This window comes from Xiphophorus couchianus, chromosome 11 (genome assembly GCF_001444195.1).
Source record: "Xiphophorus couchianus chromosome 11, X_couchianus-1.0, whole genome shotgun sequence".
Lineage (NCBI taxonomy): Eukaryota > Metazoa > Chordata > Actinopteri > Cyprinodontiformes > Poeciliidae > Xiphophorus > Xiphophorus couchianus.
The window spans coordinates 29,023,561-29,600,276 of record NC_040238.1 but is presented as its reverse complement, the minus strand read 5'-3'; the positions used below and the strand labels follow the sequence as shown (position 1 = coordinate 29,600,276).

Sequence of the window (576,716 nt, the reverse complement as noted above, 5' to 3'; positions counted from 1 at the left end):
AATGTTGTCATGATGACATGTTAAAGGCAGAGTGTTGGAAAGAGAGGGAGCTTCTTAAAGATACAGATGCCCAATTTACGAAGTGAAATTTATTTTACATCATGTTTGATATACACAGTGTTTTTTTATTAAAACTGAAGGTAACAGAGTTACTTGATTGTGCTTTAAAATTACACTATGTCTCTAGAAAATGCATAATCCCACCCCTTTAACACAAACATGATCTTGACTGCTGTGTTTCTGTTACTGGTCTCCTCAAACTATATCCCAGTTTTCTCCAGCAAAGAGAGAATAGCATCTTTCACATTTGGCACCTACTACAGCTTCATGGACTCAGTAGGAGAGAAGGATGAGAGGAGGAAGGGAAAAGTCTACACAGGACATACAGTCATCACCTGTGAATGAATTAACCTTTCAAAGCTGCTCTCATACTGTTTTGACACGTCAAAGATTTATTTATGGGAGCTTTTTCTTTCATTTAAAACAACCCACACAGTAATGAAACCTTGTTTGTTCCCTGTGTCATTAACTTAGTACATGAGGCATTACATGTTTGCAGAAAAGGCGGACAGGAAGGCAGGCTGAACTGGACACTGTGTTCAACTAGCTCTGCTTGCTGAACTTTGACCTGCTCACTGCTGTCTAACCTGGACACACAACCTTACAACAACACGTTTGATTGATGCAACCATTTGATCTTTTTCTTGTAGCTGAAGAGCTGAATTTACAAAAAAAAAAGACTGATGGAGTCACTTCTCTCTTCCTCAAAAGCCTGCTGCTTATTGTCTTGTAAACTGTTTGGTGATAAAACGGTGTGTTCACATGACAAAGTTCAAACTTCATCATGCCTAATGGAGATTCCAAGAATGTCAGTTCTCAAATAACTATAATGCACGACTGGGAATGTAACTCAAGTGTTGCTTTGAAATTTTGTCAATTCATTCAACATCGTAAAGAAACATAAAGAACAGACATTCTTTTTCTAGCTTTTACAGCGTTACTGCAAGAAAACAGACACTTAGAAATTATTACCAACCCAAGTTTCGGTGTCATATTGTTTGGTTTCAAGAAATTAAAAAAAAAATTTTTTATAGCATTTTTATTTCTCAAAGAAGTTGCAAAATGGGGTTTCGTAGTTACTCTTTCCATATTCTTTCTAGCAGTCAAGCAAACACCAACAATCATTTTTCACTGTAAATATGATTAATTTTAGGAACAAATACTCAGATGTAATATTTTTACATAAACACGCCAATAAAACAGCTAAAGCAAAAACTAAGAATAACTCATTTCCCTTTGAGGGTCTAACTAAAATATTTAAACATCCAGTGGTTGAGCAAACGCATCCTCTCTTGTAAATGCTGATTCTTGCAAGAGTTAATCTAAATTCAGACGATGTCTCTAGGATTGTTTCATTGTCTTATCTACGGCCTTCAATGTTTGAGTAGGTGAACTGTAAAGTCAAGGGCAAAAGTAGCAGCAATTTGATCTTTTAGAATAATTTATTTAGGATTTTGATGTGCCAAGAACTGCAATTTTGCAACAAAAGTTTAAAGTTTCTTCCTTTCACAACCTTGTAACCAAGTTTGATTATTAGACAGAGGCAGTAGAAGGTTTATTTATCTATTTCAGAAAATTCTTTATCCCGTTTCTCATATATCCCAGAACTAGATGATTTCAAAATACATGTTTGTAAAATGTTTATTTGCAAACTTTAGGTTTTTTGGTGAGAACAAAGACAATAATTCCTTACCTCCTCACCAAAATGACTTCTATTCATTATGCAGATGTGCTTTCACAGATGAACAGTGTCCTACCAACTGCAGTCTTTGAAACCCTCCCCTAGGTCTCCTGCATTCATTCATTATTATTTATCTAAATTTATAGCAGTTCTTCAGGTTTTCTTCCTGATTTGCGTCAGACTGACTTCTGCTGCTTATATGTCTTATTTCTCAGATGCACTACAAACTCAGCTATAAGAGCTGAGTTATGGGTTACTACTGTTAGAAGGCCCAGACATGGGAATGATGTTTCATTACAACATTATTAAAATAATGAAATAATGTTTAATTTAGGACACTGATGAAGTATGATTTTTTGCTAGATGTAGGAGATCAATCAATTTAGAACCTGAGCTGCAGAGAGACTTTGATATCTTTGTCAGTAATGTCTGTCATCCAGTTTATCTCAGTTTCCATGGTAACCAGCTGTTCTACAGGACAATGGCAGAAGAAGTTGAAGTCTCCACTTTTTCTAGTGTTACTCATATATCTAGTGTTTTCCTAGTGTTACTATTTCTGGAGACTGTGTTACCTGAGTTTTGGTTTTTGCATCATCATCTAAAGTAGAAGTCCAAATGTAATGTATATAAAAAAGACATTTCCACAGATGTCAGGAATTAAATGCAAAATAAGTAAGAAAAAACATATGGAAAAGGAACAAATGGGTGGATGGATGAGAAATGAAAGAAGGAATAAAGTCAGAAACTACAAATATTGTTTTAGACTATTTTTTTCCCATACTTATCCAGATGTAAAATGTAATTTCAAAAACTTTCATTCTTTTCCAGAATGAGAGGGACACCTGTGTATAACTAAGAGTTAATGGGCTGTGAAGAACGACAGAACAAAGTGCACTTCAATAACCTTTATTTAGTTTACAGATGTATTTTGAAGATTTGGAGGGGTGGGGAGAGAGAGCATTAGTGCTATTTACAACTGGTTTCAAAACATTTTTTCTCTGTACAGATTTGAACCCTGATCAATATAAACAATATTTTTAAGACCTAGTGCTGTTACAAAGCAATTCTTTAAAGCAAAAAAAAAAAAAACACAAAAAATTGGATTACATTAAATTACAAACAAATGAAAAAAGAAAACTGGACAGAAGAAAATAAAATAAAAACCCATCAGTCCATGAACAATTAGGGAGGATTTGCTGCTGTTAAACACAAAGACATTGTCAGTGAGTGACTGTGAACTGGCTAGAAGCTAACCATATACACAATCATCGACTAAACACCAATATAATGGATATCACCAAGATCTAAAATCTCCATGTTCTAGATAAAGATTCATATTAAATATATTCTACATGTGTTAACCTCAGTTTGGAACATTACTTCCATTGGAAACATAAAATAAAACTCATTTCATACATTTGCTTTAATCTGATGAAAGAGCACATGCTTCTGTTGTGCAAAATAGACTCATTAATGCTGAAGGAGAGGTAAGAAGAGAGAATTAAGACAAGGAGGGAGCATTTTCAAACTTACGGTGACGTCTCAGAGATCCTTCACAACACTGATAGCAAAGGGATGAGATTGGGATGTTGCAGGAGAGGGAGAAAAATTCACATAATGCTTTAATAAATCACCAGTTTAGTTGGTCAGTAATACTCATGGACTGCTAGAACTAAATCTCCAAAGACGATGGTCCGCCAACACTGGTTGGTTGTATACTTGTTTCTATTTGGCTAAAAACAGGATTATTTCTGCACAGGTTTGTTATTTCTGTCCTGCGACCTTTAAGGGCACATATAGAGGAGGGCAGTTAAAAAGGACACAGATGTGTTCAGAGGGAGTGAGTGAGTCCTGGTTCGAGTTCTCTGATCAGGCACGTTTTACGCTTCCTGTGCTGCACTGAGGTGCTTTCAGACAAACACATAAGGTTTTACACCCAGCGTCACATTGAGGCTCTGATGAGCTTAGTAGTTAAAACTCTCAGCCGGTCTACATGAGAAAACAAGGCCACACACAAACTTGGCTGCTGTGTTGCAACGAGAAGAAGCCGACTCCGCTGACCAGCTGAAGATGGCGATTAGAGGTGTGACAGTGTATGGCAGAAGGTTTAGGAAAAAAGCAAAGAGAAAGAAAAAACACATGCAAATCCAGTTCCTTTTTCTACTTTTCAGTTAAAAACAACAAATCAAGTATAGCATAGGAATCAACTCTATTATTAATCAACTTCCAGCTCCCCAATTCGGTCTTGGATTAGCCTGAGCCTGCTGACATCCTATTTAGCCTGTAAATGTGTGAATGAAGGGGGTGAGTGGTGATAAGGAGGCATGTGTGCATGTGGGGGTGGGCGTGTGTGGGGGTGTTGGGGTGTGGGGGGTTAGTGGGTGCATCCGGGTGGCAGACAGGCTCCAGGACAGAGGACAAGCTCAACGGGTCCAGGACATTGACGGCGTGAACGGACTAGCAGAACGGAGGGCTGGCAGCGCAGGTGTGTATTTACAGAATGACGCAGCAGTTGCTCTCCCCAGTCTTCTCTCTATTCCTTTGACCTAAACACAAACACACACATAAAGCACCATCACACGGACAAACAATGATTCAGCAAAGTGTCTAAGAAAAGGAATTGAGTTGCAGTTTAACCAACGTATTAGTTAACTTTTCATGGTCTACTCAGGATGGCTTAATTTATCCAGGTAAGAAATGAGGCCAAGTTAAATGTATGTGTTAGCTTTATCTTTGATTAATACACAACAATGTAATTTTGCTTCAAATTAGATTTAAATTATTTTAGAACCTGGCACATTAAAACCTGAGACAACAAACAATCATCTTAAATCAAACCATTAAGTTCTACATTTCCCTACATTTTTTTAAGGAATATTTATAAACAAGAGTGATGTTTTTCTAACAAAAATCTATTTGATTCCAACTAAAACCTGCATTTGAATTGATTGTTTTAAATGAGCTCAGTCCTGAGTTGTTGGAACCAACGTACAATAATCTACAGGAAACCTGCCATCTTATGTGATTTATATCAGATCTATAATCTGCACAATAAGCTGTTGTCTTGGGAGCAAAACCCATAACTGCCAATTATTTGTACTACTGGCTGTTCCTGAAATAGAAACCATGTGTAGAAATAAATAATGACTGAGAGTGGAATATTTAAAAGTTCTTCAGCTTGTGGAAAAGCCCTCTGAATGGAAACAGGGAAGATGGAGAGCTCGTTACCTTGGGAATTTGGCTCAGGCAAAGTCTCTCTGGCAACTAAATGCATCACCGTGGTCCTCCCCAGGGGCAGCTTGAGGGCTGGTGAGAGGAAAGAAGAAGGATGTAAAGGTCATTTTCAGCCAGTGCAATGTCATCCAACATCAGTATCATTTCACTCCTCAATAGCCTGCCAGAGCTGAGAACAAATTAAACGGACTTGAAAGGGTTGTGCTGCATTGTAGAGAAAATTAAGCCGTTTCAGGCAGGCAGGTCTGTGGCTGAATGATAAAGTCTTTCTAACTGAAAGTTACAGAAATGGATGCAATATTATAAAGACATAACTAATAGCGCCACCTATTGACTAATTCAGCTTCTCTTTAGTTCTTTAACTGCTCAGTTTCTTTAAAAAAGATTAACACTATTAATAAAAAAATACATACAGAACATACAGAATTAAAAGTCATATTCAATTAATATGAGCTTTAAAGTAATATTTAAACATTTAGCATTTTTAAAAATTCTTCCCAAACTTAACCAATCATTAGGAAACCACCAAAATGTAAAGAACAAATGTTAGGAAAAATGGAATATATTTATACATTTTCTCATTTAGTTATACAATAGACATTGAATGTCGAATCAGACTGAGACTTATTTCTGGAAAATTTCTCATTTTAAATTATCAAGGATATTTTTTTTTAACAATTTATTGTATTTTAATTGCAACCTGAACACTTTCGACCTTTTTATAACAGACTCACAGATACTTTTAAGAATTAAGCACATCTGGGAATTAGTCTGAAAGATCCATTCACTGCTAAATCCGCAATTCTCGCATTGCATTGCAGCATGAAGCCAAAAGAACAACCAAGTAAAAGTACAAGTTGGGGGATGGACACACAAAAAAATGTCTAAGACAGTGAACCTGAAACTTGGATTTCAGTTAAATCCGTTGTCAAGAAATGTAAGAGACAATCTAAGATGTGTAAATCTGCCAAGAAAGGACAGAGGACACCTCTAAAAGCGTTGTAGGAGTTACAAGCTTTATCAGGGAGAGACTGAACGTACTAAAACCGTTTCCTTAGGTTTTTCCACCAGTCGAAGCTTTTTGGGAGAATGGCAATTAGAAAGCCACTGTTCATTACATTACAGCTCAACTAGAGTTTCATGTGGGAGACTCCATGGTCAAGTGGAAGAAAATTCTTTAGTCTGACGAGACCAAAGTGGAGCTTTTTGGGCATCGCGGAGGACAATTTGTTTCCATCTACTTCAGAGGACATTTATTTTACAGCAAAACAACAAGCCAAAGCATCCAGTCAAAGCTACACAGAAACGGTTTGAAGACTTTATAGTGGTATTTTTATTGGGGTATATGTTCTGGAGTCTGCGTGTTATGATTGCAACCAAAGGTGCATCTAGTAAATACTGACTTAAAGGGGGTGAATATTTATAAAATCACTTGTTTTATGTGTTTAACTGTCATTATTTTGTTCATTAAACATTCTTTTTGTAATTGTTGGGGGCAAAAAAAGACAGATTTTGTGGATGATGATTGATTTGTAAATGCAATAAGAGTAAAAACCTTACCAATAAGGCATTGTATAAATAGACTGGCTTTTTAAATTTTATTTATGCCCAGGAAAAGGCCCATAACCCAGTAAAAAAAGGATGTTGGGCCCAGTATCGAGTCTCTGACTACAACAGTTGATAATGAAAATCTTTTTTTGTTAGACATAAAAAAAAACAACCTTGATTGAAGCCATCCCCTTCAAAAATGCTAACTAAATCTATATTTACATTTTAGAACCCCTAAATGATTTGGCTTAGAAGCAAGAGGATTTCCTCTTAACATCTCACACCAGCAATAAAACCAGTGCGACATGTGGGAAGAGTATGTTAAGGATGCTTTACTGGATTCAATTTTTTAAAACGAACAAAGGATGGTTAAAAATAAGAGGCCTTAAGCTGAAGGGAAGCAAGGTGTGGCTGCTGCAAAAACGAGCATCCTATCTTTCTTTTCTTTTTCTTTTTTTTGCTGGTGGTTTTCATTTTGAAGCCACCGTTCCCTCCTTCCTCCCTGTGTCTTCTTTGTCCTTCCCAAGGTCTCCTCCAATGCCAGTCTACAGTGTTTTTTCTGATTTTTCTTGTTCCCCGAGCTCCACTGCCCCTCCCTCCATCAAAGCAGGCTTGTCCAGAACACTGAGGTACCTCTGTTCTCTGGCTCAGGAAAAAGATGAGAACAGCAAAGAAGTTTCCAGCAGCAAACTGCTGTGATTTCTGCGTGATGTCTGTGAGCGCTCAAGCATTTTCCCTGGGTGGCAGCAGCTCCGGTGTTTTCTCACCTCCTAGTGTTACGTTGCCGTGTAGAAAACGTCCCTGGTAGATCAGCCTCAGGATGTTTGGACTGCTGACTTGCTCCTCTTCCCAGTCTGACAGAAACAGAAGGAAACAGACGGGGGAAAAAAACATTATGGAGACAGATGAAAGGAAATATTAGCCTGTGTGCTATATTTCTTCTCTAAATTCATCAAAACTAAATGGAAAAAGTAAATGAATTTCATATCAACTAAGACGTACAGGTTCAGAAAACAAACCATGCAAAGGAAATCAAACGTAAATGGAAATATGGTTTACAGTCATAAAACTGTCCCAGAAAAATAGAATTTTACACACAAAAGTAAAATATTTGTCTTTGTGAGAGGTGCTGCAGGATTGTAGAAAGAAATCCAGTAAAATAAGAGCCAAAGGTGTGGATTTGAAAAAAAAAACAAAAAACGCAAGAGTGAAAAACAGTGGAGGGAGTTTCACAGAAGCAGAGTCTGGCCACCAGATGTTTGTCTCTCGCTGAGTTGAGAGTGTTGTTGCTAACCGACTAATCTGTTGTCTGGGAGGAACATGGGGCGCTTCCCAAACAGGAGACTCTGGTTGTTGAGGAGAACTCAACATCATCTGGGAAATTTGTGGGATTGTAATTCCTTTTTTTGTATTTTAGCGTTCTACAAAAGCAGGACGCTCCCAGCTCCGTGGGAAAATGCCACATTTGGTTAAGTTCAGGATCAGGAGTATCAAATGCTTCTATCTCTGGAGCAGCAGCAGCATTTAAGAGGGTGGATGTTATTACTGAGATCCCACATTCCTGGGTGCAATGAATAATCAAGGGAAAAGGAGTTCACTTCTGTTACTTAACACCAAAGATCTACATAGATTCTCACTTACCTAGAGAGACGGACGTTTAAAAATAGCTTTTGCTTAGACAACAGTGTGCTAATTGGTAAAAATTACACTGCATTAGCAAGTTGGAGGCTTTATGAAAACATCAGATGCATAAAATCTTCGTTCTACAGTCTTCAAAAATAGATCTGAGTTATAAATGTGAGAACACTTCAATAATTCTTGACCTCTGCCTATTTGCAGAAAATCTCTTATTTGAGGATTTCTTTTGTAGAGCATTATGTAAAATATTCAAAAGACAATGAGGCTTGAAAAGTTGAAATACCCAGGTACAATGCTAATTGTCACGTTATTAGCCAATCCAGGAGATTGGCTGTAATCCCAAGAGCAGAAATGAGGAAAACCTAATATTAGCTTCTGGAATAGCACTAACAGAGTTTCCATGTTTCCTTTAATGTGTATTAACATGTATTTGGTGTTTAAACTGTTAAAATAAGGATAAGAAATACAGTTTTAAAAAGAAAAGACCAGAATATGTGAGGGAAGGTTATGTTTGGGATCAGGTGCCCAGAGACATCCTCCATCCTAAGTACTGTCCTGAATGCTTTTTCATTTTTTTCATCTGCAACACACAAGCTTCAGCTGTTTAAATGATTTCTAACTTCAGCAGAGGAGCTCATGAAGTGTGTTGAACTTTGAAAATATCAAAACACACTAAACTAATGTAACAGTCTTGTCTGAAACTGTGTAAAAGCAGGTGATTTCATCACAGCTAAGCTTGACGCTTCACTTACACTGCAGTTCAGTTTATTTTTTGATATTTTGGTTTGTTTGTTTAATTAAAAACACTTTTTCAGAGCGCATCTTAAATTAAAATAGGAATATTGCAGCTGAGCTTCTAAAAGAAGCTGAACTGAATTGCACCGTTTAAAGGCAGCAATGTCTTATGGCAGTCATCAAGAGCTGGTGACCTACATGTTTTAAATATGGGTTCCTGCTTCAACACACCTGATTTAAATCATGGGTCATTAACAGGCCTTTACAGAACTTGCTGCCATGATTACGAGGTAATTCCCATGTTTAAATCTGGTATGTTGCAGCAGAGAAGCATGCAGGACAAAGACCCCTAGGGACTGGAATTAAACACCTCTCAGTTAAGATTTACTTAAAAGAAATGGGAATTATAGTGGTCTTAAAGTGAGAAAATCAAAGCTGTGAAAAAAAAAAACATTTTCTCTGTCCTCTATTTAACTTTGAGGAGCTGAACTATAATTTACTGTTTATTAAGAGGCTTTACTGTGGTATTTAAAGTAATTTTAAAGTCCAGTTGTAATAACTAACCATTTTTAAATAATTTTATTATGAAATGTATCAGTCAAGCAAAAAGTAACCAAATGAACCAATCCAAAAACCAAATTATGTCCTAGCAACAACAGATATTATGGCAAGAAACCAATTTTACATCAGGTCTTTTGCTAGTTTGTCCCTCACTGCCTGTTATAAAGTTGGTTCTTCTTTCTTTACTTGTTTCCATATGAAGATAAAGGATAACTGAAATTTACAGGCATCAAAAAGCTACTTTTGCATCATTGATGTGATAGCCACATAAGGCTGCTGAAACATTTTTAGAAGAGATCAAACCAAAAGATAATAACAGAAATATCACATCTAAAATAAAAAACAACTAAATGAATAAAATAAAATAAAATCAGTGGTTAATGAATGTAAGTCTTAAAAGCCTGACACAGGAGCAGAGGGATGCATCATTTTGAAGTGGATCACTGGATTTTTGGACAACAGTTCTTTGAGAATCGCCTTGCTGTTGCCAAGAAATGATGTTATTACCATCGGCTTATATACTCTTTGGTAGTTTTAATTGGTTTTAACTAAGAAAAATAAGCACAGTAACAAAACTGTTTATAATGAGGTCAAAGACGCTTTTTTAGGTCTTTGATAAATTGTCTTAATAAATTGTCCAGGTAAAAATTCATAATCAGAATTGAAGCAAGTGAAAAAAGTGTTTGACTGAATATTGACAGGGAGGCCCATTTAAAATATTCTTTTTCTACAACATTTATAGACGGTACAGTGTGCTGCTTCAAATAGACTCTAAAGCCAAACCCAACAATGATAGAGTGAAATATATTATGTGGCACATGTATCAGTACAAAAATGTAATTACAGTAATAAATAAAGGGAAAAGAAGGGGCTACTCACCCATCGGCCAGTTGTCATAAACATGTTTTGCAATGTCTGCAGCCGAGTCGTTAGGAGAGAAGAGGAACTCTTTCGTCTTTCCACTGACCAGAATAAGCCGCAGATTTATCTGTAACACAGAGCAAAAGACACACAATGTTTTAGAAATGAGTTTAGGGTTCAATAATGCAAATGTTAAAAATGAACACCACAGTGGAAAACAGATATCTCATACTTAATGTTGAATCGGCAGGCATACAGGTTCAAGCAAAGTAATTTAATAGGAAACGGGAGGAGGATATGGAAACCCTGTGGAGCATCCTTCCGCTGAATCAACTCCAATCTGTCTCCCAAACTTCCTCCTCCCTACTGTAACTATATATATATATTTTATACTTTCGGTTCCCAGCTTTGTCTCTTACTGGCAGCTCAACAGGTTCCCACGTAAAGCGGGAATAAGAGGGTCTGTAATGACATGTCTGTTAGAAGATGAACATTAAAAAGTGTAGTAGAAGTTTGCATCATCTTGAGGTATTAAAGTTGCATTTATTTTGTCCTTTTAATGATTTTTTATTATTGGCGATACAACTTCAGTGACTCCTATTACATACTTTTAATCAAAAAATTGAATCCACAAAGTGTCAAACTCACATGCAGGCTCAGATATCCAAGTACACAACCTCCTAATCTTTGGTTAAATGTCTTTTAGCAAGTTGTATCAAGGCATGAACTAGCTTCTGATATAATTATGGAAGTATATTCAACCTCATTTCTTGCCATAATTGGAAGAGTTAATTTAAAATGGTTGCTTCCCTGGGAAAGACACAGTTTAAATTGTCAGTATGGGAAAGTCATTCCAGCAGCCTAATGTTAGCTTGCTTTGTCCAATCTTTATTAAGTTTAGATGTGTGTTTGAGATCATTTTCTTGTTGGATCACAATTAAACAGTCTAGCTGCTTATCTGGGTAATCATCCACTTCTTTTTTACACTGGCTTTGTGCAATGCATTTGAGTCAATGGCAGCAAAATGTCCCTCAGTAGGATGCCTCCACCACCGTGCTTAACAGTGGCAAGGTGGAAGCCTGACTTAGACTCCTTAATACATATTTACCAAATATTAAACCTATAAATAAGCTAGTTTAAACAGTTTATTTCTGGTTGTACAATAAATTCATCACTAAGCTTCTGCAACCAGTTTTTTTTTTTACTTTACTGAAAATATATGCATTCTGACATGGAAAAACTTTGTTAAAACAAGTTCTTAAAAGCCTAAATGTAAAAAAAAACTTCAATGCAAACCTTTGCATTGATGTTTTTAATTGTAGCTAGTGTGTGACAGCATAAGCTGCTGATATATGTCAAGGCTATTGCAAATATCTGCTTTAATTTTCAGGGGTACTAATACTGCATTCCTTTTATGAAGAAAGGTCAGAGTTTCAAGTCAAATTTTGAGGAGCATTCATAGTAACCCATTGTACAGTAGTCAATACAATTTAGTTTTCTTAACAGAATTTTCTAATTATTTAGTCTGAGTAACTTCACCATAAATACTGTATGCATAAACCAGTAAATATGCTAAAGTCTCCCTAAATGCCTCATGTTTTCACATTTTTTATTAAAAATGCAGATGTTAACAGGAATTTCTTATATTTTGCATCATTTATGTGCAGCATTGAGGCAGTAAACGGCCGTAACAGGAGTATTATTCACTGCTGTGTGTGCGTGTTTGCCTTTTGCTTATTTCTATATGTGCGTCTAGCCTACGGTGCACACATGGAGAAAGCACGTGTGTCATTGTCGGCAGTGTGTTTCCATGTGCTGCGGCCTGGACGCCACACACCCCCTGCCCGGTTCACGCGCACACACGTGTGCGTGCAGAAATCATATACAACTTCTCCCGCACGGTGATGTAACAGGGCTAACACCAACGGATTGAAACCGAGATCTCTGTAAACACGCTGCCAAATCAGCTTATAAATTGAAGCTCGGACGAGGCAAACAGAGACGTAAACAAACCCACCCACACACAAAACAGATTAAAACACAGCCTCTTACTCTCTATCTACACACTGCAGTGGACAATCAATATATAGAACCGCCACTGATTATCGTTTTTGTCACTATTAAGCATGAGCTTATCTTATAATGAAAATACTTTGAGATAATTGAACAAAGTCTGATTGGCTTATTATGAGGGAAAAGTGGACCTTTTCTGAACAAAAGCACTTCATCATCATTTGAAAAATAGAAATCATGGAGAACTGCTAACTTATCAAGATATTTACATAAACTTAAGCTAATCAGAATAGTAGCCTAGTCAAAGTCCAGACCGGTTACTGCTCCAAGATGCTCTCCATCCAATCTGACTGAGCTCCACAGTTGGCATCTGCAGTTTAAGGTGCTAGAACTAACTAAATCCCCAAAAGCACACTTAAGACAGTGGTGGAGGTGTCAGAAAGTGCTAAAAAGTTGAATGGGTATGAATAACCGGCACTTTGTTTGCCTACTAAGCTGCCAAAAATAGCTATATGAAAAATTAGGCAAGATTAATAAACCCTCCTTTGCTCGCTGCTGTAGTTTGTGAAAAAAAGCTTCAACTACTAAGATGACAAAGTCGTACTTCTAAGTAACAGCTGAATGTCACAGCTGAACTATTGCCCACACTGGCACACAGAACAAAGAAAGTCACTGAAGAAGCCCTTTCACACAAAGACGCGCTCGCTTCTTCCTGACGGAACACCTGGCCGTAACCATGGCATCACCATGGCGACAGTCAGTCGTGGGAGGCTTAACCTGATAACACCTACAAGATAGCTTCGCCAGCCCCCTCCCCAAGCCCAACACCCTTTGCTCACTTTCCTCGTCACATGGTTCTTGCTTCCTCTCCGCGCAGTGATCTTCGCATCCTTTCACTCGCTCCGTCTCCCTGCTTCACTCTGAAACTCACTCTGCCTCACTCCGTCAGGCTCCGAGTCTGCACAGCGTACAGTAGGGCGATGTGCAAGACTAGAATATCAAGAGGCACAGAGCTGGGCTCAGACACTTTACTCTGTCCTCGAAGCAAACTGCACAGCAGAAACATATGTAACTAAGAATATCATCTTTGCTGTTTTGTCTTCCCTTTTAAACAGCCAGTAAAATAAAAACATAAATGTATGTAGACGTTTGAATCATAATTGTGAAGGAGGGCGTGAGGAAGGTTTGGACTTCGGTTGGGTGGAGACATGATGCAAATTGGGAGTCAGTTCTGCTGTTTTTTTCTAGATGTGATTTTTGTTTTCACCAGCTTGTATCTGAAACTGAGAGCTCCTCTCTTCCACAACTATTATTGTATTCTGAACTGAATGTACCGTCCTTTGTAATGCAACATTTCAAATCTTTTACCTTATGACAGGTTACAGGCACAAACTTTATTGTATTTTATTAGGATTTTGTGTTGTAGCCTGACAGAGAATGGCAAGTGCAATTTGTAAGAAAAATATTATATAGCTATAGAATAACAGACATTTGAAAACCATATATTTTGCCACTCTTGAGTCTAAAAATGACAATAACTGCCTATTTTAATACTTAAAACACCAACATATACTTTAATATGCATTATAATGCACACTGGTAGCAACTATCATTGACCTTTTCCTTATCTTGGCTCTTTAGGTTACAGCCAATCAGCATCAAATGAATGGTGCCTCTGGATTGGCTGCTTTGCAAACACCAGTCAGTAGCGTGTTAAGTAGCATTGTGCCTGGATATTTCAGCTTCCCAAGCTGCTTTTTTAAAAATTATTTTATTATTTGCTCTATGAAAGAAAAAGAAAACTTTTGTCAGCAAATAATTTGTAGTCACACTGGAAAATCTCTGCTGTACTTCTATAAAATTTCAATAAACTACAGGTTTTAAGCTGTAACATGACAAAGTGAAGTGATCAGAGTATTAATACCTTTGCCTGGCATTGTGCTTCACTTAAGCTACTCTTCCTTTCCTTCCTTCATCTCTCCCTGAGGGTCACTGCGCCTTCTTCCTGGATTCTCCTCAGTAAAGGGCCGGTAATGAGGTTTCAAAGCAGCCGAAGGAAGGATATTCAATTAGAATCTATTTTCTCCAACAAATACACAAGCTTCGAGTATTGGGTAGGGCATCACTTCATGCTTCAACACATGCATATCTACAGACGAAATGCTAATTGCGCATGAATGTCAGCCATATGTCAAGTGCACGCTCCACTGCTTTGCAGAGTTTGTGGAGGGTTTTAAAGAAGGGGGAACAGAGAGTGCAACTTCTCTGTTGCAATTTGAGGATGTGAAAGTGTCTGCAGCTGTAAACTGTCAGAATGCTAAAACTTTGAGTTGTTCTCCATTCTTAATTCTGAAACCATAAGAGTAAAACAACACATAGTCTGTACCGGGAAAGCTGATGACGCGGCTCCAAGGTCTGCAGACCTCTCACTGCGTAGCATTCAGATACAACGCAATGATGTCTCAGAGCGCCACACCGTGTGAACATGGAAAGCAAGCGAGCCCCTCTTCTGCTAAACACTGTTTGCAAAAAGAGGAGAGCAGGAAATTCAATGCTGCCTGTAATTACTGCAGCCCGACTACAGCTCTCAAATCTTTCTCGAGGCAATAGATTGTGTGCATCTGTGGGCCTCTGTTTACAAGTGCATTAAGGAGTATTGCTGCTCTTTAGACACTCTGCAGCAGTCAACAAATTATAGAGTGGGAAGCCTTCCTGTGGGAATATGTTAGAGCGGCCTAAGCAGTGAGCTTGGATGGCTAACTGTATGAATGAACTTAAGAGCAAAGGAGTTGTTATAAGTGAGCAGCTGGATTCACTTGCACATCAGATTTGGAGACTATTAGGCAGTAAACTTAAATGTAGTATGATGTAGGTAAACCTGTGCATATAATTGGCACATTTTGTTGTCTGGCACTGACGTAAAGCTGTTAGCACTGCTTAATAACAGCAAACAATATTAAGCTGCTTGTGTGACAAAGTGTGAACAAACTGTGTTGAAAGAAAAGAGCATCCAGGTTGGCATTCTGTATACTGTAATAACTCGCCACCATTCACAAATAAATGTGATGAAGGGAGTTCTTTCTTTAATTAAAAACACATTAGAAGGCACATTATTATCTTTAAAGACTTATTGTAAAACCTCAGAATCAGCAGCCTCGCTTCCTCAGAAGTTAAAATTTTAAGCATCCTTAAGGGAAGAAGACTTTTGATTAGTTCTAATTAAATAATAGGTTATTTTTTTGTTTATGTTCTCTTCCTTCTGCACACGTACTTACAGAGGAGTTATGCAACAGCGGCTGAATGATAAAATAGAAGAAACAAAGCTTCAGGCAAGGATTTGTACTCTGAGAGCCTCTCTGGGTAGGAGCGTGTAAGGAATGCGTTGCTCCATCAGTTTTTAAATTAGCTTCACAAGGCTCATCTTTGTTTCTCCATTAAAAGTGATGCCTTTATTTGTTATTTGAGGTCTAAAACATGACTGAGTGCAGCTGAGGACACATACCAAACATTTGTGATCTACAGAGGAGCAAAACCCCCCAAAACATTTGAATGTATTGATTTATAAACTGCAAATTTTACCATAAGAATTCAAACAGTTCCTGTCCTGTTTTTAAGTATTTCTCTACAAGTTGCAACAGCTACAAAGTTGATCTGTCATAATGTTGAGTAAACTCTGAACTGTCAAAGAATTTCACCATTTTCAATTTTACGTACAAAGAATATAACACAAAGACAAAAAAACTATCCAGAAGCAAATTCGATTAGGTATTAGATTGAATCCAATAGAAATTCAAACCATATTTCGTCCTTATCTGAATTTTATTCAATTTTTTAAAAGAACAGCAAAGCATATGCAATGATCTGATATATTTGCACACCATAAATAGTGGCAGTTCCCAAAAAAGCAGAACTTGTACCAAACAAGGGTTTCAAATCAGAGATTGTGATTCACAAACACATAAAGGTTTGAGACCACATTTTTCCTTTCCTTTACATCATTAACTTCTTCAGCTTACATTTTAAGTTTAATATTTGCTGCAACCTGACAAACATTCATTCCTCTATCAACATTCTAGCAAAAAAGGAAAATAAAGTCAGAAATACCAATGCAGCACCAGCAGGTGGCAATAAAGCTGACGTCACTAATATAAAAGTTCAAAGAAGAGTAATCATTAACTTCTTACATTTTGAAGGTTGGTAATGACAGTCACGATAAAGTAGGATAAATGTGGAGAAAAGTGACATGATCATTTCTCGTTTCTTGGTTTTTCTCACCAAAATCTGTTTGCACATAGAGTGCACAATTTCTCTTTTACAAAATATCAGTATTAACGTGGACATCGCTTCTAAAAGCAGTCATTCAATTCATAATTACAGGCATCAGAACTGAAGCTGCAGAATAAATCAAATCACAACCCTCATCCTATTATCAACATGTTTATTGTCACAATCACAAAGGTCTGCTTGGACGCAGTTTTTATAAGGCTATCATATTTTAAGTGCTATGCATTCACAGCTTGATTGCCAATATTATATTTGGCAACTTGAAAGGACACCAACAGCTCTTGATGCCTACAAATGACTCAGATTTTGTTTTTGTTGAGGTGAAAAAATTGTGATAAATAGCATCCTTTCCTTATTGTGTTTTTTTCCCACTGAAGAATGGATAAAATATAAACTAATGTGAATGACAAAATAGAAACATAACGGGAAAAAGTGACTATTTTTAATAAATGTTGAAATGCTTGTTAGAAATGGTGTTACGAAGGCACAAGTGAAGTGAGCAAAGCTGGAAGGATTATTAAAGCTTCTTTTGGTACTGCACCAGCCTCATTGTAGTGTAAGGACAGGTGCATCTGACAGAGTAAGAACCTTGACCTACCTAGTTTGTTTATTTATAACTTCACTGTCTATAAGGTATGCATATGTGATGTACTTTCAGACTTCGTGTTTCAATTATTTTTTTACCAAAGTGTAGAAATTTCAAGAAATTCCTAAATTTTTCCTCCAAATTTAAGCACTTTGAAAACTTCACAAAACACACCAAAACAGATTTTTCCAGCATTTTTGGTACCAAAATGAACCCTCGCCTATGAAATACTGAAATAGAAGTACCTAAAATGTGGCTATAGAAATAACAATAAGTGATTGATCATTTTTACGAACTTAAAAAAATAGGTGCTGGACTTTGAGGAAATAAACTTTATATCTTTGAACAAACTGTAACTTTCAAACGGCACACGGTGAAAAGACGGATCCAGACAAGCAGTCTGATCCAGGCTTTAGTTTTTCTTTTCAATACCGACAGTCATGCTCTGCTGGTTGCCATGCCAACACTTGTGATAGCCATGAAGCTAGTTAGTCATCTGTACCATTTTGTCCTGTTCTGCTCTGTGCTCACTGTGTTTTGTCAGAACTCCTGGAAGCAGGAAAAGTAATTTTACAACAAAAATGTTTTGTAATGTGGCAAATTTGCTGATTCTTCATCATCTGACTGTTGTTTGAGACTCTTGCACAAAATACATCATAGAGAACAAGGGGCAAAAGTTTTAAATGTTTATCATTAGAAATTTGTGATAACAAGTAAACAATTACACGACTTAGGCAAAGTAAGTTATATATGCGAGCTGGGGGAAATAAAATCTAATCTGAGCTCCATTTGTGGATTTGTCACTCCAATATAGTAATGAGATTTCTCTAAAGGTCATGCTGCAGCTGTCATTCAGAGCCACTCAAGCAAAACTTTTGTCCTCATATTTGCAGAAGCATGCTTGACTCCATTTTGATTTTCCTAGAAAAATTCAAACTCATTGAAACCTATGACCAAATCATTTTGAAGAATTTATGTTAAGTGTTTAATAATCCATTTCAGGTTTGATCAATTGAAAGCTCCAGCAGTCACACTGTCATAGTAACTTGTTTTATAAGTTGGTGTGTTGAAAATATGTTACTCATGTCTAAGTATGAGGAAGTGGATTATCAAATAATGTCATGCTAAAACTATTTGTGCTATTGTTGAAATCACCATAGATTGAATGTTTTGTCAGAAGATTGAACAACAAAAAACTAACAAGTGACCTAAAAGTTATTGCATCTGCAACATTTTTATCTTCACCAGAATGATGTGGTGTTGATCTGCATTACTCTATACTTTAATATTTCTTATACGGTCAGTATTTTCCTCAGTGACCATAAAACACCAAACTGCCATCCTGCTAAGCATTCTACAAGAGGTATTAATAATTAAAGAGATAATCTACTTTAAGAGTAATGGAAAGAAACAACACCACAGCGCTTTATCAGATGCTCTTTCTGAAGCTCCCTGATAGTGTCTTGTTGCACAAGTAGCTAATAGCCACACTGCACTTCTAATAGTCTTAAATGATCTTTTCTTATCTTCACAGAGGTTTCAGATATTCTGAGGTATTTTTAATTAAAGTAAAGAGACACTCCTCTAAAAGCTCCTCTGTAAAGACTGAAATTTTGAAAATTATTTTGTAATGCTTCTTTTTCAGATGTGTTTGTGAAGTGCCTGTCTTGCAAAGATCCAGGTTTTCTCCTTTTAAACTTGTGGAAGAAACAACCAGGACTTGTCTCAACTATCAGCCTCATGTCTCATTCTGTTGCACCTCTCATTTCTCCCTCCAGGCCCTTTTCTTTCTACCATCATTCAGATAGACACATCCTTTGATACACCATCCACATCACACCCAGCATCTCTTTCTGTCACAAGCAGCATCGACGGTTTCCTGCACCTCAGCTGCAGCTCTCTCGTCATCCTTCCCCTTCTACCTGTTAACATACCAATAACCCTTTAATCCATCAGCTGCTCCACCTCTCTCCACAGAGGCAAATAGTGATGCCAGTCATCTCTCTCCTTGAGGACTCACACGTCCATACGATGACTAGCACAGACGCCAGGTAGCTGCCTTTGATCAGGCCTTCCACACACTGCTTCCTGCGAGCGATCACAGCTGTCAGAAGGACTAGAGGCAGGTTCCCCTTCACAGCTGCATCTTGCCTCATCCTCAATGCTCAGTTCAGAGCGAGACTTCACACTTTAAAAAAGGCTTTTCAACCCCCACCGGGCCAAATGAATTAACATGCCAAATGGGAGCTGAGCCATAACAAGAAAAGTCCTCCTTAAACCTTCACACTAAAAGGACACAGCACAGAGTGTAGATGCAGAAAGATGAACTGGATCCCCATCTACTGTAAATGTGCGTTATTTACAGATTAAATGATGTGAAGATGATGGTGTTGGACAGCTCCAAACACTAATCTGTTTACAAATGTGGTGAAAAATGATGGCAGCCTGAGAACTACTTCAATTAGAGCAGTTATGTTTTATTTGCTCCATCGGAGTCCATTTTGTTCTCCCTCCATTCACACACACCTCCACACAGACTTTCCCAAGCGGCTAAATCTCTGCTGTTTATTTAATAAGGGGTGGTTTGATAAGATAAGGCTGAACAGAAGAGTGCCACCAAGACAATCTGCTCCCTGAACTGCTGCACATCTCGGTTGCTGGGTCTTTAGAAGCAGACAGAAAATTGTCATTACTCTAAGAATTAAAATTTTATAATTTTTCCCCAAATCTTGACATATTCACTTTCCTGATGCTTGGGATGCTGTTGAACATTAAGGTAACTTTCTGTAATGATGCCTGTCACCACAGATATATGTGAATTCAAAATATTTTAGCATCCCTTGAATTCCTTTTGTTGAAATCCCTTCAAAATTTAATTTTGTACTGCTTTCAACAAGGAGACAATATTTATCCTAGGACAGTTAACTTGCCAGTTGGCTAGTGCTGTCAATTGATTAAAAAATGTATTCATATTAATCACACACTAGCGTTATGATTAATCGTGATTGATCACTAAGCCTAACTTTGTAAGCTTGAAATAGAAGTATGCATACAGTTATAGTTATTGCAGAAACCTTCTTACCTTCACCAATTTTCTTTTTCTGGTAGCAGAAAATAAGTAATGTAGTCTCCCAGTACTCAACACCCTCTAATGATAACTTACTCCACTGCAAATGAAGACAAGTAGTAGTAAACTTGTTCAGAGGACAACAGACAAATAAAATGTATTTTATTTTCTAGTTCTTGGGTGTGCCGCCCTGAGTAACTACAAAAAAACAAAATTTTAAAAAAGAAAATGAGTCTGGTCACTAAAAATGGGTGACATCTGCTACAACGTACCTCACCACCATATGCGTGAATGGCTGAACGACTGAATGTAGTGTGAAGAGCTTTAGGATCCTCCGGACAAAACGAGAGGATTTGGGATGTTACACAGAGAAAATACAACCAAACACAACAACTTTTAGACAGCAAATCCCAAGTCACTAAAAAATGGTAGAAAAAATCAACTGAGAGTGAAAATTATTGATAAAAGAGTGAAAACAAAACTGCAGAGTCCAACAATGACACCAAACTGCTGACACTGTACAACTGCACACTGAAAACATTGTAAAGATGATGAGTTCTGATGTTTTGTAAGGACAGAGGAAACACAGACTACTGGAGGCGAGCAAGAGGGACCAATGTAAAAAAAAAAGAAAAAGCATGAAAGGAAACAGACTCAAAGAAGAACACAGCAAAGGTCAATGAGAGCCAAAAAAGAGGAAGGGTGACGTCAAAACAAGGCATTCAAATTCAGAAAGTCCTCATCTGTTATGTGCTGAGTAGTTGGTGTTTACATTCACACAAAATGAACAAACAATTTTTTTTTGGCCAATGACTGCTGGAGATTGCTGCTGAGGCTCTGTTTTTGAAGCCATGGTGCCAAGACGTGAAATTGCTTTTGTATGCTTCAATCGATTCCTTTCATCCTTTGTCAGCGTCTAGACTGTCCTTCTCTCCCAGCTAGTTTTAAAGCCAGAAATGAGACAAAGCATGAATACCAAGATGCTAATCAGTGGGACAGGGCTGCATCAGTGACCATTAGATGCAGCTAAGAATAAAACAATGGTGGAGAATAAAATAGATACTAAACATTTGCTTTCCCTGCTTCACCATGAAGTCAGAAAGGTGACCTAAGAAAGCACATCTGGATCTGATCAGGATTTCTGCAAAACGTTAAAACTACATGGTCACTTAAACCGACCTCTCATTTATCACTTTTTCTCCAAGAGTTCCTGCTGTGAAAAATGATCTATGGTGGTGATGTTAGCGGATAATGTTGCAACCTGTAGGTTAAGAGAATTTGAATTTTAAGTAATTTTAAAAGGCTATAAAACAAAGTTATAGAATACTAACTAAGGCTAGGGTTACTGATGGACAAAGTCAGCAATTTTGAGTGAAGCACAGAGACTTAAAAGGCTATTTAAAGAGAAACTATCCTCAACAACAAGATGAGAAATGTGTGAAGCATCTAACTAAGATATAACCTTTGGCAGTGTATTATACTTAAATTGCCTTTCACTGCCTTCAATAATCAAACTTGATTGATGTTATTAGTGGCTTTGATGGCAAATCTAATTGGTGGGGACAGTTTAGTAAATATAAAGAAACTAGCCTGACTATTTGGGTTAATCATAGTCAATAATCGGTAATTTTTCAATCGTGTTTTCCTGCTTCCATGCACATGTACGTCATAGCTCTTTTCAGAAGGTATTTCCAAATAAAATTGCATTTTTATTTTTTGCACAAAAATACATTTTTAACATATTGCAGCTCATGCAAATGTTAATTTCAGTCCCTTGTTTTCTTCGTCAAGGTAGGTATAGTTAGTCTGAAGTACAAATTTCAGCTACTGCTGGTCACTTCAGGTGTTATTTAAGGATAGGAGATTGGGAAAAATCACTGAAGAAAATGTCCTTAGCATTATACTGAAGAAACATCATGGCAGTTTCTCATTTACAGGAATAATATAGAGAATGTTGAAACTACTCCTGTGGTTGGCTGTTTGACAGTTTCCAAATTAATGAAACCAGTGTAGTGAACTCTTGTTTTGGTTTTCAAAAGAAAAATAATCAAAAGTTCCACCTGATTGTTTGAGTCTGTTCAGTTAACCATCATAATGACAACCAGCCACCAGCAAAAACACAAACTCAAAGGCCACCATCCCACATAATAGCATGCTGCCAGTGTAAAGGGGCCACACAGAGGGTTGATGATTGCACTAAATAAAAGGCCCTCCTGTCCTTCCTCTCACTCGTCCTACCATTTGCTCCCTCCCTCCCCCATGTTACTCTCCTTCACTTCCATCATTGGGTGTCTCACCAATGTGACTTCCTCCTCTGTGCTTTCCTGCCCCCCTGCTATGTGAAAACCCTGGAGTCATGTAAAGCATCCCCATGCACAGTAACGGGTGACCTCTTCTCTCCCCTCACCGCCCCATCCTTCTTCCCAGCGACGTTTCTAAAAACCCCCACGTGTCCTCTTTCCTAGGTGGTCTCTCCCCAGCAATCTGCAGTCAATTCCCCGCTGTCAGGATTAGCTTGTTTGTAACCTTTTAGGTTGTCCTTTTAAAGCACAAGATCATCTCCTTACCAAAGGTGAACTGTTTTTCTCTCAGGGTTAACATTGCAGCTTATAGTTATTTTTATGGGGAAAGTCTTTTATAAGTAAGCTTGTTTTCAATAGATTTTAAAACTAGAAACTAAAAAGTCCACCTTTAGGTCTTATGTTAACAAAATTTTGCAAAGTAACACGACAGAGGAGACATCTGTGATGAGGACAGGAATGGCTGCAAGACAGCAGTTATATCCACAACACTGCATTTTCCTTTCTCCTTCAGAAAAGAGCACTGCCCTGCAGTCACAACTCACGTGATGAGTGTGTGCAGAAAAGAAAAAATGTGTGTGTGTGTATACATGTGAGAGCATTATTGGATGTCAGAGTGTGTAATACACACACACACACACACACCCACACACAGATAACTGGCAAGCTAAATTGCCCTCAGTGCTGGAATTTACCAGATGGCACTGGACACAAACCAGGACTATTACTCATGAGGTCAGCCATAAGCAGAGGCGGAAAGCCAAACGGCCTACTGCTCTTTCAAGTTCAACCTGATACTTTGCTATGTCTTTCAACATCTTATAACCAGACTGGTAAAAAACAATGAAAGAAATTATAAAACGTGACTGTGTCTGGTTCACCCCGGTCATTAGCTTGTGGCTGGTATCCGCCTGGTCATCTTGACTGTTTCAATGTGCTTCATGTGAGCTGAACATTTCTCTGAACACATGGAAATATTTAACTGCAACATACCTTTGCTCTACTTAGGCACCTGCTGCCCAAAGAGTATTTTTTAGTAATATCATTATCCCTAACATTTACTCTAAGGGGTTTATCAGGCCAGCTAACTTGTTCCTAATGGTGATTAAGCTTAATGTTTAGTGATGTTTTCAAATCAGTAAAAGACAGATTTGAACATGTTAAAAATGAATATGTTAAAAAAATATTTTTTTGACTCTCAGATTTCAAACATTACAGTATTTCAATAATTTGGAAAATCCAAAGGATGATGATGCCACGTGAGAAGAAGAACGTCTGTGAATGCTTCCTGGTGTGACATCATGAAAAAGCTAAGATATCAGTTAGAAAAATTTGAACCTCCACAAGTCCAAATTATCATTGGGTGGGTAAAATTTATCCAAAAGTGCAAGTCAACTAAGAACAGGAGCATTTTAAAAAGTTATTATTCACAGTGAAATTCCTTTAGTGATACAGGCTGAAAGGACTTTAAGAGCAAGAAGAAAAAAACAGATCGTTGTCTGTAAATGCCCACAGGACCAAAGATCTTGCTGGCACTTGCTGTGGTCTGATTAATCTAAAACGAAACTCCTAGGCAAAAATGACCATTGTTACATGGATGCAGGAGGGACTAGTGTACTTCCAATGAATAAAATAGATGGTATCACGAGAAAACATTATGTTGAAATACTGGAGTGAAGTCTGTCATAAGGCAGGAAATTAAATTCAAGGCACATATGAGTCACTAGCAAATTGTCAAATTAGCAAATAAGTGGCTTAAGGACAACAAAGTCAATGTTTGCGAGTGGAAAATCACAAAGCTTTATCTTAGTCCTACGGAAAAGTTGTGTGCAAATTTGTGAACGAGCAAAGTGGCCTATCACCCAAAATTCAACCAAACTATTGTGAGAGGCTTGTGGAAGGATGGTGTTAATGTTTCTCAAAAGTTTGACATTTTAAAAAGGAAATAGCAATGAAATGTATATAAACTTCTTAATCTTGAGACAGTTAACAGGGGAAAAAAAGCAAGAAAATATTTTGCTCAAATCTTTGTTGTAGTGATCCAATTTTTTTTCATTAGAATTAAATAATGTTTGAAAAAAATTAAAGATAAAAGATCAAATTTTTATCTTTATTTATACAGAAAATCTCACTGACACAGGACAATCCCTAAAATCTAAAAGCAGATGATATGTGACACAGAAAACATTAGATGTATTATATGTGAGACAGTGAAAATGTGATAAAGAAATAAAAAACATTGCTGCTACTCCTTAAAAAACACAATTTAGTATTTTATTTGCTGCAGGCCATACTAATTCTTCACAGACATTAGGAGTTTCTTCCCCATTTATGTTTGCATAAAACATGGAAAACAGGAGTGTTTATAGGCTGAGGTTTAGTGTGTCCAGGGTATCTTAACATAAACCTTTAAGAGTTCCCAATTGATTTTGAGTTTCTGGTAATCATGTATTGTACACAACAGGAAAAGGGAAGCTCTGTGTGGTTACAGTAGAGGCTTCTAGATAACGAAGCAACAACAGGAAGAATCAGAGCAGTGATGAAAGGGGGAGCAGAGCAGTCAAGCTCTGTGGTGGTGTTCCATTACAAGGCAGCTAAAAGTATGGAAATATACAGGATGAAATTAGCCTGGAGCTAAATCTGGTACAATGCATGTTCTGTGCATGGACTCTCAAATAAACAAATCCACCAGCCAGGTTGTGTCCAGCATGGGGAGGCTGTCTTTTACTTGGTGATAACTGAGGCATTTAAAAAATATGCAATAATGTTGCACTTAGTACTGTAAAAATTAGAAAATGAATACAAGTTATATGCAGAAATGTCTTTGCAGGTTTGCAGTTGTACCGTGCTCTTTCCATATTAATGATGATTTGAACTGGGCTTTGTAAGTTACTTAAAGCTTGAGATATAGATTTTTTTATCTAACTCTGCTTTAAACTTCTCTGTATCTTTATCTCTGACCTGTCTGCTGTTCTCTAACAAACATCTGAGGCTGTCACAGAACCACTGTATTAATACAGAGATTAAATTATCTCACTATGTGCTAATTAGGTGAATTCTGAAGGCAGCTGGTTGCATATAATCTTATTTGAAAGTACTTTGTGTGGGTTTAACCAATAAACTTGAAATAAAATACATTATAGTTGTAATGGAATAAAAATGTAAATAATTCTGCAATGCACTGTCACCAAGGTTGGGTAAAATGTGCTAATTTTACACACCCACAGCATACATGGCCTAGAGTACCAATTCTAAAACCATGCAAAGCTGTTGTAACTTAATATTAGGCTAAATCAGATCTATCACTTATCTCAGTGGTTTAAGTCTCCAGCCTAAGCTAACATTCTGCTGCTTCCCTTTACAACTGTTCCTCATTACAAGAAAATGAAAAACACGGACAGTTTAAAAGCCCTCAATCATTGTAGTCCAAGGTCCGCTGCTTCATTACAGAAAGCTAGTTCAGATAAGGAGGAACACACACACACGCACGTGCTCCCCCACACGCACACACAGAAAAAAGCCCTGTCGGGATATCTGTCGGGATCATTACAGATATTCATAGTCAAAGTGCTCCATAGCATCCCACATGCAATGACAAATTTGTGCAAGACAGCATGAAGGCCAAATATACCCTCTGTCCATGTACCCTGCTCTTCAACACACACACACACACACACACACAGAGAGAGAGAGAAACTCCCTCTGCTCTAAACTCTCTTCAACTCTTCTGTGACCTCAGCTTCTCTATTCCTACTGTGTTTACCAAGATCTCTGTGTGAATGTCCTAAAATCAAAATGTGTCACACCATGAAGCCAAAATGGAGTAAAAACACTGAAGTTGGATGAAAGCAGGAGAATAAACTGAAATTATCTGATTCAATTTAGTGTAATACCCTCAAACTCATGTAAAAAAAAAATAGTTTCTTCAAGATTAGTGATTTGCGCTACACTGTGCCTGGTGAAATTATTCATATTCCTTGTCATATTTTGTCACAGGACCACAAAGTTTTCTGTGACATACTTAGCATATGTCACAACTAGATTTTATGCAACAGACCAACAAAAAATAGCAGATAAGTAAGGTTTAGTTTTACTTCAGAAATAACAAATCAGAATACATTTGTGAATTTGTATCCAAACCCTTTTTACTCTGACACAACTAAATAAAATCAGATTGCAAACAACACAGAAACAAAAATGACTTTGGATGAATGTTAGTCAATTTAACATTAACATAAGACACCAGCTTAAACAAGCTTTAAGTCTTAAGAAAACAATGTAATTACTACAGAAAATGTTATGCCTTTGGAAAAAATACTTCATACTGACACCATATAGGAAGCTTGATTTTTCATGTGCTGCATTTCAAATCGCTAAACTCCACTGCACATTTACACAATATTCAATTTGGTTTAGATGTACTTGTTTACCAAAACAGCAGTAAAAGTCTATCCAAGTTGTGCTTTACATTGTAGCTTCACTGTTTTTGTTTTCTTGTGCATTAAAAAACAATTTTCATGACTGACAAATGCAGCAGAGTAACAATCAAGGTAAAGACAGGCTATTGGTGACATGTGGTAGGTCAGTTATGCTTGACCATAACTTGAATGTTTTTATAATTTACGTCTGTCCTGTTTCTGAGTCCTTCTACTTGTGTCATTACACAAGTACAGAACGTTCAAATTTCAAGACATATTTTAGGTACCAATTTAGAAGTAGCAACTTGTACCAAAAAACGGTCCGAAAGGGACATTTGATTCATGCTTGCTGGCTGTTCTGACGCAAAACACACACTCACAGCGTGTGCAAGCAGAGAAGAGCTTTAATAAAAATGTCCCCTCAGCTGGAAATTGTTTCCAGTGCAGCTGAAAGGCCCCTTTTATTGAGCTGGTAGCACACCAACCCTTTCCCATCCTCTACTTTTCCTCTACACACACACACACAACTACAGTTCTCTATTCAGTAATCAAAATTGTTAATTTGTGTATTTTTCATAAACATTCAAATGATTACAGCTTTAAAACAACATTTAAAGTTCTACTTCTACTTCTAAAGTAGAACTTTAAATGTAGTTTTAAAGCTGTAATCATTTTAACTCACTTGCATGCAAATAAAAAAAACTAATTGCAATACTGCCCCAATCAACATGCACAGAACATTATTGTATTGTTTTAGTCATGATTATTTTTAAACATGTCACTTTGTGACCTTTTCACAAGTCCAGTTTCGTTTCCCCTTTTTACTTTCAAATCCAAGTATCAATCATCATTTCAAATCATCTCCAAAAACAACTTTCTTGACTAATAAACTTTTTGCCATCGTTTTCCAATGAAACTCCCAGTTTGCTCATTTTATTTTTCCTGTTTATGGACCATAACTAAGACAGTACTTGAGGAGATAAATTACACATGTAATATATTTTTAGGTATTTTCAATTTAACAAGGATCAAATGTTACAGTTACAGGAGCAGAGAAACATATGGTCCCTTACATCAGGGTTCCAAAACAACTGTGAAATTGCAACTGATTTCAAATGTTTTGATTTTTTGTTTTGTTTATGTCAAAATTTTGGACATTTAAGCACAAATGTTTAGTTTAGTTTTCAGGTTTTATTAGCTACATATACTGTATATCCCAAACCATGAAAAAGCAACAATAAAATTGATTTGGCATTGCGAATTAAAAGGTTATTTCACAGCTTATTTGGCATCTGAACTAGTTTAGATCAGTTCCATTTCAAAATCTATGATGCAAGGATATACAGTACAGACCAAAAGTTTAACACACCTTTTAATTCAATGAGTTTCCTTTATTTTCATGACTATTGACATTTGAAGGCATCAAAACTATGACTAACATATGTGGAAATATGCACTAAGCAATAAAGTGTAAAACAACTGAAAATACCTCTTATATTCTAGTTTCTTCAAAGTAGCAACCTTTTGCTGTGATTACTGCTTTGCACACACTCTGCATTTTCTTGATGAGCTTCAAGGGGTAGTCATCTGAAATGGTTTTCACTTCATAGGTGTGCCCTGTCAGGTTAATAAGTGGGATTTCTTGCCTTATACATAGTCATGAAAATAAAGAAAACCCATTGAATTAGAAGGAGTGTCCAAACTTTTGGTCTGTACTGTATGCTGATGCAGAATCTGAGTCATCCAGGACTAGGCAATCATAAGTGCTTAAGTAGAAGGCACCTGGACTTTTTAACCTCAGGAAACAAAAGAAGTTGGCCTTCACACTTAGGATGAAAAAACGTGGAATGGAGTGTCTGGAAATGCATGTATATATTTATTTTTGTTGACCCATACTTATCCAGATCTAGGAAAATGACACTTTTCCAGGCTTGTTCCATCCAAACTCTTGGATGCAGCTCAGCTTGTACAACGACGTGGAGCAACAACGAACCAGTGTGGGTGTTTCCACAGCCGGCGATGCCGACAGCAAACACGTCACGCTCAACAGGAAGGACAGGTTGTGCTTTGGCTGTGTTTTCATGCAAATATGAACATGCATAATTGTGTGGACAAAACACATACACACAGGCAGATCAGAACAGGCTGCAGGCCTAAAGGGTTTAGTAAGCAGGAGTGGGCGTGTTAGAAAACGCCTGTATATTACTCACACCCACTCCCACTCATGTATGTCACGTTCGAACTCTAAAATCTTTGAGATAAAGACTGAACTATGGTCCCACTTTTCTCTCCTCCATTGTTTTTTTAGGGAGGCTACACACGCAAGGCATCGGATCATTTTCAGACAGTGACACATTTTATATCTGTTGCATTTAAAAAGCATTAGTACATACCAGGTAAATAAACTGTCAAAAGGGATCAGGAGAAGACTCTAGAAAAAGTACCAGATGTTTCCTCTTGAAAGCTTTTTCTCCCTAAATTCAACATATTCCTCAACCCTGGCAAAGATATTAAGGCCAATATTTTTGCCTTGGGGTCCTGCAGGCATGACCTGGAGAGTGTCACAGGGAAAAGAAATGCCCAGGTTCCCAACTGGACCTCTGATCACTGCATCACTTAATCGTAAATAACGTGTCTCACCTTCATGCTACAAGTTCAGATCAACTAATTTCATAGATGTGTTCTTCTATTCACGTTAATTAAAATAAATCCTTACTGTTCAACCATGAAGTTGAACTATTGTTTTATCTACTGCCTGTCCCCATCTGTCAGCATTTCAACAACATGTCACAAATTTTCTAACACATTTTTAATGAATATGAATCAGCCCAACTCCTGCCCCTTCAGAGCTGCCAACAAGACTATCCGTGGCTCTGTGAGGTCTACATGTGACAGTGTCAGAGTCGATATATCAGCTGCGCCACCAGGGCAGCATGACGTAATCCTGATGTGTGACTCAGACTGCCAACACATGGCATCAGCAATACAAGCACATCCAAAAACATGCTTCGTCCAACTGGCACTCTCGTGACTCTGTGGATCTCCAACCCCCATCTGTCTTTAAATGTGTCAATCAAAGTCCGGTTAGAAACGCCGTCCCAAGGCTGAAGACCTCTCTCTATCTCTGGCTGCTCTGTGTCGCACATGCTGAGTTAAGCTGAAGTTGCCATTCAGGACACGGAGAGCTGTTTTCAGCAGCAAGGATTCCCCGTCCCATTGTTCTGTCAGCAGAGACCAACACACTGTTCACCTCTGACCCTGACCTCTGGCCTCTTTGTGTGTGTCTGTTTAGCTTGGGGGGGTCAATGTGGGAATAGACTGTGAACCACACACAGAGAACCTTCCAGCCTCACAATGATACTAATCGATAGTTATGTGTTATGAACAATAGATTTAGAGTGCATTAAGCTATTTCCAAGTAAAAGTTTACACTAAGTTTAAAGCTAAAACCACAAAAAATTAACAGAAAATCATGCTGACAAGTGGAAACAGATGTAAGTTATTAAGATTATTTCAGGTCACGTGATTCATTTTACAACGTGAAAAAGTTTACACAATATTCAGAGCCTTATCCAGAAATGTTCAATGTTATCAAGGTTTAATCTTAGTTTTTAGACATCTCAGGAAAATAAAATGATTTCATAGAACCCTGCCAACACCATAACCTTTTCCTGAAGGAAAAGATTAGCTAAGCTAAAATAACGTTAGTGAAAACCTTCTTGTAGCCATCGACCAGTCTCTGATTTCTATCTGAGTACAGTTTGCTCCACTCCTCACTCTCAGCTATGAGATGTTTTAGAGTTTTCTTGTATCTACAGCCCGTTTTAAGTCACTCCAAATAATCTCATTGAGGTCAAAATCTAGTCTTTTACTCAGACCAGGACTTTCCATTTCTAATTTCAAGCCAGTTCTTGGTGGATTTACTGTTATGTTTTGAGTCACTTTCAGGTTGCAGGGTCAAGTTATACTTGTGCTAAATTATTTCTTTAGAGATGACCTCACAATTTCCAAAAGCACTCTCCTTTATATGCCATGGTGGACTCTATGATGATGAACTGCCCTTGTCCTGCTGAAGCAAAAGATCTCAAAACCTTGACACTTCTAGCCCAGTGCTCCATGTGGCTATGAAGTGATGTTCATTGAATGCAGTATTTCTCTTACATGTCCTCTTTTGTGCTGTCCAAATATTTCAATTTCAGACTCGTCAAGAACATTGGTCAAGAAGTTCCATCTTCTCTCGGGCTGATTTTAGTCTAGTCTTTATCTAATTCTTTGAAAGCATAAGTGTTTTTCTCGTGCACATACCATGAAATAGACTGGTGCAGTCTCTTTCTGATTATTCAGGCGTGCACTTTCACATCAGCAGCAGGAGCCTGCTATAGGTCCCATGACGACGTTTGAGTCTTTTTTTTTCAACACTTATTTTAGTGCCATGCGGTCTGCTGGCAGATTGAAGTTGCTTGGATGGTTAGAACTGTGCATGTTGCCAATTTGTTGAATTTCCTCCATAGCCAGATTAATTTCTGGGCAGTGAAAAGGGTGATTTCAACATCTTTGAACCCTTTAATCTTCTTTCTGAAGGAACCAGATAGCTCTTTGCATCTCATGAAGATGTTCACACTTACTTCAGCAGTCAAGAGCACATCAAACTTTTGAAGCAAACCTGCTTCAAAACGCTGAGTAATGACGTTCTCCTCATATGAATGTCACAGAGATTTGATCTCGGTGGGTATTTTTAACCATTTTAAGAAGGAGTAAAAAATAAAGACAAGGGTCTCTTTGCTTATTTATTGTCAGCTTTTTTTTTTACACTACAAAACTCACTTGGCTATACATTACTTAAATTTTCCAATGCTGTTTAAATTGATATTAAACTTCACACCCCCACCATGGACTGTTCTCCCTGCTGCCCTCTGGAAAGAGGTTCCGCAGCATCCGGTGCAGGTCCACCAGGTTCCGAAACAGCTTTTTCCCACTTGCCATCAGACTGCTGAACTCTTAACTGGACTGCACTTAAAATCTGGTCTCCACTTTATACCTTGCACATGTACAGAGCTAAGTAACTTCCTTTTTACTGTCATTCCTGCACTTTATATTTTATATTTATATATATATTCATATTTTATACTGTATTTTATTTTATTCTGGAGTAACCTCACAACATTGGAAGCTCAAAACACTGTCCTGAGCCGTATGCAACAAAATTTTGTTCTGTATACACCCTGTGCATGCAAAATGACAATAAAGTCAGTCTAAGTCTAAGTCTAATATGTTCAAAAATCAGTAAACACGCTGCCTTAGTGTGTCCAAACTTTATCACGACTGCAAAGAATGCAACTCATTGGTCTACAAGAAAAATACCTTTATTTTGTGAGCTTTGTTGGCAGAGTTAAAAAGAACAAACTTAATTTGCCAAGCATTAAAAGAATTAGATTAGAAACAAAAAATTATTAAAAAACAAGTCTGCTGTCAAAATGACAAACCTCTATTGAAGTAGGTTTTCACTGAAGTGACTGAGGCGTGATCAATAAAAGGATGTAAAGTGTTTTGGCTCTCAGTCATTGCAAACTCAGTGGGTAGTAGTCAGACACTGTCATTTGGGCAGTGGTGAGAACATGTTAATTTGTGTTGGTGGTGACACTGACAGCCCTGACTCATTCAGACCAGGAGGTATGACAGAACATTTTAGCCCCTCAAACTCAAGGCAACAGTCTTTCCAATGTCAAACTTCAAATATGTAATAATCGGCAGATTTGGAGTCACAGGTTTTGACATTTGACAACTTTTTTTTTTTTTATTAAAACTTTTATAAAACTGGTTCAGAGAATATTGTGCCAACATCTGTACCCAAGGCTGAAAATAAAGTTCTGGAATGCTGCAACTGCTTGTTGATCTTATGAAAAAAAATTAAATATGTCCACAGGGAGCGCTGCATTAAGAAATAAATATACCTGTCTGCAGAGCTGCTGATGTTGTGTTATTGTGTCAACTTAGCTCTTGTTACTGTGGGCAATATTGGCTTCTCTTTTATTTGATACAGTCCCAAAATAAATATCGTGTTGCTCTTTTACTCTGGTTTTGTGGTTGACAACTTCTTCATCGAATTTAAGATAAACAGAAGCATGTTTTGCAGTAACCCCAACATCCTTCTTATCCTTGACATATTTTTGGTAAAATTAGAATTTTACCTACAAGAACTAATAACTTTTTTAAAGTTGAATCTGACAGAGAGACTGAGCAGGAAATAAAATATTAACGGGATGACAAGGTGGCCTTCCAACTACAAATACTTAGAGGTCACTACGAAAATAATCAAAATACCAATGTAAGCATGCAAGAGGCAGGTCAGCAATTATAAAAACAGATTGATTACAGTTATACCAATAAATACTTTCCTAGTATTTATTGTAAAGGTTATAAATAATTTTCAACATACAATTTTTGAGAAAATATAAACTGAGAAATTGTCTTTTCAAAAATCATACCCTTTTAGCATCGCTTTAGCTGTCATTTGCTGTCAAAATAAACGTTGTAGTACAACAGAAAACAGGAGTACACCTAAATCTGCCAGGGGAAAAAATCATTTGGGTTTAACTGTAAATGTGTTGAATGAGTTTAAGTCAAATTGTGGAAAAGGAATTATCATGTGTGGGCGTTTATGTCTACTGTGGGACATCATGTCTCCTGTTGGTTCATTCATCAGGTTTTATCCAAACCAAAGGTGCTTTATTCCTCTAATGTGTCTGCACTAGCCCTGATCTTTTCTCTCATACTTGCCACATACCTGCAGTGCCTCCTCTACATACTTGCCTTCAGACCTGCGGTCCAGGCAACCCCCTGTTGCCATGGGGAACACTTCGACCTTGTCAGCACTTCTGGGATATGTCTCCCCCCTCCTCTTATTCTTCACAGTTTTTGTATCCTTTCACCCCTCCCTCTTTTCACTCCGTTGGAACCCATCCTCCATTCTTGAGGGAAATGACTGTTCCTTCTTCTTTTCTTTCTCTCAGATTCATTCACCCACAGTGTTTGGCACCAGCAGTCTCCTCTCCTCCTACTCTAACTCCTACTCCATAGAGTCTTTCTAAGAATGTGTATACTACCGGGTTTTTCTACTGACTAAGGGAGCTGGAGGAAATTGAAAGAGAATGTGCATCTGCTGCCGATTTCAGCTGCACAGGATCAGTGAGATTCTGATAGCTGATATTTGCCTAAGTTTCCTTGGGGAACACAAGGAGCTCATTTGATGTATAGACAGAGCTCCACCATGGAGGGAAGTAATTGTTCTGGAGATTAGGAAGCCTTAAATGTCTTACTTATGTGCAGAACTTGACCTTTATGTTTCTGCCTTGGGCTTATTAACAGCACAAACCAGTTACAGGATGGCCTGGGGTGAATAAAACCTATAATAAACAATGTTTGAAACTAGGAAACTAGTGAACTCTGGAATTTACCACCAAGTAAATGAACTTTACTCTGGATGTCAAATTACATAATAATAATGTGATACTTCCGCTTAGAGGAGAAAATCTCAGACTAAAATCCAAGCTAGAGCTGTAAAACCAGCTGGTAAGAGATTTAGAGTGATGTTTAATGACACACTAGAGGCTCAAACTCAAAGCTCCTCTCCTGGTCACCACCTAACTGTTGATGAATAGAAGAATAATACAGCCACCATATGCACATCTTTTAAAATAAGCAGATTTCTTACATCACAAATCTTCACAAATTCAACAGTAATGTTTTCTATGAATGTTAGGCTTTTATTTCTACAGAGGTTGGGAAGGGATTGATGGACGCACGAAACACACACTGCGTCTCTGCCTTATCACACTTGAATCAAATAATAAAGCCACTAGTAGGACTCGGGTAAGTTCAGCTAAATTGCTTGAGACATGAGAAAAGAAATTACCTAATAGGACAGTGGCTCACAGGGACTAGACTTGAAAAATTGATAAAGCAGATATTTCTCCAATCTCAACTGGAAATACTCTGATCAAATCCTATACTTTTCCACAGAGCACAAAACAGAACCTTCTAATAATGTTCTTGTGGAGTCGTTCGGATTAGACCGTCAGTCAGGACGGATCAGAAAATGAAAGATTCAGCTCATAATCTGTGGAAATTCCACATGCGTTGCTATTAGATGCCTTTGCACCGAGTGGACCATGCATACGCCGAGGTCAGCTCTCAGATATGGCGACCAAATGAACCTGCTGTTCAGTGGGAGGTGGTGGGAGGGACGTGGGGGCGGTCAGCTGAGTGTGGACGGGCAACAACACATGCACAGCTGGGATAGCTGATCTTGACATAGGGGCACATTACACAGTTTATCCTTTCTAAACATAGACCTGGCAGTATTCTTAGTGCCAAACGTCTGCTAAGAGCAAAGATGACAGACATGCAACTCCCAGATTGGAATTAGTTTACCTTAATCCAGCTGGATGCATTTTATGACTGTAATCTGGTGCATTTCTTACCCATGTGAGCCTGGCATAAATCTTTATGATGAGAGCTCATAAAACCAACCACTGTTGGAGAGCTGGTGTGACACAAGTTGATATGTCACATGAAGATGGACATTAAGCGTCTGAAGAGTCTTCTTAGGTCAGATGATGATGACCATGGTCTGAAGAGGTCACCATGTAACTCAGCACAACATCACTACATCTAAGTTGTAACATGGCAGCTAAGATTCAATTACCATTCATTCAAAAGTAAGGGGAGAAAAACAGCCTCAAGACATCTGAAGGTTAATCTCTTCTGAGACTAAATGTTACATTTATTTAATAAAAACTAGGCCATGACATGGAAGAGATGTGTGAAAAATAAAAACGAGAAAAAACAAGCTGAACTGAAACCCAGTGCTGCATGCTTTAACACAATGTCAAGGTGAAGAGATGACAGCCATGATTAGAGAAGCAATTGTTTGTCTGTTTGACGGGAGTAAAAAGGTCAATGCTATGTGGACTGGACGTGCATATTTTCTCCATGAATAAACATTAAATCTTGCAATGCTAAGAGAAAAAGTCATAGAAGTTTATTTCAGATTCCACAGATCTCCATTGGCATTTGAAGCTCATGGTAGTACAATTGGGAAAAAACTGAACAGGTATATATCTTTTAATAGTTAGCAGAGAAAAATAATTCTTCCACTAAAACAACCTGACAGCATATTTTATGTCACTGAATTTCAACATATGAGCACTTCTGAACAACAGTTCTTTGGATACTGGAATCTGAAATAAAGGTGACTGAACATGTTTGATGTGACTCACTGAGGAAAACTTCTGAAAGTGTTCATTAAATTTTACTATGCATTCCATTTTGTGATACCAATGCCACAAATAATACTACTTCCTTTGTTTTTAGGGAGTTTGTTATACTTTTATTTAACTTATCTGGTAAACACTACCTTCTTTTTCTGATGTAGCAGAGATGTCACTGTCATAATCCTCAAAGTAATGCTGCCCTTTTCAAAAAGTCACTTATCTATCTTTCTCAATTAATCATTTACCCAATAAAACATAGGAAAATGTCCAAGATAAACCATTACAACATAAGTTAAAAAGCAGCGACTTTAGGAGTCGAACAGTTCATAACTCACAGATCTTGCATAAGTTCATGTTCCTTGAACCTTTCCACAGCATAAACACAAACAACAAGGCATTTTATGCCTTGTTTATGCAATAGATGAACACAATGTTGATCTAGAACTCAACAGATCTGAACTGGAAGGAAAATTATGAAATGTTAAAATTTGAATAGTGTGGCATACATTTGTTTTCAGCCCCTCTGCATCCCTACTAGAACTGTTTTGCACTACAGCTGCAAGTCTCAAGGTACCTCTGTAAATGTTTTGTTCAGAAACCGACAGAAAAGTAAAGATTTTTGCCCATTTTGGCTGCAACATAGCTCAAATTCACTCATATTGTTTAGAGAGCATTTATGAACTTCAATTTTCAAGTATTACCAGATATTCTAAGTTGGACTTTCTCTGGACTTTGAATGGACCACTCAAACTCATGAAAATGGCCAGATTTATACCCAATCAAGTGATCAGAAAAGCATCCCCGCAGCATGACACTACAATCCCCGCTGTATGTAGGGTAATGATCACTGTTAGCTTTCCCTACACAAACAGTCTGTTCCATGGAATCCAAAAAGGTCAGTCTTGTTCTCGTCTGACTGCACCACATTCTTCCACATGTTTGATGGTTCACCTACATTGTGGTAAACTACAAACAGGGCTTATGGGTTTATTTCAACTGTGACTTTTTTCCTGCCAGATTTGTGGCGTCTACAACTGGTAGTACTGTCAACAAATTCTCCCACACAAGCTGTGAACCTCTGCAGCCCCTCCAGAGCGACCATGGGCCTTTTGGCTGTTTATTCTAATTAAAGGTCTAAAACTTCACTCGGTTTTAAACTTTGCCACAACTTCATACTAATGTTCCCTAAAAGTCAGATTGGGCCTACACAAAACAACTATATATACAGGGCAATTAAATTACACACAAAGTGAGCTCTATTGTGACTAAATATATGATCTCTGCAGCAATCAGATGCAATTGACTGTTTTAAATGATATAATAACATAATAATAAAAATTTAAAGGTGGATTTTAATGCTTGTATAATTTTCCTTCAACTTTCCACTATTTTTGCTTTGATCTACCATATAAAATCTAGACAAAATACAGAGAAGTTTGAGGTTTTAATGTCAGGAAATGAGAAAAAATAAAGAAGTATAACTACTTTCAGAAGGCACTGTATATTCTATTTGCAGCTGTTTTAAACACAGAAGTAAAACCCAATAGTTTGAGGAACTGTATATTTTTTTAATATAAACTTGTGCATCCTGTAACCTTTTATGACAGGATAAAGTCCAACCAAAGGTCTATTTCAACATCATAAATAAAAGAACAGGAGACTTGTGGAGTGCCTTACAAGTAGAATCAATGGCTTCTTTAAACTGTACCGGGTAGCTGTTGTTATTAGGAATAGCCACAGTATTCCTTCCCCATTGGTCAAGTTGTAAAAGTTATGTTTCGTTTATAAGGAACTAAGTAAAACATGACTAACTCAAACTTTGAGCCTAACAAGGAAGTGCAGTTGGAAATCACAGTAATAAAACCAGACCCATGAGCTATGCTTCTGTGTTGCGCTTTTAGAGTCAGGAACCCCTGTGGAAATTATTGGCTTTATATGATACAGAACTGATATCCAGTCATTTATCTCACCATGTCCGCTGAGGTGCTGCCCGACATCCTGGAGGTTTTTTCTGGTGCTCACACGTTCATACACCCCGCTCTCACACAGCAAATGTCCCCTCTTTCCTCCTCGGTGTTTGTAGAAGGAAAAGCGTCCTCTGTGGGGTTTATGGCAGGAGACAGACACAATGTATTATTCCTGCTGACTTCTACTGTCTCTCTCTTTCTCCAGTCACAACACTGAGGTAGTCAAGACAGGATATAAAACCTTCTTCCTCAATATGATTGCACAATCATTTCATTAATTAATCCTTCAAGAGGTGTCTATCGAGGAGAAGTTAACGTTAATGGTGTTAGCTGTCGACCCGAGGGCCTCTTTCGACCCTCCAATCATCAACAATATTCCGTTGAAGGATAGGTGTCTACGCCATGCGAAAAAAAACAATACTGCTGGTACATCCGGATCTTTTTTCCTCTCTCTCTCTCTCTTGCTCTCGCTCTCTCTGTCGGCGAAGAAGGAGAATATAAATATCCTGAAGAATGACGGCTGCTGTCCTCCGTTTCACTCTGAAACGTCCAGGTGGAGGCAGAAAAAGAGCGTGAAAGGCTTAAATGTTGTCGGTCCTTGTTTTTAAAGTGCGTGGATAATTGTCGGTGTTGTTACGGACCGCAATGCTGCACCTTTACAACACTCTCAGCTGTCATTCTGCCTTGAACCTAACGTAAAGCTATTTACGTTAGCAGGCATAGTGCTTCCGGTACGGACTTTCAAAATAAGGTTTTTATTTTTCTGAAAAGATTTTGTTTTTCTATGAGCTACTCCATCATATTTTCGTCCGTGTTATTTGACTCAAATAACACGAAATTATGTTAAATTAAACAAAACCAAAAACATAATTTATTTTAGTATTAAATTTTTAAAAAAATTAACTCGTTGAATTTACACACAATTAATATTTTTGGAATTTATTTCTGCTAATTTTGATGATTATAAACCCAAACTTGTTCTAACTGAAAAATTAGAATATTATTTTGACTGAAAACAATTTTCCCATTTGAGGTACAAAATTAGCCTGACTGAGTTCCTTTTGCATGGACTTTTGCTATGAAGGTCATATGAATACATGTAGGTCATATGAATACATTTTATTTATGAATAAGTTAATCTAAATTAATTTCATGTGGCAAGTAATTACATCCTTGCTTATTTCTCCCCCTTTCGTATTTAAAATACGCCTTCACGCTCCACAGCAACCAAGCCCGACATACCAATAAGCTAAGCTGGAAGAAAATAAAACAATTGAGATGACTCTTTAAAGAAAGCACTTAGATAAAAGCTATGGTATTTTGTTTGGTTGTTTTTAAGGTAACTTATAGCTACCACATTTAGATTTCATATAATTGAAATATTTATTTTCACATTTGTAGGGTACGGTATGCAATATTAGGAAAAAGGAGGTTTTAAAAAATGACCTTTTATTCTATTGTTTCTTTGCATTCCAGTGTTATATAATTTTCCAATCCTCTTTTTTATATATATATATATATATATATATATATATCTACGGAATTTGAATGCTATAGTCTCCACAGTTAAGAAGGCATTTTATTTTGAATTCAAGACGCCTCCACATCCTTGCTCGGTATTTCTCTTTGTGCTGCTTTACATAGTCCTGCTCAAAAACATGGCGACAGTCCACCAAAGTGAAGTCTGAACAGAATTGAAGACGGTACTTTTTATTATTACCGAGAAGGGATCAGAGAATAACTTACATGAGAGGAAAGGGGTTTTCTCCGTGTATTATCAAATGTTTACAAGGAAAAGGGTTTTGATTTGGATACAAGATGGATTTTGTTTCTCCAAAAACTCAAGACTAAGGAAGCTTTCTTGGTTTATGTTAAAAGTCTAATTTAATTAACATTTTGTTAAGCTTTTTTTCAGTGACAAAGATTATAAACCTTATTAATGACTAAAGATCAAACTTTTTTCAGTTATTCTCATCCTGGGCGGAAAACAAATGTTGGACTTAATAACTTAATTCTGCTCTGAACTGGAAGTGGTGCTCCATAATATAATAATACGTTTTATACAGCTGAATAAGAGGCAGTCAGACAATGTAAAGATTACCTCTTGTGAATCAAAGAGAAAATCAATAAATGAGCCAGTGCTCATTTGTGAGTGAAGAATTTCTTACAGAAATGAGACACTAAAGGTCTTTGTCAAGCTGTGTGATCAGAGCCCGTTTTTAATCAGTATCTTCCAAAATTCAAATTTATTACAAGTAGTTTCTGAGAAGAGGTGTTATTAAGAAATAATAATCAAGACATTTATGGATTAGATATATCAGGATTTTAATATAATCTTGATAAAGAACTAGTGTTTGTTTATGGCTCTGTGTGTGGTTCTGTGTTTGTTATTGCCAGTGTGTGTATACGGGGTCAGGATGCCTATCAACAGCAGGTCCGTCCTCTCCCCAGTGGACTGATTGAAAGCTATTGTGGCATCAGGAGAGGCTTTTTCTATGAGGTCTACTGGATTAACGACCTAATCTCCACACCATAAAGGGAGAGTGGAAAGGGGGGTAGTGAGTCTGACATACACACACAGGCTCCTGAGCACGCACCCCCCACCCCCCAGCCCCCCACGCACACACACACACACACACACTTAACAGAACGTGCCTGCAAAAACAGGATGAGGTGTGAAAGTGATTTTATTGCTCAGCTCACCAAATTAAGGTCAGTGATGAACAAAGTAGGGCAGTGACTGAGTGTAAGTGTCCATTTTTAAAGACAAATGATGATTTTATTTCTTAAAAGGAGAAAAAACTATTCAGGCAAATCGCCTATTTGTTAAATAATGAATTAACTGTGATGAACCCCATATTTTTAGAAAGATGAGTTAAATTTCATGAACCACACCCAGGTCTGAATACTGCCAGACCGTATAGAGCCAATAAATCCCTTTAAAAGAACCTGTCTGACCACATGAAGTGGTTTATTAGCGTCACATTATATGACTCAATATAAATAGATTCAATAACACAAGAGAAAGACAGGCAGTGACATCAGACACTGAAAAAGGGTACAAAGCCATTTCTTTGTCTTTTGGGTTCTGGAGAACTTGAAACATATTAACAAGTCATTTAAAGTTATTAGCAAATGTGTCTATTTTATTTCAACAATAATAAAACAATGAAGTACGGATTCTCACAGCAGAAGTTTACAAGAAAATTTGTTTTAAAACTCTGTGAATCTCAGTCACTGACATCAAATAAGGCAGAAAGAATCAATTTAAGTCAACATAGATAGAAAGTAAGCATGCAGGCTTCAGGGGACATTTTCTCCAAATTAGATCCCTATTTTGTATACTGGCGTTGACACTTATTAAAACAGCAGATTATGACCTTTGATTGAACTGAAATAATCCCTGAGCCACCTGCAAAGACAGCAAAACAGCAGATATAATGGGTGTTTGGTTGTATTTCACAGAAAAGTCAGGCTAGTAGTAGTTGTTTTAGTAATGATTCAAGTTGCCTTAAATGAGAAATTGTTTAAATTTTCTGCACTACATTTTGAAGTGAAGTTTTAAACTCTATATGTTTGTAATCTTAACTTTGATTATAACTACAACAGAAAACGAATTAAATTGCTTAGCTGAGATGTAAAATGAGATGTTTTGCAATTTCCTGTGACTTGGCTGCATATTACGTGTGAATTTTGTACATTAAACAGGATGAGGTGCAGGTATTCATTTATCATGAGATTTCGTCTGACACCCATTTCATCAAAAATGCATGTGTACAACTCGTTACAGATATTTCTTCTACACTTTCTTGCCATAAATGTATTCAGGTTTCAGCGTTTGCATGTGTTCAGAGTCTGTGTGTCTATGTGGGCAGCCGATGTTTCCCTCCTCAGCACTTGTCTGTTCTTGTTTGACAGTGCTGCTCTGTGTAATATGAACTCCCAGGTCACCTTTACTACAGTTTCCTAGTTCCTCTCAGTAAGGTCTGCTGATCAAATATAAATGTTACATTTAGAGTTGAGACAATATGCCTCTGTGTCCCTCCGAGGCGGCTGACTGTGTTCCTGTTTGGATTTTCGTCGGAGCACCTGCCATCTGCACAGACGTGTTGTTGACATGTAGCACATATGCAGAAGCTGTTGGTTGTTAGCTGCAAAGGTCAAAGGATATGATTAGCGTTGAAGCATTATCCCCTTTCAGAGAAGCACGAATATTGTTGTCAGTGTAACTACAAAACAGTTGCGGCTTTTTGGCTTTGAAGAGGCGGCACAGTCACTGCTCCGCATATAAACACAGGCTCCAAGCACAGCAGCATTTAGAGCCTCCTCCATGTTTTTTTCTTTTTTTCTGCCACCTCCCCACCTTTCCCAGATTTCGACAGCATTCACCGTGTGTCATCAGCTGTTCTTGGATGGGACAGGCAGGCTTAACGATTTGAACTGTGGTTCAGAGGTTTTTGCTGACAGCCACTGGAACGGCAAAACACCCAGCATGACGTTTCATGCTCTTGGTCTGACAGGGCCATCTAGTTTAGCTTTCCCAGAAAAGGCGTGAGCAAATACTTCTACACCAAAACAACACAGAGTGAACTATTGTGATGCTTATTTGCTTGTTTGTTGTAGCCTCCCCTGTTCAGCAATAGACTTTACATGTTTTTTTTTCTTTTGAAAGAGTACATTTCCCCTAGCAAAACCCCAAAACCCAACTAATGAAATAAGATTATAAATCTTAAAAATAAAATGTAAAAATTGCTCAATTTCCTTTTAAAAGAATTCATTCTCAAACATTTTCACGCTTTCTCTTTTTTACAACCACAAACTTTAGTGTTTGATATTCATTCTTTTTAATGTTCGATGACACAAAGTAGTGTATAATTGTGAAGTGGAAGGTAATTGGTACATAGTTTTCTAAATCTGAGCAGATTTTCAAGTCGGATTAGGCACTCCCACAGCCTGATTCTGCCACCACGATCTGTCATGTTTTTTGTTTTTTTTACCAACTGACCAGAAAACCTCCTGAAAGCAGGATTTATCATGTCTTGTGAAGTGGGGGTAAAATGGTGCATAGTTTTCTAAATCCTTTGTAAATACAATCTTAAAATGGTGACAGTTAGCAGCTTTTTATTTTTAGATTTGTATTTGTGAAAGCAATCCAAACGCATGCATCAATTGATTTTAATTTCACAATTATTAAATTCATTGTTTTGATCTGTCACATAAAGCCCAAATCAAATATGATGAAATTTATAGCTTTGATGTGACACACCCCAGAACAGTCTGTGGCGTGTTCAGTCGCCCACATTTCAAATGCTTTCTCAACATATCATAGTCAGAAAGGAGTTGTTATCCAATCTCGCCAAAGAACTGCTTTCATTCACAGGTCCAGATCCTTCTCAAAAGCACAGGTCTAAATATGAGTTAGATTTGGCTCAGACTTACCAAGAGACACTCTAAGCCAGAGCTTATCTCTGGTTAACCATTGTTCTGTAGATCAGGAGGAGGTGGGCACTTCTCTAATCACCTTCCTAACACACTCATTCACAAAGGGATTTGTCTTGAGGTTTCTCTGACATTCCTTCACCTAGAGACTACAATTTCAGGTGCAGGTTTTTTCTGTGGTGTGGAGAGCAGAAACACACACACAGTAAATACTATTCTTAAGCTGAAAAACATTTGTAATCTTCATTCCAAATCAGCATGAGTTGGAATGAAAGTCCTGTTGTTTTACACTGTTTTACTCCCCTTCGATTGTTTTTCAAGTGGAATCTGCTCATCTAATTCAAGCTACCTGTTTGAATGTCTAACTCTATATAATAGCACTAAGATTGGAGCTTTGCTTAGAAGCTGTTGCTTCCAGAAGTTACTGCTGTTAAAGATGGTTAACTATTCACTTTTCAGATTTTTACTAACACGGATCATCTTTTTTTCTGTCTTATATAATTATATGTTACTTTGTTGTACCCTGTCATGGAAATTCCCAATATTTTTTTAAAGTTTGTTGGTGCAGCTTGACAAAATCTGAAAAGGTTTAAGAGGTGGGAATCCTTTTGCACTGTTTAATGTTTTTAATTCTACATTGCTTTTCCTCACTTCAATAGTTACAGCCAAGTAATACACATTACACTACATGTGCAGGCACATACACATTAACAGACTATGTTATGCTTCACAAGGGTGGGGCTGCACAGCAGTGACTTCAGAGCAAATACCAGGCGGTGCAGTATTCCCTGAGTCAGCTTCTACTTCTTCTTGTCTTTCACTCCTTCCTTTTATTCGTCTCTCAGGATTCAGGAGATTTAGAGTAAAGGATTAGGTGTCCTTATCAGCAGTCTCTGAAAGGTGTTACTGCTAGAATGTGGACATGAAGAAATAATCATTGTACATTGGATGAGTCATGATCCTCCATTCACAGCACAAGACAAAAGCAGCTATGAGACAGGATCCTCTCCGGGGGGATACTTTAGTCACATAACAGAAAAGTAGATTATGTCACAAGAATAGAGGATCATCTGCCTCATTCAGTCGTCGTTTAATGAACACATGTAACTTTGCTGAGCAAATAACAGGATTACGGGTTATTTTTGCCCCATTGTTTTCTAGGTGGTGACTGGTTTGTTTGTGGATGAGAGAGGACTGAACGATTCCAAGACTGACTTCCTGATGAAACTCTAACAAGAAAATGTGGGTGGAATGAACAATATCAGCAAAAGTCTTGTTCACATCTTTTTACTAAATGTATTACCGACACTCAAAAATATACATATTTGTTGCAAGTCCACTATAGAAGAGAATTTTGGAGCATATAAGATTTCCATTAAAGCAAACATATTAGTTTGAATGTAAAACATAAGCATTTTGATAATTATTTTTCTGATTCAGTAGACTAATATTCATATTTATCATGCCATTCAGGGGATGATAAGGCAGATAGGCTTGTGTGACTTGGATTATGAATGAATGTAACAACTTCAAGAAGCACTGGCAGTAAAAAGTTTCACTGCTGAAATTAAAATGTAAGTTTTTGTCCAAGTTCATCTAGTTTAGTGGCAGCGCTGAAGCAAAAGTCAAACTTACTAACAAGCTGAGGCTCTTAACTCTAAGCTGTAGTTGTCAGTGAAAGGAGCCACATGCCACCTTGATAAACTAAATAAATAAATAAAAATGATATCATTTTAATAATAATTTGTAATGCTTTAATCACAAACCAGTTATTTTGTTTTGTGGCTTACCATTGGAATATGGTTATAACAATTAAGATGCAGTTTTCTATTGTTTTTTTTCTTCTAAGATGAATAATCTTGATTGGATGAATGAATTAAAAGTATACGTAAGTGAAAGTACAACTGTGAAAATTGCATTGCTTTCATGTTGTAGGTGACACCCAAATATCAGTCAGCTCAGTGTACAGACTGTGATCATGTTGCCTTTTAAAAAATATTCAGTCAAGTTGAAATTTTTCAATCAACTTGATGACTTTAGCTGATAACCAATCCATTAATGAATGTGCGTGCCTGAGTCTGTTATAATCCAATAGATTTATGATGTTGTGACCTGCTGACATACTGGATTATAATAACCTTTCCAAAGAGCAATCTTTGAATTTGTGAAAGCACTCACATCCTTATTTTTCCTCCCAACTGAGCAGGTTGCTTTCCTAAAAACAAGGTACATATAAGTCTTAATATTGTAACATGGTTTCATTAAAGAAATGCAGTCAGGATAACTGATCTATTAATAACCCAATTTCAGCCACGCTTCATTTGTCAGACAGATGTCTGAACATTTGATTCTGGAATGATTTGATTAACAGAGGAGTTTATGTTTGACTCAACATTGACAACATGCACATTTCCTGTTGCTGCAAAACAAAACACTCCTCCACCACTGTACATAAAAGCTGGTAAGTGGTGCAAAACGTGGGTATGCACTATATGTGGCGCATAGGGAGACTGTGCTATAGGACTATATGGGGAACCAGAGTGATGGCTGAACAATTCTTTATTATTTGTTGTTGGCTTTTAACAGTTGTTTGTGCACATGTAAACCTGAGGTGTGTTTCTGGATATTGGAAATTAGATATAAATAATTTCATAACCTGGAATAGACCAGATGCAATTGAAGAAAAATTGAAAGATTATTTCTTTTCCCCCAGCGACATTTTATTGCTTTTATTTTTTAAATGGGTGGGTTGTACTGAAAGAAGCTGAAAGAGGCTCTGGATGAGATAAGTACCTAGCCAATGTCAGATGCAAAATGTCATATTACCTCATCCATGAACAGAGTCTGTAACAGGAGGAGTAACAGCAGCTGAGCTCTGAGTAGAGAGACCTCTGCCGCTCCGGGGAAGGAGTGACGAGTGTCTTTGGTGGGAGCTGAATGTCGCTCTACAGGGAACACCAGACGATGACTCGCAGTGAAGATCACAGTGTGGACAGAGTGGTTGAATGCAAACTCGTCTGGGGCTATGAAGTCAGGAAGAGTCGCTGCAGCCTGAGCTATTCCCAGTCTGACAACGGCTGAGAAAAATCGATGGAAGGCTGTTAGTTTCTCCAGAAAATAACAAAAACAAAATTCTACATGAGGTTTACTTCACTAAACTCCTCAAAGATAAGTCCTTCCTCAAATTGCTCCCAGCAGAATGGAGGATTTGTTGTGATAAACACAACAAATCCAATTGAAACACTAGAAGAAACCTAAAAAGAAGCTGCCACAGGCAAAACTGAAACAAATACATTTACCAAATATTAAATACACAAAGAATACTTAAAACCTGAGGTGGAAGTAGGAAAAAATGAGATGTCATATTTCAAGAAAAGCACCAGACAAAATCAAATAGGATTTACTGTCTCTAATTTCTTCTTTCTATTGTGTAGTGCAGGTCAGGTCACATCGATGGTTCATTGGGCATTTTTATTTGAGTATAGGTTAAAATAAAAGTTAAAGATTTATTCAACTTTATTGCATTTGCCATTTTGAAAATGTTGACATTAACGGTTGCCTTACTGAGTCTAAGACTATTATACTGCGCAGTGGTAATGAATGTTGCGGTCTGGAATACTCTCTTAAACATTTCAAACAGGCTTCCTGCATTTTCATTCATGTGAACATCCCCTGCTGTCTTTTCTAAATGCGATAAGGTACCCATTGCTTCCTCTAATGACTTGTTTATTCAGCCTTTAAATGCAGCAAGCCATAGGGATGGGTCATTTTTCTAATTAAGAATGCATCAAGTGCTTAACTGCAGAAACAGCTCATTTACTCCTCCGAGATGAGAAATTTTTGCATGCGAGCACCATGATTAAAATATGATCAGTATAAATCAATTCTATAGTGTGTTGGTGTTAAGAGGTCTTCTGTCTAAACATGTTCCGCAGAATGAGGCAGAGGGAATGCTACAAGCTTTTACACATCAATGCAGGCAGAGTAAATAGACATATCAGCTCATTTTCTTCTGGTAATGTCGTCTACGGTTACTCTCCAAGAATTAAATCAAGATGCTGCTCGCTCGCTCCTTTGACATTTCAATTTCAAGCTTGATTTGTTTGTCTGAACAAAAATGCCTCTCAATAAAACACAAACTGATGGAGGAGATGAGAATGCAGAAACTCAACCTGAGTTCACATTGTAAGGTTAACAGTACAGTTAAAGACAAATTCTGCTTCTTTCATGTACTTTCCTGATTTCATTTTCTCCATTTATAAACGCTATTGGGTAGAGATCATAATGATCCAACTTGAGCGACAAAAAGACATAAAATATTAGTTAAACAAACTAAACAATAATTTGACACAACAACCAGTGGATAAAAATAAAGAAATAGCTTGACATGCATTAGCTTCTGTTGCATAAGGGGCTTTTAACATCCTTAAATCTGCATGTGAAAGCTTCAGGAAAAGACTCAGACAGGTGCCTCAAGTGCTGCAACCAAAATCAGTTGCAGAGAAAACAGGAAAAAGAAGAGAGAGGAGGCAGACGTGGAAGTGAAGCCAAGGTGTCCTTTCCGTTACATTAACTGATTATTTTGCATGCACTCCTCCAGCGACCTGGAAATCAATCTACAGTTTCCTCAACCAGACCAAGCGGGTTTATGAAAGAGCTGGTAGTGCAAGTAAACTTTGAGCCTTTTTCAAGATGTGAAACATGTATTTTGTGCTTTCGGCCACTAAAAACTTCTGAGAGGCACGGTGAAACAAATGCTTTCTCATTTAACTGGTCTTATCCTTACTGCTAGGAGCAAAGAATCAAAGAAGGGACGTGCATGTGGGAAATAAAGAGAAATGTCAGCATGGACAAAGGTTGAAAAAGCTTTTTCTCATGAAAAACAGTGGTTATAAAACCAGACATCTATTGCTGACAGCTGTCTAAATCAGAGAGAAAGAATATTCAGAGAACATTGGTTATACTGTAGAATATCAGATTATTTATTTGCTTAAATTATAAGTATTAATTTGGTTTAGTTTAGGCTGTCATCTAACAGCTGGACCTAGTTGTCAGAGATGATTATGGGAGGAATTTGAAATGAAAAATATTCCTGATGGAGCAGATTTTTGAGTCTGTGGCTGCATCGCTTAATGTACACAAGGAACCACTTTTCACAGTAATCTAGTTTTACTTTTAGGGAATAAACATAAAAAACAACTGAAGAAATCTGCATAATCCACAACAAATGACTTGTAGTTTGGAAAGCCATTTTTAAAATAATCCTCCACCACCTTAGGGATAACTCAAACCCCTAAACCTGTTACTGCACTCGCCTTGAACTCTGCAGTAAACCTCTGGGCCTTTTTGAGAGGGATGAAAGCTTGCTGTTTGGGTAAAAACTGATGCAGTGTCAATGTTTACTACAGTGATAGTTGCTCATAGTGACAAGCTTGCTTAAAGAGATACACGGGGTTACCTTAATGCAACAGCATGAAATTACATTTCAGAAGTACTTTTATTCCTCTGTGTCAGTATTCCAAATAAATACTGACACAGAACAATATCCACCTGAGTGTTTACTGATAAAGTTCTAAAATAAGTTATCAAGAAATACTTAAATATATTCAAGGAAACACACAGAGGTGACTAATGCAACAGAGCAAGAGGTGGAAGATGACAAATCATTTCACAAGAACTGAACTTTTGTTTCACCACCTACTCAACTGTTAGCAGAATTTAAAAGGAAGAGAAATCAAATTCACTCTACTACTACTACTATAACACACACACACACACACACACACACATAAATACATAGGAAGAACTGTTGCATAAAGCAACGCATGGGGTGTCTGATTTGAATTGTCATGTAGAAACACTAAAATACCTTTTTGATCAAATAAACAATTTTTAAAGCACATAAATCTTTTTTTTTAAAGGTTTTATTGGCTCTAGCGGCCTTTATTTGATAGTTACTTGACAGGAAAGTGGGTAATGAGAGAAGGGGGAAGACATCCAAAGGTCGCCAGGCCGGGAATCGAACCTGCGACAGCCGCAACGAAGACTAAGGCCTCCTTATGTGGGTTGTGCTTAACCCCTGCGCCACCACAGCACATCCCACATCAATCTTAATAATATTAATCTTTCAAGCATTCATTTTTACTATTTGTGCAAAATGTTTGCACAAATAGTAAAAATCTCTGTGAACTTCAAAACACTTAACACTAAACGTCCCATCAGAAGATTGGAATGGGCAACAATGGAAGGATTAAGGTAAAACCATATCAATGTATCAGAATTGTCCATTTAAAGGCCAGAATCCATTCAGTTCAGAATCTAGAGCAAGACTTGGAAATTGTTGTGTATAGATGGTTTCCATCCAATCTGACTGACCTTCAGCTATTTTCAGCTATTTTTCCAAAGATCAAGTTTATTCTTTAATCTCTTATCAGCTTTTCATGTAAATGTTCTGTTTTTAAATAATTAATATATTTCAGATCATATAAACAACTATGCCAGAGTTTTTTTCAATTACTAGAGATGTAGACGACATCCTTACGTTAGTATTTTAAAGAGGTAACCCAAACATCAAACATGCATAATTTCACAGCAAACATTTCACCTTTTGTGGTGTAAAAGGAGGTGAAGCTGAAGAACCTGTGTTCAGCTATTTATGCTGTTTCCAGAATAAATAGTGAAGATACACTATTTATGCATGTGACATGAGTTTTCTTTTGCAACAGCGCCACTCAGTGGAATTGACGCATTTCAACCCCGTTTTAAAGCTGCATTTATAGTAATTTGACCATTAACATTTGTTCATTTTTGATCTGTAAATGTTTGAATCAACATAACCGTGCATTTGGGAATACGCCTCTGTGCAAACACATAAGAATAAATAACATTATTAACATTCAGTTCAACACAGCATTCAGTTGTATTGAAAGTAATGAGCATGTTTACACTGCAAACACAAGTGGCAAGTTAAGTAAAAACTTAACTTGATAAAAGTGAAAATAAAAGCAAATGCTTTTATTTTAAATAAGTTGCAAAAACAAACACCATTTTTGTTTCAGGTTATGAGCAGAAAAGAAAGTTTTGTTCTTAAAATAATAGATTAAAAACAGTTAGGATAAGGTTTATTTTAAGCACATTCACATACAATGCATCTGGAAAGTTTCACGTTTTTCCAATTTTTTATGTTGCAGCCTTATTCCAAATTGCATTAAATTAAACTCTTTCCTCAAAATTCTACCCACGAATACCCCACTATGATAATGTGGGAGCAAGACAGAATGAGTGTTTTGTAAATTTATTAAAAATGAAAATCCCATTTGGGTGAGTATTACAGTCTTTGCCATAAAGCTCAAAATTCAGTTGTTTCCATTGATCATCCTTCAGATGTTTCAACAGCTTGAACTGAGTCCAGTTTGGGTAAATTTAGTTTATTGGACTTAATTCTGAAAAGTACCAAGATGCCTGGAAAATGTTCCACAGTTGATGGTGCAAGTCAAAGGTTAACAACTAAGCATGGAAACAAAGAAATTGTCAGTAGACATTTGAGACAGGATTGCCTTGAGACACAAACCTGGAGAAGGTTTGTTCAGAAAAATTCTGCTGTTTTGAGGTCCTGATAAGCTCAGTGGCCTGCATCATTCATATATGGAAGAGATTTGGCAATCGAGGGAGAAGGGCCTCATCAGTGATGGGACCAAGAGCCCAAAAGTCATTCTTTAGGAGCTCCAGGGTTCCTCTGTCAAGAAAGAAGAAAAATGCAGAAGGGCTTACATAATGAGTCCTGTATGGTAGAGTGGTGAGTTGAGAGCCACTCCTTGTCTGGAGTTTGTCAAAAGGAACCTGAAGGACTTTCATATCCTGAAAAACAAGATTTTCTGCCCGGATGAGGCAAAGATTGAACTGTTTGGTGTGAATGCCAGATGTCATGTTTGGAGGAATCCAGGCAGGGCAATATAGTCCTGATAGTGAAGCATGGTGGTGGCAGCATCATAGTGTGGGGATATTTTACAGCAGAAGAAATTGGCAGACTAGTCAGGATAAAAGGAAAGATGAATGCAGCAATAAACTGAGACATCAGACTTTATGGTCAAAGATCACAGAAGAATTTAATTTCATTTACTTCTTGTATGTTTATATTATTAAATGTAATATTCATTTCACTAATTCTCCTATGACTTCTAAAGAAACTAAAAAGGCTTCTTTAAATTTAGAGAAAATCTTGTGATATCAAACCAGTATTTTCTTTTATTGTTGTTTTTTGCGACCTCCTCCATAAACTGCTGCAATTCCATACCAGAACTGGAAATATTTATATCATCTGCAAATATCAATTTTAAAAAGTTTTTTAAGCAGACTCTTCCATTTTTCTCAGCAAAATAACCTGATGGTTATTGTGCTATTCAGTTGACAAAATGATTGCGCTGTACTGCAGGATATGACCAGTAGGTGTCACCATGAGACCACTTATTGCGCTGAATCGGATTCAGTGGACTCTACTAGCTGAGATTAAGAGGTAGCAGTAGCTAAACCTCAATGGGTTCACAGTTTGCCCGCTTTTCCTCCTGAATAGGTCCGCACAGAAACTGATCAGCAGCTGCATAAAGGCACAAGGCATAATAGTAGTTCCATTTAAACCCGCCTCTCTTCCAGTAATACGTTGTTATCAGTTACTATAATATAGGAAGTGCAATGTGTTGGACTGTTTGGAGTGTAAACAACATCGACTTAATTCAGTCTCTAACTTTAGACACACTGCTAACAAAGAAGGGGGGTTGATAACCACCAGTGACGGTAGCTTGCAGCTGCCAAATGTTTGGAAACTGTGTTTGCCTCAAGTTGGCTTTGAGGAACAATAACAGACACTGTAAAGCCAACAAATCTAATCCACTGGGCAGAAATTAGGGGATTTCTCCATGACTGTGTTTATTGATTAGTTTCTATATTTTAAAAAAAATGAGAGAAGTAATCAGAGCAGGGCAGGAAAAAGAAGCGTCACCTTCAGGGTCACACAAGGCTTTATCAAAGCAGGTCTGAGGTCAGCTGCTGCCATGTGTGTGCTTGTCCCTTTGCCTACTTTGCTATCAAGTCCCTGTTGAAGGGCCAAGGACATCTTAGAGAGAGAGAGCGACAGAAAAAAAAACAGAAGACCATCTTTGTATTTTACAGCAGAGGTAAAACACTTATAAAATGTAGGGATATAAATATTTTCTTTTGTTTATGTGGCTTACAGGGTTTGGTTTGTAGTGGCTTGCACAGACGTGTCATATACTTATGTCACTGGGATTTCAAAGCACGTAATCCTTCTTATATAAATGCCTTTTTTTTTATTTTTTATTTTATCCTGGATGGGACCTGGAGAGCAGATGAGAGATGAAGTGGCTGCAACTAAATAAAACAGCAAGCTGGCGATGCTTCCTGGCATGCAAGTACGCTGCAACTTTCATTACCCTTCAACCAACCACCCAGCATGGCAGGGAAGAGTGGTGAAGCTGCATGTTTGCATACAACCACAGTGAGCTAAAACACAGGATACAGACAGTTGTGGCGATGAGTCATGCTTTATAGGAGCAGTTTATCAAGGCCTAGGTCGTTAGATGCATTTCCAGCTCCCTTTAATCTTCCCCAGGCTTTAGGATGTCAGACCAATTTTTCTTCATTTAGCAGTTCATAGTAAAAGTTGAGATACATAGGGAATAAAAATTCATGAATATTTACAGTGCAGAATAGTCTTATAGCTTCCAAGCCAGGAAAGAATGTTTGGTATCATTTCATTTTTTATAGCACAGACTCAACAAGGTATCAGAAACATTCCCTGGGGATTTTGATTCCATCCATCCATCTATTTTCTGTTCACCCTTTGTCCCTAATGGGGTCGGGAGAGTTGCCGGTGCCTATCTCCAGCTATGTTCCGGGCGAGAGGCGGGGTACACCCTGGACAGGTCGCCAGTCTGTCGCAGGGCAACACAGAGACATACAGGACAAACTACCATGCACACACACACTCACACCTACAGAGAATTTAGAGAATTAACCTAACAGTCATGTTTTTGGACTGTGGGAGGAAGCCGGAGTACCCGGAGAGAACCCACACATGCACAGGGAGAACATGCAAACTCCATGCAGAAAGACCCCGGGCCGAGAATCGAACCCAGAACCTTCATGCTGCAAGGCAACAGTGCTACACTGTGCAGCCCGGATTTTGATTCTTAATAGCATAATTGCATCTGCTGAAAACATGTCAGCAGCACATCCATTGGAGTTCAGTGAGCAAACTCATTGTGATGCGAGCATGGGGTTAGCATGGGTGATAAATGCCTCTACAGAGTTAGTTATGGAGTACATCAGGGCTTGATGCTTAGCCTTTTCTCTGTGTTACACAGAATATGAGATTGTAGACACCCTAAATTTCACTGTATGACATCAGAACTGAAAATAATAGGATGGATACAAATTTTGAGTGTCAGTTAAAATGCATTAAAATTCTGCAATACAAGTTGCCAAGTCGGATGAGGGAAGTTCGGGTGGAGGGTGTCAGTTGCTCCTTTGCCATTCTACACTTTTATATCTTTTGTTGTTTCATACTCAACTTTTTGGGGGTAAATTTTGGTTTCTTACTGATCACATTTCAGTGCAGGATGTTTCATACGTGCTTTTATAGCCAATGATTTAAGGATAAGTTCCACAGCCTACTGAAAGGGAATGTGGCTTAATGACTCATATAAATAACATCTTCAGGCTTGGGGTTGCTTAGGTTGGATTGGGATTCATAATTTTTCAAATATTTCATCAGTTTGTACCACAGGGGAATTTTTCTAATCAGTGAGTTAAAGTAATTGATCTGTATTCTACTCCATGTACAGTTAAGAAACATGTTTATCTGACTATAAAGAAATACCATCTGACAGGAGGTGGTGGTTTAAGGTTAATGTGGCTTGATAAGTCAGCATAATCTGTTCTATTTATGTATGTATATTATATATATATGCATATAAGGGTGAGGGCAAGGGTATATATAAACCCTAACATATAGAGAAGCTCAACAGTACACTTGAATTGAAATATGAGATCTGTGAATTTTAACTGCCATTTATCTCTACAAATCATGAAAATACCTAAAGAAAACAACAGAAATCACTTCTATAGCACATTTAAAAACAAAAGTTGAGCAAAGTGCTTTACATAAACAAAATAAATTAATCAGCAATAAAATAATCCCTAGGAAAACTAAACTTAGGGTCTCATACATTAGTCAAAACTAAAGTGTATTGATGAATATCCAAGAGCTCACAGAATAGACTTCTGAGGTGAAATAATAGTTATGTATCATTTATATATATATATAAAATATTAATGTCATTTTTCAATGCATCATGCCACTCCAAGTTCATTTTAACTTTGTGCTAAAGGTCATACTGGATAAGATTTTTTTCAACACACACCACAAATCGATTTTATTAAAAAAAAGTTTATTGACATCAGAAGCAATTTAAAGTTCAACAATAAACAAGGCTTTTTTTATTATTTTTTTCTTTTTAGGATTACAGTGGTACATAAAGATCAGTAAAACAACTGTGATACGTCAATTTTGATAACATGTTGTTTGAAATAAAAACACACTTAGAGGAAAATAAAATTGAAGGAAACACTCAGATCTAACTCCGACGTTTTTACGTGCTGTGCACTGCTAGCTAAGGGAAATACTGTAAGCCCACCCCTTTAGACTGTACCAGGTAGGATATTGGTCTAGAAAAAACTACCACTGGGAAGAAAATAAGACTGGCAGAAGGATACAGACACCATACTTGTGTAGTGTTAACTATACAAAAAAGGGAAAAAAAACTGTACAGCATAAAAACAACTGATATACACAGCCTTTATGTTGGCATTTTTTTTGTTTGTTTTATTTATTTTGTTGTTTTTTTTACCCCTTTGTTACTATCGTATTTTCTTTTAGCAAGTGAAGTGTGGACAAGGGGGTTAAATGCTTTATAAACAAGAAAATGACCACTATATATTGCCCGCCATTCTAATCATCATCCTCATCATCGTCGTCCTCTTCCTCCTCATCGTCATCCTCATCGTCGTCGTCATCATCCTTCTCGGCCTTGGCGGGGGCCTTTGCCGGTGCGCTGCTGCCCATTTTTCGGTAAGCAGCGATGTCCTGTGAAGGAATAAAATACATCCGGATGATGAAATCAGGCGTGGACTTTAGTTAGAAGAGCACATTGAGACAGGAGACTTTTGTTTATTTACCTTCTTATACTTCTCCTTCAGTTTATCTGCCTTCTTCTCGTAGGGCTGCTTGTCCTCTGAAGCAGTGCTGTTCCACATCTCACCCAGCCTCTTGGCAACATCTCCAATGGAGAGACCTGGGTTCTCGCCTTTCACCTTAGGGCGGAACTCTGAGCAAAAGATGAAGAAAGCAGATCTGCGGAAGACAAAGAAAAAAAACATGAGATTGAGCCTGTTATTTAAACAAAGAATTGCTTAAACAAGGTGGCAGAGTTAAACTTTAACAAGCGGTACATACGGGGGTCTCTTGGGAGCATTGGGGTCCTTGAACTTCTTCTTCTTGCCACCTCTAGCTGGCACGTAGCTCAACATTTCCCTCTCATAGCGAGCCTTGTCTTGCTTCGCCAGGTCTTCAAATTTGCCCTTTTCCTTGGCAGACATCGTCTGAAAGCAGAAAAGTTACTTCATCACTGACCCCACATCTGCAACAAACTAATTTCTTATGTTTTCCTGAAGTTATTTTATTTAAATGCAAACAGAAACACAGGCCATATGAACTTGTACTACCTTCCATCGCTCAGAGCACTTCTTGGAGAACTCCGCAAAGTTCACTGATGCATCAGGGTGTTTCTTCTTATGCTCCTCTCTGCAGGTCTGGACAAAATAGGCATAGGAGGACATCTTCCCCCTCGGTTTAGTTGGATCTTTCCCCATCTTGATGGCAGTATCTAGTAAACAAATGCCTGAGGTTCAAATTACCTGTATATCGTCAAATGCCAAAGATGCACCTGTTTTTTTTTCTCATCAGAAAGCAAAAAATGTTAATCAATGCGTGTATATATGCTATTAAATATTCTTATTTTTGATGCATTAATGGATTAAAGTTAAAAAAATTAAACTATTTGATCTGTCGATCAAAAAAAGGAAAGGCATGCTAGAATGTGCTCCAAATTTGTTTTGAATTTTTAAAAAAAAATATATTATATTAAATCCTTTTAATTAATAAATCGTAATGTGTTTTTGTTTACACTTCCATCAGTCTCTAATACGCCCTACTATAAAAAGAGAGCATCACCGGAAGCCCCCCCACTGCCCCTTCTGCTGTCAAACCGAGTTAGGACCACTTAACGCAGTCCACTAAAATAAACCGCCCAGCAATGACGGAGCTGATGCGATGAAAATGACTTTATTTATTGACGCAATCTGCACGGTGGCCCCAAACATAAAACTCACTGGCCCGCGGTCTTGTTATAGCGACTACAAAGTGCCTTAGAAACGTCAAATCACTCAGAATAACCCGTAAATGTTTTTAAAGAAACTGACCTTCTGGTCACTAAAAAGTTTTCCCAAGTTCAGCTGAGAAGCATTAACCCACTAACTCTATGTTAAATGTAGTGTGAAATAAAAAAAAAGACTAAAAAGAACACCTCCTTGACATGGGTTTATGTTTTTATTTGATAAAATAAGTTCGACATAAAAGTGATATTTTTAAATAAAATGTGTTTATTCAACATATTATTCTAAAAAAAATGCATTGTTATGTGATAAAACACTTATCCTTTAAAAGCCCGAATTTTTCCTAATTCTTTAAATAAGCTTAAAATTCTGTTAAAATTGGTCGTTTTCCGCCCATTAAAAGCTGCTTTAAGTCCCAACTAAGCTGCGTCGAGCAGCGTAGTAATGGCGCATATAAGGTTCTCGTTGAGGAAAAGGAGGTCAACAACGACGGCAATATTTCTTCTTCCATTTTGTGAAAATGCCTTCTTCATGAAAGAAAGTCCCCCTCAAATGTCTCCTCCCGCCTCCCAGTTCGCTTTGCAACGCGACAAACACGTCCAAAAAGCCGGCGATCCTGACAAAATATTTCCCCCGATTGATTCCTATTGCACTAGCCGCCTTGTATAGTAATACATTGGGTCTGTGCTGTGTCTATGAGCGGGCTGTGCTACTGACTGGGTTTCTATGAGCTCCTAATGGCCGCTCGTCTTCATCCACTAACATGGAGAATATGGCTCCTTCTCTTTGTGTCAGCGCACAGCCATTGCACTGCATGCAATAGAGGGCAGAGCGACCGCGGCGACTACTTCGTTTCAAGCCCCGATTTCAACCCTTTGCAAACGTCGGAAAAATACCCCGGTGGCGTCATTCGATTCACGAAAGACTGAACTTTATTTTGCCGCGGTTAAATTTAATAGTTGTCGGTTTATTTCTCGAGAAAAGCCGGCCACAAAAAGTTGAAGCGAACTGCGCCTCTGTCCCTGGCTTCCCATTTGCCTCGCTGCCTTGTTTCCTATGCGAATACAGTCAGCCATTACAGTAAAGCGCAGATCGTGAGGTAATTTTTTCACTATCTTCTCGGGTGAAGTTTTACAAACAAATAATCATCCGAACATATTTTGAGATAGTCTTCATTTTTCTTGTGCTTTTATGATTTTTTATGGCTTTATTTCGGATCTGTACTCTTCTCAGTCTTCACATGACAGGCGTTCAGCTTCGCAATGCACTGCAATGGCTAGCTAACGGTGAGTCTTCTACCATTGTCGCCTATCGTGTTGTCCGCTAGACATTCTTGAATTTTTACACGATAACTACAACTTGTTTTGACTTCATTTCTTTAAAACAGGACGACTGTAATATACAAAATTATTCGCATTTATAAAAACACGCAATTTTCGTCGAATTTAACCAAGGTTAATTTTTATTTCTTCCTTTTTTTAAACAGAGCGTCTGCCCTACACTCTCAAGCAGAGTAATGTGATGTTACCCGATTAAAGCCGGCTATTTTGCTGTTATTTTTAAAGCTTTCTTGCAAAATATATATATTTAAAAAACACAAGATCGTTTCATGTTTGATCAAAGCAAACACATAAGTAAGATGTTTAGGATTGTTATCTCCATCTTCATCATTTGAAACACTTAAAATATTCGTGTGTACAATACTTACCAACTGACTATCGCTGGATCTCAATGCTCTGCAATGGCTGTCTATGAGGGAACACAGGCGATACGCAGTGTCTTCAGTCTTCAGCTCGCTCAACATTACTCTCGACGGCGCTTCTACGCCATTGGCCAGCGCCCTCTTTGCGGCTCCTCGGATTGGTCAGAGGCTTTTCATTGTCCTAATAGAAGACGAGGTCCCATTGGCCCTCTTTTGTGAAACGTCACCGAAGTTTTGCGAGGCGGGTGGATACAAAAACATTAGAGTTCCAAGCATGCTGCTGAAGCTGGTAGTAGTGTAGTGTGTTTGCCATAGTATTGAATTCACTACGTTGAGCACAGTGTACAGTAGGCGAGTTAAATGAATGAGAGAACGCGGAGCGCTTATGGCCGATGAACTGGGCGACTGCTAAATGTTGCGCGGCCGTGTTGGAGGGGTTTTACTCCTCTCAAGCTAACGACTCCACGGTGCATTCCATTCAATGCACCTGAGCTTATTTGCAAATTATGCTATTAAAAATGCGTATAAGGAGCATTGCGGTTTTTAATCTAAAGTTTACCATTAAGTAGTTAGTCTTCCTCTATGTGATAAGCATCCACTAGATAAAAAACAATGAGAGGATTTTTGCTCTAAAATGAAAACTTAATAATCTTTCTGTATATGTGCCTGAATAGCCCAATGTTCCTGATTTATAGACCATCATATAGGGACACTTGGCACAGCCACTGAACTTTACAGCAGTTTCTTGCCCTCTCTCAAGCAAATACAACATATTTTACTATCAGGAGACACATATTTTGCCTTTGGCAATCTTTTACATATAACCATGTATTCAAATTAATTCAAATATATAACGGCACCTATCAAATAGTGATAAATATATTCAGAGGGCAAACATTCTCAAAATTATTTTTTCTCATCGCAAAATCGATTTTGTTTGACATCTTGAGCATGCTTTGAAAAAGTATTCATACCCCTTGAACGTTTTTCACATTTTATCATGTTACAACTACAAACCTCAATACATTTTATGACATAATTTAGTGTATGTGTCAGATTATTAAAATAGGTTGCACGATTTCAGAAGGGGAATAAAAGTATTTTTAAAAATCTGAAAATCTGTGGCATGCATTTGTATTCACCCCCTTTTGCTGCAGTTATAGCTGCAAGACCTTTGGAGTATGGGCACGTTTATGTGCTTTCTAATTCTTTTTAGCAAACTGTAGTCACATTGAGTGGAACAAAGCTGTGAAAATCAGTTTCTAAGTCTTGCCACAGGTTCTTATTTGGGTTTCGATTTGGACTTTGACTGGTCTTTAAAACACATACTTTAATCTAAACTATTCTATTGACTCTGGATGTATATTGTTGTCCTGGTGGAAGGGAAACATTTGGCCATTTGTTTTTTTTACTTCCACGATTGTCTTGTATTTAACTCCATTCATCCTCTTATATTTTGACTCAGGCAACCCCACAGCATGATGCTACACCCACCATGTTTCACTCTGGAGTGTTTTGAGTGCTGTGCAGTGTTAAGTTTCAGCCACATATTGCACTTTGCATGTTGGCTGAAAAGTTCATTTTTGGTCTCATCAGACCAGAATAATTCCATCATAAGTTTTCTGTGTCCACTATTGCTTGATAGCTAAAGGGGCTGAAAAAATGTACATGCCATGCTTTTCAAAGTTTTATTTGAAAAGTATTGAATACCATGTAGCACTTTCTGTTCAGTTATGAACTAATTGAGTTTGGTTTGTCACATATAGATTTAAATAGATACAATGAAGTTTTGATGTAGTGCAACAAAAGGTGCTAAAGTTCAAAACTTTTGCAAGGCACTGTACAGTAGCTAACTGAAAGATAACAGAATACTTATTCCTGATAAAGACATGTCTAGATACTGACGCATCAATAAGAAGTAAATCAGTAAAACTGAATCTGACTAAGTCTCACCTGAAAGGAATCAGTTTTATGCAACAGCATGTTTATTTTGGATGCTGTTGTTTTTGTTTCTGTCATTGCCTAAATAGGTTTTTATTGAAAGTCAAAATTATTCATTCAACTAGCAGATTTAGTTTTACAGTGATATTTTCAGTTTACCAACAACCAGAAGTTGTATTTTTTTTGTTTTTGAATGGATAGTAGAGTACTAATTTCAATTTGATTAAGACTCTGTTGAGGGAGTGAAAAATTAGGTTGGCAGCAACAAGAACTTCCAACCTAAGAGAATTAGGTTAAAATACCAGTGGAAACAGTGAATTTTCAAAGGAGTTTGATTGTTATACAAAGAAAGATTTTTCCACTGAATATTGAATAAGGTGTACAAAACTAATTAGAATGGGGGTTTTTTCTGAATTAATACCATTTTCATTTTGCTGTATTATATTTTGAGAAATGACTGTGTGACTTCGGTTTGTGGAGATTTAGAGAGTACCTTTTCATCCTGAAAAAAAAAGTATTCACTTTGTTGTTATATTTATGTGAAACTGATTGTATTTTCACGCTGCTGAAACTTAGGGAGGGATTACGTTTAAGGATGATGCTCTTTTTTATTTTCAAGGTGTCAGAGGTCTTGTCAACATCCTAGGAGTTACAATGCTGCTGACCTGAGCCAGAAATGTTGAATCCGAGACCCCTTTTGAAAAACCTCAAATATAAGAAGACAGTGACTCTGTCTAGTTACAACAAAATATGAGCATGTATGATATGTCTGCTTGGTGTTCCTATTCTTCCATGAATTGAAGTGCTAATTTAGTGAAAATCGGTGATCTCTGCTTGATAACCAAGACTGACAGTAAATGATTGACAGTCATTTTTCCTTTTTTATATTTTTTCCCATCACTTCCAATCAGAAAGTTTTGTTTTTTTTGCACCATGACTCATGGATGATTAGGAGATTTAACAACTCAGTCAGAGGACACCTCACATATGCTAAACCAGCACATGTGATTACATAAAATCAACTTTAATAAGCTATTAAAATCCAATAAATTAAGGCATGAGCTAGTAAAACAGATTGTAAGTTTAAATGTATTTGAAGATGTCGTGATTCATGTGTAGGAATGATTTAGTAACAATAGAACTCTTGTATGGTTTAATATTTTTGCCTCAATTCTGTAATATATTACGTATAGTTGATAGGGGTTCATGTTTTTATTATTCTAAATGTGACTGTTGCATTTTTTTTATTCAAAACAACTTCAAATCAGAAATTGATATACTGCTGTTACACTTGCTGGATTAATTGCATAATCAAGAGATACTAAAAAGGTCATGATTCTGTATTTCCTGTTGTGATAAGCAGACATCAAAAGCAACATTTTCTAATGCACAAATTATGCAGTTTGAGCTTTGCTTTAAAAAACAACAAAAAACTAACAACTCTTGTCATGTTACAATCAAGATCAACAAAATGTTGCTTTCTTCGGTGTAGCTTTAGCTGGATGCTCCAGACTGTTGTCTTGCTGGAAAATAAATGTTTTCTGAAGCTCTTGCAGTTGAAAACAAATTGTCCTTTGGTGTTTCCCTATATTTCTGCTGAATTCATTTTATCTTCTACCTTAAAAAGCCTTACAGGGCTTTCTGCTGTTGCCACCATGTTTCAGAGTGAGTATGGTGTGTTTGTGGTCATGTGCAATGTTTGGTGACCACCAAACTTAGCGTCTTGTTTGATGCCAAACTCTAGTCGAGCCTTAATATGAGGGTTTTTTTTCAACTGTAGCTTCTTCATTGCCACTCTCCTATAAAGCTTTGACTGGTAAAAACCCAGACAACAACTGCTGTATGCAGTATCTTCCATCTCACCTGATGAGGCTTCTAATTCCTTCAACATAGTCATAGATGTCCTGGTGGCCTTTCTCACTAGTCTCCTTCTTGCATATTCTTTCTGTTTGTGAGGACGGCCTGATCCAGGCAGATTTACAAATGTGCCATATCCCTTAGAATTCCTTGATGATGGATTTAACTGAACTCCCGGGGATGTTCAGAGCCAAAGTGTGTTGATCATGTTTGATTTGTAAAAGCAATAAACGGGTAAAATATCCAAGGGGATGAATTTTTTTTATGGGCACTATGAGTTACCATAATTATGCACATCATACATATTTCAATGTCACCAGCTAACTTTGAACCCAAGTGTTAGGACAAATCAATGCGTAGGTATGACACAGCTTTTTTTTTAGGTTATATAAAAACAAAACTAAAGTAATTAATTTTGGTCTGAAGAAGGAAGGACCAAGACTCAGCAAACAGCTTCAGTTTTCACAGCTAACCTAATGAACAGGTCAAAAACCTGAGCATGAGCAGTTCTGAAATTTCAGACAATTCACATAAGGGCAATTGCAAGGTTGGCCTGCTATCACCTGAAGAATATTTCTAGAATTTAAGGACTAATGTCACAGCAAAATATTGCAAAACTCTTTATTCAAATTGCTGCCATAGTAGACAAAGAATTAAAAGTGATTTTTCAAAATAAAAAATTGGCTTTTTTATTGTTCATTTATAACATAGGTTGGTTCCTGACTCTGAATTAGGTTTAAAGTCCAAAGTTGATCCATTTTTGGATCTAACTCTGCAACAAAGCAAAACATTTGGTGCTGGACGGTACACCAAGTGGCAGGCACCACTGAAGTTTCATTAGCACAAATCTAATATCAGAATTTTCTCTTTAGATCTGAAACCAAATATGGATTTTTTAAAATATGAAAACATTAGTTAAACTTTTCACAAATTAACTAGTAGAGCCCACTGCAATATTTTCTTGTTGCTTAACCTTCTTGGATCATATAATGTAAGAGGTTTCTCTGTTCCTTTAAACAAGGAAGGGAGTTGGTCATGATTTTCTAAATATAGTCTTATGTTATTTTTGTAATTGTTGCTTATCCCTTATATCTTTATGCATTGCAACAAACTAATTCAAATGGATATTATTCTTTCTAATAACATATTTAGAAACAAAGGAAAATGGCTGACAAAGACTTTATTTACATCCTTGAATTAAAAATGAGAAGGATGAACTGATTCCAAATGCCAATCACAACCCAGACTCAGGCCACATGTCTTCCTGCGATGCTGCCTGTCTGTGCCTCACTTTGCATCAGGAGATGCCACGGCAGAAAGCTATAGCCGGCTCATGTTTATGCATTCTAATGAGCACTCCCTGGGAAAAATATGCAAATTCATTTTGTCATCAAGAGGAAAATAGAGGACAGGAGAGCTGCAGATACAGGAGGGGCTGAAGGGAGGAGGGCAAGTGCAAGAGGCGGGATTGGGTTAAGGGAGGTGTTTGTGTGTGACTTTGCACGTCTGTGAATGTGTTGTAAATGTGTGATGGGGGAGTTAAGGCACAATGGAAGTAGACACACAGTGAGCGACATATGTAGACCCCATCCCACCCCCACCTATCCGTTCTTAAGCAGATGACACATGACACACACATTATATATATATATATATATATATATATATATATATATATATATATATATATATAGTCATTTGCAAAGCCAGAAACAGAGTGTGTATGGAGAGATTTTATCTGTTTGTAACAAAGTTGAAGAGCATTTCAGTAGTTTCTTCCATTCAGTCCACTGGTTCTGATCTACGGTAACAAGATCTGATAGTGGAACAAAATCTATTTTGCTTTCAAAGTTAGCAAACATGTAAAAAATTATTACTATTTTGTAAAATAATTTTTTTTGCAGGGGGGGGGGGTAAAATGCTAGTTTATTTTTCTATTTTACATTCAGAAATGTAAACACATATAGCATGCTCTTATAAAACAGGAAGTCAAGTAATCAGTTTACAGTAGCAATGATATGTAGCGTCATTAAACGTGGTGGAGCTTTTTAATTCAGCCAAACCGGTTGGGTCTGGTTTGATATGCTGTGCAGTGTTAAGTTGATATGAACAATAAGTTGAGCTCTTGCAGTTGCACCGATCCACCAGTTGGAGTCCAGCTGACGCCGTCATTCAACGAAGGGGGAAGACAAAGGCGGACGCACAACACCGGCGGCGGGCGGAAGGAGAACGTTTCTGTTGCGAGTTTGTCAGGAGATGCACATGGAGTCTCTGCACCGACGGGCATAAAAAGTTAAACGCTGCGTGGATGGATTTATTTATTAAACATCACCGAATTAAACCCAGTTTAACGCGGGTTCTGGTATGTATTGCTTTGAATAATTGAAGAGAAAAACGTGCATGCGGCTAAGCTAACAAAGCTAGTTGGTTAGCAACGTGCTATCCTTCAAAATTGCATGTTATCCGTTAAACCTGTAGAGTTTAATTAAACTCTACAGCATTAAGAGTCAAAACAAGCTTAAAAAGTCATGTAATTTTGTAGTGTACCAGTCTCGTGTGCTGCTATATAGTTAAAGTCATGAACAGGTGGAAAAGTGTAGTGGCCCTTATTTTCCACTCTGTATCCTACAAACAAGTAACACTTAAGGTAGTAAGGAATTATTAATTCAATAAGTCGTCTTGTTATTATTTCCAGCTGCTGCATTAATTCAAACTGCTTTTCTTGTAGTCTGAACACTGAGTTAAACAAATAGAGTAGTTGTTCCAGGTATAAAGAGGGTTATGTTGATGTGCTCAGACACTAAATGATTCTGAAAATGGAAGCTGCTTAGTTTTTGTCGTATTTATAATTTATAACTTGACGATATTGCCTTTCCTGTAGAATCATGGCATAGGCCGCTTACAGATGCTGTCTGAATTCAGAACAGTTTTATGGTCGCAGAAGATCCTCATGGTTCATTCAGGTGCACTTTGTACACGATCTATTTTAAAATAACCAACACATTACGTCGGTGTGCATGCGATGTTATTTAACACTTTAAAAGTAATATTCAGTACCTTGTCAATTTTAACGTTATTTGACTGTTTGATATGATTTTAATTGATAATAGCAGAAGTTTCTACAACTTTCCTAAATAATAGTGATGCTTTTATATTCTAATTGACACATTATAATACTGTGGCCTCCTAGAATAGTATTTTTTATTATTATTTTTAAACAGACAAATTATGTTAAGCTGACTGTCCAGTACCATGGACAGCAGGAAACTGGATTTGTAGTGTTTTTCATGAACCACCAGTGGACACAAATTGTATGTCCACTCATTTACTCTTAGATTTTTTTTTTTAACCTTTTTACAAACTTTGGAGTCAATATTATGACAGAACTCTATTAGAATAAAATCAGCAGATCAGGTAACATCTTCTCTATAGACTCTGGAGCCTGGTGAGTTACAATTAAGAAGACGTAAAGGTGCAAAAACAAAAAGTAAGACAGGCTTCCCTAAAAATGGAGGGACAATGAGGAAAAGTGTTATTCAATGCAAGAAAGTTGATGTTAAGCCAGCATGAGCATTCTGGTCAGAATTGGCCATTCCAAAAAAACCCAATATAAAACAAATCATTAAAACAACCTGGACATAGACATGTATGTTGTTTATAAAGTGTTAAATAACCTGTATCCTGCCTCAAGCATTAAGGGCTGGAAAAAGAAACCACCACCCTCCTGAACCTCTGCAAGTATTAATCAGGTCTAGAAAATTGAATTATGGATGAATAAATAATACCTGTTATTTGATTGCACTTTATTGTCATTGTACTAAACAAAACTATTAGTGCTACTGTATAAAAGGTGTGTAACAAACTCATTATATGCCCTAAACAATGCACACACTCTCATTAGTAAATGATAGATAACATGCAGCACAATCTCTCTAAAATATTTGTAGCCAAGCCATCTACTAATAATGGCACAATAATTTGAGAATGGATAGAACATTCAAGAACCAAGGTTAGTTAATTATAGAAAAATAGTCTTACCAATTTGGAGTTTTTTCAATGGAGATACTCGTGTACTTGTTAATTTGATTGCACCATGCAGATAACAAATGTGTAGAGCAGAGGTGCCCAAAGTCGGTCCTGGAGGGCCGGCATCCTGCGTGTTTTAGTTCCCTCTGGTTTAACACACCTGTATCAAATGATGGCTCATTAGAAGGTCTAAGAAGAACATTGACATGCTGAAAAGATTATTACCACCAGGAAGAGAACTAAAACATGCAGGATGCTGGCCCTCAAGGACTGACTTTGGGCAGCCCTGGTGTAGAGGTTCAACATTTTTGAAACATGTCTTAGCAAACATCAGCCCAACACCAGTATGAAGGTATATCAAGATTTTTAAATGTTTATAAAACATGCTTTATTTTGTTCTTTTGCTCATACTGTTGCTGAGGTTTAAAACTGTTTCAATCAGATGCCATAGTGATCTGAGTTTTTACTGTGTAGCTAGAGATTAAAGTAATACATGACTGCCCCTTTCTTATCTTTAGGTGCAGTTGGTTATATTAAAGCACCACTTCACAACAAATGTCATCTCTAGTTTTGTTTTACAGAAACAGCCTCGTATTCATTCATTTTATTCAAGGAAAGGCAGCCATCTGCATTAAGTCACACATTTTACAGCAATCACTTTTCCTGAATAAACTTGTGACTAGTTGACTGCATTGTGTTGTTAACTTTGCAGCAATCCCTTTTGCTAAACAAGCAGCTATAGCCCAGACTCAGGCGTTTGGAGGAGACAGATTAGATGCACACACACAAAATGTAGATGCACTGACTCTGGAGTACTAAATGAAAAAGCTAATCAAGTGTAGCTTCTTCAGTGGCTTCATGTAGGAGAGAGATGCATCTAAACACAGACACTATGCTGCAGCTGCAAAAAAATCTGTGCAATAATGGAAAAACAGACCCAGGCGCAGCAATAGCTCCTTCAGTTCCTTTATGTACGAGATGAGGTCAAAAAGACGGGACCAACTATTCAAGAAATAGAAAAAGCTTCTTTTTGCCTTTTATCTTTCTAACCTAACCTCCTTTCCCATGCATTTTCATAACTTTTTAACCTGTGCTCTGTGCTTATTTGTATCCTCCCCCTCAGCTCCTCTGACCATGAGCCAGGCTGCAGTGACATGGTGATATGCTCTGAGCGGCAACGGGCAGCCGTGGAACCAAGGAGCGATAGCTGTTTGCCAATGACTGGCGAAGGCATTGGTTTGGAGGCTTTGGCCTCACCGCAGGCGGGGTATTTGGGAAAAGTCAGTGGAACTCAGTTTCCTCTCATTGTTGTCACTTGCGCAAAGCTGAATTGTATTTGAGAGAGACACTGTGACTGGACAGTACCAATCCAAATTAATTGAAGAAACAATGAATGAAAAATAAAATTAAGCATAACTGGAAATCTGATGGTAAAAGGCGAAAGTATTGTTTGTCTGAAATATGTGGCTAATGTCTCACTTTCTCTTTTCTTTTTTTACTTTTCTGTTCTTACATACATGAACTATTGCTATCTATTCAAACTTTCAAAGTGTAAACCAAAAAATAAAACAATTTCCCACCTTTCAATCTACTTAACCTGACATCTTTGCTTACCTGTGAGATTGTGAATGTTTGATTTTTGTTTTGTAGGTTCAGGAAAGAGCTGCTTCACTGAAGGACTGTCCTTGGTGTAACTCCAAAGGGTTGACCTTTGCCCTACGCTCCTACCGGATCGATCTCCAGGAATCCATAACCCTCTGCACAAACGCACAGGTAAATTTCAGTACTGTTTACACACAAACACATCTACTAAGACATGCATGTTGGCATTCTGGTAAACATGGGTAAGAAGCCTTAAAATGAAAATAATCTGTTACTGCAGTAATGTAACCTGACATTGAAAAATCAAGACTTTTGTAGAAAAAAAAAGAAATGTTAGGAAATAATTTTAACAAAATTATATCTTTAACCAATCCTCTTACATAATATTTTATTTGGTAATTTATTTACTTTATATTGAGAGTTTCTAGGAACTTCCAATTAGTAAAACCTGACTATATTTCCCAGAGGTTCAAATATGTTGTGACACAGAGACCTATTTTATTTTTGCCACCAGTCACAAGACTGGATATTTATCTTGTCACCACGCTCAATGAGCAAGGGTAGTAATTGAGCCAAAAATAACTCCAAAGCTCACTGCTAGAGTTGTGGCGAAGAGTAAAAGAGGGCATGAAAATTGAAAATCAGACCAAGGACAAGTTGATCCTGCATGAAATTCCAAATATGCTGCATCTATTTGGAAAAGTGAGTATTCAGCTATGTTTTAGCTGGTTCTGCCTCAGCAAGTAAACAGAGCAAATTCAGCTCATGCTCCAAAAAATGTAAAGAGAGATTTATTTATTTTTTTCAAACTTTGTATGGACCTACATATGTTTTTGCTAAAGTTGAAGAGCTGTGCTTGGTTTGTAGGGAAAAAAAAGAATGTTTATGAGGAATATAAACATATTTAAATTATTAGATTTAGTTAGAAGACTTTGCTCTTCTATCTGGTTGCTAAGGTATCCCACTTGTGTTGTGTTTTATCTTTTCCATTTAGGAAGCATGACATTGCTAAATATGTGTGCAGATTATAATTTATTTATTGTTTGGCTTGTGGAATTAAACTTTTAATTAGCTGATGAACAGCCGGTGTGAGTCTAAATGCTTTTCATTATTTGCATAATCTGTTGCTCCTGTTTCTTCTTGTTTCATTTTCATTCTCATATTATTACCAGAACAACATATGAATACTTGTCATTTCTTTGCTAGTCTCACAGTTCTGGTCAGGTGTGTATGTTGGGACAAGAGCATCAATATTTCCAAATTAAGATTTCTTTTCTTAGTGTGAAACTATTTTACTGCAATAGCACATTCATTTTTAGATTTTTCTGATCTTTACAATAAATTCCATCCAATCTGTCCATGTTTGTGTAGTACATACAGTATGTTTGTTTTCCTGACTGTAGTTAATAAAGGTGTATATATTCCCATATAGTGTCTTTTCCCACTGGTTACTCGGCCCCTGGAGGATGTTTTGGCTAGCCTGGATCCTGTGGAGCCTTCGGTTGGGAACAAAAGGAAAAACTCCTTGGCTGTGGAAGACGTGATTGAATCTCCGCTCAAATGGCAGCGACTAAGCGAACATGGCGATCGCCGACCACAGAGTGTTTCTTGCGTGCCTGTCAGCTCTCTAGAGAATTGCTCTTTAAACTCTGTGACAAATGGCCACAGTGGAAGCCCAAACACTGGAAGTGAAATGGTGAATGGATACCACAAGGAAAGTCCAGATGTCAAGACAGCGGACTGGGACGATAAAGATGTTCAGGACAGAGATGATCCTGCTCCCCCTGCATGCTCCAGTTCTGTTGGATCGTCTTCAGACGTTTTGTTGGCTAGTAATGAAGCCGAGCCCCCTTCTCTCTCTCCGCACCTTGTCTACCCAGATGCAGCAAAGCAGAACAATGTTCCAGCATCAAACACATGCAGCAGATCCAATTCCAGTCAGGCCATTTATCCAGATAATATCAAAACCCCATCGCCTCTATGCAATGAGCCGACAATGAAGGAATCCCTCGTGGCGGACGTCTTCCCATGTCGAGACGTTAACGGTTTCCGTTCAGAGAGTCGAGATTCGTTGGACAAATTTGTCTCTGTTCCAAAACAGTTTCTGTGGAGAAACAGCAACAACCTCTGCTGGCTGGACTCTCTGCTGGCTGTGTTGGTAAACTGTAAGAGCTTGAGAAAACTTCGACCTGAACATCAGCCTCAGCGCTCGTCTGTGTGGCGGCTGCTGAGAAAACATGAAGGCATCTGTGCTGCAGTCCAGGAACATCAGCAAACTGACAAAGGTAATTTTATTTAATGCATATACAGCATGGAAGTGTGAGAATTACACATAAGTTATGTGGCAGCTGCTGAGAAAACATGAAGGCATCTGTGCTGCAGTCCAGGAACATCAGCAAACTGACGAAGGTAATTTTATTTAATGCATATACAGCATGGAAGTGTGAGAATTACACATAAGTTATGTTTTTAATATGTTTTCGACATAGATGTTAAAACTCTCACCATGTCCTGACAGATATTCTGTGAAAAACTGTCATTTGCCTCTTTGTGGTCCTACTGACATCTGCAGAAAAAACATAGCAGGTTGTTTCTGATTGGCCAGGAACAACCAATCAGAGCCAGAAGGAGGGTCACAGCGCTGTCAGTCACATGCTGCTCACCAGGGTTATAACAGTTGTGTGTTTTTCATTATAGTTAAGTTTTATTTTGTTGTGACTTTCTGTTTGATATACTGTAGTTAGATTTAATTAGTTTTTAGTGTGTTTTCTAGTTTTTATTAGTTAAATATTGTAGTTTAGTTTTTCTTCGTTACGGTAGTTTAACTTTTTTATGCTTCAGTTAATTTTTACGCACAGAATTCACAAAGGTCATAGTATTGTGGTTATGTATGCATCGATTGGGTAATTAATACTCTACAGAAGATACCATTTCAAAAAGTTTATTCAATTATTGTTATACAACTAAATGACTCTGGTGTCACCATTTTGTGGATTAGCATAAGTGCTGCCAGGAGGATTATGGAGTGCCGTAATTTGCCAATACCTGACGTAAACTGCTTGTGTGGGGGGGATTAATAAATAGATTCTTAAATGCAAAAATGAAATATTACATTTATAATTTCACTATGTTTTAGTTTTAAAAACACATGATGTAGTACCAATTAGTCATAGTTTTTCCCTATTAATTATCACTTATTTTTCTCAGTTAACATAAATGTTTTTTCAGTTTCAGTTTTCATTACTTAATTAATTGTAATTAACAATAACCATGGGAACCAGCAAAGGAGCTTGATTCCCCCCGAGATTATCTGTCTCATGTTATACTGTCGGAATATAGTGAAAGTTTTAATAAATGTGTAAAAAATGCATTTGTTACCAACTGTGGCCTTAATAGTATGTCGCTTGTTGCGTAATTTAAGGATTGTTTTTGAAGATTGCTGTTTTTGTTGGACCTTCATTTAAAGAACTGAAACACAAAAGTGACGGTTCATTTTATTGCTTAGATTGCATCTTCCTTCTTTGGGAGATGTTCCAGTTGTTCAGAGTGTGTTATTAAAACCATAATGCAGGACCTGACTGTGTTTGTTTTGACTGATTTTTGTTTCTGGTTAGATGGTGTTCCCCGGGTGCCGAGTCACGTGCTGCAAAACGCCCATGTTGACCTGCAGAATCTCAGAATGTCTGTTTTCAAGCTACTGCAACCCAAACTGCACTGCAAACTGGGTAAGACCATGTTAGATTTCTCCATTGGTATTGTGTTATTGTTTTTCCCTAAGCTTTAATTTTCTGCCTGATGTCTTTAGATGTTGCTTCAGTATTTCCACATAATCTTCTTTCTTCATGAATTTCTGAAGTGCACCAGTTACGCCTACAGCGGAACAGTCCCACAGCATGATGCTGCCATCTATTTGCTTTACAATTGAGATAGTGTTTCCAGACGTACAAGAGGGACGATGGTCATTATGGCCAAACAGTTTGACTTTAGTTTAATCAGATCACAGAGCATGTCTCCAGCATGTCTCCAGAAATGAAGGTCTTGGTCCCTGTGTGCATAAAGGGGGGTTTTTTTCTTGTTGAGTGGCCTTTCAGTCTGTCTGGGGTCGTTCTGGGGTCAATCTGCACATTTCAGACCAAAACTTGTTCATCTCTGGGTAGCAGAACTTGTCTTCTCCCTGAGTGGTATGATTGGAAATCCCCATCATGTCTATACTTGCATATAATAAAACAGATAAACGCTACACATTTAAGAATCTGGAGAATGAACCAGACTTAAACAGCTATTATGATCCACATTTTAAGATGTCGTAACAGCTTAAGCCAGATGTTTTTTTCTACTTCAGTCGAGCTTCTTTGACAGTTAAAACCAGTCATCATAAGTCATTGTATCAATGTAAAAGGCTGAATTTGAGCTTTTAAAGCAGTTATTATGAAACATGACACATCTTGCCCTGTTTGAGGGTGGAAGCATTTTTTTTCTTGAATACTCAAAGTAAAGGAAAAGAAAAACATGCTGATACAGACAGAAGAGGTTCAGGAGAGGCTTTGTATTTGGCTTTAAGATATTGAGGCTGTTGACATTTGTTTGTTTAAACGTATTCAGAAATGGTGTGCAGCTACAGTTTAAATTAGATCTTAGACATGCAATCTTTCTCTGAGCTATGTGTGTGTTTGTGTGTTTCAGGTCAGAGGGAAACTCCTGTTTTTGCCATGCCTCTTCTGCTCAAGTTGGACTCCTGGGTGGAGCGTCTCTTCCAAGCAACTTTTCTCTGGGAGTTTAAGTGCAGTGCATGCAAAGCTATCACGAAAGAAAGGTGGGTGATGGTTTGTTATGTGCAATAAATCAAACAGAAGCCTTAAAGGGAAACATCCTTAAGCTTAAAACTCTTAGATCTAATTCATTTTTTAAAATCTAAAACCATATTAAATTAGAATTTTAATTTATCCTTCTAAAGTATTAATGTTTTGTGTAATTTTGAGAACTTGGAATAATTTCCCTCACAGTTCTCATTGCACGTTATATGTTATAACGAATGTTGGTACTAAGTTGGATTGTGGCTGATAAATATTAGACATTTTTCTGCTTGAAAGTCCTTCAGTTTAACATATTAATTTACTGATTTTTGTTTCAATAAATTAAAGGATTATTCTATTTGTTTTATCTATTTTTGTTTTCCTCTTCAGGGTTGAAAAAGCTCTCCCAACTTTCACAAATATTGTGCCTGATTGGACTCCTCTCAATGCAGCTCATTTAGCTCCTTGTAATGCATGCTGCAAGAAGAACGAGAGGAGGACGATGTTACTGGAGAGGTAAAGCTCCATATTTATCTATACATGCAGGGCCCCCCCCTGCCCTGCATGTTTTAGGTGTTTCTCTTCTGCCAAACGCCTGGATTGGGCTGAAACGATTAATATTATTGAAATAATTGTCAACTAATTTAGTAACTGATTAATTAACCAGAGTATACAATCTCAAACAAATGGCCATATACTAAAAAAACATATTCACAGCAGTACTTAACCCAAAACTGGCTTAAGTATATATATATATAGACAGTTCAAATTCACTAAAGGAATGCTATGTTTTGCATTATTGTAAAATGTTTATCTTCCTTTTAACACAATAAATTGATATGCTTATTTATTTGCATGTTTCTATGTATTTCTAATATGGTACAAGACTGCTTAAGTAGTTAAATGAAAAATGTATAGAATGTGCCAATTTATTTTATCCGATTGTCAGAATAAACAAACTGATTGTTAAAGTCATTGTTAGTTGCAGCCCTGCACTTATCAAACGTGTCTAAGGGTCAGTAGCAGCTGAAGTAAGTTCAACAAAGTGCCTGGCTTGATACAATTCAACATAAAGGTCATAGATAACATCATCACCATCCCCACATCATGATGCTGCCATTATCTGTTTTAACTGTGGTAATGGAGTTTTCAGTGCTGAATACAAATTCATATTTTATAAACATTTCTAAAAAAAAATTAATGGACACCTACCAGGTTTTGTTTTTTAGTAACTTGATTCAGTCTCAGACTTGTTTTTCCTCGTGTCTTTTTGCAGTGTACCTCCAGTGTTTGCACTGCACTTCGTGGAGGGGCTTCCTCACAACAACATCAGGAACTACGCCTTCAGCTTCAAGGGGAAACGCTACTCAGTGACTGCTGTTATCCAGTACAGCCAACAACTGAAGCACTTCATCACCTGGATTTACAATGAAGATGGTAGGTGTTAAGGATTAGTGGTTGTCTAGAAATCTGAAGGTTGCGAGTCAGATTCCAACTCACATTTGTGAATCTTATATTGTCTTTGTATTTCTACATACATCTAGTTGTCCATCTATCAATCAATCTCTCATGTTGTTTATCCATTTACCCTTTAATTCATCCCATCATTCATCTATTTTGTCAGTCATTGATCTATCTCCTGTTGATTCATTCATTCATTACCCCATCTGGCCATTGGTCCTCGTATTCATTGATTTTGTTTTTGTCTTTAAATTCAGTTCTTTTGCGCTCTAGATTTCTGTTGTGGATGTAGGATTTTAAATGCAGCATCTTAAGGGAGGCTGTTCTCGCTGTGCGCTTCCTGTCAGCTGGTTGAAAGAAACCTAAAAATATCCTCCAAATTCAACTGTTTGTAATTACTTGGTGTTGCAAAAAAAAGAAGAAAAAAACCCCCCTGATCGCTCTTATTACACAAACACTATTTTACAGTGAAGGTTGGCGAGCTTCAAGTAGCTGACTGCAGGTCGACTACCCACCCAACTAATTTAAATGCTATTTGTCGGCTTATTATGCTCCCAGATACTCCATAAAGAGCAGAACAAGGAACTGGTATAAAAGTGTGTGCAATAACAAAGGTTTAATTTAATCTTTTGTTCAGTTTTGTGGATCTTTTTTCACACTTTTTGCATAATTCTGTATCAGTTTAATACATTATCAACCACATTTCTTTTGTTATTTTAGTCGTTCTCATTTCTGGTCCCCAGGCCCCTCTGCCCTACATGTTTTAGGTGTTTCTCTTCTACCACACACCTGGATTGAATCTGTAGTTAATTAAGAGCCTTCTGCAGTACTTGATGGCTGCAGAAGAGGTCATGCAACCATTTGGATCAGCTGTTCTGGAATAGAGACACATCTAAAACATGCAGAGCAGGGGGGCCAGAAGGACTGAAATTGAGAAGCACTGCGTTAATTTAACCTGACCCATGTCTAATTGTCATGTTTATTCCTTCAGGATCATGGCTGGAGTATGATGATTTAAAAAATGCTTGTGAGACCCACCAGCACTTGCAGATCCCCACTCAGGAAATCCATGTTGTCTTCTGGGAGGAGGAAGAGGAGACGCAGCCGTCCTTCTGCTCTCTGTCCAAGGTGCTGCTAGAACCTCCTTCAGCTGACATTGAAGCGGTTCCCAGTTTGAAAGACTTGAGCACAGAAGAACTACCAACCCAGACTCCAGATCAGTCTTTTCTTACCTCTCACAACGACACCGATATTGTCTGCGCTCTGTCAGGAGACTGCAGCACCTCAGCTGATGTCAACACATCGATAGGTGACTCCACCCTGCTTGACACCTTTGAGGGCCTTACACATGATGATTTAATCACACTCACCCTGGTGGAGTTTCAGCCTGATTCGGTTCAGTCTGAGATGCGCCCTGTAAAGGAAACCCAACAAGCAGAAGACCCAAGTAGTCCTGTGATTACTGAAAACGTAGTTTCTTCTTTATCCGACAGCTCCGTCCCTGCAGCAGGGGGCAACTTGTGTCACAACACTGATGCTCAGTCTGCTCCCAGCAGCAGCCCATGTGACTCAGAGTTGTCGGACAACTTGGTGAGTGATCCCACGTTTGTGCCCAATGCAAAAAAACGACGAAGTAGAACACCTAACCTTAGGAAAACCGTCCGCAGGCAGAAAGGTAAAAAAGATCCTCCGCCTGAGCCCTCTGAGACACCCAAACCTTTGGTTTGCCCTGCTCAAAGTAACACAGCTGCTGTTACAGAGCAGACATCCACTGTGTCTTCTATTAACAACTCCCCTCCGCTCTTGACTCAGAAAGATCGCTGGTCTTACATACTAAGCAGACACCCTGTTAATCAATCTCATAAAAACATTTCACATCCTCCTCCCACACAAAATGGCGTAATATCTGAAGTGAAGCAATCTCATCCTGTTCACTCCACTCCCAAACCGGTGAAGAAGCCCCCGATTCCTGCGAGAGTCCCCAGACCTCCACTCAGTACAGAAGAACGTACGGGTCTCCCACCAAAAGCTGCAGAGATGTACGGTGGTTTTGGTGCAAAGAATCCCAACCCGGTCATTCCTCTTCCATCCTCGTTACCTCCAGCTATCTCGTCTAACCACCCAGCCCCTGTCACATGGACGCCTAGTACGTCTCCTCGGCTCACTGAAATATCTTCATTTAAAACACCGGGAAGCTCAAAGGTTTCTTCAGGTCTGGGTGACACTGAAACCCTCAGATACAAACTCTTGAAGAAGCTTAAAGCTAAAAAAAAGAAGCTGGCAAAACTGAACCAACTGCTGGGAACTGGAGGAGGGGCCCACCTCAGACCGGACAGCACCGACCTCAACTCTCCAAGCACCGTGAGCTCCAGCACCTACGACGGCTCCGCCTGCTCTGACCTGTTGTCCCCGGCAACGACAGCCAGCAACCTTTCCCCGGACAGCACTGGCTTCCTGGAGATGCTGGTTAGCGGGCAGGACGGGGCGAACCAACTGGACTGTGTGGTTAGCGGTGCCGGAGCTGTGACTCCAACTAACTATCGAACAACTCAGCATGAAGATCACAACTTCCTGGAGGAGTTTGAGTTTTTCTCTGATTTCTTAAGCTGACCGACACAGATCGAGGACGTTGGTGCACTTTAGATTTTTACTTTTCGTTACCCTGAAGGCTACAAGCACAGTTAACTGTAAAATCATATGAAATGACTTTGTAAGCTGCCTCGCCTGTTTCTTCATTTACATAGGAGTCCTTATGTTTGTGTACGACTACAATTTTACAGCAAATAAACTTGATCATGATTTTTTTTTTTACCCTTTTCAAACATTGCACTTTGTTTTTCTTGTGTACTGTATGCAAAAAGATCACACAGAAGCCTGGTTAAAGGTTGAAACATTTTTATAATTTGTTTTTTTTACAAGTGACTTGAAGCTGAGAGGTTTTTAATGTCATTAAAATAATTTAAACTTCTTGTTCATTTGTTAATTATCAACCTTTGGCCAGCTGTTAATGTAATAAAGTATTTATACTGCTTTTGATTTAAGTTGCATTTACTTCATAATTCAGTATACATATAGTGTTCACAAACGAGTTAAACATTCAGAAGTCTTGCTATGTATTGCAAATTTTTTGCTCAGGTCCCTCTTGAAAATGAGATCTAGATCTCAACGGGGTTTACCTGATTAAATAAAGGAATATATATGGTAAGAGTGTCGTGAAGCATTGCCACTTTTGCTTTGGGACTGAGTAAGTCGGTATGAAAGCTGCAGAATAAAGCACACAGCAAAACGTCAAGTTCCCATACCGGGAGTCGAACCCGGGCCGCCTGGGTGAAAACCAGGAATCCTAACCGCTAGACCATATGGGACTCAGTTGAGCACAAGGCATCGTCAAAGGGAAAATATTCATATTATCCGGGTTCCGATTTCATTTTTTTTGACTTCGTGTCCTCAGTGTAGTGCTTTGAATGCGACAGGTCAGTAATAGATCGCAGGTTTTCGCTTTTTAAATTTCATTTCGGTCCGGGCTTCTTTGTCAGTCTTATCCAGACACTTCATGCGGTGGGATTTATAATAGGTATTCATTCAAGAAGAGTTTGCTATTGTGTATAAAACTTAAATTCATGTTGAAAAATGAACATGAACAATTAACATTGCCTTCTGTTAATTATACAGAAGGCAATGTCAAGGCTGTTTTAAAACAGAAAGAACAAAGGAAGCAGTTTTTCCACATGCAGGCGCTGTTTGACTAAAATTAAAGCTAAGTCATCTGACTCACGCAGCTCACTTCCTCATTGCTTTTGTATAAATTACATTTCCATTTGTAGTCAATATAACATTCAGAAATGTAATAGATCCACGATTCAAATTATTCTGGCAACCCACAATAAAAACCACTGCAACCACGCTGCCTTGAAAAGTCAACTAATTCGTTAATGGAATCCACTTTTGATTTAATCTCAGTATGAATCCAGCTATTCTTTTAAAGCCTCACATGGTTGTTGGAGAATATTTGTGAAGAAACTTAATGAAAGTCAAGGAACACACCACACAGGTAAAGTTTTAAAAACATGGTTAGGTTACAAAACAACTTCCTAGTATTTTAACATTTCACAGTGCACTAATCAATCCATCATTTCAGAATAGAAAGAAGAAGAAGTATTCATTTGCATCATTTACTTCTATTTCACAAAATACTTTTGAATTTAATTTGATTTCCAAAATAATGCTCTTTCTGTCTTGGTCTACCAGATGTAGAGGAACTACATTATATGGGAATGAAATAGATGCTTTCCTAAATAAAACCAATGGGCCCAACATGACTCCTGCCAAGTAAATATAATCGCTATTTTCCAGAAATTTCCCCAGAAATTAAAATGATCTGCCATGATGGGAACAAAATTTGCAAAGGATGAATAAACAAGTGTACTGGTGGATGAACTCTATGCAATCTCACACATAAACACACACAGATACACAGACCTCTGTGTTGAGCCAGAGCATCATTTACATAAAGAGGAAGTTAGAATCTTTGTGTGTTTGCTGGGGGTGCAATAGTAGCGTTCATATTGTCAATAAGAGAAGCATACATATGTCTGGATTTAAATAAACGTTCCTGAATGTGAAAGAGCAGCGTTGTCCTCCCCAGCTTCAGAGTCCATCGAGAAACTACGATTTTGTAATGGAGTCCTGCAAAGTGGTGGAAAATATCTACCTGCTGGTCATCGTCACGCTCATCAGTGTTCTTCAGAATGGTGAGATAAAGACAATAGTTTTTAAGGAATTTTAAAAACTGTTTTCTAAACTGTATAACAGTTTTCTGTTTGTGTTTTCAGTGTTTTTTGCTCAAAAGGTTGAGAGGGAATGCAAGAACCGCAACATGAGCACGTCTGCTTTTGAGCGAGTGTCTTGTGCAAAGTGAGTGCCCTTTTCTCAACTCTTAATCTCTCTGTTAACATAAAGTAGCAATTAAACCAGAAATACAATAAGATTACTTTGCGTAATGTCAGGTTTAAATTTTATTTAAATTACTCTAAATATTACCCACCACTGGGAGGCTGTTCCTAGTTTCCTAAACTAAATGATGTAAAAAAAATTGGCTGTAAATAGCTTGTAAATAGCCAGTAATTTACAAGCCACCTTTATTACTTTGCTTTTTATGTAAATATTTTTTGTTTAAAAAGTACCTATGCAATATGTTTAGTTTAAAACTTGTATTGGCTTTGGTTCAAAAAACCTAATTTGCATTCTCACTTGGGTGAAAATATCCAATAAATGATAATAGCTTCAATAAAAAGAAGTTCATAACACTAACAAAACTTGAACTAGATGATAATCCTGTTTAGGGGATGATTTTTTTTAGATTTTCTCTGTTGCTTAGTATTTATATCTACTGTTTGGGAGTGAGTTACAACACAGACTTTTCTCCGGTTACTCCATTAGTCCACAAGCGGCAACACTCTTCCTGTTTTAACAGAAAATGTTCAAATCATATCCTCTCTTTTGTCTGCGTAGCAGATACACTTAGCAAAACCTTAGATACACAAACACAAATAGAACATCAAGCTGTCATTGTTTTTTCTTACTTTGCCACTGCAATGTCATGTTGTTTTGCTTTTTTGTTATTTTTATTTTCCGTCCAATTATGTAAGACACTTTGAATCACTTTGCTGCTAAAAAAAGTGCTATAGGCCTGCATATAAAAGGGCTGTGCCTCACCTTACCTCGCCTGTCTATAGAGGGTTCTGGAATAGTCTCTTCCTGAACACTGTTAAAAATCATTGCAGTTAAAAGCTGAGTTTGTGCTAGGAAAAGAACCAGTTTAAATGTAAAACAGAAATCCTTCCAAGCAGAAGGTCAAATCTTTTGAAATTAATCATATGTATGATCAGTCAAAAGTTCAGAGACAACTTTGCATTGAACTGATTGAGAAGGCGTGTCTAGCTGTTTGATAGGTGGGGCATGTTTTACAAACCTTTGATTCACAGATCAATGTTTTGTTTTATTGCTTTGCTCTCATGATTCATTAAAGTTTAAACTCATGACTCAATCTGAACATAAATATGAAACTACAACCTTTCACTTTAGGATTGACCACATAAAATATTGGAAAAGCAAAATCTAATTTAACTAGCATGCTTTTCTCTGTAGACCAACAGTGTACTTTCAGTTTTTCTTGTGTGCAGCTTTAGACTCTATGACAATTATGTTTCCTAGTTACTACAACTGGGCATTTAAAAAGCTTTACCCCACAGCCATTAACTCATTTTTATTGCTGCAACTTTCTGCAACCCTTTAGCGATTTCTTCAGCCCATCATTGCAAATTATTTCCCCTTAGTTAATTACAGCTGTTGCCAATAATGTGTTCTCTGATGGTTGTAACTTGTCCAATCTTAACATATTTCATTGTTTGTCTTGTCTTGGGCACTGTAGGTAGAGAGATTTTTGTATTTCTATCATTTTGTTTTTCTAACAATTGTATTTCTAATTAACAAATACAATTAACAAATGCAATTTGCTTAATCGTAGCCGGAACTGCATGGACGCCTACCCCACTTTTCTGGCAGTGATGTGGTGTGCAGGAGTTTGTCTCAGTCAAGGTAATGATTAAACTAAGTCAATAGGCTTGCTTTTGTCCTTCATTTTTACAGGCATGGGGGTCTGACTCATTTGAGAGGAGTTCTGTTAACAAGGAATACTTTTTATGTTTACTGGAATCATGTTATTCAACATTTCCAGCTGCAGCAAAACAGAGTGTACCTTTTTTAGTATGTGACACTTACAATTAGCTGTAAAACATGGACTATAGTCAAACATATTATTTGACAATCTTTTTTGGCATAATGAATTAAAAGAAAATCTCAATATCTGATTGCATACTTAATGTATATTGCAGTGTCTACACACAAATTAGCAGATCAAATGATTGGCAATAGTCTCAGTGGCACAAACAATAGCCACTTTTTAAATTAGTTTTTTTAAGCATGATTATAAATGGGGAAAGGACGAGCTTTAAGGGTTCACAACATTTATGTACTGATTCATACAAAGCTTTATGAAATGTTGAACACTACTCAAATTATACTAGAATTTTAATTTCCATTACAGCAGCATGCTGAAATTAAATTTGAGAAATTATGTATGAGGCTTGACGTTTGTAATATTTGTGGCCTCCATCTGTTACGCCATCCAAATCTTTCTGGAAGCACCCCTGCAACTACGGTAATATCTTAATGTTATAATTAAGAGCTTCTAAAATATAGATAAAAAAAAATCAAGTACTTAGTAGATTTACTGGGCTCTCAAATTGTACACTTGTCATTACATTTATGCTATAGTAGGTCATGTAAGTGTAACAAAAAGTTTGTATAAGTTATAAATCCAACTTCTTTGCCCTATCGCTTCCTCAAGCCCCTGCAGCCTTCGCCGGGATCATCTACCTTCTTGTCAGACAGAAGTATTTCATTGGATATCTGGGACAGAGCTCTCAAAGGTAAGCCAGTTTATCCAGTGAGTTATCTATTATGTATAAAGAAATCATTTTTGACTAGTTATTTTATTGCACAGCACTCCTGGATACCTGTTTGGAAAACGCATCATCTCCTTCCTGTCCTTGATGTGCATTGTGGGCGTCTTCAACTACCTGCTGTGGCGCTATTATGGCAGCGACTACAAGGAATACGTAGAAACCATCACAAATGCTGCATCTGCTCTCCTGCTCCTCCCATAGCTCAGCATGTCACATATAGGGAGGAACATAAGTACTGAACATGTCAGTGTTTTTAGCAGTGAATATCTCTTATCGCTAATAATGGGGCTATTGACATGTAACACAGATAATTCACACATATGCATAATACAAAAAATAAGTCTATAATTTCAGCTAGTTGTAATAAAGCTTAATGGCACAGGGAATAGCAATTGAACACAACAAAAATTAGCTTAAAAGAAGGCATAGACAGCTAAGAACGCTGCAGAAATCTGTCAGCACTTAAAAAGCAACACTACTCCCTATCAGCAACAAATAACTGGTTTAATCCCTATTAAAACCCATAAAAGAGATTACTTCCAGCATGCAAGAAGTGGGAATCAAGAATTACAACCTCAATGTTCCAGAACCTACTGAACGAATTAATCACAGATGTGTTTCTAAACTGCTGAATGTTCCAGTAAACATAGATTACCGGAACAACCTTGGGGTGAAAAGAATTTTACCATAAACCAGCCACAACTAAGTACTCGTCACAAGATTTTCAGCAGAATAGTTAAAATAATCTGGAAAGTTGTCCAAGAGTTAACGACCACCAAACACTAGCTGGCACTAGCTGGTCCTGTTGGTCCATGAGAACAGACAGCAATTTGGTGGAGAAATTTTACTCCGCATCACTAAAACAGAACTGTAAGGTTTGATGATGGGAACATATATAAATCAAATTAGGGTGGATTTTAGCTAATGGTCTCAGAAAACAAATGAAACACAGCTAATTGAATGGGCTAAACTAGAATTAAGCTGAACAGGCAGAAATGGAGATCAGGGTTCACAGAAGTAGTTCAAATTCCTCCTAACCAATGTAAGGTACTAGTTTCTATAAAGGGATAAACTGTCAAATAGTATGAGCTCTTGATTTATTTCTCCAAGTAGTTTTAATAATCCCTCCATATTGCTCCACTTTAAATTGTAGACTAAGTTGTCATGTTGATTTCTAAGTAGTACTACTTGGGTTATTACGAACATCTGTGAAGTTCATGTCAATAGCTTCATTACTTAAGTTCAATGCTCTTTTTCATATCCCACATTCAAGCTACAAGTCACAGAATTAAAAGGCATTAATCACATGTGAAAAGTTTTATTTCATGATATAAAAATATTCAACAAATTTAAGAAAAATAAACACAAGTGAAACAAAAACATTCCAAACATGTTCAATCACTGTACAGCACATACAACTGCAGAACCCAGTTGGAGAATGAAATAATTTAAATATATATGTACGTACATGTAAATTTTTTATTATTATTTACATGTATGACTATAATGTCAAAGGCATCCCACATTTTCTTTTCTGGTGCTTTTCCACCCACTGAACAGCAGATGAATTCCAAGCCAGTAGTTCAAATACCAAACTCCTGACAAAACAGCAGAGTTCGACTGATAGGCTTCTCCTTCACTGATGAGAACACTCCTCTTCAGTTTTCTTAAAAATGTGCAGCAACAGATGCTGGGAAACTTAGCAGATACAATCCTTATGGTCTCCCTCATCTGTTTCTCATCAGTCTCAGCTGTAAAAATAAAGCCCAGGGTTAAATAAAAAAACACTTAAATGTAAATTTTATGATTAGGAATGCATAAGAACAGCTGACTTGCCTGAAATGATCTTTTGCTGTGGCCCAACCAGTGAGGGAAGTCAAATAGGGCATCAGAGTAGTACTTAAGGGTGAAGGAGGCATCTTTCCATGTCGGATTATATTTCATCAGGTTCTCAGCAATGAGGCCTTCAGCAGCCAAACTCTGCAAGATTTCACTCAAGTCAATCTGAAATGGAAGAAGAGCCACATTGCGTTATAAAAAATAATTTGCAGCTGCAGTAAATTAAGAATAAACACAGAACAAATAAAAACAGTTGAGTTTACCTCCACCCTGTAGCTCTCTCCCCCCACAGAGGAGATGGTCCAGTCCAGGCCTTTCTCCATCTGCCACTTCATCATCGGATTCCCACCATTGACGGACAACACGTACTCCTGCAGAGCTGCAAACAATGGAAAACATTTTAAATAGGGACAAGTAGGAGTTTGTAGTTAGACACACACACAAAAAAATGTCCAAGTGACCTCAATTCTGTGCTGACTTTATGCCAATTACTCCACCCAGCTGCAAGCTGCCCAACATGAGTCATTTAAACCGGTGCATGCAACCAAATGAAAAACACTGAAACTAGCCCAGCTGCAGGATAAAAGGGAGATTTACCTCTGGGCTTTATGGGCCCCTTCTTGCTGGTTTCTTGCATGCTTTGATCGCAGAGAGAAACCAACACATAGATCCTCTTGGACAGCAGACTTTTCCTCATGCTGGTATACTCCCACAAATTGTGCATTTTAAGTTTCCTATAGGAGAGGGAGGAAAAACAAGATTCAATGAGTCTCATTTGTGCAGATTTATTGAATACTTTATTCTGTGTAATGAGTGTGTCTGTTACTCACCTTCCTAGTGAGTTCTGGAAAACTACATCAAAATCCCCGGAGTGAAACTTATCGATGAAAACCAGGTTCTCTTCTCCACACTGGACCTGGTAAGCCGAGCCCACGGCCTTCACGGTGAAACCCTCCGGTGGGTTTTTCAGAAACTGACCCAGTTCTGTCACAGTGGTCCCGTTGGGTAGTGTGTTTATCGTCATGGTGTCCCGCTGCCTGTCTCTAAGCTTCTCTGTCATGCGCCGTTACAATTGTTTACAGGATAACTGAGTCAGCTGCAGCACGAAGAACTCTTATATAGTTGTTCTCATGAGTGCCGCGACCAAGCATGACGCAACTTCCGGATCCTGCCTACCAAAATAAAGACTCACAGCCTGGATTTAGTCACGGACATAATATAGCACAAAAAAGAGGAAGAAGCATTTAGTCATTAAGAAAAAAAATGGAAATCAAGCTGTTGACTATTTCAATTAAAATGGTCTGAGTGAAAAAAGTAGAAGAAAACGTTGTTGGAAAATAGAACATCAAAAAAAGGTACAGCACTAGAGTATTCAAACTGTTTACCAATGAACGTTTTTGATGAGAGGAATGGTCACTTAACCAGGGTGGCATTAAAAACAGAAAACAGCATTTTAAACTCTCAAATCAGGTGTCATATTTTTACTTTACATTCCAAACCAACACAAAGCAGTGTATAAAGTAGAAGAAAAATCATAGTTTTTAACAAAACAAAAAATTTATTCAGCTGCTTTTACTCTGATATTGAAATTATACAGTGGAAATCAACGTCTTTGGAAATCAACTTATTGATAAAGTAATAGAAATTATACATAATAAATAACTGAAAGGACAGGCAAGAAATCATTAATTAATGAAACAGCTAGGAGCATCATTAAGGAAGAAAAATTAAATAACTTTGGCAACAAAGCTTGCTGTCAAATTTAAATATCACAGTACTTATAGTTTTAGCTTAGAATTTAAGTTATTTAAATTGTAAATGCAAATGTTTTGTTTTCTAAACTGCTGTTCAGGTTGTGATAGTAGACCGGCATTATCTTAAATGTGTTTTATCTTATTATCAAATTCAATGAACCTCAGAATCTTAAGAATTTGGAATTTGTGGCAGGATAAAGCCTTGTATTCTATGAAAATCATAAATCTTGAAACACTTTTAACACAATACGACAACACGAACATTATTTCAAATTATTTCATTACAGTTCTATATCTTCAAAAGTATATTAATCAGAGTGGTTGATTCAGTTAAATGCACAGAACTTCCAATAATTACTTTATTGACATGTGTGATCATACTTTTAATAGGTCTCTCTTTATTTGCACTTCCTTCTTCATTATGCAGTTCCCATAACAAATGAAAATTCTTAAACAAAGATGAACAAGTAGAGTAAACTCTCTCCTGCGCTATTATTGACACTAATATGTCTCTTATCCTTCATGTGAACAATCTGTTCCGTGAAATGTGACTGTGCTGTTGCAATGCTTTGATTCATGATTTGTGTACTCAATTTGAATAGCTTCATGACTTTAGCAATGCTGTCACTATTAAAAAAGAACCCTCCTACAAAGCAAACTAAAGAGCCATCTATTCTTAAGTGGAGAAATCCACTTAAACATAAACTTCAACTCTTGCTTATTTTGTGAAACCTATGGGAAAATTTAAATTGTGTAAAAGTTAATTTCGATTGTATATCAGTTCACATGTGCTTTAGAAATCCAGTAGAAGTATTAGTGCAGCTTTTTTCACTATCGGTGCAGGGTGCGACTTGCAGGAGTAATTGCAATTATTAAGTTGTCCACTCTTCCAACTAAAATCCAGGGTTTTCTTCTTTTTCCCTACAGGTCTGGCAGTAATCTAAATGTTGACTGGTGGTAAATCACAGTTTATTTCTGATTTATCACAGAGATTAATATGTTTTTGCAGACAGCTAGCATGGTTTGGGTAGCTTTTTCCTCTTATTAATAAAATTCTGATCTGGAAAAACTGTTTTGGGTGTTTAATGATCTAAAACATTTAAGTGTAAAAGAAAAGAAATCTGTAAGGATAATTTTTTTTTACAGTATTTTTATAACCATAGATTTTTTGCCATGTGTGGATTAAGTGACAGCTCACCCCTTTATCTTACAGCCTTACCCTTTGCAAACAATCTTGTTTTTTTGCAACCCTTCCACTTCCTGTAAGATCTTTAGTGAAACGTGATTTTGTTATGATCCAGCTACTTTTGTGTATGTATTCAACTATAATGCTGGTAATATTGGAAAACAATACAATTGTTTGACAAACCACCTGTGTGTTTTATAGCCTGTCCTTGTGCACACACTTCAGAATTTTTCATTACTAATTCACATGCATCATTTACACACATAGACCAAATTGTTGGTACCAATCTGTTAACGAGGGATTGGTTTCAGTGATAATGAAACCAATTTCAAAATAACTTGAAACTGACAAAAATAATTATTCTAATTAGCATTATACTTACACTAATTGTAAGCATAATGTTAAACTTATATTCTCTATCATTCCTGAAGCAATCTATGGGACATCTAAACAAATCAATGCTCAACTTGAAATTAAAAATCCTATTCCTTAGCTAAATTGTATTGTTTCACTAATTAAAAAAACAGCATAAGACTTTTAAACAAAGTCGGACAATTGTACAATAAAACTTTTAAGGAATGAGTCACATGAGGACCTTTTTGTGTTACAATATTAGTGATATTTCATGTAAACAATCTGTCCCATGAAACATGATCCAAAGTGAACTGCCACACTGTTGAATCTACCTTACCTGTTAGCTCTGCAGCCCAACTTTGTGTAAACAACCCCGATGATTTATTGCTCTACCACTTCATCTAACACAACAGACTGTTCCCGATATCTACACAAAAGGAAAGGAAAATCTATGTTGGTTTGACCAACACATGTTTAGATCACAGGTTACCCTGAATCAGCAGCAGTCACATCACCCAGACATTTTAGCCTGAAGGAAACAGAAAGAAAATAGACAAACAAACTTGTTATGATTTTGTATTTAAATGTTTTACAGGATGAGGAAAAAATACATGTCTTGGTTGTTTTTTGGAAACAGGACCATGTAGTAGCAACAACCAATTCAATTTAAATCACTTGGTTTATCTAGCATCACACCATGTGTGATCATATTTTTAATAGGTGTCTCTTTTTTGCACTTCCTTCTTCATTATGCAGTTCCCAGAAACAAATGAAAATTCTTAAACAAAGATGAACAAGTAGAGTAAGCGCTCTCCTGCATTAACACTAATATGTCCCTTATCCTTCATGTGAACAATCTGTTCCGTGAAATGTGACTGTGCTGTTGCAATGCTTTGATTCATGATTTGTGTACTCAGTTTGAATAGCTTCATGACTTTAGCCAGGCTGTCACTATTAAAAAAGAACCCTCCTACAAAGCAAATGTCATCTTAAGCCACTTTGTGAGATAAACAGATCCGATTTATATTCAAAAATATATAAACTAATCATCCATCATCTATACTAGCTTGTCCATGCAGAGTACCTGGTGCTTATCATCACTGATCATTGGGTGAATGGTGTGGTACACCCTGCAGTGTGTGTGTGTGTGTGCAGGTTGTCTGTCCTGCACACATGCACCCTATGGGCTCAGCAGACAGAAAGGGACGCCTATCATTCCCTATTAATTTCCCATGAAACATATGCAATGAGGTTAAACCAGACCCTTGTACTACGCTTCATTTCCAGAGGGTTTGGGCTCTGCTACTGAGAAACGATTGCTTCCTGGAGGCTTAGACATTGTTGAAGTTTTAAATTTTAAGCACTCGCTAAGGTATGTCCGTGACGTCTGTAATTTGCCAGTTCAACGCTGTGAAGCTTACCGCAAATTGCCTGCGCTGTAAATAATTCTCCTACACTGAAGCTAGAAGTGCCGATTCAAACGAGGCGTTTGTTAATGTTAATTTATTATTTGGAAGCGTGACCACCATGGACTGAATGGTTTTGTTCACTTCCTTCACTGCCATTGCGAAAGCTACAGAGACACAACAATTCTAAAACAGCGCAGAAAATTGATATCATCAATTACAACTTCTGTCTAATTCTACCCGGGTAATGCGTGTAAATGGGAGAAAGCCCAGGCTGTCTGTGAAGCGAGATTTTAATCTCCCATTCTGTTGCAAGTGAGATTTTAATCTCACTTCACAGTGGAATAGCAGAGGAAGTTAACAGAAAACCTGCTCATTTCCAAAAATAGACCTAGTTCTGTTTATTAATTATCAGGCATTTTGCTCTGAAACTAAACCAGTGAAAGCAAGTGAAGCCTATTCTTTTGCCAGAATTTTTTATTCAGTCACCTTAATTTTTGTATATCTTAATCTTTGTACAGAAATAAATAAATATGTTGAGCTTTTATAAAGAAAATTAGCTCATGTTTGCTGTAAACATCTGTAAATAAAATTTAGTACAGAGTCATCTTAACATAATTGCACAGTTTTGTGTGTTTTATGTTTTAGTGTGAAACCTCGCTAGGTTTTATTTCCAATCTTGTTCTTGACACATTTCTAGCAAAATGATAGGGTTTTATTTTTGAATACCTGTTGGCTTTAAAAGCACTATACTTTTCCAGCCTGATTTTATTGCTTCTTTTATTTATTTGTTACCTCTGCTGCGTGTTACGCCATGCCTTTGTACACACACCTCTCATTTCTTTATAGGATACTTCACCTGATACTTTACCTATGCAAAATATGTACAACTCAAAACAGTGTTTTTCTGTTTGCTCCGCTGGTGAACATTTTGCCAGCTCTTTTGTGTCAAGAATCTTTTGATATAAGGAAATTAAAATGAGTTACATTTTGATCTACGTATGAGTAGACGTTGCAAAGACTAATTGACCTTCATTAGATTTTAATTGACTTGTTTTCCATTATGTTGCATAGATAACCAAAAACTTGCACAGATAGGCTCATGGTATGTGGTTGAATGTGCAAAGAATATAAAAAAATATTAAGAATTATTTTGTTATTGGATGTTTGGGGCTGCAAACCATAAAAAATCTTCTAATTAGATAAATCTATCCTCAGATGAAACACATGCTGCACTGTTATACCATGTTTGGTGATAAAATAAGAATGCAGACACAGTCAGTAAATATAGATACACCCAATCATTAATGATTCACTGGGTTGACCTATCTTTTTCCAGTAATAACTGGAAGCTGACTGTCCTTTCTGTGACCTCATTTGTCTTTTTCATTGCTACTGACCTAACACCATCTTTACATAAAGTTGTATTGGTCCACTAGGTCCCAGGCTTTGGATTAAGCACAACTCTGAGGTCAAGCGCATGTCTCGACTTTGACTGGACCATTGCACCTCCTTCACTTTTAAAAATGTCAGCCATTATCTTGAAGATTGGCGGCTTGATTATGACATAATTGTTCTGTGTTCCTACATGATCAAGGAGCAAGGTCAGATGTTGGACATATGTTTTTACAAATGTTTTTACATTTGTCTCTAGATAATCTAGAGTTTATGTTAGTTTCATTGGCTAATAATAAGCACAGGTCATTTATAATCCATCAATGTGTTTGACACAAATGTTTGTTTTGGTAAGCTGTATTTGCTTTACAGCAAGTTCAATGCTGAATGTTATAGTCAAATATCTCAGCTTTTGTCTCTCTCAGATAAAGAAAATTGCTGCACTAACCATGACATTAAGCATGTTTTTTTTTATGACTGCCTCTGTCAGTGATTTAAGGTAATCATCACCAGTACGTTAGTAATTTTCTTTCCCAACATGTAAGAAGATGTTTGTTTCAAAGTGCATAATTGCAAAACGTCTAAGAGGGGAAAACCAAACCATGTCCAGCTCCTGCTTGATGTCTTTTAAAGTTGAACCTTTATACTTTACTTATTTCAAGTCATCTGTCTCGTATATCCACATATAAGGAAATTGTTCCCAAATCAGGAGTATCTATAATCCTTGAGATGGCAGCAGACTTAAAAGCATGGGAAGTCTTCAAAGGGACAGCTAGTGAAAATACAGGGATGTTATATGAAAACTAAAAGCCTCACTAAAAACAGTATTTCTGGAGTTTTATGCTGTCAAAAGGCTGGGGCTGTTAAAGCAGGTGTGTGATGGTGCATTTAATTCCCAACATACGTTATATTCTAACTGCAGTCGGTCCTGAAAGTTGATTAAATTCTTTTTCAGAGGGGCCAATGCCTTCCAGGAATTTTAGAACGTGTGATGGTAGGTCAGCAGGTTGCAGGTCCTCCAAAGCACAGGAACTTGGTTAGGTCAAAGTTTTATAAGTGCTGCAGAATCCCACATAGCTGGGGAGCACAGTCCTTTATCGCTGCAGTAGAATAATGTAGCCCATTAAATAGAAAAATGTTTTCTCTATGTATTCAAGTCAAAACGCCTGACTTAGAATAGGCTTAATGATTTTCTTTTATAATTATTCTTTTTCACTTTCTGTATATTACGCCTGAATGCAGCTGAAATCAATCACCGTTGGAGTGAAAAACTTCGAGGGGAGTCGGAGGCTTCATTGGCAAGGCATTCAAACTTGAACTATAGTGATTTTCACATATGACAACGTACACTAGAGGCCGCTACAACGTCGCAGTAACTAACCCTCGCTTTACAGGCTAGTGGACCGGCGGCTCCTTACAGCTCAGGAATGATGTAAGCCTGTCCCCGGTCGGTAAAGCAGCAGCCACGGCTATCATGTCTCAGCATAATGTGGTTAATGGCTGTGAACTGGTCGCTGTGTTTTTTCTTTGGCTCGGTAAGTGCAGTAAATGCTGTAATTGCACTCAGTCAGCGTTAGCTAACTCGCTACACCAAGCTGGAAACACTTCGGTAGACTGTCGGCTAACGAGCGGAAGTGGCGTTGATATAAACTTCAAAGTTAAAGTTGCTATTAAAATTTAGTTAAACTACGTCGGTTCTAATTTTAATTAGGACGTCTGAAACATATTTTTGGTCATATTCTTATCAGTTTAATTCATTCAAAAGGTTCACTGTATTGTTGATTGAATTGTAGTTTTTTCTTTAATTTTACTATGTTAAAAGAAAAGGAAATTATTCCTCTGTAGTGGTTGAAAACTTAATGCCAAATTTTTTGCATATTTCTTAATATATATTTGGGTCCCCCCCCCCCCCCTTTAAATCACTATACATATAAAAAAATTATCAATATAAACGTTAAACATTTTAATAGCTGTAGACATTGTTTTTTAAACGCATTGAAAATATTTCCTGTGCTTGCAAGAATTTACTAGATGTTTATTTTAAAACCATGTGGAAGGTTCAAGATTTAATGATTATTGCTGATGGGGTTTTTGCCCATTCGAGGCTTTGAGTGTAGTCAATATGCTGTGCCTGTTACTGAATTTGAATTAACTTTCTTTTTAAAGCATTATTTTAAAACTGATGATGATACAATGTCTCACAAAACCACGAATTCCTGAGTTTTTGCACCTTTTTAAACAAATAAAATGTGAGAAGTGTGGTCAACATGTGTATTAAAGCCCCTGTACTCTGGTACTAGTAAAAAAAAACAAAAAAACATATATATATCTATATATAAATATATAGATATAGATATAGTTCAAAATATTTCCACTGATAATAAGGTTTACTGTTACCTCCCTTATTAGCAGAAGCATGGTTAAAAGCATGGTGCTCTAAAACTACACCTACTATTAAGTACGGCATATAGTACATTGTAAGTTGAAAGTTATTTGAATTGAAATTAAATAGACTACTGTCATTATTAGCTCCCAGTAGTTTTTATTGTAGTTGTTTATTGAAGTGCAGTTATTTGGTGCTAATTGCTTCCTAATACAAGAAACAGAAATATAGTTTTTTCAAGTTTATGATGAAGGTAGTTCATTCTTCTGCCAGATTTTTGAATTATAAAAATGTTTATGATAGAAATTAATCTCCAGACATTAATTTAGTAAAAGTAACTTACCAATGCACATTTTTTTAACACTGTGGTTTGTGTCACACCTAATGTGTTTCCTTGTGCCTCCCTGCAGGCTTCAAATCACGAGGATCAGCCTGCACAGGGCTCTGCTGGTGAGTGTGGTGTTTAGTTCCAAGTGATTTGATGCTTTGTAGAAAACAGTCATTTAGAAAATGAAATCAGTTTCATGGAGAGCATGAACAACATTTTAATTTCCTCCTGAAGTTTTGTTGCTGTAGATTTCTATTTTCCTAGGGTGGCAGAGTTTAAATGAAAATCTCTGTGCCATAAGTTTGAAACTTGGAACTCAAAGACTAGCTTGAGGATTTAAAGAATAGGCTGATAGCTTTTCTTGCTGAAAGTTAGATTGGACTTCATAAAATACTCCTCATATTTTACATTGCATTATATTTTTGAAAAGTAATCTAACTCTGTTGCACATCTCTTGGATCGTCAGTCTGATATTTTTATTTCTAATAACTGCACGGTATTTTTTATGTCATAGCTTGTACTGCATATTATTACTATGCTATTGTTAATCTTGTTTTTATATATTGTTTTAACACTTTAAGAACTTTTTGTGTGAACCTTAATATCTGATTTTGCTGTTATGCCTGAATTTCTTCTTAGTGAGACATTAAAAGCTGTTTCTATTCTATTCTATCCTATTATATGTCTGCATGTTGTATTTAAAGGCCTAAATATGAGTGAGTGTAAACCTGGAATTTAATATTCTTATTTTTTTGTTTTCTGGATTTCACTTTTTCTGGACAGTGCTGGAGGAGTTGGTAATAGTGATTCAGAGTCAGAAGAACTCCTTCCACGCCCAACGTGGTTACCAAAGGAAGGAAAAGATTCTGCAGGATGCAGCTAATCTCGGGGAGGTAATATTCTTTGAGCAATTAAGGACTCAGAGTTTAGAACTTGATGTTTGCTTGAGATGTTTATACATCCCTTCTACAGTTTCAGTAACAAAAACGTTGTGGGTGCTTTGATGTTTATTACAAGATCCAGTGAAAAATGAATTTCCATATGTGTCATGATGGACTAATTGCTGCTGCCTTGGCTGATTCTACTTTGTAAGACATTTTAATTCTGATTTTTGGTCTTCAGGTTTGTGTTGAAACCATTAAAATATTTTCCTTCTGTAGTTGAAGTAAAATATAATTTTGATCAAAACATTCACATTAAAATTACTCCAAGATATAAAATGTTATCTCTTAAAATAACAGGTAAAAAAGTGGACAAAGGCATAAAGAAAAAGTCAGTACATTCTTTTAAACACCATCCAGTAAGGTCTAGTTAATTCTTCTTAATTCAAAATTGCGTCGCTTAAGAATAATTAAGTCGATCGTCTGCGCAATGTTTTTGACACAAGACAGCCGAAAAACATGACACAATTTATGGCTGTAGATTTAATGACTTAAATAAAAAAATTTCGAAATTAGCTTTCACTAGTTTAGGGGATGGAATCTGAAATATTTTTTCACAATTTCTTACAGTTCCTTTGTCATTAGAAAAGTGTATTTTATTGATGGTTCCTATTAAAACAAGGTTTTAAGATGTTGGCTAACAGGTGTGAAGTTAATTTCATTGAGTTAATGGGTAAAACATAACAGAGGTGCATAAGGCATTTGAAAAACCATGGCTCTACTAATTTGAATTAATACATCGCTCACCTGTACTTGTGTATGGGATCCACCTTGTTGCAACATGCTGATCTACAGTATGTTCTCCTTAGTGAAAGACTTTCAAGTTGAATAATCTAATTGAAAAGCACTGAGTCACATGGCATTTCACTTCTGTTAGACATAAACCATTAACTAGTTTATTGGTTAGTTTTTTTTTTGTCATTTGTATAGGTCTGAAAGTTCTAAATCTTACATTTCACTTCTGAAACTTGAACAAACTCTTTTTGTAATCTTGCAACCTCTCGGTGGGGTGGTGTCATCTACAATCACTTCAGCTTGTAAACAATAAATGTGGTTTGCCAGCTGGAAACCTTTCAGCCTCAAGTGGTGTGTTTGTAAGAACATCAAAGAACTGTTACACGGCAGCCTACTGGGAGCAGTGATTGACTTTGACAACCTTGAGATTTTTGTTTTCAAGAACCATATGTTTTTGGTGATTTACACACCAACTTCATCCTGAGACAGAATGTGTGGGTTATGAGAAACAGGACTTGAACTTCAGGGATAGCGAGTACCAAGAATCACTTTGGTGTCAACGCAGCCACTCTTTAAAATATTCTGCAGTTTAAATAAGAAGCTCCATGACACGATGAACTTCCATCATAATAAATTAATTTAAATAAGTAATCATTAGTGAAATGTCAAAACAACAAAAATTATGTCAATATAGAAAGACGTTTCTGTACCACTTTTTCAAACTTTTCCGTTTCAACTTGTTGTGCGTCTCTCTAAAGAAATTTATTTGAGGTTAGTTCAATTTATTTTCCCTTATATCACAATAATTTACAAAAATGCAATATTAAGAAAAATGTTTTGTACAGGCATTCATTATCAATTCAGACCAATCATATAGACAGACTCAAATTCAATTTATCTTTATGCAATATTATGCAAACAAGAAATTCAGCCCAATGCCAATTGTGGTAACTTCTAATTTTGGAAAAAAGAAAACGTGGCACACCATCTGGGGCCAGGTCAGAAATGTATTTCTAAATGTGTAACAGGCATTGTCTCACGCCAGCAGAAGGATGACTCTAAAATCATATCTGCAGGGTGAAAAGATGCAAAATACAGCCTCAATATGACAATACTACCCCCTAGCGGCAGCATTATCGCAAAACACTTAATCCTTTGTGGATAAACATATTAAAGAATGCTCACATGATACCACAGTGTATTTTTAAAACCTAATACTAAAACATTATCCAAGGAAGTCCAGTAATCTCTCATTTGGTGGAAAATAACGATTCCTTTTTAGCAGGAAACCCTGTAACAGAACCTGGCTCAGTAAACTCGGCCATCTGCTGCTCAGTATCAGTGAATTGGGGGTCTGGGAAGGATTAGCAGAAACCCAAAGCAAACAAACACAATAAAAAGGAGCTAAAATTTAAGAAATATGATCTAATTCTCAAAGGAGAATTAGATCTTTGGTGATAAGTTTTTGGAGAAGCTGAAGACGTTTGGCTCACTTGGGCTTCCTGACAATAAAGATTAGCATCACTCAGTTGCAGCACATAGACTGGCAATATTGCACAGATGAAACAAAGATGTCTAAAAAACCTATTTAATATGGTATTTAAAGGAAACATCCTTGTCAAAGATAACGGCAAAGCTTTTTGCAGTAGCACTGGAGGCTGAACTAGAGGCAGCCAGAATCTGACTGACTGAGCAGTTTGCTTTTAAAAAAGCTCAGCATAACAATCAAATGCCTTCCCATGCTGTTTAATAACTTTGCCAGGTGAAAGTGTGTATAAATAAAAAGTGGAAGGTGCTAGAAAAAGTTTTTCTTGCCTGGAGGAATATTTTTTCATGCAGAAAAAGGGGAAACCTTTCATGTTCTCCTACAGAGTTGTTCGCGGCGGTAATGGGTGCTACATCTTCCAGAAGTGCTCAGAGACGTGCTGAGAATCTCACGACCAGCACATCTGATGTGAACATGTTGCCTTGACAGACTGTGTCGCTTTTCCAAGATGTAATACCTGCCTCTGCTTGATGGGCTCTCCATTGTAGAGGAGGTTTTGCGTTGTGTGTTCATTTACTGACAAATTTAACTGGATGTTTGTTTTAATTTTGAAGAGGCATTAAATGTGACAAACACTTTCTCTCTAATATAGTTATATATATTTTTTTCCTTTTAAAGGGCTGTGAAACTACTGGGTTAATGTTGAAACTAAAATATGCACAGCATATCAACTTATCATTTATAAGGAAACAAAGATCTCCTCACTGATTTATAATGAGATTATTCATGCCTTACCAGCTGTAATTAAACGTTTTTGGTCTGCATCTTTTCAGCCGCATCATTTAGTCCTCATGTGTTTGTGCACTCATAAACCAAGTCATGTAAATTAAAAACTATGAACCATTATTCCTTCCGAATGTAAATCTCGTACTTGTCTTACTTGTTCAGTTGGAACATGATAAAATCTTTGCACCGAAGGCCAAGTAAAAAATGTTTTTATTTTATTTTTTTGAAATAAAATGGTCCATCAGGTAACTTGTTTTCACTCAAATCAATGTAAACTTGAAAGCTACAAACAGATGTTTGCTGCTTGTCAAGAGTACGAAGAGGAGGCCGACACCTTGGGTTAGCTTAGCTGCTTAAATGTTGAATTTTTATTCAAAATCCAATGAGTAAAAATATCAAAATGCTTATTTATCATCATGTAGTCTCTTCATTCTCATCCAGTGTGTTAGGTAACCTAATCGGAGGTTGGCTGATTCAAATGCAATGTGTTTATGGAAATATACAGAGCAAAGTAGTGCTCTGTATAATCTGCTATTGGATTCTTCCAGTTTTTAAAGCCACGTAACCAGATGTACTCGCTGGTGTCGTTTTGTTTTGTCTTGTCATATGTCTGTTGGCAATCTCTGGAGCCTGAAAACTTTCATTGTTTTATGCAAATCCAAGTCTTAGAGTGAAGAGTCGTCTGTGACTTAGATTAAGTGATTGATATCAGACGGGAAAGCAATGTTCAGTCATTTATTAGATCCATATTTAGCTGCATATGCATTATTCTGTCAGATTCTGATAAAACATTAGGCCTATAAATGGGTACTGGGAGAAGATTTGTGAGATTTTCCACATTAGTCATTTTATAAGGAAGGTGATCAAATATAGTAGCTTCGGTCCAAATGACAGCATAACTGGCTCAAAGCTCCACATCAGAAGCAGACTATAAAGATGTTCTTAATTAAGAAATTGCTGAGAAAGGATGTTAAGTGCTGTGTGGGTCAATTTAGAAGACAATATCTCAGCTTTGGCTCGGTTCATATGATTTAATCCAACATGTCATTTTTTTTCATTCTTTTTTGGACAGGGAGTTTAGAACACTGGTTTATATTTGAATGGCTCCTCTCTGACTGTTGTAGACTTTAGTTTACTTCTCAGGTGTAATTCACTCAGACTTGACTACAGGCTTCATTGTTAAAGACTGTGGATTAGTTCAAAAGTCTTTTATTCCTTTTAAAGCTGGAAACTAAAAGTGAACCCACAAAGTCTCTGCTTAGTCTATAAACGTTACAAAGATAATCCAAAGATGTAGTGCGAAGGGAAAAATGTTTTTCACAGATGAGTTCAATATTATTCATACCTCTAGTAGACTTAGGTATATATATTTATTAACATCTAACTAGGAAGTTTGTTTTTTAAAGGAAACAAGATGGGTATCTTACAGAGGACAACTGAACAATATAAAATAAGTTTTAATTAAAAAAAATTATCTACATTTAATTTTTTTAAAGGCATGTGAAATATTACTTACCCTTCTCATTATTCAATAGGAAAAAAGGTGACATTAGAGCTACTAAACCCTTTACATACCTGCTGAGTAGCTTGTTTTTATGGTCTTTCCACTGATATTGTGATATTTTGATGATTTATCTTTGGTGATGAGCTCCAACTCTTTAAAGTCTATTAGATTCCTCCTGGGCCTCCTCAGTATGTTAGTATTACTTCTAGCAAACATGTTGCTAAAGTTAGCAAATTAATTTGAACCTAAATTTGCCAGGGGTAGAGGGCTGCATTTATTTCTGTGCTTTTTGTTTATTTTTGTCACATTTTAGCTGCACTCATTTTTCATCTAATTTTGTTGCTTTTGTCTCAGTTTGTCAACTCTACACCTCTTTTTCTGTATATTTGTGATTAATTGCATCACTATTAGGTTATTTCATGCTTGAATTTGTTCATTTTTAACATTTTTCTCTGTGGCCATTTTGCTTCTTTTAAAATTCAGTCTATTTGTGCATGATTTTTCCTTTCTGTGATATATAGTCAGTTGTACAGGAATACATCAGAGGCTCCTATGCGTGCTTTGGACCTCATCTTTTTCAGATTGCTAATCCATATGTATTTTTTTTCCTGGAACATAATGGTAATAGCGTTACTGAAGAAAATATAAATGATAACCTGTTTTTGAAAATATAGATGACCTATTTTGTTGTATAGGACGTCTTTAAATATTAATAAATTAGTTCAAAGGTTAATCTATAATAATTTAGATTCTAAATAATCTAAATTATACAAATTTTAGGGAAAAACAGATTAAAGTTAAATTGAGCTAAATTAAAGTAAATACACATTTTGGATGTTTGCTCATTGAATCATCAGGCCTCTGTAATCATCTACTCTCACACTGAAGCCACTGGTGCACTGCTTTTTAACAATAAGCCTAAAATTTTAAATCTAACTAACCTTTTATTTTTGATATGCTAAATACAGTCTGCGTAAAAATGTTTACAACTTTTGGATAACAGCACCACTCTTTTGCAGAACAGCACCTCCTAGTGGTAAATCGGACATGCATGTCTAAAAATGTCAGGCATTGATTCAAAAGTTGTTGTTTTTTTTATATAGTTTATGCACCACATGTACTTCTTTGTGTTATTTTTATGGTTTAAGGATAAAAAGAGTTGTTTAGGTTGTATATTCAAAAGAAAGTTAATACACTTTATATTCCAAGTACATTCAATTATTTTTAAGAACTACAATCTGTTTATTCTAATCCACTTAGGGGCTTCCAGTGGTTCTTCTCCTCCATGAGTTGTCAGATTATGAAGGAAACTGGAGCATTCTTCCTGTTCTCCCGCTGTGAGTGTTTAGTGCACCAATTGCGATGTTAAACAAGTCATAAAATCGCAAATGTTTTATTGTCCAGACTTTTGTTGTAAATATTCCTGTGTGGGAAATTTAGGGAATAACTTATTAACTTCCTGGACATCTTTCCAGTCTCTCTGCTATTTATGGAGAATCGGCATCCTGGTTTTTGTTCATAGAAGAGGAAACGATGGTTATTTTGCATGTTCTACAAAATGTTCTTAAGAGATATCCGGTTCAAGAGGTGAGACTTTTATTTTATTGTTTATCGACGAAAGACTGGATGTGGATTACAGACAGTATCTTTGAAAACCAACTGAGAAAATCTTTTTCCCATTTTCTTATTTACAGGAATGGTTTTTGGGTCAGCGTCTCCATGACAACAAACCCTCCATTGTTCACCACTACGCCTTTTCTGAAGACCCCACTTCTTTTGGTTACCCTGACCCAGCAGCTGGTTGGGCTTTAAGTGCTGCGCTGCACCAAAGGTGTGTGAGCTAGTCTGTCATGTTTGAAAATGTGTGAAAATTACCTGTTCCAGTCCTTTCCTCCAGGCTTCTTCCGCCACATTAAGCTCTTTATTTTATTTTTCTCTAAAATTAACAACTTTATGAGTATCAATTAGAGTCCCATCTCTAATAAAAAAGTGAGTGCTCATAAATTCTTCACATTACTCTTCAAAACCACTATTAAATTATTGACAGATCACTCACTTACTGGATGCAGTCTCAACCTTCAGATTTGCTGAAAGCTAACCCCCTCCAAAAGCTAATTTCTGTTTAATTAATTCATTTTCTGTGCCTTTCACTGCCTGGTTTCATCATCCTCTAGCAGTAAAGCTTGCATAATCTCTTTTGTGTTTCAGACTGGCTGAGCGGATTCAGTCTGAGAATCTGAAGTCGGATTTTACCATCGACTTGACACACGAGGTACTCGAAGCCACTTCTAGAGGTTTGATGGGGGTTTTGTCAACCTCTATGTTTTCATGGCGCATGTTAAAACTTATCTGCTACAAAATAGCTATGTTTTCATATGTTTTTATGTGTCATCATTGTCAGGCTTTAGTGAGGAGCCTGTATATTCAGAAAATATATTGATTATATTGTAAAAACAAAACAAAACAAAACAAAACAAAAAACAACATATAGGGATGGTTTCCTGTAGTTGCAAAAGTATTTTCACCCCTTAAACTGCAATGCAGGAACTTGTGATATGCAGACACCCTAAGGGAATTTTTACACCTGAGGTGTTTAGTTTTTTTTTAACGTGAACTTAGGTACAGCTTTTGGATTTTAATTTGTATGAAATTTCAAAGACATTTCAAGTAAAAATGAAGAACATTACTTTCTTGATTTCCAGACTAGCTGGAGACATTATTTCTTGCACGTAGCAAACTGTGCTGGAATAATCTAATTGAAATGCAGGCCATCCTTTTTAAAAATGTTCTGCATTTGGAAGTCTTCTCCAATTTGAAAATCTCCAATAACCTAAAAGACGACTCAGAGAAAGTTAATAAGCGTGCATGTGTGAGGTAGAGAACATTTTTCCAACTTTTTTTCTGTAAATTTCAACATTTGCTACCATTAGATGACGTGAAAATCTACTCTCACTGTTTCAACTAATTATCCAAATATCCAGCATTTATCTTTCATTTTGTCACATTTTCTTTTCCCCTTTTTTATAGATTGCTTTGTTTATCTGGGAGGAAGGAAGAGGACCAAAGCTGACCACAGTTCCAGAGTTTTGTACAGAGACAAGAAACAACTGTGCAACCAAATTCACAAACTACCTGCCCAACTGTGTATGTGCAACTCCTGTTTTGATTATAAACAAATATGTTGATATAAGAGAATACAAAAAATAAATAAATAAATTTGATTAAATAGTAGAAATAACTTTAAGGGTTTATTGGGCTAAGCCTCCTGAAAATGAATAATTCAAAATATTCTTGGCAACCAAATTATTGAAACATATTGAAGGTAATCAAACAAACAACATAAATGGCAGTAATACTTGTTTTGAATGGCATGAAGGCCATTGTGTTAAGTTTTATTTATGCAGAATATTTTTTTCCTGCTTCCTCTAATGGAAACACTTTCAGCTCCCCAAGCACACTATGTACTAAGCATTTAGTAAATAACAAAACCTAGTAGGGCTGCAAAGATTAGCTGATTTAGGACAAAGGTAAAAAAACAACAATGTTTATTGGACCAAAAAAATAATGTAGTCTTATGATATGGATATTTGGGGCTTAAAAAGACAACAGACATATTAGGAACTGCTAAACTGTAAACCATGAATGATTTATAAAATCCTCATATACGTGATTTTGTTTGTGATAATACAAACTAAATGTCTGCATAAAGAAGATATGCCAGGATAGGTTTGTTAAGTCATATATACAACAGACATACCCTCTTGGATGTTTTCATATTTTCTCACATTACTATTGCAAACGTCAAAAACTTTAATGATATTTTATGTGTTAGACCAACATCAAATATCTCATAATTGCTTACTGGTATTTTCTGATAAAGCTTTGAGGCTTTCCCTGAACAGCTGCACCATTTTGAAATTAAATTACAGAAAAGGGCAATTAATTTTGTTAAGGGGTGTAGAGATAGTGAAAAAAAAGAGTTTATTTCCAAACTATCTCAATGCTCCTCATTATTTGCTTTCCACTAAACATTTATTTGCTACTTTGTGTCAGTCTGTCACATAAAATCTTAGTAAAATACATTGAGCTTGTAGTTTAATGAGACAAATCTGTAGAAGTTCAAGTGGTATGAATGTGTTTGAAATTATGTTTGGCACTGATTTTTCCAAGATCATTGTGTTTTGATATTTTTTGGTTGTGACTTATTGGTCACAGTGAAAGTATAAGTCCTGCTCACCCTGTTGCCAACGTCATGCCACTTTTTATTTTGTTTTTTAAAATGAAATTATGCTTAATTTTCTCCCGTTTCCTCAGATAACAAATATGTTAAAACTATTTGTATGCAGTGATACAAATTTCTCTCAACAGTTCTTTTCTGTCCAGTTGGAGAACAAAGATAAACTAGAGGCTTTTCAAAAAATCACTGAATGCCTACAGTTTGTAAACATATGTATAATTTTTCAGAATTTTGTTTGTTGCTAAAACACACAGTCTTTCTATGTCTGTTCCAGGGGAATCCTGTATCAAAGAATAATATATTTGTTGCTGTGAAAACTTGTGAAAAGTATCATTCAGTGCGAGGTGAGTATTAAATCTGTGATGGATGTCTTCTGTTGGACAATGTGTCATTGTGTACCTCTAACTACTTCTGTTGTTAAAGCGTCTCAGACACAAAGCCTTTGTATTCCACTAATGCCTGCTGATGCATATTCTACACATACCACATATTATATTGGTACCTGTCTGTCGGCATCTAGTGGTCTGACACCTAACTGGGCTAATTTGTTTACCAAATATCTGCATTTATGTCTGTGGTATGTTTAAACAAGCTCTGCTTAATTTACCATTTAGGGTAAAATACAATTTTTCTAAGTTGAGTTTGCAAAGTTTGATAAATTTAAGCCCTGTGTGATTTTTGGATTTAACAATGGCTCAGTCATTTTTTTTTTCCAAGGCTAGGTTTTCCTTTCACTTGTTGTTGCTAGCCATTTACACACAATCCCGGTAAAATTAATCGAACTTTAAGGTTGAAATGTAGCTAAAGTACAAAACTGATTTTACCTGGCACTGTTTTAAGTTTCACATGCAGTTCTGTTTTCTTTAAAGATGGTTACAGGTGAATAGCTTCCAATGACCTAAATTTGGACTCTTTTCTTTCACTTGTTAATTTAGTACCTGTTGCTAAACGGTTCAGTCAGGTGCAGGCTGCTTATTAAAATTTACATCCTCATCTAAATTTTCTGCTTAAATTTTAGCTGCTTGTGTAATCATCCAAAACACTGGTGTCTTTTTTTTTTTTTTCGGGTTAAAATGAGCCGACAGGCTATTTTACAGCAATTAGCATAATCAGAAGCAAGAGTGGAGAGATTTGCTTTTTTGTGCGTTTTTTTTTTACTCAGCTTATTAGAATTGCATAGCAGAATGTCACAGTGTCCTCTCCACATTTTGATAATACAGAGACGTGTTTAGGAATAAATGAATACAAAATTGGTTGCTCTTGTAATGGATCAAAATTTAGTTTGGTTGATTTAACTCTAATTGAAAGTCATCATCTTGTTGCCTTCATCATGTAGATAATACACTTATCCAGATTAATATGCAGTGCGAGAGCATTATCCTTTCTATCCCTTAACTAAAAGCAGTCTTCTATGAGTCTATGATTTAAGGATGCAAGCCTTTCAATGAGACACTTTGACAAATTTGGTTTTAAAGTGGCAACCATTAATCTGGTTTCAGCCACTAAAGAGCCATTGTTTCTTCCAGCGTATTACAATCCTCGCGGGCCGCCAATCTTTATTGACCCCCCGACGTGGCAAGTGTCGATTGTTTTAAAATAGGGTTTTTAATACATTATTAATATCTCTAAATTCTCCCTAGGTGTGACTGTGTGTGTGCTGTGCATGGTTGTTTGTCCTGTCTGTCTCTGTGTTGCCCTGCGACAGACTGGCGACCTGTCCAGGGTGACCCCACCTCTCGCCTGGAACGTACGCTGGGGATAGGCACCAGCAACCCTCCCGACCCCACTAAGGACAAGGGTGTTAGAAAATGGATGGATGGATGGAATACACTAGTAATAGTGAAAGCAAAGACGGATTAAGCTAGGTTTATAGTTGACGCATTGAACTGGGTTAGAGGGGGGACGCACCAATCGCGCTGTCTTTGTGAACAAAGACTGATGCATTTACACATTGTTGTTCAACATCTGTTCTGGCATGCACTTGGCTCTCTGTCCGCACTTGCAACTTGATAAAGCTTATTCAATTTATTTCAAAAACACTTTGATCCCAGGGGAAAATTAAATGTTGTAACTCATAGTATCCAAGGTTCAAAAGCATACAAGAAATCAAGCTCCTCCGCCTTCTCCCAGTGCTCCCAGGACTAACTGCAGAAAAACACCACTGAGTCAGAAACAACCAATCATGGCTTGTTTCAAAATCCGCTGGCTGATTACTTCATTAATAATACTGAGAGAGGTACAGATACAGTATATATATACAGTATATATACTGTATATATACATATATAAATTTTTTTTGATTGCCTTTTTTGGTGTTGAAGTATTGTCAATAATATCTTCCAATAACATAACTATCTAGTCATGTTTTCAAATTTTCTGTTAACTTTGAACATTTTTGCACACAAACACAGTGGGCTACTGGCTGGCGGCCCCAGTGCCCTTTCCACCACTTAGCAGATTTTCTAGGGGAAACCCTGAAAGAAGTCTGTTTGACTCTGTAGTTCCAAAAGGTTGATGTCTGAGTTTAATGGTGATCTTTTGCTTCTCTTCTCTGCTTCCTCACAGTACCAGTAGTGAAGTCCACCTGGGAAAAACACGCTGTTTATTTAGAGTACTATAGCGATGTCACTGATGCCTCCATACCCACTATCAACCTTGGAGTGCCCAATACTGAGAGAGGTGAACTTATTCACTGCATTTATTGTTTACTGTAAACAAAGATGAACATCAAAGAGTTCTATCATAATTTTTTTACCACTTCCTCTTTTTCAGTTGTGTTTGGGCCTATAACTCTTGCTTACTCATGAGTTACAGGCCCGTACTGAGTTTGAAACAGTACAATTTTCTCTTTTCTGCTGTTTGTCTTACCAGCACTGTTACTCTGATAGCCACAGGCATCAGGCCTCACAATAACAATGTCATCAAAATAACCTTTTTTAAAATATTTAGCCTCGACTTTCAACTTATTAGACTTGCTGACCCTCATCATTAGGACGTTCTGTCCAGAGTTTGGTAGATGTTTACCTGCTGCAGAACACTATAAATGGGTTATTAGCAAGCCTCTGCAGGACTTGATGGCATGCTGAGCAGGTAATGTAATTATTTGTCTGGATCAGGGACACTTTTAAAACATGCTGCCAGTGGGGCCTGAGAATGAATGTTAGGGAGCACTGCATTAGACACTGAATTACAACATTAGCAACTAAATGAAAGTAGCAATAAAAAAAAAACCGAGTCACATAATGAAGTATATATTTGAATGTTGGATTGTTATTTTAGAAAAAAACAGAAATTGCCTGATAAAGTCATTACACAGAGCATACATATAAAAATAAAAGCCAACAGCAAGAACACATATGGAAGAGTTATTTCATGCAAGACAAATTCATCTGCCTTGCTGTCGGAAACAATGAGGTTGACATGGACATTCAAAATACAGAGCTACGAAATGCTTATTCAATGTTGTCTGGCAGAGAAGCCAATGGAAAAACACATGTATGTTTCCAGTAGCTATTGCAAGCAAGGAAAGCAACATAAAAAGGAAAATAGTCGGTTCTGATTGGCTTAAGAGATGGAAAATTGATAATGGGAAGATGTAACTCACTGAAAAATTACTACTGTGTTTTTCAAAACCTGTGGATAGCTCTGTGAGGTGCAAAAGCACAAACCTGCAGGGTCTGGGTACTCTCAAGTGCAAACTGAAGTTCATCATCTGCTTTTCATCCCTTCTTATGTTACTTTTTGTGTCTATTTGGTGTTCAAAGTGTTACATTCAAAAAACTTTTGCCACTGATCACCAGTAGCTCCTTTAACACCAATTGTCACCTTCACATTTTGTAACAACAACCTTTACATTTACGTAATTATTTTGGTTTGGGTATTACCTCTTTAATACAGGAAATGTTTAGTTTTTGTTTTGTTTACAAAGGTGTATCCCATGGAACTCCTCTGGGACCACATCTGTTCACCATTTATATCATTTTTATTGCAGTTTCATTGTACAATTGTAAATTAACTCTTTATGCTGATAATTGAATTCTGTGTTTTTATTTAAACTCGATTCATTCCAAAGTCAGTGATTTACAATCATCACCATTTCTGTATACTTGTGTGTGTATACCTCAGTACCACTGAAAATCAGGATTCTCCCTAAATGAGAATTTCAAGTTTAAACAATAGTCATATTGAATGAATGTAAAGTAAATTAATAATTATGTGCAAAAAGACACACAATGAAGAGGAAATAGTTTATGGAATTTCACTGTAGTATGTACTACATCCAGAAATTATGGATGAAAGGAGCCACACGGAGAAAAATAGAGAAACATTTTTCTCTGAGTTTCTAGTGATTCTAGCACTCTTCCATCAGTGTCCATTCTTCTGAGGATTAGTCCCTTCATACAGAAGGGAAGAGATTAGGTGCTAGGTGCTGTTCACCTCTGTCCTTTTCACTATTCTTCCCATTTTTATACATTTTGTAACCTTGGCCTTTTAATTTTTTCTTTTATTTCCTCACAATCTGTCTTTTACGATCTGTGGCTAAACTAAGCGAACCAGTTTACTCATCCGAGATTTAAATAAATACACAAGACACACTATAAAAGCACTGGAATGTAATTGCTGTCTCCACTTTTGTGATGTCTCAGCCACAGGGTCCTTTTCAGCAGTATGCATGTGTACCAAATTTTAATTTTTAATTGTTTTAAATTTCTTCTCCTGTTTTTAATTTGCACAGACAGAAAGTATCTAATTAGTCACTTGAGACTTATAAAGTGCTAACAACAAACTAAAAAACTGAAGTGAGAGTTACAAGTTTTCACAAAGGATTTCAAACTAACCACAGCACATTTTTACTTCAAGTTGTTCAGATATATACTGTTCAGTTTCACTTAAAGGAAATGGTTAAATATATATTTCTGTTAAACCATAAGGCATTTCTACCTTACAGTGACATGTGAATAATGATGTTTCAGAATTTCCTCTGATACTTTATCATCTGATCTAAACTTTATTCAAGCCAACAGTCATATTTCTGTAAATCCATTCATGTAAAAACTGCACACACCACACATATTGCACATATGAGCGTTTCCGTAAAACTTCTGTAAATATTACTGAGTCTGTAGCTACTCTGCTTAAACATAGATAATATTCAATCACCTCAGCATACCAAATGCTTGTGAGAGCTGAGATAACAAGGGCTCTGACTATATTTCTGATTAATTCAAATAATACATTTTTGGTCACTTTTGGGGGTGTTTTAGAGGTTCAGAATAAGATAACAAGGCAATTATTGACTATAGAAAAAACATATAACAGCAAAATGTTACTTCCCCATCTTCATACTTGGTACAGTAAATTTTACATTCCCTATTTTCAGTAAACATGCAATATAAAATATATATGGAGCTCTGGAAAAAATTAAGAGACAACTTCAAATTATCAGCTTATCTGATTTTACTTTTTATAGGTATATGTTTGAGTAAAATGAAATGCTGACAACAAGTCTATGAAATTCCAAGCAAAAGTTTTGTATTTATTTGCAGAAAATGAGAAGTAACAAAATAACGAAAAAAATGCAGTGCTTTCAGACCTCAAATAATGCAATAATAAAACAAGTTTGTATTCATTTAGAAACAACAATACTAATGTTTTAACTCAGAAATCATTATTTGATGGAATAACCACAAGGTTTTCAACAGGGTTCAGTGCAGAGGACTCTTCATTTATTCCAGAGCTATATGTCATTTATGTATATCATAAACAGTACAGCACACAAATCAGGCAAACATTATGACTAGGGCCAAAAAGCAATGGCTAGACAATTACACACATTTCTGGGTTTTATGGGGTGTTCCCAGTCTGGAGTTGCCAATATTGGATAAAACACAGTCCCAGGATGGATCTGTGTTAAAATGGCAACAGTCAGAACTCATGGATGGTTTGAGGAGCACGGCAGGAGATTTTCCTGGCCTATAAAATTTAGAGGTCTTAATCCATCTGTGAGAAGTTGATGTCAAGCAAAAGGAGGATTTACAGATTATTAGGCAGTGGCCATAATGTTATGCCTGATCAGTTGTAAGATTATAAATGGCGTGACAGCAGCTTCATGGCTGAAACTCATTTAAACTTATTTCTGTGTCGCATAGACCAGTTTTATAATGACTGAACCAAATCATAGAATAGCAGGTGCAGGTGAAAGAGAGAGACTCCATCTAATTTGCATATTCATAGATCTGTTTGGAAACGTTGGTAGAGTCATATTCTAGATCACTGTAGAGGATGGCAGGGATATTCAGATGGAAAATAAAACTCACATTGTTGTTTTAATGGGTGTATCTAGTTTCAGGAGATGGTTGTTAATATGATGAATATATGAGGTGTTTAAATCAGTATCTAATGCTTTGGATTAAATCACAATGTACTGATCTAATTTTAAAATACAGCAGATGCAGTGTGACTAAAAACACCAGACAGTGTAAAATTTGATCTTCATTAGATCATCACATTCCCCTTCTTTTCACTTGTCATCAACTTGAATTCTTGTCATAATCATCTCATGTGACACACTGATGTGTATGCATAATATTGAAATGACAACTTCTGTTCTCAAACTTTCTGTCTGCCTGTTCTTTAAAAGGCCACTGTGGGAAGACGTTTGCCATCATGAGGCGTTTTCTGAGTGAAGCTGTGCCGAAGGTTGATTGGCTTGTCATTGTTGATGATGATACTCTTATCAGGTAACACAGATGAGTTTTTATCATCAGACACCAAGAAGTCAGCCGTATTCCAAAAAATGTCAAATTAATATAACGACTTCTCTGCTAAACATCAACATTTTTAAACATATTTTTTCAATGTTGTCTAGAAGACTAAATATTTTAGCTTTTCAGGGACACATAAAAGAGTTGTGGGAGGAGCTGGACTCAAACTCAGAACCTCTCAATTTGAAATGCAGCATTTCTGTGTGTATACATGTATGCAAAAATGATTTAAGACCATGACTTTTAATGTCTAGCAGTCTTGGTTTTGCTTTTTTTTTTTACTGGATAATTTTTTCTTATCACCAATGCAAATTAAAATTTGCCCATCATCTGTTTTCAAGACATTTTGATTTTGTTGCATTATCTTAATGTTTCAAGCAACTGATCATGATTACTGTTCATGGTTCTTTCTTCTCTTTTGTGACAACAAAATGAAAACTGCTTCTGCTGATAACCAGAAAGCGTCTTATTTCACAAACAATTCAAATGCTTGATGACACTTTTGATTAAAATGGTTATGTTGTCATTTGCTACTATTTTCTTTCTTTTAGTTATAAAATAAATAAAATTGCAGTCTTCCTTCACATTTAGACATTATTATTGCAATATCCCAACTGAAATAAGGAAGAAACTGATTCCTACCGAATCCAGTAAGGAGTTCAATAGGAGTCGGTTTATGATTTGCAACATTTTTGCATGATTTACATAAACTGATATACATACAAAAACACAAAATCTTACCAAGTAATTGTGGGCTAGTTCCCAGTGCAAATATCTTATTACACTTAAAATAAGACAAACTAACTTAAAAGTAACTTTTCAGCAACTAATAGAGGTTTGTTGTAAGTAAATAATTCCTTATATTGATGAAAAAGGTCTTGTTCTGTTGGCAGATTATTTATTATTTCTATGTGTTCTTTTGAATGTTTGCAGAGCATGCGTGAGGTTTATTTTGTTTTCATCAGGGTGCTTGTTATTGTTTATTTTTAGTCTGCCCCGGCTGCGGCGACTGTTGCGATGCTACAACCCAAAGGAAGCAGTGAGCCTGGGAGAAAGATATGGGTATGGCCTGATGCAGAACGGATACAGCTACACAACAGGAGGAGGAGGGTATGTGAAGATGTTATTCTAAGTCATAATGCTACATTAACTTGACCAATACAATCCTCATCTGAAGGGATTGTATCATGCATCTTTGTTAAGTCACTTGTTCAGCTAAGTCATAAACCTGCCCAAGAAAAATCTGTTCTCAGAGATTTTCTGCTGCGGGTGAGTTCATTAACTTTATATGAATAAATTTTTTCTGCCTTGGTAAAAAAATCAACAAAAAAAACGATTACTTACTTGAATCGGGCGGTTTCTTTTATTTAATAGCGGTATCGACTCTCTGGGAAGAACAAAGAGGCAGTGATCAGATGTTTTGCAGAGCTCTATGCTGTCGATACAGATTTCTCATTAAGAACTAATGGGAACTGCAAAATACAGGTGAGAAAGATGAACTGTTTTAACTAAAAGATTTTCTGACTGAAAGTAACATTAAAGTTTTGGACTAACTAAGTCAGTGTCCTGAAAAGGTTATGATGGACAATCTCTGCAGGGAACAAAAAAACAGGTTGATGGCAAATTGCCCTTCCTTCCTCAAAAACCAGGAGCAAAGATGAAATTTCAAAATACTAGTAGAAACATGGGCAATAGCTAAGATGTATTTTATTTTTTTGTAAAATCAGAAACCTCTGTGTTGAATGAAAAATTGTCTTACATCCAACTCTTTCAGGGTTATAAATCAGTTTTGACAATAAATAAAAGTTTAGTTAAAAACAAAACAAAAAAGCAATGATTTCCACTTACTTGCTTTGTAACTTAAAAAATATTTAAATAATACTTTTTCTGTATTATCATCTCAAAGATATCAGCTTGTCTAAATGTTATGGTAAATGGACTGAACTTATATAGCGCTTTTCCAGTCATTTTTGACCACTCAAAGCGCTTTACACTAGAGTCACATTCACCCAGTCGCACTCACAAACACGCACACGTTTATACACCGATACGCAGATCGGTAGGCAATTTGGGGTTAAGTGCCTTGCCCAGAGGCACATCGACATGTGGCAGGAGGAAGCTGGAATCGAACCTACAACCTTCCGATCGCAAGACGACTACTCTACCAAAGAGAACAGTCGCCCCATTAAATAATGGGGCGACTGTTATTTAAGTAGAAGAGAATCTGTGACATGCTGATATGTTAGAATGTTTAAACATGTCTTCCTTTATCGTTATTGGTCTATGTATGCATTATTTTTATTTGGATCAGAGGTGGACTAACACTCTATGTGGGTGAAAGAGGGTAATTGGTGTTTAAAAATAAAAAAGAATTATTACAGAGTTTTGATATACACCACACATAATTCACAGAATTGCTGTGAATTAGAAAGTCTTTAAAACTCTTGTTCTTGCAGGAAACATGGAAAAACCACAACAGTAAAAAATGAATTATGCAGTTTTATATAGTTGAGCTTACCTTATGTTGACATGGCTATATTAAAGCTAACCTGTGTGAAGTGTACATGTTTTCCTTGTGCATGTGTGGGTTTTCCAGTTGTTTGTCTTTTGTACTGGACATGGTCTTCTGCACTGTTCACTGCTTGAAAATGAAGAGCAAATTTCAAGCCAATTTAAGTAAACTTTAAAGATCTGTATCTAAATACTTGAGGGCATTCAGAATTTAGGGTAAAAAATAAGGTTAAAACCCAAGAACTGCAAAGAATTGATTAAAGCAGTGTTGAAAACCCACAGGAAGGACGTGAATTGTACTTATTCAAAATGAAAAATATAGAGTGGTGTGAAAAAAGTGTTTGACCCCTTCCTTATTTTCAAGTGTTTCAGGACATCAAACCAATCTAAATTGGATTTTAAATTAAGGTGTTTAATTATTAACTCCTTTTAATACATAATACAAAATAAGGAAGTGTTTGACCCCTTCCTTATTTTCAAGTGTTTCAGGACATCAAACCAATTTAAATTGGATTTTAAATTAAGGTGTTTATTATTAAGGGGGAACGAATTTTGAATCTAAACAGAGAGGAAAGATTAAAGATAAACAAACCCATCAGACTTTAGGTCTGAATAAATCTTGCGCTTCCTTTCTTTCGGGGGAGTAACCCGTTTTCTTACAGATTGTATGTTCATCTGCAGGATGGTACTTAGTAGGACAGCGGTGTCTATGCTGCTCTCCAGTGGCTGCAGCTGCTACAGTGATGATGCTCCTGATGACATGGTCTTGGGGAGGTGCTTTACTTCCATTGGGGTTCCCATCACACACAGTTCGCTGTTCCACCAGGTACAGACCATGACATGCTGTTTACTTCTTCCCTTATTACCAGCTTATACAACAAAATCAAGATTATAGGGGCATTTAGTTCCCTGCAAGATTCAATAATAGCATAGATCCTCAATGAACAATGAGTATTATTTATGGGGAAAAAAAACCATAAAGTTGTGAAGAGGAATATGTTTAAATGTGAAAGTCCCATCAGCTGATTCTCTGCATGACCCTAATTTCATAACTTCTTCTACTAATAAGTGGTCATTTTCAGGCTTAAACTCAAAACCTTGTGACTTCAAAACAACCACTGCAACAGTATTGTGATGAACTATTTTAATCAAAAATTTACACATTTATTAGTCATGAGAGTCTCCAAACAGGAACCATTTTGCATCCACTGGGAGACTAACAGAGGAAACCACTTTTCTTTTTTTCTTTTTTTTCCCCTCTAGGCCCAACCGGATGACTACTCAGGAACGAGGATTACCCTGCAGCACTCCATCTCCTTCCACAAGCACTGGAGTGTAGATCCTGTTGCCGTCTACACAAACTGGTTGCAGGACTCGCACCCAAAAGATGAACTGTGATAAAAATCTTCACGAGGATATCGGCTGTAAAGCTCTATTGTGTCTGTCAGAACGCTGGAAAGACTTTCTCTTTCAATGTAACAGGAACTTTATTCACACTTTTATTTTAGAAAAACACAGAACGGGAACAGTGGTGAAATAGAAGGAAAATGATTCATTGTTGTCATATTTCTTGTAATAAAAGTGTGATGTGCCTGTTGAATTCACTATCCTTTATTTCAATATTCCTGTCAGGGTTCCTGTATGTTGTCTGGAAAAGTAAGTAATTAGATTTTAGGATTTTCTGGGTTTGGATTAGAAAAATATGAGTTTGGAAAACTTTTGTGAATATTATTAACCTTCATATTTATTTTTTAAGTTTAGTTCCAACAAATTATATATTTAAGTGCGTGATATAAATGTTACTCTTTTGAAAGTTGTTTTTTACTCAGAGATATCTATGTCTTTAATTTTTATGTCCGCCCCCCCACAAGTCTTTATTTCCACGTGTTCTTTTCAGATAATACATTTTGGTCTCATTATGCAAATGAGAAGGAGTGACATCTTAACAGTGTCAACTTCTACCTATTTATTGGCTAGCATGGCTCTGCACAGCTCAAATCTGCATGCTGCCGGCGACAACAGGAAAATGAACCAAAAATGTGGTTAATCACATAAAGCAATTATATTTTATACACATCCAGGTTTCCCCTTTAATTCATGACTTGAAAACTACTTTTTGCATTTACTCAAATAAGCTTTGTCCAATATGAGAATCTGTTTGCTCTGAGACTTAAGTGAAGGCAGAAGAAATCTCGAAAGCAGCATTTTATTTTATACCACAAAGCTGTGTATTTATATGATTTAAAGTCGGCACTGAAAACTTTTGGCTTTCTTGATCAATGCCAGCTTTTGTGAAGCAGATGGGAACATTTTTCAGCCTGAGGGATTGGTTCAAAAAATTTTAATAAAAACAAGACAGTTTATTAAAGTTTGCTTTACAAAACTGCATAATGTTGCAAGAGTATCTGATTGTGAGGCTTAACACACACTGACACATTTGCAGTCTGGTTTCTATGAATCCCTTCCCACCTTTTTTATTTTTTTTTGCTGGCTTGGGGTGAACTGGCTAAAAAAAATAAACTGAAATATGGTTTGAAATGGTCTGAACCAACAAGCTGAGTGTGTGAGAAGGCAGTGTGGATGCCAGACATGCCGTGGGAGAAACCTGCTGTGGGTATTCTAGGCTTTGGGTGGCAGTGATAACATACTGCAGGAATAAATCTACCATATGGCAAATCATACTTCAAAGTTACACCTAAAGTATGTGATCCTACACCAATTTATAACAACTCGCAGCATCTCTGTTAGGTTTTTCAAATTATTATGTTGGCTTAAAAGTGTTATTAATGTGTTCCAGTACTCAGTGATATGCAGAAGAGCTAATTCAATCCTTTAAATCCCTGGACAAATGTCCTATTGCTACCAAAGAATGATTTCAGAAGAATAACCACTAACTTAGATCAGAAGTTTCCAAACTTTCTCTTGTTTCCCACACCAACAAAAATGCTGAGCCCGTCATCTAATTTATGCATGCACAGATGTAGCTGAACAGCATAAAAATTTTGCTAGTTTATCATTTCTATGTTTGTAGAGTGTTCCAAAAATTGTATTTTTCTCTAAAATTACAGCCATTGTGATCTTTCATCCCGTCTGTCCCAGAATCCAATTTAAGGATGTAGCAGGTGTTGTTTGTTATTAGTTGGTTAAACAAAGGAGCTAAATTCTATTGCTTTAATGTATTTAATGAAAAAAATAACCCAAAATTTAGCAGTCTAAGCTCATTGGGTTGTCCTTTCATGGTCATTTTATTCTTCATGCCTCAATAAGTTTTCTCTCTCTCTCTGAATCACGTTGAAAACAGGAATGTTCATTACAGGTGAGTTTGTTTTATGTCCTCAGTTCACTTACTTTGCTCAACAGTAAAAAAAAGACAATCTTTATTAAAAATTGGGGGACTTATGTGTTTTTAGGCACACTGTGCCATTTTATTTGCCATTGTTTCGAGGTGTGGGGAAGAGGTGATCTGTGATGTGGAGCTTTGTGAGAAGAAATGCGTTTAGGCACACCCAAATGGTTACCACGGGAGACACATGCATGAAAGAATCAAAACCAGGTCAAACAAGGTATATGTATTTTTTACGGTTATATTGGCTCTAGTGGCCTTTATTTGACAGGAAAGTGGGTAATGAGAGAAGGAGAAGACATGCGGCAAAGGTCACCAGGCCGGGAATCGAACCTGCGACAGCCACGTCAAGGACTAAGGCCTCCATATGTGGGTTGCACTTAACCCCTGCACCACCACAGCACATCCCCAGGTATGTTTTTCATGAGCGCATAACATTATAACATGATGTGAAGCTTAAATAACTTATTAGGTATAAGGATCACCTTTTAAAGTCATGATGGCACTCTGGGTTGCATAGCAACGTAACTGTTAGCGCTGTTGCCTTGCAGTAAGAATGTTCTCATTGTGCGTTCTCTGGGTGGGTCAAAAGACATTGTCTAGTTGATTTGCTTTTCTAAACTGATGGTTTTCATCTAGACATTAATTCTGTGCAAGGGTGGTTCTTTGTTCTGTTAATTTCTGCATCCTCATGTGATGGACTGTTCACCTGTGCAGGTTGAACTCGCGTCTCGCTCAATAATCTCTGAAGATGGTCAGCAGCGCAGACACATGCCTACTCTGCCAAACCCTCCTTGTCTTTGAAACCCCAACCCTAAACCCTGCTTAAGCATGATGTTTAAATTAAAACAATGCATTTAAAACTTGGTTTCAATATAAACTTTGATTTGTTACAGTGAGGAATGCTGCTTTGATCTCATCTTCTACTTGTTTGACCATTCAAACAGTTTGATGATAGCTCAAAAATGTACTCATCCCTTGGCAAAGTTAAAATGTTTTGGGGTTTTTTCCAGTACTTTCCTTTATCCCTCCCAGCATTGCTCAAGGGTGGGGTGTAAATACCTCAACTAGGACATCTATCATTTTATTTAGCAAACACAATAAGAATGTATAAGCTGAATTTCTTCCTGTATTTTCCTCTATCACGTCATCAAGGGAGTTCGAGCCATACAATAAGTTTCGATATCAGTTTGATTGGCTTTACATAAATCAGCTCTATACGAGATTAAGCAGTACAGAAATAGCTGTTTTACTCTTCCCTGTCCCTGAGTTGGGAAAGTAAATCTTTGGTTTTGAATCAAGATTCAGCTGTAGGCATAGCATTCAACTCCACATCTATCATTAAACTTCCCTTTTATCTTTTCCTGTAGCCTTACAAACCTCATGAAAAGATGGTTCAGTGTGTTCCTGAAACATTATTACGGCAGCAAGGCTTCAAATGCACTTTGGTGCTTTCTGTCATTGTCAGCCTCAGTGATACCTCTGCAGTTTGTCAAGAAAGCAGTTAGGGAGTTAATGCTTGAGCTGTAACTGCTTAGAGCTGCTCCTCCTCCTTTGTGCCCCTTCTTTGTCCAGTTTTGTCAATGGTCTCTAAATAACTGAGTCTGAGTTTTATTTCTGTTTTTATTAACAGTTTAGGAAGAACTGAGAGAGTTTAAAGATTTGCCACACCTAATGTTATAATCGATATTCTCCTTTTTGACTAAACAGACCCAATTTATAATGAAGCTTTAAACTTTGCCCCGATAAACCAATAAAATGCCAAACATTATAATCTGCTTTTTTACTCGAATTAATCATCTATCCAATAAAAAGAGCAAAAAGTTAATAATTGAAAATGTCTTGGTGACAGATTGCTTAAATTACAGAACAGACTATTTATGACAACTATACCACATTCAGTTCAGGTAAAACCCAAATGTGTTTGTGCGCGTGTGTCTGTTTATGGGCAGTTTGTAATGGATCTGTCAGAGAGATCTATACAGGTCAGAGGCAGGAGGGTTCCAGTATTCCACTATTCCACTAGTTTGACTAACCTTAAAAAGAAATCTTCATGCTATATATTATGTGCAGCTATATTTATTGTTGTGTGCAAGCATTAGCTTTGATAAGAGCAAAATAAAATGGAAAACGTCCTCGAAAGCAAAAGAACTCCTTCCCCAAATTAAGACAAACTCCTCTTAATTAATGTTTTTTTTTCTTTAAGTTCATCATGATAAATTAAGGTCAGTTTGGATTATTAAAAAAATCTGGTTTTTAATAAATAATTTTTAAATCATAAGTAAAATGATTATTAGTCAAATTACAGCAAATACTTGAAAGAATAATTCAAAAAGCAGAAATAGAGAATAGATTTCCTAATAAAGCTTAGACTAAAAGCACTTCTAGCAACTGTTGCTTTCTTTTATATGCAACATTATGTTAGGTGATTATATAAACTGTAACTAAATAAAATTAACAGCAATTGAATTTCACTACTGCACCTGTACAAGCAATTTATTTAATTAATTTTCTTTCTTTTCACATTTTTAGAAAACGTCATATGAGCCTAGACAATTTACTTTTCACCTCGTAGTTTCTGTGTCTAAGAAATATTCAAGGTATTTAAAAAAGACATGTTGGTATGTTTGTAATTAATACTATGTATGTCAGAATTAGAATCTATGATAAAATATCTATTTAGTGTTTGCATCACATGTAATCTATTGCTTTTCTTAAATGATTGAACAACTTAAATGACTATTGAATAACATTTTTAAAGCTATTCCAATAGTTTCATTTTAGAAACATGCACTTATTACTTTTACTTACTTGTTCTATTGTTTTTCATTTCTATGATTTACTTCTTTCTGATTTTTATAATTCTTAAACTTCCTCCAGACACAAATGCTGTAAATCATTGTTCTTGCTACAAATGTCATAATACTGAAATTCCTTTTATTGTACTTGTCCTTGGATGAACTAGAAAAAGAAGAAACTATTCAAGTTTGTTCCATTTCATTTCAAGCTGGGGTCAGAGCATTCATGCAACACTCACAAATCAATTTAATTCGTTTTATTCATCTTTTATGTCCTTAACTACTCAAGTAGTGCATCTATTTCTAACATGTTTGCTGTTTATTCCATTTCCCAAAAGAATAGTTAAAAGAAAACTTTATTGCCAGAACATAAATGGTTGAACTGAACATGCCAAATCTGTTGTTTGTCTTCCTGTTGTACTCAAATTCAGTGTCAATTAAGACTTTCACAACTTCCCATGGAAAGACTGACCAGTTCTGGGACTGAAAGTCTGACTTCAATTAGGGTCTGATAATCTCTTGGCTCTTATAGGGGTTCAGTTGCAAAACTGGAAAAACCAAAGATCAATAAAAGAACACCATATCCACAGTGAAATATGGTGGTGGCAGCATCGTGTTCTGGGATTGTGTTTCTTCAGATGCAGCTTGAGACTTTTTCAAGGTGGATGAAATGGAGAAACAATTCTAAATGCATGCCAGTTTTTAGCAAAATTCTTGAAAACAATAAGAGACTTCGTGTTTTAGGTATTTCACTACACCTGGCGGTATTATTTATTGTCCAAATCAAATACTTCTGCATCAAATATACCTCCATATAAGAGACAGAGGAAATACAAAATCCAAAAAGCATTAGTGAGAGGAATGCTCCAGGTCAGAAAAGGGAGGCGGGAGAGGCAGAATAAACCCAAAGTCTTTACCGAAGCTATCAGAATCCTAAGACATAAGTGGGGTTTCAAAGTCAAAGACAGAATCACTCAAGGTACAAGAGGCATGGCCATGGTCCACTGAGAGGCTGAGACAAGAATGAAAACAGATAAACTCACACTGACTAGAGAGCAAGAGATTATATGGGTAGCAGCACAGCTAAGAGCCATCAGCAATCAGGAGGAGCATAGACACACCTGAGAGCAATGAGCCAATCAGCAGGTAAAGGAGGGGCTGCGAGCTGAGGAGCAGCATAAATCATGACAGGTGTTTACTAGAAAGAAAGCTGTAGAGATTTTATTGTCCTGCTTCACAGTGAGTCCGAGCATTCATCCAAACCAGCGAAAGAGCTACCAGCTAAAGGTAATTATTTTTGACTGTCCACTTACTTCCACAACACTTTTAGTTTTATCTAGGCAAGATTTTAATAGATATTTTTTTACTCAGGAACACCTGATGCTTAGGTACAATATTTGAACAAAACTGAAATGGCATTCACCAAGGTACAAGTACACAGAGTACATAATTACAGCCATACATGCAAATAGAGAATACATGTTTATGCAACATGGTGAATATAATCTAATGAGGATTTGTCTTCTTTTGGAAGAAAATGAACCATTTGTGACAAGCCTGTAGATGATCTTGCTTGGCTCAGTTTGAGAGGTTTCTGAGAAGAAAGTTGCATCAAAAATTCATTAAGTGCTGAAACTGCAACAAAGATATTTTAGGAGATACTTTGAACTACATTGAACAATGGGAACATAAATTTAAAAAAAAAAAATCCCAGATCCCTTTATACTGCTGAAGGCTTTGAAGTCTATCAGACGAATAATTCATGGCTCTCGAAGCGTGCACAGATATACTCATATTTTTTGTCAGGCAGATCCCATTGAGCCATTTAATTTTCATCTAAGTTTTATGACTGTGGGGCACAGCTGCTGAATGGATGCTTAGCCTAACCTATTACTTGTTAATAAATGTAACAATGCCTAGGGTGAAAAATAGGGTTAAAGCTGAACAAAGTCAGTTATCCATTTCTAAACTTTTTATTTAAATATAATTCTGTGTGTGTTTGGTTGTCATATTCACAAACAGGCAAACATAACCTTGGTATAAGCCTAAACTGGAACCAGCTACACTTTTAAAAAATTTGTTTTGCTCATATTTAGTTTGCTTTTAGGCAGAGTTTGTCTGCAAGAGACCCTATTGCTTAAAATAAAAACTCCAAACTGCACAACTGTCCTGCAGCATCATCCTGAAAAACCTGACAAATATCTTGAATTTGATCTTCATATCTGTGGTGCTTCTTTTTTTTTTTGGATGTGGTGAGAGTCTAAATTAGAACTGTGACAAATTTGCTTGTACTGATTCTTTTCATTCTTTGCTGCGGGGCGTGTTGCATTCTCTCAGATGGAGTATTTTGCTCAATGACGCTTGAAAAGCACCGTAGACACCCACAACTGAAAGAAGGCTGTAAAAAGGCTTTAAGGAAGAAGGTCAAGAGTTGTTGATGGAAACAGAAAATGGGTAACTTAAGGAAAATGCTAATAATGCAGAGCTCTAACCGTATTAAAAATCGGATGCATCGTTTTAATGACAAAACAGATAACCTGTAAGGAAAAAAGCAATTATAGTTAGTAGTATTCATGGTGTGTTCAGAATTGGTTTTACATGAACCACCTAACTTTTCAGTAATGTGCTGAGGGCGTTTTCTGATGCTTTCTTACAACCACTGATGCAACAAGGAAAAGGGCAAAGAAAACCTTTTGTCTATGTAAACATGCATCAATTAGTGGCATGTTTTAGACCTAGAGTATTTCATCATCTCTTTTCTAGCTCTGCTCCTTGCTGTGGTGCATAAAAATGACAGTCCCATCTGATTTCCAGGGACAATCTGTTGCTTCCTGCCACAAAAAAGAAGCAAACGAGAGATTCTGCTATTTTGGGAAACAAAGCACCTAATGGCGCTTTGTCATATATTTCAGATTTTGGAAACGGATTGATAAATGCAGAAAGCCCTGAACATGGACAGCCTCACATGTAAGCAGTACTAATAAATTGTTTCTCCAACCCGCCGCGTTTGATTACCGGAGGGGCCCCTTTGTGGTTAAACAGCAATGGATCATCTGAATTGCTCTCAGAAGCCTGCTTCTTGGGAATAAATCAAGTTGACTCTTATTAACAGTCAACGGTATTGTCTCCTGTCAAATAAACATTAGCTTATTATTTTTTTTTTCCCATCAGTCTCCTTATTGAAGCCAAACTTGGGGGGGGAACAAGGACAATATTTTTCAATCTTCCCCACAGACGCAGCGTTGCACCAGGGGAAGGACAAAATATAGGTAAATAAATAAAGGGGATAAAAAAATACCACAAATCTAAAATACATAAATCGATCAAATATAAAATAATGCTGCAATTGACTATACCGTCAAAATAATGCTGCTGTCAGCTATTTACAGTTAGAACTTGTGGGGTTAGTTTATTAATGGAAACGCCACAATTGTGAAAAATCAGCAGAACATAGACGGAGATTTACACATATTTGTAATGGAAACACGGCTAATGTTGCAGTAGGAGTTGCCTCATACAATGCAGTGTTTGCATCTGGTATCGGCCTCACTCAAATCCAGATCTTCCTCGAATGATTTAAATGAGTGCAGTGCAAAGAGGACAATTGAAGTGAAGGAATCTGATCAATAAATGAAACCATCAAACCCTTTGGAGTAGGTACAGGCTTCAAAAGGACTTGTTGGATGGCAAAGAAGGAAACTGAAGAACCCCATTTGCAAAAAACTACAGATCTGTAGGTATCTCAAAAGTCAAATGATGCAAAGTTATAAATACCTGAAAGCTAAAGAAACACCTAAACTGATTTCAAATGTTATTGTCATCTTTACAATCCCATATTTTAGTATAATCTTTGAGAGAGGACTTGAGGGGCGAATAAACTAAAAGCAAGAGAGTCTGGCTTACTTGTTCAGGAAGCTTGTTCCATGGTTAACCAGAAGGGTGAGGGAAATTGACAGCCAGTAGGCAAAATGTAATTATTTTAAGATTGGTTGATTGGATAGACCCATAACTCTTATGTTCTTTGGCCACTGCATATTTTTGGAGTCTCAATAATATCCACAATATTATCTAACTTACAGAAAAAGGTTTGTGTCAGGAAACACACTGAAACCGATAAGAGAAATATTCACCTTGATGCAATTAATCTGAGTAGCTGATGTCAAATTAAGAATTGACCAACTGGCGGTGTAATATTTTAATTTAGGAGTGACTTGAATCCTGAGATATTTTAGATCATGATGGACAACCTTAAATGATGGAGTATAAAATAAATATTTGTTTCCTTAGTAAGAGTAAGGAACTCACTTTTGTCTAAATTTAATTTGTAACCAGATATGGATCTAAATGATTGACAAATGGAAAGTGCACCAGGAAATGTTATAGAGAAGTCAATGATAAATAAATGAGATCATCTGCATATAACAATACTTTTTGTTCTTGTGCATAACATGCAATGTCCTTTATTTGCGAATAGCTACAAATTGCAATGAAAAGAGGCTCAATCACTGCAGCAAATAAGAGGGGCTTAGGGGGCAGCCTTGAGGTGTGGAGCAATAAGAAGGAAAATAAGATTATTAGTTGTTCTTACTGAGGCAGAGGGTGATGGGTATAAAAACTTCACTCAAGAAATTAAAATTATCCCAAAAGCCAAATTTCTCCAGAGTATAAAATAACCCAGAGAAGGTGTTCAATGCAGTCGAATGCCTTCTCTGCGTCCGAAGATGTAACTGCTTGAGGTAAAATTATTACTGGGAGATTGAAAATGGTGTTAAAGAATTGTCTTGAATTAAAAAGGCAAATATCTATTTTTAATGAACCCCATTTGGTCAGTAGAAATTCTGCCTAATTATTTCCAGACAAAGGACAAGCATCTTGGTCAAGAGTTTAAAGTTTACATCTATTAGGCTAATGGGACTGTAAGATGAGCAGCTAAGCGGGTCCTTATCTTTTTTAGAATAAGAGAGATCGATGCCTAGTTTAATGATGGTGGCAGTTTACAGACCATAAAGGATTTATTGAACATCTCAATAAGAACTAGGGCGAGTTTGTTTTGAAAGCACCTATAAAACTCTACCGAGAAGCCATCTGGTCCCGGATGTTTGCCAGATTGTATTGCTTTAAGGGCAGTAAAAAAGTTCTGTAGTAGTTATTTGGGTTTCTAATTCTTTGGCTGTATTTTAGTTGACTTGAGGAATTTTCAACCAGGAGTAAAAGCTATCAAAGTTCTCCTTCCCTGAATTCACTTCTGATGAGTATAAGAAGTAATCGTAATTCTTAATTTCCATGTTGATCTTTTCAATGCCACATCTTCGTAGTGCCTGAGGATGTGGCGATTTTTGGATGAGACGGTCTGCCACAGTTGGTGTGCCAACAGTTTACCAGAGTTGCCATTATGTTTGAAGTGTACACTGTTTGTTTTAAGCAGCAGTTCGACCGCCTGATTTCTTTTTATATATATCTCGGAAGTTGGAAAAGTAGATTGTATCCATTTCCCATGAATCTGATACTGAGGTTCTGTTTCGAACACAAACATTCATGAATTTGGTTAGCGCTCACACAAACTCATCTGAAAGCTGGACAGTCTTGGAGGAGAAGCGGTCAAGATTCATATTAAACCAACTATTTAGTTTGGAGAAGGGAGGACATTTTGGAAAAACCCTGTATCAGTGTACGCAGTGTAAATGGGGCATATAATCAGTTGAGTGCCACACAAGTTGCCAATAACTATCATCTGCAACATGTAGGAAACTGAGTCCTTTTCAGGAGCTTCTTAAATCTTTATGCTTCCCCTGACTAGGCCTGTCTCAATAAGCAATAAATCAATTAACTGCATGATAAATTAAAATGAGCTCATTAATTTCCATTTTCATAATTTATCGTTTTTCCCCTTTGTTCTCTCTTTCTACTTTTGTTTGACCAATAGGTCAGACTGAATCTGATCTATTGGTCTCAACTAGGCCTTTTTTGAAGGACAATTTGTTTTCAGAGACTTTGTAATTCATTTTATTTGTTGATTCTATTTACTTATTTTAAATGTTTTCCAGTTCCAGTGTTAAATGTTCCTCAGAATTTAGAGTTTGATATTTGAGAATGCGTTCTTGCATTACTTATATTACGGTACTTGAAAATGGTCTCAAGACAATATCATCATTTATCGCAATGACTTTTGGGACAATTTCTCATCCAGCAAAATTTGTTATCAAAAAAATCTTCAAAGACTTTTTTAAGACTTTGGTGCAAAAGTCTTAAAACTTTGCACCAAAGTCTTTCTGGTGCAAAGTCTTTGCACCAAAAAAGACTTTGGTGCAAAGTCTTAAAAAAGTAACAGCTTCACACCAAAGAGTTGCTGTTATGACTTGGCAACAATTGTTTATGGTGCATTCACTGATCTCTGCTTCCAACAAGTTGTTCTCCAGTCTGTGTCCATTTCAGCCTTGGCCTTGAGATTTTTGGGTGAATGCATGTAAATATTAAAGTCTGAGTGTTCAGTTTGAAAACTTGGGTTCCAATTAAATCACAGGTGTCAAACTCCAGTCCTCAAGGGCCGCTGTCCTGCAGTTTTTAGATGTGCCACAGGTATAAAACACTGGAATGAAATGGCTTAATTACCTCCTCCTTGTGTAGATCAGTTCTCCAGAGTCTTGCTAATGACCTAATTATTCTATTCAGGTGGTGCAGCAAAGGCACATCTAAAAGTTGCAAGACGCCGGCCCTTGAGGACTGGAGTTTGACACCCCTGATAATATACAAAAAAAGCATTTACAAAAAAATCTAAACATTATCTACTTGTAACATCATTTCACACTGGAACAACAATTCAGTTCAAATAAATTTATAAAAGCCCCAAATTAATGTGACATTTATGACATTAATGTCACGATTAATGTGACATTTAGACTAGATTTAAGATCTAGTCTGGGGACTAGATCTTAACTTTTTAACACAATTGTAGTTTTGGTGTCTGCATGCTATAATTTATTTCCTTCTATTTCATCATCTGCCTTCACAAAAAAGGCTGAGGGTGAAAATAAGTGATCCTTGGTAAATTCTTGACCTTGTTATAAACAACAAAGATTCTCCAATTTGAAGAACCTTTTTTAATTAATTGTGGACAAGAATGAAGTTCCTTTCACAAGTTGTTTTTCTGCCAAGGCAAAAGATTTTGCGATTAAACTGTCTGGAGGTTTGCTCAGCTGCTTTCCTTTCACATGTCAGTGCAGAGCTAAACCAGACCCAAATGATGAAACACAAGACTTTGAGACAGGGATAAAGAGAATCAGAGTTTGATTGTTCAGGAACCATTTTGAAGGTTGAAGCTCCAGGTGCTTGATTTGCAGGATGTCCTGCACACAATGGCTACTTTAAGGTCCTGGCTGAGTCACTCGAGTTGACTGGTTATGGATTACCACAATAAATAGGACACTTAGAACTAAACAGGTGTTGCCTTTATGGAGAAAATCTGGTTGCACCTATCTGCAGAGGTTTCTGGCAGTTCTCTGGCAGAGCTGAGTGAACATGAGGAAGAGAGAAGCACAAAAAGACTGAAAGAGAGGATGAACTATGAAAAATCTGACTGCTTCTCTTTCTGCCTAATTTATGAATTCAATTCAATAAACTGATTAACTTGTCTACATTTTTAGGGTAATCACTGCTAATTGATGTTTCAAATAATCTAACTGAACTCGCATTAACCCAAGTAGCAGACACATTTTCCACTATCTCCCCAAAAAGACTCATGGTTAGGACACGGCAACTCTCGAGAGGGAAGAGAAAATGGAAACATCGAGAGTACCTGGGATATTCTTGCATCTAAAGTTTGAACAATGCTTCTACGCTGCCCCAATCTTTGAGTTGAGCTCTCATGATTTTCAGTTGCTGGATGTTGTTGACTAAGTAGGATGTTCTTCTGGGATAGTGGACGAGAGTCTGGGTGCAATCTGCACAGAGGGAAATGCAGGCAACAAAGATCAACATGACGATAAACTAATAAGTTATCATGGATGTAAATTGGAGTCCAAAGCCTCCAAGGTAGGTCAACAAACTACAGTTAGTACTGGCTTGCAGTGAAAAATCAGCTGCAGGTGTGCAGAGCAGCACAGAGGAGGAAGTTGAACCCATGGGCCTGACATGGGGAGTATCTCACCAGATGAGGATGAAACTAAGAAGAAAAACAGCAAGGAGGGAGTCAGGAAGGTTGATAGAAAAAGGAGAACAAAACAAAAAACTAGATGAATCATTCAGACCTCAACACTCAATAGGTATTTATTAATTATCCAATACGTTGGCTTGAAATGCTTGACGGAATACATCAAGTCCATCAAGCTCTCAATCATTCAGTCGTGGAATGTTGGATGAAAACATCTTGTTCTTTAACTCCAGACCTCGATCTCCGGAGAATCGGTGAGGTCAGACCCTGAGATGGTCGGCAATGATGGACTCCAGATCAATCAATTATTGGTCAATCGGGTTTGCACAGAACAAAAACAATTTAAACAGACATAGGCTTGTGCACAAGAGCATTTAGTTTTAAAATTTAAAGATCATGGCAGTTAATTTAGAAACTGTAATGACATAAACATAACAGAATGCCACCTGCTGGTTTATTTATTTCAATTTGTGGTTGTATAAAATCTGAAATGTCTTGTCCTTTTCCTGCTTCTGCAGTAGTAGGTATTGATTTACACAAACTGAATAAATTACTGCTGCAAAGGGCAGATGGTTACGTCTGAATAAAAAACAGAACTTCCAGCTTTCTCCAGCAAAATTTAATTTTCTTCCACTATGTCATGTTTATCCTGGATGATTTATTTAATCTCTTCATGTATTAATGTTTCAGCCCCTCATAAGTCTTTGCCACAGAACATACACTGACATCCTTTTTGAAAAGTGGCATTTTACACACAGCTTATTCTATTTTTCTTTTAAATATCTCGTTGGAATTCCACTACATGGGGAAAAATCGCAAACAAAATTCTAAAACATTTCAGATTTGGAGTTACTGATCTTCATCCTGGTATCTGTACACTCAGCTGCAAAGTGTTTCAGTGAAAACTGAAGTGCACGGTCTGATGAAGCAGATAGCAACGCATCCGCTGCAAAAAAGTTTAACTTCTTCTCACAGCCTGGTTAGCCAGTTTTCTATCCCTGCAACTCAACCCAGGGTTAGAATTGAACTCAACCTTCTCTGCTGACTGAGACAGTGTCTGCTTGCCTGCTGATCAAATTATATACATTAAAATCTAATTCAAGCAACATGTAAATGTAGCTTTTGTAAGTAAATTGATTTGTCTTATTTATATTTATTAATTTTGTCTTAGAAGCACTATTATTTCTTTTAGCTTTATTAATTTAATCTCTTCTTATATCCCACACTTCACATTGACAGTGCTGCACTAAGAAGCTGAGAAGTGACTGTGGTGCAGCTTTACTTATCAGAATTCCTCTCGAACAACACTGTACATCATGCAAAAATGGGAATATGTCACAATATCAAAAATATATGAAAATAATCCAGCAAAAGCAGAAGTAGGTCCTTTTAATGTTGCATATTCTTCTTCTTTGGGAGACGGAGCTTATGAATTTCAAACATGACTCTGGCTCCCTGCAGCAGTTTATGTGATTTTCCGAAAGAGGGGTGAGAAGTGGTTTTGAGAAGTTTAGATTTTGACATGCAGAAAGCTTTCCAGACCTACAGCTCTGAAACCGTTTCAGTACAAAACTCTGTCCTGCCTGCACTGGTTGTTCCATCCAGGAAGATGGTTTTCATTGTCTTTGCACACTTTGTGACTGCAGAGTAGCTTTATTTTATGTGGTGAAAGGTGTTTTTCATTTTGAGTTGATTTCGCTCTTCATGGATCAGGTGATGTGACATTCAGTGGAAACCAGAAGTTTACATACATCGTAGGAAAAGTCAAAACAACATTAAGCCTGGACATTAGGTTGGCTACTATTATCAGAATAATAATATTGTGGAGTATTTGCTACATTCCAGAATATTGAGCAAGATTATTATTTTTTCTCTAAATTAAGAACTTCACATAAATGTCCTTAATATTTGATAGAAATGACATGACGTCATGGCAAGACCTTTCTGCACATGCAGAAGTGTAACTCAGGTAAAGCAAACCTCCAACTTACGCTCACAGTGTTACATGAGACATTTGGTGACGCAGTTTTGTCAACCTTACAGCAAAGAGTATAGGCAACAAAAAAACCTCAAATGACTCTCCTTGGTCTGGGAAACCAAGGAGAAATTGACATTAAAGCCCAAGGGCCCGATCTTAGAAGATTACAAATAAGAAAAAATGAATGCAGATAATACGAGACCTTAAAGGATGTTTGAGGAGGGGGCAGGAAGGGCATTATTTTTATTTGTTTTATCTTCAATATCCCTCTGCCTGTGTAATGGGTTTCTGCTCTTTTATTCTGAGCTGCACTGGTTTGTCCAAGGCTGATATCTTTTGCTTGCACAGTTTGTGGAAGATTCAGTAAACAAAATGATCTGCACCTCGTTTTATGAGTTTCAGAGTCAGAGCAGGGAATCCAGACATAACAGTGTAACTTTGATCACAAACAGGTGTAACTTATATCACATATGTTAGACAGTATATGAGTATTTATACCACATGCCTGAAAAGTTGCTGCTGTAGCCAGTGCACACATGCATTGCTTTGGACCAAACTTTATGCATTAATTTGATTTAACCATGAAGCATACAAAATGACAAGATGACAAAAAATTGTAAATTTACTTGCAATTACCTTCATACAAACGTTTGGTAGTTCTTGTTGATCACTGTTTCATTGAGCTACTTATGAGGTCAACCACAGACATTTATGAATTTTTTTTTTTTTTACACGTTTTCAGTCTTCATTTAGGTTTTATAATAGAATCAGCTTTTCCCACCTTTAAACCCACCTCAAATGTTTTTGCTGTATTCTTCTAGAACCGTCTCACAGTAGTTTGAAGGACTTTTGACCAATTGCACCTGATAGAACTAGTATAACTAAATCAGGTTTATGCATACTCACCTTTTCAGCTCTGCCCACTAATTGTCTTTGGACTTAGGAACCATTTCTCTGCACTAACACACTGTTTTAGTTTCATCAGACAGGACATGTCTCCAAAAAGAAGCTTATTGTCCCTGAGTTCAAACTGCAGTCTGGCTTTTTTATGTTACTTTTGGAGTAATGGTTTTTTCCTCTTTGAGTTCAGATTGGTGCATGACTCTTGTCAGTTACATCCAACTTTCTGACTAAATGACTTGTGCTATTATTCTGGGGTTGAATCAGACACAAGACATTCTTCTGGTGTCTTGAAGTTGTAGTTGTGCGGTATAATTGCTTTGCTCTGATATCTTGTTTGATTTATTGTAATTTTTTTGACAACTAGTGTATCTGAATTAGAAATAAGAAAACATTCTGTTATTTTTCTGGCATTTAATAAATGTACCAAATTTTGATCATCTTTACTGCATGTTTCCTTTTTGCCGTCCTCCTAATTGAAATAAATGGGTCTGTACCAGGTATCTGGTATGTTAAGGAGGTAATGCAGTCATTTGAATTATGTGTGCTGCAGCTGTGACATAATCCAAACCATGAAGGATAGTGGATCCTAAGGAACAAGACAGGACATGTACAGTAAGTCTGTCACTTTTTTCACATTTCCATATGTAAATGCAATTTTCTTTTACAGCTGAAATTATAGAGATAAGCTGTGGCTGGACCCACAGCTCTCTAAGTTTCTAATCAATTCATAGCAAGGATGCACAACTATACTGTAATGTGTTTTTGAGGTAGGAATGAGCATAACTCACTGCAGTAAAATAAAAAAAATCTAGGTAAAATGTCCAAATAATAGCAATTTGCTCAGGAAGGTCAGATGGAATCGTGTCCAGTTATAAAGGATTAACATCAAACATGCAGCAGAAAATCCTTTAAAAGTGATCCAGGCAGTGGAGGAAAGTGGGTGCAAACCCTTACTCAGTTTATCATTAGATTATTTTTAATATAGTCTGAAGACACAAAAGATGATAATTAATCCTTGCTGTCCCAACTATAAGCATCTTGTATGACCCTGAGTTTTACAAATCAGTGGGTTCAGAGAAAACGTATGCTCCCTTTGCCATGAACACTGAAAACTGCAGACTAAATAACTCACTCTAATGAGAAATCCATCCCTGTTAGCAAGACAGATGCCCAGCTGAAGAGGTTTATTAGATAACCTGAGATCATTTTCATAAATGAGAGTTCTCTAACAGATACAAATAAATCAGCTGCTGAACATTTAACATTTTTCTATAAATGGGTCCACCGATCATTATGATTCGGGATCTAAGTGTTGTGCTGCTAACGGGCAGATGGTCTTACTCATATTTATCTTGAGGGAGGCTGTATTCTTAATTTTTCAAAATTAAATATTGAGTTCATTGGCAACAAGACTGCTTTTTCTTTTGTCCTTTGTCAATTTTTAAATTAGTTTGGGTTAAGAGGACCTGTTGAGAATTTAATATCTTGTTTAAGTGTTCTTTTATTACTGTTATTTTCACCGTAGTCCTTTCACTCAGTAAATTGAGAGGTGACTTTTGGAATTACAGCAGTGAGAATGACATATATTTACATGCTCCCATTTAAAGCATCTGCCGTAAGTACTGAAGCTGGGGAAAAGTTTGCATAAATTTGATGATCTACTTTTAAAAGTGAATTAAAAACTTTCACATTACTGTTGCTTTGCTACAGTCAACATTTATTTGTGAAACAATGCTAAAGATAAAGGTGGTCCATAGATAAATACATTTTATTATGTACCAGTAAACAATAAAAATAACATCATTTCAAGATGAACAGCTTCATCAGTTCCTACTTGAGCCTTTTGCACCTCGCTGGTCTGCAGTACCTGTTGTTCCCTGAAATGGTGCAGCCCCATGTGCCACAAAGTTATGTTATTTCTCCCAAAACAGCCTGTCAAACTGGCTTAACAACGGAGCGCAAAGATTCATTATCACAGCATCAAAGCATTATGTCCCACATTCCTTATTTGTGGTTTTCCTTCCAATTGTTCTCTCTGTTTCTCACTGCATCTGCCCTACAGATGAAATACGGAGACATCACAGCCGTGCATCACAGCGAAGCAGGTCTCACATGGCTGCACACTGCAGTCTGAGTCTCTATTGGGCATGAAAACCACGTCTGAGCATCATTTTGATTCATGCAAACATCTTAACTGAAGAATTCAGAGTGTTTTAGACTAAAATGATTAATATTTTATGTTAGGATATTAGCATAAATCTGCATTTTCTGGAGCTACAGCAAATCCAGTAAGTCTTTGTCAGCAATAGGATCAACACAAAATACGACAAGGGATTACTGTGTGTCCCAGAGCTATAAAGACTTTTTATTTAATTTTGTCCAGGAAATCTGAAGCATTTTAGGAGGACATAACTTTTTGCAAGCATCAGTCTCAAATCAGTGCAAGCTGCTCTCACAGGTTTTTGTTTTTAACGTCCACGTTTAGCAGGACGACCATGAGACAAGGTTGATAAATAAATGAGTACTGAGTATATTTCTTTAAATCAAATGTCTCTGTTTTGTCATTTGATCATTTCTGTGCATAAACAACCAACATAACAGCCTAGTATAGCAGGTTTTTGGAATATTTGCAGCTATAAAACAGTCTCAGGGAAGAAATTACACCATCTGTGCAATTAAACAAAATTACCTTCACCTCACTGGTGGCTCCTATAAGGCCTGCAGTGTTCTGTGATGGACAAACCTTTTCAGGGGAACAGAAAGTGAAAGAAATGCATTGGGACACTGGTTGACAGACAGCAGGTGGAATAATTAAAAGCAGAGCTGGACACCCCACACAAACTGAAAAATATTGCTGGCTAAAACTGTACTTGGTTCTGTTAAGTAATTCATTTGATTACATCTCAGCTGAGAGTGCTTTAATACTTGCAAAAAACAGCTGTCATCTCTGACTGAATTAAATAAAAGTAATTCAAAGCTGGTAAATGTTGCCAACATTAAAGCAGTCTCTGACTGTTGATTCCAATAGAGTTTTGTTGATGTACCATCTGTTGTTAGTCATACTTCCTGTTCTACATCGCTTTGCATTCAGATACCCTTTACTTTGATGTTCTTAAATTAAATCTAATGCCACCAAACACCCTCAGCTCACCCTCAATCAGCTAATTAGTCAAACAAACGGTAACATAACAGTATTTCAAAGGATTATTACATATCTATTTATTGACATGTTAAAATCAAATTTAAATTGGAAACACGTTTACTTTTTTGATTGGAACCCACGGAGGATCAGAGGAATATGCATGATGAAGGTAGTCTTTAATGATGAAACTCAAGGACTTTCAAGGACAAAGCAACAGTAGAAACCAGCAGTGAGAAAAAAGAATAAAAGCAGCACGAATACTGCGGAGATGTGATGTGATGGATGCAAACCAGGTCAGCACAGTCAACAGAATCCAAAGCAGCCAAGGGAGCATCTAAGCAGGGAACTCAGGCAAAAGTAATCTGAAAAATTGTGCACATGAGACAGGAAATGAGCTGGAAACATGACAGATGGTTGCATTTGAAATCCGAGGACAACACTGTGAACCCAAATGGAGACAGGACAGTCCCACGGAGTGCTCCCACTCCTCATCACTACATTAGACAGGACACTTCCCAGACCTTGACACATTCAGTAAATGTGGCTCTATGTGATTTGCTATTTTTTTTATTTGTTTTTATTTTTTATTGTGGACCTGTGAGTTCATCAGATCTAGTCTCTTATGATCTGATGCCTAAAAATTGTTCTGAAGCGAGAAACACTAGCTTCGACATTAAAAGAACAATTACGGTGTCAACCTTTCCATAAAACAGCGAGTGAAGTTCTAACTGTGAAGGCATTGATTGTGTTGGAACGGTTCTCTCGCAACAAGAAATCCAAGCCTGCTGGTTGGCTGAGATGTAATGCTGTTCTATTTTCAAAAGATGCTCTGATGTTCGCTGTTCACTCTGAGTCTGTTTGTCTTTATGGTTAGACATGCAATGACTCTGCAACCTGTCAGGATTTGGTTGGATTTTTGCTCCAATGAAAGCAGGGACCATTTCCAACCCTGTGGGTCTTGGAAAATGAAGGAATGGAAATAAAATTTGGAGTGAGTAATTAAAAGGAGCCAAAAAATTTCACAGCATACCCATGAGAGTAAGATGAATAATGATTTTTATATTTTATTTTTTAAATAGATTTAACCTGAATTTAGAAACTCTAAACAAAGACAGATAACAATTGTTTTTTGTTTTCTTTTTTGTCCATCTGAAAAATTATTTACAGGAAAAAATAATTGGTAATGCAAATTGGAAATGCATGTGCATGATTTAGAAAATCCTGCATAAGCAGAAGACTGCAGCCACTTTTAATGCATCCTGCCATCCTGTTTAGCATTTCCAAATGAATTTAAAATCAGGCAAAGATAATTTGAGAAAATACATAATGCTTTCCAAAAGATCTCTTTTGGTTATAAAAGCTACCCAAATCAATGTGACTCATTTCAAAAATATAATTACCTGCCAATCAAATCATGATGGAGTAACTTTAAATTCATTAGTTCCTGCAACACATGAAAATTCAAGACATCGCTTCAATAAAATTGCTTCAATAACATGATAAACAACTAAAAAAACACCTAATGTTCCAGTTCAAAAGCAATTCAGAAACTGACAGTCAATGATATCTTCTGGTCTGGAAGGGTTTACTAAGTCAGTTTCAAACTTGGAGAACTCCAGCGAACCACGGTGAAAATCACTCTTCATAGATGGAGAAAACATGGAGGAAGAAACATGAAGTGAACCTGGATACCAGGATTGACAACTCATGATACCCAGAACATTTGGGAAAATATCCTGTGGACCGATCTGTCGTAAGTGGGCGTTTTAGGAAGAACTTTCACCAATTACATCTGACATAAATCTGATACAGCAGTTTGGAAAAAGAACATCATACTTATTCTCAAACATAATAGTGGCATGATGGTCTTTGGCTTCTTTGTTTCTTCTGGGCATGGAAAACCTGCTGTAAAAGCTGGAATTTCTCTTTGTCAGAAAATTATGAAGGAGGTTGTTTGGAACTCAGTTTCTGATCCTAGGAGAACTTTGGCTTTGTAGCAGTACAAAGATCTTGCTATGTAACCAAAAGGCATAGCAGCAAGCTCACATTGTAATGGGTAAAAAAAATAAGATTTTGGGCCTAGTCAAAGTACCCAGTCAGCTACAGCTGAATTAAAATTCCTCAAATATTTTTTGGTAACTATTTAGATTTGCTTTTTCTAAATTTGCTGACCTGAGACATTTAAAAGTGAGAAGAAAGCAACAATAGAAGAAGTCAAACATGTTTTCACGGTCCACCATTCCTATTGGTTGATTTTAATCTGTATTTTAGATGCAAATCACACTATTGTCAATATTATGTAGAATCTGGAACAAAACTGAGCTCTTTCAACATTTGGTCATTAATAAGTTTCACAAAAAAAATTAAATTAAATTTTAAAAGAAGTGGAAAAAAGTTTATCTTACTACTCTGAACAATTTAGCTCTTGCCATGTGGAAAAGTTCAGGATGCTCTGCTATTTTCAGATAGCAATTCCAGATAGCATTCAGGAAGATTAATAACCATCACCAGGTCTTCAATGTAGGGAATAATAGGAGTTTCATAGTTTAAATTCAAGCTGGGTGGAAAGTCCAATGTTTTTTTTCTGCTAAAGTATTATGCTAATACTATATTAGTGATGGAGGGAATAACTCTTTTTTTTATCAGCTTTTTGCGAAACCTCAGGGCAGATTTATGTCACTGGTTCTTTGGAGCACTCTGTTTATGACATTTTAAACAAAAGCATAAATTAGAGCCCCTTTCGGGCCCGTAAATGATTAGTGATGTGATATGAGCGGAGGAGAACCGGTGTTCCTGATAGAAGGCCAATCCACTGTCCAGATTATGTCTCCCTCTGGTATCTCTGTGCGCTGTCTTAATTCTGTTTTGTCTCACAGCAGCTTTCCAAGTTTGGTGTTCTGAAGCTTCCAGTGGAATGCTAGATGGTGATAATTAACCCCCGCTTACACATATATGGCAATAGCTCTAGGCAGTGTACTTTAAGGGGTATTTTATCATTGCCAGGAGTTCCCCACGTCTTATCAAATCTTATTGAATTATCTGATATCTGAGAGTACTGAACTAAAATGCCTCCCACAGCTCAAATCCTATCTGAGACAGAGGAGCAGCTGTTAGGAAGACCAGCCAAGGAAATGAGAAATCCAATTATAGCATTAGATGTTTTGTTTTTTTCTTGATGTTATTTTTTGATAAAGGACACTGTCTAAACACGGCTGACAAATGTGTCAGCTGTCTTTCACACAGTCGATTTAATGACAGGACAAGAAGATGTCTATACATAGAAAAAACTCACAAAATAAAAAATTTAAGGCAAACCTTTATTGTCAATCAGTGGAAAAATTCAGATGTATGAGCAAAATGAAGGGCAAGTCGAAGATTCACAAAAAATTAGGACATATCAAAAAACACAAGAATAAGTGACTATACATCATAAGAGCAAATATTGTGCAGTATTTTGTAAAAGAAACTTTTTTTAACTTTACATCATGTGTAATGTTCCTCCCTCACCAATATTTCCTAGATTCATTCATGCATATTTGAGGAATCATTTCTTAGAGAGTCAGAAACCCAATTTCGAGACATTTCAACTACAAAGTAAGATTTATTTTAAGTTATGTTTTATATATAAACTGAAGACAACATACTTACTTGATTGTGTTTTAAAATGACAGTATGTAAACGCATAATACTGCAGATTAAAATAAAAGACTGGCAGCCTTCTGGGTATTTCTGGATTTCCTGCAAGCACTTTTTACAAAGTTAGAAGATTAACATTCATACTCTTCATAAGTAATTAAGATGAGTAAGATGCACTCAAGTATTACATTATGGAGAAGGTATGCATCTATTAATATTAACCAATTGACAGAATGCCCCACCAGGATGTATAAAAGAAATTGTAGCACTTATATAAGCATACTTTTAAGTCTCCTCCAGTATAAAGGGAAACACCAACTAGCCATTTTAAAACTTCCACAAATAAATTAGCTCAGCTTTGAAATTGGGGTGGGAGATATTGTCCAACAAAGATGTCATTTTTGACAACTCTGACAGCAAAAATGAAAAAGTGCAAGTATCTCTGAAGGAAAAGTTTGCCTCAATGATTGTCTCAAAATCAAGCATCGTTTGTGTTTTTCAAACACCTACCAGTTAACTTTTTCATTTTAACTATGTTTTGGTTTGGCAAAGAGATTCACCCTTCTTCTATTTCTTTCATAATTTCCCCTGCTGTTGGTTTGTGGATTAAATCAAGAGCAGGGGACGAAAAGCAAGGACATTTGTTTTTGAGGAAAATACATGAAAGCAGTACGAATGCAGGGATGTGCTTTCTTGGAAAGATTTCAAAAGCTGGCACACGTGGATATGAAAAATCATGTTAACCCCCAAATAGCGGTAAGTGCTGAAGGGAGAAAATGTGGTTTCAATCTGTCTTTAAAGTACTAAATGAAAGGGGTTGATCACTTCCCCCAACAGTCTTTAAGGCTTTTAACAAGAGTCATTTTGAGACAGCTGCCAGTGATGCTTAATTTTGTGTCGAATTTCATTGTAATTGACCATTGTAATTTTATTTTTCTCTTCTCCTGCAGGGTAATTTTACCCATGACACCCTTATTCATGCAAGCAATGCCTTTGTCAAACTTTTACTCTATGGAAACAATAGCTAAAATCTTGACAGTGGTTTGGCTATGGATCTTGAGTGAAATAGAAAAGAATCACACCTCTACAAAAAAACAGAAAGTTTGAGAATTGAATATTGCTCTGAATTGAGGAACACTTCTGCTTTAAAGGTAGACTTATTTTGAACCATCATCTTTGTGACCCTGCTGTGATGCAACAATGGCACGAATGAGGGAAAACAAAGCGATCTTCAACATGCACCAAGATGGTTTCACACGCCTGGAAAATTAATGTCTTTTACATTCATAGATAAGCTATTTTGGCAAAACTGTCATTTTTCCAAAAGTACTGAATAAGCCCATCAGTCCCAAAGCAATTATTTTACTCTGCTCTTTCAAAAACAGCTACATGTCAGTAAAACAGGTGTGCAAAACTGCCTGGATGGAAATAAAATTGCAGACGGTCTCCTGCATTATTTATCCCGACTCATCTGTGGAAATTTGTCAACTTTTGCAGTAATGTCAATTATGATTTAAATGTCCTCGGCTCTTTGTTTCCTTCCAAAAAGACAAAGTGAAAAATATGACACCCCTCAAAGTCACCTGTGAGCCAAAGGTTTTATATAAATCATTGCAGCAACAGCTGTGGGAAATAAGAAGCATTCATAAATCTATACTGTAACGCATGGAAAGATATTAAGACTGGGAGTATTTGTATGTTTTCTCTATGGCAACACTAATACCAGGCTCCCAATTTGTAAAAATGCCTAAAGTATTTTAATTCTTCTATTATTCAGGCATTAATAAAATCAATTAAATTGAAATTTCCAAAGTGAAAAGTGATTTTTACTAAATAATAACCTTGAGATCTTGGCTTTAATTTGCTCAGACCAGAACATTCACCTTGTTGTCCTGAAACCCTTGAAATTTTTGTGAAATTTTACTGTCAGGTTGTCATGTTGGAAAAGAAGGCTCCTCCAAAGTCATATTTCTTTGACAAAATGAATGAGATCATTCAATATTTTTTTGCATTCATGCCTTTCAGGGCTTTCTGTTGAGAATAATCCAGAGTTCATTATGTTATTCACAGATTATCTGTTTCGTATTATACCGTTACAACATCTTTAAAGTTTAAACAAATATGCAAAACAATAAAAAAATAAATAAATTTTTTTAAATAAAAGTTACATACCCCAGTTTTAAGTTGAGAAGCGGACTTTGAAGCAATGTGTAAAAGCTCGGTCCTTGTTCTCCGTAATCCAGAAGAAAAGCTTGTGACATTGTCTCTGGCTTAAACTCAGATAATGTGACGGGGTGTGTGCGGGCGTGTTGCTGGCGTGTGCGTGGGTGTGTGTGTGGGTGTGTGTGCAGGCGTGTGTGTGTGTGTGTTTGTGGTTAGTCTTGAAGAACTGAAACAGCTGAATGTTGCTGATTGTTCAAGATTGTTCATTCACAATCTTTCTTAAGGTTAGGATTTCCCCCTTTTGCTTGTGCATATTTTTCAACACTTTTCTTTCCACTCAATGGTCCATTATTATGACTGGATGCAGCACTTCTTTAGCAACGCCCTGTTGTGGTTCATCCTCTTTGTGGAGGATATCAGTGACTATGTGTTGGCCATATTAAGGCCTACAGTTTGTGTAGGTCTTACTATGACATGTTTGTGTATAAAAAAGAAGTGAGAAACTGAATTTTTGGTTTTCCTTAGCTATCATGCTAAACTAAACTAACAACATGCTAAACTAACTAAACACCTGAGATATACTATGTGTGTGTTATGAATCTCTTTGTTGTAAGTGCTCACCTTTTTTGATAGAATTACTCAACTACATTAACTTTTTAACAATATTTCTTTTTATAATACTAGCTAAATTTATGTGGTCAATAAAAGCACAGTACAAAAATTTGGTAGTTCATTTTCATAAGAGATAGAGAAATAGATACTTCCTGCCTTCCATACTTTTAATGTTTTGAGTTTTACAGCTACTTTTTGTACTATTTCACATTAACAACCTGCAAATGGATATCTGCCGAACATGTCTGTCTTCTTTACAGTCTTGGAATTTAATGAATATTTAATCCATTGATTCATTTCTTGTCTGGACAGCTGGCAAGTTACAGTTTGCCCTTTATGCTACGTTCATAGTCTAGTTTCCTCTCTATCAGTGTGCTCATCCTTTGGAAGTTTATCCCCAAGCAATGCAGCCAGATGGTAGGGTGACTTTGATAAGCAAGGCACATCCTTCAAAAAAAAAAAAAAGATACATCCTGGAGCCCTGTCTAACAGGAAGTTTCAATATTGCACAATCACTTAACATAACCAGGAGTGGCATTCGCAGGAGTTTAGTGCACACAGTGAAAAAATGTTGAAAAAAGTCTTAATATCTTGCTGTTTTGCAGTGGAGAAAGTATGAGTCAAATTCATTAAATAAATGTTTAGAAAATTCCCTCCAGCTTTAGAAGTGAGAAATCTCAAATGAATTTCCAAAACTATAACACATTATTGTGCAACTACATACACAAAATGGAGGCAGGTATTTAAAAGTCTGTTTATCCACTGTGATGCCACTTTGTCATGCCTCTAATTACACAAACCAAAACTGATTAACTCATAAGGGGACTGGGTCGTTTTGAATTCCAGTGCAGCTTTGCTTCAATGTGCATGCAACACTCACCACTTATTTCTCTCAGGATCAATCAACTCCAGAAGAAGTGGAAGAAAGAAAAGATGCAGCAGCAGATCTAGCTTGATGTTCAGATATGATATGGGTCAGAGTCTTCTGATGAGCTCCATGCATCTTTGTTTAATTTTGTTTTAGCCATAAAAATAGAAGGATGGAATCTGACTTGTGGCCTAATGTGATTTTTGGTGTAGACATCCATTGTCTGTACTAAAACTACAGTCATATTTTTGAACTGCAGGTTAAAGCTGGAGAGAGAGCCAATATGTGCAGAAAGACTCCAGGTTGGGATTCAAAAACAAGCCATTCTTTTTGCATATTTGCACTAATTGAACCATGTCTTTCTCTTCTGTGAAAACACAGCATGCTTATATTTTCAGAGGTTTTCTTCCCCTTCTTATATATGTATATTTAAAACATCTTCATTGAGAGAAGAGTGGAACCATATTCAAATCCCTGGTTTGTGTGCGCAAACTTTGCAAATGCAGCCAAATCTGAGTCTGATGGTGAAGTCGACGGTGCTGCCAACTTTCCCACCACCAATAAGACAAATTACCATCAAAAACTACCTACAGATATTCAGTTTTCAATGCTTTGCAATCTATTAACTTGTTAAAATGTCTTTCAACCATCCTCTGGAAACACATGGAGCAATGAATCCAAAGGATGTTTCTTTCCCAACTTTTTCCAAAGTTGTTCAAATAAAACTGCTTTCTTTAGCTGAGCTCTTAAGCTACTGGCATGCCTCAAGATGGGGGAAAACATTTGACAGGAAAAAACAAACAAACCTCTAACACCCAGATGGGTGTAGAAATGCATATTTCTGCTTGAACCACTAATAAATCTTGACGTCAGATGAAGGAGATATCGGAATGAGAGTTTTTCAGCAGTTTATAGCCTGCAAGAACAAGTGTAAACATCAATCCGTGAGCTCATTACACTTATTCTGTTTCTGCTTATCTCTGTTCCTTTGACTAAAACATCTTCCTTCAGCTGTTTGGACTGATTTAATAGTCAGTATGAAACAGCGAAGATGTAAGCATTTGCTGCTCTGGACAATGGTCTTATTGATACTTTTGTTTCCTTAATAACAGAGGAAACATCTTGTTGTCATTGTATCACTTTTACACCTTTTGATACAGAATGATAAACACGACTCCTCTAATTATTTTATAAATCATGGATAATAGGAGTCAATAAAGGGAAGGGAGGGAAAAAATGAAACTCTCAGCTGTCAGCAGTCAGAAAGCACTTCTTTAGAGTTCTCTGTGGACCACTTGGAAACACTTTTTATTGGCCATGTGAGTGAAAAAAGCTGGCTGAATTTTACGAGCAAAGTTTTCTGTGGATGTGGACTATGGAATGAATGGACGGCAAGTGTGCGCATCCTTTTTTCATTATTCTGTTTCATTGGTGAAGAGAAGCAAAAGCTCTAATAAAAATACCTTCTTTCAACTGCTTGAAACAACAAAAATAAACCCCTTTTTCTCACAATTTCCATTTGTAGGGATACCTCCAGGAGGAGTAAATTGACAGTGAATGTGTTTCTGTGTGTTTGTGCTTTAGGGTTCGGCCAAGTTTCCCCCATTCCAAAGAACTACGATTGCAAAGGAACGTAATATTCTCAGAATTATTTTTATGCTCTCATCTGCACCCAATCTGGAGAGACAATTTCTACCCTGTGAGATAAGAATGAGGCAGCTTTAACACACAAATCATTTGTAAAATAAACTTAAAAACTCTGATTCTATTTTGTTGCACCAGTACTTTGACTTTATGCTTGTGTATTATTTTCTAGCTGATAACCTGAAAATAGCTAAAAGATTCTGGGACTGATAAAGCAGCAAATACTTTGTGAACATTTTTAACCAGACACTTTTTTATGATTTAACAACCTTTAGAGGCGGACACGTTCCTGGGGTGTTTGGGTTTTGGTTTCTTCTCTGTTTATATTTGGATTGTTTCCTTGCTGTTTGTTTATTTCTGCTTGAGTCTTGACATAATCTATTCATTCACCTATATTGTTCAAAAGATCTTGCCAAATAAGCTCAGTCCTTATTGCATTTTGTTCCTTGTGCATGAACATAATTTTCTCAGATTAGTGTTATCCTTCTCCCCTTGGTTTACAGAGTATTTATGTCCACTTCAGCTTCTCTTATAGGCAACATTCACACAGCAGGTCTTGATGCTAAATTCAAGGTTTTTTTTTTCTGAAATCCGATTTTATTTATTTATTTATTTATTTGTGGGCTGGTTTATACTACTAATAAAACCCAACCAAAATGAGACTTTTGTGTGAACAGTTTACATCAACAAAGTGCAGAAGAAGAACGTTGACATCACACAGCAGTGCACTGTTTACAGGAGTAATAAAGGATGGAGCCGTTTATAGATCTATCTTAAAGTTTATTCAGGAATGGGACAAAGTATTGTCAAAAGATCATAACGAGGAGGGAGCTAATAAAAAAGAAAGCACAACAAATTGTGAAGCATTAACTGCAACTTATGTAGAGAAATCTGGATGCACATCTGTAACAGGGAGAGGTTGAATTGTGATGTGACACACGTCAGTGACACGGACTTCTTTCATAAGTTCATGTAGAGGGGTGAAAAACAAGTTGTTAGTAAACAAAACCAAGAAGCAAGAAAATAGGCACCCCAACATAATTTTCCATTTTGTATCTTTAATTTCTCATCGTAATAAGTTCTGTAGTGTTATTTCAGTTAGTCCGTGCAATTCTACACATGGCCGCTAGGGGCGCTGACGCGTTAGTGACCTAGGAAAGATTGAGCACACCAGAAGAATAAATCTTCCCGTTGAAGGTAAAAGGAGCTCAACGTTTGTGTCTCGTCTTTTCTAAATCGCAGGTCAGTAAAAATGTATTTTGATGCATAAATGTTTTGTCCTTTAAGAGTTAAGAGGTTATAGACTCGAGAGTCAACTGGTGGGTCACTTTGTACAGCTTTAGATGGACGTTGTGTAGAAAACGGGACGTATTTCTGGAGGCTAACTAATGCTAATGCTAGCGAACATTGTACATGTGTTGAGCTGAGAAACAGTTGAAGGACTAGAGATTGAGTTCATTTTGAACTTATTGTATTTTTCACTTTTGAAATGGCAAAAGACATTTTTCTGATGTCTTTTCTTTATGGGTTATTTCAATAACACAGAAACAATGTTGTTGTCAAACTCAATGAGTAAATGGTTGCATGAAGAGACAGTATTAACGGAGCAGTTTGTAGTTTTTTTTGTGTAAGAGATAAAATACTGTAATGTTGTTAAAACAGTGGATACAGTTAAAAGCTACATTGCTTGAATATTAAAGTATATGTTGTGCAAAATAAAAATTGTAAAAGCTGTTAAAAATAGTTAAAAGCAAATTCATATATTTTTATTTTGACAGTTAAAAATACAAAAGGTCTGAGGAAAAGGGACAAGATATTTGAGTAAAAACAAAGCTAATTGGTTTGGATAATTAAAAGCTATCTAAAATATTTTGCCATTCAATAAAATTCATGATGGAGCATGTTAAAATAGTTCTTGTTCAGTTTAAAGGGATATTGCAGTCATTTGTAATGTACTGAATCGAAGGGTTATTTGTGTAAGTTATACAGTGATACCTGAAGTATTTGATATGAAGTATTGTATATGTAGTGTTGTATATGGAGTACGGTCATCACCAGAAGAATAAATCTTCCTGTTGAAGGTAAAAGGAGCTCAAAGTGTGTGTCTCGTCTTTTCTATATCGCAGCATCACACGTTGAGGGAAGATCATCTGCTACATTACCCTCAGCCATCCGAGGTTGCAGGGTAACATTCATAATATTAATTGTCAGCCACTGTCTATATCTGGATTTACCGTATTTGTGTTTTTTAATGGATGCGTGTCTCACATTAATGGCATCAAAGCCAGATAAAAAGTGACAGAACTGTTCAGACTGCAGATGATTTGTAAACAATCGGATAGAATCAGTTCCACACATGGAAGTGATACAGATCTTATTTCATCTTTAGGGCTATACAGACTGCCATAAAAAAGATGGATATAGGTCGCCTATGGACAAAAAAAGTGGAATTGTAAGTGGCACAATCTATACATATCACAAACACATCCCAACAAATACAAAAACATTTTCCAAGCTGATACTCTGAACGCAGAATATAACTGAGACAGTTTTATGGGCCTGTTAGGTTATTGTTTCATTGAAAATGGTCTAAAGTGACCATTTTCTGCTTGACTCCAATCAGGGTCGTAGCTTTTTGTGTGCAACAGGTGAGCTGGGCTTCATTTGTACGGACAGGTTACAAAACCAGGCAGAAATGTTGTACCTGATGATCCTCTCTAATACAGCAGCATCGCCTTCTATTAGCAAGCACCTGGTTGAACTGTGCATCTGCTGAACTCATCATAGGAACTACTTCTTCAAAGGCCGTCAGCCGGTGCAGAAAGAATAGTCGCTGCGGGACCCTGTTGAATTTCATTTTGAAATAAAAAGCAATTCAGATTTGCTGATTATTTTTGCTACATATACATGTCTGTCTATATTGCAGAACTTTTTTTATTTAAACATGGGCAACCTTTTAGACTTAGGTGACACAGTCAAAAGATGTTCACTAGTTTTCACATATGAACTTTATTAACAAGAAAACACCAAGCAAAGAATAATATACACATCACCTTTTCTCGCTTCTAATTTACTACTTGTTCTTCAGAGAGATGTGCTGCATACAGGGCTGTGAAACCACAGTCAGTCTGCTCCAAAGGTTGACGCATGTGCTCCTGGCGCTGATCATGATTACGTTCCTTCACACTGAGCAGCTCTGTGAATGCAGACACCAAGCCCGCCAGTCTGCTGCTATTCAAATGGTGGCTAAGATGCTGTTGTTCAATGAGGTTGCAAGGTCCGGCTTTTAATCATGTGCTTATGTAAATCATGGGTCTGTTAATTAATGCAGTCAATAAAATCGCTTGCACTTAAACTTCCCGACCCAGCTTGTAATATCCATGAGGTGGTTACAAAAAATGGACAGGAACTGCACGGGATCTGTTAATGGAGAAGAATCTGGCTAGGACGGACTGGGACAGAACTGGTTAAAGACAAGCTCCTGGAGAAAACACCCAATGACTGAAAATCTAAGTTTTACTGGATCATCAAAATGTCAGTTAAATTTTCCACTGCTGTGCAGTTGAAGGATGAAGATATGGAGGAAGCAGGAAATTCCTGAGTAGACAAGATCTGCCCAGTGACTACAGACATGAATTTCTGGTTGGCTATTGTTTTGATTTCAAACAAGATGTGTGGTAAAAAAAATATTTTATTAATTGTTGATTATTTATCATATTTATTTTTATTTCTGAGACCCTTTCACTGAAGACTCCAAAGCCCTTACAACTCATCCATCACTCCGTGTTATGGACATGAATATAAAGTTTTTATTTTGATTTCTTAGTGTATAACTTGTTTTTTCATCTCTGTTATTTTTCCATCCAGGGCTATGCCAGGAATCCACGATGCAGAATCTGTGGTGCCCAAATGTCGCACAAGATCAGGCTACCTGGAGCACCAGTGTGGGTATGATGAGGTTGTAGCCTTGGCATGTCTGCCACAGATTTGCATGTCATGGATAAGCTACCACTGGTTTAATCAGGCTTCAACATGCAGCAATCAGGACCCAGATTCACTGCCACCATCTTAATGAGCCACAGCAATCTCACTAGAGGCTGCTGTGCACCTAATGGGGTACCACACCTGGTAAAGTATGTATACATATGCAATGAAGATCTTCCAGGTGTTACCTTTCTTAGAAAAGAGTTGTTAGTTTGCTTCATTTTCTGCATTTTTCAGCAGTGTCAGCTCATTACAGTTCAACCAGGACAGTTTAAAAGAAGCCATGATGCAACCAAGAAGAAACAACCTCTTCCAGTTTTGTCTGATCTAACCATTTTTTCCACAACAGTGTTTTCTCAAGGCTTCCTGGTTAGCTTATGTTTTTAAAGGGGCAGTATCATGTGTTTTCCAGACACATAGTGCCATTTTATACCACAATCAAGTAACTATGTCACCTTCAGTTGTTATAGACTGCTTTATATATCAAATATGACTTTAAAAAATTGCCTTTGCAATTTAAAACCATGAAAGACCTGCTTCTGTCTCTTTAAGTTCTTGCTCTTTATGACATTGCCTTCAGCACATCATTGCAACAGATTTCTCCATCAATCTGTTTCAAACCGTTCTTACAAGTGTTGCACACAGAAGAAGTAGTTCCTATGATGAGTTCAGCAGATGCACAGTTCAACCAGGTGCTTGCTAATTGCTGCTTCTGCTAGTCTGAAGGAGCTGAGTGGAGAGTTGCAGATTTGTTTTGTGAGGTGGAAGTTCTTGGTGAGAGCAAATGTTTGCCACATCGCAAACATGAATGAATCAAACACTTCAGGTAAGTTTTGTTTTTGATACAACAGGGAGTTTTTGGAGACTCAGCATGAAAACAACTTACTAATAATGGGTATAACAGTTGCCTCACGTAATCTAGGGCACAATTGTAAAAATGAACAGGGCATGAAAGTTCGCATAAATATAAAAATATGAAATATGTATGTGAATTTTCCACCCTTTACTGTGACACCACTTAACAAAATCCAGTGCCCTCAACTGCTTGTGAAATTTACCTAATTAGTAAATATAGCTATAAAGGTGATGTATCAAAGAATATAAAATAAAACTATAAATCAAACACTTTCAGGTCATTTTTAATTAGTAGTTTTAATAGCATACCACATTTTTATCTCTCAACATTATTCCTTCACCCTTCCAGTTCCTCCACATTTACATGCAAAATGGAGAGATTTGCTCTTTTTATCTGAAGATGTCATTGAATGACTTTTTTGTCAGCATTTGGATGCTTTACTAAATGAGGTGTTGGCAGCACAGCGGATTTGCTTTTCAAGTCACAGAGAATAGACGCTTTTGTAACCCAGGGTAGAAACTGCCCTTAATCCCGCCTTTGGTGCTCCATTGGTTAGAGTGACAGTCAGTCACACAGTGCATTCAGCCAATCAATGCATCTTGAGTGGTTAATCAGGCCTGCTCCAGTTTTCCCAGTCAGGTGTGAGAGGGAGAGCTGGAGTCAAAAGAGCTACAGGTTTGTTCTTCCAAACAATTAGTTGATCTCTTTGTTTATTATGCACTTTTAAAACTCACAATATAAAAATTATGTAGATCTGAACATCCAGTGAGCTTGGAGCCATGAAGTTGTCATGCACTGAACTATTTATGGAATTGGTGAGTAGTGAACACAAATGTTGTTTGTTTGGTTGGCATATTGGTGGTGGTAGCCAATGCTAATCGATCATCAATTGTAACGTCTTAAATTCAATATGTGTTTAAAATAATGAGATAAATGCTGATATCTTTATTTTGTCTGAAAGATTAGATTGTGGATATAATTGCATTTATTTCTGTATATAATAACTGAAACAAGTCTAGTTACCAGCCTGCTAGTAATTTACTAGCAGGCTGGTAATTTACTGGTCCTGTTTATTTCAATACAGGCCAGGTGATCCCTTTTTAGGGTTAAAGGATGGTGAGCTTCTGACAACTGGCTGGAGCCAGGAGAACCTGAAATTCACTCCATACTGGTCTGGTAGGAGTCTGATGGTCCATAACATTTCCCCTCCATCTCACTACATAGACACACAATCCATTATTCATCCCTTCTCTGGTGGAAACAAATTGCGCTTGGACATTTTCATCTCAAATAACTGGACAATTAAACCATGGACTTTTAAATGTGTGTCAGTCACACATTATGCTGACCAGCTGGGGAAAGTTAGGACTCTTTGTGCACATCTATATAGATGATCTACTGCAGTACTGTGTATATATATATAAATATATATATTGTATTTATTATTTTTGGTTTCCATGTATGTTTGTGTCTTGTGGTGTTCACTTAATTTTTCTTCTTTAAAATACATAATATCGAAAGCAGTTATTCTTTTGTATTGTTTTATTGATTACTGACAGCAGCTCCAGTAGATGAACCTAGTCTTCTGGTGTTATATGCCATCTAGTCCCTTAACTACATTAAGTAGTGCTACACTTTCTGTTGTACTAGAAGCTGAAAGTTATTCTTTGAGAAAAGTAAAGCAAAAACAAAATGTAACCTGTGGCATATTTAAACAGTGATCAAACAGTATCTAGAATCGCAGTGAAGAAAGAGATCAAAATTGTATTTTCTCCCCAAAGTTCACAAAATTTGTTACTTAGAAGGCATCAGCCACCCAGCAGATACCTCCTGGATAAACATTACACTCCGGGGTTTGTTCTTTTCATCTCGTATCAGAGGATTATATACTCTGATTGTCTGAATACAATGAAGTGCTTAACTGTGTGTATTTACGTGTAGATGATATTTTTCCTTTGCAAATGTGATCCATGGCAGATGGTGATGGTAAACCCCTGGTGAAAGTTTATTAGGCATTTCTAGCTCTGTGAGATGGTTCTAAGCGGATAGACAGACTTTTGTCACGCCTCTGGTCTGTCATGGCTCTGAACCATCTGATACTCCGCCATAGCCTGGCGGGGATTAAAATCGAATTTCATCTCTTCATATCCCTTTCCTTTTGCAGGGCGCCACATAATTCACAACTAAATGTCCGCCTTGTGAAATCCTTGGAGGGAAAAGTAGCAACTTCACATAAATCTGGCATTACTAAAGAAAAACTAACAAACAAGAAAGCAAATGAAAACACAGAGAGTTGTTAAATTTTGCAGGCTTAATACACAATTTTAACAATCATAAATTAAGTTAATAAAAGAAAATATTAAAATTGGCTCACCTTGAGCTAATGAATCATGAACGCAGTAATCTACAAACACATCATGATGATGGGTCTCTGATAGTACTACTGGAGCCTTATGAGCCATTCTTATCTAATATAATAGGAGAAGGTTCTGTTCCTGTCAACTTCACTAGAGATTTTTGGCATTAAAGCAAATTTAACCATATTTATTAGTTTTGAAATGCCATGCTTCTAAAAGTACTCATCAGGCAGAGCTTTCATCAGCTTTATATATGTAGTTTATATGTTTTTTGCCGACTTCTGGGGGTTTCCTCTAAAAAACACGAATGTTACGGGAAGAAGACGTCCTAAATACTGTCTGTTCAGTGTAGCCCTGTGACGGACTGGTGAATTGTCAATCCCACCTCTCATGAGCCTGCACAGAATGAAGGAGGTACTGGAAGCTATTGATTGTTCAATGTTCTCTATTTTGTCATGTTTGGATGGAAATATCTGTAATTGAAAAGCAGTTATCTTTCTGCTTGCTAGTTTTTTAAACAGATATTTTTCTTTTTTTACATGTGATGCTGTTACTTGATTATAAAAACATAAATCTTATGCTAAGTTGATGTCATCTGTCCATGGCTTTATTTGAATTTATGGTTTGTATGTTTTCAACCTGATTTTACTGGTCCAAACTAAGTAATTCACAGAACTCTTACTGAAATCATCAGTCAGTCACACATTTTGATTTAAACCTTATTTCTTTTATTTTTACAGAAATCAAAGAGTGTGAAAGATCAGCAGAGTTACAGTGAGACACATTGCACCCAAACTCTATACTATGTCTTTAATAAAAATGCCACTCACCAGGACGTAAGCTGAAAAATTTGTCATACCATAATTTTTTTATTAAACACTAAAATAGGAAGTAGAAACTGCAGCCAAATGGTGTCACAAAGAATGAGTGTACCAAAAATGAGTTGATTAAATTCCTTCCTTAAAACCACTTGGCTGTCGTCCTCCAAACGTTCAGTGAGGACACCTTCATCATCCTGACGGTTAAAGATTAAGTAATTTATTTTCATGGTTTTTATGTTGTAGCCTTGGGGATGCAAATAAAATCGTTTTCCACGTAGGTTGTGGCTATACATACGTAGGTGACCTGCAATGTGAAGACTGACCTTGAATAAATAGCTGCAGTTCAATATTTGTGCAATGATGTTTTTTTATAGTTGTATAAACCCTGGATTAAAAAGTCAGACCATGATGGGTGGATACTTTTTAATCTTTAATGGAAAGCACAATCGTAAACTCATTCCTTGTTGGGGAATGTTTTGATTACTTTTTCTTTCTTCCCTTGCCAATGTCTATTAATGTCAAACAGCATGCCTTGCTAATATTTCTCCAGTTTTGCTTGGAAACTCTCTCCAAAAAATCTGGACGAAGCTTTTTTCTTCTCTGCTGTTTTGGTTATTTCATATAATTTTGACATTTTTTACTGACAATGCAGGATTTCATAGCTGCCACTCAGATGCTTTTGTATCCTGCAATCAATGTTTTAAGTATATTTTTATATTTGTCTGAGATTCTGTGGTTTTATGACTCCAATGCAAAAATCACTACCAGCAGGAGTTAATTTATGGCTATTTTAATTTGGCATTTCAGATATTTTAAAAAACTTATGCCTCAGATCCTCCTGCTCCTCCTCCAGACTAGCGGCAGCAGCAATTAGCAAACTACTAGAGGAACGGGACATCTGCTGAGCTTATACAAACTATTTCTCAGTCAAATTCTATTAAAAATGCTTGTAAACAACATAATGACGTATTACACTGTGAAATAGAAGAAGCTTCTTAAAAACACAGAAGCCCAATTTCAAGGTGTCAAATTAGTCCAGTGAAAAAGTTAGAAGTTTGCAGCTTTAGTCACCAGTTTACTGACTAAAATGTAACTCTTTATCTTTGAACCTGATATGAAAATTACATTGCCCTGCACACCACTTATACATGTGTGTCTAATGATAAAATGTTTCACTGATGTTGATCCAAATTTGGAAAGTTCCTGAAACTGTCCAAACTAAAGGTACTTTTTTTGTACAGATGCTGGAAATAAAATAACTTATTGCTTACAAAACAACACATGTTTGTAACTCCAGGCATCGTGGTAAAACCGAAAAACGAGCCATTTTGTTGAAGCGACTGTTGCTGCATTGTTTTTCCATACAAAAGAACATAATATCTTCTTTGGGCAACAGTTCATCCTCCCAGGCTTCAAAGACAAGAAGATATTATACAAGTATTTTTATTCATTTTTTTTTGTATTTTACTTTTAACCTGCCTTAATTTAATGTAGCTGCAATGGAAAATGTTTTGCACAAAATCCAATTCTTTTGATTAATGGCTTATTCTTGTTTTTAACACCCGCAACGAAGTAAAAAAACTAATCATTTATACAATAAAAAATACATGCCATTATTCACAGTTTAACCTTATAAAATAAAAATTACATTTTCCAAAATTCACACCACGTTAGCCAACAATTCCAACTAGTTTTGTTTTTCTTTCAGGCTGACTGAGAGATGCAGGTATTTCCACTCTGTCCCACCTGTCATGGAAAACTGCCCTCTTGTGCTTCAACTCAACAGCTGTAATTTCACGAAACTAATTAGGAACAAAAATTAATAGCCTGTCACCCTGTGGGTTTGGTGCAGAACGATCTGCTTCCCAAACTGATTAAACTATGTGATGTATTCTGGAAGATTAAAACATCAGTTGATGCTTTTTTGCCTGCCACAGATTTGACATATTTTATTATCCTATATTGTAACAGAAATAGGGAATTTTGTGACATAAAAGCCATTTGAAACATGCATTTTTTCATAAAACCAGATTTTTTTGTTGTTGTTGTGGTAAAGTTTACACAAAGTTTGAATCCAATTACAAAATGCATGATGATCAGTTCTAACTACATTGGAAACCAAAACTTAAACTTACTACACAGTGCCTTGCAATGAAATTCACTTGTAGTTTTGATAAACAACTTGTAGTTGTTTATCATAATGCAACCAAATCTTATTTTGTTTTGTTGAAATTATTTGATATATGACGACAAAGTGCAAAGTTATGAAATGGAAGGAAATTGACATATTCAGCATTTTTTTATTTTATTTTATTTTTTTACAAATAAGTAAAATGGGTGACAAACTTAGTATTTAGGCTTCTAAGTCAACACTTTGTAGAAGGACCTTTGATTAACGTTACAGTATTTTAGTAGTGTTGTTTAATATCTCAAAGCTGAACCTTTTAAGCATTATTCTTTGCTTAATAGCTCAAGCTAAGTTGGACTGGATGGGAATAGAATAGAATTACTTTATTCATCCCAGCAGGGAAATTATTATATAAGAATGCACAAACGTAATTTTTCCATGAAGAAGTTCTACAGGGGCACTCTGTCCGTCCCTCTCTAGTACTGCCCATGACGTGAGGTAATCTCTGCTCGTCTCCACCCTCCAGCTGCTCTGCAAAAACACACCACACACACCAGCAACCCAGAGCCCTTAAAAAGTGCTGTGTGAGATGGCCAATACTCGGGTTATTGATTTATGACCGAACTGTGCTTTAAACTTCTCCACGGTGTTCTCTCTGACATGCTTGATGTGTTCTTTGGTATTTATGATTCTGCATGTTGTTTAATGTTCTCAAAGAAACATCCAGGCTTTCAAAGAACAGATTAAATTACAGAGGTGAACTCTATCCACTAATTGGGTGACTTCTGTAGCAATTAGTTGCACTGGATTATATTTAGGGATATTGGAGTAAAGGGGGATGGACACCTATGCATGCTGCAACTCTCAGATTTTGATTTGTAGAAGGATATTTTAAAGCCTTGTATCATTTTCCTTCCTCTTTAAAATTATAGGGCAATTTTCTGTCAAACAAAACTCAATAAAAAAAACCCATTGAACTTTTGGGCAGTAATGTGACAAAATGCAAACTGATGTAAAAGATCAAGAGGTAAGATGCTTTTGCAAGGCATTAATTATCTGATATAGTTTATCAATTCCAGACCTTGTGGACCACTGGCCTGCATATTTTAATGGGTCTTTGTTCCAGGACACCTGATTCAAATGGTTGCATGATCTCCTCTGCATGTCATAATGCTTCAAAACTCTGTTACCCATTTATTCAGGTAAGGTGTGTGGCAGAACAGAAACCCCTGAAACATGCAGAGCAGTGGTACCTGAGGACTGAAACTGAGAAACACTGACTAATACATAATACTACATAAAGAAGTAAAGGAAAAAGAATTAAGTGCTCCCCAGTTTCACATCAGAGTTATGTTTTTCCAAACCATGAAAAATTATGAGCCTAATTTTAAAAAAGGGGAAAAAAGGATAATCCTTGAACAAAATGTTGTCCTGCTGAGTCTGACCGAATGAGCTTTATGACAGACTTAAACTTTTTGTGAAGTTTTTCCTACTAAAACAGTAAAAAAAAAACCTTTTTTTTTTTTTAAAGTTTATGCTTGCATGTTGCAATTCTTGGTTATGATATCTATGTAGATACTTGTTGATTTTGTTTTGAACGCAATATTTATACTGTCTAAAATACATTATATTATTGATAGGGCTAAATGTATGTAATTTTTTACGCTGGCAAAATTCAACATTTCAGGCACGCACATCGTTAAATGTCTTCCTGAAAGCAAAGAAAAAATCATTACTGTCCATTAAGTCAGTCAGACCTTTTATTAAGATCAAACTTGAAACATGACAATTAGCAGCATTGCAGTTATAGCTGCAAGCCTCTTGGTTTGTGCACCTCTCAGTAATTTTGTTTGTAAACTGGGACTGTTTGTCTTTCCTTGAAGCAGAACAGAGCCAGCTTCTTCCAGCTGAATGGGTTCTGTTAGTATTAAACAAACATGAAAACATCCAGAGATCAGACCACAGGTTCTGAGGTTTAGGGATTTTGATCAAATCCTTACAAGAAATTTTAAACCTTCCTTAGGGTCAATGTCATTGTGAACAGTACATTTTTGTTCAAGACTGCTTATTGTCCTCAGACGGGGACACGGCTTTGTAATGGTTCAGACTCACACTGACTGAAGGGATTAAACTAGATGGTGTTTATATTTTTAATTATGACCTGGATGTTTAATCTTGTTTGTTCTAATTATAAACTCAGTGGTAACAAAATGGCTTACCATCTAGGGCATCGTTCCATCGACGGGTCAGCACGATCATACTTGCATAAATAAAAAATACATAAATTTTATTGTCAGATTCTTAGCCAGTGCTAAATGAAGGGCTATTGTGGGGTTTTATAAAACCAGGGACTCATTTTATGTGATTCATATTTTTAAAATACTTGCAGTTAAAATTTAACTGGATTAATTTTGTACCAAACAGATTCTTTAAACCCCAGCTTGTTTGTACCATGGAAAACCACTCATTTGCATGTTCTGTTCATTACATGCAAATGAGTTTTTCTTTGCTTTATTTTTCGATTTGTTACTCATGGTTTTTCATATGCAGTTCATTCCTTTCAGAAAGATGCCTCATGATGTTGGTTCCATACTTTAGCATTCTGTATGTTTTTCTGTTCCCTTGTGTGTTCTGTTAATCATGATGTCCTAATCTCTAGTATTTAGAGTTTCTGTTTATTCCTGAGTCAGTGTTGTGTTTATGTTTACTAGGTTTTTATCAGGGCTAGTTTTCTGTGTTCCCTGATTTACTCAGTCCTCTCAGCTCCCAGCATCCCCAGGTGTCTCTCGTCTGCTCATTTACTAACTTGTCTTGCGTTCCAGTAAGAAAGCTCCGCAGCATAAACACTTCTTGGTTTTCTCAGTCTTTGTACCTGTTGTTCCCACTCGCTGGATTCCTCATGGTCCCTTTGTGATTTTTGCTTTGGATGGTCCCTGGACAGTTTTTTTATTTTATTTTTATTTTTAATTTTTAATTCACTTGCTTTCCTCCTTCATATTTTTTACGGACCAGTTAAAAGTGACACCCTTGGACCTTGTCATCTAGTTGTGTCTCTTTTTTAGATTCTTAGCATGTGTGTCACACAACAGTTCCATCATGTCCAATACAGTAATAGATATCGATGATCTCTGCATTGAATTCCTCTCTTTTATTGTTTCATGATAAAGGGAGTTTTGAGAAACTGAAACAATATAAAAACCTGAACCAAATTCTTAAAAGCAAAAAAAAACAAAAAAAAAAACACAAATTCCTTGACAAAATATATTCACTACTTGTGTTCTTACATTTTGTAATGACACAACCACATTACAATATATGTAGTTAGGATTGCTGTGCTCTAACCACTGTACACCTGTTACAGGTCTGCAAAATATGTGGCGACACATCCATTTCTAGATGTGTCACCATCATGTCACATCTAGAAATGTAAAATTCCTTTTATCAGAATAGCTGAATCTCTGGCAGCATGGAGAGCATGTGTGAATGAAACATTTTAGTACATGCAGACACTTTGTTCTAAACCTGGGTCTCTGGTAGGGTTGTTGGCCCAGTGGGCCAAAAAGACTAGGACCCCCTGTGGGATATATATAATCTTTCAGATTCGCCTCTAAAGCAAATTTTGAGAGAATGTATCCCTTTATCCATAAAACCATAAAAGTTTGACATTACAAAAATCGCTTTTTTCTTTTTGTTAAAACTGTCAAATTAAAATTTAAATGGTGGTAAAAATATATTCCTGCGAGGTGCGAGCGTCTATTGCAATAACTCTGAAACTAGCACTTAATGAAGTCAGTTTATTTGTCCCCGCAGCTGCCAACTTTATTAAGTCAGGTGTGCCATGGGCAGACAGAGGAGTACGCAGCCGCCGGTCTAAAGCCGTAAATGTCACAACAGGGCGCAATTTTCTTGAACAAGCACGAACTCTGTGTTTAAACGAAATGGATTAAGTCAAACCTGGTGCTTTGTGCAGTGAGACACAGACTGCGTGTGTGGGAGAAAGAGAGAGAGTACGAAAGAACGCGTGTCTGCTCTGAGCTCCGGTTTTTACGGATGACAGGATGTTGCGGTCTTTACGCACAGATTCGCTTTGTCTCTGCTCGGATTCAATTTATTCCCCCAAGTTACTGAGCGCTAAATGTCGGCTTCGTTGAGACGCAGCAGAATATTGTTGTGATTTTTCTTATTGGGACGGAACGGGACTTTCTGATTCGTCCTTTATTGTGGCTGTGTTTTATTTTTTTCTTCTTACGGTGGAGAATATATCCTTTGAATCTGACCTGGGCGTTTCAGAAGAGAAACTTCGGAGGTGCAGGATGGACATACCTGTAGTCTTTTTGCTCATCCACCTGACCCAGACTCAGATTAAAGGTACTTTAAAAGACTATATCTGCATGTCATGTTTTCGTATAACGCTGTTTTTTCTTCACTTTAAGATAGTCTTTAAAAGGCACAACTCTAACTTCCTTTTGTAATTTTTTTTGCCCTGCATTTATGGCAGTTTACAAACAAATCAAGGCAACAATATTATTAATAGGTAACAGTTTAACACTTTCTTTGTAAATGTTTGTCTGAATTTCCAGTAAACTTGTTGTGGACACTGCACACACTACCTTGCGTGATTTCAGTGGGACAGGAATCTTAATTTCGTTAGTGCTTTGTCCTGCTCCTCTGCAGAGACAGCAGGTGAGAAGGTGAAATTGGCTCTCATTGTCCAATCCTTACAAAGAAATAAGACTAGGATGAGGTTAGCTTTGTGTGCAATATTTGCACGCATATGGAAAAAAAAAATTCAATAATGTGAATATGTTATGGACAATTTTTTTTATTTGGCTCTGGACTAGATCAAATGTTCAGAGGCTGTTTCTGGACACACTTCCAGAGCTTGTTGGATGTAAAGTAATTTTATGTAAAACTCGTGCTGTATTCATTCCCATCACCCGTCACCATTCACATTTCCTGCAGTGTCTGACGCTACCTGACTCATTCTTATCCTCAGGAGGAGAAACTGTGTGAAAACTTTTATTTCATGTTGCATATAGGTGACCAGTTCCATTTAAAAACTACGCAAAATCGTGTAATAATATAATAAATGTACCAGCAGCACCCAGTGCTCGATACATTTTCTGTTGTGAAAATGTGGCATTATTGACACCTGAACAACAACCTGGAGTCTCTGGAAGAATATCAACACTAAAATTGTTCCATGTTGTTCTATTGCACTCGTCCTTTTGTCAAGAGTGAAATGGATTGCAATGCAACACAGTTTTCAATAGAGATCACCGCTAACTGCATGTGTTCTCTGTGGTCAAAAAAGCATTATTTAATCACTTTAAGCAAATTACAGGTCTTGCTAATATACTTTGTTTTTTAAATATATATATTTTGAAATTAATCAAAGTGACTGTTCCAACTTCTGCCTAATATTAGACCTACCTGTTGCCTTCCTCTGTCTGTCCTGATTCTTTCTCAGCCTCCCTCTATTCTTTTCTCCATTCTCACAACTGAATTACAAAAATACAGCAGAAAACCACATGTAAAACATAGAATTTTGATTTTAAATATTGTTGAATAACAGTCGCTGACTGGACGCTGCATCTGATCAGACTTATCAGATACACTCAAGTTATCACTATAATTTCTGTTTCACTATTTAGTTAAATATTAAATTATTACTATCTGAATAACAAAAAATAAACAAGCTTCTTTATTTTTTGTGCTATAATCTATTATGAATACAGTACACAGTTCAGATAACAGTGAGCTCTCATTAGTAGTAACTTAAAGTAAACTGAATATTTACAAGCCTCCTCTTCACCCACTTTGAGAAGTTTTTTTTCCCATCCCTACAACATCTTCATCTCTCTCCGTCTTCCGCCTTTCTTTCCTGCCTCTCCATCTTTCTCTCCCTGTCATCAGGTGACAACACAGATTCAAATGAAAAGTTTCGCGCCCCGGCGCGTCCTCGAAGGGGCGCGCACTGTAGCGCCAACGGCTCCCGCGCTCTCAACTCAAACCTCTGAAGGCGCGACTTTAGTGTGTGTGTGTGTGTGTGAGAGAGAGAGAGAGCGACAGCAGGGGAGGAGAAAAAGAGGAGCCTAATCAGTGCTGAGCCTCTTTTATTGATTATGTCATTTACACAGCCAGAGCTGTTAAAATGCTGACTGGAAAGAATTGCTCCGCCATCGCTTTGGCGCCCGTATGCGCTTCATATAGCGCACCCATTTGTGCGTCAGTGACGACATAAGATATAAACAGGCCTGTCACAATAACAAAATTTGCAAGACGATAAATTGTCCCTGTATTTTTTGTGATAGACGTTAATATTGTTGTTTTGAGGCCATTTTTAAGTAATATAATAGAAGTGGCAAGTTTGCTCCCTCAAAGACTAATAAATTTTAATTTTGGACACAATAAGCTGGAAGTGGAAGATATTTTAATATCAACTTAAAACCATAAATGAAATAGAAATTAAGAAAAATGCACACAACTGAAGCCATAGATAAAATGGATCGGGTTTCAGTAAACAAAATTTCCCTTCAAAAAACATTAATCGAATGTAAATTAGGCTCTTTTTAATTTACCATGTAATTAATTAATTAATTGCATATTGAAAAGTTTAAATATGAAATTCAAAAAGTTGATTTTGCATAATACCCTCTCATCTGAAACAAATGCAAATCTGAAAAGTGTGTTGTGCATTTGTATTCACCTCCATCCATCTTCTCATCAACTAACCAGTTTATTTGTCCTTGCTGAAGAAAAGCATATCCACTGCATGATTTGGGTTTTATTTTTTGACTGGTGTAGTGTTGTCTTTTTAAAAAATATATAAAAAATTTATTGTACATTGCAAAATTTTGATTTCGGTTTCAATTGATCAGAACCTCTGTGTAGTTTTCAGCTTGGCCTGTGGGAAACTTTAAACTTTTTTCTTTTAAATGCTTTTTAACAGTGACTTCATTCCCATAAAACCAGATGTGTTGAGTGCACATCTAATAGTGGTCTTGTCAACACACTCTCCAGCTTGACTTGTGGATTTCTGCAGCTCCTTTTTAATGCTTTTTAAAGCATTAAAAACAACCCTGGGCTGTTTTTAATGCTTTCTTTGTCCTGTCTGTCAGTTTAGGTCCAAGTTTTCATAGTTTTGTATTACAGCCATGATTATACATTCTTGGATGACACATACCTGTGAGGTGGTACATAAGATGTTAGTAAAATTAATTGAGGTTTGGAATTGCAATAAGACAAAGTGAAAAGGGTAAACATTTGTGTAAATTTATTTCATATGGCCTTTTTCAGCCTTATTCACACTGCAGAAACACTGAACTGCATGACCCCTTTTTAATCCTTATGTTGTAAACTTCCACATTATTGGCTCAGAAAAATATAAATCGAGTCAGAATCAAAACAAGAAATAAATTTAGACATGATTCACATTTAGCTGAAGCTTCAGATAAGTGGAATCCTTCCCTATAAAAACCGAGAACCCATGAGGCATACATAGGACTCCTCACTTTTGTCCAGTTTTTTTATTATGTGTCAGAGAGAAGAGACAATTGACTTACATTCACACAATTCCAGTTAAGTTGACAGAGGACAGAGGAGAAAGAGTCAGGATCCTACCAGCCATAAAATTTATTGGAGAATATTTTTTTATACTGTTTTTTAACTCAGTGAAAATCTTATTGTTATTGCTATTTTTTTTATTAAAGAATCTTTATTAAAGCATTTATTTAAAACATTCCCAGTAATTTAATGTAGTCTTAAATTTGCATGAATGCTGATTTATTAGCCTGTTTGTTGCCTTCCTGCACAATTCAGCTTGATTCTCATCTCCCTTTAGTGCTCTGCCTGGAGTTTCTCGCATTGAGCTCGATTTCTGTGGCAGAATTTTATCCTGGCTAATGAGTGAACAGAAGGAGAAATTCTGAATGACGTCGAGTTTCTGCACTGTTTTTGAATTGTAAGCTACCTATGGTAGCAACAACGAAGTGAACAAAGACATTCAGTCTGTGTTGGTCACACTTCAAAATATTGAGCAATTAAAATCGAAACAAGAGGAATGTATAAGACATTTAATTGCTGACAAAGATGCTGTTAGGCTCGGCTCTTCTCTCTTCACAGTGAGGGATGGCTGTTTACAGCGCAAGCAATTTCTGCTAAACTTCATCAAACTGGCGCGTTACATACGCACGGCTAAGCGTTAGTGTAAAATCAGATCCAGTCAATAGCCGGGAGTCCAGGCCCTCTTTATGAAGCAAAGCACTTTGAAATGTCTTGCTGCTGAAATGTGCTATACAAATAAAATTTGATTGATTGATTGAAAGTGTAGAGCAGACAGTGTCTTCCATTTATTTGGTTCATCAGTAAGTTACTGACATTGAACATTTTCTAATGTTTGATCTCCAGTCAAAGTTTGGCACCAGACCCCAAAATGCAGTACAGAAAACACCAGAGTGCAGATGCTTCATGTGCTGAAGGTTCTGTCTCAGAGAGGCTCCATGTTAAATTTAATCATGTCTGAACTGCACAAGAAGACTTTCATAATGCCAGTAGACTTAATAATATCTATTATTGTCTTGGTGTAGGTGGAGGCTGTGCCTAGCAGTATCAGTAATTGAAATATTTCCAATGTGCAAGTGAAACAGTTTTATACAGAGAATAATACACAAATGAGAAACAGAACATGACTTTCCTGATAGAGGTGGTCTGTAACTCTGACACAATAATTTGCTCTGGTTTGTCAGCAGCAAGCCAACTGTTGACAGATGTTGAGGAAAAATGATTATATTTAGTGCTTAATACAGTTAATCTTAAAAGGTATATGGAACACTCTTATTTTGAACAGGTTGGTGTTAAGCATTTGAAACTAAACCAGATGGGTAAGCATTCAGAGACACAGGAACCAAATGCAGATCAAGGGAGATCTCTGAATGGGACCTCCCGCTGTGCGGTCAGACCACACGAAGCCATTAAATCCACCTATTAAACCTATTAAATCCACTAAGGCAGAGTGATTTTTGGCCCCCACATCAGGCAAGGTTACGGTAATTAGCGGGCACCTTATCCCACAGAATGTTGCTACATAAATAGATCATTTACTGTATCTTTTTGCTCTGAAAAAATTTGGGAGGGAATCTTTCATCTTCAGATATTTGTACAGTGTCATTAACTTGCATGCAAAAAGATTAAAGTAAAATTTTAAATGATGACAGACGGTCTCTGATAAGACTAAAAGTGAGGAAGAACAAGGGCAGACATGTAACTTCTCAGGAACTTTGAGATGCGTCATCACATCATCATCTGCTTTGACTTTCTGAACTGTCACAAAAATGTGTGGTGTTTTTTCTGGCTTGAGTAAAATCTTTACTTGGAAGATATGGGGAATAGTCAATTCAGAGACTGTTTTACCTTCGGTGCTACTTACATACAATTTGGCGAGAGAAGTTGTTTTATTTTATTTGTTTTGTTTTATGAAAAGTTTTATGAACTCCGTACTATAACTGTTGTGCTTTTTAGGGATTAAATTACGGTAAATTAGCATGATTTAAAACTCAATTTTAGGTCTCAGATTAAATAAAAACTTTTACAAGAAGATGACAAACTTTCCTTTAATTCAGTGCTCATTATTTTTATAAACTGGAGGTAAAAATCAGTTTGGCAGCTAATTGACAAAAAGAAAGACCTAAATAATTAAAAAAGAAGAAGTAGTCTTGTAAAATTCTGTTTTGAAATTCTGGTTAAATATAACGAGAGAGCACTGAAAAATTCCTTAGAAACAGCAGTTTTATTTCTTTCACACTAAAACACACAACTGAGCTCAAAATGAAGAACCGCTGTGGAGAGCCTTGAGATCATCATGTGGCTCCAGAACATTGCAAAGTGACTTTATTTTTTTTTTTACCACAGCCAGAAGGCCAGCTCAGTGCCATGTCATTGCAATATGTTCAGCAAAAACTCCCTCTTTTGTATTTTGAACTTCTGCAGAGGATCACAGTGCAAAGGAATATTTTATATGCACAAATCCTGATTCTTGTCTCAACATCATTGTAAACAAGTCTTTTTAACCATACTCTATTCTCTGAAGGCTTTTTGAAACAGCATGTTTTGTTTGTGAATGCCTCACAATCTGATCTCCTATGCAGCATTGCAAACCATTGTTGGCAGGATTTATTTACACCGACTGGAAATATTTGAAGAATAAATAACATTTCAATGTTGAGTAAGTGACTGTTTATAAATTTACTAGGAAATTGCTGATTTATGCAGGGCATTAAATGACTTGACTCGAGTGTTTACTATTGTGGACAGCTATTTAAAAGTTGTGAGTCTACTTTACCGGACTTTAAATATGTCCTTCCATAAATTGCCAGGTTTTGACTGTGCAATGCAAGTGAAATAAAAAAAAAAATCCACTTGACTGGCAGTCAGCAAGAAATGCAAAGATCTTGTGAATATCTTCTGAGTGCTTTTACAGCAGGGGTTTTGAACTCCCGTCTTTGAGAAGTGGTGTCCTGCAAGTTTTTATTTCAGTCAGACGACTGAAATACCTCCTCAACATGCAGTGAGGTTCTACAGACTCTAGCTAATGGCTTAATAATGTCATGCAGGTGAGATGAAGCAAAAATGAGTTGTCTGTCCACTAAATTGGACATCATCGCAGGACATCTATTTTTGAAAATGTTTATAATTACAGTGAAATGAGAATTTTACAATAGGCAGTGCCTATGAATTTAACTCAGATGACATATCTTTAATAGTCACAAGTATATAAAACGCTTAGAATTGCAAATTATTCCAACAAACAGTTGTGAAAAATGGGTCACTCTGAGGATCTCTTTGCAATTTCACAGCATTCACTAAGTCCAAAAGGGGAATTTCCATACCACTAACATAATAATATCAATAGTGCATTTTATTTGTCAGTGCCTTTCAAAACACCCAAGGACACTTTACAACACTGAAACATTAAACAACATTAAGAAAACATTAAACAATAAAAAATGGCTATAAAATCACAAAGCCACAAAATAGCTAAAAAAATCATAGTGAGGAGGTCAACTTGAACAGATGAATTTTGAGTTGTGCTTCGAAGGTCAGACGTGACATCAATGTTTTTCTGAGTTGAGATATTTCTAATTGGGCCCTTGACTTTAACTTTACCACCAGATGTTGGCAATAACCTTAGCAATCCTCATATAAAAAGAAATGAAAGAATATTACTCCACCGCTGTTACAGGTTAAAACTGGTATAGGTATAGAAGATAATTACATAAATTTAGTAAATACCTTGAGTAAAACCCTTTTTTTGAAACATCTTGAAGATGTGTCTTGTGCAGAAAAACTAGTTATGTGCATTGCTCATTTATTACCCTTTTTATAGATTTTTTTTTTAACTAGTTCACTTTATTGCATAGCAAGTAGACAGGAAACAGAGAGGAGAGATGTGGAGAAGATGAGCAACAAATGGCCTAAAACCGGGAATCGAGCCCAGGACAACCGCATTGAAGTCTGCTACCTCTGCACTTGGTCTGCATGCTCTAGCAATTGAACCACCCATGGCATGGTATTGCAGATGTGATGTGCAAAACCATTTTTCCTCCTAACATGGTGTGTGCAATAACATCCAAACAGTTCAGCTTTGTCCTGACCGAACTAGTTTCTCCCAGTATTTTCCTGACTTGTTCAAGAATTCTCCAGCAAACATTTACAAAGCTCCAACTTGATTTTCCTTCACTAGTTGAGTCCTGTGCATAGATGCTAATGCATTTGAGTGCATTTCTTATTGCTTAAATGTGAGAAACTGTCCCCACTATTTCCATGGCTTCCTGGAGTTCTCTGCTATTGCTCTGGGACAAGACTGAACTTTTATTTACTCTTTTGACTCTTCAGTCAGAAATTGTATGAGTAGATTCTGGAATTGGCTGCTTTATGGTCAAAATATATTCTTTCTGCTTCCAGAGTTAGGCTCCAACAGCACTTGCTGGACTATTCATGAAATTAGAAAGGCAGTTGTTACCATTTTAATTAGTATGTGTTTGTAACACTTGGTAATGAGAAGCATTTTAATAGGCCATCTGTTAATATTAAACCAGCTGATATAGGTTTGTACATGGCAGCAGGGATGCTTTCCCAATGGTTGGCTTCTTGACTTTCTGTCCCTTGATGTGTTTGCTTTTCATGTGCGTCTTTCAGATTTTTTCTGCCTATGACTTCATTTATGGACTAATTTGCTTTGATTTCTTTGTATGTGTGGATTACGTGTTGCCACATCTGGTATGGCTTTTATGCCAATGGCCCCATTAGAAATATTTAAGCTTAGAAAAATGTTGATCTGTTCAAGACTTTGCTATAATAACACTGACAAATGACTTTGGAACAAAGGAAAAGGGTAAGTAATTGGGAACAACTTCTACTCAGGGGAGTCTGAGAAGACAGTTCAACAATTTCAGTCAGACATTTGAGCAGGGACTCATCCAAAACTTGTAGGTCATGGGCCCCTAGGGGCCAGAATACCTTTGAGACTTCAGGTAGTAGTAATTACTCTTTGAGCCCTAGTTCCAATTCAACGAGATTCTACAAACCCAAAGAGAGATGGTGGAAGTAAAATAACCTATAAAAATGAAAAAGGCAGCTAATAATGACAGGGGATTGCTATGCACACAACTAAACATCCCTTCCCTCCACTGCAGCCTGAATGCTGAATGTTGAGTTTGGGCAGAAATCCTTTGTAAGAAGGTCATGTGCTAGGATGATTTTATTTGGACTGGTCAGATATCTAAATATTTTCACCACACTTTTATCAGAAGCTGATCTTGTCTGGTTTTGAATTGAAGGTCTGACATCTAGCCCCATTTAGGTCCAAGAAAGTTTTATTCTTTTATATTGTCAGAGTTACTAGAACTCCTGTTGGCGAATTATTGGACTTTATTTCAACCTGCAATGATTTCAGCAAAAACACTGTTTTACCGTTGAACAGGGGTCGTCAACCTTTACTATCCAAAGATCTATTTTTGCCCTCAATCCACCACCATATGCACGTTTAGAGCCACAAAACAACTTCTGTGTTATTGATAAATTTCTCCTAGAGTTTTTTTTTTTGTAAATTTGAAAAATAAATAAATAATAATCAATTTGTAGGTCTTAAAATTAAACTAAAAACTTTTTGAAAATGAAGAGGCAAATTTTCTTCCATGGGATAATGCTATTTGTGAAAATTAAAGAGCACATTTTCCAAACTGACAACAAAAAATAGATCTCAAACTCATTTCTGGTACATTTTTGTCATTCTGTTGTGGAAATTCAATAAAATGATTCCATGAACTTAAAAAAGGCTGCTAAAACCTGCATTTATAAATATATACTTTTTTAAAAATTAACCGTGAATTCCCAGTATTCGCAATAACAGTCAGCCATGAATCGTTAAAATCTACAGATACTTAAGACACCCTCTAAAAATGCACATTAGTGCCTATTTTAATACTGAAATCACTAATTATACTTTAATATGCTTAGTGGGAACCAGATTGGCGCTACCACACAAGCTAACGTCATTGTTTTTCCTTATGTTTGCTGTTTTCTTAAAGGGATCCACAATTAGTTGTAACAATAGCCTTTATTTGAGAAGATGTAAAGTCAAAACAGTAATAATACTGTAAACAGTTTATTTTTATTTTATTTTTTTCCACCTTATTTATAGACATATACAATCAGCCTCCAAAAAGTACCATAATGCATACATTATGTATTCACAACAGATACAGAAAAACAAACGGGACTAAACAAAAAAACGAGGGAAAACAAAAACAACCCAAGATGAATCTAGACTTTAGCAGGGCAACTTGTCTGTACAACATAAAATGTTTTTTAAATATTTTAATAAAATATTGTCCCACAGACGCACCATGGTTGTTTACGCTGCAATGCATTCTGGGTAAATGCAGTACGCTGGACCCCATTGCGCTAACTCAGTCCAGCCAAAACAGCAATGAGTAACGTCCTTAAGCCTTTTCAATTTGAACTGGAGTGCGTTGATATTGATGTACAGTGAACCCTCGGTATATCGCGGTTCACCTTTCACGATCTCGCTGCTTCACGGATTTGCATCGTGCATTGTGTTCTACATTCTGATTGGCTAAGCAGTCTCTCCGCTTCTTCTCTACCTGTGTGTCAATAACGTTGCGGTTTAATATGTATACGTACGTAAAAAAGCTTGCCAATTTCAAGAATCTTTTTGCCCAGAAGAAAAAAGAGGGACAAGAACTACCGATAACTATCTTCTTCTCTCGAAAAAACGAACTTTAGAAGAAAAGAAAAAAAAACGCTACAGAGCTGAGTCAGGATGCAGCGGCTCAGTCAGAAGAGCAGTGAAATACACGTGAGTCGCCATTTGTCCTACTTTGTATTTTTTTCATAGTCATTTTTCATTTTCTCCCGTTCTAATCAAGTGTCTCAGGTGGGGCGGTGCTGATCTCTGTAATTTGAAGCCTTCAGTTCGTATTGATGATTAAAATTATTATTTTACAGTACAGTAGTTATTTGTAAAAAAAACCCCAAAACCCCCAAAACCGTTTATTCAGTATTTTTATTTGTTAAACAAATGCTTGGGCCTGTAAAAAGGTTTTGTTCTTTGGTTTCAATATATTATGGAGTTTTTTCATTGTATAATAATTGTAAAATATATATATATATATTAAAGGTTACTACTTCACGAATTTCGCCTATCACGGGTTTTTTTTTGGAACGTAACCCCCGCGAAAAACGAGGGTTCACTGTAGTTGTGAAATGGTGCTATATAAATGATGTTCCTAAAATATTTTAAATGAAGGATTCATTCCCTCCTTCTCCACAAACAACTGTACGCAAATGATTTAAAGTGGCTACAGTTAACAGAAGTGAAACCAAGAAGACTGAACGATAATTTTGGAAAATTCAATTAATTTGAAAATAATTAGCACTTTCCTAATATAAGACTTTGTCTAAAAGTTCCCAGTAAATGAGAAGGTGGTTCCTTATTGTTAGTGCCTTGATTTGGTAAACTAATACACTTCTAATTTGTTTACACCCTGGTTTACCTATCAGAAATGGAGGGTTGGGTAATAATGTTGCAGAAATCTGGATTGCTTCCTGAAAAAGTTTCTTGTTTTGGAAATGGTGCCTTAAAATAAGATACCTGCCTTTTACCTGTCTATAAACCTTAAAATTTGTTGCCATGTCTGTTCTTGCTTTTTTACTTTTTATTCTACCCCTCTTGTTAGTATATTAAAATTAGAATAAACAATAGTTTTACCAGGGAGGCAGTAAAAGTGTATTATTGTTGTTATTAGGACTGAAAGTATATTTTTTTATAATCCCTTTCTCTCAATAAAGCGATTTTCTACTCGCTTTATTGTATGTCTTACCAGTGTGTTTCATATGCAATATAGCTTTACTCATTTAATTAGGCGCAGATGTCACATTTTTATACAAATGGTTTTTATAAAAATAAAAACTGTTTGGAAGATTATCATTTAAAGAATCGATGCATATCTTTGATATCTTGGATCATTAAGTTGTAGATTTACTTTCTGCTCAAACATACCCATGAATTGTTGTTCTCACCAGGCTGAAAGAAACTAAAGAAAATCGAGCAGGAGGCGGCTTGTTATTGTAAAAGCATTTCCAAAAATCCAGTATGAATTCCTTACACCGTGCCAGCAGACCCAGACACTTTCATATCACAGTGTTTAACAACTCAGCAAGTCAGACTTTTCCTTTGGGTGCTAGTGAAGGCCAGAATCTGTAGTAATAGATGATTGATGCTCATCTACAAACTCTACCTAAATTTGGCAGGATGGCTGTTTTCTTTGTTCCATCACCACGGTGACAGAACCACTGGATTGGATTTGCTGAAAGCTTAGGTTAGCCCTGCTGTACCCTAAAAAAAGCACAAAGCAGGTTTACGAAATGGATAAATTGGGCAGGGTTATTTATGCCAGTTCAGATATGACAGGATGGCAAAGGCGTTATTTATATTTTTGCCGCCTTTGTTTGTTGTAAATATTAGGATATCTAAGAAGAGCTTTCTAAATGTTTCTTTTATGAAAATTGGAAAATAACATATTGGTAAATAAGTTTGTATGTTTTCATTACATGTGAAAGGCTTGTTTGGTTGGTGTTTGAATCATGGCTTATTTCCTCCAAATTGGCACCAGAAATATGTGCAGAAATATATTTACTAAGTGGATGCATGCAAAGAGATACCACTGTTCACACTTCTGAGATTTTAATACCTCAATTATGCTGTTTACATGAGTTGTGTACCAGGTCCCCCATTCAAATTCTCATTTATACATCTCGTGGTTAAGTTTGATGAATAATTCATCTGCACACTGCATCCATCAACACTAATTACACTCTGTGCAACATCCAAAATATTCATTAAAGCCAAATCCGTCAAACTTGGAGCTAAAATCTGATTCAGATATTTTCATTGACTTATTACTGAGAAAGTAGTGCTCTGGAGCAATATAATCGTCTATTGTTCGGTTCTTTGGATTGAAAACTTGAAGTCACAGTCAAAAAGCTCTGGTTCAGTTTGTGTCAGATGTGTTAATTTAAAGCGCTGTACTGGATAGCAACAATAAAAATCTTCTGTTACATTCATTTTTGTTGTGCCAAATCTAAACACAAATCACTTTGTGGCATTTTTACATATGAGGAATTAAGTCCAATTTAGATCCAGTTATATTAAATTTAATCCAATTGTTATGTTCATAAATCATACTCTCATTAAGCCCACTAATAATAATTCAATTAGATTAAAACACAGTTCAAAGGACACGTTTAAATTGCAGTCTTTTGAAATTCCCTCTCTTCCTGTCTCTCTCAATATTCATTCATCATCATAATATTGAATGTTATTTTAATAAAATAAAGCTTTATTAGTGGTTAGTTAGTAGCACTGCCAAAGTGCATCAGGGGCAGTAATTATTATTATTATTTTTTTGTGGTGAATTATCCTTTTTTTTTCCCAGATGGAATATTAAATACAAGTTACCGCTGAGCAAGGAGAAAGAAGAAGGGAGAAACTACTTTGTCTTATGCAAAACAAACATAAAATGCCAACAGGGGAGCCCAGAAAAGTTCACAGATGAGTTGTCTGGGATATTTCAGCCTCATTAAGAGGAGCCAATGATGCACTAGTGTGCACTACAGAGTTGGAATGGACCAATGCTCAGCTGCTCATCCTGTCTTGACACTAATTTGGACAACACACCTAAATACAAATGCAGACACAAATAAATAAAAAAAGCAACTTAACTAATACAAAGAGCAAACGTGTTTCATTTTGTTTGTTTAGTGTAGCAAAAAGTGGCCTCAACCTAATATCTCTTTATAGCCATGGCCACTGAGGAAGATCTAAAAAAATAACCATAATGGTCTGCTTCTTTAAGCGTGAGGAAAAATACACTGAATAGAAAATGATGCAAGAATGAAAAGAAATGAAAACTTCATTGTTTTAAGCTCATTTATTTGATCCAGGAATATCCCAGGTCACCTACAGTACATATTACAGGTTGCATGGTAAAGGTGTTTTTATACACATTTAAACCCTCATGTCATCAGGTTGTAAAACTAGATGGCAAAAATAGCATAACTTTTCAAATAAAACCTTCATCTTTAATGCCAACTGTGAAACTTTAAGATTACTGATTTTGGTTTTGCTCGTATCACAAAATATCATCCAAACTTTTAGACAGAAGAGAAGTCACCTTAAATAACAAATATAATTTTATTTATTTATTTTCCTTTATTTAACCAGGTAAACCCCGTTGAGATCTAGATCTCATTTTCAAGAGGGACCTGGGCAAAAGAATTTGCAATACATAGCAACCTGGTTACAAGATAAAAACAATTAATACATATGCACAAGTATAAAACAATAAAAACAATTTAGAAACAATGACACTGTTTCATAGAATCTTGTTGCCTATCTTTAAGAACTGCTCGAAATAAGTCCAGTGAAATCATTTCCGACATCTTAAGTTCAGACTGCAACTGATTCCACGCTGTGGGGGCCAACACACTGAATGCCTGCTTCTCTTTTTCAGTTCGAAAGCGTGGGACATGCAGAGGATTAATGTTATTGGAGCGAAGAGAACGAGAACTGACAGTTCTATGTAGGAGAGTGGATAAATATGCTGGGGTTAGACCGAGTAAAGATTTATATATTAGGATCATTAAATGATTGTTTCTCCGTTCACTTAAAGGAGGCCATTGAGCTTTTGCGTACAAATCACAATGATGTGTCAGACGTCTACTACCGGTTATAAATCTTAAAGCCCAATGATACACAGTATTTAATGATTGAAGACATTTGGTCGAAGCATTCATATATAAAACATCTCCATAATTCAAAAGTGGCAGGAATGTCGCTGCTACCAATTTTCTTCTAGCTTTGAGTGTAAAACGAGATCCATTTCGATAATAAAACCCAATTTTCATTTTCAATGTCCGTAGTAGATTTGCTATGTGATTTTTAAAAGAGAGTGCATTATCTAGAATAAAACCAAGATATTTAGAATTACTGACAAACTCGATTTGTGCTCCTACAGCAGTGGTAAGCAATAGGGAGGTTTCTGGTAGAAAAGAATAGAAAGCCACATTTTTGTTTTTTAAATAAGCTTCAGTCAGATTAGTTAGTGTTTGATTTATATAAGATGTAACCAACCTAAAAAGTGAAGCATCTAGTTGATTTTTTTAAAAGGGGGTGCTATGTATTTTTCTGGTACATACTGCCATTTTATATCACACCAAGTAACTATTACAATCACTACCACTAGATACCTTCAGTAGTTATAAAAGGGCTGTGTATCTCAAACAACTTACAATAAATTTGAGTTCACATAATAGCTCCACTGAGCCCTGGAAATTAGACTCTTTAAGAACTGCCTACCCTTTCTGACACTCCCCTTTCAGCACATCATTACAACAATCAATCAAATTTATTTGGAAAGAACATTTCAGCAACAAGGGAGAAAAAAGTGCTTTACATCAAGTTACATACAATCATGTTTTCATGATTTTATGATTTTCATGATTATGTTTACTGATTTTAGTCGTGCATGCATCACAAAATGTCAGTTTTTTAGATCGAAGGCGTCCATTGATGCTATGTACAATTGCTCTTCGGAGCACTGTAGTTCAAATTAAAAGCTCAATAGAAGCACAGTTCCACCAGATACTGATTGCTGCTGGAACTGTGCAGGGGAGGAGTGCTCTGTGGGAGAGATGGAAATTTTGAGCCGACTCTCCTTTCAGAGAGTTGGCTCTTGTGGCTCGGCTCCCAAAAAACCAGTCACACATTTACACGACACCGGTAACCGGAGTCTCTCACACTGGCACTTTTTGAAACCACATCTCCGAATGAAACCTTTCTGTAACATCCCAGTGTTGATTTGAAATACCTGCACAGAATGCACAGTTGCAGGGTTTATTCTACGCATATGAGGGCGGAAGACAACAAATACAATGACTGACAGCGTTGTGATTAGTTGTGCTACTTAATCTGCTTAGTTTACCGCAATCCCTGATGAGGAATATATGTCACATGAGACAGGTTACTGTTTACAAGGCGGAAGCTAAGGCCTAGCATGACAACAACAGCTGACGGGAGGTGTATTGGCGGTGCCGTCTAAATATGGACATTTTCCCCAATTAACATCCGAAAATACCAGCAGTTTCGAGACCGAGGTCTCCTGTAAAGGAAACTCCAAGGAGGAGTTCGTAAGTGTCTAGGCGTCCCAAATGGTTGCCAGATTCAAGGATTCCTCAGACATGCAAGAATGAGTCAAATCAACATTTTGTTTTTGTTGAGGGAATTGCATAACGTGATGTAAAACTTCAAAAATGTTGATTTTGCATAATATCGCCCCTTTATTATTACACACATACTATGCTGTCAAAAGTATTTGGTTGTCCAGTTTCATGTACATGTGAACTTGGGTGACAACCCATTCCAACTAAGTGGAATAGCAAAAACAACTTCAGAGAGTTTTTGAAGTCTTTATTCAAAGTTTGTATTTATGGGACTCATGGACCACATTTCCATGAGTCTAGCCTTCTTGCCTGACTCATAGTCTCTGCTCTATTTTAAGGTTAAATGGGTTGATGTCATGACTCTGTTGGCTAATTAAGATCTTACTCATCATACTTGCTCATCCATGTCACTGCTATTGCTTTGTGTATTGTATTAGAACAGGTTTCCAAATCCCACAGCTATCGACTATTCTTGAGTTCACCTGAAGGCCAAAATAATTTAGACGGTTTGTATCTGTTGACTCTGCAGAAAGGTGGGGACCTCTGCAGACAATGACAGTCAAACTCTGCTCTGTGATTTTTACTTGGCTCAGCACCCAATTAATTCCACTTTCTCCTGGCTATGCACAATGAAATATTTTGTTTTACAGCGGAACGTTTTGCACAGGTGATATACCATTACGGTACAATGGAATTCGCTGAACTCCTGAGAGTTATCTATTTTTCCTCTTGCATGCCTTAGTGCTGGATTATTTAACTCTCTCCATGAAAGTGATTGGAAAACCTGAAATCAATGTTATGGTTGAGCAAATACTTTTAAAAAGGGAGACAAAATTAGCTAGCAAAATGCACACATCACACAAGATGAGGACTATATACTGCAGCTACAGTATTTGCTACCTCATTAGATTTTTGAAGCGCAAAAGAAAATCAATAAAAATAATTAAAGCAAATCTTAAAGTTTGAAAATAGGATGGTTGCCAATGAAAAACAAAATATAGCCTTTGGGAGAGCTTGAGGTGCAATTTTAAGCACAAAGCTATTTATTTACCACATTAATGACAAATTTAAGATCTCAAGAACATTAAAATTTGTCATTTACAGATGTTGTAAATATTTGTGCTTTCAGTGAGAATCCGCAACAACAATAAATACAGGCCTGGGTCAAAATAGTTAAGTTGCTCTTTGACAAATTTTCCTGCTTTTATGTCTTGCAGCCCTGGTGGCAAGCACTTCGGAGAAAGAGGCGAGATGCCCCCTTGGCCAGTTTCCATGTGGCAACATGAGTCAATGCCTCCCTCAAGCTTTGCAGTGTAACGGACACAAAGACTGTCCCAATGGAGCAGATGAATGGCGCTGTGGTAAGTACGATGCTCAGCTACATGGAGGGAGGGGTAGAGGTAGCCAATATTTAAAAAACTAATTAGGAATTTTCTGCAGCTCTGATTTACATTTTTGTGACATAGCTCACTGCCTGACCAGAATCACTGATTCTTAAAAGGTTGTGATCATTTCTATCAGTGGGCACATCTGATTTCCTTGGCTTTTGGAGCCCAGATGCCCTCTGCATATGTATGAACATATTGAATTTATCACTTCTTGAGCGGCTGCTGGCAGGGGGTGTTAACGTAGCAGCAGCCAGCAGAATGTGATTGATTGGTAGGTCTTTCCCCATTGGATGGCATTGATCTTTATAAATACAGGCCTGAGTAAAACTCTCCCTAATAATGAATATATTAATTTATAATACATATTTAATAACACTGTATTTAAAAAAAACTTGACTCAGGAGACTATTTTCATAAAATATATTGTGAAATTCATATATAACTGTGATAGATGATATCACTGCATTAATAGGTTGTATTAATGCAGATTTGTCTCTGTAGCACCTGCAGCTTCTTCCCCTCTGTCAAAATTGAAGCAAAGACACTGAATCAGGGCTTGCATATCTGTCTCTAGGGTTAATAATAAGGTGTTTTTTAAATAAAAACCTAAAAACATAAGGCTGGTTGTGGGGTTACTTTGATGCTAAGGCTAGAGGAAGCCACATATAGAGTATCTGCAACATAATATTCTCAGACGTAATACATTTTATTAATTTCTTTGATACTAGTTGTAAAGCTGGGCGGCACGGTGAAGCAGCTGCTAGCAGTGTTTCCTTACAGCAAGTTGGTCCAGGACATGAATTCCACTCGGTGGGGAAAGGACCTTCTAAATAAAGCTTACATGCTCTCCCTGTGAGTGTGTGGGTTCTCTCTTCGTACTCTAGTTTGCTCCCACTGTTTAAAAAGAAAATAAGAAAAATAATATAGATATATATCTGCATGTCTTGCAAATTGTTTGCCCAATGAGAGTTGATATCTTGCTCAGTTTCTTCTCACTGTTTAGTCTCTGGAAGACTTTCTCCTTTAAAGATTTGCTCACAAACCTTTAAAATATGAACAGTCAAAATGACTTCAGAGTTTGTTTTATTTTGTTCACCATAGCACTATGTTTATGAGGGGCAAAAAAGACGAGGCATAATGATTAACTTGTTTTGCTCTTTTGCAAGTTGGAAAATTATTCAAACTTACCTTCCAGTGAACAAAGAAACCTTCCACAATGTCAATTCACAATGGTAAGGCCAAAACTGAAATGTTGCAGAGATACTCCATACACACTTTCTGCTTCCACAAGATATAAAAAGGCAGTATAATGTTTTTTCCAGACAGTGTGATTTTATAACACAATCAAGTGACTGTTACCTTTAGTTATTATAAAAAAGCTGTATATATCAGCCTTTCTTTTCATGACTGAAAAGAAATTTGACTTTGCAATTTAGTGCCTTGAAATTGGGACTCTGTCTTTTCAAGAAGCTGTACTTTCTGATGCTCCGCCTTCAGCATGTCATCACAACATTCCTCTATTAACTCTGAAATTACATTTTACCAGCGTTTTACTGAGATCTAGCTCATATAATGAGCTCAGCATACGTGCAGTTCCACCAGGTGTTTGCTAATTGCTGCTGCTGTTAGTCTAAAGGAGTGGTGTGCGGGAGTCCCAAGGGACGGGTGCTCTGTGAGGCAGAAGCTCGGCTTGGAAACTGCAACTTACTGGTAGGAGCTTTGTGGAAAAGGAAGCTCCTGGTGCGACCAAGCGTTTCTGCAAACAGAATGGTTGCTATAGGAGACTAAAGTATTTCTCAAACATTCATTAAAGAATCAAAGCAACACTTCAGGTATGTTTTTGATGAGGGATTAACAGTATAACATGATGGAAAGCTTAAAAAAAGTAAATTCTACATAATACTGCCTCTTTAAGGAGAGAAGCAGGCCAGTGCTGCTCATTAAAGATCATCATAAACTGATCACCCTCAACGTGATCGGCTCCGTTAAGAGGAGACAGTTTCAGCAGTGGCCCAGTTAAACTCTGCAGTCTAGACCTCAACCTGAAATGCCGTGGAGTGACTTTAATAGAGCTGTGCAAATGTCAATGAACTGAGCAGTGATCTGAATTGACTCCATAAGCCTGATTTAGTGGGACAGAAAATGTTACTGAGAGTTATTGTTGTGGAAGGTGAATTTATAACAATCTATAAGTGTTGGACAGCATATGATCCATCACTTAATAAACACTTTGTGTTTATTCACACAGTCCTTTTCCATACTGAGTTCATATTTGAGCAATAAATAATAGTGTGGAATCTGTTGTGTGTTTTTGTACATTTAGGGTTAGACTTAGATAAAATTTAAATTGTTTTAAAATGTCCTTCTTCTGAATTAGATTTTGTTTTTTAGCTTTTAAGGTGTAACCTTCCCTTCATTAACTAACAGAATTATAATTAGACTTTTCTTGTTCATAAGGCTGCAGCCAGTGAGTGCAAATATTTAAATGGGCCAAAATTAAATGTGTAACATTTTCATTTTGACTGTAAAATTCCACTTGTTAGATTTCTCAACTTGTAGAGGTCAATAGACCTCATTCATGCAGCTTATTCTTGCATCGCCAGCCTCCATCCTCCAGCTTTTTAACTCCATACAGTCGATGAGTTTCAGTATATGAATGAATGTAAAATTAAGCAATGACCTATTGAGACTATTCCCAATTTAACCTTGTGCCCAGTTGGAAATTGTCCTCCTGCTTTACTACTGTATGCTGCCAAGCTTTCAACAATGACAGGCAGCTGCCACCTTGGTGCCCTGCAGGGGAAATGACCAGAACCTAAACTTCAATCAAATCTAATTTTGTTTTATTTACATAGCCTTCCTGCTCTATGTTAAGTGTAGTCTTCATTAATTGCTAGCATAGCAATGTTATTGCTAGAATTATAGCTGGACTTAGAAACATTTCAAGGAGACTGAAGGCCTTCTAAAATAAACCCAGCAATTTCCGTGGGTAGCCAAACTGAACAATGGTCTTCATTGTCTACATTCCTGGTTCAATCAGGTGTAGTTTCAGGTACTACAATCCCTGTATCTTCTGCTCCTGACTTCTGCCAGATGTCAGTCACAGCAGCGGTTCTGGCTGCAGTAGGTACAGCTACACAGTTCCAAGTTATAGACTTTATTTAGTTTTCTATAAGGAAATACCATTTTGCCTGTGGTTCTCAGATTCAACACAAGGTTTGATCAGGTCCCAACTTCCTATAGAAGAAGAAAAGTAGTTACTAATTCATAAAATATGGTAATTATTTGGTAAGACAGAAAACGTGGTAAACAGAACACATACAAATAATCCGTAAAATTTTATTTTCATTGCACATAGTTTATTTTGACAGTGAAAAATAATGTCGTTTTATTTTCTCCCAGATCTAGTCCCTGGCTGCTAAAATATATTTTTAACCCCAATTCTACTATAAATGGTGGATATTCTCCAGTTAGTGGGTATTTTAGATATAGTGGACTTGACAAGGTGTCCCTTCAATGAGAAGTTGTTCTGAAAATAGCTATAGCTACTCTGGTTGACAAATGCCAGGCACATAGGTATGGTTTCTGCTAGAAGACCCTGTTTCATAACAGCCTTGGCAACAGGCTACAAATAAATTTGTCAAAGCACTGGCCACAAAGTCAAGTTCATTTACCACCCCATTTATGATATTTACTCTCATAACATTATGCCATTAGTGTTCTTTGAGCGGTCCATAAACATAGGAAAAATCTGAGTTTGAGGCGTCAAACCCAGCCAAATTGGCCCCCTCTAGTTACGGATTAAAAGTTTGCTCTTTAGAAAGTTGATAAGCCCGTCACTGACAACATCAAAGCAACCATAGACTCTTAGTGCTAGACCTAGTGCTGTTATTTATAAAGCATGCCACTAGAGTCATTTGGGGCAGAGTATTTTAATGTCTGCAATGACGGCCATTGTTTCACTCTGCAGATCCAATTGTGCTGCTTTGACAGCATTTTTCGTTAATAGTTTATGGTTATTGTGTTAATGCCATTGTAAGTTATTTGTAATCGCAATAGGTGCGAAGGCTTTTATTTTGAAGAATTACTGTGTTGTCTGCCACGGACGTCCTGTTTGGTAATTTCCGGTTTTCTCCGTGAGCTGCAGCAAGCATGGCTGAATGTGTTGTGTCTTCAGCATTTAATCCTGTGCCATCCGCGAGAAATTAAGGCGAAGCAATGCTGTAAGTGTTATTTTCTGATAACATACATGTTGTGTAAGATGTATCAGATATTATTTTACGAAGATGTTAATGTTTAGTTATGGCGGCGGATATTCTTGTTTAACCATTCATAGTGGATTGCATATAATTGGAGAGTTTATGTATGTACTGTAAGTTTCTTCGGACACATAACTAAGTTTGTATTGTTTGTTCTGTTTACAGTTTTCAGCCAGCTTATGATACGTGGAAGTCGACAGTAAATGTTCAATCTTGCTACACGTCTCCCTCTCATCAATTTGCTGTGGTTTACCTTGGTGTTTAGTCGGAGTTGTTACACTTTTGATGAGAACACTACAGTGAAAAAGCAAGATTCAAGGTTTCAAGTGGAAAATGGCATCCAGCAGCAGGTCATCTTTGTCCTCCAGTACGAAGACGTCAAAATCTTCAGCCAGTGTAGCTCGTGCTAGAGCCAAAGCAGAGGCTGCCAAGGTAAGAGCCTCATATGCAAGCCATGAAGCTAAACTCAAGCTGGAGAAGGCTGTCAAAGAGGCAGAAAAAGCTAAAAGAGATGCTCAAAGTCAACTGGAAACTGTACAAATTGACACAAAGCTGGAAATGTTAAAGTTTCAAAAAGAGGCTGCTGCAGCAGCAGCTGAAGCTCAAGTCTTAGAACAGGCTGAGGCAGTTCAGGTTTTGGATGAAACGGGGATGTCTGATTCGGACAAAGTGAAACTTGAACGCACTAGCAAGTATGTTCAGTCTCAAATTGAACTAAAGAATTCAGATCAAGCTTCTCTGCAGCATATTGATTCACATGCTAAGGACTTTCCAAAAGAGACACACAGTACAAAAACAGAGAAATCTGAAAATGTGGAACCTCGTGAACCAGTGTTTTCATCCAAACCTCAAATAAAATCATACAGCGAAAAAGACAGCCAGCCTTTGTATCCTAATTATGTCCCATTGGCTGCCAGGTCTAGAGAACCAGTAAACAGGATAGTGACTTCTGAGCCGTTAGCAGAGTTTTTGGCCAGACGCGACCTTGTCAGTTCAGTTCTTTACCAATTCGATGATAAGCCTGAAAATTATCGAGCATGGTACTCTTCGTTCAACAGTGCTGTTAGTGAGGTTCGACTCACAGCAACTCAGGAATTGGACCTTATGACCAAATGGCTTGGAAAAGAGTCAAGTGAACAGGTTAAGCGGCTACGTTCAGTTCATATTGGAGATCCTCAAGCAGCTTTGAACAAAGCATGGGAGAGACTTCGTGAGTGTTATGCTGCTCCAGAGATCATTGAAAGATCTCTGTTTCAAAGACTGGAAAGCTTCCCTAAAATCTCCGCTAAGGATAACGTCAGGTTACGAGACCTTGGGGATTTACTGATGGAAATCCAAGGAGCCAAAGAGGATGGATATCTCACTGGACTTGCATACCTGGATACTTCACGTGGAATCAGCTCAATTATTCAAAAACTTCCGTTTGCACTACAAGAGAAATGGATCTCTGCGGGTTCGTGGTATAAAGAACAAAACCACGATCGCTTCCCTCCTTTCAGCTATTTTTCTGATTTTGTGTGCTATGAAGCAAAGAAGAGGAACGACCCAAGTTTCATGAGTCAAGGAAACGCAGTCACGTTTGTCAAATCAGAGAGAGGAATGAGTAAGAGTTTTAACTCACACAAACCAGTTTTGGTTTCAAAAACTGATGTCTTAACCAATGATGATCTCAGCAAAACTTGTCCGTTACACAATAAACCACATCCTCTCAGGAAGTGCAGGGTTTTCAGGAATAAATCATTCAGTGACAGAATGGCCTTTCTGAAGGAGAAAGGAATTTGTTTTAAGTGTTGCTCCTCTGTCTCACATTTTGCTCGAGATTGCAAAGCCTTCCTAAAATGTTCTGAGTGCAACAGTGTAAATCATGATACAGTTATGCATCCTGAGCCATCCACCAAGTCAGCCAAAGTTCCTTCATCCCAGCAGGACAATGGCGGGGAGAGTGATGGTCAAGTCAGTGAGGATATCGTTTCGAACAGTTGTACAGAAGTTTGTGGTCCAAGTGCTTTGGGGCGATCATGTTCAAAAATCTGCCTGGCAAAGGTTTATCCCAGTCATTCCAGGCATATGGCAATTAAAACTTATGTCATCTTGGATGACCAGAGTAATCGCTCCTTAGCTAGACCAGAGTTTTTTGAACAATTTAAAGTGGAGAGCAAACCCTTCACATATCACCTTCGAACGTGCTCAGGCATGATTGAAACATCTGGAAAAAGGGCAGAAGGATTTCAGATTGAATCAATGGATGGGAAGGTTCAGATCTCACTCCCGTCACTCATCGAATGTCCAGAGATTCCAAATAACCGATCTGAAATTCCAACACCAAGTGCGGTACAACATCAACCTCATCTCTGTCACATGGCAGATCAAATTCCAGAACTGGATCCAGATGCAGAAATCCTACTTTTGCTTGGAAGGGATGTTTTAAGAGCACACAAGGTCAGGCAGCAGGTTAACGGACCACACAACGCCCCTTTCGCCCAACGTTTGGATTTAGGTTGGGTTGTGATTGGAGAAGTTTGTCTTGGGGATGTACATAAGCCAATGATAAGCACATACAAGACAAATGTGTTGGAAAGACATCGCCATTCAATTTTTCCACCCTGTACAAGCCTCATTCATGTTAAAGAAAGTGATGAAACTCTTAGCAGATTCACCGAGCCAGAAAAGATGCTCGGCAGCCAAGTATTTGTCCAAACAGAGAATGACAACAAGCCTGGTCCATCTCTGGAAGATACAGTGTTCCTACATATAATGGACAAGAACGTTTACAAAGACGAAAGCAACAACTGGGTTGCCCCACTCCCATTCAGGGAACCACGACAACGACTACCTAATAATAAAGAGCAGGCAGTCAAACGGTTTGTATCTCTGCAGCGAACTCTTGAACGGAAACCTGAGATGCAGAACCAGTATGTGACCTTTATGGAGAAAATATTCACCAATGGACATGCAGAGTTAGCTCCACCATTGAAAGAAGGAGAAGAGTGTTGGTACCTTCCCACGTTCGGTGTTTATCATCCACAAAAACCCAACAACATCAGGGTGGTTTTTGACTCCAGTGCCCAGTATTTGGGAATCTCCCTCAATGATGTACTTCTCTCAGGCCCTGATCTTAACAATTCTCTTCTTGGTGTACTGTTACGTTTTAGGAAGGAAAAGATTGCAATAATAACGGACATCCAACAAATGTTTTATTGTTTCCAAGTGCGTGAAGAACACCGCAATTTTCTGCGTTTCTTATGGCACAAAGACAATGACGTCAACAAGGAAGTAGTGGAGTATAGAATGAAGGTCCACGTTTTTGGCAACAAGCCATCTCCTGCTGTGGCTATATACGGGCTTCGGAGAGCCATCAGAGAGGGAGCGCAGAGGTTCGGTGCTGATACCATCAACTTTGTAGAAAGGCATTTTTATGTGGATGACGGTTTAATGTCAGTACCATCTGAGGCTGATGCAATTGACCTCCTGCACCGGACGAAAAACTCACTGGTTGAGTCAAACATCCGTCTACACAAGTTTGTGTCGAACAGTCAGTCAGTCACAGAAGCTTTTCCGCCAGAGGACCGTGCTCCAAGGACCAAGGATCTCGATCTTGAACAAGAAGCTACACCCACTCAGCGCAGCTTGGGTCTTCTTTGGGAGATTACGACTGACATGTTCACTTTCTCAGCATCTACTACAAGCAAGCCGTTCACTCGTCGGGGAGTTCTCTCTACTGTTAACAGTATTTTTGACCCCTTGGGGTTACTAGCCCCTGTCACCATCTATGGAAGGGCTCTTCTGAGGGAACTAGCAACTGAACCGAATGAATGGGATAGCCCACTACCAGAAGAAAAGCGTCTAAAATGGGAATCCTGGAGGGATTCACTTCAAGACCTGAAGCAGCTTCATGTTCCCCGGATGTACACGCAGACCTCACTCAGTACAGCGGTAAATACTGAATTGCATGTGTTCTCAGATGCATCAAATAAGGCCATTGGGGCTGTAGCCTACCTGAGAACAGTTCAAGAAGAAGGACAAACTGAGATGGGTTTTGTTATGGCCAAGGCTAAGCTTGCCCCTCAGTCTGAGCCTACAATCCCCAGGCTAGAACTGTGTGCTGCGGTCTTGGCAGTAGAAATGGCAGATCTCATTCAAGAAGAGTTGGATGTGAAAATAGATGAAGTCAAGTTCTATACTGACAGCAAAGTGGTCCTTGGCTACATATGCAATGAGTCGAGGCGGTTCTATGTCTATGTCCACAATAGAGTGATGCGCATTCACCAATCTTCAAGGCCAACTCAGTGGAACTACGTGTGCACAGACGAGAACCCAGCTGACCATGCCTCACGGTCTGTGCCTCCATCCCAGCTAGCACAGACTTCGTGGTTCACTGGACCCTCTTTTCTCTATCAATCACCTGAAGGCAAACAGTGTACAGGTCAGAGGTTTGAACTGATTGAGCCAGAAAAGGACATTGAAATCAGACCACAAGTTCAGACCTGTTCTACTGTTATAGAAAACGCTACTCTTTCTACAGATCGCTTCAAACGGTTTTCATCTTTTAGCTCCCTGTTGAGAGGAGTTGCATATTTGATCCACATGGTGAAATCCTTCAAGCGTTCCAACCACAAGACTGAGTGTGTAGGTTGGCACAAATGCAACTTACCCCGCTCTGCTGAAGAGACATCTCAAGCTAAAAAAGCCATCCTAAAAGCAGTGCAAACAGCTTTTGCAAAAGAAAGGTCAGCTCTACTGGCTAAGAAAACCGTACCAGGAAATAGCCCTTTGCAGAAGCTAAGACCAATCTTAGAAGATGACCTGATTTGTGTTGGAGGCAGGCTGAAGTTCTCTGATCTGACACCTGCCGAAAAGAATCCCGTAGTCCTACCTAGGGATGATCATGTATCACTCCTTCTAACAAGACATTACCATGAGCAGGTTCAACACCAAGGTCGTCACCTGACTGAAGGAGCCATAAGAGCAGGAGGCTTGTGGATATTAGGAGGCAAGTCTCTGGTAAAATCACTTATCCATAAGTGTATAACTTGTCGTAAACTACGTGGAAAAATGGAAGAACAACAGATGGCAGATTTGCCACTGGAGCGACTTAAAGTATGTCCTCCTTTTACCTATGTGGGCGTGGATGTTTTTGGGCCCTGGTCTGTGACGGCAAGGCGCACTCGAGGAGGGCACTCAGAGTCAAAACGATGGGCAATTCTTTTCAGCTGCATGACATCAAGAGCAGTCCACATTGAACTAATAGAATCTCTGGACACATCTAGCTGCATTAATGCTTTGAGACGGTTTTTTGCATTAAGAGGACCAGCCAAACAGCTCAGATCTGATTGTGGCACAAACTTTATTGGGGCTTGCAAAGAGCTACAGATGGACACAAGAATGCAGAAGTACCTCACCGATCAGGAATGTATCTGGGAATTCAACCCGCCTCATGCCTCTCACATGGGGGGTTCATGGGAGCGGATGATTGGCGTGGCAAGGAGGATTTTGGATGCTATGCTACTCCAGCAAAACATCTCCTTGACTCACGAAGTCCTGTGTACTCTAATGTCGGAAGTTACTGCCATTATCAATGCCCGTCCCTTAATGCCTGTTTCTACAGATCCAGGAAATCCTTTCATCCTGTCACCTGCAATGCTTCTTACTCAAAAGGTTGGAGTCCCACCACCTCCTGGAAATTTTCCTGATAAAGACTTGCTTACAAGGCAGTGGAGGCAAGTACAAGCATTGGCAAATCACCTTTGGACTCGTTGGAGACGAGAGTACCTGCCATCTTTACAACAACGTTCAAAATGGACAGTACCCAAAAGAAACCTAGAAATAGGTGACTTAGTTCTTCTGAAAGACAAGCAGGTTCCTCGCAACTGTTGGCCACTGGCAAGGATCACTGCCACATTCCCAGGACAAGATGGATATGTAAGAAAGGTCGAGGTCACAACAGCAGAGCAAGGCAACCCAAAATCATATGTTAGACCTATCACAGAAGTTGTTTTGCTTCTGCCTAATGAATGACCTATGGACTAATGTTTGATGATCCTACGACACGGTGACCTCACAGAGGTCAGACGGGGAGTGTGCTGCTTTGACAGCATTTTTCGTTAATAGTTTATGGTTATTGTGTTAATGCCATTGTAAGTTATTTGTAATCGCAATAGGTGCGAAGGCTTTTATTTTGAAGAATTACTGTGTTGTCTGCCACGGACGTCCTGTTTGGTAATTTCCGGTTTTCTCCGTGAGCTGCAGCAAGCATGGCTGAATGTGTTGTGTCTTCAGCATTTAATCCTGTGCCATCCGCGAGAAATTAAGGCGAAGCAATGCTGTAAGTGTTATTTTCTGATAACATACATGTTGTGTAAGATGTATCAGATATTATTTTACGAAGATGTTAATGTTTAGTTATGGCGGCGGATATTCTTGTTTAACCATTCATAGTGGATTGCATATAATTGGAGAGTTTATGTATGTACTGTAAGTTTCTTCGGACACATAACTAAGTTTGTATTGTTTGTTCTGTTTACAGTTTTCAGCCAGCTTATGATACGTGGAAGTCGACAGTAAATGTTCAATCTTGCTACACGTCTCCCTCTCATCAATTTGCTGTGGTTTACCTTGGTGTTTAGTCGGAGTTGTTACACTTTTGATGAGAACACTACACCAATTATATCGCAACAGCTCACGGCTCATGCTGTGGTAACTTTATCAACTGTGTAATGATAAAAGTTGGATGATTTTGCTCAAATTTGCTTTCATTTATACTCTTTGATCTGTCAAAATCTTCGTGCTGGGTTTTTACATCTGGTTACATCTGGTTTCATAAAATAAAGTGAGACTCAAGATGATTTAATTTGGCCGTAGTTTGAGTATAATGAAATATAATGAATTTGTAATTGGAGAACAGTACTTTAGAGTGTAACTCCTGATTTAAAACCTTTGAGATTTTATCTTTGAAAGAGGGAGGAAAAACATTCACTTTGTGCACTTATGACTAACTAAGTAACAGAGTTAGAGAAGAGGTGGTTGGTCATTAGGACAGAAGCACAAGTAGTCAAGATTTAAAAAGGATTATAAAAGGAAACACAGTCTGTTCCAAAAACAAACTGTCCTTGCTCATGGCTAGACACAGAAATGTTCCTCTTTGACATTATACTCAAGCCCTGACTCTTTAATCTATTACACAATGAGTCCACAGTCTCTGCTTTTATAGTGTTTACATTTTTAACATGGATTTCATTTTGAACCTGTCAGAGGAGCATTTAAAAGGACAAATATGATATTTAAAGAGGTTATGTTTCTATTTTTGTTTCTAAGCTATTTAACTATTAATTTAAAAATTTGCAACAGTGACACCAAACAAAATGAAAGCTCTATTTGTTTTAAATCGTGTATTACAGGATGTACAGAAAATTAATGGCTTACGATGACATGTGAGATCTCATATTTTTGTTCAGTTAGCTGAGACAAGAAAGGAGTGAATTTAGATTTAAAAAATGAATACATCCAGATTGTTTTAGCAATAGGAAAAGAGATATCTAACTGTCAAAATATAATAAAACAATATCAAGAAACATATTTATATTTACATTTGACAAAAGATTTACACTCATTACACTCAATCAGCAGGCAAGCCTTTCTCATAATTGCTGACCAGCTGTTTGTAGCTAGATCTGTAGTGATATTTATATAATTTATATTTGTTGATCAGACTTTAGAGTCAGACATCATTGTCATCAACTTAATCTTTATCTTCAAAAGATTCAAATTGAGACTCTGACTGGTTCACTCTGAAACAAACAAAAATAGACAACATGAAAATCTCCCAAACAGTAACAAACAAATCCAAAGTTAAGGTCTTTGAGACCCTGTGGCACACTGGTTATGTAAAAACAATATTAATCGGGGGTTTAGACAAAAACTGAATGAAGCAAAAGAGTTCATGAATACAGGAAAGAGTTGTGACTTGAACAAGAGCTAAGTCAGTCTAATGGACTAATGAATCACAGTTGTGAGTTGTTAGAAGACTGGGGCAACCGAGGGGAAACTAACAGAGCCAAATCCATAAATTACAACAAAGAAAGCACAAAAAAACTGATGAATCAATGACTGAGCAAAATAAATATTGTCAACAAACATAGGCAAGGCAAAAATGGACAGCTGTTATCCTGAACGTCAAAATCGTAAAAATCTTCAAACCATAATGGTAACATCCCGCCAAGGTACAGTTCTGGTTGTCACATAAAAGAAAGTCCAGAGGTGATCTGGAAAAAAGGATAAAAAAGAAATAGTCAATGAAGATGACCTGGGGATGTCAAGAAGAGTACAAAAAACATCTATCCACAGAGACTAATATCTGTTCGGACAGTTTCATTTGTCTGTTCATGGATGTCTCCGCCATGTTTATTTCTCTTGCAACTGGCTCTGCTTAACGATGACCAGCGGTGCCCTCCTCTGGATAGCGGGCACACTACATGCACTTTGATAGTTAAGCGAATGGAACTGATTTTAATCTAATCCACAATAGATCGCAAATTGATTTATTGTTTGGATCCTTATTCACAACTCTCAATGGCAGTAAGAATCAGGCGGATGTGTTTCATCCTCAACCTTCGTACCAGAAGCAGGAATTTGAAGCACATTTCTTCTCAGCTTTAGTAACAGAACAGCAACGTGAGATTATAGATCAACCTTGACTCCTTTGGCTAGAACTCAGTGTTCTCATTCTGATGTTATGTGTGAGGGTCATAGGTGAAAATAGGCCAGGTCATATAGCTGCATCAAGCTGTGGTAGGAGTAAAGTCTAAAAATATACAATAATTACATAGTTAATATATCAGTAGGTAAGTCTTAGCTGATTTGGTTTAATTTAGTTATTCCAGATAATAATTTTCTAGAAAAAGAGGTAACATAATTTTTATATTGTAAAAAATCTACCCACATGGTGGTTCTATATGTACGTGGTCATTGCAGTTCTTTGATGTTGCAAATATCACATTGGATAAAAGATGACAAAGAAAGACGTTTTAGGAAAGCTATGAAGTTTAATCTATATGGAAGTTCAGTCTCATTCAGGTAAATAGAATTTAAAAAGTTCAGGGGGCAAAATTGACGTTGTCCATCCATCCATCCATCCATCCATCCATCCATCCATCCATCCATCTTCTTCCGCTTATCCGAGGTCGGGTCGCGGGGGTAGCAGCTTCAGAAGGGAGGCCCAGACTTCCCTCTCCCCAGCCACTTCTTCTAGCTCCTCCGGGGGAATCCCGAGGCGTTCCCAGGCCAGCCGAGAGACATAGTCTCTCCAGCGTGTCCTGGGTCTTCCTCGGGGCCTCCTCCCGGTGGGACGTGCCCGGAACACCTCACCAGGGAGGCGTCCAGGAGGCATCCTGACCAGATGCCCAAGCCACCTCAACTGGCTCCTCTCGATGTGAAGGAGCAGCGGCTCTACTCTGAGTCCCTCCCGGATGACTGAGCTTCTCACCCTATCTCTAAGGGAGAGCCCAGCCACCCTACGGAGAAAACCCATTTCGGCCGCTTGTATCCGCGATCTCGTTCTTTCGGTCATGACCCAAAGCTCATGACCATAGATGAGGGTGGGAACGTAGATCGACCGGTAAATCGAGAGCTTCGCTTTTTGGCTCAGCTCTCTCTTCACCACGACGGACCGGTAAATTGACGTTGTAAAGCTTGTTTAATTGGAGATTCAAAGATTTCTCAAACATGTATGAGACAATCAAAGCAAGACTCAAGGTATAGATTTTACATAATACCCCCATTTAATAAGGGCACCCTAAACGTTTGTGTCTCTTTGTGATTGAACTGCGAACAATATGTGATATGTGTCAAATGACAGATGACACAGTAATGGAGAGCTTAAAATTTTATAACAGTGAGGCTACCAGCCAGAAGAAAGAAATGATGTGTAAGGGAAAACATCAGGGCCTAAATGCTTCCAAACCAAATAGGATTTCAAAAAAGAAGTGAACAATGATTTTCAAACATTGCGTCAGAATCTCAGTCATGTCTAAATCTGGGCTTTAACACGTGAAAACCCTTTGTTCCAAATCCTCTAACAGCATCTCTGGCTGTCTGTGTAGGAACACTTTTCTCAACACTGAATCTCTGTCCTGCGCTCAAGACTTTTACAGCTTGTAACATTTTATTTTTTATCAGGATTGCCCTGGGTTTAGCTCCTTCCTCCCATCAATCCTGACCAGTTCCAGGGCCACAAGCATGATGCTGCGAAGAACATGTTACATCATGGGAATAGCATCTTTAATGCCTTGTGCAGTCTTATGCATATAGGGATTTGGGTGTAACTCAAAAAGTTTTACTTGAATCTCATTTGACCAGCACACTTTTTTTCTACATGTTTCCCTGTATGCCTTGTGGCAGACTACAAATTACTTTCATCTTTACATTGCAATATTCTGTAAAGGCTTAATGCTTTGGATCTCTGCAGCTCCTCCGGAGTTACTAGGGAAATCTTGGATGCTCCTTTGATTAATGGCCAGGTTTTGAAGTTTAGACAGGTTTCCATGTCTTGGGAGATTGGCAGTTATGCCACACTGCTTTCAACTTCAAATGATGGATTGAACAGTGCTCCGTTTGTCTGTCTGTACCAATTTAACCTCACTGGAGAATAGATGCTAACATTTGTCATTAAACTGGACAGGTCACCCATCCATATCTGGGCAGCACATTGACACACAGGACAAACTACAGTGCAAACACATTGTCATAGCTTTGCAATTAAAATAAAGCCAATCTACCCAAGTTAGGGTGACTGAATGCCCTCCGCTCCCCAGACATGTTCACTTTTCATGTTCTGTCTGGGACATCCAGGGAGATTCACTCATTGATGGAAATGTCTGGATTTTCGTAGTTTTTCAGGGGCTTCAGTTCCTAAATTAACTTGTGCAATGCATGGAATACAGCAGCTTTTCTTTTATTTGTGGTTAGATGTTATCCTAGATGAAACAGATAGTGGACTGCCAGCGCTGCAGCTGATGTTTATAAAGCCCAATGACGGTGAAGTGCATGGCATCCCAAATATCTAATAGGACACATGGACACAAAATTATTTAAAAGGCTGTGCAAAGGGAGAGTTCATATGTAAAATTGACCGAGGAAGATGTTTTTTTAAATGTTTTATGAGACTGCTGCTCTTTTGTTTTTAACTGTTACATTTTGGCCAGGTTGATCTAAAAAGTGAGCTACTATTTTCTAATCTACAGAAGACTAATAACAAGGATGTATTTGATTTGAGTCAAAGACTAAAAGAAATAAAGTGTAATGAGGTATTTTCCTTGACTGTGTACAAAGACATATTTTTTTAAATAAAAGTAATTTCTCTGTGTTATGAGATCAGACTGTAACCTTTAGATCAGTGTAAGCCCTACTTACCAATGGATAACAGATATGAGTCAAAGCTTTGTGTGCAAACTAATTCCAGTGCACCACAAACATCTTTCTCCATTAAACCCACTTTAGTTATCAGTCTGGTCCCAACCTTCCCTAACAATTCCTTACTGCTCTGGAAAAATATCAGAAACGTGCATTTCACTTCACAGATGGCACATATTTCTAGTATTTGAATATGGATATTAATATCTGTCACTTTCTCTAATTTACAAATAATTTTTTATTCTTATTAACTAAATGCTACTAAGATACTTAAATCAGCTTTTAAACTACTGTTACTTCAAGCATTTATTGTTGGTTTTCAATTAATTAGTTTTCATCTTTTAGTTCAATAGCATGTGCAATGAAAGAGATTGTTTATTTCACCCGTGGGGTGTTTCTCTTTTCATTTTATCCATAACAAGATGACACTTATTTGTCTGCCTGTGGTTCCATCTAAACAGAGAGCCGTCTTGCGCTGCATTACTTCTCATCAGGTGGCCTGTCCTTCTTTTATACTGGGTCCCACTGCCAAACACATTCAACAATACACTGACATAAGTTTTCAAACCCATCCTGTTCTTTGTTATTTATATGAAAGGTTGAAAAGCCAAACACCATCTTCATCCGGTTTAAATATAATTTTTTTACCACATGTGTGAAAGTCCAACTCTATCCTCCTTGTTCTTTGAGAAATAACACAAAAAAGCTCCCAGTACTTTTGTGAAGTATGATTATTTTAAAATGTCTGGGATTTGGGCAAAAAGCAATTACAGTAGGCTATTATATTTGGAGATGTCTTATATCACACTATGGTGCAGTGGCATGGAGCTATTCATGCAGAGAAAACTTGCTGCTTGGTCCATGTTGCAAAGTAGAATGGGCAAAGATTTCAGTGTCCTTATATGAAGATTAACGAAACACACAATGAATAACTTTCAACTATAATTACAATTGAAGCCAATTCAACAAAGTCTTAACTCGTGGGCTGAACACAAATGCAAACTCGACTGTTCACATTTTTTATGTGCAAAATGGAGATCTGGGTTTATTCTCCATCTGCTTCACATTTATGCTCTAGTCTGTATTGGTCTATGGCATAAATCCCAATAAAATGCATTCAAGCTTGAGGTTGTAAAGAGACAAAACATGAAAAACTTAAAAGGGTATGCAGACTTTTGCAGGATATTTTTAAGTTACGGTGTGTTTTCAATTTAGCTTTTTGTGTCATTGAGCAAATAAAATTGAAAAACCTTACAGGCTTAAAGCCCAAGCTAAATTAAATTTTCCAAGCATGCGCTGTTCTTGGATTTCCTGAAAACATCTTGTGTGCACCGCAGGCTTTCCTTTTTTCTTTAATTTTAGTTTGATAAGAACAGTTTTAAAATCTTTTCCTCAATACTTTCTATATAGTTTTAATAGCTTCAAGGAAGGACTAAAAATATTGTTGCCTGAGATTTACATTTTCAGATCTAGACATTCAGTTAGATAGCAGTGGATTTTTTTTATGTGTAAATAAATACATTTTATTTATATAGCACCTTTCACTGGTCAGAAAATCACAAATGCTTTACAACAAAAACAAACATTAAAAACACAGATGATAAAGCATAAAAGATCTAATAAAAGCTGAATACATATAAGCAATTCTGAATAAATGAGTCTTCAACTTCCTCTTAAAAGAATCAATAAGACTGCACACAGATAGAGGGAAACCATTCCACAACCTGGGGAGGCACTGCTCTGAAAGATTTATCTCCTCTGGTCCTAAAAGTTTTTGAAGAACCAATAAAAGCCTTTGACTGGAATATCTCAGAATACAAGAAGAGCTGTAGGGGTCTGGAAAGTCAGAGATAAAATGAAATTAAAAAATAGGAATTTCAAAATGTACCAGCAGCCAATGTAAAGAGATTAAAATTGGAAAAGTATACGCTTTCTTTTATGCAGCAACATTTTGAGCTGTCTGGAGATAATTGAGATCTTTCTTCTTCAAAATAATAAAGAAGACTGTCGCTCTGGAGTGCAAGTCACATCAAGCGCATCCGTCAAAAAATGAAGAAAAAATACATATAAGTCGCATTTATTTAAAAATGTTAATGTGTTCGCTTGCTTTTCAACAAACTGACAGAAATCCAGGGTGGTAGAAAGACGGATAGCAGTGACACCAAGAAGGCACTTCTGTAAAGACATTTTTATTCATTTTCTTTTCAACTACCAGTGTGACTTGTAGTCCAGAAAATATGGTAGAATAAATGAAAACATGAACAACCATCTCTAATTCTGCTTTTGAGAGCAGCCGTGAAGACATAATGGCTGTAACACAGGATTTCAGATAGAACGGCATAAAAGGTGGGGAAGCACTGTAACCCGAGGTAATGAAAGAAACGTAATCATGAAAAATTTCCTGAACTTTGAATATGGCAAACTAAACTCACTAAACTTGGATCAGAATCTAACTCACACTTTAGTTTAGTGTCCTGCAAAGGCAAGGATGTTCGAAACTCTGCCCAAACAGACACCAGTCACAAATCCAATTGAAACCAGTTTCACAGTACAATAAAAATGGGTTATTCTGGCCAAAATAAAATCTTTGTGTTTAATTTAAAGTTTGGATCCCTCTGTTGTGTCTTGCTGTAACACATCTAATCTATCCTCCTTTCTGAGAAAGCTGATGCACCAAGGTTTTCCATTACACCTGTTTGTCTGATTGAAACAGCACATAAAAAGTACCACAGGATCACAGATTTTTATCGTGTACAATGACAATAACTGCTTACAACACTGCTTAAAAAATGACAACAAAGGAAAGTTACCTTGGCTCTGTCAGTGTGTTGATTAGTTCTAACCTAAGAGGAAGACTGGAAATACCCACACAGAGATGTTTGCTAGACTGCTAAACATTGTAAACAACCAGATATGGAGCATTTACCAATATCAAGGTTTTTAAACCACCAAGGATATCCTGCAGAATTAACATAATATTAATCAGATACAATTCAAGATTTTCTATCCACATCTTCATTAACTCAAAAGATTATAAAACAATGTAAATGTCTTTTCTTTTTAAAAAATAAGCTTCTATCCTTTAGATTTTATTAAGAAATTTGAATGTTATTTATATTCAGTGGAAAATCTTTGTTTTTTCCAGGCACATTTTAGAGCTCAGTCAATCAAAGTAACTGTTACCTTCAGTTGTTATAAAAATGCTGTACATATAAAATATTAATTAAAATAAATTTTACTTCATAGTTAAAAACCTAATTATTGGCCATTTTGTTTCTTTAAAAAGCTCCTGCTCTTTCCGACACTCCACCTTCAGCAAGTCATCATGACATTGCTCCTCTATTAACCCTTTAAGATGATTCTTAGGAGCAGGCAGAAGTTCGGAAGCTTGGAAACTGCAGCTTTGAGGTGGAGTTTTGTCGAGGCGGCACTTGGTTCCACCAGGCATTTTGCACAGCTGAATGGTTGCCATGAGAGATTAAAGGATTTCTCAAACATGCAAGAAAGAATCAAGTCGACACTCTGAGTATGTTTTTGATGAGGGAATAACATCAGAACGTGATGTGAAGCTCAAAAAAGTTGATTCTACATAACTCTACCCATTTCATAATAAGCAGATTAATACAACTTTGTGTCGTGCATTCTCATTTAGTTTTCTCTGTGCTGACCCAATCTTCAACTAAATAATTTTGGCCCACATTTTGGGTGGGACTCGGGTTGAACTTTGGCTATAAATGTAAATTCTATTGGTAAGAGAAATCACTACATCTGTCCTGGTGGTTCTTGTGCTTGAGAAGATGCTTCCCAGTCTCGAATGCAGCCGTCGGTCAGTCAGCTTGTGATTCACTGACAGGTGGAGGCCATCGCTGTGAGCTTTTGATGGAGGATGCCTGGGTTGATGGTGTTGAAGGCAGAGCTGAGGCCCACAAACAGGATCCTGGCTGAGTTGAGGTGGTGGTGCAGGATGAGGTCTAGCCTCATCATTTGCCGACTCGTTTGACCTGTGAGATCCTTCAGATGCTTCAACACCAGTTGACCACAAAAAATCCTTTTCAAAGGATCCTTTGGTTTTTTGGCTGTAGTGGCCTCTGTTTCATAGCTTGACAGGAAACAAGGCTGTGAGAGAGTAGGAAAACATGTGGCAAATGTCAACAGCCAAGGATTCAAACCTGTAATGGCCCTCTTCAAGGATTGAGGTCTCCGTACACGTATTACCTCCTTCACCACTGCCCCAAGAGGTGTTCAACATCTGACTGAAGCTTCTCAGGCATGAGTGGAAGATGGCATGAGGTCATGAAGCTTTCCTGGTGTTCTGACCATGAAAGAGCCTGTTTGCTACTAGTTTCATTTGAATAAAACTTTAAATAACTGTGGTAAGAACTCATAGCTGTTATTGTGTCCACCATTAGGAAAACCACTGAGGATGTGTTTAAGAGGGAATTTTTGTGTATGCCTTCTCTTTGACTTGAATAACAGTTTATTTTATTTTTTTGTTTTTATTCTTTAGTGCTTTAGAAATAAGAATGACTGAAAACGCTAAAAAAGTAACGACTGTTTAATGTCTGAACTGTACCTAGCTGAACAGGGTAAGCTTGTACAGCCGTATTTTATTGCCCATCATAAAAGAGGTACTTTAAAGAGCTTTTTTTGTTTGTTTGTTTGTTTCAGAAGGCGGCACTTCTCATAAAAAAAAGTTTAAAAACCAGTGATTTGGAAGATTGGAGTGCTGCAGGCGATGGATAATGCTGCTGTCAGGACAGAAACGCAAACAGAGTGTTACATCACATGGTACCAAGAATGAATGCAACAACAGGGCATGAACTGGGAAAAAGACACAAATGGGATTATGACAAACATGTTTTTCAGAAAATGCTAATTTCCCTGAAAAACAGGGAACAACAGGGAATGTTAAATCAGTTACAAAAATATTTTGTAGCTGATTTAACATTTTAAGAAGTGTGATTTCCTGGATGTTGGTACAGCACAAGATGTCAGGCTGTTTCTAGCTCTTTCAGTCACTCCAATCTTAACACAGCATGAGGGATGTGCAGTAGAAGACGTGGTTGATGGGCAACAGGATGTGTAACAGCTGCATTACCACCGATTGTAAATCTGGCGCTTATTAAACAGTTACTTATTAGAAAAATCCTACAGGTAGTTTATTTAAGACCTGTATTAAATTTTATTTTATTTTATTGACTCAAAAATGAATAGTTCACTAAAATAAATCATGAATGAAAAGGAGCAGAAAGAAGTATAAACTTATATTGACATATTTCAAATACAGGAGAAATGCACAAAAAACATCAGCTTAATCAATGCTACCTCAATTCATCACCATGATTTTCAAATTTCTTTTAAATGCAGAAAGAAATTTACATAGTTTTATCTCACTGTCAAGATTGTTCTATAAACTTTAACTGAAATCCGTCAATGTCATTCTGAATCTAAATCTTTTTAACATCTCAGTGGATTTTAAATTATATTTGCCTTTCATTAGAAGTCTTATTTGGACACTCTTCTACAGTTTGTAGCAATTTACTCTTCTTTTCATATCAAGAAAATTCTACCAACATGATCAACTACTGCTAAATAAGATGCTTTGAAAGCTGTATGGAAAATTAAGGAGGAAATTCAGATTGATCAGATGAAAGTGTTTATTTTTGTTTCATTACAATAGCTTTTGATTAATCTATGCAAAATTCCCCTTAAAATTGGGCGGCTATAAATCACATGGAAAAACTTTATCTTGAGAAACAAAATACTCAGTTAACGCCTTGTCATAAACATTGACTTCTTTTATTAATTCTCTATAAAACTAAATATAAGACTGCACTATATGCAAGGTGAATTATGATCCATTCAGAAGTAAAAAAAATCTTAAGAAGGCTCCTCAGCGCTTGTAAATTCTCCACCATACACAACATTTATTATTAAAAACTCCTGCAGGGTTCCAGCCTACACACTTAAAAAAATAACCAGATTAGGTGGAGAAAAATGTTTTAATGGATTTAAAAATCTTCTATTTAAAATCAGCAACTTGTCGTTTGATTTGATTTGCAGGTGATAACATTGGTTTGGCAGACTTCATTGGAGAAACCCTTCAGAACCAACCAGCGATTTCTTCTTTTCTCAATGAATGTTGTAAGTAATTCTCATTATGTTTCAGTTTGTGTTTTCTTTGTGCATCAAGTCAAATATTCTTTAGGTGGGAATTATTTCTTAAAGTCTATAGAAATCTGTAGATCCAGGTTCTGCAGTTTTACCATCTGCAATCAAAATGCCCTGGGCAAGCCTTCTGCTAACCTCCAAATCCCAGTACAGTGCAGCTTGTGAAACAATTAAAACCTAAAATTCCTCAAAAATAAAGGTAGCACTGACACTAAATGTCGAGATAAAGTCAAATGGTAACTTTTGCTTCACTGTATTTGGCCTCAGCGTGACTGACAGCAAGCAGATCCTAATCTCCCCATTTAGCAGCAAGCAGAGGGTGCCTACTCAATGCCCAGGGGTAAAAAACTCCTGTTGGCTGCAGACACATAAAACAAACGTTCTGGATCAAATTACTCATAATTTGTTTATGGTGCTTGCCCCTCAAACACATCTAACACATGTTGGCCACTACTCATATGGACTGCATCAAAAACTACTACAAAAAACATTGAGTCGAAAACCGTATTGATCAAATGCAAGACAGTATGAAAATGATCTTGTTCAATTTTAAAAGATTGCCTTTCTTTTAAAAATGTGTACATAGTTTGTCAAAAATGCTTGGAATGATTCAATTTCAGTTTCACTTTATTTTTGTAAGTTATCAACATTACACACAGAAAACAAAATAAAAAAGTACTTTACAAACCCATAATTTAAGAAAAATGGAATAGGCTGAAGCCAAGGCTTATACCCTGTTAATGAAGTTGGCAGCCTACAGTAATAAAGTGTATCTTCTGTCCCTGTGCATGCATACATACGTACACATACACATATTTATATTTAAATATGCATGTCTATACATACATACACATACATCACTTACATGGTTATATGGTGCACATGTGCATATGTACAATTACATAATTGTATAGGCTTTTATTATTTTACAGTTCAAGGCTCTTTTAAAGCTCAGTAAGAAAGGAATTAATTTTAGGTCATCATTCAATTCATTCCACTGTGTTATGCCATTAACAGAAAAACACATCTAAATCTTACCTGATTGTTGTCTTTAATTTGTTCAAATATAGGCAAATCTCTCAAATTACATATATACTCGATGTGCTGCTAGTTTTGCAGGAGTACCCGGAAAGTTGTGACTGCATCCAAACAGACATCAAGTGTGTGGAGGTCAACCTCGAAGATGTTCCCCTGGTTTCACCAAATGTCACATGGCTGTAAGTTCAACACTCTTAATCTGGCTGAAGTTTTTAAATTCTTCACATTCTGAAGAGAATTATATGTTTCAGGAGCTGAATCTTTATGAAAAGTTTCTAGATGCATTGATTTCAAAGAGACACATTTTTGTTTTCTGTTTACAAGTAATCATGATAACTGGTGGCTTTGCTCAAAATGTTGAAACTGACAGAGATTAAGAAATGCAACATTTATAAGGGACTCTTTCCCCCTCACAGAATGTCTCTGTACCCTTTTTTAATTTCATTAAATAAATTTTCTTATCAAAGTAAATTTGAACATTTTCAAATAAATTTGTTTTTATGAATATGAAAAAGTCCTGCTTGGTAACATATAAAAACCCTGTAAACTAAATATATAGTTGTGATATATTTTGTGGGGAAAACCGCCAACAATCTGTTCTTTAAAATAGAGTGTTTACTGCTTTAGAGCTCTAAATATAATTTTGAACAAATATTCTGTTTTGCTCACTGTCTCTGCATTTTCCACCACACTGTAAAACTAGATTCATTTGGTTTCTTAAATTATCCCTTCTTTTCCACCAAGTGGATGCTCAAAAATGAAGGTCATTTTTCTTTGGGACTTTAACGTCTTCTTCATAAGTGTAATTAATTTAAAGATAATTTTAAAAATAAAGATTTACAGGGTAGGCTGGTTTTGTTAGGGCAAGGGAACATGATTATTTGTTTATGTGTTAGTAAATATGATTTGTAGTATAATTCTATTAATCTTCCCAATGACAAACTGGATGCCTTTCTTTTCTCTCAGACATTCACTTCTATGTCTGCCAAGTGCAGTTTGTCCCTCAGACTGTCATTGGCTGAGTCGGTGTCCTGTGAGGTGAATGAACTTTGAACAAATGAGCAGTCATGAGAATGAGTCACATTTTCACCTCAATGTGTACTGAGTGCAGTTATTAGGCAATTTGTTTTTCTTTGAGGATTAATTTTATGACTGAAAACTACAGAGCTCAAAGTCAACACAACATTTTAATAAACCGACTTAATAATGTAAGAAAGTAAGAGTAAGGTTTTGGCTTATCTAGAAGAATATATCATTTAATATTTCCTTTAATGTTGTTGTTATGCAGTGAAGTAATTTCATGCATGCGCTGCATAACAGTCGTGTTTTTTTGTTTCCTCAACCACTCCTTGAGGTCAGTGTTTTCTAAAAACTGGAGGTGGATTTGAGAGTAGGCTTTGAGTCTGCCTTCAGTCTGAAAAGGTTAAACCAGCTCATATTTAATAATAACAGCTCATACCAACTGCACATTTGGTCCATTTGTGGACCCTTTCATCCAGGCTCTCAGCTCATCTGTATTTCGATGCTTTGAAAAATCTGTTCTAAAATATTTCTTGGCTTGGCCTTGACATTTTAACTTATGTGTCTTGTTTTAACTTGTGTCTTGATTGAATTTAAGCCTTCTTCACCCTGTTCATGTCTACGAGCACTCAGGAGTCTTTTTAAAAGATGGTTTTCAACGTTTGACTTTTCAGACTCCGTGAAAGTCATTTAAATTTATTAATATACCACATTTGAATCAACAGTTGTTGTGCAAAGAGCTGCACATTTAAGATGACCAAATTTGACAGAAACAAATGAAAGACAACAAAATTTAAAGGAGCTATATTTAGTATTTTTCATTTCATGGCACAATCAAGTAACTGTTACCTTCAGTTGTCACAAAATGTATCTATATACCAGTGTTGTAGTCAAGACCATTTAACCCAAGACCAAGACAAGACCAAGACCAGAGTGTATTGAGACCAAGTCAAGAACAAGACCAGCGCCCCACACTACATGATACAATAAAATGGGAAATATGATCAAAATTGCTAATCAAATTGATCTGAAAGATTCACATTCCCATAAAAACACCTAGATATTAAATACTTAGAGCTGAAATAAATGTAACCAATATTAAAAGCAGATCAACTCTTTGTTCTGCTTATCTAAAAAGATAATGCTCTGGGCATTTGCCCATATCATTCATGTCAGAAATCACCACTGTCTGCACCATTAAACATAGCAACAGAAGCAATGCCCTGATGGTAAACAACTCTCAACTATGAACACTGACCAAAGAGCAACAAGCAAGAAGTGACCAGGCACAAGGCGCTCACCATGACTGTTCTGACCCTCTCTCCCACTGCATGAAGCCAGGCAATGCCATCATGACAGACATTACAGCGGCCACTTTGAACAAAAACAATCAAAGATCAATGCACATGCTCTGCGTGCTCTTTTGTTCTTGTGTTTTATTTATTTGCTAATTAAATAAATAGCAATGTTTATAATTAAATAAAATAATAGCTACTGCAGTGTACGCAATGCATTACAAGTACAAAGAACGGCTCTCAGTGAGGCTCCAGTCGTATTTTCTTAGTAAAGAGAAGTTCAGAAGACTCGGATCGTTCGTGAATGTCACCTCACTATATTGCAGACTTTTGGACACAGCGTTTTCTCATACATGCAACACGTTAGTCAACAACCTCCGCACAATAATTCAGCATAGTGAGTGACTTTTTTTCATCACAAATGCTAATGTGTCTCCGTGCAGCTAGCTTTGCTAACATTACGACAACGGAGCTAGCCTATCTTTGAGCTTCTTTTCTGAGTGACGAAAAAAGTTAGACGTAGTCCCCACCGTCTGTGAAAGCAAAGCGCTGCTGAATCAGCTGTCGCCAATGGATTTCTTATGATTTATGCAGCACAATTCTATTATTGACGATTAGACAGACATCTTCTGCCTCTCAAAGAAAACCACTGCGCATGTCTTGGAGCGCCGCGTGCGAGTGAAAGTCTGGGAGGAGATGGGGGAGTAACAGAAACACGTAATTGGTAAGTCACTGGAGACCGGTCTCGAGTATTACAACACTGCTACATACCAAACATGACTTAAACGAAATTTGACTTTGCAATTTGATGTCTTAAAATTGGCCTCTGTCGCTTTCAGAAGCTCCTTCCCTTTCCGACAGTCTGCCTTCAGTACATCATCACAACAATACCTTTCCATAATGCCACTTAAAACCATTCTTATGAGTGTTGGACTGAGAAGTAGTTTGTATAATAAGCTCAGCAGATTTCACCAGGTGTTTGCTAATTGCTGCTGCCACTAGTCTAGAGGAGCTGAGTGGGGATTGGGTGAGGGAGGGGTGCTCTGTGAGGGGGAAGTTCCAAAAACAAGCTTTGTGAAAATGGGCGGTGTTTTGTATGAGCAAGCATTTTTAAATTGAAAAGTTTAAGTTGCTTAAACTTGTTGGTTCAATAGCTAACTAATTTAATAACTAGTTAGCTATTAATTAATAATGGCTGCCAAGGCGTGCTGTGATGGCATAGAGGATAGCGCGACCCACGTTTGGAGGCCTTGAGTCCTCTTTTGCTGCATGTCTTCCTCCTTCTCCTTCCCCCTTACAGTACAGCCTACTTTCATATAAGGGACACTAGAGCCCACAAAAAGACCCCGTGGAAGGGAGAAAAAAAATAAATGAATAATAATGGCTGCCAGCGGAGACATAATATATGAAATATGGATGAAAGAATCAAAGCAACACTCCATGCATCATGTGAAGCTCAAAAAAGTCAATTTTACATAACCTCCCGCCGCCCCTCCAGGCTCATACTTTTATCCTATTTTACTTGAGAATGAAATGATACAGTTTCACCAGTAAGAATTTATTCCTATTATCAGTCAAGGAAAAAGTGAGTTTTCAAATAGGTTTTGAAAATGTCCAATGTTGGAGATGACCTGATGTGAAGAGGCAATTTGTTCCACAATTTAGGATCAGTCATAGAGGATTTTAAAATTAATTTCAAATCTGTCTGGCAGCCAGTGTAAGGATGCTGTTATGGGGAATATGTGGTCTTGCTTGCATGTGCCAGTTAGTATCAATGCTGCAGAGTTTTCTGTCTGCTGAATAAAGACTATAGTCACCAAGATGATTTGAAGGGGAGGATAGCTCTCTCAAAGTCTGAAACAAATGAATTTATGTTGGCTGCTTTAGTTGTGCAAGTAACTTCAGATGAAAAAATTAGCTTTGATTAGAGCATGTATGAGTCAAAAATCACTTCAAAGTCCACAGAGTTGTTTTTATACATTTCTAACGGACCAAGATCATAGAGGTTACACGGACCAAACCCAATAATCTTTCAGAGTATTTTTCCTGAGAAACAGAAGTTGTCATAAACACCTTGATATAGATTGTTCCACTTGTGCTACAGCTTCCCTCATTTCACAACTACACATGAGCTGACATAATCAAATCCAATAAGTATTCAAATTTATACAGCTTGAATTTGAATAATATGTAAAAAGAGGATATTGTCAAAATTATTACTTGCTTTTTAGTTGAGCACAGACAATTTTAAGCCCAGCTTGCTGGTATAGTGAACTCCCTAAAAGCGTCTTATTTCTCTCCTTTAGTCTGGGCCACATACTGGACCATCCGTCTTCTACCATGTCCGATTTACCCTCTCTTATCAGTCATGGGACTAACATTTCCAGTCTCATTCATTTGTGTCTTTCTCTTGAGACTGTGCCTCCCAGCTATTTTGTAAAATCCATTATTATTACAAAAGTCCCTCTGCTGTCAGTCTATGTTCCTTATTTTAAGGTGTTTACATTTGAACTTCTTCAAAACTAATCACATCGACGTTGCTAGCAGTGTTGGGCATGTTACTTTAAAATCAAATCAAAGTCAGAAGTTTACATACACTTCCACAGTATTTGGTAGCAGGGGATGGTGTTCCTCTTTTTCCTAAAAATTTTCATTTTTAGGAATGAAACTAGTTCAACTAGTTTCATCAGACCATAAGAAGCTGACCAATTTGTTTTATATTGTTCTATGTCACATATATGCTGTTTTATTTTTATTTCATCTTTTGTGGGGGGGGTTATTTCATGTTGCGTAATGCACTGTATGGTTTCTGGTCTGTAAAATGTGCTTTATAAAGTTTACTTACCACTCTGTCTATTTTTGTTAATAATTGAACAGATGAATATGGCATCTTCCACCATCTGGAAATTGTCCCCAAGGAGGAGCCAGACTTGTGGAGCTCACCGCTTAAAGAGATAATAATCCATCTGTATAAACATGTGATTTGAACAAGAGTAAAAAAAAAAATCTTTGACACATACTTACACTCATTATTTAGGCATCTAGCAAATAGAAATTATTTTGGTAATGACTTAAAACAAGAAACAAGAAGTCTTGTCTGATTTAAATTCAAACAATGAGGAAAAAATATGTTTCCATTATTTCATTTGCATTAACTATATTTGTTAATAGTTTTCACAAAAAAATGAAAATGAATAAAAATGGAGATGCAATATTTTCCCCCCTAACAGATATGATGCATAATATTGTCATTAGCAACTGTAATGAATTGTGGTAGCTTTTACTTTGCAATTACATTAAATAATACTGTTACATTTTACTTGTTACTCCCCAACCCTTATTACAAATTAGCTAAGAATGTTTTACAAATTGTAATTTTTATCTGAAATGCTTGAAAAAGTGATCCAGAAAGAATCTACAAAACATTTAGTGGTAAACGTTTGAAATTTTAGAGAATGTGTGAGGGAAGTACGGTGGCAAAAGTCCTGGTATAGTTGCAAATCACAGCTCATACATGTCTGCTTAGAGTTTGCTTGTTCTCTTTGTGCAGTCACTTTGAATGGCCCTTTGGTGTGTTTCTGTGCAAGGTTGTCTGTTGTGTGATAAACTGGTGACCTCCAGTATTGTTTCCCCAGTGTCTCATCCGTTGGATGCTGGAGATAGCAAAGCCTCGGCATAGAAAATGGATGGATGAGTCTTAGACTGGCCTACTACTTCCCACATCGTGCCAATCACTATTAAAGGGTTGTTATTTCCCATTCAGTGCCCCACTCTCAGTCTGACTCTCCAGGTTACATTTAGAGTAATTTTAAGCACTGAAACTTCTTGCCACTTACTTTTTATTTTTTCACAAGGCCATTAAAAAGCAACAGAGCCAGAGATAGACAAGCGATGAGCTCCAACATGACCCTCTGCAACTGAATTAACATTTTATTCTGTAATGAGATGTAAATATTATTTATTAGATTATTTGACAGATAAAGGGCACATTATTGAATTTTATTGTAAATGTGCCAGAAGGCAACTCTGTAAAAGATCATAATGTAAATAAACAGACCAATTACACAGTAACACTTCTGTGATCAACTTCACAGTTCGTTATTCTGCCAAAAGAATTACCTTAAAACTCTGTATGTAATTAAAGCCACAACAGAGTGCTGAAAACATGATCGCCAGTGTTTTATCCCTAAATTCACAATGAGCACTCTTGAGTCAGTTTCAGAGCATGTTACTAAGTAAACCAGTGAATTTCAGAACAGTACAGTGTGTTATTAAGATGACAGCAGACTGCTGGTAGGAGAGCTGTTTGAATTTAACTCAAAAGTTCATTAAAAACATTGCAATCATGTAAAATAATCCGATAAACTTGTTAATTACTGCATCTCAATATATTTACAACAAAATACTAGCAGCAGGGATAGTATAGAGTAACATAACTGTTCTGCAGGGCTATTTTGACTAATGTATGTGCAGTTTGTCACAATACATTACCATACATTCAAAAATAATCTCATGTGATTGAACATTATTCAGGCGGAAGAGTAATCATCTTGCAACTGGAAAGTTGATGGTTTGATTCCAGCCTTCTCATGTGCCACATGTAGATGTACTGTAGCTCTCGTGAAGAAGTGCACTGAGGATTCAGCACTGCATGACCTCAATCCAGATTTACATACAACTTAAAAAACATTGGAGGAATTTTCAATAAGTAACATTTATGGGAAAAAGAAATCATAGATTTCACCAACTCTAACCCATTTTACATCACAATTTGTGCAAGAATATATGGTATATAGTCTTTTATTATCAAGTCTTTTAAGCCGACGTTTAAAAAGTAAGAAAAATTGATTATAGTTAGAACAGAACACTCTTCCAAAGAGAGAGAATGAATGTTAGGTGGATGTTAGTAACTAAGCCTCTCATTTTTTTCATTTGGTCACCTTAGTTTGTTTCAGTTTGTAACTAATATCCTGTCCTGGACAAAGGCTCTACACGATTTAGTAGCATTTTGTTTCCCAGCAGATAACAATGGGTCATTTTTATTAATTGGAATGGTTTTACTTTTATTTATCCAGGGTAAAAATCTAATTGGAGATTACAAATCTAATTTACGAGGGTGTTCTGGGCTAGACAGTAGCAGAACAAGATAAACAGCAAACAGCATTTACCATATACTGGTAAATGCTGTTGTCTTGGTGAGTACTTGATGTGATTTAATCCTAGATTGTGAAGCTGAATCACCGAATCATGAATGTTTATAGTCTCTTAGCACCAACAAAACACTTAAATGGGTCCTCAACATTAAAATATTCTCTCTGCAGTTTGTGCTTCATTAGTCACCTTCCAAGAAAGTATCTTCCTTTAGTTTTTTTGTTTTATCAGCGTTTAAATTAACTGAGTTTTCTTTTGTCTTGGTTCATCCAAGGCTAGAAAGAATGTCTGTAAGCTTTATCTCTTTTCTTACATTCTCTTTGGCTAAGAGCACAATAAAAATCAATCATGTTTTTGAAATTTTAGAAATTTTATATGATATATTTTAGCTTGACAAGCAAAAAAAAAAGGTGTTTTTGTAAGGAAATACCCTTATTTTCTAGCATTATTTGCGTAATTTGGGATTTTTTAAAAACATTGCAGATTAATTGACCTCAACGAGATAAACTGTTATATTCATTGTACATAACTTAATGTATATTTGCAGGGCTTTTGTTGTTGCTGATGGTGGAAATTTTGATCAAACAAACTTAAAGTCAAATTTGTTTCGATAATCACCCACTTTTCTGATAACTGGAAATGATCGTTTGCTGACATTTAGATTCTTTCAAAAAGTTTGGCCTTAGCCATCCCTCTGTGTTTGAGACTGCAGAAGATTTTGCTCTGAAAGTATAATGCGCCTGTCCTTAAATTATTTAATTTCTCAGACAGTAGACATCTTAAAATTTTTAAGTGCTCTAGAGCTCCAGTTGACGGTTCTTCCCCTTTCATAATCAAAGAAAATGCTTAAAAACCATTCTGAATAAAAACGCAGGGGTTGTTTGTGTGGTTATTCATAGCTCACAATGCTTTAGTCATTTTACCTTTTTTCCAACTCGTTGTACTGTAGGTGTTTCATCATGCCTAATGTGTTTAGTGTTATTCTGACATTATTTGGCTTTTATTACAGGTCACTGAGGAGCAACAAGATCCAAATTCTGCCCGACTTTGTTTTCTCTGAATACTCTGCACTGGAGAGATTGTGAGTAATTTTATGCATGCTGCTTCCGTTCCTTACAAACACGTTCTACTTGTTGGTTTAATGGATCAGTGTTCAAATCTTGGCCTTTTTTTAATGGAAACTTAAATGTAAATGAAGGTACACCATAAAGACGGTAATGGAAAATGTGTCAGGATTAAGTAAAGCTATAATGGTAAAACTATAATGTAAGATGTGACGCAATGAACAAAGATTCATTTGGTCTTAAAAAAAATGGCTTTAGGTTTCAAACTAAAATTAAATCAATCTGTTTTAAAAAATGCACCTCCATGTTACAGCTATATGAGTGCTGCAGTTTCAAAATTCAAATAATTTTAAATGTTTTGTAGGTATTTTTCTGAACAGCTCAAATAAAATTTTAAAGTAGAATTTATTGTATAATAAAGATACTGATTTTTTTGTTGTTGAGCATTTGTGTGTAATTTTATAGACATGTCTTTGCACAACTATATTTGTCTGCAAACTGGCCACACAGATGTTGATGGCTGATTTTAATTACAGCGTTTTATGTGTTAGGCTTAAAAAGTCACATTTCCACATCCTAGCAAAGTTTTCTGAGGCAATTCTTTTCGACTCTGCATTAATACTGAAGGAGCCTGGGCCAAATGAGTTTAGCAGGGAAGAACTGTGACACATAAAAAGCTCTAATACAGAGAGCAGAACATTTCAAATTACTCTGAACATCCATCCATCCATCCATTTTCTGTGCACCCTTGTCCCTAATGGGGTCGGGAGTACTCTGAACATATGGGTGGAATTTTTATGAAGGAGGGTGTTAAGCCTTTCTGATGAGTAGAAAACAAGTCAGTCATTTGTTTCAGTCATTTTACATTGTACATCGGAAATAGATGTTGTTTTTTGTTGTTTTTGTTTACAAAATCACTCATGTAGTATATTACATTGTTTTGTGTTGGTAACATTCTTGTACATCAGTAAAATCACTCCAAACTCAATATTCAGTTGGAATTATAACTGAATCCTGAACTTCTGCTTTTAGTCGCGTGTTTCCAACTTCCATAAATTGTTCCGGACATATTCTGTCTGAATGGATACATTCAGATGGAAATCCAGTTCATACTTTTCATGCCTTACATTACCTATTTCAAAATTAAAATGCAATGTTTTAATAAGAGGTCCCATTTCGAGATACCATTAGATAATCAGAAATATATTCTGCCGCAGACCTTGAAGAAATGGGAACACCTCAAAGAAAGAGAGATTCTCCCACCCACACACACACACACATTGATATAGCATTTCTTTTACCTAATTATTGCAATGAAAATAACTGTAACCATTTGTATTAAACAAAATGCTAAGTCAAAATGACTTATACCAAACATTTGAGAAAAGGTTTTCTATACAAGAACACATGGGGACCTGTCAACTGTTAAATGGAAAATAACAATATTTTTAAAGTAGTTGTGTATGAACTTTTTGGAAGGAATGAATTTGTCAGTCTATGAGATTGTGGTTGTGTTCATATTTTTATTTCAATATTTTATGTTGCGTAACATTTTGACTCGGGTATCCTACCTCTGCATGTCCATTTGAAATGTTCCTCTAGAATACATTGTGCTGCAAGGTAATTTGTGTGTGGCTAGTGGTGATTTTGTTTCCGAAACAAGGCAGTATCTGTCTGTGTTTCTCTGTGTATCTGTTTGGAGAAGGAAGTTCGTTTGTTTCTTTGTGCGGCGGAAGTTCAAATAAGAGTGACCTTCAAGACTCAGCCGGTGAAATTAGTTTGAAACTTATTATAACCTGTGCTTTCCTTGGAGGAAACAAGGCAGTTTTTTTGGAGTACTCAACCAGCTCGCCACCCCAATCTCCCACCAAACAATAGTTTTCTGTTCATGTGCAAATATGCAACGGGAGTCGGTACTTTTGTTTGCAAACACAACATCGAAATCCAGGCACCAAATGAACAGCAGCTGTGTTTTTCAGAGTTTACATAAGTTTATTGGTAGAATAAACCAAACCTGGTGGGAAAACCTCTTTAATGAAAGCACAGATTTCACATTCTCCGCTGTGAAGCGGAAAGAGAGAGAGCAATGCTGAGATGAAAGCCTTTTTTAATTATTTACTAAAATATTTTTCAGTGCTCATGTTCCGAGAAACGGATTAAAATGATTACAACTACACAGGATTGTTGATTGTTCACCTGTTGTAAGTTTGGACGCGCACATGCTGCTGCGTGTGTATAGTGACTACTCCTTTGAGACGCATCCTGCACACTTTAATTATGAGAGATTAGCAGATTTTTAAAAACCTCTTCTGAGTTAAAAACAGGTTCTCAATTTCAGTCTGATTGAAATGCAAGTCCTTTCACTCTTGTAGACTGCTTCACTGTTTTGTTTGCAGTCCAGTCTGTTGTTTATGTGGACCCTGAGCAGAAGTCACCTCCATTATTTTCAGCACATTCAAGATGATTTGATTGTTTCCGCACAAAGCTGACCACCAACTCTCTAAACTCTGCCTTTTGTCTACCTCTGGTTCACCCAACAACTGGAAAGTTGTCTGAGTATTTCTGCAGACTATGATTGAACTGGAAGATTGAGGTGTACAAAATGATAAGGACTGGTAGACATGCTGCTCCCTTTTCACAGGGTAATGACTTAGGGTCACACTGTGGAAACATGCTTGTTGCTACAAGCTATTTTATTAAAAATATATGAAAAAGGAAAAATACAGATCATCTACTTCCCTTATTTACTTTTCAGGTCCAACTGTAATCTATTTATTATTTGAAGTAACTGGTTTTGTATAAAAAAGTGGAAAAAATACCTTGGAGTTCACAAAACTTTAAAGGCAAAAAGGTCTAAAGTCATATTCAATGAATTTGACTATTCTTTAAAAGATTACTAATTTTAGTAACTTAAAACACTAAGTACAACACATTATACAGTTTATTTACACACTGACATTTTTCATCCTTCAATTATGTTAGTTACATTATTACAGCTAATGAAAACCTGACATTTAAGATTAGAATATTACATAGAATAGAATAGTATATAATTACTTTATTCATCCCAGCAGGGAAATTATTTCACAGTTATTACATCAGTCCAATAATAAAACATTTTTAAAACTGAAATGTGGGTTTATTGAAAAGTATGTTTATTACCTGCTTAAATGTTGCTCTTTTCTGAAAATGTTGAACTTTGACAACTTTGTTGAATATTGTAATGTATCATTAATTTTCAAATGTTTGTTTAACTCATGGTACATCAAACAATTGTAAGGTACCTTTTTGCAAAACCTCTTTTGGTCAAACAGCTTTTTCTGTGTAAGTTATTCTTATGTGAAATTCCTTACTTGCAGACTTGAAACTGATTCCAGACAGGTGCATTTTTAGATTAAGACTGAAGGAGTGTCTTAAAGAAGACCAGGTTTGTAGTTCTGGCTAACAGTCACCCCATGATGACTCTTGTTTCATTGTGGTCTGCTTTAAATTTATTTTAGGATTTATGATATGTATGACATTTTGTTTTATGATCTTTTAATTGTTTTATATTGTTAAAGGCCTGTCTGCAGATGTGCATTGCAAATTACCTAAGGCTATAAATGTTATAGTGTTCTGTTTATGTTAATACTTAACACTTGTCCCCATGCTTCAAAATTACTTGAGGATTTGAACGTTAGGAACGTCATAGGATAATGCTTTAAAAACAGAGACTGTGGCCTGATTGGTCCAGAGAAGTCTGGAAGTGCCAAGAATAATAAAAAAGCCAATTTAAAGGCCCATATTCCCAACAAAGAAGAATTTTAGTTCATTGCTCTCTTAAATTTGTATCAACATGTTCAGGGCCTTTGCATTTGTTTCTAATCTGTTACAGAAAAGGAACATTAACATACCCTAAGAGAGTTCAAAACAGTTCAGCAAAATTGAGTTGAAAATTAGGATTTTTAATATCCAAAATGTAGGCATCTGTGAGCCTTTTCTCCTCGCCACTTTTCCAATAAAAGCTATTTAATGCCTGTCATTAAAACCTAATCTAAACAGATGCCATAAACATCTTGAATCTATTTAGACATTCAACTATTACTACAACTAAATCAGTGCTCTGAACATTTGGTGTTTAGCATTTTCAGACAGAATTTTCAAAACGTTTGGAGTTCAACTTGTCCTAACGTCACACAGAAATGTTAACTTGTTGCTGTCCAAATTAACTCCCTTTTACCTTTCTCTACAAAACCAGTAGACATGTCTCTTTTTATGTTTCTGTGAATCTTAAAGGGTCTTCATAAAAAGTGAGGTTTTAAAAATGAAGATAAAATATGTATTTTGTGCTTCAGTCCTCAAACTTTTTTCCTAAAAATACCTCCACAAGTGGACACCTTTATTGTGTGAAATTTGTTTTGATTACAAGAAGAAATAATAGATTGAAAACCAAAGGTTCAATTAGGCAAACCCTTAATAACATGAACCAGGTAATGCAACTTAATTTCTGATGAATTCAACATTACAAAGGCATCATCTACTTCATAATTAAACTTATTGTCCTAGAACGTCCGTTCTTTTCCCCAGGAAATATGGGTTTTTTTTAACTTCACCCAAAAATAAACACCTGCAAACTTGTACCACCATGTAGGTAAACTCCACATTCACATATTTTTTGTCTCTGAGTTTGAGTTGTACATAGGTTATTCCAGCCGAGTGTGGATCAGGGCATTTTTTAGCATAATTAGGAAAATATAACCCTACTTCTTCCAGTTTTCTTGTTTTGTCAATATGCATGTCATATTTGGGGCCAAACTTAAGGGAATTTTGTGGAAGATCAACTCACTGAATGTCTGTCTGTGGGGAATATATGCTGTCTGATTTGTCAAATAAAGTTCCCCAGACAGGTCTTGTCCATATGACTTCATGGACAAGAAGTCATATGGACTTCTTGTCCATGCCTTGTCCATACTTCATATGGACAAGGCCTGTCTGCACTGAGGCTGCCGTGTAACTCTGTGTTCTGAAGTGAAATGCAGTTAAATTGTTTCTTGGAAAGATTTTATTACCATTTCTTTATCTTTCCCGTTGTCATAAATGGATTCAGGAGAACATGTATCTATTTTTAACTACACAGCCTCTGGTGGACTAGATTTCATCACATAACATTCTGCAGCACATAAAAACTCATGATAGGTTGATGCTATTACATCAGTTAGAGTGTGATACTGGGATGCATAATCAATCACTGTTGATCAGGATTTATATACTTTAATAGTTAGTCTACGACAAGTGGATGCAGTAGTCCACCACTATTATTGTTTCTGTACACTTTCTATTCTCTGTATTTTGTAAGATTAATTTGTTTTTTGGTAGGACTGCTGATAGCAGTGATTATATGGATGCAAACATTCTCAGCTGTGAGCAACTTTGTGGCTCTAAAGTAGCCAGACAAAACAAAACACACAAAGTTTCAGTGTATTCTTTTGGTGGACATAAAAACACCCCATACTGGTTATGGTTTGAATTTATAGAAAATGACATGTTTCTAAAGTTTATTGAAGGAGTAGTGTTTCATTTTTTTATGTATCAGATATTTGATGTTTTACGAAATTCGTTTCATACACAGTAAACATTGCTTAACTGTAGTTTCAGAAAATTTATGTTCTCTGTTCTCAGATTTCTACAGAACAACAGCCTCCAGTTCATATCAAAACATGCCTTCAGTGGACTGTACAGTCTTAAAAAGCTGTAAGTATCTTGGTCACTTTATCAAATGCTATTAATCTACCCAGAACAGCTATATGAATCTTTTTACATTATGCTTAATATGCTTATCTTATAATTTCCAAATTAGTGGGACGTCTGTTAAGTAAACCTTTTTCAGTGAAGCAGCAGATAGTTATTTATTGTATGAACAGATACATTTTGGGTCAGGCTCAAGTTATAAATCTAAACTCTAACTGTTTTCACAAGCAGTTGCGAATGAATGGGTCATTTTTAGGAGCTCACTTTCTGCAGAGTCGGTTTCGTGTGGCGTTTTAAATGAGCTCCAGACCAGTGTGTAAAGAGGTTCATGGGACAGGAGAATCATTTAAATTTACGGCTGGTGGTCTCAAAAATACATATTGCAAATGTCTGCGCATGAGGAAATCAAGGGGATTTTATGGAATATCAGGTTTTATTACATCTTAGAAGCATGTGGGTCACTTGTTATGAATAGTCTATGAATGCTGAGATCAGAATTGGGTCAAGCCGTCATATTCACTTTCAGTTTCGTGCACTAATGCCTAATTGAGTGAATCTTAATTATTACTGACAGGGTGTCTTTATTGTGTCGTGTTGTAAGAAATTAAGCAATGTTATTTTCCGGTTATTGCTGCAATATTAATGGAAAAGTTATGAAAATTCTCCATGCTGTTGATCTGCTGAATGTTGTACACTTTCATTGAATCTGTCAATGTGGCTTACTTAATGATCAAATTAATTGAAATACACTTTCAAATGTGGAGGAAGGTGAAACGGGAACATCAATTACCTAAGGCAGTGAATCTTCCACTGCCATTTAACCACAATCCAGATGCACAGACTAATGGAGGTGTTACATTACCAAGTGCAATGCAAAGATTTGGATAAACAGGTGTAAAGGACACTTCCACAAGACCTTTGAGCAGTGGAGACGTTCTCTGGTGTAATGAATCACACTTTTGCCTGTCATTCTGTGGACGGGACTGGGTTGGGTTGTTGGCAGAAGAAATTGACTTGCCTGACTGAACTGTAAGAGTAAAGTTTGGTGGAGGACAGTGTGTGGTGCACAGTTTTTATTTGGGGGTTGTACTTGCCCCTTAGTTCTAGTAAACTACTCCTAATTCTGTGGCGTACAAATTCATTTTGAGTGATTTCCTGGTTTTGATCATGTGAGAATTATTTGGACATAGTCCCTTCCTTTTCAATTATGTGCGCTAAGCAAAGTCCCATAAGGACATCAGCAAGAAAGAATGATGCATAGGAACTTCTTTGGCTTGTACAGAACCTTGAACTTAACCAATATAACACCTTCAAGTGCATCATCAATGCCTGGCCTAAAAATGATCTGGGAAGATAGCCAAATACTCCCATTAACATATTTCTAAATTACTGACTTCTCAGCTGTATTTCAGCTACTGGAGATGAAAATTTGTGGGCCAACTCTTTAATATAACCAAAGTATTCAGAGTATGATGTCATTCAAATTCATGTGAACTTAAATGCAAGCGTCCCAATACTTTTGACTATGTAGTGTAGATATAGAGATAAATATCTTAAGTAAATGTAATGGCAATTTCGTAGGTTTTATTAAGTAGAAACTTGAGCTCTCATGAGGAAGCAAGCACATTTCAACTCTAGTTATTTTACCCAAATAAGGACTGCAAGCCTGTTTGAACTGTGACCCTTTTTCAGAATCATGATTATGGCTACTCTGTAGTAAAACAGGAGAATAGCTAGAGTTCAGATCAACTTAAGCAGGAACATCAGTTCTCATAAACCAAAGACCATCTAGAACACAAAGCCATATTCAACAAGTCATTACACTAATGCTATTTTGAGATTTAGGCTTGCTGACAATTCCTCACAATATTTGATCATTTAATCTTTGTCTGATCTAACCTCTAAGTCTGTGTTTCCTACTCCTCTCAGGTTTCTCAGCAACAACTTAATATCCTCCCTCAGTCCTGGCGTGTTCAAGGATCTGAGTCGGTTAGAATGGCTGTGAGTATCGCATATCTATTTTACATAATAAATACACTCAAGTTTACATCCACTCATTGATATGATTTCATATGAAACATTCTTTTTAAGGGGACAAACTGAAACCACAACAAAAAACAAACAGTCCATTCAGTACATTCATTGAACAGAGATATCAACTTAAAAAATACATACAAACTTGGAAAAACAGTAGGTTTTGTATTTTTGTGAATATGTTTTAATAGGGTTTATGTTGTAGTTGAAAACAAAATGGTGCATGATAGTGATATATAATTTTCACAACTACATTTAGCTCAATTTTCCTTTGAGGTTTGAGAAACTTATGATCATCACAAGCAATGATTAAAAAAATTATATATATATAAAATACAGTATGCCCATCCTCTTGATCATAAATAATCAAACTAAACTGAGGGGTTTGCTAGCATGGAAACTACTTTTTGCACAGGCATTAATGTTAAATAAGACAAGGGTTGAAGCTTTGGAGATTCTGCACCAGAAGGTTAATATTAGAGGATATTTAGACCAAAACATGTTTTAACATGTGCCTTGCATCAGTCTCTTGGGAACATCTATTTGTGTCCAGATTCAACCCCTCTGACCTGAGCTGCTACTCTAAAATGCGAAGATAGTGGCTTTAGTGATTAACAACAACAACCTAGGGATTACCAAGGTTCATCCCTATCATAAATTGAAGGATCCTGGGACGTGCAGCCACTGTACACACTAAAGCAAACATCGGCATGGACTGAAACTGAAAAATAAAAACCTTCTTCAAAAGAATTTATGGTTTCTCTGCAATTTTCTCAGGAAGATTTGAACAAATATCAGCAAGAGTGAAGTTATATATTTACATACTCATTCCACCAGCAGTTCAAATAAATAATTTATGCCCAAAATAAATTACATTCATGCAGATAATGAGCCAATGTAAACCTCTGACTGGAACTGTGTATGCTTGAAAAATAAACTGTATTATGGCATTTGTGGGGGCCCATTTTAGAGTGTAAGTGTTATGTAATGTCAATATTTGTGAATCGTTTTTATGATTTTAAACAATCATTTGCATTTGTGATTTCCTTGTGATTTAAGATGCTCTTAAAACTCTGAGATGTAATATTGCTAACTTGTTTATCTGTAGTTGCACAAGTAGTCTTTTTGATTTCTTGATTTTTTTTTTCTTTTTTCTTTTTTTTTCCCAAGAGAGAGATGTTCCTACAACCTAGATTAAACTGCACTGGTCCCTTGAGAGTAAATGAGGATGATGAAGTACATTGTGTTTTGTTCTAGTGTTCACATGAATGTGTGTGGTATTCCTACATACATTGTACGGCTGCATTGTTCAGTTTGAAACAACTCAATTAGCCGCAGTTGAGTGCTGCTCCAAATCGAAAGGAGAAAAATCGGTTGACTAGCAGAAGTGGACAACTGTCTTTAATTAAAGATTTACAGAGAACCAAACTTTTCTATTGATATGACATATATATCAACGTTTTCAGATTAGCTCCAGAACAATTCATAGACAGCTTTTACTAAAGGCATTATAGTCCATATGTCGTTTTAGATTAAGGCATTATTTTTTTTAATTTGTACAAAGTTAATTATATGTGTTCTTTGCAAAATGTTGAAACACACAAGACCACATTCAAATAACTGGGTACTAATGATGAAATCATTTTTCCTGCCAGGATGTTGGATCATAACCCACTCAGCAGTTTGACGCATGAGACGTTCTTTGGACTTCGTTCGCTCGTTTTTCTGTGAGTCTGTTTTTATTGTTCATCTAACATTGTGATTTGGGTCTGCACTTTCACCAGTTTGATGAAAAATGCATTGCCTATGGCAGTGGTTCCCAAAGATTTTCTGCCCCCCCTATGGATTACAATAAAATCCCCCCAAAAAGAAAATAGAACCAACTGGGCACACACATCATTCAAACAGACATAAACCTATACACATATTTTGTTTTCAAACTCCACTGAAGTTTATTTCACACTTCAGGTTGCAACAAAACACACTACAAACCATCATTGCAGTGAAAAACTTTTGTGTAACTGTTTGTTTTGGGTTTTTTTCATTCATCCATATCGCTTCCCCCCACCCCCCAAGTCCTATGGGATGAACCACTGGCCTATGGGATGTGAACTAGCTAACAGTTTATTTTTCAAGCATACACAGTATGCTTGAAAATGATGCTTTGGGCAATGCTACGCTGGGAAAGTTTAGGTCTTACCATTTATGTAGATGTTGCTTTGTCACACATCATTTACACAAGCATTGGTGGTGACAAAGTCAACTTTTAGGGAAAGAGTTTTTGCTGATAGCAGTAATCTTATAAAAGTATGCCTCTTACTACATAGCAAAACCAAATTCAAAGGAATGGTGTAGCATGGTTACAGGTACATCTTAATAAATTCAAAAATGCATTCCGATGAGATGTGTTTTCCAGATTAAAAGTATATTTTGAAAATAGCTTTTAAGCAAGAATTAAACATACTTTTCCTTAAGTCCCCATTTCTTTTTTATTGAAAACATAACCTTCTAATCTTCTAAGAAATTAAATGTAGTGTTTTCATTAGATATTAGCAGGAAATCATCATAATTAAAATAACGGCTTAAAAACTTTAGCCTGTGTGTAAATCATCAAAATAATATGTTTTACCTGCACATGTAATACAGTTGGCCCTTCTATACCAACAAACCACTGACCCATGAAATTTAAAATCATAGAATGAACAAATGTAACTGTTAGAAAATGATGCAGTATTTGCTCAGCAACAATTGGAAATGGTCTGGTTTAATTCTCTAACACAGGTACCATATTGTAATATCAAAAGCAGCTCAAATTAACTGTTTCAGCCATTCCTGTGAACACTAAAATATCAGTTTCTTCACTTATATCAGTATTTATCAATGTTCATCCTCAGAGACCACAGCCCTGCATGTTTTAGGTGTTTCCCCACAGCTGACCTGAATTAGTGGGTGATTAGCACGCATCTGCAGCCTTTGATGGTTTGCAGAGGAGGTCATGCAATCATTTAAATCAGGTGTTCTGGAACAGAAACGGTCAGGGCAATGGTCCCTGTGGACTGGATTTGAGCAACACTGATTTAGCTATTCTCTTGTCCCTAACAGTTAAAGTCCTTTTTTATTTTTTCTGTGCAGATTCAGATCAGCAGCTATGAGTGTTAAACCCTTCCTCAGTTTCACAGAGCATTCTTGATCCAGTTAGTGGTCCTCCGCACAGCAGCAGAACTTCCTGAGGCGTAGCAAAAGATGTTTTTCAGGCAGCTTACCAAAAAACAGTAGACAGATCCAGGGGGGAAAACTTCTTGCTGCATAGTTGTCTTAAAAAGACCATCAGTGTTGATCAAAATGACATTTCCACCTGCTGTCACATTGGTGTTTGAAGGTATCTGAATGTGGCTATAAGGGGTAACAGATGGTGTTTGAAGGTATCTGAATGTGGCTATGAGGGGTAACAGATGGTGTTTGAAGGTATCTGAATGTGGCTATAAAGGGTAACAGACGGTGGCCGTATATGCTGCACTTTAGAAAATACAACACTTTTGGTGTACTCTCGACTAAGCAACCCACACCAGCAACACTTGATTGCTGACTGATGCTCCGAAGCAAAATGCTCAGTGAAGCTTTTGGACCATATAAAATAATTTCTGCCTCCTAAGGTGGAAACCCAATAATCTGTTCTGTCTTGCTTCATTTCAGCTTGATGACCAAAGTCTATAAAAAGTGCTAATTAACACATGTTAACTGATTATAATCTTGATTTACATTCTTAATTCTTCTACAAGAGCTGCCATCAGGTTAACTGGAATACTCTGTGGCGGTGAAGAAAACTTCCACAGACTACAGTTCAATATATGACCGATTGGAAATTATACATTTATTGAATTTAATGGTCAGATTATTTTTATAACTAAACACTCTCTGGCAAATGATCTGCTTGCAGACGGCATGCCATTTCTCCTTGGCAATATTTTTTCCAACACAAAACTACCCTAGCATGCAGGAGCGTTGGAAAAAAGAATCTATTTTGAATATGTTTTATCCATACTTGTATGTTATTAAGGAAGAATTATTTATTAAAACTTTGAACAAAACGTTTGGCTCGTCTCTTCCTTAACACAGCCGGGTTCTTCTCGGCGAGCAGCGGCCAGCTGTAAAACAAACTAAACAAGGCGTGTTGACGTCACAGATCACAGAGTTTAATTCATACAAAACCACACATGCATCAGTTAACAAAGCTGCAGAGATACAGAGATATGCATTTTATCACAAAATAACAACAGACAAAGACAAACACGAAACACACAGACAGACAAAGGCGCCCACGTGGAGAAAAGATGGAAAAAACTCTCTCTCTTTCTCTTTACACGTCATCTTATACAAAGAGGTGTTTCCGTATTTTAATTTATGCAACGAAGGCGTTCCGTTGTTCAACCAATCAGAGAGCCACCTTGGAAAAACGTAAACCTTCCCCTAAGTTTTAATGACAAAACTCAAGAGTCATTTTAGTTGTTAAAGTTATAAGTTAATTTCACAAAACCTATTTTACTCCTTTGGACTCCGCATCTCCCAAGATTTGAATCTTTGCCTTATCACGAACAATATTTAAAAGGTGTATCCGAAATTAAACATAGATGTTTCCAAAATTCGAAATATGTGATCAACTCCAGATGCAGCTCAGAGCCCCTGGGAAACCCCCCAACCTCCGACCTCTAGGCAGGGGAAGATGTTCTTTATGGCCTGCTAATTTAAAGCCTTTCAAGAGCATAGTATTTTATGGCTGCTCTAAGTTACAGCCTTGCCAGGAGAATGTTTATCTCTGCTTAACATTTGTCCAAATAGGAATGTTTATCTCTTAAACGCACATGTCATGAGATTAGCCATATTAAACACTCAACAATATCCATATTTCCTTAACAATGTCTAGGTCCAATTAAAGTCTTAAGTGAAAGTCTTGAAAGCACTCATTGTTGCCAGTCATCTATTTCAGTAAAACACTTTAGGTGCTGAATCAACCCAAAGTTTACCAAATCTCAAGGTACTCAAAATGTACATTATTTTTTTGAGATTTAGTGGAGTCCCCATCTGAGCTCCTTCCCCACAGCACCTCTCCCACACGCAACATAACAGCAGCAGCAATAAGCTCCTACAAACTGAACAGACTCCTCTGCGATCAGTTGTAAACCGTATCAATGGAGCAGAATTGTTGTGATGATGTACTGAAGTGGAGTGTTGAAGGTTATTAAAGAGACAGAGGCCAATTTCAAGGCATTATGATGCAAAGTCAACATTCTTTTAAGTTGTTTTTGATTTATACAGCCTTTTCATAACACCTCAAGATAACATAGTTACTTTATTGTACTGTAAAATGGTACTATGTGCTTGGAAAATACATAACATCCCTCCTTTAATGATACTTTCATCCCATTAGCCAGAAAAGGCCAACTGACTTATCTCCCACTGGTGTATCACAACAACTTTTTCATGTGCTGGCAGTTTTAAAGAATGAACCATGCAAATTTTCCAATTTTTCCAAATATTTCCAAATACATTTGGAAATATATTTTCATTTATATTTCCAAAATGTATAGAACCATTGTCTAGTAGTGTCTAGACAATGGTAAACATCACAAGATATAACCAAAAAATGAACAAGACATCAGTTTTAAGTACAGAGGGCAGATTTCTGAAGTAAGTGACATCAAACTAGATGCTTAGTGGAGATATGATGTGGATCTGTTAGAGTGGATAAGATTGAAGGACACCAACACTAAGTACTTTGACCTGCTGTGAATGGAAGATAACCAAAACTACACCTCCATGGATACTTGTTGTGTTTGCTAAGCTTTATGAAAGTCATCTGGGAAATTTCTGTTTAAGCTTTCACAAGCAGACAAAAATCCAGCAAGCAAACTGCCAGCATACCTTGATTACTCCAGAGTGTGAAATTTAAAATCAGAAGAGTCTGATAGAGATATTTTAAATCTGAAAGCACTGAACTGATTTACATAATAGGATAATATGTCAGTCTGTTAGCATCTATTTGTCTTTTGACAATATCAATTTATTCTTTACTGATATTTCTTGGATTATTTCCAACTGGTGCACATAATACAATTGTGAGTTTATAGCCACTTTCAAAAGAAGTAAACTCACAGGAGTAACCTGCTCTAGTGACTGAATGAAGTTCTTATTTTGAAGGGATAATAATGTTTTTCCATCTCCTATGGAGATTAGGTTTTTGTGGTTGCTGGCTGAAAAGTCTTTGTAGCCTTTGTACTTTTTATCCAGTCACAAGATTTTATGGATTTTATTGTGATTTTACTTCAATCTGGAGAGACTCAGACAGAGATGAGAAGACAATTAGAAGAGTTTATTGACAAACAGAATTTAAAGTCTTTGGCGCTCGGGCCCCGGCTGGGGATAACGGTTATCGCAGCGTTAGCGATAGGCTTCAGATGAGCATCCCCGATGCTGTTAGGAACGCCATCCCCCGGGGCCCGGCACTGGTGGTGGAGGTTGAAGAAGGGTGCGGGCCTCAGGACCGGGCGAATGGAGGAGAAGGGGTGGTGGTGGGTTGAGCTCGGCTGGAGAGCGAAGGACACCATGGATGAAGGTCCTTATCAGCTGGGACTTGGTCGGTGATTGGACGTGACGTGGTTTGGTCCAGCGTTGATAGGTCGACGATTGTGGGCAGGTCGCTTCAATTAACGGGTCCCGGTGGGGATAAAAGAGTCTTCCAGTTTGAATTTGCGCCTAGGCTTCATTTCAATCTGGAGAGACTCAGACGGAGATGAGAAGACAATTAGAAGAGTTTATTGACAAACAGAATTTAAAGTCTTTGGCGCTCGGGCCCCGGCTGGGGATAACGGTTATCACAGCGTTAGCGATAGGCTTCAGATGAGCATCCCCGATGCTGTTAGGAACGCCATCCCCCAAAAAGAGGCCGAGGCCGGGGCCGAGGCCGTGAATATAAGGCAGAAAGTAAAAGGGGGAAAGAAGTTGCGCTGACTTTGGCTACCGAGTTAATAACGTAAAGGACGTGACATGACAGTTAAAGGAGAGGGAGAGTAGGACGGGAAGTGAAGACCAGCTGGGAATGCTGCAGGGCAAGAGGCGGTAGAATACACAAAACACAGGGCATAGGGACGTGGTGTGAGAGCCGGCTGGGGATACGGCAGGACAAGGGAGGAAGGGATGTTGGGAGGTGACGGCCGGCTGAGGACACAACGGGGCATGGGGTAGCAGAACGCAGGGCATAGGGGTGCTGGAGGATGAGCCGGCTGGAAATGCTGCGGGACTAGTGGGATGGACGTGGGCTGGCGATAGTTGGCAGAGGACACGGCAGGGCATGATGATAGGAAAGCCGGCGGGGAATGCGTGGGGTGAGAATGAAGGGATAGAAGCAGGGCTTAGAAGAGGGGATGCTGGTTTAAAAAACGCCAGCATTAACTAAAGAGGGTTGTAGGATGAGGGGAGCAGGGCATAAGACAGGGGATGCTGGTTGAAAAACGCCAGCATTAACTACAGAGGGGTGTAGGATAGAGGGAGCAGGGCATATGATGGGGGATGCTGGTTAAAAAACGCCAGCATTAACTAAAGCAGGGTATAGGATAGAGGGAGCAGGGCTTAAGATAAAGGGACGCATTGAATAGAGGAGATGGAGCGGGGAAAAGGATACGGGGCAGCTGGCTAGAAAAAGAAGCCAGCTGGTAGCGGCAGGGCTTAGGAGGTAACGAAGACATGGAAGGGACCAGCAGAGGAAGGAACAGGACAAGGGATGAGGGGCAGCTGGTTAGAAAAAGAAGCAAGCTGGAAGCGCAGCGAGGCATTAGAGGAGAGAGGCAGATGGCTGAAGGACAGCTGGGAATGGTTCGAGGCATAGGGAGAAGTGCCGCTGGGAGAAGAGTGATCACTATGGGTGAGCGGGGACACAGCGGGGCAAGAGAAGGTGGAATGCTGATGGGTGAAGGCCAGTAGAGGTGAAATAATGATACTATGGAGTGATATTACTGATAGAGAATGAAATCCCCCCAAAAAGAGCTGAGGCCGGGGCCGAAGCTCAGAATTAGAGGCAGGAGGAGCTAGGCTAACTAGGGGCTTACGGGCTATGTCTCGAGGAGTAATTAGAAGATGATTGCAGAGATAGAGGTAAGAGACGAGAAGATGGTAGATGAAGGTGAACAAAGTTAAAGTGGATGCTATGAAAAGATATGTTAGCTGGTGGAAGGAAGCTAGCTGTGAGATAGCAAAAGAGGATGGGAGAATGAATAGACTAGAGTGAGAAAATAACTGCCTGCTACTGAAGGTGGGATGCTGATGCTAGGATCAGACTCAGAGGGTGACCTTAGAGGAAACGGGCGAAAGACAAGATCATTCTAGAATGAACCTGAAAATAAAAGTGTGAAGGACGATGAGGGGAAGGACATGCATCACGTTTGCTGCATAAGAGTGTGCACTTTTGCCTGAGGTTGACCAACCACCACCAGTGGATCGTGCAGTGCTCGTCTGGCACTGAGGGAAGCTGCGAACACGGAGGAGAGATACTCATTACGTGAAAAGAATGCTGAAGATGAACTGGGGATTTTTATATATATATGCCCATATATAAATTATGTAAAATTTTTTGCACTTATTGGAATAAAGAACAACGACTCGCCAGATCTAGATTATCATCCATGTGTTTATCTTCAGTTACATTGGTTACTGCCACGCGACTTCGCGGGCCTTTCCGACAAATCAATCGAACGCTGCAGCTGATCAGAAATGCTACTGATCGCGTTCTTGCTAAAAACCAGGAAGATGGAGCACGAAACGCCAGTTTTAAGATCCCGACACTGGCTCCCTGTTGCCCAAAGAATTGACTTTGAAATACCGTTGTTAGTTTGCAAATCGCTGAACGACTTGGCACCACGAAACAATGAGGATCTGCCGTAAAGCATCAACCTCCCAGGCTCATGAGGTCTTTCGGTTTGAGCCGCTCTACGACCCCGGGACCAGGCCAGAAAGAGAAGGAGCATTCAGCATCTAAACCCCGCGGATTGGAGCAACTCCCGGGAGACCCTAAAACAGCTGAAACACGACTTTGATTAATCTCGACTAAAACCCGCCTGTTTAGAATGTATTGGAAACATGCTCAATTACAAAGTTAATGATGGAACTTGACTTGATATCATATTTTGTTTGTTGCTTCCCTATGCATGACTTTGGTTCTTGAGCTGTTATGATATAAAAGCACTTGCTTTCATGTGATAACCTACACTAGTAGATAATTGTGAAGTGGAAGAAAAATGCATGTTTTTTTTTCTTACAAATGCAAATATGAAAAAAATATTTTTAAAGGAGCAATTCAGAAATTAATCACAATAAAATCCAGTGCAACCATTTGCCTGTACCTAATTAGTGAATAAACTAAATGGGTGGCTGAGTTTCAGTATAAATGCAGATGATGTGTGAAGGCCTCTGAAGTTCATTAAAGAACAAACTGCATCATGAAATCCAAGACCCACAGCAGACAAGTTTGGTATAAAGCTGGGAAAAAGTTTAAAACAGTGTTTAGTTATATAACATCATCCAAACTTTGATTCTATAATGGAGCTCTGTTCAATCAATTGGAAGATTTGCACAACTGCAAGCCAACTAGGACAACTAAACTGGCTCCCAGGGCAAGGAGACCATTAATCAAAAAACACCCAAGAGGGCTTAAGTACTCTGATAGAGATGCTGGGGATATTCATATCCATGGACTTAGTCATAACAGTCCAGTTTGAAGTTTGCCACAAACCTCAAGGGACATAACAAACATGTAGAACAAGATGCTCTGGTCAGATGACGCCAACATTAAATTATTTTGTCCTTCATGCACAGCACTGTGTCAGAGGTAATGAGAAAATGCCTTAAGATTGGGCAGTCCTGGAAAAAATCTAGAAAATACTTGAGAATGGGAGAGAGGACAACAATCCTTAACACACATTATTAGTATGTTTAGACCAAAGTGTTTTCATGTCTTGGAATTTCTCAGTCATAACCCGGTGAAAAGGAATTTTCTGTCAATAGAGCTGAAATGTGGGTAAATGCAAAGCCATAAAAGTTGATTTGCAAAAGCTGCTTTGCTGTTGACTGAAGGGGACTAAACACAAATACAGGCAACACTTTTCAGGTTTTAATATTTATTAAAAATATGTAGAATTTTCATTTCACTTCACACCTACAATACAGACCAAAAGTTTGGACACACCTTCTAATTCAATGGGTTTTCTTTATTTTCATGACTATTTATAAGGCAAGAAATCCCACTTATTAAACTGACAGGACACACCTATGAAGTGAAAACCATTTCAGGTGACTACCTCTTGAAGCTCATCAAGAAAATGCAGAGTGTGTGCAAAGCAGTAATAACAGCAAAAGGTTGCTACTTTGAAGAAACTAGAATATAAGGGATATTTTCAGTTGTTTTACACTTTTTTGTTTAGTGCATATTTACACATGTGTTATTCATAGTTTTGATGCTTTCAGTGTGAATCTACAATGTCAATAGTCATGAAAACAAAGGAAACTCATTGAATTAAAAGGTGTGTCCAAACTTTTGGTCTGTACTGTATGTGTAAAATTTATGTTATAAATTGACGGTGTTTGTTTTTTATACGTTTTAGATTTAATTGCAACTACTTCAGCTGAATTTAAATGTCTTAACTGGCTACAAAACACTTTTGTCAGCATTAGTTGCCTTTAAATGTGCTATACAAACCAAACTGACTTTGAAACTTTGGAAAATTACTTGAAGCTGTTGTCTACTTCAAACTTGTTCACAGGCTGTCTGGGTGAGACTTGTTTTTGTTTTCTTTCCTCAGGCCTGTTTAGAGCTCAGGCACATCTCAGCATGTCCTTCTAAAACGCCGGCTTGACACTTGACTCCAATAAGTGTTTTCTCTTTCTCTGCCTCTTCAAAGTGGCAGACTAGAAATACGCCTTTACTTGTCAAACCCACAAGTAGTATTCTGAGATGCAATTTAAATAGGATTGAAATTATCACAGTAAAATGCAGAATTCAATGAAGAAATAAACTTCAGCAGTATATGGGCGCTCACTCTACCTCCACACTGCACAGTTCGAAACTGAAACATTTTTACAATAATGAGAGTATCTAGGAACTTTTAAATTGTAATGCAATTTTACAATGTTTTTCTGGTGCATAAATATGTTTTTTGTTTTGTTTTGGGGTTTTTTGGCCAATTATCAAAATAGAAGACAAATAAATACACCATTCTGTGATACCAAATGCTTGTTGAGCTCAGAAAGTTAGAAAATAGCTACTTGTCCAAGCTTGCCATATATACAACAGAGAAAAAAAACCCTCAAAATGTTAAATTAGCTGTGAGAACCAAGGCTGGTGAAGGACCTCATTTTATCCTGCCACCTTGCAGAGTGAAGAGGATGGGAATGATGTAAAATAAATCTTCTGCCTAAGCTAAGATTTGCATTAATGCAGTCGACATTTCTGCATAACAATTGAAAGTATTTTTTTACCAGCATGGCCAATAATTGTGGAGGGCATTTTAGATTTGCTTGAGAAAGAAGAATCATGTAGGGTACCACACACATTTTTCTTTATTTTACACGATATATTGAAAATTACACTATTTTGGCTTGGGTTTCTTCCTTTCCTCCTTAACTTTAATCATATTTTTTCTTGTTAGATTGATTTGTTATAGTTAAGATAAATCAATCTAACAAAGTTTTGAATAACATTGATCAAAACTTTAGCAATTTTAGCCTTCAGCTGAAGGCATGGAAGAAACAAATTCTGAAATACAGTATACAGTACTTATTTTAGGCTTGTAATCAATTAGTTGCAGCACCGTATGCACTACATGCATTTGAAAACAGATAAAATCTCAATCATATTTGAATCCCTCATTTCAAATAAACTCAATTTTATCAGAATCCATCATTTGGTTATACACAATAGATAGATTTGGGAATCAGGATGATTGGATAGCTGTTAGTGGGTGAAAACTTCACTTCTTTTGCTCAACTTCAGGTCAAATACAGTCTTCATAAACACACAAATTTCAGATATACATGTCAAAATACACATGCACATTTCAGAAAATATAAAATCAAGTGACTTTGACAAGCTTTTTAATTTAGATCTAAAGGGAACAACAACTTATATCCCCGGTTTGTAATTTGTGATTTCATGCAGGGCTTAAGGGCAGATTGAAGCAGGAATTAAAAATGAAGATAAGTAATGAACTCTGAAATATCGCTTTAAAGAATCGATATTCTTTAAAGTGATATTCCAAAGTGCTTTGCTTACTCTAGACATCACCTTACTCAATTTAAAATTATTCAGACTTCATTATTCTAAAGCAAAGTTGCACATTTTCCCCAATACATCCCCACTATGTGACTAATGCTATATTCATTCTTACTTTGTACTAAATTCACTCCATTTTGATCTTGCACATTTTAAACGTCATCAGATACCTGCCATTGTACCCACTTTTGATTCTACTGAGTTTCTGATTAGTTTGCTGAGATTAATAAATGCCAATTATAACTGTTATCTTATACTTTTAAGAAAGCTTGTTTTGATATTATAGAAAAAAACTGAAGTTTCATCTTTTAAATTATGTCTGAAGAAAATGGTAAGAGTCTCATCTGGCAAGAAAGAGGTTATCATTAGCAAACAAATTGAAACAATTCAAGAAGACATGGCAATCCCTTTTACAATGTATTGATAATTCAAACTAAAGAAGTCCTATAAGTTCTCAAATTTTTCATTTTTGACACTTTTGTTTTCTATTGTCTTTATTTTTTATGCCTAAATTAGAAAAAAGAAGACAAACTTGTATTCCTGATGCTTTGATTTTTCTGATCAATGAAATTGTTTAAACAGGTAGCCTTGGTAAAATTCTAAACAAACTTCAAATCGAAAAAGTTAGTTAACAAACTCATTCACTGATGCATGCAAAAAAATAAATAAATAATAACAGGTATTAAGCTGTAAGTGTTTGCATCATGCAATGCAAAATTCAAGCTGAAAATCTCATTGTTATTTTATAGAACTGAAGCAAAGGAGTTTTGGGACACCTTTATATATTGAAAGTTGGCATATGATCTTGTAAAAGGGATCATTTGTCCATGAATCAAAAACTTAGACTTTGCCTCATGTCTATTAACAATCAGAGTAAGAGCATTTTTTTTCTGACATAGCCTAGACTACTTCAGCTGGAAATGAAAAGAAATAAACCCACAAGGGCAAAGACTGTGAAGAGAAAGTCATAAAGTTGTTGACTATGAAGAGACATAATCAGAAAATAGTGCCAAACAAAACAGAGACATATTTTTGTAACGTAACTGTGGGCTGTTGTTTTAAAGTTTTTATGAGCGTGCCACATTTGATGAGGCACTTAGAATTCATTGCACAAAGTAGATCAGAAACAACAGCACTGGCACAATAGCTTGAATAAATTCAAACTTGCTGCAGTGTTGCGGATATCGTCAGGCTGGCAACATGAATGCAAAATATAGAAAATATTTAATGCCCCTAGTCAGATCTATTGATCTTATAGAAATTGTTCTCAATCATTCAGCATTTCACTTTCATGTTTCTGCTTTGTTTTGTTGGAGATTTAATAGAAAACACATTCTTAAATGTGTGTCCAACTTGTGCTACTATTTTTCTTTTGCCCTCATTCCTTTATCTGCAAGCTGTAAAAAGAAGGGAACTGATTCCATTAGGCTACTCTGTGACATATAATACCTCATGAAATGCAGATGTTGGGAATTTCTTTACATCTAGCGTGCATGAGCATCCTATACGCTGATACCCCTAAATAAAATCAAATGCAAACAATTACCTTCAGAAATAGCTTAATTAGTAAATGAAATCTAATCCTTTATCATTAAAACTCAGTATAAATCTAACTCTTCTGATGAGGCCTCGGAGAGCTTTTTTTAGTGAAAAAACCGCATCGTGAGCAGAGAGGTCGGGGCTGAGGGTAAGCTTAAAGGGACAAACTTATGTATTTTCCACCCACATAGTGCCAGTTTATAGAATAATCAAGTAATTATTTTACCTTCAGGCATTATAAAAATTCTACTTATATATGTATAGTATATGCTAAGCATAACTTAAAGAAAAAGGAAACTTGACTTTGTAATTTGATGCCTTGAAATTGGGTCTGTCTCCTCTGTTATGTAGTTAACACCTGTTCTCAGGAGCACTGGACTGACAAATAGTTTGTGCTTTATGAGGAAGAAGCTCGGCTTGGGACTACACCTTCAGCGAGGAGCTGTGGATAAATAGACGTTTAGTTATCCCTGGATGGTTTTCACAGGAGATTTAAGGATTCCCCCAAACATGCATGAATGTATCAAAACAGCACTCCAGGTATGTTTGGGATGAGGGAAAAATATTATGACATAATGTAAAACTCAAAATAGTAAATTTTACACACCATTTCCCTTGGATAATAGACCAGGCTAAATGTCCCTTGTCCATTATCCAAAAATAGAATATGCACAATGTGTATTTAAACTGACAGGCTGGGCAAGGAGAGCATTATTCAGAGAAGCAGCTAATAGGTTTATGGTAGCTCAAGAAGAGATGCTGAGATCCAAATATTGCTTTTATATAAAAGTGACAAGAAGAAAAACACAAGAAGTATTTGAATTTTGTCAAGATACAACAAACATGTAGCAGGTGTTCGGATTAGACTAAAATGCAACTTTTTAGAAAAGGCTGTGCTTCACTCTTAAGACACTAAAATATGGCAGTGGAAGCATCATGCAGTGGTGACGCGTTTCCTTAAGCATGGAGAGAGAAGTTGATCAGAGTTAATAGATGGACGGAGCTAAACAAACCTGTAGGAAAATCTACTACAAGCTACAAAAAGCTTCCGATTTGGGCAAAGGTTCACCTTTCACCTAGATAACGCCAATAATTTTTTAACCAATAGAAGGTGCTAAATGTCGATCTTTATAAATGCAAAGACGGTGAAAAGATTCCCCAAATCATTTTGAAAAAAAGGCAAGTTTAAATTTTAGTCCACTAACCAATAATGCTGTAAGAAAAATTATGTTTTGCTATCATTCTTACATAAGTAGTTACCGGTTTGCTCTTCATTTATAGGTTAATTATATGTGTGAGACAGAGCTAACCTTTCTTTAATCCTTAAAACATGTTCTTTGAAGATGGTCTTCTGAGAGTTTCCTTAGTCGTAAACCTGTGTTTGTTTATGATCTGTGCCCCCCTACGTAGAGATTCCTTAGTCGTAAAGCTGCGTTTGTTGTGTGTTACTTCCTGAGTGACTACTGATCTTATCAACACCAGCCCCCTTTTATTTTGTGTTAATGAAAGGCAAGTTTTACTGCAGGGTTTCAGAACACATGGTGAGATGTTCAGAGGAGCAGTCCGCTGTGTCTTTTCCTTTTGCAAAAGCTTGGTTGAAAACTCAAATGTTGTCTGTGGTTCTTTGTATTTTAGGTACACAAAAATACCTATCAAATGCACTTTGTTGAAGTAATAATGAAATCTGGATAAAATACATTGAATTTAGTAGCGCTAAGAGTGTAAATGCATTTTACAAGACCCCATACATCTTTTTTTTGATGAGGGATAACAAAGTTTCAGCTTCTGAAGTAAGATCCCATCATACAGTGTTTGCTTTAGGATATGCATGCTTTACTCAAGTCTGTTTTGGATAGTAGAGTTTGCTTTGCAGCCATCTTGGGGCCACGACATCAGAGCTCAAAGAAAATTAGCTTATTAAGAAGGCTGCCTCTGGACTATTCTGAAAGACCTCAGAGAAGTCCAGAGAGTCATTTATGTTTAGCACAGGTTGCTAAACGTTTTCATAAAGTATTCGCTATAGTTAATTTCAGCGATTAATTTCTTTTGACCAGAATCTGGCTCATCTCACCATCAGCTGTTAGAGGCTGGAGTACAAGCAGTGTAAGACAAGAATCTCATCTAGGTTGAATGTCACGGTGATCAAAGCAGCAGCTCTCACTCTGTAAAGTTTAATCTCTGTGCAGTAAAATGTCCATTGTCTCTCCGTAGATCAATGGTGCACACCTCACTGCAGCAGCTTCCTCATCCCAGCTTCTGTCAACACATGCCTGCCCTGGACTGGCTGTGAGTCTGCTCTGACAGTGTACTTGTGTGCATGCAGGTGTGTAGTGAGAGATTTGATTGATGTTGTTTGTGTGCTAGAAAGGGAGAGTGAATGTGCTTTTTTATTTATTTATTTTTTGCAGCCTGTATTTGAAAATAATATGACAGGAAGCGGGAGAAGACATGCGGCGAAGCTATCAACGACAGGAGTCAAACTCATGACGGCCATGTCGAGAATAATATCCTCTGTGTACAGGCCGCCACACAGCGATGTGAATGTGTGTTTAGTGCATGTGAGTGAACAATAAGGACATATTAAAAAAGCATGCGGAGAGGTTAGAGTGATGCTTCTGACTAACAGGCATCTTCAGGTTATGTCGCTGTGGCCGGCCAGCTTGACCAGCCGCATCATCCGTAAGATGAGACTGAAATTCTCTATGACCTCATGCTTTCTGCAGCTTTTGTGTCTGAATGTCTGGAGCACTCTGCAGTCCTGGACTCAAATTTACTCAGGTTGTTTAAATGTGTTTTTCTTTTTATTTTTGGAAAATACCAGAAAACACCACTGTTTTTATTCTCTTTTGGAATCAAACATTTATAAAGACAAAATCAAAAAATCTAATTATGATCAAATCGAATGGATTACCACGCTTGAACTTGCTTACACCAGCTCAAACAAAATCATTCTGTGTAGTTCTTAATATCTCTCTTTGATGGTCTGGTCATGATAATCTTTTAAGTACGCGCTTGTGATTATCTTGCGGTTGGCTTTGTTTGTTGGTTCTATTTGAGTTGTTCTACTAATAATTTGGTTTGTTTGCACCACAGATTGCAGCTTATGGTGCTCCCACTAAAAAGCTGGACTTTAAGTTACTTGTAATTGATTTTATAGAATACAAATATAGTTGGTGCTGATGGACTGATAGTAATATTCATTTGTAGATCTCACAATCACATGTCTATGTACAAAGCAACAATTTTTCAGGATTAGGGTGAACTACATTACTAAAGCTAGATCAGTTAAAGTTAATATGGCTCCCATACTGCCTCCTTTCTGTCCTTGTCCTGCTTTAGTTTAGTGCTGCTGTCAACATGCCTGAACACAGTATCTTTGTGGAAAGACTTAAATATGTTGTGTTTAGCTTCTCTTGATAAATATTGCTTGAAAATCAGATATATAGTTTATCTATAAACTCTCATGATACACATACATATATTTTTTCAGTTTACTACATTTTAAGTGTTTTAAAACCGATATAGTCAACTAAAGTAGACAACACAATGAAAGTGATTTTCTGTTCGACCAGGAGGAGTGAATGCTGCAAGTCAATGACTCACTGCAATCTACTGGGTTTACTTAGAAACGTTTTAAGCAACTTTGTACAATTATTGTGCTTACTTTACTGTGAGATAACTAGAATCAATTAGAAAGTATGGATGATTGAATTTAAATATTTTTTTGTAAAGTGCCTCAAGACTTGTTGTCAATTTGCACTATATAAATAAAATGAATTGAATGCACTGTAGTTAAATTTGGTGGTCTGAAAGTCAGATATTTACTTTATAATTTATTTCTTACACAGGATGGTATTACTTTGATCACATATTGTGAGAACCCTTGGTGTTATGTTTTATCAGGATCCGTCTCTGAATTCTTAATTATTCCCAAGTACAACATTATTTACTTTATCTATGAAGGGAAGTTTCAAAATAAGAAACTTCCCTTCTTTAACTGAAGTTGAAAAAAAGTTGATCCATTCGTTATGTCCAGGGTGGAATATTGCAAAGGGATTGTATCTAGATGTCCAAATAAATGCCTTAAACCTCTGCAGTAAGTTTAAAACAGAGGTGCAACTGAGATTTTAACAATTTTCAACAAAGGAGCTCCTGTCACATTTTCCCTGCCCTGGAATGAAATGTTTCTCGTCTGCAATGTTAAATTTTCTCTTGGAAATCTTTAATTATTACACTATTGGGAAAACATGTATTTTTACCATATGGCCTATCTGTTGTAGTGGTGATTGTACTTGATTGATATATTTAATATTATTAATTTAACATTTCTGAGTGCTACTTGGGGTCATGTTTTACATATTTGAAAGCTATATTTATATTAATTCCTCTAAGATCTCAGTTTCTTTTGCATGTTTCATGTTCACACCTGAACCCTTGTGGTTACTTTTAAACCCTTTCACCAAAATGTTCATTTTGTTTGCCTTGCTTTTATCTCTTCTCTCAGGGATCTCGAGGGAAACCAGATTCAGACTCTCAACTATTCCATCTTAAAAACATGCAGCAAACTTGAAGTCCTGTGAGTATATGATAGACACATCAAATGATTTATCCAATATGGCTGGTATGTTTTTATTGCATTCATCCAGTGTTTTGAGAACAATCTGGTCACTTGTGCATGCTATTATTAACTTTCCACTGCAGCTGTGTCCTCAGCATGAAGCAGAAGATTAGTTGAAACTTTTGATTGACAACTCGGCTGCAGCGACACCACGAGTTGTGGACTGTTTGTCCTGCATTAATTGAAATATAACATTTTTGGGGGAATAAAGTAAATATTTACCAAACTTAGCCATCTTTTGCTGGCCTGATACCTTTGAATCCTCAATTTTATTCCTAACGTTTAAAATGAAATAATGTCCAAACCCATCTTTGCTAGAGGTACAAAAGTGTTGTAGTGCTCCATATATGGAATCTGTTAAGATCAGACAATTGGGCTTTAACATCAATTTCTCTGTGGTTTCCTGCAAATAACTTCACAGACCTGAAGTTTGATCATTTGAAAAAAATGTTGTTGTTTTTTTTCTTTGCCTTAGTTTTGAATGATAAGACACAAATGCTTCACCAAATGTCTCTGGTAATGCTTTGCACTTCACTAACATCACCTTATAACTGTGTTTTATTGTCGGTGTTTGTTTTTTGTTGGGCTTTTTATTACAGATTCTCTGTCTCATATTATATTGTTACAGCACAGTGACAGTTTTAGCAAATATGTAAAAAACATACTTTTATGAATGTTGACCTCCAAATGTTGAACCCCAATATGTATTTATTTATTATATTGCTCTGATAGTTATAGATGTGTGTGCATGTTTTTCTTGCATTATAAAAACTTCTACCAGGACTATTTGACTATTTCAGACTAGCTGGAGATTTTTTGTGTGTGTTGGAGAGGAAGGAGAAGAAAATAATGCAAAATGTTGTTAGAGCCAAACTTCTTCCCAGATTCACAGTGGGTTAGGTTTCATACAGCCACAGCAGGGATCCACCGTAGCACATTGTCTTACTCTGCATGCTTTTTGACTGCAAATCTGTCTTGTTCAGATTACTGATGGACAACAGAATCACAAGAGTCCCTGAAGACACATTTCAGTCTCTGTGGAAGCTTGGTGAACTGTGAGTATATATTTGTTTCTTTCTTTCTGTGCACATATTTGAACACATCAGCACACACTCACTTTGATTAAAAATGTTTTCAGTCAAGACTGATACTTCTGCTTAATGGGTATTTACATTTGGTTGAAATTTTTGTTTTAGTGGAAGATATTCAGCAGCTTTGGGTCTTTACCAGTGCTGTTTGTCAACAGATAAAGGAATAGATCTTCAATAAGCGGTATTACGTTTCCTGCAAATTAATTTAGCAAAATGTAAGAACTGAATTTGTAATTACCGTATTTAAGTCGACTCAAAAATAAAAACTGTACGGCAAAGTTAAAGACATGCTTTTATTTCTGAGATTTTTGTCTTTGTCTATACTGGCGATATACAATGAGCTTGAAAGGGGGATTAGAGATACAAAGGCACCAAACTAAAAATGACTGAGGGTCACTTACAAAATGCCCCCACCTTAAGAGTGCATGGCAAGACCTAAATAGCAACATAAATATCTATGCAACGTGCTATAACCCAGCATTGGCAGAGGAAATATGCTTCACTCTAAAGTAACATATTATTTCTGGATGTGTCATTAAGGGTTGTGCTATGGAATTACATGACATATTCACTAACATATATATCTAATACAGTGCTCTTTTCTTACTTGTTTAAATACATCTGAAATTGTTGCTTCTGTAGTAGTGATGTTAAAAGCTATAAAAGACTTTACCCTGGCATCGAGGTTCTGCCTCAAGCAGGACAATAACCCTAAGCAAACAGCCAGGGCTCCAATTAAATCATTTAGAACTTGAAAATTAACCATTGCTGACGTTCTCCTTTGAGGAAAGAAATGACAGCTTAAAGACTAGACGAGAAACACCCGAAAGGACTTTTAGAAATTATTCCAGTGAAATACGGTTTTGCAAACCGCTGAGTCAGGTTTCCTGAATACTAAAAGTATAAGTAGCATAGATACCTTTTCAAACTTGAATACTTTCTGCAGGCTATGACTGATAATCCCTTTCATAAATATATAATATGGTCACTTTTCATTTCCTTTCCTTCAATCTTGTTTAGAAATCTTTCTGGTAATAGAATCAATGAGCTGCCAAAGAACACATTCAAGAACCTCTCCAAGTCCCTCCTGAAACTGTGAGTAACAAATTATACCAAGATTCAAACATTGTCTTTGATTTTGTGCACATTGTAACCCTGCCAAACTAAGGTGGAATTTAAAGTATTAGGACTAAAGAAAGTATGAAGATCTCTAGTTTAAAGGTGGGATTCAAAGAGCTTGACCCTGCTGGAGAGAAAAAGGGAGACTTCATTAAAACAGATAAGTTTTCTTCTGTTTTTAGACTTGAAACAATTCTGCTACTGTTGTGTGATAGAAAGTCATGTAACATACAGATGTAATTATTTCAATTCATTTCATGCTTATTTAATCAAGGACAGCACAGTAAACAATGTTACATGACAAAAACAAAGCAACTGTTGTTTTATACGAATGTCATCAACCCACAACATAATTTATAAACCTAATCCTTGATTGGATCTTTTTAAGACAGCAAAATTAGAATTAAAGAGTCCCATCACACACACACACACACAGGCACATGCATATGCTGAATTACTGTAACTATTAAGAAATGCAAAAAATGCACATTTGAGAAAACTAATGCTCCACAATAAAGTAGGTTGGTATATATCAGTGTTAACAGATTTGCTTTTGTTTCTGCCATTTTTTTATGAACATAGAAAAGGGCAATAGAATGGAAGAAACAATTGAGGGAACAATGAAAAACCAGGAGCTTAAGTACTGAGGCAGGGTTTAAATATGAACTAATCAGAAGAAATGTGGAACAGTTGTGGGAGAAGGAAAGCAGGGAAACTGAGGTATGGAGACTAATTAACACTGAGGAAACTGAATTAAGGCTAAAAAAAAAAAAGCATTGAAAAACCATTAGGGAAAGGCCTGGAACTAAAATAAGAGAATAAACCAAAATATGCGGATAAAAGAACATGAAAACAATCAGGAATAAACTAAATACAAAGGAATGAACAAGTATGACAACAGCATTGTAATAATATTGAAAACAGAAAGCTGAATAGGATATGACCCAAAGAACATAAATAAAGCAAGGAAGTAATTAAACTGCAAACAAAAAACACAACCAAACTCAAACTCCTGTGGATTGTGACTAAGCTATGACATGACTATTTAGAGCAATAAAATTATACTCAAAAGTAGGGTCAAAATAAACATGAACAATATAATGAAATAACGAAATACAAAAAAGTGTTTCAAATGTTTTCTTCGAATCTGTATATACTCGTGTAGTGTGATTATTTCTTTAAAACATGCAAAATTATTATTGTTAATGCAAAACAATAGTGGCCATATTTAAAAACTGCGCATTGCACCATCAGGTGCAGCAGTCTACAGGGTAATAAAAAAAGCAAATAAAAAACCACGAGAAAGAAAAGTACATTAGTAAAATAAACCAAACATTTCCAGTCATAAATAAAACATAGAGGTAATAAATTAAAGCAATTCTTCTTGGCAGTGGTTTGGTTGTGGTCTAATTTTAAAGAAACCAATTTGAATTAAGTGGTTTTTCATAACATAAAAGTTTCATAACATGGCTTTTTTTGTACACACTCCCATCCAAACATTAAAGTGTTACCTGCTGGAGTAGAACTAACATTTTTACCCACCCTGAAACACATTGACTTGTGGGAAAAGCACTAGTAGGCATTTTAGATTGCATCTCCTTGGTTGTAGGAGGGAGGGAAAAGGGAGTATCTTCTATTACTGCCACCTACTGGTACATTTGTTCCTTCAAATTGTCCCAGGAGGTTTCACTAGAGTTTGTTCCCCTCAGCTGGCTTTATATAGCTGGTTTGATAAATCCCGTAGTATGTGATCCCTCAGCAGCTGCAGTTAAGTATGTGATCCCGGTCTTTCAATCATGAAACAAAAACGTCTGTTAGTGTGAACTCCAGGCCTTCTCGTAATCTCTATTCTAGTGTATCCCAAGCTTAAACCATCATGCAGAACATTTCACCTTAGATAGTGAAAAACCTGACCAAAGGATCAAAATGAGCACCAGTGGTTTTGTTACTGGAACCCTTCAGTTTGAGGAAAACATTCCTTACACATCTTTAGTATAAACTGCTGACGAAGAAAATTAAAAGAATCAAAACTATCCTGTATTTCTCTATATTTTTAAAATTATTTTTTAGATTGAAACTGAGATGATAAAAGTGTTGTGGAAGTGAATGTTATTTTAAAGTAAATGAAAAGCCAAAAGTCTCCAGACATTGGCTGCAGACAAATGACCTCAGCTACATGTCCTGCATGTATTCTGATTGGCTGAGTCACTGCTTTCCTTTATTCTATATTTAGTCGCATCTGACTTCTGTTTAGAGTTTTCCTACTTTATGAATTCAGAGGTCAAATCAAATAGTCTCTCGATTTATATAGCACTAGACAAAAACAGTTACGTTTGCCCAAACTGCTTCATACAGTTAAAATATTTAATAACATTTATCATTAAATTATTATTTTACAACTTTGGGGCACTCATATTCTGGATAGAGTTTCACATTTTTATTGCTAGGTCTTCAGGAGTTTATTAATATGAAAAGAAAGTGATAAAACTAGACAGTGATGATATATCTAAACCAATAAACCTCGTCCTGAAACATTTGTATACCATAAATGACTTCTTTCTTTCCAACATTCAACCAGGGTGTATTTAAAAGCAACACACATACTTCAAATAGTGAAAGGATTAAAAAATAGCTTTACTCTTCCTGTTTAGAAGCTCCTAAAGTTAATTATTTGAAATGCCACAGCATATGCCAAGATAAGAATAATTGTGACAGCAGCTGAAAGATTAATGAAGTCAGGAATAAAGGCAGGGTTCCCTCATTTAAAAGTTCTGAAACTACCGGTAAAATGTTTTTAATGTGATTCCAACTTCACAGGCAACTATAGTACTACGGTACTATAATGACTAGGTCCAAATAGAAGAAAATTCTGTTATGTTACCTGTTCAGATTTAAGATGTTGGCCACAATTCATTTCTTACTTCAGTTGTGCATGTGGACCGACTTAACCACCAGGATTATCCAGTTTAATAAGAAAAATCAGGAGAAATTCGATGCTCCTGAAATAATAAAGCAAACCCAATCCTATTAAACCTGCCTCTATTACTGGTCTTGTCAACCCCGTTCAAAAATGTCACTGAGGTACAAATTGTCAATTGCCCAACTTCAGCCCCCTCTAGAGCGATTGTCCTGCAACTTTTTTAATGTGTCCCTTTTCCAACACATCTGTATCAAATGAATGCCTTGTTGCCAGGCCTCTGCAGAGCTGGACGACATGCATGATATCAGGTCTCAATGACTGGGCTTGGAAACCCATAGTACAGCTTGTCAGAAATACATCTTTTTTATTTAAAGTTAAACACTGTCATGCTTTTAGTCATGTTTGGGATCATCTACCCAAAAGGTTTATAGGCCAAACATTGTTATGCAGTCTGTTATGTGGTTTTGTGGCTTGTTCTGTCTACAAGGCATAGGATTAATTAAGGACCAGAAGTGTGGTTTCTGTATTGAATCCGATCAGGTGTTAGCAGTTGTGCTGTTGTCTGTTTCCAACCACACTGCAGTGTCAGATGACCAAAATTTTTCTGTTTTATGGGAAACGTTTGTCAGAACACTGACTAACATTAAACCGTGACCAAACATTCACTTTTCCCCAGTTCTATAAAGTGAAATCAAAGAATCCCCGGGGGATTTCTTAGATTTATGAAATTACCCAAGTTTTAATAGTTTTTATACTTAAATAGACTGGCATGATGCAACAAACTTTGTTTTATTTGACGTCCTCCTAGAGCCGCTGCCTAGAGGATGGTTTGCAGCAAACTGCGGTGGAGCAGAGATACACGCATTGCTTCTCTGCTTCACTTAAACAACAATTCCAAGAGGAAATCTTGAAATTTTGGTGCCTGTTAAATATTTTGAGGCAGACATAAACGGAAAAAAAGCTGGAGATTTTCTGTTAGCAAAATATTTACTGATTTTTCAAGACATCCCACACTGAGTTTGTAAGTAATCCTAAAGTATTTCTTTCTGTAGAAATATATCCTACAATCCCCTTCTCCGCATTCATCCAAGTCACTTCAACCACCTGACACAGCTTCAGTCTCTGTAAGTATAAAACACATCTGAGTTTCAACAGTTTCTTTGAAAACAGAATTGCCTACCAACATACTTTCAAAGCTAATATTCTGTTGTTGACTAAATTTAAAACCTTTGTTTTAACCTTCAACCAACTATTTAAAGAATTTAAAAAAATATTATCACATTGCAAAAAAATTCTTTTAATGTGACTTTATTGCTGTGTACACTTGCCCCACACACATGCCTCCTGCTCTCTGACCAGTGGCAATATTTTCTGTTTTTATTCAGGGCTCTGGAAGGTATCGAGATACCAGATATTCAGACTAAAATGTTTCTTCCCATGAAGAACCTTTCACACATGTAAGTAAGATCTTGATGAAATGCCACCACTGAATAAGTAGTACTACATTAAATTTTTTAATGAGCAGTCATTGTCTGTCTCCTTGTTTTCTTTCCGCTGCCATCATTTATATTTGTTTTTGTCCATCTCAGCTACTTTAAGAAATTCCAGTACTGCTCCTATGCTCCTCATGTGAGATCCTGCAAGCCCAACACAGATGGCATCTCTTCATTTGAGGACCTGCTGGCAAACATGGTGCTGCGGGTGTCTGTTTGGGTCATGGCTTTCATTACCTGCTTTGGGAATCTTTTAGTCATCGGTATGAGATCACTGATCCGTGCAGAAAACAATCTACATGCTGCCTGCATCAAAGTCCTCTGCTGTAAGTATCTGCACATCATTAAACTGTTTTTAAGAAGGAAGAGATTTACTGATTTAAATGTATACCAATTTATGCTATAAATTACACCGTTGTGGATTAAGGTTTTGTCATTTTGTTTTTCAGAATGTTTCACATTTCTGTGCTATGCCTGCGAACAATAATTTGAAAAAGGCATGTCGCAAAGCTAAAGGAAAAACACATGAAGTTTCCATTGTGTGTATTTTATGTGTGTCACAGTAGGAAGTGTAGTTGTTTGGTTCTCCACTGCTTGAGCTCATGTCCACTCTTCATATCGATGTATTAATCTGTAAGCATTTGTCAGAGCAACTCTGAATTAGAATCAATTGGAAAGCACTTTGAGTGGTTGGTATGAGCAAAAAGCAATGTAGAAATTCAATTTACTATTTTATTAGGTTTTACAGGAGCATCAAATGTAGACACATATAGATTCATTACACACACAGCAAAATATATCATTTTATCTCTGCTCTTACATAGGCATCAAGTGTAATCTCTTGAATTTTCCATCATCACCATGTACAACATGTAATTTGTGGGGAAATTCAGTGCGTCTTACACATTGTAGCATTAAAATGTTTGGGACTTTAACACTTCACATATTTTTAATCATTCAACATGTGATGCTGAACATGCAGAAAATATGTATATTTTTTGTGTAGAAAGTAAAAAACTATTTTAGATTTGACTTATATGTGATGACTGAATATTTAGTATATTTCTGTTGACTCTGGCTTTCAGATTTCAACCTCTGGATCAAATCCTGATTGATGGCGAACCATTTTTGTTTTATTGTTTGCAATTTGTTTCCATCTTGTTATTCGATTTAAGAATCGATCACTGGTTGTCAACAGGATTGCTATCTTGGGATTTTTGTGGCTGCTGATCCAAGCTTTCATCGCTATGTTCTTTCTCTGGTATTGATTTAACTTTGTAAATAATTTAGCAATGTGCTCAGGTCATTGTCCACTTGAAATCAATGTCATTTCTGACTTAGATTTAACTTCTTAGCTGATGTTTTGAGATAGTGCTTTATTTTTTTTTCACATTTCTTGTCCTTTTGTGAAGTGTACCAGTCCCATCTGCAGCAAAACGCCCACATAACATGATGCTCCAGCCATCTGTGTCCTTAAGCATGCAAGCCTTCCTCATTTTTCTCTGAATATAACAGCGTTCATTGTGTCCAAACACTTTACTTTTTGTTTCATCGGACCACGAGACATGCCACCAAAAATCAAGGTCTTTGTCCCTGAGAGGATGTATTTTATGTTGCTTCACTGGCTTTTCAGACAATTTCACTGTGAATAATGACAAGAATGTTTATTCATATAGCACATTTACAACAACCTTAGCTGGCCAGAGTGTTTCACAATCAAAGCTACATATAGCATATAAAATAAGAAATAAAATCTTTACATAAAACATGATAAAATTGGCAATAAAATAATAATAGGAATAAAAACAATTCATACTTTATTTCATCTTGATTTCAGTTTCTCAAAGACTTGTACCAATTAAATACTATTTGTTTCTTTTCTTAACTGGTGTTGAAAGCCAGAAAAAATAAAACCTCTTTAGCTTTATGCTAGGGTTCATGTGCATGTTTTAGAACCAAAATATTTTCAACTCTTGAACACAGAACCCATCTCCTTCTCATGTCACTTTAACTTGCACATAATTGAGTGAAAGAACACGGATGAACAAAAATTGGAGAGAGGTCAACGATTCTTTCCTTGGCTTCCAATGCCTTGACATCATCAACTGGGATTTTCTAGATTTATTAAAGGTGTAGTAATCATATCATAGTATTATTATAATGTTATCCTGGGTTTTTGCAAATGGAAATAAGCTTTGTAATCCCACCTCACATAAAACATGAAAGTTTACTCTGATTTAATGTTAAATAGAGAGAAAAAAAGAGTTATGCAACTTTTTATAATGTATGTAAATATCTTGTTTCATCTGTTTGTTTGAAGTAATGCAGATTTCCCCTGGCAGGTTGTTACTCTTGACTGCTCTCAAATGGTAGCAATATTAGGTTTCTGAATTTTAATGAGACACTTTTTTTGTTCTGTTGGGAGCAACCAACAGCTGGCAGATAGACATAAACCCACCCTGAGGTGTTTCTATTAAAATATGTGTGTGTCCTATCATCTAGGTGCAGACTGTCTGATGGGGGTGTACTTGTTTTTCGTTGGAGTGTTTGATGTGAAGTTCCGGGGACAGTACAATCGAAACGCCCTGCTGTGGATGGAGAGTGTGGAGTGTCGCACCATTGGCTTTCTAGCCATGCTCTCCTCAGAGGTGGTGCAACAAACTTTAATCAACAACTTATGTGATATATAAAAATGGCTGTTTGAGTTTGAATATTTTGTGGATATTCTCAAATCCAGACACAGTCAGAAATCATATTTAGATGCTCTAAATGTTCCTGGGGAAGTTGCAGGGGAACTACAATATCGACAAGCTTAGGCATTACTCTGTTTGGATACTGGTTTTCTCGGCAAAATTGGTAGATCTCATTTTATTTGCTTCTGTGGAACAAGTTTTCAGTTTCAGCTATTTAACCCAAATTGCCATCATAAGATAAAAAGAAACTTGATCCAATGTTCATGAATAACTTAGGAAACGGGCTCCAGCCAATCATGAAATTGAAAATACTGGAACTACACTGTGATTGTCCACATGGAAACAAGGTTAATGTAATTATAAATTTAGAGAGCAACCGATTAATAATATCACATCCAATTGTTGCTTTTAAAATTCTTGTGTAAGAAGAATGATTAAAATCCAAAAGCAACCAAACATGAGTGTATGTAAAGTAGACGTACATGGACAATCCACTAGTGGTCATAGCAGCTGCACATACAAATATCCATTAAGGTGAGTAATCAACCAGTGTGCAGTGAAAATGAAGATAAGTTTTATATGCTATCAGTTATGGAAAAAATTTAATAAAAATTACCTTGCAATTTTGGAAGCATTTATGCTCTATATGTTCACTTTTACTATTCCTATTTTTTATAGTTATTATTTTCTCCCAGGTATCTGTTCTCCTCCTGACGTACTTGACTTTGGAGAAGTTCCTGGTTATTGTGTTCCCTTTCAGCAATTTGCGCCCAGGAAAACTTCAGACTGGGGTGAGATATCTCATCTCTCTCTGATCCAAATTTGAATGTTTTTGTGTGTTTTTATGCTTATCCAGCACTGATTCTCTGTAATTCAAATTCAGCTGCCTTGTTGTGTAGAATCCAGTGCTGCGCAGTGTAGTGCAGTCACTCATCATTTTGGAAATCCTGCATAAAATAATGTGAGCATGTTTATTATATCAGTAAATCCACACACAGATGAGTTGGTTCACGCAAGCAAAATTTTTTGGCAGCACTGAATGCACAGGCTGCCTGTATCCGAGTCATTTGTAGAGAACATTATAAAAACACAGACAGTGTGAAATCTGCAAACATAAATTACAATAAAACAAGATTTCTCTTTTTCAAATACACAAAACAGAATATTGTTACGTCCTCTTAAGACCGGTTAGGAGAAGGCACATTAACTGAGGTGTGAGCATTGAGAAGAAGAAAAGGACATCTTGTTTGAAAGGCAGATAGTTTCCAGCTGCTTGTCTTTGTTCAGAAAGTAACAAGAGACGCTGATGTCCTGTTAAAAGATATGCAGACTTAATTAGATTTCCAAGCCTACGGCTGTTTTATTGCTGACAGCGAATCCCATCTAAGGTTTTTAACAATCTGTCATCAATCTGTTTACAATTCTGCTCTTATTTTACCCGAGTTAATAGGTGTAAAATACGTTTACAGCTGTATAAAACCCTGAAATACAAACCTGTTCCTCACAAACACCATGAATAGTTTTAATGGGCACTATTATGTGAAATAAACTTTTGTGAGCTTTACATCATTTTATAATGTTGTTCCCTCATCAAAAACATACTTGGGTTGTTGCTTTGATTCATTCTTACATATTTGAGAAATCCTTCAATCTTCAATGGTAACTATTCAGATGTGCTAAACGCCTGATCTCACTGAGCGCCGCCTTTTCCACGCAGCTCCAAACTGAGGTTCCACCTCACAAAGCAGCCCTCATCCATGACTCCTTCATTCAGCTCCTACAGACTAGCAGCAGCAACAATTAACAAACACCAAGTGGAACTGTACATGCTGAGTTTATCATATGAGCTACTTCTCATTACAACACCAGTAAAATTGTTGTAACTGGCTTAATGGAGAAGCATGTGGAAGAGTGTCGGAGACATGATGAGCTTCTTAAAGAGACTGAGTCTAAATTTCAAGGAGTTAAATTGCAAAGTCAATTTACTTTTTAAGTTGTGTTTGATACGGTATGTTTATCACCATTGAGGGCAACAGTTACTTGATTGTGGTATAAAATGGCATTGTATACCTGGAAAACACACAATATTGCCCTATTAAAAATTAGCAGTTGTTGCTTTAGAGCAAAGAAAAACATAAAATCCTTCTATATTTATGTCTCACTGTCAGGGCTCCATGTCTGTGTCACTATTTTTTTAAGTTTCATTTTATTCAGTTGGATATACACTTCCCTGTCCAAAAACTGGTCACATACTCTAATATTGCAAGTCGAATCACTGCCAAAATTTCTCTTTAGCACATCTCAAAGATGTTCAACAGGGTTAAATTCTGGATTTTGTCCTGGCCAATCCATGAATGAAAACAATGCCTCATGCTCCTTGAAGCACTCTTGTACAATTTGACCTAGATGGACATTGGCTTTGTTTTCCTGAAATTACCTGTCATCAGAGAAGAACAAATTCACTGATGGAATAAGTTGCTCACTCCGTGACCTTAAGTAGTCAGATGACTTCATTATTTGAGTACATAATGTTGCTAAGCCTTCACTAGGTGTGACTAATTCATTAGTTCATGTGCCCACTTCTCACTCTGATGCACCTGATCAAAACCTCTTCGTAATCGAGTATTTTTACCTAGATAGCTTTATAATAATAATATATGCATCTATGAAGCGCATGTGATTAATCTAAAAAGCTTAACATGTTAATATTACATAATGCAGATTAATCACATTACCTATTTTGACCTAAAAGCTTCCCTCCCACCTGGGTTACTTAGTTCACAGCAGAGCATTATACCTTCTTGTACTGTAGTCAATGATGCAGTTAGTCACAAACTGTAGTGCTCAGCAGCAAATTTTACCTTAAAAAACACTCTGACGAAAGTTTGTGAATTATCCTCCAACAGAAGCACAACCACTTTATAGTTATCATTTCTAAATTAGCATTTAAATCAAAATAACTTCTTTTAAGCATCCCAGAATATGAAAACCTTGGTGGTAGGCTCAAAAACTGTTTGAGGTGGTATCTTTTTGAGCATGCATTCGCTTAAACCCAGGTTCTGAAACCAAAGGAAAGAACCTTCAGAGATCCAAACCCTGGAGCAACAGAGATTACTACCACTACACTATCTTAAAGTGACCTTCATGCCTGACAGGAGCAGTGCTGTCCTCTTTCTCCAGATAAGTGGAGAAAGAGCTGTCTCTTTTTCTTTTGAAAAAGAGACAGCTTTAAGAGAACTGCAAATCTGCCAGTTCTTAGAGGAATAAAAACCACCCAAATAGACATTCTTTTCTTGTTCTGGATGGATTTTGATGTCAATACTGGCAGATTTACTGCTGGTTCTTAATCTTAGAACTTGTTTTTTTTCCTTCTCTCATTTTCCCATTTTATTCCTCCCACTTAGAATTAAATGGGTCATAAAAGTGTGAATAAGACCATATAATCATACTGAATAACTCTTCTCTTGACGTGAGAGTCAAACAGTTTCTAAACTTTTAGGTGTCACTTTAAATTTAATTAAAAGATCATTCGTCTTTTAAATCTGTCTCAAGAGGAAAAGTCTTGATTAGTAATAAATATTGTTTAACTATGTTTATTCTTTTAATAAATATGAATTCGTGAATAATATGAAATCTCTTTTTAGCCTCTCTTCTAAGTTCATTCAGACTAATTAGATTTTTGTAACCAATAAGACTCAATGACTTATGAACACTAAAGTTTTTTAAAGTAGCCCAAAGTTGCTACAAATGTCTGTCAATAAAATGCTTTTGTATCAGATTTACAAGAACAGTAAGGTAAATAAGTAAATTTTATTTCTATGTAAAAATAGACATATCGATCACAAAGTGCTTCACAAAGACAAAACAACAACCAAAACATTACTCAAAACCCTGTCTGAATGAAAATGTCTTTAGCTGTTTCTCAAGAGTCGATGGAGTCTGTGCAGCGTAGAGACAGTGCGAAGGTTTTCCAAAGTCTAAGACGACAGATTCAAAACTGTATGAGCAGAATGCTGACACTGTGCAAAGCACCAGCGGTCTGTGAAATGAATTCATTACCCTTGCTTTAATTATTTAAAAACAAAGAAAGTACAATTCAATCATTGATTAGCAACAAATGCCTTTCTTTGAGCTGAAATCAAATCCAACTAGTCAGGTCCAAGATCAGTTGAAAACCTCATAGTCTAACGCTGACATCATCAAAAGAACATAAAAACAGCAGGATGTGCAAAGTGGAGTCCCTTATTGGAGTTAAAATCCAAAATATTTTATTTTTTTCAGGTTTGTAGCAGTATTTTTTTTAATGTATCTTTATATTGTAACAATAATGTTTTGGAGTGACCCAGCCAGAGCCCAGCAGAAAATTTGTGGAGCGAGTTAAAGATTAAAGTGATGACGGCACCGGGTTTATCGCTAAGGATAAATTGTTATAATGCAAGTCTAAACATTAAAATATTTGTCAGCAATTATAAGAAGGGTTTGATTTTTCCCTGATTATTCTTTCCTGCTTTTTGACCCATTTTATTTAGGAGTACAGGAGTTAAGGCTCCTGAATACAGCCCATGTTTTTCAGTTTATATGTAATATTATCCCTTCCACTTTACATTTGTGGGTGAATTTTTAGTTTGGTGAAAATATGCCCAGTAAAATCATGTCAGAAATATCCATCCATCCATCCATTTTCTGTTCACCCTTGTCCCTAATGGGGTCGGGAGGGTTGCTGGTGCCCATCTCCAGCTACGTTCCGGGCGAGAGGCGGGGTACACCCTGGACAGGTCGCCAGTCTGTCGCAGGGCAACACAGAGACATACAGGACAAACAACCATGCACACACACACTCACACCTAGGGAGAATTTAGAGAAACCAATTGACCTGACAGTCATGTTTTTGGACTGTGGGAGGAAGCCGGAGTACCCGGAGAGAACCCACGCATGCACAGGGAGAACATGCAAACTCCATGCAGAAAGACCCCGGCCGGGAATCGAACCCAGGACCTTCTTGCTGCAAGGCAACAGTGCTACCAACTGCGCCACTGTGCAGCCCATGTCAGAAATAGTGAGGAATTAATGTAATTGGTTGTACATAGAGTAAATAAAAGCATCTTTAAATCTCTCGCAAGGCAGTGTTCCTTTTGCAGCTGATTCTACGCGTCTCATTTTTGTGTGCAAAATAAACACTCAAAATGTCACACAAGTCAGTGGGGACAGATTCAATTCCGCCAGTAATTCAAAAGCAAATTGCATTGCCTATTTTAGATATGTCAACTGACATATCCAGGTAGTACTTGAAGAAATTGACATTTTTAGGACAAAAGACGATTTTTCTGTTTTGTTTATTTTCCCCCTCTGTAGACAAAAAATGAACCTCAAAATGTCATTCAACAGGTAGAAATGAGTCAGATCTGAAGTTTAGAGTGCTAATTTTATTAAATGTCTGTATGAATGTGAATATGAGGTGAGTCACTAATGTTCAAAGTTACTTTGAACTTTGAATCGCGTTGCGTCTGAAATCTTAACGGCATATTTGTTGTTACCGTGTAAGGTGATCCTGTCATCTATCTGGCTGATGGGCTTCATCATTGCTGCTGTGCCACTTATGAATGAAGACATCTTTGGGAACTACTACGGACGTAACGGAGTCTGCTTTCCTCTACACTCTGACAGGCAAGAGAAACCTACAAGCAAAGGATATTCAACTGGGATATTTCTAGGTAAATTAAAGAAAACATTTAATTTTTCTTTCTATAAATTTAATGATATTTGCTTTCTCCATTTGTGAGAATGTTAATTTGTATTTTATTAATCTGCATTCAATAAAAAATTCTCTCTTTGAGGATTTGTGTGTAATCACAATCCAATAAAAAGATGAATTATTTATCATGGAAAATTTACAAGTAATTTGAGGTGTTGCTCAGATTTACGGAGCTCTGGCAAACTAACAAAACATTTGCCATCAATAAACATAGGATTTATGAACAATAGATTGTCAGCCTGCCAGTTATTACTCAGTGTTCTTTGTGGGCTTCAGTATGAATGTCACAGAATTATTTTTATATCTTGTCGTAAGGTTTGCCAACGTTTCAGTTACTGGGGCTTTGCTTTTAATGATCTAATGTTTTAAGTTTATGTGGTAATGTTTCTTTTTTTTTCCACATTTTACCTTTCAGTTTATATAAAGTACAGATTTCATCAATACCCCTTTTCTTAGATACCTCTAAATAAAATTTGTACCATATTGATCATTAAATCGAGTCTAACTTTGTATAAACACATTTTGAATATAATTTTAGTTGTTTTGTGAAACCCTTAAAGGTTTATTAGAAAAAATATTGATGAAAACCTTAAACAAACTGCTTTATTGCTCATTCAGTTATGGAGAGACCTGGTAGCGAGGTAACATTTGATTCAGTTCTGTTAAGGAAGGGATGCTTCTAAAAGTTGCAGGACTATCAGGTTGCAAAGTTATCTACCCATGTTTGCATGTCTTTGAATGGCCCAATCAAAGTCCTAAATCGAAATGAGAATCTTTGAAAACCATGCATCACCTTCCTTCCTGATTACAATTGCAATATATTTCACATTGTGCTGGTTTATCACTTGAAATCCCAAAGAAACACTTGAAGTTTGTGATATTCAATATGACAAAATATGAATTAGTTCAAAGAGTATGAATGGATCCATTGTGCAAGGCTGCACTGCGACTGAAATATCTCCCTCACACTTGTCACCTGAAACTTTTCTGTTTGGTGTATTTGACATATTTGATTGTATTTCATGGTGGCTTATTTTCAATTTTAAAATTTGATTAAATTAACACAGTAATTCATTACTATGCTTACCCCCCAAAAGAACAATCTTTTACTTGAACTCCTGTCTTATTTAAAAATCTCTATTATTTTTTTTTCTTGTACCCCTCCAGGGGGTCTTTTGTGGGCTCTAGTGTTCCTTATATGACAGTAGACTGACAGGAAACGGGGAAGGAGAGGGGGGAAGACATGCAGCAAATGTCGTCGGGTCCGGGAGTCGAACCCGCGACGGCCGCGTCGAGGACTCAAGGCCTCCAAATACGGGCTGCGCTAACCACTACTCTACCACGGCACGCCCCAAAAAATCTCTATTATTTTTACTGAATTATTTAATAGTTTTTACTATTATTTTTACTATTATTTAATAGTTTCAATATTTGTTAAGCTCACAGAAACATGTTGAAAAACTCTAACATGCATTTGTGCTGCAGGATTTTATCTTCTGGATTTATTTGCACACAAATGTGGATGGCATTGATTATTTACTGATATTTTGCCATGGTGATATTGTTTTACAATGATTTTACGGAAACTTTGGTATGATGCATGCTGCAGCGTCCATTAAATTTTATGTTGGCACACCCAAACAAGTTTGAGAAACCTTAGTTAGGGAAACGTCTTAGTTAAGGAAATTTTTGTCTTTCTTTTTGTACAACCACAAGACGAGGCTTAAGTCCAATACTGCTGGATCTGCATAGCCAGTCATTTTTGTTTTGAAGCTTGTCATTGAAATAGCTGCTGCTATTTTTCTAAACTGAAAGTTCTTTATGCTTTTCCTTTGTCTGAATACATGTATGAACAGTCTGTTCATTGTTTTAGGTCTAAATCTGGTGGCGTTTCTTGTGATCGTCTTCTCCTACTCCAGCATGTTCTATTCCATCTACAAAACTGGAATCAATGCGACTGACCTGCGGAGCAGACTGCACCGAGACGTGGCAGTGGCCAACAGATTTTTCTTTATAGTGTTCTCTGACGCCCTCTGCTGGATCCCCATATTTTTAGTGAAGATTCTCTCGCTGCTGGAAGTGGAGATACCAGGTGATAAGTGAAAACAGCAACTTTTCAGAAACTTTAAAATCATTCCATTACGATATTAATCACTAAGCAATTGTACAAACCATAACTTCTGGGAATTTTGAGATAATTCTTAATGAAATTCACCCCCAAGTAAAATGAATTTATTCATGCTATTTGTTCACCAACTGAGCTTTTAGTTTATTTGGTAAGTTTTCAGTTTCAGTTTATTTTTCTTTTGAGAAAACTTTATGGACCCAGTTAGCTCCATACAGCTCAAGTATAAACTTCATTTAGCATTTTTTATGTCTGAAATAAAGCTTAATGAAATCATCCATCAAGTAGAATATTGATGGTCATTTCCTAGCACAGAAACAGAAAATGTTGTCAAGATCTGTCTTTTTTGACATAAAATGCAGGTTTTTCAGCTATGATGTGACTGAAATTTTGAGAGGTAAATAATAAGAATGAGTTTATGATTTTATGATTTTCTTTTAAGCTTTTACGAGGTTAGAGTTTAACTTTAATAAAATCCTGATTTTGGTTAAGTCTGTCAGCTGATAAAATCCTCACTCATGTAAATTAAGATCTCATCTGTGCTATTATCCTACTATTTACATACATTGTTAAAAGTGAGTTGGGTCTTTCCTCCTTTTTCTGCTGGACCTGCTGCCGAGGAACAATACAATCAAAGTGTGATTTAAAAAAGATAAATTAATTTATAATATTTATACTGACTAGGACATGCGTCTTCAGTTTACAGTTTCAAGCTGTTTGTGTTTAAAGCTGCTTGTGTTATTAGAAGCTTAAGCATTCTAATAAAATTCAAACCACACACAGCAGTGTCATCTTGGAGGGGAAATGTTACAGTGTGGCATTCTATTATGCATAAAATATCCAAAGTTTGCCAAAGAAAATGTAGTTTGAATTTTTATTCACCCCTGAATAAAATTGCATTAAATGAGGTCAGGATAAGCTGCTTTTGCTGCAATTTTTTCATGAGAAAATGTGCATCATTCAATTTGAAAGTTTTAAGATAAAATGAGCTCTACTCTTAAACCCATTCATATTCAAAAATCTTATTAATGTTAAAAGGCTGACAGAGTCCTAAACCACTCGTTTCCCCTAAAATGTCTATCAAGCAAGTCAAGAATTGACTTTTCAGATTTTTCCACAGATACAACTCTGGGGAAAATACAAGTATCACGTGACCACAATTCTAGTATCTTGGATATGTCTCCTATGTCTCAAGAAACCTTAATGCATCTAGAATTTAAATCTTTTGATGTTGTATGTCTGACAGGAACTAATTACAACCTGGAACTTTTAACCTGCTGCCTTTACATTGTGTCTACATGCTCCTTCAAAACATTTTAAGCCTTTTTGTACCTGAAATATTGCAGAAAGTACATATTTTCTACATGTATTGAAAACTGCTATGTTCAAACCTCTTTAATAAAGGAATTATAGGGATGCCTCAATGATGAGGAACTATAGGCCCATATGTACCGTAGCATGTCAAGAAAAAACAAGGAATTTTATCAACACATTAATCACACAAAGTCAATAAAATAAATAAACAAAAACTAGCACAAATGATTAGACATAAATCTAATTTTGAGAGGCACATTGGTACTAGATTTTAAAATCCTGCTATTATTCTTGGCTATAAATAGATTCAGCAGTTGTCAGACATTAACCTGAATTTGAATACCATTTTCATTGTGCATCTTGCTATGCAAATATACCTGCCACGACTTAAAATAGTTGTTTCTTTTTGCTCCTTCAGACACGATTTCCAGCTGGGTTGTCATTTTCATTCTTCCAATCAACAGTGCCTTGAACCCCATCCTGTACACTCTGACAACCAGCTTCTTTAGAGAGCAGGTGGAGCTCTTGCTCTGTCGCTGGCAGAGAAGACACACCCTGAAGAAAGACCGCAAAAGCCTCACTTCCTCCACCATCTTCATGGAGACGGCGCGGCCGCAGTGCTACCAGCCGCCTGCCTACCTCCAGCAGCTGTCGCTGGTCGAAGTGGACCCTCGCTATGCCTGAGAGGACTTTTTTTTGAAACTGTACCATTTTTTATAAACTACGGGTCATAGGCCAATTTTATTGCCACATTTTTAAGCTCTTACATGACAGCAGCACTGTTTTTAACACTCCCAGGAGGAAAAAAATGTTACAATCACTGTGCTGATTCATCATGCTCTGACATTTTTTTTTAATGTCTTGTGTTTTTTGTTGTGCACAAAGGCAGCACCTTCAGCTTACTGTTATAAATGTCTTACTCAAAGCCTCCTTAGCATGGGCATGAGGAGCCAAGGCTTACACCACCAATGTTGCATCTTGGAGGAGTTTCTGTGTTGTTTAAGCTGCAGTTTCCACCTTACTTGAAAAGGTGGAATGAAAAGGTCTAACACGTAGATTACATCCAACACTCGCGACACCTGTTGATACTTCAGTGTCATCTGATTGAATTTATGGGAGATGTGCAAAAGCAGATATCGCTTTTATCTCAGTCACATACACTGTTATCCATGAAGAGACTGACCAACTGTTTAACAATTATCTGGGAGCTGAACTGAGTTCAATCAGAAAGGGACAAACAGGTAAAGAACAAAAGTAATTTTGCTTCTTTAAGATGTAGCACTCAAACGTTTTTTAATTGAAAAATTACAAATCAGCTTTTGCATTATGTAGTCATTTACCGTGCACAAAGTTAATGCATGTATGAAAATGCCAAAAAACCTTAAGAAATGTTTAGGGTCATTTTTGAATCTGAGAGATTTAGCCTTTCTATTTTAAACAATTTCTTCTATAATTCCTTTTCCTCTTGTCTGTCGGTTTAGAGGGCGTTTCAGCTTTACTAAATAAAGTTGTATATAAATCGATTAGAATACCAAATAAGTTAGTTTCATTAATTCAGTTTATAAATTAAAACTCGTGCTTTACATATATTTATTACAGACAGACTGTATATTCTATGCAGTTTGTCTATAACTGTATAATATACTTTAATTTTTTAAATAACTGATGATTATGACTTTCATGATCATAACTGAAAAATCCCAAATGCAGTTTCTCCAAAAATATTAAAGTTAGAAGTTATAAGAATTTGAAGAATGTGAATTTACTAAATGTTTTATGCACTTTATACTTAGTTGGGGGTCCTTTTGCACGAATTTCTGCATCCAATGATTGAGGTGTTAACAAAGCCAATGGTGTTTTAATTGCCTTCAGCTCATCTGCACTCCTTTTATTGATTCTCTATGGGGTTTGGGTCAGGGCAATTTGCTGGCATGTAAAGCAAGGTATATACTGTTTCCTGGATAATTCAGTGTGTTGTGGCTCTCTAATTCAAGTTTCACTATTCGCCTTCCGAATGAGCTTTTGATTGGGCTTTACCTCTTATGGTTTAGATTATCTCTGTTTTTATTGATCTTTTTTCCATTCACCTCCATTAATGTGCTTAGGTAGCAGAACTATAAACAGCCTGCTTTTCTGTCAATTAGATTTTTATGTTTATATACCTTGTGGAGGGTCTTAATGACTGTCAGCAGTCTTCTCCATAATTGTTTAGTCCATAATGCACCCGTCTGTATTTCAAATCTTTTTTTTAACTGGTCTTAAATTTTAGTTGTTGGGGTTTTTTGGAGGTGAGGGGGGTCAGAAATTGAGTTTTTGGATTTTTAGCTACTGAAAACTAACAAAAGTTTTCAGTACCTAAATTTTTGTTAACTAAGAAACTTAACAAAAATAAAATAGTTCCTTCGTTAGATGGTGGATATAAGTTTCCTTCTTTAGAAGATGGACCTAAGTTTCACTTTTGAATTAAATTACTGAAATTATGCTTTTTATTATATTATTGAGATGAAAATGAAAATGAAAATACAGAAGACAAAGGTGAATTAGAATTTGGTTAGGGTTGTTAGAAGCTGTGGCTCTTTTATTTCTGTTAGCCAGTCTAATTCTAATGCCAAATTTCCTGTGTTTTTAACCAATTTTACACAACATCTGCACAAGTTTTATTAATTCATACCTCCTTTATATGTTATGTGAACAACTTGAACTGGATCAATGTTTTTGTATCAACCTTAAATTTTTTTTGTCTTTTTTATTGCACTTATTGACATAAGAAGGCCTTAATACATTTTTTTAGATGGTTTCAAATTTGCTTTAAATTTCATTGTTTTCAATTTCTTCATGCTTTTCAGCAGGTGCACTGACGGTGACAATCGTAAAATATAATTTTAAATGGCATATTAGAAGTTTGATTAGTAAAGGGAAATTAAGCAGACGAATGAAAAGGATTAATAGCATAAATATATTTTGTAAATATCTGCTGTGGAACCAGTAGATGTAAATCTGATTAAATAAGAAGTGTCACTTGCTGTCATGTTCATTTGTACATTTTTTATTATAATTTGTTACAAAATAATGTTATGTACCGTATGTAAAATGTTTTTTGAGTCAGGTTCTTGAATTTTATGGTCATTGTTTGCTCTACATTTTGAATAAAGTTTTGGAAAAGAATAATCCTGTTATTTTACAATTCTGCATGAATAGCACCTTTTCAAAAGCTGATTGTGACTTGAAAATCAGGGGGCTGCTTTTGAAAGAGTCTACTGCATATACAATGATTGATAACACAAAACTGAGAAAAAGATGAGAATGTTTACATACTGGCTTTTTTGTTTTAAATCGCATAACTGGTTCTTAAAAGTTAAGCCTATTGAGCAAAGGCCACTCTGAATATGGAAAAGTCTTAAGTTATGCTTCACATTTCAGCATTTGTCTTCAGAAAAGCTAGAGTTTTCTTTGTACCACATGTGGTCTTAATCAGTCATTTTTCAGGCTTTGTGTAAAATTCAGTGTTTCTTTTTAGAAGAAAACAGAAAATCCAGATTTAACAATGCAGCCCGAAGCACAACCATTGTCAGATGTCCTGAACAGAAACACCAAGATAGTGTTAAGACTGACTCAAGATCATTACAAAAAAGGAGACCATACCATGGTTAAAAAAAAAACAGAAAAGGAACATTTATTAAGATGAAAAATAAAGTTAATAAAAAATTACAATGAAAAGCAAGTGTCAAAATCAGTGGCTTTATGTAAATACATGGATGTGTTGTATGTATGCGCATGGAAGTGCTAAGACCTGAAAACAAAGACAAATTCAATTGTGCATCCTAAGGAGGAGAATCAGGTTTAAAATGTACCTTCTCTTCTCTTTGCATATATCCTGCAACACTCATTCTACTGATTGCATTATTTTCTCAAAAATGACTGAGACCTACACATGATCTAAAATAAAAAGGAAACTGCCAATAAAAGTAAAGAAATTGATAACTGACAAAAATAAATATCTAAACAAAAAGATAGATCGTAATATAAATAACTATTGTATATGTTTTTACATGGAATAAAGGTAGGAATTAATTATCTGGTTGAGCAAGAAAGAAACGGTTAACAGAAAAGATGAGACTGTAGAGGGAAGAGAGATAATACAGACCTGGCATTTAGAAGTAAAAACATTTGCTAGGCTTGTATTGCTTTATCTCAATTTTTAAAAAAGCCCCAAAATGCCATGTTCAGAAGAAGCTACTATTGTAGTTATCCTTGGGACTGTGCCTGTGTGAGCTTTATTAAATATCACCTACAGCTCTTTCATCACTTCATGTGGCTGCACCTGCGGCGCTCCGCATCCTTTCTCAGCAGGTGTCCTGCCCTTGGACCGAGCTGCGCCCCTAGTGACACCTTGACGGGCACGGCTGTTGACCAATGGGAATCGAATCTCGTCTCAGTCTCTATCTTCTTGGAATCTGATTGGTTGCTAGGGGCGGGACCTTGTCGACTCAAGCCGTGGTGCTGTCAGCCGGGGAGGCACGACTCCTGGAGGAGAGAGACGAGGCGAATTGATGAAAACAAGCCACCGAGCATCATAAACAAAGAACTCGTCTCAGGAGATGGCCTTGTAGGCGTCCGCGTCGACGAAGAAAAGGTAAAATTTGATTTAAAGCTAAATTAAGGCTGTGTGTGGGGATGTTTCGGTGTTCTGTTGACTACCGAGACAACACAAGACATGTCTTAGTCTAACACTGTCTGCTGTGACTAACAGTCGGAGCGCTGTAGCTATCTAGTTAGCTATACGCTTAGCTGGTTATAGTGTTCTGTACCAATTAAATGAACGAGAAAAAATGTCTGCTAGTTTAAGAAATTGCGCCCTGCTTTGCAGTCCCCACACAACGGACAATACCGTGCCGCTTTGTAAGACAAATTAGCCAAATAACAGTCAGAAATCGACCGTTGCTTATATTCCTAACATAACGGCATAAGACAAGCTTTGCATGTTAGCTGTATTTAAGGCGATTATAATCATGAAAAATGAATGAAGAGTGTTTGGAACGAAAATGGAAGAACGTAACATGCAGGTCTCAGAGTTCATCTGGCTGTCTGGTGCCATGTCTGACTCTCTGATGTCAGGAATGGGCTGTGGAATAAAAGAGCTGAAATTATAACATAAACCCAGCTAGAAAGGACTTAATGGCATGGATCAACATAAGCAGCAGAACAAACTGCTCATGTTGCAACTTATATTAAGGTATAATTCATCCATTCATCCATCCATATTTTTGTTCTTTTGTCTTTGTGTTTTTTTGTTTTTGTTTATTTGTGGGGGTTTTGGTAGGTTTGGTTTTTAAAGCCTGACCACTGCTGGTTGTACTTATGATTTATTTATTTTTTCTTAATTAGTATTTTTACATTTTATAAATGGATTAAAATAGACTGAAAACAGGAAAAGTATGGCGTTTCAACATGACATTTGTGTATATTCAGGAGTCCTGTTATATTTAGGAAACAGGTAGCTTGGATGTCTTAGGAGAGAAAGTCAGTAAGTATATGAGCATGTATTATTTACATGCAGTTCACCTTCACCCAGATAACTACTGTACAGTTGTGGGAATTTTCAGCTCTTAGCGTTCATGTGGATCACATCTATTTGCCTCAGGGAGATTTTTTTTTTTACACTGCCTCTCTTCTCCCCCTCCTCATCACTCAGCCTTAACCCCCTCCTCATTTCTCCAGCTGTTTGAGACAGCCAGTCAGCAGCACCGCCCCAGCTCTCTCCATTGTTCTGTGACTGGCCATAGGCTTAGTGCAAGAAAACCCATACAGCTTGAGATGTGTGTCGCAGTCTACAGTGCCTCTAACATTCACCAAAACTTTTTTTTATTTTTGCTTTGCATTTTCAACTGAAGTCTTTGCAGCCTTAGATGTATTTTTTTGGGCTACATGTTATATTTGCATATTAAATTAGGTCAAAAGACAGAGTGTAGAGCAAATATAATCTTTCTCATATTTTAGTCCATTAAAACATGGAGTAAAATAGGTTTTACATCAAGAAACTGGAATTTTCACCTATTCTTTTAAAGTCTTACCACAGATTCACAAGATGATTTAGGTCTGGATTTTGCTAAGGCCATTTTAACAAATGTACATGCTTTGGTGGAGACCAGTTAATTGTAGCAATTACTGTATGTTTAGGGGTATATAGTTATCTTTCAGCAATGGGTTTTAGGCTACGGTACTCTCCAAGGTCAGATTTGCTAAGTACATAACAAACAGTAGCTCTGTCAACAGATTGTAGATCTCTACAGCTCATTCAGAGTTGCAGTTGGCTTTTTGGCTGTTGCTTTCATTTTTGCTCTTATTCCGGCTGTTGGTTTATGTGGATGGCCATGCAGAATTTGCTATGTGTGCAGTTGTGCCGTCCTCTTTCTATTTTCAGACAATGGGTTGAGCAGAGCTGTGTGAGAAGTTAAAAGCTTGGGACAATGTCTTACAACCCAATCCTACTTTAAACTCCTCCACAATGATCTCTCTGACTTGTCTGCTGTGGTCCTTGGTCTTCATGATGCTGTTTGTTCTCTAATGTTCTCAAACAAACCACTTAAGCACCACCCATAAATGTATGTGTGGTGGTCCATTGACTTAAAAAAAGCTTTAGGTATTTTTGTAATCCAGATCATTCATAATGTGAATGCTTTAAAAAGTTTTAAGACTTAAAATGACTTGTCTCATAAACAATAAACAAGAGTCATTTGATTAGTTTGTCACAATGGCTGCTTTTTATCCCTAAAGCTGTTTTTTTTAGTCATGTGAATTGATGATACAGTTCTTTTAGAAACTATTTACTTGGGTTTAAGAAGTGCTGCAGTTAGAGTTCAGTTTGTAAAAATTCAGAGCAATGTTCAATATTTTGGTAACATTGCTTCATATATTTTGACCATTGAGAATACTTAATATTTGAAACACACTTCTAAATGTTCTGTTGTGATTTTTTCCAAAAAATGTTTTCAAACCCTGTTGGAGATAAGGAGTAACCCTTGACTGGGGCCTATAACATGAGAGATGAAAATGCCAGGCAAGGAATTTCCAGTTGAAATGATAAAAACAACATTATGACCCCAGTCTTTGAGAATGTTTTTTTTTTTTGCACAATGTTAATTGCATTTATTTCTAATAGGTGTTTGATCGTAGTTCGTTCATAAACGGATGGAAACAGGGGCCTTTTAGTTGTGTGTGTGTGTGTTTTTTTCCCCCCCTATGTATGACTTAAACACACTTCAGAGGTTTAGTTCAGCATAAATATGACAATGAACTTCATGTGCACAAACCATGCCTGACCTCCCACTTTATCTGCTCGGGTACCTTCCTCAACTGCTTCCATCTTTTCTCGCTGCCATTGTTTCCATAGATACCACTCTGCACCTCACTCCCACAAACTTACATAACCTGGTGTTTTTTGTCAGATACACGCACAAGTAGACGCATGTACAGCAGATTAGAAAGTACCACTCCTGTTGGCTATGGCACCATCATTAACCCACAAAAACATACGCACACGTACACATTCCTTGCCATCATCATCCCTGTTTGACTTTCCCTTGGGTGTTGCTATACTTAGCAGAGGGTAGCAGCATAGTCTTTTTCTCTCAATAATATGTCAACCCTGTTCTGGCTGTGTTTTAGCTTGATTGTATCAATTTTAGAGTGGAATTAATTTATTTTCACTTAAGTGTTTCATGCATTTGCTTGTACAGGAGGTTTCACATAGCTCTGTTTGAGGGATGTTGTTTTTGTTCCTGTAAAGTTTGAACTTGCTCTGAGGTTGCTTGATAGTGCATTAGTCCGCTCATTAGCGACTCCAGAGATATTATTGCATAACAGATCTCTTCATAAAAAGGCTGATAGACATACTGTAATGTGTTTATATGTACAGTACTTCAGACTTACTAACTGGTTTGTTGGTGTATAAACTAAAGTCCATATAATATTGTGCTATTACTGAATTTAAAATAGCTCGTCTATATAGTGTAAGCAGACATTTTCTCTTAAATTACAGACAGAAATAATGCTGAGTCTTTAGCACTGAGCAGTATGTACCTCGTTTTTTATTACATCTACAGAATACATAATAATGAATTAAGATAACAATAGTTGAGTATAGAATACATTCTGTTTTTATAACAATAAAACTTAAATGAAAAAACTTGAGAAAACTTGAATTTCTACAAGTGAATTGCTCAAATTAAAAGCATACTTTTCACTCAGATTGCAAAAAGATTAACATACTCGCTATATGTCAAATTTTATATTGATAAGCTGAATTACTGCTGGGAAAAGAGCAGATTTAAATCTAAATTGACATTGTAAAAAAAGTAAACTTTTCTTTAATTTAGAATCACTTCAGGGTAAACAGATGTTGAACATGTAGCTGTTTCATGTTGTAGAGCTATTTTTCTTTGTTATGGTCTTGTTTGACATTGCTTTTATAAGAGAAAATAGGGTAAAGCAATACACAAATGACTTGGAAATATCCTACATGTTAAGCACAAAAATTATCTATTTATCTAAGGTACTACAGTACTTGGAGGACAAAATTATAGGACAAAATTATAATTTATGAACTACTAAAATGGAAAATGTGTGTACAAATCACATCCAAAAACAAAACTGAAAGTCTAAAATATTATTGACAGCAATTTTGATCCTTGCAATGAGCTCAAGGGGGCACTATTGTAGAGCCAGTGTGTTGGTTAAATCAGGATAGGAAAGAGAAAGGGACAAAGCATAACACCGAACAACTGCCATTAAAGCCAACTTTACTGATAGCAGCAAATATAGTGATAGTACCCATTTACAAGTCAGTATATTGACAAACGTTCTAAAAATCCCACATACTGTCCTTTCAGTTTAATCTATTATTCCAGCCTGTTATGGTCTGACATTTGTAAGTTATTTACATATTTACATAGATATCTTTCTTAATTTATTATTACCAGTGTCCTTTTACACTGCTGTATTATTTTATTAGGTTCCTGAACATATCTGAACAATGTAACTAGAAAACAATTTAGAAGGGTGTTGCCTTAAAAATTCCAATCAAAAATCAAGTCCAAGAAAACTGAAAGTCCTAGTCTCGTGCGCAAATGTTGACAGTAGCACAATGCCAGTAAAAAACATCCAGAAATAACAAACTACAGTTACCCGACTGCCTTTTATAAAATATCAGTTATGATACATAGCAAAGAATAAGTGCATCTATAATCACTCAAAGCACTACAATTCAGTTTTATGGGGATTACTTTCCATGAGATTGATTTATTTAATTACAACATTCCATATTTGTGGATTCCACAACTAATAGTTATCGTGTTAACAGATTTTCCATCCTCAGGTATGGGTCTTTGTCAGTTCTTTATAATTACCATGGGCTTTCTTGCTACTTGTCAGATTAATGCAGGTCAGAAGACCATATATTGAGAGATTTATTTTTGTGCTATTCTCTTTCCACTATCAGAAGGTGGATTGAACCGTTCTCAATAAGATGCTTAAGGCTTGGGGTGTTGTTTAATAATCTAATTCTGCTTAAAATTTGTCCACGACTTTATTCCAACTATTTGTATTGGTCTTCATTATGTGTTTTTTGTTTACTTATTTTGCCGAACAAACCTGTGGGCTTCACAGACAAGCAGTAATTATACAGAGATTGATTTACACACATGAAGTGTCTATGGTGTAATTGGTTGCACTGTATTTTAATTTAAGGACGTTAAAATAAAGTGGGTTGATTACAAATGACTATTCTATTCTTTTGGATTTTATCTGTAATTTAAAAAAGAAAAAAGAATTTTTTTTCCCAGGTCAGGATTATGAAGTTTTGATATGTGGAAAAGGGTGTTAGTACTTTTGCAAGACACTGTATTTTTATCATAGTGTCTCAAAATAAACTTTGTGTACAATTTGCTGATACTTTTCCTAAGCATGCCTCTAAATACAACCAGTCTTCCTTTGTGATGCTGTCTGTTTAAATTTATTCCAGAATCATTGCGTAATCTCATAGTAAATGTCAGACATAATCTTGTGAAAAAAATTGTTACAAACCTGAACTGGTCCTTATAAAATGCCTTATTCTTGGGGTGAGGCAAGGCTATCACTGGTTTTGTTTTTTCAACTTAGTAAAAAAACATGAGCTGGAGTCTTGCCTCAGTGCATAAGCGTAAAGTTAATGCGTTTATCCCCATAGCTCTCCTATTAGACTGGGTGGCTGAGCGTCCAGGACGGTCTGCACAACAGTTACTATGACAGCGTGTTTGAGCAGCAGATGGAAGTTTTCTTTTGAAGAGGAGCTCTAAGTGGTTGCAATCTAAATAGTAATTAGAAAGATGATTATGAGAAGAGGTCTTTCAATTTGGGAATCATCTTTTGCTTTGATTAGAAGAAGCACAGTTATTTTGCAAAAGTCATTTCAGATGACAAACTTAAGTCATTTGAAAAACAAATAAAAATGAGGAAGTGGAGCAATGAAGAATTGTTTTAATGATTAAAAAAGAAACCAGCAAGTGATCATGGCACATTCCTTGTGGTTTCATTTGTCTGAGGCCATGTCTATGTGGGAGAGGAAGTAGTTTTATATTTCAGACTATATGTGAGACGGGTTGGCACCACTTTGTCTCTCTTCTTTTAGCTTAGGATCCGCTGCTCCTCCATCAGGGAGACAATGATTTATGTGCAATATTGAAAAACAAACAAAACAGGAAGAGACCACCAGACATAGGGACATAATGACTGATTAAATTAAGAAAACATTACATTACTAAACAAAGTAGGGTGTTGCTGGTGGAGGTCAACTATTGTTAAGATAGTATTGTTGTTTGTCCACAAACCCAGGCTACAAAAAAGCTGTTACACTGTGGTTTATTGTTTGTCTTTTTGGTTGTGTTACTTGGTCTTGGTAAACCAAAGTGTATTTACAATGGGTAAAGGGCAGCACGTACTGTATGTCACAGTTGTCTTAATAATGGATGACAATATATGTGGTGTGTATTTGAATTACAAAAAGCTTTAAATAACAGGAACTGACAAGCTTGTTTAAGATGTGTATTTCATATGTTTATTGATATAAGCAGTTTATCAACAATTGCCTCATTTTAAAAGATAGTTAAACTAAGAAACATCTTTGCATCACAGTGTTAAAGGGCTTCAAGGGAGTAAAAACAGGTTTGATTGTGTATTTGAAGAAGTAGATTGTCAGTCTTTGACCTGTGAGTCTTAACACAAGCGGACGATCAGGCCCAGTAAATATTAGGCAGAAAACCTGAGAAGCTTTTCAGGGAACCTGAGTGGTGTCTGCTTTCACACATCAGTTGTCATGGAACAAGGCCCCGTCAGAAAGCATGATGTTTTGTACAAACTGTTGGCTAAAATGTACTGCAAAAACAAACCTATTAAGCAGTTAAGTCCTCCTGCCTATTGTTTACCTATATTCGCTTTACTTTTGGCAACATTTTAAAGTGTAGGTATTTTGTAAAATTGACTTTTTTTTATCTTTATATCACATTATAATGGTATTCCCTCATCAAACACACACCTGGAGTGCTGTTTTAATTATTTTATGCATATTGAGGAATCCTTGAATATCTTGTGGTAACCACTCATTGGTGCCTAAACGTTTGCGCTCCCAAAGCGCCACCCTTTTCCAGGCGTTAAATTGCAAAGAAATTTGTTTCAAGTCATTTTTGGTATATGTAGCCCTTTTTATAACAATTGAAGGTAGCATAGTTACTTGATTGTGCAATGAAATGGCAACGTGAGCCTGGAAATACATAATTTTGCCTTTTAAGAAGCCACTGCTGTTTCCGACACTCTGCTTTCACCACGTCATCACAGCAATGCTCCTCCAATAGCCGTTTACAACTGTTCTTAGGAGTGTTGGACTGAGGAGTTTGTATGATAAGCTCAGTAGACAGTTTCACCAGGTGTTTGCTAATTGCTGCTGCTGCTAGTCTAGTGGAACTGTGTGGAGAAGGTGTTGGGGAGGGGTGGTCTGTGGGGCAATAGTTCAGAGGAGACTGCAGCTCCAAGGAAGAGCTTTGTGTAAATAGGTGGAACTCGCACATGGCTGCCATAGGAGATGCAAGGATTTCTCAAACATGCATGAAAGAATCAAAACAACACTCCAGGTACATTTTTGATACGTTATAACATTATACTGTTATAACATGAAATAAAGCTCAAAACTGTCGATTTTACATTAAACCTTCCGTTTAACAAAGTGTACAATGGCTTTATCTGTATCCTGTATCTGTATCAGTAGCCTTGAGTTGCTGCAGTTTACAACAAAATCTAACTTCCTCTTGTCTTCATCTAACTTGATGTCTTTCCACACTAGACCACTTTGACCTTTGAGAATATAGAAAACTTTAAGACTCATACAAGTTTTGTTTTTGTCACACCCACAAATTAGCTCTTGGGTGAGGCACTCAGTGGAACTGATGTCATGACAATAGCGGGGTAAACAGCAGGAAGTTAACTGAGGATAGATGGGTCCTGTGAGACACTAACTACCCAACCCTCCAGAGAAAACAGAAGTGAGATACTGTATGCACTAATGTGCTTTGAAGAGAACCTAAGGAAGAAAACAACATTTGTTTAGTAGAGCTGTCTCTTAAACAACCACTCTTCACTTTTCTGCCTATTTAGGGTTGTTCAGCAGAATTAGCTTTGAAGAGTGTTGAATGCGACTATTGTGGCTTATTGCTTGATTACAGTATTACATGATCACTTGCAATTACCCTGGCAGAGCAAAGCAGTATGTTACATTTCCTGTACAAAGTTAGGAAGATGAGGAATAGAAGGGCAGTTTGCATTTTGTGGGTCTGACTTAATTTATGGACACTTTCCAGTGTTTATCTAAGAGGTTTTACTATCATTTTTTTTAACAAGTACTTTCATGTTGTAACAATTTTGTCTTTTCTGGAGGCAGTTGGCAGGTTTTGAAAACCAACTTCTGTTCACATTTGTCCTGCTGTACAGTTATTACACAGACAACACTGTCTGACTTTTATTTTTTTAAATACATACATGATTCAAGACTGTTTATCAAACTGACATGTAAATATTTTGAGTGTGAATCCTTCCTGTTTGTAATGACTTGGTTTTTACCTCTGTGAATAGGTGTGTCTCAGTAATCCTACACCATTAGCATGTTGAGTTTAATGTAACTGGTTGAACAGCCTCAACCAGTGAGGCACAGGGACTCCAGCGTTTACACACACCCACATGCCATGGTATGGCTGTGTGAGTCAAGCAGATGTATGCTTATCTGTCATGCTTTACTCCCATAGGAAAAAAACAGAAGGAAAGCAGTCAACGGACAGGTGTGTGAGAAAGATACCACAGCCAAAACATTTTTTTTACCGCGGAAGGCGGTAGCTAGGAAATGGAAGAGGGGGGAAAAAACTCTAGAAGAACCACCCAAACTTTTTAAGCCACCCAATCAAGTTGCTCGCTTGGAACTGGATCCCTCCCATGATCACCACCTGAGAGCAAAGAAACACAGCTGTGCCTCACAGAATGAAAAGACTGAGAAAGAAAGCAAGAAGAAACTAAAGAACTAGAGAGAGCAAAAGCTGGGTTTTTGAAGACAGTGAAACATCTTGGAAAAATAAAAATTGCTTTTCAAACAAGCAAAACTATGAAAGAGCGTTTGGAGTCTTAAACAAGAACATAGAAAAGCAACTGTAGAGACAAGAATCTGAATCTTTGGAAGATCTTTTTATCTTGTGAGCTCACCGTTGCCGGATTGAATGAACTCATCGTGAAGGGAAGATACCATAAGAGGAAACTGGATATCAAAATGTGGACAAAAAGAAAAGACAAGAGTGAAGAAAAGTTTTAGAACTTCTTGATTTTCTAACACATTTCTGGAGGGTTTTTTTGTTTGTCTTATTTATTTTTTCTGTTAGAATTTAATGTTGAACCATGTAGTATCTGTTTGCCAGCTCTGAAAAGGGCTTCATTTTGAATATTGACTTCTGGGAGCAGATCGATCTCCAGCACCTTGTGTTGCTGACGATACAGACATGTCTGTAGAGGATGAGAGATGCACTAACAGTCTTAAGGATCAAAGCTGTTCTTCCAATCCCAGTAATGGTCAATCGCCGAAGGAAGGTTCAGACCCGGTAGTTCCCATCCAGAACCAAAGCCATGATGGGATTGTCCTGGATCGCATTGCCTCTTTGTCACTGGACACATTTGACCGCAGCGATTTCAAAGGGAGATTTTCAAAGATCCAACCTAGATCCAGAAAGAGGACAAGGATCTTTGCAGGTAGGTGAACGCATGCTGTGATGGGTCCTGTTTTACCCTGGTAAGAACCCTTATGTTTGAATATAGAATCTTTTCTTCTGGAAGACTTTTTGAGGGAGAAAACAACATAAAATATTGTTTCACACCTAAAATAGTGATCCTGAACTCACCAAATGGAATGTGAATATGCAGGTTTTTCCCAACAAAGAATGTAAAGAAGTCGGTGATCTATTGCTACCTTCAGACCCTCTCTGTCTCTACATGTCTGCCTTTGTATGCTCTTTGAGACCATTTTTGTTTTGAGAAAACAGACTGTTATTACTTCACCAATAATCAGAGGTAGAAGCAATGTTGTTTGGTGGTCTAAACCAGCTTGTAGTGTCATGTCCAAGCACCCATCAAAGTTTGTTTTTACAAGGTCCAGCGAATGTTAATAAATAGATAATACTGTGTAGAATTGAAATGCTTGTTTTAAGTGCAGGACTTCATTGGTTTACCCAGATATGCCACATACATTGTCATTCATTACACTTGTGGCACACATGTTGCTTTTGAAAAGGATTATATATCAATGCCCAAACTTGTAACATTTTAGCATCAACAAAAAGCTACAGCAGCATCAATCAATTACCAAGAAAAAAAGAGAGAACCCGTTTTTCCTTTTAGAACCTTATCAGTTAACTTTGCTGCAATTCCATCCATTCACAGAAAGAAATAAGTAAAATGAGGAATAACCAAGTGTAAAGTCAAGTGCTTTTTCTTTAGTAAACTTGTAACATAAAAAAACACCATTTCAGAGATTATTCAAAAAGAGTAGTGTGGATGTAAAGTAAATTTTAATTTAGAATATTTGTGTAAGTGGAGAAAAAGGGTCCAAGTAACTTTGTTCCCTTAGTGGGAATTAGCCAAGCTTCAAAAAAAGAGTGAAAAAGTGTGCAGTTAAAAGTGGAAGGGAAATTTTGGGCTAAAGTAGTTCCTGTGCAGCAGAGTACCAACTGCACAAACACTTCTTTCAGAAAGGAATTAACAGCGTCTTAGAAATAATTGAGCAGGAAGGTTAAAATGGTCAAATTCTCAAAACAAGAAATGCTATGAAATTGAATATTGTGGGGCTTCTCTGCTGTGGTAGTATGGACCCCCGAGGCTTTGATGTGAAAGAGGCAAGTATGCCTGGCATGAAAACTTCTCTCACTCAGACATTCTTTAGAACAGTGACCTATTGGATCAACCCAGCTGTGTCAGTGAGACACTACTGCGTGAACTGTAAACCTCAAACACTCTCTCTTGGGATGTGTGTAGCATTTTACTCCCACGGTGTTGTGATGTTTGAGTAAATATTCCTGACAATTATTCAAAGAAATGCTAAGAGATAACATGTCAACATGAAATTAGTATTGTTGCTATTAATCTGTTTTTTTGGTTTGGTCAAAAGATTAAGAGCTTGCAAGCAACTGTTTCCAGCATAGCGATGTTTTTACTTTCTTCTTACCCTGTGACATTGTAAGTTAAAACGCAAGTTAACTGTGTTTTAACTTAATTAAAACACAATTGGGTTTTAATTGTGTTTTTAGGTAAATATCACTTAAAACTATTTTTTTACAGTGCAGGCTGACAGTAACTTCATAGACTCCCAGAGTAACTCATTCATTTATTTGCAACTCTGAAGATGTGCCACAAGTTAGCACTTTGACCAAGAAGGACTGACCATCCTCCCTTATGGTGGATGTAAACTAATAAAGGTAGGAATCATTTACTCATTGAATAGCGCTCTTTACAACAAACGTAACTCATTTGCACTTAGCAGGTGAGTAAATTGCTTTTAAATTAAACTGTTATCTGTACTAGAAATATATATATATATATATAAAAAAAAAAAAATTCCCTTCTCACCCACCGCAGGTGGTTCTTATCCTCTGAGCTCGGGTCCTCTACCAGAGGCCTGGGAGCTTGAGGGCTCTGCGCAGTATCTTGGCTGTGCCAAGGACTGCACATTTCTGGACTGAGATGTCTGATGTTGTTCCTGGGATCTGTTGTAGCCATTGGTCCAGTTTGGGGGTGACTGCCCCGAGGGCCCCGATGACCACAGGCACCACTGTGGTCTTCACCTTAATTAAAACACAACTGGGTTTTAATTGTGTTTTTAGGTAAATATCACTTAAAACTATATATATATATATATATATATATATATATATATATATATATAAAACTTATTTTTCTGCTTTTAAACTGATTAATTAGGAATTAATCAGATGACCATAATGATTCTTTCCAATTTTTTGAAATGAACATTTAATCCATCTTTAATCTGAAGTTGAGTGAATATGCACTACAATTCATGTTTGTTCATTTGTCCCTGCATATATGATCATATGTACACATGCGAGCATGTGTGTTGCCTGTGTGTTTGGAGGAATCACATTCCAGCAGCTGGCATGCCCAGGCCTCTGCTCAGAATGTGAGGAATCCCATGAGTTTTGCAAGGGTGAGTGCATTTTATTTTTGTTTATGGTTTTCGTTTCTATCCCAAAATATGGGTGTGGCTGTTATTATCTATGAGCAGATTTTCTTCTATTCTCATAGTTTTCTATTAATTTGAATAGATTTTCCTATCTTGTGTGAACTCCAAAGAGTATTTCCCATTTACACTGTTCTATGTATGTGCAAACACTTGCTGGATCTAGTACAGCAAAAGATTTGCATCTTAATTTGAAAATGTCTCTTTTTTTAGTATGAGGAAACTCTGCATCACAGGGAGTTTTTTTTCTTCTTGCACAAAATTTGTATTTGTCAGTATGTTACTTTTAAAGTAAAAAACATTTTCCATAAATCCCAACAATTAACAGTACATTATCATCTTGAGTGTGAGAAACACACACAAAAAATGCAATTCTTCATAGAAACTCTGTGGTTAGCGCTGTTGTCTGAGGCATTTTTGTGTGGAGTTTTGGTTCATATGTCTACTCTGAAAACATGCATGCCAGGTTAATCAATCACTCTAAATCTCCTTAAACACTGAGGGTTAGTGTGTGAGATCATAGTTGTTTGTTTTATGTCTCCTTATTTACCTTGTGGTTGACTTGAGACATACGTACTTACTTTGTACCTGCTTCTTACCCATTGAATGCTGGGAAAGGTAAACACTCCCAACCTTAAAAAGATTAAATGGTTTGGTTTAAAAAGTGAATGTATGGACAAAGATGAGAGAATGAATTTCAGTAGATTATAACAATCTCTGAGTATATCTGATGTAACAATAACAATATCATTGCAATGGTATCACAATGGGTTTTGCTGATAGTATTTTCTCCATGACTGTAGCAAAGTAAACATAGTTTCCAGACCAGATTCAGTTTGCGGAGGTTCCCTGCTGTATCTCTACTCCTCTGAGAACAGGCTCTAATTGTCTCTTAATGTGAATCAGGCCATTCTGTGCTCCGTAACCCTCCTGTGAGCAGCAGCTTTCAAGATGCTCTATATGTGTCCCAGCGTCTCGTATTCACATTGTCTCATTGTCCTTTCTCCGTTTAACATGTCCTGTGGCACTTCTGAGGACCCTAATTATGCATCGCTGATGCACATCTAGCTTGATCACCTTACCTTTACTTTATAGTTTTGCTTTGAGTATTGAATGTAAGAAAGCAAAAGGAGAAACATTTACGGTAGTTTATTTTGTATCTAATTGATCGGTTATTTTACTCTCAGTAACTACGTATGCTTTAACTGTATTAATAGAGAATAATTGAGACTGGCAAATGACATTTTCTGTCTTTAAAAAGTAAAAGTAATGGAAAAAAGTCATATAATCATTTTAGTTATGGCCTTAGAATGTCGGTGACTATTTTTTGCTTAATTGGCCCTGACTGGTGACTAGACACAAATGTTGTCTATTTTCAGTCAGTGAAAGCCCCCATCTAGGAGACTTAAAGTTGCTAGTTTTGAGTTTCCATGAGTAGTTTAAAATGTAGTCAGGGTAAGTACAGAGATGTAACGTGCTAATTTAAACAAAACTGTTTTCTACAAAGGCATGTTGAAACATATTTGCAGTTTATTCAGACTCTGAGAAAAAGCTAAACTTGTGAAAAGGAAGGCTAGATGGAGCACAGCAATGTTGCTTGATATTAACCTTTTGAGCTTCCAACCGTTTTTTACCTGTGGTGATAACTTCTATAGGAAGGTAAAGACACTTCAAATGTCTGTACTCTGTAATCATTTTTGCTTTAAAATATGAGTAAAACCCTTACTTATCAAGTCACGCAACTCTTACGCACTTGGAATGAAGTTGCCTTTGCTTCTAGTATAAATAATTAATGATCATTTATAACATAAAGGCAAAAACATGATGCTCATTTATCTCCTATAAATGTTTTAAAGATTAGAAATTGCTCCCGAGATTTTTATCTTTAAGAGACAGATTTTCCATACTCAGTCATAGATTTCATTTAGTTACAATTCTGTCACTGGCTTATTTTTTTTTCTTTTTAAACAGCAACGGCTTTTTAAAACCATTTAGCATCCCCTGTGAACCCGTCCACCCAAAAATCATCCTATTTGATCCTTCTACCTTTTAAGTAATCATTTTTATGTTTCATTTTAGTGTTATAGTTAAATCATGTCTTTTGTACATGGGCTTCATTTTTTTTTTCTTGAAGAAGCAAGGACTTGTCAAGACCCAACTGAACTTTATTATCATTTCTTTCCAATATAGAAACATAATATTAAAAATATTTTGTATCCTACTGGAAAAAGTCAATATATCAAATAACAGAACATCCGGTTACAGCTTGTATGTAATGTCTATTTGAGGGAGTGATGACAAAAAGGTGCTGTTATTGGCTATAGGCTGATTTGATCTGCCTGTCACTGTTTCACTTCGCTCTCATTGTGTCACAGCTGCTGTTGTGCAGTGACCACTCGCACCTGATCATCATCCTCCTGATCTCCAGCTGCTGCCATATAAGGACGGAACTCTCCCTGCACGGCGTCAGATTGTTGTGAAACCCTCAGCGCGATCCCGCTCCTGTCCTTGACCCTCTCTGTTGGATAAGGACCTCCTGGCTTTGACCCCCCCGGCCTGTCTGACCGGATCCCCGTTTCGATCTGGACTCTGGACCCGCGGGCTCGGATCCCCTGTTTGCCTATGGCCTTTGCCTCCGATTTATCCAAGATATATTATGTCATGGGACTGCTGCGGGATCAGGCTTTAGCCTGGGCGCTAGCATTTGACTCCACTACACCGTTAACATCCCTTACCTTTAAACAGTTCACTGACGAATTAAGCACGGTGTTTGATCATCCTGATCATGTTGGGGACGCCTCCAAGCGCTTGCTCAAACTGCGCCAAGGCTCCCGTAGTGCAGCCGAGTTCTCAGTGGAGTTTCGCACACTGGCTGCAGACACAAAATGGAACGACGAGGCGCTCAAAGGAGTATATTATCAAGCCTTAACTGAGGCCTTAAAGGACGGTCTGTCCGTCAGTGATGAGGCCAAGGACTTGAACTCACTAATTACAATGTCTATCCGTTTGGACAACAGGCTTCGTGAGCGACGCCGGGAGCGATCTGGTCAGTCCGCCTCAGCACTTCCTCGGCTGTTTCAGCCTGCGGTGGAACGCAGCAGCGCCACCCCTGTTTTTCCGCCGGCCCAGTCACCGGCTCCAGCGCCCCCTGACGACGAACCCATGCAAATAGGTAGAACGCACCTGACTGCCACAGAGAGGCAGAGGCGTCTTCAAACAGGAGACTGCCTCTATTGTGGAAAACCTGGGCACAGAATCTCCAGCTGCCCTGTACGGCCAAAAGACAAGGCTCATTAGAGGTGGGGTCTCTAGTGAGCAGCACGGGCAATCCCCAACTCTCTACCAGCCGCCTGCTAATTGACATTAAGCTTTGCCACCAGTCAACCTCCCACTCATTAACGGCCTTAATTGATTCTGGAGCTGAGGATAACTTTATTGACGCAGACTTGTCCAAAAGACTCAACATCCTCACCGAACCCCTCAGCTCACCATTATCAGCTAAGGGTCTTAATGGTTCTCTCTTGTTTTCTGTCACATGTCAGACATCCCCTCTGTTGATGACATCAGGGAACCACAGGGAGGTCCTCAGATTTAAAGTAATCCCGTCCTCCAGTTTTCCCGTGGTGCTGGGGCATCCATGGCTGAGACTTCATAATCCCCATATTGATTGGGTCACAGGGAGGATAGTTAGTTGGAGTTTGTCCTGTTCTGACAACTGTCTTCGTGCGGCTCAGCCTGATTGTGGGAGTTTTTGTGACGGTCCGGATCCCCCCGACCTGTCATTGGTTCCTCCTGAGTATCACAACCTAGCTGCCGTTTTCAGTAAGTCCCGAGCCCTCTCTCTCCCCCCTCACCGACCATACGACTGCGCGATAGAGCTCCTGCCAGATGCTCCGCTGCCCAACAGTCGCTTGTTCAGTCTGTCCAGGCAGGAACAGGAGGCCATGGAGACCTATATCAACGACTCCATGGCCGCTGGTATCATCCGCCGCTCGTCATCCCCATTAAGTGCCAGTTTCTTTTTTGTTGGAAAGAAAGATGGGACATTACGTCCATGTATCGACTATCGGGGGTTAAATAGGATCACTGTTAGGAATAAATACCCATTACCTCTTATGTCCACGGCTTTTGAATTGCTGCAGGGGGCAAGCATCTTCTCCAAATTGGATTTACGTAATGCCTATCATCTAGTCAGGATACGTGAGGGAGATGAATGGAAGACGGCTTTTAAAACATCCATAGGGCATTTTGAATACTTGGTGATGCCTTTTGGCCTAACTAATGCCCCTGCTGTCTTCCAAGCCTTTGTGAATGACGTTCTGAGGGATTTCTTGAATCATTTTGTGTTCGTTTATTTGGATGACATACTTATCTTCTCACAGACCAAGGAGGAGCATGTCAGTCATGTTCGTCAGGTCCTCCAGAGGCTGCTGGAGAACAAACTGTTTGTTAAAGCTGAAAAATGCAGTTTTCATCTTTCCACCATTAACTTCCTGGGGTTTGTCATTGAGGTGGGACAGATCAGAGCTGATCCTGCCAAAACTAAAGCAGTGGTGGAGTGGCCAGAACCCACTACTCGTAAGCAACTCCAGCGCTTCCTGGGTTTTGCGAACTTCTATCGCAAGTTCATAAAGGACTACAGCGTTGTGGCTGAGCCTTTGACTCGCCTCACTTCAATTAAGCAGCCCTTTGCATGGCCACCGGAAGCAGCAGTGGCCTTTAAGGAAATTAAGCAACTGTTTTCCTCCCCACCAGTCCTCATTCACCCGGACCCTGAAAAACAGTTTGTTGTAGAAGTGGATGCATCGGCCACTGGTGTCGGGACAGTTCTGTCCCAGCATTCTGGTTCTGCTCTCAGGCTACGTCCTTGTGCCTTTTTTTCCAGGAGACTCAGCCCTCCTGAACTCAACTACAGTGTGGGGGACAGAGAACTACTAGCTGTTAAACTGGCTCTGGAGGAGTGGCGCCACTGGCTGGAGGGGTCCACACAACCGTTTATAGTCTGGACCGATCACAAAAATCTATCGTACATTCAGTCCGCTAAAAGGTTAACTCCACGCCACGCCAGATGGTCTTTGTTTTTCTCAAGATTCAACTTTGTCTTAACTTACAGACCTGGCTCCAAGAACTGCAAACCCGATGCACTTTCTCGTCAATTTGAACCTGAGGCCCTGGAAGGAGCACCAGAAAGTGTCCTACCGGCTTCATGTGTGGTGGCAACTCTCTCCTGGGAAATCGAACAGTTGGTGAGGCAAGCTCAGCAGATACAACCCGTCCCAGTGGACTGTCCACCCAACCGTTTGTTTGTCCCAGAAAGTGTTCGTCCTAAGGTTCTCCAGTGGATCCATGCGTCTAAGTTCGCCTGCCATCCTGGGGTCCATCGAACACTCACCTTATTGCAGAATCATTTCTGGTGGTCATCAATGGCTCAGGACACCCGTCAGTATGTTTCCGCCTGCCCCATTTGTAGTCAGGGTAAGTCCAGCAACAACCAACCCGCTGGTTACTTACGCCCTCTACCGATCCCAGGCCGACCCTGGTCACACATTTCTATGGATTTTGTTACGGGGCTTCCCCCGTCTGAAGGGAACTCTGTTATTTTAACCATTGTTGACCGGTTTTCCAAGTCTGCCCATTTTGTAGCACTACCCAAGTTGTCCTCTGCCATGGAAACGGCCAATCTCCTGGTGTGCCATGTGGTTCGACTTCATGGCATACCTGTGGACATTGTTACTGACCGGGGGCCTCAATTCACATCCAGGGTCTGGCATGCCTTTTGTCGAGCCTTAGGAGCCACGGCGAGTCTTTCATCGGGGTTCCACCCACAAACAAACGGCCAGACAGAGAGGGTTAACCAGGAATTGGAGGCAGCCCTGCGCTGTATTGTCGGTAGTGATCCTGCCTCTTGGTCTCGGTTTCTACCTTGGGTGGAGTACTCCCACAACTCCCTGACCAGTACAGCCACAGGTATGTCCCCATTTGAGGTGTCCTTGGGTTATCAGCCATCTCTGTTTCCCTCTCAGGAAACGGAACTCTCAGTACCATCTGTGCAGCATCACCTTCGCCGGTGTCATCGTTTGTGGCGACGGACCCGTGCGGCCCTCTCCCGGACAGCCGAACGCAATCGCCTCCTGGCCAATCGTCGCAGGACTCCCGCCCCCAGTTACCAACCGGGTCAGGAGGTTTGGTTGTCCACGAAGGACATACCTCTAAAGACGGACTGTAAGAAACTCTCACCTCGTTTTATTGGCCCGTTCGCCATTACTAGGATTATCAATCCGGTGACGGTTCGCCTTGCCCTGCCTCGAACTATGAAGATCCACCCCTCGTTCCACGTGTCTCGAATTAAACCTGTCGTCTCTAGTCCCCTTTGTCCCCCCGTCCCCTCGTCCCTTCCTCCGAGGATAGTTGACGGCGGCCCTGCTTACACTGTTCGCCGTCTCCTGGATGTGCGCCGTCGGGGGCGTGGTCTGCAGTTCCTGGTGGACTGGGAGGGGTATGGTCCTGAGGAGCGGAGCTGGGTGGCGCGTTCTGCTATCCTGGACCCCCAGCTCGTCCGGGACTTCTACCATCGTCGGGGAGGCCGTCGGTTGTCCTGAGGGGCGCCTTGAGGGGGGGGACCTGTCACAGCTGCTGTTGTGCAGTGACCACTCGCACCTGATCATCATCCTCCTGATCTCCAGCTGCTGCCATATAAGGACGGAACTCTCCCTGCACGGCGTCAGATTGTTGTGAAACCCTCAGCGCGATCCCGCTCCTGTCCTTGACCCTCTCTGTTGGATAAGGACCTCCTGGCTTTGACCCCCCCGGCCTGTCTGACCGGATCCCCGTTTCGATCTGGACTCTGGACCCGCGGGCTCGGATCCCCTGTTTGCCCGGCCCGAAGATCAGGGGCCGCCTGATCCTGATTTGATTCCCTGGTTCTGACCCTGGCCTGTCTGACTAAGAGTTTGTCGACCTCCTAATAAATACCTGGTTGTATTTTCTGTTCAGTCCCTGTGTCCATCAGTGCCTGAGCCTGACACATTGGCTTATAATGCTCATGGCATACTTATGGTACATGTTATGTAGATATACTGAATCATCTTCATTCTATTTTTCTCTCTCTATGCATTGTGTATTACTCAGTAGTTTTTTCATTCCCATTTTCCCTGGTTGTATTTTTTATGTTTCCTGCAATTTGGTGATTTATGCCCTCTCACTACCTCCTTCTCACCCTCGCTTTCTCCTCCCTCTAAGAGGATTGGCCGCTTGCGTCTGCTAACATCTGTGTATCACTGTCCTGAGAGAGCAAAACAGAGAGGGGATGGGGGTGTAAGCTAACAATATAGCAACACAGAGCTCAGGCAGGGCTGACATACTCTTTCATTGCGTAGACGCACTCAAAGCAACAGACAGCCGCAACATCCGCATCGCTCACTGCCCACCTGCATCGTCCTCCCTCTCTCCTTGCCTCTTCGCTCCGTCAACTCCTCCTCCTCTCACTCGCTTCTCTCTCAGCACCTCATCCTGCTGTCCTGTTCCCCCACTGCTGTCTGTCACCGTGGCGACCCAGCCTCTGCAGCCATGGCGACCAGCCAGCAAGATTCAGGGTTCTTTGACATCAGCCTCAAGTCTCTGCTCAAGTCTTTAGGAGGCAGTGAGTACAGCTAACAGATCACAGTTGTTGTTGCCGTTATGCCGGACAAATGCCTGACACATAGCAGTGATGGACTTATAAGCTGTCAGTGGGTCCTGCAGTTTACAGACTCTGCTTTGTTTTTGTGAGTCACAGAAAAGCTGGCATCTGATCTACCCTTGTCAATATTTGGCAATGTTATGTAATAGAACAACATTCTGACAAATGCTTTGCAAAAAAAAGAGAACGGCTTCATAAGTGTAGGGTACATGTTATTCCTCAGTAGTTTTCAACAGAAATGTCACATCTTATGCTCAGCCAACAGAGTGGAGCTTTCTGGCTTTGTTATAATCATAGCATAGCAGATTTGGATCCTAACATACTTGTCTGTCCACTGAAGTTTTTATGCTATTGGCATTCTAAGAGAATCCAGAGGCTCTCTCAGTTTCCTTGTTTTTGTTTACTAAACAGAGCTGCTCTCACTCTGAGGCAGTTAGAAGTGAACACCCAGCAGCATCCTCCATCAGTTTCTGTTGAACACTGTGTTCCTCAGCCTAGCAGCGGTGGGTTTAGGAATCTGAACAATCACAATAAGCAGAAAGCATCCCTGTCCTATTGCCCCAATGGGACTCATTGTCACGCCGCCTGCAGTTTGTCATCACCGTGTCATTAATTGTTATGATGTTGATGTTGAGGATGCAGAGATTAACCAAGCGGTTTTTGCTGGGTTGAATTCTGGATATTGATACTAGACTGATGCAAGTTTTGTTTTTGCTTTTTTTCTTTCTTTTTGCTGGTGCAGTCTTTATAGGGACACTTCCAGAAGTAAATAGATTTTATGAGCGTGTTTGGCTAAGTTTAGCTGGATAACCAGTAGCAAGTTAGCTTAGCGGTCTGGCTCATAAGTTAATTTTCAGATGACGTGATCAGCAATAGCAATCTTTGTTTTGTTTTTGAATATTTAATCTATTTTAATATTTGTTCTTCTGGACTAAATCACATAAAAGATAAAAATTGTACTCTGCTACAGAAAATGAAGAACTTAAAAGATCTCGCCCATTTTTGCATTACAGCAAATGTCCCTATCAGATTCCTACTAAACTCAAAAAATGGCATTAATAGACATCCTTGTAGCTGATGCTTAAATAGATTAATACTAGTGGGAGCTCTTAGTTAAGATGTATTATGAATGTAGAAAAAAAGTCAAATCTTTGAACCGCCAATTACCTATCTACACTGATGATGGGAAAATTGTTTTGCCATCTGGATTTATTGTTGATGTCTCTTTTAAATGTGTTTTAAGATCCATGTTGAAGTAATAGTTGCAGAAAAAATATAGAGAGAAAATTTTAAAACAAATCATTCTGTGTGAGATATATTTGTACATTAAAGTTATAATGTATGTAGTTTTAGCTTTTGGGCCAAACTTGAAAGTCAACAGGATGATAAATAGACCTTGAAGGTTGAAAATGCTGGAAGCATAGAATATTATCAGCCAAAATCGTAGACAAATAGCTGACTTCATCAAGTTGAACTTGTCAGATTTCATGCCACTGCGCTCATCCCAAAACATGAGCGCAGATTTAACATGAGCCTGTTAAATCTGAATAATTTCAGATTTAACAGGCTAGCTTTTATTAGCTCCAGTCTTTCATTTCACTAATTTAAGTAATTGTTCCTTACCAGGCAAATGTACATTTCATGTAAGAATTCTGCTTTTCAAATGTATTTCAAGTAAATTGTGGAATGTCTATTATTTAATACATCATTCAACAACCCAACAGAACTTGCAAGATGGCAAGTTCTGTTGTTGCTCGCAATCACTATTTGTCAGCTTTGTTCTTCAGCAGCAGCCAGGTTAGGCTCTGTTGCGTCTTGTCAAGGGCAGTTAAATTGTACTTGTTGTAATTCTCTCTGCTGTTAGACATGACTCATCTAGCTGTTACCTAGAAACTGACAGAAATTTGCAAAAACATGCACAGGATCAATCATTTTTGTAGATCAAGAAAGATTTTGGGAGGCTTTTAAACACCCAAATTAACATCTTAGCCATGGTTATGAGACATGAGGCATCATCCAGGTACACTGTGCATTAGTCTTTACAAAATCAGTAAACTGATTAAATTGTATTTTCTTTCTTGTTTTTATACATGTAATTTTAGGGTTGCACCAAGCATTCATCCAGTCAGAAACAAACAAAAAAATATTTTACCATTGAGATAATGTACCCTAACTCAGTTTCACAAGGTTGTGGAAACCTTGTGAAACAACCATTAGTCTGAATGTTGCTTTGTAACCATGTTTCCATGTAAAAGAGGCAATTATTGTTAAGTCAAAGGAATTTTTAATCATGTAAGATATTTTCATAGAAACAACTTTTTTACTAGATTTTTAAACATGTCTGGGGTTTCATTCAGGCTGGGAGACAGAGAGTGAAAGCGAGACCTAACAAATAAGAAGGTTGAATGACGTACAGTTTGTTTTTTACACAGACATAATTCTAGTTAAGAAAGTATCATTTGTTCACTTGAAATCCATTATGTTCCAGAATCCTTATGTTGGTTTTATAGAAATGCTTGAAATGAGGTGTTATTGCTTAACATTTTTTTATTTTAATTTGTTGTTTAAGTTTGTATTGAAACACATGGCATTTTGATAAAGACATTCTAAAAGATCAAATCCATAATACCTTTTTGCTTATTATTGAAATTTTTTCGAGTTTTTCTTGATGCTTACTGTGTTCCATCATACATTGTATCTTTCTTGCTCAGACAGTATTTTAGTTGAAGCAGTAAAATATAATTAAACATGTACATTAGGTACTAGATGTTCAGAGTTTGTGTTGAATCATCTCTTGAAATGCTGAATCATGCAAATCCCTGTGCTTGTCTGTCTGTTAGAGACATGTTTATGTTCTTTTCTAATCTTCTCTCCCCTTGCTTTTTCTGACACATTCCTGTACAGTACACACAGTTAAGTTCACATTGGCAGACACCTTACAATTATATAATTTCGAAACTCTAATGGATTCACTTGCTTGGAGTCAATCTGTTTTAGCTAAATGAGATAAGTGCAATTTACTTTGAAGTTAAGCCATGTTAAGTTGTTTGACTTCCGCCAATTTCCACATCTGTGTTTATTTTTTTATGTGTGTTTGTGTGAGTGTGCACTTGTGTATGAGTAGGGGTCAGTGGGAGTGGTGGGTATGTAAGAGAGTGACCGCCAACCATCTATATATAGCGCCTCTCTCCTCCCCCTGGCTCTCTCTCTCTGAACAGTGTTGAAATTCCAACCCAACTCTTCTGGTCGGACCTCCACAAGGATAAGATTCTGCTTAACTGCTTCAGACAACTTGAAGACAGACACTTTTAGAGAATTGTTTTATTTCACTTCTTCATTCCAATAGGATTCAAGGATTCAAAAGTCACAGGAACTACTGTTTAGAGACTAGGTGGCAGGTCGGAGGCAGAACTGAAGCTAAAGTAGGAACTGACAATTTGACTGTGGACTCATATAACTGACGGGCATGAGGCCCTGGACAGCCTCTGATCTTGCCAAACATTTGGAAATATTCTCAATCCCTGTTTGTAGAGTCACCTGTCAGCAAAATTAGTTTGCACTTGCAGTTTTTTGATGTTTTAAAAGGATACATTGATGCCATTGTCTCTTCTAAGACTCGGACTCTTTGAGATCTGAGGCGTCAAGCAACATTCACGTGGGAAGTGTCAATCTGGCTCTGGCTTTTTCCAGTCTGGAATATCATTTGGATTAAATTCGGGATAGACCTTTCAATCCAGTCTTTGTGACATCTTTCTGTTCAATTTGATCAAGGATGGAGTTTCACATTTTCAGCTTTGGTTAAACCGACCAAGAATTAATAACAGACATTAACATGATGTCTGTGATTTCTGGTGTGGTAGATTATTTTGGTTGTAAAGAAAAATACCGTCTTGCAAGGAATTACATTTATAAAGTTATGGGAGCTGACTTTTACTTTCAGTAAAGTCCAGTTGCTCCTCCGTCCTACTACTTTGTCCCTTTTTCTACACTGTACCTGTGCCTTTTGTCATTTAAATCATGGAAGTCCCAACCAAATGGAGTAGAGCTAGTGTCATCAGCTTCATCAAAGGCCTTGGTAAGCTTGCATGGCCGTGCATTCATATGTACACGTGTGTGCATCCTGTGAGTGCTCAGGTTTCATCCAAACGAATGGTTGAATGAGGACAGTTGGGCTGTGCGCTCAGGGAATTAGTTCTCACCTCTCCACTTAGTCAGGTCGCATGGTCATGGAAGGTCAATTAAGACCTGACATTGTTGTTATCTGATACTGTATGTGCAGGGGCGGCCCAGGCCTTCTTGACATATGATAAATCATCAGGAGCTCAATATGAGCATAAATCCTCTTTATGGTGGTAAGGAATGTTAATACTCTTTTCAATGTAATCTCGGAACATACCTCTTTTTCGTACATTTTTCTGTAATAGTGCTGACTTTTTTCTGTCCATTTATTTTCTCTTCTCTTAAAAGCTAATGGTGTCCAGGCTTAACAGTGATGTAATCATGAATGAACTTCAGTTTAAAGTGATGTTTGTCTTTTTTTTTCTTCCATCTGTCCACTTTAACATGTTTCACTGTAAAACTTGGACAACAAAATTTATTCTTAGATAGAGTAGATTTTCACTTAGTAGGAAAGGTTAATCAGACAGATTAAGCTTAAACATTAAAGGCCAGTGTTTTGACTTTTTATTCAAAAAGCAAAAATTATCTTTTGGCGGTTTTTAATTAAATAAAAGGATATTCATCATACTATGATATTGAGATAGTCCAAGCCACCTTTTGTTGTATTCTGATTACAAAATTCTGAGTATTTTAAACACATTTTATGTAAGTGACCGTATTATTCTAAATTTGTGTTGTTTTTTTTTTACAAATAAAAATCTGAAAATTGAAACATTCGTTAAGATAATAAATTGCATATTTATGACCTTTGCAGTATCCGTGACCATGTGTTGTCTTATATATGTTCAGCCTATTGGATGGAGTCTCACAAAATTTCAAGTCTTGCCACACATTCATTGGATTCAGGCTCTTTGACTGGGCAATTCTGTTGTAACACTGAGTTCATGTTTAGGGTTGTTCTGTTGGAAGAACCAACTCCAACCCAGTCTGAAAACTTTCTCAGCCTCTCATAGGATTTTCATGATATAACTCAATTTCTTAGCTTCTATAAATATTAGATTTGTGGAGTAGACAACTAATAATCGTCATGACAACAGACATTGTGCAACCTCAACCATAGATCGCTGCAGCTAATCTACCTGTCAGTTCTTTGTACCTTGATTAATGTTTCCTTGTTCAGCCTGTCAGTTTTGTTAGACAGCCATGTCCTGCTAGGTTGGCAGCTTTTCCATGTCCTTCCTATTATTTGATTATGAACAGTGATGAAATCTTCAAAATGTGGGAAATTGTTTTAGGACCTCATTCTGCTTTGCACTTCTTCAAAACTGTTTTCCTATGTTCCTTGGTCTTCATTATGTTCTTTGTTCACCAATATTCTTCAAAATACCTTCAAGCCCTTTAAAGAACAGCTGTTTTTATAACTAACTTAAACTACTCACATGGTAACTGTATATGCTAATTAAATTTTGGATTTTATTTAGAGGTATCAGTCTAATAGGGACTGACTACAAATACATTCTACACTTTTCATATTTTCAGCTGTGCATTGTGTTAGTCTGGCCTGGCAATAAAACATGTAAATTACTGAATACTTTTGCAGGGCAACAAAATATAGCCCAGTTGGAAGTAAATGTATGGTAAAAATATTTTATAATTATTTTATTTGTTTCCTCAGCTTCTCCAGTGGGACTGAAGCCACCAATACCGCCAGCCAGTGGAACGTTGGGAGAGAGGAAGGGTCCAGTCGTCATGGCGCCTGTTAACGTAGACCCTGAGAGCAAGCCGGGGGAATTTGTCCTTAAAAGCTTGTTTGCAAACTTCACCTTGCTCTCCGAACGCAAGATTCGCATCATCATGGCAGAGCCGCTGGTGAGTGAGTTTAGATTGATTTTTTCCATACAGGTTTGTCTCTATTTTTTCTACCTTTTCGCTCAAATTACAGAATCAATAAATATACATTTGGGCTATTTGACTGTATTATCTAAATCAACTTTTAGGAAGATCTTTATTGACTAATATTTTTCATGACATGCATCCTAAAATCCTTAGCATCCTGTCTCTTATGAGACACAATCTAACTTGGGAAAGTTGAACAGAATTTTCAGTCTTTTTGATGAAATATTCCAGGATGGACTGAATATAAAAAGGGGGGAAGAAGTTAATCAATCGCATTTATTTAGGAATGTAGATGAGCTCATTTGTATATGATGCAAATACCACAGAAACTTCCTCTTTATACATTTACATACAGTAAAAGTAGATTTGAAGCAGAAGACCCGAGTGATCTGGAAGGGTGATACAATGAAAACATGTCTTTAATGTATCCTATTTTCTGGACTATAAGACACATTTTTTCCCAGAGTTTTGGTAGTCCTGAGACTTAGTAAGGTGGGACATATATATATTTTTCTTCTCACTGACATATTTATTGACTGTTGCGTTAAATGTTAATTTATACTGACAGACATAAACCAAGGAGTTAATTCCACCTGCAACCTTAAGAGAGGGGTCACTAATCATTAATTTTGTACTACCATGGTAGTCAAAGCGGAAAAGCTGTTTTAGACACTTAACACAGACGATTATCCATACTTTGTCTAATAATTTCAAAGCTGTGTTATTTTTTCCATAACTTAGCTTTACATTTGCCATTCCATGTAAAAACAAATTAAGTAATTTGTCCCCGACTCTTTGCTCATTACCGTCTCCTTGGTTTCTACTTATTTCTAGGAGAAGCCACTTAACAAATCCCTTCAGAGAGGAGAAGACCCACAGTTTGACCAGGTGCGTCTTCCTCATATAGATCTCAACAGTCCTTCCCTTCTGTGCTATGATAAATGTTGATATTTTAGTCATTTATTGTAATATATTAAGTCACAAAAAGAGTGAGTCTACATTCCACCTGTTCTTCTAACCTCCTTCTGTGCAGCTGATCAGCACCATGAGCTCTCTGGCTGAGTACTGCCTGCCCTCCATCCTGAAGACTTTGTTTGATTGGTACAAGAGGCAGAACGGCCTTGAAGATGAGTCCCATGAATACAGACCCAGAGCCAACACAAAGTCCAAAAAGTGAGAAAGTAAAAACAGCAAAAACTGTCAATTTAATGCTTATGTTACTACTTGCTTTGATCATCCACCAAAACTGGAAAGCGTGTGGGTAATATTTTTAGCAAAAAGTATTTCTAAATGCTTTTTCTATCTATGGGCAAAACTTTTAGAAGATTATTGTTTGACAACAATGTACAAATAGACTTATTGTCACATTTCATAGGTATGGCTTCTCATAACATAATTCATTTAGATGTACCTGCGTCACATCAGTTATTTTTTGTTTGTCCTAATTTTCACTATAAGGCCAAGTGGATTTCCTGTTTCACATATCAAGATGGTATCATTTAGTGGTATCATTTGACCTCAGTTTAATGACAAAAATTATTTAATTTTGAGACTTCTTCCTCCTTCCAGAATCTAAAATAAGGAGAACATTAACTTCACATTAAATTACAAACAAGAAGGCTGCTGCTATTAATTAGTTCTTCTAGGATGTAGTGTGAACAGCCAAATAGAAACATCATAAGTGCTTTTATGTTAATAGAGGTGTAAGAATAGAAACAGCAAAAGCATTTAAATGGACCCTCTTGCAGGAACCATACTGTAAAAAAAAATACAAAAAAACAGACGTGACAACTAATCAGTGTTTCTCTGACTGTGTGTCCCTTAGTGATGAACAACAGAAGGACTACTTACTGGAGCGGAGGGATCTGGCAATAGACTTCATCTTTTCTCTAGTGCTTATTGAAGTCTTAAAACAGGTGAGGCTCATTTTAAAGTTTAATTAATTTACTGGATGTCTTCCTCTGATGTAGTGAATTTGTATTTACTGTTAAAACAGCATAGCATCTCATTGGGAAAATTTTTATATTTTTTCCCAGCATTTTTGGCACATGAATATGTGATATCACTTTTGACCATTCCAAGAAATCAAAAAAATAATATTAAATAATAAACTTGAAGATATAACTTTAAAATGTTATTTAAATAAGTAGTTGTTGGTCGGAAAATACACAGAGGTATTAAATTAAGTGCACATGATGAGAACATCCTTAGTCAGCATTTTGAAGAAGGTTTGTCCTGTTTATACCTGAAACATATAATTCAGAGTGCTTCTTAAACTGGGAGTTAACGTAACAATACAGCAGAAAGAGCGAGAAGATTGTAGTAGTTCATAATCCTAGTAAAGGATCTCAAAATAATATGAAATCAAATTTTATCAAATCAAAATAGACTACATCTGGAAGACATTCAAAACATTTCTTAACTGTAAGATGATAAAGGAAGTGTCCAGATTGCTAAAATATTACAATGGGATGTACAGTAGGCTCTGGCTGCTGTTAATGTGAAAGTGTAGGTCTTTACAATTCAAAAGAGATTGCACAAAATTAATTTTTAAACAAGGTTATCTTTTGGCGTAATTATGTCAATTTTCCTTTTAAAGAACTGAAAATCTAACGGAGTGGCGAAGTTGTTTCACAACTATTGATTTGTGTTTCAAACATTCCAATTATATAAAATATGCATTTTACATCTAATCAACAATTGGTCACTTTTCCTAACTTTAGAAAACCAATGACTCTTATGTTATTTGGTCTCAGTTTACTTCTTCATTAAGTAGCTAAAGATTCATTTGCTTAAACTAGCATTTGGCAAGCATTATTTATTGAGTAATGTTACTTGTTTGCACTACATTTTAATCTGGTATATTTTGTCTTTAGCTTCTGAATTTAATGCAACATAAATAAACAGATTGTTGTTGAAAATGAGAATCTTACCTGGTGAAATAAGCGTTAAATAAATAAAATAAAATGTTTTTACTAAATTTACTTTTTTTTTTAATTCCACAATTTCCCTATTGTGTCAATATATTGTTTTTCCAAGTATTTTGTTTTCCATTACAACACCATCTTAATTTGAAATTCAATAATACATGTATGTTTATTCAGATCCCTCTCCATCCTCTATTGGATGGACTTATCCAAGAAGTCGTCAACTTGGCTTTCAAGCACTTCAAATACAAAGAAGGGTGAATAGACTTAATACAAAAACTTTGGCTTTTACTATATCTGTGTTCAAGAACATGATTTGCACTAATAATCCCGATTGTGGTTGCTTTTTAGGTATCTTGGGCCCAACACTGGCAACATGCACATAGTGGCTGACCTTTATGCAGAAGTAGTGGGAGTTGTTGCTCAGTCAAGGTACCGGATTTCACTTTTTTGATTATAGTCCAATAATCCCTGTCATGTTAAAACCTTTGCCTTATGTGTCAGTGTGGACTTTGTAATTACAGTAGCAACATGACCTCAAGTTAACCCCATTTTCAGTAGTGACAAATGCTGTCTTACACACAAGCTCTAAAATTGACAGCCATTTGCTGTGTTCTGTTGGGGTGTGTGTGTGTGTGTGTGTGTTTATACACACATGGATAATAACGGCACTCTAGATGATGACCCTCTAACTCTGTAATGTCTGTAATGAGAGAGTTCATTTTGCTGGAGGTTATTATCATGTAGTGTGGGTTGGCAAAGCAGCTCAATGACTGCCACCAGACACAAAGCACACACTCTTTAGCACCATCATCAGTTTAAGTCAATACTCTGAAATCTAGTTGAGCAAACAAAGAATCTCTTCTGTTTGAGTGATAATGTTATACTTTAATATGCTTCCTAAGTTAAAATCTCATTTCAATTGAAAGTTGGGTGAACAGATCCATAAGTTAATGTTTTAAAATGTTTTATAGTCATGATCAGCAGGCAGGTGGGGCATGTTTTTATTTTTTACATGGAACAATATTCTCGCTGATAATAAAATAAATATATGGGTGTGCTGTGTTGGCGCAGGGGTTAAGCACAACCCACATATGGAGACCTGCTGTCGCAGGTTCGATTCCCAGCTTGGCGACCTTTGCCGCATGTCTTCCCCTTCTCTCATTACTCACTTTCCTGTCAATTAACAATCAAATGAAGGCCTTTAAAAACCTTTAAAAAATATATATGAAAAAAGGAAGAAAACATTGTTTATTGCAGTAATAATTTTGTTGGTCATACATTTATTACCGTAATTGATTTTAGGGGATTTTCACATGCAGAAATAAGCAAAATGTAAAATACTCATTTGATAAAGTTAGTACAACAGAATGGCATATCCCCTTAATTAGTTCCTCAGCAGGGGAATTCAAGATGTATTGGCAAGAAAGTGATAGGAAAATACAAGAACAACTTTAGAGAAAAAATGGCAACACATTTCATCCAGTAAATGTGTTGATTTTAATAATCACAGTGACCTTTAGTCTCCATAACATAGTTCATCTCTGAGCTCGATTTTCCTTGTCAAAAATATACATAGATACATTTGTCTGTCTTGTAAGCAAAGAAAAACTGTACTAGTCCTCTTTCAGCCAGTTTATAAGAAAGCACAGCATCAAGGGTAAGCGAGGGGGTACCAACTGCATGTTCATCACTCTTTATTTCATGCAGAAAAAGAAAAACACTGGTGACTGCATTACTTTTTGGGCTTTCTTAACAAATCACCCTTGATGTAAAATTTTTCTATTGCTGAAACTGTAGCTATTTAAAACCTCGGTCTACTTTATACTAGAAAGCAGCCGATGCCTATGTGCAGATTCTTCCCAACAGTGTTGGTACATCTAAAAGTATGTGAGGAAAGCACATGTACTTTTCCCTCTACATCACCCCTCCAGATTCCTTTCTAATTTTAGGCCAGCAGAGCGCTGTTGGTTAAATGCATCAGGATCATGTGTAAATACACAAATACACACACTGAGCTCCGACTGAGCATAAAAAACAACTTGTTAGTGTGTGTGTGTGCGTGTGTGTGTGTGTGTGTGTGTGTGTGTGTGTGTGTGTGTGTGTGTGTGTGTGTGTGTGTGTGTGTGTGTGTGTGAACAGAAATATTAATATATAAAGAGGTTTTGCTTGTTTTCAGTAATAATTCCAGTAACTCTAACCTCACTTGAGGGAATTGTAGAAATAGTACAATTTACTAAAACACCAGAGGCTACAGCAGTTATTCACATCTGGTCACTATTCCCTCTGTCAGGTTCCCAGCAGTGAGGAAGAAGTTCATCTCTGAGCTCAAAGAGCTGAGACAAAAGGAGCAAAGCCCGTACGTCCTTCAGTCTACAATCAGCCTCATCATGGGACTAAAATTTTTCCGCATCAAAATGTACCCAGTGGAGGACTTTGAGGCCTCTTTTCAGTTCATGCAGGTAGGTTTCACAAAAACCATTTGCTAACTTTGTTGTTATTTACATACAATAAAAGTCAGAAAAGCAACAATGACAATCTCAGTGTGTTTACTGATAGATGCAATCTTACAGATGCAATCTTACAGCTGGAAGCTATGTTAAGCTTCCAGCTGACCGCAGTAATCAGCAGTTAGGTGTCTGGTTTGGTTTGCCTTTGATGGCAATTGAGTTGTATGTTTCTAATTTCCTCCAATCATAATGGAGCTGAGATTTGAACTGATGACCTTGCATAAACATGTGTTTCGATCACTGATGCTGTTTCTTGCCTCGGTGTGTCAGCAGGAGTGTGCACAGTATTTCCTGGAAGTGAAGGATAAAGACATCAAGCACTCATTAGCTGGACTCTTTGTGGAAATACTTGTACCTGTTGCTGCTGTAAGTGCATTCTGCTTAGCAGTTCAGCTACACTTAATGTCACATTCTACTAAAGAGTTTTTCTTACTAAATCTTGCAATTTTGCATCTTTTGTGTTAATATCAGAGAAAATAGGATTCTGTGGTAATGAAGTTATAGATATGAGGAAAAGTTTTTTTTTTCTAAAGAGAACTCTGCATCATTGTTTTTCTTCCAGAATGTGAAGAATGAGGTGAATGTTCCCTGCTTACGGAATTTTGTAGAGAGTTTATACGATACCACTCTGGACCTCTCCTCTAGGAAGAAGCACTCTCTGGTAGGTTTCTTACCATATTCTGTTTCATTACTGCTCATCTCATTTCATCTCTTCTCTATTACCAACAGTTACTTAGAGCACTTATGGTAGCTCTCCAACATGTGGACTTTCATTGCTCAATGAGGAGCAGGTTGAGAGATTAAAGAAGGGCAGAGTGATGCAGGGAAAGCTAACTTTTAAAGCCAGTTTGGAATTATTAAACCACATCATGTAGCTAGATGTTGGAAGCAGTACGATAGATGTAGCAGCACATTTTCAAAAACATAAAGAAAACAAAAAACCATTTCAGTCGACATACACTGGTCAGAAATTTAACTTATCTGCTACCAGTTTTAGCTAATTATGATTTTACTTTAAGGATGTTAAATAACATCCTATTCGCTGTCTTTATATTACGTAGTTTTTAGTAAAATAAAACATGAATATCTGACAAACTACTTGGCTTCCTGCTATTTGCATCTATTAATGCAACCATTAAAGCTTCTGACACATTTTGTGCTTTTCTCGATTCATGTTTAAACATCTTACTGATGGTGAAAAAAAATTTGACATGTTTTTAATCTGAGTGAGTTTTTTGTTATTTTTTTCCCAGCCAACGGATTGTATCCCACGGTTATTTGACTGGCGTAACTGCTAACAAGGAACGTCACAGAGCTGTTGTGTTGTATTATTGTTGCGTGCTGCTGATAACTGCTATTCTAGTTATCTATCTGGGTTCCCATGTTGTCTGGGATACAAATATGCCACTCCGTTGGCATGCACTCTTATTTCTACAAATTCTCTACATACTGCAGCCAACTTATGCAGTCAAGCTTTTACACACCCCTTTTCAAACAATACTTTTTTTTTTTTACATGTATTTCCGAATGAGCAATACTGAGCATTCATGCCCACTGACAATAACCTGCAATGACAGGTAGCAGAATGGACAGGTATGACAAACATGGCAGCAATGTAGAGCATTTCTCTAATTGTTATGGGTTTTACATTCTTGAGAAGCTAAAAATGAGAGGAGGTATTGAAATGGGTTAGAGATTTGGAAAACAAATACCTTCAGTGATGAGCAGTGTCAGGTGTATGATGCATTTTAAAAGTAGCACTTACAAAACCACTCAAAAGATGGTTTTACCTGGACTAACACGGATCATTTGCAAGACAGAAATGATGTCTATGCAGTCTGCATTCAGTGATAACTTAACAAACTAAACAGCAAGTTCATGATTGTTGTTGTTGATGTCAGTTTTATTGCTGCTTTAATAGAAAATGTGAAAGTAGTTCTTGATTTTTTTGTTTACTTATTATGATTTTTCTGTAGAAATTCATAATACATTATATTAATGACATCACATTAATGATATGTGATGTGACGTCTCTCCCCATATCAGGCTCTCTATCCTTTGGTGACGTGCCTGCTGTGTGTCAGTCAGAAGCAGTTCTTTCTCAGCCGATGGCATATATTCCTAAACAACTGCCTCTCAAACCTCAAGGTCAGTTTTCTGCAGCATCATTCAAACGCAGCTTCTATTGCACTGACTTGCAAAAGTATTCACACACCTTAAATTTTTCCACATTTTGACACATCACAACCATAAACCTTAATGTATTTTATTGATAGATCAACACAAAGTAGTTCTGATTTGTTCAACTTAAATGCTGCTGTTCAGGTTTTTGTGTCCTGCCAGTTTAACTCTGTACACCCTGAAAAAAAATTGCCTCCGTTTCAGGTATTGAAACAAATTTGTTGTACTTCTACCTTTTGAAGTAAGAGCTTCAAACAGATTTTTCTACATGCTGTTTGTTGCTTGAAGTCACGAAACCAAAACATGACAAAAGTTTGGAAGAAGCTCTTGCTTGCTAGCTGCTATTTTGAGTTGTATGCATTTCAATGAGAGATGGTGGGCTGACGTCACTCAACCTATTTGCAGGGAGAGGATTAATTAAGAATCCCCTGTTCAGTTGGAAGAATCTGTCACCATGGTGACAAATTTGTCCTTTGTAAAAAAGTGACCAGAAAAAAGATGTCAATAAATTTTCTTTTTTCATTTTGCCACAAACTATGTAGGTGACAGCTTTGCTCTGATCAAATGAGACTGAAATTTTACTTTTTGGCTTACATACAAAACATTGTTGGGCATCAAAATGAAAACACCATCCCCATTGTGGAAACGTGGTGATGGCAGCAACATGCTGTGGGTATGTCTTGCTTTTGCAGCAACAGAGCAGTTTATCAGAGTTGATGGAAGAATTATTGGAGTTAAAACTTGGGCAATCCTGCAAAAAAGCAGTTAGAAGCTGTGGGTCTGTCAGTTAAATGTGTGAATGCAATAGACAAAATATAAGGAGATTACTTTTACAAGCCTCTAAATCTAGTTTTTCTTTGTTTTATGATCAATAGCATGATAACTTACAGTGTGACGACTGCATGCCACGTTTCTGCCTTTGAAAGAAAGACAGTATGTACACTTAACACACCTGAATACCACAATAGCGCCACCTCCTTTATCTGTAGAATCAGTGTCTGTAGCCTCAAGCAAAACATGGTAGACTGATATGCAAATGACTAAAAGAAGGTCATAACAAAAGCCTGTAAAACCTCATGACTAACAGTTATCACTTTCGTGTACAGTAAAACAAAAGTGCTGCAGGATTTCTTTTTAGGATCCTTTTAGAAAGTGTAAGTAAAAAGAGATGTGAATTCATCTACACAATGAAAGATGTTTTTGTGTTTTTCTGCTTGTTAATATAGAACAGAGATCCCAAGATGGCACGTGTGGCTCTAGAGTCACTCTACCGCTTGCTGTGGGTCTACATGATCCGGATAAAGTGTGAGAGCAACACTGCAACCCAGAGGTAACAGTTGTATTGTAGTTGTTACAGTAGTTACAATCCTCAGCACAACTGTAAATCTATTGTCTCATCTGCATTCTTCTTTTTTGGTATTAATGTGACTTGACTCCTCCTCTATTTTTTAACTGTTTTTGTTTCTAGATTCTGTAAAGAAGAGACAATGTCATAATTGAAAAGTTGAATGTGTAAAAAAAAAATTGCTCTTACTAATATTTCCCCGCCTATCTCTTTTAGCCGTCTGACGTCCATCACCTCCACATTGTTTCCTAAAGGGAGTCGTAGTGTTGTGCCCAGAGACATGCCCCTCAATATTTTTGTCAAGATTATCCAGTTTATTGCTCAGGTGTGTATGAAACACGTAACTTTTTGTAGTGCAATTTGCACTACTTTTTGTAGTGCAAAATGCACTTATCTTTTAATAAAAAATGGACAAGTTCTTGTATTTCTCTGTATGTTTAGTTTGAAAATGTTAATTCAAGCTATAGTCTCTGAAAATAGCTCATTATACAGTAAACAATCTGTTTTGTGAAAACTTTATTGCACTAACAGTATTCTTTTTATGTTTGTTCTATAAATGCTATCATATTACTACAATACACTTTTCACTAAAGACTACACTCCTGTATATAATGTTGTTAGTTGTTAATTCAAGAAGTAATTATTTTTCAAAATTTCTTTAGGTTTTAGATTGAAATCAAGAAGGTTACAGAAAGTCTAAGATAACTTTTAGAAACCCTACATTTTCTTTTTTAAAGGAACAATGTTTAAACAATGTTAAGATTGGAGGCACAAATAAATATAAAACCAGAAACAACATTTTAAAAAGGTTGCCTTTTTCTCCATTTTTCTCTTTAATGATTTTGACTCCTATCAATTTTTACTCTGCATTGCTCTAAATACAATGTTATTGATAAATAACATTAAAGATGGTTTTAAGGAGTGTATGAAGGACATAAAAGCTAGAGAATAAATACTCCCAGTTTCCATCTTTGTGTTACGATCTTTGAAAGGCTACATCCCTTTTTACATGTTTTTGCTCTCTTAATCACACCCACGTTTCAGATAATCAAACTAATGTCAGTATCAGACAAAGTTACTCTGTTTTTAAACACTCGGGCTGCAAGATATTAGGAAATTGGGTTTTCTTTATTATTGCAGGTGAGGCAGCAGGACATGTTGAGGTCTGCCTCAAGGCTCAACATTTACTGATCTCATTTAACCGTTGTATGTGATCTCATCATAAGCTTCCACAACTCTGAAATGGTTGATTTTAAGGGTTTGCACTTAATGTGAATCAGCTGTCAGAAGCTCATCAATAAAATAGCAAATAAGAGCAGCATGTTTTTCCTTCTTGTAGGAGAGACTGGATTTTGCCATGAAGGAGATCATTTTTGACCTTTTAAGTGTTGGGAAACCTGCCAAAGCCTTCAGTCTGAACCCAGAGGTAAGGAAAGCAGACAAAAGCGTTTAGACATTTGAACTCTACTACGCAGCAGTGCAACAGTGTATCTCTGGCCTTCCAGCTGTTATTCTAGATAGGTTGAGAATAATATGTTCTCTGTTGGAGCCTTGAAACTTTTTGTACCTGACTAAAGACAATTTACTTCTGCAGCTGTAGGAAAAGCTTGAATTTAGTTTCTTTTAGATGGAATCTATCCTTTTGCTTTGAACATCACAATGCACGGCAGCAGGTTTTACATAAACCAACAATATTTACAACTTCAGCTAAGTAGTATAGTAATTCTCTACTGCTGTTGTTACACTCTTTATAATTAGCTTTCAACTCCTGTTGTCCACCCTGCAATTTAAAGACTACATGTGGTTTTTCTTTCAGCGTATGAACATTGGTCTGCGCGCGTTCCTGGTAATAGCAGATGCTCTTCAGCAGAAGGACGGAGAGCCCCCAATGCCAAACACAGGAGCAACTCTGCCCTCTGGAAACTCTTTAAAGAAGAAGAAGACTTATCTCAGCAAAACACTAACTGAAGAGGAGGCCAAGCTAATAGGTCTGAGTCTGTCAGCAAGCTTTTACTCTGCTGTAATGTCACCCCGGACATTCTCTGTTTACACTGCTGCCTTCAGGCAGAAGATACAGAGCAATCAGAACAAGAACCAACCGTCTCAGAGACAGTTTTTACCCGAAAGCAATAACAAAACTAAATGCAATCAAAAACAACCATTAATCATCATGAATGATGTATGTGAGAATGTGGCTATTCTTATTTATTAGGTTTTTTTTATCAGTTATTTGTTATTTATTTCTTACATTGTGTGTTAATTGTGAGACAGTTATTTTTTGTTTTTAAGCATATGCACTGACTGATGGCACTTTTTAAATTTCGTTGTTCTTGTGACAATGACAATAAAGATTTATCTATCTTTATCTATAATGGGAATGTTATTACCAACACTGTAATTTGTCTCCGTCTGCTTGCTGCAGGGATGTCGCTGTACTACTCCCAAGTGCGGAAAGCTTTGGACAACATCCTCAGACACTTGGACAAGGAGGTTGGTCGTTGCATGATGCTCACCAGCGTCCAGATGCTCAACAAAGAACCAGAGGACATGATCACGTATGCTTCTAAACTCTAAACTTCTCCAAATAATCAAGCTTTTATTAAAAAGAGTTATTGGTACCTAATAAACAACCATCTTGTTTAGCGGTGAGAGGAAGCCTAAAATCGACCTGTTTCGGACATGTGTGGCAGCCATTCCCCGTATCCTTCCTGACAGCATGTCCAAACCAGAGCTTATTGACTTACTTTCACGGTAACCTTCAGACTGATTTTGTAAAAATGACTGAAAATACTTTAAACATTTTAAAATAACTCATTAAGGACACATAAAAACTATTGTTCTTCTCTTTTACCTCAGACTTACAGTGCACATGGATGATGAACTTCGACTCATTTCTCAGAACTCCCTGCAGAGCCTGTTACTTGATTTCTCAGACTGGAGGGAAGACGTCCTGTTTGGTTACACACATTTTCTTTTACGTGAGGTATAGCATCTCTTAACTAAAACTATGCAAAGCCACCAAATGCAACTTAAAACTTAGAATAAACTTAGTTTGTGTATGATAGAAATAGTCTTTTTTATTATGTGCAGTTCCTGCTGCATATATTTGTACCCAGATAACAATGTGTTTTTCTCTTTCCAACTTTTAGTTTTGTATAAAACACATTCTAAGACATTTCTTTGACAAAATCTCTGTTGGCACCATTATTGGCACCCTCAGTAATTCCTTTACAATTAATCTAACTGAAATAGTTTTATTCTTTTAACTTTTTCAAGTTAAGGAAGTTAAGGAACTTCTAATTAGAAATCAGATACTTTGTGTTTCCTGCCATACATATTATGTAAGATTATTGTCAGTGTCAAATTTATTTATATAGCACTGTTAAAAACAGGTTTAGACCACACTATTGTGCTTTACAAAACAATAACACAATTGAATAAGTTGATGAAAAGAGAAAATAATAATAATAATAATAATGTGAACAAGGAACACTGATTGTTCGAAACCTGCTCAAAAAAAAGGCATCAAGCATTACACACTATATACATACCAGCTGCAACTCTTTAACAGGAGCTCAAATGAGACAAAAATGTACCTTTTTGGCAAAAAAGCAACCAAAACCAAGCTAAATTTTCTTGTCATTACATATGTTTAGAATAAATACTATATGTTGGTGTCTACAAATATTATTTGTGTTTGTTAGGTCCAAGACACCCATCAGGGTCTTCAGGATGCATCTGTCAAGCTCCTCCTGCAGCTGCTCACACAGTGGAGGCTAGCTCTGCAGCTCCAGGGGAAGATGCGAGGGGGAACTGATGTAAGGAACAATAAAAGCCAGCTGGTTATTGGTGTTTAATTTCTTAAAAACGCAACTACATTACGTGGAACTTGTTTTCTGCATGTGTGATATCCTAAAACGTGACTCTGTGGTCTCAGGATCAAAAGAAATGATTAGTTTCATTGATCTCTGTTTACAGTTGTACTGGTAAAGGAGGATTAGTAAGTGTCTGAACCTGTTCTCTTTTTGTCTCTTCCTTTCTTCAGACCAGCCCCAGGCTTCCAGAGCGCAGCCCTCATTGCTCAGTGCTCCATGCGGTGGAGGGTCTGGCGCTGCTACTCCTCTGCTCGTGTCAGATTAGCACGAGAAAGCTAGCTGTCGGTGTGTTAAGAGAAATACGCTGCCTGTTTACAGCTCTGGGACATGCAGAGGTAGAGCACAACATACTTCACTCTTCAGGCAGCAAAAACTGACGCTTCAGTTGGCATTAGATATTGGTTTAAATGTGAAAATTATATACATTTAAAGACCAGTCTTTCTATAGTAATATATTAATAAGAATTTGTTAGAAAATGGCTATTATAAAGAAAATATGCATAGAAACACATAATTTACAAGATTTTATTAGAGCAGGCATACTGCAGTGACTTCTTTGTTGGTGTGATGGTGTTATATAAAGAGCTGATTATCTGAATGTCGCCCCATACAGGATGATGACAAACCCATGATAGAGATCTTGGACCAGCTGAGCCCAGCTGTAATGAACAGCTTTGTTCACGTGGCTCACTCTGACTCAGTGAGTGCTGATTAAAGTTACTACACTTGATCCAGCACAACCAAGTCTTAGACTACATTATTGAAATTGATCATTTTTTCTCTGTCTCAGTCGTTACCACTCAGTCACCACGTTGACCTACAGTGGCTTGTAGAGTGGTCGGCTCGGCTGGTGAGCAGTTCGTACGACGTGAAGAGTCCCAGCTACGTCTGGATCTTCGCACAATGTGTGAAGGACCCGTGGGTTCTCTGCCTGCACATCTTCCTGCGACAGGAGCACCTGCCCAAACACTGCTCCACCGCATTGGGATATGCATGGCCCTACGTTTTCACACGCCTGCAGCTGCTTTTGCCTCTGGTTGACCCTAAGTATGATTCCACAAATCATGAGCAGCACAGAATACTTAGTGGACTATAAATAACTCCCTCTCTCTTTCTTTATTTCTGCAGCAGTCCAGTTAATGCGAAGAAGACCAGCACAGCAGGCTCCAGTGACAGCTACATTTCATTGTGGCGTAATTATTTGATCTTGTGTCTGGGTGTAGCCAAACCTAGCATCATGTCACCTGGCCATCTGAGGGCTTCCACACCTGAGATTACTGCCACCACCCCTGATGGCAGTGTTACGTATGACAACAAGGTGTGTGTTTCGGCAAAAATATGTGTTTCTAATGACTCCCTTAGCCAATTGTACCTCCATTTGGTATCAAAGCTTTGCCATTTTGCCCCTCCCTACTACTGTTTTGTGCCGAATAACAAACCATAACCATTGAATATGAACATATTTTTCTTTGTAGTTCAGTATTTTGATGAAATAATAATTGTACGCTTTTATAATAGACCTTTAGGTCCATATGGTACTGATACCAGATGGTTTTATTGAATCTTTCCTCCTGGTAGAAATTATTCATTGCAGTCATGTAATCTTTGATTTTTGCGGCAGACTTTATAAATTATTTTAAACTATTTGTTGTCAACAGAGCACAATGGGGAAACAAATGAGATTTATAATTTTTCTCCATATTAACTTTTTATTGAAAACTATTTTTTATATATATATAATTTATTTTAAAAATTAGTTTTGGGTTGTTTTTCTTTCCAGTTCAGTTATACGAAATGATGTAGTGCCATTAACAGAAGAAGTATTTATAATTTTATATTTTCATCATAGGAAAATCCTGGAACCTCTTAATACTGCTGCTGAGTGATCCAAATGTGTATTTTTGTTGCAGGTCATAGGAACTCCCTCTGTGGCTTGGCTATTAAAACAACTTGTCCCACTGATGAGAGCTGAGAGTCTGGAGATCACAGAGTCTCTGGTGTTGGGGTTTGGATGCACAAACGCTCTAGTCTTCAGGTATTTGAACATAAACAAGCACACATCCATTTCAGATACTAAGCAGACCTTGTATGTTAAATGTTAGGCTCTGATTATGGACTTGAATTTGTTTCTCTGTGTTCAGAAATCTGTGATTTGCGTAAAGTGTGTGTTTTCTCTGTTAACTGTTGCTTTGAAATTTTTCTTAAACTGCGAGTATAGAGAACACATGGATTTACAATGTGTTGCGAAAGGAAACACTCCTCTTGAACTTTTAAAAAATGCTGTTACATGACCTAAATACAAATGCATGCCACTCCTTGCAGATTTCTTTTGTAACTGATTGTGAAAAGCATGTCTCATGTTCCTTCCACTTCACAATTATACACTATTTGGTGTCAATTTGGCTCATAAAATTTCAGTATCATAAAATTTGTGGTTGCTGCAGGGCAAAATGTTGAAAAAATCAAGAGGTATGAATACTTTTCATATGCACTGTAGATTCCAGTGAAAAATTTGTCTCATGTTAGTGATAAGGTTGTTCTGACCTTATCACAAACATAAGACAAACTTGATTACCAGTTACTATCCTCTCTGCATCCATTACTTACTCCCATCTGTCTCCACATTGCTGTCGTAGCTTAAATAAGTTGCATACTTCTGTGATCCAAATAGAAGAAAAAAAATGCGTCACTGATGTGGGAGAGGAATTCTTAGCGGGAACAATGTGGCACTTTTTTTTTGCAAAGTGGAGGCAGGTCATTGCAAAAGGGAGATGTCTAACTATAAAAAGACAATCTAGTTTTAAACCAAAGTATTTTTAGAAAAGGCCCTTACTGTGATTTAAGAGATAAAATTCTACCCAGACAGCTTCACCTGTCATCGCTTCGTGGTATTTAGTTTTGGTTGCATCTGATTTACAGGGAACTGGTTGAAGAACTCCATCCACTGATGAAAGAAGCACTGGAACGTAGACCAGAGGTAACACAATCACTAAGACACACTCCAAAAAATTTAAAAAGATTGATATTATTACTAATAAGCAGTTTCTGAAGAAACACTGTAAAAATGTAATTCTGCTAAACAACTTAGAAAATAAAGCTTGTTCTGTTGTTAAAAAGCTCAGTATTCTGCCAGAGAATACTGAGCATCCATTCTCTGGATGCTTGATTCTTTGCACAGGAGCTCCACTTCTAATATGGCAACAGATAATGAATGTTTATACTGATTACGCAGTGTGGCACCTTTTTTTAGAGCAGCAGTAAATTGACATCAGCTTTTCCTCCTTTCAGAACAAGAAACGTAGAGAGAGGAGGGATCTCCTCAGGCTGCAGCTACTGAGGATCTTTGAGCTGTTGGCCAGTGCAGGAGTCATCAGTGACAGGTACCACACACATTTCAGCTCCTGAGAAATGTAGTTATTCTGCCTTAAAAAGCACAATGCAAAGTTGTATGCATGTTATTATAATTTAAAGTGATAGGCAAACAACTTAAAATTTATATTACACCATAACTATTAGTCATTCAGACAACTCATCTGGCCTAGATGGGATGAGAGATTGGCATGAAGAAATAAGCTAAAAGCCAATAATCCGAAATTAAGAAATTTGTAAGATTTGCAGCCAAAGATCCATCAAAAGATTTTTTTTAAAGAGTGAGTTAACACTTGAAAATAAAAAATTAAAATAATTATTGCTTGCTCTTTATTTAGGCTTTTATATTCAGACACACCCTTCTCTTATTTGTCTCTATTTGTAAGATCTGCTTTCTTTTCTTTGTCTAAAGCACTAATGGAGCTCTGGAGCGAGATTCCTTGGCACTAGGAGCTTTGTTCCTTGAATATGTGGATCTAACCCGGATGCTTCTGGAAGCTGAGAATGAGAAAGAGCTGGATGTCCTTAAAGACATTAGAGCTCATTTCAGTGGGATGGTGGCTAATCTTATCCAGTGTATTCCAGGTAAGTCATTGTTTTGCCTCCCAATGGTTCTCTTTTTCAGTAAAAATTTGGATTTTAATGATCTTACAGCAACCTATGGCTGAGGTACGTCTATGCCTCTAACACTCTCTCACCTGCGCAGTCCACCACAGGCGCTTCCTCTTCCCTCAGCAGTCGCTAAGACACCACCTCTTCATCCTCTTCAGCCAGTGGGCCGGACCCTTCAGTGTTATGTTTACTCCCCTTGATCGCTACAGCGACCGCAATCACCAGATCACTCGCTATCAGTACTGTGCCCTCAAGGTAAAAAATCTTGAATTTTTGCTCTTTTCCAGACTAATTTCTGAAAAATAAGCAGTAGTTTTGCTTTTATCTTCCAGGCCATGTCTGCAGTTTTGTGTTGTGGTCCCGTTTTTGACAATGTGGGTCTGTCCACTGATGGATATCTCTATAAATGGCTTGACAACATCCTGGCCTGTCATGACCTGCGGGTAAATTATTCTGCTGGCTTTGCTATAAAGTCTCTGTGCTGTTTTCTATAAATATACCTTTATTAATAAAATTATGTTTTCCTTAAGGTGCATCGTCTGGGATGTGAAGTAGTCATACTGCTTTTAGAGCTCAACCCAGACCAAATTAATCTGTTCAACTGGGCAGTGGATCGCTGCTTCACAGGATCTCACCAACTGGCCTCTGGCTGCTTTAAGGCCATCGCCACAGTCTGCGGCAATAGGTCAGTAATCTTTCATTAGGTATGGCCTTCGTTACTCGTAACAACATCAAACAAAATGTTTGAGAAGTTATTAAACCTGTTTTCTTTAAACTGTCAAATTATATTAAGTTGCTTTATTTATTTTTGTAGCTTACAATGATTATCCATCTGGTAATAGTATCTTGTCATTTTAACAGGAATTATCCATTTGACCTGGTGACTTTGCTCAATCTTGTGCTGTTTAAGGCCTCAGACAGCAACAGGGAGATATATGAAATCTCCATGCAGCTTATGCAGGTAAGGAAGAGTGAGTTTTATTAGTATTCATATAAATAGGTAAAAAGGAAATGGTTGAAACTGAAACTTGACAGTAAAGGCTAAATGATATGTGCAGGTGCTGGAGATCCGACTGTGTGCATACTCTAAGAGGATGGTGGAGCAAAAGCCGGGTAATATTTTGTATGGGACACACGGCCCGCTACCTCCACTCTACAGCGTCAACCTGTCTCAGCTCTCCATCCAGCTAGCCAGCATGTATCCTGAACTCACACTTCCTCTGTTTTCAGGTACGTCTTTCATTTTTAATATGCATAACAGCCACAAAGTGCAACAAGTAAAAATACAAGCTAATTTTAAAAAGGGTTGTGATCATATAATGCAGGAAATGAGTCAAAAGTTCAGAAAAAAACATGTTTATGTTTTAAAAATTTAAAAATAAAAGCTGCATCCCAAGTACTGATCCCGGTGTAAACTGAAACTTTTATCCTGATCCCTTCATGTCCTGCTGTGCTATAATGTTTCAGCAGCAGCAGTGGATAACAAAACAGCAGCGCCAAAGTGTCCTTGACATGAAGTTTATTTTTCAATCTGTGAATATTTGTGTCTAACTTACAACATAAGTGTATGGAAGACGTCTGAAACACCTCTTAACTTTGTTTTAGCTCTTTAAATGAATCTGTTTTCATTTTTACAGCTATTTTCTTCAGTCGTTTTGACTTGTAACTCAGAAGGGTGAAATTTATTTCAATATCCAAAAATAAGCAGTATTAAATAAGCTGGTCTGATATTTTTTTTGTCTGAAAAATATCAAGACAAAAAGTTAGCAAAAAGCAGCTGAGAATGTTTCACTTAGAATGATATCATTGCTTAGCAGAATGTCCTCCTTAGTCATAAATATTTATGAAGTGTCCAAGCCCCAATTTTATTCTTCCAGTGAGAAAAAGGGAGTCAGCAGAAATATAATCAGAGACCAGTACCTTAGAGACCTAACAGACTGGCTACAGACAGTTCAGTTCTTTATTGTCCCACATGGGGAAATTTTGTGCGCAGCAACATTCAAGACAGTCAAGGCAAAATCCTATGCAGAGATGCAACTATGCAGAGAACTGCTTTTTTATTTAAGCTATCAGGGACATCAGAGGAATTTTTTTTCTGACAAAAGACAAACATTTATAGTAAAAAAAAGTACTATCTGTGAAACCTAATGCTGACAAATAACATCTGTGGTCTTCTTGATGGTTTTACTGTTGACTCCCTCAGGAGATATGCATTTCCTCCCTCAGCTTTGGGTTGTTCCCTAATTTGGAGCCAAGAATACAATTGATTCATAACCTGCCATAACTATTCAACATATTCTTGTTTGAAATTACTTTTTTGGCCATTTTCCGTCTGTTCCCAGAAAGCACGTCATCATCTATCTATCTTTTGTTTATTTGCTTGTACAGAATATTTTTCAATTCTTAATGTTTCAAGATTTTTAGGGTTTGATATTCGGCCCTAAAATTCATTTAACATCCTGAAATGAATCATTATTAATTATGTCCAGATTTAACATCAAAAGTTTATGATTTTATTTTGTCCACTCTTCAGTTTACACAGCTGTTTAGCCTTTTTATCAAAGCATAGAGTATTTTTAACACAATCTTCACTAACTGAAACGTGCAGAAACTCTGATTATATTCTCTGACATAATGTTTTTGCCATGCAGAGGTGAGCCAACGTTTCCCCACTACACATCCTAATGGCAGACAGATCATGCTGTCCTACCTGCTGCCTTGGCTTAGTAACATTGAGCTGGTAGATACGGGGCTACTGCCCCCAGCTTCAAGTCCTTGCACGCCTGAGGAAGAAACCCGCAGTCAGACACAGGGCATGACCCCCAGTCTGAGAGGGAATGGATGGGGGTCCTTGCAGGCGACGTCCTTGGTACTCAACAACCTCATGTTCATGACCGCTAAGGTATGAGGATTCTTTGTTTTGCGCAAACCTTTACAATTCATCAACAAACTTTTCCGAGTCATAAGTAGATTTTTGGTGTTTACCTGATCAGTATGGAGATGAAGTCCCTGGACCTGAGATTGAGAATGCCTGGAATGCTCTGGTGTCCAATGAGAGGTGGAGCAACAACCTGCGAATCACGCTGCAGTTCCTTATCAGTCTGTGTGGCGTCAGCAGCGACACCACATTGTTACCGTATGTAAGTAAGATATAAAATCCTATTATTTGAGTTTCTTGAAGAAACCTTTTGAAGGGATTCCTGTCCAGCTTGGAAAAGTATGGAGATATATGGAATTTTGTTTTCATATTTATTTAGTCTGAATAAATATAGAAGAAGAAAATAAAGTGTTAAAAAAATATTTGTAATTATAATGTTCTATTTATTCCCAACTCTATGTCTATATCTCTATCTTTCTTTCTCCCTCATGTCTTTCATTCTTTTCTTTCTTCCTTGTTCTCTCACTTCTGTCCTTCATTCCCCCCAAGTATCCTTCTCTGTGTTCTTTCTCTTTTTTCTTCATGCATATCTTCCTTTGTCCTTCAAGCCCTTCCTTCATTTGTGCAATACTCTTGCATCCAGCCATTTATTCTTTTTATTCCTTCCCTCTCTCTATAACTGAACTAAACAAATTAAACAGTCTTTCCAATTCTTATTGTGTTTCAGATTAAAAAAGTGGTGATCTACTTGTGTCGAAACAACACCATTCAAACGATGGAAGAGCTTCTGTTTGAGTTGCAGCAGACTGATCCAGTCAATCCTGTAGTTTTGCACTGTGACAATCCTCCCTTCTATCGCTTCGCTGCCAGCAGCAAAGCCTCGACTTCACAGACAGGTGAACAGATGTTTTTTTTTGGATTTTGTCTATTTTAATGTGACAGAAAGTCTGTAGATCTGAATTTCTAAAACCTATTCTTTATTTGCAGGCACCACATCCAGCAGCAACACTGTGGTGGCCGGTCAGGAGAACCTACCAGACACAGATGAAAATAAGCTGGTCAGAGAGAATGGAGAGCGGTTAGTTGCATTTCCCTGTACTAAGAGTCAAAGCGACTCTAATCTTACTACAAATAGAAACCCCCCCCACAAATGACAGGAAAATGTAGAAACTTTGAGACTGATTTCCACCTTTCATGTCCTACATTCAGGAGGGCGAGGGCTCACAACAGGCTGGAATCCCGCTACAGCAACAGCTCTGGAGGTTCCTACGAGGATGAAAAGAGTGAGTTACCTTATGACAATGACTATTAAAAAGTCCAGAATCTACGTTGTGTCTGGTCTTAAAATAGCGGGAGGTGATGTGAAAAGAATGTAACAGTATTCTTAATATTATTCCTTTTAGTCTAAAATATACACTACTCTAAAGCTTTAAGCAAGTTGTTACTATTCTGGTAAAACTCTCCAGGGTGAGTCAAAAGTAGCTGGTGGGAATTTCCCTCACAATTTCAAAGTTCTTTGTCTTTTGTTATGTTTGGCAAATATTTTGCTTCTTAAAGAAGCCTCATCCCGGTTAATATCTTTGGCATGTGTAATGGTTCACTAGAGGGACCCAGAAAATCAGCCACGACACAGGAGTGAGCAGAAAACTCTGATATTTATTGAAAGGCAGTTTAAACCGGGCACGCAGGATCGTCCGCTGCAGCACTGCGAAGGGGGGCGGAGAGGAGAGATCGGTGACTGGACAAATAGCAACAAAAGGATCCGTTACTGCGTGTGTGAAGGGAACACTAACCTGGCTTGGCGATCAGTAACTGAAGTGATCGGCTGAGGAACCGGGAGGAGCGCAGATGCTGCGCTGACGCAGAGTTTCGGCAGGAAGTGCCTGGGGAGGGAAGCGCTGATGCAGGGCAGCGTACAAACTAGTTAGGCAGCAGAAGAACCAAATCCAGATCCGAATCCTTAGTCAGACGGGCCGAGGTCATGCACGATCGGGGCTAAGGGTAGAATCCGTGGGAGTGGGCGAGAGCGGTGTAACTGAAACAGGCGTGGGTCGAGATCCAGAAGGGCGATAGTAACAGTCCGACAAGGGCAAGGCAAAAAGGGCAGGTCCGAGGAACAAAGCGTGGTCGTGGCTATGAGGGCGAGGTAAAAGTGCTGGAAAACTACTTGCTGAAAACGTTCGATAATCTGGCAGCGTGGTTGCGACTGAGAGAGGCTTAAGAAGGGAGACAATCAGGAAGCAACACAGGTGCGAGGAATAACAGAAATGAGGGGTGTGACTAGGATTGGCTCAAACAGAAAACAGTACGATGTGAACATCACAGCATGTGTTTGTTTTGGATGACCTCCATTCAGATTTTTAATCAAAGAAATATAAAGACATTGCCATATTACATTGGGTTTTATATAGCTATTTAATGTTTATTAGCAGTCAATATGGTGCATTCACTGCTTGCATACAAAGATAATTTATGGCTAATCAGGACCTGTCAAGCCTAAAATCATCTGATTACCTTCCAACTTCTTGGTTCTTATTTACAGTAGCTTAGCATGAGGAGCATACATCAGATAATCTGGTTTAACAGCATCTTCCAAGCAATTATATTTTAAAGAACTACTGAACTTATAGGTTTTGCTTATGGTGGTTGCCTGGAAACCAGTTCCAGCTGCAGTTAAAATAACATGTAGTTGATTTATAATGGATTAAGAATGTCTTTTTGGTTTTTATCTAATTGTTGGCTGGAATTCTTTCTTATACTTACTTTAAAAAAAAGTAACAAAACATTGTCTCTAAATATAATGCCATCTATAAACAGCCTTTAGCTGTAGTAGCTCTTGCAGGACTTTATCTAACACTGAAAAAAATAATAATTCTCAGTAGTCCAAGTGCAGTAGGATGAAGAGTCCTTGATTTTATTTTTGATGTTTTCTTTTTGCAGCTGACCCTCTGCCACCATACGCTGGATGGCTTCTTGGTGTTTTGGAGACCAACCGACCTCAGCCATTACCCATGCCTGTTAATGGGGGCTGCTGGGCCCCTCTGGTAGACTACCTTCCAGAAACCATTACTCCCAGAGGACCTCTGCATAGGTATTCACATGTTGATTGGAATCTCAAACCAGTGGCACAAAAAGTGTGTATGCACTAGATGTGACACATATACGTAGGTGCTGCACTAAAGAAGGCTCCAAAGCAGTGGCGGAAAAATTCTTTATAGTCAGCATTTTCAGTGTTCAGCAACTGTTTGTACTTATATAGCTGATGGGAGTAATAACAGAGGCATGGCCTTCCTTCACCTCTACTCCTGTCTGTCACTCACTCAGACACTAGAAGCATTAGACAGAAACCAGATAAACCAGATGTTGTTTATATAGTTATTACTTAGGAGGATTTGCCATGTTTTGTTTCCCACTTGCCTAAAATTTTTATTACAACACAATGCAAGAGATTGGACTGTTTAACTTCGAGAACCTTGAGAATCATAACCTTCACTTTTGCTTCTTACCTGGTTTTCCTGTTTAATTGTTTCCTGTTCAAAGAGAAGCTTAACAAGTTCCAGCATGAAGCAAGCACATAATCAGTTTTGACCATCATACTTAATTAGTTTTCACTGAGTAACAAATGCACCTATCTAAAGTTACTTCCTTGTTTAACCTGTCACACATCTCTTTGTGCCAGAAATGACAGTGTAATAGGCTTGTGTTTGTCTTTGGGTTTTTTTGCAGTTTTGATTCAACTATTATATTGTTCTATCATGTATGAAAGAGAAATTAAAGACTGGAGAAAGCTACGCTAAGTTGCAAAGGTATTCATATCCCTTTGGTTTATTTTAGACTTTTTGTGATAGACCAATACAAAGTAGTGCATTATTATAAGGTGTGAGGAAAATCTTTTTTTAAGGGGGTTGGAGGGTAGGACGGGGTTGAGGGAGCTGAGCGAATCTGACACTAAATAAACAACCAGTTACTGTAGAAGGATTTATGTTAATAATTATTGTAAGAAAGGTCCAGTCAAAGTCCAATTGAATATGACCTTTTCACATTGAGTAGAATTACCAAGGTGTGTTGGAGACCTTTGTAAGAGCGTTGTGTGTGAAAAGAGAAAAAATAAAATGTTCATTTATTTTGCCCTCATGATTCTTGTCTTTCTTCTTGTTGGCCTTTAGGTGCAATATTGCTGTCATCTTTATGACTGAAATGGTGGTGGACCACAGCGTGAGGGAAGACTGGGCTTTACACCTGCCCCTGTTACTTCACGCCCTCTTCTTAGGTGGGTTTCTGCAATACACACAGCTTTGATCTGCTTTGACCTGATTTATACAGTACATCTAAAAAGCTCATAGCTCTTAATTACAGAGATAAAAGTGGAATTAATGGAACACTCAGCAGTTAAAAACAAGGCACATACTTAGGCAGTGTTTTTCAGCTTATTTTGCGCAATATACCTGATTTTCCTAACTTAATGTTTATTTGTATTTCCAGGTCTTGATCACTACAGACCAGAAGTTTATGAACACAGCAAACGCCTCCTTCTTCACCTCCTTATTGCGCTCTCCTGCAACAACAACTTCCAGGTCTGAACGCACTGTGTTAACAATCCATTTGCATTCTCAATAGCAAGACTGCTAACTTTATTTCTTTCTGTGTTTGCAGGTAATAGCATCAGTGCTGATGTTGACGAGGGAAATCACAGACAATAAGACCCTTACTATTAAGTCCAGCTACCACTCAGAGTATCAGCAGTCACGTAAGTAGTAAATATGATATTCCTGTGCTGTTTACAGTTCTCAATACTTATTTGCAGGGGATAGTATTTCTAGCTCACATTTTAACCCATGTTGTCACATTTCTTTAGAAGCGCCTGACTTCCTGCGAGAGTGGCAGGCGTCTCCTGTGGTGGACTCGGGACTCAGTTCCACGTCCAACTCATCCTCTGCCAGTCTGGGTGGGGGCAGCACTGGAGGCAGTGTTGGAAATTTGCCCCTCGTAACTCCAGATGACCTTGAAGATCTGGAAAATGCACCCAATGAGACGGATGAGAAAACAAACAAGCTTATTGAGTTCCTCTCCACGAGGTAATGCCACAGAGACACTTGTTCATGGGTGCTTTAGAGGATGTGTGTGAAGAACATCTTTTTTTCTTTCTGTACGCCGTGTGCTGTGTGCACGTTTAAGTGCTTGTTTAACTTGTGTGTGGTGCTACTGGTGGTGGGTATACAGTGCCTGGAGTACTGTGTTGTTCTTGCTCAGAGCTTTTGGGCCATTGTGGGCACACGAGGACATCACTCCAAAGAACCCCAACTCGAAGAGCACAGATCAACTTTCCAACTTCCTCCGACATGTTGTTTCTGTCTTCAAGGAGTCCAAGTCTGGTGAGAAACCGCTTTTCTTGGTATTAAAACTACAAATACTTTTTGTAATATTTACTATTTACTAAGAGTCAAATATTGAGCTATAATCCTGTGAAAAGTGTTTAGTTGTTTATTTGTTTTTTTTGTCCAACTAAATGTTTCAAATGATCAAACTAATTTTAATGTCAAAAATAGCCTGAATAAATAGAAAAATCAAATTTCAAATGATAATATTTATAACTGGTAAATAGTCATCCAGACCAGCCTGGTTTTATGTGAAAATTATTTTTTTCACAGTGAAACATGAACAACTTGTTTAGAGCTCAATTAGATGTACACCTGAATTTTTACTAATCTAATCCAAAACCTTAATTTTGGTTATTAAAATCACTTAGAGATGGACCTACGGCTGTGATTTGGTTCATTGTTAAACTAACAAAAGTACGCCTGCATTTGCTTGATTTTTTTTTTGCTCTTTGCTAACTTCATGTTGTCAGACGGGTTTTGTTTAAGTAATTTGATTCCATAGATCAGGCAGTAATCAGGCCTGGGGTGATTATTGAAGCTGAGCTAGGCTTCCAAATAATATTGCCAATTGCTATAAATTCATAATTCATCAAGGGAGAAAGTTACTTTCTCACGTAAGGTCATGTTGGTTTGGAAATTTATGTTCCTTTAAAGAATTAATTCCTAATTGAGAATTGCGTTTAGTATTTACTCTTAAATTTTTGGCAAATTAAGTATGCCAAAAAAGCAAAAATAAAAGAAAGGGACAAATACCCTTTTGAGCATTGTATATTTGATACATTTAAATGAGTTTCCATGTGTGTTTTTCTTTACCTGTTCATCCATCTTTCTGTTCAGACTTCCACCTGGAGCAGCAGCTGAGTGATGTGGCATTGCAGACAGCTCTGTGCAGCTCCTCACGTCACTACGCAGGGCGATCCTTCCAGATCTTCAGGGCCCTCAAACAGCCAATCAACAACCATGCCGTCTCTGACCTGGTCTCACGCCTTGTGGAGGTGGTGGGAGAACATGGGGACGAGGTGCAGGTGAGAGTTAAAGTTTTCAGGTTCGAGGCATAAAGCAAGTTTGAGACATACCTGAGTTATTTATTTAGCTTATATGTTTCAGGGCTATGTGATGGAGGTCCTGTTGACGCTGGAGGCTGTTGTGGTGAATCTAGCAGAGTGTCTGAAGAATAGTGATCTCATGGCAGCTCTCACAAGGTAGGATTTTTCATGTTTAACTGCAGTGCACTACAGTGAATAGTACACAAGTATCAAATGTAATATTAGGTGTGTAAAGGTACACTAAAATTATGTAATGTAACTTTTCTCAGTATGATTTGATCAAGAGAAACACATATTTTTTGTTTGAAATATATTTTAGATCCTCAAAGAGTGTCTAGGAAAGAAGTAATTGGAGATTTTTTTTAAACTATTTTCAGTTACGTAATTGGGGAAAATTATATAGCCAATCTTGGATAATTGGTACCAGAATAAAACCACCTAAAGTGTTTAATTACTATGATGGTTATTTTGGATTGAATAAAAATGTTTATATCACTTTGGAGCTGTTTTGATATATAGACAATCGAGTGTGTGAGTGGTCCCTGAATGCACCTTAAAAGTTCAGCTGTTGGGATTTTCCCTATCCTCAGAGGAAATCCTTCTAGGATGTCTGCTGCTGCTTAGGATATTAGGCTGACTGCTACTATGGGTGGCAGGATTTGGACCTAAGCTTTGTTTACATTAATTTTAAACTTGCTTCTGGTCAGTAATTAAGCAATGTTTTGTAAAATGCTCACAACCCTTTGGTCTGATTCTTCTTTCTTTCTCTATTATTATTGTAGCTCAATAAAATTAAGCTTAGTTTTCTGAAACATCAGACTTTTGTGATAACTCTGTCTGTGTGTGTTCAGCTTCAAAACAAAAATGCTTTTGTTTGATACACATGCATTTTGAACCAAAGGGGCTGTACCCAAAATTTCTGGTACATATTAATACACTGTTGTATCCCTAGTAAGTATTTATACCCCTTAAATCTTTTCATATTGTCGCTTTACTAGAGAAAACTACCTTTTTTTATTTTTATTTTTAACCAAATCACATAAGCATATATATTTATTGGGAACATTATGATTTCAAAAGATTTAACCAAATTTTGAGCTAAACAATCTTCTGTCTTAGAGAGATTTAATGCAGTGGGAATATAAATGGTCTCATTTTTTCGTTGTGTTTTATTTATAGAACATCCTCACCAGACTTTGTGACTAGTGACAAACTGATGAACAGAAAGAGCACAGGTCAGCTGAACTTCCCTGGCCCTGGGTTTGCTGGTCTCTCATCACAACGACATCAGCGCTCCTATTCTGTCCCCAAGAAATTTGGCGAGTGTGGTAACGTGTTGAGTGATCCTCCCCGCAGTGCAACTCTGGATCGTATACAGGCAAGACAGACAGATTTTTTTTTTATTAATCTTCAATAATTAAGTCTACAGTAGTACAACTTCCTAATTCTAGTGTCTTTTAAACTGACAGGCTTGCAACAGTCATGGTCTGTTGTCCCGCGTAGCGAGGACCCCAGGGTCCTGCACATCATCGACCAATCGTATTGATCCTAGTGCGTTGTCAGACCCTTCACACGTTTCCCATCCCTCATCAATCCTGGCCACGGTCTTCTGGGTAGCTGTGTCACTCATGGAGTCAGATTTTGAGTTTGAATACCAGATGTCTCTCCGACTTGTTCACAAGCTGCTGTCAAAGGTAGATAAGATTGATACAATTATAAGAACAGAGATTACGGCAGAGTGACTGGTGAAAGTAAAAGAATACAACCACTCTTTAATGACTGTGCTATTCTTTATCATACTGTCAGCTAGAAAAATGTTCTTATAAAACATCCCTGTAAAAGACATAGTGGGGTGACTATAACATTCTTCACTCTATCTACAACCTTATGGTGTATATAAAAAAGCTTTACCTTAGGAAAGCTAAACTGCTTCTTTTGCAGGTGCCCTTAGACAGAGCGGAGAACCGTGAACGACTGGAAAAGCTGCAGGCTCAGTTGAGGTGGAGTGGGTTCTCTGGCATTCAGCAGCTTTTACTGAAAGGTTTTACCTCCCAGACGACATCTGACCTGACTTTACAACTATTCTGCCAGCTCACACCAGTGTCACGAGTGCCTGTTGTTGATAGCTCACAGTCTATAGGTGAGTGATGTTAATCAGCCTTTTTTTTATCTTTATATTGTTCTTAAACAATATCAGACTTAAAGATGTACATTTGATGTACTGCACAACTCTCTGTCTTGCATTTTTCATTTTCTAAATGTAAGAACAATAGGAGAAAATGTTTTTCAGATCTTTTTAGACTTTCTCCAAATTCAGAAGTTATTGTTACGTTATTGTTAGTTCCCAAAAATAATCTTGTTTAAAAAAAACAACAACATGAAATCAACATTTGGGCTTTTCAAAATTGTGTGAAGGAAAGGCAATATTAGTGTGTGTAAACTTCTTAATTAAAAAAATATTTTAATAAGCTGTCCAGCTGCTCTAAAACCGTAAACTGTAAATCAGATTAGGTTTCCTGATCTGATTAAATCAGAGACAGTGAGAAAAAGGGTTATGTGTCTTTTTATGTCATACATGTAAATATGTAACTTAATTTGATTCTATGAACTGAAATCCAGCTTCTTGTCTGTCTGCAGGATTTCCTCTCAATGTGTTGTGTCTGTTGCCTCACCTCGTCCAGAACTTCAGCCATCCAACACAGTTTTGTAAGGAGAGCGCTGAGAGGATTGCACAGGTGATTTTAAATTTTCACTGCTTTTAGCCTATTTTATTTGTGTTGTTGGCTACAGTACTGTATGTTTCCTCGATGATTTTACTGGAAATGACATGAAGCAGTAAAGATCCCACTTTTTGTGTCTGAAAAAATAGAAATTGGTTGCAAACTTGGTGGAGGATCAGATAAAACGCTGCATCAGTTCTGGCATTGTTCTGTGGTATTTGGCTCTTTCTTTCTAAAACATTTTACGTTACTCAGGTGTGTCTGGAGGAGAAGAACACAAAGCTGTCCCATCTGGCACATGTGATGACTCTCTATAAGACCAGATCCTACACGCGTGACCCTTTCTCATGGGTCAGTGTGGTCTGCCGCTACCTCCACGAGGCATTCTCTGATATTACACTCAACATGGTCACCTATATGGCTGAGGTAAAAGCTGCCAAAACATCCATTATTTACCTAGGTTTCTTTATTTTATTCCTAGATTTTTCAACTAGTTGGAGGTTAAGTAAGCGGAAATCTGAGTAAAGATGCCATTCGGCTGCTATTTTGCTGAAGTTTTATGCATTTAATTTTTATGAAAGGACACTGAGTCACTGTGACACTCCTTTTAATCAGGAATTCTGCAGTTGCTTTTCACTTACTAAAATATCTGCCTCTACATGTCTCAGCTGCTAGATAAGGGCATCCCCAACATGCAGCTGCCTCTCCTTCAGATCATCTACTGTCTGCTCAGTCACATGGACCTGACAGCTGTTCAAGTCAAACAGTTCAATGGTGATGTCATGAAAACAATCGAAAAGTTTGTCCATGTAAGTCCCTCTGTAGTTAATTCCTCTATATTATTTTTATTTTTAATAGAGTTAAATTATGTTAAAGAGTCCCCTGCATTCTATTTATGCTTTTTAATGTGTTATTTTATAGACAGTACACTGGAAGGATGCTTTAAACATCCTAAAACTGGTAGTTTCACGTTCTGCCAGTCTAGTACACCCGTCGTATATCCACTCTCAAGGAGATTTTTCCAATCTTGAGGTCAGCAGAGTGTGGGATGGTTCAGCTAAGGCTCTGCCAGGCAAAACCCTGGATTTCACATTTGACATCTCTGAGGTGAGTACAAAGCCCTTCTTAAGCTCTTTATTATTTTTACAACTTACTTACACTTCCTATATTATATTTAATATAAATTCTCCCTGTTATTACGAGGTTAATTAAGACAATATAGAAATGTATGAAAAAGCATAAAAGAAGCTAAGTAAAGCACAAAAAAGAACAGGACAGATGCCTTTAACATAAACAGATTCTGACACACGCTTTGTGTTTCTCTCACAGACACCAGTTATCGGGCGTCGCTTTGATGGGCTCCAGGGTTCTGGGGGCAGAGAGGGGAAGGCCAGAGCTATGGCTGTAACACGAAGCACCTCCTCCACCTCCTCTGGATCAAATTCCAACACCATCCTGGTGCCTGTCAGCTGGAGGCGTCCACAATCATCTCAGGTAGTTTAACACCCTGAAGGTGTCTTCTTCTTTCTTACCCTCATGTGGATATTTGTGCGTTTTAAAATAGTTTTTACATTATGCTCCCACTGTTTATGTGGCGTGTGTATTGTGGGACTAAAGTTTAAAATGTACAGCAAGCTACTGTGTAGGGACAGAGTAAGCTTACTTTTTTTCTCTTTACTTTTTCTACATTTCTGACCTTCTGAAGGTAAACATTCAATGCTCAACACACAATGAGTGCACCATGTGGTGAACCAGTTTTTGCAGCTTTAAATGGAAAATAATTCAGACTAGTCTGCCTTGGCTAAAGCATTTAGCATGCCACAATAAATTAATCTTCATCAGTGAAGACAGAGTGTCTGCATAGTATGTCACAAAATTAAGCAATGTTATTATCAGACCATAGCTGGAGTATTTAAGTTGTGGATATGTAAATTCATCTAGGTTCTTAAAGGTTATTACAAAATGTGAATGATGTCTATAAAGTATGTATTAGCCTGGCTTAGCCAGAGATTAAATTGCACAGGCTAAAGACTCTGATATGTAGAACGAAAAGGATGCAGTGTTGTTCTGTTTTTTTAAAAGCCACATATCTTCATACATGAGTAAAATTTAGAACAGGTAATGCAATAATCCATGTGGGGTATAAAATTTAGTTACTGCACACTGATCTTTCACAATTCCTGGTTGTCTTTCTTCTTTGAACTACAATGCTTTGGCCTTGCTATAAATCTTCTACAGTATTTTATTTGATAAAGGATCTAATTTATCAAATAAAATACTTAGTTTTTTAAAATTGTGATTAAAACAAATGTGTACTCATTTTTAGATGCTAAACATGACAAATAAAATTAATGAATGATTATAGTTTTCTAAAAGAATACAATTCCTTGTATATATAATGAATGATAACTGAAGCATAATGCTGTGTAGTTTCTTGTTAAATATTTTTATTCATTGCTGTTTTGGCCCACACAGAAAAGAACCAGAGAGAAGCTGGTAAATGTCTTGTCTCTGTGCGGACAAGAAGTGGGACTTACCAAGAACCCATCCGTAAGCTACTTATTAACATTATCATACAAGTATTGCAAGTATTTCTTGTTTACCTAGTATAACAAAATCATTGTTCTCCTAGTTCAGGCTTTTGTGTTTATCCAAAGTTGTCTTCATTAGCTCACAATGTTGACTCTTTATGTTCATTCTGCTCAGGTCATTTTCTCGTCCTGCGGTGACTTGGACATGATGGAGGTGCGGGAGAGCGGGGTTTCATCAGAGGAGGGTGGCACCAGAGAGGACACCCTGGATGACACTGCCAGCGAACAGCAGTTCAGAGTTTTCAGGGACTTTGATTTCCTGGATGTGGAGCTGGAGGATGGGGAGGTGACAGATTTGACTGAATACAATTTCCACCACCACCTATTCAATTTCTCTTTTTTTTCCTGTTTTTTTACTCTATTTGAGTTTTTGTCCTCCTTCTATGTCTAAAGTGTATTCCTCTGTTGCTCCTTGTCTGTCTCTCTATCTAACTCTGTGTCTTTCTCTCTCCTCCCCTGCTTCCCAGGAGCTTCAGGTAAGTCGTCCCACACTAATTACCTAACACAAGCTTTTATAAGCGCATTGGTGTTGCTGGCTCCCTTTTTCATGCTGAAAATTACTGCTTAATTTTGCTCTCACAGCTTGGTTCTACATTGCTGACATTTTTGCTGTTTTCTCTTGTGGAATAAACTGTAAGACTAAATACATATTATTTCCCATTGAGTAACAGTTTCATTTTGCTTTTTATGCTCATAAAGGCAGCAGCTTGACCTGAAAATGAGTTTTGCAGTTGTGTCCTCTCTTCCCCCAATGTGTTTATGTCTTTTTGTGTTTAATCCAGGGTGAGACTGTTGATAACTTTAATTGGGGCGTGCGACGACGATCTCTGGACAGCACCGAACTGGGAGACCTGCTGGAGGAGAGCCAGCACTCAGGCAGCACCCCGAGTTTGGGTCACGAAGATCCCCATGACTCAGACGAGTCCTCAGAGGAAGAGGAGTCCTCAACAAGCCAGAGCCTCTCCCATTCCCAGCTTGTGTGTAGCCTCAGGTTTTATACTAAATCAATGTTCCCATTAGAGCTTTAGAAATATAGTCCAGTTTTTCCTTCTGATTCCAGACCAACCCTTCTCCATCAGAAGAAACCAACCACACTGATTCTCTATCTACTTCTTACGACATATCAGCTGAACACCAGTCTTTGAATGCAACAACCCCAGGCCAGGGAGTCCTCAGTGATGATCATGGTGGCCTCCATGTGAGAAGCATTTCTGTTACTTGTTATATTGAAGTAGATTAATGTGTTACTATGACTTTAAAAATGATGATTTTCTTTCCTCAGGTGAGACTGTGTGGTGAGGATGAGGACACTCAGGCACAGGACGATGAGTTCTCTCTGAGCACTCATGAGCTGCCTCACGAGTCAGACTGTGGCGAGAGCTTTACTCTGGATTTACCAGGCCAACCTCAGGATCAGCTGTTGAATATTGCCCGTGGTCTCAACCCAAACTACTGCCAGCCACCGCTGGACTTTCTGCCCAGGTAAAGAAATCGAGAAGCAGCTCTGATATTTTCAAGAACCATTCTCTAAATGTGACTTTTTTTAAGCAATAGTATCAGCTATGACCGATAGAAATTACTGATCAGGCCCAAAATCTGGGTGTAGTGCTGGAGAAACTTAAAGATAGTTACAAAGTCGGCCTTCTATCACCTGTAAAACATGGATTAAAGGAAAAATGTCCCAGTACAATATAGAGAAACTCGTGTATGTGTTCATCTTTAGTGGAATTGATTACTGCAATTATCTAATCTGACTCAGGAACAGTTTTTCATTTGTAAGCTTTCTGATCACGTTTCATTGTTTGAACACGTCCTTGGGTTTAGATCAAGTCACACTTGTTTATATCATATTGCTTTTTTTCTTTGTTTTGTTAAAGCCTACGTGATGATGTGGATGACTTGGAGGACCTTGGTTTTCCACCTCCTCCTTCTCCATTTTTCTCCGCCATCTTGGCTGCATTCCAACCCACAGTGTGTGATGATGCCGAGGAGGCATGGCGTTGTCATGTCAGCCAGCTTGTGACAGATTCTGACGGGTCGTGCGCTGTCTACACTTTTCAAGTCTTCTCATCTCTCTTTAAGGTAAAACACAGAAAGAACCGGCTGAAAATACTCATAATTAGAGCTATTCTGTCTACTTGTGACCAATAAAAACTTTTCCAGTGTGTCTTATCCCTAAATTGATTGGTCAAAACACATTGCTTTTTCTGGATAATACTGAAATTGGGCATTTTTCAGTGTTTTATCTGCTGATAACCAGGATATCAGCAGATAAAATATTGCCGATACCATATCAGAGTAAAGTAAATCTTTAAAACTTTTCGTTTTGCAGAACATTCAGGGGAAATTCTGCACCTTGACAAATGATGTCGCTACATACCTTGGTGAGGGATTAAGGGGCATTGGGTCAAAGTTTCTCAAGTCCTCCCGGATGCTGACCACATGCTCAGATTGCCCAACAATCTATATTGACGCTGACACGGTGAGTGCTGTTGATACTTGGTCTGGATCTTCTCATACTGGCAGCTCTAATGAATGGATTTTACTCTCATGTTCTCCGTCTTCGTTGTTGTACCTTCCAGATTATGTCCTACGGTCTCCTGGACAAGATGAAGTTCAGTGCATTGGAGCTGCAGGAGTACCTTGATACATACAACAGCAAAGAGGAGGCTGCTGTATCGGTAATTCTACCTTTGTTACTGTACATATCTTCTATTTTTCAATGCAAGTGTGCAATTAAAAACTTTTCACCTTCCTCTCTCAGTGGCTAAGAAATTGTAAGGATACGTTTCCTAGATGTCCTGTTGAAAATGTGGTCACCTGCCAACCTGGAGACTCAGAAGAGAAGGTACATTCTTCACTGTAAAATACAAACTTTTTGAATTTTCCTGAAAATAGATTGTCTAAATACCTAAGCCTGTTCTCTTGCTTCTCCACTATGTTGTGGCACTAAACTATTTGCCTTATCTGCACGACTAATTCTTTATAGCCTGACTTTAGCAGTCATGGGGAATACAATGCTTTGCATGTGTTTGATTGATGGTCTGTCTTCCTCTCACCTCACTCTGATGCCCTAACATGCTCTATCGCTGTGTAGCAAATGGAGTCTCTTGCAGTAAGTTATCTCACAAGTTTCTCTACCTTTCTGAAATAAGCTGCTTAACTTACTTTTCACAAGACTATCAGCTAATTAACTGTGTGCATGTGTAAATCTATAAAGAATAAGTAAATGTGTTTTTAATAATACCAGTTCGTCTGACTTCAGTTTTTCTCATGACTCTTCCAGCAACTGGAGCTTTGCCAGAGGCTCTATAAGCTGCACTTCCAGCTCCTCTTACTGTTCCAGTCCTACTGTTCGCTCATTGGTCAGGTTCATGCCATCAGCTCTGTGCCAGAGGTAAATCACATCAATTTTAACAGAGGAGACACATAACAGCTTTTGTACTTACATTACAAAATTCATTCTGCATGTCTCTAGCAGTGTAAAGCTTTAAAATCTCTGTTTTACAAACTATCTGTAAACATTCTTTACATTCTCCTGAATGTAAGGCACTGTATGATCTTAAAAAATCCAACATTCTTAATTCCGTCTGCCACATGACTAGTGATGTTAAGGTTTCAGCACTGGGTCTCACTAGGTTCAACTTTCCTTCTGTAAGGACATGAAGCTTGCTTACACACCTAACTTCCATCTTCCACCCCTCAGCTGTTAAACATGTCTCGAGAGCTCACGGATCTGAAAAGCAGTCTGCAGGCGGCAGAGGCAGCTGTAGCTAGCGACCTGGAGCACAAACACTTGGCCCACACCCACGCACATGCCGCGCAGTTGGCAGCCATGGTCGTCCCTGACTTTCCCACCTCTGAGGTAGCGGTGCAGGCCATACTGGAGTGCCTTAGGAGCCACGAGTTCACCAAGGCTGTGTGCTACATCCAGGAGTGCAGGTGAGGGAAGCTCTGGAGATTAAAGAAATGTGGTGTAAAAGTTTATAATGAGATTTTCCTGTGAATGTACAATGAAAAAAGACAAAAAAATGAAATGCTTAAACTGAAAGTTGCCAGTATTGTTCAGTATATACCATAAAACACCCCAAATATTATGTAAGCAGTTAGTTGTGTGCTCTCCCCTTGAACCTCTTTGATCTCCTCATCAGGAGGCAGTGGCCCAGCGGCGTGTTTGGCGGCAGCTCAGAGACCGAGGTTCAGACGCTGCTCAACATCTACTTCCGTCATCAGACCCTGGGCCAGACGGGCACCATCGCTCTGGTGGGCTCCCGGCAGGACCTCAGCCTCATCTGCTCCAAGTTGCTGGAGCTCAACGGCGAGATCCGCGACATGATCCGCCGCGCCCAGGGTTACCGGGTCGTCACAACTTACCTCCCCGACTCCAGCGCCTCCGGGACAAGCCTCTGACAGGACCTCAGGGGCCCCCAGCCCCCTTGTTCCCCTCCTTCACCTCCCCCACACATCCAATCATTGAAACCAGCTCCACCTTCACCATTTCAACCTGCTCTAACAGAGGAGGTTCAGCATCCGCACACATGGCCGCTCCCTCCTCCGATATCTCTGCTTCCTCGGCTGCACAGCTTCAGACAGACACCTCACTGCCTGACCCAACAGCAGAATCAGAACCATATGTAGATGGGGATGTACTCCTCCCACTGCTGTCCTCACTGTCATCCACTGCAAACTGTGATGTCTCTTTGCATGATTTCCCCAAACCAGGCCAGCGAGATTATACACTGCCGCGCACAAGACAGCCAAGGAGAATTAATTTCAGTGAGAACACAAGCTTGTACAGCCCTTTCAGAGTGTATTCATCATACATGTCTGCTCTGTCAGACAAAACCACAGCGTCATCATTTCCACCCAACATCCTCCCGACTGTGGCGTCAGAGCCGAACTCCCTCACTCGCTCTGAATCAAATGTTATTTTTCAAGGCTCACATCTTCCCCGTTTTCCACGCTCCCCGTACAAACACCCAGACAGACACGACTCCGCTTCAGCCTACTCCCATGCTCCATCATCATCATCTCTTTCTCCTGCTCCAGCCCTCCCTCCCTGCCCCACAGGCCCCGAGGAGGCCACAGCATGGGGGTGCTGCTGCTCCCTTAGAGAGGGAGTGACGCCCTTATCTCGCTACCTCGGGAAGGTGGGGCAAGCCGCACTGCCCTTGTTGAAAGTCGGGGAGCTCCTGAATACCGAACCGTCGGATGTCCAGACCTGAAATGTCATTTGATCATTTCTAATCAAAACACCAGATCTTTCCATCTGGAGAAGAGACACATATGAAGATTTTCCTCACACATCTTTAATCTTACTGGAAACTACAGATAGCTGCGTGCTGAAAATAAAAGTCCTGATTTTATTTTCAGAGCTCCATATTGTAAAAATTTCAGCCTAGTTTTATTTCTGCTTGAACTGGACCTGTGAAGGCTTCTAGCTTGGACCTGTTACTTGCCTCTCAGAGGAACTTGACTGTCACTGCCTTTTTTAGTAAGGTGATGATCTGGTGAAGGCATCATAAGAAGCAGTGAGGAAAATGGCTGTGACACTCTGTAGCATCACTGGAAAAGTTTCATATTTTGCACCAAATGAGATGTTTATTAGTTCTTTTTTAAATGTTACAATAGAAGATTATGTGACTAAGAGAAAAGGAATAAAGGCTTTCACTTTTCTCTGAGGTGGAAAAGCCAAATGCTGGAGGAGCTGTTTTGAGATCTCCACTGGAAAAAGCTGTGCAATGCATGAGCCCAAATATTCTACTGCACCCCAGAAAAAAGCTCCACCTGGGACTGACTGAAGGACTGATGCAGACGCTTGAAGCTCATTTCCTATTGCTGCTCTGCATCAGCCAATCAGATCTTCCTCCGACTACTGTTGCAAACACTGGTGGACTGTTTAGTGCCGTTCTGTGTGGCATGCACTCCTCTCTGGCTAGCTGTAGCATCATTAGTGAGCGTGCGCATTGTTGTGCTCTGTTATATGTTGTGTTCTTACGCCAGGAGGATGTTGCATGAACATTCAAATATTTTGTCTGTCAGTAACCTGTTAATTATCGTTAGCGTGGCACAGCCATGGTAGCATTGTTTGTGTATGGTTTGTAGTTGCACATAAGAAAAATGCTGACATCCAGCTAATATTGTTGATGTTAAAGCAAAACCCAACTGCTTACCGTCATCAGCCCCCATTTTCCTTTCACTGTACAAATGTCTTGATTCCTATTTATATCCGATCAGCAAGACAGCACTCGTTTGACTTTTATATTGATGTTTGTTCTTTCAGACCCAACTGCCATGCATGCATCTTCAGTGTTCTGTATGGAGTGTTGGAATTATTTATTAACAAAATCATGTTTTATCTGACAGATACATTTGTGTGAGGTACACATGGGAGCTTCAAGCTCAGGTGTTTTGTTTTTTTTTTGTTTTATTTTGTTTTGTTTCCTGTGTGGGAGAACGTGTGTTTGCATGCCATGCAAGAAGTTGCACATTTTTAAAAGCTTTTTAGATGAAGACAGTAGTTGTTTTTTCACCGTGTAAATACTTTTACAGCTTTTGTGAACTTGTTTTGAGTTGGAGCTCTGTACAAATTGGTGTCAAAGTAAAGACATATCAAAACTACTTCTCTGAATTCCAGTCCATCACTGAGACATAGGATAACACATACCCAAGGAGAATTTGGAGAGACCAATTACCGGTCATGTTTTTGGACATTTGGAGGAAGCTGTGGTACCCAGAGAGAACCCGTGCAATGTTTTTATTCAAGTAAATCTAAAACAAACACAAAAAAATTAGAATTTGGTGAAGAATGTTTTTAGAAAAATACCAGATAGCTTAATTCCACAGTAAAATGTTTCTTGTAAAATTGATTACTTACAAACAATGAAAACCAAAAATTCAGTGTGAGCAATTTTGAATATTGTGAAAATTTTATAAACTAATGTTCCACCCTAATCAGTACCAAAGCTGTGCTGTAGCCAACCAGTTACAGAAAAGTGAGGATCATCAGCCTCCACAGGATTGTGAAGCAAATTCCATTTAGAATTGAGGAACTTTACAAGGAGCTGGAGTCCGTGTCTCAAGATTCACAGTATGCCAAGCCACTCCTGAACCAGAGACAAGAAAAGTCTGACCGGGGCCAAGGACAGAACTGTGTCGAAGTAGTCTGAAGTTCTCAGATGATAGAAAATTGCTTTTCATTTGGAAAAGGTTACATTTTTATTTCTCACTTCTTCCCAGATCCAATTCCAAGCACTGGAGTATGGATTACCATTTGTAGAGGATTTGAACCTGCAACACTGACCACAGTAATATACTTTTAATTTAGGTGTCAAGTGGTAACTCACATTTGGAGTTCCATAATTGTGTTGACTTCATGCTAAGTATTGAATTGGGTCAGTTTCTCTGCAGCTCATCCATTTTAAACCCTGAAATGCACAAAACTAATTAAACCGAGCTTCAGTAGAAACCTTTACTCCAGTGTTCTTGTTTCAACCCCCCCCAACCATTCACATTTCTCTGAAGTGCAACTTAGAATTTATTAACTTTGCATTTTACAAAAGCCCATAGTGCCCAGAGTGAACCCTCTATCAATTTGAGAGGTTGTCAGATAAGCCAGCTGGTCAAAGGTTCAGCATGTTGCAGGCAAGTAAGGGGTGGCTTCCAGTGACAGACATGAGCATAACCTCAAACTCTAACCATGCAATGAAATTCAGCCACCATCGAATTAGCTCAGACGATATATTTGAAGCTGTACGTGGCATCACATGACAGCCTCATGCCTTTACAGCGGCAACACAGGTCTTTACGATGAGGCCTCTTCATGTTGATGTGTCTCTGCTTCTTCTCACAGCTGCAGCAAGTCTGAGAGCAGCCCTGCAAAAATATTTAAAGTCATCTGGTTATGTTCTCAACTCTTCAAACAGAAAACCTTTGATGCCAAACCCACATATTGAACACCCAGATTGTCAAAAGGAAGGTGCTGTACCTTACAGATTATAGACTCCACTCTGTAGGGGTTAAACCCCACCTGGCACTTCCGGCAGAGCTGCTTGTAGTACACCTAATGGAAAAATAGCTAAAATTATTAATGAAATCTGGGGTATGCTACAGTTTGTAGCTGATCACTCACCTTACTGGAGCCAGAGATGCACCAAACATAAGCACTCTCCCACCGGATGTTGCACTTTTTACAGTGGAAAAAGCCATATCGCTGTTCCAGGAACTTAAAAAAAAAATAAATGCACAGACTAAATACAAATAAGGATGAGTCTTAAAGCGGATTTTAGAAGGTCCCATTGAAGCATTTCGGATCTTTTAATCCAATAAGTTGTGCAAAACCCACCTGGAAGTTTGGGCTCTTGGAGGATCGAGGACTTTCAGTCTTGAAGCCGTTTTCTAAGTTCTCGCCACTGTGATCCGTGTCAGCATCAGACTTGGCTTGGTCAGAAGCTTCCAGTGGGTCCTGTCCAGCGCCATCGCTGAGACTCTTCAGGAACACCCTGCGGTCAAACACCGGCGAGTAGATGGACACAGGTCTGAGGAAGCGCAGGCTGCTCATAGGCGGCGTGCCTAACAACGCCTTCCCCTCCGCTTTGGTCACATCGAGGCTCTCGTCATGCGTCTTGCGGCTGTTGCAGGAGGTGGGATGTTCGACGTAGAGCAGCGTTTTTGGACCTAGAGAACACTGAACCGCCTTGTCCACCTTCGCGTTCACCTGCACGCCGCACTCTTTGGTGTTCACCTTCCCGCATGGCGGTAGAGGTAAACTGGGGTTGACTTGGGACAAGATGGTCTTGCAGATCTCCAGGTAGTTAAGGCCCTGAGGAATGAGAAAACGGCCTTCTCCCTTCCCCCAGCTGCCCCCCTGAGCTGGGGGAGCGCCATAGTCGCTGAAGGGGAGGAACGTGGACAGGAACCCCTCCATCCTGGAGCCGTAAGACAGGTATAAGAGGCTCTTTGTGGGATTTATACAGATCCGGTCTGAAAGGCACTGATTGCTTAATTAAAGCCTGGGTGTGCGGGTTTAAGCTGAATTAAGGAGAACGATCCAAAACTCTTCAGAACCAGGCAAATTATGAGCCTATATTTTTTTTATCTGAAGCCAATGAAAAATTAGTAAAACTTTAAAACTGGTTTTATACTAATTTAAAGTACAAGCAAATTACTAATATAAACTCAAAGTTGGTGTAGCTGAGTTAATTTTATTTATTTATTATTTTATGAACCTTCTCAAAACATTTTTATTTCTATTTTGTCAAATTAACATGTCTGCTGACATGGCTATTTCTGTTTTGACTGCTTTTATTTTTGGTTCCTAATGTAAATATTGTTTTTGGGGGAACGTTATTAGTGTTGCACAAAGCAATGTTCAGTGACGTAGCTGCAGCAGCCAGGCAGAAGCTGCCTAACGGAGCTGCTGGACTGTGACGGTGATCGCGTGTATCATACCTGGTGCTGAGTGTGTCCCACTGTTTTATAGGAATAAAAAAACCAACGCAGAGTACTATTCCTGTGTGATCCTTTCCACATCTGTTACATTGGCAATAGTAATCTTTATAGTGAACAAGTTAGTGATAGTTTAGAATTAGAAAGAACTTTATTGCCCGGTGCCGTAGGCTTAAAGACAGTTACAGTTCTGCAGACTGACTGCAGAACTGTGGAGAAGGAACTGCTCTAGTGGGGTCAGGTCGTTGTTCTGATGGACACCGGAACTATAGTGGCAGAGGGGTGGAAACAAATGTGTCCAGACTGAGAGGAGGTTGGCTGAAATCCTGTCTGCTTTTCTCTGGGTCGTGTAGAGATGGAATATTGTAGCCAATTACCTTCTCAGCAGAGTGTATGATGCACATATGGATGCAATGATGGATTTGAAGATGAAAGTTTGGAAGTTTAGCATCATTTTAACTGGGATATAAACTTTTTATAGGTGTCATATGAAATACAACCCTTGCAGACCCTTGTTGGTGAGTATTTAGCTCCAGTTATTGGGCTCTTCTGGCTCTCCTCCATTTGTAAGCGTCTACAGTAGAGCTCAAATCACATATATATGGTATTAGGGTGCCCCCTATAGGTCACCTTTCTTTGTGTGCATCGGCACACAAAGAAATTTGTAAATACGCCTCTTTTAACGTCCCGGAAGCCAGCGAATGTTTCTGTAGAAACACTTAAAATATACGTTTGTTGGCAAAATTTATGCAAACAGATAGTAGCTTTATGTGGTTCAAACATACAAATGTTAGCTTAATTAAATATGGAAAATATGAATAGTTTAATGGCTTGTCTGTGGCACAAAAATAAGTCTTTTAAGACGACATGAACAGTGGAGTTCCTTTGTTAGAAAGCCCTCAAAGTGATAGGAATACTTTGGTAAAGATGGAGAGTACTTTATAGGCTATTTTGCAGAATAAAGTTAGCATTCCAATGATATTGTTATGATTATTTGAGGGTAATAAAAATATGTGTTGTTTTTATTTATTAATTATTGCTTTTTTATGAGTTTATAATACTAACATAAAAATTGATTTTGTAACACTATTGGGCTTCTAGGTTTAAGATTCAAAAATTCAAATGAACTTGCAAAAATATTCATATGAATATAAACAAAATAAAAATTATATTATTTTTTTCCTAAACTGGGCTACCACATAAAACTATAATATTGTTTATTCTGCTCAAGTTTTTTGTATTTTAAAACTGGCTATCCAGTAGTTTGAAGCGCTTTCGGGTCCTCTGAACTTGATAAAGTGTTATACAAGTACAGGCCATTTATTTTTTACTTTTTTTTTTCAAAACATACGTGTTTATATGTAGCCACTACTGTATAGAATACCAAGTAAAAATGTATCTGTATGACTTATATCAACATTTGAATCGAGATTAACAGATTCGCGCGTCATTTGAACGTCTCAGTAAAACTACTAGGACTCGCCTTTAGGTGGCGCTACACGTTCATCAATAGTTTGTACCCATGGGCACTGAATCTAATGCATATTGGCGCCATTTTGGAGCTAGGAGGGGGAAGAGAGCTGCAGAGGAGGACACGATTTATTACAATTCACGCTTACAGGTAAGAAATGCACAAATAGAGAAATTCGGTAAATCGTGGAATAGTTATATGTTTATTCGCGCATCTGAAAAAATATATGAGCGAGTACACAGCGGTGGGGTGGTCTGATTTCCATGCGGCGAAAGGAGGAGTGCAGCCCGCCTTCCTCGCCTGTGTTCTCGGTAGCCTTGTCTCGATTCTCCGTGTTGCTTTGACTTGGTCCTGCGCCGTAAAATGGTTAGCCGGATAATATTAGCCTATTGGGTTAGCTTACTGTCACCACAGTGAAAACATGATGTACCGTCTTAGTTGTACGCTTAACATTGGGACAGTTCTAGCCACGTAACGGTAGTTAGCCGGGGTGTTTTGTTACTGTCTATCCGCCCTCTGTCACTGAGATTGCTGCTGCTAGTGTTAGCTCTACCATGCTAGTTGACGGTGTGCAGACTGACAAGCTAACAGCAGCTAATTGTGTTAGCCACATTATAGCAACTGAGCAGTCTGCATATATACTGCTGTGATGCAATGGCAATAACTTCTTTGCTTAAAAGCGTTGTCCGTTTCTCTATAAACCGACTGAAAATGATAGTACCATATGCTGTTTGTATTTAGATATAATGCCTTTGTTGTGGGAGGATTTTCTTTCTTTTTTATCGCTCATAATAGCTGCTTTATTTTGCGGTAGTACGGATGGGCAATAATAACGTTAGCGCATAAAAGAACTATTTATGTTGGAGTTTGCATGATCGAAAGTTGGCACCGTTGGGCACTAAAAGTACTGTAGTCCAGGATGACGGGAGAAAGCTGGGCTTTTACCAAACCTGGTCATTGCATCGTGGTTTAATTGGTCAAACTCCAAAGTTAGCTGAGGAGGAGTATCTTTTATAACCGCAGCCTGTCACAGTAGTTACAGCACTCATTTTAAACGATGAAAATTAAGTTTCAGTCTAATATCAATTGCTGTAATAAAACTTTGAAAATGCTGCAGTACTAATAAAACTTATTGTCTAAAACTAAATTAAGGAATAACACAAATATAATAATAAAAGAATTACTGTAAATATGTTTGTGAAAATAAACTATGCACAAAATACTTACAAAAAATACGCAGAAAAAAGAAAAAGTACACATTTTAAATAAAATTGTATTTCAAAATTTTCAGTCTTTTTGAAAATACTATTTTCATAAAATAGTATTTTATACTATTTTCTGTTATCATTCTCCTATGACAATACTAAAATAAATTATTCTGTTAAAATAAAGGAAATTGAAAATGTGCATGCTTAAAAATGTACTGTGCTTGATTGTAAAATAAACTTTATAAATAGAAAAGAAAATATAGTATAATATAGTAATATATAATATAGTATATAATAGTTGTCAAGAAAATCCGAGCTCATCCCACTTCCCCATGCTGGAGATTTTAGTTTAACAGTAATAATAAATAAAGTTATCTTTAAAATGAATCACTCAAGTGACATCAAGGCCCAGCAGTAGACTTAAGTGTCAATAAAGTTAGTTTAACAGTAATAATAAATAAAGTTATCTTTAAAATGAATCACTCAAGTGACATCAAGGCCCAACAGTAGACTTAAGTCTACTGTTAGAAGGAGAGCTGGTAGCACATCTCCCCTCTCAGAAGAGGAAGTACGAGAGTGAGAGAGTAGAGACAGAAAGGAGGGGGGGGGGTGTTGCGCAACAACATAGTGAATGTAACTGTTATTGCACTTGCAAAAGCAACACACAAGAGAAATACATAAATAATTACATAAAATGTGTATTTAAAATAGCATGTCATGATCACATTTTACCAGCATATCCAGCAACCCTGCATGGATGAATTATCAAAAATATTTACCTTTCCAGAAACTGGTTTCAGAGAAGCAGTAGGAGTCAAATAAATCACCATGATAAAAAGGAGACTTCAGTAATCCAGACTTTGCATGCTGATCATTTGACAGCCACCTTCAGCGGCTGCTTTGTTTGTTTTTGCAGCTGTCATCTTGAGATTTATTTTCAAAGATTATAGTCAGAGGTTGTCAGAAGTGTTTGGAAATTTGGATTATATGATCGCGATGTTTTCATATTAATTGTCAAGAATAAGCAGATACAGCAGTCAGGGTTTTACTGCTTTATTCCAGGCCCATTTTATTTGACATGTAAAAAATTGTGTGAACTTTGTTTCAATTGAGTAATGAAATGTAACTTTCCAAACTGCCAAATTGCTCTCCTAATTTCAGTGTAAGTTTGTTCTTATAACTGCATATACTTTTCTGTTCATTTCCAACATTGCAGTGATGTGGTTGAATATTGTGATCATATCAATTCTGGTTAACTCACATTTTTCTTTCACTTCTCTTTTTTCCTGTTCCTCCCATCCCCCATCCTGTTGTCATAAAAGACAGAGTCCATCAAAGCAGCAATGAGTGTTTTTTGCCAAATAGTTTTAATTGGATGGATCTGAAATGAGAGAGTCGACCAAATGTTGCACCAAAGCAGTCATTTGCAAGGGGCAGTATTAGACACATTGAAAATAACAATTATGATTCAGTATGCTGTATTGCTCATAGCACATTGTTTTCCCCATGAAATGCTTCCAGTAGAGATCCCAGTCAGGCTGTACTGGTCAATACAGATTTCTGTCATTCTTTAATGTATGACATGCTTTGTTTACAAACTGAATGTTAGCTTAAAAAAATCTGTCACAGACATTGACTATAGAAAGGCATGTTCATTCATAGAAGCAGCTTTGAAATCTGCAGTAAATTAAAGAAAAACCATATTATTCTCCATTCATGCATCAAAGCACAACTCTTCAAAAAATTTAACAGGAGCCAAAGAACGCACTGTTTGTTGATATTTTAAGAGACCGAACAAAGTTTATTAAAGTTACTTTTGGGAATTTTACTTTCTTGTTACAGGTTAGAGATGATCAAGGGAATGTTGGCTAATTAGCGCTCCTCTAAAACCTGGGAAATGCAGGATGACAAATATTAATAATTGTTGTTTTAACTCAGGAAAGTCAGGGTGTTTGATCTACCACAAGCTGATTTTACAGTTTGGTTCTCACTTAGTTCTCTCTTTTTTAATCTATCCAAACATATAGCTGATAATTTATTTCCACTTATCTCTAAAAGCTGCTGATGCAGTTGAGTATTCATGATGGTTAAGTAGCCCTAGCTACAGCTGTGACTGGTTTGTTTTGAATGTTCTGCAGGCAGACACCCACAACACATGGATTTATTGTAAACAAAGCATTTCTTCCAACATTCAGCTCCCTTCACTTATTGTAGGAGCTTTAGTGCAAGTTATTTTTTGATCTACAAAACCTCGGTTGTTTTTGTTTGACTGATTTTTGCAGAAAATTATACCCCAATTTCTTTAGTTTGAAACTACAAATGCTCTTTGACAAAGTTTACCCATTCCACTGGTTTGTTTCCACATACAGGTCACTGAGGTCACCTTTGCAGCCAGCTGGTGTCCAGGTTTCACTCTTGTTGCTGGCTTTCTCCCGTTTTCCATTGCCCACCCACAGGGTTAAAACCAATCTGTCTCTGTCAAGATTCAAATTTGGAAACGAGTTACCTTTGAGTCCTTAAAGTGGAGCTGGTGTTAAAATGAGCAGAACTGGCAGAGCAGAAGAGTAGTAGAGTACAAAGCTCTCTGTTGGGAGCTAAATATGTTTAACTGTGATAAACCAGTAATGAGCCTAAAGTAGCCCAAGCTGAGGTTGTTTGGAGAGGGGTATAGCCAGTCCCTTTGCGGTTATTTACTGCTGCGTTTGTGAAATGTTCCCTCATGGATGGTAGCCGCACATTCACATCAGGTTGAGAAATAATCTGCTGTGATTGGCTGCCAGGACACTCGGTGTGTGTCTGTGTGGTGCAGCAGCGATGGAGGGATGGACTCAGATTTGGCAGCATCTGTGGGGTGGAAAAGAAGGTCACAATCCAGCAATTTGGCCGCCTGCCAATTTCCAATGGTGTGTTTGCGTGTGTGTTGGTCTCTGCGTGTGTGTGTGTTTGCTGAAGCTTGACGGCAGCTACTGAGAATTCTCAGAACTTGTGGTTCATAAATGTGTATTACATCTTCCTGACCCAAACAGTTTTACTGTAATGGAGCACGATTTTCAGTGTAAAAAAACATAACATTACTAAACAAACTAGATTGCTTTCTGCAGTTGGCTGACAAGATAAACAACTTGGTGTTCTGACTTGAGTTGTGAAAAACATCAGAACTTAAATCTGTTGCTAGAGAGACTTTTGCCTTCAGTAAAAACAGCACATCAATCATTTGTCCCTCTGTACCAGGCTCCATGCAGAACCAGTCTTGTTACCTTTGGTGTCTCACCAGGAAAAAAGTATTAACATGTTTAAACATCACATAAAACACCACAGTGCTGTATTAGACGGCTGTACAACTGAAATGGGGTCAAACATTTTAAAACAACAACAATGTTAAATTACTTGGCAATAAAAGAGGTTTAGTGATTAATATATTTTGCCACAGTTGGAAAACTTGGGTTTACTATTTTGTTTATTCCTTATGTTTGCCAGTGGGTAATATCAGGCCTTTATAAAAACGCCAAACAAAGCATAGCAGCAAACCTGCAGCCTGGACTTCAAAGCACCATGAGTGGCCTAGGTTTGGGTATGAGGGCGCACACTGGATCAGACACTTCAAAGGATCACTGTCTTCATACGCCATCAAACTGATTCATCACATCATCAAAATGATTAAATTGATTGTACTACAATACATTTACTATATCTAATCCTGGGCAATAGAAGAATTTCGGTATTTTATCGAGAAAAGCCTTCAGAATTATTATTATTATTATGCTTATTTTTAAGCACTTTTGAATGATGGAAAAACAATAGTGTTGAATGTTTTCCATTATTTTTTGGGTTTACTCAAGCATATTTTCTCTTTTGGGATTTGTGAATCAATATATTGCTAGTTAAAGTGGCATTATTAATATGTAAGGTCCTGCAAATTTTAATATCACTGCTTAGGTTAATTTTCTGAAATTAATTTAATTGGTTATTCTTTAAGTTTGTATTGGCATTAGGGTTGCACAGAGTAAAATACTGAGTTGAATTGTTGATTAACCAGATTATAAACCTGATGCAACAGACAAGACATCCAGTAATTGTGGAAAGGGTCTGAAGATATTGTAGGAGTTGGTTAAGAAAAAATACTACATGAAGATTTGAGGAAATAGATCCTCAAACATGGATTAAATAATGAGGACTTCTTCAGGTACTTGAAATTGAGGCACTATACTGAGGAACTACTAAAAATTTATTTAGATGAGTTGGAATATGGAACAATTAGGAATAATCAAACAAATTTGATTCATTTGTTTTAGCAAATCAATCAAATGTAGGGGGGAAATTAATTTCTGAATTGTACGCAGAATAGAAAAACTAGCTAGCTTCATTAAAGAAGCTAGCTGGAGGCTTCAGAGGAGAACTGGGAGGAAATATGTGGGCAACAGCGGAAAAGATCATGTTCCCTCTTATTGAAAGCTTTTGGCTGGAAGAATGTTTTAAGATATTTTATTACACCAGTGCAAAAAATACCAATATGCAAGATGTTGCAGAAAATGGGGAGGAGACAGAGCTAGCCACTTCCATGTGTTTTTGATTTGTTCCTACATGGAACCATATTGGCAGGGTTTAAATAATTGTATTTATAAAGTTTTGAGGGTGAGTATTTCATTCACATTTGACTTTCATGGAAAGAGGGATGGAAAGGTTAACAAGATCAGCTGATAAATATATGTAGTGAATAGCTAAAGAACTATCACTAGGAAATGACTTAAGGCAGAGGCTCCTAAAAGGGAAGATTGACTTGATGTAATGCATATTTAAATGATGGAAAGGTTGACTTTTTCCATCAGATTAGAATGTGGCACGTTAAAGAATTATTGGGAAAATTGGCTGTATTTTATATTACCGAGATCAGATTTTCTTCACTTAGATTGGGGTTTTAGGGGTAAACCTTGTTTTGATGTTCTCGGGAATATAAAGGATGGAAAAAGTAGATTTATTCTACGCATGTACATAATGTGTGCGCAGCTTCTCTTGGTTAGTTTTTGTAGGACATTTATGTGAAAATGTGTAAAGTTTGAATGTACACTTGTATTCAAAATATAAATTCAATAAATTTTGCAAGTAAAAAAAAAAAAATTAGGGTCGCACAGTACATGGCGAATACATCGTCATCACAATATCAGTGTGTGAATAGTCATAACACCATAGACTGTTTGGAGTGCAACAATTGTTGGCTAATATATTCCAAGTGTTGTGAACTCGTAATTTACATGTTAATGTGATGTATGCTAATTTAGCCAGGTGGACAGAGTCTCATGGCAGCAGATTCTCACACCAGACACCAACAACATTACCCAAATGCCAAATGTTACACGTGTTACATGAAAGAACAAATGACAAAAATAGGCACATATGACTTTGTTGTCATCAGAATATTTATTAATGTTGTGCATTAGTAAATATACAATCTAACAATAGGAAGCATCTCAAGGTTACAGGACATTTTTCCCTCCACTCAACTTTCCAATAATGTCTTTACATGCAGCACTCTTTGAACAGTCTAGCTTGTTTCATAGTACAGACCTCAGCCTTGTTTTTAAGCGGCATACTGAATCTTTACTGCGGACTATTTTAGTGATGAATCATTTCTCAAGTTTTTGATCTGCCTACTTCCAGGTGAGCACTGGTACAACTGATAACCATACACTAGTGAGACTGGCAGTCTCAGGCCCCCTGCAGTTTAGTCTGCTGTTGCATATTGGAGTTGCTTGAGATTTTTGTTTAAATTACAGAAAAAAGTTGGATAAATCTGTAGTCAGGAAAACGTTAAGTTTAATATAGCTAATACAGCATGATAAAATAACTTATCTATGCTAATAAACATACATCTCATAAGATTCTAAAAACTTGAGGAATAATAAATCGCAACATTTTGTCAAATAATTTTTCTTCTTCCAAAGTGTCAGTCTTCTGGTTCTGTCCAGGTCCGCTCTACTTGTAAAGTTTGGCTTTACAAGAACAAGTCATACATCTTATAAATCTTTCTCCTCTTAGAACAGAGGAGTTTATCTCTTCAAAATGTTTGGTCACAGCCAGTTCTTATGCTTTGTACTTAGTGAAATTTAATAGGACTGGAGATATTTTCCCAAATAAGGTGCCAGAATTTGCAATTTAATTGTCGGATTCGTAGGCAGTCCTGCAAAAACCTGGAAAGATCTGGTGTTGATTTAATAATTTTCCAAGTCTGGATGGAAAGATAAAAATTGAAAAGGAAGCAGAAACCCATTTTGTTCTTCAAATTTTGTAGGCCCCTCTCCCCCTCCATATTTAACTTTTACCATTTTTGTTTTTCTGAATTCCACTTTTTTCTGTTCTAATTATATTTATTAACCAAAAGTGTGCAATTAAGGAGTGAATGAAACTGATTCAACAAACCAATAGCCAAAGAGATCCGTAATTATTATTATTTAAGTTTCACAAACATAAAGTCCCTGTGGTTCATCAGGACATTGAATGTTTTACAAGTTATTTAAAAAATATTTTGCTGTCATCTAAAAAAAAAAAACAAACAAAAAAACTAAAACATTACCTGCAAACAATCTGGGTTTTTTTCTTGTTTGTTTTAAAAATGCTTTGCAGTTGAACATAACACCAAAATATGTCTCCTAAAGAAACCTACAAACAGCAACCCATATATAGTCTTAATAATCAGGGCCGTAGTTAATTTTTATTTCTTCCATCTGTCACAGACATCACCATTAAAGTACATGGCTGTCAGTTCTTTTATGTTTCGCTTTCCTATTCCGACATCAGCCAAAAGACTCCAGAAACTTATGCATAAGTTTTTCTGCTGGCTGGGATTAGCAAATTCTGAGATTCTGCATTTCGTTTCAAATTGTTTGTGGAATTAGTGGAAAAAATAAACATCTTATTATTATTGTTATTTATTTACACTTTTTTTTTACGTCTTTTATTTGCTACGTTTCAGTTTAAGATTTGATCCAACTCATTGATTAATTTGGTTTTTAAATGAAAGATTTATGAAAAACAAAAAGGTTCAGTTTTGTTCCTTTTCTGAGCCACTGCCCTTCAAAATAATGTTAGAAATTATTTATTAATTAGTTATAAATAATTAATATTTAATATTATTTCTACATTTTTGATTAAAATGTAGAAATATTTAGGTAACTGATAGCTTTTATGTCATTATACCCCTGATTAACTGACTTTGAAGATTGCTCAATCGATAGCTGTGGTCAGGTTTGTTTTCAGCTGTTATTTTTAGGTCAGAAATGTAAAAGTGGGGCTTAGTTAAATAGCTATGCACATACAAACTGATTCGTAAGCAAAATCTTTGAGACAGACTATAAAGATTATTACTATTACTGAATATTGGATCAACATAATTATAAATTATACTTTTATCGTTAGTGATCCTATTGACATACACAGAAATATAAACTTTAATTATTTGCAGTAAAAACAAAAAGAAATTTCAGATGGTTTATAATGATTGTTTATAAGCATTAAACTTGCGACCCCGTACAATAAAATTATAGTTACTCATGTGGCCCTTTGGGAGAATTTATTGCCCGTCCATGGTCTTTTTAATGTCTTCAGATGTGGAGGATAATCGAATAAAATGCTATAAAAACAGCACAAGTCAATCTGTCTTATTAGAGCAAAATATAAATGAAAGAGGAAATTGACAAATAAATTGAGACAATTGCTATGTAATGTAATAAACCCAGAAAAACATGTCTTATCGACTTATCCATAAGCAGGACACTAAATTTCCAGTCGGATCTTTTTCCTTTCTTATGAAAATCTACAAACATTTCTATTCCCAGAGACTGGTGGTGATATGTGGAGTACAATGTTATCAGTGTTGAGTGAAAAGCCAGCATTGCTCTCTAAATGCAGCCGTTCCATCCTTGACTTTGAAAGCCTGTAGAAAAGCCATTACTATGCTATGAATACCTTGTTGAATATTTCAGTGGTTGCTTTGCTGCAGATTTCTTGGAAAGCTTTAAAGAGTTCAAAGGATATTCTTGGTTTCCATGCTAACGTTATTCTCAAGGCTTTTCTTTCCTCATCCAATGGTTTCTGTCACACCTGCTGCAGCGCTCTTCTCTGGTTTAATACAATCCCTTCCCTCTCTATCTCCAGGCAGTGAAGAGCTAAAGAGGATGGCTCACTCTAAAGCTCGAGCCACAGATGGGAAGGTGACCTACCCTCCGGGGGTCAAGGAGATTTCTGACAAAATCTCCAAAGAGGAAATGGTCCGCAGGCTCAAGGTCGGTGTTTCTCCCTGCTGTGTTTTGCTTATGGCCTCCCTGCACGAAAGAATGCTCTTCTTTAAGATGGAGAAACCATTATTGTCTCGGCCTTCTAGGTTTCAAAATCAAAAATTTCCAAGAAAGGCCGTGGGTGGCAACAAGTGGTTTGGTTCTTGCACCCACTTCCGACTTGATTGTTTGAAAAAACAACAACAAAAAAACAAACCTTATTTCTTGCAGAAATATAGACAAAACAATAACCAAAATTTTCTCACAGCTTACCTGAAAATGAAAGTTAACTTAATTGGAAATTTCAAGTTCAAAAAGTGATCAAAAAATAATTTTACAAAAAACCTCCTGTCATCACAACAGACATTTACTAAACAAAAGGACCTCCACCACACCATCTGGTGTGCTCTTAATGGGAGGGTCTAAAAGTTACCAAAGTAATGTAAACAATTCCAAATAAAAATTAATTACATATTTTGGTTCTAAACTGACTTATGTATATTCTAACTGACCAAAGAAAAACTAAATTGATTACGATTTACAAAAATTCAACATAAAAGGCCATAACAATTATTAGAAATTACTTTTAGAAGCTCACACTAAAAAATGTGCACCTTACTCCCTATTTATCTGCTCAACAAAGCCAATTATTTGTTTTCATTGCTTTCTCTCTATGTTCTATATTTGACCTGCTACCCAGATGGTTGTGAAGACCTTTATGGACATGGACCAGGACTCTGAGGAGGAAAAGGAGCTTTACCTGAACTTGGCGCTTCACCTGGCCTCAGACTTCTTTCTCAAACACCCAGACAAAGATGTGCGGCTGCTGGTGGCCTGCTGCCTAGCAGACATATTCAGGATTTATGCTCCAGAAGCTCCCTACACCTCTCCAGATAAACTCAAGGTGTGAGGACGAAGGTTTTGTTGTGTCACATCGAAGCATTTACTATTCAAGCACTTCTTTCTGTTCATTTTTGTTTATTCAGATTTTTCCACCATTCAGCCTGTTTACTAATATTTCCAGCTGCCAGTCGGAATCATTGTGTATTTGTTTCTGTGTTGTAGGACATTTTTATGTTCATAACACGACAGCTTAAAGGACTGGAGGATACGAAGAGCGCTCAGTTCAACAGATACTTCTACTTACTGGAGGTATGTGGCTCTTTCCTGCAGTAGCAACATTTACCATTCGCTCTGTGAAAATACATTTTTAATTTTAGCTGTTTCAGTGCTAAAGGTACTAAGGAGATAATTATAACAGAATAAACTCCTTAATGAAGCAGATGCTGTTTAGGGTTGGTAAACTTATCAACAACAAATTGATAAGAAATTTTCTATATTGCATGCATTTCACTATGCCCAAATTTCTCTTTTGGGTCAACTAAAAGTATTGATATGTTTATTGTTGTTGCTGTTAAGGTTGTCAAAATAATTGATAGCTCGATATAATTGATAGTAAAAAAACAAATTATTAAAATTTACTTGTCGGTCAAAGCTAATACAAACTGACTAACATTTACTGAAATGTTTACTACTTGTTGGTTTTGCCCTAATTTAGGAGGTTAAATTGTGTCCATTTTTCTTTTTTTTTTACTTTGTATCGGTATTTTGCTTCAGATTTTAGCAATACGAAAACAATCACCCATTTATATTTCTTTCATTTATTCATCCATTTATTTTTCATCAATCTTTCCATAATGTGATTTTTGTAGGGTTTATCATTTTAAAGTCCGACTTCAAAATAAATTTCTGTATGAAATTAATTGTGCAGTTTGGTTATTTCTGAACTGTGCTGAGATGGACGCTAATTAGGCTCCAGAAAAACGTGTAATTGAAAAATGAGGAGGAATCAAGGTTCATCCATGTCTCAGGATTGTGTTCCTAACATCATACCTTTTCTTCCTTTTGTCCAGAACATAGCTTGGGTGAAATCTTACAACATTTGCTTTGAGCTTGAAGACAGCAATGAAATATTCACCCAGCTTTACAGAACGCTCTTCCAGGTCATAAAGTAAGTCCTTGATTAAAAGTCGCCGCCATCAGCTTTTAGTTTTTGTCTGTTTTTAGCCTCTGCTGCCCCGGTTGGAAGCAGCACAGTAGCAGTCTAGACGTTTCTCTTTGGTGCCCCCTCCACTTCTCCACCCCTTCAAACCACCCCTCTCAATTTCACTCTGCTGAACACAACCTTGAGGGCTCAATTCTGCAGCACTGGATTTGGCTTTTTGCCAGTGGAAGGGGAAACAAGGTGTCTGCCTGTGTCGAGGTTGTGCCAATACTACAAATTTTCCTGCTTTGGAAAAATGTAAAGACTGCTTTTTCATTTAAAATATTATTAGAAGTCGTTAGTGAGTGTAGCTCTTGCACACTTCTGTGTGTGTGTGTGTGTGTCTGCTTGAAAGTGATACTTGTGCTGAATAGAAGCTAATGGCTGTAGAAATCCAGTCACTGAGATACAAATCAGGGGAACAAGCTTGGCCTCCTGTTGAGATGCAAGTATGCACACTTCTTCCTTCCCTCTGTGTAATCAGAGCATCTTTAAACATAGGAAGTATTTCTTGTTTTGCAAATAATACTAAATCTCTGTCATAACATGCTGTAAAGTAGTTACAGATTAGTGTTGCAAAATAGTGGCTTTATACCCAGTTAGACTGAAATGACTTAATGAGAATTACAACTTAGTGAGGTGGCAGCCATGAAGCAGTAGTTTTATATTTATTCTGATAAGGAATTCAGCAGTTTGAGCTCCCAATAACCCCACATGTCAAAATGTTCTTGGCATTTAGCCCTCATTTGCTCATTAATGTATTACTTTTAAAGTAAAAATGTGATTAAATTCACGAAATTGGGAAAAAAAGAAGTTCAGAAGTAAAAGATTTGGTTTATGTTGTGCTCTGATGTTCTCTGTCTTCTCTTCATAGCAACGGCCACAACCAGAAAGTGCACATGCATATGGTGGACCTGATGAGCTCCATCATCTGTGAGGGAGACACTGTGTCGCAGGAGCTGCTGGACACGGTTTTAGTCAACCTGGTGCCGGCGCATAAGGTGTGTGCATGTGTGCAGCACTCAAAGTGCTTTATTTATTCAATATTAATGTAGTTTTGGGTGCAATAGGGATAGTAGGACAAGTTCACACGCGATTCATCAAATCACAAAGTTTATTATGGTGGCTGGAACAAATAATTTACTTTCCACAACTTGGATGCATTATAGTTTCTATGGCTTCTGCCACTACATTTAGAAAATGGAACAAATGTAGGAAAAAAGGATTTTCCCTCAGATTTTATTGTTGCAGAATCACAACAGAGGACTATTGACATGCTGAAACTCCCAGACAAAACCATAAAAATCATATGCAAAGGAAGTAATATCTGATTTCAGTAGGATACTTATAAAAGAGAATTATCTTTCTCATTAGTTCTACTGGATGAGGCTGTCTCTAGGTGAGAGCCTTCTGAATAATTTCAGATGCAGAGCATTGAAGTAAACCCAACTGTCTGGTGCAACATGGTGCACACCTTTGGTAATTAATCTCCCAAATTCATATAGTACCCAGGGTTTATCGACCCAACTAGAGACAGCAGGTAGGCTTCTAAACTTGACTGACTGATGAGTCTTAGTTTTCCATGTCTTGCTGTTCAGTGAGACCCCTGCAGGTGAGAAGCAGTAAAGCAGCTGAAGTTTTTCTGCAGAAGCAGACATCATTTTGCTATATATTCACCTTTAACTTTCTAGATATTTCTTTAATATCATATGTTTTTCTGTTTATTCTTTGTCTGTTTAGAATTTGAATAAACAGGCTTATGACCTGGCCAAAGCTCTGCTGAAGAGGACCGCTCAAGCTATTGAACCTTACATCACCAATGTAAGATATTGTATTATTTCTGGTTGCACTTCAATTGTTTACATGCTGAAAAAAGTGTAAAAACATACATTTTAAATAATTTGATTAATATATATACGACTATTGACATTTAACAATTTGATTAATTGTTAAATGTAAAGTGTCATCATATTTTTTAGGCACATCTTTACAGTTGGGATATTTACATTTAATTATAAATATAAACTGACTGGACCTGAACTCTCTCATTCATCTTTCCCTTTTCTTTCCCTCCAGTTCTTCAACCAGGTGCTGATGCTGGGAAAGACGTCAGTCAGTGATCTGTCTGAACATGTGTTTGATCTTATCCTGGAACTTTACAACATAGACAGCCATCTGCTTCTCTCTGTGCTGCCTCAGCTGGAGTTTAAACTCAAGGTACATTCTGAACTGTAGTATTTGGGCTTTATAATAGAGGAAAACCTTTTAGCTTCAATAGAAGTTGTGTAGCAGCTAAAGGAGATTTTCCATTACGCATTTTTGGGATGCTTGTCGTCTGAATTTTGACTATTGGCCTGAAGCCAATAGTTCTGCTTGCAGAACTGTTGCTCTTTCTGACAGAGGAGTACTAAAACTGAGAGATGCAGTCAAACCACTACAAGTCACCTGTAGCTGGTTGATGTGTTCATTTGTTGCAAGAAAGGAGTATAGGCTCTGCTGCTGAACAATACATCAAATTGCAGTTGTCATCAACTTTGATGCAGGATTTGTTTCAGCTATTTCAATCTAAGTGCAATGCTCTGAAAGCTCTGAGTGCAAACAGAACACACTGTCTTGCCAAAAGTTGCCACTTGAATCTAACTTAGGTAAATACCTCCAAGCCTCCTTTTGGATAATTATTGCATGAGTAACTATCTTCCAGTGGGAAGCAAATTATTGAACATGAGATGATGCAATGTGTAGCTTCTCATTTCTTAAACAACCTTGTAGGAAGACACAAAATGTGATCATGGAAAAAATGTTTCTGTTTAAGAATGGTTGCGTTTGTGTGCCACATTTTAGTTTCAATTCAAAGTGCTTTACTCCATAAAACTCTAAACAGGTGAGTTTTTAGCCTTGATTTAAAGGGTGTCATTGTTTCTGCTGTTTTGCAGCATATAGTTTGTTCCAGATTAGTGGAGCAGAAACTATTAAAACTGGGTTAAGAACTGCCTAATGCATTATTAAAAATGGATGGAAGAAAAGTGGTGAACCATTGTTTTTAAGAAGGAAAACTAGATCAGACTGTCCGATCATTAACCCCATTGCTGTTGTCGGACTCCCCATTATTGACATAAGGTCCTGGTGTAAAATAACGGCAAAATCTGAAGGAAAAAAATCTTGTGACATTGCAGCAGTTTATCCAAACGATGCCACAGCGACTGTGTGCTCTGATCAAACTTTAAGGTGGCCCAACAACATATTAGAAAGTGTTTTTTTTTTTTTTTCCCTGTAGTGGCACTTTTTTGGCAACGTAGAGTGTTTAGTGAGTAGGATGCACTTTAACTGCCCTTGATGCTCACACCTGAAAAAGAATTTGGTGCTAAAGCTTGTGAAAAAATATTTGGAAACAATGACGACAAAAGAGAAAAACAAGAGTGAGCAAATAGTGGGTTAATTGCAATTATAATATTTAGCCATAATACTAAAAACACATATGTGGGGCCTAGCCTCATTTCACCCCTTGGTCCTCACTCTTCCACCTTAACCTAATGTTATGTCAGGGGTCGGGCCCCGAAAAAAAATGTTTTTCGGGGCTATTGTTAAAAACAGACAAATATTGCTTAATTTGAAACAATTAAATTCTGAAATGAGCATTTTTATGGATGGTTGTATTTTATTTTTCTCAATTTTCTGTCCCCCCTTTTTTTTTCTATTTTTAAATATATTGCTGCAATAACAAAACCGGAAGATGGTTCTTGTGAAAAGACATCTTTACTGTGTGTAATCTAAACATTGCTGAATATATAGGTTCTAGTTACACAACTGGATCTCAAATAATCATGTAAAATTTCTCTGCTCCATATTGAGCTGCTCTCTTCAAGTTAGTTTTAAGTAAATCCAGATTTTAAGCTTGTAAAGTCTCTCTGTTCTGCTCAGACTGATTTCGGCTTCTCTACACTGCCAGCTAAAAACCTGCATTCATTTAGCATTTTTTGCAGGTTTGTTGATTCATATTACCAAGATAAAGCAGTGATCCAGTCAGCATTATGTTGCCTCCGCAGTGTCTCATAAAGGCGTTGCGCTGATGGATAACGCTCATTAACTGTGCTGAGGGAGTGTAGATCACTGCTGTCTCCTTAGAAATAATAGCCGTGATAAAATCTGTCCACCACAGACTCGGCTCCCACTCCCACTCTCTCTTCCACATTTCATCACTTTCTTATTGTTTTTTTTTCCTTCACTTATTTCTTTCCTTGCTGCTTTTCTTCCCCCATCCCGGCTTCTTATACATTAATTCATTTGCGCTGTTTGTTCTGCCTGAAATCAGCATTTATATAAATGGGCCTGCATCCTTTGCTTTATGAAAATGGTTATGTCTCTAATAAAGCTCCTAATGATACGGCAAGTCTATCCAATCGACATTACCAGTTTTTGTGCATCATTTTTCTCTTCCTTCCTGTCTTTGCAGAGTAATGATAACGATGAAAGGCTGCAGGTGGTGAAGCTGCTTGCAAAGATGTTTGGAGCCAAAGACTCTGAGTTGGCAGCACAGAACAAACCGCTCTGGCAGTGTTACCTGGGCAGGTAAAACTATATCTGTTTTCATAAATTGTAAGCCATTTATAATATTTTTTGTTGTTCATGTTGTGTGAAACATTATTGAACTAATTTTGGGGCAACATTTTTGAATCCATTTCCTAAAGGTTTTACATATGAGATTGCAGAAAAAAGCATTTCTAGAAAGTTTTAACTTAGAGAGATTATTTATTAAAATCCCAATAAAACACTTTAACATTTATGGTTTTAACATGAAAAAGTCTTTGCCCCTTTCCTGATCTTCTGTTTTTTCCTATTTCTTTTTACACATGGCCATGTAACTTTGGATTTTTCATTTAAAAACTGCATTTTGTGTCGTTTATGACTAATTTATGGGATGTTCTGAAATGCTTAAATGTGATAAACATGAAAAAAGGAAGTCAGGAAGAGAGCCAACACTTTTCCACACCACTGTACACATTTGGAAAACACTGAGGTGCTTAATGAGATAATTTCACTGTCAAATCTGGAATTCTTTCTTAAGATTTAAGCAACTTTTAATGAAATCTGGAATGTAACTCTTCCGTCAATTATTAAAAAAATCTTCACTAGACCCATAATTGAAAGTTCAGTAGATGCCAACCAATTTTAAATAAACCTGTTCAAGTTTTTGAACCCTATTTTGTACAACAATACTTGACAGAATTGTGTGTTTTTGAGTTGATTGACTTGTACCTCTTTAAATGTGTTGATTTTAACATGAATTTATTTTTCCCAAAAAGGTTTAATGACATCCACGTGCCTATCAGGCTAGAGTGTGTGAAGTTTGCGAGTCACTGTCTCATGAACCATCCAGACTTGGCCAAAGACCTCACAGGTACATTTGTATAAATAATGCGCATGTTTAGAAAGTTGGACCTTTACTGGAATCATAATTTGACGGTTCATAGATTAGTCGTTATAAATTGTATGACTGCTTGGCGATTAAACAATCTCAACAATTTACAAGAAGCTCTTAAACAAAAATAAAATTATTATTTGTATAAATTGGGCAGAATATATATCTCACTCATTTTTCTGTTTTCTTCCCCAGAATATCTGAGGGTCAGATCACATGACCCCGAGGAGGCCATCCGCCATGATGTCATTGTCTCTATAGTAACTGCAGCAAAGAAAGACTTGTCCCTGGTCAATGACGCATTATTAAATATTGTAAAGGAGAGAACCTTGGACAAGAGAGTAAGTATGAAAATATAAAAATAGGCTTAAATGGCTCGAGGAAACAATATCCACATTAGTGGTAATTTGGGTCTCTTTAAAAGCTGCTGTTGGATCCATTTTGTGATATTTTCAGTGTATTCCAACTTTGCTGCTACCTTTCACAATGTTGATCATTGTTTTTTATTTCTGTCCTGCTGTCTTCAGTGGCGCGTTCGTAAGGAAGCCATGATGGGCCTCGCATCGATCTACAGAAAATACTCGCTACAAGGAGAGGGGGGCCGGGAGGCCTCCAAGCAGATATCCTGGATTAAAGACAAACTGCTTCATATCTACTACCAGAACAGCATTGATGACAGGTTCCATTGCTTTCTTGTTGTCATATAAAAAGTTCAGGGTTCCTTCCCAGTCTGGAAAAGTATGGAATTCAATATTTAATATGCTGTTTTTATAGTATTGTATTTCATACAACTATTTCAGACCATTTTCCACTAATATAAAAATGGCATAATAGTGTAAGTATTCCCTAAACCGGCGTTTCCCAATTCCGGTCCTCAGGCCTCCCTGCCCTGCATGTTTTAGGTGTTTCCCTTCTGCTACACACCTGGATTGAATATATGGGTGATCAATAGGTTTCTGCAGCACTTGATGGTCATGCAATCATTTGAATCAGCTGCTCTGGAATAGAGGCACATCTAAAACATGCAGAGCAGGGAGGCCTGAGGACCGGAATTGGGAAACGCTGCCCTAAACACTAAAAATAAGAATTCAGTTGTTTGTTTTTTTTGTTTGGTGTTGGACAGAGTCTCAAAGCAGATGCTGCTCCCACAGGATACAAATTACATTGAATAAAGTGCCAAAGGTCACAGAATATTAGAAAGATGGATGAGAAAAGAAGAAAATTGGCATATATATCGCCACTGATATTCAAGACATTCTAAAAACATGCATTTTTTGGGTTAATTTTAGTGTTTTGTATTGTAGATAATCAGAAAATATTTAAATAAAACTCTTAAGTCGGTTTTGGAATCCATCGCGTAAACCTTTTTTAGTGAACTGCAGTTTCACGGCTGGAGGTTGAATTTACAAGTGGGAGGAAATGAAATGAAAGTTTTATTGCCCCACTGTAGCCTCCAGATGTCCTCATGTAGCCGTACAACAGATAATATAGTAAAGCTGGTTTATTTCTTCTTGTGTTATTTTTCTTTAAACAGCCAGAAGGCAGAAGTGGAGCATGCTCTCCTTAAAATGGAGCATCAAATTCATTACTCTTGATCCTCCTACACATGCTCAGCATAAAGCGCTCACCTCTCTGTGGGTTTTCATAATGTCTCGAGCTCCAGTAGAAGCTGCATGTGTTGTACAACTAACCGTTATATTGAGGGAAATAAAAACCTTCTGCGATGAGACCACAGAACAATGTCTGTTTGGTTATCGTTTGGAGAGCTGATCAGCTGCCAACAGGAAGTGTCTTCACAGTGACAGGCTGTGGGGAATGGGAAGATTTTACAAACATTGAGCAGCACAATGATTATTTTTATTTTTTTATGTTTTGTGGTTAAAATTCTTCCTTAATGCAAAAAACTGAAAAGTTGACTTTATTATTTTTTAAACTGTTGAAATTGCTGGGGGTTTTAAAGGTGCTGTTTCAAGAGACCTTTTTTTTGTATTTACTTTAATGATCAATTTTTATTAGAGCACTTGTTATAATCTAAATCTTAGAACTCATTTCCTGTATTGTCAGGTTGCTGGTGGAGCGGGTTTTCGCCCAGTATATGGTTCCTTTCAACCTAGATACCACTGAGAGGATGAAGTGTCTCTATTATCTTTACGCCACGTTGGACACAAACGCTGTCAAGTAAGTGCTTTTAGGTTGTTTTAAAACATAAATACTTAGTGCGATTTATCAGACCAGATAATATGTTATTATCTTTTATTTTATAATTTACTTACAAACTTAAACATTACTCTCCTCACGTGTCCCCTGCAGAGCTTTAAATGAGATGTGGAAGTGCCAGAACATGTTGAGAAACCATGTCAAAGACCTGCTGGACCTGATCAAAAAACCCAAGGTACTTCTGATTGATCAGCACTACAGAGCACTTTCATCTACTGGCTCTAATTTTCCTGTCTGGCGTTTCTGAATCTTGTTTTGTTCCCTTTTTTTTTTTTCCATTTCTTGCCAGTCGGAAGCATCCAGTAAGGCTGTATTTGCCAAAGTCATGGTGATCACAAGTAAGTCATCTTTTCGAAATCACAAGTTTCCACTGCAGCATGGTGGTTGCAGTGATGTCGCATGAAGTACCCATAGGCTGTCTTGGAAAACAAATAATAGAGCGTAGCCATGGCAACGCATGCTGGAATACAAGAGAAACGAAGTACTAAAAATAATGATTCAAGGCAGAAACGGTAGTTTTCAAAGAAGATTTGTAATGTAATCAAAGGATTGGACACATACCAGTTGACTTGGCCAACTTATATCTGACTAAAGCAAACCTCTGTAGCAGCGACTGAGCAGGAAGTTAGTTCACCAATGGCTGCACAGCACTATGCAAAAGCATTCATACTCTTCCACGTTGTCACCTTATGGCCACAAACTTAAATGTATTTTATCAAGATTTTATGCAAAAGACTAATAAAAAGATGATTTTATTTTACAAAAATGTTGAAATGTGTGGCATTTGTATTCAATCCTCTTAACTCTGATAGCCCTAAATAATTTCAAATGGAACCATTTACTAAGCCACCTAAGTTAGTAACTAGTATTTCTGTATAATTAAACATAAGTATAAATCCAGCTGTTCTGTGAAAGCCTTAGAATTTTTGTTGAACTTTGATGAAGTGGTAAGGAGAAAGAAAGCCACACGCTGCAAACATAAAATCAGAAGATAAAGCCAAATGTAAACTTCTTGCAAAATGCTAATCTTGGTGTAAAACTAAACCTACTCATCTCTTTCAACATACTCTATCCAACATACTCTAATACACAGAGGTGGTAGCATCATGCTGTGTGATTCTTTTTCTGCAGCAGGTACAAGATTTGATGGCAGTTCTGGATAATCTGACACCAAAAACTTGAGAATGAGGAAAAGATGTTTCCCAGTAGGAAAACGACCTTAAACATGCAGTCAGAGATAAAATGGAATGATTCAGTCAAAGTTCAGACTTAAATCGAATTAGTTCTGTGTCGAGAGTTACATTTTTCCTTATGCTCTCCATCTAATGTGACAGAACTGGATCCAATTTGCAAACAAAAGTAGGCAAAAATGTAAAATCTCTTGTCCAGAAGACTTTTTAAAAATATAAATAATTTCTTCTTTCTTTTTTAACTTCCATCTGGTTTATCATGTAAAATAACAAAAGATTTACAAGTTTGTTGCTGTAACAAACACAATTGTGGAAAACTTATATAGTGGAGCTGTTTTGTTAACAAATATTTTTAAAAAAGAAACAATAATTTACCGATTTTATTTCAGGTGTACTTCATTCTTTAAAGCATGCTTTGTGTGTGTATAGGAAACCTTCCAGACCCTGGCAAAGCTCAGGACTTCGTGAAGAAGCTGGCTCAGGTCCTGGAGGATGACGAGCGGATAAGGGATCAGTTGGAGACGTTGGTCAGCCCCACCTGCTCCTGCAAGCAGGCTGAAGTCTGCGTGGTGAGTCTGCGACATCGTCCAGTCACTGCATTTGTTTGTTTTTTGTCCATTATCAAATAAAATAGCTCTCTAGCATTTTGAAAATATCACATAAAAGCACGTTTTTTTTATTTTTTATTATTGTTCTCATTTTATATTTGTCATCTTCATCAGCGAGACATCACTAAAAAGCTCGGTAGCCCCAAGCAGCCCAGTAATCCATTTCTGGAAATGGTCAAATTCCTGCTGGAGAGAATCGCTCCTGTACACATCGACACAGAGTCCATCAGGTATAGAGTTGGGAAAAGACAGCTTCACATCATTTCTTTAGAAAATGTCAGGGGAAACATTTCATTTCTCATTTTTGTCTTCATTTCTTCAGTGCTTTAATAAAACAGGTAAACAAATCTATTGATGGGACAGCTGATGATGAAGAGGAAGGTGTTCCAACTGAAGAGGCGATTAGGGCAGGACTGGAGCTGCTGAAGGTAAAAACTCAAACTTCATCCTATTTTGAATTAAAACAAATTCTGCTGACTTTTAATTCATATTGTCTGTTTCCTAAACAGGTGCTGTCCTTCACACACCCAGTGTCATTCCACTCTGCAGAGACGTTTGAGTCTTTGCTGAGTTGTCTGAAGATGGATGATGAAAAAGTGGCAGAAGCTGCACTGCAGATCTTCAAGAACACAGGCAACAAAATGGAAGAGAGTTTCCCTCACATCAAATCGTACGTTTTTGTTTCCACATTTTATTCATATTATAAAAATAAAACAAAATCCAGGCAGTCCCACTAGGGCTTCATTTATTTAAGTGAAATGTGTACAGGATGTAATTCTGTTTTTTGTGACTTCAAGTAGTTCTTTACCAGATTCTAATGGTGTTCTCCTGCTGCTCCTCCTAGTGTTTTATTGCAGGTACTGCAAACCAAAGCTAAGAGAGGCCCCCCTCGACAGGCCAAGTATGCGATCCACTGCATCAATGCGATGTTCACCAACAGGGACACACACTTTGCCCAAATCTTTGAGGTCAGTTGGTGCTTCACCTCTGTTCCATAAAACAGAAAACTGTAAAATACAGGGATTAGCAGTTTTTTTTCTCTTTATTCAGTGAAAATGTACTGAAGAACTGGACTGTTAAACAGAGAATTTTCAAATATTGTGTTTTTGTTTTTTTGTTTTCAGCCCCTACACAAAAGTCTGGACCCTGCAAACCTGGAGCAGCTCATCACTCCTTTGACCACACTGGGTCACCTGGCCCAGTTGGCCCCAGAGCAGTTTGCCGCGCCACTAAAATCTCTAGTCGCCAACTTCATTGTGAAGGATCTGCTCATGAACGACAGGGTACAAATATATATATATACTCTATCCTCCAGATTCATGCTGAGAACCTGGGCCTGCTTTTTGTTACGTCTATCATAGAAGCAAAGTTTCTTCTAGTTTGTGAATTAAGTTTATGATTAAATCTATTTTATTTGTAGATCCCAGGCAAGAAAACAACCAAACTTTGGGTTTCTGATGACGAAGTGTCTCCAGAGACGATGGCTAAGGTCAGTGGTGAACTTCAGTCTGTTATTTCTGCTCCTGAAGAGGAGAAATAAAATATTTTCCATCCTCCGTTCAGATCCAGGGCATCAAGCTGATGGTGAGATGGCTGCTGGGAGTGAAGAACAACCAAAGCAAATCAGGCAACTCCACCCTGAGGATGCTGACTGCTATCCTGCACAGCGATGGCGATCTAACCGAGCAGGGCAGGATGGGGTAAGTAAAATAAAATCACCCCCTCTCAGTGAGTGCTTTTAGGCTTTAGTTTTAAAAATACCTGTGAAAGGATAAGGTAATCCTTACTTCCTCTCACCTCCACTGCCTCCTTTTATTTCCGCTAGTAAACCAGACATGTCGAGACTGCGGCTGGCAGCAGCGTGTGCCCTGCTGAAGCTGGCTCAGGAGCCCTGCTATCATGAAATCATCACCCTGGAGCAGTATCAACTGTGTGCTCTCGTCATCAATGTGAGGACTTCCTCTGAACCTTCTTATTGTGTAAAGTTATTACTCTCATCAGACTGTAGAAATTATTATTTATTTAAAGATTTGCTACTCAGAAAACATAGCTTTGAAATGATAAAAATGCCAGGTCAGATGTGTTAAATATTCCCACGGAGTCTGGAAAATTCTCAAAATTGATTGTGCTTTCCAGGATGGATGTCCATCACTCAATCCAGAACTCATCCATCAGTTCATCCGTCCATCAATTCAATAAATTGCATATCTTTTCTATTTAAAATGGTTTAATAGATAAAGAGAACTTTGACATTTGAGAATGAAGACTGTAGGAACCTTAAAGTTCATGTTGTCATTTTTCTTCCACCTCCTTCCTGCTCTGTTCCTAATAAACGTTTTCAGTTCTTCCTTCTTCTTCCCTATTATTTTGTCACCTGAATCCTGTTGTAATATCCTCTCACCGTCCCTCTTGTCTCCACCTTATCTTTGCAGGATGAGTGCTACCAGGTGCGACAGTGTTTCGCCCAGAAGCTTCATCGAGGCCTCTGCCGCCTCCGCCTGCCTCTGGAGTACATGGCAGTGTTTGCTTTGTGTGCCAAGGACCCCGTCAAGGAGAGGAGAGCTCACGCTCGCCAGTGCCTGGTGAAAAACGTCAACATCAGGCGAGAGTATCTGAAGCAGCACGCAGCCATCAGCGGTAAAGAACTTAAACCCTCTGAATGATTTACAGCAGATTTTCTTGTTACTTAGTAACTGTACTCCAAAGCCATCTTAATATTATTTAAATATTTAAAATGTAGGATTTTAATAAACCTGCTAAATTACTAAAAACAAATAAAGAAAAATCAGTTTGTTGTAAGTGAAATAATATTGACTTTGTGTTGGAACAGACAAGTTGTTGTCTCTTCTACCGGAGTATGTGGTTCCCTACACCATCCACCTTCTGGCTCACGACCCGGATTACGTTAAAGTTCAGGACATTGAGCAGCTGAAAGAAATCAAAGAGTAAGTCAGATTTAATACAGTTGTTAGGGATTGCAAATTTTTCATTAATAAGTACATGCAGGATAGAAGTTGTTTTCTCTTGGGTGGGTTTTAATGATGTGTATATATATACAGCGTACTACTCCATTATTATTATTATTATTATTATTTTATTATATTGTTATAGTACACCCTGGTAGAGATGTTAAAAAATCTCTATGTTTAACATAGAGGATTTTAGTAAAAGTTTGAGTAGCTTTCATTTAAGTACATTTACTGTGGGAAAAAATCCACAGAAAATAAATGCTCTTAATACATTTGCAAGTTATAAAGATCTCTATCAAAATAAATGCAAATGTAGGATTGTTAAGTTTTTATTTTTTTTATTTGTTGGCCTGACCTTTCATTGATATTGTGATGTAAAATGAGTCTATTTGTTCAAAATACCAAATGGAAGAGAACAGAAATGAGATTCATCATACATCCAGCTCAACAACATGGTTTATTATTTGAAATATTATTTCAATTAGTACATTTCCATCTATGTCTATGTGTATGTCTATTAAAAACATTGCATAATCCACAGCCACTACTCAGGCAATGAAAGAGCATAGTTGTAGTTAAACAACCATCATAGATATTATTAACATTGAGCTGAAATGCATAGCACTTATATAGTTTGCTAATATTCATTGCAGTTCTTGAAAAATATTGATAAATAAGTTCCACCTCTATGCTCTGTATTTATCAATCAAGTAATCAAATTTTATTTGTATAGCACATTTCAGCAGCAAGGCATTTCAAAGTGCTTAACATCATATCAAACACAGAAACACAATGCTACATAGAATCAACAATCAAAACACGACATTAAGTCAGGTTCCATCAATAAATTTGTAATTTATTACGTTTCAAATACAATCCTAAACAGGTGGGTTTTTAGTCGAGTTTGCATCCATAGAAGATTTACCTGTTACACTCCTACTGTGTTATATGGAACATACATATTTATGTCTATTTTTCTTCCTCTTCAGAGCTTTGTGGTTCGTCCTCGAGATCATCATGGCCAAGAATGAGAACAACAGCCATGCGTTCATCAGAAAAATGGTGGAAAACATCAAGCAAACGAAAGACGCCCAAGCGTCTAGTGATCCCAAAACCAATGAGGTAAAAATCTCTTTTCTAATGTGAATGATTACATTAAATGCTGATTAATTATTTTCTTTGAGGCATTTTGTTGATCAAATGTTTGCCTCTCTATTACAGAAACTTTACACAGTGTGTGATGTAGCCATGAACATCATCATGTCAAAGAGCACCACCTACAGCCTGGAGTCTCCCAAAGACCCTGTGCTGCCTTCACGCTTCTTCACCAAACCAGACAAGGTCAGTGACTCAGGGATTTATGGGGAGATCTAGTTGGATTCATTTTCATCAGAGTCAGTATATACTAATGAAAATGAAGTGTGTAGAGAAATTTGCAGTTTTTATTTTTGTTTCCTGAAATTTAAAATAAAAAGGATAATAAGTCACCTGACTGACATGTAGAAATGAGCACAACTACAAGATTTACTAATATGGGTTTTGTCTCTCATTCACTTGTATCTTGTCATGTTTCAGAATTTTAGCAACACTAAAAATTACCTTCCTCCAGAGATGAAAGCATTCTTCACTCCAGGAAAAGTAAGCCTGCCAAAGCCTTTAGCTAATTGTTGCTTTCCAATTTGTATTTGTACTCAAGCAAAACCTTTTTTCATTTCTTCCTTCAATCTGAAGCCCAAGTCAGCAAACGTTTTGGGCGCGGTAAACAAGCCGCTGTCATCGGCGGGTAAACAGCTCCAGAGCAAAGCCTCTCGTATGGAAACAACCAGCAACAACGACTCGTCGTCCAATCCGGGCTCCCCGCAGCGCGGCAAAACCCGGTATGGTGAATGAAAACCAGCATGTTGCTCAGTGGAAGCTCTTCTAGTTCTAGAAATTCACCTGTTCTAGTTGTTAAACTGCACAAATTGTTAGTTTTTTTTTTTTTTTTTTTTTTTTTTTACATATTATGAATATCCAGATAAATATTTGTGCTAAAATAAGTTGCTGTTTCTTCCAGACACGACAGCACAGAAATGGATCACAGTGAAAACGAGGATTTCAGCCTGAAGATATCAGACAGTGTTGACAAGGTAAGATCCAGAAAATTATACAAACTGCTGGAAATATCTCAAATTTAGAGTCAAAAGTAAATTTTGAAATGGTTTGTAAGAATCCTCTCGGGTGGAAATTTTATTTTTATATTTAATTGGCTTGCTTATTTAAAAAAAATGCCCAGGACACTAATAAAATGCCCATGAAAATATAAAATGATTTTAGATACATTGTGATTGAAATTAAATTATTTTGAGGAGTTTATAGGTTTTAAATTTTAAAGAACACTTTTTTCCTGTAGGAGGGCAGCATGGACAAACATGTTATCTGAAATGACACAGTAGCTCAGGAGTAGACGGCCTCGTTTCTGGGATCCAGCTAAGTAATGTTAGCCATAAATCCCTGTTTTAGTCTTTGAAGCTGCTGTGCAAACATCAGCTGGACCAAAGTCAAGACAAGATGAGCAAATACAAACTCACTGGTTCCAGTCTCAAAACCAACTGCAAACACATCTTTTTGTTTGTCAATCTTTTCTTAGAGAAATGCTACATGTAAGCTATCAGGAAGTTCATGTTTCAAGACCATCAATGTAACATTGAAAATAAAAAAATAATAATGCTTAGGAAGCAATAAAAACTCACTTAGGTTTCACGTGGGGGGAAAAAAACCACAAAATTATTGTCAGTTCATTCAAAGCACTTAGACAAGGCCAGGTTTTTATGGAAACAGAGCATATATCAGCAATTGACAGTTGATAGTTGTTTATAGTTGACATTACTAATTCTAAACAGCCGACTCTCTGTTTGCTGGAGAATATAAATCCACACTTTTAACAGTGATATTTCCAAAAAGATGTTAACATTTCCAGATTCAGCATGCTACATGACATGTTGAAAGCTTAAATAGAACAACTTTTGATTGATCTATTTCTATCTCTTTGTGGAAACCTGAATGAAACTTGATATGTCTCTGAAGAATATCCTTTTTAACCATTTCTAGGTTCTTTTGAGCCTCCTCTTATTTTTAAACACTCCAAAATTAAAATTAATACTGAAACATATTAATTTTGAGTCTTTTTCCCTTTGTAAAGACAGTCTTTGTAAAGACTGTTGTTATGGCAACTTTGTATTTCCAGTTTAACACCTGAGTGATCTGTTAGTCCCGTTCAAATCTAATGTCGCCTTTTTCTGCAACAGCTCAATGACTCTGTTCTCTTATAGGACATGGAAAAGCCCCGCGCTCGTAAACGTGGCGTGACGTCCAGCGACGACCAGGAGAGCAAGCCAAAGCGCGGGCGCAAGAGGGGGTCTGCCAACACCACCACCGCCACCGAGTCTGAGGATCAGTGGGACGAGGACAACCGGCCAGAGGATGAACAGAACAACCCACCGAAAAAAGGACGCAGAGGCCGACCACCGAAGTCTGCCTCTTCCAACCAGGAAACACCTGTAAAGGGGAGGAGGGGGCGAAAAAAGGCAGCGCCTCCGCCAGAGGAAGACGATGATGAGAACGAGGAGGAAGAGGAAGAAGAGGAGAGGGTTGATGATGAGGACGAAGATGATGACGATGACAAAAGTAGTGAAAACATGGAGGTGAAACCAAAGGGCGGAAGGCAAGCCAGGGCACCACGGCGGTCACAAGGGTACGCGTGGTTCATCTTCACTGTTGCATGCTGTGAACTCACTTTTTGTTTGACTAAAACTCTTCTTGTCCAGCAGCTCAGAGTCAGCAGAGTCCATGCCTCAGAAGAGGAGAGGACGTCCACCTAAATCAGCTCAGCCAGCGGCAAAGAAGCCTACGTAAGATTCACATCAGCTGTTTCTTTCAAACAGGCACTGCTCTCTCAGCTCAAAGCGACAATAGTAGCAAAGCTGCTTACTGACTGCAATTGGAATTGTGGCTGTTCTGCACACGAATGGATGTTAAAATTTATTCTGGAATATATAAAAAAAAGTATATATTTCTGGAAATTTAGGTTAATGTGCATTTTTCACTCAGAATGCCCTTTAAAGAAATTAGTTTCTAATTGGCTCAGTGATATGTTCCTCTTAAAACAAGGTGAGAATTTGCAGATTTCAATGTCTTTACATAATTCTGTACCTTGATATGTCTACTATGGGCCCTTACAAAAAATATTTATACCACTTGAACTTTGACCTGTTTTGAACACAAATCTGTTTTGGGGAGATTTTATGTGCTAGACCAGTGGTGCCCAAAGTCGGTCCTCGAGGGCCGGCGTCCTGCATGTTTTAGTTTTCTCCCTGGTTTAATGCACCTGGATCAAATGACGGCTCATTAGAGGCCTAAGAAGAACATTGACAAGCTGAAAAGGTTGTTATTACCACCATGGAGAGAACTAAAACATGCAGGATGCCGGACCTCGAGGACTGACTTTGGGCACCACTATGCTAGACTGACACAAAGCTGATTATAATTGTAAAATGAAGAGGAAACTAATTGTTTTTCAAAAGAGTTTGACATAAAATCCTGAAAGTACAGTAATACTCTTAATGAATCATAGAATTAAAACTTTTTCTTTCTGGGTATGTTTCTACCTGGTTTGAATTTCTAGAGACTGAGATGTTTGCTCATTCTTCTCAGCAACTTGACTCAGTTAGATTAGATGGTACAATATCTGTAAACATTGGAGTTTGAATTGAAGTTCAGTTTGGACTTTGACTGGGCCATTCTAAAAGATGACAAAGTTTAGTTCTAGTCATTACATTGTGGCCGGTTTGTGGGGTATTTCAGGCGCGGCGGGCGATCGAAAGCTGCTGCTGCTAAAGATGACTCTGAAGACGAAGATGAAGAGGAGGAGGAGGAAGAGCAGGAAGATGAGCCAGCACCAAGGGTACTTATTGAAAAGCTGACTTCAACCATCTCTGGATCATATTTTAGTAATTAAAAGAAATCCTTAACTTTTATTTTGATCATTTTCATATTTTTTTTAATTTTATTTCCTTGCTTCCAGGGTCGCAAGAAGACAACTGGGCGAAGAAGATGAGCTGGGGGGGGGAAACGACGACACGTCTCAGTTGTATTCAAGGAGGAAAGAACATGTGGACATTAAACTTTTTAAACTTTTCATATGCCTACGCTCCTACTGTTACACCTGTGTACACTCTTGCATATACCACGTACACACTACGTCAGAACATGTGCATTGACAGCTGTGGATCGTTGCTTCGTGTCGCATTGTGATGATGTTTGCCACATTAGGTAGAAGTCATTTTATCAAGAAAACAAAAAAAATCACTTGTAAATAGTCTTCTGTCTGGTTCATGTTCTGTTGTGTTTGATGCTGACTGGGGGGATGATGTCAAGACTTTTCCCGCTGTTATAAAAATGTTCCTATTGAAACAATATTGCTTGTCAAACTTCCTGCTATTTAAAAAGAATCAGATTACCCCTCAACTTTTTGTGACTGTGTTTGTATAATTTTACTGTTAATGAAATGTTTTTGTTTACAGCTATGTATATTAATACCTTTTTTTTTTACCATGGGCAAAATACTTTAAAAAAATGATAAAATGTTCCAAATGTGGGGTTTTCTGGATGTTCTTGTAGTGTGCATTTAATTTTTAGATTTGTTCTCACTGCTAGAAGGAAGTCCTGAGCAGCTATGAGCTATGGTTGTTGTGTTTGTCACTGCTGGTTAACTTGGCTTCACATCCACCCAGTCACATCTTCCGTTGTATCAATATGATTCTCTATAAAACCTGAAATGTTTGAATTGTTTTTATTTTGTTTTGATGTAATTTATTTCCTTACTTTCATATTCTGCAGTGATGACTTTGTTAAAGTTACCCTAGCCTGGTAAAAACCAGCGCTCTGTTGCTTTGCTTCATACAGAGGATCTGGACCCTTGGCTATTGAAAAACGATTGCTTTCTAGAAGCGTGGATTTTGTTGAAGTTCGAATTTTTACCAAGTCGCTAACGTTTAACCTTGGCATATGCAATACACCAGTTCAACTCAAAGAGAGAAGGGCCAAGCTGAACGAGACGGCTGTTAATGTTAATTCAATATTTGGACGAATGGCCAACACAGACTGAGTGGCCTTGTTCACTTTCTCCACTGCCAAACTGCACAAAATCAACATAATCGTTCAAAACTTCTCCTTCTGTTCATGGATTTGTCCTATTGAAAATCTACTGGAGAAATCCATCTCAATGGGAGAAAGTCCAGAAGGAGCACTGAAAGGAGATGAGAATCAAGTGGAGTTGTGCAGGAATGCAATGACCAGGCTAAAGTTGCCTTATGCTAAACAAAACTTGCCAAATGTTATCCACCCATGGAAGAACTTTGTATCGCCCTGGTTACTTCAGCACCACAGATTTGAAAGCACAACCCAAAATCTCCACCCCCCATTTTCTTTCTGGCAGATATGCCAAGGGGATTTAGGAGGTCTTTAAAGTATCCTACCCACAAACCCACCATGTGCCGAGTCAGGATCTGCAGTAGACTATCCCCATGCAGTGTTGGTGGTGCACCGTCTCCCTCTCCTGAGATGCTGGATGGCTGACCAGAACCTCCTCAAAGCTGTATTGAAGTCATTCTTAATAGCTCTGATACATTCTTCCCACGGCTCAAATTTTTGCCTTGGTAACCACCAGAGCCACATTCCACTTGCAGTACTGGTACCTGTCTGCTGCTTCTGGGATCCCAGAAGCCAAAAAGACCCAATAGGGCATCGCTCACCACAGGTATCCACCAGGGGGTTCGAAAATGCCACTGTTACAGGCACACAACACCTTGCTGCCACATCTGATCTCTGTCAGATCTCTGATCAAGTTTGGAGGCTCAAACTTGATGTGTTTGAAAACTCTGCCATAGGTGGGAGATAAACTCCATCTGACTGGAGAATCCACCAGATGTTCCCAGCAGACATAGTATTAGCACAAAAGTTCAATAACACTATCCTCGGGTTCAGATCCTCTGTCTTACTGTTGTCAACATGAGCGTTGAAGTGCCTGAGCAGAACAACGGAGTCCCCGGCAGGAGCGCTCACCCCTCCAAGGACTCCACAAAGGGTAAGGTAACTTGCCCTACTTTACCACACTTGTTATGACCTCCTCCTCCACACATAAGCGGAGGAAGGCTACCTTCTTGTTCACTGTGGTGTACATACAGGCACCAAGAATGCCCACTCCTGTTCAGCACCTCTCAGCAGGGACAACTGCAGAGTGGAAGAGTGTCCAACCCGTCTCGAGGACACTGGTTCCAGAGTTGTTCATCAAGGCAAGTCCCAACTTTATGTTGCTGAATCCAATCAACCTTGCCCACCAGTTCAGTTATTGCTGCTGTGGTAACTAGCAGCACTAACTGGATTAATACTATGCATAATAAAAAGGAAAGATCAGATTACAAATGTAGTTTAACCAAACCATAAAGAAACTTACTTCAAATGTAATAAAATAAAAATGTTGCTGTTAGACTTTTGGAGATTTTCCTTTCCCAAAGTATATTTTAGTTTTAATATACAGTAGGTTCTTCCATCTAACAGCTCCAATTAGTAGCTAGTGTGCTTTGGCAGTGCAACTGACTGAGCACTGATATTATTCTCTTTGTGTATGTCTGTCACTAACTGCCCACCTTCAGGCTGCCAGGCATCACTCAATAATGTTCATCCTGTGTTGTAAAATTACCTGTTTTCCATGCTAAAGCAAGCAATTTAACTTGAGTTTTTAAATTTTCCAATGCACCTTGGCAGAATGGAAAACAACCCCTACACTTGTGTGTTCTTTTCCCAGTCATAATCCGTGACTAGGTCTATAATCCTGTGCTGCTCTGCTGCCTTTCTAACTAACAGCAGTAAATGACAACAGTTATTATTCCAGACCTTCACTGAGCTGGAAATGTCTGAAAACAATAAAACACATGCAGTGTAAATTTGGACATCATAAAACTGAGAACAGCTTGTAAAAATGTGCACACGTAACAACACAGAGATCTTTTTTTCTAAGAAGAAATGCAGTTAAATTTTCCTTTTGATTTGATTTAATTTATTGCATTAAAATATATAAAGTAAATGTAAAACATTGCCTTGCAATGGTTTTATTTAAAGTGACAGGTTGATAGGAAGATGTATGGCACTAAAAAAAGTGCATTTATGTAAGAAAACATGGTTGAGGCTGGTAGACACATGAGAATAAACACTACTCTGTTATATGGGGGGATAAAATCAAAACATGCTTATCTGTAAGAATGGTCCAGTCAAAGTACAAATCAAATTAAGAATCCGGAGTGATACTGGATAATTGATGTTCAGTGATCCTTTCAATCTGACTGAGCCTTAGCTATTTTGCAAAGTAAAATGGGCAAATATTACATCCTCTTGATGTGGAAAGCAGGTAGAGACATATACACGAAGACCTGCAGCTGAACTTGTAATGTATTTACCAAGAAATTAAGGAAATACAAATGCCACCACTTTTCTTTTATTTTTTAGAAAAAAACAAAAATATAGAAAACCATGTATCCTTTTTTTTAACTTCACAATCATGTTCCAGATTTCAATATGTTTGAAGGGCTCTATAGACTGTCTCTGAAGTTGTGATTTATTTATACATTATCTCAAATTAATACTAGTGCAGCTATATATTTTGTATGTTGCAATACAAAGTGGATAGCTGATCATATTTTTAGCAATTACCCAGTTTACTTGAAATGTAATCTGTAACCAACCAAACCAAGATTCCAGACTGACTGCATCATTTAACTGATAAGTTTATAAAGTATTCACAGAAGTATTCTTCTTCTTTACTAAAGCAATTATTACTTGTGATTTGTTTTCTCTTTTTTGGCCTTCTACTTTAGCCTTCTTTGCTGGCAGGTAAAATTTGTAGGATTCTTGAACTGCAGCCATAGTCCACATAAAATCATTCTGGTGTCCTCAAACGGCTTGTGGCCGCCCTTTGAACCCACATGATATCAAATTTCTATCTACTATTGTTACATGTTAGCCATTAAACTTACCTGCTTTTTGATTCTAGCACAAACAGACTCCCACTCTTCCTCGGAAGCTGTGTATGGAAGAGGCCTGGGTTTCCAAGCAACCGAGTGATAATCAGGAAGATAAGGGCCTGATGTGAGAATGGTGCAGCAGGGCACTTAGTGATCTGCCAACCTGAGCGAACCAGAACCAGTGATGGAAATGCAGATGGATTCTATTTTTATGTTGCATTAGAATGCAGGTAGGAAATAATCTGCCAGCTGAGGCTAGCTTAATGGAGCTGTTTACCACGGTGAAAGCCTCAACGCCAGGGGCTCATTTTTCCTGATGTGTGAAATTATGATTTAATTCGATTAGAATAATAATTTAGGAAGAAATGAATCAAATTAGCGTCTTAAATGATTACTGATGTGTCCCTGCTGAAGCATCGATCATTGTGGCCCTCAGCAGCATGCTGTGCCTGCAGGCCTTCGTGCGTCAGGTGCTCTCGTTAATAAATGACAGATTTGGTGAGGCATGCAGGGGTTCACAGCTGACTGACTGCTCTGCGCACAGTCCTGTTTAAGTCTCCAAGCATAGCGAGGTGAAGGTCACTAAGATCAGAAATCATGAGTGGGCTTTTCGCCCTCTTGACATTTCTCGCCCTTAGTTCTGGAGACGCGAAGCCCCACGCTGGGTTGAAGACGTGGGGCCGCTTCAGTAAGCTCCCCTACCCCGGAGACAAGGCTTTCCTCTACGATAACTTCCCCAGCGACTTCATATGGGCGGTGGGCACGGCGGCGTATCAAGTGGAGGGGGCGTTCGAGAAGGACGGTAAGGGGCTCTCCATCTGGGACACTTTTACGCGCGGCGGGAACCGCATGGCCACCGGGGACGTGGGCAGCGACAGCTATCACAATATCCACGCTGACATCAGAGCAATCCGCCAGCTCGGGGTGACCCACTACCGGTTCTCCCTCTCCTGGTCCAGAATCTTCCCAAACGGGACGCGCGGAAGCTACAACGAAATCGGCACCAACTACTACCGGACGCTCATCAAGAGGCTGAAGGAGATCCGCGTCCAGCCGGTGGTCACCCTCTACCACTGGGACCTACCCGAACACCTCCAGCAGAGCCTGGGCGGCTGGAGCAACCCGGAGCTGGTGGAGATTTTTAAGGACTATTCTGATTTCTGTTTCCATGAGTTTGGGGATGACGTGAAGTACTGGATCACTATTGATAACCCGTTTGTGGTTGCGCAGCACGGATATGGAACCGGGGTGGTCGCTCCCGGGATAAAGAATGACCCCGATCTCCCATTTCGGGTTGGACACAACTTGCTTAAGGTTGGTTAAAGATATTTATGACTTAACATCTTACATACTGCATCTTACATAGTCTTACCAGGTTTAATATCACTTTAATTTAACCAAGAAGTTTGCTTATGAGAGGAAATGACATGTACCATACATCAAAAGATGACAAAACGGAGGAATATGAAATCTGGAAAAAACAAACAAAAAAAGCACAAAAAACTGTTTTTATCTATGATAAATAAAAATGTCTATTGAAAATGAGCAGTGGTGTCCAAACACAATTTTGGTTGGAAGAGCAATAAGAAGTCCTGTCTGCAGTTTACTAATCCGAATAAGAGGCACAACGAACATGTGAAAGAAAGGACTCTGGTCAGATGAGATTAAAATTAAATATTCTGGCCTACATGCAGAACTCTATCAGTGGAGAAATACTAACCCTGCACAGTGAAAACATCATTCCTGCCTTGAAACATGGGGATGGCAGTATTGTAATGTGAGAATGTTTTTCCTGAGGCCAGGATAGGGAAGCTGGTAAGAGTTGACGGGACAGTGGATGGGACTAAATGTAGGACAATCCTGGAGGATAAAAGACATTAGATTCACCTTCCAGCAGGACAACAACCCTAAACATATAGTCAGAGCCACAGTGAAAGGTTTAGACGAATCAGTGTATATTGGACCGGCTCAAGTCTAAATAAGAATCTGTGGCAAGATTTAAAAATGGCTGCAATCAGATGCTCTACATGCAGACTGACTGAGGTTGTTATTGATACATCCACCTAACAATAAAGATGATAAAGATGTTATCTGGCACAGACTGTTACAACAGTTAAATAAAAAATTTTACTGAATAGTTTTTGGAGAAGAAAGAACAAACTCGGGGAAACTTTAAGTGTCATGGTCTAAAAGGCAAACAGCAAACAAAATACCCCCTTCTAAGTAGAAATGAAAGACACTGCTATTGATTGGAAGAGTGTGGCAGAGTCCCTACCTTTAAGTTAAGACTGAAACATCTCTGTCACAAAGAGCCCAATATATTTTTATTTCTAAGAAAAACAAAGAAAGGCATGTGTCATTTTGCTCTCACTAAAATTATACACTTCTGTATTTGGTCTATCACTTTAAATCTTAAACCAAAAGTCTTTGGTTATGAAATGACAAAATTTTAACAAGAGTGCACTAGTCATTGCAGCACTTAATTTTGTCACTTCCAGTTACCTGGTTCCACTAGTTATATTAGTGACATTTCTCGCTAATCTGTTAACTATTTCACAGTTAACAGATTTCAGTAGGTTTCCTGCCTTTACTTGATGCTGGCATCTCTCTGTCTTCCAGGCTCATGCAGCTGCCTGGCATCTCTACAACCGCCATTATCGGCCTCGGCAGCAGGGAAAGCTCTCCATGGCGCTGGCCTCTCACTGGATCAAGCCCCGCCGAACCCGCCTGGAGAGCTTGCGGGAGTGCCAGTGCTCCCTGGACCACGTCCTGGGCTGGTTTGCCCGGCCGCTGTTTGCAGATGGAGACTACCCTCCCTGCATGAGGGAGCGGCTCGGCTCGCGCCTGCCGTCCTTCACCCAGGAGGAGAGAGAGCAGGTGAGGGGAACTGCTGACTTCTTCGCCCTCTCCCATGGGGCTACGCTGAGCTTCCAGCTCATCAACGATAGCCTGAAGTTTGGGCAGCTTGAGGACCTGGACCTGAGGATGCTTCTCTACTGGGTCAATGCAGAGTATGACAAACCACCCATCTTTGTGGTGCAGAGTGGTTGGTGAGTTGGCATTATATGCTGATATTTTTTCTTTCTCTAGCAGAATATTTGAGGGCTTGGATATGTCTTACATTGGCAGTGTTGAGCCAAGTTTTCTTTTGAGACAGGTACGTCCTTGGGAACACTAAGACAGAAGACCCGAAACACATGTACTACCTCAAGAGGTTCATAGCAGAGGCACTTAAATGTAAGTCCACTTGTTCCTGATAACAGCAAAAAAAAAGTTTTTATTTATCCACTTATTTAATGATAAACTAAATAATATTCCTTTCTGATGTGTTTGTTGTCCAGCAATCATCATAGATGGAGTGAACATGATTGGATACACAGCCTGGTCCCTTATTGACGGCTTTGAGTGGCACAGAGAATATGGGATTCGCCGTGGACTGTACTACGTTGACTTCAACACTCCTGACATGAAGAGGGAGCCAAAGACATCTGCTACCTTCTACAGGTTGCCTACATACATGGATGGAAATTATTGTTTTTTTATTTTTGGTGAAATAACTGAACGAGTGAAATATGTATGATTCAATTTGTGCTTAAGCTGTTCCATAAGGATTCTCTTATGTTTGATTGAAGGAATACTATTTTTGCTTTTTGTCATATTCAAATGTTTCAGATCATCAAAAACATTTTAATACCAGACAAATATAAACAGTATCAGGTCACTCCCCAGATTTTTAAAAAGATTTAATTTTGGACTTTGACTAGGCCAAAATCAAAACCTTAAATTCAGAGGGTTTCTGCTGATGTTTGAGATGATTGTTCTGCAGTAGAACCCAAGTGTGTATGGGCTTCATGGTTCCATTAGTTACTGCATGTTGTCCAGTCCTGAAGCCTCAAGGCAGCCCCAGACCATCACACCAGTGCCACCATGTTTGATTGTCAGTATTTTGTTCTTTTTCTGAAACGTGTTAGTTTTAAACCAGAGGTATCGGGACACACATCTTCCAGAATGTTCCACTTTTGTGTTTTTATTCTGCAGAATATTTTTACAAAAGTCCAGACATTCTTTTGGAAAATGTGAGGCGGTCTTTGTGTTCCTTTTGGTTACTAGTTGTTTTCACTGCTGAGGCTGCCATGGATATAATTTCTATTGTTGAATCATTAACTTATCTGAGGCAAATGCGGTCTGCATATTCTTTAAATTGTTATTTATGTACTGCTTTGGAAGATCTTTTAGTATTTTAATTCTTTAAAGGGGATGTCTTGATTTTACAGGATACACTGGTCAGGTCTGGATAAGCTAATGAAATAATAGTACATTTTGCTTTAACAAATACGTTCAGGTCAGTTTGGATCGTAAATGCAATCATGATTTACTTGTTTTAGTCAAATTTGTTTGACGATTTGAAACATTTCAATATTTTTTCATCGTTTCTACAGAAACGTCATCCATAAGAATGGATTCCCTGAACTTCCAGAGAACAGACCAGCACAAGGAATGTTTCCGTGTGATTTTGCATGGGGTGTATCGGCCAACTCCATCCAGGTGTGTTAAAGTATGTGCAGTTGGAACATAGCACAGCAAGAATGTTTCCTAAGAAATGGGACTTCAATGAAATATTAACTGTTTTCTTAACTTGGGTTCAAAGATTCCTTTGTGGATCTCATATTGGGTAAAACGCAAACATTGTTACTGTAGGTAGACGAGTATTTTACTCCAAATCCACTTTTGTTGCATCATCCTGGTTTGAAGCTGTTGTGATGATAAATATATGGCTTTTTAGCTTGCAGTTTTCTTGGTTTGAAGTCCAGCTGAGTTGCAGGAAAAACATCTGATCCTCTTAATCATAAACCTCCTAAGCTCCCATTTTGGCAGCTTGGCTAAGCAGGACTGGACCAGCTGTCATCGATTTATCCTATTTGGCCTTTATTTGCAGTGGTGTGTATTACCCGGGAGTAAGCATGTGTGGTTTTGTACTAGTGTTTGTTTGTCCTTGTGTCATAGGTGGAGACAACTCCCACCCAGTTTGCAGATCCCAATGTTTACCTGTGGAACATTTCCAACAACGGAGAGCTGATCAAGCTGGAGGGCGTCAGTGCACCACCTTTACACAGAGCCACGCATTGTGCTGATTATGCCACAATCCGGCAACAGGTGAGCCTGCCAAACGTCTCCCATTTGGCCAGCTTTAAACTGAGAAATAAATCCAGAGTCCTGGATGTGTTTTACATGAGCATTTTGATGCTGATTTGTCTCTTCTTGCCTTAAAGTGACTGTACAGAAAGTCATAAATGTTAGATTAGTTTGAATGTTGTTTTCGGAGAACAGTTTTTTATCTTTGTCTTTTCTCGCATTGTGTAGTATTGACATTTATTATTGCTTGACTTTGTCAATTGAGATAAATAACTGCAAAACAAAAGGTTAACCTTAAAATGTTATAAACTGTATCTGCTTAACTGACTGTTTTTATTCCTGCCTTGTTTCAGGTGGATGAAATCAGGCAGGTGGGGGTAAACCACTTCCACTTTTCCCTCAACTGGTCTGCTCTGGTGCCTACAGGTGACGTGGCTTATCCCAACACCACCCTGCTGGGATATTACCGCTGCTTTACCCGTCAGCTGGCGCAGGCCAACGTCACACCTGTGGTCACCCTTTGGCACCACACCCGGCAGCGCAGCAACCTGCCAACCCTGCTCGACACTGCCAACAGGTGGCTCAACAGGTGAGACGTTTAGCCAATTATTTCAATGCAGATATTTTAAAAACTATGTCATTGAACTAGTGCATAGCTTCCTTTCAATACTGTGATGTGGGCTTCAGTAGTTCACAGACTTTGATCACCAGCTAAGTGTCAAACCTCTGATATGCAGAAAATACTGAATAAATGCAACAGAGTTTACAAGGGTGCAACTCAAATGTAGCAATAATAACCTGATTGTAACCTGACTAAATGTCATCCTACCCAGACCCAATCCTCTCTGTTTGCACCGATGAAGATTTACTCATGTCCACCTGCTAAATGCTTGGATCTAGTCCAACTGTCAGCAACCTAATCTACGCTCTGATTAATCCGGCTAATAATATTTCACCATTTCGTGGCACCAGAATAGTTCTGAACTGTCATGATGGAAAGTCGCGCATTCATCCTGAAAAAAGTTAAATCTACACATGCGCCATACCAGATGGAGCGTATAAAGAACCACAGACATAAGTATCATATGTTACGCACTTTTCCATATGCATAGATGCAGATATTAAATAATATGGGAGCATAATAGGGAGGTAACTGTACTCTGAGCAGAGTGCTGCCTTCTAGCTTCTTTCTAGCTGGTAGTCATGGTGGCTGAATTGGGGGTTGTTAAAAGAAAAAGCTAAATTTCTACTTTCCAAATTTTTCAAGACTGCACATAAAACCTTGCAGTACTTGCATTTTGTTTTGTTTCAAAATGTACTTGCAGATGTTTTACCTGACAATATCATATTTTTTTCCTCAGGAAGACACCAGAGGCCTTTGCAGACTATGCCAGGCTTTGCTACAGAGAAATGGGGGCCCATGTAAAGATGTGGATCACCTTGAATGAACCCAATGATGAGATGGTGAGCTATCAAGAGGGCCACCAGATGCTGCGGGCACATGCTCTGGCCTGGCACGCCTACGACCGGGAGTTCAGACATACGCAAAGAGGACAGGTCAGTAAAACACTAAATAACTCGCCTTTTAAAGTTTCAAATTTATTTGTTAAAATTATGCACTTTCCTAGGTGTCTCTGGCTCTGCACATGGACTGGGTGGAACCAGCATTTTCCTTCAGCCGAGAGGACGTGGAGCCGGCGAAAAGGGTTTTGGATTTCAATGTTGGCTGGCTGGCCGAGCCGATCTTTGGCAGTGGCGATTATCCTATGGGAATGAGGAGCTGGCTGCGACAGCTCAACTCACTTGAGTAAGAAGAAAGAAAAACCCTGCCCATTTTTTATTCTTCACCTTTTTAGCTGCAGTGTGGTCATGACTGGATACAAATTCTTAAATTGGATGAAGCATAGAATAGCAAAGTGTCGCCTCTCCCCCATTCGCTTCTGAGCGCTGATTTTATGCCGCCGAAACAAAAGTTACTACACTTCTTTCTTTGTTTTAGCTGTTTGGATGTCATTTCCAGGCATAGTGTGGAAGCTAAAGAATCATCTTTTTAAATATTATACATTTTATTTACTTATACATATAGATCGAGACGGACTAATCAGCTCGTATCAGCTTCCTAGACTTTTAGTGTTAATCTAAAAGAGGCAGAACAAAAAGGTTTCTCATTCTGTACTTGCAACATACTTCAAAATTATTTTAAGCAATAATGTATAGAGTTTTTGATTAAGTGTAATAATCAAAATAAAAAGTAAATAACTTTGCATACATGACATCAGTAGTACATGACATATTTATCAAGTGCCATGTTTCACTGCTGCAATTTAGCATAATAATAATGGTATGTTGGTGAGTCAGAAAGATAGATGCATCTTAAATAAGTTTATGTTACATTCTACCAATGCATTAATAAAGGTTTCCCAAATAAATGTGAAAAAAGGCAAAAATGTTTGCTGTTTGCAGCTATTTTCTTTGACAAAGTTACCTGAAAAGGTTTCTTGAATGTCATGTAGCAAATCAGAGCACAGCTATTGCTTGCTGATGGTCTCCTTGTTATTTTGAAGTATTGCATAATTCAAACAGATGAATTGTGGAAATCTAGTAGGCAGAAAATGGGCAACTTTACACTATATGTAGGTAACCCATGGGTACCGCTTTTGTCTGCTCTTTCTTTTCTTATTTAAACAGATTGCCTGTTTTTAATGCGGAGGACAGACAGCTGGTCAGAGGGACTTATGACTTTTTCGCTATGAGTCACTTCAGTACCAAGCTTGTGACTCATGCCAAGGAAGACTCGTAAGTTAAAACCATTTTTCTGCTCCTACCATTTACATTTTATCTAAAACAAGCACACTGAGCAAAAGTGGAGTACAAACCTGAATCCTGTTTTGACCTTTGTGTGACCATGTGAGCAGATACACCTACACAGAGATGCTTGAGATTCAGCACATGATAGACACAACATGGATCATGTCTCCCAGGCCAGTCGTGCCCTGGGGGCTGAGGAAGGCTCTAAACTGGGTAATACTGGGCGACTTTGTTCCTAGCAATGCCTTCATACACAGAGGATAACAACATTTAAATGAAGAACTGTCTGATTGTTACATTTGCTCTTTCTATGTGAAGGTAAAGCAGCACTACAGTGATGTACCCATCTATGTAATGGCTAATGGAGTCCAGGAAGACCCGGCCCGTTTCAAAGACTCCCTGCGAGTTTATTACCTCTACAACTACATTAACGAGGCACTAAAAGGTAGGACTAATAAAGCAGTTTTCACATATTTACTGTATATTTTAACTGGTGTATGTATTTAAACAAGATATTTAGCCTTTAAAACAGCTGAATCATGTCCCTTATTGGCCTCAGAAGAGATTAATAATTAGACAGGAACTGACCCCTGATGGATATCTGCTGACTCAAAGAAAACCTTCAGCATTCACCAATTTGTTGAGTAACAGGTGCTTGCTGTGTAGTTATGGTCCCTCACAAAAGTATTCACACCTTAAGAAATTTATTGCATTTCCTATGGATTTTATGTGCTGAACTAATACAAACTACTGCATAATTGAGACATGGAAGGAAAATAAAACATGATTACTACTTTCTTGTCACACTCAGCATTTACTCTGGATGGTGTCAACCTGAAGGGTTACTTTGCCTACGCCCTGAACGACCAACGAGACCCGGGGTTTGGCCTTTACGGTCAGGTCCACGAGGAGGTCATCGTCAAGGCCTCCCTTTCCAACTATCACAACATCATCCAGCACAACGGGTTCCCTATTCCCGGAGCGTCTCTACAGCAGTGTCCTGCTCTGCCGCAGCCCTGCTCCGGCTGCCACATCCTCATCAGGAGGCCTGTCGTGGGCTTCTTGACTCTAGTGGGCTCAGGAGTTCTGATTACGCTGGGTCTCATCATTTACTACACCGCCAAGAGACACAAGGAGTATTACTGAGGAAGGGATGCAGACCGGGCTGCTGGTTCAACAGTTCTTAAGTGACTGTTAGGTATTGCTTTATAGGCATGGGCCCTTATATAATCCACATAGGCGAGTAAAAACATCAGTTTTCATGATTTTTATAAAAATTTCTAAAAAGGTTTAATACATATAATTGTTATATGAAACAGAAAAAGAAATTTCATAATTAAAGTTATATAATATATTGTACTTATTCATAGCTGCTAGGATTTTCACGCATAAACAGAAAAAATGTAGAATAAACATACTACAATTTACTCAAATGACTGAACGGGCTATTATAGCTTTATGGCATTTGGCTCTCTGGAGTAATACAAATCTAATGAGCTTATGTTAATTACCGGTAATAGAACAGACTTAATAGGAGAATCATCACAGCATGATGCTGTGCTGCCACCGCCATGTTTTACTGTATAGAGGGTGTGTTAGAGTAGCATTTAGGTCAAACACTTTGACTTTTGGTCTCCCCAGACCCAAGGAACGTCCTTCACATGTGTGCTGTATCCTCTGTATGGCTTGCAGCAAACTGCAAATTGGACAATTTATGGCTTTTTTTTTTTTTTTAGCAATAGTAAGTCTTTGCTCATAAACTGTAATTTTAAAACATTTTCCTCCTAACATATGGGTGATTGTGTAGCGCTCCTTCAGTTTCACATAACTGGTCATTTTCTAAGCAATGGGACACCTTGATATAGGTACTTGGCCCATGCCTATTTGTTAGACTTTTGGTGCTGACATATTTATCTTAAATTGTAATTTATTAGTTATTTAAGCAGTGTCTCAAAGACCTATAGATACCGTTGTAATACATGCTATGAGTAAGCACAATTTGTGAATAAATTAAGTTCTAATTTATTAAACTAACTGCAGCTGAACTTCAGTGTCAAGTTAAAGAATAAGTGGTACTTGTAACACGAAGATGCAGACTTTACATGTTGCTAACAAGGTGATTTATTGTAACCTCTCTGAACATTATAATACATTCCCCGCCTTCCCAGGTCCATCTTGTGTTTTCCATTTTTATAAGCTCAATGGTTTATAGTCTGTGTGCAATGCTGATGAATTTACCGATAATTACATAAACCCAAACTGCTATAAACTGTTCCAAATTATGGCACAAAAACTCTGCAACTCAAAACATCATGGCGTCCAGGCCGTCTTCCATAAACTTCTTGTACATGGCCATGAACTTTGCAATAAACGCCTCCAGGTGGTAGATGGCTTTGCTGCCCAGTTGGAGTCGGTGCTCATAGTAAGCAGCCAGGTGGGCCACCTCCGTCTTTAGCTGCCCATCGCAGTTATTCAGTAGTTCTTCCACTAAACCCTGTTACATGAAAGCAGAGGGTAAATTTCTTCTTAATTTGAAAACTAGTTTGAAATTTCATGTTAAAGAGAAGAAGAATTGATCATGGTTTGACCTTTATGATGATATCAGGAGGGATGCAGTGCGTTAGCAGCTCGTACAGCCTGGCTCGAACCTCCAACAACCTGAAACACAGAAGGAGGGCTCCTGCATTTGAACATCTCACAGTCTGACTCAGATCTTCCTAAACCCGACTACATCTCCCGTATACAAACACATTTTCCTTCATACCTCTGAGGACTCTGCTGGCTGACGATGGCATTAGCAGTTTCTCTCAGGTAGACCTCCCAGTCCGGCTCTGGCACATCCTGATCTGCTGAGAATGGATACCTGTAGAATGTCAGCACGAGACACGTGAGCATATATTTCTGCAAAATATTCACGCAAAACATTGTTGCGGAAACACAACTCACTGCTGCACTCTGCACGCCTCACACATCAGAAGAGCTCTGCGGAGGTTGCGACCCGACTTTTCGCTGATCTGCTTGGCCAGCTCAGGCGGCAGCAGCAGACCTTCCTTTTTACAGACCGACGTCAGAACACTGCACACCTGTGAAAACAGGACGATCACAGAAGGTAATAGTCCAGAGTTTACACGTTTGTGTTACCTCAATGTCAAGGAGAAAACAAATCAGAAACGACTTAGAGAAGTGATTTTTGGCACAAATAAATTACGAGAGGCTTATAGGCATATTTAAAAACTATTTTAACACCATACTTCTTAGAAAGACTGATGGCAACTAGAAATATTTAACTCAAGACTAGATAATGCAACAATCAATGGCAAAAAAATCCAAAAAGACATATTTCAGACTTAGTCAATCAGTTTTACCAAGAAAATGTCTTTTCAATTTAAAAGAATTTGACAAAATTATTCAGGTTTTCAAAGTTACACAAATATAAGATTGCTGAAACAATTTTGTCAATAATCTTTGGAGAAAAGAGATCAAAATAAGGACAAATTTGACAAATTTAGAGGCTGGTAAAGACCAAGTCCTATTTATAATGGATCCTATTTATAATCTCATTTCCCTATGATTGTATTCTAATTAAGTTTGTCCCCCCGCCCCTCAGCTCCTTTTTACCTCTTCTGTGCTCGGCAGAGGAACTCTGACAGCCAGACATCGGCTCTGGATCGGCCCGATGACCTTCGAGGTGGATGTCGAGCAGAGAATGAGACGACAGGTAGTCATATACTTCTCCATTGTGCGTCGCAAGGCATGCTGAGCATCCTTAGTAAGTCTGTCCACCTCTGTAAGCAGCACCACTGGGAGAAAAGAAAATTCTTTTTTTGAGATGTCTTCTTATTTCTAGGAAGCTTTACTTTCTTAGCACAATAGCTCTATTCCACACACTGACTCTCAGAGATAGTCTCTTCTACCTTTGAACTCTCTCTGAGTGCTGGACTGGATTTGCTGGGACTGGGCCACAGTTTTAATCAGCTCCTGGATCACCACACGATCCTGGTTTCCCGCATCACTGGACAACAAAGACATAATGTTTCATGTTACATTGTATTCTCTCTGAACAGCAACAAAAATGGCACCAATAAAAAAAAAGGAAGCATTAAACCATTTAGAAGTTTATATTACCTTGGGTTAACCTCTAAGTGATAGTTGCTGGCTATTATGTTGATCTCAATTTTCTTTTTTGATGGAGCCTGAAGTCAAAGACAAAGCAAACATTTCAAGTGAATATATATCAACATGTGTAACATTACATGAGATATTATGTGTAATGTCTCATCAGGAGAATGGCAGTACTAGAATAGTGATACTGTTGAAGAAAGGTGAAGAGACTGAGGAAGCTCAAGTGAGGTCTCCAGTTGGTTTATTTAAATATGTATTAACCTGTTATTACTTTTTAAATAAACTAAAACTGCTATTTTATTATGAAAAAAGCACGTCAGGGAAGAGATAGGAGAGTGGAGCTTCAGGGTGTGAAGATATAAAAATCGTATTAATTATGAAAGAACCAGAAAGGAGAATAGGTGAGGACTGATGTCATGTTAATATTTTTAACTTTCAACATTCTTTTTTTCATTATTTCCACACAATTTGTAAGGGTAGCTGTTGGGTTATGATTAGGTCATCAGCTGCAGTAGAACACCCCACCCCCACACCAAAAATTCACCAGATTCAGACGCACACCTGCAGTTTTTGTTAGCTTCATGAAAGTAACTGATTTGGAAAAATGTTCTTTTGCCTGATTTTTTTTTGTTCCTTATATGAATTATTGTCATTTTCATCCTTAAAATTCAAAAATTTCCACTTAACTTTATATTTTGGTCTGATTATGTAATTTTTAAATATTAAATGATTAATAATTTGATCAGGTACTGTACGTGTTGGAAACCCATCATGAACTGCAGGGTCTATAAGTGTTTTTGTTTTAATAATTTCCCTCTCACCACAATAGTTTGATGCTCTATGCGAAGCTTCTCCACCCCTGGTCCATACAGTTCTTTCAGCAAACACATGATGCGGGTTTTTTTCCCCGCTCCCGATGGTCCGTACACCAACAAGTGAGGAAAGTCGCCGCACTGAACCTGGAACAAGTATTAAAAAAAATGTTTAGTTCCTGTTGGTGTCCTAATTTTAAAAAATAAATTTATATAGACAGAAATAATACTGTTAAATAATACATAAATCAGATCCACCGAATCACTTGGGTTTACTGCAGTTTCTCCATTATGATTATAGCAACAGTAACTATAAAAAAATATAAACATTTAGATCTTTATATATTAACATAGTTTGTACAATCTTGTTTATTAAAGAAACTAAGTGTGAAAATACCATCTAGGGATGATTTTTTTTCCTCACCAACAAATGTACATTTACAATAAAAAACACTGTTGGGTAATGAAGAATGGATTTCCACTGCAAGATCTTACAATATATATATATATATATATATATATATATATATATATATATATATATATATATTCCTTTGTGTATTTGACTTGATGACATTTCCTTAGACCTTAGATAGTTGATCCATAGACGTGTGTAAACTTTCCACCTGACTGTTTTCATTGCCTCTTGTAAAATGACTCAAGTACTACTTGTCTTTCCAATCAGTTGTTTTTTGTGACGTCACCGGAGAAGCTTGGTTTTTAAAGGATAGGTTTGACCTTGCATAAATAGACGTTTACAACAAAACAAATGGAGCTGGCTAGTGGCTTTAAAGGTTTCTAGAACGGAACAATATCCGGAGTTACACTTTTACTAAACGTAGTCAACATTAAATTTACGCTCAGAGTTCATATACTTAGCGGTTAATATTTCGTTAACATAGCAGTAGTAATATTTTTTTATGTTGTTATGGTAGCATAATGCTACCAAGGCTACAGCTAGCCTGTGGATAAACAGCTAGCTGCTCTCACCAGGTTTTTCAGTTGAGTCGCTTGTTCTTTGTGATAGTCAAGTTTCCCAAGAGACGTTGGTCGATATTTATCCAGCCACAAACTCATTGTGTGAAGACTTTAGTGTAATTTTTATCGTCACTGTTTACAGGCAACCCCTCTGCAGCTAATCTCCCGCGAAATGTTTTCTTAAACGTAATCAACCGCGCTGCCTCACTTCCTGTGCCGCGGTACGGAGACTCCAAGGAGACAAAAACCTCAAAATGTGCCAAGGCCCGTCATGTAACAGAAGTAGGCATGCTGAGTCGCTCTAAGTTACACTGGACTGCATGTAAGGACAGAAATAGACCCCCTGCTGCATTGTTAAATACAATGTAAGTTCATTTACTTTATATACTGTCAGAGACCGTTGTTATAAAGTGCTTGTCAGAAAATATCAAATGCTTCCCTGAAGTCCAACAATACCAGCACCTTGGTTCTTCCACAGTCCGCATTTAAGTGGATGTCATTTAACAGTTTGACATTGACGATGGCTGCCTGTCTCAGTACTGTGGTGATAACGGAAACCGGACTGAAAGATGTCAAAGTGGTTGGTCATTGCTAACAAGGTATTTAACTGAACATTTTTCAATCACTTTTCTCTTGTGAATGGAAGGTTGAAGATTGATCTGTAGTTCTCTACACAGCTACCTTTCCAGATTTCTTTTATAGTAGTGGTTTTATAATTGATGTTGTTATAGCCTAGGAGACAACACCTGATAAGAGTAATGGGTTTAATATTTGAATCGGATCAGATGTAACAGCATCTCTGTAAAGAAGTTGGAAAGTTAATTGCAAGCCCTGGTAGAGTGTAATTCAGATGCTACATTCACAGGATGGTTTGTCAATCTTTGTTCATTCAGGTAAAAACAAACAATTATGTTTACACAACAGCTCACAGCCATCCTTTATAAGTCCTTTTATTTTGACAGCATGGATCTTTTGCATGAAACAATCTGATAAGATAAAGAAAAAAAAAAGACAGTTAATCTGCAGTGGAAACAAAAGGACACACTGACATTGAGCTAATCTTACCATCTCATCATGAAAAGGCATGATGAGTAGAGATTTAATGAAATTCTTTGTCCATTTCATGATTTCACCTTGGTTGGCATATCCTTTGTCCTATAGAACGAAGTGTGTAAAAATTTACATGTAATTCCAGTCAGTTTGCGGTGCAAAGATTCAGTCATTGTATTCTCCCTCCCATTCCACATGGCACAGAATGTTAATTATATTTCCTGCACACACTCCCTGCCTTTATCTTCTAAAATCTATGAAATGCTTGTTGTCAAAACGTTGATCTGACGTCTTTTACACATCTCAGACATGGTAGACAGTACATGCTTTCATGATAACACGGCTTACACACAACAACTTCCTTTGATTATTTTTCACATTTTTTCTCCTTTACAACCAACTTTCTTTCATGTATTTTATGTGATTGACCAATACATAGGGGCAATGAGTGTGAAATAGAAGAAAATTATACTTTGGCTTCAGGATTTTTTACAAATATCTAAAAAGTGTTGTGTGTATTTATATGCAGCTGCCCAAAAGCATAAAAATTTAAATAAAATATATACAAAATTTAAAAAAAGTTCAAATCTTAGCTAGGCTCTCTTATTTGGTGAAAAGTTATCAAGTCTTACATGTTTCTCCATTTTACACACCTTTTTTTCTGCTTTGTTTCTGCATCTGCAGCTGTTATACAAACTATTCTAGATAAATTAGATTTTTTGTATTCTTTGTAGTTATTTATCCAATGCTACAATCTGTTCTCTTCACCTTTCTTCCACCTGGCTGAGGTAAATATGCCTCTCTGTGACAGGAATGTTATATATGTAGCATGTCTGAGCAGGTTAGCGTAGCTTGCACTGAAACACATTCTTGGATTATATTAATGCAGCATAATCATCTCAATCTGTAAAAATCTGGATATTTGAAAGATATTTCACTCAACTCATGATTTCATCAAAGTTAATATAAACAGATGTAAACAAAAAATATTTTTTGTATCTAGTCAAGTTCAACTTGATTCAGAAATACTTTATTAATTCCACAGTGTAAATAAATATTGTGACTTCAGTTATAATGCCTTTTTCAAAGAGTTTTTAAAGATGCTGGTGGATAAGAAAAGGGCTGATCTCCTGCAGTGATCAGTATTACAGTGTATCTGAAAAAAACCTGACTGAAGACAATTTATTATTGTATGACTGTCTGATTAAGAGGATGCTGTTGTAATGTTTTTCATTTTATGAACAATCTTTATTTGCGTCTTCATCTCCCGGGGTTCCAGAACAGTCGCCAAACAGAGCCAGTGTTCTTTATCTTCATTGTTGAGCTTCTTAGACACTGCTCTGGAGATCCTAACGGACAATGTCAGTCAATCGGTTTGTGACATGAAGATCAATTTGACAATGATCCAAAGCACAAAGCAGGCCCACCTCTGAACCAGCCTAGTGAAAGTATGGACTTTAATCAGATTGAACTGGCCTTACACAGATCATTTGTTCCATAAAATGTTCCAGATGAGCATTACAACGAACACAGAAGTAAGTATAAAACTGCATTAAACTGATTTGTTAAAAAAGTGGGCCAAAACTCCTCCACAGCAGTGTAAAAGACCCATTACCAATCACTGCAAATGATTGATGACAGTTGTTGCTACCAAGAGTAGTGTAACCAAAAATTTGGTTTAAGGGTCAATAACTTTTTCACACAGTCAGCTTGAGTTGGACAGCTTTCTTCCTTAATTAATGAAACCGTAATTTAAAAACGTTGCTTTTTTTGTATTTTCTGATGTTGTCTTTTCTGAAATTAAAGTTTGCTTTATTTGGATTACAAGACATATTTCTACTCTGGCAGATCTTCATAGAAACTTTTGGTTACGTAGATACTGGTATTATTACATCCTCCCTCTGTGACCAGATCTCCTTTCTAACTGGACAGGCCTCAACGGGAAAATTCATCTCCATCACAAATGTCTAAATTGCAGGTTTCCACTTCTGACCAGAGACATTCTGTCCAAAATGTTAAAACTGATTATTTTCTGGCAAACCTGAGGAATTCCACAGTCCATCGACAACTCTGCAAAAAACATGACTTTTTACGTACTCTTAAAACCTTATTGCTGCTCCTAAAACCGGGAGATGTGGAATATATTGACAGGAGTTAATAGCATTTTAAAGCATTACCTCATGTTTTGTTGAGGAATTTGCATGTGAGGTGAAAAATCCATCGCCCTGAGCCATGTTGCGCAGCAAAGAGGGAAAAGGTGCAACAAGGAGGGGGAAGGACTCGAAACCTTCTGATCTGCTTTTATGCATGACACGTTGTCATTTCTCTTCCCCTACTTGTGCATACTTACATATATTTCCATGAAAAACAATGGCCATTCTCCATGGACACACACGCACGCACACGCCCCAACACACACACACACTCCAGCAGTTCAAACACCTGCCCATGGAACTGCCCCTCTTCTCGCTGAGGTAATGTAGGAGGGAAACACATTCCTCAGCCTTTTTCCCTCCTCCCCTCTCAGTATATTACATCTTTACAACTAAATAAACTCAGTCTGTGAATCGTTTCTGTCAGGGTTGGATCCTGTCTTTTGATGTCCATACTTCAGAATGTTGTGGTAGAAGAGGTCTTCAGCTTCTGTGAAAATGTCTGGTATGTTCAAATATAAATTTATCTTTTACTTTTAGAAAAATTAAAGCTCTCAAATGTTTTCATATTCAAGTGTAAATCTACAGGGTTTTTGTGCACAGCAGAAACCTTGCAGTAACACTATTTCAACATCCCGACTTAAATATTTATTATGAAACGTGTCTCTTCAAAAGGTTTCTTATGTCTCCTTATATGTGCTGCAACAGTATCTGAACTCTAGATGGTCTTTTCTAGATTTTGACCCTGATTTTAAGACTTCTTGTTGGGAAAGGAAAATAACCCAGAGACAGAGGCGAGGAAAGGGTGTGATGGCTGCAGCCAAGAATAGCAATCCACCAGGAAAAAACAATGTGTTTTAGAAAAATGCCTTTGTGAAAAAAGGAAGAAAAATGTCTGACAGCCTGAGTTGTGAAAACCAGTGTTTATGCCAATGGGCATTTAATCTGATAGACATTCAGTCTGCAAAATGTATAAGAAATTATAATTTTTTCCTGAGCTATTAAGTGCATCTAAGTGCATGACACAATTTTTGCATGCTCACAGATTTCTCCTGCTTTTGCTTTTTTGTTGCACTAAAATGTTTCAGATCATCAAACAAATTTCCACATCACAAAGATAACCAGAGTAAAAACAAAATTCCAATGTGAAAATATATCTGCATTCCTTCTTAAATTATTTATTAACTGTGCTTAATTTTGTTTTTGGTTCATTTTCAGCACACAAAATTACTACCAAACCTGTAGCCCTGAAGGAAACTGACTGGTCAAATCAAAGCCTGGATTAAATGTAAAACTTTTAGCATGACCCTATTTAGACCATTTGTCCTTGAAAACTCTCCAGCATGGAGATTAATTAAACCAATTGTACTGAGAAGAGTGGCCCAAAATTCCTTTGCAATGATGTAAAAGACTCATAGCTTGATAGGAGTTGTTACAGCCAAGGGAGGCACCAGCAGTTCTAAAGTTTAGGTACAATTACTTTTTCACATAGGGCCAAGTTGGTTTGGATAGCTTTCTCTTTTAATAAATAAAATTAACTAAAACATATTATCTGGGAACCTAATTGTTAGGGAGCTACTACTGGATCAATAAATCATCATAAGGTCCATTTAATGATTATCAACTATTTTTTTTTTGCCATTTCTGTACACTCAGAGTTGTTAAAGGTTAAAGTGCTTCCATACTGACAGTCGTTTTGAAATGCAGTTACAACAAGTCTGGGGAAAAATGTGTTATTCATTGATGCTGCTTGATTTTACTGTGTTGGAATTTGTTGCGAATAGATCAGAGGTTATTCACCAACACCAGCCTCAGAATCCAATATGGGTGCTTTGCACCCAAGAGTTGTAGCAGAAGTTTCAGCCTTCAGTTTCTTCTCTTTGCAAATCCAGATTTCTGTGACTGTAACACATGCCTACTGTATATTATTTATAGTTTGCACATGTGAAAACATGTGAGCATGAGCGAGTTTGTCCAAAACTCAGTCTGTTACTCTTCTCTGTGCAGGAAATCCAAAGCATTTGGGGATTACAAATGAGGTCCACACCAAGCTGTTGGTGTAAGTTCAGCAGCTTCACCTGATTCCATTCGTCAGACTGCTTTAATAACGCGATGTCATGGTGACAGCAGGATTTGCAGTCGCTGAGGAGGAGATCGGCAATGATGGTTAAAAGTCCAGTGGTTGCACCGCCTGGTCAAGAGCAGTCTAACAGGCATATTTACCCTCAGGCTGTGGATGTCTTTCTAAGTGAAGTGCAAAGACAAGTTCCCCCCTGCCCCAATTCAACACTCCAACAGCCAACTGAGAGCCATGTCTGGGCCTGCTTCGCTCTTTGATGCCACGCTGGATCCTGTGGCCAGTCACGTTAAACACTGGAAGGATCTGAAGATCGACAGCACGTCTGGCCTCAGTCAGAGTGTTTACACGCCTTCTGGATCTGCGCTAGAGGACATAGAGGTGACAGATACTGATGGTGGAGATGCTGCTCGGAGTGGTCCTCTATTTTTAGAACAGAATGTGAAACAGAGAGGAGCTGCAGCACCTGAGCAGCAGGAAGAGCGCCCCGCGGTGACGCCCCGTCCTGCCGAGATCCCTTCTGCCTTTTCACCACTCCTGGACACATCCTGTGACAACCATCTGTTTGAGTGTGTGAACTCGACAGAGGACACCTCACCGGACGTGCTTCGAATAGTAAAACATAAACCAAGTGCGATTGTCTTTTGCGATTATGAAGGCAGCCTCGCCACTGTTGGGAAGGAGAGTTCTGACGGCAGGGAGTCCTCTTCCTCCTCTGCTTCTAAAGAAGAGAGTGAAGATGAAGATGCTGATGTTGATGAATTCCCTGAAACTTTACAGTACAAGGAGTTTCTGGTCAGTCGCCATCGTAGGAATTTGAACAAAAACAGAAAGTTTCTGAGGAAGAGACCAGAAGTTCTGCCTCATGCCCCTGCAGCTGACCGGCCAAAGACCTCCAACAGCAAAATGAGACCGGAGTGTACAGGTGGCAAGGAGGAAGAGGATACACGGCAGGTAAATAAAAACAGCTGGTATTTTTCTTGACCTCAGTATTTCATTGTATACCTGAGCTTTATTTAAAGTGGCTTTCCATAAACTTCGAGCTTTTGTCACGTTTTGTCACATTATTACCACACGCATTATATTGGAATTTTAGGTGATAAACCAAGAAAAATAAGTGGATACTTTTGCCAGTACAGTGTTTTTGAAAACTTTGCTCTACAAGTCTTTTGTGGTATGTGTCTTACCAGCTTTGCTGATCTAGACCCTCAAATGTTTGTCGGTTCTTCCCTTCATAAAATTGGATGAGTACTTTTGTGCACATTAACTCTTTCCATCCTTCATCACCTCTTGTCAGCTCCCATTCCCTAAGAAAAACATCCTCTCAGCCTGATGCTGCCACCACCATATTTAAAGAGTCAATGAGTAGTTTTACATCAAAATTTGTATTTTGCATGGGGGCCAAAAATTCACTTTTGTTTCCACAAGCAGAGGACCTTCTTCCACCTGTTTGTTGTGTCTGTGAGTGACTCATTGGAGGTTTTAAATCAATATCCACACTTTACAGAATTCATTTATAAAAAAAAACTGTATGTATTATTGTCCTTCCACAGATATGCAATACGTTGCGATAAATCTGTTTGCGACACAAAAATTCCAATAGAATACATTGAAGGTTCTGGCTGTAAGGCAACAAAATGCAAGTAAAAGTTCAAGCATGTTCATGTTTTTCATGTCACTTATTGTTGGTCATTCTTCTTTGCTTTATCAATCACTAAATGATAAAGTCAACAAGGTTCAATCTAGTCGTGAACCACCATGAACATGAACTATGCATAATCTTAACCTCTCTTGTAATACATTTTGTACCACTAGAGAGCAGCAAAGTCGAACATTTCCAGATAATTTAAAATGACCTCATTCCTGCTTAGGATCAAGACTTTCTGTATAATAATGATGGATCTTTGTAAATAATGACCTCAATTAAAATACTGTTAAGATGTGATAAATGAACAAGTCAAATGTTGTGATTTAGGCTGTATGCTGTAAATAATATTTAAATATAAACATCGCAACATTAACAGGTTTTCATTACATTGTTTTTGTAAATACGTTTCTGATTTCTGCTAAGATTATTTCAGACAAAAACAACCATTTTCTCTTTTTTTTAGTGTAGTAAATCTACAGTTAGTATTCTTTAGAGAAAAGTGAAAATGTCCAATTAGGAGTTATTCTATCTCAGAAATACTGCCTGTAATAAATTCCTTTCATATTTTCCTCTTGCACTGCCTGGCATCTGTTATAACCCTGCATGCACCGCACCAGCAGTCATTCTTTAAAGCGAGTGTGTTCCTAACTTTGTTCTCACACCTGTCAGATTGCTCCCACCCCAACCCCCAGTCTCTGGCACACTCCCATAACGGTCCTCTTGCTCTCTGCTCCCTCCTCTCTTCCTGAAATGAAAGGATTATCTCTGCCTGCACCTCCGTTGTGATGATGTTTCCACAGTTTGGCTGAACTTGCTGGAGGACTTGCAGAAAATCCCATTTATACAGCTTAAAAGTTTAAGGTTTACAGTTGTTGTTCCAGTTACTAAGGCATTTAGATTTTTCTGGTTTTCTTGGACTTCATTTTTTTATTAACAGAAACTATATCAGAGTATAGGAAGTAAAAAAATAATGCATTCTGGTGTAAAATTCCAAAGAACATGCCATCTTTAGGCTAATCAGAGATAGTTTAATGCGGCAAATAGGCCGAAATGTTTAATATTTGACTGTAAGACTTATCCCTAAAATAATAAACAGGGAAACTTAAAAGGTTCACCAGATACTAAATTAACCTTCACCTTCATCAGAAAATCAATCCAAGGTTTATCCCTCTGTTTGCTTAGCTTTTTAATTGGAAATTCACTTGAAAACAGCCAACACTACACATAGTAGTAGTTATTTATAACAGCGTTTGTTTCCTGTGTATGAGTCCAATAATGAATTGCTGCTTTAAGCATTGATGAATTTAAGACCCTTTCCCCCTGTGGACGCTCTGGACGGAATCTTATTAACATTTCATGAACTTAGAGAGCACACTGCTGTGTCTGTGTGTGTGTCTATGTGTGCTGCAGTGCATTACCACATTTATGTGTCAGTGACTTTCAGCATGTGTACATGCTGGCAGTCATTCTTGTAACTGAAAAGCCTCCAGTGGCTGTGTTCCCCCACCTCGCCCTGGATCTGTCCCCCACAGTGAGGGTAAAAATAGCTCCCTGCTGTGCACAGACAGCCCTCTGTGCTCCTGGGCTGCGTAGGAATCTGGGGGATGTGGGGGCCGCAACACACAGGAAATGGTTTTACTGCCAAAGCAGTTACTGCAGATATTTTTTAAGCTGGTTGACATGATAGTTTTGGGACTGGAGAAAAGGGTGTGTTTGTGAGCGTGAGTGGGTAGATGAGTGGGTGGGTTGTGTTGTGAGGGCATGCTTGTGAGTATGCATGTAGCTGCGTGAGTGAGGGGGCTGTTTTTGGACTTCAGTTCTTTCAAAGGGTCTTTATATGCTGCTATCAGCCTATGGGACTCTGGGATTGGCAATGGAGCTCAGAAACAAAGCAGTTTGTTCATTTCCTGGAAGGCCAGCGAACAAGCATCTCAGTCAGACTCAATTACCACCAGTTACTGACAAAGTGCACAAATGATTTAGACCTTCGCATAACTTTAGCATGGGCCCATCCGGCATCTCACATTGTGTAAATTAATGCTTATAACCTGTAGGCCTATACTTTGTTTTTATTCTTAGGCTGCACTTTCTGTTGTCCTTACAGAATCACTATTGATTTGTATCACAAGTCAGACTGAAGAATGAATCATTGAGGGAATGAAGGTTGGAATGGCTGAATGAGGAAGAGAAGTGTTGAGGTGCACATGAATTGTCTGCTACGTTGAGCTGTACTTACTTTCATTTCCATTTATTTTGGTTTTTGTCTTGTGTGCTCAGCAGTGTGACTCCATGATCCTGCTGATGAAAAAATTGGATCACCTAAGTGAGGGAATGCAAAACATCCAAAACTCTAATTCCTGCCACACAAATGACGTTCGAGTCAAGGAGGAGCAGCAGGGCACCAAGGTAAGCCTGATTTAGATTTGCTGCACATGTGATTGGTGAATAGCTCCATAAGTACAGATGGTGTCATCCTAGGCTCATCTGAGCAAAAATGACAAGGATATGAATAGAAATGTAATACATTTTGAAAGCTCTCTATGCTAACTTTAAACAACACAAACACTATCCTTTTATTTTCTTTCATTTTAGGCTTACACGTTATTCGATTTATTAGACTTGTTTTTAGGTACCAAGCTATTTATTTAGATAATAAGAATTTGGCTCTGACTGTATATTCATATCTCATAGAGTGATAATACAACATGAAACCTCAGTGAGTTTGAAAGACAGAAGTTTGGTGCACAAATTTGAATTACGGTAATTAAGAATTTTGTCTAATCAATACAGGTTAGAAATAAATATACTCTAAATACACACTGTGTCTAAATACACATTAATTTGTGTTTAGGTAAATCTCCCTTAGATCTTGATCTGCAGAGACACCAGAATCACTTTTTTTGCCTTCAGCATGCTCCTGGCAGTCTGGTAGTCCAGTCTTATTTGCAGAACCGGTAGAGCTCATTTAACTGCATTGTGTCCTGACATGGACATTTAGGCATAATCTACAAATGTTCAGAGTTTTGCAGGTCGGGGCTTTAGGGAGGCTTTTCCAGAAGCTTAATGTTAGTCTGCTTTATCCCTTTCTGAAACACTTTGGATGTCTGGATGCATGTTTGTGATCATTTTCCTGCTGGAACACCACATTCCAGTCATCTAGCTGCATGTTCAAAATTGTTCCTGATCATCCTAATAAATTTATTTTCATAAAGGGTGACAGTTTGGGTCTTTCTCCAAGTCTTACCAAAGAGGGCAAACAAATTAATGACTTGCATTTATTACTGATTCTTGCAATCTGCAATTGTTTAATAATGGATCTAACTGACTTTCCCAACTTGTGTAAATCTAGAATTTTCTGTACGTGTTCAGGATTTGGGATTTTTCTTATCTGAGTATTTCTCAAGTCATTAAGAGATTTTTAGGTCATTTAGGAGAAATTACCAAATGAAGACAATAACAATCATTAAGAAGGATTTCTGAGGCCTTAGGTTTATTAAGTTTAAACCAATCTTAGAATGTTCAGCATCACTTATTAAAAAATTATGCTGAACATATAGAAAGCTTTTATATATCATTTTAATTGGCTGATTATAGAAACACTGCAAAACAAAAAAAACAACCATATGCATTGAATAGTTCAATAATTTATAATTATTTTATCACCCTCGAAAGGAGAACATCCAAAATAGATATAGCATTCATGCTCATGATGACTGTGCATAAACTTTTCACTGGAAAAGTAAATTATAATCCGATTGGATTTCTATGCCGTTCATGTGGTACAATAACTGCTTGAACAGAAACAACAGAAGTCAAATCATGGCTTGCTGGAGCTTTAAAGGCGTAGCAAACATATTTTGTGGACCAAAAGATCACAGTGGCCCTTCTGCTGTTCTTTTCCTACATGACATTCCAGATGCTTCATTATCCTTACTGAGTGTAAATGAGCTAACCTCAAATAGCTTTCAAACCATGTAGAAGTTAAGGAATGCTCATAAAATTTTTGAAATTACACCACAACAATCCCATTTAAACTGTTTTGCTTGTTAGAGAAACAGCGGTGCAACGAATTATGTTGACACATTTAGCAGTTTGCCTCATTGTCTGCTAATTCAGTGCAGAAGTGCAATGTTAATGAGCATCATGACATCTATAAGTGGACATGTAGAAATGGGATTATAGCTTGTTGCAAAACATATTTAGAAAATATATAGAAATTAGTTTTTCTGTATATTACTAATAAATTTCAAGATGTTGCATAACAAACTTTTAAATTCTGTCAAAGTTTCCTTCAGGCATCAGTCTGTTTATTTTTATTTATTTTTTTGCTGGGCAAGCAGAGACCTGCATGATCTTTGCAAACTGTTCACCAGAATAACTCAAAACTATTTACTTGCAACCTCATTGTTTGGGGAACAAATAAGTGATCAGTCTAATGTCAAAACCATCAAAATACCCTATGGGTTATGGAACTCATTGTCCCTCAGTACATATAAATTTACCAACTGTAGAGTTTGCACAATGTTCAGCTAAAATATCACATTGTTAATAATAAAATCCAGTGCATTAATCCGTCTTCAGGAATAGCATAATTTGTAAACAGTATCCACCTGTGCGTAATTTAATAATTAAAATGTGGAGAGTATCGACAAACTGCAAACCTACCAAGACATGATGAGCATTAATCAGGGAAGCAGCCAAATATCCCTTGGCAACTCTGTGGAAGCTGCAGTGATCCACAACTCAGGTGGAAGAATCTGTTGGTAGAATAACTATTAGTTATTCACACTAAGTATTTTGATCTATTTGGAAGTGATAAAAAGATATATATTGTCAAAAGAAAGCCATAAGAAGTTTCTTATGCCCAGTGGTATCAACTGAAGCCAGAGCTTGACACAAAAGTGAATCTGGTTTGTGTAAAACTTGACCTCTTCAGTGTTTATGGTAAACATCTTAGCTGTCAGAAGGGGCAAAAACTGGCAATGTCAGTAGAAAGGTGATCAATGTCAAGTGACAGGAATGTGATGCTTTGACCGTTTTAAAAACAATGTTGTCGGTTTCAGTGCATCCAGAAGAAAATGGATCACATTAAAATTCTTTTAGAAAACAAGCCGCAGAAAAGAACCTGGCCTGAGGTAGTACTGGACCTTCTGAGATGGTGATCCCTGACATTCACTGGGGGGTCAAGTGGTAAAAATGTTTAACGGAAGACAATATAAACATTTTAAAGAGTCCCAGCCAGAGTCCAGACATGAACCATGTCTAAAATCCACTGCTGAGACTAAATGAGTCAAGACAAATTAAAGTTTCCAACCTTAATCTGATTATTGCAGGACTAAATGCTTCAAAACGTTGTCAGCATTATAAGATTGACTTTTAATGGCGAAAGCATTCAGCTATTGATTGCATAAAAGGCTTTGGATAATTTAGGAAACAACTTTCCATCATTTCATATCTAATGCACCATTTGGCTTCTGCAGGGATCATTTGTAACCGAAAAGATCAGTAGGTTAAATGGCTCTCAATGCTCTGTAATTGACTTTTAATACACACTTTTAAAAGCAGGCATGAATAAAAATATCAGGTTAAAAATGCCATGAGAAACATCCAAAAAGAGAAAATAAAATGGGAAAATTCCATCTCTCTTTTTTTTCTTTTTTTGCCATAGTGAAACACCATGTTGCTGACACATCTCCAAACACACAGTGGGAGCATTAGCATTAGCAACAGCATTGATTGTCACCATGATGGGAATCCTTTGTAAGATCAGAAAGGGAATTTTCTGAAAACAGAATCATTGTATGTCGAAACAAGCAGAAAATAATCTCTTTGTGAGTATTTGTGAAATAGATTCTCTTCTACAGAAATGAAAGTCATTCCTCCCTTTCCATCAGTTACTCATGCATCTTATCAGCTCCGTGTTTGACTAGAAGGGGGAAGCGGGAAGCACATCAGCGGGTATTCCCACTGAAGTGGCCGCAGTAGCTGAGTGGAGGGGTCAAGCTGGATTGGACTTTCCACTTTCCACTGGACCTTTTGTTGTCAATGAGCTGAACTCAGGCAGCGGAAGGAGAGCCAAGATTAGGGTGGGACTTTTTTTCAGAATGTTAGAAGGAACAATAAATCCTCAGCAAGGTCTTAAATCTTGAATCACTTCACATCATCACCAGCTTCATAAGTTACTGGACAGAAACCAGAGAAACCGATCTGCTGATGAGACGGGCAGCATGAAGACACAGGGAGTGGTAAGAGGCTGCTGCTGAATGGGATGAGCTATAGATCTCAATGGGTTTTTACACTGAGACATGATGGTTACCTGAATTAAAAGATAATAAATATTTTTGTTGCTTACTGCTGGTACACACTGAAAATGCAGGAGACTTTCTAAGTTTTACAGAATTTACCCTTTGACTGATTAACATAATAAACATTTAAAAGTTGATAGAAGTCATATTGTTCTGGTGCTTCTCAAGTAAAATAAAACTTCAGTAATAATTATTGTGGGCTGCACAGTTGCATAGTTGCTACCTGGTTCCCTTACAGGTAGAAGGTTGCAGATGCTCAGCTTGGGGTTGTGTTGTATTCATTTCTGTGTGGTTTCTCTCTGGGTATTTACTCCGACAGCTAGGTTAGCTGTTTACTCTAAACTGCCCTGAGGTATGAGTGTGTGTGTGCATGGTTGTTTATCCTGTGTGTCCTATGATGAACTGACAACCTGTTCATGGCTACCCTACTTAGATAAATGGGTATAAAAAGAAAGTGGGAGGATTATTGCTAAGTTGTCTAATAAATTGAATTGGGGTATTTAAGTTTTTTATGTACTTGTTATATACCACTTGTCAATCTTGTTCATGATTATTTCTTTTATTCATATCTATCTATACTGTTGTATGACAACAAGCTGAATCTATGAACAAGATAGTGTCCAGATACTATTAATAGTGTTGTTTGTTGCACACCGTACAACAAATAAATATCAAAAGCACAAAATGCCACTAATTATTAACAGTTCTATGATGAAGAAATTAAAATGTCAAAAGTAAAAATCAAACATGATCTTGAGCAAAAATATCAAAAACTGTATCATCTCTGCTAAAACTGTGACGTATGTTTTAGTTTATAAACTTGAGGAACACCACTGACAACTGAGCAAGTCTGTGATGAATAACTTTAAATTGTATTTACTGACAATCATCCAAGAGATGTGATTTAAACAGAGATGTGGAGACTATATAAGAAGTGCAGTTTTAGTTTTAAGGGATGGGTGTCATAGAATAGTATTATATGAATGAAAGTGTTCAGAGCATGCTCGATTATTAATGTGTTTTTCAAAAGTTAAGTTGCTCTTGGGTGTAACATCAAAACTTTTAAATTGCAAGAAAAGAAAGGTTAGAGGACAGTCAGCACAAAGAGGACATTTTCTGCACTCATGCATTCATGCAAAAAAAAAAAAAAACAGTCCGATTTCCCACCAGAAAAACTTCTATATAATCTGACAAAATTAGCAAACAATTTCACATAGACATTGAAAAATTAAGAAATTTGCATAAACTGTTAAGCACCACTGACAGTTGATCAAAACTGTGAACGTTCTTGTTATGATTTTTAATATATGATATGAAATATCATGAGAGATTTGGTCAAAAATACAACTCGGATCAATAAAGAGAAAGACATTGTTTGGTATCCACATATAAACCACATGCTTTTCTTTGTGTCGGGGCAGCTAAAATCTTATTTATGTGTAGTGGATGTACATTTTTTTATTTCTTTTCCTTAGCTTGTTTTTCTCTCTCCTTTCCTTCAGGGTGCCCAGACTGTGTTCAGGATGACCGTCCGAACAGGCCCGGATCAAGGAGCCCACAAATCTCCAGACAAATCTGAGCCGCTGACCAGACGTCGCTCACGACCCTTGACCCGCAGCAGGCCACTGATCCGCTCCTCCCTCACGTCTCCTACGCATCTCCAAGCTCGTCATGCCCGGGTGAGACACTTCGGTTACATCTGTGAGAAACTCTTAAAAAATAAAAAAAACAGCCCATTTTTAACTGCTCTGATTTAGAGTTTCTGATGTAAGTCGGTTAGCGTCTGGAGCAGCGTCTCTCATGAGAACGCCGCTGAGGCCCATTTTGCTTTGCTCTTTCATACTGATATAAAGTCTGTGATTCCTCTCAGACTTTTGATTGCATTACAGACTCATGAAGCACTTTGAAGCTGACCTTGTACACAGGAGCTTCACAGACTGATATAAGCTGATCAGTCACTCAGCTGAGTCAAATTTGATTTCTGAGTAAAACCTTTAACCTGTTTTGGGTAAAAATAGTCACTACATTTCCAGTGTTTCATAAGAAAAGAAATGAAGTGAACATCTGTGGTTTGTTTTTGAACACACTTTGACACATCACCCCCTGTCCTCATCTGTGAGTCACCTTGTTTTAGCTTACATCTTACACAAAGGCTTTTGCTGAAAAGAAATCTATGTTTTGATATTTTCTCTGTCCCTTTGTTACATCATGTTCCTCCCTATGCCTGAAACTCAGTTAAGGTTTCTTTTGCCCTGCTGTTTTATAAATAAGATGAGTGTAAAGCGGTGAGACAGATCTGCTCCACGCAGCAGAATTTACAAGGTCACTTTCTGCCCAGTCAGCACAGTCACAACTGTACTACAACAGTCAGACTGATAAGGGAGAATAAAAAGAAATGTCTTCTTTAATCAAAGATGTCATTTTTCTTGAAGTTTTATAAAGAACACCACTCATATGATTTTGAAAACGTAACAATGACAGAACTGTTAGGATTGAAAGCTTTTTGTTGAAACCAAAGTGAAGAAATGAAACATTTTAAAGAGAGTAAGCCTCTGAATTTCAAGAGTGCCACTTGGTTAAAGGCTTTGTTTTCTAAATGGCTGATATTTAAAGATAGAGAACCTAAAAGGAAGTCAATCATTTTTGCATGTTTGCTATGTCAAACCTTTGTTTTTGTGGTTTTGAACCTAATGAAAGGATGTAAACTGATCTGGGACATTTCTTGACACACATGTCAATTTATACCCACAGGGAGGAAAACCTTTAAAACCTGCTTTGACAACTGAGAATTTGAATACATTTCTATAATACAGTCATAATTTACAGTGGTTAAAATAGTTATTTTTGTCAAATCAGGAGTCATTATATTTCATAATTTATTGGAGTGGACTGGTCAACACAGGCGATGGAACCTTAATAAATAATTCATCTATTTATTATTTTATTTCCTTCTTTATGCATTTTTATTTGTTTTATTTGTAGTTCTTAAACATACTGAACTACCAAGAAAATTAAATTGAAATGCAGTGATGAAGAGCGTTTGAAATGAAAGTAGGAATGAATGTAAAGTTGAAGAATTTTTAGAACAGAAATAAAAATTGTTAATTTTCTACAGAAAATAAATTATGCATCTGTAAATGTGTGCAAAGTCCATAATGTATGTTTTTTTTAAACTGAAATACATCAAATGATTAGATATCTACATGTTATTGAAAACATTGCCCAATAAAACAGGACTGCCAACAGTTGATTTCGTGCAACCTTTTCCATATCATGCCAGTTATGCCACAGTGGTATTCAACTGAAAGCTTTTCAATACTTCAGAGCATTAAAGAGGCTTACTGGGTGTTAGCTGGTGTTGTTCGAATTGGTTGCCCTAAAAGAAGCATTAGTTCAAAGCTCATGTTGCAATTTTCAGTAGTTACACCATCTCATGAGGTCAACAGCAAGGTACAATTTGATCATCATTTATTTATTTTATTACTCAATAAAGGCGCAATATTTATGCATAATCTTTTCTGGCTTAAATTCCCACCAGCTCTCTTGTCTTTTGTGTAGAGTGTCTCCAAATATCTTGAAACAACCTCTTTAAACTGAAACCCATTATTAGCATTCTATATGAGTGAATCCTGTAGTGGAATACTGTTGTTTGCGCTCAACTTATGTTTTACTGAGCAGGTAGGCAGGCAGAGGGACGAGCAGGGGGTGTTCAATTTGATGCAGGGGTGGGTTTATTTGCCTCCTAACTGTGACTGATAAAGCACAGCTGTGCAAACGAACACACCCTCCCTCCTCCTTAAACACAGACATAAACACCCCTACACATTTAAATAAATGTAACGTTTGAGTATCAGTATGACTTTTAGGCATGCTATTTCCCCAGAAGCACATTTCTGAAAGTGTGTCTTGGAACAAATAGATTTATTAGCCTCAGTTGTAATGCTCCTTCACTCCTTTCTACATAGGATGGTTTCCACTAGTTCACACTCAGACAAAATGCAGACAGAAGGTGGACAATTAAGTTCAGCCTTAGTAGCGGCCATTCAACAAAAGGTAGCAACAGTGTGCTAACAGAACAGGTAGCTGGAGATGACCTGCTGAAAAAAGAACCACATTATTCATATCATACTTTCTGAGTTGATAGCAGACTTTAACCATTATATCCTTCTCCGTGCATCTTTATATTTAACCTTTAATGTAATATTCTGTTTTTTCATATTCATCTCTCACTCTAAAGAGAGGACACAGACAGGTTCAGTCACCTGTAAAAATCTTTTCCCATTTCCTCAGATCTAACAACATTATATTTTAGGATTAAGCCAATTCATGAAAGGAATGTAGCTGCATTAATTAACTAAAGGAAACAACAAGTACACATATTTCTCAACTTAGGAAATGAGTTTATGAAGAAATGTAATTTTCCTAGCATTGCTACTGTTGCAGTCTGAGCAGACTGATCAAAGTGGGGCACCATCTTTTTGGCCAATGTTGCATTCCCAAAAGCTTTGGAGGAAATTCACCCTCTGCTGGTATATTTTACTGCTTCTGTTTTGGTACTTATTTGTATTTCTGTCTCCGTCTCTCTTCTTTGTCATGCTAGGTTGCTGCTAAGATGACCTGCGGATCAGCAGGTAGGATGACCTTTAACGTGAAAGTGGGGAATCTTACTTTTTTTCTGCTGAGGAGAAAAAAAGTCCTTTTTCTTGGACTTTGTTTCCCCACTTAAGGATAAAACAGGACTTGTGGGAATTTCTCCTCTTGCATTTCAAACCTTAGTCATCACAGCATGCAGTGCAAACACACGTTTTGTCCTATAAACAAACACGCATATTTTTGGAGCAATAACTACTGCTGATAGCAGTAGTTATCAAACTCCACGTGTGTCTCGGCTCCAGCTACCTGAATAAGGTAATTAGGTCATTAGCTGGACTCTGTAGAACTTTATAGCATGCTGAGAAGGATGTTTAGTCATTTGATTATAAGTATGTTAGACTACTAGAGGCACATCTAAAATTGCTTGACTCTCTGGTCTTAACCATTCTACTGATTGTAACTCTGATTGTGTTCTTCTAGATGGGAACTTCTGCTGTACCAAAAACATCTCAGTGCTAAAATCGTTTCTGACCAGCTTCTCTGCCCCAACAAGAAAGAAGCAGAGAGCTCCTATGGAGTCACTAGGAAGTTTTTATCTGCTTCCATGATTAATTACTCTGCTCAGATTAGATTACAGGTTTAGGTACATTTACTTTTCAATTACATGATTTAGAATAACCAGAAAAGCACTCAATGACATCCTCAAGGTTTGGGTCACAACTTCATAACCTAGTTTTTTTTTTTCTTAAAAAGTATTGAAAGCCATGTATCTTCTTCCTTCCATTTCACAATTATGGATCACTCAGTATTAGTATACAACATAAAATCCCAGTGAAATTTGTAGCTGTAATGTGAAAAACTGTCAAAAATTCAAGGGTTTTGCACACATTTGGAAGACATTACACTATAATCTTGTCATGTTACAACATCTGGAAGTAAAAATGGATTGATTTATATTGAACTTAAATGTTCTTGTTTCAATTCTGGGTCTGATATTCACTGAAACTGATGCAGAGTTCTCAAAAATGATGAATGAGCCCTACCCTCATCTGTATCTCTTATCTTCGGAACATGTTCTCCTTTGATTGGCACAAACAGATGTCATGGCTGCTGTAGCTAAGTGGATCCCAGGGAGTTGATTTCGGTCTCATTGGCTGCGTTTAAAGTTTGTTTACTTTGCTGTGTTTTTCTGAGAGTGCATGCAGTTGTGTTGGGTCCTCTCAAATGCCACCAGTCAGGGTAACATTATGAGCACTGGTAGTCCATGAAGGAGAGCTTCATACTGGGTAATGAGGCCCAGGAGGCTTCGGCCAGGTCAGAGGTGATGCTGGATAGGCTGGGTAGGGTGAACATGTTGTGTGTTTGTGTAGTTGTAAGACTAACATTTCATACAAACACAGTGATGCTGAAGGAGAAGTGGGGATTATACCAGCCATTCGGACTTTCAGACTTTAGATTTGTTTTTTCTCTTCAAGTGTTTATTTGTCCTCTGATGCCAGGAAACACTTCAGGACTCTGACAGAAATCCTTCCTAATCATTCAGTGTGTTGTCAGCCTGTGTGGTCTGGTTCTTTGTTGCTGAGCGGCGGGGATATGATACGGTCGTATCTCGCCTCGCATAGCTGACATTCACTCCGCTCTGCGTCGGATAAACAGGGAATTCTTCAAGGGAATTTAATAGAACTACTGGCGTTCACACTGTGACCTCTGCTGGGTGGCTGACTGCAGATTATTGAAATTAGCCCCAGTACGCATCTTTGATGTGTTTATTCACTTTGACAGTTTTATTAGATCTTTGTAGCCATGTCTGGGAGGACATTTGTGGTGTCATGCTATGTGGTTCATGTCATATCTGCCCTGAAGCCCCTGAGAACACGGGTAGCTGAGCTCCCATCTAATTTTTCTGGAAAATTAATTTGCTGCATCAGTAGAGGTTTTCTGGGTAAATGCCTTAAACTACGAGATTATGTTTATCTTGTCAGCAGTGTCTTGTTATAGTTGATCATTGTGGAAAGATATATTTTTCAACCTTAAGAACCTATAATCAAAACATGCCCAGCTTGATCTAACTTTGTCACAACTCATTTGAGGTTTTATCTATAATAACAGAACTTTATTACATTATTAGAATAAAGTTCTATTGTTTTTTTGTATAATAAAAAATTATATTCTATTATTATGTAATAGAATTTTTTTTATTGTACAATATAATAAGTTCTGTTATTATTTTGTTTAAAAATATAACTTTATTCTGTTATACATAATATAACCTTCTATATCTCAAGGAACAATTAATTTCAAACACATTTGAAATTAAACTTGTTAGGTGTTAATCATATATTTCTACTCAAATCTATGTGTAAAAGTCATTATTAAGAAAATTTTTAATAATGTGTATGAGTAGCCATTTTAGTTACAGTAGGAATAATAGTTGCTTGATTAAATAAAACAAATGTGATATACATTATTTCTTGTTTCTATGTTTCAATGACACTGCTAACAAGTTTCTATGTTTCAGATTTTTTTGAAAGTCCTGAACTGATCAAATGTATTTCAGCCTATCATATCTCTGCAGCCAGTAAGGCATCTTACTGCATAATTTCTGTACAGGACTAATCTTGAGGGGGTCATTCAAAAAGGCAAACCCCCCCCCAAAAACCAACATGCTAAAAATTATTATATCAAATCAAGCAACCACCAAAGGAAGATCCAAAAATGTCAATGAAAAAGAAAATTATACATATAGCCCAACTACTTTATTATACTATTGTAGAAAATCTAAAATCATGATTATGATGACTGAGTTAGTGAAAACATCTTATTCTGATGTTCTAAGCAGAATGTTCACTGACTGTGCTGCCTCAGCATTGTGATGACACCTTGCTGTTCACTGGGCTTCATTACCACAAGCCAGTTAGACACGACACTAAAACCACTGATAAGAACAACTGAACAAAATCAATGCTTCCATCTTCTGCAGGACTTTGGGTGGCCTTCATGTTGGCCATAGTTGTTGCATCTACCACCCACATAAGCATTACTGCCGACAAAGCACATGCCTCCATGGTGATTTCTCTCCCTGAAGGCAGTGGCCTCACCCAGCAAGACAGTGTAACCTTCTCACACTGTAAAAAACTGTTTAAAGAATGTACTAAAGTTTCATGTTTCAGTTTAATTCAGCACCCGAGCCTTTTAGCTGATGATTGTGGCAGAGAGTTGTGACCCTGACTATTGCTAGCTGAAGTTTGGGCTACTGTATAAACATTATAAATAAGGAGGGATGTCATAATTAGGATTCTTTTATTTTTGGTCTCCATGACTGAACTAACTGAATTAAGAATAGGCTTTTACCAATGACAAATACTAACTAGGTGGGGCAATATCTTATGACACAAGAAAAACAGTAAAATATTTCTCATCTGAGAGAAGATTATCCAGCATAGTGCTGTTCAGTTGCTGGGAGCATGTGACTTGCCCCAGTTAAAGTAAGTATAAGTAACAATTTTCTAACCAGATATGGAAGAGAGTGATTCTAGCTTGAAACTCTGTTATATTTATATCTAACTCTTATTTTGAAGTTGGAAAAGCTATTATTTCCTGCTTTGCACAGTCTGGTGTGTCTGCAACTTCTTGTAGCAAACAGGAAAGGGATAACACTTTTAAATTGTTAGTCTGGGTCGAAAAAGAATGCAGTGAAGCAGTGGCAAACAATAAGCGCTCTGGGAATATTGAAACTAGCGAGCAGTTACTGTTATGGTGCTAAAGTTGGTGTTGCAGCATAAATACACTACACTAGAGTTTTTAGCAGAACACTTGTCTGTTGTTTGACCACCCAAGAATTGGACCTGAGTGAGAATGTCCATATGTGGAAATATGAAAACTGGACTGAATGATTGTACACTGTTCACAGATTCTATAAAACACAGTTTTTGATAATAATAAAAAAAACATTATTCATGAGAAAAATTTTGATTCTTTGTCCCACCCCTACCACTATTGAATAAATTTGGATCTTGCTCTTGATGATGATGATTATATGCAGCTTAGTTTGCTAGGCTAATCCTAGCATTTATTCTCTGTGTTTTGATATTGCTTCTGATCATTTAGCTCATATATTTTACAGTGATTGCAGTTAATTATGTGAACGAAACATATAGAAGTTATTCTATATAAATTTTGCTTCAAATGGTGTAAATTTACATGACTTGTGTTTCAGCGACCATTAGGTGCAGTAAGACAGGGAAGTACAGCAACCAATATGGTATCTCTTTCAGTGTTTTCACACAATTTATTTCATTCAGTTAATTAATCCAGTTAGTAATAAGTAGTTAGAAGTAAATATAATGCTTTACTGGATGGAAAACTGGTAGAGGCTGCTGGAAACTGGAGTGAATGTTTACCTTCCTGCAGCAGAATGACCCAACAAATATGTTGAGGTTTTTGGTTATAATGCTAAAACGTTCATGTAGTATGAACACTTTTGCAATACATTATTAAATACTGTATGTATAGCATAAAATACCTCAGTTCTGTTCAAATAGTGACTTTTTAAAGTAGCCATGATGTACCATGTGTGCAGTGTGCACATTAAGTTAAATTATGTTCAATAAATAGTTTGAGGTGCGAATACTTGTCAGGCTTCATCATTTTTACCAATTGCAGGATTTATTTACTTTATTTCTAATATTGTTGTCTAGATGAGTGAATTATTAGTGTTTGGGATCACCAAATATGTATATTGTATATCTGTTCAGGCATTCAAAAATCCAGAATACATAATCCTGTGGCTGTTTTATAAAAATATCTCAGAAAACTGAAGCTATTTTAGAGCAACTGATAAGCTTCACCTGACCTTGGTCTGAAAAAACACACACCGACACACATTCTCCACATTTTCCAGGATTATTAAAAAAAACATACAGTGTAATCCATCAGAATTTTCACATTATTGGAAAGTGCTCAAAGAGGCTTTGAGTAATCTGAGAGTATGATCTGTCAGTGATTTTATGCTGCTTGCATGTCTGGAATATGTTTTTATTTTGTCAGACTGGAAAGACTCTGTTGCCCTGCAGGTGCTGTAAACGTTTGACACATTCTTGTAGGAAAATTGAGGAAAATGGTCTAGGGGTATTGGCACTACTACTTGATTTCATTAGCTCCTTTAACTAGATTAAATCAATATTCATCCTTATCACATTATGCTTGGAATCTGTGCCCGAAGCACTTCTTTCCCTTGTATTGTGGGCACAAGATATTTTCTACCAGAAAAGAAGATGGCTCTGTGAATAACATAAAATTAACTCAAAATGTTATGACTTTGCCTTATGTATAGGTTGCAAACTGTGTAGATATTTTAACTGATTCATTGTGAACAAAGTGGTGTAAAACTTGAGGGCTTGAGCGCTCTTCCTACATGTCTGCCTTTTCATTTCTCTGCAGCCTTTCTGCCCTCTGCTGTTTCCTCTGATCATTTTAGCACCACAACAATATTTTTTATTTTCGTGTTTGGAGTGATTTTACATGTAAGGGCCTCAATATTTTATATTTTATTTGTAAATCTGTGTGCCGTTTCCTTCCCCATATGCATACGTAAAGCATACTGGCTTTAAGGAACTGATAATACAATTGATAAGCCATAAAGTAAATTTAAATTGCTTTTATTTTGTAACTTTACTTTTCACACAAAATTTTTCTGAAGCATCTATTTTAATATTATTTCTACAGTAAATACCTACATATAAATTGGACCTGTTGTGATTTAGAAATATGTCAATACATTAATTGGAATAAATTATTAAAGTTGAAATAAATTAATTTCTCAACATGTAATATGATGATGATGAGGTGCTCTGGGGATGTACCACCAGGAATAGACCCAGAGGAAGACCCAGGACAAGCTGGAGGGACTATGTTTCCTGGCTGGCCTGGGAACGCCTCGGGATTCTCCCGGGAGTCTTAGATAGACTAAAATAACTTAGATCTGGACTCTCATGAGAAAAGCAAAAACAGTAGCTGTCTCTTTTCCTTTTAAATACCATTTATGTGCAATAATGACTAGCTAACTGTTTTTTTTTTAGATTGGCATCGGGAGATTATCTACACCAGCAATTTTTGTTAGCGTTGTGAGCAGAGCCTGACTAAGACTGAATGGGGCTCTAAGCAGAATTTTATTTCATTTCATCAACCAGTAACCCTCACAGAATCAGTCATATGCAGCTTGAATTAGCCAAACTTGATTGTTTGTGTATTGCACTTGAATCACTAAATTTTGTGGTAAACTATACTAAATTGAATTACTCACAGAATGAGTTTTAAATTAAATAATGAGTAAGTAAATTATAAAGGCATTATTTTTAGGCATGACTATAAAACTATAATGGCCAAGACATGAATATTTACCTCTATATGATCACTTCAAGTACATTCATCAGTTATTTCAAATACGAAATAAACCAGATTTTTAGGTTAATTTGAACCTTTTGCTATTCATAAGCCTTGAAACGTAAATCTAGCCTCTTTTTTATAAGCTTGAACAATTGCATCATTATGCATGCATTGGATATAATAATTCAAACCATTGTTGCATTTAAGCAGTATTTTAAGTTGCTAAAATAATTGTTTTTTCATCTGAGGACTGAAAGGCAATTAGGTTGTTTTCGGCTTGGTGAGAATTAGTTGCTGAGAATCATCCTGGTTAAGAAGCTAATAAAAAACTTCACAATGCAGCCAACAAGTCCATAAAAAATGAGTCGCTCAACAATAAGGCACTCCTATCCACATGTAATCTCCACTCCCTTGACCTGCAGGGTTTCCTTTACACCCATTAGCCATTGTTTGCTCTTCTTTTCCCACCTCTTTCCATACCATAGTGTGCACCCTGCAGTGAAATGCATTTTATTACTTGTGTGTTTCTGGACATATCAGCCTTTTTACATTTAAAATGCAGTTTTAAAGAATGGTCACCCTTCTATCTGCTTTTTGTTGTTATTGTTTTTGTTTTTTTGGCTAATTTAAATGTTTCCAATCATCATAACAAATTTTAACATTAGACAGTGGTAACAAAGTAAGTGCAAAACGTAGTTTTTAGATGATGATTCCATTAGTTGAGAAAAATAACAATCTAAGGCAATGTAGTTTTATGTAAATAGTCATTGCACCCTTACTACACTATTAATTAACCAGAAGCAACTAACTTATACTAGCTACACATAACCTGGTTACAACATAGTACCTCTAGAATCAGGGATTCACCTAAACAGAACCTGTCAAATAATAAGGAGTAGGCTATAAAATCTTAAAAAACAACATGTCAAAACCCGAGCTAAATAAATGTAAGAACAGGTCAGGAAAAAACAGTCCTGACATTTATGTGTTTGGAAAGGTTTACAAGGTAATTTTTATCCTTTAGGACTACAGTAATTGTACAAAAAAAATAAACAAAACATGGCTCTATGGTGAATTGTGTCAGGACTACTAAAGTAGGCTGACATACCAAAGTTACTCCAGAGTGCACTAACAACTCATCTAGGAGGTCACAAAAGAACTCAAAGCAACATCCAAAGCACTGCTTGCAGTGATTGTAGTTCATTAATAAGAAACACACTGTTTTGTCTTGGAGCCTTATTTCACATTTGCCAGAAATATCTGAATATTCCTAAACATTTTTGGCATTTTGTGCATTTTACAAGACAAAAATGGAACTGTTGTGTGTGATTCTTTATATCTGAAGAAAAACTATCATCATTTCAGAAAAACAAACAAACATGAGATCAAGAGACAAACATGATGGCCATAGTGGGATGGTCTGGAGCTACTTTGCTGCTTTCAGTCTTAAGTGACTTTCAGTAATTGATGGAACCAGAAATTCTTCTCTCTACCAGATAATCCGGAAGGAAAATATCTGATCATCAGTTTGTGACTTTAAGCTCAAGTACAATTGCGATAGACAAAATTCAAAGGACACCAGCAAGTTCACAGCAACAGCTTTCTTCTGTTGTTGGAAATATTGACAGAAGAACTTTTGCTGACTGGGTAGCCAGTCAGTTTGTGAATTGGACTAAATTTGCACTTGACCCATTTTCACCTCGGCCAACTGCTCTGTAGGAACCACAAATACATTCCTCACTGACTAGTGTAGAAATATTGACACACACATGCTGACACTGTTGATTCACTCCTGTATGCAGATTCTGTGGGTTTGCACTGTCAACTTACTTTGATGGCATTAGGGAAGTCAGAGCTTAACTCAACTTTTGGGTTGGAAAACCTAAATTAATGATTTCTTTTCCAAATTGGAGAACATTAATCTCTTTAAGCTTTTAAGTGATTCCTCATCCATGTTTGACATTTTGACTTAGTTTGCCTTATTTCTATTCTTCTTTGAATTTGTTGAATGAAAGATTGTTTTTGTGAATTGCAGTGTGCCACTTTCATCTCATAAACGTATTCATAGCCTACTTCATTTTTCATGTCATATCCACATACTAAATGTGTTTATTTACATGTTTATAGGACATGATCTTAAAATAGGTGGAAAAATCTGCTTTTCCACCTACTTAAAGAAAAACAGAACACCTGGAAAGTGTGGTAATTGCTCTTAAATAAAATTTTGTTTGGGATTACCCTTTAGTAAACTCCATTAATCTTTCCATCAGCTCAAACCAGCTTTTGTTTACTTAGTTAAAAAAAAAAAAACTCCAAAACATTCCCACTGCAGGATGCTGCCACTACCCTGTTTCACTATGGGGATGGTGTGATTGAGGCATGTATGCAAAAAAGTTCTCAAAACTCTTCCATAAAGGCCACATATGTGAATTTAATGGTTTTGATGGATTTTTTTTTATGGATACTAGGTTGGATTAAAGAAGTTGCATAGAGATGCTTGTCTCACTTTTAATATTGAAAACCATGTAAGTTTCATTTCCTTTCGCAATCATGAATAGTTGACATTTGTACTTTCCAAGTCCTTTTTTGTTTTTTATTGATTAAGGATAATTTTCTATGGGCTTTTATTTTTGCACTTGCAGAATTCAAGATGATATTTTTAAGACATGACGCCAGGCTGAAACTTGCATAGGCATTATGCATGTTTCAGTCTTAATGTTGCATGCTCTGAGCTGCTTGGCCTGAATCTCTGAGGGCTGCTAAAAATAGAAGATGAGGAGTAGACAGAAAGTGGCTGGATGGAGAAAAGAAAAAATGAGCTGAAGGAGGAAAGAGTGTACATGTTAGCAGAGTAGGCATGGTGATTTAAGGACATTTTCAGTGAAAAAGGGGGAGCTGAAGCAGAAGCATTTGTCACAGCCTTTGGTCACATGATTTGTTAAATCATTGATTAGTGTTGAACTCACTAACCCAGCTTCTGAGTGCAGAAGCAGATATTGACTTCTTGCTGCTAATCTGTCACTGTAAAGGAGAGCGTCTGCAATAGACAGTTCTGGAAAATACAGTAATGAGAACATGTTAGAACAATTCGCAATAAAAACATTAAAAAATACTTTTTTAAATTTCCAGTGAAATGGTTTAAAAAATCAATATCTGGTGAGGAATACCTTAGGACAGCCCTACATTTATTCCCACTTGAAATGGTTGAAACTACAAACAGGCAAACACAGATCTGATGTACGTGATTTGAACAGTGTTTCTCAGCATTTAAATAAATGCTGTTTTTATTAATTAATCTGCCATTCTCCTGATTTTTGATGAAACAGCCCTATGGTAAGATTAAAGGAGCAGCCAGACGCCTTCAGAAAGAAAACTGTAGCAGCTCATGAGTCTAGTAAGTGGGTCCACAGAGGTCACAACATAAGTTTGCATCAGGGAGTTTAATATACCAAAAATAGTCTACATTCAAAACAGCTGCCAAGAAGCCCACGTCTGGCCACCCAAAGTTCACCCTGAAGACACAGGATAAAATGCTTAAAAACGTTTCCAAAAACAATAAAAAGTCATCACAAGAAATAGCAGGCTCTGAAAACTGTTAAAAATACATGTCTGAACAATCAAAAAGAGGCTACTCAAACTTACCTTTCCTTACCTACATGAGGTGCACAAAGAAATGTTTCTTCAGAGAGAAAATAGAAAAAGACAACGAGTCCTGGAGTAAAGTTCTTAGGACAGGTGACAGTCTAAAATTGAATTATTTTGACACTAAACAGAGGACATCTTTGGCATAAACCAAATAGAGCATTCCAGAAAATGTTTTTCAAGACTAATACTCTGGTCATTGAATGTGGACATGTAACGGCTGTGTTTGTGAGATTCTCCAGCCGCTTGAGACAGGCCAGTAAAAATATCACTGAGCACCTCCATGACCCTCAGCATGCAGTTTTTTGCTATATAGGTTTTACTCAGCATGACCACATTGCTTATATGACCGAGTTTCCTAACCTCAAATGACCCGCCTGGAAGTAAAGGGGCAGAAACTCTGTGCTCCTTTTTTGCTCCACCTTCCCATGCTTCTCCTCCTCCTCTTTCTTAAGTCCCAAGAAGACAACAGGGTTCTCCACAGCAGCAGTTGTTCATTCCTGTAACTGCCGTAAGATCTGATTGCTCCCAGAGCAACGAAAGCCCATGCTCCGCTGTGTATTTGTTCAGAAAACCAGATCCCATCTCTGTCAATCGTTTTGTTTTGATTGGCTGCTTGACCACTGGAATGTGTTGGATGGTTGTTTTGATTGGCTGCTACACTGAGACGGACTTCCTGCAGGGCTCCTTCTCCCTGTCCAGACTAAAGATTGACCCCATGGACAAGCTTTGTATCATTACAGAGGAGAAATACAAAACTGAATGGCTTAGTCAAAGTCCAGTAGTTTTCCCACAGAAGAGTTCAGTTTATTTTTCATTCCCACACTACAACTTGTTTTGTGAAGTCTTGTCCACTGGTTTACTTTTCAAGTGACAAAAACAGTGATATGTAGCTGTGATGCTGAATTTCACAGCATAAATAATGGAAATTTTACTAATTCACCATTTAAACAAAAGCATAGAGTTCCTTGTTAAATTCTGTATAAACATGCCCTGTTTTACATTTTTTCCACATTCAGACTACAAATTTTAGTATAGTTTTACTGGGATATTATATGACTGACCTGTAGCTTAGTTGTGAAGTAGAAAATGCAAACGATGAATAATTTACAAGAATTTTTATTAATAAATCTATGTAAATTATTGTATGTATTTTATCAAACATCTCTTAATTGATACTTTGTAGAACCATGTATTGCTTAAGTACAGTTGCATGTCTTGTGATATTTTTTAAAGTGAAGTGTCTGCCCATTCCACTTTACAAAATTGCTCAAGCACAATCAGACTGAAACAAACAAGAATGTTTAGATCTAGACTTTGACTAAGCTGTTCCTACAAATGAACTGTTAATTAAACAATTTCATTGTAGCTCTACCTTTAGGGTCCTGAAAGAAAATGTTCACCCATAAGTTTGTGATATTAAGTTCAAGCACAATGTTAAGCAGTGGAGCAATTATCTGAAGCACACTAATGTCTAAAATAGCAACAACAAAAAAACAGCTAAGGTTTTGGCATGGCCTGGTGAATGTCCAGACTTATGTCTTATTGAGATACTGTTTCATGATGCTAAACCTTGTTCATTCTCAAAACCTCTCCAGTGAGGCTGAATTTAAAAAATCTTTAAGGAAGAGTGGGTTAGAGTTCATCCCTAGAGATTTGATAAACACATTGTTGTTTCAAACACTTTATGACATTTGTTACCTTCAATAATAAAACCATTTGGCTTGGTGGTCAGTTGATTTTTGATATGGGACCAAGCTAGTTTGAATAATATTGTTCATTTAATAAATTAAATTGTAATATGAAAATTAATTTTTGAGTTGACCACAATTATCTTTTTTTGATGCTAAAGTTTGTTTGATGATCTGAAAGGTGTGTGATAAAAAGCACAAACAAAAAAGGACCAAGTTTTGTATGGTTGTCAGAGTAAAGTGGAATGTATGCATGCATGTGTTATATTTAGGTAAATCACACAGGCTTGTTCTGTATAATTTTTTTAAAAGGAGCAACAATATTTGCAAAAGAAAATAAAGACATCAGTCTTACTACACCTAATAAAACGCTAAAAAGAAATTAAGTGCTTTCAGCTGTTGCTAAATCTTCTAATGATCGATTGTGTAGCTTCTCTCCGTCTGCTTCTGAACTCCTGTGTGTTGGTGGTCTTGTCAGTTGACTCTGCCTTTTGTCTCCTCTGAGCTCCCCAGTTCCTCCACCCTTCGGTCACTCACTCATCGTCTTTCATTGCTAGCTCTTTTTTTTTTTTTTTTTATCACATCTCTCGTCTCAAAACACTTTCCCTCTCATCACTGCTGGGTATCAGAGTCAGGCATGCATCTAGTCCCAGACACAGAAGGGTAACATGTAAGAAGGTAAATCACCATATCCTACTGTCCTCGGACATTTCAGACCATGACTACAGACAGACTGAAAACATGAAGTCTTTAGGTCTTCCATCAGCAAGTGTCATGAGTTGAGGTAAAATAAAATACAGTCACATAAGTTATTTCAAGGATAAAAATATTAGCTTGAGTGAACATTTAGATCCCTACCTCTAGCAGGCCCTACAAGCAAAGTGGTGTTTGGTATCGACATGACCTCAAGATTTTGCTGACTGCCAGAGATGTCAAGCATGTTTCAACAGGCCAAAATGCCGAATCAGGTCCCTCCTCACAGGGTCCATGCTGACCTGCAACTCAACACCACAAACAGGACATCCGACGGTGTCAGGCAGAAGGCAGCTGAGGAGCATCGTGGGCTGTTGTGATGGCTCTGTCTGGCATTCCTGGGATAACATGGGAAGAACTCAAGTCTTAGGAGGAAATTCCCAAACTCTTAACCTGTCAGAGGGGGTGAAAGTGCCTCACAAAAAGAAACAGCTTAAGCACTTTCCCTTTAGGTAATCAGACTGAACATGATGGGTGTTTAAAGAGAAACTGTCTTAGTTATGTTGGGCAAAGTCTGATGTGCAGGTGCTCTGTTGTGCAGTCAATGGAAGAAATTTTCACCAAATGTAAATAGGAACTTGTAATGAATCAATTACCTGAACTTTACAAAATCTGTATGAGGCATTCTGATTTTGATTCTGAAAATGTATGAACTTTTGGTCAGAACTCATGGTTTGGCATTGTTTTGCTGAAACTATGTCTTCCCAGATTAAGACAATAATTAGTTAGTAAGTGGATATTTATTATTCTGCAATAATTCTGTGTTCAGTGGCAAAAAATTGTCATTGTTTTTAACCCAAACAAAATTTTCACCACTAATTTATATTAATCATGTCTCCTTATCAGTGTGATGATGAGGAGAGACTGGAACCTCATAGTTCCAGAGGTCCTGCTGGAACAGAACATCACAACCACTGATTGCAGATGTATCATGTTTACATTAACTTTCTTTTTTTTAACTTAAAAGATTTTGATAAAATGTAGTACACTAACTCTTCAATTAACATAGCAGTTGCTGCCTGCCAGGCACTGCTTTGAAATGGTCAGTTTACATATTCATGGCAGCAGGCCATTCTCCAATAAATATCTAATATCTGTGTTGTGGCACTGTGACTGGGTGCAGTGAGATGTGTGACTGAATGAGCACATAAACTCTGGCTTGTTCTGCCGACAAGCAGGACAGTTGCAACTTGTGTGCATGTAATGTGTGGTATGAATGAGTGTTATTACTACGTATCAAGCAGATTGAAAGGGATCCTTGTTTGGGTGAGTGGGTGGTTTTTTTTCTGCAGATCATGTAGGTTTGGTGTGTGTGCGTGTGTGTTAGAGAGAGAGAGTCTTTGCACATGGGGAGGGGGGAGTCCGCCTCTCACATCTGGCTCTGTAGCTCACATGGAGAAGTTATGTTGAAACAGTGCAGCACCTTCGCTCTGTAAGCGACTGGATGTAGGGATGCGGGATCAGTGAGATTCTGGCTTTTTGGGGGCCAAAAAGACCTTTTCTGCTGGTGCAGGGAGGTGACGCAGCGCGGAGCTGTAGCCTGGACCAGGTGAAGCGGTGACGGTCACTGCGGCAGAAGCAGCCGGGGCACGCTGTCCCAGCCGGAGCCGGAATACAGGAGAACCGGAGAAATCTTCTGCTGATTAACACGGATTTTAATCTGATTTTAGTCGGGGATTCATGATAGTATCAATAATGCGTCCGGCTGCACCGCAATGACAACACAGCGAAAGTCTGTCAGTAAGCTACAGCTGCGGCGGTCGATCAGTGAGCAGCTGCGGGACTCCACGTCCAAGGCTTGGGATCTGCTGTGGAGGAATGTCCGGGAGAGGCGACTCGCAGGTCAGACATCCAAATATCAAAAATCAGACACACTTGACATATAAATAAATTAGAATCTATATTACATGGCAATCACGCGGAGGACTGCAGCTTCTTATAAAGAGTTTTCTTTTGAAATTAATAACCTGACCATCTATAATTTATGGAAAATCCTGCTGTCTTGCCAGACCATTGAGATAGCGTTAGTTTTCTTCAGCTTAATCTTATTTAGTCCTGCTAAACCCACGGCAATTTGTAAAAATATCGACAGACTGGACGAAAGTTTATTTCCAGTCCATGCTGCATACAGCCTGGTGGCGTCATGCGCAGAGCGCTCCCTGATTATTTTGGGAAGGTCATTGTCAAATTTAGTGCTCAAAACAGCGCAGGCATGTGCTGTGGAAAGGAGTACAGCAGGGCTTTCAGATGCCGGTCGTTCATATTTTATTGGCTATTGATTTTTTAAGACATTTTTGTTAGTCTTAACGATTATATTAGTGAGCTAGCCCCATTTATTATTTCGGGTTTCACAGCCAACAGAGTGGGCTGTAACATGAGCGCTAATGCACCAAGTTTAGGAGGGTCAGCAGTCAGTTTCCTCTGTGTTTACAGTGGCGAGCTGGAAGCGCACTCTGGATATAGGCTGTGCGTCAGAGAGGGTGGAAGAAGAAGGGAAAAAAAGAGTAGGAGAGAGGGAGCTGCAGCTGTCCACTCGGTTTAATGCAATTACGGAGATGTGCGGCACTTAAACTGATTGAAGTAAAAATATTCCCACATTCAGGATCCATCAAGCCTCCACAGACCAAGTGGGCATAGATGTCTCCCAAAGTATTATGAGACCCTAAGCAGAATTTAATTTGGGGTCCGTCTTCCAGTTAAGTCCCCCATCACAGCAGACCTTCTATATTATAGGAAAGCAAGTTCATATTCATTTAGAAACATTTTTATTGTTTTAACTCATATATATAAATGAATTCAATCTCAATCCAGAATAGACATTCCTTATATAGTCATTCCTTATATATTAAACCCCATAAACTTAGGTGGTGAGAAAATGCCAGTTTTATAGATGCAGTTAATCCCTTTTCCACAACAGACACCTCTTGCGGTCACACTTGTCTATAGAATCAATAACATTGTCAATGTTTCATTCCTGAAGTCTTCTCATTTATCTTCCATGTTAATAGAAACAAACAATTAGAACTGTTTTGTCTAAAAGTGTAAAACAATGATCTATTCAACATGATGACATTTAAATCTTTTTTCCCTGACAGATTCACCCTTCATTAGCACAAACTGTCTCAGGATTTAATGTTAGCACTGTTGCTAAACTGGCAAAGTTATCAGGATACAGACTTAAATTAGCGCTCCAACACATAAACTTTCCCTACCACAAGTCCAGCAGTTCAAAACTTTGCCTAAGTTCACAATAAAACCCAGACAAATGAATCAATTTTACCTTTCTCTGCTGGACACCACAAACAACAAATAAAAAAATTGTCTGGATCAACATTCTCAGTAAATGCCTTTTCAAAACGATTGGGTTGAATTTGTTAAACATTACATTTCCCAAATTTATTTGCTAAATTCATTTAACAAAGTTACTTTTTGCTGTGTTGGACACCAAATTAATTTTAAGATGGCACCTTATAACACTTGCCACCCTGTAATCACCTTCCACTCATTTTAATTTTCCTTCCTTCATCTTTTTCTTTAAACTAGCACTCAAAGGTTCCCCTGAGCTTCACTGCTCCGCCCTCAGACTGCTGCTGAACCCATCAGCTCAGATACGCACAGTCCACATCTGTCTGGATCATATTTAAAGATGGGGAATCCTTAAAATTCAGGCATCTGGCTGCACAGCTATGATGGTATTTGACAATGCATTTTCCACTCTGCTATAGTCAGTCAGGGGAGGTAGGATATCCAGGTTAGTCAAATGGTTTCAATATGGGAAAAAACTGAATGGATAAATAGTCTCAAAACATACTTAAAATTATGTGATTGGAGTGATATTAAAAGAAAAAGTGTACTAAAAAATTGTACTCAAAAAATTACACAGAGTAAGTATTAAAAACAGACTGTGATGTTGAAATAAGAAGTAAAAAGTAAACTGAGACACACACACACAAAATGGGGCAGACAAAAAAAACAGAATGAGGTTTTGAGTGCGTGGTGGGATTTAGTTGTAATTCTACAGATCTGTTGGATTAGGGAAACTGGGTGTCTCCCCCTGCATATGGGATTTGGGGGGTTTTATTCCACATTTGTGAATGCTTAAGTGAATGTGTGTGCGTTAGTTTGTTAGAAAGCATAGATATACTCAAAGGGATTTACACAAGCAAACAGCTTTATCATTAATCATCTCCACCCCCAGCTCATGGATTGCTCCTTTGGCCTTTTCTTTCATTGACGCAGAATATTTGGCTACTGTAGGCCTGTCTGTAAAATCCAGTGATTGCACACCAGCAATCCACATGAATACTTTCGTTTTGGTCTTGTGGAGCTTTCTGCCACTTGACTTCCTGTCAACAGGTTGATTTTTAAAGACATAGAATCACATGTGTTGAGATGTTGTGTTCACTGTTGTCTGACTTCGTGGTACTGTGAGGCAGGTGGTTTACAGAAGTCGGTGTGTTTTTGTTTATATTTTGCATTTAAATAAAGAGTTTGAACTTTAATTTTTGCTTTTTGCCGACTACTTTTGTATCCTATTCAATTTAATGCATGTATGCTATTGTTCTTTCTAATTGACAGCTTTTTAATTAATTTATTCTAAATGGAAACAGGAGTTATTATGAACTTTTCTTTGATTTCTTGTTTTATCAGACTACAACATTAAAGAATTATGGATTGCAAAGGATATTTTGATATATAGTTCCGTTCATACCTTCTGGTATTTTTGGAAATAGGCTCATAGCAACACATATCCTCCACTGTACTTCACATTTAATAGCATAAAATAGGCACCACTTAATGGTTGCCATGGAGACTTGATGACCCAAAGATTTCACTCTTTGTTGCTGTTTCCAAACTATGAACTTTACAGATTTCTAAAGTAATATTACTAAGCTAGTGTCACATTTTTTTTCGATGACTTAGTCTGTTTTTTTTTATTTTGACTTGTTCAAACTTCCTGTTCAAACAGCAGTAACTTCATGTATCACTACTGTAACAGAGCAGTTGTACTCTGAATCAGAACTGAAGATTTTTCTTTGAGAGTTTCCAAAAGTCCTCCTGAATTATGACTCGGAAATTAACCGTTGTTCCTTCTTTGCAGTGTAAATCAAAGTTTTCCTGTATTTCCTCCAGAGGGCAGTGTGATCAAATCAAGTCTCAAATATTGTTCTGTACAACTTTTTCTCACTTTGTGAATCAGATTATTCAGTGTTTAAATATAATTTATGATTCAGAGAAACACTCTGCAAAAGCTTTTTGCTGTTATTTTTTGTCAGGCATTCTACTGTATTAGTAGAGACCATCAGTTTATAGATGAGTTTTTCTAAGTGTGACATTAGCTTGACGTAGATGCAGAGAACATTTCTGAATGGCATTAAAAGTCCCACTCAGCTGCAGAAACAATAGCTTCGCTCCTTCCATACGTACATTCCTCTGAACCCTCTCTTTCACACCCACGTACTCTCTATTGTTCTGTTCCTTCCTTGTTTCACATCGGGATGTCATATTTTTTTCCACGTCTCCATCCCGCCAATCGCAGTCATGCACATATGCCTGGGGCATGTACCAAATAGTTTCTTTGGCAGAACTTCAGGAAGCAGCGAAGAATTCCCCCATCGGCTGCTGGTCACATGATTGAAGGAAACAGCTTGTGGATGTAACTGTTTGTGACTTTGTTCTCCTCCCTGTATCAGTCGGGCAGCTTGCGTGTGGGTGGAGAGAACAAGGACGGTCGCCTGAGTCAGGTGGTACCATGAAGTTTGTTGAAGAGGGAGGAGAAGGAAGAGGAGGGAACGTGGCTTCCAGTGAAGACATGTTAGAGGCAGGAATTAAGAAATGCTCCCATAATAAGTAATCAGCGCAGGAGAGAGGAAGACTTGCATTAATATGGATGATGTTGATGCTACAGTAGTTATAGATTCATCAGAACAGAGTAAAGGTGAAGGAAGGACAGAAACTTCAGGGAGCAATATGGATCCTGCAGACAGCACAGAAAGTACAAAAGGGGAGGATGCTGCTGGACAAACTGCATACCCTGTGAGCTTAGCCTTTGCTGACAGAGTGGACAGCATAATGGCTGAGGCAGAGTGTGCTGACCCTATATATGACAGGAGTGGAAAATTAGAAAACACTATTGACAACATGGATCAGAATGCCAAGGGCGGCAGCAACGACGGTGGAAGTGACAGCGACAGCACCAGCGAGGGGACCTGTCTGGAGGCCATGACACCTGATGGTCAGGACTACTACCTGAGGCTGGGGAACACGCCTCGAAGGCGCTCTGCCCTTCGCCTGTCACGCATCATCGCCCGACAGCAGTTACTGCACAGGCTGGCACAAGGTAGTCAGAGAAAGTGATGTGAGGATGTCCTAATAAATGCTTTAATGGTCGATTTGAGTTTGAAGAACCAGAATCAAAGTGAGACAGTTTCTATTTTTAATCAGCTGAGATGGAGACAGATTTACGGCTTTAAGACGGCTTTAAACAATGTAATCGTTGATCAGTTGTTCACACTTCGGAAGGAAGCTTCTGATTGCAGCCTCTTCATGTCAGATTGTGTCTTCCTTGTTTAAGATTTTTTCCCCATATTTGACTTATGTGATAGCAATTTGCAACACATCAAAAATTTATTGCTATAGCAACCTGGTACGTTACGACTTTAAGCTTAACTTTTAAGAACTCTTTTGGATTGTAATCAGCTCAGACCTGACTGAACGTACGAAGTCATTTCTGCACCAATTATGTTTTTCAAGAATCTGAAAAGAAGTCTAAAGAAACCATGAAGGCTTTCAGTGTTATTGTTTTGTCTATGTTTCACCTAGCCAACTGGTTACTTCCTTTACTTCCTGTCACATGACCCATGTTTGCCAATATATAAAAACAAAATTCAACAGAACAATGGCGACAGCTCTTTCGCTGCTTAGCTTGTTTATTAAAGAAGGAATTACATTTTCAGTCCTCCTAGCTTAATTATGTGTTCTATCCACTCCTTTTTGATGATGAATGAGCCTACTGCTAAATGTCAGGAGAAATATGTCAAGAATGTCGATAGAGAAGCATGTTTCTACTTGTGCAGTGATTATATGACCTTGTTAGCTTTCCACTACCTCCTTCTTAATACACCCTTTTTGACCTTAACCTTCTTAACATGAATGGATAAATGATCAATTAGAAGAGTATCTGTGAGACTGGTACTCCTTTTAAATGAAAGACCAGAATCCCTAATGACCTAGGGATCATTAGGGATGATCCCTAATGAACATCTCTGTCTTTCACCTCTATGAAGACAGAGGTGAAAGCAGATATTTATATATCTGGAATAAATAAACGCAATAGTTTTTTTTATTCACTCTGTCAGAAATTCACATTGTCGGAGAAAAAGGCCACAAAAAGTCATTTTCTTTTCAGCTAGGGTTACCCAAATTATTTCGGTTTGCTAAATTCCAGAATAATGAAATAAATGTTCTTAAAATTCATGCAATTACATACATTTATTTTTGTATTTTTCAGATGTACGGTTTTGGGTGTCCTTTTTACAAGCTTAGCACCATAATTTGCTCTAATTTTAGCTCATTCATCCTGACAATAACAAGGTCAGGGTTTGAAAGCTGCCTTTCTCATGCACACTTCTAGAGTTCTTACCAAATTCTTTTTATATGAACTTAGATCAGGGCTTTTGTTGTCCAGTCCAACTGTTGACTTTGTTGAACCACTTTGTTGCTTATTTGATGGTATGATAGGCCTACTGTCATTGTCCATTTGGAAACAAATAAAATCTAATTTTATTTGTATAGCACAGGGATGCTTAGTACGTCAATGAATTATTGGTAGATTGGAACATTTTAATGGATGAAGTCAATTCCCCTGTTCACCTCTTCATAACTTTGTGGAGTTGGTCGATTTATACCACATGTTTTCAAGAATGAAGAACCACTGGGATCTTTTTTAACTGCCGACAATTTAAAGCAATTTTCTATGTTCTACAAATAGTCTACTGCAAGGAGATTTTATGACTTCAGTTAACATCTACCGTCAGGAATCATGACTTCTCCAACTTTATAATAATCAACTGTTTAGATTAGGGATCAGAACCAAAATAAATGGAAAAAGGCTTATAACACTTCTTTTAGAATTTGCAGTCAAAGTCAGATCTATTCAACTTTAAGGATGATTTAAAGTACAATGTAAATTTGTAGAACAGTTAGAACTCAGTGGAGTTGGGGAAGTGCAGTGATTTATGTTGTGTTTAAGAGTTTAATGTTGTGTAAGACATGAGCTGTTTGAGACTCTAGATCACAGGTGTCAAACTCCAGTCCTCAAGGGCCGGTGTCCTGCAGTTTTTAGATGTGCCACAGGTACAAAACACTAGAATGAAATGGCTTAAATACCTCCTTGTGTAGCTCAGTTCTCCCAGCCTTGCTAATGACCTAATTATTCTATTCAGCTGTGGTGCAGCAGAGGCACATCTAAAAGTTGCAGGACTGCGGCCCTTGAGGACTGGAGTTTGACACCCCTGCTCTAGATGTTCTGATTTGTGGTTTGTTTTCTTCAATATCTGCCCTTTTCCTGACAGTAGAACAACAAGGCTCCTGAATTTGGCAGCCAGGAATCATCATCTCATAGCTGTTGTTTACATATGTGCTTTCTGATAGACATTAGATTGAAATAATTTTGGGTCTGGTGTTTGAAAGTTTAAACTGTTTCCCAGCTTTATACACATTCAGTTGTCCTTTTGTTTGTTTGCTAATTCACTCTTTCTTGTTTCTTCCAGCAGTTCCTGAATTTTAGTGATTGTCCTGCTTTCGAGCAACAGTATTAACCTAAACATAACTTTATTACATGAGTTACTCCATTGTTTCTATTTTCAGACACTTTGAAAAAAGACAGCCTATAAGAGCATTTCTGTGCAGCCAAAGTTCAATCGGTAATTGAATAGATGCACAAGATGCAACAGGTACAAACAAATCTTTTTATCCAACCCTGCCCTGAGGCCATGGATAGTCAGACTGGATATGAGTACAATGCTGGAACACCTTTCTTTGACACCCTCTGCTGGACAAAAGGTTGCATCACCAACCACTGAGCCTGATGACCTTCAGTCGCCTTTTCTTTTGTGCCCTCCTTTAAATTCAGGCAGCGAACAGCCACTGTAGCCCCGGTTTTGGCCAACCAATGTTATACCATTTCTCTGATGTTGCGTGTGTGTCTGTGTTTATGTCTGTGGTCCATCCCTGTGTATGAGGAGGCTCTATGTCTGAACTTGCACTGATTTCATGCCAGTATTGATTCTGTTTTACAGTGCATTCCTGAGGGCAGGACATCATAGCAGATGTAGCTCACGAGACAGGACAGGCATATTCCATTTTATCCCTCCCCCATCCCGCTCTTCCTGTCTCATCACTCCTCCACTGTCTTCTTCAATCCTTTTTTTTTTTTGACCTTTAGACGTGAAGGACTAAGTGCTTTAGCTTATGTGGGAATATGGCGGCTCTCCAGACTGCCTGTGTTTGTAGTCTTTGACTGTTAAGCCTCCTTTGTCAGTTACTGGTGACGGTGTTACTACAAGGGCTCGTCCTAATAAACATATTGAACAATGCGCATATCATTTTGTAAACAGTAGCAAAATATTTTGCAGTTTGCTGTGCCCTGAAAATGTCAGCTTAGCTCAGGAACTTCCTGCTACAACGGCTGTTTTTAGTTCACATGTTGCTCTGGATTCATGGGAAATTAGAAGCAGGAAATGATGCCATCCAAGCCTCTTTAGAGTCCCTGGGATCTAGAGACCCAGTAGTAGGTGGACATATCACAGAAGAAAATTGTTAGTGATAGTGAAAAAAAGGCAGGAAATTAAAAGCAGAGGAAATGACTATTCTTATGAGGACATTAGGTTGCTTTTGTTCAGTCTTTTATGTAATACGACTGGCATCCTTGTCATGAAAAGAATTACCTTTCACCCTCTTTACTCCACACTTGGATGCCCACTTGGGCGTCCAAGTTTGGATACACAAACTCACAGCGCCTCATTCGCATACCATCCAACAGCCCTGTTGGCTGTGATTCTGGTCCTCAGCAGGACTGCAGTGACATGAAAAAGATTTGGGGGGACACACTGCGAGCGCCTCGGATTAGCTCCGTCTGCCTGTGTGCACTGTTGTGTTTTACAGCCAACACCAAACATGTTTGTGTACTAATTAATCTCTTGATTAAATTCTGCACAGATGAATAGTGGGGCTTTGTTCCCACACTGACGGGAGCCTAGTCTTTTGTTTTTTTGTCTGAACGTAAAAGCACAGTTGGTAATTACACATGCTCCAACACTGTGATGAAGCATGTGATTGTGTGCTTTTTAAATATTAGCATGGTGATAACATGCCATTATTTTTTTTCTCTTTATATTTTAGATGCAACTCACTACTGAGCGTAATTCAGAATTATTTGCAGTAGGCTTGTAACCTGGAGCCTTGCTAGGCATAAACTCATACTGGGATACAAAATAAAAATATAAAAAAGTTCTGACTCAAATTTAGAGTTTTATGTACCTGTATATGTATTCTTTGTGCTCTAAAAAGGCTGTAGAATTATTTCTCCCAAACCTTTTGACAAAAGGATAATTAAAACTCTGTCCACTAAAACTGTTTTTGCACTACTTACATACTGTACATTACACTACAGTCTAGGTGACAAGATCAAGTCTTGCAATTCAAAGATCTGAGTTCAATTCCAGCCTCCTCCACTTCTGTGGAAGTGGCAAGGCACTTAACCACAAGTTGCCTATTGTGTCAGTGTTTGAATGTGTTTTCATTTACTTTTTCATAAAGATTTAATTACCGTGAGATTAATGAAATCTTTATGGTAAATGCAGTTTTATTTGAAAACTTTGATTAATGATGCATGATGTGCGTATTACCAAAGTAACTTTTGTCAACAATATTAGAGAATAATAAGCAGTATGAGTCACTGACTTTGTTTAGCCCACTTGTGACAAGTCATAAATGTAAAACTTCAAAAAAAGATTGTTTTTGAATTTGTTTGTGGGTTACAAAAAAAAAACTTGAACAAAAATTGCTCACACATCTGTAACCCATTTTAAGGATTTGGTGCCACGAGTTAGAGTTTTTGAATCTTTTTAAAATTCTGTGGGAAGAGGTTGAGGATTTCCTGCCATCTGTCCTTGTTTTCCCTCTCAGTCTAGATTTGCGATTTTTAACCTGATTTTAACTTTTTAAAAAGTCAACCAATCTGACAGTGAGTAAATAAACAACTGGTGTGGTATGTCGTCGTCCCTGCAGTTTTATCACAAGATCCATTCATCTCGGCCCTCCACCCCAGCCATCCGACTGCCTCATCCCTGTTTTTGCATTCTCTGACTCACTGAGGGCAACATCTGTGCTGATTTAGATTTACACGCCAGTGAGTCCAGTCTGCTGGATGTGTCTGAATGGATTCTCGCTCCCATTGTGTGGGTGAAGCATCACAAAGAAACCAAGGTCAAAGTCTCCTTGTTGTCCAGTATGCTGGTGGGCTTGGCTGACATGTGAAGTTAGCATCCAGTAACTGATGGTGTGCAACCTCGAGGGGTGCGGCCTATGTGAACGTCAGCTGAAATGAGTCATTTCCTGCATGGATGCAAAGAAGATGTGGACTTTCTTCGAGGAGCTTGAGTGGGAGAGAGGGGATTGGGATGTTCCTGTCGATGGATGAAAGAAAGTGTGCGAGGGAGTGTTTTTGTTTTACAGAAAGATGTGAGGGAGAAGAGATGAGAGGTACCACAAGAAGGAAAAATGTAGTTTGATCGTGAAAGTAAAGGTTAAAAAGGAGTTCTCGCTATGTGAATGAAAGGGAAGGAAACAAGAGCTAGATGACTTGCAGGAATTATTTCTGAAACGTAAGTGAAAAGAAGAAGGAAGAGGTCAGAGAAGCGTATAAATAGAAAGATATTGTATGTGCCGTCCAACAGAGATGAAAGTTTGAGAGAGGAGGTTGAGTAGAAAATTAGAGGGAAGGGAAAACGTGCATGGAGCAGGCTGAAGAAACGGAGGCAGAGCCGTAAACATATGGGTTGGAGAGCCAAGGAGGAAGAAAACACTGAACTGTCGCCGCTGTTTGATGGAAAGCTGCACAACACAGCAGATAGATGTTCCCTCGGATGGAGATGAAACTTCAGCTGGAACAAAGGAAACATAGGAGCTTGTCATTGCCCTCACAATGAGGGCTTCCAGTAAGTCTTGATTGGAAAATAGAGTTGTGCCTCATCGGATATTTGATTTTTTCCTACTTTCAGAAAGCTACAATAAGCTGCAATATTTTGCCCCCACCTTTACTTCGTATGTGATTTAGAGAGAAGAGTTATTCAAAGAATGTTGGAAGAGGAATGTAATTGCTAGATTGTGGCGACAGTGTCATTTCCTCTGACCGTTCCCATCTCTGATGGTGAGGGACGGAGCCTTTTTATTGCCCCGCTGAACCTTGCCAACACCTCCAAACTCTAGTGAGTGAGAAAAGTGAGAATGAATGAGTGGGAACTTGATGGAGAAACAAGTTATTTTTAGTAGTCAACTTTGTTTGGATAAATACAAGCTTTGTTTTCTGCGCATATTTGTCCTGAGACAGACTCTGCAGTCTGTACTGGTACTCATTGACATTCATATTCTTTCCAATCCCATGCATTAAGGTGCTGAAGCATTCTTACAAGCTATGCCTGCTGTTGGAAATGTATTTGATTCTTGGCACAAGCTTCTTTTGGTTTTCTTTGTCAGCACAAGAAGCGGCTTTAATAAGTGTCTGCTCATAAAGAAAACATATATAAACACACCCAGATTTCTCTGCTGCCAGTTAAGCAGCGTGTGTGATACATATGCCAGCGGAAAAAGCAGTAAAACAAAAGCCTGTAAAAATGTTTCATGCTTGCTAGGCGCCCTATGCCTGCTTTGGTGCAATGTGTTATGCCTGGTTCATTTATCCGAAAACAGCTGAACCAAATACGGATGGGTTACATTGATAAAGTGAAATTGTGCTACCAGCACACTTAAGAAAATGCTTGTCTCTTTACTGGCAGATTTCCAGTTTTCCCAGTCTCATCATTCCATTAATTTCCCAAAGGAAAAATGCATCTCAGAAATGTTCTTTCCTTAAGTAAAAGCATCACTTCCAAGAGGGATATCACACATAAGTACAGTGCAATGTCTTTGACTTGATTTATGTCTGTTTAGTCATAAAGTGTCTTGTAAAAGCATTCACATCCCTTGAACTTTTTCACATGTTCTCCAACCAGCTGCCCTTAGAAGTCACACAATTAGTAAACAGTGTTTCTACACAGGTAGTTATTTCTCAAGTGTACCAAAATGGTGTTCTGGTCCGAATAGATAAAAAAAATTTACTCAATTACCTTGTGACTAATTTGTAAAACGCTGTGTGAATTCTAACACTGTGAATCGGTGTGAACAGACCAGCCACACTGTGAAGCATGGTGGCGATAGTGTGGTTTTCTTCAATCAAAGATGGTCAGAATTGGTGGGAAGGCTGATATTCATAGAAAGTTTCCATCCAATCTATCTGATCTTGAGTTAGTAGAATCAACAAAAATAGTTCTCTCTGGATGTAAAAAGCTGGTAGAGGCAAAACCAAAAAGACCTGCAACTGCAATTGAAGTGAAAGGTGTTTTCAGCTTCCCTGTATATCAACTCAGGGGGATTAAATTCGGTGCACACAACACTTTTCATTTTATTAAAAAATGTCTTAGACCATGTGTCCATTTCCTGACATAAAAATTTCTTAGTGTATCACTTAAAATCTCTATAAAATTAAGGTAGGATTGTGGTACCAATGTGACAAAATCTGAAATGAAAAAATCTCATTGTGACTATGTATGATTTATCTTTCCAATGATTTTTGTGTCTTATAGAGATTGAGGCAAAGGAGGCTTGTGATTGGCTTCGAGCAGCGGGGTTTCCACAGTATGCCCAACTCTATGAAGGTAACACAATCCAGCTGCTGTATTTAACACACAGACTTCATTCTCTAGTTATCTTCTTTGACTTTTCCTACTTCCTCAGTTATTTTCTCTTTTTGTCTTATTTTTCCATCATCTGTGACTCTTTCTCTCTTCCTGCCTTCCTTCAAACTTTACATCCCTGTCTTCTGTGCCGATGCATTCTATTTCAAGGCTTCGGTTCCTCTAGAGGGAGGGGTCATGGGAAAGGCCTTGTTATCACTGCTGGGACTCTCATAGCTCCTCTTTCTCCCTCATATCTCCCCCGTTCTTAAGATCACCAACCATTTCCTTTCGAAGCCCTCCCCCCACAACGTGCTCTAACTAAACCTGCCATGTCTTACTTTTATGCTGTTTGAATTTCTTTTCTTTTCATTGTTCCTTCTTGTGTCTCTGTGCCTTGTCTAGCAAATCTGCAGGCGTTTGCTCATGTGCTGATCATTTGGTCTTATGGGGTTGAAGCACAAACACAAACTGGCTTCAATAGTTAAAGAAGAAGATTTTAAAACAAAACAATCCTTCTTTAGAAAGACACGGTGGTTCTCTGAGAAAGGTTCAGAGTTTTCTAGAAAGTCAGGTTATTGATGCCACAGATAAGTCCCCTCAATAAACAACTTGAATCAGTTTGGCATTGTGTTACGTTTAAGTTTTATGACACTTCAGACGCGGATGACAAGTGCTAACTGTGGAGACGGCAGCTGTGGCAGACTTCACAAGCTCCATAGAGAACGCTGCTATGTCCTGTCATGTGTCAGTCATTATCTAACAAGTCTTTTCCCCTCTTCTCTTTGTTGCTGTCTCTGTCTCTTATTTCCCAGATTCCCAGTTTCCAATCAATATTTCCGCAGTGAAAAGGGACCATGACTTTTTGGACCGAGATCTAGTCGAACCTCTGTGTCGGTAAGGAGGATTTCTCTCTGTAAATTCCTTCTCTGGTCATCTTGTCTGGTGTGCTGACTTTTCCTTGTGGACTCATTAGTTGCCTGACCCTTACCCTTAATGAAGTCCCCATCCACGTCTCCCTCTGGGACTTCCAGGCTTTGATCTGGCCACCTCCCCTTCTGTCTGCCATGCTCTGATCTCCCATTCAAAGAGAAGAGACCCCTCAGGGGGTAAAATCCAGAGAGGTGTGTTTGGGTGATGGTAATAGGGAACTGAGAGAGGGAATCCCAGAGTTCTGCTGTAAATAGATTTTAACCATTTTCTGAATCTTCTGGTCTTGCCAGTCACATTACCCTATTTCTTCAAAAGTTCTCCTGCATATTTACAAAATGTTAACTTATTTTTGCACTGCTGCCTCTTCATCTCTCTTGAGCTGCAGTAACTTGTACAAGTTCACCCTTTAATCCTGTTTGGATTACAGAATAGTACTTAAATGGGTTTTGTTGGGATTTTATGATAGATAAACACAAAGTGGAAAGAAAATAATACATGGTTTTCAGCTTGTTTTACAATTAAAAATGTGAAATATTTGACATGTAGTTGTTTTTAGCTACCCTAAACCTAAAAGAGGCAGACTAGATGGACTGTTTGTGAACCTCAATTTTCAAGTCTTGCCACAAATTCTGATTTGATTTTAGGTGCATATTTTGACTAAGTAATTCTGACACTGGCTGTATACTTAGTGTCATTGTATTGCTGAAAGGTCAAGCTTTGCCAGAGTAATTCAACTCACAGCTTAAAGGGACAGTGTTTTCACTGTGATGTACAGTGTTTGTTATCCGCTATTTTTTTTGTTTATATTTTTTTGAACTGTGAATGTTGAATGTAACGTCAAGTGCTTCGGAGTCCTCTGGACTTGGTAAAAGGCTATGCAAATACAAACCATTTACCATTTAGGCTGCTTCTCTGATTAGTCATTTCATTGCCCATCTCTTCAGTTTATGTGGACAATCTTGTCATGGTAGGTTTGCGGTGGACCTGCACAATGTATTGAACTGTCAGAATCCATGTATCAGCAATACATTTGGCAATTTGGATGGACTCTAAATCCTACAGCATATAGGCCTAAACCTTAAATATATATTTCTAGTCACTGAGTTGCTGACATTCATGTAGACTAGTGAGGTTATTGTGTCATAGTTGAGAACGCAACTATGACACAACTATTATTAATAATATTTTATCCAAATACTCCTTTGTACTTCTCTTAATCCTACCCCTGACCTGTCTACAGTGTTCCTTGATCTTATGCTGTTTGTTTTCTGATGTATTGCAGCAAACCTCTGAGGCCTTCACAGAATAGTGGCCTTTATACTGACATTATATTGCACACAGATGGACTCTATTTACTGCTCAAAACAGATTATCACACTACATTTAACTTAGGGGTATTAGAGTAAAGAAAGCTGAAAATACATGCACCACACTTTTCACATTTTTTAAAATTCATTTAATGCCATGCATTATTGTGTGTTGCCCATAACGTAAATTCTCCTGAAGATGAATTAAAGTTTATGGTTGTAGTACTGTAAGTAAGTTCAGCAAATATGAATGCATGTCACAAATAATTGAGACGCTCTCCGCAAAGGTAAAAATCAGCTTTAGTCATAGTTTTAGGGGGAGAAGAGTCAGAGTAAAACGTCTGTTGGAGACATTGTTAGACAGTGGAATGAGAGATTCTGTGTGCTGTCAGAAAAGATTAAAGAGAAAAATGAAATGTCTTGTCTGCCAGTGACTGATCAGACTCTGGGGGAAAATAGGAAAGTGGAAGTAAAAAGCAATATCATAGAGTGAAAGTGAGTGTTATTACAGTGCAGGAGGGCACCATCATACAGCAACAACAGGTTGTGCATTAGTGACTCTGTCTTTGTGTGTTTGTTGCAGACGCCTCAATACTCTGAACAAGTGTGCAACCATGAAACTCGATGTAAGTCACCCCAAGAAGAAGGTAAGCAAAACTTTGCAGTATAACACTCATTCAGCGTTCAGATGATTCTCATTTGTCAGATTTAAAGTAAGTTTTGAAAATGAGACATTAAACATACTTTTCACAAAGCCCAAATTTCTGTATTAAAATGTTTTTATTAATTGTCTGAAAACCATCATAACTAACAGACTTGAAAGCATCCATCTGTGTAAACATTCTATAGATTTAGTTATTGAAATAAACTTTACAATAATATCCTAATATATTAAATGATTTTGCTTATTAACCCTCTCAAGAGTTTATCCTTTTTTGTCTGAACATTTAACAGATTTTTTGTAGAAAAGGTTTGACCTGTTTTTTTAAGTAAAGGGTAACTTATGATGAGCAAGAAAGAGGAAAAAATGCTCCCTCTTAATTGCAGCTTGGAGTGGTTAATCTTCATCCTGTCAGAGCTGTCACCAGGACTCCTTGTATCCTAATTTCTGATCAAGTATGCGCCACGTTTTGGGGCTCGATTGCAAAAGCATCCTTTTAGAAGGAGACAACCACTGCAGATCTGATTAAGGGTGCTTCCATTGTGGCTGATTATAGCAGCAAGTGTGTTTCCTCTGATTCTTAGTCAGCTGCTGATCCTTAAGAATACTTTTATATTCCCTCTCTTTTAGTTTTTTCAGTTCCTTTTATTCTTCTTCACCAGGCGCTGTGATAAAGACATGCTGACAGAAACATCTGCGTTATTCAATGAATCAGGCAGACTAAAATGCAGCTGTGCTAAGCTGTTCTAATAACAGTCAAGGTAGATACATTTTAGGGGTTTACATATTTTAGATAGCTTCTTGCAATTTATTTGTATCATTTAAGCTTTTTCATGTATTGTTATTCTACAAAACATTGAATATACTTAATTTGAATTTTATGTAATTGTCCAGCGCAAAGTTGCACATAATTGTGAAATGGAAAAAAAATGATGCATAGTTTATGTAATTCTTCACAAGTAAGAATTTAAATGTGGTGTGGTCTGATGAAAGGAGGCCAAAATCGAACATTTTGATGAATGTGCTCAACAGTAAAGCATAATGGTGGCAGCTCTACCATAAGGGTGGGGATATTTTTCTTCAGCATGGACAGGAAAACCAGTCAGAACTGAAAGTAAGATCAATTGAGGTAAATGCAAGATAAACCTGTAAAGAACATGGACTCAAAAACATCTGGAGTCTGGAGAGGAGATTCAAAATATAATGTATGTGTATAAGAATGGCCCAGTCAAAGGCCAAACCCAAATTCAATTCAGAATCTATGGCAAGACATAACAATAGTACTGTTCACAGAGTCTATCCAATCTGACTGAGCTTCATCTATTTAGCAAAGAAAAATGTTTTTGTAGTGTGTTAACTTTTTACAAATGAGGAAAAGATTGTTTTTTATTTTTGTTATAACTCTAGAACACGTCTTTGTTCCAGGTCACTTTTGCCAAAAAAGACTTTTGACATAGCATTTTCTTTTAAATTAGGAGAGAAATTGAGATTTTGTATTCTTTGTATTTAAAGTCAATGTTTGTGCTCACTTCTGTTGTAATCTGTGTAAGGAGATGACTTTGCAGTTCAATTTTCATTTCTTCACCGCAGTAGGGAAGAAGTGGGTTTGGTCCACTTCCAAAAAAATCTTATGCTGCTTTTCTTGTTCTCAGTTACAAAAAAAAAAATTTTAAATTACTATTTAAGAAATTCGGATGGTGATGGATTGTTTTTATAATCCTTTAAACTGATACATTTTCTTACTGGTAGTAACATCCTAATATGTTACATTAAAGAACACTTGGTATTAGTTTGGGTGTATTGTTTTATTTATTACTCTGTCTTTCTTTAGAGTGATGATTCTGATGAAGATGATCATTTGGCTATCAGTAAGAGGTGGACATTTGAGTGGAGCAGCCGCCGCTGGTCACGTCTGCAAGACTTTCTATTGGACAACACTAATGAGAGCAGCCCGACGGGTCTAGGCGAGGGTCTGCGCAGCACAGTGAGCAGTGAGAGCGTACTGACTGACCTGAGTGAGCAGGAAATCACTGAGATCTCCTCACTCCACAGTGAGGACTCGGCCTCCGCCATGCCTGACTCGATATCCATGGCGTCCCTGTCTGCTTCCTATCAACCACCGAGGGAACTTCCTCATTACAACTCCCTTCCCATTAAAAGCAGCCGCCATGGGCAAGGAGGAAAGAGTAAAGCCAAAGAGTTTCTGCGCAAAATGGAGCTGATGCGTACCTGGGGGCCATCGACAATGAAGAAAAGCTCAAATCGGAGGCCGCAGCTGGTCATCAGTGAGCCGGTGTTACAGGGGGAGGAGCCTCATGCACTTCAGGTGCTTCAGTGTACTCCCATCAGCCAATTAGAAAACAGCCCAAAACACAACCATCAAACAGATGGCGATGAGCCCCCTGTTTCTGACAGCAAAACATCTAAAGACCAGATCACGCTAAATGTGAGTCCGAGCAAAGAGACTGTGGCGCCGAGCGTTCAGGAGCCTGCATGTACAAAACCGCGCACTGCCAGCAAGAGAAGCAGCATGTACCTGGAGGATATGGAGTTGCCTTCTCAGGGTAAGAGGCCTGAAGGTCAGAGCCAGTTTGGCAGAAACCAATTTCGCTCATATGAAAACCTCCTCATTCACATCCCCAAAGACCACAAGCCAGGCACTTTTCCCAAAGCTCTGTCCATTGAAAGTCTGGCACCTTCCCCCAGTGACAGGAACAATAATCCCCAGTCACATAGCCAAACTTCTCCAAATGAAAATGGCCTGGGTGAACCTTTATCTAAACCTGCCTGCCCTGGAGCTCCGAGAGGCAGCAGAGTGAGTGTTTACGACAACGTGCCGGGCTCCCACCTTTATGCTAGCACAGGGGACCTTCTAGACTTTGAGAAGGAGGACAACCTGTTTCCTCACTTAGACGACATCATCCAGCACGTCAGTGGCTTGCAGCAGATTGTGGACCACTGGAGCCGCAGTGTTTTGCCCGAGGAGGAAGCAGTGGATGGGGAAGAGGGACGGGAGGGCAGGACCACCCCCAGCGAAGGTGAGAGAGACGGGGTCTCCTTAAATGACACCGATTCAACAGGGACCAGTCGGGAGAGGCGGGACTCTGGAGTTGGGGCCTCGCTCACAAGACCTCGGTAAGCAGCTGCACACACATTTATTAGATACAGTGTAATTATAGTTGAAAAACAACTTGCATCTTGGGTCTTGTTTTTATAGTTTGGCTTGAACTTTTATTGGTTATAAGAACTGTGCACTCACCACAGCATCTACTGACATCTTGCCGACGCTCTACATGATCATCCGCATAACTTCAATTATTGAAGTTAATTATTGGTAAAAGTTATTTCTTAGGTTGTTAAAGGATCTTATTTTTGTATATTTCAAATACAATGATCACTCTTGTACAAAGTTCTTAAAATATCCATGTAAAAATGGTGTAATGTTGTAATTATAGTATTATTTAGGGAATTTGAAAGGATTTCCAACTGATTTCTGAAAGAATACATTTTATTTATAGGTACCTCTCACCTTACAAAATTAAAATAATCTAAATGAAAGTGCCACAAAAAACAATAATAGCTGCCAAACAAAACTTAATAATCAAAAAAGGAACAAAGATTTTGAGAGCAGTAAGAATAGCTTGAACATCCCTCCAGTTTTTTACGATTCCGAGATTGCAGATATTTATCTAAAATTAACAGATTTCTTTATGCTAGTGCATAATTGTAATTTTATTGCTAATTTTCTGTAAAAATTGTGAAAAACATTGGTTCTTAGTGACTGCAAACCTTCTCCTGCAGGTGGCAGTATTTCTGACTTCTACTACATGTCTGCCTCAGCCTTACTTGATGTCAAGTTTTAGTCTATCAATATGGCGAGTGACAAAAATTAAGCTATTTAAGTTCTTTAAATAATAAAATTGTTTACATATCTATCTGCTTTTAAAAATTATTTTCTTTTATTTTTTCTTCTATATGTATATTTTAGAAGGGCTTTAATGATGAAAAAAATTGCAAAAATCTTTGCAATTATTTCTAATCTGGTGCCACAGATCACAAAAACAATCACATAATTCTGGAGAGTATAAAAATGTCACATGCAAGGGAATTACAGAGTTACGGGGTGGGTTTATTGAAAACTCTGGCTCGCATGGTAAACATATGGTCATTAGGAACAGTAGAGTAAACTGAAGAGTTTTATGGGTGCAATGAAAATGTCATTTTGGACCATGTGTCCAATCCAAAGGGGTTAGATTATAAAAAAATGGGCCTGAGGACAGAACCCTGAAGAGCACCAGATGTGACTAGGACTATGAGCGCTGGTTAGATAAGACTGAACAAAATCTTTTTTTGTAATTTTTTTTTAAAAATAAGCACAACATGCGATGGTGTAAATAAGTCTAATAGTTGAATTCCCTCAGTGAGTTCATCTAGGAATAAAATCTGTAAACAAAAGTAGCATACTGTCATTCCTTATGACTCATGATTGTTACAAACTTAAAAAATAGCAAGATCATATAAATTAAGTTTATTTGCATAGTACCATTTCCCACCAAATGTCTTGAGGCACTTTACAAAAAAGTTATTTCAATTCAGTCACACACATTCTTATTAATTCTAGTTATAAGAATTAATAACTAGAATTATTAGTTATTACGAACTCAGCATTAAGCTGAGTTTGTAATTGTAATTAGTTTAAAAAGTTTTCAATCTAAGAAAACCAGCAGATTCCATCGAGTCACTGACTTGCAGCATTCACTCCTCCTGGATGAGCATGTAGCGACATTTGCAAGAACACATTGCAGTTTTAATGGCTGTTTATTTATAAATGTAGAATAACCAAAATTAGCACTTACTGTACTTGCATTTTTCTTTACTGGCAGAATAATACCTAAAATGTTTTTTTGATTGAGTTGCACTTTAGAAGACAAAGGTTACCATAGATCATGTTGTGTTCCAGTATTAGGAAAATCTTCTGTCACCACAGCAAAAAAGACACTGGCAAAATATTCTGAGTCTGCAGTTGAGTAAATGTGTGTTAATAACCCCATAATGCCATTCACAGTCTTGTTATAATAATCAGACTTTCAGTTGTAAGTGAAAACAAATGATCCCATCCAGAGCAACAGATCCAAACCAAATTGGTGAAATGAATATTCATTTATAGGGTTGATCCCAAATGGATATCCACCAAAGACATGACTGAGCATTTTAAAACCAGCACAGCTGTTGTATTTATTTGGTTAATCAACATATCAATGTAACAAGATCCAAGAGTGAATTGTATTGCCTGACTCTCGTTATCTTTTATCTTTCGATCCTTCTTAGTCTCCGATGGCCAAGTTTCAGAACGTCTGATCATCTCAACCAGCCAGCATCTTCACTGCAGATCAGCAGCCAGTCGGCGGGCCAGCTGAGCCTGCTGCAGAAGTTTTCTCTGCTTCGCCTCACCGCCATCATGGAGAAATACTCCATGTCTAACAAACATGGCTGGACATGGTATGTACAAATACAACTAACTAACATAATTTGTGTGTAATATTGTAGATTATAATGAGATAGTTTAATTCCAGGTAATCACGGAAAATAGGGAATACACCGTATTGTACAAATGAACCTAAGTATGATGCTATTCATCTAACTACTTTACAATCTTTTCTCCCAACTATAAAATGAATAATATAGTAAATGTTTTTACATTTTTGTCACATTAGAAATGACATAAGTAAGGGATGCATTGAGATAAGACTGAATGCAAATGGAGGCCACAATTTAGCAATTTTTTTATTTGTAAAGCATTTTTAAAACCATGCATCCTTCTCTTTTCACTTCATAATTATGCTCTGCTTGTTGTTGTTATACAAACTAAAATGCCAACAAGAATGCATAGAAATGTGTGGTTTCAACATAACATAAGGAAAAGAAGTTCAAGGGATTCTTCTTCCTTCTTTTTATAGTCTTCACAAGAGCTTTATTAGATATTTTTCAACCCTGCTGTAGCCTTTAGCTGCTGGACCATATGGACAATTAACACCTTCATGTATGTCTTAAAATTGAAAACATAGCCTAACATCAATGGGTTTCTCCATGTGCAAGTGTTTGTCAAGGGCTGAGCTTACAAAACTCAGCCACCATTCCCCACGACCCACAAACGCATCCCTCTGCAGTAAACAGCCAGACCTGTTCACTTTTATTGTGCCCTACAGGGAAATCCTGTTGACCAGTGTGTACATGCTTAGGCTGATAATGAAATCATAGACGTCTCTTTTCTTCCACACACTTCCCTAATTGTTTATGTGTCGCTGGCAGGTCCGTGCCTAAGTTTATGAAACGTATGAAGGTGCCAGACTACAAAGAGAAGAGTGTGTTTGGCGTTCCTCTGATTGTTCATGTCCAGCGCTGTGGGTTCCCACTTCCTTTGTGTTTACAACAGGCCCTCAGCCACCTCAGGACTTACTGTCTGGACCAGGTTAGTAAACAGCTTTTACTGGACTGCTTGTGTGCATTTCATTCTCTCCATGCCTAAGCTGTCAGACACAAGGCACTATTCCCTCCCTGATCCTTCCAGACTCTCTCCCACTGTCTCCATTCCAGGTTGGATTGTTCCGCAAGTCTGGTGTAAAGTCCCGGATTCAGGCTTTGAGGCAGCAGTGCGAGTTGTCCCCTGACTGTGTAAACTACAACGACCAATCTGCATATGATGTGGCTGACATGGTCAAACAGTTCTTCAGGGACTTACCCGAACCTCTGCTTACAAGCAAACTGGGGGAAACTTTCCTGCACATTTACCAGTGTAAGTAAAAGTGGAAGTAGATCTCTCTTTAATAAACTCTTTTCTTTAAGTACACCAGCCAATAAAATAATTGTCCGTTTCTTTGGCGCCTCTTGTAAAGATGCATAGAAAGCCTTAAAATAGTCATCTTTCTTTGCAAAAATATTTTTCCACAAAAATGGAAGAACACAGACTTCAGTGTGAATCCATTCAAGAGGAAAAAACCCATTCTATGTTAAAAAATTTGCTTTTATCAAAATACCTAGTGCTGCACTTAGTGACCCCACTAAAACTAAACTAATCACAGAAGCATTGTTTTATGTTAAAGAGCTGCTGATCAGGGCAATTTCCTGGCCAGTTGGGATTTTCTTTGAGATCTGACTTTCCCAGTCCTATTATAACCAACGTTTATTCAATTTTTGAAACAAGACAGATTAGCTGCAAGTTCACTGGCAAATGTTACTGTTTTGATTTAAACAGAAAATGAAGAAATTACAAGATTTTTCCAAATTTTGCAACATACATTGACTGTTATTAATCTCAAATGAATGGGACATTTAGACAGGATGTTGTCCTTGATGCCGTTGTCATGGGTTCGATTCCTGGTTTTGGGCCATTTGCTTCATGTTTTCCCTTTCTCTCCTCTTCCTCTTTTCTAACAAATTACTGTTCAATGAAGGCCACTAGTGCCAAAAAAATCTTCCAAAATATAATTCTGATAATATCAAAGAAGTGTATCAAAGTGCATGCTATTATTTCTTTATTTTGAATACAAATAAATATCATGTTTTCAGAGTTTGACTTGAGACCAACCAGTTCTTGTCTCTTCCCAGTTGATGGACATATAACTGACTAGTAGTTGACATTTTCTCATTGCTCAAACTATCTCTGATCTTTTAGTTAGTAATTTGTAACTTTCTGATTATCTAAGATATACATATGAGAGTATACAGGGACAAATTTCACTTAGCCATTCTTCAAAATGAGACAGAAAAGAGAACATTGTAACAATATCAAACATAATATCTACCCAAATGGAGATTACTGCTTCCTGCTATAATAAGGAATTTATCTGTAGTACTATTCCCATTTTCTTTTTCTATTAGATGTTCCTAAAGAACAGCGGTTGCAGGCCGTCAGGGCAGCCATATTGCTGATGCCAGATGAGAACAGGGAGGTTCTGCAGACTCTGCTCTACTTCTTGCGGGACGTCACCTCCTTGGTGGAGGAGAACCAGATGACGCCAATGAACCTCGCTGTTTGTCTGGGCCCATCTCTGTTCCACCTCAGTATCCTGAAGAACGAGACGCTGTCACCAAGGTATGCGTAAACTCCCATGAGTACAGATGGAAAAGATGAAACCTGGTGGTGACCCCGCATTCTTTCTGTGGTTCTTGCCTTCTTTAGGTCAATCCAGAAGAAGTACGCTACAGGCCGTCCCGATCAGAAAGACCTGAGTGAGAACCTTGCTGCCACACAGGGCCTGGCACACATGATCACAGAGTGCCAACATCTCTTCCAGGTCTGGATCAAACTCAGCAGATATTTATTTGAATGCATGGACTGATATTTCAGTTAATGAATTGAAATTAATTCATTGCATTTAAGGCGATGAGCTAACTGTACTTATTAAGATTGTTTGTCACATTATGTCATCAGAGACTCAAGGCTTTTTGCTATCAGGAGAAAATAGAACTGATTACAGTGCATTTTAAGATTAAATATCATTTTACAAGTAAAAATAATAAACTATTTTAATATGAACAGAATGCATACTTTAAGGGAGAAGATTTTTTTCTATAGCTCTTATTCACTATTTCTGACAGATATGTTAAAAGAAAGGGTGATCACAATTTCTTACTCGCAACACCAATCTGTACAATTTAAGATTAGCCATTTGATTCACAGCCAGAAAACATTGTAATCTAAAAGCATTCTCTTTCATGTTAAGATCAAGTTTCTTATATTCACTCACAAAAAAACTACTCACACAAAAAGATGTCTTTCTTGCTGACATGCTCTTTTCCCCCTCAAAACTTTATGTAATCAGATTTGAGCTGACTTGCAGTTCCTCTTCCTCAACTCTTTCAGTGCTGGGATCGCTCTGAAGTGAACTCCTTTGAACACAACAGAAATGCCCCATAAAAGGCAGTGATGTTAACGCAAAATTCTCATGCTAATGGTGATGTGAAAGATTTAAACAGGATTTTATGCAACATGCATTAAATCTGAGCGCAGGAATATTCTTGTAAGTGTGGGCACTCAAGAGAGGTCTTAGTTTAAGAGCAGAGTTTTGAGTGTGTGCAGAATAATATGTGATAAGGAATTAAATGGATCAAATTAAAAATTCACTGATATTGAATAAACATGAATACTACTGAAAAGTTCATGTATTTCAGTAACTCAATTCACTATGTGAAACACATCACATTGACGCATTTAAGTCTTAGTTTCTGTTAATTTTATTGACTTTCCATTTACAGCAAATGAAAACACATTTAAGATTAAAATTACTAATAAATATTTCTATTACAGAAATTTGGACTTTATAAAAAGTCTGTTTAATACCTCCTTAAATGTTACCTTGACCCACGTTTGGAGGCCTTGATTCCTTGACGTGGCCATCGCGGGTTCGATTCTCGGACCTGGCGGCATTTGCCGCATGTCTTCCCCCCTTTCCTGTCAGCCTACTTTCATATGAGGGACACTAGAGCCCACAATTGACCCCCTGGAGGGGTAAAAAAAAAAAAAAAGAATATGACTTCATGCTCTTTTTAGGCTATGCAAACACTCAGTTTAATTAACTAATTAAATTTCCATCTCAATTTTGGCACAACACTAAGTGATTAAAAAAGAGAGAAAAAACAGAGAAATACTTGGTTAAGTAAGTCATAATTTTAGTTTGAACATTAAGGTAAAAATGTTCTTAAACTTTTCAATGGTTTCTGAAGTAAAAGAAAGTTATTTTGCCAGTGGTTTAGTTAAATTATAGTTTAAAAAACATTTAAAATTCACACAATCCATTCCAGTCACTTTAGTTTTGTCTGTGAAGGTAGAAATAATACATGTTTCAGAATAAAACCAACCCATTCCAAAGAACACTAACAAGCTCACATTAAGATAAAAACGTAAATGTTCAAAACACAGCATGTGTACCATATGTGTCTTTATTTCAACCTACACATTTCTCTTTGAGGATCAAATCTATTAAGTATTTGAAATCACATCCCTTTCATTTTAGAGGGAGAGCAGAAAGGAAATGTAGTCCAAATTCTGCAAATATCTTCTATCATCTTCACCTCTTTTCACTGCTTTTCTTCAAATTCTGTTCTGTCCTTCCTGAGCTGATTGGTTTTTTGTGACACACCTTTTCCGGTTGTTGCTCAGATCCCAGAGGAAATGGTGACCCAGTCCCGCAACTCCTACATGGAGGCTGCGCTGATGGTGCCCCCGCTGGAGGAGCTTTGCAAGGTCCAGGAGGAGGAAGATGTGGATGAGGAAGTGGAAGAAGAGGATGAGGAAGCATCCTACAACACACACATAGAAGGGCTGATTCAGAACCTGCTGAAAGAGGCCAAGGACAAGAGTAAAGGCTGGGTGTCCCGCTTGTCTTCTGACAACACGGAGCTGGCATTTAAAAAGGTGGGAGGTCACTCTGTTCCAATATGAAGGGATTTTGGAGACGAGGATTCGAGAATAAAAAAGATAAGGTGGCAGGGATTAGTAGAATCTTTAAAAAGAGTCTACAGTTATTAATCTCCTCATGTGGTCAACACTGCCAAAGCAGCAGAAACACTGAAACGCAAAATTTTAGAAATAGAAATCAGGAACCTGAAGACACTTTCTTTTCAATACTTTTTGACATTTTCAATATTTGTGTGTAAGGTTGGAGACGGGAATCCTCTGAGGAGGTGGCGAGTTTGTCTCGAGGTGTCGGCGTCTCCCTCTGAGGTCCTGCAGCGGCTCCTCAAGGAGCGCCTCCTGTGGCAGACAGAGCTCCAGCAGGAGAAGGTTCTGGAAACGCTGGACAAACAAACAGATGTGTATCATTACACCTGCTGCAATATGGCGCCTCAACCCTGCTATGACTATGTGGTACTAAGGTATGATTAATAACTGCACAATGTGACACATGTGCGGAAACACGCGTGTGTGTGTGGGCGTGGGCGTGTGTTTGTGTGTGCGAATCTGAATCTGACTGAGTGACTCATATTTTCTCAAAAATTGTCACATAGAATGAGTCCTAGTAACAGTTTAAAGATGTTCTACATATCAAAACAAGCATGTTTTTAATCAGTTAAAAGTAATTATATAAAATAGAAAGACTGCACTTTTATTAATCCACTAAGGTCAGATAGCAGAGTTAAATGTTCAGAGACTAATTCTGCCTATTTTTTACATGAATAAGAAATCAGTGTCATGATTATGCTTTTAAAAGGATATTACGTAAAATTGACATTTTTTTTAGCTTTATGTCATGTTATTCCCTCATCAATAACATACCTGGAGTGTTGCTTTGATTCTTTCAAAGCACAGGAAATTCAAGAACCTATTTGAAAAAGGTTCTCGAATTTCCTGTGGCAGAAAATGTAGAGGTGCCCAAATGTTTAGCTTATTTTCCCAAAGCTCTTCTTCTTCTTAGAGCTGCAGTCTCCTGCCGAACCTTTGCCTCACAGAGCACCCCTTTTCTGTGCCTCCCTCTCTCAGCTCCACAAGACTAGTGGCAGCAGCAATGAGCAAACCCCTGATGGAGCTGCACGCCTGTTTATCATATGAACTAGTTAACATTAACATTGACATAAATACATGATTGTATGGTTGTTAACGGCATTGTTGTGATGATGTACTGAAGCCGAAGTGTCGGAGAGAGAAGAAGCTTCTTAAAGAGATAGAAACCAATAACATGGCATCAAATTGTGAAATCAAAATTTCTTCAAAGTCAAGTTTGATATATATAGCATTTTTATAACAACTGAAGGTAACATAGTAACTTGATTGTGTTATAAAATAGCACTATGTTCCTGGAAAATACACAATACTATCTCTTTAAAAACATTAAACTAGTACTACAAAGAAGTGGTAGTTAAGAGTATCTCAATAGATAGATTTAATTTGTTCGCAGTTTCTATAATGAAGCTCTAACCTCATCATTTTTTTACACCATTCAGATCGTGGCGTACAGACCTCTGTAAAGAATCCTGTGCGCTGGTGTGTGTGTCCGTCGAGCATGATGACAGCCCGCATGTTGGAGCTGTGAGGGGCGTTGTGTTGGAGTCACAATACTTCCTTGAGCCCTGTGGGATGGGGAAGACCAGGCTCACACACATCTCCAGAGTTGATCTCAGGTGTGGTAGGGCTTCATCTTCCATTTACAGTCATGTCTTTAGCAAGATTTGAAATTTATAACTTGTTAATTTGCTATCATCGTTTCAGGGGAAGATCTCCAGAATGGTACAACAAAGCGTTTGGTCATTTGTGTGTTAATGAAGCCCAGAGGATCCGCTCCTCATTCCTCCCAGGCGATCAGAGTCCTGAAGCGAAGAACTGAGCTTCAAACATAATTCTTCATCCTGAAAACCAGTTTAATCAACCAGGCGATCTTTTCTTGGTGCTAAGTTACAGTTCTGGTCAGATATGGAATCATTAATTTGGGGCTTTTAAAGATTTATAAGACCCATCCAATATGGGTTTTCAGAGTAAATTGATTATAAAACATAAACCGTCAGTGATTTTTGGAAGGAATAACTACATACACTAGTTCACAAAAACTTTACATTTTCTGTAATAAACACAAGGTCCAAATTATCAGGTCAGAATTGGTAATGTAATTGCTTTTAAGCCTAGTTCATGCACTATCTTCAACAATTCATTGTTCTCTGGTTTAAAGCCTCACTGTAGCTTCTCAAAGCAATCTTTTTTTCATTTTGGTCAAATAGTTCAATGTAGATGTGGAACATCTTCTGGTTAAGATTAAGCTTGAACCTTGATGGTTGCTATTATGTTTGTTTTTTTTGTCAACATTCAAACCAATTTTGCTTGTAAACTATAAAAAAACAGAGGCCATGCCACAAAGCAGATCACTTTAAACAAACTTTGCCAGTTATGTCTAGAGGAGTGATCAACTCTCCAGCCAGAATAATGGCAGATATACATGTAAAAAAAAATGGGTTGCTCATCATTAAAACCCCCAAATTAAAATGATGTTCATATCCATAATGAGTAGATGTAAACTTCTGACTTGGACTGTACATTATGCTGAGTGGGCACATAGAAGAAAAGTGTTTTTATTGTCATTTTCATGTATTTTTCAACATAATATTTTAATTTATAATATAAATTATGATATTGCTTTTCAGTCACAATTTCAAGATTATTTCCAGTTCTGAATGTGTTCAATCATCAGAATAGCAATTTACTTTGCAAGTACTTGTAGCTAAGTGCATTATTAAATGGATGATGTCTTGTAGATAGAAACGAATTCCCTTTTTATTGCTTTGGTTTGTTCTACCAAATACTTAGCATTTATTTTTAACATCTTGAACAAACAAAACAATGAGAGATGATGAGATAACACTCTAATCCCTGTTGTACTTATCTACAATTTACATATCATGTAAATTTATTTTCAAATCAACTGTTAATTGAAGCTCATATATTATTCAAATAACTATTATTATTTATTACTATTACATTTCTCAATATTTGCGAAAACATCACAAGGCCTGCTTATTCTATCAATCTTAGATTTGTTTTTAAATTAAGCTGTAAAAACAGGTCTCGCTCACCTGTAACTTGACTTTATACCAGCGAACTCTTTACAAATAACATGGGAATATGATGTTTCTCCAGCTTTAGCTTGATGATATGCCAAATCATTGCTCCATTTGCACTTATAAAAGTATAAAAGTAATTACATAAAACTATCAGAACTCCTTTAAAAAAAAAAATGAAACAAAATATGGATACATGTCAACACCGTGTTGTGAAAAGTCCACTTGTTTCATGTAGAATGTCCACACAAAGAGTCCTGAACCACATTGAAGGGGACGCAATCACTGGGTCCATAAATGTGTTTTTAATATTTTATGTACGATTTCACAGATGATTTCTTTTTTTGGTCCCCACTTTCAGTGTTAATCTTATTCAAAGGTGTTCTTTTATCTCTGTATATGGTATTATAGTTGTTTTTTTTCTTCTCATTTGTGTTATACAATGTCTAAGACATGAGACCATTTCACTGCTTCTGGGAAGCATGTTTGAAACTTAGCGTGTGTGCATGGTTGTGCCCGTGTATCTGCATTTCAAACACACTTACAGCCTGTACTGTAAACTCTCTGCAGCGCTCTCTGTGCCATCATAGCTCTTCAGGGTCTTCCTATCATATTGATAAGCTGAAATGTGAAATTTCCACACACCATCCGTAGGGAAGCAATAGATGAAAACTTGCTCCACCGTGGTACTGCCCTGGCTTTAATGTTTGTTTCCGCTGTAGGCAGCATTGCCATGGTGTTGCTATGATATAATATCTCCATAGTGCCGCCATAATCCTCGCGTGGATGCCTTTTGCTGGGTGACAGTGGTGCGTGTGCATGTGTGCGTAAGAAAGGATTGAGAGACTCTGACGTGAGACCTCCGCTGTTTGTGGAGAGGTTCCAAACTTAGCTTAGAGCTGGAGGATTTATGCTTGTTATTTTTGACAGTGACAAAGCTATTGTTTCTAAAGAGGAGAATAAAAATTTAAAAGTGCATTTGTTCTCTGTTTTTATGTCAAATTCTTCTATGAAAAAACATATTAGTATGTGCTGTAAAGAACCCTGTGTTTTGCAAACATTTTCATACCCCTTAAACTTTTTTATGTTTTGACAAGCTTCAATGCACACTTTATTGAATTTTAGTTGTGAAAGACCAAAACAAAGTAGCCATTTTATTTTTTTACAAATAAGGAAATATAAAAAAATATGACATGCATTTATATTTAATAAAGACTTGTTTAAAGCAGAAAAAATATACCAATCTTTCAACACAGCTTCCAAATATGGAAATGGTGTGAAATAAATGTAAACCCACCAGGAAATTGAAGTCAACCTCAACTGACGAATTGATGGGCAGCGCTACACATCAATGTAGTTACACCATCTCCATCGTGAAACACAGCACCATGCTAACCACATGGTGCAGGCAGCAGCATCCTCTGGTCGAAGCAGGCAGCATCATGCAATGGGGATGAAGAGAGAAGGTAATCAGAATTGATGTAAAGATGGATGTAAGTCAATACTGGACAAGCTTGGATGAAAACCTGTTAGAAACAGCAACCCTAAACATACACCCAGACTTGCAATGTAATGCCTTAGATTAAACCATTGTCATGAATGGCCTAGTCAAAGTCCATACCCAAATTTAGTTCAAAAGCTTTGCTAAGACCTTTGCTAAAAAATAACATCACAATGGCATGAAGCTGCTAACCACATGGTGCAGGCAGCAGCATCCTCTGGTCAAAGCAGGTAGATACATCAGTCAGTCAATCAATCAATCAAATTTTATTTGTATAGCACATTTCAGCATCAAGACATTTCAAAGTGCTTTACATCATTACAAACACAGAAACACAATGCAACATAGAATCAACAATCAAAACACAGCATTAAGTCAAGCTCCATCAATAAATTTGTAATTGATTACATTTCAAATACAATTCTAAACAGGTGGGTTTTTAGTCGAGATTTAAAAGAAGTCAGTGTTTCAGCTGTTTTACAGTTTTCTGGAAGTTTGTTCCAAATTTGTGGTGAATAAATGCTAAAAGCTGCTTCTCCTCGTTTGGTTCTGGTTCTGGGGATGCAGAGCAGACCAGAACCGGAAGACCTGAGAGGTCTGGAAGGTTGATACAACAACAGCAGATCTCTAATGTATTGTGGTGCTAAGCCGTTCAGTGATTTATAAACTAACAACAGTATTTTAAAGTCTATTCTTTGAGCTACAGGGAGCCAGTGGAGGGACTTTAAAACTGTTGTTATGTGCTCTATCTTCCTGGTTTTAGTGATACATGCCTCAAATGGTGGTTCTACCAAATATTGACTTAGGGTTGTATGCCACACTTTTCAGATTTTAGTTGAAAATGAAAAATAAGTACAATAACATACAATTTTCATTGCATATTGAAACTATGCACTATTTTGTGCTGGTCTATCACTTAAAAGCCCAACAAAATAATAAAAGATTGTGAATGCAAAGTGAAAAAATATATTTTTAAAATTCAAGAAGTATTAGTTTTGCATGTATAATATTCCCCTTGTCATATGTTGCTGTGTCCATGAAGTGGTGCTCTTCTCCCTCTGGAGTTTAAACAAGCGTGGAAACTGTGCCACACAGGAAATATTTTTAGATAACCAAGTAAGTGAAAAGTCCTCAGAATCACAGAGGGCTCTTCTCAAGGACTTTTCATCACTTCCCTTCTTGTGTCCTTTAAAGCAGAGGATGGAGGCTAACTCTCTAATGCTCGGATCAATATTCAATCACATTTACCTGCTTAGCTGAGTTAGATAGATGGTCTAGACTCTCATAAAGGACAAGGAAGGGGTTTGGATACAGATACCACTCTCTAAAATCTCCTGCGTGTGAGTCAGCATGTCTTTTTACCGTGTGACAACGGAGAGACATTACTTTAACTTCTACCTCATTTAACATGTCAGTGGTTTATCTTGAAAGTGGGGCACATGGTTACAGCTCCTGAATGTCAATGATGCTCTGCACAGTGGGTGTGTTTTAGCTCTGCTGCTCCACAGGCTCTGACAAATGGAGAACATCATTTTGCAAATTACTCAGTGAAAAAAGAAAGACTCTCACCAGGTGAATCAGTAATTTTCTCCACGAATCAATTTCATATCTGCATTTGTGTGTTTTTCTTTTACAAATGCACACAGAACTAAGCAGATGTTGTCTTAAGAAAAACGGGAGCCACCCAGAAGGATAATGCAGTTTGAAATGATGCCTGCCGGTGTTTGTTGATGAACTAAAACTGATTTTTTTTTTTTTTTTTGTGTGTGCATAAAACAAAAACTATTCTTTCACACATGATGCGTTAAGATACGGTATAATGCAGCCTATACTTTGCAAAAGGATTTAAAGGGCCCTCTGCTGGAAAAAAACGGAAATGTAAGTTCAGGTTCAATCTTAAATTCCAAACGACAGAAAGGTGAATTAAATATTAAATATAATAGATTAAATATTTTGCCAAGCTGATACATAGATGTTTGTAATAGCTGTCAGACATTGTTATTCATTAGCTGATTCTTGAGATAAGTTTAATTTAGTAGTACTGGCAGCAGTAATAGGAATAATATTAGTGGTTGTAGTTTCCAACACTCATGTGCGTACAGAACTAAACATTCAAAGGATGACCGCTTTTCATTTATGTTTTTTTTTTATTGAATTAAAAAAAGTTTTAATTAGTTTTAAATATTTTCTATATCTGGGTGAATATGGAAAAAAACATTTTGTATTTCCAGATTTATTTCCTTTCTGACTGAATATATCTATTTATCTATCTATTTGTGTGTTTTGTCCATTTTCTTACCCTTATGTTTCTTAAGGGTTGCATTTTTGAAGCCTTACCTGAAATTTGGTATTTCTGCATGTAAACCAATAATTATCATTTCTCTGGAACTAAACTGGAAATTTTAGCCAAGATAATCTATCAGGATTCTCTGATCTTTGTGTATTTATTTTGGACTTTTTATATTCAACTGATTGTTTATTAATGTCACTTATTTTGTCCTGAGATTATTGGTTGTTGTCTGTTCTCTGTGTGTTGGTTTAGATTCTTATTTTTATTGTTTCTCTTTTACTTTTGGTTTAGTGAGATCCTCCTATATCTCCCTCTCCTCAGCTTCCTTGTTATGTTTTTTCCCCCAGCTTCTACACATTCTCCTGATTGGCCTCACCTGCTTCTTATGTTGCTCATCAACCCTTCCAACAGTTAAAAGCCTGTCAGTTTCCCTTTGCTCTCTAGTTCCAGATCACCCAGTTAGTGTAAGTTGTTTCTTCAATTATCTAATTTATTTCCATTATCAGCTTACCACTATCTGAAGAAAGACATTCAAAGTTGTACATCTGTGAACAAATTGTAGAAGCCAGCAACAGTCTATTGTTTCTGGTTAATTTGATTTAAGCACAATTTAAATCAATTTGTTATATCAGCAAGACAATCCAGTATAATTTCTTTCACTTTGATCTCTTTATCTGTCTTGTTTGCTTGACTTAAAATCTGGTCGGGGAGGGAAAACACTGGTAGGACAGATGTGTCCCCTGAGACTGGCTAATCCACCATCTTCTTCCAAACAACCACGATAAGGTCATCAATGAATAAATTAACCAGTGAATGAATAATTAATGGCAGCATGTCAGCAGTACAGGTGTCCTTGAGTGTATGTAGAGAAACTCAAAACACAGGAATAACATGAGGAATGATGAAATTCTGGGAAATTCTTCAAAAGTGGGTATAAGTAGTCAGAAAACTGACCTTCCACATACACACTTAATGAAAAATACACATAATTTAAACAGGGAAACTCTATGTAGAACCTATTGAGACATGAATCAATATGTTTGTTCATAGTTGTGAATTTGAGCCTTATATTTTGTTTAGGTTTAAACCACATAAAGTCTATATTTTAAAATCATATTAATTCTAGATTTGCCCCTTCTATGCATTTTATTTCTATTTGAAATACCTATTTTCACTCTACATTTTTAGCTGTCTAGCCTACAACCAGGCTATGATTTTCAGGGTAAGTTAACTGGTACCTGACACAGATACATTCAGGGCAGGCATGGTGATAAATTGACTCATTCTGAGCTAAAAGACATGAGTACTTTTAGCCTTCAGGTCATTGTCCTAATTTGAACTCGTGCTACAGTTGTTTGTGACACGTGAGAGACACCTGGAAGTGTCTGCAGGTCTCACAGAAGTCGAAACCAAGAACAACAGATTTGGCTTCATTGTTTCTCTCATGTGCATTGCTACGTGATGTCTCAATTGAATTATTAATGCCAGCTGGTATTCTGAAGGTTCTCCAAACACTATGAGAAATGCATGCACAAATTTGCATGAATATGCATTTGATTGCAATACAATAGTGTTTTCTTCTATTGCCATGCAGTTTTATGCAATAAAACATTTTCCTTGCTTTACAATAACATAGCAAACTGCTAAACAACTATTTTGTACACATTTAGCTCATAAAAAGCAACAGCATAACTTGAAATGGCATCTCCAGGCACCTGAAAACTAGTTTCTATCAAACAGTAATAAAATCTGGCTCCTCGGTCTCTAAATACTTAATTATGTTTACCAACTCGAATCCAGAGGCGTCGGTCTTCTCTGAGCAGTTTGTGTAGGGTGGTGTTTTAGAGGTTCTTTAAGAATAACAGCTTTCTGCTTCAGCTATAGGAGTTGTGCGAGACTAAAGGGCCCATCAGGGGCTCAGTGGTGGATAAATAAACATTCTTCAAGAAGGTACTGAAATACAAAGCTTGGATTTATGTAATGTGTATTTCAAAATCAGACCTGAACACTTGATATCATTACTCAACTAGGGAATAGCAGAAAAAAAACCAAAGAAAATGTTTGCTAGAGTCATCTGTCTTTGCTTGTCACTACTTTAGAGTTTATATTTAATTTTTGTACTTTATTTATATTTTTCAGGGTAAAAATGTAAATTTGCTTACAGCAACGTTAACATGTGTTGGACAACAATATCAGAAAACTGTATCTAACTAATGCATTCACTGCAAGGTTTCAGCCTGAGAAGTCAACTGAAAGACAACAAAATAACTGAGCCTTTTATAGCTGAATGCAATCCCATAAAGAATTTGTGGCTGGACATAAAGAGTTATTGATATTGCATATTTCTCCAATAAAATGTTCATGTTATAAGTGTAATTATCTGCCAATGGAACAAATTCTTTTTCATCAATATTAAGGAATTGTTCTTAAGCTCTTATGTTTTGCTGAAAATTACTTCCATGTTAGTTTTTCTCATCTCAAGTGTACCGAGACATTTGCTCTAGAAACTAGCCCAGAATGAATTTCTGATTTTGTATTTTTGCAGTGATATTCTCAAATAAAATCTGTGAACACAACACAACAGTTGTTCTCAGTTTTTAGGCATGTCATCTGCTGAGTATCTTTTTATCCCACTGCCACTGACTCTCGTGCTCTAATTTAGTAAAACATCCATATTCAGTATTTCTCTATTCAAAAGCCTCCAACATCCCATAATTTACGGTTGTGCTGTGCTTTCAGCTATATGGAGGATCACCAGGAATTCAGCATGACAGATGCAATATCTTTGGGAATCTCTAAATATTGAAGGAGATTTTTAATAAACTTCTGGGAGTTTGGCAACATTAATATCTGACTCATCAGGGAGCCGAGGCTCCGTGGGGCTAAAGACACTGAGCCGTGCTTGAATGCTGTCAGAAATACTTATGAAGAATGCTCACAAGCAGAGAAAAGCAGATTAATTTGTCTAACGTCCACTGCTCTCTGGTGAGAACTGGCCTTGCTTACTCAGTAGTGTGAAGAATAGAATTCATAAGCTTTTCTGTCAAATCTCAAAGCATATGTAATCCCAGTCGCCTAATTTATAGAAACATGTCCAATGTTGCAAAACAGTGAGATAACCCAGACCTTAATCAAAGCCCAGGGAGTCTCTTACTTGATGATAATTTAACAGATCAGGGTTGTATAACAACAAACTCAGCATTTAAATTATTAAAATAAGGAATTGTGTGATTATTAAGAAACACATATTTCCAATGAAATTTGTTGTTGAGATATTTTGTCTAACTATGTACTGCTTTGAAAATGTCTTTTTCTGAATTTGTTAATTGGGTTTTAAAAGGAAACGATCTGTATAAACTAAAGTGGAGATCATTATCCTTAAAATGTTGAACTTTGCAGAAGGTGTAAGATTTCAAATGGGCTACTTGGAAACAATGCAACTGTGCTCTTTTTTTCTACTACCATGTAAATTCAACTAAGCTGTTTCTTAAAGTCCTTTGTGACCTGTTAATAAGACTACTTGTGCCAAACAAACTGTTTCACACAATGTAACCAAATCAGAGCAAGTATTTAGTCCCCAGGATTAGAGGATCTAAAAAAAATAGGCCAATTAGAAAATCTTTTCCAATCTTTTCTAATACTGTCAGAATGTGGACTTTGCTTGTTTTGTTTACAGGAAAAAAGGTTTAACTTAACAGATATAAATGATGAAAACACAGACCAGTACTGATGGTCTCCACCAAATTACTGTTTCAATGACTCACCCACAACATCGCAAAACATCCAGAACTACATCTAAAGCTCCACAGGTCTCATTTGTATGTGAAGGTCAGAGTTCATGATTCAACAATAAAAAAAAATACTATGCAAATATGACACCCATTGCCTTGAAACAAGAAACCAAAGGTAAAAAACATTTTCACCAAACAACAACAAAACATCTTGATGATGCCCAAGACTTTTGGGAAAAACGTTTGTGAACTGACATAATAAAAGTCTAAATAGTAGAAAGGTATGTGTCCCATTATGTCTGTAATACAAAAAGTCGTTCAGAAAACACTGTAGTTAAACACTGAGGTGGAAGTGTAACTGAAGGGTGTAAGTGATTTTTCATAATTGATAGAACCATCAATTCTCTGCACAAAATCTTTCAATGAGAATGTCTATCAATTAATAATCTTGACCATAAACGTACTTTGGTTATGCAGCAGGACAACAGTCTGTAGCAAATTCACATCTGAATGGCTTAAGAAAATCAAGATGAAGGTCTGATTGGACTGAGATGCTGTGATTAAACCTAAAACAGGATATTGATTTTCTAACTCTCCTAATATGAATGTAATAATACAATTTTGCAAAGAAAACTGGGATGACGTTCTTTCTCTAGAGGTTGCACACATCTTGATGGTAGCTGATGATACAAGCTGAAGTTAGATTTGGGGGTAATGACTTTTTGAAATGGGACAAGATTGGTTTGAATTTTTTTCTCTTCATAAATTCACATTTTAAAGCTACATTTTATATTTACTCAAGTTGTTTTTATGCATTAGCTGCAGTGCTAACAAAGAAATGGAAAACTGTGTTAACCAAATAAAATGTACATGAAGAATTAAAACTCAATGTATATTTTTACCATATGTCAGCTAATGTGTTATAGTGGATAAGTAATTATCAGAAAACAAATTCTTCGAAATTATATGTAATTACTTTGCTGACAAATTGCAGGAAGTCCCAGAAAATTGATGCTTGTTCACTTCTGTAATCAGAACATTTCTCGTCTTTATCACACTCTCCCTCTCACACACAGACAAATATCGACACAAATTACACACTAGAGTGCAAATGGACACACTAACTCACAGCCATCTTGCTGATGACTCACATTTGTCTGTGAAAACAGGAAGTTATTACCTGCGTTTCCATCACTGTCTGAGGTAATCTCTATTTATCTCTGTATCCTAACAACAGCCAACCTGGAAGTTACAATTTTACATTTCAGCTCTGGAAATCTAGTTGGCTATTTCATGTTAATGAAATAATGACCAGTCAAATGCATTTAATGCATCTCTTCCACTCATCAAATCTTTTCTGACATGTGTCACCTCTGATCTGCATGATGCTCACCAAGTCCTCCTCTTCTCAGAAGCTCCAGCATTATGCTGAAAGATGCTGCAAGTTAAAAGTGGAACTGGAAGTCAAATACCTTCCTGACTGCAAGGGCAGCACATCTAGAAAGGAAAGACATGATGCAGAAGACAAACGGGAGATTAAGAAATGCAAGAAGGTTGAACAACGCTGATGCTTTTCATCCAATCACTAGTCGGAACCCACTTTCTCTCATGATGGAGTCCTTTGTAGAGTCATGACAGAGCTGCAGAGGAGAGCCTTTGTCTGGAAACAAAGAGGAATGTGTTTGTGTGTGAGGGAACCTGCCATTGTGCTTGTGCACATGTGTGTGAATCCAAGTGTGAGCGTGAATGAGAGCTACATGCCATGTGTTAGTTTGAGAAATAGCTTCTTGGAGGTGTGAGGGGAAGTGTGTAGCAGATGTGTGCTGAGCAGTGTGTGATTGTCTCCCTCAGTTTCTTCTACGTTGAAGATTGGGGCTGAGGAGAAAATGAGACGATCTCTGCTCATCTGTGAAGTTCACTAATGATGTAACTTGGTCACACACATGAGACATACACACACACGCCCACACACCCCCACTCGCCCACACACGCATATATATAAACTGCAAAAGCTATAAGCCCTGCTTGATGCCCTTGTCAGCGGTCAGTAATTCAAAAAGCTGAGGGATGCATGCAAGAGACATATCTGCCTCTATGAAAATACTCTCCAACAAACACAGACAGGCACAGAGAGAAAAACAAATCAGCCCTCATAACCTCCTTGTTAAAGCAAATCCTACCCAGCAGATGTGGCCTGTTGAAGAGCACATGGTGCACAAAACACCCTTATGTACAACGCGTACACACCCCCACGCACGCACACACAGGTTGTCAACTATATGGCCTGTGTAACCAACATGGAGTGTTAGTGGGATATTATTTGAATTTGTGGTTTTTGGCTTTACCTGTTAGTTAATGTTCAATTTTCATTTTCTGTAATTAATTGCTTGGAAATCAGAAATTTACATTTCCTTTGCATTTGGTAGAATTGCCTGTAACTGTATGGTGAAACATCTGACAAAAACAAAACAAAACAAAAAAACACAGAAACCTCAGTTTAGCTTAATTTGTTTATCTTCAAATTCTGCATATTTTTGTAGTAGAAATAAATAACGTGTGAGTTTTTGAAAAAATTTATTATATTTCACAAGGCCAATATAGCCCATATGATTTTAATCAAAAAGGACACAATAAAAATTAAAAAAAAATTAAAATAAAAAAGAATACAAACAGGGGCTGCACAGTGGTGCAGTTGGTAGCACTGTTGCCTTGCAGTAAGAAGGTCCCGGTGTTCGATTCCGAGCCCCCGGTCTTTCTGCATGGAGTTTGCATGTTCTCCCTGTGCATGCATGGGTTCTCTCCAGGTACTCTGGCTTTCTCCCACAGTCCAAAAACATGACTGTTAAGTTAATTGGTTTCTGAATTCTTCTCAGGTGCGAGTGTGTGCGTGTGTGGTTGTTTGTCCTGTTTGTCTCTGAGTTGCCCCGTGATGGACTAGCAACCTGTCCAGGGTGTACCCTGCCTCTCGCCCAAAATGTCTCGCTGGAGATGGGCACCAGCACCCCTACTAATCCCACTAGGGATAAGGGTGTGAAAAATGGATACAAAGAATACAAATATAAAACATGTAAAATTCCTAGGCATGCCTGTATTATTTTAAAGAGGTAGTTCAAATTGGCCAACAACAAATTACTAATTTGATAAATGCAAGTTTTGACAAAATTACAAAAAAGATGTTGTTTTTTTTCCTCTTAATTGTATTACAAAATTGTAATCCAAAGTGAAGGTCAAAATATATTTTTATGTGATAAACTTTGTTGACTGCATCTGGGTGCAAAAATAACCGAGCTTCAGAGTAGTCAGATTCCATTCTGCCATTAAATATACAAACAGTCTCTGCCTGGAAATCACACGCCCTAAACTGAACTCCACCTGAATTGCCCCTGTACTCACCCCAACTGAGTAATTGTTTGGTTATTTTCCCATTCTGTGTTACAGTTCATTGCCTGAACAATCAATAACTATTTATTAGGAAAATATATTTTAAAAGTCATAACAAAAACCAAGCCTTTCCTTGCAGGTCTGTGCTCTACATGAACCCATGCATGGATGGCTCCATGTTATTCTGCTTCAATACCCTCCCAGGGAGCCTTGAAGTGCGCATGCAGGGGGGCGTCAACATGGACCCATTTATGGAAGGCAATTGTAACATATATTCAATCTCCCGTCTCTGTATTATTTTAGAGATACTAGTACTAGACACCTGATGGGTATTGTGTTTTATTTGTAAGATTTGAAATTAATGCCACAATCATTCAAATGAAACAAACAAAAAAAATCTCAAGTGAAAATATGTTCATAAATAGCTTGGTTGAATTTTTATTTTATTTACAAAATAAAAATAATACAATAAACAAATCATATAACCCTACTGAAAAAGCCAAAATGCTCCTTAGTTTTAAGATTTATAGGCAACATTGGATACGTTTCGCAGACACTTCCTCATCAGTTCTTTATAACGTTTGGTGACCTGTGAATGAGATTATGAAGTGGAGAAATATGTGTTTTCCTATTAAGATTTGCATCAAACCAAGATGCTACCATTAGAGGGTAGGATATAATGGGGAAAGATAATTTATTTTTCAAAAGAAATCATTTTAACTCAAAGTTAAAGTGTCAGTGCTGTGCACTTAGATAATGCAGTTTTTTTTTTAACTTGATGGACTTTCAAACCTTTTTTTCTTCACATTGAGTGGTTATTGGTGAGTGATTTTTAGGTGAAACATTTTTATGTAGAAACAAGTGGCATAGTTTATAAAAACTGCAAGTAGTTAATTGGTGTGTATGTGCAATGTGGTTGAGCTGTTATACACATCAGTTTAGTACATTCCTGATTTACTTCATTTTCACGTTCTTTGTAAACTATGCAAGCTGAAATTCTGTCTCTTAGCATTAAAGTTAAAACTGTGGCTGTTTTGTGGATGCAGACCAGGTTTAGACTCATAGCAGACAGCAAAATATAAAAGTAAAAAAATGGTGCAATATCTGACTTTCCTGTCATTGTAAATATATTTATTGCTGACAAGATAACAGCAATTTGAAAGTTTACCACATCACGTTGCACATTAACAAAACCAAGATTGTTTATTCACATATGGAATTCACATACAGTGATGCGCAGTGTATCTGAGTGCCAATATTTAACAACCTAGTTTGACTTACTTCACCTTAATTAACATTGATAAATGGAAATTATGAACTTCACATTAGTAGTTTGGATTTATTTACAAATATAAATATGAACAATTGTGGCAGTTCTTGGTTCAGTCCCGCCTCTCCTTCTGTCCCCCCACATGTAACCAAACAACCAATCTACAAAAGCAATAACAGAGATAGATGAACTAAAATCAAAGGTCCCACAAGTTTTAAACTCAGTTTTATATTACATCTGTTATGCTAGGATCACCCAGATTATCTTTTAGTCTAAGTACTTTATATTTGAAGATGCATGATTGTAGTCAATATTCCTTGAAAATAAAAAAAAAAACAATTTTTAGAAAATAATAGGAAGCTTCTAATCTGACACATTATATTTAGTCATATTGTGAACGACATGTAAATACAGTTTGTGTGCTCAAGACAGACTCCATAAATTTGACTGGAATATTCATTTAGGGTGCAGTTGACAAATTGTTACCCCCAGAATCTGAGAACTAAGCCATGTAATCCATTTTAAACTGTTGCTGAACAGACATTTGCTTGGTTTTATTTTTTATAAATTCAACTTGCAACAGGTTCTGTTAATAAAATCCTGCCTTGGCAGTTCATTGGTTCTGTATTTTCAAACATGGGTTTCGAGACATCTGAAACTTATTTGGATCGTTTAGTGGTGTGACCTGCCTTAACTATGGCCGAAATGTTTGGAGAACTCAAATTATATGATATGTCGCCTTGCCATAATCACCGCACTGACTGCAACCTGCCAATGAGAGGGGGAGACAGAAGAGAGAAAGAGAGATAGGAACATAGGCTTCTGTCAAGGCGATGTAGTTTTTCCCTCTAGCCTTATGCATCCCTACATGTTTTCAGGTGGATAAGGTGAATTCAGAGGATTTTTAAAACACCGGGCTTCTTGGTTTTTTTTTTCTTTTTTTCTTTTTTCTTTCTTTTGTCTTTTTACTCCTCAGTGGATGGTTTTTGAACAACAGCAGACGCCCGAGCTTGTAAAGCAGGTGTGAGAGACAGCGGCGACCGCTCCTCTCCTCCCTGTTTTCCAAGGGGAAATGTCGAGCGAGACGCCGGTTTCAGCACCACCGGGCTCTGCTTCCTCGCTCACGGACACAGACCAAGACTCGCATCCCCCTCTTCCTCCTCCGCCGGCGGGGTCCTCCGCTCAGCCGCCGCCGCCGCAGCAGCAGCAGCAGGTCGCCGCGGGCGCTGGCTCCGGCTCCACCGGGGAAAAGATGGTGTCTGCGGCCGGCTCCATGGTTCTCCCGGCCGGGGTGATCAACCCCGCGGTTCCGATTAGGAATATCCAGATGAAATTCGCCGTGCTGGTGGGCCTGATCCAGGTTGGGGAGGTTAGCAACCGGGACATCGTGGAGACGGTGCTGAACCTGGTGAGTGGATGCGAGTAATGCTGGGAAAAACACACACAGAGAGAGAGGAAGCCATAGAAAACAGTAGAATCACTGCGCCCCAACTCGCTATGTTTTATTTACGAAGCTTCCTTCACTCCCCCCTTTGGTTGTGTGGCTTTCAGGCGATGATGTCATTTATTTGTTCAGGGGATGTAAACGGCCGCCTTTTTAACAATTTCTGCAGATAAAAATGCTTTAGGTAGCGGAATAAATGAGGCTGTATTATTGTAGAGGCAGGCAGAGGCATGTGACTCCACCAGGGGCTTTGAGGTTTGTCTAATCACCAGCCATTGTTGACTAAATGACCAGATTGTTGTTGGGTGGAAAGACATAAACAGATGTATCCAGAGAAGCAGTGGTGGACGCCGGACACAATGCATTGTGGTTATTCTCCTGACCCCGATCTGTAACCCGGAATGATGCGGGGGACGAACGGACGATTTTGCGCACAACACCGTGACCCAAACGGCTTTAATTCGCGCAGAATCACGCATGCATGCATGCCTGATGTGTCACCTCTGAGACTCACTCATCCAGCATCATCGGACAAAGGCCCGACTTAGCTTTATGCTATCCACCGACATCCGTATGCGTTTATGAAGGGGGAAAAAAATTATGCACAGGCCTATTGTTGCAAGCAGGCAGGCAGGCAGGGCGCTGCATCCTGTGCGCAAAGGGAGTGATGTATTGGTAGCTTTGAAGCGTTTAGTGGTTTATATTACTGTGCTTCACATTTCTGTTATTTATGGAGCTGATATAGGTTGCAACTCCCCCCACCCCCCTCCTCCCGTCTTTACTCTTCCATCAGAGGTTGTGTCGGTAATGCTGGGCCTGTTCAGCACAGCACATCAGAGGATTTAATCCAGCCGAGGCTACTGAGATGACTAGTGTGGATTGTTACGAAACAACCAAAATGCACAGTAGACATGGGTCATGTGGAGCTTTATGAAGACACAGGATGCCTGTGTAGGTTGTGTCCACCTCCTCCATGCATCATGCAGTGGTGCTGCATGTATTTACTCCAAGAAACAGCCTCTGCTCCTTATTGATTCTCTTGTAAAAGAACAAGTTGAATGATCCAAGCATCTGTTTTTAGATTTTAGGATTCTGGCCAGTTCCTATTTTGTGGGGTTTGTGTTTGCAGAGGCCTGTGTTTATTTCTCTCTCTCTCTCCCACTGGATACCTTGAGCCATCCTGATTCAGGTTGCCTCTTATCTCTCAATCAGCTATTGGTGATGCTGTGTGCAGCAGAGGGGCTTTGCTTGCTCACTCCAATCTTGTCTCCTTCTGGAGGGGACGGAGAGGAGTGATGCTGCATGCACAGACTGGTTTGGCTTGGCAGGGCAGCACCATGCATTTAAAAGCAGGTGGAGAGGGGTTGAAGGAGAGTGGGGGAGGAGAGGAGAGATCGAGTAGGAGGAGGAGGAGGAGGTAGGATGCTGCAGTGGCTATGTGCTCAGAAATCACCAGCTGATGCAGCGAAAGAGAAAGGGACTCTGGATTGGTCCACATCAGATCAGTGAAAGCTCATTAGAGCATTCAACTGAAACACACTCTCAAGTATTTTAGGCAAACACCTGCCTTTTTTTCCCCTCAGTTCTAGGCCGATGCCTTTAATTGCGAATCCCGCTCTGATGCGGTAACACACACAAGGGCCTGACACCCTGACGAATTAAAGCACTATGTGTTGGTCACACAAAGCTTTACTGACTAAATCCTGAATTGAACAATCAGTCCTGGTTGCAGGGCTGCCAATAGCTAAGCCTGTTAGGGAATTCTCTTGCCCAGCTCTTTAATTAAAAGACTTGAAACAAAGAGGTGCAGAGGCAGGAAACCTCAGTGGTCATGCTGCTGGTACAATGAGTCCACTGTGACCCAAAAGCTGATCCATTATTTCTGTCAATGTGGGAGACCACATTCTCTACTCACCGTTGCTGTATTGATCAGATCCCACTGTGTTTTAGGTGAGCAGCTGGTCTGTCAGTTTTAGCAATACTTCAGAAAAAGGTGGACACGCTCCGAATGATGTCATTAAAAAAATATTTTTCATTTGATATGCAGTGCAGCTGAATAAATATATTACATATACAGACAATGTTTGTCGAGTTCTGGCTGCAAGCTGCTCGGCTATAATCATCAACACAGCATCACTGTTGTCACGGCAACGCTACTCTTTGGCTGCCTGCATCCAGACGCTGGACCTCCTGGTGTTTTCTACTTCCGGACTGGTCCACCACAGCTCTCCTCTCTCTGAAACTCCTAGTCTTTGTTTTTTTTTTTTTTTTTTCGATAAGTCTGTCTACTGGTATCTATATTATTAGTACCAGCAAAAGCCTAAAAGACTGGGTTATAATCAGCTAGAATGATTGAAAAACATGTGCACCAGTGAAGCTCCATTGTTTTGAAATAAGTGATTAAGCTTGGTTTATGAACAGATGGGTGAAAAATTCATGTGGTTTATTATCAAATGTCCCAAATGGGTTTTAAGCTGATGTCTTGTGGTTTTTTTAAAGGCCATTACATGTAATCACTCCAGTTTTATTCTTGCTAGCGCAACATAAGGTACCTATGTTTCTCTATTAGGCCTGTAGCGATACATGTACCTCCCAACGTGAGATGATTCATGATATTTGGTCCCCATCAAAGCTGATTTCGAGATTCCAGTGAAATTCTGGCAGCACCACTTGATGCCCCAGAGTAATATTGTTTTAAAAAAGCAGTATTGTGTGTTTTCCAGCCACATGGTATTATTTTAATAGCACAGTCAAATAACTAAGTCACCTTCACTTGTTATAGAAATGCTGTATGTATCAAATATTTCATAAAAGAAAATTGACTTTGTTATTTAGCTCCTTGAAATTAGGCTTGTATCTTTTTAAGAAAGTCTTGCTCTTTAAAACACTGTCTTCAGAAAGTCATCAAAACCTCGCTCCTTTATTAAGCCTTTAACATCATTCTTAGGAACATTGCACTGAAAAGTAGTTTGTATGATGAGCTCAGCAGACTAGCATTACCACCAAGTATTTTCTAATTACTGCTGGCTAGTCTGAAGGAGCTGAGTGGGGAAATTGCTGCTCTTTGAGGCGGGAGCTCCAAAGCGTGGAGCCTGCAGCTTTGAGGAGGAGCTTCATCTTTGAAGGCGGTACTCAGCTCCCAAAAACGTTTTGAACAGCTGAATGGTTGCCACTGGAGATTCAGGGATTTATCAAACATGCATGAAAGAATCTAAACAAAACTCAAGGTATGATGAGGGAATAACATTATCACATGATGTAAAGCTAAAAAAAAAAGTCATTTTTACATAATACCACCCAGGTAGCTGGGCACACAGTGATGCACTATTTGTGTTACCCTATAAAATCCAAGATTACAGTAAGATCTAGTATTTAGTTTGTAAGAATGTTTACTTAAAATACTTTTGTTTAGGTGGGTAATTTAGCATAACCTTTTTATTTTGTGCAGAAATTGAAGTAATTATTAACTAAGTAATTAGATCATCTTATATATTCTTGTTTTTAATTTTTACCTGAATGAGGAACCATGGTAATTTTACCCAAGTTCATCATATCACAAGACTCTCGTCCCACCCATGCCAGGAGCTAATGCTAACTTTAGAGTCATTAGCAACTTTTCTAATCCTTTTTCAACCAGGTGTTGTTGCCCAGTCTTTATTAGCTGGCATTTCCAGCACAACATGACAACTCAAAAAATACTGCTTTTCTTACTTTAAAGTAAAAGTCACAAATAGAAATGGAGGGTGGCCATTTCTCAGGCTGACGTAATATTAAAACCTAACACTATTTTAAGAGTAAAAGATTTATTACACACTTGTTTTCAACAATACCTTTCATTTGTCTTGTTTGTTTTATGCAAAAGTCCAACGCTAGTCTGAGTGCATTTTAGGAATCTATGGTTCCCCCCCTCGCTTTTAATGTTGAGCAATAAAAAAGGTAGAGGAGATGAATGGTAAGAGATCGTTAGATTCCTTGAGTGTGTTCAGAGAAACACTTAGTACTTCTCTACTTTCAGGTTTCAGACCTCTGTTTTTGTTGACATGGAGACATTTAATTGGTGACTCGGTAGTTCTGTTTAAGAGAAAAAGCTTAAATTGAGAAGGCATTTTGGAGTATAGACTACTTCATGTTGTAGTGATAGACCAATTTACTGTTTGTGCCGTCCCTATGGAAGACATTCCTTTTTTTCCTGCTCACTGACTAGATAATGGTCAGTTGCTTCACCTCACAGCCTTTCGTTTGACATGTCGTGATGCTTCCTATTGTTACAGGAGGAAGCCAGCTGAGCAGCAGTGTTTGTTGACAAAAGAGTTGGCATGTGTGACTTCTTTATCTGAAGCATGCTGTAACATATTTTCTTTACGTGAAGACTTGCAGCATATTTCAGATTCGTCTACAGTCAGCCTTGTCACTTTGAGAGTCTTCAAACGGCACCAGGTGTACTTATTTATAGGTGGCTTTATCTAGCTATGATGCTTTTTTTAGGATCAAACGCGAAGGTTTGTGTTGGATAGAAATTGACTGAGACCTCGTAACAGATCTTTTTTGTTTTTTGCTTTTTAATTTCAAATCCTCCTTGGAAAGGTGAATGTGTTCCTGCACTCTCTGTCCCCACATAAGCCCATTTAGAGGTCCCAGTGAAACTCTGGCAGCAAGCGTTTCATTATCCTTGTCCTCTCGCTGTAATATCACAAAGGTCCTGAGTCCACGGCCACTACTCAGACTCCACTAATAAATCAGAGTCTGGGACACCCAGAGTCACCAAATTAGCGCAATAAATAGAGGCAAAATGAAAATTAGAAGGCAGGGTGATAAAACAGAGATATGTTACTGCGTTTTGTCATGTGCTCAGCAATGCGTGACAGTTTGCTGTGCTGGGGTATAACTCGCAAGATTTCAAAGAAACCTGTCAGCCATTTTCAAAATCTTTTCTATGGCAGGCACCCCAGGGTGGTCTGAACAACTCCACAAAACTGAGTGCAATCAAAGTGTTTTTCAGGCTTGCTCTGTGGCTGCAGACTTAAAGCATGAGACACCTACAGTAAGTCCTGTAGCGCTTGTGATCTCTTTGAATGGCCATGCAGGGGGAAACAATGCGTCATTGTGTGCCCAGTTAGCTGAGCAGATGAGCGTTCCACTAATGCAATTAAATATTTTATTAAATTATGTTTTGCTATTGTGTACAATAAGAGCATATTTTATGCCAATGTAATTTTTTATATTTTTTAGTAGCCAATTCTTTTTAGTTACATATTCTGTTTTTTTTTTTTAAGTTATATGGCTGAAATTGAGTGATTTAGAGTATCCAGTATGTATCGTGGTGTTAATCTCACACATTTTACACATATTAAATTGATGGGGAACAATCCTGGGAAATTACACTCTTATTTTTTTAATTTCTCATAAGTGACTCTATAATTTGATCTTGATTCATAAAACTACTAAGTGGTTTTTCTTTTATGTCATATGAAGAACTTCTAGCTTTTAAGTTAAAGAAATGAAGATTTTATGTAGAAGCTATATTGGTTAGGTAAGGGCTGGTTGATTCTAGAAGATACAATTTGTTTTTGCTTAAGTTTAAATTAACATTTTGATTTCTCAGTGAGTATAATTGCAAAACTTTGTTCTTTTCAATGCAATCTTTTCCATCAGCTTTCACATTAAAAATATATTTTTAAGGTTTATATAAATTTAGTAATGATAGCAGTATTTTGTTTTGTCATACATAATTTATCCCTTCCTTTTTTATTTTGCATATTAAATTTTAGAAGTAGTTTCATAGTATAAAAATAGAAATGAATATCTTCAGTTATGCTTTTAAAATGTCATGTTTTGGCTAGAAAAACAATTTTTCATGTAATTACCTACCATAAATGTTGGTAGGTAATTATGTAGTCTCACAGATCTTTGAAATTGAGAAGGAAAATATGACGTGCTTTGTCTACATATTTTGACTTAATTCTGGTAAATCAGCAGAACAACTAGTGTAGCTAATGAAGGTGCAAACCTGAATGTCAGGGTAATTTCACTGCAAACAGAAAATCAAAAAGTTAATCAAAAAATAAAACAGACTTATGTCAAAAGTCACATTTAGATGATTAACTATAAGTCTCCATTAAAATGAAACAGAAATTTTCTGTGATTTGCCCATGGAGCCTCTGGTCAGTGTCACATTAGAAAACAATGAGAGCAATGCTACTCTTGACCCAAGGGACAACACAGGAAACATTTTAACGCAGACTGACCTGCCATTTAAACTCCTTCACACACACTGTTCTATTTTCTCCCTTTCACTTTCACATACACATGTATCTGTAGAAATGGAGGACAGAGGGTGTGGTTTCTGCTGCAAGGTCATGAATGTCTCCGCTATCTATCACACAGCTGGGCTGTCCTGACCCCTGTGTGTGCCATATGGAGTGAGGGACACAGACAGTGTGATAGATGGAAGAAAAACAGCCGAAGGGTGAGGGACTCTTAACTGTCGAAAGCAATACTGGGAGGAAGACTGTGAACCTCAGGAAGGGAAATGATGACGAGGATTCAGAGGGAATATTGAAAAGTCTTCAGTATTTCCCTCGGGTGTTATTTTCATCTAAAGTGTGGCACAGGTCCAGATGTATGATGTTCTATGGGGGTCTGATGAGCTCGGAGCCCCCCTGCGGAGCCTCATCACACCGTGGGTATCGCTGCTTTCCCTTCCTCTGCTCCTGTCGACAGGGGAGTGGAATACAGCAGGAGTCTCATGGAAACGGCGTGCACAGTTTCTAAACAAATCACAAAGCACTTTAATGAAACCTTGACATGCTGACTTTTAATTGGACCTTTCCTCCTCATCATCAGTTACCTGTCATGCTGCAGGGTGAGCTTCAAGCTGGTTAGCATAGCATCTGTGAAATCAATGTTTTGCAGTTGCAGCTCAACCACACAGGCTGGTTGGACAAATCAAGAAACATATTTTCCTCGACTAATACCTTAAAACACCCAATTAAAAACTAAACTCTCAACTTGCCCCTTAAGTTGCACACCCCGTCACTCCCAAATCCTCTTAATAGCAGCTTTTTTTTATCTGCTTTTGGACCAAAATGATTCCTTTTGAGAAGGAATGCTGATCACTGCTGTTCTTTTTGACTCAAATTATAGTTTTTTTCTGCTAAACTCTCCAATTTTCGGGCGCACGTGAGAAGCCCTACATACGTCTTTATGTTCTAAAGCGCCTAAATTCTGCTCTGCTCCTCTAAATTCCTCCTTATCCTCTTGTTAGCTTCCATTTCCAGATGGTCGGATTTGTTTCCGAGGATAAGCCGTGTGAGATTTTAAGTGAGGTCTCCCATCTGGAAGTGGGAAAAGAACGCAAAGTAAAGTGTCCCATCCTTGCGTGACGACACCTCTAGCTACCTCTCTCCATTCCTTTATCCTCTCAAAGCACATATACGTTCTCCTCACCCCTGAGCGTAATCTGGTCCCTCGCTCCCTGACTCTTGAGCTGGGTGAAGCCGCTGGTGAATGATCCCTATTATGTTGAGGTAATGGAGGTCTCTGCAGTGTCATCACTCTCTGGTTTCTCCTCTGTACGCACTTTCTCCTTTTCCACATTTACAGAAAGCCTGGTGATGGAACCATATGGCTGCCATCACCTCTGTCTGTTGAGCCTTCTGTACGCGGGGGTGGAGAATTGAAGAGAGGGACAGGGGAAGCTGACACGAGGCTTAGAGGCCCAGAACTGTGGAACAGAGTAGTGCAACAGCTAAAATACCTTTTTCTTAGGTCTTGCATTAAACTACACAGAAAACTCATAATCCATTTGCTTAAATGCCAAAAGTTACTTTTTACCAGATGCTGTGTTTTAGGAGTTAATTTTAGAACCGTTTTTCAAAATTAATTTTTTAAACATTTATTATTCATTCCAAATAATTCTGTTTATTAATTTATTTGAAAGCCAGCACCGACTGGACTAGTATGAAATTCTTTCATTATCTTCAGTAAAACAAACATATGATACCATGGTATTAATGTAAAAGATACAGAAATGCATACCATGATTGGGTTGTGTAATGAATAGGAAGTTATTATTTTTTCCATTTGAACAAAAGTAGGATTGCTTTTTGTACTGTTGTATAATTTGCATGAAGCTAAAGACTTAAACACAATCATAAGATAATCTCATAAAAATTTAGTATAACTTTGTGTATGAACACCACAGTTTCACTATATTAACAAAAATGTGTGAAATAAAAATGGAATAACATTCTCCAACATTAATAAAATTAATAAAATAAACCATTACTCATATTTATGTAGAAATTCTGTATTGATCTCATGATATTTAGCAGTTGTTTGCATCAACAGTTTAGTTAGTTATCATTTAGATAATGGTTCTAAACGATAGCCGGTGTGTTTTCTGGTTCCTGTTAGCTGTCATGCTAACAGCTCAGAAGAGTTGAAATTAGTTGTTTCGATATATTTATATATACAGTATATATACTATGTGCTACAATAAGAAACATTTTAATGCTGATTACTGTGAAGCCTTCTGTCTTGCTCCTTTGGCATTGTTCCGTCACTATTGTTACTGTCTGTTTCATGCCATTGTGTCTGGCTCTTTTGTGTGAGTGTGTGTTTTCTGGTTTGTACACACTGGATGGTTGTGATTGCCTCTATGGGGAGGCGGGGGCTGTATGGAATCTTCACACAGTATTTGGATCAAAACCAGTGCTCAGACACTAATGTGGCTTTGTACACATATCTCTGGGTGTGTATGATTGTGTGTGTTTGTTTCTCTCTGGCACCCCTAACCAGCAGAAATATTCAAATTCTGACAAGCTGCTTTGTTGGAGTCACCTGATGTTTTTGTGCTTCTTGCTGAGAGTATTGATAAATGAGCGCACTTGCAAAACCATAGTTTTACTCTCCTACATCCACTTTCATCTGCACATTTTCTGTGGCAACACTCTTCTACTCATATATACGCATGCAGAAAAGAGAAAAAAGCACATACTGCTCTCCTCCTTCTTGTAGCCCACATCATTGCCTGGCAGGGGTTATTTTATATTCATGCTGGCCTACTTTGCCTCCCTCCCTTGGCTCTGCACACACATACACCACACATCTGCTGTACTAGAAGTATAACTGACTGTGGTGGCTATTCATCATGCTGCGTGCTGCAGTGGTCGAAGGTTGATTATAGCCAACTTTGGAGTGTGTGTGTTTGTACCTGGGGAACTTTAGCATTCCACATTAGACATCCAGAGTTTTCCTGTGCTACTCATGCATCCCCTCCAGCTTGGAAAACACTGTCAGTGGTTGTAACAAGTCATTTAACACCGCATTAGGCTGGTTAGGACATCCACACTCTGTATCGAGCCACAACATTTCCTACGTCTGTGCTCTGCATGGAGGGAAAAATAAATCAGGGCTTCATGTTCCCCTCATTAAATAGACCCTAACTAGTGATTGTGGGTGAGAGCAATTTTACCCATAGGATTTTTTTTAATAAAGCCACATCAGTAAGAGCTGAGAGATAGAGAAAAGGGGGTGTTTATGTAACCCAGATATGACAAAGAATTTTGGAAAAATTAAGTTCAAATCTGTGAGACTGAGTTGGTTGTTCTCAGCATTAGTGTTACCAATGCCTATACTTAATAAACAAAAGACTGCTTTGTAGCAGTGAGTTAGGCAAAAAGGGCTTTATGACAATACAACTTTTTGTTAATTGACTGTCGTGAAAAACTGGCAATAAAGCATTTTGTACCACATTTTAATGTCACCACTAATCTAACACAGCATGCTGTGAATTTACTTTTGTTGTTTTACTTTTAGCAAACTAGAAGTGACACATTGGTTCAGTTCTTTGGACAAAACTGTAAAGACAAGTCAGAAAAAGTCCAGAAAAGTATGTGGATAGCCTACAAATTCGCCAAAAATTACTTACTGAACAACTGATAGCAAAATGAAAAGTTACGCTCTAAAAAAAAAGATGCAATTCAAAGTACAAAAATAACAGTTGATGCTAAAAGATGTTGAGTAGCTAGCAGTTAGCACTTGCTAACAACATACAAAAAAACCTGACGACTCATAGGTAGTTTTTTAGTTAGTGTAGTTGAAGCTTGTTGGCAACATTCGTCTGAGTTCTGTTGTTGTAGAAGTGGCACACATTGCACTACTTGCATGAAGTGTGAGAGCTATGGCAGTCATGTGGCAGTATTTTTCACAATGACTAAAAGATCCATGGTAGACTGGTTTATGCGGTGATCAGACACCATAGTGGTACTTGTGTGTAGAGACAATGAGGGAGTGACGTTTTACTATGGAATTTGTCTTCCAAGATAGTTGAAACAAAAGGCTGATACATAATAGTGCAACAATAGTATAACAATAAATGTGTCTTGTGATTGTCTTTACTTTGCTTTGGAACATAATGGTCTGATATTTTACTTTTAATGAATAATATACCAATAGGAAATGGCTGGCAGTCTTCTTCCTAAAAAAAAAGAAGCTCCACCTAAAATGTCCTGGCAAATAAAAAGTATCTTCCTACTAGGGCCTTTTTCAGGAGTAAATTTCGGCCCTGTTTATTTATTTTTGTCTGGGTAAATGCAGTTGAATCTCAGGGTGGTGATAATTACCACAGAAAACTACTGTACTTCCTGGAAAAGGCCCATGTAAGGCAAATTTGTATTTTTGTTGCGATAGCAATCCGATGTATACCTGAAGTCTGAGAGTTAATTGCTCTGTTAAGAACTAAGTGAAACCTTATGAATGCAATTATTTAAAATGGGCTGCATTCTGGTCATTAGGAGCTTTATATGAATAATAATGTTTTAGTGATTGCATTGGATCTATGAGTCACCAATATTTGTTACTGTCTAAAGTAGTCATTGAATGATTAGTTATTTGTGTTTTCTGAGTACAGCAGTCAATCAGTCACTTGTAGATGTGACACAATGTAGGGTATTTGTTACACAGCCATCCTCTTAGGTACTATGATAAATTTTGTTCAAAATTCTTTTAGTGCTAGATCCTTCCTTTATAACATGTCTGCTTGTAGCACAATGAAGATTAATATCTTGTAGCACATTGCCAGGTTTTATTCTTGTTCTTCCCGCAAGCTTTTTCACTTTCAGAATGTTTGATTACCTGGCAGTAGTGGTGACTCATTGTGGTACCCCCCAGACTCTCCGATACACATTACTAGCATTGCCTTTCTTTCTCATCCTGCCCTGTCCCATTTAAATTAACCTGATGTCTAGAGAATATGTATGCAGAGTGGCTCGGTCTATTAATTTTCCAATAGTATTGAGCTGTCTTATCTTACAGACATTAAGCAATAGAAATGTGAGTTGGAATAATTTGGCAATTAGTGTACAACTGCAGATATAATGGTGTTCCAACTAAAACTGGATTCTTTAGGACTGTTAGCCTCTAAAGCTACTGTCTAATTTAAATAGCAATTTTATAGCTTTCAGAGCACAGTTCTCCACCTTCACCACTGGAGTCATTTCGACAAATGTCTGGCCCTCCTAGAGAAAAGACTGTAAGATCTCAAGGCTACATGTGCAATCTGACAAAGTGCAGTGATATTTGAGAATGGACTTTGTGTTGAAATGACCTTTTCTTACAAATTGTTTTTTGTGAGCGAGTTTGACATTTGACATCATCATCATCTGGGAACCTGAATTTCTTGTATTATCTTCAAAACAGTCTTCACGGAAAAAGTTTTTGTACTTTTTGGTATTTGGAAATGTAGTTTTAATTTCTCTTGTGTAGGATGAATAAAGTCTATAGTTTGTAACTATGACAAACCTCCCAGTGTAAAAGACTTGAAGCTGACTGTGTGCAAAGGAGCTTATAGTAATAACCACTCATCACAGCTGCAGTTCCAGATTATTCTCTTCAAGGGTTATTTTTAAAAGCACAGATCTCACATCACATTGTTCTCACAGTGTCTGCTTTCTGTCAAACAACACAAGTCTCAAATGCCTCATCTGTGCTGGCTTCCAGTCAAATCTAAAATAAAACTGAAGTGATAAGTTTACAGAGGGACTGCAGGAGCAGTTGAGGTTGTTGCCTGGCCAGGCTTCAGATTAAAAATGTAACTCTTTTAAATATAACATAAAATTTAAAGCAGAGATTTCCAATTCATAAGTCAGGTCTCCATTCCCAAGTCAAGCTGTGAGCGTTTGTGGGGACGTTCCAATCTAATCTCAAGATATCGAGGGTCAAGTCCAAATATTATAATGGCAGGCCCAAGTCTTTTGCAGTAGTCATCAAAATGTCTGAAAGGCAAGTCCAAGTAGTGTCTCAAATTTTATAAAAACATATTTTTTTTCACCCGAAGTCATTAATCTTTACTCTAATCACTGAAATTACAAATGACATTAAATGCATGTCATCTAGTCTGTCTGCAAAACTGTAGAGCTGTAAGTTATAAGGATCCTAAATGGACATCCAGCATCCTTATTTTTACCTTTTTCATACATTTTATTTATCATACAAAAAATATTTTTGCACAGATTTAATCGATACTTAACTTTTTATTTGGAAAGTTGCTAAGATCTGAATATAAATATGCATTTATGCACAAAAAAACTGAAGTGATGAGAACTAATTTAATGCACAGTGATGCTACGGCAAACACAGACAAATTGCTATGAACCATTAACAGCCAATAATCCTTGAATGCCCCTTGGCGATAAATCAAATGCACCCTTTAGCAGAACATACTCATCTCTGTCAGAGCTGCTGTCTTTGCCTTACTCACTGGAAATGCTTGCTCAATGGTAGCTTCAAATAAAAACGGTCTGATGTTAATAAGCTGCCATTAACAGTTTTTACTGACATGTACATGTGGTGTGTAACGTTACCATAGCAGTCGTTTCTATACACAAAATCAGAAGGGGGATCATTTATTAGTCAAGTTGCAAAAGATTATTTGTTTGTTACAAGTTTGAGTCTGGGGGTTGAGTCTAAGTTAAGCTTAAAGTGTTTGTTTCTTGTGAGCTGTTGTAGCACCAATTGCAAATAGGAATTCCAGTTTTTTTACTTTTTTATAGAGAATTTTTCTGCTTCTTGCAGTCAAACTGATTTTTTTATGGTTCCCCAACCAAATATCATGTGTATATTGTGTTAATTCACTGTGTGTGGTCCTTGTACAGTAAGTCAGCCATGGTCAGTAAACCCTTCGGCCTTATTCCGTGGGCCCGTGCTCAGATTTGTGTGTTTCTTTCCCGACCCTGTCTCATGATGATGGATTACAGAGACCCGTTGGGGCTGCTCGCTGCCTCCCTTATCCTCCCTCAACTGTGGCTCAGTGAAACAGCTCTTTCCATTGTTTCAGCGATCGGACGCACACGGACGCACATGCATGCGCAAGTCTGTCTCTCAAACAGACAAAACAAACAGATTAGTAGTCCTGAATTGCCACCAGCTTGGCTTGAGTCAGGTCTGCAGGGCTTATCTGGAGACCTCTGGCCTTAGCATCAGCTAGTCTACACCTGCCTCATCACTCAAATGGACAGAAAAAACTCAGTTGGTGGAAAAAAAAATTGGGATTGTTTTAAGAGTGAATGTCAAACAATAAAAAAAAAAAATATTAAAATTCAGTCTGGTTGAAGGTATTTAAAGAGGAAAGATGAGTTTCATTTTCAGAGGCTACAACGCTGAAAATATTAAATGTTTTAGCTAGAAATTTGGTATGAAAATAGCTACTACAATATTTGAGTTTTGAGATATTATGAAGATGTCCAAAATGTATTTGCTTTTGAGGGCAACATGCTGCTGACCTCAAAGAACAAGCAAATAATGTTACGAAAGGTCAAAGAGAAACAACAAATGAAACAATGATTTAAAAACTTATTACTACAAATTAGAAAAGCTACAAGCTGAAGGTTTTGAGATGATTATGTTTCTTTAGCTTGCAGCGCTATGAAGAGATGTACTAGATATACAAAACCCAGCCTTCTAGCTTCCAGCCTTTTATTTGGACCTCACATCCTTTTGTTATTTTATAATTATGAAATACAAGTAGAAAAAGAATAATGACAGACTACATACACTGAGGTGTATATAGTTCAAAGCTCTTACCTGCCACTATTGTATTTAATCCTCTGTAAAAGATGAGTAGGAACATGAGTTCAGAATGTTCAGTTAATGTTGCCATTAGCTTTAAAATGTCCTTAATATGCTCTCAACTTTGCTTTAGAAAGTGAAGTTTCCCTTTGATGAAATACACCACAGAAACCACTTAAACACCCTCCTGTAACATTTCACCATTTTTTTTTTCATGTCTGTCCCCCTGCTTTGTGTCCGAGAATATTCTTTCGCATCTCATTTGTTTCCTGCTGTCCCTCTAAGGGTGAGCTCTCAATTACAAACTTCCTTTCATGCAGCTTTGCTGACATCCTCTTGGTTTTGCTCTTTGTTCTTTATTTTCTCTCTTTCCGATTCTCACTACTTTAGATGTTTTCTCTATCTCTCTTTCTTTCGCCCTTCCGCAGACTGTTTGTGCCCTGGTGAGGGAAAGTGCTTTTTAATGATAACTCTTTCTCTCGCTGCACATAAATCATGATGGTTTCTGTTCTAGTAAGGTCCAACTCTTTTTTTTATGAGGAAAGAGTAGCCGTTCCTGAATTTCGCTGTTACTTTTGTATTTTCTCTAAATCTGGTGAATTGCGACTATGACAATTTGGCATTTTTAGATAAAATTCTTGTCTGAATTTAGATATGTACTTCTTCTAAAATGTTTTTTTAACTGAACGTTTAGTGTTTATTTATTTGTTAAATAAACACAGTGCTATTTATATGTAGAGTTTTCTAAGGTAATATATAACACAGTAGTCTGTGTGAGTTATACTGCCTCACTGTTTGCCCTTCTGCTGTATTTATGTTTACACATTTGCTAATTATAAAATAAGCATCATAATGATCTTTTCATGCCTATATTCTCATTCTTGTCTGCTGAAGAGCTGTGAAATCTATATTTACACCTGTTGAGATGGAAGGTAGATGGAACAGACTTCAAAGTGTAACTTTAATTTCTTCTGTGCTTTATTTGGCTGTAATCTATTAATCATGTAAAACTCCTGAAGTATATAAATTGATTTGTCCATTTTCCAAGTCTGTATTACTATTTCTTTTCAGCAATGTAGATCTTTCTCTTCTTTAGTAAAGTCTGGAAACTAAAATTTTTTGCACATCATGTTTTTCTATAAAGAGCTTTTCACATGGATTTATGCTTAAATGTCTTTCAGTTTTGGTTGGACACAGATGTATTTGTCTTTTTCAGCAAAATTATTCTTCAGGTTTTAGAAAATTATTTTACATTGTTTTAAGTTGTTCTGAACTGTTTATAATATCATAGGTACAATTATTATACAGATTTACAAAAAGAATAGTCTAGGAACCTAGTCTGGAAAATTCTATAGTTTTTAAATGCAAATACCTTCAGAAGTCTTTTTCCTCAGACCAGTCAGTGAATACGTTGTGGATATGTGTTTAAAACGGAAGTTGCTATTTAGGCAAAAATAAAAATAAATAAAATGTCATATACAGTACAGACCAAAAGTTTGGACACACCTTCTCATTGAATTCAATGAGAAAGTGTGTCCAAACTTTTGGTCTGTACTGTATATATAATTTTTTACTTCAATTAGCAATTAGTGCCTGTAACATCACTAACTAACAGCAGTCTTACAGTATTTTGTCAATGGCAGAAAATGGCCCCCAGCATTTCTGATACATTTCAAAGCAGATGCAGGCTAAAAGGTCAAAAGAATAAATTGAAGCAGTTTTTTGTAATCCTGCGAGCATTTCTGCTTTCTGCTCAAGCTTGCCATTTATCCTTTGTAAAAGTCAGTGTCTCTGCATGATGTTCACTCCTCAATTAATATTTCTTCAACAATATGACATAACTTTCAAAACCAGGCATGTTTTTAGAAAATACATACCAAAATGCTATCTTTTCCTTTTCCCTTCACAACACTGAAAGCCTTGAGTAAAAACACTGGAGTTTTTAAATATATTTACCAAAATATATAGCTCAACTAAAGCAGCTTTTACTGAAAATGGAAAAACAACATATAGTCATATTGAGGCTAAAGTAATATAACATGTTGTGTATTACAGCAATGGCTGTTTTTTGTCATTTTTATTCTAATATGTAACCCTGGGCAAAACATAAATCAAATGCTCCCTTAATTTAATGATAGTTTGATAAGTTAAATTATCGAACTATCATTGCAGAAATGCTCTGCTTTTCTGTTAAGGTTTAACAAGCTGTTATTAGCTTGTCAATATCTGCTTGGCTTAAATATGTGCTTGGTAAGCTAACCTGGAGCTGGCTGTTTAATAGCTCAAAAATAGGATTATCTTAAATGATGGGTTGAGGTGTCTTTGTTTTCCACACCAAGACTGTACATTTATTCTAGAGATATTTCTAAATAACTAAATAGCTTTTTGTAAGCATAGAGTAATTGTAAGAAGAACCTTTGTTCAACCAGCTGACCAACAGTGTGCAGCAGCAGGTAGGGAAGGCTCCATACAGCTTGAGAAAACTTTGACCACTATGGATCTCTCTTAAGTATTGCATTAAAGACAATTTAAACTTAAGAAATAATATGGAGGAAACTGTGTTATGAAAATAACAATTAGTAATTGCTTGATTATTTTTTTAAGTCATGCTACATGTTATGTAGGGCATTATGTGGTACCTCTGTTAGACAAAAGGGCAAAAATGTTTTTTGTTTGTGACCCGATAGCATGTGACAAGGCTTATTGCTCGATCCATTACTAAGCCTCTTTGGCCAATCAGGTGGCAGACATTTTCAACCGTACTTTGGATGAAGTCAGCTTTGTGATGACTTGGCTTCAATGCCCAATCTCTGCAGTGTGTATGCACATGAGCTTTTGACCTGGATTCTTGTTTTTTGGGGGGAATATTTGCCCTGAAAATACTGCTACAGCTGCAGAGAAGCCTCATTTTCAGTAGTTTTATTTACATTTACCATATTTAGTTGTCACAACTTTTATTACAAGAAAATATTGATGGTCAGGAGGAGCTTTGCAGCCCTGTGATTTAAGGGTGTCTTCTGAAGCTTCTCTCCATTAGTGCATCTGTCTGCAAAGGAGAGCAGGAGCTGTCCATTGTGCTGAAATGAGACCTGCTGTATTTGTGTTCCTTCTCTTTTTGCCATTTGTCAAAGCAAACATTCACACATTATTGTTACTGTGCTTTTACTCTGTCAGCTTATTTAAGTCTTGCATCACTTTCTTGTCGATTCCCATTCTTCTCCTGATCTGCCTCTCTTTGCTGTTCTTCTGTTCTTTTTAAAGCTCCCTTTTCTACCAGTCCTGAAAAGAAGCTATTTTTTACCCAGCCTTTTATATGCTAATGGCACTGTACCTCATTACAGTAACTTGTGAAAGTATCTATATTTTGGTTTCTTGGGTTTTCATGTGCAGATCAGCACAAATTAGTGTATAGTTTTGAGGAAAAATTAGTCTTTTATTTTTAGAATAAAATCTATAAAGTGCAACAGACAACTTTATTATGACCCCTTTACTCTATTACCCCGAAATGAAATTCAGCAGAACCAGTTGCCTTCAGTCACTTAATCTTCAAATAGATTTCAATTGGATGCAACAAAAACTCTTGAAGGGACTAATCAGAGATGGCCTTGGGAAAAAACTTTGAAGCAGGATCAGGCTACAAAACAAAACCATAAGCGCATCTTACAGACCACTTTTTATTCCACCATCTGAAAATGGAAAGAGTATGGTGCAATCTATCCGTCTGTAACTGGGAGGATGGACAAGGAGAGCGTATATAAAAAAAACAGCCAAGAGGCTCATAATAACACTAAAGGAGCTGCAGAGGTCCATGGTTCAGGTTGGAGAATCTGTTGACAGCACAACAAATAATGGCCTTTACTACCAAGATTTGTTGAGCAGTAAGAAGAAAGACATTAAAAGAACGGCATGTAGAAAAATGGGGGATGTGTTAAAGAAAACTAAAATTGAGCTTTATGGTATACATGAAGTTCAAATTATGTAGACCATAAGCACCTCAAATGTTGGAACATTATGCTGTCAGCACTAACCAGAAAAAACTTTTTAGAGTATAAAAGACATGAAACCAAAACAGAGCAGGGCAACAGCCATTAACATACAGCTTGAGCTTCAATAGACTGGTTTAGCTAAAGGGCCCAGTTAAAGTCTGCACCTAAGCCCTATTGATCAGATATTAAAACTGATGTATTCAGACAATCTTCAACCTATGAGACAGCAAAAAGTTCACACTTCCATTGGGTTTGACTTCAGTTTGGATCGTACAGGACACAACAGATAAAATAAATGCCAAATAGTTTTAGCATATGACTTGTTGAATTTTCTCTGTTTTGATGTTTTTCAAGTAAAATTTCTATGGGAAACATTTGCACTTGGCTAAAGTGCAGGGATCTGATCTGCCTTTATGCATTTCAGTGCAACTTCTAGTTGTTTTTGTTGTCAAACACTCAACACAGAGAGCTGGTTTCCATATGTTTTTACGATAAATCACAAGTCAGCTAATATCCTATTGTGACTATGTAGAGTGACAAGTTATTGTTGTAACAGTAGCAGGTTGACTTCAAGCCACCTGCCTGCATTGGTTCTTTCATAAAAAACCAAATTGCAAAAAGGTATTTTAATCCCACTTTTTCTGAAAGAGGTTAGTGAAATAGAGGTCTACAAAGTTTTGACTTATGAGAGGTAAATGCAAAGCAATATAACATTTTAGATTTTTGTAAAAGAAGATAAAACATTATAAAAACCATGTATTCTTGATCTTCCACTTTGCTACATGCACTAATGTGACAAACTGTGAACAAGGGGGAAGGCAGCGAACATTTTCATAAGTTTCTCCACTTCTGCGATATTCTTGTAGATCTCCAGCTTTTCTCCTTCCACCTTTGCTCATGCTGTCATTCATGTGAATTCTTGCCGCTGATGTGAGCATGTATGAATGTGCCAGTGACGAACTTGGTGACAGTGTGTGTGTAAGTGACTAATTTCTGCAACATTTTATTTATTTATTTTTTGACAGTGAATTGTTTAAAAGGCTTTTTGCCCTTCGAATGCTGAGTATGTACGTGTCTATCTTCTGGGTGACTTTGTAAAGGATGGATGTGTGTGTAAGTGTAACTGAATGTTATTGCGCACTTGTCTGCAAGTATGTCCAATATGTTTTATGTTCACACTTGACAAGATTTGAGTCAGATGTTGGAGGCGGTAAAAGGCACACAGAACTGGTCGGCAGTGAACTGGAGACTTTCATAAAGAGGAAGCAGCAGGCATTAAATCTCGCCTCCTCTTGGACCTTTTTTATTTATTTTTTTTATCCTGCTCTCTCTCTTTGGTTTCTGGCAGTGTTAATAGAAACTGACAATGCATGGGAGCGCTCAATGGCCTTTCTTTTCTTTGATATATGTACAGATGCACATTTATGCAAATCTTTACAAAAAAATGTATCCGCGGCCTGGCTGTTGGCCCTGACTTCACAAATATTGTGTTTTGAACCACGTAGAGCTGTTGAGCCCACAGTTATTCACCAGATTGGAGACACAAGCTGCTTGATTAGGATATGTCACCTTTGCTTTGCAGCACCTTTAACTCGAGCCTTCCTTTGCCTCTGGGCCACAAGTTCTATGCATAAATGACATTTACTGCATGCCAAATACAAGAAAAGAAGTTTTATTTAATTTAATGCATTATGACTCATACTTGAAGCATTTTTTAATGTCTAACAGGAATCTCTCTGCTTGAATTTGCACACATTTAGATTTGCACCATAATAGCTCATGGTTATTTTCAGACCATGCTAAATTGTTTTTATAGTTCAGCCTATTTCTTTGATTTATTTGTATTTGCACTGTGATTGGAAAGAATATATGTGAAAGATGGAGAAAAATAATGTTGTCAAAGCTCCTAGATTGGATGTAGGTATCAGCTTTTACTGGTCTGCATCTCTGTTGGTCTATTAGGAAAATGCTGTAGATATCCATGTAGTGCTCCTTGCTCTAGATCCTGCTAGTTGTTTAAATCTTTCAGAGTTTTTTTATTTTTTTGGTTTGTCTTTTCATTTTGACAGATAACAGTCTGTGTTGCATCCACTTGTGCTGTGTTTTGTTGGGAGAAGATGAAAGAAGGTGCCATGCCGACCTATTAGTGTCAGTCTTTTCAGAAAAAGGAGCAGGATGAAAATATGTCAGCTCCTTTTGATCCATGATAGATTTCTTTGTTGAGAAATATTGTCTACAAAGTGTTTTAGTTATGCATAACATGTTCTGAATCTTATATTCTTTTTGTTCATTTTCCCTCAAATCTCAAAATTGAGGGTCAGTGATGTGGCTGAAGGTTTGTAAATTTTGGGATGCAGTTGTTGATGATCAAACTGCTACTTCTTTTAGATGTGTTCCAGTTGCTTAAAAAATTGGTGCGTTGACCTTTCATAACAAATATGCATTGTATGCCATTTTAGGTATGCTTTGATGGAAATTCCCAATGCTGAAAGCTTTTCATACCCAAATATTACTGATAAATTTGTTTGTATTCTCGAAAAGCTGGCTAAGGCAAGCTGTTGTCTTTTGTCTAGCTTCATTCATAAGCATGGTAATGAAAGTTCTCTGCACAACGCTGATGTACATATTTTAAATGGTGAATAAAAGTGTGTAAATGACTGGGACTGTGAATGGACCAGAATGCTTAGTGTGAATAGGTCTGGAAGGAGTATATACTGTACATGTTCAAAATATTTTGTTGTTACAAAATACTTGTCACAACAAAGTCTACAGGCAGGGTCTGTAGATTCTAGTCTACAGACCTTGTATCTGTAGAGTAGGGTCTATAGATGTAGCTAAATCTGGTGCAAACATCTCTTCTTTTTGTAAAGATTAATGTTTTTACACACTGTCCATTTAAAATGATAAAAACTAAACATCCCATAATACATAAGCAAAGATAAAGAAAAATACATGACAAACATAATGGGTTAGAAAAAATAATGCATTTTAAGCATCACTTAAAAACAATTTAAATGCTAATTCAAAGCATGCAGCTTGCTAAAACATGATTAAATTTGCTTGATAAACGTTCTTTCACTTTTATTGGGAAGTTGTGGGAAGTAGTGGATTCACTCCTAATTTAAAAGAGTCAACAGTGTTTGCATATCTCAGCTTTCTGGGAGTTTGCTCCAGAATTGGAAAGGCTATAAAGCAAATGCTTCCTCCCTTTGTTTAGTTCTGTTCATTTGAACACTGATCTCCGATGGCATTAAGGTTCTATATGTTTATAGCTGTAAAAAAAAAATAAAATTCCAAATGTATTTAGGCTGAAGAGAATTTCAGTGCCAAGAACACTTTTAGATTCTACACTTTACAAATTGGGAGGCAGTGCAATACTATAAGCAGTGGCAGCATTCTTTTAAGTAAGTTGAAACTCACAGTTTGATTGTATGTTATTATAGATGAAATTCTGACTCATTGCTGAGGGTCTTGATTTATAATATAGCAATGCTGCCTCAGTAACTGTAAATGTGCACAGATTCATCATTCAACCAGTCTGACATGGAAATTAGACATTTTTCTGTTGATCAGCTGTAATTGATAATTAGCTGGTTAAAAACAGAAATAATTTTTTTTTCAATCGTTATTACATCAATCATGATTAAGAACAGATGTCCAGCCATTTTTATTACACAAATGCACCAGTCAACAACATCTATTTTGATGTGCTTTCATTTTTGATGAAAACAACAACAACAACAAAACAGATGCAGCTCAGGAAGACATCTTTTGGTGGATAGATGGGGACAATCTTATAATATCTTCATGTTATGATGAATTCAAAATTACTTCCACTATCAAAGAAGCTGCTGCACATTTTCTCCTCTATTTTATAGTTTTTAGAGGTAAAAAATAGAATTAGCATTTCTGACCTTGAAGAAAAATGGAAATCAGTATTGCTCAAGAAAACCACTGAACAGTGCACCTCTAGCTGTAACAATTTGATGAACTAATAAAAGAGCATTTTGGAGCTTTAAACTGTCTGGTATCTGGTTTAAAAATGGTTTAATTCTGGTATTAACAGTCACTACATTGACACAATTCCTGACTGAATTATTCACCTGAAAAAATTATATGAATCATTTACTCAGGTTTACTCATGTTTTGTTATATACATGAGCAAGTTTATGTTTTTCTGATTCTAACTTTTTGTTGTCTGATCAGGGCTGGGACTGGTTTAGGCTAAGGTGTGTTTCTTGTTAAACCACATGAAGACACTGGTCATACTGGTGAAATTTCCGATTTGCTTTGGTTGCACTATTGAGAAATTAGGGCACATGTGCAACCAAATTGGTTAGTAATAGCCTATAAATATTGATTTAGTGATGTGTAATCTAAACTAAATTGGTTATCAGGTACAAATGTTTTTTGTCTTGTACGATACTGGGCTGTAAACTCATTCCAGATTTTCTTGAAGCACTTTCGTTGTTATATTTTGTCAAATTCAATGACTTCTATTTATCTGAGGAGAACTGAATGCTACATGGGATTTTTATCATCACTCTTTTATGGTTGGTCTCACAGGCTTAGGACATGTCACCGTGTCATTTCTTGTTACTGTTGCTTCTTAAAATAACTGCTTGGGCCAAAGAGCATCCTGTCTGGGCTGTATTTGCTTTAACACTCTTTCATCCATGTGGATTTATTTCATCATTTCCATTGAATTGTTTTGGAATGACGGTTTTATTTTGCATCATTCCATAACGTAATCTGCTGTAATTCTGCACCATTTTTCATTTTTAGCTCTTCATCTTTCCTTTAACTCTGAAATAAAACCAATACACTTAATGCATTGCACGTCTTGGATGATTTTATGAGCTCATTGTTGATAATTCTGATTTTGCTTAGTTGTTCATTCGTGTCTCTGCTCACATGGTGATGGGTAGGCTCTGACTTTTAGGAGTGGGGGTTGTGTCTTGTCTTGCCTGCCATCTGTGCCGATGTTGGTACAAAGGCCCATGGGAAATGCAGTCCAGAGGCCTATCTCTCCTCCTTCGTCTACAGTATATCTGGAGGCAATCATCAGTCAACATGTCATTACTGATTATGGTCAAAGAGGGAAACACACATATGCTGCATTTTTCTTACCAGTTATTAATCTTGATTTCAGCTGTTAATGAGTTAGTTTTCTTATTATCTGGTGGTTATTTTAGGCCACAGGTCTCAAACTCCAGTCCTCGAGGGCCGCAGTCCTACAGTTTTTAGATGTGCCACAGGTACAAAACACTGGAATGAAATGGCTTAATTACCTCCTCCTTGTGTAGATCAGTTCTCCGAGCCTTGCTAATGACCTAATTATTCTATTCAGGTGTGGTGCAGCAGAGGCACATCTGAAAGTTTCAGGACTGCAGCCCTCGAGGACTGGAGTTTGAGACCCCTGTTTAGGCTATATGTTTACAATTGGGTTAGCTATCAAAATAATGTAGTTTTCAATGAAATTTGGACAGGGACTTTAAGGGTCACAGTCACTAAACAAAGTTAAAAAATATAGTAGATTTTGGTTTTGCTTTATCATCCTTGTTTAAAGCAAAATTACCCATCCAAAACACAAGCACATACTGTAGTTTCAGTTGAAGAATAGGGTCCTCTTTCATCTCAGATGCACTGCACTTCTTCAAAACCAAGGTTTTGCTTTCAGATTTAATACCACTTGCAGAATTACCACTCTTCTCCTGTTTGCAAACTACACCGTGTGCACAAGCTTCCTCTGCCCAAAAGCTTTTCCTGGATTCTCAGCTTTATCCTCTCTGCTCAGAGGTTGTTTTTTTGTATGCTTTTAAAAGAATGTGATAAGTCTGCATAGTAACAGCTTCAGCCAATAGAATGACTATAAGTAACTATTACCTATCTACCCTGAGCGACTTGTTTTATTGATTTACTCTCTCAAAACTATTGTTTCTGCTCTCAGATTTAATGCTTCTTGCAGAAATATTGTCTCCTTGTTGTTTGCAGCCTACTCCTCACACTCAAACTTCTGCTCCCCAGAGGAAGTTGGAAACCTGCACACTCATGGATTAGCTTTCTTTCAAAACAAAGGTGACTTGTCTTGTAACTATTCCTGCAACTAAAATAGCTGCATGTGACATTACTGCCTTGTTGGTGGTGAATTACTATTTTTCACTCTGGCAAACCCATTCTAGTAAACCAATTTAAAAATGAGAACCACCATAACTGACAGATGGTGCTGCAGAATTTTGAACGAGAGCAATAAATTACTGGAATCTTGCACTAGAGGTAGTTAAAAGAAAAACCGGAGGCTTTTCTGTGAAACAGCATGTATGTTCACTTTTAAAAAGAAATAATGCAGATAAATATTTTCTCTTAACGTTAAAGCTTGAGAGAGATGTGAAGAATGCAAACTGAGAGAGAAAATGTTGCAAAAGGCATTTAGACTGAATTCTGAGTAAGCAGTGAGACATCTGAAATTGAAAATAAGAAAACATTAAAAAATGTATGGTCTTGTATTTTAGAAATAAAAGCAGCATGTAGTATACATCCCCATATGATTAAAATGTCAAAATTTTGGTTTATTTTGCAAAACTGCAATCTGTTAAATAATTTACAATGAATAATTTTATGCATTTTAATCCAAAGCTTAAGAAAACACACTTGAAGATGTTCTATAGACATAAATTTTGAGCTGGTGATAAAATTAACTGCTGCTCTTATTGATGGAGTTTATTGCAAATGAGGTCATGTAGAAAGCTGAATGTGGATTATTGAGTGTTTAGTGGCCAGTTTAGCTCCAGCATAATCCATATCTTTGCAGAGATTTGCTATGGTCATCAGTGGAGAATTAAAACCCTCCACTGCACATAGTGAAAGCTGCAAGCAATAAAGTTGCTCTACCATCTTGATAAGGAAAGCACACAATCGAAGGCCCCGCTTCCCCCCAGTCTTTCATGTTCCATGTCACATAGACAAGCTTTCTCGTAGCTATTCTTTTCCATGTACATGCTCCTTTTTTTTTTACCCATTTACACCATCCAGTCTTTTGTTTGTTTTTCACTTTTATCTGCACCTCTTGTTCTCCCCCCCCCACTCTGTTTCAGCTTTGCTCTCCTTTGCCCTGCTGAGCCCTCTTGGCGAAGCGTTAAGTGTATAATCTGTGATCTCATGTCTAGATGGGCCTCTTGTCTCCTCTCTCACTGCACACAAAGGGGCTGAATGGCTGCGATTCACTCAGGGGACACAAATGAGTCGTGAGCCACCCGTGTACACTCATGCAGACACACACACCAAACAAACATCCAGAGACGTTCGCAGCTCTCCAGCGCTCTCCCTGGAGCTTTGAAGTTGCATATTGATGATGCCAGATCTGAAGGCTCAATTGAATGTGCTGAGGCAGAGGGGGTGGCTATTGACCGTCCCCTCACCTCGTTCACCTGTCATCCATGATGAGCCGTAATGAGCAACAGGTGCTTGTTTTGCCAGGTTTGGCCTCGATAGTCATCAAATGTTCCACGCTCAGTCAAAGTAATCAGCTGCCGTAATCGCTTGTTTGATGTGTCATCACAGTACTTCATAACAGGCTGCAGTGGGCCTGAAGCACATTGTTTGTTTTTTTTGTAAGAGACAATTAATATTATGATTATTTAAAATGTGCTTCTAATACAGCAGCCTCAACTGTTACTGGCAAACCTGTTAAATACATATATATTTAAAAAAAAGCTAAAAACAAACACATTTTTTTATGGCAGCATCATAATCTCACATTAAACAATTAAGTGAGCTCTGGAGATTGTTTTTTTTTTTTCATTTGTCACAATTTTAACACTTGCACCAAACGCATCACATACAATGTCACACTCATGTAAATATATATACCTTTACAAATTTTATATTGCTTATGGTTATATTTTTATTTATCAGTATTCAACACTTTTGAGGGAATAACTGTCAGCATATAAGCAATTTCTCTTTGGAGATCAATAGAGTATATATCTTTCTTACCATCCCCATTATTGTGTGTGTACAAGAAGGACAAACTTAAATTTTCATCTAACCTCATTTTTCACAGTTTAAATTATTTACGAATGGAGATCAACATACTTCTGTCCCACTCTGATGGCATGTTCTCTTACTTTTTCCATTTTGAAGACAAGTGAGGAGAAATGAGCCTTTGTATTCAGTGTTCTTCAAATGCCAGGGAAGCAAGGAAGTAGTAAAAAAAAAAAAGAGCCTAAAAGTGTACAAGGCTACAATAGAGTGAACATTAGATGGACCAGTATGACCTTCAGCAGACGAGCAAATAAAGGCTGGTTGGATAATGAGCAACAAGAAACCTTTCTAACAGTGGACAAGATGGTGTCTTATTAAGAAACAAACACACTCGACAGTAGTTTTATTCAGAGCAGGTCTACTTTTAACCTCCTGAACATGATCTATGGTATATTCATCATATCCTTGCTCTTTTGCAGTTGTAATCTGTTTTCTTTAAAAAGGCCATTTGCCCTTGGAGTGATTCTGGGCCATGTAAGTAGGCCTGTCATAATAACAAATTTCGCTGGACAATAAATAGTCCCAGAAATTATTGTGATAAATGATAATAAATGTCGTTTTGAGACCATTTTTAACTAATATAATGCAAGTACATCCTCTCAAAGATCAATAAACTAGTGTCCTAACACTGGACAAGCAAACCAAAAACAAGTAAAATGGATTATAAAGTCTCTGTAAACAAACTTGCCCTTTAAATTATATTAATCATTAGGCTCAGACAAGTATAGCAAGTAATACCGACAATTAGGACTTTTGTGAAAAAAACTGTAAACCTACTACTGTATACTCAGTGTCAAATGTTTGCAAGAAAAAGTTATATTTGTCCTTCCCTTCATAATTCTGCATGTCTTTGTATTGATATGCCACTTGAAATCCCAAATTACAATGAAGTTTGTAGTTGTAGGATAATAGATGTGAAAAAGATAATGGGGTATTGTTGCCATTTCAAGGCAGTGTAATAAGTTGCACACTGACTCCCCTCCCTTCAGATTCATTTACCTTTTAGTTTCATTGTAACCTCCTGCACTAGTGGAAAACAGTCAGCTCCTTCCTTAGCAACTGGTTTAAACAGGCCGTGACTCAGCAGCTAGTGTCCCTGCATATATGTGTGTGTGTTTGTGTAAATGGAACATGCAATGCTTTGGGACTTATCATTGCCATAATGCTGCCAAAACAAACAACTTGAACGAGTTGCCAAGAAGACAGTGAGGCCAGTGTTTTACAGAGAACGTGGTGGCACTGCCAGGCCCCTTTTATTCAGACAGGATGGTGTTTATGATTGTTTGCCCTTTAACTTCCAGCATAGTAAATGCCTCTTGTGTGTGCTCATTGGTGTGAATACATGGGAATCCACATATTGGACATGCAGGGCAGGGTGAACAGAGAGATTAAAGGTTACTTGTGTTTATGCAAAAGAATCATGTTGACTCATAAAACTAATTAGCGTGCTTTTGTCTGTGAGCATGATAGTGATTGGTGCTTGAGTGCACTCGGCTGTGCACAGCCTTATTGCTATTTAAGGTGCCGTGTTTATTTATATATCAATTAAAAGCCCCATTTGAGCAAATAATGAGCTCAAGCATCCAGCTGTATTTTTTTTCCAAGTACTGGAAAAGGGGCAAAGTAAATTTGAGTTGAATGTTTTCCACGCCACTGCTCTGGATTTGGGTTGTTCTTAGCAGGATCCTTTCAGGTTTTAAATATCCTTTCCAGATGTTTCTTTTGGTGCAACAGAGATAGTATTAATAATAGGAAGAATGAGGACACTTCCTCCTTTTTTATATCACTCAGCTCTGGGCCTTCGAGCTCTATTTTTTTTTTTTGCTTTATTGTTTGTCACTAGACATTTTGTTGCAGTTGTTTGCATCACCCCTCTCATCTCTCTGTGATGCTCTGAGAAAGGAAGAGTTGGCACAGAGACATAACGCTCGTGCTGTACATGAGTAGACACGCCTCAGGGATGTGTGTATCTTTCTATGTTCCAGTTTGCTACGTATCTACTAGCGAGTTTCTACAAATGCCCTCTGTGCCCCCTGTGGCTGTTTACATCCAGCGTCTTCAGACGGACAGGTTGTGTTGGATGCGCTAGAACGCAGTGGTCCCCTGTGAGCACCGTAATTAGGAACCTCTGAGGAGAAGAGGAGGGAAAGAAAAATTCAGCGTGGGCTGAATTTAATTCTTCCTGCTTTTATTCCAGACTTCATCCTGTGTAATCTGTGCTAATGTATTCACAGAGTGCGGCGGATCAATTCACTTCTCCAAGGGAGAGATGGGACATTGGGACAGAAAGGGGAGAAAATTGTTTTAACTGTAAAGAGGGGAAGGAACTGACAAGAGTAGACAACATGGAGGTTTATTGTAGCGACAAAGCTCAAGATGAGACATGATCAAATGTCATTTTTGTTTCTGGTTTTCAATATTGTTGACTGTATGGTGTTTTTATGACTTTGCATTTTTGTGTTTTTATGAAGTAAAGCACTTTGAACTGCCTTGTTGCTGAAATGTGTATACAAACAAACTTGATTGATTGATAGAAGAAACATCTACTGTTAGGCCTGTCGCGATAAACGATAAATCAATTAATGGCACGATAAATTAAAACTATCTACGTCATTTCAATTATCGGCATTATCGTCTCTTACGGCCTTTTTCTCTTTCTGTTAATGACACCGAATGAAAAAAGGCTCAACTCCAGTGCTCTCCACAGACTCCCCCCTTCCTCATTTCCTTAGTGTAAAGCCCAACGCACACCAGTTGTCGGCCGATTGTCGGCCCATTTTCAAAACCTGACAGACCACACATTACCCGACAGAAATCCTTGGTATAACGGTTCCATCGGGTTCGGTCCTGCCGTGTGGTGTCCAACAATGGGCACAAAATAATGGCTACAAGTTCAGTTAACTAATTTTAAAACCAGGCATTAATCAATGCTTTACTACAATCTACCTGCAATGCATGTGGCTAGTGTCAGCGTAAAGTCCTGACTGAATGAAAATCATTATAACCTATTTACCTCACGTTAACGAAGAACAGCTGAAAAGTTACCGGGTTTATCAACCGCGGTAGCAATTTCGCTCCAACTCCTCCTCTTGTCATTTCTATATTCTTTGCATGTTGAATAAACATTAATGTTGTTTCCACATATCATCTCCGATGTCCGCTGGACTTCGGGTTGCACCGTGTCAGCTGTTTGGGATTCCACTCGTAATTTACCCTCAAAAAGCTCGGAGGAGAATCCTCGCTTTCTGATTGGCTACCTGTCACATTCAACAGGCTGCGTTAAAGCTCCCAGTCGGGGAAAACCCCTGATTTAGATCGGAGCGGCAACGACGATCTACCGTAACACACCACACAATCTTAGAAAGATCAACGTTTTAAGATTGTCATAAGGGGAAAAATAGGAGCAAAAAATCATGTAGTGTGAACTATTGCATCAGGTAGTCGATGTGCCCATCTTCTCTATTTAAATCTAATTATTACTGAAGGGCAACATAATATACACACTTCATAATCTGCCCTCTTTTGGTTGAATGCAGTATTTATTTCCACTTTGGCTTTATGTTGTTTAGTTGTTTTTTCAAGTTTTTTTGTTAATGGAGACCATTTTATTTTCGTTTTTGGTTGTTTTGTTTATTTTGTTTATCAGTTCCAGTGTTAAGTATTCTTTTGAAAATAAAGTATATCTATCTTTGGCAGGAAATCGCATGCATTATTAGGTCATTTCCATTAAATCAGTGTAAAAAGGTCTTCAAACAATATTATCGTTTATCGCAATAATTTTTGAGACAATTAATCGTTGAGCAAAATTTGCTATCGTGACAGGCCTATCTACTGTAAAGCACCAACTGTTGATGTTAAAGGCCTCTCTGGACTTGAGATTAAGAAATATTGATAAGACTGCTTAATGACTGATTGTGGTTAGGTTTCCTTCTTATGTTAGTGTTACAGCATCGTCATGTTATGGCCTTTCCTTGTCTTAAAGAAGACATTGCTATGTAAGCATTGGTTAAAAAGCTGACTTTTAAGGGTGGTTTTTAAACAAATCAATTGAAAATTGAATAGAAGGAAGAAGTGTCATGGAAAATGTGGTCTGGCAAGTTCATTCAAGAGTTTGCTTGAGATTTAAAGAATGTGGACTGTGGCTAGAGTCTGTGCGTTAACAGCTACCACACTCAGCTGTAGCTGAGACCTGGGCCTTAGCTTTAGCTTTTCGTATTTTAATCCACTCCTAGCCCACAAACACCAGAAACTTCTTATATGGGCTAAGGATAAAAAGGATTGGATGGTTGCTCAATGATTCAACGTTCTCTTTGCAGATAAAAGTAAATGTAACATTTCAATTGGAAGTCAAAATTTCAGCATATTGAATTCAAGTCCAGTGTGAAATTTCCACAGTCGGTGAAGATTTATGGAACCTTGTCATCAGCTACTATTCATCCACTGTCTAAGGGTAGCCATCAAACAGGAAATTTCAAATCGCTTAATGTTTCCTGGCATGTTTGGGGGAGATGCTGATTTTTCTTTGCCATTCCAAACACTATTACCTTTTTTCATGACCATTATATCAGGTTATGTGCTTGATTGGCTAGCAGACTTGCCTGACCCAAACCCTACTGAGAGTCTGTGGTGTTTTGTCAATTGGTAGATGAAAAACATCCAAATCAGATGAACTGAGGGCCGCTAATGAAGCAGCCAGGCCTTCCTTAACATCCCAGCAGAAGCATAGGCTCTGTGTCTACATATTGCAATGCATTTATGTTGTCATGCAAGCAAAAGGACCTAAGACCAAGTATTCAGAGCAAATACTGTACAGAATGTGGACAAACTTTTTAGTAGGCAGATGTTTCTGTTTAAAACATACTTGGGTTTTTTTTGGTCTTGTGAGCTCTAATTTCTCTGTTTCAGAGGTGAGCAGATCAAATACATGACTGGAAATGAAAACCTACTTTTTGTTCAGATGGAAGCCACCCTTGATGCAGCACAGCTAGCTACTACAGGAAGTTAGAAAAGCATAGGTCTAAAACTGATAATGAACAGTGATAGGTGGTTATGATATTGATTCTTTAACAATGTGACAATATACAGATGATTAATTAAAGGAGTGTAGTCAGCCACTCTGTCTTATTGTAGGTTATTATGTTGGTTACTTTTTGAATCATAAATAACCCACCTTTTCTGATGAGTAAAATGTCACAGCCACATTCATGATTGCTGGCAGACATGTATAATAAGAAAATCACTTAAATGGACTCTGCATGATGGCACAAGGATCTGAGAAAACAGCATGCTGTGCTTAATCTAAATAAATCTAGGAACTGATAACAAACAAGGTTGTTATTGGTTTGACTTTTTCTGAGCTGCAAAGTCATTTCTGAGGCCTTGGAACACCAACAAGTCACAGGGAGAAAATGTGGAAAACTGGTGGCCAAGATAACCCAAATAACAAATCAATGACAAACTTTTCAACCTTTTCATAAAATAGATCATGAGAGGAATGTTCGTCTTGCTGTACACACTTATAACAGTCATAATGTTAATCTTTTTTTCTCTCTTGCTATGCATAGTATGTGGCATGTTTCTGTTTCATCTGATTTAATAACATCAATGGTGCTCCCAGAGCTTGCTGGTTTCCATGGCTTCCATTTCCTGGACAGTGTAGTATGCCGAGGACGAGCTGTGTGGGTATGCTCGTGTTTGTGAATGTGAGGCACGGCCGTATGTACTTTCACAAGTAATTATAGTGCTTCAGCCATTAAGAGACAGAACATTTGCGCTCGATTTGATAAGTGTGGTATGATCTGACTAATGCCATCTAAGAGGGCCAGGACTGTAATGTGTATTAATCAGTGTCTGGGTGTCTTTGCATGCCGGGGTGTGTGTGTGTGTGTGTGTTTGTGTGTGTGTAGGTGTGTGTGTGTGTGTGTGTGTGTGTGTGTGTGTTTGTTTGTTTGTGTGAGTAGCTGATGAAGAGGAGGCCATTTCTACGTGGCTGTATGTTGAGTGATTGAGGTTCGCAGAGGGTAGAGGCGCTCTCCTGATATAAGAGAGTGAGGAGTAGAGGACATAGGGTGTGGGTGTGTGTGAGTCCATCTGTGCACTGAGACGAGAGACGTTTATTTGTTTCAGTGCGTGTGTCCCCCAGGCCAAAGAAATGTTTTTCTAGCCAATCAACATCCATCAGAAGCTATACTAACCTCTCCTGGAGACAAAAAACTGTAAATGCTTCTCTAAATCATTGACCATATTTCTTCTGCCCTCCCCTCTGTTGTCCCCCCTTCTTCCACTTCCCCCTGTCTTCTTCCAGCTGGTGGGCGGCGAATTTGACCTGGAGATGAACTTCATCATCCAGGAGGCGGAGAGCATCGGCTGCATGGTGGAGCTGTTGTCGCACTGCGAAGTGACGTGCCAGGCGGAGATCTGGAGCATGTTCACCGCCATCCTGCGGAAGAGCGTGCGCAACCTGCAGACCAGCACAGAGGTGGGCCTCATCCAGCAGGTGCTGCTCAAAATGAGCACTGTGGACGACATGATCGCAGGTGAGATGTGGAGACGGCAAGAAAAACATTAGTTCGGTTCATAGTTTTGGATCATCATACAATATCGTTGTAATTAGTATAAAGCCCATTCATGTTTCATGACCTCATTATTGAAACATGATTAGACACGTATAAAGATTTCAGTTGTTTCAACAGAGATGCTTAACATTATTTAAAAAATTAAAAATTTACAAAATGTGTAATAAACATCCTATTTTGTTGTGTATAGTGTAAAACTGTAACCTATTAACAGTTGCATTATTTGGGGATTTGGGCAAACTTGAAAAGTGTGAAATTTGGTTTATATATACCGGTATTTGCTTTTTTTTTTTCCAACGGAAAACAAGCGCGCACACACCTCCAAATTGCACATAAGTTGAGCTGTGCTTGTCGCTATTTAATTGCAATTTTATCTACTAAAGAAAAACTTTTAGTGATGAGGATAATTAAAAAAGTTCAAGGGGGTAACTATTAGGTATAATAATTTATATAATTTACATATATATATATATATATATATATATATATATATAAACTCACAAAATTTATTTGTGGCTTTCAATTCAATATGTTGAACCATTTCTTTAATGAAAGACCATCTCCTTCATAGCGCTTTAGGCTGCATGATGGAACATTTTGAGACACATCTCCAACATGAACTCCATGAACTTCCTTGATATGAAGCCTGAAAATGTCTGTGCAGATGTTTGTCATATATTTTGTGAATGAGCTTAGAACTTTATCAGTCATAGCATTTTGTGATTAACCCCCCCCCCCAAAGCTCCCAATTGTGTTTTAACCCAGCATGTGAAAGGTGTAAATTAGATTTATCTGCTTACTTATTCATAAATTGGCAATACACTTATTAAGTATTGCATTAGCTCTGTGTAAACAAAATTGCTCAGTCCGTGCAGAAAAGCGTCTGTTAATGTGCGATGTGTTCTCACACTTCTTTGTATTATTGCTTTGTAGAGTTTAGTCACTGCAGTCATGTTTTAAAATGTCTACTGCCAGAGTAATAATTTCACGCAGGGTAAAGAGATTTTCCCAGGAGTGCCTTTTAGAATAACACAAAGAACACCTTTCTTCAGAAATGGATTTTTCTGTAGTTGTTTGACAAATAAAAACCAATAAGGCATTTTCAATAAACAGTATACAGGATTTTATGACATTTTCAAGCCTGTTGAGTTAACCTTATTTGTTTGTGGGTAAACTTGGATAATACTTTCTTATGATAAAATTTTCCAGTGTGCTTTGTTTGAAATATATAAAACTTGCCTAGAATATTTTTTCATACCTACAGTATGTAAACTTTACCCAGTCAGTCATCTCCTTGTGTTGTCACATTGACCTTGGCTTTCCTTTGATAGCATCTCAGCATGCTCGTCCCCACACTTAGTGTCCATGTCCTCTCTGTCCTACCCACCGCGGCTGGATAATGGGTTTTATACCTTCACTGACTTATTAAAACTCACAACAGAGCAGAGCATACAGCTGCATCAGTTTAATGCCAGTTCTCTCTGTTCTAACTTGGATTCAGGCTTTTTCCTGAAACTATTTAAAATGACCTATTTGGATTTATTGTACCAAAACTGGAGCTCAGGGGCGTAAATCTGGGACATTCTGAGTTGGATGTTGCTCTCGAATGAAGTACCTCAGTGAGCTAGCCTTTTTCCTTTATTCCCAGTCGCTGGGCTCTGGTTAATGAACTATGGTGGTGAGACTCTTCATATCCACCAAGTGTAATAAGAAGGAGGAGGCCTCTCTAAGCAGATCGTTTCACTCTGCAGAGGCGGAATGCTCTCTCTCTGCCATAGCGACACTGCTAATGTTGTTTGTGTGATGTGAAGGTCAATGAAGCAGGGAGGTCATCTGGAAATACCTCAGTTTAGTGCCGATGTGCTAATGTCTACTAACATACCTACAACAGGAAAATAATCAAGAGAGTTCTATTACATTAGGAATAGCAGTATAAGACCTTATCATGCACCATGTATGTATATTTACTATTAAGGCAGCTACTGAAATTTTAAATATAAAGTTTTAGATTAAATAATTCCCCTGTATCTTTAAGATGAATGTCTTTTCCAGTATAAAACTGGCATGTTTTAGTAAATATTTGTGTTGAATATTCCATTTACTGGATATATACTGGTAGAAGAATTAGAAAATAAGATTTAGACTTTATGATGACTTTGAACCGCTTCAAAGATTTCTGAAACGGTTGAAGTTCACCCTGAACAATCCACAATTTTTCATACTCTCGCTGATTTAGGTTTTAAGTAATCTTTTATTTCAACGAACTTCTTTTCTCTTACTGAAAGTAACATTTTTTTTATTTTAGGCCAACTTGAATTATCTGTAGAGGAAGATAAATATTAGGGTGATGGCAGCAATGAGCCATTCTAATCTCAAGGACATGGACTTTATCATCAAAATACTATATTAAAATGCAAAAAGCTGGTCAACGATTATAAGAAAGATTTGTTTGCTGAACGGCAGTAGAGTTGATAAAATGTTGATAAAACCCAAACTCATCTAAAATTTGCTTTGTTTTATTTTTATTTGAGAGATGGCTGTCTCGTTTACTTTCAGAAACACAATTTAAGCAAATAATTTTAAGTTTAAATGTGTAAGGAGTAATAATAATTTAGTTTTACTGTACATATAAAAAGTGTCCTTCAGACTTTTTTTTTATTTCAACCACTCGAGTAACAGAGACTCAGGTCAGTTTATTCCTGCACCTTTTCATACTTTATGGATCACGCACCAATTTGTACCAGTCTTCGGTATAATTTGTTTGTGCTTTGCCAGTGAATGATTTAAAGTTATATTTTAAGATCTTATTTAATCCTACAAAGCAGTACATGGCAAAAATTTCTATGATGAGGTGAAGGGCTTTTATTTGTCATATTTCAAAAGAATAATTTGGTCCAAACTTGAATCTGAACTGCAGTCAGTTGAATTAGGTGTCAATAAAACCTTTGTAAAATGATACAGAATTAAATGACTTACATCTGTGTTTAGAACATTTTATTTTGATTAAATTGCCTGAGAATCTTATGAAAACATACAGAACCACTGAGATGAAAAATGTGAAACACAATGATAAAATAAAAGGATAGAAAATGGAAACAGGAGGGGATGAAAAGCTGATGAATGGGTTCAAGCAGATGTTTGAAACATTGAAGGGCTGATTTGACCCAGAGCTGTCAAACAGTGATGTGTCCTGCTTGCTATACAGTGGTGTAGCTGTTGGCTTGACTCTCACTGAATGATAAATGAGTAAACTCTCGCTGTAGGTGAACTGGCTGAATTTTATGACCTCATCGCACTTTATCAGAGAAAAGTCTGCACAGGGCCTTCCAGATACTGACTCAAAGATACGCTTATGAGAAAACATATTTTACCCTCTGTGCTCTCTGCTTGTGGGCGTGTATGTGTGTTTCCTCAGACCTCTTGGTGGATATGCTAGGAGTCCTGGCCAGTTACAGCATCACAGTCAAGGAGCTGAAGCTGCTCTTCAGTATGCTGAGAGGAGAGAATGGCATCTGGGTGAGTTGCTGCAGAATAAAACTTTGCATATTTGCTGTTTTGTAGATGTTAGTCATGGATATTAATGGAATGTTTATTTTTTTCTCAAGTCAACAATTTCACAAGATTATTATTTAGACCTTTATTACTGCAGGATGTGAAACTTTTGAAAACACCTAAATAGTCTTATCTACAATGCAAATCTAAATTTTGAATACAGTTGCACTCATAAGTCCTTAAAACACTTAAAGATAGGGACACCCTGCAGGATTTGATCTGATAGATCACACCACACATGCGCACACACACACACACACACACACACACACACACACACACACACACACACACACACACACACACACACACACACACACACACACACACACACACACAGTGGACAGTTTGTCTTGCAAGTTAAGACTACATTTTTACCAACTCTGTTAATACAGAGAAATACAAAAATGTGTAGTTAAGAGAAGTAGAAATATTGTCAATGACTATGTTAATCTGATAAGATGTAGATGCCAGTTTTTAAATTAACTTGACAAATAACAATACAACAATTTTATGTACATTTTATTTAATTGAAATTTACACACAAAAGTGTATTTTCTGATGTGTGGTAATTGTTGATGAAACTTGAACTGCTTGTTATATAAAACATTTTTAAATCTGGGGACTCCAAAAGGAGCTGTCGCTGTTTGTTTTCTGAAATTTATGTAAGTGTCAATCCAGATGCTGAAAATCCTCTTGAGCATCGAAAAACATTTAGTCTTCATTGAATGACGCTTTATAATTGCACCAATTTTTCCCTTTTCAAGGTTTTAATTTTACTAGACCTAGAACAAATTTATATACTTAGTTCTTCTACATAGTTAGAAATGATAAAGCGCAGTTCCTTCATTGAGCATTAAATAAAATAAGTCAGTCAACATAAAGTATAAAGGTAAAGATGTGGTGGTGATAGCAGGTGAAGGACTAGAAATGAAGACATTTCAAAGACTCCATCTCAGTATTTTTATAAAATGTTGTTTATAATGATGGCTTTATGCATATAATTGATTTACTCTTGGTTGTGTTGGGGAACTTGAATATACTAAGTTAAAACTTGTTAATATATTAAAAAATCACTTGATTTTATTCGTAAATTGACTCTGACAACAGTGTAAACACATTTGAATCCCCTCCGTTTTATTAGATGGAGCAGATTAGCCAAAAAAATCACAAAGTCTAAATTATTGCAATCTGCACGACAGAGGCCTCAGCTAGTGACTTTTCTTATGACTTCTTTAATTGTCTTTGTCAAAACACTACTTTATATGTTTTATTTCTTCAATTTATCTCCTATTTTGTTTTTATTTATGTTCCTTTTTGATTTCTTTTGGCTTGAAATGAGATTTTCCTTTGATTTTACTAACCTTGTATCCAACTACAATAGTGGTCGAAGCTAAATTTATTCCAAATGAGATTAATTATACGGCAGGAGTTTGTGGTGTCATTAGTCTGGGTGTCACTTAATGGGATTATTGTGCTAATAGACTTGAATAAAATAGAACGTGTTTGCTTGTGATATATATCTGTTGGCATTGATTTGTGAGTGGATATAGAGACATGGGTAATTTGTTTATGTTTCAGGTATTTTTTTTTTTTTTTTTTCCAGTGATGTTTTTTTCTCTCTCTCTTGTAATTGACTTTATCAATGCAGCGGAGAAGTGACTGTGTTATTGCTGTTAGACCATTAGAAGCTTGATGAAAAAAGCAGTGACAACCCAATCAGGTGTGAAGGTGAAACAGTCAGTGCAGTTCAATATACTCAGACTCTCTTTACATGTAGATACTATTTTCTGTTTCTAAGCACAAGCCAGCTCCACTGGATCAGCTCAAAGATATCCATTGTTTTTTTCTCCTTTTGACAGGTTGTTTAACCATCACATCTCTTTCACAGAACTCTCTTTACAGTTGGCAAAGAAATTCAAAACTTTTCAGACATAAAGACAGAAAGTTTTGTTTACTCTAGTATTGCTTTGAAAATAAATTGAATTCTCCATGTTTTGAACTTTCTGCACCTTGCACCTTTATGTTTTTAATCTTAAAAGGCATAAGCTTGTCATTTCGTATTTGTTATAGTTAGGGCTTCTCTACAAATACTCATTAAAGAGATTACCGGTACTCCTGGAGCTGGTAACTAAAAGTGATTAGTTTAAGATCAGCTTGGCTTCCTGTTGTCGTAATCCAAATTGCTCCATGCAGTTTACTGATTAGCTTAGTTTTCAGTCACTTGGTTTCCCCGGTTTAGAAAGGATACTTTAAAACTGAGCTGTTTAGAGATGATTTTATGAGATGAAAGTCCATGTGAAAACTGCCAGCGCAGGACTTTTAGGTCTCTGTATATTTACAGATTTCGCGTAAAAGTAGTAGCAATCCCGCTTGCCCTCCCGCCTCTCTTTCCAAAAATCCTCTTGTCTATTCAGGTGATTCCACCTCTGATCAGCCACTATTCTGAAGATGTTTTCTAGGAATTTGCAAACTCTGAAAAACCAGTAGAACAAGGTACACAGTTAATTGTTGTCCTTGTTGAGTCATACATGGAGAAAGACAGGTCATTCACAAACATTGAAATATCCTGTAGAATTCAATGCAAACGTAATATCCTCTTTCTCCACACCTTACTGTCTGTAAGGTTAGTAGATCTGCAAATGAGTTACTAACTTCAGATGCACATCAGTGAATTAGAATATCATCAAATATTTCATTTGTTTTACAGAATTTAATCAAAAGGTGGAAATTCCTTACACTATCTAAAGGTGTATCTAAAGTGTCTGCGTTCTGTTGATTTTGATGAATTTGGCTTAAAACTAACGAAAACCCGAAATACTGCATCTTAGAAAATTTTATTTATTAAATTGGATAAATTTTTAATTTTGATACAGAAATATTTCAAAAGGTTGCTTAACAAAAGGTCATTTCTAAATAAGTTCCTGGTTTACAGAGGTGTGTATTGTTAAGGAAAAATGATTATTATTAGTGCTTAATACAGTTAATCTTACGACATGTGTTAAAGGTATATTCAGCACTCTTATTTGGAACAGTTTTCTGTTGAGCAGATGAGCAGGCATTCAGACAAACGGGCCAAAATGCAGATCACTCAATGGAGTCTCCCCGCTGTGAGGCGAAGCCATAAAATTAGCATTTTCCTTGGGAGACAGAGACTTTAGATTTCTCAGGTATCTGTGAGGTCTTATCTCAGGATCGTTCTGTACTCAGAATGACCGTGGGAGCCACGGGGGGTCAGGGCCAGCGATCCGCTTCTTTGTCTCGGTAGAAGGCAGATGGTCCTTTGATCTTTGCGTAGATCAGGGGGAGTTTCCAAGTTTCTCTGAGTGCTTAAGGGAGTTCCCAGTTGGTCAACAAGAGGAACGCCTTGAGTGCATAAATTAAATAGAGAAACACCTCTTTAGTATAAGATTTCGCGTCGGGAGAGAAAATGCAGAGAGCGGCCACCATTTTGCCTTTTTTGCATCGGCTCTCTCTCCAAAGACGTCTTTGCTTTTTGTTTGTCTTTGTTTTGTGTTTGTCTGTCTTCCCCTTGTCTGTCTTTATTTTTATGAGAAAAATGCATATCTCTGTTCCTCTGCAGCTTTGTTGTTGATTGCTTTGTATGAGATTAAACTCTGTGATCTGTGACGTCAACGCGCTTTGTTGTTGTTTCGTTTTAGCAGCACGCCGCCACTCGTTGAGGATCCCGGGAAAATTAAAGAGGAAAGAGCCAAACGTTTTGTCCAAAGTTAACATATAATATCCTCTTTTTTTACAGTATCCAATCACATAAATTGAAAATTGAGTAGAAGGAAAAAATGCAGTAGAAAGTACACAAGCAATAGGGATAACAACAGTTTTGAGAGGACTGTGACTCATTCAAAAGGTTGGGGGAGATTCACAAGGCATAGGCTGCAGCTGAAGCCAACACACACAAACGTATACAGGGAATGGCTGCAAAGGTTGCATTCCTTGTGTTAAGCCATTCCTAATCTAGAGACAGCATTAGAGGTGTTTTATGTAGGTCAAGGAGAAAAAGGACCTTAATATATGTTGGATGTTTATTGAGGCAACACAACAGTAGAGCTACAGGCTGGTTGCCTCTGTTTCACACTGTATCGAGAACGGACGCACTCATATCAACATTTAAGCTGATATCGATATCTGATATTAATATTACTGCTACGGCTGATAACCGATATTCGCCTATATTATATAGGTTTCACTACACTTTCGACACTGAAAAAAAAAACAACCACAATGCTGATGTCCGTGTTGGATTCACTCCTCCCATTCCGCTAGGGGGCTCTGTAGTTGTTTTGCATTGGTAGTGGAGGGGAGGTGAAACAAGAGGTGAAACAAGAGAAGAAACTTACGGCAGGCTAGTAATGCACCGAGACTGCCGTTAGCTGAAGCAAACAAGCTGAAGCTACCATAAAATCATATTCTACTGGCGTTCATGAGTGTTGCCCAACGTGGTGAGTTATTAATGCTGTAAGCTGTGGGGAGATGAGCTTTTTGTTATCTGTTCTAAGTGTGAGCTTGCTGAATTTGCTAGCGCTAATTAGCCCAATGCTAGCTGTGTTTGCTGCACAGTGATAGTTGAATACCGATGTTTATTATATGACGGAGTGTTCTAAGAATAAACTGCCTTATAACTGGTTAGTCAAACCTAGCTAATAAATCTATGTTTAAGTTTGTGTTGATTGAATTCTGCAATACTAAGTATTGATGTTTTGTTTTTTCTTACTTTATTTACAGTTTAACCGGACGGCACGTCCGCGTAAAAGCACTCGGCAATAAAATTAACAACAACATCAACGACTGTCTTATGTTCTTTGTAACAGTCCGCTTCTCTGCTTCAGTTAAACTTCCCACAATCCTGCGCTGGATCACCATCACTGTCACATGACCAAACAAGCGCCACATGACCAGCCTTCTCCACTTCCCCTCCAGAAACAAACGGCTAGTCATGATGTTGGTCTCACGTTATTCTATTTTTTATTTCTGAAAGTAATTTTTAGTTGTTTTTTTAAAAAAAATAGCTGTTAGCCATCATCATTTAAACTAACAGAGCTAAACAGTTTAAATACATTACTGTGTTTAATAAGTCTATATCATAAATTTTTTAATTGAATTGCCAAAAATACATTTTCAATTATATTCTAAGCTATTGAGTTCCACCTGTAATGCCTTTTTCCTTCCTCATTAATCGGTCCTTTGGTGAAGCTCATGCACAATCACCTTCAGCCACCTCGGTTGTCTGACCAGTGGTCCATTTCACAGTACCTCTGCTGTCCAATAGCTATTGTCAGCCCATCCACTTTGCCCCTGTTTCCCCGTCCATTCCAATTCCTCCTCCCTCAGCAGTCCTCTCTGGGGACAGATCGATTAAGGGGCGCCATGGTATTGAGGGGTTGTTATCGGGGGAGGGAGCCGGTGATTGAAGACTTATTGATCTGGGATGGTTGTGGTAGAGATGTGAAGCCACAGAGTCGTTTTTCTTTTTTCATCTTTTTTCTTTTAAAGTCTCACTGTACTGTCCTTCTGATGCACAAAATTTTTCATGTAATAACGACTTACTTTCTCATCTCCTCTCCTAGCCAAGACATGCTATCAAGTTGTTGTCTGTGTTGAACCAGATGCCTCAGAGGCACGGTCCCGACACCTTCTTCAACTTCCCTGGACGCAGTGCAGCGGTAAGACACATACAAATTCTTTCTACCCCTACATAGCTAAAAAGTAGTTCTTCGAATTTATGTGTAACATCAGCATGTTTGTAGTTGTTTTATTCCACCAAAAATAGATAATGAATATCCAATAATAATGCTAATGGCATGGTGGAAATTAAAAATTCTACATAACCCTACTAAAATAGACTGTTACATAATGCAATTTTTTTTCTCTCATTAATCCATGCTTTAGTTGACATAGCTGTTGCCTTCAACTCAATGTATTGATGAGGAATAAAATCCTTCTTCAGTTTTACCTTTTTAGCAGACAACTACAGTTAAATGCAGTTTTGACCCCTCAGTCAAAAATGCATATTCTTCTATGTATTTCTACCTAAATTAATTCATCAGATTCATTATCAATAATATCAGGTTTATACAAAAGAAAACTGATTCATTTAAAGATGTTATGTTTTATACTAAAGGGGAAAACATTTTACATTTATTTGTTATGGTGTAGTTTTTAAATTTTTTTTTATATCTCATAGACACAGCATTTTAACTACTGCCAGTAGTTTTTTTTAGATCTATTCAGGGCCACATTGCATTTTTTATACATCGATGTAAATTCTGATATGCATATTCTCCACCAGGCTATAGCATTGCCACCAATTGCAAAGTGGCCGTACCAAAACGGATTTACCATCAACACTTGGTTCAGACAAGATCCACTCAACAACATCAATGTGGACAAAGACAAACCATACCTCTACTGGTGAGTTTAGCACTGGAGCTAAAGGAAATCTTTTATTTACTTGGTAAAAAAAAATAAATCTTTCACAATGAATGGTTTTAAAACTCAAAATCTTACTTTTGCCTTTTTGTTAGGCTCATAGTATTACATCATTGCTTTTTCTAACATATTTACAAATGAGCTTGCTCGCAGTGAAAGACCAAAGGACATTAATGTGCCTGTTTTATATTTTCTGTGATTGTCCTTTTACAATCACAGATAATCGATTTTCTACAAGTCTCTTTATGTTCATGAGAAAAAAATCTGCTTTAAGTGTTGACTCTTTTTGCACTAACTGCCCTCTGTTGTTGAGGATTCAAGCATCAAATAATGAAAAAGCCTGCAGCTGAATGAAAAAGCTGGATCAGTTATTGTGTCCAATTTGAAAGAAGGTTTGCTGAGGGAAAGATGCTGCACAAAGCAGAAATTGTCTGATTTCTTCACATCATCAAAAGAAGGCGACAGATTTTAGTTTAGTTTATTCTTGCTCTTCAACAAAAGATGAGAGTATTGCAAAAAGAGATACTGGCTTCACTTGGAGCCAGAAAAAGACCAGAAAGGCTAAAAACTCTGTTGCAGTGGTTATTTTTACTTGCAGAGATCATTAAGTGCAACTTCTAATTTATTTTCTTCAATTTTCCTATCTCACTACGAATGTCATCTAGCAGTGCATGACTGAAGAAAGCCTGGGTTTGAACGTCCAACGTGTATCTCATTTGTCATATAGCAACAAAATACAACATGAACTAAATTGTTGAAAAAAGTCAAGTCAAGCTCAAAACACAAAACAATACTTTTATATCTAGGCTATGATATAATTTCTGCTTTTACCTGAGAGATGCTTTTGCAGAGATTCACAAGTTGTCTAAGCAAGCAATTTCTAACTTGGTAACACTTTGGTGACTAATGCTTAACCCAGCTCTTTATGACTCCCTAATGAACGCGAATACATTTGTTTAAAAAGAGTAATAACAGAATGCAAAAAACTTTCATTTCTGTCTGGCTTAGTTCAGAAATGACCTAGTTTAATGGCCACTATGCCAAGAACAATTATTATTGCGTCCAACACTGGCAGACTTCTGTTACTGTTGCACTAGCTTCTTTCTTTGTGCATTTCGTTTCATTCTGCTGGAGTTTGGAGGACAATGATTAAATATAGAGAAATTCTCAGACAATTGGGGAAAATTTTAGACAATTGAAAAGCTTAAATTTAATTATATAGCACCAATTTACAACAAATGTGGTCTCAAGACATTTCACTGCAAAATAAAAACAGAAATACTCAAACATAAAGAAGTTAAAAAGTAAAAGTTTCTTGCATGTTTTTCCTAAATTTATATGAAGCTCCTTTAACTTTTTCTTGGGCTAATAAAGTTGCTTGGGCTTGTATCACATGAATTTTGGGTCAGTCTGAATAAACCTGAATTGTGTCGTATTTCGTCTTACAGCAACATTTTAATTTGTTGCATGTCTTTTGTTTTCTGTGATAGACCAAAGCAAAATTGTGCATAATTGTGAAGCAAAAGAAAAATGTTTTTTATTTTGTTTTTACTGCAAACTTGTTGGTCTCTAAAATAAAATCATTGTAACATTGAAGTTTGTGGTTGCAATATGAGACAAAGTTGAAGGAGTATGGAAACATTTGCAAGGCACTGCATAGACCTTATTGTAATTTTGTTTCAGTAGATATAAAACTTATTTCAAACACATTCAGGTATTTCTGCAGTGGGATACATGTTTTATTTAGTTTATAATGTCCGCTATTTATGTGACGTATCGGCATGATCATGTCAGTTTATTGTACATCTTGAGACCTGGTGAAGTATCTATGATAACTATAGTATATCTGTAAAAAAAATAAATAAATTAACAAGTACCTGAATTAGGGATGGAGGAATAATCTATGGATGTGGAAATAATTTCCCTGCTGGGATGAATAAAGTAATTCTATTCTATTTTATTTGGATCCAAAAAATACAATACGAGAATCATGTCCGATTAGGATAAAACTGAGCCTCAATAGTTTGTTACTGTTGCGCAGCGTGATAACTTTGCAGAAATTAAAAAATTCATTGCAACTAACTAAAAGGAAAGTTTTAGAATAGAATAGAACAAAATAGCCCTATATCATTAGTTACAAAGTGTACAATAATATTGGTGAGCCACTTACTCAATGATCTACAATGCTGATATATGTAGTAAGAAACAAACAATTCAGATGACCAGGGACATACCATAAACTTTTGATGGCGAATTTTTATGCTAATCCAGTATGTTCATTAGCTGATGAAACTTATAAATCTTTGCTTTGAACATTATCTATGTTTGCAGTAACTGCAATTAGCATCTTTGCTGAATTTTTCAAATCTGTTAGCATTAGCTAACAGATTTGTTAGCTGAATCTAGTTAATAGATTCAGCATTAGCTTTGACCCTCAGACACGCCTTGTGAGCTAAAAGGTACGTATATTTCTTGATGTGTTAGACTTAAATAATTTTCACAATAAGAACATACAATCTAGGGTGAAATATGAGTAGAAGATTTTATATATGAAGCACAAACAGTTTGTGTTTCTGAAGCAGAATACGTGGATTTAAGGTCTCCAAATTGTGACACCTGAGTGAGATAACGGTATGTCATAAACAGTGAGGTAATAATTAAATAGATTATTGATTTGGAACAAAACTTTAAATGTCAACACTCCATGTTGAGTGTACGGTTTGTTGATTGGTTTCTCTGGCTCTGCAGTTATGGACTCTGCTTGCCTCACTGTTGGTGTTGAAAGAGCAAGATGTTAGCCAATGTAAAGCTTCATTAGTTTTGACCTTTTATTTAATTGTGCTTCTTTTCGGGACATCTACCCTCCTCCTCTTGTATCTGTGATGCTAACTAGCAGCATCCTCATTCACCTAAACCCTCCCCAGAAACGTCAAAGACCTGTTACCACCGAGAAACTAAAGAAAATGAACCAGGAGGTAATCTCCTGAAGGAAGGATACCATCGCAGAGACAAGCTCTAATCATGTAAAGTGTTAGGATGTAATCCTGTTTCCTTAGTAACCGTTTGTCAGGTTGTCATGGTAAGCATGGAGTGAGAGAGGGAGGACGTCCTCCTCTGTTCTGGCCCGGGTCTTATCATCCTCCCCCAGATGCAGCTGCTACTCAAGCAGCATGTTTGACAGCGGCCCATGCAGCTGCATGACGACCACGATAACGCACTTTAACGCGCTCCTAATGCATACCAGGGATTCGCTCGAGAGGGATTTATATTTGCTCTCCGGCTTTGCTGCGCGTGTGATCCTTCTGGGCCTATTTTAGGAGAGGAATGTGTCTTAGCTGTGAAACTGCGCTGTACGTGGATGTAACGAGAGTGGGAAGATAAATATTATGGGGGACAAATGAAGGGAAAAGGGATTAGTAATGTTAAGAAATTGTAATCTGCGACCCATGGTGCTCTTGCAAGAAAAAAAAAGTTTGGAAAATCAGCTGTCTGTCACTGGCTTAAAAAATAAGAAGTGTGGGTTTTGTTGGTCCTAAATATTTGTTTCCCCTCTTAAAAATGTTTGTTCTGACTTTTACTTTGTTGCACTTTAATGTTTCATATCATATCAAACTAATTGGATAATGATAATCTGAAAGCCTTGGTTTAAATTTTTGGAAACTTGTTTTTCTGCTCATTCCAGAAAACATTTTCTTGCCACTTTTCAACCTGTCCTTGATTACGGCGACAATATTTACTTAGACTCCTCACCCAGCTGTTTAGAACTGTTAGACACTGTCGTTTATAACCTCTCACACATCACTGCACTCTGTGCTTTGGTCAGCTGGACATCTTTATCTACAAGCAGACATATCCAGTGGAGCAATTTAATATATAAATCAATACCTGGACCGTGAACATCAGTCCTGTCAACTTTCATCCTGTAAACCGTGTTTACAACCTGCACTCGTATAGATGTTTCATCCATATGTTCTAAGCAGAGCAAAAAGCCTTGTTAGTTAGCTTGATGTTTGTCATCTTCTCTTTGGTAATATTGCATATTAGTCTTGTTTATGTGAACACCTTCCTCTTCAAGATATTGTGAAATTTTGAATAACTGGCAATGAGTATTTTACATCCCCGTGGAGACTTTTTGGACCACTACTGCTTGCTGAATTTGTTGTGATTCTGTCACAACAGTTTCTTCCAAAATCTTTTTAATCCTTTTAAAGACTGATAGCTGTGAATGTCTTTGTTTCTGATTTGTTTTAAAATTTCTTTAGATTGGGGCACATGTTTTTTTAATTTTTTTTATTTTAGATCTTTTGGCCTACTTAATGTTGCCTAGCAGGTTCTATTCTGTGGGTGTAGCTCGTGAAATTAAATCAAACAATGTGGGGGAATGAGTTAATTCATGAATTTATTTATACAACTTTTTATTAAAATAATTGTTTTCCAAGTTAGTCATAGTTTAATCGGTTATATATTAATTAGATTATCTAAAGATAACAAGAAAAGCAAAAACAGAAGAAATCTTTTAGGAGGCAATACCTTTCCACAGTATTACATATAATACATACATTCTAGAAACATTTATTGTATTTTTTATTTGCAATGTGTTCAGTTTCTTGTTTTTTTTAATCTTCTTTCTCTTTTATGTTGAATTTAAAACAACAAAAAAACAAAAATTAATCACTGATTCTTCCACAGTTTTCGCACGAGTAAAGGAATCGGCTACTCTGCTCACTTTGTGGGAAACTGTCTCATCGTGACATCCCTGAAGTCCAAAGGAAAAGGCTTCCAGCACTGTGTAAAATACGATTTCCAGCCACGTAAGGTAAGGAAACCCGCACTCTGGAAATCCTGTGCCACTTGTTCGATTAGGCAGCGGCAGGAGTGCTCCTGCTCTCTCTCCCTCTTACATCTCTCTCTGCACTCGTTGCGAATGTTGATAAGCCTTGATAAGGTCTGTCAATTAAGGCCCCCTTTGCCACGCTGTCAGCAGTTTGCTGCTGTTCTAAACACAAACACCCACACAAAGTCCTTGCGTGTGCATGGAAACAAGCGCACATTCAGTTGATGAGATGGCCTTCTGTAGGATTTGCTGACCCAATGGATTCCCGGCGCAGCCTAACAAAGTTCCCAGTGGTTCCAGTTGATGAATTTGTATGTCACCCTCGTTTGTCTGGCTGGTGCATGGGTTAATGTTCATGTGTGTACTGGGGAGGGGATAATGTTTGGATGGACATTTGCTCCCTCATTAACCTGGCAGAATTTTAGCCCCACTGACTGAAAGAATTGAACAAATTGGAATCATTGTTAACAGTTCGCAGTCATAGACAGCTTCGGTATGAGGATTTCAGCAGTAAGAATTTTTACTGCTGAAAAGAGAGAAATGAGCACACAGGACAAAAAGCAAACGCAAAGCAATGACTAATGGGGTTATTTCTGTGTTTTCCAGGTTAGACGAGCGTGGAAAAGAAAATAGTTTGAAAAATACTAGTATTTCCAGACTTTATTTAGTATCTTATGTTCTTTCTAATATATTACCCAAATAGGACTGAATAAATGCCTCCTAAATGATGACCAGATATCATTAAATGATATTTGCAAATCAAACTAACTGTTTCATGTGTTATTTTTTCAGTGGTACATGATCAGCATCGTCCATATCTATAATCGCTGGAGAAACTCAGAGATCCGCTGCTATGTCAACGGCCAGCTGGTCTCCTACGGTGACATGGCATGGCATGTCAATACTAATGATGTAAGTACACTATTAATATTGTTTAATGTCATAGAAGACACTTTTGCGTGACTAGATTTCTTTTAATAGCAGCCAAAGAAATAGTCTTACACAAATCATCTTTAACTTTCAAAGAAGTGCCTCTGATAAAGCTCTGAAATCGAGTATTGCTCTGGCTTTACTTCAAGCTTTCCCTCATGTTGTGATCTTGGCAAACATTTGAGGTGTGCCCTCTGCGCTTGCCAGCTGCAGGAGAGTTGCCCTTGGGCTCTTTTCCAGCACAACTCGCCCAAACTCCAACTTCCAACTTTTCCATTTAGCCGGGGACAGGTAGCCTGACCTCTCTGTGGCCTTTCATGCTTCCTTCCTCTGAGGTTTTCAACTTTTGCTGCTGTAACCATAGGGGTGGAGAACACACATTTCCTGGCCTTGAGGCAAAGTGTTTTAGTTTGTGCACATGGTTTGTTCAGGTCTCAGAATGCACTGATCCTATCAGTGTGTTTTCTCTTGAAGGCTGGAGATAAAACGTATGTCATCATTTTTAAACAGCGGAGCAGGACAGATCTCATTGTGATAAGGAGTATTAAAAGGATGTAACTGGTGAGAGGCGAGTGGACCAAAGAAGAACATATAGAAGAAGGTGATGGTGAAGTTGGTAGAGAAGAGATTAAAAACCAACAGCCATCACAAGTTCTCCTGTTTTCCTCCATCCATCGCAGATAGCTAAGGCCCTTTCAGTGAAAATGAAAAATGTACAAGATTTAAGAAAAAAACCTGATACTGCACCGTGATGTTATTAAATACATTATGGTTAAATGGCTTCTCCTTTTTTTCCAGAGCTATGACAAATGCTTTCTGGGTTCATCAGAGACGGCAGACGCGAACAGAGTCTTCTGTGGCCAGCTTGGAGCCATTTATGTTTTCAGTGAAGCTCTCAACCCAGCTCAGATCTTTGCCATTCATCAGCTCGGTCCAGGTTATAAGGTACATTAATACAACCAATCACACTGAATCAATTGTGAGACACATATCCCAGAGGTTTTTTTAATTCTGATGTTGTTACTGACCCTCTAATACTGAATCTGCTGTTGGAGATCTTGAGTATTTATTTATTAATTCATAGGAATTTAGTTATTATTAAGAAATAGGCTATGGTGAGAATAGAAATTGCAATTTTGTGAACTTATGGTACCCTTTTAATTTAATTGTCTGGGTAATTGACCTATTTAGTATTATTATGTTGTAATTTTTCTTTGTGTAAAGCTGCGTAAATACACATTAAAGCCTAAATATACACCTCTATAAACACAAGAACATATCTACTGTGTGATGGTCTGCATCATTAAAAAGAGAAGAAGAATGAAGAAGAAAAAAAGGCAGAACGTTAGCACCACAAAGCAATAAAGAGAAAAAAAATCTAATTGCTCTTGAAGCTTTTTACTGCAATGTTTTCACAACATTGTGCAGTCACAATTCAGGATGTTATGGAAAAGCCTATTTTCACATTACTTCCACTTCAGGAAGCATGAACTTGATTTGCTAACATTTTGTATCACTTTAATGTTAACTTATTCGGATTAACTCACACTTCTCAAAAAATATGAGTGTAACAAAAAAATTATTTATAGAGTGGAATACGTTTGTGCACTGTCAATTTTTTTCTCCTTTTATAAAATGTCTCGAATTACTCAGGAGTAGCACAACAGGTATGATTGGAACTTCATTGCTTACTACTGATGGAGAGTTGTCCTGCTTAAACCTAAGACATTTAGTTAGGGAACATTTTGGGTGATGAAAAGAGCTGACTGAAGCCATCAGAAAGAAATTTGTAAAGCTTATCACTGTGAGTAATTTAAAGAGCGCTTAAAAAGAATTTAATCAGTCTTTGCAAGGTATAAAAATGGTTTACTATTTTCAAAACTACTGCTGGCTTCCAACTTTGACCATCTAAGAACTTTCATCTTGAAAGCTGGCAGCAAGATGCTAAAAGAACTCCCAAAACTCTTTTGTGTTATCTTGCAGCTGCTGATGTGAAAATGCTCAGATGCAGAATCAAAGGGAACCCCACAGAATTAAGAATATAGGTTCCTAACTTTCTTGTCACCTATGCAACGTGAATGAAAATTCTGTGGAAATCTGCTCCTTAATTAGGAAAAACTGAGATTATCTTTTGTTAAGTGCAATCAAATAATTTTTGATACACATTTTTTTATACGAGCGTAAACATGCACATTATAGGAAAAAAATATAGCATCAGAGCTTTTTACACTGTTTGATGCAGAGAACTGTGAGCTCTAAAAATCATATTCCAGGTCTTTTTGGCCTGGCTATCAGGGAAAGATGAGAGACCAGAGCATCTCGCCAGCTGTCTTCTCCTTGTTTTGGCAGACTTGCCTCAAGCTGCTTTCAGCCTTTACTTGAAGGTGTCCAGACCTGTCAAGATTTCAGCACCAGGAGACTGCATCCATATGAAGCTGTGGATGTGCAACAAGCTGCTGGAATTACAGCACATCCTCAGAACAAGTATACAAAAATCACAAGATATTTCTTTACTTATTATAGACTAATGGAGCAATAAATAAATTGTAATAATTAGAATTATTGTCACCATTAGTAATGTAAACCGTAGAAACATATTTACTTAAGTTACAGGTTATTATTTTGCCCTCACTGAACATTTTTCACTGTTTGGTTGTTAGATGAACAGTGTTTTAATGAAAGGAGAATCCTGCTTCCTGGTTTATAGTAAATGAACATACAAATAACATGCATGTATGCACAACCCCATGTTGTAGTATATAGTCATATTACTATCCTAGCACAGCTAATATGTTAAGTAAAAGGTAACATGAAGGCTGCTAGCATTATGCTAATTGAAAATAAATGGAAGATCCAATTCATTGCTAATGCTTAGCATTGGTCTGAATATAGACATTACAAGCAAATACTAACTAACCATAGTGAAATAATCAGACATAAATTTTCCTGAGGGAAGAAATAGCTGTTTTTATTTTAAGTGCCAGTTTTTAACTTTGACACGCTAACTGCGCTCCTACGGCAAGACCATTAGGTCAAAGTTGTTTCACAATTAGCAGTTGTGAAACAACAGCAGTAGTTAAAACTGAATTTAACCAGACTTTGAACTCACTCTGGTGAGAGAATGTAAAGCAGGGGGTATCATTATGTCATGCTATTAAATAATTTATTATATAATGTAACATGTACCTGACAGAGACGTCTCTACATAGCCAACCTCTACTACAAGACCAGAAATGTGAAATTGCTTGAGACATGTGGGAAATATGATAGAACTGTTCTCAAGTACTGGTTGGCCGTATTTTTTCAGTACTCTTTCAGTAACTCCTTTGCCTTTTTGTCTCAGATTTTGCTTTAGCATTTGTGCTGTTTTTTGTTTTGTATTTTGTTTTAACAATGCCTTAATGTTTTTTTTTTGTGCTCTGACTTCTGTATGTATTGGCTTTTGAATTCTTTTATGCATATTTTCAGGAACTTTTTACTAAAGTAAATTTTTATTAGGCATCTGACAGCAGTGAATATATCCCACCCACTTCACTTGAAAGGTGGCACAGATTTGGATGACATACAGATTATTCAATGAACTAGAGCCTTTGCCTCACATAGAAGCTGTCAGTTATACTAGAGTTGCACACTTTACCTTCTCTGTCTGATCTAACACATTATGGGTAAGGATATCTTATAGACTAGATCTCTCATATGCTCCTCCTAATGATTACATGCTCATCCTCTGTTTTTTTTTTTTTTTACTCTATGAATACTGATTTTGCACTCTGTCACAGCCCAGAGCTTCCTGAGGCTGATCAGTTAGATGATTGCCTCTCCGCATGGTGCAGAATGGCCTTCTCAGATGCCCAGAAGAGACCATTAAATGGCTCGGCTGTTTCAAAGACACAGGGCCTCCGTGCTGGTACAGTAATGATGAGTGCGTGGGTTTTTTTCCAGCTGGTTCAAGAATGATAACAGTGAGACTCAGTTTGTGTCGCCTAGTTTCCTTTCTTAATGTAGGCCACTTATTGTTATCTTGGTTCCACACAAATTATGTATGTTTATGACAAGGTGCTCTTTACGTATTGCTTAGTTCATGTTCAGGAGAGCTGGATCTTCAAAGTGCAGCGCGTAACCCTTGCAGCTGTACTGTATGTATCCTCTTGGCCTTGGCTGTTGTCAGTGTTACTGCTCAGTAATGAGCAGCCAGACAGTTTGCTCTGCTGAACAAGCCTTCAGCTCTGCGAGGAGGCCTGTGGTCTTCATATTTGTGGCGGCTTATGATGGCCGACACACTATGTTGAGCTGAATGTCTGCGTGTGCAGTTTAAGGCCCCCACGCTCCACTAATGACACAAGAAAATGGAGCATAACATCTTGTTTTCCTGTGTGGGCTACAGCTGAAGGAAAGCTCCTGAGCTGTTCTATCTTTTTCTCTGAGTTTATGAAATCGTGTGTGTGTGGGTTTGTTTGGTTTGTGCTTCGCAACTCGTGTTGTTGAAAGCGCCGCTGGTTGCTGTCTTCAAGGCTCCAGATGTTCTCACTAACGCAGCGCCAACAATCTGGCCACTGCATGATTATTGAAGCCATCCAGTCTGTCTGTATACCTGTATTGTATTTATATGAGTTCAGATGTTTTGTGGCATTTAGACATTGAGTGACACTGACTTTTCAAACAGCAGAGCTGTAAACAAGGGAATATGTAGGCGGAGCTGGAATTTCTCAGCAACAGGTTGGGGAGGGCGCCGTATGTTAGATAGAAATGGTAAAACTGGGGATTAAGATCAAGTAAGAATAAATACTTAAAAATGCTTCCAGAAAAAAACAACATTTTATATATACCAACATTTATGGTGGCAGAGTTTGTGTATGTGGATCACATTCATAGCAGTTATGCAGCAAAATATATTTTTGGTTACACAGATTAAAAACAATAGGTTTTCAATACAATGTATAAAAACTTTTCATTATCCTATGAAGATACTATTTGTTCAATCAAAATTCAGCAGATGTTATCAAGATTTTAATGAATTAATCTAGCATACAACCTAAACCAGGCAGGCAAGAACAGAACAATGTTTTTTTGTTTTTTTTTGTTCTTGAAGGCCTGGTTTGGTAGTTATTGGCGCCTGTTCTTGATACATTATCCAAATCTAGACAGCTTTTTTCTTGTGTGGTGTTCATCAGCTTTTGCGTGATTGGTCAGAAATGTTAAGTGGGTGTGGTTCTGACACAGACAAATGCTGCAGTAGTCTATAGAGTTCTTGAAAAGTATGAAAGGTTCTAGCCAGAAAGAACTTTTTTCTTGTTCTTTCTACCTCAGTTAAAAGAAATATTGGTCTCATCTCTAGAAATCTGTATCTCTGCTATACACAATTAGTAAAATTCTTCTTGACATTTTGATGTTTTCATGTTCTTTATCATGTTGCTGTTGTCATCGAAATGTTTGAAATTTGGCACAAAACGTATTTAGATGCATTTCAGTGAATCCTGACAAAGTTTCATGAAAAACATCTCCTGTCTTGTAAACCCGGTAGTTTTCTTTGAATAAGATGGTTTTATAATGACTGGTGGGCTGCTCTGTTTTTTTGCCCCAGACAAGAATGTGCTGTTCATGGGAGACCTGACACAATATGAAATTATTGCAAATTTTGAGTCAACATGAAAGAAAATTTTGTGGCATCTGTTGTAAGTCTACATTTAAATTTATCTAAGCAGTTATTTGAAGAAAGTCTAATTGCTCTTGCAGTAATCTTTAATGGTTAAAGTCCAAGTGAACTTGTACATTTCAGTCATATGCTGGAAAGCTTATTTACAGCTTTTGGCCTATTTTCTGCAAATAGTGTGGCGCGGCAGGCTGAATTGAATGGATCAAACGCATGCGTGTGTTTGTGTGTGTTGATATCACTGCTGTACCATAGCTGCAGCTGTCAGGTGCAGAAAAAGGTGGCAGTTGTCACATTCGTTCCTCTGTGTGTTTGGGACTCGTATGTCTTTAATCACCGCCCTGTAGAACTTCACATGTTTAAAAAAAAAAAATTACATTTCTTGCATGCTCCTCCTATCTTCTTAAATCCTCTGTGGCATCCTTAAGCCTTTAAAGAGTCAGCAAAGCTCTTTTACACATTCACCTTTCTGTCTCTTTAATTCAGCATGGTATCATAAATACAGGCCTATTTTACAGGGCCGCAACTGCACAAATTTCATAAGTGCTGCACAGAAAACGGGCTTACTCTGCAAAATATGTGCATCTTAATAAGTGTATTAATTTTACTTTCAGGCTATTCAGTATTTTTTTTCTGTGTGTACATAGGGCCCACTAACCTTCGAATTAAGCCGAAGAGCACTTTATTTGTTTTTGTGATGGATTACCACTGCATCTTACCATGGCTTTGCTGGTAATCTTTAATGGTTAATTTTTTTAACACACCTTTTCAATATGAAGGTTGAAGCATCCTGTTTGTGAGTGTGTTAATGGTAACCTAGGCTCCTGCAACTATCTCTAATTGCTGTTGCAGATGCTGCTAAGGGGGTGCAAATGTGTTTTAAAAGTCAGCTTGGATGAGGATAAGAATGTTACATTTACTGCTGCATGCAGTCTGCTCAGGGCTCAAATCTCACACTAGACCTCAGATGAAAGGTTCAGAACAACATGGGCCTGGAGATCTCAGCAGCCTGGGGCTTTCCTGTGCAGTCAGGCTGAGGAAGGCACCAGGAGACTCAGCTGCTGGAAGAGGGAGAACATCCTCTCGCCTGGAGCTGATACAAAGGGTTGCATGCAACTCGTGAGCCTTTTTATCTACAGGGCTTCATATGTGTAAAGACACCAGCACTGCCACAGCGTACATGAACTCACAGGCCTCTGCAAACAGAAATAGATAGAAATGGGCAAACACATAAACCACTACCTGTAAAGTAATTCCACCTATCTGTGCATAAATGGCAATATACGTATATGCATGTCTAAGCCCTATAACCTCTGTTATAGAAGCTTAGAATCTTGGCCAAAGTTAGCATAAACATAATTTAACATATTGGGACTGGATTACAAATGTGTTGATCTTTTTGTGGGTTGTCATCTTGACTGACTACAAAGAGATAAAACTGGATCCCTGAGTGCTTCTTTCCCACACACGCGCTCTCCTGCTCTGCCTCTTATTCTGTGCTAATTGAATTAGTGCCCGGGTTAGCACTGTGTTCATTAAGATAATGCTGTGTTGTTTACACGAGGCTCCGGCTGCAATTAAGCAGACTCCATTTTGGGTGTTGAACTTGTACACGCTGAAACGCACCCGCACTTATCTCGTCTCCTGACAACTCATTTGTCTCCCTGATTTCAAGTTTTTCTTTTTTTTTTTTTTTCCAAGCTTTTCTTATTATATCTGTCTCTGCAGAGCACTTTCAAGTTCAAGTCAGAGAGCGACATCCACCTGGCTGAGCACCACAAGCAGGTGTTGTATGACGGCAAGCTGGCCAGCTCCATCTCCTTCACCTACAACGCCAAGGCGACGGATGCCCAGCTCTGCCTGGAGTCATCACCCAGGGAAAACCCCTCCATCTTTGTCCACTCACCGCACGCACTCATGCTGCAGGTCAGTTTGAGCTATATCCTGTAGGAAGGAAGCCTACACCTTCAGAAAGTGTAAAAAAGCATGAATGAAGCAAAATAAACCAGCATGTCAGTTTGATTATCAGGCCCCTGTGACACAGGCTGACTCACTGCCACTTCTGGAGCATTTGTGCAAAAGCTGTAGTGTTTATTTTGGTTTTCTAACAGAAGTTAAGTGGTTTTCTATAAAAAGTATATATTAAATATTATGGATTGAAAAATACACACTGCATTGTATGGGAAGCAATTGAAACATATCCTGAAGCAAATTGTAGTGTCAGTATGCTTTATTGTTTTGGGTTATCAGATTTAATATGGTTCAATTTTTTTCTAAATAAAATGTGGATCTAGGATATATTCTTAGAGTTAAAAAATTATTTTCTTTCTACAAATTAGCCTGCAGTATATAGGAAAGATGTCACACAGGGTATGTGTAAGAGACCAGAACCAGCAAAAATAAATGGGGTCATCTCTTGCTAAGTCAGATTATTATTATTTTTTTAAGAAAAAAGATGTGATCATACAACAGGTAATTTTACCAACATGTTTCTTCTGACTAGAAGTTATATGGACATTTTGGAATGGTCAGTCCTGCATCCCAACAAAACCTGATAGAGAATGTATGGAAGAAGCTAAATATTAGGATAATGGAACCCAAAGATGTTAAACACCTGCAAATGTTACATTTCCAAAAGAGCTTCAGATAAGAAGTTCTTTCATTTTGAAGAATTAAAGTTTCTTTAAATGACAGTATTAACTCCTGTCCTTTACTGTATGGTACTGTGATTTTTAAAATTTTTTATTTGCATTTATTCTTTGTTGTTGCTTCAAATCAACAAACAAAATTTAACATCAGACATGGCCTGAACAGCTGTAAATTAAAAGTAATTTTCAACTTATGATTTAATTTGGTTATGGAAAATCAGTGAGCATGTTTCCAGGTGAGAGGAAGTTCTTTTATTTTGAAGAACCAGAACTGTTGCTGTAACAGTACATGTCTGCGGCAAGTTAGGCTTGTTTTGTTCACCTTTACATCCCTGTGGCTTACGCTTGTGAAGCTAACTACTCTTTTGTCCTACAGGATGTGAAGGCCATTGTTACTCACTCCATCCACAGTGCCATCCACTCTATAGGAGGCATCCAGGTCCTGTTTCCACTCTTCGCTCAGCTGGATTACAAACAGCTCAATGACAGCAGTGTGGACACCACAGTCTGGTGAGTCATTAACAAAAAAAAATGCAAATTGAACCTTATGTTCATATGAAATCTGATATTAGGCAGATGCGCTGGAGGCAAGTGGGGAATATTAGTTTGAAAGGGCAATAGGAGAGACACTTTTTTCTCAGAGGACAATGATTTCTTTTCCAAACTATCTGTCCTCCTCTGACTTTAAGATCTTCCTGATAGCACTGCATCATGTGGTTTTTAATGCTGTTACTTTATCAGGCACCATCTCAACATCATGTCAGCTGCAGACCGATTATTTATTTAATTTCATCAGGAGGATGGAGATAAGGGAGAAAATACAGCTGCGTATTAAAAATAAGTTATGAAGGAGCTATGATGGGAACATGGATCATGTTTTCTCCACTTGATGCAGTAGAAAACGCATTTAAACTCTTCCATGTGTTGTATGTTGCAGCGCGACTCTGCTGGCGTTCCTGGTGGAGCTGTTGAAAAGCTCAGTGGCCATGCAGGAGCAAATGCTGGGAGGCAAGGGCTTTCTTGTGATTGGGTACCTGCTGGAGAAGGTCAGTGCAACGGCCTCCTTTGGTTTCAAGTTGTGTTTGTTTGTTGTTCTGTGAATAAGAAGAAAAGCCTTGGTTTTGACTGCGACCCCCGCTTTATTCATCAAAATTCTTGAAGCATCCACAAATAGCTCTTCATTATTAGCCATAGCTATTTATCCTGAATAAAAATAAACTCATGCCTATTTTGTTTTTTCCACTTGTAGATGAAAGTAATATTGTGAAATAAAAAAAAATACCTGAACCTTTCCAATGATATAACAGTGATTCTTTTCCATAATAGTCTGCCTCTAAAACATTATCAGGAATGGTAATTGCATATGGAAAGTATTCATACCCTTGATCTTTTGGATACTTTGACACATTACAAAAATGTGGATTCCTTCTTTTACACAACTACAAATTTCAGATTTGTACTTTTATTTATTTATTTATTTTTTTACAAATAATCCAAAAATTGTAAAATGACCCAGTCAAAGTCCAAACCTAAAAGCATCTTAAAATCTGTAGCAAAACTTGAAAATGTGATGCACCCCATTCAGTCTGACTAAGCTGGAGCTGTTTGCAAAGAGGACTGGGGAGTTTTTTCAGTCTTAGATGTTTGAAGCTGGTAGAGACACACCCCAAAGATGGACATCTACGACTCAAGCAAAAAGCAGTTATACAAAGTATTGATTCATAGGGAATCTAATAACTATTTCAGAGAGGCAAATCCAGTTTGAGATTGTAATTTGGCTAAATGTGAAAGATCCAATGGACTGGGCTTTTGCAAGGCACTGTTTATACAGTTTATACAAATGCATAGTGTTGCATTTGTTGATTGTGAAAATAGACTTTGTTTGCTTACTTACATCTTTGCTTAATTAAGCTTCAGCTTCATACTTGCCCTTCTTCCTGCAGTCGTCTCGGATTCACATCACCAGGGCAGTCCTTGAGCAGTTCCTGTCTTTCGCAAAGTATCTGGATGGTTTACCTCATGGGGCGCCACTCCTCAAACAGCTCTGTGACCATGTCCTCTTCAACGCTGCCATCTGGATACATACACCTGCCAAGGTCTGTTTGTCTTTGTATGCATCTCCTCAAGTACTTACTTCAAAAATGAAACAGAGATTACTAAACTGATGACAGAGAGACAAAAATTAACACAACAGCAAATTAGTTTTTAATTCTCTTCTCTGTGATGTTTTGACTGAGATTGTGCTTGAAACAAACAAAGAGGAAACGCTGAACTGACATCTCAGCAGCCATTACCCTTTACAGTAATTTAATAAATGAGCTCGGAGGACGTGCAGGGAGGGGCCGGCTCTCCGTCCTGTTAAAGGACAGAACATGCAAGCGAGGGAAACAAATAGGAAATGTGACATTTGAAAAGACCCCAGGAGAAGAGAGGGGATGTGCAGCTCCTCTTTTCTTATTCTCTTTCTGAAATAGATGTGAGAAACCATGACATTCCCACAGGGCTCTCTGGCTCATGCCTCCGCAGTTCGCAAAACTTCTCCCTGACCCTAAGAGGTGATCTTGCAGTTGAGCTGCACTCCGGGGCAAGTTGGATCAAAACGGAAGAGACAAAATACAATTAGTTAATGTTGTTTGGGAGAAACACAGAATCCAACGCTGGGTTTCATTTATTGATTTTAGTTGTCAACACAAAGCGGATCAAAGTGAATTATCTTGTTGGTTTTTTTTCTCCCCTCATTCAAGTGCCAGTAAAGAAATTATGGGAAAGAAATTAATGATAATAAGGCCGGCATCAGAAATGTAAAAAGCAAGAGCAAATACACACACAAAATGTAATTGTCAAATCTTACCTCTGTTCTACCTCCCACTGAGCTTTAATATTTTCCTCCTCTCAAGGTGTCATTGCTACCCTGATTAATGCCAAGATTAACCTTGGTAGTACTTAAGGCTTAATGAAACACAGAAAGAAGTTTTTCATCATGTCTCCAAAAAGCCCGATTACTGCTAAACAGTGTCCTGCTGAAGAAAACCAATTATTTTTGTTGCAGCAATGCACAAAAGAAAATCAGAAATTTATTTTTGCTGTGCCAAATATCTGCAGATCAAACAGCTGAGTGTATGTAATGTAATATAAAGTATTGAATTGAAGACCTTTTTAAGGCAGCTGAGTCCACTCCCCAGCATAGATGATCTCTGATGTGATGTGGTCAGGCCATGGCCCAGCGTTAATTTCATCCGTTTAAATAGAGCTACCTTGTTAAGGCCGGCCCTCAGCATGGTGGCTGCTGTAATGAGCTCAGAGGTTTGTGAGCCATCTCAATTCAGCCAATGTGCATCGAGGATTGGCTGAAGGAATATTAGGAGAGGGCGAAAGGGAACAGAAGGAAGAGATGAAGGAGCAAATATGTAATAAGAGAGAGGCTCCCTCTTAAATGTCAGGAATTGAAAGTAGCTCCTCGGACAGAAGTGGAATTTCAGACCCTGAAATATTAAAGCATAAAGAAAGCGGTAGTTGTTTTTCACATTCCCCCTGTGTTTGTCTTTGCACAGTTAAATTGCATTTTTCTTTAACTGTAATAAACATTCTGCTCATTTATTCATCCAGCAGCTTCTGTTGCTCCCATTGTATTGATGTGTGCTACATGAATGGACTGTTTGCTCCTACACAGGTCCAGCTGTCCCTCTACACATACCTGTCGTCGGAGTTCATCGGCACCGCCACCATTTACACCACCATTCGCCGCGTCGGCACCGTCCTGCAGCTGATGCACACTCTGAAGTACTACTACTGGGCTATAAACCCTCTGGAGTGTAGCGGAATCACCCCCAAAGGACTCGGTATGTTCACAACTTAAACCCAACACTAAGTTAAGTGGAACAGGACGTGACCCTTCTGTACTATTGCCTTATTCTCAAGTCATCTTCAGTCGGGCAGTTTGGCTCAGTGCCCTGGGCAACAAGGCCTAGGGGGCGCCACAATCCCTTCAGAGAAAAAAAAAAAGTGATCTGTCAGTTGCATGTTGAAATATTTTTTTCTGAAGCCCTTCATCTCTCATTTCAATATTTTAAATGATTATTCACTGAATATAGATTCTTTTAAAACATCTATAGAGTAATCAAGTGGCGATTTATCAAATCTTTATTCTATTTATCTTGCTTTAGCTTCACCTTCAGATATAAATCTATGTCCATATCTGTATCTAAATGGATATCTAGTTTACATATACTGAATATCTCTAAATATCACATCTATTGGCATTTAGTTTTGATAAAACAAAAATAATATACAATGAATCCAGTTAGAGCTTTGTTGGAGAAGTGGGTGTTTATTTCATCAAAGAGTGCAAAGAAGGAGAGGCTTATTCAGTGTATCATCCATCCATGCCACAACCACCACTGTAAGTTAAAAATTTTATTTTTATAACATTTCTACTACTATTAAAAACTTCAAAACACCTTATTTACAAAGTTCAAAAGCAGGATGAACACTATGGATGAATGATTTTGGACAGATTCTGAAACATGTTCACCTAGTCAGACTTTTTCTCCTGAGGAATACAATTCAGCAGCAGCTCAACCTTTTAGTCAGAGTATGACTCTGTTGATCATCAAGCCATGATTCATGCTACTATAAATTCATAGGTCAAAATACGCAATTATAATGACCCCCCTCAGAACTTGATCTGGTACAAGTTTTTATATCCCTCTTTGATGTTATTTATTTTATTCTTGAATCAATTATTAACAGAATTCCATACGAACGTATGCATGACAAGATGGTTGCCTCCTCCCTGGACTACAACAACTTATGTAGGAATGGTAGAAATGATTCAGTGTTTCTGAGAATGACAAAAAAAATTTCAGGAGCAGATGATTCATTTATTATTTTTTATTTTTTTTACATGAAGGGAATTGTCTTCAAAAGACTAAATGTTCCTCTGAAGCTTTTGTAAAAATATTTTATACTTGGTGAATTGTTAACGTATCCTTTCATGCTTTCTGTGAGAACAGGGTAGCTGTTCTTTGTACTCGTTTAAAAAAGAAATGTGAAAAAGACAGTTTTAACTTCTTTCGTTGCTATGAACTGGTGCATCAAAAAGGTCAGAGCAAGCCCTCACTTTAATCAACCTCTTTCTCGCCCCGGACCTGCGGCTGACTGTGAGTGCGCATCTGGGGTCACCATGGCAACAGACAAATTTGACGGGAAGATCCAAGGGAGCGTTTGGAATTTCTAATCAAGTGACTGTCTGGCTCCCTTTTCTGTTTGGCGATATTGCCGTTTGACTGCTGGGATTTAGCCCCATAAAGGAGCGCTGATAACAGCGCAGCAGCAATTAGCCTCAGACACATACTCACTGCCATTCAAAGGCAAAAGCTGCTAGTTATGGTTTGACAGACCACATGCGCGTACACTTGACTGTACTGTAAGAGCGTGATATGCACTAATTTACATAGTAATGGGAAGATGTTTTGATCTCACCGCAGGCTTTCTGGATAAAAATGGATTCATCTGAGTGTCAGTCTGAGGGAATGAGGTTGATTCCAAGTTGCACATTAACATTTGTTGTATTACAGTTTTTTTTTTTGTCTGTTTCCTCTGGCTTTACTTCTTTCATGAAACGCAAAATTAATTTGCACCTTTTCCATTTATTTTGCAAATAATTCAATTCCCTCCTACGGGTATAAACAGAACGAGTGCAATGTAATAGAAAGGGAACTTTATGCCTTTTGTACAGGCATTTGCTTTGAATCTCGCAAATAGGTTAGAATTCAGTCAATATGATAATTAAATTTCTTGCCATTCAGCGCTAGAAGAAAGTGGCCACAGCAAATTAGCATAAATTTGGGTTTTTGTGAATAGCTTTTTTGTAGTATTGTTTTATTCCTCAAACGGGTAGTTCACCCTATAATGTAGATATATGTACGACATTTTTAAATATTCTCATTAGAGTTGCACAATATAATTATCATGACTAGGATAATTTTGTTTTATTTTATTTTATTTAACCTTTATTTTACCAGAATAAAAAAAAACCGTTGAGATTAAAAACATCTTTTTCAAGGGGGTTCTGGCCAAGAAGCCACAACGAACACAACAAATAATTCAGAGGCCATGTATTTAAACTCTGCTTAGGAGGAGCTTTGTATTTTATGGCTATCAGTGGCGAGCTTTACCCTGGGCAATATGACTTTCTGCCTGAAATGCCACTTCTTGGCTGCGGTAACATAAGCACAATGTACAGTTGTTTCTCAATTGTGCCTATATTAGTTTTCTTTTGTATTTTTGCATGCATAACAAATCCTGAATGTATATCCACCATGCACCAGTACAACTAGCAACAAGTAGTCCAACAGCATTATGTTACTCTAATTATTGGTATAGGGTTCTTAAATTAGAAACTCTTTTCACTCTGGATAATAATAAAAAAAGGCTGCTCACTTGCTACTGAACATCCTAGCATCCACGTGAAATAAAGTGTCTAAAGTGTCTAAGGTGATGATGAACTTTCATGTTTTTTTTTAGAAATAGCTGAAAGAAATTTCCCACTTTGTCGCAGTTTCTACAATTGTTCTTCTTAGACCTTCCCTGGGTTCACCTCATGAAATCAAAACAGATTCTTAAGCCTTCAACAAAAAAATTCAATTAAGATTTTTGTAAAAATATAATTTTTTTGTAAAATCCAGTAAATTCATACTTGTTTTCGAATTTCGTATTTGGAAAAGACATTAAAGTTGTATTCTGTACAATTATGTCAGGCCCCTTATTTTAACAAATGCTTAAAATAATTAATTAAAGCCCCATTTTACATATTCATCTAATTTATGTTTAGATTTAAGGATCTGGCCTCAACTGTAAATGCAAATGTTGACTTTGGTGCTTGCAAAATCCTAAAAGTGTTAGCAGAGACCATGTTTACCACTGTATTACATCAGCTTGTTTGAGAAAACTCTTAGCAGTTGGAAACTCGAGAGACTAACTTTTGTGGCTTTGAAAGTGAAAAGATTTCCACTTCATGCTTGATGTCAGTCTAGCACCTACTCAAAGAGACAAGTAAGAGTTTTTTCCAATAATGCTTTCTCACTACTATCACTGATGCCACTTAGAACTGCCCTTACATGACACATTTGCAGATATTGAGGTGTTGCTGTCCAGGTCCAACAGAACTCCAGACGTTTGTTTATCAAACTGCAGTGCACTTTACACTGTCTAATCTTCTAAACGATATGAGACCCAACAGAAATAGGAGCAGTATCACTTTTTACAAATGTGAATGCAAACTTTTATCTGAAAAGATTTTTCAGTAGTTTCCACCACAGAATCATCTGTCTTAAATGCGAAGCTGCCTGAGGGCTGGAGATCACTTCCATTCAGTATTAACTTTCAACCTCGTCCTGCGTGGAGCTTTTTCTGCAAACATTCTGAATCCTTTAATGATTCTCTAAGTGCCTTCGATGAGGAAATCTGTTTGGCCAGACAGTCTCTCACAAAACGTCAACCCAGTCTTTATTCAGATTGACTCTTTCTCTCTTTGCTGCTCTTTTTATTGTCCATTCATGTCATATGGAGCTAATTAATTATGGGATGTTACACTAGGTACTCCTCTCTAACACATTGAATCAACAAATTTAGATATTTAAAAATGAATGTATAGATGGAAAGTTTCAAAGCCTCACAAGTTAGTTTTCTGTTTGTTCATACAAACACTAACTAATGCTAATATACTGTATGCAGTGCTTTGCACAATTATATACGCCCAGAGCTTTTTTATTTTTTGTCAATCACAAACTTTACTATATTTTATTGGAAATATTAAGGTAATGGTCCATTACAAGTTAACACTCAACTGTGAAGTGCAAGGGGAATAATGTATGGTTTCTAGTGCAGCTATAGTTTTCATAAATTCAGTTGACCTTTTTAAGGTGAACCATTGGCAGCAACACAATGCTTTAGGAAAACATCTTTTCATCAGGAAAAGATAAGCTGGTAAGAGCTGTAAATGCAAAGCAATCTTAGAAGAACACTCTTTAAAGGATGTGAAAAAGTTTGAGGCAGGATAATGCTAAATTTACACTCATAGCTACAATCGTGCAGTTCAGAACAAAGCATATTCAAGTTCAGACTTAAACCCATGTTCTCAGGTGCTTTCTGTGGAACCCGACAGAACTTGAATTTTTTTTGCTGAAAGTAATTGGTAAAAATGTCATGCTTATAGTGGACTTTTTGCACTAGCGGCTTGAGTTGGGTCTATGCGATTATTTGGATTTTCCACTAGTTCCGGTTATGTGGCACCACCCCCTTTTCATTACTTTGCAGGGCTCAACAGGTGCTGAAAATGCAACATCAGAAGACTGTGTTCACTGATTATCCAGGGGGTAAAGTCACAGGTTGCATCACATGAGCGACTTTCTTACAATAGTCTGACTCCTACAAAAAACCCCTGACTGAACAGACTGTTCAGCACGACTTCCCTGTCCCCATTGCTGCATTGTGTTTGTTTCAGATATCTCATCATGCTACTTTTCGGATTCTGGGATTTGTTACTCAGTTGTAATAGAAAATCATCCAAACTGTGTAGAGTTGAGTCGAGAGGCACTACTAGGTGCTAGTCGTAAATGATGTGCAAAGTTAGTAGATCGTACCACAAAAGACTTAAAGCTAGAATTGAACCAAAAGATGGGACTGCAAAGTATAGACTCAGTGAGCTGAATACAAAATCCAAAATTTTGGGTTTTGATTTTTTACAATAATTAGAAATAGTGTTGTTTTTCTTCCTTGCATTACTAAATTATAGAATTTTTGTGTTTTTCATTAAAAAAAAACGAGTAAAATACATTCTACTGTGTTTACCATACATTTTGACAAATGTATGAAAAAGTACAAGGCTGCGTGTATGATGTGAATCTCTCGTCCTTTCTTGCAAAATTGTGCTAATACCTTCTCAGGTTAATACTCAGAACATGTAATATTTGTGAAGAAAATACACCTCTTTGACCCTCCAGAGCCTCATGTCGGGTCAGAAAGAAAAAAGAAAAAATCTAATTTTGTGTGACAATTATGCCACAAAACTGTTAAGTCAGATTAGGAGTTATGAATGCGGGGAAATTAATTTCCAGAAATATAATACAGTTATTAAACTTTCCCCTGAGAAGCAATTTAGAAGCAATTTAAGCCTTTTTTATGTCCTCTCTGTATGCAAGACCCTAAAACTGAGGCATATACTCGCTTTCACATACGGCCACATAAACTATGATGGATGGTCCACTGTCACCATTTCCAGCACCATGGAACAGCTTGACAGGTGAAGATGATGGATAACAAAGGAGCGCTTCAGTGTCATGTTTTTTAGCTTTGTGAAGAACATGTGAACCGGCTCAAACGACTACACACACTCATATGATTCAAGGGCACTAAAGCATGGCGAAGAGTCACACAGATATTCTTCTTCATCCTTTTCTCTGCTAGTTTTTTTTTTTCCACCAGCACAGGGTCAGTTGTGAGTCTTAGTTTGATACATATATGATATGACACATTTTATTCAGCAACAAACTACTGTTTTTAATGGTATTTCTGTTCTTTGATGGTGTACAAAAGTAAGAAAATGACAAGCACTTCAAACATCTCGCTAATGCACACAAGTTAGACATCATAAATAATTACAGATTTCTATTAAATGAAAAAAGCCTCTGAGAATGATGATGGGAAGGCAGCTTTTGAAGGTTTCATCGTTGATTTTTTTATTTGCTAATATAATTTGTTCAGGATTATGTACAGTGATGGGAAATTTGAAGCTTAATTGTGCAAAAGTGAGACCATTAAAAGATCAAAAGAGCAAAATCAGTTGAATATGATCTGAGGTATTGTTGCACCATGTGTTGATGGAAGACTGAAATGCATAGCACCAGATACATAAAATGGAAGTTCATTATTTTAGAGAAATAAAGTCAAGAAAATATGACAGGGACATTTTTTAACAGCTACTATCAGCTTTTAGTAGCTAAAGCACTATTAGCATTGTTAGCATTTCAAACTCTGACATCTGTCAGTGTATTTACTTCCTTGGAAATATTTCTATCTTGTGACAAACTCTTTAAAAAGATTGCGAACATTTTCAGTCATAGCAGCTTTACAGTAATCCTGAAGGCTCAAGAAAAAACATTTTCTGTGATCCAGTAGCCTTCTTGTTGCCGCTAAAGCTCATTGTTGAAGCAATGACTTCTCTCCTGTTTTTAACTTTTAGCTTTTTTACCGTTTGACTTGTCAAATGTTATGAATGTGTGCGACTCTTTTTGTATGTTAAAGCATGTTTTAATGGCAATGATGGTGTGTTAGAGCTGAACGAATGAGTTATGATGGGAACAAAGCTGAATTCAAAGATGGTATGGACTTTCAGATAAATGAAATGCCTTGTTCCGTGTGTGTCAGATGCTTTTGTGTTTTTAGCTCCCGCTCTTCCTCCTAGCAGCCCTTCACTGCAAACAACTGATGGAGTGCCAGAGTTACTAAGTGGACACAGTGGATTACGCCGCTTGTTTGCTTTGGATCACTCAACCATCAATCACATTTTTTTGTGCAAATGACTTCACCGTTGCTGTAATAAGTTAGATTAGTGCAAGCATAAAATATCTCGATTGCCAAATTGCCACTGGAGTTAATGACAGTGATTTACAGTTCTGATATAGAGAAAGTGAGCGCATGTGAATGTTTTCCCCCCAGCTCTTGAGGAAGCCTAATAAAACTAAATGTCAGTAAACAGAACGGCTCACTCAAACCCAGCTGCTAGCATATTTAAAGTGCCATTGTTGTTGGTAAAAATTGCCATTTTTCATTTATGTCTGCGTGTTTTTTGGGTTTTTTTTTTTTTTGCTCAGATGGACCCCGGCCGTCCCAGAAGGAGATCATCTCGCTGAGAGCCTTCATGCTCCTCTTTCTCAAACAACTCATATTGAAGGTAGAGGGAGAAAATGTGATTATCTTCATGGCATAGTTTAAGCTGTGGGAAATCACTTTACTACTTTGATGTTCTCTGTTGTTTCTCCTCCCGGGCAGTTCGCGGCCTAATCTAAAATATGTGGAAAATAGCATTAACGTTGAGCAACGCCAATGAAGCGCTGCAGCATTTGAGTGTGTGCATGCGTGCGTGCATTCATATCGATTTTTGTTCCTTCTTCTGTATCGCGTCGTCCTAGGTTAATAAAAAGTAGAAACAATTGAAGATCACTGAGAAGGTTTTGTGAATCTGTTTTTCTTTCCTAGGACCGAGGTGTGAAGGAGGACGAGCTGCAGAGTATCCTCAACTATTTGTTAACAATGCACGAGGTACAGATGCTTTCTCCTTTATTAAACCAGAGTCAGACAGGGGGGAAAAGAGGGACTCAGAAGGAGACAGTGAGAGCTGGAGTGGAGCTGGTGGCAAAGTATGTGCAATAATCTGGGGGCTGAAGTTATAGTCCACTTAAACGAGCGGGAGTGTGAGTCAGCTTCAGTGCGGTGACGGCATAAAAAATGGCGCAACAATGGACTGAACAGAATGTACTCCTCTGTAACAATTATATCTATTCTTGCTCTGAAATACCACCTGCTCCTCCGCAATTCCCCCTCCATACCCCCCATGGAACTCTCTTTGTCCTCCTAGGCCTCTATTCATCTCTCCCCTCCGGGCTTTTTCTTTTTATTCCCCTCCTCCTCCGCTGCCGCCTCACCTGTTCACCTTTGCTTTCTTTTTCCTACGTAGGATGAGAATATCCACGATGTGCTCCAGCTGTTGGTGGCTCTTATGTCTGAGCACCCGGCATCCATGATCCCTGCTTTTGATCAAAGAAATGGCATCAGGTGAGTGCAACCCACACATGCATGTTCATATAAAAAGATCTGTTGCTGCACTAAATACTGACATCTTTTTTTTTTTTTTTTTTTTTACTTATATTTATCATTACTTTCACTAACTGAGAGAGCGTTGGAACCCAATGTTAATATGCACTGTGTGAAAATGCACAACATTTACTCTTTTATGTCAGTTTTGGATACCAACCTTACTTCTATTTACAGAATGTCAGAATAATGATTAATAATAATTATTATAGAATAATAATTTTATAATCTTTAAAGTTAGATGTATGAGTCTCAATTGATATCCTTGCCCACTGCAAAATTGCGTAGGGGGTGCCGCCATTTGGCAAATGAATCCAAAAGAAGTTTTGAGAGCTGTTATCATCTTCTGTATTTTCCCAAAAGTTTTGGCTGAAATTTGTTTTATACTAACCATACTGTATATAAGCTTAAGATTTTGAAAATTGTATGAAAAAAGTGCCCCAAAAATGCTCTTTTTCTCATTATTCTGACATTTAGCAAATAGAAATAGCTTCACTAATCCAAGGCAAACTAGGAAATAATTAGTCTGACTTAATTTCAGACAGTGGGGGAAAAGGTATGACATCTTTTTGCAAAGTGTGGTTTCAGCTTTTTATTTAAAACAAAGCAATGTTCTTTGATTTAACTGTTTATGTGACCTGTATGCTTATCGGAAGGCATGTTCTTTTCTCATATGGTGGATTTGTGGGGCAAAATTAACGTTAACATGTGATCAAACTTATCTTCTCATGCTGAGTAACAACACTTAGGAGAACACAGGCTTCTGATTACTGAAAGAGAGAGTCAGGCCAACTGTGCTGGTAATTCTCCCAATGCATAACTACTTGGATGCGTTTTCGGTTGCCACAGGAACTCATATTGCTAGAGAGCTATTTGCAAACTGCACTGCCTTTTTATATGTCCCCTTTGAATACCTCTTTCAAGAAAATAGTTCTCAGGTATTGACTCTTTCTGTATTTACAACCAGTGTTTTATGTCTGCAAAAGTATGGGATTTGATTGTGTCATTTCCAAGTCTTTATAATTAAGAGAAAAAAATTAATCAATTAATATGTTTTTTGTTTTTTTTAAGATTTCTTTTCCCAACTTGTGATCAGTTTGAATGTTGTCAGAAGCCACAGATTAATGGAAAGAGCAATACTGCTGTTGTTTTAACATCTGGATCCTCTTAGGTCAGGGTTTTAAATGGAGCCTGTGATTCCTAAACAGAATCAGTTTTAGATGCCAAACTAAGCATTTAGACACCCCCATTTTTATGAAATCTTTCAAACAGATAAAGTAACAGATTGCAAACTTTGATTTGAAGAAATTACCAGTTGTTAATGTTTGAAATGGTGTATAAAATGTACAAAAAGCTACGAAATGGCATTTTACTGCAATGGCAACTGCAGGACTCAAATTAATGTGTCAATTTCTAATTTATGGAGCATAATTTTTCAAAAATATCCAACTTGCTTAATTCCATTCCACTTATATGTTGAGATTCGTATAAAAATGTTGTAAAAATCCTAGAATTTCAATCTGATAAAAAGTGGGGTTTCGAAATGGCAAATTGTAACCTTATATAAAAAACTTGAAATCATCTTTTTTCTCTCTTAATTCACAAGATTTCAGAGTTTAATACCTGTATGTTTCTTGTTATGACAGGGTGATCTGCAAACTCCTAGCCTCCAAGAGCGAAAGTATACGAGTTCAGGCCCTTAAAGTTCTGGGCTACTTCCTTAAACACCTCGGTCACAAGTAAGTACTTTATTTTCTCTCCGCTTTCTTTCATCTCCTGTGCCTGGCAGTGAAGGATTAGGAAAATTTTAGGATAGAAATGAAGCACTCTAAATTTTGGCACCAATCTCCAATTTCTTACTTTCAATTAGCTTTGACTTGTCGATACCAATTTTAGCTAATTCCAGCATCTCTTTATGAATTGTATTATAGGAACAGTACTGAAAATAGTTTTTCTTTTTATCCTTCCTTGCATGAGTGGTCATTAGTTAACATTAGGGGCAGAGATTACAATATGCGTTTAGAGAAAACGATTTCTAACTTGTTTTAAAACAAAGGCAAAATAATTCTGAAGCATTTTTTTTTTTTACTTTATTTTTATATTAAACTTGCTGATCATGGTATGTTGAAAATGTCAGTTTCTTTGTTGATTTTATTTTAAAAGATTGACCCTTACATTAACTATGAGATTTCTGAACAGCTGCCAGCATTTCCAAATAGAGCATGTTTCAAAAATGAAAGTTGATTACTCCAAATGAGAAAACAGAACAATTGCTCCTCTTTCTGTTATGTGCTGAAAGTATCACTCTCTCACTCTTTTGCACCTCTAACGTCTGTCTTGACAGTGTAATAAAAAGTACAGTCTCTGCATATCTGTGGTTTATTTGACTTCTAACCACCTCGGTGATGCTGAGAATGGCTAACATTGAGTCGTATTCTTGTAGTAATAGCATTCACAAAATGAATGTTTGTTTCAGTCGCCAAAAGAGAACAAACATTGCATAAATGCAGAGAAACGGAGAGATTTTTCACTGTTACACTATAAAGCAACTTCAGGATGGCAGCATTTCACTCTCCAGTGAGCTTTATGCAATCTATTTGTTCATGTTTGTGTGGAGATCTCATCAGCATGTCTGGGCGGAAAATTCATTGTGACAGTCTGCACTCGGAGGGAGGAGAAATCTTGATGAGGGGCTATGAATGCTGGGGGATTTAGTCATACCATGTGACATGGACACCTCTTGCTGCACAACATGAAGAGGGACACCAGGCTGCACCTGAGCCCTACATAATCAGTCCCCCACCTACTTAAAATCTGCTCCCACCACACATTTTATTGCTATTTGCATACTTCTGCAGCATTTAAGAGCATTTCATGCCACTGCTAAGCCCAATTCAGTGTTATATCAGCACGACTAAAAAAAGCAACACTATTACAATTTTACAAGATATTGAGGAGGCTTTGTTGAATAAAAAATGCAAGATGCTTCTTACTATTCTAGGTGTGGGTTAAATGGAAATTGACACTTTAAAGCAGTGTTACAGTTAAAATTGTAAGTTTTACATTCACAATGCTTCTCAAAACAAGCAGGCAGGGAGAAAAACAACAAAATCTTAAATTATATCTTTTTTTATCTGTGAACTGGACAGTCATTAAAATATTTTTATGCAACAATAAGTTGTTTTCCAAATTGTTGTTGCAGCATCCAAATCCCATCATGCATATCATAATGTGTTCAAGGAATATGAGAAAGCTGGACAAGGTGGAGATGTTAATTTGTTAAGCAAATAAACAAAATATGAATCATCATCTCAATTAACACCTTAGTGAAAGGCACCTTGTTGGTGTGAAAATAAAATTTTTATTCATGTCGAACAATACTATTCTATTTATTTGTTGCTACAGCTAAAACATTAAAATGAAAAAGGTTCATAATAAAGAGCCAGTAGGTACAATTTAAGATGCCTTGTTTTTTATGTAATTGTTAAATATTGTAATTAATTTTAAGTAATTTATCAGAATTTACAAAGGGTGAAAGTCAATTTCATCCCAGTTAAAAGAGGTGAAAATGAATTTCCCCTTGTGGCTGTTGGTATATAAGTAATAAAGCAAGCTTAGTGAATGTTTTTTCTGCCATTCTTCTAGCATTTTCCTTAATACAAAATCTTAAATACCATGCTTTGATATGATATCACAATCTCTTTGCATTGGCAGATTGTCAACTTTTTAAAACCGTTAATTTTATATATTTTTATATATAAAATAAAAGCCCCTAGTCCAAAAGCTTTTTTGTTAGCAAATATGTCAGTGCTGTTCTCTGATCCTACTAAAAATGACATGGTAAAATTTTATGGCCTACTGATATTTTCTTTTCTCAGTGAAAATCACTGTTGGGAATAATTATAATGATCCTAAATAATATGCAATATATTTTTCTGTTGCTGTGCAGGAGGAAGGTGGAGATCATGCACACACACAGTTTATTCACACTGCTGGGAGAAAGGCTGATGATGCACACCAACACGGTTTCCATCACCACCTACAACACGCTGTATGAGGTAGGTAATTGTGACAGCATCTCCTTTTTCTACATTTCCATACAGATTTACATAATCTCTTATGATTTTGCCTGAATAGAAGTGGTTTATATGCTGTTTAAATGGCATCCGCTAAACTTCTGTCAATACAGATTCTGACAGAGCAGGTGTGCACCCAGGTGGTTCACAAACCCCACCCTGAGCCAGACTCTACTGTCAAGATCCAGAACCCCAGTAAGTAATGAAGCACTCCTCCGTGGCTTCCATCTGCCATTCTTTTCTTTTTGGTAATGCAAACAAACAAAGTCTGGATTGAAAATCAGCTCTGCTGCCATCTCCCACTTACTGATGTCACTCACACATCACTCCATAGTTTCTTGTTTTCCCTGCTCCCTTATTATGGACTCTTTCTTGTTTCCGCCAGTGATTCTGAAGGTAGTGGCTACCCTGTTGAAGAACTCCACACCCAGTTCTGAGCTGATGGAAGTTCGGAGACTCTTCCTCTCCGACATGATTAAACTCTTCAGCAACAGCCGTGAAAACCGACGGTAAAACCAAACCAAAACAAGTTTCTTGAATTTATTCCACCTCATAACTGATCATTTTATTTTACAAATGATTATTTTGCCATAAATCATATGCCACTAGGCAGCTCATGTAACCTTTTTTTGTGTTTGTATCAGCTGCCTGTTGCAGTGCTCGGTGTGGCAGGACTGGATGTTCTCCCTCGGATATATCAACCCCAAGAACCCAGAGGAACAAAAGATAACGGAAATGGTGTACAACATCTTCCGGATCCTTCTCTACCATGCTATCAAATATGAATGGGGAGGGTGGAGGGTCTGGGTTGACACTCTGTCCATTGCGCATTCTAAGGTAAGAGTGGAAACTGCAAAACTTAAATCTTTAGTGTCCTATTATGGACAAAATTTAGTTCTGTGCAGAACTGAATAAGAATTAGTTTACTGACATAGCTCCTTTTAAAAATAAATGCCATCTCAACCCCGTTAGAGACAAACTGATTCATATCCTATTATATGGAAACCAATATGGTCACATTCTTGATTAAAAAAGAACAGTTAATGGCATCATCAGCTCTGTCAATGATTGTGTCCAGAAAAGAGAGGCAAACAAGAACTTAAGTACACTGAACAAGGAGTACTTTCTATAGGAAATAAAAAAAACATTAAAACTACTATATTAACCAAGCGGCAACAACAAAACCTGGATCACTTTCTATAAATATTATAAGTAAAACGTAGTAAACGTAGTAACAATATCTTTGTCAGTTGTTCATTTAGCAATACTGGATCAGTATCAGTCAAACACAGAAACACTGGATGGGGTTTACTTTCTGTGCAAAGAAAAATAAAAAACATGATATTAATGGCAGCAATCTCTGCAAACAATACATAAATGTAGAGCAGTAGAAGAAATGATTAATTCAGCAGTCTTAAGACTATACTATCAAAACTGAAAAGGTAGTTCAGGAAAGCGTAAGCCACCCTGTAAATGTACACCAAACAGAACTATTATAGTTTTGGCAGACTCTCACAAAAATATTTTTTTTGGTTGAATCTTTGAAAAATAAACAAGCTACCCAGTTTGATAGAACAACACCAACCAGGTAATTTCCTAAAAGCCTTAAAAGCTGAAAACATGGATGACAGTAGATGATCTTTTGCAGAAGAAAGCATCAGATCTTTGCTGGAGTTTGCTTTACTCCTTTTTTGAGTATATGACAATTAGATATTTATCATATGCTATTATTCGCAAGGACTGGACTGATAGAAGAAAGTTTTTGCAAAGACCTAGAGAAAGACCTAAAAAGTATTTTGGGTTAAAACTGATCCAGAATACCATTTGTGTGCCTATTATTAGCAATAATAGGAACTTAGATGTTTACAGATACATCCTAAAGAAAAAAACATACCAGTTATATATATGTTTTTAAATCCATGGATTCTTTCAAAGATTTTTTTTTTATCTTCCCCTGTTCTAAACATAAAATTGAGCTGATTTTATGGATTCTGGCCTTAATGCTTCTAGAGACTTGAGTCCCAGTTTTGTTCATGCTGTCTGGTTGTGATGATCTATAGACCCCCTTGGGAGTACGGTACCTTTTGAGTATGGATGTGGAGGGAAGCTGCTCTCAGTACACATCTTCTGATCGCCTTTCCAATTATATCCCACCATCTGTCACAGGTGACCTATGAAGCCCATAAGGAGTACTTAGCTAAGATGTATGAAGAGTACCAGCGTCAGGAGGAGGAAAACATGAAGAAAGGAAAGAAAGGGTCTGTTTCCACAATCTCCGGTCTCTCGGCCACACCAGCTCCCGTCGTTAACGGGAATCTAGAGATAGATGACAACTCTCAGACGCAGACCCCTGAAAGTGAAGCAGAGTATGGCGAAGGGGCAGGCGGGGACTCGCAAAACCTTCTTGCTGAAGGTTCAGTGAAGCGGCCGAACGGTGAAGCTTTGACGCCAGGGGAGCAGAGTGCTGGTCCAGGGGTGAGAGTGGAGGTCCATGACCTCCTGGTGGACATTAAAGCGGAAAAAGTAGAAGCCACTGAGGTGAAGCTGGATGACCTGGACCTATCTCCAGAGGGCCTGAGTGGAAGTGTGGGAGGCAGTGGGGGTGGGGTAGGAATAGAAAACGGACCTCTAGTAGAAGTGGATTCTCTCTTGGACAGTTCTTACTGCTCTGTTGTTCCGAACCTGAATGGGAATCTGGCGCCCAAAGATGACACGGCAGGCTCCAGGGTTGGAATCGGGACCAGCCTGGGACTGTCGAGAGTCAGCATGGAGGATGATGGGAACATGGGTCCTCTCATCACGTTAGCTGATGAGAAAGACAGTGTTCCAAGCAACAATGGATTTCTCTTTAGCAAAGTAGGATCTCATTATTGCTCTCCCTGATTAATTAGAATGGTTTTTGTGTAGCTTCATTCTCCTCTTCTGGCTACCAATTTGGATTTTATCTTCACCAGGTTGATGAGAAGCTGCTTCCAGCTCTGGCATCCACAGATCCCCTTGTTCTTCCTAGTCCGGACCAGCCTGCTCCATCAGGAAGCGTCCCCGCTCACTCCACCACCAGCGCCAGTGATGACCTCAGCTTGTTGGCCCACATGACCAGCTGCGACTCCGATTTAACACAAACCCAAAGCCACGCCCCTGGGGAACTCCCTGAGGATGGACCATTCAAGATCCAGAGTCCTCTGGCTGACATCAGCTCTATTGCTGAAGCCGAGAGCCAGAACCAGCTCCAGGGAGCGACTAGACCAGAATTCCCAGAGGGGGAGGGAGCATCCGGGCCAGAGGGAGAGACTGCAGGGTTGAAGACCGGGGGAGACACAGCCAGTACCGCTTCTGATACAGAGAGATCAGATGATGGGAAAGACAAAGACATAAAAAAGATCCAAACTACAGCTACCACCCAGGTGAGTATGAACTCTCAAGGTGCATAATTACCTGGCTTTGCTCTCAGAATCCCTAGTGATTCTGTGAAACTACAGTACAAACATTGCTGGTTTGAAGTTTACATCCACTCATTGTATGTCATCATAATTGTGAGCTCTTAATGATTCACTTAAGCCCTTAAAGTATAATCATTAGGGAAAATGATTATATTTCAATAACTTAAAAAAAGTAGAATGGGTGCACAGGTTTCAGTTAATTGTGGAGTTTCTCTAATCTACACATTGTCAGAATTTTATGTAGACGGCAGCAGAGTTAGACATTTTTTCTCATCTGAGGGTAATAGTCTGGGTCCTATTCTGTTCAGTTTGATTGACCTGAACTGAGAAAATAAAACTCATGTTATGAAATAACAGCAGACACTCCCTTGTTTAGCTTTGATTCTTTAAGTGAACTGTAATCGGAACTGTTTTTATGTGCTAACCTAGAGGATAAACTCAGTGTTGACCTTTCAGTCGTCCTCTACCTTGCAGGCCCTGCACGGCCGCACCGCAGCCCAGCTGGAGCGGGACCTGCGTGTCGACCTGGGCTTCCGGGGAATGCCCATGACGGAAGAGCAGCGGCGTCAGTTCAGCCCCGGCCCACGCACCACCATGTTCCGGATCCCAGAATTCAAATGGTCCCCGATGCACCAGAGGCTGCTCACTGACCTGCTGTTTGCGCTGGAGACGGACGTGCACGTGTGGAGGAGGTGAGTGGGGCCACGTGAGCTGTGTGTGTCTGCTGTATAAAATTAGGTCACATTTTCCCCGGTTGTATTGCCAAGTTAACTTTCCTGCCCTTATTTTCCTTTTTATTTCAGCCACTCCACCAAGTCAGTGATGGATTTCGTGAACAGCAATGAAAACATAATCTTCGTCCACAACACCATCCACCTAATTTCTCAGATGGTGGACAACATCATCATTGCCTGTGGAGGCATCCTCCCTCTCCTGTCGGCCGCCACCTCCCCCTCCGTAAGTGGCTCTTCTCTGCCCCCATGTGGTAGAACTGAGAATTGTAGCTCTTTAATGTGCATGGAATTTGTGAAAAAAATAAAAACGTTTCTTTTCCCTCGGTTTAATGGTTGTTTATTTATAAGCAATAAAACATTACAAGAGCAAGAATTATGTAAGTTTAAATGTATTGGTAAAACATCCTGTTTGGTTTAACAATATGTGCATTTATTAAAAAAATTAAACTTTTCAAAAACATGGATTCTTCTCATATCATTAATAACTTATGCATTTAACATTTGATCTAACACGCTGTTTTGATCGTTATTTAAACTTTGCTCTAATCTTTTGAATTAACAATTTGATTTATAATTTAAATAACTTTTTCTTTCTGTCTATATATTTTAATCTTTCGTTTCCTCTCTGTGTTGCGTGTATTTTGTGTATTTTCTTGTCTTTCTTTGTCTCTGTTTTTGTCTGTTTTGCATGCGCAGAGTTCTAAGAGTAGTGCCAACACTGTAAGTTACAGTTTCTTCCTCTTTTTCTACTCTGTTAATTTTTATGTTTTAGTTTTATTATCATTGTGAGCAACACTAACCCATGCGTGTCAGACATCCGTGGTGTTTTATTCTGCTGTGCTTCTGTGCTGCTAATCAAATCTCCAATTTAGATTATTTGTTGCGGTCAGACTTTACGTTTTTCTTTCAAAACACTTTTTTGATTATGAAATGAAAAACTGGAAACACAATAAAAAGAATACATAAATTTGTTTTTTTTCCCCCAAAAATTAGAAAAATTCTTCTGGTCAGACATTTATAAACACATCATTGAAATGAATGTCATATTAATTTTGGACTTTTAATTGTGTATTTGAAAAGCTATTCTTCTGGAGTTGGATTATAATACAGCATTTTAGCATGTAGAATTTTTTGTATGAATTGAGTGCATAAGTTTGAATGCATTATGGATTTTTCCTATACTGTATAGTATCAACATTTTACATAAAGCTTCAAAAGCATACAGGTCCTCTGCCCTAACAAAAATAAATCAAATAGATGGTTGAAACATAGACACAACTTAGTGTTTAAGTGAAAATGAACCCAAACACACATCAACATATTTTAGTAAACTTGTTAGTTATTGTGAAGATCTGAAAGCATGTAGGAATTGTCAAGGTGTATGCACCCAGCATACATAAATTACTTTAAAAACTTAAGAAACAATACCACTTTTGAACCAAAGTTTTATTTTCAGAATCAGCTGGAATTTTGACAGAATGGATAAAATAAGTTATTAAAAGTTTAAGCCTAATATGACCATAATGCTTATGATGTGTATGTAAACGTCTGACCTGGATTAAAGTGTCTTTTCTATAAGAGAGGGAACAAGAGTTTTAGACCGTCCTCGAGACTTGCTTTTGCTAAGAATGTCCCGTTTGTATCAACACCAAAGAAGGCAGGAGGAGCCGGACCCCAGAGGGGTTCAAAGGGAGAGGAGGTGACCCCCATTCCTGGGGGAGGAGGCGCAGGGGGAGAGGTGCGTACTGAGCCTGAGACTCTCATCATCACCAGAAGAACTAAGAGCACCAACCAAAGCACTTCTGTCCTCACTCTGTGTCACTGTTATTCCTCAACTGTCTATGCTCTGATGAGCCTTCAGATGCGTGCACTTTGTCCCCACAGACCTGCGCTCTCTGCTTACAGAAGCTGTGAAACAGCAAAGCAAACACTTGGTGCTGTTATTAGGTTATAGATATTTATATATCACAGTATAAGTGCTTTGGAATTAAAACAGATCCAGCCTAAAGGTCACAGAACAAGGTCAATTCCAGTGACAATGTTGACTACAACCACACTGCTGCTGTCACAAACCTATTGTTACCATTACCTGTGTGTCATCAGGCTTCATATCCTGTGTATTGTGGAGAGCACTTTATGTTGCCAGATTTCATCATCTTGATTTCTCAGCATGACCCTGAAAGTTGCTCTTCCTGTTTGTTGTTACAAACAGCCATGACTGATTTAGTCATGCTGATCCAAGGCCCAGCTTTCCCAAAGGCGAATTCTTTATAAAAAAAAAAAAAAGATGATTTCACCGTCTCTCCTTATCTGCAGAGAGAGCTTCTTTCTCACTGTTTATAGCCGAGATATTCACTACTATTGACTCTCCAATGTGTTCGTTTTTGTTTCCTCTCCCCAATCCAGACGGAGTTGGAGAACATAGAGGCGACACAGGGCATGTCTTCAGAGACGGCGGTCACTTTTCTGTCTCGCCTGATGGCCATGGTGGACGTTCTGGTGTTTGCCAGCTCGCTGAACTTCAGTGAGATCGAAGCAGAGAAGAACATGTCGTCGGGAGGACTAATGAGGCAGTGTCTCCGCCTCGGTGTGTGCTGCTCTAACATCAGTATTGATCAGAATCAAAACCCCTACACTCATGGTTATGACTGTAGACATCGTCATTACAGGTTTATGGCTTGCTTAGCTAGCCATATTTAGTATCAGTAGTGCTGTAAATATTTCCAATTTTATAAGTTAACTTTGAAACTAAACTTTGAAATTTTTATAAGAGATGCATAAAAAATAGACAAAATTGTGTTGATTTTCAGTTTCATCAACTTTTTGTGATTATTTACTTACCATATGTAAACACATTGTTTGGTGTGGAAGTTGTTTCTTGCTGAAAAAGTTTTAGCTAGTTTCAGAATCATTGAAGTGTTTTATAAATAAAGGCAAAGAAAGCACAGATTTATAAGAATCTATTTAAAAAGTGTCAACACAAGTTTGTGGTGGCTTCACACTGTGAAAAGAGCAAGACGAGGTGAGACTTGAGCAGGTGACAAGAAGGCTAAACAGAGTATAACAAAGCTCCTCTGAATGTACTGGATGGGGTAATGTTGGTAACCTGCTGCAAAGCTCAGAGTTAGCGTAAGGATATATATTGTATGGCGAAAACCCGCAGAAGCTAATGTTTCTGTAATGTACGGTGGGCTAAAGGTGTTAAAATGTAAACTCTGCAAAAATTACTTGCTTTAAAATAGTAAAGGCCTGTTTTACAGTAACACCTTTCTGACACACACAGTACAATGTTGCTTCTCCTCTTAATATCTATAAGTTAAAGGGGTTCATGGCAGGAAGGCAAGAAAAAAGTTGTATTATCTACCTATGCTTTAGTTCTTAAAGAGAAATCGATGCAAATGGGCATTGCAAGGTCAAAGCTATACAAGAAAAAGAGATTGCAAATTGGTCGCAAAATTCAGAGCAGTGCATTTTTGCTTTTAGTCTTATTTTGGGACCTGGAAAGGTCTCATTAAAGATGACTTTATTAAGTGAAAATATTTTATAAAAAGCGACCCACTATTTACGATTTTAATACTGATTTGAGATTTTCTTTTTTATATATATATATATATATATATATATATATATATATATATATATAGCTTTAAGCTTCCAATTCTGATTTTAACTGATTCTAGTTTCTCTTCAAGATGGATATGGTTATGACATAAGAACAATATTCAAAAAAATGCATCTGAAGCAGCTGCCTCTATGTATATTTCCAAGAGAATGTAGATCTATTACTCTGAGATTTCTAAACGGCTACCAAAATTTCAAAATTCATTATATTATATAGCAAACAGGTTTTCAAAACTAAAAACAGAACAACTTTCTTGAAATATATTCAGCCTTTCTGTTATCTGCTTTTCGTCTTGCAGACATGGAGAAAAACATTTCCCTTTAGATAGCTTCTGATTTCTTTGTGCTTTTTCAGACTTCATCTTAAACACCTCACTCATTCTGAAAATTCCTGTTTCCTTCAGTGTGTTGCGTGGCCGTCAGAAACTGCCTGGAGTGCAGACAAAGACAAAGAGATCGAAGTTGCAAGTCTTCATTAACCAGCAGCAAGTCACAGGACAGCCTCCACAGTGCCTCCACTGCAACCAAGGTACCAAACACACATTCATGACATTCACATCCTGCTGCACTTAAAAGCTAGCCCATTAACATCCAATGATCCAACAATTTCATGACTTATATTTGTAGCAGGATCCAGACAGACTCCTTCAGGACGTGGACATCAATCGTCTTCGAGCTGTAGTTTTCAGAGATGTGGTGAGCATGCCTGTTGGTGAATTTATTTGTGTTGTAACACTAAGGAAACATATCCCACTGTGCTTGCAATATAATGTTTTTTTTATGTTTGTGTTATTTTATTGCAGGATGACAGTAAGCAGGCTCAGTTTTTGGCACTGGCAGTCGTATACTTCATCTCAGTTCTCATGGTGTCAAAGTACCGAGATATTCTGGAACCGCAGAGAGAGATTGGCCGGTCCACCAGCTTGTCGGGGAGAAGTATCCGCCATGAGATAAACTCCCCAACCAGTACAGGTGATTTTTCCTTTTTTCTCTGGTTCAGAATCATTTATATCATACAGTAATTTGTCAGTGACTCATCATTTTTACCCTGGAGTGGAGAAAATACAGACTGCAGCTAAGCAACAATAGTTTAACAGGGAGATAAAAATTTCAAATAAAACAGAAAGGAGGAAATCGGCACAAAAAAACAGTTTTCAAGAAACAATATCCATAGATTTCTTTTGGTATCTGAATTTAAACAATGCATATATTTGGCCATATATATAAGTGCATGTTAAATAAACAAAATAAAATTTTATTTATTTCTTTCTCATCATAACAGAGCACCCATCCACAGCCTTCTCTGACCGTGACAAGCAGACCCCTACCCCAGTAGATGACTCTCCTCTGGCAGGCCTCCCCCACACGGATTCTGGCATTGGAGAAGAAGGACACGTGGCTGGGTCCCTGAACGGCTCCGAGGTGGGCCTCGGTGGCCTTGGTTTGGGCCTGGTGGGGAGAGAGACAGACAGAGACCGAGACAATGGTGGAGGGGGAAGTGGAGGGACAGATCTGCTGTGCAGTCTGTCGTCTGACGTCCGGAGGTCGCAGGAGAGCCTTCCGGATTCTCCCCACGATCCCAGATCCACTCCGAACTCGAGCCAAGCGCCTCCTTCATCCATTTCTAGCATCAGCCAAACAAACAAAGGCATCAATGTTAAGGTGAGCGTCTTGAAATATTAGGGCACCCTACGAAAACCTGTCGGTTTCTGACATGTTTGGACATGTGGATATTTCACAAGAAATCAGTTTAATTAGACAAATATAATTTCTGGTGAACTCTAAGAAATATATGAAGGTCAGAATAAAGTTTGCACCAATGTAGACAAAAGACCAGGACTTCTAGAATATTGGATTTTGGACAAAGAAATCTTAAGTTAAAATATCTGGACACCACAATACAAGGCATGTTTAACATGAACCAAATACAACATTCCAGGAAAATAACCTCTATTTACTGTGAGGCATTTTTCGATATGGTTTAGTTATTTTATCTGAGTCTGAATAAGGGATACGCTCTAACCATGTGTATGACCCTGTGAATTTCTCCAGCTGGACATTCAAAGTTTAAATCTTCCTTCGTTGTATATTCATTTTTCTCTGTGACACAGAAGCCTACACTTAAACCAGAATGTAATGATTCTCTGTTCACCAGATTTGTTTTTCTCCCTGAAACGCAGGAGATCCTGAAGAGCTTGGTGGCGGCTCCCATTGATGGCACGGAGTTGGGTCAGGAGTCCGGGCCGACGCCCTACCACCCGGACCCCGCTCTGAAGACGCACCCCATGCTGCCCATGCAGTTCCACTCCTTTGACAGGTCAGCCATATTTACATGGGGAAACGCAGAGAAAGATATTGACTTGTTAGCATTGAGTTGGGTTCAGATACCTGCTCTCCCTGTTGCTAGGCTACCTACATCAGATGCCATGGTGACCTCAATGAGGACCAAAGTCACCTGTCACTTTATTTTAACACTGCAGGCACTACAGAGTCGGTGTTTCACATCAGTTCAGTTTATTTATAAGGCGCAATTTCACAACAAATCTCAGCTAGAACGTCTCAAGTGCCACTTTGCCTAATCGTTTGTGTCTCATCTTTTCACAGGAGTGTTGTTGTTCCAGTGAAAAAGCCCCCACCCGGCAGCCTGTCTGTCAACACGGTGGGCACACCCACCACCAGTGGATCAGCCACTCCTGGCAGCACACCCAACATTTTTGCTGCTGCAACAGCAACACCCAAGAGCATGATCAACACTACAGGTGAGAGAAAAAAAATGTTGGATATGTGGATGGAGACTCGGTCCATGGAAACAAAACCTGCTAGACTCCAGGGGGCTGGGAAAAAAATACATAAAAGATAGTTCACACATTATTGTTTATTGTGAAAGTATAGAACTTACATTTATTTATTTATTTGGATTGGAGGAAAAGGAAAACATCAGATCTCTACAAGACTAAAAAGCACAATAACTAAAAATTCCTGCTATCTTTCATCTACAGTTACAAAAAAGTGATCAGATTAAATAAAGATTGAGAATGTGCTTTGATGTATAAACAATTTCATATTTACTTCAGTTTCCACTTAAAACTATTAGCCCATCATAAAAACTGCCTTTCTTTCCCCATTTGTTCCTCATATTTTGTAATGTTTGTTAAAACATTAGAAAAATAGTCAGAATTGGCCCCTGAGACTACAAAGAAAAGTTGAAAAAACTATTGGACAGGAAGAATGTAATGGATGCATCTCTAACCCTGATGCAGATTTTTTTTGCGTGTATATATATGTATATATAATTTTTTTTGCTGAATGACTTTTCCTCAGCCTGTCGGGTCTGAATTGATTGTGTTGTCTCAAAACTCCTTGTACTTTTACTTCCACACTTTGCCTGCCAGAGGAAAAAAACTGAATAGAAAGAAGCTGCATCAGCAACTCCTTTTTAGAAATAGCTTCAGCGTCACAGGAACCAGATGAGTACAGTTTGAGAATAGAGATAGAAAACACAAGCTATTTAATTCAAGTAAGCAAACTCCCCTCAGGCTGTCACCAGCGCTCTTCCACGTTTGCTCTTATTTACTTTTTGTGCTCCTTGTAGAAACAGATGCAGCATCACACTCAGCAGATCCATTGTAGGGAATAGATTAGTATTCACATCCCTGCTGGCCTGTCAGAGATACACTGCTGTATTATGCATCCATAATGGAAGAGGCTAGGTGGGGGGAGAATTGCTCCCTGCACTGGATTCTTTATATTGATTGCAAAGCTATTTTCACAAACCATTACCAGAAGAGGTGCAGCAGCTTGTCTGGAGAAATAACATCCAAATAGAATTTATTTGCCTCTGACTGGTGATATAAATGTTTCATATCTGGGGTTGTCGTCTTATTTTTCACCACTCTTCCTCTTAACCTCTTTGCCCCCCCACCCACCACCCAGGTGCCGCAGACTCTGCCTCCTCATCCTCTTCCTCCTCGTCATCGTTCGTTAACGGTGCAACTAGTAAGAATCTGCCAGCAGTGCAGACAGTGGCCCCGATGCCAGAAGACACTATGGAGAACATGAGGTGTGTGTAAACGCCGTCGTATAAGCTTTCCAGCCATTTGATTTCCTTCCTCTTTTTTTCTGTTCTTTCTTTCCTTTTTGGTTTTCGTTCTCACGTTAATGCGTCTGGCTTCAAGTGTGTCGTTGTCATATTTCCACCTCACTCCCGCCCCTTCATCCTTCTCGGAGAGTTCTTACAGCTCACAGAGAGGTTAGATGATGCATTTATTGTCTGGAAGACTTGGGAGCTTCAGGAATGTGGCTACAAGCTCGCAAAAGCTTTGGTAGCAAATTCCTCAGATCTGCAGTCAGTTCATTTAAACACTGTGTCTAATTCTTAGCTGAAGCAAGAGCTATTCATACATTTTTTTTTGTGAGCAAATTCAGAGCACTTGCCTGAATTTGGTATACACACATCGACAACAGAGAAATATTGGAAAATATGAACAAATGACAGGGATTTCATTAATCTCATGTGATAAGATCGAGCTTTGGTATTAAGCATCCTCGATGTGGGGGGAAAAAAATGGCTGCAGTTGCAACAGACACCCCCACACGCCTACACACAGAGAGAGACTGAGCTCATTAGGAGGAGGGCCAGATGCATCCAGCCAGAGGAAGTGAAACATGAGCTCGCCTGGCTCCCAGGCTGCATATCGATTAAGATTAATATTCCTCTCACCATACTTATTTTAAGCTGTCATGCACACGTACCACTGACGCATCCCACTTAGTCAACGCTGTATGCTGCTCTTCAGCCTCGGCATGATGACTCTGTTTCAGTGTCTTAGCTTGCTCTGCACTGTAGATAAGGAAAACACAATTGATTGCAGTGTACAGAAAACATATTCATACCCCTTGAACTTGAATTGCTTGAAGAAATCATGTTAGTAGTAAATAATGGTAAGTTAAACACCTGTGTTCATCTCATTATAAATCCAAATGTTCTGTGAAGGTTTCAGAAATTTATCAGAGAACATTAATGAACAAATAGCATTAATGACAGAAGCACTTCACCAATCCCAAATAATTCTGGGATACTACAGAGACAGGACAACTAGAATTGTTTTCCAGAAAACTGGGCTGTGTGGAACAAGAAAACAATAATCGTTGAAGGAGCCGTAGAAGGCCCGTTTGCAGTTTCCCACAGCTCATCTGGAAACGCAACAAACATGTGGAAGAAGGAGCAAAATTGGACTTTCTGGCCTACATGAAAACCTACATGTGGCAGAAAATGAATGATCACAGCGTCCCCCCTCAGTGAAATACTGTAGCAGCAGCATCTTTATGAGGGAATCCTTTTCTTTAGCTGTGGCTGAGTACCTGCTCAGAGTTTATGAAAACCTGTTTGAGACTGCAAAACACTCGAGCCTGGTGCAGATGTTCATCTTCTATCAAGACAACACCACTCGACATACTCCCAGAGCGGGATTAGACCATATGCTAGTCGACGTTTAAACCTTATTCTGTGGCAAAAGTTGATTTTCACAAATATATCTATTTTATATTTTTGTTGGTTTGCAAAAAAAAGAGCAGAAAAAAACATCAGTCTCTGCATCTGCAGTTGTAATTGCGGAGAAAAAACAAATTCTATAAAATATTAAATCCACACTTCTTCCTTTTTATTGGTGAGAAAACATTTCCTTTCATTTAGCAATTTCCCATGACTTTGTGTTTGTCTATCACATAAAATCCAAATAAAGTGCAGTTTCTGGCAATAAAATATCAAACAGTTCAAGGGGTATAAATAGTTTTCCAAAGCTATGTATTTCTACAAACTTGAGCTCACCACTCTTAATGTCTTCCAGAGAACATGTAAATGAAACTTTCATTAACATCAACCTTTGTTTTGTCTTGGTAAAAACACTGTTGACGTCTCTAAAGTTTGAATACGTTTTTATTAACCAGGAAATGATTTTTGAAAGGAAATGATTTGTAGAAGTTTGTACTTTAATTATTAGCAGACACAGGAGTGTGTGAGGTGTGTACGTGTGATCCTTAATCAGTGTGCATGTCTGCATGTGTGTTTTTTATGTGTGGTTTGTATTCCAGTGCCTATTGTGAGGTGGCGCAGTGTGCGCTGCGCAGCGGTCAGACGCCCCCTGAGCTCAAGTCTTTTAGCTCTCTGGCAGGCTTCCAGGCAGCCCCCCGAGATGCAGGACAGTGTTTTAGGCAAGGAGACACCCGTCCTGTCCCCCCCCTCCTTCTGCCACACCCTCCACCACACCCTTTCTGCTCTGGCCAGCTATTACTAAATGTTCTCTGTATGCCATGTAACAAAAGATGGACATCTTTGCTTCAGCAAGATGATGGCATCGCTTTTGTTTTAAGGCCAACAGCTCATACTGTTCGCATTTACTGCACCACATTTAAGTCTGTCCCTTACTGCATGGTTGTCTTCACACACTCAGCCCAAAGTCTAGATCAGACCTGGGTTTCACTTTACTCCTTTGTCAGGGACCTAGGTCACAAGTGTTTCCATAGTAACAAACAGATTGCAGATTTATGTTTGAGTTTGTTTACTTTTTTGCTTTTTTTCAAACATGGTGATTCATTTTTTGTCTAATCTAAATTTTTCACCTGTTGTCACAACTTGATATCTGCAAGTTGGATTTTGTATTAGGTGGGGTTCTACATGGTAGTCATCAACAGTCAGTATCTTTAGGCACTCACTTTGAGGGAACAAAAATTCTCTTCATCTGCACATCATGTATCAATTTCTGACTAAAGCAAACCCAACCTAAAAAAGTTATTTGGCTCTTGTGACCTCTTGTTTTATTTATTTTTCTATTTTATTATTTTTTTATCTTTTGTTTTCAAGACGTTTGTTTTTCACACAGTGGCTGAATTTGGCGTGGCAGGTTTTGTTTTGTTTCACAGCAGATCCACACAACTTTTTATGAAAATAACCATTGCCATTAATGTGAGCAAAGGACTAATCCTAAACTGAAGATGTGGTAAAGGTTTACAATGCATGCTTGGCTTGAATTGACTGATATTAGAAATCCACATTGAAGCTGTCCTTGCTCTGTTTACTGATAGTTTAGGTTTTTCAGACCACTGTCTGTCACACCTTAGAAAGTGACTGCTAAATTTCATAGAACCTAATTAAATACAAATCTGAACTAGAAGAAGAACAGCAGGGGGAAATAAATTTCTGTTCTGTGGCCTCTTGCTTCTAATTGTTTGTCTGATATTAACAGTAGCCACAAAAATGTGAAAATATAACCAGCTATGATAGCTTAATATTTACAATTCTCAGCAGAACTTAACATTAACCCTTTTTGTAAACTATTATTTGTGCCTTTTTCTTTTCTTTTGTGAAATTCTTTGATTTTTGTACAATTTATTTTAAATCACACAGGGCCAACATTATGTTCATAGGCTCAGACATATGCATACAGTTATGACAACAATTTTTGACCCACTGCTGGCAAAATCTGAGAAAATATGCATTGAATAAAAAAAATGGACATCTACTGTAAATGGATATAGTTGAAATGGAGATCCCTTAAAATGGGCAACTTCTACAAATATTGTGAGATCTGTTGCTTCAACACCTGCCTTAGCTTAATTATGAAATATATTTTGCTCATTTACTTGAGAAATAGCAAACAAATTTTGCAAAGCAAATGAGGAAGTGGATCACAAGTATTTTCAGTTCTCCCATATTTAACTGAACTTTTTCTATACATGAAAAATTCTCAATGCAGAAACACCAAACATTTATAGTACAAGAAAACACGCAATCCAGTTTTCAACACTTGAGTGCGATATAGTAAAGCTGCTTCATCCATTTTTAAGTTCATTTGCTCAATGATTAGGTTTTTAACTGCAGCACTTTCCCAATAGTAACACAGCCGCCTTGCCACCAAACCCTCACCATCATCATGTTTGATTCTGACCTTTTGCGTCGTCCATGTCTGGTTTAACTCCCGGTTTTTCTCTTGTCCTCCCATTTCCCTGCTCATTTCTGTCATGCATGTATTTTACATCTGTTTGTAAATCCCACATATTTTAAGCTCTTGTCTGTCACATATGACCTTCTCACTTCTTTTGTTCCTTCATCTTTCTTTCTCGCCCTGTTCTCCTCCGCAGCATCACCACTAAGTTAGAGCGCGCTCTGGAGAAAGTGGCCCCGCTGCTAAGGGAGATCTTTGTGGACTTTGCTCCCTTCCTGTCCAGGACGCTGCTGGGTAGCCATGGGCAGGAACTGCTCATAGAAGGTACAGGTGCTGTACACGGCTCCTTTTTCTCTAACTGGCGTCCCTCTCTGTGGAGTCTCCTCATTCACTGTCCCTCACTGCTATGTTTGAGTGCGAGAAACACCAAGTGTGCCTGTGTGTGTGTTTGAGAAACACGGAGTGAATGAGCGTCTTTTATCTGCTTCACTCATTCGTCAAGCAGGTATGAAGTCACTACTTTGCACTGTATGAACTCAGCTAGACAGAGATGTATATGTTATTAGATCAGATTATATTTAGCATCAGTTGAATTGTACGTTGTCCTAAATGTGTCTTCAGTCTGCCCACCTGCTTCCTGTTTTGAAATTCACTGTCTTTGTGTTCCTTTTTCTCAATTTTCTCCCTTCTTTCTCTTCCTCCTCCACTTCCTTCCTTCCTGAATCTCTCTGCTTTTTGTCTTCCCTGTGGCATGCCTCTTGTAAATTAAGATACGGTGACTGTATAGCAACCCAAACTGCTAACTCTCCTATAACTTCACTGATATGTTTTGTGTTTTGGGAAAATGTATTTGTCAGATGAGGAGAAGAAGGACTCCTGACTGTGGTGTTTGTGTTTTCTGCAGGTCTGGTGTGCATGAAGTCGAGCACATCTGTGGTGGAGCTTGTAATGCTGCTCTGTTCTCAGGTTGGTGACCTTTCAACCTTATTCTCATTCAGGATCATCTCTAATAATAGGGTTATTACATCTTTGCATTTACTTTGCACTTACTTAGACTGAAGACTGTATTCCCAAAATCTCCATGCCATGTCAAATGGCATTCAATAATTTATGTAAAAGCAGCTCTGACCAATTATTGATGAACTTTAATGTACAGAACATGGTCAGCAAGCTTCATTGTTTTTATTGGTCTTCTGTATTAATCAAATCTTCTGAGAAACCTAATTTTCATAAAAACTAACAGACTTGGCTTATATCACTCTTTGTGCAGTGAATCTATGAGGGTCACTTTTTAATAAAAAATCACTTTTTAATGCCTTTCTAATGTACTGACACTCTAAACTTCATTTTGTTGCATTTTTCTCATTCTTAGCATTTTTGAATGTTTGATTCTTTATCTGTTATGATGATTTAAGAAGATAAAAGTATCCATAAACTGAGGTTAATGATATTTCATTGCTATGAAATATACTCATTGCAGATGTAATATGACTTTATCTGATATGCATGCTTACAAAGAAAGAAAACTGCATGTTCCTAATCCTAAAACACAAAAAGACAATCATTAAAATATCAGATCTTGACTAATGAAGGAAGATTTCTGGTTCTTTTGTCCTCATGCATTAAAACCCAGTAGTTAATTTCTTGTACTTGATGATCAAAAGACAGGATGAAACTCACCATTACAGAGCTGGGCGACCCGGTTTCTTTAAGAAGACTTGAAGTCTATCTCACATCTTCAAGTCTGTTTATTTCTATTCTTCTTCAGAAGAGCTCTTCTTCTTGAAGTCATCCTCAAGTTCTATCCTCTTGGTCTTTCTCCTGAGTTCAGCCACTCCATCTCTGCTCTCTTCTCTCCTTTTTTCCATCATCACTCACACTTCCAGGCTCTTCTTCTTTCCTGGCCGCAGTGTTTTCAGTAGCAACTGCTTTCATCTTCTACCCTCTCATCCCACCACTCCCTGTCCTTTTTGTCTTCTATGAGGCATCTCGTCAGCATGTATAGTATTACCCCTGACTCCCGCCTCGTCTGCCATTAGAGGGCCGTGGAGAGCAAACTCGAGCCCAGAAATCGATCCCCTAGATGCTGGGGGTGTAACGGGAGATGGCCTTAAGAGCCAGTGCAGCTAATGGAGCGCTGATAGTTTTGAGGCTTTCAGCAACAGTGCTATCCCATTTAAAAGTTCCCCTCCCATATGCACAAGAAATGGAAAATTGTGCAATTTATGGGTGTGATTGTAGTGATGTTTTTAGAGCTATGAAAATGTTTGTTTTCACATTACTAATGTGTCATTGATTAAACAAATAAAGCATTCTATTTGCTTCCTTTTCTTTTAGTGAAAGCTTACTAGAGTTTTGTTTGATTATATAAAACCCCAAAACAAATTTTAAAACATTGGTGTATAAAGTTATAATTTTGTGTTCCATTAAGTGTAAAAGAACATTCTCAAAAGGTAAATGCAATGTACAGTTAGAGATTTAATGTGAACATAATTTGTCCCCCTTCTTTTCTTTTTTGGAAATTTTGTCACTCTTTGGACATGATTTATTGCCTCATTTTGTCAGAGCGATTCTTTTTTTTTTATTCTACAATCCTACACGTCTGACAGTAATCAGGTCTGGGCGTTATGAGTGAAATTAGAGAGCAAAAAAAGTTAGCTATAGTGTTTTTTCCATATGTGGACCACTGGGTTTTGATTGAAATTGCAATTACATAACTGGTAAAAATTATTAAATTTCTTTCATAATCAAAACTACGTGTTAAAAATATCCAAATATTTATAAGAGACCATATACTTTTTTTAAAGCACTGTATTTTCTGCTTTAAAAAGATCTTTGCAGATATTAATGTTATTGTTCTTTTCCACTTACAGGAGTGGCAGAACTCCATTCAGAAGAATGCTGGACTGGCCTTCATCGAGCTCATCAATGAGGGAAGGTAATCCAATGAGCTTTAAGGTCACCCATCCATTTACCCTAATGTGTATCACCTCCTCTGGTAGAGATGTGTGAGAAGTCCCAAACTAAACAAATCTTTTTTCCATAATTTAAACCTTAAAAAGTACAGCCTAGAAATTAATGCACCAGTTATTTCCACAGTTATTAGCTCGGCTGACAATTTCAATCAAAGAAACTGAAAGATTTTCGGTTAATTTTTTTTGTTCACCAATATTTGTGCAACTCACATCTAAACTCTTTTGCCAGACTCTTGTGCCATGCCATGAAGGATCACATTGTGCGTGTTGCCAATGAAGCAGAGTTCATCCTGAACAGACAGCGGGCCGAGGATGTCCACAAACACGCTGAGTTTGAGGTAAACAGGGACTCTCCATCTTCTGTTATAAAGCACTGTACACTATCCATGCCTTAAGTTGCACCCAGTGGTCCTCGCTTAACTCTTATTCCGTCTGCTCAGTCTAACTGTGCTCAGTATGCTGCGGACCGCAGAGAGGAGGAGAAAATGTGTGACCACCTCATCAGTGCTGCCAAGCACAGAGATCATGTGACTGCCAACCAGCTGAAACAGAAGATCCTCAACATCCTGACCAATAAGCATGGAGCCTGGGGGACAATGTCACAGAGGTGATTGGAAAATGTCAAAGTCTAACAAGAGCCCAGTACAGTATTGAATACAAAACAGTGAACAAACCAGTTATTCAGAAGATAGAAAACAGTTTACTACAGTAGAGTGGTTATTATTGTCCAGCTGACATCCCTCTGTAGAAAGCAGTTTTCTTTCTAGAATCTTCTTCCACTTTTTCTGCTTTGCCCCATTTATTTTTCAGCACCTAAATGATACTGAAAACTGAGTCTTCTTCACTGTGGAACATCCACACTGAAGAGTGTTGTTAGCATTTACACTGGTTCATTCACTGATTAAAAGCTGAGTTACCAGAGCCTATCTAAGTTTAAACCTCAACTTCCCTCTTTTGTGTACAAACTCTTTCACATTTTCATTAAAGCCCTTTAATTTTGTATATTCCAAACTGCATTTTACTTCTGTTTGCTCAGATAAACCAAACACAACAAAATTTAAAGTTGCATCCACAGTTCTTTGGTTTTGACTGTTTGTCTTTTAAATGCATTAAGGCTATATTTTTTCCTTATCTCTAGATTAATGATTACCTTTGTGGGATTTTATCACTTAAAAGTTAGCTTACTGTCTTTGTAAAGTTGGAAAGGCTTCCTGAGACAAAGCTTCATCTCAAACTTTAATCTTTTAAATGTCCTAGAATTCACACTTTGATTGTTATCCACTAGAAAAAATGTTCAAAGCAGCATTTCCCTACAGCCAATTACATGACTTCTGGCGTTTGGATTACTGGGAGGACGATCTCAGGAGGAGGAGAAGATTTGTGAGAAATGCCTTTGGATCCACGCATGCCGACATTTCACTAAAAACTCTGGATGAGTACAGTCAGTATTTTGCTCTATTGTTAAAAACAAAAAAGAACTGTCTCCGTGTCAACTTTGTGCAGCTTCTCACTGACTGTGTAACACAGGCACAGAGGAGGATGAGGAGGAGGGGGGTGTTAAGTCGAAGAAGAACTTCCGCAGTCAGTCGGTGGTCACCCAGAATCCAGAGGCGGAGCTGATGCTGGAGGGAGACGATGACGCCGTCAGTCTGCTGCAGGAGAAAGAGATCGATAACCTCGCTGGTAAGGTGGAGACGCACAAAGGCACCAAAAAACCCACGGCACTCATGCCTTCATGCTGAGCAGTAAACTGTATATGACTTTTGTTTTTAGTTCGTTTCCGTCCTCGACTTTTTACCTCCAAAGGCAAGTTGGACCTTCAAGTTGTTGTGTTTTGTTCAGCTGCACTAACCACCCAGCTGATTCACCTGACCTATTACGATTTAATCAGAAGTTACTAAATCTGATTCTGATACAGATCAACTCTTGATGCTTTTAATACCAGATGGTGCAAACAAAGTGGAAAATGCAGATCAAAAATCAATCCTAGCCTGTTTGAAATGCTTCTGATGTTTCCATGTCTTTGATGCTCCTATAGACCTCTGGCCTGTCAGGGCTATGAATAGATAATTTAATATTGCCCCATGCTCCTGCAGGCCCTGTGGTTCTAAGTACTCCTGCTCAGCTGGTAGCCCCTGTGGTTGTGGCTCGAGGCACTCTCTCCATCACCACTACAGAGATCTACTTTGAAGTTGATGAAGAGGATCCTACTTTCAAGAAGATGGATGCAAAAGTAAGAGAAAGCTATTTTTTTTTTCCCTCATCAAGGTGCAGATAGACAATAGAAAAAGGAAAGATGAGATGTTTCTTGTGTGCTATAATGACATCTATCCTCAACAGGTGTTGGCTTACTCAGAGGGTTTGCACGGGAAATGGATGTTCAGTGAGATCCGAGCCGTCTTCTCCAGACGCTTCCTGCTGCAGAACACAGGCCTGGAGGTCTTTATGGCCAACAGAAGTGAGTTTGCAATGATTTTACCACAGAGTAAGCTCATTTTTAACATACGTTTTATGAAATCATTAATAGTCTTAGTGCACCACATCAATCATATCTGTTTCTAAATATAAACAGTTCAAATCCCTTTGATCCTTTTGAATATAACCCAACGTATTCATTTAATTTCCCAGACCTGAGTGTAGGAGACACTAAAGACATTTCTGAAAATAAAGTTACGATTCATTTTTGGTTTGACTTTTAGCTGTTTTATAATAAAATCTTGACTTGAATTAAATATCTAAGTAGTAACAATATGTTTATAGCTTGAGGTAATTTCTTTTGGATTTATCTGTATACCACCCATTAGTTTATGATTAGTTTTTCAAAAAGTACATCATTTGATCATTTGGACTAAATATTTCTGACATGTCGGTCATGTTTTCTCTTCTTCTTCCCAGCATCTGTGATGTTTAACTTTCCTGACCAGGCCACAGTCAAAAGGGTCGTCTACAGCCTCCCTCGGGTCGGGGTGGGAACGAGTTATGGACTTCCACAAGCCAGGTATGAAACGCATGTTGACTGACATATCATTTTAGGATAAGAAAAGGACTGAAAATAAAAATCCCGTGTTTGCTTGCATCTACATCTCAGGCGTATCTCCTTGGCCACCCCACGTCAGCTCTTCAAGTCGTCGAACATGACGCAGCGCTGGCAGAGGAGAGAGATCTCCAACTTTGAGTACCTCATGTTTCTAAACACTATTGCAGGTAAGTTCATTTTGCAATCCGGTGTTCTCACCAACATGTGTGATGCATTTTCTCTCCATTCTTAGTCAAATCATTTGAATCTATTGAACCAATTATATAGCAGGAGTTTATCATGGTTTATCAGAATTTTTTTATTCAGTTACTTATTTATTTATTTATTGCTTTTTCTGTTAGTACTGTGCCGCTTTTATTGTGCCACTGCCATTATGTTCTGACTTACTTTATCCATGTTTATCTTAATGGCTGATCTGTAATTACTTATGGCTAAAACTCTTTTTTTTAAATATATTTATGTTGTATAATAAAATGTTTCAGTTTCAGCTTTTATTGTGATTTCTATTCCAGTCTTGCACCCACTTTTGGCTAACTAGGATGTTCTTCTTATTAAAATGTTGGCATAAAACAAAATAAAGGAGACAGTCAAGTAGAATATTCCTACCAATCCTGCCTGTCAGAAGTTTATAAATCATTCAACATAGACATAAGTAGCCTAAGATTTTGGACTCTTACGGGTTTATTTTAATGGGATGCACATGTTTTAATTTATCATGAGTTTTTTCTAATCCACAGAGAGTGAAAATTATGCTAATGAGCTCAAATACATTAATCATAAATTAAAATAGATGCCTCTAATATTAATTATTTAAATTACTTGAAGTTATTTGTTGTTTAATCATTCTACTCTAAACATAAGAGCCCTTTATGTTCTTAATTAAATGCAAAAACTGGATTTGATGATTTGATGTCTGTATACTGGTCCTGTATTTCTAATAAACTAAACAAAAATGTATTCACTGTATGACTTTCTTTTAGGTGAAGTAGAGTTTCATATTGGTTTTTGACATTTGTCCCTGCAGGGAGGACCTATAATGATTTGAACCAGTATCCTGTCTTCCCCTGGGTCCTGACCAACTATGATTCAGAGGAGCTTGATCTCACTCTGCCCGGCAACTTCAGAGACCTTTCCAAGGTCAGGCTCGTGTGTTAGTACAGTTTTTAGAAAAAATTTAAATAAATTAAGCAAAGTTTATTTGAAAAACACTTTTCAGCAACTCGGAGTGCTTTACATGATGAAAACATCAAAAGGGCTGTTTATATTAGTAATGCTACCATGCATTCTCCTTAGAGGTTTTCAGCAACAATATGTGTTTTCCAGCCAATCGGTGCCCTGAATCCCAAGCGAGCGGCGTTTTATGCAGAGCGCTATGAGACATGGGATGATGACAGCACACCCCCTCACCACTACACAACCTTATACTCCACAGCTCACTCCACACTGATGTGGATGGTCAGAATAGTAAGTGTTTGCATTACACACGTTAAACATTTTGGATGTTAAAGACTTCTTCTGCAATAACGCATGTATTTTTCTGTGGCCTTAGGAGCCCTTCACCACATTTTTCCTGAATGCCAACGACGGTAAATTTGACCATCCAGAGAGAGCCTTCTCTGGCATCGGTCATGCGTGGAGGAACTGCCAGAGGGACACGGCGGATGTTAAGGTAACTTTTGTTGGACTGAGGGAAGAGGTCACTGAGGGCAGCAGTTGATATGAAAACACTGAGTCTACATAAAATGACTCTGCACTGAGACATGATAAAACAGTGAGCTAAACAAAATTGTTGTAGAGCCATTTATTTGAAAGTATTTCAGAAATTAAAACATTTTTCTTGAGAGTACTGAAGAGAAATGTGAATACTATTGGAAAAAAACAGTATTTGTTGTTCATGTTGAATAAGGCTAAAGGTTTATTCTGAATATTTTTTATTCATGCAGGAATTTATTTATAGCTGAAATATAGTGCACACTTTTTGGAGAAAAAAATAACATTTATAAATTTATTATATAATTTCTAATTGAGAACTTAGTGTAGTGATTATTATATTAAAAAATTATAATTTCTTAAATTCTTAATTAATTATTAACTATGCAGTAATTTTTTCAATGGCAAAATAATTTTAAAGTATTTATTTCTCATTTTATTTTTCATTCATTTACTCACTCAGTATCTTTGTTCCTTAACCCTTTCATGCATGAATTATGATCCTTTGTGTCAGAATTTTTTTTCCGTTTTTAAAAAAAAAAATTTCTTAAGGCATAAAAAAGGTAGGAAAATTTTTTTGTCAAAATAATTTTTCAATTTTTTTTTTTTTTATGTGATCAATTGTAATTTTGTCCAAATACAAAGTTGTTATTTGAAAAATACATCAGTAGTATTGTTCCTTAGGGGTTTTCTGATGTCACAATATTTTTTTTACTTGCAAGAGTCGTCTACAGTAGAAGGAGGGACCGGGTCGGTTCTCATGCTTTTTTGTCTGTCGGCCACATTGTATTTAACAAAAATAATTTCTTGCATTTGCAGCTGATGGCCAGTAGTTGATGGTATATTTTATGATGCATTAGTGTCCACTTCAGTGGTCTGTGTGCATTTATAACATAAAAATCCACAGGAAGCAAAAGAAAATGGCTTTTAGATAGCTGTCCACTGTAGTGACCACTATGCATGAAAGGGTTAAAGATATGGTGTCTCAGTTTGTAGGTGGGCCTCAAATAAAATGTGATTGGCTTAAAGGCGAGCCAATCAGATGCTGGGGTCTTTGACAAGCTAAGAGACTGTTTGATTTATTGCTCAGTGGATAGTTGCCCAGGAACTAAAAAATCATAAAACATTTACATAATGATATGCTGTTTTAACATGAAAGTTCAAATTAAAAGGAATCAATTTTCTCACTTTATTTAATTACATAGTATTTCCATTTTCAGATATTTAATGTATGACAAATATTCATAATTATTTAATGATTCGTCTAATTATCTGATGCCAACACGAGCACTCTGCACTGATTCATTCGTAATAACAGTAGTTGTGTCGGCTTTTCTCGACAGCTGTTAACAGGTTTTAATCCAACAGTTTCAAGATTGATTGAATGATGAATACTAAAATGATGCATGTCGTGTCATCTAGGAGCTGATCCCAGAGTTTTACTACTTGCCTGAGATGTTTGTGAACAGTAACGAGTACGAACTGGGCGTGCGTGATGACGGCGTTCCTGTGTGCGATGTGGAGCTTCCTGTCTGGGCTAAGAAACCTGAAGACTTTGTCCGCATAAACAGAATGGTAGGGGACACACTTCTTTCCGAAATACACAAACCTCTTTTGACCCGACCTGTGGACAAAGAATAATTATGTTCTTGTTCGCCTCCTCTCACTCTCTGCTTTTATACCCCTGTCTCCACTCAGGCGTTGGAGAGTGAGTTTGTCTCGTGTCAGCTTCACCAGTGGATCGATCTCATTTTCGGCTACAAGCAGCGGGGGCCAGAAGCAGTCCGAGCTCTCAACGTTTTCGACTTCCTGTCCTATGAGGGAGCTGTAAACTTGGACAATCTGGATGCTGCACAGCGAGAGGTTGATAGATTCACACATTATCAAGAATGAACTAAAATCTTGTTTTTTAGCTTCACAATTGTATGATACAGTAGATTACCGTGCTATATTCATTAAACTGTACATGTACTCCCAGGTCAATTTTAAATAAAAAAATGCATTCGATGTATAAATCTCCTCAAAAATCTTTAAATATACTTTGAACTTAATTGTATTTTGTTGATGTAAATGATGGACCAACACATTTAGTGGATAATTGTAAAGCGAAAGAAAAAAGATGCATATGTATATATATATATATATTTGTTTTAGAAATAGAAGTCTTAAAAGCATCATGCACAACCCCTTTAACTCTAATACCCACAAGTAAAATCTGGATTAAACAACTTCCTTCAGAAATGATCTAAATGATTCCACCTGAGTGTTTAATCTTAATATAAATTCAACTTTTCTGTCTTCTGCTTTGGTCAAATACACTGAAATTTGTATTTGTAAAATCACAAAATGATCAATTTCAGGCACTGATTTGCCTATTTCCTTGGATAACACCCCTCCCTAAAAAACTTTATTAGGTTTATTAATTAACTACTTGTTTGAATTAATGTGCAGATATACACAGTAATCATTTCTTTTAAAAAATGTGAAACTTTCTATTTAAAATTGTCTCTGCCTCTGCTGCCTTCAGGTGATTGAGACTCAGATTCAGATCTCTGGACAGGTTCCCTCCCAGCTGCTGATTGAGCCGCACCCGCCTCGCTCCTCTGCCATGCACCTGGTGAGACGACAGCAGACATGTTTTTTAATGACTTTAAAGTGATTGCAGACCAAAAAAAAACTATCCAGCTTTATTGATCAGAACAATGTTTCTTTTGTCATGTTTTATGTTTTTTCTTAAAAATAAGTTTTGGATTAGTCCAATTCCACCAAAACTCTTATGCATTTGCTGAATTGCTTACTTTGTCAAGTGAGGTTTTATTACATACAACAATATATAATAATGTTTATTATTTTAGTTTTAGACTTTTGACCTCAGCAGTGTGAGGCCTCGGTGTCTCCACATGTCAAACCCAAACCCGTCAGTCCCAAACCCGACCAGCCAGTGCCTCCACCTCCTCTCCTAGCTCTCAAGCCTCCTCAGTGTGTGAACCTGTTCTGACCCTTTGCTCCCACTAATTTACCTTTTCCCTCCCCTCCTTCTGTCCCATCTGTTCTGTCTTTCCCTATCCCTCCATCTCCAACCCTTCCTCCATTGTATTCCTTGACCTTCCCTCCTCTCTCTATCTCTCTTTCTCTATCTGTCCTTTCCTCTCTGTCTGTCTCACCAGTGTTTCCTTCCCCAGAGCCCTCTGATGTTTAAGGATCAGATGCAGCAGGATGTCATCATGGTGCTCAAGTTCCCCTCCAACTCTCCCGTCACACACGTTGCAGCCAACACGCTGCCCCACCTCAGCATCCCGGCGGCCGTCACTGTCACGTGTAGCCGGTTGTTTGCTGTAAACCGCTGGCACAACACAGTCGGTGAGCGATGCAGGAACTTTATTTTGTCTTGACAAAAATCCCTCATACAGAGATGTGACTGTAATATCTGTCCAATCAGGCCTCCGTGGTGCTCCAGGATACTCTCTAGAACAGGCTCATCATCTACCCATAGAAATGGATCCTCTCATAGGTCAGTGGACAAACATTTGTATAGCGGTTTTAAGAGGACAAATGCACTGTATCAGTATATCACTATATGATTTTGGTGTATCAACTCTAAAGGATGATATGAGCTAGTGTAGTTGAGCAGTTATTCCTGATTTATTAAGGAACAACAAAGATCTCCTTTTTGTCATTTCTATGTTCCTTTGTGTTTTCCATTTTCAAGTGGCTAGGTTCTCTGACAGTGTGATCAACTTAAAAAAGTATAATTTCTTCTTTTAAATGCTGAAGGTATGTTTATTTTGTCTTCCTTTTTGCATTGTTAACGTGCCTGTTCTTCCATGCAGCGAACAATTCAGGTGTGAACAAGCGACAGATCACTGACCTGGTGGACCAGAGTATCCAGATTAACACCCACTGCTTTGTGGTAACCGCCGACAACCGCTACATCCTGGTCTGTGGCTTTTGGGACAAGAGCTTCCGAGTTTATTCAACTGAAACTGGTTGGTGGGGTGGATATTTAACAAACATGTTTTGTTTTACTTAGCTTGTAAAGCTTGTTTCTTACAGATAGAAAGGATTTAGAAAAAAAATTGCTCATTCAACCTGCTTGTTTCTCATTCTACCATGGTTTATTTTTATCCCGGAGTTAAGCTGCCGTGACCTTCCATCGTGTTAGCAGAGAAGACGCACTGACTACAGCGTCCTCCCTCTTCCTCTCTGCAGGAAAACTAACCCAGATTGTTTTTGGCCACTGGGATGTGGTGACATGCCTGGCCCGGTCAGAGTCCTACATCGGAGGAGACTGCTACATCGTATCCGGCTCCAGAGACGCTACTCTTCTTCTGTGGTACTGGAGTGGACGACATCATATTATAGGAGATAACCCTAATAACAGTGAGTGAGGTCATAGTGGAGATGGTTGTTGTGAGTTATTCTGAGGATGTGAAGAGTTTAAAAGCTTGGCTTTTGTGATAATGTGTTTTCTCCAGGTGATTACCCGGCTCCCAGGGCGGTGCTGACGGGACATGACCATGAAGTGGTGTGTGTTTCTGTCTGTGCGGAGCTGGGACTGGTTATTAGTGGAGCCAAAGGTTTGTGACATTTATATATTCATCTGAAATCAAGCAAACACTCTAAATCACATGTCAAACTTGTGGCTGGCGTGCCAAATCTGGCTCGCCATAGCTTTTTATGTGGCCCTCTAGACTGCAGACACCAGATTACGTCAATCAGTCCCTCTAGTTTTACTGCTAACTCCCACCTGCAAGTAACACTATGTTTTATCTTTACTACCCTGCTGCCTCAGTCTTATTTGATGTCATTTTATAGTTCACAATCAATACGGCGCGTAACAAAAAGTCGCATTTAAGTGTAAATATTACAAAATTACTTGCAAATTTATCTAAATTAGCATCACAAAATCTATGATTTTGATTACAAAAAAAAAATCACAAAAGCAATCATGAAACCCTGGAGGGACTGATCAAAATTAACAATTTTTAAATATTTAATTTTAATAGGGACTTATTGAATGCACGGACTGCTATTTATTATTGTTTGAGCAGTCTGCTAATGGGTTTCAGCAATACATTCTGGCTCAACTGGCCCTCCAGAACATTTATGATCTTAATGCGGCCCATATGGTTATCTCTAAATAATTTGACATTACTAAGTTACTTTTTTTGGCACTCCCCAGAGGGCCCATGCCTGGTCCACACCATCACAGGCGACCTGTTGAGGGCCCTGGAGGGTCCGGAGCTTTGCATGCGGCCTCGCCTCATCTCCGTGTCCAGCGAGGGACACTGCATCATTTATTACGAGAGAGGTCGTTTCTGCAACTTCAGCATAAATGGCAAACTGCTGGCGCAAATGGAAGTCAACGATTCCTCTCGAGTAAGGCTGCCTTTGACGTAAACGGGATGTAGTTGTTCATCCACACATCGAACCTTGTTTAACCTCTCGCACCTCTCCTCAGGCCATTTTGTTGAGCAGTGACGGGCAGAACCTGGTGACTGGAGGGGACAACGGAGTGGTGGAGGTGTGGCAGGCCTGTGACTTCAAACAGCTTTACATCTATCCAGGCTGTGACGCCGGCATCCGGGCCATGGACCTCTCGCATGACCAGAGGTACACAGAAATGCAGGAAAAAGCAGGCTTAGTTCAAACGGAGCCATGAAGTCTGACCAGCTGAGCTTGAGAGACAAATGATTCTCATAAAGATCATCCCATTCCATACAGAGAGAAACACACTGCCTTAAAACTATTAGCCGGTTATTTCACCCTTGGCAACAACTTCCGTGATGAGTCTTTTAACATCGCTGTGGAGTTTTACTTAGAAAATTGCTCGAATTCATGGCTGTTGTTTACCTTGATCAATCATAGGTGGATTTCTCAGTTTGCTTCAGTTTGTTACCCTGCTATGTAACCCAAGGGCAGATGAGCTTAAGATCTGGACTTTGGCCGTCAGAGTTTTCTGGTGAAGAGCAGAATGGAAAGATTACAGCAAATCACTGTTAACTTGTAGAAGCCAGTCACTTCCATATTTTCTCCACTAACTCTCACTTTTGTAAAAACAAAGTATTACAATTGCTATTAGAATTTTCAAACTAATAGCTATCAGTTAATTTGTTTTGAATGTTTTTAACTTGCATAAGTGATTTCTTGATTCTGAAGGTCTGATAGTAATCTGTACTTGGTGTGGCTATTAAGATTGAACTTGACTTTTGTGATAAACAAAGGGTGTTAATCTTTCCACAAGGGACCAGGTTAGTTTGGATAATAATTTTGTCCTTGATAAAGTATATTTATTTACAAAATTATTTAAAAAGTGAAAAATTTAACTTTAAGGTAGTAAAGTTAAATGTGACATAAAAGTGAGAACAAGAAAACTGTAAGAATGGAAAATACTTTTTTTTCACAACTCTAATTATTTATTGTGTAATACACAAATGCCTCCTATTTCCTGTGAAAATGAGTCCCGTTGATGTTGCAGACATCTTTCTCCCATGTTTTCTGTCCCACAGGACTTTAATCACCGGCATGGCCTCTGGGAGCATCGTGGCGTTCAACATCGACTTCAACCGCTGGCACTACGAACACCAGAACAGGTACTGAGGCGGACGGCTTGAGTTGGACGAGGGAAGGAGTTCTGCATCGCTGCCGTGCCTCAGCAACACGAAGGGGGGAAACCACAGGTACCGAGACAAAGGAAAATTTAGTTTCAGACCTATAGGCTCTATTCCCTTGTATTGAGGATGCGACTGCGCTAGTGGGAATGGTCTCCTATGTGCACACGTGTGTAACCACAGACGCATAATAAGAAGATACGCACTGAAATCTGCTTCAATAATACAACACAGTGACTGCAATATAGGAGCAGAGAGCCAGTGAAACAGATGTCGATCCTCACGGGACAGATCGATTTCACTGTTCCTGGTACGTTTAAACCGTCACACATACTCAAGTCTTTTTTTCCTTTTGGTTTTTTTTTTTCTTGTTTGATTTCTGACGTCTCTGAGTTGTATTTGTTTATTATTTGGGTGAACTATAAATTCAAATTATTTTCTTGTCTCTAAACTAACGCACCAGCCTGTACCTGTTGTCCAGAAGTCGGTGAAATTGGCTTGATATTAAATTTTCCGCTGAAAAATTACACAGAGTGTTGATTTAGTTTTTATCTCGTTTAATTTTAATTGCCTAAGTTTTTTTTTAAACCCCAAATCAGATTTTATGTAAATAAGGCTCTTCTTCCTTCAGAGTTGCACTTGTTCTTTCACTACACAAACTGCGCTTCTCACCTTTAATTTATTAATGACTGGCTGTATGTAAAATACTGTGTAATAATTATTATAATGTCGACAAGACTGATGGTAAAAATGGTGGTATCAAGGATGGTGATTTAATTTTCCCTTTTTGTTCATTTTTGCTGGAGACAGTTATGACAAAGAGCTCTTTTTCCGTGCCACTGAAGATGACAAATATGAGACCGACATGATTTCCTTTGTATATTTGGTGATTGTTTTGTCAAATATGTACATACAGTCTTGATTCAAGCTTGGCAGGAGACTTACTGGGCTGAATGGGACCGAAAGTGCAAAGGAAACCTTCACATACCCACATTTGTTGATTATTTTAAGAAAAAAAAGGAAGAAAAAGAGAATCAACTAGTATGTTTTGTATCTGCACTTTGCACCAATCACATATTATTTATTAGCTTGGTTCTTTCTGGTCGGCTGCCTTCGGCTCCACTTTTTATTTAATTTTTCTTCCTTCGGGGATTATTTGTGCATTGATGTTTGTATTTAAAAACCGTTAAGCTCATGAGTGATTCTTCAGTTTTACAACCTCACAGTTGTAAGCAATATCATGATTCTGTAGCTGATAGAGAAGACGGCGGGCAGGGGGAGGAGAGAGGACGGCGTGTGACACGTACTGTATGTGTGAAGCCATCATGATCAAACGCGCACATGCACATACTCCTATTGACAGGTTCAAACTTACGTATCCAAAAAAAAAAAAAGCTTAAATATTTTTGGATCTATGAAACCGTAAAAAAAACTATTGTATTCATGTTTTATTGCAAAGATGTAAAATATGACATGTGTGAGTTGGGAAAAAAATCATAAGAAAAATAAAATATGCAAAGAATTTGAGGTCTGGACTTTTAATCTAGCACATTGTCTGTCTGTATGTCTTCTTATTTCCTTGAAAGGAGAAATGACTTCCAGTTGTATGAAAATACTGTGTTGAACCTTCAAGATACAGAACAGTTACTGATTATTGGATTCCATGTCGTTGTGTAAAAATCCTAAAAGAAGTGTTTTATTGCAGTAGCACAATTATTATAAAATTGAAAAATCCAAGTTAGGTTTGTGGGTGTGGAGGTGACCAACAGTATTTTATTTATTTTTTTAAAATTTCAATTAAACAATTTTTGGATATGACTGGATCAGGACAAATCATATTGTAATTTGTAAATTAATCAGGATATGATTTGCAAAGCTTCTAATTAGTATTGCAGACACTAATTGATTTAAATGTGGTACTCCTTGACTTCCTGCTTCATTGAGGTTTAAATATAACTCAAAATAAGAAACACAGAATCTGGGTTGATATTTACTATGCAAGCAATGGGTACTGAAAAACAACTACTCACTTGTTCATGATGACATTTCAAGCATTAATTGATAAACTTAAAACAACTAGAACAGTGAAAAACAAATTTATCTTGTGTTTCTATCACTATTTCTTATTTTAGTCTGTTTTTTCCTATATAAATTCAGTTACAACCTAAAATAAAAACAGGAAAAAAAATTGGTGGGAAAATTGCACGACAAAAGATTCTTTTAAACAAACATTACCGATGGGATTGACGAAAAGATTAAATATGTGCCTACTTCATGCGCAGCGTAAAGTACAGTTGAAGAGCTGTGGTGTTTTAGCTCAAAAGTTTGAAATATCTTGTAAAGATTTCTACACATTTACCTGAGTGCTGCTGTGATTTTCATGTTATTTTTTTCTTTCAAAACCAGGCTTAAGATAAGCCATGTTTATCTGGTTATCCAGATCCCTCCTATCCACTTCAACTCTAGTTCTCAAATGCTTTATATTTCCACCATCCTCAACTAGAACCATGTCTCTCTTTTTTCTTTTCAACTGTGCCAAACTAGCCAAACAGTACTTTGACTTGCTGAACAGGGGAAACAACCTTTGCCGGGTTGTCATCCTGGAGTACGGATAAGAGTTGACACCTGGAGAGAAACCTTGCGCTTCAGGTTCGTTGCAGACTGGCATCAGGTTCTACGGGAGCTGACAGGAGGCAGGAGGTATCGCAGGCAGATCTGCCTATCAAGGCCAGAAATTCATCCTGTAGTTTTTGCTACTTTTGACTTGTTCTGTTCTGTAAATGTTCTCCTCTGTGTAGCCTCCTGTCTTCACGCTACTGGGTGATATGTTGCCTTAGTGTGAATTCAAAGTATTTGCCACAGATGCACACTCATGTTTACAAAGTTCAGATATTTAATATTTCAGAATGCTGGGTTTTGCAGCGTAATCTACAGATATCAGGATATGATTTACAAAGCTTCTAAAGACAGAAAAAGTCAACACAAAAGGATAATTGTCTTTCACTTTGTGTTTTCCCTGCAATGGGAAAGTATTCACCAGGTTCATTTTTTTGTTGTTCAAGTCAGGTTGAGCAGGATATGTTGACTTTTAACCCTTGTAACCTCTGTGGTAGCTATGCAGATTGCATATAGACATCAGTGTCACTGAACCGCCAGGATTAAAATATTCATGCATGGGAGGATATTCTTATTCCATCAGCTGGTCTTGTGGAGTTTTCTTGTTGGTTTATTTGTTTGTTTTGCATGCATCCTCAGCCTGTAAAGAGAAAACGGCGCATTTATACATGAGTCTGCACGCTGCAAGCTTGCTCAGGTGGAGAGCACAGAGATGGTGGACCTCTGAGAGGAGATGCTGCAGATCTCCATGTTGGTGAAGGAGCTCCCTCCCTCGCTGCTGCAGTCGGGGACCGAGGAAGATGATGAGATGATGTTCTTCAGCCTGTGGAGGGAGATGATGAGCAGCGTCAGCAGGAACACCAGCAGGCCGAGGAAGAGCCACACGTAGACATAGACGTTGCCCTGGCGACCTCCTGGGGACGATGCAGCCGCCGACGTGGAGGCGGACGTCGGGGAGAAACGGAGAAAAGTCCCATTGTCTATCGGGGTGACTCCGGTCTTGTTGTTGTCCACCAGCAGGACGTCCATTCCCGACATTCTGGCTGACATTATGACATGGAGGAAAAGAAAGAAAGATGATTTTTTATTGCCAAGCATAATTACTGCTGGACTCTTTTGAGTCCAGCATTAATTATTTAAATGACCTTGAGGCTTTCTTTTTCACAATGTCTGATATTACTGACAAAAGAGCTTTCACTAATATTCTTGTCTAACTTCCAATTGGCCTTTACTTATATGAAAGGCATACCCAGAATTCTCCTTCACTTCAGAATTTACAATACACACAAAAAAATTTTTTTAAATATTTTCCTTCAAGCCTGAGGTAACATGAGATGAAATTCAGGAAAACTGATGAAACTGAGTATTTGTTGACAAAACAACTATTAGCTGTGCAAAAATAAGTAGGCATAGAAAATTAGTGGATGGATGCAAAACATCTGACAATCCACAGCCCACTATGAAGAACTGTGGTAACATCATGAGTTGAGGATGCTTTTCATAAGCAGGTATATGAAGGCTGGTGAGATATAATATGAATGTACTGTGAAAGACTTGACACTGTCAGAGATTCACCTGGCAGGACAACAACCTAAACCCAGCTGAAAATTTGGGTTACAGACACTCCACTCAGTTTAACACAGCTTGAGCTATCTTGAAAAAAAAAAGAACATTTTAGTTTCTTGATGTGCAAAGATGTAAACTGTTCAGATTATTTGCAAAACCTTTAGGATGTTGTATATCATTTGCCATCTAATTAGAAATTAGCCAGATCTATGGATTGTTTAATCACTTAAAATCTAATTAATATTCATAGAAATTTGTAATTGTCCTAAATTGAAGTGTGAAAAAGTTATGCAAGGTAACATGTTAAATTATTGCTGATGAAAAAACACATTTCACACAGAAAATTATTCAAATTAATACAATTTCCGCATTTTTATTTCATGTGAAAAAAATGTGAACGTCTATGCTTAGTATAAAACTGTATTTTAAAAAGAACCTGGTTAAAGATCAAAATGACATAATACTTGTCAACATACAGTACAAACTAAAATGAATAACTTCTTTCAACCATATAAGTAAATGACACCTACTTCAGTTAAGAACCATTCTTCCCCCACTATTTTAATGAACAGCAGGGGGAGTGCTTGTAACATTGAAAGCCTGTCAGACCTCTTGCCTCCAGCAATGTCTCCTCATAAATGAAGGCATTATCTGATGAAATTAAACCCTCATAATCAGCTTTCACAATGACATCCGAGCGGCAGCCTTCCTCCTCTGTGTATTAATACTGCTCGTAATGTTCCATCACAAATCACTGCTCAGAACCGAGTGTGAGGACCAAGGAGACGTCTGTTAGAGGAGAGAGAGGCTGATTTGTATTTGGTTCACGGCGTTCTTGTGTCTTGACTTGATCTATGACAGGGAGGAGAGAGACACTTCAAAGGGAGGAATAAATGACCATGACAAGAATGAAAGCAAAAGGTCAGCACACACTTTTCATCTTGCACTGGTGTGTGCGTCCACTTTGCTCTTATCTGTCAGCTAAGTCCCCCCCCCCCCCTCCTTTATTTTCCTCTCTCTCTCCATTTCATTATTCATTTTCAGCATGGCCCATATAGCCTCCATTCCTGGCCACTTGCATGATATTCAGTGGAGAGTGGTGAAATATATTTTTGCTCTCCACAAGCCGTTTGAACTACATTAACTGCATGTGTGGGCCCCCATTAACAGAGCATTTTCAATATTTATGTGCAGAAGGGAAAGGTAGCAAATAGAAAAAAAAAACACTATCAAACACTAAATGCATTTTAGAAAGGTTTCCAATTTCTGATGGCTAGAGTTGTTACCAATTGTTTTTACAAATATTGATGCTCTGAGTTGGGAGAATGACACTGGAAAATTCATAATCAGACTTTTAAATTTGTGTTTAAATCAGAAACTAGATTAAGTTCTGGACTAACATGCAAGATACAAATCTGGTTATTTACTAGAAGCATTAGCAATCAGCATCATTAATTGCAGGTGGGTGATAATTACACGCATCGACACGTTACTCGCTCTCTATTTACTTTGAGGAATATATATTCAAATCATGTTGATTACATTAGTATTGCAAAGTAACTTTCAGTACATTGGTCATAGGAGTTGGTGTGAGCTTGAACTTCTCAACACGCATAATACAAGACTTTATAACCTTTCAAAAGGTTATTTTTGGAACATGTTATGTTAATGAATGTTTATATAAGACTCTGCACAAATAATTCCTAAATTTCTCAGACACATTTCCATTTATGACATACATAGGGTTCCCAACTGGTCTGTTGAAATGAGCTGTTTAGTCAATCTGGAGTCCAAATACCCATTGATTAGGTTTAACTGTAACATTTTCTTTTCTAAAATACATTAATAACACATGATACATTGTGATACCTGTATTTTATAAAATTTTCTAATGTTCTCTATGAGGAAAAAAGGAAGGATTTCTACGAAAATGGTAAAGTGCCAACAGTCCTGAGGAATTTAAGCAATGAGATAGACGACAATGTAACTATGACTTCCACTATTAGCACAATGGAATATTAGGTTAAGTCAATATTGTTATACTGCAGTACAATACTGCATGTAAAGGTCATGTTCAAATGCATAAGTGTCAGCAGTTGTCATTGTTCAATTAGCTTAAGTAGGTAACTTGGAGGGAACTTTGTAACTAAAACAAGTTCACCCGAGTCTCACAAAATCCTTCTATTCGTTGGAATTGTTGCCAAGGGACTGGCACCTTTAGTTAGTCAAAAAGTAAAATAATCAGAAAGTAGAGAAGACAAACCCTACCTTGCAAATAACACCAACAGGCAGAGGAAGTTTGAGTGAGAGAAGCAGGATACAGTCAGAAGGCAAGAGATAATTTCATAGCAGAGTTGTCAGCGAAATACCCAGATAAACGTAGGAGCTCACAGTTTACAGAGTCACTGAATATTTGCTCTCACAAAGCACTGCCTGTTTACCCAAAGCTCCTCCTCAAAGCAGGTCTTACATTTTAAACATTTTCATTAACATCAAAAATATAAAATATTACTTTAATGGGACTCAGTAAAATCTATTTTACTGGAATTGTTATTAAGTGAAGTACCACTGTGTAAAAGTGCCAAATTATTTACCCATTTGCTTTTCTAAATTATGCTGTAGGGCATTATGTGACTACAGTGAAATTAACATTTATTTTAAGCAAGATTACAAAGAAGTAAACCTTGATTTGATATAGAAATGTATTTCTCATTGAAAACAAAACACCATGTTTACACATTTGTATGTTCTGTGATGAGTGGATCCACCTGAAACAATAAGCTGAGTAACTGTGATACAACCTACTCTTTCCAACCAAACGAGACAGTAGTTAAACCTCTGTGCTTTAGACAGAAGGTGAAAAGATGTGTAAGAGCGAATCCATAAAAAATACCCAACTACCAGCTACGTTATATTATTATTGGTCCTATTAAGCTAAATTTTGCACAGAGTCATATCATCTATTATTGTCGCTCCCCCAAGTTTGACAATTTCATCAAATGGATTATGAAGTCTTTTGAATACACTTATAGGAGATTATGGAACTTTTCTGTGAACATCACCAGCTTCATGTGGAAGAAAACTTGCAGGAAGCTTAAGTGATCCTCCCTGTCCCCAAACTGTTTTATTTTAGACTTTTTTCAGTTCCTTTCATCTATTTCTCTCTGGGTCGTGTATTTGACAAGAACTCTACTCTCTTTAATTTGAAGCCCAAAGTAGCTTCAGGCAGGCACACAGCATAATGAGGATGGATGAGTTGGGTTGCCTTGTTTCTTTTTTCGACTGGGCGCTCTTTTGTCCATACTCTTGTTTTCTTTATCAAATGCTCCCCATAATCAAACTGGGCCAATCATTTGTTTGCATAGTTTGTTTCTCATAATTTACAGAAACCTCACAAACAGAAAGTGACATTTTGTTCATAAAAAGATTTATCCGTCTACTTTTGAAGTATATCCTATAATTTCTTTATCAAAGGGTCTCCTTTGATACCTTTCCAAGGTCTCAACCTTTGCCCTCACCTTCTTTCCACACCCCCTCTTTGCTGCTCTGTATACACTGAGGTCCTACATGATGCGTTGTTGTCAAATCAGTGATGAAGCTTGTTTATTGTGCACTGAAGTGGCTGATAATTGTGCCTAATGATGCTTTTTGTATCCAGGCAACGACGTACGCACGGTTCTTTTTCAAGCTAATCTACTTTAAGAGGGCAAGCCGTACAGTCCCAGAGAGGCTGAAGAGGTTAGACGTGCATTCACACGCCTGCCTACGCACCGTAAATACCGCTGGTTTTAATTTCCCAAGGAAAAGCAGGAACTGTAAGGTAGGGTACATGAGGACACTGAGGAAAAAGCTTAATCATTTTTAGATTTTTTTCTTCTCTACTGTGTATCGCCTTCAAATGTATAAATCAAATCTGTGACATAACCTGCTCTCTATTCCTGAATTTGAAGGAAGGAGTGAGCGCTTGAGTGAAGATGGGAGTTAAATTGCTCCTTGAAGAGCAACCTTGCATCAGACAGAAGATCAGTGTTTTGCTGCAGTCTGCAAGACTCAGTTGTTATTCTGTCTTCTTTTTCTTAAAGGTGTATGACCCTCAGAGAGCGATCTGGCTGTCATTTGTCTCTCTTCTGTTTCAGCTACAATAAAAGAAACTAAACAATATTGTTTCCCAAGTAGAAATGCACCAATGAGATTAGAGACAAAATTCTAATATCTGCAATTTAGGAACATTTTGATCTTCTCACAAAAAGCTTTAAGAGTTGGAATTTACAGCATTTAATATGTTTTTAGCCAAACTTCTGCAATGAGGGATCATTAATTGTTTTACATAAGTTGCAAAAGCAATGACACTCTTTCTGTGAGACCTGTTCCTGTAATCAGGATTTTATTCAGTTTGATTTTGAATTTGCATTGTAAGCAGTCATTAGCATTTAATATTAGCAGCTGGCACAATTGTCCCAGATAGCATTACTTATATATAACCCTAAATGTCTTTCAACAAGTACCCCTAAATACATTTTAAGTAGTCTTTGTGTATATATATATATATATATATATATATATATATATATATATATATATATATATATATATACTGTATATACAGTACAGACTAAAGGTTTGGACACACCTTTCTAACTCAATGGGTTTTCTTTATTTTCATGACTATTTATAAGGCAAGAAATCCCACTTATTAACCTGACAGGGCACATCTATGAAGTGAAAACCATTTCAGGTGACTACCTCTTGAAGCTCATCAAGAAAATGCAGAGTGTGTGCAAAGCAGTAATCACAGCAAAAGGTTGCTACTTTGAATAAACTAGAATATAAGGGATATTTTCAGTTGTTTTACACTTTTTTGTTTAGTGCATATTTACACATGTGTTATTCATAGTTTTGATGCTTTCAGTGTGAATCTACAATGTCAATAGTCATGAAAATAAAGGAAACTCATTGAATTAAAAGGTGTGTCCAAACTTTTGGTCTGTACTGTGTATATATATATACAATAAAAGTCGGTGCTCACAAGCAGTTTCCTGTAGATTGCCCCAGCTGTGCTTCAAGTGTTCACTCATCTCATGTGATCGGAGTTCAGCATGCTATAGTCATTTACGATGCCGTTCTCAAGAGTGATGTTGAGTCTCTTAAAAAAAAAAGAAGAAAAAAAAAGGCCGGAATTAACCTTTACCACAAGTGCTCGACTGCTGTTTTAAAGCAGTAGTGTTTGAAAATATTTTTCAAACACTACCTGGATGAACCCTGAATGAAGCTTTTTAAAACAACTCTTGTCAGAGAGACCTGGTTCATTTATTGGAAAAAGAATCCCCAGCGGCCGATCAATGATGAGGGTATATCAAAATGAAAATCAGACAATTATCGTCACAAGCTGGTTTCTCAGGGCATCATTACTGTAAACTAATGAAAACACTGCATACAGCATCTCTGCCTCTTCAAATATCTCTATTTTTAGTCAAACCAGAGAGGCTTGTCATACTGTATCTACATGGCCCTGACTCTTAAAGAAGGAAATATTTGTGATTAATTTGCAGCTCTTAAGCTAGTACTGCTATCACATCTAGCGTAAGCTGTGAAAGGGATCAGAACTACTCCCTGTTTTCATACTTAACCTTCAAAATGACCCACAGTCTGAAGCAGTGAAAGTTCAAGTCTTTTCCAAATAAACACAGAGAAGCATTTAAATACACTGCAAGATTTACTTTTGTGTAGCCACTGACTGCAAATTAATTAATTGTCTTTAGTCTTTTGAGTGAAAATTTGCCAATGTGAATTACCAGCCTGTTTTACAATCTGTGTATGTATGTTTCACAAACTTGTATATGATTTTAAATAATTTGTTTAAATATACTTGAGTAGATACCGTATTTCATACTTTATACCAGATGAAATATTTCTCCAGCAGCAGATTTTGCAAGTAGCTGAAATATGGTCTTTCAATCGGGTCTCATGGGATGACAATGATAAAAAGCCTGTTAATTATATTTGATGAACATAATTTTGAGTGACCCTGAGCACCATTTTCAAAGCAAGCCATTTGAGTGGGAGGCTTCTTTTATTCTTGCAAAATATCAGTCTTTTATGAGCCAAAACAGAAAGAAAAATAAGTCAAAATGAATAATCCATCTCCAGTTTGTATTGGAGGTGGTCAGAGTTTTTGTTTCATTTTAGAATGTGGTTGAGGTTTCTGAACATAAACAAACAGGAAAGGAAGCCATAAAGAAAGTTCAAGAAAAAAATCAAATGCAAAAAAAAAGAACTAACTTGGACAGAAGACTAACAACCAGTGTGTTTTTCTTCGGCAACTCTCCCTTTGCTCTCCAAATATAGACATAAATGCCTTTTAAAACCCAAATAGACTACTTTGGCATGTTGTAATAGGGTTATTTGAACACAGGGATGTAAAATTAGAAAGAAGAGGATCCATCTGTTTGCGCTTGATGAACTGAGAAACTGGTGACTCAAGTTAGCAAATTTTCAGCTTGACACTCAAAGATCAAAAAAACTGAAAGCAAATCTTACAGTGTATTCAAATGTTTCTCTGTGTTTACTTGGAAAGAATTCAACTTTCACTGCTCCAGACTGTGGGTCATCCTGAAGGTTAAGTATGAAAACAGGGAGTAGCTTTGATCCCATACACAGGTTGCACTAGATATGATAGTGGTAACAGTGTCTGAATTACCTCCTCAGAGTGTCACCAGATTCTGTAGATGCCTGGTAATGAGCCGTTTTTTTATTTATTTATAAAAGACTGGACCCATGATCTAGAGCGTGCAAACAGAATTACAGTTTTTAGTTCTTTTCAAAATTACCTTGATCCCTTTTTGCTATGCGGCAACTATTTGTTCACAGAACTCAGATTTGATAATATTTTCAAAGCCTGAGAATCTTCTCTAAAAGAGCAACTTGAAAATAAAAAAACATTCCTCATATTTAAGAGTCTGTTAACCTTTGTTAAATATTTTTTCAGTTAAATTTGCAAAGCCATCTTCCGGGTCCTTCTTCACCCAGTGCTGAAGGTAAATGTTGACTCTCAAACAGATGAAAGGACGTCTAACAAGGACAATATATTTTGACTCTGATCTCTGCTGCTCTTGCACTTCTCTTTCAGCGTCTTGAAAACCAGCGTGTCTTCAGTTTGTGAAGGCCTGCCTACAGGAGCAGAAGCTTCTGAAGCTGCTACTGCTCTATTGAAATAAATACGTTGATTGAGCACCATTCCCTTAGATTAAACATCCCTGGGCTTCACATTCTGTGACCTGAATTCCAATCCTTCTTAATCAAGTCATAAAGAAAAATCTATTCGCTTCACTAGAAAAGTTAAGCTTTTTCGCCTCATATTTTTAGTCAGTTCGGGTTGTCAGCTTTCTGATTTCCATTTTTTTCTTGTTGCATTAAATATCCCAGCCTGGAGCCCATCAGGGGCTCCGATGAAGTACTCCTGCTTTTCATTCATAGAAAGGCCTTCTTTTGTCAGCTATTTTACTGCTGTCAAGTCCATGAAACTTGCTTGGCTACCTCTGAAAAATCTCTTCCAGAAGTTATGTAGATTTAAACTTTGGCATGTTTGGTCTCCCGTATGCCTGTATGTACAGTGAGCTCTGACGCTTAATGCTCAAACTTCTTTTTCATCTGCTCAGGCTCCTCAAACAGCCCCATCCTCTAGTGAAGTACATTCAGCCAAAACTCCTCTTGAGACTTCATGCCGCATAGCTTCCTCCGCTCCACTTTCTCAATCTGTCTTCTGTACACTTCTCATTTCTTCCCTCCATCTCTGTGTAATCTTCTTCAATGTCACTGCTTTATACATATTCAGCTTAAGTTAACGTTCTAATATTCTTCCTGCAGAAATATCCTTAAAAAAGAAAAGGAGAATCATTCTTTTTTACAGACCTTCCTGAACCTCTTCCACAAGATAAAATAAGAAATGCTGGTGAGTTACACTGTCCAATAATTTTAATTTCAGCAGGTTGTGTTTTGATTTTACATGAGTGTGATCATTTAAGATGACAGCATAAGTAGCTTGTAAAGGCTAGCACTAGCCACACCTTGACCAAAGAATTAGTAAAAAAAAATTCAACATAAACAGGCTAAGAAACTTAATTTATCTCTATGTTATACCTCCATCACACTAATCCATTTCGGCCTTTCATTTCCATGGTTTTTAATATGATTCAATGTTTTGCTATGGCTTAAATGATTTTAAGCAGAGCTTGTTTAATCAAATTTCTCTTTAAAGAAAACTATGTGCAAACTTTTGGATGTTTTTGATATTGGTTTCACAATGAATGCAAACATTTGCACTTTTATTGACATTTCTCCTTATTTCTGTTTTTAATTTGTCATTTAATGCTTTATTATTGTTATTATTATCATTATTATTATTATTATTATTAGTAGTAGTAGTAGTAGTAGTAGTATTTCTCACAGTTAAGTCAGAGGCAAATGGTCTGTCTGGGACTCCCTGATGTTTCTAATTAAACCTTTGCATATCTCCTACACAAAGTAGCTCTTGAGATTACTCTAATTGTAACAATCCATGCTTGTAGGGTTGACCAATATTTATTGAATTGCAAACATCCCAGAGGTGCCCATTCTCAGTGTCTGATCAGGCCTGGTGTTAGATCTTTCATTCATGAATAATTTACGAGATCTAGATGTGGCCAAATGTCACGGCATTTGGGCCATTTCCTCTGAGTGCATCGAGTGTGTTCATACTTTCTCATGCTGTATTTCCACTGCATGGCTGAAAAATAAAAAATACAAAAACCGAGCCTAAGGCAGAGATACTGGGAAGGTTCCTAATCAGTGCATATGTTCACACACCTATAATAAATGTAAAAACTTTCCCTCCCTTGCAGATTTGCAGCTTCAACTCAAATAGCAGATTCATCTTAAAAAGCAGGAGATAAAAGTCGACTGAATTCCAACCATGTTAAGCATCCCATCTTTTGAGCCAGATCAACTGAAAACAGACTTCAGGCTCAACCTCATGAATTCCAAACGACTCCTGCAGCCCCAAATACCACAGATAACCCTCGCAGGGGTCGGAGATATGCAGGGATGATCAAAGTATAAAGAAAAGTGATGCTTCAGTCAGCATCACACGCCTTAATGCATTTTCTTTTGTTAAATAACAATGGTTTTCTCTCCAATTTGGATTGACAATAAAGAACCAACAGGGCTCCTGGTTTAGAAGAACAGATGATTTTCAATGGGATCTACAGACAATAGTCTTAGCAGTTTATTCATTGCTTTTTTACCCCTTTTTTAACATATGAATGACACAATCTCCCGGTAGCACACCTGAATGCACTCAGAGCCGCAGCAGGGGTCGAGCACCTCTGTAAGCGGGGCTGTTATCTGATTCTCAGATATTCAGGGCATTAAAGTACGTAGATTTCAAAAGGCGCAAATTGGGACGAAAAGAGCTGCTATATGCTTATGATAATCGGCAGCAAGGTAAAATGAGCCGAGACCCACGCAGACTGTTAGGTTCTGTGATCTGTCTGAATAGCAAGCGTTGGACGTTTTCTTTTCTTTTTTTTTTTTTTGGGTCAGTGGCCAGTGTTGGTAATGAGCTGTATTGCTTTGATGTGCGTGTGCGTTTTGTATCATCCTCCTGTTAAAACATACTTTTACACATTCTTCTCATATCTGATAATTACCCCTTACGCTTTGGAGTGTAACTGCAACTTTAAGTTTGATACCACCACGGTGTCTTTGAGCAGCCCATTTACTTTCTGTTTATTATAGTCCACAGTCATGCAACATTTTAAACACAAACAAAACCTTGTTTTGTTCTCGTTACTCTAAAAGGACACTTCCATTTCTTCCTCTCCCTCTAGGGATGCAATTGCCCCAATCATCACCACTTTTTTCTCTCTTCCACTGCCCCATTAAAAGTGTCTTCTTTTCCCCAAGTTGGTGGAAAGATGCATATATGAATATTTTCCCCCTCACTTACATTAACCTTGTTTACTAGATCCAGCAACTCAGGGAACCATTAGTGTTCATTTTCCCTGATTTTCTCCCTGATCTCATCCAACACCACACTACTGCTACTCTTGTTTGGAAACCCCAGCGAACCCCTTTTGCATAATAAATTAGCCTCTTTCTTTGCTCATATTTCCTCTCACTAAACAATTTGTAAACTTCACATTTAATACCTGGATTATTTCAAAACACATGACAAAAAAAAAGAAAAGTTACAGACCTTAATACGTGCAGTTTATCTTCTCTTTGCTCACTTAGTGCAGAAATCCATCCTGTCTTCAGGCTTGCAGCAGAGTAAACTAGATCTGCCTCCCCACAGATTTCCCCTGTTTCTTCCCGTCTCCTTCTCTGTCATTCAGTGCAGACAGGCTCTACAGCTGGAGTGGACACTGACGAATGTGGGTCGTCTCTATGAATGGACACACACAAACAAATGGCCCTGTCTAACAGGGGCTGTAGTGAAGCTGATTTTCTCCTGGAGAAGTGCTGGAGAGAGAAGAAGAGGCGGTTTAGTGCTCATTCTACTCCCATCCCCACTCCCTGTGACTCTCTTGTCTCCACCCTCCCCGCTCTCCTCTCTGCTTGCTCGTCACCTTCAATAACGATCGCACCAACAGTGAAATGTTCCTCTGTGTTGTGTTTGTGCCCGTTTTCCCAAAGCAGAGATGGCACCTTGCAGAAGTATTCACTCCCCTTGACCTTTTACCTATTTGTTGATGTGACAGCTACAAACTTCTATACACTTCGTCAAGTTCTGCGGCTAAGATGGACTACTTACTATCCAAAATACTATATGAGCGTTAAGCAGAAGGAAAGTGACACAGAATTTTTTACATTTTTGACCAAACAAATCAGAGACGTGTATCACGCATTTAGACCATGAGTCATCTCTCTGTTTTCACAGTTGCAAGTATTTTGGTGTATGTCTGTACCAGATTTACACATCTGTAAACTGTAGTTTTTTCCCCATTTATCTTTGCAAAATAGTTAAAGCTTAGTCTGATAGAATGCAGAGCTTTTGTGAACATCCATTTTCAAAATTTGCCACAGATTTTCAGTAGAATTTAGATCTGGGCTCTTGGTGAACCATTCTAACTCATGAATATACATTGATTGAAACCAAGTCATCAAAGATTTGTATGTATATTGTGGGTCATGGCTGCACAGTGGCGCAGTTGGTAGCACTGTTGCCTTGCAGCGAGAAGGTCCTGGGTTCGATTCCCGGCCGGGGTCTTTCTGCATGGAGTTTGCATGTTCTCCCTGTGCATGCGTGGGTTCTCTCCGGGTACTCCGGCTTCCTCCCACAGTCCAAAAACATGACTGTCAGGTCAATTGGTTTCTCTAAATTCTCCCTAGGTGTGAGTGTGTGTGTGCATGGTTGTTTGTCCTGTATGTCTCTGTGTTGCCCTGTGACAGACTGGCGACCTGTCCAGGGTGTACCCCGCCTCTCGCCCGGAACGTAGCTGGAGATGGGCACCAGCAACCCTCCCGACCCCATTAGGGACAAGGGTGAACAGAAAATGGATGGATGGATGGATTGTGGGTCATAGTCTTAAGTCTTCTGAAGCCTTTAGTAGGTCTTCATCCAGGTTTGACCTGTATTTAACTCCATTCATCTACCCACAAACTCTGAACAGCTTCTCTGTTGTTTTGTAAAAACACTTTGTTTCACAGTAAGAATGCTATGTTCAAGGTCATCTGAAGTGCTACATTTTAGTCTCGTCTGACCAGATCACCTTCTTTCATTCACTGCCCCCTCATGATTTAGAGCAAACTGCTGAACGTATACCTTGTGGCTTTCTTTCGGTGATAGTGTTCTTTCCCCCACTCTGCTACAGAGATCAGATTTATGGTTTACAAAACTAATAGCAGTCCTGAAAAGGATTATCCCATCTGAGCTTTGGGCCTTCACACAAACATGAAATGCTTGTGTAAAGCTGTCAGAAAACTGCATCCATAAACTGCATCCATAAACAGGACCAAATGGTGAGTAATACTCAGCTGCAGACAAAGCTCCTCAAATGAGACCCCAAACGAGCAGGGATCTCAAGAAGAAGAAACCGCATCCAACAAGTCTCAGTTTCAGTTTTCTTCTCATCTCACATCTTGAAGTTCTGGTATTTTTATGTCTTTTCGATCATATCCAACACTCTGTCAATTCACAACATGAATTCTTTAAAAAGATCTCTTTGTGTGAGCTAACAGTGAAAACTCTGCAAGATATTTCACCTGAATTTTTGACACCTTTTGCTGCTGCCTTTTCCACAGCTGTCCAAACAAAGATCATTCTATTATTAACCATGTCACTTTGTGGGCAGAAAACACAGAATGACATTCCGTTCCCTCTCTGCTATGCTGTCAAGGTGTTCAGATTTATTGGGACAAGTTTTGAAAAGTACATCTGCGGTTTGACAGATAGTATTCAAGAAAGTCTGGCGACTGCTACAGTCTCTATGTGCTGCTTCCCAGAAGCCAGTTCTCATCTTTCCCCAACCTGGACAGCTGCACCTGTATGATACTCCACAGACCTGATTGATGGCCCTGTGATTCATTGTCACTTGATTACATCTATTGGGAGCCTTGTTTCAATTTTCCTTCTGGCATTGCTTTACCCGTTCAGCGATTCGTCCATCTTTGACAGTGTTGTTTTGGAGATGTGTCCAGGCTTCTACTTGTTCACTTCCTGTAGTTGTCACCTGTCTGTGTGTTTACATTTCTCAAAATCCTGGCACTACTGCTGCCAATCAAGCAGTGTCTGTATTGCTATCCTAAACCCAGTGGGTCAGTGCTGACATGCAGTGTTTTGACTCTTTGTTTGACCACTGCGGTACATTGTGTTGATGGTCAGTGTCAGCATCCAACCATGTTTGTTCTCTATGGCTATGTTGATGTGTGACACAACATGTACTCTTTAAAATATACTCTAGGAGTCATTCTAGGGGGTCACATTAGTGTAAAAGAGCTATAAATGGTCTGAAGCAAAAAAATTCACATTATAGTCTTTAAAATAGGCCACAAACCACCACACTTAGTCAGTTCAGCTTATTTATATCATTCTAATTCACAACAAATGTCATCTCAAGGCGCCTCACATGGAAACTTGGTCCAGATCATTTTCAATTATTCATATATACACAATAAATCTAATTTATACAAGTATAACCCAATCATCGTGACACACAGGAAGATCTTAAGTTTAATGCATAACACTCTCATTTTGTTTATAGTGCCAGTAGGTCCAAAATTATACTGTGTATATATAAGGAAGCCCAGGCAATTGTATTGAGTCATTGGCTTTTCAGCAACACCTCACACTGAGCGAGCAGGGGAAAAAATGACTCCCTTTGTATCATTAAGAAAACTATAGGCCAGCATGATGGAACAGTTTTCAGAAGGTCCTGGGTGTGTTTGCCAGCTGATGTCTTTCTGAAAGCAGATTACAATTTCTTATGATGCATATATTCTTTTTGGGTACTTCCTCCCACTTTTCAAAATCATACATGCCAGGTTAATTGACCCCAATAATTTGCCCTTCAGTGTCATTTTGTGCATGCATGGTTCATTTGTTCTTCATTGCTATTGCCTTGTATTGCTAATAGCAGTTAGCAGCTAGCTCTGAAAGTATTCCCAGATCAGAGCTCCTAACTTTGAGATGTATTAAAAACAGACCATGTTTTTTCTTTGCTAGTAATTTTTTTTTCTGCTGTAAAAGTGTGAAATTGTTTTCTTTAAATACTTGAAAACAATTCAACATTATTCAAACAGATAATGTTGTGTTCATTAAAACAATTGGGCTTGGAAGTCAGTATTTGGACTTCGGTATTTGGTATTGTGGTTCATACTTTCAGTATAGAAACAATACAATCTGCAAGGAAGAAAAGAAAAGGCTTATGCCAACGTAGAATAGACTAATAAAAGTAACACAAGTCCCTATCACAAAACACTTGAAAGCAGAATTAGGGTGCTTTGTGCTGCGATCTGTACAGAAGTCAACCCACCTGTATTACTTCCTTGACTATGGAAAGTCATAGTTCCACTTAAGCAGAATTAGAAAAAAGAGAAAACAGGTTTCATTGGTCAAAGTAGAAATGACACAATGATTTGTGCAACTAGCCAAGTTCAGAATTTATAATTGTGACTCAGAAATGAGTCTGACGAAAAGACTTAAGGTGAAAATGATTTCATTTGCAACATTTGCTCAGCTAAAAACAGGATTGCTACATTAAGTTTGACCACCACTATCATTTAGAAAAGAATGAAGGGAGACTTATGCAGATTTTCTGTGTAGCACTGACGTCAATGTGGCACCACACCTTCTGTTGCCCCACACTGCAGGCACCATCGTCTTTATTTAAATAGAGAAGAGGCTCAGAGGAGGCTTTATGACAGAATTTATTTGTGGAAGAGGCTATTGTCATTGTCACTTCGAGGCTACATTAAATATTCAATGAATCACACTGCTGAATTGTGCAAATTATGCTTATGAAAATTTTAAATTGCCAATCTAGGTTAAAAAAAAAAGTGGTTATTGTTTGAGTTCAACTGCAATTACTCTGGGGAAATTTCCAAAACACCCAGTTTAAGATAAGCAATAAACAATTATATTTTATTATAGATAAACCTTTGGTTCACAAGGTTATAACAACATGGAGGTGAAAAAAACCCAATCAATTATGCAACAATAAAGATGTGAAATGTGAATTTTTGGCTCCTGTTTCAACTCATGTAGAGTGCCTCATTAGAAAAGTGATACAAATGTTATCTGACAATAGAAAACTTAAAGTATTTACTCATTCTAAAAGATAAATTATAACATCCTATCCATTTTTCAATACTTAATTATGTTTTTCAAATGTTCAAGTTTTGAGCTTCATTTTGAGCCATTATCGACAAATAGAGTCAGGGTGAACTACTTTAAAATAAATATCACGCATGGCTCTGAGTCTCATGTGAGCTTGTTAGCACATTAATGGGATTCATGAGAGTGCTAACTTTGTGGCAGATGACACCTGGCCCTGCTCTGTGAAGCTGTGAAGGGGAAAAGGCACCTCCCCTCCCACAGAAGCCCGGCTTCTCTGCCATCTGCCTGCTGACATGAACACCAGAAGGGAGTGATCGGTTGATTACTTCTTCTCTAGCCATTCGCTTGCTTCACATTTGGCAACCTTATGTACAAAATCACCCATATTGGAGGGGTTCTTGAATTTAGCACATGTTCGTGTGGGAATGTTTTCCTAATCGTAGCTCATCAAGAGGAAAGGAAAATGATGAATATTTCAGTAAGATGCTACAGGCAGTATTAATGGTTATGTGCTTTGGGAGGAATCAAGCACAGAGGAAAGGGAGCAACTTATTTAATTAAAAAAATGTTTTACCTCATTTCCACTCTGCTTAGGAGCCTACACCTACTTCCAAACCCATGACGGGCAAGTGTTATTCACACACTCACATACATGCTAAAAATACTCGCCAAAGCTAATTAAGCCAGTACAAATTCATCGTCATGTCTGCACAAGCTTTAAAGATCTCGTGTTGCTTGTGTTTGTGTGAACACGAAAGAGGACTGAAGGATGAAGATAACAGTTCTGGCCTCAGTTTGCTCTTGTCACTAATCCCGGAGGGTGCCGAAGTGGCCGCCGGTTCCATGTCATTCACCAATATCCAAGCCGGCTCTGCTTCCACGCCATTCCGGCTCTGCCCTTGTGAGGACACTGGTTTCTGCACTGCATGCTAATGAGACATGCTCCAGAGGAGGGAAGGGGGATTGATTTGACATTCTGCTAAGCCCATGTGAACACAAGTTTAAACTTTGAAATAAAAAGACAAGGAAATGTCACAATAAAGCCTGCAAATACAGCACATGCACAATTATTATGCAGATTGCTAATTCCATTCTTGCACAAATATGGGGTTTTGTTGTCTGGAAAAGGAAAAAGTTTTCTGCTTCACAAATAGGACAAAGGGACAGTTTGAGTTGTTGTATTTGAGATTATTTGCAGAAATTGAACATATCAAGAATAACTGTTCTGTAATTTTGTGGCCATAGCAGTTTTCTTATTAATATGCAATATGCAGTTATTTACATGCAGTTTGTAATTCAAGTAACAACATCTTAAACACTGCATTGTTATACATTTATTACATGAAACTCACTGTACTATCTGAGGCTGAGTTAGAAATAAAAACAAGAGGTCAATAAGAGGTGGGAGCCCTCAGACTGTTACGTTGTAAGCAAAGTAAGAAAAAAATGTTTGTCGCTGCAGGAGGTTAATGACACTGAAAACAGAACCTGAAGGTTTCTCAGTTATGATTGCACTTTTAGAGATTCACAGTGGGCGCGTCTGAGCCGAGCAAGAGGTGTGGCATTTGTACTTGATCGGCCATTGCACTGCAGTATTCTCAGAAATACTGATAGAGGGATCAGATAAATTTCCAATACAGCCAAACCTGCTCTGCAAGAACACTTTCGAAATTGTCCTGTTTGAGTGAAAAACGATGCGCACAATCCAAGAACAACCAGACACTGCAACATTGAGCAAGGCCAGTGCACCAGGGCAGAGACGTGATTGACAAGCATATTGCCACTTCCAGTTCACTGCATCAAATATAACCCTAGCTTAATTCATAGACTCCTCTCAGTGCTCAATTTAAGGCCATTCTGAAAAGGAATCTTGACTTCAGTACATCCTAAAATATTAAATGCTTAGCATGGTAGAACAAAAACACAGTTTGAGATTAATGAAGTATTTATTCTGTTTGTGAAAACAGGACCACCACATATTAAGACAAGCATGGTAAAATATATAAATGTGGACCTAATTACTTCATACTGATCACAGATTCTTCTCTTTCTCTTTTCTAATCACACAATTTTAAATTGAGGATTTTTTTAATGTAGCAATATCTTAAACTTGATTGGCTATAATGATTAAAACCAACTAAAACTCAAGGTCACTCTAAAAGCTGAAAACCTTAAAGTTTCTTTAATCAGTTAAAGAAACTGATTGTCTCAGCAAACCTACCAAGTAATTGAGAACTCAGAGTTTTAAGTTTTTGCTGCATCACCAGATGTATTTCATATCTCTCAGCAGTCCTGGTCAATTTAAGAAGAACTAGGAGAAAAAGCTGAAAAAGAAAATCTGAAGAAGTTGATGAGGAGACCGATTTCACTTTTCCTTTTTTTTGCAGGAGATAGTTTGCATTTTTGTGGTGTATGCGACGATAATAAGAAATTATGTTAATGTAGAGGTCCACTTTATACTTGTCCACTAATGCTGTCTGTGGAAGAAACCACAGTGACAATGGAGCTATTTTTTTATATTAGTATTCCTGCATATTTCCTGCATTCAACTATTTCTGTTCCCATCATACTTTCAATGTAAGCTGAGAGGGATGAGGAATGAGGCAAATGAGAGATTGTGCTTAAAAAAACACATTTTTTTCAGCCTTGTACACTTCTCCTGTGTTTGATTTCCCTACAGGAAGTTAAAATTACATCACACTCGAATTGAGTGAGTTCTCGAGGAGAGTTTGATTTGTCTTAGAAGTTGGAGTTTGGATCTGCAAATTACATCACACTAAGAATCGCCAGCGTCCTCATTGCAAAAACCATCAGAATTTGTCCAACAAGTACAAAGAGATCACACAGTGACAAGTCTGAAAACCAGTGAAATTTGCTGACTCTTTTTGTGGTAACATCTACCAGCAACACAAGACCATGACCAGTGGCGGCTGGTGGTGATATTTGAAGGGTGGGCTAAGATTTTCACAAAACAGTTGTAGCTTATGATTTATTGATACTCTTTCCTCTCACTTATTAACTTCTTAAGAAGTTCAGAGATTGAGCCAGCAACTGTCCCTAAATCTAGCTAACTGGAACCTTGTGCAACTTTAATTTCAAAGGTAATCAATAGATGATTTTTAAATTTATTTATTGCTTATGTGGACAATATTTTATTCAGTTTTTGAGTTGGTTCATCATACTTGAGATGAAAACTGGCCAAGGTAATAGCTTTATGTCACACCAAGACATCCTGTATGTTGAAGTTGGAAAATTGGCGTAGAAATAATTATTATCATACTATTTCTGCCAAGTAATTGAGCACTGTGCTCAGAACTGTGTGAGTTTTAACTCCAGCAGACATGATCCATATTTCCTAGCAGCCAATTTGTCAAGACTCCAACATGAGACAAGTCTGCAGTAGAAAAATGAAACTGAAAGTTTGCACCACTCAAGTCGAAGCAGGTAAAATATGTATTGTGTTTGTCTCCAAGATTTGGAGAACTATTTGTGAATTCCAATTTTGCTTTCAAAAGGATTCAGAGGATGAAACATGGCCCAATAAATTTGTATCACACCACTGCGTTTCGTCTCACAGCGGTGGCATGCCAATCAGAGCGATCTCCACAGAGTGGAGGGCATGGAGTGGAGCAAGCATACTGAGGCGTTACCGTGACACCCCCCAACCCTATCCTCCCACACACATACAGGACAGCCGCCTGGTAAGAACGCACCTCTCCAGAATAACAATGAGACGCAGCATTGTGGTATTGGCACCATCTCAAATAAACATCGAGGAATGAAGAAAAAGACAAAAACAAAGAGGTCTTTTAGTGTGAGATATCCAACAGATGGCTGAAACCTTTTGAAAACACCGTTCTGTTACCTGTGATGGCCTTGGCAGTTTGGTGCAATTGCTCTGAAGGGGACACTCTAAATTCATGAAACAGGAGAAGAAAGGAAAAATGTCCTCAAAGTCAAATTCAGTTGAATACATGAATAATTTAGAGCACTGAAAGATTTGCGGCCCTTAAATCACAAAAAAACAGAAATTCATTATTCATCTGTTTCAAACTGGGAGATATTTTATGCACAACTTACACCATACTGATGTTCAGAGTACAAAACAAAGCCTCTTGTCCTTCTGGAAAATTACAGTGATTTTGTCATTTTTTGCTAGTTTGTAAATATCTAATCGTTCTGTCTCACTATGTTTATCTCTCATTGGACATCTGACAAGTCAAGCTTGTACCCTCATTTATACCGCTTTTATCCAGTGATGTTTAGTATTTTAGCACACAACACAAATATTATGTCGTTAATAAAAGTCATCTAAAATGTTTTAATATTTAAAGAAAACTCTGAAAAAAGCAAGTAATGCAAAAACAAGAGCTGAATATTGCAAATGATTCATGATATGATATCTGAAAGATCAACCTAGTTCAAGTCTGAGCTCATACTGTAAAATTTTTATGATTTATCCACTGATAAGCATGAAGACAGGAGGAATGCTCACTGAGAGGCAGTCCTGACAAACTGGCACCCTTCTCAGATTTATTAGCGTTCTGTGGTGAGCCCAGTCTGTCTGTAATTCAACAGAGAGTTGAATGACTGCTTGAAACAAAAACTTCATTTGACTTTTTTTAAATTGTGGTTTGATTCAGGTTAGATTTTGCCTTACTCCAGTTCTAACTAGCATTATTTTTCTGAAGTGAAGTGGCATGTGACAGCCTTGTTTGAAACAGCTCTGTCAACAACCGTAATATGAGGCTTCTGCATGTTGGTGTTGACGCTAAAGCCTTTTTTTTTTTTTTTTTTTTTGCCTCGATTTTCCCTTTACTATAATCTTACAACGTCCTGCAGTGTGTGGTGTGTTACTTGGTGGTGTGTTGACTATGCCCGATATAAAATCGGGCATATTCAACATTGTCTTGGCCCGATTATCGCGTCCTGTGGGGTTTTCCCTGACTGGGAGCGAGAACGCAGCCTGTTGAATGTGACACGTAGCCAATCAGAAAGCGCATTGGCTACTGGAGGGGAATCCCAAACAGCTGACATGGCTCAACTGAGAGTCCGGTGGACATCGGAGGTGATATGTGGAAATGTTTATTACTATATGTAAAGGTCATTTTTATATATGTTTACTATATGTGGTTATGTTTATTCAGTTAAAAATGTTAACTACGAAAAAACATACAGTAACTCACCTCCAAATCATAGTGCAGGAAATAGAGCAAACACCTTTTCTTTTTGTTACGTTTTTTATCTCTTAAAATGAGACCACAAACTATCACTGCTGCTTCTACATCGTCATCCGTGTTTGATTATTCTAAATTGACGTTTGGTATGTTGGGGGTTGGAATCGGGATGTTCGTGACTGGAATCGGTTCGTGTGTGGTGTGTTGCTCTTGCCGCGTGGCTGGACACACGAACCGACCGAACCTCTCGTACACCTCGTGTGTGGTCACTGAGGTTTGGAAAATCGGCCGACAATCCTTAAATCGTGCCGTGTGAACCAGACTTAAGACTCACAAGCTCCACTCCTCTCATCTCTTCTCGACCACTGCTGACTCTGGTCGCTATGGTAACGTTTACATGTCCCTTCAAAATAAGATACAAATGCGCCACAAAAACGAACATTTTCCTTTCGTCAAAATTTTAACTCACGATAACGACTAATGGGAGCACTGAGCTTATTTCTCTGCAACGAGACGGACCCATCTGGGAGTGATGAGAGACAATGACACCTGAAGTGTTGCTTATGCACAGGGTGGTTGGTCTCTAGTGGCGAAGCAGTTTGAAGCTTCGTTCCCTCATTAACGAGCTGGTCATCACATCATGCAGAGCTTGGAATGTGGGAATAACCTACCGGGATAAAATCCATTCTCCTGTCTCTTCTCTGGGCCTTTTCCCCTTCGCAAAGAAACTTTCCAAAGACATCTGATCTGTTTCTTACTCATTTTGCTGCTTGTGGGCTCAATGTTGGCGCGCAAGACGTAACCGAGAGAATCCGGTTAAAGAATTTTCAAAATAAAAGATCCTCCAGACTCAAATAATACATAAAACGGAAATATTTAATTATTTCTTGCTCGGCCCGGTACCAATTGGTCAATTGGCCAATCAACTGCAAGGAGAAAACAACAATAAAACAGGGACTCATTCACGAAAAGTGACAGGGGCCCGTCACAATCGTGATGAATTAAGTGTTTTGAATAGAAACATGTGTTAGTGAGGAAACATTTGTCCTTTCGAACTGTATTTAAATCCATGGAGCTCGTATATGTTTCCTGGATGATATTTATAGCATAATTGTTCACCCAAACCATTTTCTCTTTCACAGTAAACGGTGAGACATTCATTTAATCATTTTGTTTTGATCAAATATAAAAAAAAAAAAAATTCTCACAGGTTTATGGTGTTCTTGTGATTAATTTATTTTTTTCAGAGACCCTCCCCCTAGTTACAGACTAAACATTTTAAGTTGATGTACATCAAAGCCTGCTCATGTTTAGGAATATAGTTATTTGGAAATGAGAAACAAAATGAGAGAGAAGCTCAGTTTCCTTTAAGGCTCAATGCAGCAATTACCCTCTTACACTAAGAAATTATCAGCAAATTTCTTCATTTCAGTAAAAGTCCTTTGATCCACATAACAATCTACAAAATGGAACATTAATATACAGAAAATGTGATTATTAAATAAAGAAAAAGAACCACATGGATTCAATGCCCATTATTTTTTAATGTCATGCTAATTTCATACTGGTTGTTGGCATTCTCTGAAAATTTTAATTCCTTCACATTATTGAATGGTTTGGCACAGATAAGTTGGCCTCCTTTGAGATCTTTTTATTTCTTTGAGAAATGGATATCAAAGCGCTGATTACCAGCCCTCTTGTTGAGCCAATGCAGGGGAAGATGTCTGGAACTCAACCAAATATAACTCGTCTCGGAGAAAGTGCTGCAATTATAACAAAATCAAACATCAGCTGAGGGCCCTTTGCATTTTCTCTTCATTTAAAAGAACAGAGAAGTCGGTACACAAAAATCTCATCGGAACACCGATTGAACAAAGTTGGCTGAAGCTTGTCACCAAGGAAATTGTCTTTCAGTTACTTTTTATTTGAAGCTGTGAGCTCAAACTTTTATAACTAGTATTTATGATTATGAGTACTTAATCTCTCTGCTTTTATATCAGTATGTTTAAATGCAACATCTGCTGCTGGACTGGGGCAAAATAAAAAGCATACTTTATTTTAATTAATCCAAATCATAACCCTCGGGAGGAAAGTTGATTTTTACTTCACTAATGGAATCTTGTGGGGTTGAAAAAGGTGTAGGTAGATTGCATGGCAGAAGAGTAGAAAATAAAGATGCTTTGGGGCTGAGGAGAAGCTGATGGAAGGGAAATGTGATTCCAGATGGAGAAAGAGAGAATAAGCAGTTTGGAGTATTACTGGTATAAAAAATTACTGATGACAATCTGCAAGCTATAGATTGTTCCTGCTGGTCTTTTTTTTACTAGATATGAACAGGTGTGAGAAAAAGTACAACAGCAGCACCTGGAAGGAATCCAACAGTTATGTGAGGATAGTTCTGGTTTTAGGTCTGCATTTACTCAATAAACCACCACAAACTGGTTAAAGCTAAACACTCTGGGTCATGATTCCTCTTTGTAAGCATGGATTCCTGAAAGGTGAACCACACATAAGAGCCAACAAGAACAGCTCTTCAACTTTATTTCAAACACAAGCATGCCTCAGGGATGTTTGTGGAGCCAGATGCTCTTCTACCTATAACCGAACACACACTTTTTCCACAAACTTTAAAACTAAGCTTGACGATGAGATTACAGTCCTTGTGTTAATTTTTATTGAAGATGGAAATGCCTTCGAGCTGAAAGCGGAGCCTCTAAATACATGGTGTAGGGACGACATTCTGGTCCTTAAATACACCTCAAAAACAAAAGGGTTAATCAACATCTTTTCCCAATATACCCCAAAATAGTGGTGATTGGAGGGAATCTTAATTACCAGGGAGTAACTGCACAGCTGAAATCGGGCCACTAACGCCGCCCACCTGTTGAGGAAAGCACAACATTGGCTTTTCATTCCCAGGAAGCTGAAACAGATACAATCTTCAAAATGTTTGTAGAAATCTATTGTGACATTTGGTGCAGAAAAAAAATGCATTGCTGCATCTAGTCAAGATGGCACCAAAATATAGATTGGGTCTATATCACCACGATAGAAAAGAAAGGCAGACAGTGTCATCAAAGATTGTGAACATAATGGTCACTCTCTATTATAAATATTAGAAATATTGCCATATGGCAAATATTTCAGAAGATTAAAAACAGTTGTGTTCATATACATTGAAATGGGAAAAGCACAAAAGTCCTGGTTGACATTGTTGTGAATGAATGGCAGAAAAACTCAGAAGGAGAAGAAAACAAAGCAGAAAAGCCCAAAACTGAAGTGAGGTAAGAAAATGTAATGCACTGGAATAAAAATACACAATTACCCACAACACATTTCTAAGGGTTTGTATTTCTTCCGGTCCCTATTTTAGCACAAAGAGTTTACTGAAGGTGTTAGATATAATAGAAATGTGAAGGTCTGTAAATATGAAAAGGGTTGCCTAGTGTCAAAAAACTCACTTTGAGGGGAAAGATTTGGGCTTTTCATCAGGACAACAACCTGAAAAACACAAAAGCTTTAAAGGTTTCTTGGGAAGATTAACTTTCTTCAGCTGGTCATCCCTGAGTTGTGGCTTCAATCTAATTGAAAACCCTCAGAGAGCGAAAATCTACCACTGCAAAGACTGAGGGATTTAAAAAGCATGCAGTACTCATAAAAAATGTTTCAATAGATAAATATTTAATCATTGTGCCTATACCTGTAAATAGAATATGTAATTTGTATTAATAGCAATTTTCGTTATTAACCTGGAAGTCTATTTGAAGCCATTTTAAATGTTATTAACCTGGAAGTCTATTTGAAGCAAATGATTGAATAAGGAGCCGTTGTTAGCACTTGCATTAAAAAGGTCTTGATGCAAGAATCTTTTTGTGTGATATTTTTATGTCCTCCCTCATACATGTCTGGATTCTCTCCAGGTGCTTTGACTTCCTACCGCAGTCCAAAGATGTGCATGTTAGGAGATAAATTGGTAACTCCTTGAGTATAAGTGTCTGCATTGCATGGTTGTTTTTATATGCGGTGGTATGGTAATAAATAAATATAAAAGGTGACCTATCAAAGGTGATCCTCAAAACCAACCATGTGAGCCTGTAAGGATAATAGATGTGTCAAGAAAATCCGAGCTCATCCCACTTCCCCATGCTGGAGATTTTAGTTTAACAGTAATAATAAATAAAGTTATCTTTAAAATGAATCACTCAAGTGACATCAAGGCCCAGCAGTAGACTTAAGTGTCAATAAAGTTAGTTTAACAGTAATAATAAATAAAGTTATCTTTAAAATGAATCACTCAAGTGATATCAAGGCCCAACAGTAGACTTAAGTGTCAATAAAATAAATCTAGTTGTGTGTGTTGTTTTTGTCTCATGCAAACTTTGCTTTAATTCTACTTTTTTCTATCTAATCATAAGAAATCATAGTCAGTCAGAGAGATTCATGAAACAAGAAAAGCAGGTTTCCTGGAAAAAGAGGAAGTTTCCAGCCTGCAGATTTATAAAAATAGCTGAGACTATTCCTTAGTTTAAAGGTAAAGTTTTAAAAAATTAAATCTAAACATTTTGAGTAATTTGATAAGATTCAAAGTAAAATACTTATATTAATATTGGTTTACTTGTAATAATACTTACACTTATATTTGTGAGAACACCTACAAGAAAAACAAGTAACTGTAACTTTAGTAGTAAATAATTAGAATCATGTATTATTCTTGGTTTCTTTTCAGAAAAACATCTGTAATAACTCACATTAAGATCATAATAAGAGTAACTAATAAGTTATGGTTATAAAATCATAAATGAATGATAGATCAGAGAAGCTGAAGAAAATAAATGTGATATAAGTTATGGTTATAAAATTATAAATGAATGATAAATCAGAGAAGCTAAAGAAAATAAATGTGATATAAATGTGATTTTGACATTGAACTTGAAATGGTGTAAAAGGTTATAAAACTGCAATTAAACATCACTGATATGTTGGAGGTAGATGGTAGGTGAAAGGTGACAGGAAGGGAAAAAGGGGAACTAACAGGAGAGCAGAGATGATCAGCACCTTATATGGAAACAGGAGGTTGAGCAGCCCTGAGACATTGGCACAGACATCATGACATGATGTCTCTTAAGACAGTGACGGATATGAGATCATCTGTCTAAGCAGACAGATGAACCCTATATAAGGTGGGTGCAAAAGAGGAACCGTTCGTTGGATCCTCCGGGCAGCTTCGAGCCAAGATCGAGATGGACAAAGAACTCTGCAGCTGAAGAAGAGTCGGAGCCACGGAGCCGGAGACTGTCCTGCACATGGAGACCAACCCGTCTGGCCCACAATCTGTGGCTTCGAATCGCACTTCTCTCATCGGCTGGGTTCTGACCCCAAAGACAAAGATGAAGACAAAGACAAGGAAGAAGAACTGGTGCCTTTTTTCCTGCCAGCACCAAGTCCTGTGTGACCTCAGCATCCATGCGGAGAGGAGGCTCATCAGACCTGCGGAGATCCTGGCCTTCGCCGATCAACATCTTCCTCCTGCTGCCACACCTTCTTCATCATCAAGCCAGGTCTGGGGTTCGAAACGCCAGGCTCCGTCCGTCTCTCTCAAAGGTTTCCTTTTTTAGTTCTCAGTGTCAGCAGTAGGGAAAGATAGACTAGATGATTGATTTTACTTATTTGATTATTTCTGCTACTGAATTAAGCTGTACTGACCCTTGCAAAAATGCCTTACTAATAAAATATTTAGCATAAAGAAAATCTAAAGATGTTGTGGACATTCAGTTAATGAGTCACCTTAAAGTTCTTTGATGGTTGTAAAATAGCTATGATGTTTGATTCTGGAGAGGAAGAGGTGGAAAATGTTTTTAGGTTGCTGGTAGCCCATATTTAAAACAACATCCTTGGGACTCGCCCGAGTCACTAAAACCTACCTGGTTCAATAACAAATGCAAGTTGTAAAATAGAGAACGAGCGACCGTTAACAGGTGTGCTCTGTGAAACTAGTTGGCTGTAGGCTGCTCAGTCTGGCTAATTCACAGGGGGAAGAAGGGTGGGACACCTGGATGTAGGCCGTCAGATAACCAGGCGAATCGTTTCTCGAAACCAGCTTAAACAGAGTTTACTTCAGTTCTGGACAGGGTAAATCCCAGCAGATTTAGGAAACTCAACGGACCCGTTAGACGGAGAGCTGGTAGCACATCTCCCCTCTCAGAAGAGGAAGTACGAGAGTGAGAGAGTAGAGACAGAAAGGAGGGGGGGGGTGTTGCGCAACAACAAGTTGTCTTCATCTTTGTCTTTGGGGTCAGAACCCAGCCGATGAGAGAAGTGCGATTCGAAGCCACAGATTGTGGGCCTGACGGGTTGGTCTCCATGTGCAGGACAGTCTCCGGCTTCGTGGCCCCGGCTCTTCTTCAGCTGCAGAGTTCTTTGTCCATCTCTTGGCTCGAAGCTGCCCGGAGGATCCAATAATAGGAATAATAGGTTAAATATTTTCACCACAACTGAAACCCATTGGTGGATGAAGGTGATTTCAAGATCTCTTTAGTTAGAATTATCCTGGTTCTCACTGTATTTTATATGTGAAGTTTCAACCTTCTGTACATTTGAAATTACATCACGTTGATAAAATGGTCCAATGCTGTCTGTCGGGAACAATTTGCATCTTCTCAGGAACTGAAGAGCAATGTGAGACTGAGATAAAAGAGACAGAAGAAGACATATGAGTCTGCTGAGGAGGCGTCATTTTTGCGTTTCCTTGTTTCATCTCAACTGAAAACAGATATTGATTTTTGTTTTGACGGGAGAAAATAGCCACAACAGGCCAGCGCATCCCTCATTTCAGCTGGAACAGATAGGTGAGGATATTTCATACAATCTTTTCAGAACAAAGATCCAATGTATCTTACTTGTCAGAAAGAGGATTACTCTCACCATTTTTATAAACAAAGAAATCCCTTTAAATATGAAAGAGATTTGGAGCAACATTTAAGAAACAGAATTTATAACCATATTATCTAGGTTAAAGAGATATTTGGAAATGTTTTATTTCATATTAGAAACATCAATTAACAAAAAAAAATCTTCACTTGCTTTGCTTTTCACTGCTCTTGTCTCATATTTTATAAATGAAATCATCAAGACATCTGCAGGTTTGTTTTGTTGCAGAATAAAAGCAAACAGTTCAGGTTGTGGTCAAACAAAGGATCCCCATACCATGATGTAGTTGTAGTTACAAACTTTGTTTTATTTCAATCAATCAATTTTATTGATCAATTGAGCACCCTTTATGCAGGAAGCAGAGGTGGAGGGGTGATTCGGAGAGGTTGCTTTTCTCTTCCTGAACTTTTGCTTTGTCCAAGGTTATACAGTAAATTAACCAGAGATCAGTTTTCTTTGAAATGCCTGAGAGAAGAACTCCCTACGAGGAGAAAG

At 37.7% G+C, this 576,716-nt stretch overlaps 15 protein-coding genes and 1 non-coding gene across 49 annotated transcripts; 9 read left to right on the top strand and 7 right to left on the bottom strand.

The window, feature by feature from the left end:
* Positions 1 to 2,631: 2,631 nt before the first annotated feature.
* Positions 2,632 to 38,922, bottom strand: ubl3a (ubiquitin-like 3a). The gene is made up of 5 exons (XM_028031252.1): positions 38,229 to 38,922; positions 10,337 to 10,445; positions 7,291 to 7,377; positions 4,970 to 5,047; positions 2,632 to 4,287 (listed from the first exon to the last, which is right to left on the bottom strand). Exons 1-5 carry the CDS (start codon positions 38,253 to 38,255, stop codon positions 4,235 to 4,237), a joined length of 354 nt encoding a protein of 117 aa, XP_027887053.1. The 5' UTR covers positions 38,256 to 38,922; the 3' UTR covers positions 2,632 to 4,234.
* A 16,197-nt stretch (positions 38,923 to 55,119) lies between these two features.
* hmgb1a (high mobility group box 1a) lies at positions 55,120 to 58,993 on the bottom strand. Its single transcript, XM_028030420.1, has 5 exons — positions 58,840 to 58,993; positions 56,463 to 56,623; positions 56,194 to 56,339; positions 55,917 to 56,091; positions 55,120 to 55,824 (listed from the first exon to the last, which is right to left on the bottom strand). Exons 2-5 carry the CDS (start codon positions 56,607 to 56,609, stop codon positions 55,690 to 55,692), a joined length of 603 nt encoding a protein of 200 aa, XP_027886221.1. The 5' UTR covers positions 56,610 to 56,623; positions 58,840 to 58,993; the 3' UTR covers positions 55,120 to 55,689.
* Positions 58,994 to 64,780: 5,787 nt separating this feature from the next.
* uspl1 (ubiquitin specific peptidase like 1) lies at positions 64,781 to 77,549 on the top strand. 2 transcript variants are annotated; one of them, XM_028030417.1, is made up of 9 exons: positions 64,802 to 64,993; positions 67,781 to 67,937; positions 68,308 to 68,430; positions 69,692 to 70,544; positions 71,874 to 71,984; positions 72,943 to 73,072; positions 73,443 to 73,568; positions 74,329 to 74,489; positions 75,505 to 77,549. In XM_028030417.1, the coding sequence occupies exons 2-9, from the start codon at positions 67,812 to 67,814 to the stop codon at positions 77,121 to 77,123; spliced, it is 3,249 nt and encodes a 1,082-aa protein (XP_027886218.1). In that variant the 5' UTR covers positions 64,802 to 64,993; positions 67,781 to 67,811; the 3' UTR covers positions 77,124 to 77,549. The 2 variants fall into 2 exon arrangements, with proteins under 2 accessions (XP_027886219.1, XP_027886218.1); XM_028030418.1 differs by lacking the exon at positions 67,781 to 67,937 and having other exon boundaries at positions 64,781 to 64,993.
* Positions 77,550 to 77,806: 257 nt separating this feature from the next.
* Positions 77,807 to 77,878, bottom strand: trnae-uuc (transfer RNA glutamic acid (anticodon UUC)). Its single transcript has one exon. It is a non-coding gene; the product is annotated as a tRNA-Glu (tRNA).
* A 1,157-nt stretch (positions 77,879 to 79,035) lies between these two features.
* alox5ap (arachidonate 5-lipoxygenase-activating protein) lies at positions 79,036 to 83,346 on the top strand. The gene is made up of 5 exons (XM_028032271.1): positions 79,036 to 79,264; positions 79,346 to 79,427; positions 81,040 to 81,110; positions 81,922 to 82,003; positions 82,078 to 83,346. Exons 1-5 carry the CDS (start codon positions 79,192 to 79,194, stop codon positions 82,238 to 82,240), a joined length of 471 nt encoding a protein of 156 aa, XP_027888072.1. The 5' UTR covers positions 79,036 to 79,191; the 3' UTR covers positions 82,241 to 83,346.
* Positions 83,127 to 85,374, bottom strand: medag (mesenteric estrogen dependent adipogenesis). Its single transcript, XM_028032270.1, has 5 exons — positions 84,709 to 85,374; positions 84,476 to 84,612; positions 84,142 to 84,257; positions 83,876 to 84,043; positions 83,127 to 83,790 (listed from the first exon to the last, which is right to left on the bottom strand). The coding sequence occupies exons 1-5, from the start codon at positions 84,936 to 84,938 to the stop codon at positions 83,767 to 83,769; spliced, it is 675 nt and encodes a 224-aa protein (XP_027888071.1). The 5' UTR covers positions 84,939 to 85,374; the 3' UTR covers positions 83,127 to 83,766.
* A 5,926-nt stretch (positions 85,375 to 91,300) lies between these two features.
* b3glctb (beta 3-glucosyltransferase b) lies at positions 91,301 to 113,248 on the top strand. 3 transcript variants are annotated; one of them, XR_003597411.1, is made up of 14 exons: positions 91,301 to 91,508; positions 92,767 to 92,806; positions 93,468 to 93,577; positions 99,397 to 99,473; positions 99,612 to 99,723; positions 99,831 to 99,967; positions 100,345 to 100,408; positions 101,164 to 101,280; positions 102,648 to 102,717; positions 104,939 to 105,052; positions 109,014 to 109,113; positions 110,128 to 110,247; positions 110,512 to 110,622; positions 112,330 to 112,468. XR_003597411.1 is itself a non-coding variant. In XM_028032552.1 (14 exons), the coding sequence occupies exons 1-14, from the start codon at positions 91,461 to 91,463 to the stop codon at positions 113,044 to 113,046; spliced, it is 1,389 nt and encodes a 462-aa protein (XP_027888353.1). In that variant the 5' UTR covers positions 91,306 to 91,460; the 3' UTR covers positions 113,047 to 113,248. The 3 variants fall into 3 exon arrangements, 2 of the variants coding, with proteins under 2 accessions (XP_027888353.1, XP_027888354.1); XM_028032552.1 differs by lacking the exon at positions 110,512 to 110,622 and adding an exon at positions 112,912 to 113,248 and having other exon boundaries at positions 91,306 to 91,508; positions 112,330 to 112,474; XM_028032553.1 differs by lacking the exons at positions 104,939 to 105,052; positions 110,512 to 110,622 and adding an exon at positions 112,912 to 113,248 and having other exon boundaries at positions 91,306 to 91,508; positions 112,330 to 112,474.
* Positions 113,249 to 154,905: 41,657 nt separating this feature from the next.
* On the top strand, positions 154,906 to 251,516 carry rxfp2a (relaxin family peptide receptor 2a). Its single transcript, XM_028032060.1, has 20 exons — positions 154,906 to 155,395; positions 172,045 to 172,188; positions 193,941 to 194,021; positions 195,160 to 195,265; positions 203,562 to 203,633; positions 209,275 to 209,346; positions 211,273 to 211,344; positions 213,033 to 213,104; positions 227,441 to 227,515; positions 229,734 to 229,805; positions 230,831 to 230,902; positions 231,959 to 232,033; positions 236,030 to 236,101; positions 236,363 to 236,434; positions 236,567 to 236,796; positions 238,973 to 239,118; positions 239,859 to 239,954; positions 244,706 to 244,874; positions 246,789 to 247,007; positions 248,773 to 251,516. Exons 1-20 carry the CDS (start codon positions 155,341 to 155,343, stop codon positions 249,036 to 249,038), a joined length of 2,238 nt encoding a protein of 745 aa, XP_027887861.1. The 5' UTR covers positions 154,906 to 155,340; the 3' UTR covers positions 249,039 to 251,516.
* A 1,327-nt stretch (positions 251,517 to 252,843) lies between these two features.
* On the top strand, positions 252,844 to 316,904 carry fryb (furry homolog b (Drosophila)). 9 transcript variants are annotated; one of them, XM_028032031.1, is made up of 67 exons: positions 252,844 to 252,987; positions 278,631 to 278,824; positions 279,686 to 279,739; positions 279,885 to 280,024; positions 280,677 to 280,767; positions 281,956 to 282,035; positions 282,130 to 282,210; positions 284,072 to 284,240; positions 284,562 to 284,654; positions 284,851 to 284,949; positions 286,335 to 286,436; positions 287,696 to 287,799; positions 288,031 to 288,139; positions 289,154 to 289,240; positions 289,631 to 289,802; positions 290,237 to 290,369; positions 290,458 to 290,565; positions 290,671 to 290,797; positions 291,519 to 291,632; positions 291,860 to 292,024; positions 292,303 to 292,389; positions 292,480 to 292,736; positions 292,818 to 293,007; positions 293,600 to 293,724; positions 294,609 to 294,666; positions 294,978 to 295,069; positions 295,471 to 295,643; positions 295,765 to 295,925; positions 296,003 to 296,113; positions 296,201 to 296,355; positions 296,532 to 296,631; positions 296,729 to 296,900; positions 298,322 to 298,572; positions 298,664 to 298,810; positions 299,276 to 299,444; positions 299,536 to 299,626; positions 299,758 to 299,831; positions 301,489 to 301,639; positions 302,715 to 302,818; positions 303,031 to 303,122; positions 303,202 to 303,295; positions 303,404 to 303,623; positions 303,769 to 303,920; positions 304,764 to 304,951; positions 305,034 to 305,128; positions 306,152 to 306,350; positions 306,442 to 306,666; positions 306,914 to 307,112; positions 307,610 to 307,707; positions 307,948 to 308,118; positions 308,361 to 308,501; positions 308,614 to 308,799; positions 309,022 to 309,186; positions 310,168 to 310,242; positions 310,399 to 310,569; positions 310,751 to 310,759; positions 311,066 to 311,260; positions 311,344 to 311,481; positions 311,566 to 311,765; positions 312,161 to 312,365; positions 312,616 to 312,765; positions 312,866 to 312,964; positions 313,048 to 313,131; positions 313,381 to 313,398; positions 313,570 to 313,680; positions 313,990 to 314,225; positions 314,435 to 316,904. In XM_028032031.1, exons 2-67 carry the CDS (start codon positions 278,705 to 278,707, stop codon positions 314,691 to 314,693), a joined length of 8,991 nt encoding a protein of 2,996 aa, XP_027887832.1. In that variant the 5' UTR covers positions 252,844 to 252,987; positions 278,631 to 278,704; the 3' UTR covers positions 314,694 to 316,904. The 9 variants fall into 9 exon arrangements, with proteins under 9 accessions (XP_027887832.1, XP_027887828.1, XP_027887825.1 ...); XM_028032027.1 differs by lacking the exon at positions 252,844 to 252,987 and adding an exon at positions 261,897 to 262,661 and having other exon boundaries at positions 303,799 to 303,920; XM_028032024.1 differs by lacking the exon at positions 252,844 to 252,987 and adding an exon at positions 261,897 to 262,661.
* An 869-nt stretch (positions 316,905 to 317,773) lies between these two features.
* Positions 317,774 to 319,336, bottom strand: zar1l (zygote arrest 1-like). Its single transcript, XM_028032036.1, has 4 exons — positions 318,628 to 319,336; positions 318,415 to 318,507; positions 318,271 to 318,345; positions 317,774 to 318,158 (listed from the first exon to the last, which is right to left on the bottom strand). Exons 1-4 carry the CDS (start codon positions 319,207 to 319,209, stop codon positions 318,015 to 318,017), a joined length of 894 nt encoding a protein of 297 aa, XP_027887837.1. The 5' UTR covers positions 319,210 to 319,336; the 3' UTR covers positions 317,774 to 318,014.
* Positions 319,337 to 321,259: 1,923 nt separating this feature from the next.
* pds5b (PDS5 cohesin associated factor B) lies at positions 321,260 to 350,949 on the top strand. 2 transcript variants are annotated; one of them, XM_028032033.1, is made up of 35 exons: positions 321,260 to 321,351; positions 330,558 to 330,685; positions 331,377 to 331,580; positions 331,742 to 331,828; positions 332,590 to 332,687; positions 333,595 to 333,721; positions 334,461 to 334,541; positions 334,797 to 334,937; positions 337,171 to 337,286; positions 338,021 to 338,115; positions 338,332 to 338,477; positions 338,664 to 338,815; positions 340,201 to 340,314; positions 340,447 to 340,528; positions 340,643 to 340,691; positions 341,973 to 342,112; positions 342,266 to 342,381; positions 342,474 to 342,579; positions 342,661 to 342,821; positions 342,996 to 343,119; positions 343,276 to 343,434; positions 343,572 to 343,640; positions 343,715 to 343,851; positions 343,977 to 344,100; positions 344,584 to 344,788; positions 344,982 to 345,096; positions 346,110 to 346,242; positions 346,342 to 346,461; positions 346,696 to 346,758; positions 346,852 to 346,997; positions 347,177 to 347,249; positions 348,432 to 348,853; positions 348,927 to 349,010; positions 349,963 to 350,062; positions 350,183 to 350,949. In XM_028032033.1, the coding sequence occupies exons 2-35, from the start codon at positions 330,578 to 330,580 to the stop codon at positions 350,213 to 350,215; spliced, it is 4,230 nt and encodes a 1,409-aa protein (XP_027887834.1). In that variant the 5' UTR covers positions 321,260 to 321,351; positions 330,558 to 330,577; the 3' UTR covers positions 350,216 to 350,949. The 2 variants fall into 2 exon arrangements, with proteins under 2 accessions (XP_027887834.1, XP_027887836.1); XM_028032035.1 differs by lacking the exon at positions 321,260 to 321,351 and having other exon boundaries at positions 330,578 to 330,685; positions 348,930 to 349,010.
* Positions 350,950 to 354,681: 3,732 nt separating this feature from the next.
* Positions 354,682 to 364,288, top strand: kl (klotho). Its single transcript, XM_028032391.1, has 13 exons — positions 354,682 to 355,490; positions 356,796 to 357,226; positions 357,334 to 357,413; positions 357,518 to 357,680; positions 358,616 to 358,721; positions 359,181 to 359,330; positions 359,663 to 359,898; positions 360,671 to 360,866; positions 360,938 to 361,116; positions 361,998 to 362,105; positions 362,225 to 362,330; positions 362,436 to 362,562; positions 362,929 to 364,288. The coding sequence occupies exons 1-13, from the start codon at positions 354,774 to 354,776 to the stop codon at positions 363,261 to 363,263; spliced, it is 2,934 nt and encodes a 977-aa protein (XP_027888192.1). The 5' UTR covers positions 354,682 to 354,773; the 3' UTR covers positions 363,264 to 364,288.
* rfc3 (replication factor C (activator 1) 3) lies at positions 364,221 to 368,249 on the bottom strand. Its single transcript, XM_028032392.1, has 9 exons — positions 368,042 to 368,249; positions 367,061 to 367,198; positions 366,243 to 366,310; positions 366,032 to 366,129; positions 365,736 to 365,917; positions 365,064 to 365,200; positions 364,882 to 364,980; positions 364,706 to 364,775; positions 364,221 to 364,611 (listed from the first exon to the last, which is right to left on the bottom strand). Exons 1-9 carry the CDS (start codon positions 368,126 to 368,128, stop codon positions 364,420 to 364,422), a joined length of 1,071 nt encoding a protein of 356 aa, XP_027888193.1. The 5' UTR covers positions 368,129 to 368,249; the 3' UTR covers positions 364,221 to 364,419.
* A 3,414-nt stretch (positions 368,250 to 371,663) lies between these two features.
* stard13a (StAR related lipid transfer domain containing 13a) lies at positions 371,664 to 429,737 on the top strand. 5 transcript variants are annotated; one of them, XM_028031569.1, is made up of 18 exons: positions 371,664 to 371,737; positions 373,240 to 374,263; positions 377,235 to 377,363; positions 382,774 to 382,941; positions 385,863 to 385,893; positions 412,227 to 412,298; positions 413,132 to 413,213; positions 415,140 to 415,203; positions 417,049 to 418,352; positions 420,546 to 420,716; positions 421,527 to 421,686; positions 421,812 to 422,010; positions 423,096 to 423,309; positions 423,397 to 423,511; positions 425,377 to 425,631; positions 425,875 to 426,092; positions 427,158 to 427,334; positions 427,423 to 429,737. In XM_028031569.1, exons 2-18 carry the CDS (start codon positions 373,544 to 373,546, stop codon positions 427,535 to 427,537), a joined length of 4,194 nt encoding a protein of 1,397 aa, XP_027887370.1. In that variant the 5' UTR covers positions 371,664 to 371,737; positions 373,240 to 373,543; the 3' UTR covers positions 427,538 to 429,737. The 5 variants fall into 5 exon arrangements, with proteins under 5 accessions (XP_027887370.1, XP_027887369.1, XP_027887374.1 ...); XM_028031568.1 differs by having other exon boundaries at positions 382,765 to 382,941; XM_028031573.1 differs by lacking the exons at positions 371,664 to 371,737; positions 373,240 to 374,263; positions 377,235 to 377,363; positions 382,774 to 382,941; positions 385,863 to 385,893 and adding an exon at positions 399,680 to 400,167.
* Positions 429,738 to 441,716: 11,979 nt separating this feature from the next.
* On the top strand, positions 441,717 to 546,517 carry nbeaa (neurobeachin a). 16 transcript variants are annotated; one of them, XM_028031343.1, is made up of 62 exons: positions 441,717 to 442,340; positions 474,777 to 475,008; positions 478,463 to 478,563; positions 484,185 to 484,280; positions 484,907 to 485,028; positions 489,736 to 489,862; positions 490,673 to 490,792; positions 491,609 to 491,755; positions 498,189 to 498,386; positions 499,485 to 499,618; positions 500,046 to 500,154; positions 501,052 to 501,204; positions 502,779 to 502,947; positions 509,980 to 510,059; positions 510,365 to 510,427; positions 510,843 to 510,940; positions 512,626 to 512,718; positions 514,929 to 515,037; positions 515,169 to 515,250; positions 515,441 to 515,564; positions 515,700 to 515,892; positions 517,222 to 517,911; positions 518,010 to 518,459; positions 518,970 to 519,187; positions 519,299 to 519,452; positions 519,926 to 519,949; positions 520,884 to 520,967; positions 521,636 to 521,816; positions 523,255 to 523,379; positions 523,478 to 523,546; positions 523,654 to 523,822; positions 524,133 to 524,512; positions 525,031 to 525,167; positions 525,455 to 525,609; positions 526,784 to 526,910; positions 528,941 to 529,060; positions 530,987 to 531,120; positions 531,695 to 531,756; positions 533,664 to 533,728; positions 533,995 to 534,103; positions 534,206 to 534,372; positions 535,082 to 535,206; positions 535,293 to 535,448; positions 535,539 to 535,571; positions 535,862 to 535,998; positions 536,106 to 536,223; positions 536,661 to 536,763; positions 536,854 to 536,969; positions 537,827 to 537,939; positions 538,126 to 538,266; positions 538,352 to 538,471; positions 539,935 to 540,087; positions 540,211 to 540,375; positions 541,040 to 541,129; positions 541,680 to 541,872; positions 541,952 to 542,023; positions 542,343 to 542,498; positions 542,722 to 542,892; positions 542,988 to 543,089; positions 543,695 to 543,891; positions 543,974 to 544,125; positions 545,022 to 546,517. In XM_028031343.1, exons 1-62 carry the CDS (start codon positions 442,005 to 442,007, stop codon positions 545,110 to 545,112), a joined length of 9,210 nt encoding a protein of 3,069 aa, XP_027887144.1. In that variant the 5' UTR covers positions 441,717 to 442,004; the 3' UTR covers positions 545,113 to 546,517. The 16 variants fall into 16 exon arrangements, with proteins under 16 accessions (XP_027887144.1, XP_027887158.1, XP_027887160.1 ...); XM_028031344.1 differs by having other exon boundaries at positions 442,005 to 442,340; positions 523,481 to 523,546; XM_028031345.1 differs by having other exon boundaries at positions 442,005 to 442,340; positions 530,987 to 531,114.
* A 582-nt stretch (positions 546,518 to 547,099) lies between these two features.
* Positions 547,100 to 559,859, bottom strand: sertm1 (serine rich and transmembrane domain containing 1). Of its 3 annotated transcripts, none has more exons than XM_028031361.1 (3): positions 559,537 to 559,859; positions 548,461 to 548,778; positions 547,100 to 548,379 (listed from the first exon to the last, which is right to left on the bottom strand). In XM_028031361.1, exons 2-3 carry the CDS (start codon positions 548,775 to 548,777, stop codon positions 548,319 to 548,321), a joined length of 378 nt encoding a protein of 125 aa, XP_027887162.1. In that variant the 5' UTR covers position 548,778; positions 559,537 to 559,859; the 3' UTR covers positions 547,100 to 548,318. The 3 variants fall into 3 exon arrangements, with proteins under 3 accessions (XP_027887162.1, XP_027887161.1, XP_027887165.1); XM_028031360.1 differs by having other exon boundaries at positions 548,461 to 548,782; positions 559,537 to 559,857; XM_028031364.1 differs by having other exon boundaries at positions 547,100 to 548,782; positions 559,537 to 559,854.
* Between the last annotated feature and the right edge of the window lie 16,857 nt (positions 559,860 to 576,716).

Bases quoted from the DNA above. Each gene is read 5' to 3' on its own strand.
- zar1l (XM_028032036.1), bottom strand. From the start codon at position 319,209: ATGGAGGGGTTCCTGTCCACGTTCCTCCCCTTCAGCGACTATGGCGCT. The intron at 318,508-318,627 runs GTGGGTTTTGCA...TTTTTTTTTAAG, and splicing joins CCAAGAGCCCAAACTTCCAG to TTCCTGGAACAGCGATATGG. The intron at 318,346-318,414 runs GTGAGTGATCAG...TTTTTCCATTAG, and splicing joins GCATCTCTGGCTCCAGTAAG to GTGTACTACAAGCAGCTCTG.
- ubl3a (XM_028031252.1), bottom strand. From the start codon at position 38,255: ATGTCGGGCAGCACCTCAGCGGACATG. The intron at 10,446-38,228 runs GTGAGATAAATG...TCTGTGTTACAG, and splicing joins GCAGCACCTCAGCGGACATG to ATAAATCTGCGGCTTATTCT. The intron at 5,048-7,290 runs GTGAGAAAACAC...TCCTCTCACCAG, and splicing joins CGGCAACGTAACACTAGGAG to CCCTCAAGCTGCCCCTGGGG.
- nbeaa (XM_028031343.1), top strand. From the start codon at position 442,005: ATGTCGAGCGAGACGCCGGTTTCAGCACCACCGGGCTCTGCTTCCTCG. The intron at 529,061-530,986 runs GCAAGGAGACAC...TCTCCTCCGCAG, and splicing joins GATGCAGGACAGTGTTTTAG to CATCACCACTAAGTTAGAGC. The intron at 531,757-533,663 runs GTTGGTGACCTT...TTCCACTTACAG, and splicing joins TAATGCTGCTCTGTTCTCAG to GAGTGGCAGAACTCCATTCA.
- hmgb1a (XM_028030420.1), bottom strand. From the start codon at position 56,609: ATGGGGAAAGATCCAACTAAACCGAGGGGGAAGATGTCCTCCTATGCC. The intron at 56,340-56,462 runs GTAGTACAAGTT...TTCTGCTTTCAG, and splicing joins AGTGCTCTGAGCGATGGAAG to ACGATGTCTGCCAAGGAAAA. The intron at 55,825-55,916 runs GTAAATAAACAA...ATTCCTTCACAG, and splicing joins TGAAGGAGAAGTATAAGAAG to GACATCGCTGCTTACCGAAA.
- sertm1 (XM_028031361.1), bottom strand. From the start codon at position 548,777: ATGTCGGGAATGGACGTCCTGCTGGTGGACAACAACAAGACCGGAGTC. The intron at 548,380-548,460 runs GTCCACCATCTC...TTCTCTTTACAG, and splicing joins TGCAGCATCTCCTCTCAGAG to GCTGAGGATGCATGCAAAAC.
- rxfp2a (XM_028032060.1), top strand. From the start codon at position 155,341: ATGGACATACCTGTAGTCTTTTTGCTCATCCACCTGACCCAGACTCAG. The intron at 232,034-236,029 runs GTGAGTAACAAA...TTCTTTCTGTAG, and splicing joins TCCAAGTCCCTCCTGAAACT to AAATATATCCTACAATCCCC. The intron at 236,797-238,972 runs GTAAGTATCTGC...CCTATCATCTAG, and splicing joins CTGCATCAAAGTCCTCTGCT to GTGCAGACTGTCTGATGGGG.
- fryb (XM_028032024.1), top strand. From the start codon at position 262,415: ATGTCTGTAGAGGATGAGAGATGCACTAACAGTCTTAAGGATCAAAGC. The intron at 294,667-294,977 runs GTAACACAATCA...TCCTCCTTTCAG, and splicing joins CACTGGAACGTAGACCAGAG to AACAAGAAACGTAGAGAGAG. The intron at 295,926-296,002 runs GTAAAAAATCTT...TTTATCTTCCAG, and splicing joins ATCAGTACTGTGCCCTCAAG to GCCATGTCTGCAGTTTTGTG.
- kl (XM_028032391.1), top strand. From the start codon at position 354,774: ATGAGTGGGCTTTTCGCCCTCTTGACATTTCTCGCCCTTAGTTCTGGA. The intron at 355,491-356,795 runs GTTGGTTAAAGA...TCTGTCTTCCAG, and splicing joins TTGGACACAACTTGCTTAAG to GCTCATGCAGCTGCCTGGCA. The intron at 362,563-362,928 runs GTAGGACTAATA...TGTCACACTCAG, and splicing joins CATTAACGAGGCACTAAAAG to CATTTACTCTGGATGGTGTC.
- rfc3 (XM_028032392.1), bottom strand. From the start codon at position 368,128: ATGAGTTTGTGGCTGGATAAATATCGACCAACGTCTCTTGGGAAACTT. The intron at 367,199-368,041 runs GTGAGAGCAGCT...TACTTGTTCCAG, and splicing joins CGACTCAACTGAAAAACCTG to GTTCAGTGCGGCGACTTTCC. The intron at 365,918-366,031 runs GTAGAAGAGACT...CTTTTCTCCCAG, and splicing joins CACTCAGAGAGAGTTCAAAG to TGGTGCTGCTTACAGAGGTG.
- alox5ap (XM_028032271.1), top strand. From the start codon at position 79,192: ATGGAGTCCTGCAAAGTGGTGGAAAATATCTACCTGCTGGTCATCGTC. The intron at 79,428-81,039 runs GTGAGTGCCCTT...GCTTAATCGTAG, and splicing joins GAGCGAGTGTCTTGTGCAAA to CCGGAACTGCATGGACGCCT. The intron at 81,111-81,921 runs GTAATGATTAAA...CGCTTCCTCAAG, and splicing joins AGGAGTTTGTCTCAGTCAAG to CCCCTGCAGCCTTCGCCGGG.
- b3glctb (XM_028032552.1), top strand. From the start codon at position 91,461: ATGTGGTTAATGGCTGTGAACTGGTCGCTGTGTTTTTTCTTTGGCTCG. The intron at 91,509-92,766 runs GTAAGTGCAGTA...GCCTCCCTGCAG, and splicing joins TGTGTTTTTTCTTTGGCTCG to GCTTCAAATCACGAGGATCA. The intron at 99,724-99,830 runs GTGAGACTTTTA...TCTTATTTACAG, and splicing joins AGAGATATCCGGTTCAAGAG to GAATGGTTTTTGGGTCAGCG.
- pds5b (XM_028032033.1), top strand. From the start codon at position 330,578: ATGGCTCACTCTAAAGCTCGAGCCACAGATGGGAAGGTGACCTACCCT. The intron at 334,542-334,796 runs GTAAGATATTGT...CTTTCCCTCCAG, and splicing joins TTGAACCTTACATCACCAAT to TTCTTCAACCAGGTGCTGAT. The intron at 350,063-350,182 runs GTACTTATTGAA...CCTTGCTTCCAG, and splicing joins AAGATGAGCCAGCACCAAGG to GGTCGCAAGAAGACAACTGG.
- uspl1 (XM_028030417.1), top strand. From the start codon at position 67,812: ATGGTGATATGCTCTGAGCGGCAACGGGCAGCCGTGGAACCAAGGAGC. The intron at 68,431-69,691 runs GTAAATTTCAGT...ATTCCCATATAG, and splicing joins CCCTCTGCACAAACGCACAG to TGTCTTTTCCCACTGGTTAC. The intron at 73,569-74,328 runs GTAAAGCTCCAT...GTCTTTTTGCAG, and splicing joins AGGACGATGTTACTGGAGAG to TGTACCTCCAGTGTTTGCAC.
- stard13a (XM_028031568.1), top strand. From the start codon at position 373,544: ATGTCTGGGCCTGCTTCGCTCTTTGATGCCACGCTGGATCCTGTGGCC. The intron at 377,364-382,764 runs GTAAGCCTGATT...CCTTTCCTTCAG, and splicing joins AGGAGCAGCAGGGCACCAAG to GGTGCCCAGACTGTGTTCAG. The intron at 423,512-425,376 runs GTCTGGATCAAA...GTTGTTGCTCAG, and splicing joins AGTGCCAACATCTCTTCCAG to ATCCCAGAGGAAATGGTGAC.
- medag (XM_028032270.1), bottom strand. From the start codon at position 84,938: ATGACAGAGAAGCTTAGAGACAGGCAGCGGGACACCATGACGATAAAC. The intron at 84,613-84,708 runs GTGAGTAACAGA...CCTCTCCTATAG, and splicing joins TTCCAGAACTCACTAGGAAG to GAAACTTAAAATGCACAATT. The intron at 84,258-84,475 runs GTAAATCTCCCT...CATTGTTTGCAG, and splicing joins GGGGCCCATAAAGCCCAGAG to CTCTGCAGGAGTACGTGTTG.